General features: G+C 42.1%; 10 protein-coding genes and 1 long non-coding RNA gene across 27 annotated transcripts; 6 read left to right on the top strand and 5 right to left on the bottom strand.

Annotated features, from left to right (window-relative positions):
• Positions 1-30,098: 30,098 nt before the first annotated feature.
• DMRTB1 (DMRT like family B with proline rich C-terminal 1) lies at positions 30,099-40,033 on the bottom strand. Its single transcript, XM_005029259.6, has 4 exons — positions 39,399-40,033; positions 37,646-37,878; positions 36,213-36,357; positions 30,099-33,044 (listed from the first exon to the last, which is right to left on the bottom strand). The coding sequence occupies exons 1-4, from the start codon at positions 39,934-39,936 to the stop codon at positions 32,938-32,940; spliced, it is 1,023 nt and encodes a 340-aa protein (XP_005029316.4). The 5' UTR covers positions 39,937-40,033; the 3' UTR covers positions 30,099-32,937.
• Positions 40,034-135,221: 95,188 nt separating this feature from the next.
• LRP8 (LDL receptor related protein 8) lies at positions 135,222-302,971 on the top strand. 6 transcript variants are annotated; one of them, XM_072041414.1, is made up of 19 exons: positions 135,222-135,729; positions 137,398-137,517; positions 236,883-237,005; positions 263,071-263,199; positions 279,147-279,509; positions 286,371-286,493; positions 286,846-286,968; positions 289,839-289,958; positions 290,088-290,213; positions 291,884-292,055; positions 293,654-293,881; positions 294,476-294,594; positions 296,000-296,139; positions 298,096-298,237; positions 299,286-299,438; positions 300,074-300,295; positions 301,092-301,160; positions 301,399-301,571; positions 301,866-302,971. In XM_072041414.1, the coding sequence occupies exons 1-19, from the start codon at positions 135,573-135,575 to the stop codon at positions 301,902-301,904; spliced, it is 2,841 nt and encodes a 946-aa protein (XP_071897515.1). In that variant the 5' UTR covers positions 135,222-135,572; the 3' UTR covers positions 301,905-302,971.
• Positions 184,037-185,828, top strand: LOC119717594 (uncharacterized). The gene is made up of 2 exons (XR_005267407.2): positions 184,037-184,287; positions 185,266-185,828. It is a non-coding gene; the product is annotated as an uncharacterized lncRNA (long non-coding RNA).
• An 85-nt stretch (positions 302,972-303,056) lies between the features above and the next one.
• On the bottom strand, positions 303,057-344,190 carry LOC101804476 (nardilysin). Of its 7 annotated transcripts, none has more exons than XM_072041627.1 (35): positions 340,426-340,727; positions 339,144-339,489; positions 338,680-338,761; positions 337,324-337,477; positions 336,808-336,881; positions 335,973-336,068; positions 335,331-335,453; positions 334,302-334,359; positions 333,126-333,199; positions 331,537-331,606; positions 327,927-328,004; positions 327,336-327,456; positions 327,196-327,254; positions 326,186-326,240; positions 324,344-324,448; positions 324,073-324,196; positions 323,549-323,635; positions 322,769-322,888; positions 320,760-320,811; positions 319,460-319,610; positions 317,516-317,643; positions 315,158-315,320; positions 313,926-313,957; positions 313,488-313,626; positions 312,959-313,006; positions 312,415-312,467; positions 310,928-311,011; positions 309,830-309,920; positions 309,502-309,618; positions 308,885-308,974; positions 307,463-308,226; positions 306,501-306,551; positions 306,053-306,189; positions 305,897-305,974; positions 303,057-303,194 (listed from the first exon to the last, which is right to left on the bottom strand). In XM_072041627.1, the coding sequence occupies exons 1-31, from the start codon at positions 340,725-340,727 to the stop codon at positions 308,029-308,031; spliced, it is 3,474 nt and encodes a 1,157-aa protein (XP_071897728.1). In that variant the 3' UTR covers positions 303,057-303,194; positions 305,897-305,974; positions 306,053-306,189; positions 306,501-306,551; positions 307,463-308,028. The 7 variants fall into 7 exon arrangements, with proteins under 7 accessions (XP_071897728.1, XP_071897732.1, XP_071897730.1 ...); XM_072041631.1 differs by lacking the exon at positions 340,426-340,727 and adding exons at positions 343,214-343,373; positions 344,054-344,190 and having other exon boundaries at positions 303,067-303,194; positions 305,897-306,189; XM_072041629.1 differs by having other exon boundaries at positions 303,067-303,194; positions 305,897-306,189; positions 307,463-307,679; positions 308,154-308,226.
• On the top strand, positions 340,679-342,254 carry MAGOH (mago homolog, exon junction complex subunit). The gene is made up of 5 exons (XM_005027237.6): positions 340,679-340,813; positions 340,894-340,952; positions 341,023-341,133; positions 341,457-341,539; positions 341,979-342,254. The coding sequence occupies exons 1-5, from the start codon at positions 340,681-340,683 to the stop codon at positions 342,076-342,078; spliced, it is 486 nt and encodes a 161-aa protein (XP_005027294.2). The 5' UTR covers positions 340,679-340,680; the 3' UTR covers positions 342,079-342,254.
• Positions 343,723-352,293, top strand: CZIB (CXXC motif containing zinc binding protein). Its single transcript, XM_027462930.3, has 8 exons — positions 343,723-344,005; positions 344,092-344,175; positions 344,795-344,851; positions 345,609-345,690; positions 347,293-347,324; positions 347,831-347,908; positions 351,168-351,233; positions 352,056-352,293. Exons 1-8 carry the CDS (start codon positions 344,000-344,002, stop codon positions 352,131-352,133), a joined length of 483 nt encoding a protein of 160 aa, XP_027318731.1. The 5' UTR covers positions 343,723-343,999; the 3' UTR covers positions 352,134-352,293.
• Positions 352,294-352,579: 286 nt separating this feature from the next.
• Positions 352,580-362,472, bottom strand: CPT2 (carnitine palmitoyltransferase 2). Of its 2 annotated transcripts, XM_027462925.3 has the most exons (5): positions 362,264-362,472; positions 361,456-361,536; positions 361,235-361,341; positions 355,908-357,212; positions 352,580-354,472 (listed from the first exon to the last, which is right to left on the bottom strand). In XM_027462925.3, the coding sequence occupies exons 1-5, from the start codon at positions 362,374-362,376 to the stop codon at positions 354,141-354,143; spliced, it is 1,938 nt and encodes a 645-aa protein (XP_027318726.1). In that variant the 5' UTR covers positions 362,377-362,472; the 3' UTR covers positions 352,580-354,140. The 2 variants fall into 2 exon arrangements, with proteins under 2 accessions (XP_027318726.1, XP_027318724.1); XM_027462923.3 differs by lacking the exon at positions 361,235-361,341 and having other exon boundaries at positions 362,264-362,406.
• A 1,280-nt stretch (positions 362,473-363,752) lies between these two features.
• Positions 363,753-411,329, top strand: SLC1A7 (solute carrier family 1 member 7). The gene is made up of 11 exons (XM_005027236.6): positions 363,753-363,948; positions 365,018-365,097; positions 377,424-377,639; positions 389,751-389,793; positions 390,369-390,588; positions 393,111-393,210; positions 394,199-394,432; positions 401,034-401,228; positions 404,322-404,456; positions 408,480-408,579; positions 410,278-411,329. Exons 1-11 carry the CDS (start codon positions 363,808-363,810, stop codon positions 410,512-410,514), a joined length of 1,701 nt encoding a protein of 566 aa, XP_005027293.1. The 5' UTR covers positions 363,753-363,807; the 3' UTR covers positions 410,515-411,329.
• Positions 411,330-422,509: 11,180 nt separating this feature from the next.
• On the bottom strand, positions 422,510-447,583 carry PODN (podocan). 5 transcript variants are annotated; one of them, XM_072041634.1, is made up of 13 exons: positions 447,218-447,583; positions 446,208-446,400; positions 444,785-444,965; positions 443,645-443,883; positions 441,800-441,893; positions 440,155-440,219; positions 436,526-436,635; positions 434,317-434,473; positions 432,306-432,421; positions 429,703-430,360; positions 426,898-427,046; positions 424,568-424,768; positions 422,510-423,185 (listed from the first exon to the last, which is right to left on the bottom strand). In XM_072041634.1, exons 4-12 carry the CDS (start codon positions 443,876-443,878, stop codon positions 424,606-424,608), a joined length of 1,746 nt encoding a protein of 581 aa, XP_071897735.1. In that variant the 5' UTR covers positions 443,879-443,883; positions 444,785-444,965; positions 446,208-446,400; positions 447,218-447,583; the 3' UTR covers positions 422,510-423,185; positions 424,568-424,605. The 5 variants fall into 5 exon arrangements, with proteins under 5 accessions (XP_071897735.1, XP_038038802.1, XP_038038801.1 ...); XM_038182874.2 differs by lacking the exon at positions 444,785-444,965 and having other exon boundaries at positions 446,208-446,333; positions 447,218-447,580; XM_038182873.2 differs by lacking the exon at positions 444,785-444,965 and having other exon boundaries at positions 447,218-447,579.
• Positions 447,584-454,096: 6,513 nt separating this feature from the next.
• Positions 454,097-472,849, bottom strand: SCP2 (sterol carrier protein 2). The gene is made up of 16 exons (XM_027462926.3): positions 472,696-472,849; positions 471,297-471,351; positions 470,630-470,701; positions 469,404-469,535; positions 468,884-468,948; positions 467,745-467,871; positions 466,820-466,883; positions 466,486-466,572; positions 466,011-466,161; positions 465,122-465,269; positions 462,821-462,928; positions 460,300-460,453; positions 457,668-457,761; positions 457,006-457,135; positions 455,621-455,700; positions 454,097-454,998 (listed from the first exon to the last, which is right to left on the bottom strand). Exons 1-16 carry the CDS (start codon positions 472,735-472,737, stop codon positions 454,903-454,905), a joined length of 1,605 nt encoding a protein of 534 aa, XP_027318727.2. The 5' UTR covers positions 472,738-472,849; the 3' UTR covers positions 454,097-454,902.
• On the top strand, positions 472,848-478,820 carry ECHDC2 (enoyl-CoA hydratase domain containing 2). Its single transcript, XM_038182877.2, has 10 exons — positions 472,848-473,041; positions 473,830-473,897; positions 474,493-474,580; positions 475,121-475,207; positions 475,812-475,904; positions 476,454-476,510; positions 476,900-477,087; positions 477,509-477,559; positions 477,846-477,893; positions 478,536-478,820. The coding sequence occupies exons 1-10, from the start codon at positions 472,921-472,923 to the stop codon at positions 478,611-478,613; spliced, it is 879 nt and encodes a 292-aa protein (XP_038038805.1). The 5' UTR covers positions 472,848-472,920; the 3' UTR covers positions 478,614-478,820.
• Positions 478,821-480,098: the final 1,278 nt, after the last annotated feature.

The raw sequence follows: 480,098 nt of genomic DNA, 5'->3' as shown, positions 1-480,098 counted from the left end.
ATGCAGCTCAGGTCCAGCACGGCACCTGGTGGCTCAGGAATCCTCTCCCACATGAGCATCGAGCACCCAGGTGCTGCTGTACCTCTCAGCCAAAATGACCTCTGCAAATGAGGGAAAAACCCTGGATGCCATCTCATAGCAGCACATGTAGCACCAGGCATGGTTTGTGCTGACCATAAAGCCTACATGGATGCATTTTACTTGTTCCCCAGCGCCTGGTTGCACGTTGTTGGTGTACGTGAGGGTGCCTCTGTGCCCAATTTAGCTTTCTGTCCTCAAGAAATTTGAATGAAACTTAGACATTCAGGAAGCTTTAGAGTTAGTCACTAGAGAACAAGGTGCATGGGGGAACCTTTTGTAAACAGTTCCTCAACATCTCTGGCTCTCAAGGACGCCCTGTCCCAGCAGCAAACCCCTGAGCTGTGGCTGCCCTGCCTGCCACAAGCCATCCCTGGCAGCACTGACTCACCATTCCTCTCCTGGAGTTGCATGTAAAAAGGCTCCAATTTATGCTTTAAGCCTCTGCACACAGCTTTGCTTCCGGTACCTGCCACATTTGGCTGTCTGTCCCGTTCCTTACCTACTCAGATGCATCAGCTGTTTTCATCTCAGACGTAAGCAGCCCAAACTCTCCCCTGCCATGCTAAGCAAAGAGGCAGGTAATAATAACTTAATGACTGCCCAGCAGTACGAGCTCCAGAGCTTTCGAACGAGGGCTTAGAAAAATCATATCCAGAGCCCAAGAAAGCTGTACTGGCTGATACAGAAATCAAAGTCATTCCCATGTTCCAATTAGTTGGAGACATTAAAATGAAATCGTGCCTTAAAAACATGATTAATCTCATTTCCTAAAAATTAAAGAAATCCTTCTAAAAATGACATTTTAAAGTTAAAAATACAAACCAACCAAACCTAAACATATTTGATCAATTACAAAAATATTTATGTCACAACAACCAGGCTGTTCAAAACCACACAATGATTCACAAAGGTCTGGGAAACTTAAAGCGTAGCAGCTGGAGCGATGATTTAATTCCAGAATCTGTGTGAATCAGGTTTTCTGTAAATTAAAGGATAGATTCAGAGAAATGCAAAGGCGCTCATTTGCGTCCGTATGGTTTGGAAAGTTATCCATAATAAAACCATTAAAATACACAATAGCACAAGTTAATGGTTACTCGCGTGCTTGTGTACTTCATTATTTCCTTTTATTACATGTAAGTAGGGAAGTGTCTCATGTAAGCTTTTCCTAAAGACACAAAGAAACCTTTCAATGGAATTTATTGCTTGGCAAGTTCCTCGTTGTGGTGCTGTAAAAACCCCACCAACTAATACGTATAATAACTGGAGTTAGGCTTCATAATAGTAGAAAATTATTACTCTGTGGAATTAAAATGGAACTGCTGGTTCCAGTAGACTGTCAGATACTTTTTCAATCTAGGCAACAGAATTCAAATAATAAATTACAGCACTAATTTATAAATAGCTACAAATCATTTCCCCAGTGAATGAAAACCCCATTTACCCCGTGCTTGCACGCTGCGTGTGTGCAGTACGCTTTAGGAACGACTGAAATAAGTTGACCTTCAGTGGCCAAGCAAGCTGGGAGAGAGAAAATGAATTTCAAGTTCATACTGAAGCAGCTAAAGAGCTTCCTTGCACTTTCCACCAGCTGGGATGCGAGCCAAACATTCAGCAGGACCACTACATTTTTAATATAATCAAGCTCAAGCTTTTCATTATATAGAAAACCAAACGCTCACTCTTTTCCTGTTTACTAGCAGTGATACTTCACAAGCTCTAGAAGTAATCTGCCTTTCGGTGCTGCAGAGGTACCTTTGCAAGTGAGCATGAGACGTACAGACGTACAGATGCGGCATGTCCCAACCAAATGACATTATTCCAGAATTCTGGTGTGCCAACGTGACACAGGAATGTGCGAGACCAAAGCCTCGGGTCTGCAGAAGAAAAAGTTACAGCCTGTGGCAGGTATACAGAAAGAAAAGAGTCAGTGAGTACCTTTTCAAATCACATTTTCTAGTATGAACACAGTAAGCCGCAGGGACAGCTGCTGCTTGTGGAAAGGCTTCCTCGCTTCTGGGACTGTCCTTCCAGTTGGGTACATTTTCTAAATGGTAAAGGTCCAAAACACCAAGTTCCAGAGCACATTAAGAGCACCAATCTGATTCTGCAATAGATGTCAGTTACGCAAGCAGTGCAGAAAAGAACACGGTTCTTAAAACAACAACCAAGGATGTGAAAATAAACAGTGACTGTAAATTGAATTTAAATTGCCTAAGAGTAAAATATTTCAATGGTTCTTGTTATGATCTTATTAAAACCTTTATCAGTGTGGTTCACTTCTCCAATAATGTGCTTCTATTAAATTAGAAGTTCAGCACAACAGAAGATGTAAAAAATAGCCAGTCTGTACCATTTAATTCTCTGACAGTAAAAAATCCACTGGAATATTCCCTCCCGAGATAAGCCCTTTTGCGATCAGCAGTTACACTAAAAACTCCTCTCTGCTTAAATTTCAAACAAACTGCAAGCTCTCTTAAGTGATTTGGAAGTCAGTAGAAAAAGAGCTGCAGCCTGCTACGCTGTGAAAGCCTGACAAGGTTGCATACCTTGGCTTGGGGGCTGTCAGCTGCACACAGCTGCAAAACCAGTCACACCCTGGTGGGCATTTTTCTTTGGTGTCTAAACCATAGTGATCCCCAATCTAGATAAAGCTCTGATGAGATCGAGCTTTCTACCTGTGTTCTGCTCAGATGAAGTTTGTCTGTTCCATTGGCAAAAAAAGGTTTCTGTAGTGGTGGTGAAGCCAGAAAAAAGTCAAATAATTCTTCTGCACTAACACAGATTTTCTGGCTGGAGCCAGTAACTCTCACTCAGAACCAAGTGAACCAACTTTAGAAGTGTATTTCTGGCCCTGTGTTATGTAGAAGTTCTCTTCAATTAATCAAGGACACCAAGAAAAGCATGATGTTAATTTTCAGGACTTTTACTACCCTTGGCCTGCTTGATTTCAAAGGGTTTTTCCCTTTCCTCTGGGAGAGGCCACATCTCTGCCCCCTCCCTGGGTGGAGAGCAGGGGACCAGGACTGGATCGCAGGTATGATACAGGGACATGGGAGAAAATAGGGAGACACTGGCCAGGGATTGGGCTAGGGAGGGTCTGAATTAAGCTGGGTTACCGGAAGCCCAGCCCCACCTCTCCATGCTTTCAGCCTTCCCTTGTTCCAGGAGGGCAGCGTAACTCCCCTTTCCCACGGCAATGGCAGCCAAGGGAGCCCCTGGGCAGCTCTGCCCCTCCCAGCACCTGAGCTCAGGATGTGGTTCACACATTGGCTTCCTGATTTTTCTCTTAAATAAGGGGTGGCTTCAAGTCACCCTGCTCCAGGCACCCAGGAGTTGCCAGACCAGCACCTTGGCTTCCCCTTGGGCACTGGGAAAAGAAAGGTGCCACCCAAGGGGGAGTCAGTCCATGGCAGGAAAGTGCAAGGAGCAAATGATGGACATCAAAATCCAGACAGCGTAAATCCCTTGCAGCACATCTCCTGTAACAAAGAAAGCTGAGCCTGTGCTTTGCTAGTGTCCTACATCCTTCCCTAAGCACCCAGTGCTCCTCTGCAAAAAGTCACAGCCCCAGCAGTGATCTGCATCACCTCTCTGGGCAAAACCAGGGGCCCCCAGTACCCAGAGATAGCCTTCTGAATGAGAGTTTGCACCGAGTATAACCCAAAGACATATCCTGGAATTATAACAGGCTGAGGGGCTGATTTTTCAAAGGTGTCTGAAGACCTGAAAATGAAGAAGGGCATTAGGTGGGATTTTTTAGAGCTGTCTTAATTGCTTTAATTTCACCTCCAGGATTTTGTTTCCTCCTGAAAATCCTCTTAGGTGCCTATTCGCATCTTTCAGGCACATTGTGCAAATCCGGGCTATATAGCATAATGAGTTTTCTTTCCTATCTCTTTGGGTCGAGAACCACACATTTGTCTGTGGAATTCTCCGTGGAGCTGAAATCCGCTAGGATTATAAATATAGCCTGAGCTGGGAACAGGCACTGGAAACTGCCATGAAGACCATGTACAGAAAACAGTGATTCTAGTCACACGAGATACCTGATATAGCTGGCAGAAAGGCAAAGCTAAACAAATGCAGGTTTACTTTTTACTATTTAAAGAATAAAATATTCAACTTGAGTTCCATTAACACCTGTCAGGATTTTGGTACATACTCAAATCCACATTTCTAATTTTACTGCTAAATAATCCCAAACTTGGCAGCTGGAAGGTAAAGCAAAATACCCAAGCTAAACATCTGAAGCGAATTGTAGCTCTCTGGAAGAGCCCTTCTGCTGTATAAATGAAGGTCATATGTATAAATGATTAGAAGCTTAAGGAAATATGTCTTCTGCTTCTCTAAATTGATAACACACACACATTGCATTAATATTCCCACATCAATTATTGGACATGTTCCCCGCTGTAAGAAAAATGGTAATTTTTAAAATAATCCCTTGGAATAATATTCTTACACTAGCACAATTAACTCTTGCCATGTGAAGAGAAAAGAGGTGGATTTGATAATCTACATCCCAGTGCCTCAGCCCCCGGAGGTGACACCGCCTGGGCGCACCCTCGTTTTGGAGGCTTTGGGGGCTGGAAAGGGAAAGAGTCCTCCTTTCCCTGGTGGGGATGTACCAAAGGTAAAAGGTCCAGTGGGGACGTGTCAAAGAACCCAGATATGTTGGATTTGGTGTTACGGCAATGACAGCCAGGCTGATGGCAAGGTCCCAGTGCAGCAGCAGTCCCCAAGTGCCCAGGTTTTTGCCCCACAGGACATGGGTGCAGGGTGCACTGCCCAAACCCTGCCCCAGGACTCACCGCCCCAGTCAGGGGAGGGTCAGGGAAGCCACCACCGCAGCCCTTGCCCCTTTGGCTGCCGCTTGGTCACGCTTGCCAGAAAGAACTTATTCCTAGGGCTCATAAAAATACTTCTGAAACACATTTTTTCCTCTTCAAAGCACACCAGATTTCAGTGAATACCAAGTATTTTCCATAAATGCTCCTGGGATAAAATACACCTGGAGCGACCTATAGGGGCTCCTTGCAGGCTGCTGTCTCTGGCGTGCTTTGTGGCCAGGCTCCCCCGTTTCAGGTGGCGATGGTCTCACAGGTGTGGGACAGCCCAGCTCTGGTGCTCAGTGCAGGAGGATGGCAGAAGAGTCACCAATTCATCACGGCTGATGCTGAGCACAGCAACAACAATGAAAGCATTGTAGTTTTTAATTTACTCTTACATTGCATTTATTACTTCTGACAGATTCCTTTATTTGCTGCTTTTTATTAGCAGACATAAAGTTGGGCTTTTTTACATTTATTTTTTATTTTTTTATTTTTTTTGTCAGGGACAGAAGTCTTGAAAAGGAGAGGGGGAAAATGTCAATTTCTTCAAATGACAAACGTTTTGTATTCTTCATTTTTGTCAAGCATGAAGTTGCAGATGGCAGCCATGGACAAATCGAAGTGCCAGTTCCCAATTCTGCAAGACTGCAGCCACAAAAACCCCATTTTCCTGCCCTAGTGGCTATAGGTGTGTGCACACTGGGAGATGTAGAGAAGAGCTCCTGCCTGCCCACTGCACACCCCTGCCCTGTGCATTTCCAGTTGGCAGACCCAGACATCTCTGATATTTCTCTTTTCTCACAAGAGGGAGCTCTGGCTCTGGAATAACGGTATGAGATGTCCTGCCCAGGCCCCGCTGCCCATCTCTTGTCCAATGCAAGGTTTACTGGGTCTCTTTACAGTTAAAAACCCAGCACAAAGAGCTTGACTCTCAGCATGAATTTAAATTATCAAAAAGTTGCCATTGTCACTAGCTTTTCCAGAGATTTTCCAAGCAAATCTGATGGTTTTTGAACTGTGTCTGGGAGAGAAGAAATTGCTTTCTTTTTTTTCCCCTCAGAAGTCAGATGTCATTACAGCCAAGAGGTAAATGCCAGTCAGTCAGAAGTAAGAAAAAAGGCTGGGGAATTAAGCAACAAGGCACAATAAAGATACCAATAATCCTTATAATGTCCATTATTAGTATTTTTATGATGTGAAGACCTACCAGCAAATCCCAGATGAAGTAACAGTGCAGACTATTTTCTTGACCCCCCCTTTATTGAGGTCCATCCTGAGCCTCTTGCTCAGGCTCATGGGCTCCCCATCCTTGCTGAGGAAGGGAAGAGGGAGATGTCCCTGCCTCTGGGCCAGGTTATTTTGGAGGTGAAACTCTCACATGCAGTGTCTGTAAGGCTGTCTGCACTTGGTCTGACAGCCACAGAGGAAGCTTTGTAAAAACACCACCCAGTTTGAAAGCCAAGCTGTGTGATGTTGGTTTCAGTGGGAGATATCTGGTACTTGCAGTTATTTTGACCCTTCTGTGTATGGAAGCTTGTTCCACACCTTCTCTACAACAGTGTTTAGGGATGCTCTGCTGCCTCCATATACATGTATATGGGCACATCTATCTATCTATCTATCTATCTATCTATCTATCTATCTATCTATCTATCTATCTATCTAATATGTATAATATATATACTTTAGATTATATAATTTATATATATTATAGGTTATATAATTATATATATATTATAGACACAGTATTACACTTCATGTTACTGCTTTTCCTCCTAACTTCTATTAATGTTCACTTTAGGACCAGCCAATTTTTCCTATATGATTTTTTCACTCTGACCTGGTGTCAGTAACCAGAGTGTCACGTTAGCACACCTCAGGTTTCTGTGCTGAACTCATTAAAACATCAAGAAAAATGCCATCCCAAGGGGATTCCTATGAGTAACACCTCACCCATTGAGGTCTTCTCCTTCCAGAGCAACCCAGGAGGCCCCACACAGCCACCACACAGTTTGAAGGCTTCAAAATAAGTTATTGCCACAGCCAAAGGCAGAGAGTTTATGTCAAGAACACTTCAGCACCCAGAAAATCCTGCTGGTCTGAAATCCAAAATTGAGACTGCATGTCCTCGAGCTCCCTCTGCCGCCCCCGTGGTTGTCTGCATACACATAAACACAAAGTGCTCTGCAGGCAATGCAACACCAGCACTGGAGGCACTGGAGGTTACTCCATAACCCAGAGGTGTATCTGCAGGGAGATACCAGGTGTGCAGGGAGCAGAAGGATGTGCCAGATGCTCCAGTTTGATGGGGAAATGAACCCAGGACCCCACAGGTGGCCCAGGTTGGGATGGACGGCCCTGGAGCACCCCAAGATCCAGCAGCAAAGCCCTGTGGGAGCAGCCGTGCACCCCCAGCGTGGTGCCCTCCTGATCAGGATCAGGCCCCAGCAGCTGGGCATCCCCCTGGGGCTGCCAGGCAGGGAGGCACAGGGCTGGGTTGCAGTGGCAGATTGGCTCCTTGCTCTAAACAGCAAACGTTTCTTGAAAATGTAAAATCCGCAAGGATTTTCCATCACCAGCAACCAAAAGAATTTCATATTTGTCTAAGCCTAAGGTATGGATGGTGTAAAGGCTGCACTGAGGCAGCTCTGCCAGGGTGGCCAGCACGACAATCGTGGCAGCCCCTTCCCTGTCCTGTCCTGTCTATTGCAAACGGAATCAAGTTGGAGTAAATTAATGCAGTACATATTTGTGACACAGTGTGAACAAAAATATCAAAAAGATTAAAAGATGCTTGTGGAAAGCTAGCATGATCCTCACGTAATTAAAACAAGTTGTTCAAAGGCTGCTGCTTGCCGGCTAGCACAGAGACTCCGGGCAGGATTGCAGGCTGGGAACAGCATCCTGCTCTGGGATGGCTCCACCAGAGCCACCAGTGGGCATGCAGGGTGAGATTTGGATCCTGAGCATCTCTCTACCTTGTCTTCCTTTGCATAAGCCCCAGGAAGTTGGTGATCTGTCTGCCTCAGTTTCCTTAAACATTAAAGAGATTACCATGCTCACTCCCAAATGCACAAACCACTTTTATATCCATGCGTTAAGGGTCTAAAATTACCTCACTGCTTCCTATCCAGCTTTGCTTTGTTTAATTAAGACTATGATTAACTGTGAGGAGGAATGCAAGTTTGGTGTTGGCTAAAGGCTTCTTCCAGGCAGTGATAAAAGTCTGTTTAAAAATATCTCCTTTGCTCACAGCCTATTGCAAATAGTGTACTTAATACAGTATGTTTTTTGAAGTACTCTCAGCAACACATAAAATCGTTAGCCATGCAGTGGATTTCCTCTAATCCTACTTGACTGTTTCTAAATATCATATGTTATTTCTGTGAAACAATTATTATACAATAAATGCAGAATATTTCATGGCAGCAGTATCTCTGAATAGACACTTACATTACGCAGTATCAAATTCTATGATCAACATAAATACATACTTCCATTTTATGTCAGAGAGATATTGGCTTAAAGGAACTTACAAAATAATTTTTTTCCCCCCAATAAAACTAATGCCCTACTTCCTTTCTCAGTTCCATATTAAACATTCAGCAGATTCCAATAGTTACAACGTAAACATTTGAAAAAATAAAAAATCCAAAAGACAGAATTTATAATCTCTCTAAACTTAAGAATATAAAAACCACATGTTAAGATCTAAATAAAAATGGTCAAACATTGATTTATTTTTTTGCCAACGTGGTTCTTAAATAAAAGCAAAGTATATAAAAAGGGTAGAGCCCACTATGCAATAAATAAATAAATAAATAAATAAATAAATAAATAAAATTTAAATGTTCTGTAGCTCTGAGTCACTTTTTTCCCCTCCCATTTGAAATTTTAGGGACCAGTTAAGCTGGCTGATGGCACATGGTAAAGCAGCTACCTAAATTAAAGTCAGCTCTCAGATGGAGTTCCACTGTACCCCCAGTGAAGCGGTGTCTTTGTTCATGCTTCCAGCCCCTCACAGTGATGCCTAGGCCTGCTTTTAGGACTCACGTCTGCAGCCTGTGCTGGCTGCTCCCAGCATTGCTCGGGCACAGCACCCACCTGAACAGCCTCAGGCCCAGACAGAGCTGCAGCACAGCCATGTGGCTGCATCTTCTTCACTTAGTGATGCAATGAAAATCGAAGGGAAAGTAGCAAATTCAGACTTGCCAGGTTGGAAAACTCGTGATTTTCTAATACGGCTGAAAGCACCTTGAGCAGTCCTGAACCAGGGATTACAGGCGTGGAAACAACTGCTCCTCAGGAGCTACCTGGCTGGTTTGTGGACTTTGTACATAACAGAGCCTGCTCTGTGGGGTCTCTGCTGCTTCCTTTTCCAGAGGTGGAGATTCATACACAGGCAATATCGATTGAAAAAGCTGGTGGAGTTCAAGTGCTTCCTGAAACACAACCACCACCTCTCTGCCATTAAAGCCACTGGCCTTGCCTTCATTCCTTCACAGATGCCAAAATGTGCAGGTAGGCGATGGATCTGCATCAGCCAGTTCTGTGCTTCGGAGCTAAGTTTCTTTATGCTAATGTGCAGCTTCCCATTTTGTAAGCTGGCTCTGACTTGACCGTGCAATGAGTAACCGGAGGCAGCGCCAAGCATTTCCCTTCCAACCACCATCCTGTGACAGCCACTGTCAACATTTGCACTGGAATTCAGCATTACAGCAAGAATGGAAAAAACCCCGTCAGGGAACAAATTAGCTTAACTGAAGAAATGTCCCTGATCCATTCACTGCTCCAAAACAAAACAACTTTCTCTCTGATCCTCTGCACGCCCAGCCTTCCCATGAAACCTTGTTTGAAAATCAGCCCAAGTGGGACACAGAAGTTTAGCTGGTTTTCCCTTGAAAGGCCCAGCAACGTAGTTCACTTCTCAGAGATCGGTGGAGCAGAGATGAGAGCAAACACGGGAGCAAATTATTTTTAGTGAGGGAAGTAATTAAGATTATGAACATACCTAACTGCACATGTGTGCTTCTATATTTATGTTCCTTTTTGTAACGTCTCAAAGTTATGCCTGGCACACGTATCTAAAAATTAAATGCCGCATTGCTTCTCCAAAAGAAACCATAATGGTCTTTTGTAAATAACTTTATCTACTGTTCAGCATTTTACTAGTCTTGCTATGTTATACTATAGCATTTATTGTTTTACAAGTGTTAGTGTTCTCTGGTGGGAAATGCTGTAAAAACATAGAAACTTAAATAATTTTTTCATCTACTGAATTTATAATAAACATGGGACTCCACAGACAGTTACTCAAGCTGTAAGCCATTTGGTTTGTGTCAGGGGAAATGCTGGTTAATCGGGACAGCCTGCTGTTCTACACTGCCTAAACTAAGGAAAACATACACAAAGTTAAACCTCTTTTACTCTATATATGGGATTTTACAGCTAATGCAGTTTAGCAGATTGCCCCGCGCCCCCCCAAACCTTGCAGCTGATCCTTAGGAATCATGTCCCAGGAGAACAAGGCTCACAAGCCTGGACAAAAGCTTTGCTTAGCTCCTGGGGATTTCTCCAGAAGTGCCCACAAGCTGTGTTTGAAGAAGTCTATCCTGCTCTGCCCAAGGTGTCAGTGGTTTAAGCTCTAGATCAGCAGAAAATGTGCATCTTTGAAGAATTAACAGAGCTTGGACTCTAAAAAATGCCATTTTGTAGGAGCGTGGTGTTTCTTATCACCACTTTTAAGTTTCATCCTGCCAGAGGGACACAGCAAACAGACACAAAGAAGCTCACAGCTCAGCTCTGCCAGAGTGCAGGGTACCAGCTACCTGGGGATGCCCGGACACTGCACCTGAGGGGGCTCATTAACAACCAGCAAGACGTTTCTCTTTTGGGAAGGCTTTTTCCCCACTGGACATTGTCATTAAGGCCACCGGTGAGCCATCTGCCTTTCCTGGTGACGCAGAGCGAGAGGGCAAGGCCTTGCTCTGGGATTCAGGGCTCAGTGTGCCAGAACAGGCCCACGGCAAGCAGCGCCTGAGGCACAGCCCCAGGCAAGGATCCATTTTTAATCCTGTTCTTTGAAGAAGTTTCATTTCTAGTCGCTGTGCTGCCACGGGGGGCTGCACCCCCCACCGCAGCGCATATTTGCCAACATCTCATCAACTTCCTTTCTGAAATAGAAACCGTCGTTTTTATATGATCTCTCCCAGTATTGTTAATAGATTACAAACACTGATGTGGTGTCTGACTGGTTATGGTGCTCATTACTAAAGATTTCAGATCTGATTTTCAGCTGCCTGCTTATGCTTATTTAATTAAAATTATGGTTGATTTCAGGGTAATATTTGTTAAATGTTATTTTCCAGTTCACTTTTAGATATTTTGTTAATGGAAAACACTTGACATTCATGGTGTGCACTACAGCCTTTGATTATCCCATACAATATTCTATATTTACTTCATGTTCAGTGTTTAATGCTCAAGCAGCTCCCACCTGAAGCAGAAGCAGCATTTCAGATGGCAAAATGTTCTTCATGTGAATGTATCCACTAGAGCAGGGGATTTTTGTCAGTTTAAGTGAAAAATTGGTAACACTTGCAGAGATTGCTTTTCCTTCTGTAAATTGTTAATATTAATAAAAACAATAATAATTTTTAACATCATGAACATTTCAGAAATAAAGAAGCAACTCTGCAGCACTTTCCCAGTGGCCCTGGGAGAGATTTTGGCACTCTCCTGATGCCATGAGCAGGAGCTCCTTGTCACCAGTCCCAGGAACACTGAGCAACGCCTGCTTCACCAGCCAGGGATGGAAGCTGGTCCCCAAGGTTCTCCAGAGTTGTACAGCCATGCTCTTCAGAAACACCACTTTCCTCACTCACTAAGTGTTCAGTAAGGGAAAGACATAGTAACTCAGTAAAACTCTGCAGGAGAATAGCAGCAGTATCTGTGTGATGCTTTAAATATCAGGATACTAGAAGCTTTCAGCAATTGTTTTTAACTGTTTCTCTAGATGTGTACACTCGCTCTCTAGGATCACTTTACCCTATCACTTTGGATTACATAGGCATCTCTTCAAACACTTAGAAATAACAGTTAAAGTCAGTAACAGTATTTAAAATAGCACAATTCACAGAACAGATAACCATAATGAAACCCAGCAGACTCAGTAGTTTATTCCTTTCAGATTCCATTCTCCCTCTGCAAATAGTAGCTTTGCAGGGATAGAAAGAACAGCATCTCACATACATCTCTGCAGCAGTACCTGCCCTCTAGTACATTAAGCCTTGCTTCTTGCAGAGCTTTGTGCTAGTGAGAAGCATGGAGTAATTACCTCCCAAATTATTGGCACCTGTATGTAACAAAACAAAAACAAACCAAAAAAAAAGAGTAACCTTGTTGTTCAGCCTGGCTCACCTGCACACACACACCAAAACATCACCTAAAGCAAATTGGGAATGGTCATCTCCTAGCAAGACACAAAATTGGTATGAGGTTTTTAGAGAGTTAATGCAAGAGGTAATTAAAGAAAATACAAAAGGGATTGGGGAAAAAGGGTTACAGAGACCAATACAATATAACCAGGAACTGGTATGGGGAAGTTTGTGGTGGTGTCTAGCTAGTAGCTTTCTTTAATGAATATATTTAAATACAACTTAGTAGTAGCTGTATGTCACAAGCTGTCCTAAAAGCAATTGTTTCAGGTCTAGCTAGTTAGTATTAGTTTCAGAAGGCCAAAACAATCATGCATGAAGGTTTTCAGAGATGTTGTGGCAAGATAAATACAATGCAGAAGATATTTTAAGGCTGTGATACTTTCTCCTCAGTGAGTGCTCTCTGAAATAGTTAGAAAATACAGTACGGCAGATTAGAAATATTGGTGACAGATTGTGCTCCTTTGAACACAGGAAACAAGAAGAGCAAATTGAAAAAGGTGGGAGATGCATTAAATAAACTCCCTAATTTACTTGTGTTTGTTTTCACATTGGCTTCCCAAACTAGTTTAGCAATAATCAGTAGATTAAGCAAAGCCTTGCAAGTGCTAAAACTGGAAGGTACAGAAAGCAAAAAGCAAGGGAAGACAGTTTATGTCCTCCAGGCAGAGCTACATTCTGGCAGATTAAGTTGGAGTGAAAACATCTTGTCAATTAATTAGTGCCTTTATTATTTTAACTGACGTTATGCTGCCCAGTGACCTTTTGTTGAACATTACGTACTGAATAAAGCTATAAATACCTCCAGAAGTTTTACTTAACAGGATTAAAGCTGAGTAACACAATGTATGATTGACTCTGCAGGCTGGGACTCAGCATACCCAAACTTGCTCATGAGGCAGTTTCCAGTTACGCACAGACGTCATCAGCACCTTTGGTGAACAGTCAGCAAATGATGCTATCAGCAATATTTAATGCCGCCACAGTCTTTGCCCCGAGCAGCAAGTTTTATGTATCTATGAGAAGTGATGCAACCACAGATGCAATTCCCAGCAGCACGGACTGGATGGATAAGGAGGGGGCCCAGGGGCTCATCCTGCAAATTGTTCCCAAATGCTCCTTGGACTGGGAACAAGTGGAGGAAAAAACAACAACAAAAAAAAAGTACAGTGAGCCTACTGATACACAGGTTGTGGAGCAAGGCCATGGTGGTCACTAGCTTTTAAAGACCTAGACAGAAAATGGAGCCCCTCCCTGGGAACCTGATGGGCAGATTCAGAGGAATCTGCTCAAGATAAAGCCACAGAGGCTGCTGAGCACCAGTTGTTCCTGGGGAAAGGAATTGACACCAAGCCATGCTGTGAACTACTGTAAGTACAAGAGTCAGATTAAGTTCAGGAAAGATATTGCTACAAAACGGACATCCCAAATGACTAACTCCTGCTTCATTGTAAAAGCCAGTCTGCAGCAGAGGGCTGTATCTAAGATTTTTTCTGTTTTAAATTTTTTTTAGACACAAGCCAAGTGTTCTTGTGTCTGTTCAATATATGCACAAAATACACCCAACTCCACAATTCTCCAGGAAAAAAAAAAAAAAAAGAGACAGGTTCTGCAGGGGATTTTTCAGAATACGACACTCTCCCTCTGTGTTAGTGTTGAACTAATTCCCAGTTCAGTGCTGGGGAAATTGAGCTGCTGGAAAGACAAACTTTCATATAAGAAATACAACCAAAATCTTGACCATTTATTATTCAGAGATTACCTCATGGTACTTTAAAAGAAAGAAGGAAGAATTTTAATCCTATGGTCTTGGCCAATGTGCATTCTTCCTCACCAGAAGTTTCAACAAAAGTGATTTCTCACCGGCTGTTGGATGTGTCAGCAGGGGAGAGCAGCCAGCCCCCGGCTGGCAGTGATGCTCCCCTCCTCGCGGCAGGCAGCAATTCGCCTCGGGCTCAGCGGTGCCGTGCCACTAAAATGAAATGAATCAGCTGGTTTAATAAACGGGATAAAGCAGGCTTCAGGCTGCACAGACACCAGCGGCTTCAGCACAGTCACCGCGTGATGATGGTGCTGATAACAGGCTAAGGGTGGAAAAAGGACAGAAGAAAATGAAGTGTATCTGGATGGTGAAGAAAAACCTGTCAGCAATGAGGTTCCTCGCTGGCATCAGTTCCTCCTGGGAGAAGTGACTGAGAAGCAGTGCTGGTGCCTGGAGCTAGGGAAAAGGGGGGACACAAATGCAAGCCCAAAACAGCTGTGATGCTGTGAGAAGCTCCGGGGAAAGGTGGGGAAAGAGACAGAGCTGTTTCAGAGAGGGAAAAACCAAAGGAGTGAATGCAAAGCACAAGGAAACGCAGCAGCAGTTCTCTGACAAAGGCTGGCAACAGGTTGTGCCATTGAAACTACCAAAAGGAGCAAATGGAATATTTTTCATGAAAAAGAATGAACTGATGAATGACAAGAAGGAAGGCTTACCTAGTCCTTCCCAAAGAAAAGTGTCCATGAAACTCCATACAGAACAAAACCCGAGGTGATACCCAGCCTGAACACAAGCTGCATTGGCTCTCAGCATCCCAGCCTGAGAAAGAACCAGGCACTGAGCACAAGACTCCCCTCCTGCTGCTTTGGGATCGCCACATCCATTTGGGAAGTTCCTTGTGTCCACGTGGCCCTGAGATTGCTGTGGGCACCACACTAGGGCCCGAGGCTGGGCCCCCTTGCTGCTGAGCTCTGGATGGAGCCAGAACTAAGGAGCACCACAACCTTCACCCAGAGTTTCCCAAGCGCGGAGCATGCTCTAAACCTTGCCTTCTCTAACAGAAATACGTATTATTGGTTACAAAACAAAAGCAGAGCAGAGCTTAATGTAAAATAGTAATCTCACTACATAGTTTTTGCCCCAGGCTGAGACTAGGAGAAGAAACGCCATGTGCCTGAGGCCAGCTGCACCATTTAGTGCATTTCAAGCTGCCATTTAGATGCTGCTCTAACAAGCCTGGTGTCAACACATCGAGTAAACCTGGCTACTCAAAACATCCGCTGGGCTCACAGGTGGGCAGGAGAACTTGGAAAATTTCTCAGTGGTTAAAAAATTTCACTTTATAAATCAGAAGAGAGATGATGCTTTGCCCCTGCAAAGGCTTACAGTTGTGTTTTGAGTCTAGTCTGAGTGCACTTTTTTGGTTATATATGGTATTTTGAAAAATATTATTAATGTATACAAACTTTGGTTCCCATTTGTTTCTAGTTCCAGTACCTTTCTTCAGTCCTCTGCTTGTTTTTTTTCCTTTTGTCTATCTATTTTCCAGACCAAAAAGATGGTGGTTTTGCTGCTTTGGCTTAACTAGGGCCTTGGATTTGCTCTCACTGCACGCTAATATAATACAAACAATAATCCGGTATAATGATATACAGGAGCCTTATGGATGATATTTTCCTGCTCAAGATAAGGAGCAAGCCTCCATTTTCAGGCTTCCAGATTTCTTCATAGCACTCGATAACAGAGAGGGAGCGACACAATTACCCTGCCATAAATATCCCAGAGGGATAATCTCTAAAGAGCCTACCACAACTGACTCCACTTTTGATCAACTGAATATTTTTTTTATTCGTTTAGTTTTGACTGTACCCAGTGAAGAGCTGGGCACTTGAGCAGTAGGTGTGTAAAGCCTGGGCTGCACATCTTGAAAGTCAGAAACTCAAAGAAACTTCAGCAGCTGCAGAAAATTCAGTACCTGAGCCCAAGTCTGTTCAGTGCCTGGGTACAGCTGTTAACCAAGCAGATACTCCAGTGCAAACATCAGGCTGTGAAAGGGCTCGCTACTTGCCAGGTATTCCCCACTATGCAAGAGTTTGCATTACAGAACATTTAATTACGGTGTTTTGACTAGAACCAGCTTTTTCCTTTCAGCCAAGCAAAAAAATAACAGAGTAATTAAAAAAGTAATGAAAACTCAGTAAAAATTCCTCAAACCAAAGGTCCGTGTTCGATCTGGATTTCAAAGAGCACATGTCAAGGAAGACTCCTGCTCACTGTCATTTAGCAGGTTGTTAAAAAGTTTCAAAAATGAAATAAAATTTAATGAGAGTTAGGAGTTTTTTTTTCCCCTTTGTCTGAATTTTTACCTATCTTTGCTAATCAGAGCAGATATGAGAGCACAAACTGTAGGCAGCATAGTAACGTACAGCATTTCATCCAGTGGCTTACGAAATAATTTTATGCAAAAAGCCACGTTGGCTTCAGTGGAATAATTTGCTCAGCAAGTACATGCAGGTGGCAGAATTCAGGCCCAAAGCTTTGGAATATTGATTACACTTACAGGTAGTTGCTTTGCAGGGAAATCTTCCTAGGAATCACGGCTGATATTTCAGTATGCCAGACTTGTCACATTGAAAGGCAGCGAAGAAAGCTTTCTTTCATGGCATTAAAAGGTGCTGAAAAGATGACGGTAATTTAAACCATCATCACAAAATATATCCAGCATTATGCAGATAATCATGTGTATTTACTTTTGCTGTCAAAAGCTTGTTTTTAAAATAAGCCTTGACTTAGGATAGCATGTAAAATAACATTTTAGAACACTTTTCATAAAATGCGGTAATCAGAGTCCTGGTCCTCGATTGCAATCACAGTACTTAAAAACATTAATTTCATCTAGTGTTTCTTTCTTTTATGGGAATTTATAGAATATTATATAGGAGAAACACAGTAATCAGGCTCACCCTGGAATATAATGGGCTTTTAGATCCTGTAATGAGTAGTGTAAGAATAGTGTATTAAGAAAAGTCATGCATGTCATACATCTCTCCCTCATTGTAAAACATTGTTTTTAGATTTTACTGCAGCCAAAACAATTTATCTTTTTAATTAAAAAAAAAAAAAAAAAAAAAAAAAAAGTATCCAATTTCACTGAGCTTATACAGGGAGAATATGTTCCGAGTTCCTGAAATCACGTTGCTACACCAGTGAATTATAAGGGGCAGGAGCACGGAGATATGGAAGGCACACGCGCAATACTGAGGCTACCACAGCACATACTGATGCCAGCCGCTGATTTCCTCTGAATTTAAGAGACCTGAAATGCCCAAAATAGAGGCAAGAGCACCAGGCCCCTAACCCTGGGCAGGCCAAGATTTTGAGGGAGCTGAAGAACAAAAGACGGCACAAGCTAATGAGCTGCGCTGAGCCCATCTAAGTCACTCAGGGGATGCCAGGGCTGCCCTGCGATATAAATCGCTAGCAGACACCCAGCTGGATGCTCTGGAGCTTTGTACAAACTAACAGGCAGCTCTTCAACATGAAAAATTTGCCTGTACAGACACCTGGGTCCAGCCCAAACCTCCAGGCACACCCTGTGTCTGCCCTCCCACTAGTTCTGTTTCCCTGAGGGCAGTGGGTTTTCCTGGGACTGGTGCTCCTGTCACAAACTCTCAAACATGATGTTAAAAATATAAAATACCACCCTTTCCTCGTAAACAGCTTTCCATGCACCCAGTGAGTGCTCAGAGGAGCATGTGGCAACCTCAGCATGCGCCCCCCCAGCCTGTGCCTGCTGTCCCTGCCCAGCATCACTGCAGCTACGGAGCTGACTTCAGCTTTTTTTGGTTACCTGTGGTGCAAAAAGAGGCTCCTCAGCTGCTTCACTCCTCCAGCACGGCAGAACTGCCCTAGCTTTAGGTAATGAAGCCACTTCAGGTGTGAAGCTGCTTTGCTGTATCGTACTTCATGCTAAAAGTTTAAAAGTTTCTCGAATGTTTAGACATGGGGCAGAAAAGTGGCATAAAATACTTAGGATGTGTTTAGGACTGTAAGACTTCAGTTCTGGTAGCCACAAAATAAAGAATAATTTTAGCTTTTGGGTTTGAGCCTACTCTTAGAAACTGTGAATTTCTGCCTGCTTTTTTTTTTTTTTTTTTTTTTTTAAGATTAAGTGATGAACACAGCAGGTCAGAGTCTGAAGATGGCATTTACTTGGAATCATATGGGTATTTCAGGCAGACAGCTGCAGCGAACAGCTTTTTCTAGCAGGACTGGCTTCAGACTTCGCATATTTGTAACAAGCTAAATCCCACCATTAAGAGGTTCAGCCCAGCCATGATTGTCAAAATCTGTCGATCATGCCTATTCCTCCCGTATTCAGAGAGCTTAACAATGAAAGTAGTTTTTGACATGCTAAATGAGATTTGGGACACTTAACAAGAGCTGGCTCAAAACTGCTACCTCAAGAAATATAAAATGGCAGCAATGCTGACATTGTATGACAAATTATATGTTCCTTAATACACTGTGCCACTCCATTCAGGTTTATAATTGGCACTGACTATGGCTGAAATCTGATCCAAAGTATACAGAATTAACTGGCACTTGTTTTGTCCCTCTTAGTATTTTCTAGGCTACAGATCTTCGTAAATATTTACTCAACGGGGTGGCATACTAATTTTCCCATAAAATATACATGTCTGTACCTGTAATAATTACTTTTTCTTCTGTCAGATGACTGGCTAGCTGTGTGCAGCCAGCTTAGACTGCAAGTGATGGGAAACTACCCCAAGGACTCAGGCAAAGAAAAATTTCTAAATAAAGATTATTGTACCTGTTGGCTTCTGCCAGCCTCATTAAAACTATCAAAATTACAGAGGTTATTAGCCAGTCTATACTCGCTCAGCAGAAAGATTTTCAAGGAGCCATTGTTCCAGGAGAACTACTGTCAGCATTAGCTCTGGGGACACAGCAATGAAACCTCCCGGTCAGTACCTTGCTCTCCTGCCCTGGATAGTGCTGCATTATAGCCCTCATGAGCTTCTCCCCATGATTTTGTCCAATTCCTCTTCGAATAATTTAGTTTTTTTGGTTCTGATAGCATTCTGCCACCTACCAGTGTATACCCCGGGGTCTCTTTACTTTGTGCCCTGAGTTCCGTATTTGCAGGCTCCCTGATTAGGATTTTGTAAACCACTGTTAGGTCTGTTCCCGCATTTCTTTCAGGACTCCCAAATCCAAATCAGCTTAATCTCCCCTGCCATGACAACACCTCTCTTGCACTGGCTACCGAGGGGAAGGAAGCTGCAACCCAGGAACTGCCCTGGCACTCTCTGGCTCCCCATGCTGGGGAAGAGTTGCAAGGACAGGCAGCAAAGTGCCAGAAGAGCACAAATTCCTATGGATCTTGCAAGGATCAAAAATTAGGACCTCCTTGGTCCCTTTCCCTGAGCAAATCCACATCCGGACATAAATGACTCACTAATCCTATTAGAAAACAGTGTCTTAGACCCACGCTGCAGTCCAAGCTTCAATTGTATTCACAATAACGTAATTCAGGAGTGACACAGATTTACAACAGATAAACAGTGATGTAATGCTGGTGTGAGAGAATTACACCCTCATATGTATATATACACGAATAACCACATATATGTACATATATACACAACAAAACCACGTCCATTTCTTAGAGAACATTTTAAACTCAAATGGCATCTCAGTAGCAAAATAAAAGTACACGCCTTGTTCTTTTCTGGAACATAAAAATGCTATTTCCTTTTAAACAAAAGAAATTCAGACTTCAGTTGGCTTAATTTTCTCCACAGCTGATCAGAGTCATTGCACAGATTTGCAGAGATCTTGGAAGCGCAGAGCTCTCGCTGGCGCCCCCGCTGGGATCGCTGCTCACAGGTTTGTGTTTGGACATTAATTTTAGAACCATTTCCAAGGATTTTTAACACAGCATGAGGATGTGCCAAACAAGTGAAACTTATTACAGACCCAAGCTCCTAGCATGAGAGCTATTTGGAAGGGGGGAAACAGCACTGCTTATAATTTACAATAAAGAGAAACAGCATTTTGGTTTCATTTTGGTTTCCGATATTTTCAGGAACTGGAATTATTCGTATATACCTGACGTCTGAATGATGCTAGTCTTGTTGATGCAAATGACAACTCTGATGTTTGCTAAATGATGTTTTCTGTGTGCTTATTTCCTCAGGCCTTTCTCATGCAATTATGTGACAGCTAACACTTTCCGGTAGTCCCAGGTCTGGCAACGCTTTGCAGTATGATGATCACCTGAGAGACATGGCCAGTACCCAGGCTGCGTTAAATGACACCCAGCACGTGTATCCAGACATTTCCCCAGACACAAGAGGACCCATGGAAGGTTCCCAGGCTGTGCTGAAGGTTCATCTCAGTCCTAGAGCCACCCCAAGCCATCACTGTCTTTTTTTTTTCTTTTTCCTTTTATCATAATCACTTGGGCTTCTGGGTAATTGGAACAATTAGGTTGATTAATTGCATGTTTGCAGTAAAAACAGAATACTGGGGAGGGTTATATTACAGGCTAAATATTTTCAGAAAACTCTATCAGCTGGTAGACATAACAAATGCGATCAGTCCAATGCAACATGAAGCTGCACACGTCGTGCAAACTGGTTTGCTCTGGAACTCAAATCTCCTTAAAAGAGGCCAAAGTGTTTAAAAAAATAAACTAAGTCGGAGTGCATAGGGGGAAAAGAAATATTGACATGTGAGGCCACTGTACTTCTAACATAAAGAAACATTGTTTTCCCTTTGGTCCTTTTATTGTCTAAATAGAAACTGCAAAGCATGGGAGAAAGCACACAACAAGGCAAAGTGCAGAAGTGAAGGTCATTAGCTTTTGGTTGGAAGTAATGAGTTACATTGAAAGGAAAATTAGAAAAGCACACAGTGGGATACCCACAATACAGACACATTCCTTAATGACAGCAAGAAGGCAGACTGACCTGCCTGCAACTGCAACACCAAGGATTTTGGAGAGGGATGTTAAACCCCAGAACAGAAGATATTCACCCTGAAAGTTTCATTTATTGAACCTTTGCTTATAGATCTGGGCTTTCATCTTCTGCTCATCAGTACACTGTTGAAATGCTGCAACGAAGCTTTCACCAAGGCCTCTTTCTGGATTCTTTGCAACCACCCAGTCTCCAAAGATTCACTTCAACTAAACGGCAAATGAGTGCTTACTCAAATATGCTTTCCAAAGAAGAGACTGGAATCATGAATGGGAATTGCCCACCCAGCTCTTAAAGCCTTGATAGAGTATGGCTGAGTGCAAAATTCCCCGTATGAGGATGGATCTCCTGCATCCCCCACAACCACGCCAGACACGGCTCATCTCTCACAGTGTCATGGTGGCCACCATCTTCCTGCCTGTCTTCTAAAGGCAATGACTGTTGCCAGTGATGTGCGATAAGCTCAGGTGTGCTCTGCAGAAGGGGGACAAGTCTCTGAGCAGGACACAGCTCCACACTGAGGTGGGCTGACTGCTTTCAGTTCACAATCCACTGTTCTTGCTGTCACCACCACAGAGATGTCAGCCCTACGCTCCACACAGATGTGCCCTGGGGCACTTCAGTCCAAAACAACTTTTAATACCTGTGACTATGTGGGATCCTGCCAAACGTGCTCATCAGTTGTGAGTCTTCCCTTCTGCTGAGCCTTTACCGGGCTATTCAGTGAGGTGCACTATAACATTTCTACATCAGTAAAAAGCCAGGTTCTTATATTGCCCACTCTACCACATACCTGCTTCATTCCAAGGAGAAAGAAGTGAACAGTGAAAGGTTTTATGTTCCATTTGCATGATTGGAGACTTTGTGCTTTAACACAAGCGCGGGGTCACAGGGCAGGAACACCCTGTTTTCTTTCCAGTCAGCATGAAACTGACGTTTATTAGATGAGTGTTTTGTTCTATTTGTTTTAAGTCGATTACATTTTAACTCAGTTCAACAATGCTGGAAAACCTGACAGAATATTCCAAAGCCTTTAATCAATGTGAACTTATTGGAAATGTTTGACTTTTAAAACAAGAGTATATTGTAATATGTTATTTACACCAGCAGATCTGTTTTTTGTTTCCAGTCACTGCCACGTGCTTGCATCTCTGCACTGGAGAAATCTGTGCTAAATATTTCTCTATTTGTGAAAAGTTTTCTCAAACATCAGTGTTTCCTGTGGCTTATTGAAGAAATTGCTTTTTATTTTTAACAGTGGAGTTTTTGTCAGACTCGTTAAACAGGTAATGATTTTATAGTTTGAGAATAAGCAATATGAATGTGTAAATTTCAGGGGGGGGGGAGAGGGCAGAAGCGTGCTGAGGTACACATCAGTGGTATTTCTGTTCATAACCTCCAGAAGGGACCTATTATTTTATGTTTTACAGGTTTCATCACATTCCAATCAAACACAACCACAAAACAAGACAACTGGCTCTTCTGAAGGCAAACGTTTATGAATCCAACTAAGTTAAATGCCTTACCTAATTTCTGAATGCGTTTCCTGCATCCTCTCCTGGAGCCTCGCTCACTGTACAAGGAGAGGTTTCTTCTTGTATTTCTCTTCTCAGCTTCATTAGCCCTGACCCTCAAAGCAATTCCAGAAGGTGCTGGCACCACCTTCTCTGCAGCTAGGGACAGGAGGAGCTGCTGTGGCAGGTGAGGCCACCCAAAGTCACGCACTTCTGCCAGCACTGGGTGCAGCCTGACCAGGACCAAGGCTCCTGGAGTTGTGACACATCAGCACAGGTCAGTGCTTGCTGGGAGGACCCCAGACAGACTGAAAGACTTGCTCTATCCTAATTGCCTTGAGTTTACTTCCTTTACTTCTAAACATAGATTTGTTCCTGCTGAGGAAAAAGCATCCTTCTACAGCTTGGACAAAACTTTGCATTCAAATATCCAGTTTGCTATGGTGATACTAACTGCTCTTAATCCATTTACATCTTGAAAAATATTCCTTAGCAAGGAATAGAAAGATAGCTAAAACTATTTTGCCTTTTCTGACTTTCATATGCTGTGAAATAGTAGCTCTGTTTAATGGGTGGTATTCTAAAACAGTGAGTAAAACTGACCCCTTGATGTTGCTCAAACATACAACAAGAAAAATAAACCTACAGGAAAAGACCTTGTTTTCTAGTCAGCATACCAAAAACAGCTTCTCCAATATAAGCTTATGCCAACTTGAGCAGTACTTATTCATACAGGTAGTCTTACCTGAGGGTACCACACTTTGCTGAGAAGTCACTTCTTATGCTCCAGAAATTCACTTGAGTGAGGTATCACCCCAGCCTCTTCGCTTCAATCACTGCTCAGGATGAACAAAAGCAGTCAGATCATTCCCTCGCAAAACAGTTCCATTACTCTACCTCCTGAACATTGCAGTGCATTGAGGTTGTAGTTCCAAGCTTCTTTACTACCAGAGGTAGGAGTTCCAGTGAAAGTCTTGCTTTGATGGCAAGTGGTTATGTTATGGTCAGACTGTATACAGAAACTGATGGTAACCAAAACACTGGAGGCAGCCTCAAAGCACGGTAACTTAGATTTAATCTGCTTCTTGGGTTGATGTAACATGGCGAGCTGCACTGTCAGGATTCAATGGTTTCTCAAGTAAGACGTAGCTCACACACCAAATTCAGACTGTTTTGCACTACATCACTTCTGCATGCATTTTCCAAACACTGACTCAGTCTTGCTCCTACTGAGAAACTGTCCCTCGGTATCATCATATATGTGTGTTTTACATTTCTAACCAGGATTCTGCTTCAGAAGTTTCATTTCAGAATAACACTGCTGGAATATTCTACTAAACCTTATACGCTGTCCTCTGCCAGAGAAAAAATGCCTATGGTTTTGCATTCTGGATCACTTGCTGCTTTTCTTCCACAGAACGAACATCTTGTAAGGTTCAGAGCTTGTATTCTGACCATAGTTCAATACATAATTTTCTTTACATTCTTCAGAGTTAGCATGTGTTTTTGTTGCCTCTGGCTGAACGTCCCTCTGAAAGGAACTAAACTCAGTGGATTAAATATTAGCCCAAGTTAACTTCCTCCAACCACAGTCACTTTCTTTGCATGTTTCTTCTTTCTTTGTAAAATTTCTTTCTCTAAATTGTGGCTCTCAATTTGATCAGATGCAAAAGCATTTACATGTGAAGGGAGAAAAAGTCCTGTCTGCTATGGACAAAGTCCATCTTCTAGAACTGTTGTGCTTGAGTGTTTCAGAAGAAAATAAACACTTAGAAAATCATGCTTGAAATACATTAAGTTGAAAAGTGAACTGTGACCAGTCCTAAATAAGTTTGTGTGACTGCCAGCAGGTCTTCATTTTTCTTCGTAGGCTCTGAGCTAAAGTCATTTCCTCTATATATCCTTGTTGGAGTTCCTGCTCTATAATGTGTAGGATATGCATTCTAGCTCCTTGTCTGCAAAGGCTCTTAATTTCCTCATTCTTTCACTCAAGTTTGAAAATAGTGCCATTTATCTGGGTGAGAGGTTTATACCCTAGGTGAAAAATAAACAAACAAAAAAAAAAAACAAACCACTTTAGTTTCCTTAATTACAATCTACTACTCTAGAACTCTAGCAGAATAGATACCACACAAAACAGACCTGTACACATGCTGCAACTTCCACAGTTTTATATTATATAATTCTAGCAGCTCTCCGGCCACATTTCAAGACCAAAAAAGGTCAGTAAAACCATTGATCTGATGAAACCAGGATAAGAAGAGAATTAGCTGCCTGATTTAACTCAGCAGGCCAGAGGTCAGGTACTGAGCAAAGCCTTCCTGATTCAGCTTCAACTACTATACCCCCCTGCTGCATGAATCATGCATTAAGAGCTGGCATATTTAACATGTACTAGGAATCTACTTAAAAGCTGTATGACTTAAGCACTGTAATAATTACTAATTACATTGACAAGCTTGAGCTTAGAGGGGGAAAGCTAGAAACAGAATAAAAGTATCTTTGACCAACCTTTTCCCTGCAGTAACACCAGGAAGTTTATTTCTTTATCTTGCTATACAAGCATATGCAACCCTAGTGCAGAGGGGTCTTCAACAACAAGCTTAAATTGAAGATCCAGCTGCACCAAGCACCTCTGAATATGCTCTAGAGAAAAAAATACCATGGTCTGCCATAGTGAAACAAATGGGCAGTCCCTGCAGTGCTTTCTCCTCTTTCTCGTAGTGTTCTTTCCTATAGTACTACCTCTTGCGGCAGACAGATCAAGAATCACCTGCCCTAAAGGTACTGAGTTCTCCTGAGAGAGCTAAAAGAGCTCTTTCTGAGCTCTAATTTATTCTGTGATGTCAGGAGCAGTCATTACCCTCTGAACTATCCATTGCATGAGAATAACCGTATTTCATTCAGAGTTCTTAAGTACACCTACCTGCATTTCTTCTAAAGGAGCATGCATACTTGTTTTAGACTTAAAATAATGGAAAATTCATGCCACCCTGTTGGTAATCTGTTCCATTGGTTTACTGTCTTCCAAGTTTCACTTTTGAACTTGGAAACTGGTATATACAATCCAAATTAGTTTAGCTACTAAGAAGCACTGTGAAGATTTAAATTGGTCTGAAACAGGCTTCATTTGACCTGAGCAAATTTAACATGAATATGCACAAGTCTCACAGAGCTAACATTCCGGCTAAATGTCCATTAGGCCTAAATTTAAGTCCATGGAATCCAAAACCACTAACAACTGCATTGGCTTGCTTTAAACAATTAAGGTATTTTGGCTTAAGTCTTAAATGTTTTCTTTCCTTGTTTTTAAGCTACAGGGTTGTTTTTTTTTTCTTTTAGACTTTTCAAATGGTAAAAATATTCTGAAAGCAAGAACTTTTAAAATGGAAGTCAAGCAAAGCTACCTCAAATACTGGCAAAATGCATTACAAGCTTGATTCTTACTTGTGAAAGCTGATGCCATATATGCCTTCCAAAACCTAGATATGGTAACTGACAAAGCTTGCAGGTGTGGGTTCAGCTTTTAGATGACAGTGCCCAACACAACTAACCTGCTAACATGCTCGAGGTCTCCTCCAGTGTCCTCTGGAACAGACAGAACTGGGTGCTTGGTGTACCCCCAAGTCTCGTTCTCCAGGAGCAATGGCAAATCACCACCAGGTCCCTGTTACCCTCTCAGCACAGGCAAAAATTTTTCTTGGGATTTGCTTGGAGGGTTAGCAGTTTGTTCTGAACAAACTGAGCTGCAGAAGGCAGGCCTCGCACTGAGCTTTGTCTCCTCTGCATGGGGGCAGCAGGCAAGGCCCATGCACTGACAGTGCAAACCTACAGCCCAGAGTGCCCACGAAGGCATCATTGTTCTCTTATCCCCACACACACACACACTTACACACAAGGCAACACACCGAGGAATCTCATGTCACACATGGCTACTGCAGGAGAGCACCAAGAGAAGCAGGCCCTCAAACTCAGCACTGTGAGGCAGCCGGCCTCACAGCGGTGCCTCAGGGCACCCCCGGCCTGCCTCATGGCAGCGCCTCAGCAGCGCCTCAGCCCACCTCAGCCCAACCGCCACCCTGACCCTCAGCCCAACCACCACGCCGACGTGCGTGCATGAGGCGCGGCCACTCCTCTCATTAGTGCCCATTAACAAAAGTCTGAGCCTGCCCGCCCCATGACACCCCTCAGAGGTTCAAAGCGGGAATCTGCAGCCTCGCTGAGGAGTCAGGGAGGATTTCCATCACCAACAGGGCCAGATAGGCTGGTACCAGCATGGACAAACACTTAGGCTGAAATACTAACACAGAACTTGCAGGTGGAACACATCCCATGGGAAACACAGGATCTTAAGCAGGACGCCAAAAGCCCCATACCTCCTGTTGTCTAAAATTAAACAGATCTCAAAAAGCCTTTCAGCATAACTGTGCTTGGTGCACTCCATGGACTGAAGACTGGGGACAAGGGGACAATGAACTCAGAGACTGAAATCTGTCTCTGGCTTTCATGAAACCCTGCTTCTGGATAGTTTCCTGGTTTTTACCAGCAGTAAAATTTCCCTCTTCTTCAGCTTTTGAAATGCATAGATTTATAGATTCATCTGCTGCTTATAAACATGTTAAGAAAAACACTCTGTGGGTCATGTAAGAGTTTGTGATCTGCCAGATACCTGCTCAGGGCAAAATTCATGGGCTAGTCCAGTCCAAACACCACCCAGTTTGTTTTTCCTTCTGTGTTTTTCGTTTGTTTGTGTGTGCTTGTTTTTGCATGACAAGGTCATCGTTTTGTTAGGATAGTCCTTTCAGTTTACAGCCTCTGAAATGTGCATTAGCTCAAGTGTACTGATGTGCCGCAGGAAAAGGCAGCTCCATGAACTCCAGCTACCGAGGGCAATGAACAATGCTCGCTTGAATCCTGCTGCCTCAGGAAGGAGTGAGGGATCTCCCACCACTTGAACAGAGCTGTTGGACTTTTCTGGGTGCTGATGATGGACACCAGGTGGCTTTATCCTCTGTAGTCACTCCCAAACCCACAGGAAACATGAGTCCAGGTTTTGATTCTCCATCTTCCACTATAACTGCTTTAAGTCTTTTGTTTCCTTAGATGAAAATTATTTTAATCTTCTCTATTTTGTTTAAGTTTCTCCCTTTGATTCATTTGTATGCCATCATTGCACTGGCCATGAAAAATACAGTGAAGTGTGTTGAGGAAAACAAAACACACAAAACAAAACAGCTGCAGACGCAGGAAAGTAAACCAAGCAGGTCTGGACTCTGCAGATCTCTACAATGCTAAGCAGCTCGAGGGATGGTATTACCAGTGTGCATGACGTTGGAAAGACAGGCAGGAAGATGGCCAAAGTGCCTAGGGATATTTAGAGCAAATTTGTAATCTGAGGACTGAGGAACATTAGGAAGTACAGAACCATTTCACCACATGAGACAGTGGATGAGGAAAGGAATGTCAAAAAACAACTACTGCAGGTACATGAGATTCTTGAATTATTTGAGTATGAGTGAAAATTTACTGTGGAAAAGCATGAAGAACACTCCATTTACACCCTGATCGGAAGAACACATTTTTTAATGGGAAGCAGAATCTGTCTTGAAATAATAGGAAGGTTCTCCAAGGGAACGAGGCATGAGGCTGTTATTTAAAGCATATTTTGTTTAAAAAAAAAAAAAAAAGAAAGTTTTGTATTGCCCTAGTTTATATGGCCTGCACACTTTTGAGTAGATTGTACCAAGTAAGACTATGTAGTTCTGGAAGTAATTAGTAAATGAGACCAGAAATGCCTCCACTACAGAGAGTTTCATGAAATGAAAGTGGAAAGTGTGAGATCACAACTGGCCCACCGTTAGAGCCCTCATTAGATCCACAGAATGCCCTATGAAAGTCAGTAGCAAGGTCGCCAGTGATGTTGCATTTATAATGTCCGAAGAGGCAGTGGGAATGGCCAACAGAAAGAAATCAGGAAGATGGTACCCACTGCAAGTGAAATTATTACCAAAATAAGCCTGTTTCTTGTTGTCGTTGTTGTTTTCCAGGAATGTTTTAGCCTAGGCTCTTCAAGCCTTACTGATGCCTGGTAAGAAAAACTTGTAAGGATACTCATGGAAGTAAAACACACGAGTAGGTGAACTGGCACATCACTGCCTGGTCATCTGTGATGGATCTGGAACTCTTTCAATGGCCTTGGCTACAATAAAACAAGCAGTGACACTCATTTCAGGAATAAAATCCACGAAGTCTTTCTTTACATTTGGATTCCGACCCTACATTTTGGCAAGCTAAGTATAGACATAACTCTGTGACTAATACTAATGTTGCAGTAGTAAAATATTGGGCAAAAAATAGGAAAACCAGACCCATTTACCCATAAGAATGATTTAATTAGTTTCCACTGTTCCAAAGTAGGTATGTTTCACATCATAAAGAATTTTTCTGTCATGAAAATTATTTTTTTAAGGGGAGGGAGAATTTTGTTTGCAGCAAGCTGATTTTTATTGGTAGGCAATTAAAAATTTCTTTGGATTGCTGGTCAAAATTAATTACTCACTAATGTGGAAAAAACAGCTATAGTGTTACTGTGGATTTGAGGTTTTCAATTGGGTGCATCTAATTCCAAGAAGAAAAATAAATAAATAAAACACTAGCAAGACTGTCACAATCACTGTCACACAAAAACCTGCTTGAGTCCAGATGTGGAAGCCCACACCACAGAAATGTTAAGATACTGCAGTATGCTGTGGGGCAATGACAAATGTATCTTACATATGTCTGCTGAGGGGATGTTATTACGTGATCCTTTTAGAATCCCCTGGGCTTGTTTTCCTTTTTCCAAAGCTCCTACAGAAAATGCAAATCTACAATAATCTGACATTTTGGACAGTGTCACAGACACCTCTGTATAAAACTTGGAGCTTAAACATGCATACCTAACTAACGTTGTCAACTCCGTGCTCTTGCAAGTAATTCCACTGAAAGTAATGAAATTAGTGGTGTGAGTAAACCTTAAAGACCTGGCTCCTTATTTTAGGTTTCCCCCTTCAGTGTAGAGTCAAAGCTTGTTGTTCTGTGATGACCCAGGGGTTTGCAGTGAGGATAGAGGGTTGTCCCAGGTGTCACATATTAAGAATGGCATCTTTAGAAGTTCAGATTTAGCAAGGGAGTCAATCAGAAAATAGTGGCATAAATCCTATGTACAGAATTCCTATTGCAGTGACTAGCAGCTTGCATGCAACAAGATTTCAGCAATGGGTATCATAGCTAGCTTTCCTTTTTCTTCCCAGGTTTTATGAATTTGACCAAAGTCTATGTGGCTTCAGCCTTAATAAAAACCAATAAAATTCTGGGATGATTTAGGTTGGAAGAACCTCTGAGTGACTTGTCTAATCCAAATCATTCCATTTCAATCCAAAATGATTTCATTATCCCTAAGACATTTATTTAAATAAATGGAGTCAGAAGAGATCACAGAGTTTAATTATTGGAAACATTGGTTAGCACTAAGTTTGGAATGAAAATTATTTGCTTTGAAGTCCTTAAATGCACAGTATGACAATACCAGTTGTAAAGGAACATTTTTTCTTTGCTTAAAAAGGACAAGCTGAGCATAAAATTAAGAATGAAACCATGTCATATCCATGTAAGATAATTCTACCTGTTAATGGGAAATTTATTCAATTTAAGTAATTTACTTTTCCACATAGAAATAGGTGCAAAAGAACTTTGGGACAGATTTCTTAGAAGGTAAAAAACTGAAACTTCTGGTCAGACACCAAACCAAGCAACGATTATACTTTTTAAACTGTATTTGTCCCACTATTGATTCCCTAGGAAAGCCAATTTTAACTATCCACCTCTTTGACCTTAGATGGGGATAGATGCCCATCATTTCATTACAGAAAGCAATCAGGCTGGTCAGGCATCGTTTACCCATGCCCCAGGTCACCTTCTTTTCCCTCACATGCATGGAAATAATAAGGTTTGGTAATGGTTTTGCATATACTTTGCCACAGCTGTTATGATGTTGTAAAACTCAGTCGTATCCCTCCTCAACATTCTCCAAAATAAGTCTCTAGTTCTTTTTAAGTTCCCTTGTAAGGCAACTGCTCCTTCTCCTTGTTCACTTCAGTTGAAGAGCCTTTTTCAGGCTCTTCTTTAAATTGCTACATTCCTTCTGAGATAAACACTGGTGTGCAGCAATGCAGTAAGAGAGATCCTACTGGAGTGTCATACCATGATTTAAAGCCAAAGCCAAAGTTTTGGTTCACTGACAGACAGTTCAAAATTGGAAGACAAGTTAAATAAGGAGTCTGGCCTGGCAATCTGGAGGTGGTGACTGGCACAGAAAAACAGGGAGAAAACAGTACTGTATATGAAGTATTTCTGCAATGACTGTGCTTTACAGTCAGTGAAATGGGCTGGAATCCATCTTGCTTTTGAGATTTAAGGAGTGTAATACAACATTGAATATGACTTTGGAAAAATATCTGGGAAAGAGACTATTCAACTGTTCATCTTGTACATCACCATTTCCTTAAATCATTATATTGTATTTTAAAAAAATCAATCAACTCCATCCACATAGGAACCTGCTTTGTGGGTGCTGATGGTATTTCTACTCATAGATTACTGTATTTTGAAAAGAGCTTTGCTCCACTCAAACACCTTAAAGAAGGATTCAGATTTTCCCTAGCACACAGAAGTTTTAAGAGGAGGTTTAGGACACTCCTGGGAGTGGAGATCCTGTTGTAAATCTAGCATATAACAAGTTGTACATCAGATTATTTGCTATAGATACATGTGTTTTTCAGTTTCTCCTCTTGGCAGTCTTTGACTTGCCGCTTTCACTTACTGTGAAACTTTCACTTACTGTCCCCCCAAACCATGGCTGTGTGCTGGAAAACATTCATCTACTACATAAAAAAATAACTGTCAGTTTAGGATAATTTTTTTACATCTTGCATTGAGCAAGGTATTAATGGTACAAGTTGCAGAATAGAAGAGTGTTTATTTTACTGCACTCACCTTTAGAGTAGCAGTCAAAAATTTGAGGAGAAAAATACTGAAGCCTAAATCACTCCAAGCAGGTTTGTTACGCCAGGCATCCTCTGAAATTTAACTAGAAAAATTACATGTAGATATGTAAGCCTCAAATCATCAAAACCAAACCAATGATTCCAAGTATCTTTTTTAATTACACAAAAGCCCCCCCCCCAAATTCTTCAAACATTAACAGCTGATTCACTTAATACAAAACCAGTGCCTTTAGGCAAAGCAGTAGAGGAATGCACCTTTCAGTTTTATTTAAACAGTATTATTGAAAATTAGAATATGTATGGGTTTAAGTAATTATTATTCTAAATGGTGTTTTGTCCTATTTTCCAAGGCAATCTCTTCACACCTTTAATATGCCACAGTGCACCTCCAGTGCACATGCATAAAGCTGTCTACATGAGTCCTTTAGAAACAAACTGTAGTTTGTCAGCTGCACTGAGTTACACAACATTGAAATAAGGTATAAACCAGCAGAGGCACTCAGAGTCCTGAAGCCTGTGTGACAAGAGGTGATTCCAAATCAGACTGTCCCTATACTGAAGGGGAGGTGCCTTAAAGGCAGTTCACCCAGAAAACAATGCAGGAGCACTGCATTTCAGCCTGTATCAGGCCTTTCTGTAAATTCCTCCCATACCCCCTCTTGACAAGTGTACCAAGCACCTGTTGTTCCCTTAGCCTGCTGAATCCAGAGAACCTGGTTCTTAGACAACCAGGTACATCAGTAACCCAGACTGTCTTCCCATCTTCTCTCACTCAGTCTTCAGGCTCTACGTAACTTAACTCTTCCATAATACTCAGAACTATGTTTCCTTTACAGCAAATTGATATACAAACAACACATTTTTGATTACCATCATGAACAAGAGAAGGCTACAAAGCGTACGTGGCTTGGAGACCTCACTCTAAAATCAAGGAGTCATCTAACCTCAGCAAAGGAACCAGAAATTAGTCATAATCCTTCCTGCTTCCACCTGCTTAAGGAGGATGGGATTTACCTTCGCTTTGGAAAACCTTTTTTATGAACAAGCTTTACAGCAGAGGAATGAGGAGCTCCTAAGGAGCAGAGCTGTGAGGTTGGTAGCTCTAACATGATCATAATGTGAGCTGGGGACTAATCCCCTTCTTCAGCTGTTGTGGCTGCTCAGTAACTAAGTGTCAATCTGTATCAACTAACACTCTCCTCAATACTGAAAATAATGAAAACAATGCTGCCTGCCACTCAGCTTTTCTCCAAGCCATTTACTGTTTAGAATATACAGATTGGTCTCCATTTGCTTCTTCTGGGGATGAAGATGGCTGGCTAGGTTCACAAACCACCCCTGAATCCTGGCTGTCAGTTGCAGTAGCTGGAAAAAAAAGAAAAAAAGAAAAAAAGAAAGAAAGAAAGAAAGAAAGAAAGAAAGAAAGAAAAACATTGAACACAAACAAACAAGGCAACACCCAAATCCCTGTATTTCAATTTGTCTTACACATATATATCACACTTCCAGAGGTAAATTCCCAGTGCACTTTAAAAAATCTAGCTTGTTTTTCAGTGCAGTTAATTCAAAGGTGCTTCACATCAAGAGCCCTCCAAGCTGAGACATGGTACTTCAGACAGCACTACATTGTTTCAGCTGCGCTTCAAGAAATGAAGCAAGAGTGCTTGCTTCAAGATGGCAAACACTGAAGCTTCACTGGAATAGAAGTTTGAGGCAGGCTCTTCTGCACATTTAACTGCAGTGAATCTATGCCATGTCTTTTGAACACTGCTATGAATTTTTAAAGGACTGGACGCAGTGAATAATTCTCTTCACATCCAACTAGGAACTTCTATTGTACAAATTACCTGACAATTTGCTATTTTACAAATTACCTGACTCTTTTCCTCAAGTGGCAACTTGGGTTTTTGTTTCTTTTTCTGTGGTTTATTCTTTTAGAAAGCCAACAACCTGCAACCAGACTGAAATGCCATACTGGCTGTTTCACTGGACATACCTCGTGCTTATTTTGTCAAATCTCCATAACACTAAATACAGCTTGAAATTGTACAACATGGTCCATACCAAATCACCACTGTAAACCTAACTGACCTCAGTCATTCCATTCAGCTGCGGTGAACTATTGACTTAAATCTTTCTGGCAGCAGCTTCTAGCCTTGGAAAATCTTTTTTTAGATAGGACGTGCTTTCTTAAAAAATAAAAATAAAAATTGTCATCATCTCATATTCCCTTCAGAGACTGCAGTCATTTCTTCTCTCCAGTTATCCCCTGCCAGAATTTTCTAAATCCATTTTCTTGCAACTGTTTGGCCAGAGAAACCACTTCACTTCAATTCAGGTCTCTCTGGAGGAAGGATGTTCTCAAGTCTAATTGCAGATTTGAATCAGTCCCTTTCTTAGGAAAAAACATATGATGTGATCTTAACACATCCCTATGTACTGAGTGTTACAGCTTTTCTCTTTTTTCAAGCATCTTGAAAACCAGAATCAAGGAATTGTTAGTTTCACTGTAGCTTCCCTCTATATCTGTATCTTTTGCCGCAAGGCTATTTTGTATATGACCTCATACAGAAATATCCCCCTCACTGGGTCACAATTGCAAATTCCTACATATCCTGGAGCAAAAATACTATGTAGTGGAATTAATTTGTACCTCATCCCTGGCACTAAGAAAACTAGCTTGTTCTCTGAACAGCACAATCCATGATGCATTGTTTCCTATGGCTTTATGCCTGGGTTGTGATTTCCCTGGTGTGTAGTAAGGGCTGAGGTCATTAGATGGCATTTTGCTCTCTAGGGAGATGCTCTCATGACCTCTCTTCTCTACCCATTTGCCTGTTTTCATGCCTGTTTGTCCAGTAAAGCTTCACTCTACTAATACAGGACTGTATTTCCTCTGTTTTCCTTATGTAACACCCGTAATTCTCTCCATGTCCCCTATGCTTGTCTGCTATTCCTAGTTCCTTCCATTTTCCACACACCCAGCAGAACAGCTGCAGTATCCCCCAGATTTCTTGTTCCCACTAAGGAACAAAAAACATTAATCCTCACATACACTTTCTGCTTTGCCTGCTAGCCCTCAGCTTCCTCTCTTCCCCTTGAACTCATCCAAAATTACTTTACCTCCAGCAGCCCAGTATCTCCTGCACTCTGCATTAAAGTCCCAATACCTTTATCAATATCTTAAAACCTCTTCACATTCCTGTGATGTCCATATACCCCCCATACTTCCATATTCTTCATTTTCCTCTTGTCCACTTCTCCTCATTTTTCCTTGGCTTTCCAGCCAGACATGAAGCAGACTGCTCTGGAGATCCATGCCCACTGCTGGGCTGACTGGCAGGGACTTGGTTGTTGGCCAAGGTTCAAACACATCAGTTACGAATTCAGCACAAGCTGACTGCTAGCCAAATACCACGTCATGGCTGCAGAGATGATTTTGTAGGAGGCATATGCTTCCCTTGCAGATCAATACTGTGTAGGCCCGTGATCACAACAGATATGTTTGGCTGAAAATAACTGATGGGTTGAAGAGTTATGAGGGAACTAACATTAACAAAAATGAGACTTCACAAGCCTTATTTTGTTGAGAAACCAAGCCAAAGAAACTCTCAACTTTTATTTCGTCCCAGATAACCACCACCACCATCTTTTTAATTCAAATGATACAATTACACTCCTCGATTTCTAATCCCTCTTATACAAGAGATTTAATTTTTCACCGAGTGATGATTGCAATCTTTGTTCTGAACAGTCAGATTTATCATTTCTTATTTTCATTTCAAGAAGAGAAATAAAGTTACATTTATTTATCTGTATTTTCAAAAAGAATTTAACATGAAACTGGCTATTTGCTCATCTCATACTAGTGGTTAATTCTCTGAGCAGCTCTACCCTCTTGTGGTCACAGCTAGCTGTAGCCAAATGAAAAACAGAAATATGCACAACACATGAAAGAGACACAAAAGAGAGGGATACACAAACTTACCTATGCCAGTAATATAAAATCCAGTGAGATTCAATATAAACAATTTGAGATTTTGAAGAGTCAATCTTTCACCTACAGCAATTAAAATGTAGTATTTCCATATAAGCAAGAAATTTCACATTGTTCATGCTAAGTGCTAGTCTGTATTTTTTAACATTTTGCTTAAATTGCAACAGAGCCAAGCATTTTTTTTTAATATGTCCTGCAGACTAACTATTTAGACAAATATTTACATTTAGATCACATCAGAGATCATATTCTGGAATGGCTCTGAGTCCTGCAGCATCCAATGTCTGAGTGAGACTGAGGTGCTTTCTGGCTGGAAAGACCAAGAATGGAAGTCTGCTTTCCCTAAGCCAGCCCTGCCTAGAACTGTACAAGCTGCCAGTCTGTCCTGGGACTTCAGGATCTCAGTCATGGCACCATCACAGGGATCTGGGAAACCCTGAAAACTGAATCTAGAATCAGGAATTCTTGGGGGGTCCACCTTGGTTGTTAGGTACTGAAACCAGGTTAAAAACAGATCTCCCAAAGCTCATCCTTACCATGTGCTTCCTTGGTTGTTTCGGCCAACACGTTCAGCGAAAGGGGAGGTGGAATGTAATGAACACCTGGCAGAAAACCCGGTGGGATGAACTGAGGCAGAGGAGCATAGTATCCTTGATGGAAATCTCCACCTCCATCTGGAATCTGCAGAAACACATGGAGCAGAGGACCTTAATTTAGAGACTCTCTCCAGGACACATCTATAATATCAAGCAATTTCTGTTTGAATTTTTACCTCTGACAATTCCAGAAGGTTTTTTTTGTCCATTTTGTGGTCATATGTTGCCATGTCTGTGCATATATTAGCATGTGCAAAGCTTGTGAATAGTGCAACATGCATGAACTGCGAGGTAGCAGCTTCTCAGACCATGTTTCAGCTGCAACTGACCTTGTAAGTCCTCATTATCCATTCTGTCATCTCATGAGAGCAGTGGGTTTAAATCAGGAGCAGTTCACCTTCACCACTGACCTGGTACATTTGCCACTTAATAAGTTTAAGAACCATCATGCAATGGAGAGGCAATGTAGGAAAATGTTTCTTGCCATCACTTCCCGGACAATTATAGATTTTTCTCTGAGCCCAGTGAAGTTAGTGGCTTTACCTTCACTGCAGGGCTGGTGTGCACCACAGCAAGCCCAACGGACCTTGTTTTGTGTGGTTACAGGACCTGTTAGAGCACGCCAAAACTCATTCCATGTACAAGGAGAGTTTTCCACCCTTCAGAAGCCATAGCATCAGAAAAATAGGAGCACATCTCTGTTGGATCTGGCCATGCATCCTGTCTCAGGGTACAGACAAAGCTTGCATAAGACCTTTCTGTCTGTTTCAAAGCAGTTAAAAGTTAAGTTCAAAACCACATACGGTGGTGGTCTAGAAAAGAGATTTCCCAACCTGTGCATATCTGGTCCACTAGGATAATTTATCTGTGCTACTGACTGCTGTTAACCACCTTCTTTCTTAATAACCCCTAAAATGTGTCAGGGATTTATTATGTGAACAGAATACATTTGTTTGTTTTGAAGCAGACCACTTTGCCTTGATATGAACTGCTGAGCTGTACCCAATGCAGACAGAGTAGCACATGGCAGCTGGAAATCTAATAATGTGTCCAACCATGGTACAAAAACTGGACAACACCCATATAAATCAACATGACTGAAAAGAACTACAAGTGCCTACACACACCATTACAAGTGACAGGCAAATTAGGATCTTGCTCCTTAGCAAGTCTCTGTGATTTGAAGGTTGATTTGAATATAGAACAGAACAGATCAGAATGGAACAGAACAGATTAGAATGGAACAGAACAGAACACAATAGAATGGAACAGAATAGTTTCAGTTCAGCTGGAAGGGAACTTCAAAGATCTTTTAGTCCAACTACAGCAGTACTTCTAGAATTAATTAATAATAAAAAAGAAAACCTACTTACTGACACAGAAGCTGCATTCCCTGGCCCATAGTTGCCAGGAATGTGTCGGAAACCTTTCTGAAGTGATATCCCTGGAGGTGATGGCGCTCCCCTACAGCTTGGCTGATTGATGGCGAAGCCCACTGGAAATGGGTGGTAAGGATACACCCCAGAACAGCCAGGATACACTTTTGGAGGGTCTCTCTCCATGTATTCTGAGTTGACCATATATTCTGGAGGAAAAGCAGGGTGAGCTAGGAAACAATGAGAAAAGAACAAATAAAAGTATCACTGTAATTCTAAGGAATTCAGAGATATAACTGCAGGACCAAATTCCACTCTTAGTCAGGAAAATCTGATTCCTTGGTTTCATGTTTAGCTCCTCATTAATTTATTTTATGATCTTTTAAGGAACAAAGGAAAAGTGCAACAGATAATACAATGCTACATAATGATCTGCATACTCTTCCGCCTTGTGCGTTGTGAAGCTAGGCCTTAGTAAAGCACTGTCTGCAGAATCTTCTTTCAGCACATCTGCAACAGCAAGAAAAAACAACTTACCTTAGGACTTTTAACTACAGCAAAACTTAATAATATAGAGAAATAATAGGGTTCTAACTTTAGTGCTGTCACTTCATAAGGTAACAGAGAACATCCTATTTTTAGTGACCTTGATGTACCCAGGCAATTTCAAATGCAGGAATCAATTACTTCTTTTGCTTTTTTACCTTGTGTCTGGGCTCTTATATGGCCCCTCTTAAGTCTTAAAAAACAGTGTCTATCTGAATACAAATAGGCTCTTTCTTGTCTACACATCCTCCTGCTGGTAAAACAGTGGAAGAATTTGCTTCTAGAGTATGTCTACTTCTGGAGTACTGCAGTTATATTGTCTGTTCCCAAGCCTTTTTGAAATTGGTCAACAGATGAAAAAAATAATTAAGGGAAGGACTGATAGGCACTTACATAGCCAGCATTATATGCATCATTTCCTTGGGAAACCAAGCTTAAAAAAAAAAAAAGAGCAGCTACTGACAGACTAGGTGGGAACAGGAGATGTCTGAAATGCCTCTTTGCTCCGTGCTTCTCAGACCAGCATTTTCTTTGCCTTGTAGACTGCCATCAGAAGCCCAGACTAATGACTACTGCAGTCAGTAGGGATTTCCATAAAATTACTATAGTAAATAGTAATAGTATGAAGTTACTGTAATAAATAGTAATAAACTAGACAAGTTGCATGAAAGACTCTATTAAAAGAAGCAATTTAAGAGGTGACAGACCATACATTTTTTTCACCTGCAAAACCTATCCTCTGCTCTTAAAATCAAAATGTAGTTTTGCACCAAGTGACCTGACCCAAACTTAATCTTCGCTGCAGGAATTAAGGCCAAAAGGTCTCATTCTTTTACAGTGCTACCATAAAACGTTTGCTCCAGGCAACTGCAGCAGTAACTTCCTCATTTACTTGCCATCCCATGTTTTTTAGCATTTTTGTTGCTGGAGGCTTGTGCCTGTGAATACAGTACTCTGAGAAACATGTACAAACACCTGTGCTGCAGTCCAGCAGAGTTTGATTTCCCTCCCTAATTTCTCTCCCAGAGAAGAGCCAACTAATGGAGCTTCAACCTTGCACCAAGCAGCAAGAGCTCTGTGAGCTGCGCTGCAAGCCCCGCCGAAGGAAAAAGAAACCTGGGGCTGCACATTCAAAATGGGTACCTGCAATGAGGGAGGAAAGAAGGAGAGGCAGGAATGCCTTATTGAAGAGCTGGAGCCTTACCGTAGTCCCAGAAGGGAGGGCCACCAGGAGGTGGTGGCAGCCCCCTGCGTGCCATGCCTTTGTCACTGCCACCGACGGGCTGGCCGCCCTTCGTCCCCTCGTGGCTGCTCTGCTCAGGGGCGATGGCCGCTCCTGCAGCCACCCTGGGGCCTTCTCCTGGGGGCACAGGGCCCACGGCCACCCTGCTCGGACAGTCGGGCACCTGCTGCCTCAGGGCCTTCTGGGCGGCCATGATCTTCTGGCGCTCGGTGATGAGGGAGCACTTGTCGCAGGGGCACAGCTTCCAGCGGCACTGCCCGGCGTGGCCCTTCACCGGCACCACGAAGCCGTGGTTACGGCAGCGGGAGCACTTCGGGGTCCGCACCGCCGCCTTCGCCGCCGTGGCCTCCCTGGACTCCATAACCAGCTCTCTACCACACCAGCACACCTCACCAGCCCAGCACACCCCAGCAGAGCCCTCCAGGGCCCTTATATATAGGGCATGGCCACCTCCACCCCAGCATGTAGCAACTGGGACAGGCGGGGCAGGAGAGCCCATTGCAGGGGTGGGGAATGCCCTGCTGTGGGGAGGCTGGGCTAAGGGGCTGCCATGTCCCACATGCCTCCCCTCCCTGGGCCAGGCTCTGCTGTAGCTGCCCGCCTCTCCCTGCAGCCCCCCAGCAGGGCTGGAGACAGAGCTCAGCCATGGGGGTTGGAAAATGACACAGGGAGGGGGCTGCACCTGCAGGAGCACAGGGCCAAGTGCAGCATGCTTTAGTTGATTTCCCTGTGCTGGTGCACATGGGGATGGGGAGTTTTGGACTGGCAGGAGTGTGCATGGGAGAGAAATGCACCATCCCTTTACACCCTTAAGTGACGGTTTTCCCTTTTGGCACTTTAATGTCCCCACTCACTTTCATACATCTCATGCATTTGCTTTTAATGTGCACAGGATTTCAGCTCCATTTTGTTTCTAATTTGCAGTATACTTCTCATGATCAGGAGGAGAGTGACTGCTTCAGCAGAAGAAAACACTGTTTCATCTTTCTGTTTTTCAAAACAAGGTACTGAGATGAAGGCGTAAAGCACACACCATTTGAAAGATCTGTCTCCTTGTCTCAGAATTGCTTCGTCTCTGGAAACAAAGACTGGCTTACAATTGGAAATAAAGGAATGCTCCAGTTCAAGTATTCGTAATAAAGCACTTGTTATTTTTTACTGTTGGTAGCTACAAAACTGTTGTTTACACAGTAGCCCATTTCTGGGCAAAAACTCTCCACTTTGCAATGTGAGACATGACATGACTGATTTTTTTGCACACATGCAAGAGCTAATTCTGTTTTAAAATCCGGAGATACCAATAATCATTTCTGCATTTAAAAGAATAAAAATAAACCTCAAGCAGATATGAACAAGTTTGTTTAACTCTTAGTTTCAAGAGAACCAGGTAGGGCCTACCTACTGCCCTGAAACAATTCTAGTATGCAACAGAGTATGTTTCACAGCAGCCTTGCTGTGCAGGCCCTTCTTGTGGAGCAGATCTTCCTGCAAGACTTCAGTTTTTTCACAACTGTGTGTAAGTCCTGAGCTAGCAGCACCTTTACCACAACAATCTGGTTTGTTCTAGCAGTGAGCATCCAGCCGCTGTGCACTGCAAGCCCCCGAGGCTCCACCTAGATTCAGGCTTCTCACTTTGCAAAAGACCCACTAGGATTTTGCATCTGAGTCTCACAGGCTTCCAGTAGGACTTCAGCTCTCGAGGATATGTTTGCATGAGTGCAATACCAGCATACAAAACCAGACTTGCTCTGGAAGCAATTCTAAACCCAAATCCTCAACGCAGACACACAATTCATTCCCTAGACCACCCAACATAGCAGCAATCCCAGGCTGCAGATTTTGCGGACTGCGAGTCTCTTTCTGTGAAGGGCTTTCAGCCACACCTCTGCAGCCCACGATCAGGGGTGCTGTGCAGGAGCAGGGCTGAGTCTGCCCAGGCACACAGCAGGCCATGGAGGAGAGACCACTGCAGCACTGTAGACACTGAGTGCTGGATTGCATGCACAGCTCCTTTTGCAAATGGGAGACAGCAAAATATGCCTGCAAATGTAGTCATTGGCCTGTCCTCAGTTGCAGACCTTTTTCCCTGGAAGACTTCTAGAGTGCTGTCTGGAAAACCAGCTTCATGTGTATAGGCCTGTGTGCATTTTGGCTAAATGTCTTTGAAAATTTGACCTAAAGATGTTACTATTTGTTCCTAGTTCAGAAAAGTACTTGGTTAATACTACTTCTAAATGCAGTCTTGGTGTTGCTTGCTTGTGCTGGGGCTCTGATGTTTCCTTAATCATCTAGACACTGACTCTGTGTTACATACAGACAGCTAATGTGTTCCTAATCTTCTGCCCCCTATTTTTGCAGAATGTTCAGGATGTGCATATTTAGCTACAGAATCCAGGAGCATAGATGACACATTAAAAATAAACAAAAAATTCTGTAATTACATTTTACTGTAAATACACAATTCCTGTTCATTTGGATGCTAAAGCAGTGGAGGAGAAAGGTAGGCTACATACATTTTCCACAGCAATTTTCTACTCTCAGTCACATAACACCAATATTCAAGACATTTACTCAAAAACACTTAAATTCATCACTCTTCTGTCTAGAGAAAGGTCTACCAGCCACAGGCCTGGTAAAAGTTTCTCCATTAATAAACCATGTCTTTGAAAGTTGTGGAGATTTTTTTTGAGCAATTTTCACCTCAGCATTCAGGATTTATTATACTTTCCATATACTTTGTTTCAAACAACTAGGCATGCTTTTTATAGAAAAGCCAGAATTTTATTTTGCTAGTGAGGTATTTATTGCAGCAGACAGTTCAAAGAATTCTGCTATTCCAATCCTGTTATATGATTATATAGACATTTGAGTTAGCTTATCACACACCATTAGCAGGACTACCACACAGAGAAGACAGAACAATTTCAAAATAAATTTTTGGAATGAGATGAAGAATTGCATAAGGATGCAGCTTCAAGTCTATTACAATTTTCTCCTTTATATGTATTTGAAAGAAAACGAGGCATAATAAAGACTCTGTTTTCTCTATAACTTACTCAGTTTACTCTAGTATTTTATGTAACATATGGTGGGACTGTAACATAAATTGTGTACAGAATTCTGTATTAGAATAGCATTTATAAGAACTATTATCTTGCCAAAATGAAAAGAAAGCAGCCCACTGGTTTCATGTTATTGAAATCAATACCAATAATGTCTCTACTTCGTTCCAACTTCTGAATCATATAAAAGTACATGGTTTTGGTATGCAGGTTGCTTTGTAAGTGAAACAGTGGAAAAACAGTGATTCCACTTAAAGAGGGAACAAATCAAAAGACCACCTTTAAACTCAACAGAAGATTTTATTTTTTTTTCTCCTTCTCCAGCTAACATTTTATGCAGTAAATGTTTTCTGGCAAGGAAATTGTTCTGCTCAGATCTGACATTTCACAGAACAATAGCAACATAATCAAGAAATTTCCTTGGTCTGAGATCTCCATTAAAAAAATATTTGTAATCTTGCTTCAAAATAAATGTTTTCTTATGTGTAACAATAAAGAACATCTTTTGAATTTTCAAGACATCACACTTGAGGATAAAACCCTCTCTTCAAAAATTATCTTAGTGGTTTGGAAGTGTCCATTCTGTAAAGCAACCAAGTCAGCTTCAGATGCTCCCTTCCCCACCACATCCAGCACTCTTCTGTTACCTATTCTTAACAAATACCTTGCCTCCACCCACAGATTGGTAGCTGATCTTCTGGCATCACTCACTTTTGGGTTTACAGGGAGAGCACTGTCACCCTTATGGCTTCCTGCACAGGCTGATGAGCTCACAGGTTAATTTCCTGAACCATTACTGGGCATCTGAAGCCAGGTCTGGCCCACAGGGTGGCACACCAGGAGTGATTATCTCCACTATTCTGCAATCATATATGTCTCTTCTAGCCATCCAAATGTCTAGAAAACCAGGCTTACTTTTACAGGTGAAACTCTGTGTTATGATCAGAGAAAATTGGATGGAGTTTATACATACATTTAAAATCTTAAAAAAGTATTTTTAATATATAACAGGAAACATTAGTTCTTAAATATTAACTATAGAGACTTTATTAGTATGACAAAAGCTTGTTTATTGTAAGAAGATCTTTACTAAAGAGAAAAGCAATAATGATTATACTGAGAATTCTGTGACCTGGTTATTTTATGAGTACCAAAATGGCAGAATGGACCAGGAGAGACACCAAACCTGAGTAGTCTGACTAGTCTGCAGTATAAGGATCACTGTATCATTGAAGTCTGATTGTTTCTTTATATTACCCTAAGAATATTATCCCTTCAGAAGAAATCTTTTGTTTCTTTAGAAGGTCACCTTTGTAACATTAATACAAAAGGAAAATCAAAAGCCCAAAGAATTGTCCACTCTGTTAGTGCTCTGATGGCCGCAGGGATGCCTTAGTTACAACACCATTTTACTTCAGTAAGCTCCCAAATTCAGCGGGTTTTAGCCTGGATACTACTAGGCTTGTCAATCATTCTTCTGCCTGGAGAAATAAACACATTTTTAATCTAGAGTTCTGTTCTCCTTCCCTTCAGCTATTGTTCTTGTCATATTCTCTTAGACATGAATAACAAAATCACATTTGAATTCTCCCAAAGAGCAAAAAAAGAAAAAAAAAAGATTTTATGCAGAAACAACCACACTCACCACAGTAAGTGGGTGGCCTGTTCAGAGTCAACTTTGCTTAGCACCTATTTTGTACTGAAATTGTCATATTACCTTTTCAGCAAGCCTAAAGCAGTGCTAATGGATAAATAAGTCAGGAGACAGCTTAAAGACTACCACAGACATTGAATGTGCTTGCTGTGGGCAGGATTCCATTTGTAATTGTCAGCGCTGGTATATATCCTATATCTTCTAGCTACATTTCTCCACCTCACATCTGAATTAGATTTCAGAATATGTGAAGTAGCTTAAACAATGCAAAATAAATAAAAACAGCTGCTTGCCATAATTTCTTCCTCATCAGCCTGGACTCTTCACAGATACTTCAATAAAGCAACTGAAAATCAAATCACCAAATAGGAGTTACTTATTAACATAGCATGAAGACCATCATCAAAATGTTTATCTTATAGAGCGACCAGACAAGAAGAGTGATGATTAACCTCTGGCATGCATGCTAGAATTGTTTTCCAGTATTCATACCAATAGCATACCATCTGCACTTTGGGTATAACTCTGGGGAATGACAGAATCCCAGTCAGATGATAAAGCCTTTGGCTCGCTCCTTAACCCTGTGTGTCACAGGTAAATATGGTTTGTTGTACGGAAGTAAAAACAAACACTAGCAATGATGCATTTGCATTAGCTGATTCCAGCCAGGTACGCTGAAGGACGCTGTTCAGAAGCATTCCTTCTCTTCTATTCTATTTGCATAAAATTCTCCTATAGACAATAACAACAACATCCTTCCAATTTAATTGAACCTCCCAAATTGCATACATATGTAATAATAATTGAAATATATTTTCACCGGAGAGGACTTCTGCAAATATAAACATGAAAACACAAACTGAAGGAATGTCTGCCTGTCTTCAAACTGGTAAGTAACATTGTCTCCCCTGACAGACTTACTTTCCTGCTATGTTGTGAGAACTTGCATTTTTCTGTCTTTCCAACATGAAATGTGTTGATGAGCTACCTCAGCTGGCTCCTGAAGCTTCAAAGTCAACAAACTGTGGAAAGCAAAAAAGTGAAAATAAGATGGATGCTTTGCAAAGGCACCTCCTTAATGCAGCAATAAAAAATAAAAAAATAAAAGAAAATAAAAAAGGAGAGATTTATTCACAATGGACAGCAAATCACCTGCAGCAGCAGAGATTATGGACAAAGATGCAAAAATAGCAAACCAGTAGCTGCTGACCACCAGTTCTGACACATAAAATGACAGGAGGATGCCAGTGTGAAGCCATAGTAAAGTAGTTTTACCATGGAAGCAAGAGAAAAAATAAAAAGGCATATTTTCTTGTCATTTCATCCTTTGTGATCATAAAATCAGACTGTCTTTCATCACAGTAAATCGAAAAATTTGCAAGACAAGTTATTATGAAGCATAAAAGTAACAGAATCAGACCATAAGTTGTTATCAGCATTTTCTTAGCATCTAAAACAAAACTGATTTTAAGTCACAAAAGTTTAGTTTGATCAACTCCAGAAAACAAATAGAAAAAGACAATGAATCACCTCACAGTTTCCCTGAAGCTGTGGGACTCAACTGTCACTAAAGGTTGCCTTTTGCTACAGGGTTGTGCTGTTGGAAAGCTTGACCTGCACAGCAGCGGCTCCTCCGGGCTGTCCCCTATCTATTTTTTTCCTCAGCAGTGTGCTGTTTCTCCGGGTGACTGCTGTGCTCTCAGGCCCAGCTCCTCCAAAGCACCAAGCATTGGGCAGCCATGGCAGCCATCAACACTCTGTGGATCTCAACTACTGCAGGAAGCAATGAAGGGGTGGTTAGATGTCCAGCAGCACACCACACAGCCATCATCCATCTGGAACAAAGATGAAATGTAGCTGCTTGAAACCCTTCAGATTTATGCATCTTCTCTCCTGTAACAGCATATACATGTGAAATAAAGGGAGCCAGCAGTGGTGGGAAGTCTTTGCTACCTGTTGGGTGGTGGCAAGCGATGATCCCTATTAATGATCCTTGGTCAGTTGTTCATACTGAACAACAGCAGTCCTCAGTCCTTCTACATGTGTATCTTCACCTGTCAAACAACAACTTCAATATGTAATGGAACAAAAGCAGTAACATGACTACATGCAATAAAAGTGAATTAATAAATTCACAATAGATATTCCTGACTAAACCACATATCACAGTTTATTAAAATTGCACATTTATAATATTTCTATTTTGTTTTAACGTTCTTTGCCTCAGAATTTACGCACAACCAAACAAGTAAGATATTTTTTGAGAATATTGTATTCTTAAAGGTTAAGGCATTAATGATTGTTACTATTATTTGCAGCCGGCAGAAATGTTTGTAGAATATTCACTGGAAGACATCCAAAGGTTTCCTTGCTCTTTAACATAAAATCTGCACACAAAATAAACCTATAATTTACATACTGTATTATAAATGATTAACCAGAGAGAAAAGAGTATGTATTATATGCACTAATTAGATACTATATTTATCTCTTAAAAAAGCACAGCTTTTTAAAAGAAGAAGTTAAAAACAATTTAATCAGTTTTCTTCAATAAAGGAATAAAGGAACATCCCAACTCAAGTAAAATATTTGTGTATATTTTTTATTCAGATAAATCCCAGTCACTGTATGTTAAAATTCTTCTCTCAAGAGTTATTTGTGAAGTGTTACAGATTTTTAAATAATTAAAAAACAAATTAAACCATCATTTCCTGCAGGAAATCTTAACTATAGGACTTTCCATCACTGTTAAAAATAGAGGTTATCATGAATATTTGCGTTAAGGTAGTAAATAAATTATGACAGGGTGATTACCCAGGGCCAGTAATTAGGCCCATCCTCCACAAATCATATATTTTAGACTTGATAGGCTACACTATCATGATAGTCAGCTACTCAACAGTCTTGTGATTCAAAATGGTCAGCCAGTGAACAGTACAGACTGCTAGTGATTTGATAACAGGCCTGGGGACAGATGGCTATATTTTAAACAGCTTGACTATCTTTATTATCTCAGTAGGATAAACTTTCCTATTTTTCTAGTAGTCCTTCTTTCCACCTGTCCCAGCACTCAAACATGGAGACTAAAATTGAATATTTGACATGAGATGTCAGGAATGCCTTATACAATGGTAATAATATCTTCATATACCTACTACCTACCAGTGAAACCAAACCTGGTACATTTTAGGATTGTGCTTACCTTTCACACAGTTGTGTTCTCAGCAGCTGAAGCTGTGTTCAACTAATGTATCTCTTCCTTGTTCTACATGGTTTTCAAGTGCTGAACTCCTGATACTGGTTTCTCACACATACATTGCATGCTGTTAAATTTCATTCTATTTCAGTTATTCAGGTTGTCACAGTATCCATTTCTATCCTAAATGAATTTTTAATCCTCTTTTGTATTAGCAATATCTCTCAGTGTTTGTTTTCAGCAAAATTTCATTAGCGTACTCTTCTTGTGACACAGTCATTATTGAAATATTAAACAAGATCTAATAGAGATCTTTAAAAAGGATCACTTAAAATCACTTTAAAATCCTTTAAGTTTTACAGTAATATATTCCCTCCAGACAGCAGTTCATCTTCTAGCACAACGAGAATTTTTTCCTGCAATAGCATTTTCTTCACAACTTATCTTACAGAGGTCTAATAGATATCCACAGTTCTTTCTACTGATTACACAGTGGTCTTAATCAACAGAAATGTATTCACTCAACATGTTTTACTTTTGCCAAAGTTAGGTTTCATTGTATGTCTTCTAACATAGTTGTTTTTCTTAAAAATACATTCTAGAGCCTTAAATATTGTTGAGGCTGCTCTTACTTTTTCTGGTTATCCTTTTTTCCCCTTTCCAAAAAATAGGCAAGAGGCTTGCTTTTCAGTAGTGATATGCTACCAGTTGGCAGCTTTATTAAAAATCCTTGCTGCTGGACAGGCAATTTCATGTGCCAGTTCTTTCAGAATCCAGAGACGGAGATTATCCCATCCCTCCAATTTCAGAGCTTTAAGCTCTTTGAGTTTTTCAAACTCAGATATGAAAATTTCCATTTCTATATCCTCATTCCATTTACATATTACATTTCTCTTTTCTGGATAGTTTTATCTTTAATTGCAAAGTGCCTGGGAAAGCAATTCTTATTAGGTCTTATTTTCATAATGAAGGTCCTTTGATAAGACACAGTTCTATGTTAATTATTAGACTTTGCCACAATAAATAAAAAAGACAGTTTTGGGGCTGGTAGGGGTTTCTACAGCCAATTCTATGTAAAAATTTTACAGTGAAAGGAGAAGAATAGTTATGCAACCATGCATGTAATAGTGCTATGACAATATTACTGCTATCAGACCATGCACTGTTTAGAATACAAATAAATCACAAAATAGCTGGATTTGGGGACTGCAACTGGCAGAACTCAAAAGAAAACACTGCAATTAAATGATTTCAGGATCTTCAAGTCTTCTATAAGACTATTTAATTCAGGAACCTCCACTTCATGCCTCTGATCTCCACAAGATAGAGTTAGGTTTGGGAATTACGAAACTTCACAGGTTGGAGTTTAGAATTGTGTGTAGCTTCTCCTGGTCTAAAGCTAAGGGGTAGGGTGAGTTCCTTTGGGCTCTTTCAGATATGGTTAGAATTAGACTGAGAGTTTTCCAAGGTAAGGCCTAGGGCAATTAATTAGGACAGTATAATTTTTAGCAATTTGTCCTAACAAACTGATAACTGATAAACATTCTGTTGCTTTTATATTTGTCATAAGATAACTAGCTTCTATCTTGTCCTGCCTGTACTAGTCCTAGATACTTGAAAGGTATGTGTGGACACTAGGCTGCTCCATTGCTTTGGGTTATCAGAGAACCTGGTGTTAATAAATAAATAAATAAATAAATAATACAAGCCTGGGACATCCTATTTTTGTTTTTGTTGTTGTTTTGTTTTCAAATTGTGCCTGTATTTTCTGTATGCAGATAATTGAGTAGCAATAATGGCAGATACAAAATTTATGTACTGTATACCTAATAACATAAGGAAGAATTGCAAGACTCTGTTGCCTGGCAGGAAGTTACTCAAAGTCTCAAAGTAAGATCTAAATAAATTTTATATATATATATATATATATATATATATATATATTTTTTTTTTTTTTTCTGTTTGAACTCTGTGTACATGTATGAAAAACAAATAAATGGGGTCTCCTTTCTACACTCACATCCATTGTGAAAATTTGGTTCATAAGGAAGAAAGCAGTAGAACAAAAAGTGAAGAACAGAGTATGTAGTGGAGAAAGACAGACCAGAAACTGAATGAATGAGGAATAAACAAGAAAGAAAGTGTATACCTGAGAAAAAAATTAAAGAGAGGGAATGAATATAGGAGCAGAAAAAACGAATGGAGGTTAAATTTACAGAATGGAGTGAAAATGAGAGACATTGTGCTCAAGGTTTTAGCCTGATTTTGATCAGTCCTACAATAGGTGGTTGATAAAAAAATAAAATTTAGGCGGGACATTGAAAGAGGAAGGAATTTATATTTTAAGTTTCTTTATACTCATAAAAAGGCTTCCAGAAAATAACAGTTTATTTTTAATAAAAGATACAATAAGTCATCCTAATTCACTGGCCTTTGGATCTCATCACATGGATCTCTGTAACAATGCAAACATTCTAGCAATTCATGAAACAACAGACTTTTTGCTCAGAAAGAAATTCCCTCTAAATCACACTACCTGCTGTCAGAACAGAGCAACTGTCAGTGCAATGCTATATTACAGTCCTGGCGCTGTTAACACTTACACATACAATTTAGGCAGTCTTAAACATAGCAGAAGCGGGGATAAGCTTCTTCCAGAGAAGACTGGAAGTTTGAGCTGGTGGATATGCATCTCTTTCAATACAGACTATTGGAATCAAAAACAATTAAAGCTAAAATCTGTCATTATTTATGGTGTATTTAGACTGACATAATGCAGAAGAATCTGCTCTGACTTTTCAGTAGAGTGGAAAAAAAAGGTCTGTGTAATTTAATAAAATTACTCTAAATTGATATCAGTGTAATCAACAGCAAAGAAAAACTCATGAAAGAAACATACCAGTGTGTTTTTCCAGCAGGGCAGAATCTGGATCACAGATGTTCATGTTCAGGCAGATGGCATGCATACGTAATATGTGTACAGGACAGATATTCAGGCATATAGAGTGACCGTCCAAAGCATAATTGGACTTCCCAAAAGACTTAAAAGAAGGGTTTCAGTATATACCCAGAAGTTCTTTCAAAACTTCTGTGCTCCACAAAATCTTTTCAGGACTCAGAGTCACTTGACTGTAAGGACAATGACTATACTAACCATGGCTTTTTCTGAAAGATAAGTCTCTTTTTATGCAAACATGGAACTGGGGCATAGATTAGCAGGAAATTTTAGACTAAATGCTATAGAGGAAACCACAAGGGCATCTGGCTCCTCTTCAACTCCTGCCCCCAAGCTTCACTCCTCCTCAAGTTCAGCCCCCAGTCACCTGGGGCATGCACAGCTCCTGCTTTTCATGTCACTGCTTCATTGTTGGCATCCCTTTGTTCCCTGCTGTTCTTTGTTTCTGAACGTTGGAAGCCTGGATTAGAAAAAAAAAAAAAAAAAAGTTATTTTCCTTTAAAGAAAACAGCACTGTACCAGCAGAAAGCCTTGCCTGCTGTCCCCATTTCCCGCATGCTGTTCCTTCTCTGCCCTGAAGCACGGCAGCCATTTTGCTGCGCAGAAGCCCAGGTGATTAGGGAGCGCTCCCCTGGTCCCCATTGCCCTCAGCTGAGCCTCTCTGGTATCTGGGGGCTGGTGTGTACCTTGGGACAGAGTGAGGGGGATTTTCATGGCCACTCTTGGCAATTGTGTGCAATTTGGGGTTACGCAGGGATCCATGAATCCCTGCCTGCCCAGGGGCCTCCTCATCCTGTCCATGTACCACAGCGGAGGGGCTGAGGCGGGAAAGAGAACATGGCCGCCTGAGGGGGAACACAGAGCCTGCTGCTGCAGCTTGGGTGAAAAAGTTGTGACAGCATCTCTGAAGTAAAAAATGCCCAGGAATAGAAAAAGAAAGAGGATAAAGGACACTAAAATATAGGGTAGTTAAAGGGGGCATTGTGTAATGGGGTGCTGTTAGTCATCCTCCTGTCTTGAGGTCTTCTGTCTCAGCCCAGTGCAGCTGGCTCAAGATAATAGTTCAGAGGGCCAAGCCCACACATCGAATAGCAGCTGCCATTGCTGGGGGTGCACTGAGGGAACATGAGCCCATCCTTCAGAGGAATACTGCCCTAGGGGATGCACAACATGGCCATCCCTGAGGTGGGAAGAGAAGTACTCACATCCGCCACGGCAGCAGCACACAGGAGGCGCAGGCACGGCACTGGGAGGAGCCAAGGCATCAGAGGAAGAAGCTGCTGAGGAAAAGGTTAGTTTTATTTAACTAAGCAGGGTTGCTCTATGTCCCATCTGGCACAGCAAGGGTCCCAGGTGCAGTTGAGAACTTGGTACTGTCATGGCACCTGCTATTCTTCTGGTATGCAGGTTGTGGTGGCAGCTGGTGGCTCCTGTGGCTCCTTGTGACTGAAATTCAGAGGCAAAAATGAGGGTGAGAGTGGTGGCAGGCACATGCCAACACCCTGTGGACCAAAACTCAGGAGTTACATTTTTGCCCAGGGCCACCTTACCAGGTTTTGTGCCCTGGCTAGGGTCCTCCCTGGTCTGAGATGCTGTGCTGCCACTTGCTCACTCTCATACAACATGACAAAATTTTATTAGTCATGGGTGATTCTAAATAAAGAATTCATGAAAAGTGTTTTTTTTTTTTTTTCCTGTATTTTTCAACAGAGTGCTGTTTCTAGAAATTCAAATTAAACTAGACAGTTCTGTCAAGAAAATGTAACAAGCTTCTGCTAGATCTTATTCCTTCACACCAAGCATTTATGCTTTGTTTTTGCCATAGTGGCAGGTGGAAGTTTCATATGGACAAAAGTAGTCTTGGCAAGGACTGATTAGCAGGATATTAAGGACAAGGTAGGTGTTCCTTGTGCAAGAGCAGAACCAAAGTAAAACTCATAAGGCAAAAAAAAAGGCTGCAGTGATGAATTTGTCAACACAGCTTTTAGTGTTTACAGTGCATCAGGCATATTAATAAAGAAAAATGTAAATGTGCAATACATTTGGAGAGAATTTAGTTGAAAGTGCTGTTTCAGGAAATACAGCCAGGTCCAGAAGATAATTCTGCATTTTGCATGTATTCTCTATGTACATAGCCCTGGTTTTCAGAGTACAGTGCCTGAGGGACTCTTGATTTACTGGGTTCTTGTGATGGCTGAAAATCATCTAGTTAATGTCATTATTGATAGCAAAGGAAATGGATATTTAAATTGCTTTTCAGAGAGAATAAAACGCATAATTAAACTTTTTTTCAGACTTCTTTTTAATTATATGGGGTCTACATTTTATCTTGAGCCTCTGGAATTCTTTGTCTTTGTCTGTGTAAACATACAATATGATTTTAATTAATATCCAGTAAAGACCTCAGGACAGAAATAGTATCCTACAAAAAGATTTCTGTTGTGCTTTATTATATGAACAAATCTCCTAAGGAGACTTTTAGTGTCCTATTTTTTTCTTTTTGGATATTGAATTATTCCTCTGGGACAGAATCCAGTTTGGACAGAGGTTAGTGCATGTCTGGGTCATCCTGCTGGCACATATAACTGCACTTGCCTGTAGCATTCTTTCTCATTGTTGGTAAAATGGTGTATTTCTGACCCTTCACATCCCATTTTCTCTCTGTTGCTAGCAGGCTGTGTGCAGCAGTAGCACAGCCAGAGAAATTCCAGAGATTTTCCTGCAGCGAAAATCTCAGGGTCCAGCAGGGCTCCCTAGGCTATGGAGCAGGGTGTTGCTGCCATTTCCTCAGTTTGTATTGCAATGGTACATGTTCCTTTGTGGAGACAACTCAGACTGTTCAAGCTAGCAAAATACATGTATTAAGGCCTTTGGGCACTTTCCATCCCTATAGCATATAAAGCTACAGGGGTACAGGCAACTGAGTTGCAAAGTGAAGCAGCTATCAGAACTTCTGTAGCTAGTGCTGGATGATAGGGTAAGGAAGTACAAGCCACATCTCACCCATTCTTCCAGAATAATAGGGAGTCAATAGGTTAAATTTAGCCTCAAATCTCAGTATACATTTACTGCTTGTCTACATGGTTAATGTTATAGAAAAAGTTTGTTCAGTCTGAAATGTTTATACTGTTTGAAATCTCAGATGTATTCTATTTCCAAGTGCCTTGTTATGACTTATACAGGTTTAATTTTCTGGGGGGTCTCTGTAAGTAATCCTGTATAGCTTATTTGAAAAAAACAGAGCACTGAATCTCTTTTTTGTGGAAATGGTAATGGTAGTGGGCCAAAGAACAATGATTTTATTGCCCTGATATCACCAGCAGTCCTCCGACTTGTTTATTTGGGCCCTCCCTCCAGTGCGATTTGCCTTGATTTGAAACAGCTAAGACCTGTGTGAAGGCTGTAGGATGTTACCAACGCTCCTAGCAAGTTGTGCCACCTTTGAATCAGTAGATGGAGCTCCAAGATAAATCGTTTGAGCCCTGAAGCGGTGCAGTCAGTTGAACACACAGCTCTTCAGGGAAGACAGTCATTACAAGACTAAACGACATCCTTAAATAATCACTAGGGATTTCTACATCTTATTCAAAAAATCGTATCATGCATACATAGAGGTTTGATAGAGGAAAAAAAATCTGTGCCTCTCTGCCAGATCTCTCTGGTGTGAAAGAGGTTAGAAGGGTCTGAAAGGTAGCCAAAGTCATGTGCATACTCTTGGCTTCCATGCCTTATGTGCAGCAGCCTATTAAAGTCTAGTTTATAGAAAGCCGCTCATGATACAGTGCTTTAATTTTCATCTTGTTAAATTGATTGCACTGCTCCCATAAAACATGAATTGTTGGCACTGACTTCCATGTATTTCTGTACTTGACCATTTTGGCCCTTGGTCTCCCAGTCATGGTCTATATTTGGTGCTGTAATCATTGTTCAAAAATCTGACCCTCTAGTTTTGTGGCACTTTCTATTATTCTTCAAATTGTTTTTGGCCTCTACTGTTCATATATTTGCTAATTGTTCCCACAATAGTTGAGTGCCTATTCAGAAATTGTTTTGAATAAAAGAGAAGAATCAACATCATCAAAAAGAATTACCTCCTGAAATTGCAGTGCCCATAAAGCATGCTATTTTCCAACAATATTTTTACTGTGGCAGACAGCAGTAAAAGATAAGCTGTCAGAGCACAAGCATGAGTCAGAGCACAATGGTCTTAAAATTATTAATACATTATTGAACACAATGGTCTTAAAATTATTAGTAAAATGATTGAGGCCATGACAGGAATGACAATTTATTTTAGGAGAAGAGCTTCAGAAATAATTGGCAGGGAGGTACAAATTGGTTATAAAATAGCAGGAAGATTATCGTGCAGCTTCTTGCCAGGTAAGTGAAATTGCACACCTTTGTGGGAACGTTTAGGTGATAAGACCAGGCCCAGCCTTTTGGAGAGGAAAAGCAAGATAAGGAGTGACTCTTGTAAGAAACTTGGATTAGGTCTGAATTAATGTCTTTGCGTTCACAGCATGGGATGGAAAATACTGCTGGTTTTGTTTTGTATTCGTCTGTCTGATAACTTCATGTAGGACCAGGAAAGCCAGGACCACTATGTTAATATTCTGAGACTGTGTCTGCATCCTGGCAGTTAAATAAATCCATATTTCCTTCTTCTGATGTATAAGAAATCCACAGAGGAGCATTAGCAATATTATGTATTAATGTAAAATGAAATGAATAATGATGTAAGCTAACAAGCTGGGCTCTGAACTTTGGCTGCAATGGGAAAGACTTCTTACTTGTTCTTCCCATGTCGGCAGAGGGATACTAATCTTCCAGCAGGTGACAGACGGGTGCTGGGACTTTTAAGGTATTAAATCCTAGCAACATCAGGTGTTGGAGATGTGAGTTGGTGAGTCACACAGCTTGGGGACCTGGTTATATCTCCATCTAAATTCTTTATGGTGATTTTCCTGAGGCTGCACCTCGCACTGCATTTGCTTTCCTGTACCCTTGGATGAACAAAACCCAGCTTTGTGGGAAGAACAGATAGAAATGGAAAATGATCAGACGCAGATTTCTTATGAAAGTTTCTTGCAAGGGACATGCTTTAGAGCTTGAGGACACATCTGATGGTGAAAGTTGAGATAATGTTTCTTCCCCTGGGACTTATGCTGAGCTGTAGAGGCCAGAGCCCCTCACTACAAAAACGAAGATCTGCAAGAAAATGCAGGTCTGTAGCTTTCAAAGAGACTGCTGCAAAATGGCCGTGGTTAAGGGGACCAGCGCCCTCCCCTTCCACTGACCTGGGAGGATGCTGGAGAGTTTGTGCGTATTAATGGCTGGCCGTAAGTTATGTTCTACAGAGTTTTGCAGAGGAAATTTTTTCTGAGGTTCTGCAGAGTTGCCCTGCTGTGACCTCCTTGCAATATTTATGAAAATGTTTGGCTAAGGTTGCCAAACCCTGTGAATCCCCAAGACATCTGCATGCAGGATTTCCATTGGTGCCCCTTGCAGTTAACTTTCACCAAAATCCTTGAGTACCCAACATAAAGACCTCAAAAGGGAGTCCTTTAAAAAAAAAAAAAAAAAAAAGAAAGAAATTAATTAAGTAGAAAAATGCTTTCTCTCGTGGTGGTGGCTGATTTTTTTTTAGATATACTTTGTACTGCAGTCCAGCTTTGCTATTAAAACCCACTCTTCTGTTATGCCTGGGAGGAGAGATGGCTCAATTGGGAATAATATGAAACATGTATGTTGGATTTATTTTTTTAAAAAAGAGGTTAAAATAGCAATAGTAGCCTCGTCACAAAGCACTGACTGGGAAGCAGCTTGCAGGAGCAAATAGCCCTTGGCATTGCCTTCAGTGATCCAGTCTCACAGGTGGTTGTCAACTCCATGGAAATACTCCCAGTCTTGGTTGTTATTTTTAATTTTTAAGGTAAATATTTTTAGTTAGTTGAGAGCTAGGAAGACCAGCTTTTCAGTTAAACTATTTATCTGATATATATGAACGGTGGATTGTCAATCTTTACAAATCCTGTGGGATTTTTTGAAAGAAAGGAGAGGACAGACACGTGTCTGATAAAGTTTAAGCAAAGAAGCCGTAGGATTTTGATACGAAAGTGCTATGGAACACAATCTGAATTCTTAGACCAGCACAAATGGAAATGAATTTTACTGTGAACTCCATGATCAGAGCTAGTTTAGTCTCCATGTACCTACTGTACCTACTGAACAGCACCTGCAAGGAGAAAAGCAGATAGTGAAATACTTTCTATGGAAAATATTTCTTTTCAAGTTGGACCAAGTTTAATGAATTGGAGAAGTAAGCTGGGTGAGAGTGATATCAAGAAGTTTCACATGGAAAAGGGAAATACTGGATAAATCGTGAGTCTTTGACATTTCCCTTTACAGCTGGTATAAACCAGCAGAGTAGCAAGCACTCATTATAAGCAGTGCTCTAAGAGAAATTCTCCTGGAAAGATAATGAATGTTCATTTTTTACATTGCAACACCAGCCCCAAGGCCAAACCTGTCCAGAATTTTAAACAAGGAATACCAGGCTGAAGTGTTAAAACCAACTATACAGCACGTTTGGGTATGGCAGTGGTCTCTCTTGAGTAGGTGCAGTTTGCTCTCAGAGACTGAAGTTGCATGCTCACTTCCATGTGTTTATTAATGTAAGCAAATATTCTAGTATTGAGCCAAAATATAGTAGCATTAGGAGGGAAAGGATAAGGGGAAGGGACCCGTGTGCCACTGATGAAAAAAAAATACATTATGTACAGTGTCCTTTCTTCTACATCCTATAAACAGGAACCACAGAGATTGAATGCTCTCTGGCCAAAAGGCAAGGCAGGCAAAGAGCTGTACTACAAAACAACAGAACCATCACTCCCTCGTAATGCTTTGTCTTTCTGCAGCCTCTGTCCAGGAGCCCTGGAGCCCTCTGATCACTTCCCCATTTATCATTCTTCAAGACTGCAATCTCTCCCTGGAAGGGATTCAAAGGAATTAGGAAAGAGCAAAGAAATAAGGAAACAAATCTAGCAACAGACTTGCAGCTCCTCTGATGAATTGCTTGCTAGCCTAAGCTTTAGCTGGAATTTCAAGGCAAATGTTAATGGTCTGATAAGGAGTCTTTTAAAAATAGAAATAGCATTGATAATACAGTGAGTGATTCAGGAAATGATCCACTTTACACTGAAACTTCAAAAATAGACAGGCTAGGTTCATTTTCTGGAGAAACCACCCAGTTAAAATAATACGCCTGAAATCTCTCTGGCCACAGAGACAGCTTATTTCAGAGAGAGTCATCCAAGACCTCAGCTAGTTCAAATCAGCATAGCTTGACTGATTGAATCCTGTAAAAACATAATTAGGCAGTGTGTCCTCCCCACTCCAATTCTTGGAGAGAAGTAAGGACGGGCCTAGTTTTGGGGGCTACAAGGAGAGGAGCTGTCACACGCAGGAGTCTACACTGGTGAAATAATCAAAAAGAAATAAATTTGTCTGTGAAAGGATTCAATACAATTTGCAACAATAAAAATGCAATATAGCTGCTCATTTTCAGCAAAGTGTCACAAAAAAGCTGATCAAAAACTCCATCCCACTTTGCAGTACAAAAGATTAAGTAAAATGAAACCATTTTCAGTGGAAAATTGTAGAGAGAATAAAGCAAAAGACCTCAGCTCTCACTCTGCAGAGTAATTACTAAAAGATACCTAGTCAATAGCTTTGTTCTGTCAGAGTTCATGATAACGTACAAAGATAAAGCTAGACAGACTGTTTGGCTAGACGCCATTAATATAAACCCCATAATACAGAAACTACCTCTCCAGATTCACTCCAGATAGAAATCTGCTAATAACCATGATGCAGTTACGTTCATAATAAGGAGAATTTCTCTCAGGCTGTGTTCTGACTGGGCAGTATTTTGCTTTGTATGTCCCAAAGACCAATTAAGCATTTTGTGTGCGGCTATGCTATAGATAATGAATGTACCGTACAAAAAGGCTTAATTCAATCTTCAAGGGAAAACTAGCTCATGTTCTGCTTGTTTCAGTAAAAGGCCAAACTGGATGATTTACGGGACTTCTCTAAAATGGAGTTCTGCATGGAAGAGAGCAGGGCGATTATAAGCCTGGGTGGCAGCGTGACAGTGAGCAAGATCAGCCACTGAAGAAATTGGTGCCTAATCTGATTTTGCAGCATGTCAGTCACAGTATGCTAATGCTGCGGTCTTCTGTGGGCCTCCACCAGAGATAGATTTGGCCCACTTAACTTAGCTAGAAGGTCTGGAAAGGGTAAAGTCCTAGCAGTAAAGCCTGGAAATGGCTGGGAAGCATAAACTCATCCACTAACATAAGCCAGGACTTTGTAACTACCTTCTGTCATCACAGCCACATGGATCTGCTCTAGGCAGCTTTGTTACCACGTCTGAACTCTGCTTTAAAATCTTCACTTCCTGAGTTTAAATTAATTCCTACCCATCCTTGCAAAGAGAAAATACAGTGGAAATACTAAAGCAAAAATATCCATATGGTTCAGAATCAATCTCCGCGCCTGACTTCAAACAGCGAGCTACTATTTTAATAAATACCATTTTGCAGGAAGATCAGTAAAAACCTTTTACAAAGGTTCTCTCTTTCTTCTGGCAAAAGAAGGCAAACCATTTCACTTTAGTCAGAGAAGAATCATTGTATTAACATCTTAGCATTAGGGCTTAATTGACATCAGACCACCTATCAGTCCACGTTTCTCCCAAGAGATAACTAGGTTTATAAATTTGGCCATAAAAGATTAAAAAGAGTGTGTGAGAGGGAAAAAAAAAAAAAAAAAAGAAAAAAAAAAGAAAAAAAAAGTTCTTTGTTTATGTCTGTGAAGACCTTTTGTTGCCAGATACTTCAGAGCATCTTGCTTTTCAGACTGTTTCCTGATGGCTTGAATCCTGATTGCTTGTCCTCAGGACATCAGTATGATATTAGTTCCACTGATCTTGTTGACTTTGCTTTCATGTGCAGTGGGTAACGCTGGGGAAAAGCAGAAAAGATGGAGTCATTATGGATTCTGAAAGAAGTAAAAACAAACATCCACCACAGAGCACTGTGAAGAACAGAGAAGACCCTGCAGCACAACTCTGCCATAACAACCCACTCATCCCTGCAGGTTTTATCTTTCTGAGTGGAAAATTTGCATGGCAATACAGACAAGCCAGTGTGAAAGGTGCAGCCTAAGCCTCCAGGTACAAGCAAATCAGTGCTTTCCAGCAAAAGAAAGACAACTAGGAAGCTCACAGTGCTGGACAGAAAATCTTGATGGATTCTAGCTCCCTGATCTACCCAGTCTTCAGGGAACTTGCACTCTAGGAAGGCATCAGTCCCTGTCCCCATCTAGTCAGTCATCAGCCCATATTGGAGTTTTATGAATCAGGTGTAGGATGGGCAATCCTTGTGGTGGTATTTAGATGCTGGAATTTGCAGCTAGATAAATGGTCAGCTTTTTCAAGATGTCTGTGCAGACGAGATACTTAGTTTTGATGCAAATCAGGCAGGTCTTTACTCGTAGGAAAAGTATGACACTGGATGCATATCTGTGTGTTCTGAAATGATTTTGAAAGTGTGATCCTTGTGGGATTTTTTAGCGCAAGCTGCCAAAGTGCTTGTACTAAGCACTGAAGCTCTAAGGCTGGAATAATTAAAATCTGTTAATCAATGTTGGTCAGTAAAGTGACTATTAGGAAATACAGAGCAGACACACTCCCTCCTATTCCCATGCCCCTCTTATCAAATACACGTTGAGCATGCCACGCTTATCTGCATGTCTTCTTATACCTAAGTGTAAAACACATCTTCCCTCTGGATGTCTGGGTTTTGCTTACTTTTTATGCCCTATAGGTTGTAGTAAATTTCATCTTTTTTAACTGTGAACTCAGCACTGCAACCCGTCTTCACTGAGGCATCCAGAGATTTCTTGGCCTGAGAAAGTTCCTGGCTGTGACCATTTTTAATGCCCCACAAATTAAGGCTGCAAAGGAAAATCTGTTTTCTTCTCCAGCTTGCTTTTTTACGTGAAATAGAGTGCAAGGGAGAGAACAGGATCTCTGGTGCTTAAGGAGGAGGATGTAGATGACCTTAATTTTGTAGAGCCCCAAGGTATTGATAACATGAAGATTTCGCAGCAAAACCATGGCATACAAGGTTTACATAGCAGTGGAACCAAAGTTGAATAGTGCAACAGTTACCAGTTTTCCCTACAGAGTGCTAAAAAGCAAAGGCACTGGCAGGGAAAAAACAGCATGGAAAGTCAAAGAGGGAAAACATGCACACATATCTCTGCACGTTTCAGATGGTGGAACTGGAAGATCTTACTCACAGCACATGCTAGGAATTGCTATTTTGTGGCACTCCAAACTACATCGGGTTTTGCACTGAAGCATTTGCACATTGGTGGCTTTGCACTAAAGTGCAAAGATGCTGCTCCAAAAGCAGCATTTCCCCCAAAACCTAATATTGCAAAGGAGAGAGGTGCCAAGCTATGCTGATACCTAGTTCTGCAAACTCACACACTGATGTTCTTATGACCCGTTCATGATTTTGTTGGTTAATTGCCATGTGAAGAGATTGAGTGCCAGTTTGAAAGAACCAGAAGATGGAACCAAGTGCTTGGGCTTTGATACTTGTATTTGACAGCTGGATTCATATCCCATCACAAGATCTCTCTTATTTAAAGATATTTTCAATAAGGAAAAAGCAAACAAGCAAACAAAACAAAACAAAACCCAGAAAGACATGGGCAGAACTTCATATTGAGAAGAGAAAGGTGAAACAAAGATGACACAATATTTTGCCTAGCTAACATACAGATGCAGTATAATTGGATTTGAGTTCAGAATGGGAACTCTATATGCAGCACTGAAGGATCAGGTATTTTGGGGGCTGATTTTTTCCAACCCAGGCTGTCAGAAGGACTGAAGAAGGCAGGCAGGTGTGTGGTCATCCTCACCACTGTGGGTACAGCAGCAATGAGGGGAAAACTGAATTTGCATTGACTTATATTTACTAACCCTTCCCAACCTGGCAGGGTTCCTCTGCTGAGTGTAACAGGAATATCTTTATTTCCTCTGAGAAATGATTTGAGGCTCCTGCAGAATTCAGAACAGCTGTGCAATGTGAAAAAGAGAAGGGACTGTACAAAATGCAAGGAAAAGGCAGAGTAAGTGAAAATAAAGCTGAGTGGGGTGATAGTGGGGAGCATAAGGAGATGCAAGCATGACCCTCGCTAAGGCTGTGATCCAGAGCTTATTGATTTCTGCAGAACTTTCCCCTTGTATTCAGTGGGCTTTCAACCAGCTCCACGTTTGCATTTGGAATCAATAGAGCTTCTTTTTACTAGCTTCCCAGTGTATAAACACTACTGGTACTAGTACCCAGGAATGCAGGGCATAATAATGTTGTTGTTCCCTCACAGAGAAGTGCTCTGTGCCGCTGTGGAGAGCCGATCAGTCTGCTTAAGGATGATCGTGTGGGGTGTCAGCATAGCTGCACATCAGGGAATGGAAGGACAGGGTGAGTTATTGAGATGGATGGGCAAAATTTGCTTGAAGAACTAACTTAACTACCCGATTCAAATGTGTTACATAGCAGATATGCAAGGCAAAATCTGGAAGCATACTCATAGCCTGCTGAAATAAGGGCTTTTTGATGAGCAGTAGGGATTCCCCCTTTCCTGTGCGCTGATCATTCTAGTTTCTTGTGAAAAATTCACAGAGAAAAAATCCAGAAATAGAGCAACTTTTTGAAGAAAGGACTCATCAACTAATGTGGAAAGGCTTTGTAACTGATTTAAGATCTTTAGAAAAAACAGTATGTGTTTTCCTGCCCCTGTCCAGGGCAGCTTCTGTAGAAGGAGCTAGCAAAGAAAAAAATGATACTGGATTATTTTCAAATGGAGATGTACTTTTGCTAAAGGGGTCATATAATTCATAGGCAGTGCTATTACTCATGTTTTATAAGTCTCATAAAACTCAGAAATAGTGTTTTTTTAGCAGGAGGTGTGCAAGTAGAGAGCTGCACTAGGGCAATTCACTGAAAAAATAAAGCACACAAAAATTACAGCGTTGTACAGCAGCTCCTAGAGGGCCTTGCCACTGTGGTTGCAGTCAGCCAGGTGAGACTGTGTAACACCTGGAGCCTGACTTGCACATTTTGTGTTGCCCTGCTCTACCACAGCTGCAATCTCAGGGCATGCATGGTGCTGGCCGTGAAAATAGGCACTGAGTGACAGGGGGCAGTCACTGCAGAACCCCCCAGCATGGTTTTGCTAGCCAGTCACCCCCTAGTGTGTCACAAGTCTTGAATATGGTTTTTGCCACCAAAACAATGTGATTTTCTTTATTGGGTTCTTTCTGCAGTGAGATACAGCCATTATCAAGAGGGAGGGAAGAACTCCAAATTCATTCCAGCTGTGATACAACGTGATAAATCAGTCCATGAAGAGCAGAACTACAGGTGTACAGTGCAAAGCTGTGTATGCTACAGTGCATCTGAAATTACATTATTAGAGGCTAGATTTGGCCATGTTCTGCACAGCAGAGCCTGAAACAGCCCAATATCTGTTGTAATTATTCTTTAGATTAGGAATAGGCACTAAACATTCTGATGTGAATTTTAACAAGCAGTAGTCTGTGAAGGAAAGAGATCCTTCAGTGGTGTGGGTTCGGGGAAGAAAGACTCAGCAGACAGTTCATAAGTCATGTGGCAATGGCACGGGCTTACAGCTCATAGTTTCTGGCTCAGTGCCTATCTCTGCTGATTTTTGGTGTGAGCTTCAAAAAGCCATGACAGGTGTCCCTGAGAAACTCTTCTTTGACTCGCTGGAGCATTTCCTCCTGGAGATGCTCACGCTCACTCCTGTCTGCCTTGTCTGAGAAGACTGAATTCTCTGAGGCTGGAGCACTCGCTGCAGTGTGTGCATGCTTCGCTTCCCATGGCAGGCCCTGATCTCAGCAGGGGCCTGACCTGTCACTCCTAAGGAAAACTGTAACCATGGGCTTGGTGAGTGTATAAGGGAATGGTCTGACCTTGTTTCATCCCAAGGCAGGGGTTATATTCAGTACTTTTCTTAAACATTTGTGATACAAATCAGAGGCACGTGGTAACCTGAATTTACTTTCCTTTGGGGAGAAGCCTTGATTTTTCTCTTCTCATGAGAAACATGTTTAACAACATATAGACTCCTCAATCGTGTGGGTAAAAAGCTGCTGCAAAAACTGCTAGGACTTTACTTTCCAGGAAAAAGAGAAGAGGCTGTTTTCCATGAGACAGACTTGCATGCACAGCAGTTTCCAGGGACTCTGTCTCTTCTCCAGTTTGCAGCCCCTTTTCTCTGCTTTATCTCAGCTTTGGACTGACAGTACCACTGGAGTGCTATGGGGGAAAGTTTTTCTATGTGCACCTGAAAATGACAGCACTTCACTTGCAAATGCGAGTACAACAGGAATACCTCATCAGTATGCACACAGTAGCTGATGTGCACAAATATGTATGAAATTTTGATCGCTGGTATTGAAATGGTGATCCTGAATATAAACGAGGAAACTTCCAAATTCATCAAATTTAAGTTAAATGGGAGCCCAGTAAATACTGCATTTTTAAATTAGAGTTGTCTTCCTTTTTAAAAGGTAAACCTGATGTTAGTTGGTTCTTCACGCTAGCTAAAACCCTCTAGGGAATGTAAAAAAAAATAGAATTAAAGTAACAGAGACATTTAAATTTGAAAAATAATTGCCTATGCATAAGTAGCCTTTTATCATGCATGTGAAGCTTTTAAGTCTTTAGATGTGGTTGAGATATGGCAGATAGGACATAAAAGTGCCTACCTGTGCAATACCTTTCTATTATCTGCTCTGGGAATAAATTCTCAAATAAATAGATTATCCTAAATAAACAAGCATAAAAGAACTAGACAGGGAAAGAATATGCTGCATCTGGTCCCAGCTAGCACTCGTGAAGGATTTGCCTTTGCAGCTTGCTTGCTATGGCAGCTGCCTGAAAAGCCTTTCGTGGACAGGCACCTGGACCCCAAGGCCCAGGATGTCAGTTCACAGGGGACAGGGGCTCATCTTACTTTCCAGTCATCAGCACAATGGGTTTGATAAGTCAGTGGCAGTTGATTAATGCCCACCGAATTAAATATCTGAGCGGCTAATCTGGAAGTTATATTTTGTAGTCAACTATACTGCAAAATGTTATTAAAACAGCTCACCAATAAAATGATGAGTTAATAAAAGTTAACAAAATGGCAACGGAGTCTATTTTTGTTAGCTAAAGGGGAAAATACTTTTGATATATGATAGAAATGTCCCATTAAACCATTGGACATTTCATCTTCTCTCCCTATATTAAAGAAGAGAGAATTCCTGTCATCAGAAATATAGAAAAACCAGCTTCAAGTCTTCCTCAGTTCCCTTTGCACAAGACCTGAAATATACCTTCCCTTTGCATTGCTGGCTGCAATCCTGTGAGATGTGCAGCTCATCGCACAGCCCATGCAGAACCCCACGCAGGGAAGATGGCAGGAATGTTTTCTTGCTTTATCAGTCCTCAGTGTAGCAAACCCTTTTTAATTAACCATATGTCTCCATCAGATTTTTTTAATTCAACCAGTGAGAAACATTTGGATCAACATTCCAGTCTTTCAGGTTTGTAAACTATACTTTACAGTTTTAAGACAAAGGTTTTCTACTATGAAACTACCAAGAATTATCTGGTAAGATCTCAGTGTTCCTCCCTATACAGGAGCTGTTACTGCCTTCATTCCACATTGCACTTGAACAGCAAATCTGTTATGTGATATGACTTGCTGTGTGTTCAGTTGTGCTCTGTAGCTTCTGCGCATTTGCCTTGTACAAGAAACACACAGTATGTTCGTACAGCACATGTTCAAATCATCACAATGTAAATATTTGATTAGGTATCTGCTCATCTTAAGCCACTCTGTGTTTAAACACATGAAATAGCTATGTTTTAATAATGGAAAAATGCAAGGAGGAGTAAAAGAAATAACAGAAAAGCATGTCAAAATTTCAAAATCAGTAAGGAATGGAAATATAGAAGGCAGTATGTTACTGGTGGAGTATTTTCTCGGTCTCCAAAATGACATCAGTACAAGATGCACCTGTGAAATAGAGCCACTATCTTTGTGGTGAAACTGAAAGTGTAGCTACTTAAAGTATTTATAGTGTACCGTTATATGAAGTGTATCAGACATGCTGTACAGCACCGTATCCTGCTGCTGTACATTTTGGATTGGGTACAAGCTGGGGTTCTCAGAAATGACTGGTGCTTTCTAGTGCTCTCAGTTTTAGAAGCACAAAGGACATTGAACACCTAGAGAAGTTCAGGTTGGGAACAGAAACACTGATAAATCCAACAGCTGCAGTTATCCTGACAGTCTCAGCTACAGCCTGTGGTTCTGCTGAAGACACTCCTCAGGGTCCACATGTACAGTGCATGTTATTGTTGTCACCTACATGTGTTTTCTCTGACTTCCTGTAAACTCACTGGGGCCTGAGCATGTTTGGTGTTCATAAATCGTGGTGTATGTGCTGCCACATGGCTGTACTGTGCCCTATGCAATGTTTATGTTGCATTCTGATGTCTCCAACATGCTCCTGTTTCAGCATTTAAATGTGAAACTACAGCAAGAGGAAGCTTCTTGGGTTTTTTTGTTGCCTCAGAAATCCAGTCAATATAGGTATAATCTGTAAAACCAATCACTGAATGACCGACAACTGTCTGTCAACTATTTTGACATGACAAATAATCTTGAATCATATTGAGAAGAAGGAAATTAATACTATTTTATGTAGTGTCAACTGTCCTCCCAAATCTTCATCAGATTTCTGAATAGCTGTCAATGCCAATTATGCTGGCGACTGACTTTCTGACCTGACATCATCTTCATTGTATCCTCACGGGCACCGCAGCAAGTTCCAAGCTATAATCCTGACAAACGTCCTGCCCTGGCTGCCAGCACAAACCTGGTACCTGAGTCTCCTCCTTGTTTCATCAGTGTACACAGAGCAACTCTTTGTGATGTTTAATTTGCCAATATTTTGTGATGGTGTAGTTGTTCTTACTATGCAGTTAAATGAAAAATCAGGAGCCTTTCAAAAGGTAAATTATTTTGAGTGGATGAAAATCATACCTTTAAGAGACAAGTACTTACAAATGCAAGTCCTGCTCATGCCCTATTGAAAATTAGGAAGCACAGCAGACACGTTGTGATAGCCACAGGAGGGACGTAATATGTGTTTCTATGTGCTTTTCTTTCTCTAATAATGATAATACTCATACAATCAGGAAGAATAGTTAAGAAGAGAGAGCTTGAGAAAAAAATAACTCTTCAGTGGAATGGTATTTCCACTTGCAGCTGACATAGTTAATGTTTTATTGATATCGTACAGGTCTTGCTACCTGCTATACATAACTTTGCTTTATTTCCTTTGCGTGCTGCAAGTCTATCATTCACATTTTTCTTTAAGCCTACATCTGTCTTACCCAGTATTCTCAGTACATCGCACTGTAACAGCATCATCTCTCACAAGTTGACAGCTAAATGCCTGCTCTCCAAGCCCTCTCAGTGGGGAGAGGGCTGCCACAAAATTCTGGAGGTACATGAACATCTGAGACTCTTGAGCTAGGAAGGAAGAATTGCTGATAAGCTGCAAAAGCAACCAATTCATTCTGTTCCCTTCGCCCCTGCTTCCTTACCCAAGTGCAAGAACGAAGGTGCAGGCTGAACAGTAAGAGTGACAGAAATGTCTATGAACAAAGCAAAGTCAGGCTTCTTTCCAAAGTTTCTAGTATGGAAATGTAAATGCTAATGAAATAGTAGGTTCAGCACCTACAGTAAGTCAGTATCTATTTGATTAGCGTAAACTTCACTTCTATGCAAAGATGTATGCACTAATGCCCTTGGCCTCACTACTGGCCCTTTTCATGGGAATAAATATCTCCCTCAGTACCCTTACTTCTATTTTATGATTCACTGACTTACAATTCACTTACCACACTCATCTTTTGTTTCCATCTGAGCATCGGAACTATTCCTTGCTCCTACGACACTCATTAACTGACCTTTGTTTGCAACAATTGTGAAAAATACCTATTGTGGTTTTTTGTTTGTTTGTTTGTTTCTTTGTTTTTGATGTGGGCATAGAGAGAAGCCTGACTTGCATGGTGAGTTGGGAATGCAGACCTACACTTCTGTCACTGATGGCTAACTTTATGATGGCTAACTTTTTTTTTTTCTATGACAAAGTGACACGCTTGGTGGATGAGGGAAAGGCTGTGGATGTGGTCTACCTTGACTTCACCAAGGCTTTTGACACCGTTTCCCACAGCATTCTCCTCAATAAACTGGCTGCTCTTGGCTTGAACTGGCGCACGCTTCGTTGGGTTAGAAACTGGCTGGATAGCCGGGCCCAAAGAGCCGTGGTGAATGGAGTCAAATCCAGTTGGAGGCCGGACACTAGTGGCGTCCCCCAGGGCTCGGTGCTGGGGCCGGTCCTCTTTAATATCTTCATCGATGATCTGGATGATGGCATTGAGTGCACCCTCAGTAAATTTGCAGATGACACCAAGTTAGGTGCGTGTGTCAATCTGCTCGAGGGTAGGAAGGCTCTGCAGGAGGATCTGGATAGGCTGCACCGATGTGCTGAGGTCAATTGCATGAAGTTTAACAAGGCCAAGTGCCGGGTCCTGCACCTGGGGCGCAATAACCCCAAGCAGAGCTACAGGCTGGGAGAGGAATTGTTGGAAAGCTGCCAGGCGGAGAAGGACCTGGGAGTATTGGTGTGAAGGGATAACAATACCTTTTGTGGGTAGAAAACGTAGTTACTTTTTGTTTCCCCGATGTAAAATTCTGTCGTGTTACAAGTAGTGAGGTTTTGTGTATCTACGTTTCTCAGATTTTTAAGTGTATATTGCAACATTTCTTTATATGTACTGTGTCTTCAGAGTAAATCCCAAACTCTTATTTTTCCTCTAACTTCTACTGCTGGGTTTTGTGTTGTTTTTTCTTAGAGGCGAGGGGGGCTATAGCACTTATTTGTAAGTAGTAAGTCATGTAACTTGTTTTGGTCTCTTACAGCATTTGTTACTCTGTTAAATGGAGAGCAGGCTCAAAATGTGATTTGGAAATTTCACCAGTATTCTCTTCGGGGAAAAGAAATATCCATGCAACTCCAACCAATGGATGCTTTGCTGTGCATCACTAATTTGCCCATTTCGTTTATGTTAGAAGAGTTTGAAGAACTTGTGCATGCTTATCGCAATGTCGAGAGGTGTTTTTTGGTGTATAATGAAGTTACTGGACATTACAAGGGCTTCTAAAGGGGGAAAAAAATAAAAAGCATTGTATAAGTAATTGTACTAGGACATCTGATTTACGACAAAGAATTCTGTGCTGCTGTTAGGTTCAGGATAGCTAGGAGTATTGTGTGCTTTTTGACTCTTACAAAAGTGATAATTGTGTTTTAGGTTGGATGTTAGGAAGAACTTCTTTACCGAAAGGGTTGTGAGGCATTGGAACGGGCTGCCCAGGAAAGTGGTGGAGTCACCATCCCTGGAGGTCTTTAAAAGACGTTTAGATGTAGGGCTTAGGGATATGGTTTAGTGGGGACTGTTAGTGTTAGGTCAGAGGTTGGACTCAGTGGTCTTGAGGTCTCTTCCAACCTAGAAATTCTGTGATTCTGTGAAAGTGTGAAGGGATAACAATACCTTTTGTGGGTTAGTTTTCCAGTTTCATTTTATTTTCAAGATAGAATGTTCTAGCTTTTTGAGTTCTTCCCAAAGAAATTAATTCTAGACATGTGTAGGAGCAGTTTAATATTTTATGCATACAAGGGATTGAAGTGTCAATATGGCCTCATGGCTGAACAATGGGCATTATTAAGTTTCCATTGGTCTTTAACGGAGAACAGCATACAGGAAATCAGCAGGAAACAGCTAAACGATACTTCATCACAATTCATAGTGGTTCTCAAAATTACATTTTATTAAGAAAAGTTCTTTTATTAAGAAAAGGTTGCATATAGACAAGTTCATATAGCAAGTGTGGGGCGTTGCAGAATTCTCATCTGCAGCTGATGGCACCATCTGCTCCTCTGTAGGACTCTCCCGTATGATGTTGCTGCGTCTCCAGCGGTGCGTCAAGGAGAGGCGGCCAGGAGCGTGGCATCATGGGCTCGTGTCCATGTCCAGCGCTGAGGCTAGCAGAGAAGCAAAAGCACTAACAAGCGAACCCCTGTGTGTTGTGCCACCCTCCTCCTGGGCCCACCCTGTCACCAGCCCCACTCTGATGTGGCCGTGACATCAGTGGGGTTGGTGCCAGCGGCACAGCGTGGGAAGGGACTGGGTGTTGACCTTCCTCAGCATGTGGCCATGGAGTCCAGGGATCTCTCCTGTCGAATGTTGTCGTGTCATGGGCTCGTGTCTGTGTCCAGCGGTGAGGCTAGGAGAGAAGTACAGGCAACAAGAGAACCGCCATGTCTACTACCAGGCCTCTCCTGGGCCCACCCTGTCACCAGCCCCACTCTGATGTGGCCTGACATCAGTGGGGTTGGTGCCAGTGGCACAATATGGGAAGATTGGGAGTTGACCTTCCTTATCATGTGGCCGTGGAGTCCAGGGATCTCTCCAGTAGAATGTTGTCGTGTCATGGGCTCGTATCCAGCGGTGAGGCGAGGAGAGAAGCAAATACGGTCAACAAGACATCAGTGGGGTTGGTGCCAGCGGCACAATATAGGAAGGGGCTGGGAGTTGACCTTCCTTAGCCGTGGAGTCCAGGGATCTCTCCTGTCGAATGTTGTGTCCTGGGCTCGTGTCCAGCGGTGAGGCTAGGAGAGAAGCAAATACGGTGAACAAGACATCAGTGGGGTTGGTGCCAGCGGCACAATATGGGAAGGGGCTGGGTGTTGACCTTCCTTAGCAAGTGGCCATGGAGTCCAGGGATCTCTCCTGTCGAATGTTGTCGTGTCATGGGCTCACGTACGTGTCCAGCGGTGAGGCTAGGAGAGAAGCAAATACGGTCAACAAGACATCAGTGGGGTTGGTGCCAGCGGCACAATATAGGAAGGGGCTGGGAGTTGACCTTCCTTATCATGTGGCTGTGGAGTCCAGGGATCTCTCCTGTAGAAGCTGACACTTCCAGCGGAGTGCTGGAAGAAGGCTGTAGCCATGGTCTTGCTCTGTCCTTTTCCAGGATTCTATCTGTAATAATAAATAATAAAAAAAAAAACCAGCTGGAGGGGAGCGGCCGGCCTTCATTGCCATGGGGGGCCTCTCCTCTCCCTCCTCAGCCCACACTCATCTGGCTGCTCCTCAGCCGGACTGGCCGGACTGGCCTGCTGCGGCCCTTTTATAGCTGCTCCCCCTGTGACACGGCCACCGCCAACATTCTGTCCCCTGTGATATGGCCATGGCATCACCAGGACCCGTGCCCACTGAGCAGAAGAAGCAGTTAAATAAAATAAAGTAAAATAAAGTAAAATAAAAGTATAACAACAACCAACAGCCACTTGTAATTCTGGGGAGGGAAATTCAGCAGCTGTAAGATCGGTTTGAAGATCAGCAGCTCAGCAAAGGTTAAAAAAGCATAAAATCCTGCAGGCACTGCCTACCCACTGCCACATTTTAAAGATTCGTGTGGTACTTGCTGCTGATATTTGTGGGCTTGAAGGCTCAATTCCAGCAGGAAAATGTTTGCTGTCTGGAGGTGATACTTCACACTTTGGGTATGAAAGATGTCCAGTGCCCAACCCTGTGTCCACAAGTGCCTGACAGTGCTGAGGATGTCTCAGCCAGAGCTGTAGACTTGCATCTTTCTTTCTCTTACGTGAACCAAAGATTTTGCCAGTGGCTGTCCTGTGCTGCACCCTCGAGTGGGACTCAAGAACAAAACCCGTAAATTATCTTCCATCTGCTTGATTCATTGCAGACTGTTACATCCTCTATAGAGGATGGCAAGAAGATGGCAAGAGGCAGCAGGCACAAAGCAAAACCTGGAGGGGGTTTCCTCTGAACATCAGGAAATGTTTTGGTGCTGTGCACGGGCTGCCCAGAGAGGTTGCTCAGTCTCTGTCCTTGGACGTTTTCAAAAGACGGCTGGGCATGGTCATGGGCACCCAGCTCTGGTGGTCCTGCTTGAGCAGGGGTTGGCCTCCAGCCTCAGCCGGTCTGTGATTCTGCAATTTTGGGAAATATACTAGAGACTCAAAATGCAGAAAAGATGCGGTAAATCCCTAGTGAGAATGTATGGATGCTGCCTTCAGAGAATTGTAGTTGAATCACCAATATGTTGACCTAAGTAGAAAACGTAGTTACTTTTTGTTTCCCCGATGTAAAATTCTGTCGTGTTACAAGTAGTGAGGTTTTGTGTATCTACGTTTCTCAGATTTTTAAGTGTATATTGCAACATTTCTTTATATGTACTGTGTCTTCAGAGTAAATCCCAAACTCTTATTTTTCCTCTAACTTCTACTGCTGGGTTTTGTGTTGTTTTTTCTTAGAGGCGAGGGGGGCTATAGCACTTATTTGTAAGTAGTAAGTCATGTAACTTGTTTTGGTCTCTTACAGCATTTGTTACTCTGTTAAATGGAGAGCAGGCTCAAAATGTGATTTGGAAATTTCACCAGTATTCTCTTCGGGGAAAAGAAATATCCATGCAACTCCAACCAATGGATGCTTTGCTGTGCATCACTAATTTGCCCATTTCGTTTATGTTAGAAGAGTTTGAAGAACTTGTGCATGCTTATCGCAATGTCGAGAGGTGTTTTTTGGTGTATAATGAAGTTACTGGACATTACAAGGGCTTCTAAAGGGGGAAAAAAATAAAAAGCATTGTATAAGTAATTGTACTAGGACATCTGATTTACGACAAAGAATTCTGTGCTGCTGTTAGGTTCAGGATAGCTAGGAGTATTGTGTGCTTTTTGACTCTTACAAAAGTGATAATTGTGTTTTAGGTTGGATGTTAGGAAGAACTTCTTTACCGAAAGGGTTGTGAGGCATTGGAACGGGCTGCCCAGGAAAGTGGTGGAGTCACCATCCCTGGAGGTCTTTAAAAGACGTTTAGATGTAGGGCTTAGGGATATGGTTTAGTGGGGACTGTTAGTGTTAGGTCAGAGGTTGGACTCAGTGGTCTTGAGGTCTCTTCCAACCTAGAAATTCTGTGATTCTGTGAAAGTGTGAAGGGATAACAATACCTTTTGTGGGTTAGTTTTCCAGTTTCATTTTATTTTCAAGATAGAATGTTCTAGCTTTTTGAGTTCTTCCCAAAGAAATTAATTCTAGACATGTGTAGGAGCAGTTTAATATTTTATGCATACAAGGGATTGAAGTGTCAATATGGCCTCATGGCTGAACAATGGGCATTATTAAGTTTCCATTGGTCTTTAACGGAGAACAGCATACAGGAAATCAGCAGGAAACAGCTAAACGATACTTCATCACAATTCATAGTGGTTCTCAAAATTACATTTTATTAAGAAAAGTTCTTTTATTAAGAAAAGGTTGCATATAGACAAGTTCATATAGCAAGTGTGGGGCGTTGCAGAATTCTCATCTGCAGCTGATGGCACCATCTGCTCCTCTGTAGGACTCTCCCGTATGATGTTGCTGCGTCTCCAGCGGTGCGTCAAGGAGAGGCGGCCAGGAGCGTGGCATCATGGGCTCGTGTCCATGTCCAGCGCTGAGGCTAGCAGAGAAGCAAAAGCACTAACAAGCGAACCCCTGTGTGTTGTGCCACCCTCCTCCTGGGCCCACCCTGTCACCAGCCCCACTCTGATGTGGCCGTGACATCAGTGGGGTTGGTGCCAGCGGCACAGCGTGGGAAGGGACTGGGTGTTGACCTTCCTCAGCATGTGGCCATGGAGTCCAGGGATCTCTCCTGTCGAATGTTGTCGTGTCATGGGCTCGTGTCTGTGTCCAGCGGTGAGGCTAGGAGAGAAGTACAGGCAACAAGAGAAGCGCCATGTCTACTATCAGGCCTCTCCTGGGCCCACCCTGTCACCAGCCCCACTCTGATGTGGCCTGACATCAGTGGGGTTGGTGCCAGTGGCACAATATGGGAAGATTGGGAGTTGACCTTCCTCAGCATGTGGCCATGGAGTCCAGGGATCTCTCCTGTAGAATGTTGATGTGTCATGGGCTCGTGTCTGTGTCCAGCGGTGAGGCTAGGAGAGAAGCAAATACGGTCAACAAGACATCAGTGGGGTTGGTGCCAGCGGCACAATATGGGAAGGGGCTGGGTGTTGACCTTCCTTAGCCATGGAGTCCAGGGATCTCTCCTGTCGAATGTTGTCGTGTCATGGGCTCACGTACGTGTCCAGCGGTGAGGCTAGGAGAGAAGCAAATACGGTCAACAAGACATCAGTGGGGTTGGTGCCAGCGGCACAATATAGGAAGGGGCTGGGAGTTGACCTTCCTTAGCCATGGAGTCCAGGGATCTCTCCTGTCGAATGTTGTCGTGTCCTGGGCTCGTGTCCAGCGGTGAGGCTAGGAGAGAAGCAAATACGGTCAACAAGACATCAGTGGGGTTGGTGCCAGCGGCACAGCGTGGGAAGGGACTGGGTGTTGACCTTCCTCAGCATGTGGCCATGGAGTCCAGGGATCTCTCCTGTCGAATGTTGTCGTGTCATGGGCTCGTGTCTGTGTCCAGCGGTGAGGCTAGGAGAGAAGTACAGGCAACAAGAGAAGCGCCATGTCTACTACCAGGCCTCTCCTGGGCCCACCCTGTCACCAGCCCCACTCTGAGGTGGCCTGACATCAGTGGGGTTGGTGCCAGTGGCACAATATGGGAAGATTGGGAGTTGACCTTCCTTATCATGTGGCCGTGGAGTCCAGGGATCTCTCCTGTCGAATGTTGTCGTGTCATGGGCTCGTATCCAGCGGTGAGGCTAGGAGAGAAGCAAATACGGTCAACAAGACATCAGTGGGGTTGGTGCCAGCGGCACAATATAGGAAGGGGCTGGGAGTTGACCTTCCTTAGCCGTGGAGTCCAGGGATCTCTCCTGTCGAATGTTGTGTCCTGGGCTCGTGTCCAGCGGTGAGGCTAGGAGAGAAGCAAATACGGTGAACAAGACATCAGTGGGGTTGGTGCCAGCGGCACAATATGGGAAGGGGCTGGGTGTTGACCTTCCTTAGCAAGTGGCCATGGAGTCCAGGGATCTCTCCTGTCGAATGTTGTCGTGTCATGGGCTCACGTACGTGTCCAGCGGTGAGGCTAGGAGAGAAGCAAATACGGTCAACAAGACATCAGTGGGGTTGGTGCCAGCGGCACAATATAGGAAGGGGCTGGGAGTTGACCTTCCTTATCATGTGGCTGTGGAGTCCAGGGATCTCTCCTGTAGAAGCTGACACTTCCAGCGGAGTGCTGGAAGAAGGCTGTAGCCATGGTCTTGCTCTGTCCTTTTCCAGGATTCTATCTGTAATAATAAATAATAAAAAAAAAAACCAGCTGGAGGGGAGCGGCCGGCCTTCATTGCCATGGGGGGCCTCTCCTCTCCCTCCTCAGCCCACACTCATCTGGCTGCTCCTCAGCCGGACTGGCCGGACTGGCCTGCTGCGGCCCTTTTATAGCTGCTCCCCCTGTGACACGGCCACCGCCAACATTCTGTCCCCTGTGATATGGCCATGGCATCACCAGGACCCGTGCCCACTGAGCAGAAGAAGCAGTTAAATAAAATAAAGTAAAATAAAGTAAAATAAAAGTATAACAACAACCAACAGCCACTTGTAATTCTGGGGAGGGAAATTCAGCAGCTGTAAGATCGGTTTGAAGATCAGCAGCTCAGCAAAGGTTAAAAAAGCATAAAATCCTGCAGGCACTGCCTACCCACTGCCACATTTTAAAGATTCGTGTGGTACTTGCTGCTGAGATTTGTGGGCTTGAAGGCTCAATTCCAGCAGGAAAATGTTTGCTGTCTGGAGGTGATACTTCACACTTTGGGTATGAAAGATGTCCAGTGCCCAACCCTGTGTCCACAAGTGCCTGACAGTGCTGAGGATGTCTCAGCCAGAGCTGTAGACTTGCATCTTTCTTTCTCTTACGTGAACCAAAGATTTTGCCAGTGGCTGTCCTGTGCTGCACCCTCGAGTGGGACTCAAGAACAAAACCCGTAAATTATCTTCCATCTGCTTGATTCATTGCAGACTGTTACATCCTCTATAGAGGATGGCAAGAAGATGGCAAGAGGCAGCAGGCACAAAGCAAAACCTGGAGGGGGTTTCCTCTGAACATCAGGAAATGTTTTGGTGCTGTGCACGGGCTGCCCAGAGAGGTGGCTCAGTCTCTGTCCTTGGATGTTTTCAAAAGACGGCTGGGCATGGTCATGGGCACCCAGCTCTGGTGGTCCTGCTTGAGCAGGGGTTGGCCTCCAGCCTCAGCCGGTCTGTGATTCTGCAATTTTGGGAAATATACTAGAGACTCAAAATGCAGAAAAGATGCGGTAAATCCCTAGTGAGAATGTATGGATGCTGCCTTCAGAGAATTGTAGTTGAATCACCAATATGTTGACCTAAGTAGAAAACGTAGTTACTTTTTGTTTCCCCGATGTAAAATTCTGTCGTGTTACAAGTAGTGAGGTTTTGTGTATCTACGTTTCTCAGATTTTTAAGTGTATATTGCAACATTTCTTTATATGTACTGTGTCTTCAGAGTAAATCCCAAACTCTTATTTTTCCTCTAACTTCTACTGCTGGGTTTTGTGTTGTTTTTTCTTAGAGGCGAGGGGGGCTATAGCACTTATTTGTAAGTAGTAAGTCATGTAACTTGTTTTGGTCTCTTACAGCATTTGTTACTCTGTTAAATGGAGAGCAGGCTCAAAATGTGATTTGGAAATTTCACCAGTATTCTCTTCGGGGAAAAGAAATATCCATGCAACTCCAACCAATGGATGCTTTGCTGTGCATCACTAATTTGCCCATTTCGTTTATGTTAGAAGAGTTTGAAGAACTTGTGCATGCTTATCGCAATGTCGAGAGGTGTTTTTTGGTGTATAATGAAGTTACTGGACATTACAAGGGCTTCTAAAGGGGGAAAAAAATAAAAAGCATTGTATAAGTAATTGTACTAGGACATCTGATTTACGACAAAGAATTCTGTGCTGCTGTTAGGTTCAGGATAGCTAGGAGTATTGTGTGCTTTTTGACTCTTACAAAAGTGATAATTGTGTTTTAGGTTGGATGTTAGGAAGAACTTCTTTACCGAAAGGGTTGTGAGGCATTGGAACGGGCTGCCCAGGAAAGTGGTGGAGTCACCATCCCTGGAGGTCTTTAAAAGACGTTTAGATGTAGGGCTTAGGGATATGGTTTAGTGGGGACTGTTAGTGTTAGGTCAGAGGTTGGACTCAGTGGTCTTGAGGTCTCTTCCAACCTAGAAATTCTGTGATTCTGTGAAAGTGTGAAGGGATAACAATACCTTTTGTGGGTTAGTTTTCCAGTTTCATTTTATTTTCAAGATAGAATGTTCTAGCTTTTTGAGTTCTTCCCAAAGAAATTAATTCTAGACATGTGTAGGAGCAGTTTAATATTTTATGCATACAAGGGATTGAAGTGTCAATATGGCCTCATGGCTGAACAATGGGCATTATTAAGTTTCCATTGGTCTTTAACGGAGAACAGCATACAGGAAATCAGCAGGAAACAGCTAAACGATACTTCATCACAATTCATAGTGGTTCTCAAAATTACATTTTATTAAGAAAAGTTCTTTTATTAAGAAAAGGTTGCATATAGACAAGTTCATATAGCAAGTGTGGGGCGTTGCAGAATTCTCATCTGCAGCTGATGGCACCATCTGCTCCTCTGTAGGACTCTCCCGTATGATGTTGCTGCGTCTCCAGCGGTGCGTCAAGGAGAGGCGGCCAGGAGCGTGGCATCATGGGCTCGTGTCCATGTCCAGCGCTGAGGCTAGCAGAGAAGCAAAAGCACTAACAAGCGAACCCCTGTGTGTTGTGCCACCCTCCTCCTGGGCCCACCCTGTCACCAGCCCCACTCTGATGTGGCCGTGACATCAGTGGGGTTGGTGCCAGCGGCACAGCGTGGGAAGGGACTGGGTGTTGACCTTCCTCAGCATGTGGCCATGGAGTCCAGGGATCTCTCCTGTCGAATGTTGTCGTGTCATGGGCTCGTGTCTGTGTCCAGCGGTGAGGCTAGGAGAGAAGTACAGGCAACAAGAGAAGCGCCATGTCTACTATCAGGCCTCTCCTGGGCCCACCCTGTCACCAGCCCCACTCTGATGTGGCCTGACATCAGTGGGGTTGGTGCCAGTGGCACAATATGGGAAGATTGGGAGTTGACCTTCCTTATCATGTGGCCGTGGAGTCCAGGGATCTCTCCAGTAGAATGTTGTCGTGTCATGGGCTCGTATCCAGCGGTGAGGCTAGGAGAGAAGCAAATACGGTCAACAAGACATCAGTGGGGTTGGTGCCAGCGGCACAATATAGGAAGGGGCTGGGAGTTGACCTTCCTTAGCCGTGGAGTCCAGGGATCTCTCCTGTCGAATGTTGTGTCCTGGGCTCGTGTCCAGCGGTGAGGCTAGGAGAGAAGCAAATACGGTCAACAAGACATCAGTGGGGTTGGTGCCAGCGGCACAATATAGGAAGGGGCTGGGAGTTGACCTTCCTTATCATGTGGCTGTGGAGTCCAGGGATCTCTCCTGTAGAAGCTGACACTTCCAGCGGAGTGCTGGAAGAAGGCTGTAGCCATGGTCTTGCTCTGTCCTTTTCCAGGATTCTATCTGTAATAATAAATAATAAAAAAAAAAACCAGCTGGAGGGGAGCGGCCGGCCTTCATTGCCATGGGGGGCCTCTCCTCTCCCTCCTCAGCCCACACTCATCTGGCTGCTCCTCAGCCGGACTGGCCGGACTGGCCTGCTGCGGCCCTTTTATAGCTGCTCCCCCTGTGACACGGCCACCGCCAACATTCTGTCCCCTGTGATATGGCCATGGCATCACCAGGACCCGTGCCCACTGAGCAGAAGAAGCAGTTAAATAAAATAAAGTAAAATAAAGTAAAATAAAAGTATAACAACAACCAACAGCCACTTGTAATTCTGGGGAGGGAAATTCAGCAGCTGTAAGATCGGTTTGAAGATCAGCAGCTCAGCAAAGGTTAAAAAAGCATAAAATCCTGCAGGCACTGCCTACCCACTGCCACATTTTAAAGATTCGTGTGGTACTTGCTGCTGATATTTGTGGGCTTGAAGGCTCAATTCCAGCAGGAAAATGTTTGCTGTCTGGAGGTGATACTTCACACTTTGGGTATGAAAGATGTCCAGTGCCCAACCCTGTGTCCACAAGTGCCTGACAGTGCTGAGGATGTCTCAGCCAGAGCTGTAGACTTGCATCTTTCTTTCTCTTACGTGAACCAAAGATTTTGCCAGTGGCTGTCCTGTGCTGCACCCTCGAGTGGGACTCAAGAACAAAACCCGTAAATTATCTTCCATCTGCTTGATTCATTGCAGACTGTTACATCCTCTATAGAGGATGGCAAGAAGATGGCAAGAGGCAGCAGGCACAAAGCAAAACCTGGAGGGGGTTTCCTCTGAACATCAGGAAATGTTTTGGTGCTGTGCACGGGCTGCCCAGAGAGGTGGCTCAGTCTCTGTCCTTGGACGTTTTCAAAAGACGGCTGGGCATGGTCATGGGCACCCAGCTCTGGTGGTCCTGCTTGAGCAGGGGTTGGCCTCCAGCCTCAGCCGGTCTGTGATTCTGCAATTTTGGGAAATATACTAGAGACTCAAAATGCAGAAAAGATGCGGTAAATCCCTAGTGAGAATGTATGGATGCTGCCTTCAGAGAATTGTAGTTGAATCACCAATATGTTGACCTAAGTAGAAAACGTAGTTACTTTTTGTTTCCCCGATGTAAAATTCTGTCGTGTTACAAGTAGTGAGGTTTTGTGTATCTACGTTTCTCAGATTTTTAAGTGTATATTGCAACATTTCTTTATATGTACTGTGTCTTCAGAGTAAATCCCAAACTCTTATTTTTCCTCTAACTTCTACTGCTGGGTTTTGTGTTGTTTTTTCTTAGAGGCGAGGGGGGCTATAGCACTTATTTGTAAGTAGTAAGTCATGTAACTTGTTTTGGTCTCTTACAGCATTTGTTACTCTGTTAAATGGAGAGCAGGCTCAAAATGTGATTTGGAAATTTCACCAGTATTCTCTTCGGGGAAAAGAAATATCCATGCAACTCCAACCAATGGATGCTTTGCTGTGCATCACTAATTTGCCCATTTCGTTTATGTTAGAAGAGTTTGAAGAACTTGTGCATGCTTATCGCAATGTCGAGAGGTGTTTTTTGGTGTATAATGAAGTTATTGGACATTACAAGGGCTTCTAAAGGGGGAAAAAAATAAAAAGCATTGTATAAGTAATTGTACTAGGACATCTGATTTACGACAAAGAATTCTGTGCTGCTGTTAGGTTCAGGATAGCTAGGAGTATTGTGTGCTTTTTGACTCTTACAAAAGTGATAATTGTGTTTTAGGTTGGATGTTAGGAAGAACTTCTTTACCGAAAGGGTTGTGAGGCATTGGAACGGGCTGCCCAGGAAAGTGGTGGAGTCACCATCCCTGGAGGTCTTTAAAAGACGTTTAGATGTAGGGCTTAGGGATATGGTTTAGTGGGGACTGTTAGTGTTAGGTCAGAGGTTGGACTCAGTGGTCTTGAGGTCTCTTCCAACCTAGAAATTCTGTGATTCTGTGAAAGTGTGAAGGGATAACAATACCTTTTGTGGGTTAGTTTTCCAGTTTCATTTTATTTTCAAGATAGAATGTTCTAGCTTTTTGAGTTCTTCCCAAAGAAATTAATTCTAGACATGTGTAGGAGCAGTTTAATATTTTATGCATACAAGGGATTGAAGTGTCAATATGGCCTCATGGCTGAACAATGGGCATTATTAAGTTTCCATTGGTCTTTAACGGAGAACAGCATACAGGAAATCAGCAGGAAACAGCTAAACGATACTTCATCACAATTCATAGTGGTTCTCAAAATTACATTTTATTAAGAAAAGTTCTTTTATTAAGAAAAGGTTGCATATAGACAAGTTCATATAGCAAGTGTGGGGCGTTGCAGAATTCTCATCTGCAGCTGATGGCACCATCTGCTCCTCTGTAGGACTCTCCCGTATGATGTTGCTGCGTCTCCAGCGGTGCGTCAAGGAGAGGCGGCCAGGAGCGTGGCATCATGGGCTCGTGTCCATGTCCAGCGCTGAGGCTAGCAGAGAAGCAAAAGCACTAACAAGCGAACCCCTGTGTGTTGTGCCACCCTCCTCCTGGGCCCACCCTGTCACCAGCCCCACTCTGATGTGGCCGTGACATCAGTGGGGTTGGTGCCAGCGGCACAGCGTGGGAAGGGACTGGGTGTTGACCTTCCTCAGCATGTGGCCATGGAGTCCAGGGATCTCTCCTGTCGAATGTTGTCGTGTCATGGGCTCGTGTCTGTGTCCAGCGGTGAGGCTAGGAGAGAAGTACAGGCAACAAGAGAAGCGCCATGTCTACTATCAGGCCTCTCCTGGGCCCACCCTGTCACCAGCCCCACTCTGATGTGGCCTGACATCAGTGGGGTTGGTGCCAGTGGCACAATATGGGAAGATTGGGAGTTGACCTTCCTCAGCATGTGGCCATGGAGTCCAGGGATCTCTCCTGTAGAATGTTGATGTGTCATGGGCTCGTGTCTGTGTCCAGCGGTGAGGCTAGGAGAGAAGCAAATACGGTCAACAAGACATCAGTGGGGTTGGTGCCAGCGGCACAATATGGGAAGGGGCTGGGTGTTGACCTTCCTTAGCCATGGAGTCCAGGGATCTCTCCTGTCGAATGTTGTCGTGTCATGGGCTCACGTACGTGTCCAGCGGTGAGGCTAGGAGAGAAGCAAATACGGTCAACAAGACATCAGTGGGGTTGGTGCCAGCGGCACAATATAGGAAGGGGCTGGGAGTTGACCTTCCTTAGCCGTGGAGTCCAGGGATCTCTCCTGTCGAATGTTGTGTCCTGGGCTCGTGTCCAGCGGTGAGGCTAGGAGAGAAGCAAATACGGTGAACAAGACATCAGTGGGGTTGGTGCCAGCGGCACAATATGGGAAGGGGCTGGGTGTTGACCTTCCTTAGCAAGTGGCCATGGAGTCCAGGGATCTCTCCTGTCGAATGTTGTCGTGTCATGGGCTCACGTACGTGTCCAGCGGTGAGGCTAGGAGAGAAGCAAATACGGTCAACAAGACATCAGTGGGGTTGGTGCCAGCGGCACAATATAGGAAGGGGCTGGGAGTTGACCTTCCTTATCATGTGGCTGTGGAGTCCAGGGATCTCTCCTGTAGAAGCTGACACTTCCAGCGGAGTGCTGGAAGAAGGCTGTAGCCATGGTCTTGCTCTGTCCTTTTCCAGGATTCTATCTGTAATAATAAATAATAAAAAAAAAAACCAGCTGGAGGGGAGCGGCCGGCCTTCATTGCCATGGGGGGCCTCTCCTCTCCCTCCTCAGCCCACACTCATCTGGCTGCTCCTCAGCCGGACTGGCCGGACTGGCCTGCTGCGGCCCTTTTATAGCTGCTCCCCCTGTGACACGGCCACCGCCAACATTCTGTCCCCTGTGATATGGCCATGGCATCACCAGGACCCGTGCCCACTGAGCAGAAGAAGCAGTTAAATAAAATAAAGTAAAATAAAGTAAAATAAAAGTATAACAACAACCAACAGCCACTTGTAATTCTGGGGAGGGAAATTCAGCAGCTGTAAGATCGGTTTGAAGATCAGCAGCTCAGCAAAGGTTAAAAAAGCATAAAATCCTGCAGGCACTGCCTACCCACTGCCACATTTTAAAGATTCGTGTGGTACTTGCTGCTGATATTTGTGGGCTTGAAGGCTCAATTCCAGCAGGAAAATGTTTGCTGTCTGGAGGTGATACTTCACACTTTGGGTATGAAAGATGTCCAGTGCCCAACCCTGTGTCCACAAGTGCCTGACAGTGCTGAGGATGTCTCAGCCAGAGCTGTAGACTTGCATCTTTCTTTCTCTTACGTGAACCAAAGATTTTGCCAGTGGCTGTCCTGTGCTGCACCCTCGAGTGGGACTCAAGAACAAAACCCGTAAATTATCTTCCATCTGCTTGATTCATTGCAGACTGTTACATCCTCTATAGAGGATGGCAAGAAGATGGCAAGAGGCAGCAGGCACAAAGCAAAACCTGGAGGGGGTTTCCTCTGAACATCAGGAAATGTTTTGGTGCTGTGCACGGGCTGCCCAGAGAGGTGGCTCAGTCTCTGTCCTTGGACGTTTTCAAAAGACGGCTGGGCATGGTCATGGGCACCCAGCTCTGGTGGTCCTGCTTGAGCAGGGGTTGGCCTCCAGCCTCAGCCGGTCTGTGATTCTGCAATTTTGGGAAATATACTAGAGACTCAAAATGCAGAAAAGATGCGGTAAATCCCTAGTGAGAATGTATGGATGCTGCCTTCAGAGAATTGTAGTTGAATCACCAATATGTTGACCTAAGTAGAAAACGTAGTTACTTTTTGTTTCCCCGATGTAAAATTCTGTCGTGTTACAAGTAGTGAGGTTTTGTGTATCTACGTTTCTCAGATTTTTAAGTGTATATTGCAACATTTCTTTATATGTACTGTGTCTTCAGAGTAAATCCCAAACTCTTATTTTTCCTCTAACTTCTACTGCTGGGTTTTGTGTTGTTTTTTCTTAGAGGCGAGGGGGGCTATAGCACTTATTTGTAAGTAGTAAGTCATGTAACTTGTTTTGGTCTCTTACAGCATTTGTTACTCTGTTAAATGGAGAGCAGGCTCAAAATGTGATTTGGAAATTTCACCAGTATTCTCTTCGGGGAAAAGAAATATCCATGCAACTCCAACCAATGGATGCTTTGCTGTGCATCACTAATTTGCCCATTTCGTTTATGTTAGAAGAGTTTGAAGAACTTGTGCATGCTTATCGCAATGTCGAGAGGTGTTTTTTGGTGTATAATGAAGTTACTGGACATTACAAGGGCTTCTAAAGGGGGAAAAAAATAAAAAGCATTGTATAAGTAATTGTACTAGGACATCTGATTTACGACAAAGAATTCTGTGCTGCTGTTAGGTTCAGGATAGCTAGGAGTATTGTGTGCTTTTTGACTCTTACAAAAGTGATAATTGTGTTTTAGGTTGGATGTTAGGAAGAACTTCTTTACCGAAAGGGTTGTGAGGCATTGGAACGGGCTGCCCAGGAAAGTGGTGGAGTCACCATCCCTGGAGGTCTTTAAAAGACGTTTAGATGTAGGGCTTAGGGATATGGTTTAGTGGGGACTGTTAGTGTTAGGTCAGAGGTTGGACTCAGTGGTCTTGAGGTCTCTTCCAACCTAGAAATTCTGTGATTCTGTGAAAGTGTGAAGGGATAACAATACCTTTTGTGGGTTAGTTTTCCAGTTTCATTTTATTTTCAAGATAGAATGTTCTAGCTTTTTGAGTTCTTCCCAAAGAAATTAATTCTAGACATGTGTAGGAGCAGTTTAATATTTTATGCATACAAGGGATTGAAGTGTCAATATGGCCTCATGGCTGAACAATGGGCATTATTAAGTTTCCATTGGTCTTTAACGGAGAACAGCATACAGGAAATCAGCAGGAAACAGCTAAACGATACTTCATCACAATTCATAGTGGTTCTCAAAATTACATTTTATTAAGAAAAGTTCTTTTATTAAGAAAAGGTTGCATATAGACAAGTTCATATAGCAAGTGTGGGGCGTTGCAGAATTCTCATCTGCAGCTGATGGCACCATCTGCTCCTCTGTAGGACTCTCCCGTATGATGTTGCTGCGTCTCCAGCGGTGCGTCAAGGAGAGGCGGCCAGGAGCGTGGCATCATGGGCTCGTGTCCATGTCCAGCGCTGAGGCTAGCAGAGAAGCAAAAGCACTAACAAGCGAACCCCTGTGTGTTGTGCCACCCTCCTCCTGGGCCCACCCTGTCACCAGCCCCACTCTGATGTGGCCGTGACATCAGTGGGGTTGGTGCCAGCGGCACAGCGTGGGAAGGGACTGGGTGTTGACCTTCCTCAGCATGTGGCCATGGAGTCCAGGGATCTCTCCTGTCGAATGTTGTCGTGTCATGGGCTCGTGTCTGTGTCCAGCGGTGAGGCTAGGAGAGAAGTACAGGCAACAAGAGAAGCGCCATGTCTACTATCAGGCCTCTCCTGGGCCCACCCTGTCACCAGCCCCACTCTGATGTGGCCTGACATCAGTGGGGTTGGTGCCAGTGGCACAATATGGGAAGATTGGGAGTTGACCTTCCTTATCATGTGGCCGTGGAGTCCAGGGATCTCTCCAGTAGAATGTTGTCGTGTCATGGGCTCGTATCCAGCGGTGAGGCTAGGAGAGAAGCAAATACGGTCAACAAGACATCAGTGGGGTTGGTGCCAGCGGCACAATATAGGAAGGGGCTGGGAGTTGACCTTCCTTAGCCGTGGAGTCCAGGGATCTCTCCTGTCGAATGTTGTGTCCTGGGCTCGTGTCCAGCGGTGAGGCTAGGAGAGAAGCAAATACGGTCAACAAGACATCAGTGGGGTTGGTGCCAGCGGCACAATATAGGAAGGGGCTGGGAGTTGACCTTCCTTATCATGTGGCTGTGGAGTCCAGGGATCTCTCCTGTAGAAGCTGACACTTCCAGCGGAGTGCTGGAAGAAGGCTGTAGCCATGGTCTTGCTCTGTCCTTTTCCAGGATTCTATCTGTAATAATAAATAATAAAAAAAAAAACCAGCTGGAGGGGAGCGGCCGGCCTTCATTGCCATGGGGGGCCTCTCCTCTCCCTCCTCAGCCCACACTCATCTGGCTGCTCCTCAGCCGGACTGGCCGGACTGGCCTGCTGCGGCCCTTTTATAGCTGCTCCCCCTGTGACACGGCCACCGCCAACATTCTGTCCCCTGTGATATGGCCATGGCATCACCAGGACCCGTGCCCACTGAGCAGAAGAAGCAGTTAAATAAAATAAAGTAAAATAAAGTAAAATAAAAGTATAACAACAACCAACAGCCACTTGTAATTCTGGGGAGGGAAATTCAGCAGCTGTAAGATCGGTTTGAAGATCAGCAGCTCAGCAAAGGTTAAAAAAGCATAAAATCCTGCAGGCACTGCCTACCCACTGCCACATTTTAAAGATTCGTGTGGTACTTGCTGCTGATATTTGTGGGCTTGAAGGCTCAATTCCAGCAGGAAAATGTTTGCTGTCTGGAGGTGATACTTCACACTTTGGGTATGAAAGATGTCCAGTGCCCAACCCTGTGTCCACAAGTGCCTGACAGTGCTGAGGATGTCTCAGCCAGAGCTGTAGACTTGCATCTTTCTTTCTCTTACGTGAACCAAAGATTTTGCCAGTGGCTGTCCTGTGCTGCACCCTCGAGTGGGACTCAAGAACAAAACCCGTAAATTATCTTCCATCTGCTTGATTCATTGCAGACTGTTACATCCTCTATAGAGGATGGCAAGAAGATGGCAAGAGGCAGCAGGCACAAAGCAAAACCTGGAGGGGGTTTCCTCTGAACATCAGGAAATGTTTTGGTGCTGTGCACGGGCTGCCCAGAGAGGTGGCTCAGTCTCTGTCCTTGGACGTTTTGAAAAGACGGCTGGGCATGGTCATGGGCACCCAGCTCTGGTGGTCCTGCTTGAGCAGGGGTTGGCCTCCAGCCTCAGCCGGTCTGTGATTCTGCAATTTTGGGAAATATACTAGAGACTCAAAATGCAGAAAAGATGCGGTAAATCCCTAGTGAGAATGTATGGATGCTGCCTTCAGAGAATTGTAGTTGAATCACCAATATGTTGACCTAAGTAGAAAACGTAGTTACTTTTTGTTTCCCCGATGTAAAATTCTGTCGTGTTACAAGTAGTGAGGTTTTGTGTATCTACGTTTCTCAGATTTTTAAGTGTATATTGCAACATTTCTTTATATGTACTGTGTCTTCAGAGTAAATCCCAAACTCTTATTTTTCCTCTAACTTCTACTGCTGGGTTTTGTGTTGTTTTTTCTTAGAGGCGAGGGGGGCTATAGCACTTATTTGTAAGTAGTAAGTCATGTAACTTGTTTTGGTCTCTTACAGCATTTGTTACTCTGTTAAATGGAGAGCAGGCTCAAAATGTGATTTGGAAATTTCACCAGTATTCTCTTCGGGGAAAAGAAATATCCATGCAACTCCAACCAATGGATGCTTTGCTGTGCATCACTAATTTGCCCATTTCGTTTATGTTAGAAGAGTTTGAAGAACTTGTGCATGCTTATCGCAATGTCGAGAGGTGTTTTTTGGTGTATAATGAAGTTACTGGACATTACAAGGGCTTCTAAAGGGGGAAAAAAATAAAAAGCATTGTATAAGTAATTGTACTAGGACATCTGATTTACGACAAAGAATTCTGTGCTGCTGTTAGGTTCAGGATAGCTAGGAGTATTGTGTGCTTTTTGACTCTTACAAAAGTGATAATTGTGTTTTAGGTTGGATGTTAGGAAGAACTTCTTTACCGAAAGGGTTGTGAGGCATTGGAACGGGCTGCCCAGGAAAGTGGTGGAGTCACCATCCCTGGAGGTCTTTAAAAGACGTTTAGATGTAGGGCTTAGGGATATGGTTTAGTGGGGACTGTTAGTGTTAGGTCAGAGGTTGGACTCAGTGGTCTTGAGGTCTCTTCCAACCTAGAAATTCTGTGATTCTGTGAAAGTGTGAAGGGATAACAATACCTTTTGTGGGTTAGTTTTCCAGTTTCATTTTATTTTCAAGATAGAATGTTCTAGCTTTTTGAGTTCTTCCCAAAGAAATTAATTCTAGACATGTGTAGGAGCAGTTTAATATTTTATGCATACAAGGGATTGAAGTGTCAATATGGCCTCATGGCTGAACAATGGGCATTATTAAGTTTCCATTGGTCTTTAACGGAGAACAGCATACAGGAAATCAGCAGGAAACAGCTAAACGATACTTCATCACAATTCATAGTGGTTCTCAAAATTACATTTTATTAAGAAAAGTTCTTTTATTAAGAAAAGGTTGCATATAGACAAGTTCATATAGCAAGTGTGGGGCGTTGCAGAATTCTCATCTGCAGCTGATGGCACCATCTGCTCCTCTGTAGGACTCTCCCGTATGATGTTGCTGCGTCTCCAGCGGTGCGTCAAGGAGAGGCGACCAGGAGCGTGGCATCATGGGCTCGTGTCCATGTCCAGCGCTGAGGCTAGCAGAGAAGCAAAAGCACTAACAAGCGAACCCCTGTGTGTTGTGCCACCCTCCTCCTGGGCCCACCCTGTCACCAGCCCCACTCTGATGTGGCCGTGACATCAGTGGGGTTGGTGCCAGCGGCACAGCGTGGGAAGGGACTGGGTGTTGACCTTCCTCAGCATGTGGCCATGGAGTCCAGGGATCTCTCCTGTCGAATGTTGTCGTGTCATGGGCTCGTGTCTGTGTCCAGCGGTGAGGCTAGGAGAGAAGTACAGGCAACAAGAGAAGCGCCATGTCTACTATCAGGCCTCTCCTGGGCCCACCCTGTCACCAGCCCCACTCTGATGTGGCCTGACATCAGTGGGGTTGGTGCCAGTGGCACAATATGGGAAGATTGGGAGTTGACCTTCCTCAGCATGTGGCCATGGAGTCCAGGGATCTCTCCTGTAGAATGTTGATGTGTCATGGGCTCGTGTCTGTGTCCAGCGGTGAGGCTAGGAGAGAAGCAAATACGGTCAACAAGACATCAGTGGGGTTGGTGCCAGCGGCACAATATGGGAAGGGGCTGGGTGTTGACCTTCCTTAGCCATGGAGTCCAGGGATCTCTCCTGTCGAATGTTGTCGTGTCATGGGCTCACGTACGTGTCCAGCGGTGAGGCTAGGAGAGAAGCAAATACAGTCAACAAGACATCAGTGGGGTTGGTGCCAGCGGCACAATATAGGAAGGGGCTGGGAGTTGAGCTTCCTTAGCCATGGAGTCCAGGGATCTCTCCTGTCGAGTGTTGTGTCCTGGGCTTGTGTCCAGCGGTGAGGCTAGGAGAGAAGCAAATACGGTCAACAAGACATCAGTGGGGTTGTTGCCAGTGGCACAATATGGGAAGGGGCTGGGAGTTGACCTTCCTTAGCCATGGAGTCCAGGGATCTCTCCTGTCGAATGTTGTCGTGTCATGGGCTCGTGTCCAGCGGTGAGGCTAGGAGAGAAGCAAATACGGTCAACAAGACATCAGTGGGGTTGGTGCCAGTGGCACAATATGGGAAGGGGCTGGGAGTTGACCTTCCTTAGCCATGGAGTCCAGGGATCTCTCCTGTCGAATGTTGTCGTGTCATGGGCTCGTGTCCAGCGGTGAGGCTAGGAGAGAAGCAAATACGGTCAACAAGACATCAGTGGGGTTGGTGCCAGCGGCACAATATAGGAAGGGGCTGGGAGTTGACCTTCCTTATCATGTGGCTGTGGAGTCCAGGGATCTCTCCTGTAGAAGCTGACACTTCCAGCGGAGTGCTGGAAGAAGGCTGTAGCCATGGTCTTGCTCTGTCCTTTTCCAGGATTCTATCTGTAATAATAAATAATAAAAAAAAAAAACAGCTGGAGGGGAGCGGCCGGCCTTCATTGCCATGGGGGGCCTCTCCTCTCCCTCCTCAGCCCACACTCATCTGGCTGCTCCTCAGCCGGACTGGCCGGACTGGCCTGCTGCGGCCCTTTTATATCTGCTCCCCCTGTGACACGGCCACCGCCAACATTCTGTCCCCTGTGATATGGCCATGGCATCACCAGGACCCGTGCCCACTGAGCAGAAGAAGCAGTTAAATAAAATAAAGTAAAATAAAGTAAAATAAAAGTATAACAACAACCAACAGCCACTTGTAATTCTGGGGAGGGAAATTCAGCAGCTGTAAGATCGGTTTGAAGATCAGCAGCTCAGCAAAGGTTAAAAAAGCATAAAATCCTGCAGGCACTGCCTACCCACTGCCACATTTTAAAGATTCGTGTGGTACTTGCTGCTGAGATTTGTGGGCTTGAAGGCTCAATTCCAGCAGGAAAATGTTTGCTGTCTGGAGGTGATACTTCACACTTTGGGTATGAAAGATGTCCAGTGCCCAACCCTGTGTCCACAAGTGCCTGACAGTGCTGAGGATGTCTCAGCCAGAGCTGTAGACTTGCATCTTTCTTTCTCTTACGTGAACCAAAGATTTTGCCAGTGGCTGTCCTGTGCTGCACCCTCGAGTGGGACTCAAGAACAAAACCCGTAAATTATCTTCCATCTGCTTGATTCATTGCAGACTGTTACATCCTCTATAGAGGATGGCAAGAAGATGGCAAGAGGCAGCAGGCACAAAGCAAAACCTGGAGGGGGTTTCCTCTGAACATCAGGAAATGTTTTGGTGCTGTGCACGGGCTGCCCAGAGAGGTGGCTCAGTCTCTGTCCTTGGACGTTTTGAAAAGACGGCTGGGCATGGTCATGGGCACCCAGCTCTGGTGGTCCTGCTTGAGCAGGGGTTGGCCTCCAGCCTCAGCCGGTCTGTGATTCTGCAATTTTGGGAAATATACTAGAGACTCAAAATGCAGAAAAGATGCGGTAAATCCCTAGTGAGAATGTATGGATGCTGCCTTCAGAGAATTGTAGTTGAATCACCAATATGTTGACCTAAGTAGAAAACGTAGTTACTTTTTGTTTCCCCGATGTAAAATTCTGTCGTGTTACAAGTAGTGAGGTTTTGTGTATCTACGTTTCTCAGATTTTTAAGTGTATATTGCAACATTTCTTTATATGTACTGTGTCTTCAGAGTAAATCCCAAACTCTTATTTTTCCTCTAACTTCTACTGCTGGGTTTTGTGTTGTTTTTTCTTAGAGGCGAGGGGGGCTATAGCACTTATTTGTAAGTAGTAAGTCATGTAACTTGTTTTGGTCTCTTACAGCATTTGTTACTCTGTTAAATGGAGAGCAGGCTCAAAATGTGATTTGGAAATTTCACCAGTATTCTCTTCGGGGAAAAGAAATATCCATGCAACTCCAACCAATGGATGCTTTGCTGTGCATCACTAATTTGCCCATTTCGTTTATGTTAGAAGAGTTTGAAGAACTTGTGCATGCTTATCGCAATGTCGAGAGGTGTTTTTTGGTGTATAATGAAGTTACTGGACATTACAAGGGCTTCTAAAGGGGGAAAAAAATAAAAAGCATTGTATAAGTAATTGTACTAGGACATCTGATTTACGACAAAGAATTCTGTGCTGCTGTTAGGTTCAGGATAGCTAGGAGTATTGTGTGCTTTTTGACTCTTACAAAAGTGATAATTGTGTTTTAGGTTGGATGTTAGGAAGAACTTCTTTACCGAAAGGGTTGTGAGGCATTGGAACGGGCTGCCCAGGAAAGTGGTGGAGTCACCATCCCTGGAGGTCTTTAAAAGACGTTTAGATGTAGGGCTTAGGGATATGGTTTAGTGGGGACTGTTAGTGTTAGGTCAGAGGTTGGACTCAGTGGTCTTGAGGTCTCTTCCAACCTAGAAATTCTGTGATTCTGTGAAAGTGTGAAGGGATAACAATACCTTTTGTGGGTTAGTTTTCCAGTTTCATTTTATTTTCAAGATAGAATGTTCTAGCTTTTTGAGTTCTTCCCAAAGAAATTAATTCTAGACATGTGTAGGAGCAGTTTAATATTTTATGCATACAAGGGATTGAAGTGTCAATATGGCCTCATGGCTGAACAATGGGCATTATTAAGTTTCCATTGGTCTTTAACGGAGAACAGCATACAGGAAATCAGCAGGAAACAGCTAAACGATACTTCATCACAATTCATAGTGGTTCTCAAAATTACATTTTATTAAGAAAAGTTCTTTTATTAAGAAAAGGTTGCATATAGACAAGTTCATATAGCAAGTGTGGGGCGTTGCAGAATTCTCATCTGCAGCTGATGGCACCATCTGCTCCTCTGTAGGACTCTCCCGTATGATGTTGCTGCGTCTCCAGCGGTGCGTCAAGGAGAGGCGACCAGGAGCGTGGCATCATGGGCTCGTGTCCATGTCCAGCGCTGAGGCTAGCAGAGAAGCAAAAGCACTAACAAGCGAACCCCTGTGTGTTGTGCCACCCTCCTCCTGGGCCCACCCTGTCACCAGCCCCACTCTGATGTGGCCGTGACATCAGTGGGGTTGGTGCCAGCGGCACAGCGTGGGAAGGGACTGGGTGTTGACCTTCCTCAGCATGTGGCCATGGAGTCCAGGGATCTCTCCTGTCGAATGTTGTCGTGTCATGGGCTCGTGTCTGTGTCCAGCGGTGAGGCTAGGAGAGAAGTACAGGCAACAAGAGAAGCGCCATGTCTACTATCAGGCCTCTCCTGGGCCCACCCTGTCACCAGCCCCACTCTGATGTGGCCTGACATCAGTGGGGTTGGTGCCAGTGGCACAATATGGGAAGATTGGGAGTTGACCTTCCTCAGCATGTGGCCATGGAGTCCAGGGATCTCTCCTGTAGAATGTTGATGTGTCATGGGCTCGTGTCTGTGTCCAGCGGTGAGGCTAGGAGAGAAGCAAATACGGTCAACAAGACATCAGTGGGGTTGGTGCCAGCGGCACAATATGGGAAGGGGCTGGGTGTTGACCTTCCTTAGCCATGGAGTCCAGGGATCTCTCCTGTCGAATGTTGTCGTGTCATGGGCTCACGTACGTGTCCAGCGGTGAGGCTAGGAGAGAAGCAAATACAGTCAACAAGACATCAGTGGGGTTGGTGCCAGCGGCACAATATAGGAAGGGGCTGGGAGTTGAGCTTCCTTAGCCATGGAGTCCAGGGATCTCTCCTGTCGAGTGTTGTGTCCTGGGCTTGTGTCCAGCGGTGAGGCTAGGAGAGAAGCAAATACGGTCAACAAGACATCAGTGGGGTTGGTGCCAGTGGCACAATATGGGAAGGGGCTGGGAGTTGACCTTCCTTAGCCATGGAGTCCAGGGATCTCTCCTGTCGAATGTTGTCGTGTCATGGGCTCGTGTCCAGCGGTGAGGCTAGGAGAGAAGCAAATACGGTCAACAAGACATCAGTGGGGTTGGTGCCAGCGGCACAATATAGGAAGGGGCTGGGAGTTGACCTTCCTTATCATGTGGCTGTGGAGTCCAGGGATCTCTCCTGTAGAAGCTGACACTTCCAGCGGAGTGCTGGAAGAAGGCTGTAGCCATGGTCTTGCTCTGTCCTTTTCCAGGATTCTATCTGTAATAATAAATAATAAAAAAAAAAACCAGCTGGAGGGGAGCGGCCGGCCTTCATTGCCATGGGGGGCCTCTCCTCTCCCTCCTCAGCCCACACTCATCTGGCTGCTCCTCAGCCGGACTGGCCGGACTGGCCTGCTGCGGCCCTTTTATAGCTGCTCCCCCTGTGACACGGCCACCGCCAACATTCTGTCCCCTGTGATATGGCCATGGCATCACCAGGACCCGTGCCCACTGAGCAGAAGAAGCAGTTAAATAAAATAAAGTAAAATAAAGTAAAATAAAAGTATAACAACAACCAACAGCCACTTGTAATTCTGGGGAGGGAAATTCAGCAGCTGTAAGATCGGTTTGAAGATCAGCAGCTCAGCAAAGGTTAAAAAAGCATAAAATCCTGCAGGCACTGCCTACCCACTGCCACATTTTAAAGATTCGTGTGGTACTTGCTGCTGAGATTTGTGGGCTTGAAGGCTCAATTCCAGCAGGAAAATGTTTGCTGTCTGGAGGTGATACTTCACACTTTGGGTATGAAAGATGTCCAGTGCCCAACCCTGTGTCCACAAGTGCCTGACAGTGCTGAGGATGTCTCAGCCAGAGCTGTAGACTTGCATCTTTCTTTCTCTTACGTGAACCAAAGATTTTGCCAGTGGCTGTCCTGTGCTGCACCCTCGAGTGGGACTCAAGAACAAAACCCGTAAATTATCTTCCATCTGCTTGATTCATTGCAGACTGTTACATCCTCTATAGAGGATGGCAAGAAGATGGCAAGAGGCAGCAGGCACAAAGCAAAACCTGGAGGGGGTTTCCTCTGAACATCAGGAAATGTTTTGGTGCTGTGCACGGGCTGCCCAGAGAGGTGGCTCAGTCTCTGTCCTTGGATGTTTTCAAAAGACGGCTGGGCATGGTCATGGGCACCCAGCTCTGGTGGTCCTGCTTGAGCAGGGGTTGGCCTCCAGCCTCAGCCAGTCTGTGATTCTGCAATTTTGGGAAATATACTAGAGACTCAAAATGCAGAAAAGATGCGGTAAATCCCTAGTGAGAATGTATGGATGCTGCCTTCAGAGAATTGTAGTTGAATCACCAATATGTTGACCTAAGTAGAAAACGTAGTTACTTTTTGTTTCCCCGATGTAAAATTCTGTCGTGTTACAAGTAGTGAGGTTTTGTGTATCTACGTTTCTCAGATTTTTAAGTGTATATTGCAACATTTCTTTATATGTACTGTGTCTTCAGAGTAAATCCCAAACTCTTATTTTTCCTCTAACTTCTACTGCTGGGTTTTGTGTTGTTTTTTCTTAGAGGCGAGGGGGGCTATAGCACTTATTTGTAAGTAGTAAGTCATGTAACTTGTTTTGGTCTCTTACAGCATTTGTTACTCTGTTAAATGGAGAGCAGGCTCAAAATGTGATTTGGAAATTTCACCAGTATTCTCTTCGGGGAAAAGAAATATCCATGCAACTCCAACCAATGGATGCTTTGCTGTGCATCACTAATTTGCCCATTTCGTTTATGTTAGAAGAGTTTGAAGAACTTGTGCATGCTTATCGCAATGTCGAGAGGTGTTTTTTGGTGTATAATGAAGTTACTGGACATTACAAGGGCTTCTAAAGGGGGAAAAAAATAAAAAGCATTGTATAAGTAATTGTACTAGGACATCTGATTTACGACAAAGAATTCTGTGCTGCTGTTAGGTTCAGGATAGCTAGGAGTATTGTGTGCTTTTTGACTCTTACAAAAGTGATAATTGTGTTTTAGGTTGGATGTTAGGAAGAACTTCTTTACCGAAAGGGTTGTGAGGCATTGGAACGGGCTGCCCAGGAAAGTGGTGGAGTCACCATCCCTGGAGGTCTTTAAAAGACGTTTAGATGTAGGGCTTAGGGATATGGTTTAGTGGGGACTGTTAGTGTTAGGTCAGAGGTTGGACTCAGTGGTCTTGAGGTCTCTTCCAACCTAGAAATTCTGTGATTCTGTGAAAGTGTGAAGGGATAACAATACCTTTTGTGGGTTAGTTTTCCAGTTTCATTTTATTTTCAAGATAGAATGTTCTAGCTTTTTGAGTTCTTCCCAAAGAAATTAATTCTAGACATGTGTAGGAGCAGTTTAATATTTTATGCATACAAGGGATTGAAGTGTCAATATGGCCTCATGGCTGAACAATGGGCATTATTAAGTTTCCATTGGTCTTTAACGGAGAACAGCATACAGGAAATCAGCAGGAAACAGCTAAACGATACTTCATCACAATTCATAGTGGTTCTCAAAATTACATTTTATTAAGAAAAGTTCTTTTATTAAGAAAAGGTTGCATATAGACAAGTTCATATAGCAAGTGTGGGGCGTTGCAGAATTCTCATCTGCAGCTGATGGCACCATCTGCTCCTCTGTAGGACTCTCCCGTATGATGTTGCTGCGTCTCCAGCGGTGCGTCAAGGAGAGGCGGCCAGGAGCGTGGCATCATGGGCTCGTGTCCATGTCCAGCGCTGAGGCTAGCAGAGAAGCAAAAGCACTAACAAGCGAACCCCTGTGTGTTGTGCCACCCTCCTCCTGGGCCCACCCTGTCACCAGCCCCACTCTGATGTGGCCGTGACATCAGTGGGGTTGGTGCCAGCGGCACAGCGTGGGAAGGGACTGGGTGTTGACCTTCCTCAGCATGTGGCCATGGAGTCCAGGGATCTCTCCTGTCGAATGTTGTCGTGTCATGGGCTCGTGTCTGTGTCCAGCGGTGAGGCTAGGAGAGAAGTACAGGCAACAAGAGAAGCGCCATGTCTACTATCAGGCCTCTCCTGGGCCCACCCTGTCACCAGCCCCACTCTGATGTGGCCTGACATCAGTGGGGTTGGTGCCAGTGGCACAATATGGGAAGATTGGGAGTTGACCTTCCTCAGCATGTGGCCATGGAGTCCAGGGATCTCTCCTGTAGAATGTTGATGTGTCATGGGCTCGTGTCTGTGTCCAGCGGTGAGGCTAGGAGAGAAGCAAATACGGTCAACAAGACATCAGTGGGGTTGGTGCCAGCGGCACAATATGGGAAGGGGCTGGGTGTTGACCTTCCTTAGCCATGGAGTCCAGGGATCTCTCCTGTCGAATGTTGTCGTGTCATGGGCTCACGTACGTGTCCAGCGGTGAGGCTAGGAGAGAAGCAAATACAGTCAACAAGACATCAGTGGGGTTGGTGCCAGCGGCACAATATAGGAAGGGGCTGGGAGTTGAGCTTCCTTAGCCATGGAGTCCAGGGATCTCTCCTGTCGAGTGTTGTGTCCTGGGCTTGTGTCCAGCGGTGAGGCTAGGAGAGAAGCAAATACGGTCAACAAGACATCAGTGGGGTTGGTGCCAGTGGCACAATATGGGAAGGGGCTGGGAGTTGACCTTCCTTAGCCATGGAGTCCAGGGATCTCTCCTGTCGAATGTTGTCGTGTCCTGGGCTCGTGTCCAGCGGTGAGGCTAGGAGAGAAGCAAATACGGTCAACAAGACATCAGTGGGGTTGGTGCCAGTGGCACAATATGGGATATGGCTGGGAGTTGACCTTCCTTAGCCATGGAGTCCAGGGATCTCTCCTGTCGAGTGTTGTGTCCTGGGCTTGTGTCCAGCGGTGAGGCTAGGAGAGAAGCAAATACGGTCAACAAGACATCAGTGGGGTTGGTGCCAGCGGCACAATATAGGAAGGGGCTGGGAGTTGACCTTCCTTATCATGTGGCTGTGGAGTCCAGGGATCTCTCCTGTAGAAGCTGACACTTCCAGCGGAGTGCTGGAAGAAGGCTGTAGCCATGGTCTTGCTCTGTCCTTTTCCAGGATTCTATCTGTAATAATAAATAATAAAAAAAAAAACCAGCTGGAGGGGAGCGGCCGGCCTTCATTGCCATGGGGGGCCTCTCCTCTCCCTCCTCAGCCCACACTCATCTGGCTGCTCCTCAGCCGGACTGGCCGGACTGGCCTGCTGCGGCCCTTTTATAGCTGCTCCCCCTGTGACACGGCCACCGCCAACATTCTGTCCCCTGTGATATGGCCATGGCATCACCAGGACCCGTGCCCACTGAGCAGAAGAAGCAGTTAAATAAAATAAAGTAAAATAAAGTAAAATAAAAGTATAACAACAACCAACAGCCACTTGTAATTCTGGGGAGGGAAATTCAGCAGCTGTAAGATCGGTTTGAAGATCAGCAGCTCAGCAAAGGTTAAAAAAGCATAAAATCCTGCAGGCACTGCCTACCCACTGCCACATTTTAAAGATTCGTGTGGTACTTGCTGCTGAGATTTGTGGGCTTGAAGGCTCAATTCCAGCAGGAAAATGTTTGCTGTCTGGAGGTGATACTTCACACTTTGGGTATGAAAGATGTCCAGTGCCCAACCCTGTGTCCACAAGTGCCTGACAGTGCTGAGGATGTCTCAGCCAGAGCTGTAGACTTGCATCTTTCTTTCTCTTACGTGAACCAAAGATTTTGCCAGTGGCTGTCCTGTGCTGCACCCTCGAGTGGGACTCAAGAACAAAACCCGTAAATTATCTTCCATCTGCTTGATTCATTGCAGACTGTTACATCCTCTATAGAGGATGGCAAGAAGATGGCAAGAGGCAGCAGGCACAAAGCAAAACCTGGAGGGGGTTTCCTCTGAACATCAGGAAATGTTTTGGTGCTGTGCACGGGCTGCCCAGAGAGGTGGCTCAGTCTCTGTCCTTGGACGTTTTGAAAAGACGGCTGGGCATGGTCATGGGCACCCAGCTCTGGTGGTCCTGCTTGAGCAGGGGTTGGCCTCCAGCCTCAGCCGGTCTGTGATTCTGCAATTTTGGGAAATATACTAGAGACTCAAAATGCAGAAAAGATGCGGTAAATCCCTAGTGAGAATGTATGGATGCTGCCTTCAGAGAATTGTAGTTGAATCACCAATATGTTGACCTAAGTAGAAAACGTAGTTACTTTTTGTTTCCCCGATGTAAAATTCTGTCGTGTTACAAGTAGTGAGGTTTTGTGTATCTACGTTTCTCAGATTTTTAAGTGTATATTGCAACATTTCTTTATATGTACTGTGTCTTCAGAGTAAATCCCAAACTCTTATTTTTCCTCTAACTTCTACTGCTGGGTTTTGTGTTGTTTTTTCTTAGAGGCGAGGGGGGCTATAGCACTTATTTGTAAGTAGTAAGTCATGTAACTTGTTTTGGTCTCTTACAGCATTTGTTACTCTGTTAAATGGAGAGCAGGCTCAAAATGTGATTTGGAAATTTCACCAGTATTCTCTTCGGGGAAAAGAAATATCCATGCAACTCCAACCAATGGATGCTTTGCTGTGCATCACTAATTTGCCCATTTCGTTTATGTTAGAAGAGTTTGAAGAACTTGTGCATGCTTATCGCAATGTCGAGAGGTGTTTTTTGGTGTATAATGAAGTTACTGGACATTACAAGGGCTTCTAAAGGGGGAAAAAAATAAAAAGCATTGTATAAGTAATTGTACTAGGACATCTGATTTACGACAAAGAATTCTGTGCTGCTGTTAGGTTCAGGATAGCTAGGAGTATTGTGTGCTTTTTGACTCTTACAAAAGTGATAATTGTGTTTTAGGTTGGATGTTAGGAAGAACTTCTTTACCGAAAGGGTTGTGAGGCATTGGAACGGGCTGCCCAGGAAAGTGGTGGAGTCACCATCCCTGGAGGTCTTTAAAAGACGTTTGGATGTAGGGCTTAGGGATATGGTTTAGTGGGGACTGTTAGTGTTAGGTCAGAGGTTGGACTCAGTGGTCTTGAGGTCTCTTCCAACCTAGAAATTCTGTGATTCTGTGAAAGTGTGAAGGGATAACAATACCTTTTGTGGGTTAGTTTTCCAGTTTCATTTTATTTTCAAGATAGAATGTTCTAGCTTTTTGAGTTCTTCCCAAAGAAATTAATTCTAGACATGTGTAGGAGCAGTTTAATATTTTATGCATACAAGGGATTGAAGTGTCAATATGGCCTCATGGCTGAACAATGGGCATTATTAAGTTTCCATTGGTCTTTAACGGAGAACAGCATACAGGAAATCAGCAGGAAACAGCTAAACGATACTTCATCACAATTCATAGTGGTTCTCAAAATTACATTTTATTAAGAAAAGTTCTTTTATTAAGAAAAGGTTGCATATAGACAAGTTCATATAGCAAGTGTGGGGCGTTGCAGAATTCTCATCTGCAGCTGATGGCACCATCTGCTCCTCTGTAGGACTCTCCCGTATGATGTTGCTGCGTCTCCAGCGGTGCGTCAAGGAGAGGCGACCAGGAGCGTGGCATCATGGGCTCGTGTCCATGTCCAGCGCTGAGGCTAGCAGAGAAGCAAAAGCACTAACAAGCGAACCCCTGTGTGTTGTGCCACCCTCCTCCTGGGCCCACCCTGTCACCAGCCCCACTCTGATGTGGCCGTGACATCAGTGGGGTTGGTGCCAGCGGCACAGCGTGGGAAGGGACTGGGTGTTGACCTTCCTCAGCATGTGGCCATGGAGTCCAGGGATCTCTCCTGTAGAATGTTGTCGTGTCATGGGCTCGTGTCTGTGTCCAGCGGTGAGGCTAGGAGAGAAGTACAGGCAACAAGAGAAGCGCCATGTCTACTATCAGGCCTCTCCTGGGCCCACCCTGTCACCAGCCCCACTCTGATGTGGCCTGACATCAGTGGGGTTGGTGCCAGTGGCACAATATGGGAAGATTGGGAGTTGACCTTCCTCAGCATGTGGCCATGGAGTCCAGGGATCTCTCCTGTAGAATGTTGATGTGTCATGGGCTCGTGTCTGTGTCCAGCGGTGAGGCTAGGAGAGAAGCAAATACGGTCAACAAGACATCAGTGGGGTTGGTGCCAGCGGCACAATATGGGAAGGGGCTGGGTGTTGACCTTCCTTAGCCATGGAGTCCAGGGATCTCTCCTGTCGAATGTTGTCGTGTCATGGGCTCACGTACGTGTCCAGCGGTGAGGCTAGGAGAGAAGCAAATACAGTCAACAAGACATCAGTGGGGTTGGTGCCAGCGGCACAATATAGGAAGGGGCTGGGAGTTGACCTTCCTTAGCCATGGAGTCCAGGGATCTCTCCTGTCGAATGTTGTCGTGTCATGGGCTCGTGTCCAGCGGTGAGGCTAGGAGAGAAGTACAGGCAACAAGAGAACCGCCATGTCTACTACCAGGCCTCTCCTGGGCCCACCCTGTCACCAGCCCCACTCTGATGTGGCCTGACATCAGTGGGGTTGGTGCCAGTGGCACAATATGGGAAGATTGGGAGTTGACCTTCCTTATCATGTGGCCGTGGAGTCCAGGGATCTCTCCAGTAGAATGTTGTCGTGTCATGGGCTCGTATCCAGCGGTGAGGCTAGGAGAGAAGCAAATACGGTCAACAAGACATCAGTGGGGTTGGTGCCAGCGGCACAATATAGGAAGGGGCTGGGAGTTGACCTTCCTTAGCCGTGGAGTCCAGGGATCTCTCCTGTCGAATGTTGTGTCCTGGGCTCGTGTCCAGCGGTGAGGCTAGGAGAGAAGCAAATACGGTCAACAAGACATCAGTGGGGTTGGTGCCAGCGGCACAATATAGGAAGGGGCTGGGAGTTGACCTTCCTTATCATGTGGCTGTGGAGTCCAGGGATCTCTCCTGTAGAAGCTGACACTTCCAGCGGAGTGCTGGATGAAGGCTGTAGCCGTGGTCTTGCTCTGTCCTTTTCCAGGATTCTATCTGTAATAATAAATAATAAAAAAAAAAACCAGCTGGAGGGGAGCGGCCGGCCTTCATTGCCATGGGGGGCCTCTCCTCTCCCTCCTCAGCCCACACTCATCTGGCTGCTCCTCAGCCGGACTGGCCGGACTGGCCTGCTGCGGCCCTTTTATAGCTGCTCCCCCTGTGACACGGCCACCGCCAACATTCTGTCCCCTGTGATATGGCCATGGCATCACCAGGACCCGTGCCCACTGAGCAGAAGAAGCAGTTAAATAAAATAAAGTAAAATAAAGTAAAATAAAAGTATAACAACAACCAACAGCCACTTGTAATTCTGGGGAGGGAAATTCAGCAGCTGTAAGATCGGTTTGAAGATCAGCAGCTCAGCAAAGGTTAAAAAAGCATAAAATCCTGCAGGCACTGCCTACCCACTGCCACATTTTAAAGATTCGTGTGGTACTTGCTGCTGAGATTTGTGGGCTTGAAGGCTCAATTCCAGCAGGAAAATGTTTGCTGTCTGGAGGTGATACTTCACACTTTGGGTATGAAAGATGTCCAGTGCCCAACCCTGTGTCCACAAGTGCCTGACAGTGCTGAGGATGTCTCAGCCAGAGCTGTAGACTTGCATCTTTCTTTCTCTTACGTGAACCAAAGATTTTGCCAGTGGCTGTCCTGTGCTGCACCCTCGAGTGGGACTCAAGAACAAAACCCGTAAATTATCTTCCATCTGCTTGATTCATTGCAGACTGTTACATCCTCTATAGAGGATGGCAAGAAGATGGCAAGAGGCAGCAGGCACAAAGCAAAACCTGGAGGGGGTTTCCTCTGAACATCAGGAAATGTTTTGGTGCTGTGCACGGGCTGCCCAGAGAGATGGCTCAGTCTCTGTCCTTGGACGTTTAGATGTAGAGCTTAGGGATATGGTTTAGTGGGGACTGTTAGCGTTAGGTCAGAGGTTGGACTCGATGATCTTGAGGTCTCTTCCAACCTAGAAATTCTGTGATTCTGTGAAACCATTCAGTAGATTTTGGTATTTGTGTGTAACCCTGTCACTCTAAATCAAAGCTCACAAAAGTGAATGTAGGCTCTCATTTTGGTTCTTCTTTAGTTCATGTATGTTATTTAGCTGGTAAGGTTGTGTGCTTTAATACCATGTAATATATCTCACACATATTTTTGAGAATGTTAAAAGAAAAACCAATATGGTGATGCATAAAATAGTAAGTAGAAACAGTTTGATGGAATAAAGCAATGATTACTGCAATGAACAAACATGAAAGCTGCCCTGAGGAGGACCCTTAAACACATCATTATAATAAGTGCTTGCAAATAGTTTTCCATGGCACTAAAGTCTATTGCTACAAAATACGCCATCACTGAAAACTGGAAAGATGCCTTCTGGCAGAGTGGAATTGCTTAAGATTAAGGGGATAGATCACACCCAGCCAGCAAAAGACAACAAAGATGTTATTTGTGGCCATTCTGGGTCATTACTGTTTTCCTGTTAACCAGCACATCCAAAACTTTCTTTTTTTTCCATTAGACCTGCTTCTACAGTAAACTCTGGCTTTACTCATATACATAATTTAATTCCATATTTGAGAAGTTGATCTGGTTGCTCTGTTTGTGTTCATTGCTATAAGAGTCCATTTGCTGAGGTCTTATCTGGTTGGAGAAAGCACTTCTCTCCAGTGCTTTCTTTGTACAAATACATGCGAGTGTGTACATGTGAGAAAGAGCAAGAGAGCAGGTAGAGAAGATGACCAGAATAAACAAATGAGCATTAGACCTTTCTTTGAATGACATTCTCAAAAATGCCTGGATGTCTTCAGAATATTTTTTTATCTCTTTTAACATTTCTACTTATGAGATAATTATTTTTGTGTGGTTTGAGCTGTATGTTGGCCTTAATGTGTAATTCCTTTGGTGCAGTGACTGAGTCTTTTGCAAAAAAGCACTGAGGTGAACTGCCAAGTCAAGACTCAATATAATAATCACATCAGAGAAAGACTTAGAAAAAAAAATAAAAATTAGCTATCCTTGCTCTTAGATTTCTATTTGAATCTATACACTCTCATCCTTGGAAGTGCTAAGAATACTTAGTTATAAATTTTGCTTTCCCATTGCAGCAGTAACTTATCACAAACTGATATTTTAAAGCAGGTCAGTAAAACTTTGATCTTAAATTTTCAAGTGTAGCTATCTTTTGCCTGACATGCAAGAACTTAAAGAAGATATGATTTATAGATGGTGTGTGCTCAGCACTTTCTGAAAGCAAAGTCTCCCCCTTGTTTTTCAAGTTGGATGTTCAAAAAGAGAAGCATCTCAAAACATCCAACATGTTTTGGAAGTCAAAATAAATCTTTGCTACAGCACATTTAGTGTCACTGACTGACATACTTTTTTTTCTCTCCTTAGTTTCATGTTTAGGTACAAATATTACTAAGCCTTCCTTGTATCCCATGTTTGTGGAGCAGAATAGGTGGTCCTATAAAAAGAACTCTCGTACTTATGTTCATTATTTTCAAGATCCCAACACTATTTAAGTCTCTGTAAATAACCATTCATCAGCATTAGAAGTTCTCCATGTAGCAAGTCTGCTTCATTACCCTAACGCACCCAGCCTGAAGGAAGATGGCTGATCAAACTGTCATCTGCATCTTTCAGCCTTCACACCTGCTTGGAGTCAAGACAGTTTTCCATTCATAGACTATCCCCCCTCATCAGGCTGGCCAAAGCAATTCTTAATAGCAGTACTGAGCTGCAACAGCAGGTAATTCATACTTGTAAATAAAGGACCAGCTTCTACTGATGCAGATGCATGCAAAACAACGCAGTTCTTACACTGAAACCTTTTCATTGCTAATACAGGCTCAAAGACCCAGTCTTGCTTCCTGCTATAATATGCATTTACTCAGCTCTTTATCACCACAGAGCAAAAGTGGTTTTCACCTGTCACAGAACTACTGGAACTCATCTTCATGTGCCACTGGCATAAGGGTTTCTTTGAACATTTCATGGAAGAGCCATTTGCATGCAGTAGGTTGTGGACATGCTCCAAATGCTGCTGCCCCAGAGGCATACAAATGTAGGTAGAGGTCTTATAAAATAGGGCTTGCCATGTTAGTCCTTGAGAGGCTGCATATTGGAAAGAGAAAAATAAATGTCCTAAGCCCAAAGCCTTTCTTTCCTTACTGGAAGTGTGTCATCTGCCCTCCACTGGCAGTGTTAGCGACAACTTCACAGAGACCTTCGCGTGAAGATTCTCGGAAGAGACACGTGGGAGTGTACGAGGACTTAAGGACTGATCTGGAGCAGCTAAAACGTTAGCAAATAAAACTTTTAAGACATGTTTTTCAGGAGCTGCATATACATATTAGCATGTTTACAACTTAGCTTATGTCTAGTTAGTAATGAAATGACAATGTTGGGCAAAAGAGGGTCTTTGGAGATCCAGAAAGAACTTGCACAACCAGATTACAGGACACACAGAAATGCAGAGATAAATGGACAGAAAGGCACACAGCTGAGGGGCATACTGTACATTATCAGCATCTTGCTTTTCTGCTATCACATACCCCACAACTAGCAGAAATAACCAGCAGTGTGATTCATCACTTTGCTGAATTTTATATCCCATGCTTGCATTTCTTTCATTTATGTGATAAGCAAAGCTTGGTGATTTCTGGAGAGTTTATTTTCTATTCAATAAAATATGTTTGCTGTAGTCTCAAGGTACGTGCAAATAATAAACAACAATTAAAACAGAAGGAACTGACATATCAGTTCAAAATATGACTTCCCAGACAGCAGGGAAGACAAATGTTTGTATTTTTTATCACTTATCTAACTGGCGTAACAATATTTTGAGTCTTTCTTTATCTCTTCCCTGTCTATCTGAGTGCAAATTCTCTATGGAAAAGCATTGGTGGTTCTGCTAAAGATGAGTCAATAGGAACTAAGTCCCTGCAACTGAAAAGGAGAGACTATTCCCTCTTCACCACTCACAGGAGCTGAGAAGAGAGTTTCTGAGTTAGGAATCTTGCACCGTTTCCTGTGGAATATGCTTTGATTTGGGAAATCAGCCAAAGGTTGTTAAGCAAAAAACTCTTATTAGGAAGTAGATGAAATCTGCCATACAGAGAGACACATCCCTCTGTCAAGCAGGGATGCTGAAGCTGAAAATGTTGTTTAATAACATCATTAATTATTTCAGTGAGGGATTAGAGTACATGATGATTAAATTTGCAGATTAGCACCAGGAGTGAAGGGTTGCAAGCATTTTGGAGGGCAGGATTAGTATTCAAAGCAATGTTTACAGATTAGAGAAATGCACTGAGAAAATGTGAAGACACTTTGGCTGAAACAAGTGCGACACAGGTAGGAACGGTCAGCTGCAGCATCAGAAAATTAGGATCAGTGGCTGAGGAGTGATCTGTAGGAAAGAGCCTGGAGCACATTAACCGTGTTGTAATAAGAGTCATTTTTCTTATATCTATGTCCTGTCAGTAATGTTCTGGTATCTCTGGACTTCTAAGGAAACATTTCTTGACAGCATTTACCCCTTTTTGCCAACCTACAATATAAGCATATTTATGTCAGTTTTCCTGGGTAAATACAAATACTTTGCTGTTTATTGTTACCTAGTGTGGCTTTAAAGTTGAAATTCAGTTAAAATGAGTAACTTAATGGTGGAAATACCAAAGTTGGAAATAGACTTTGTATTTAGCTGTCTGCAATAAAAGAGGTTTCCCATACTTACTCTCAAGTACCTTGCTCAGCAGGAACAGGAAAATTGTTGATGTTGTTAGTAAATAGCCTGTTAACATTTAATATTTATTTTCACTGTTTATTTTGTGCTGTTGCTTAGATCATGCTGGAATCCACACCAGCTAGGGCATTTGTGTCTTTTTTCCTTGTCTTTTCCAGAAAATGATGGAATTGAGAGCCTTTTAGACATGGAAGTGAGAGATGATCACAGTGTGCTTTGGACATTTAACATTTAATTCTCACCTTTAACAAACAAAACCTTTACTTTCCTTGCTTTATGTCTCAAAACTAAGTACAGACTGCAAAAAAAATAGGAACACTGCTCCTCCAGTTCTCTTCTCTAGTAACTAAATAAAGGAAAGAAATATTTCTGCATGGTAAGAAAGATTTTAAATAATGTCAGGATATCAGAGAAGTACAGGAAGTAAATAGACACTTCAGGCCTTTTTCATTTAACATGGCTGAGTGAGACTGTTGCCTTGCAGATGCGTATTTTCAGGTTAAAATTAAAGATATTTTTTTTTTGTTTTTCAGGAGCTCATGCTGTTCTGAAGGCCTAGGAGGATGCTTGGTCAGACCATTGTAGTCATTTTGCCCTTGACCATTTGTATCAGCATGCACGTATGGAAACATCTATGATTGTGCAGGTATGTCAACAAAATTTAATGTTTTGTGTGATGTGTAATCCACTTAACTATTTTTCAAACATTAGTTGTTTCACCACCAAATCTCTGCATTTTCTAGCATTATCTAGCATGTCAAGTATCAGCCCATGCAATATAAGAAGGGCTGCAGCTCGTGTCTGTCAGTGGCAATTGGTGATCCTCAGCCTCTTCTCCATTCACTCTTGTTGCAGGTATTCTTACAACAATTAATTGCTTTCCCTTTATCTGATGAGCACTGGATTTACGTACAGGATATATAGCTGATGTGTTTACACAGAAATAGATGGTGCCTTCAGTGATAAACTAGTCATTTATTCTCAAGGTTAGCTAGTGGAGGCATAGCTAACACTTTTTGTTATGATGTTTTATTAAGAGCTGAGTCAAAGATTTAGGATTCAGACAGCTAAGGCTAACTAATACTTTGCAGGGCACCTCCAGTAATTACAGCAATTTTCTTAGAATAACATCCTCTTCTATGAAGTGCATCTGTAATTATTTATCTCATTAATTGGATAATCTGCTTCTATCAGCATGACCATGTGAAAATGTATTTCAACATACAGATACAATGCTAATGCCTTGTGTGTGTTTTTATTAATTTTTCAGGCTTTGAAGTATTAAAGTCTTAAGAATGTATCTGTGTGGTGAAGATACTAAAATAATTTTCTGCCACTATCCTATGTCTAGTATACATATCATCATTACACAGGCATCTAACTTTGTATTCCTATAGTGACTTTGATATCTTTCATGCTACATTTACATGATGAATCTATTTTTCCTGATACTCCTTTTAGGGAAATTATTATTTTCTTGCATTATGTTCCGGTTTGATCTTTCTCCTCCTTTTTAGGCTTTATTTGTGCTCATTAACCAACATAATAATCTTCAAGAACAAAATGAATTTATATCTTGGTGCTGGATCTTGCCTTCCTGGAGCTGAATTGGGTTTGGAAATTTTACATTAGCAATTGCTAGTTCTTCAATTCTTCCTTGAGAACATGCTCTGTGATATTTTCAGGGCCGTAAGTGAGCCTGACTGGCCTATATTTCCCTGAATCCTCCTTTTTGTCTTTCTTTTTGGTGAGGTTTGCCTTTTTCAAGTCATTGGACCATAGGAGTTGTCCAGCTCTTCTCCAAGTGTTTCTGACACAAGAGGTCCTGGGAATGGGGTTGGCAGTGACTGCTATTGCTGCCTCACACCAACCGAGGACCCTTGCTGGGATGATCTGGGATTACCCTAATTTTATACAATGAGACAAAGGAAGACTGCAAAAGAATCTGGTTCTTTATTTTAAATTATAAATGCATTGTGCCCCTCTGAATGTAAGGAAGGGACTCATAAAACTCTCCTTTGCCGTGCTTTAGCAGAGGATCCAGCAAAGGTTTACACCCCAGGGCAAACTATGCTTTATTCAACCAGCATAGTAAAAAGGAGATCAGTGTGTATTTGTGGCTGCTGATAGGGATGTTAAAGCATGGAAGGAGATAGCAACACCAAGGGAAAAAAGATAGTAAAAGGCAGCTATATGCAAACTAATTTCTATTCAGACAAGTACAATACTAGGAAGGCAAGTTACTGAATGGAGCAGTAATATAGCAAAATGGCTTGCTTGGCCACTTAAAGAAAGTAAATTGAAAGGAACATACCAGAACTGTGGTGAATGATTTCAAGCAGCTGTGTTTCTCATGTCAGATGCGTTAATATATTCCAAGGATTTTACAGCTTTCTGTGTACGTGATGTAATTTGCTATGAATAGCAGTACAAGGGGAAGCCATAGCTACATAATACCAAACTGAGAAACTTCTGCTGAAATCACTGGAATCATTTTGCCTTAAGGTACAGAGAAAATGGGACTTCAGCATCAGCGTGTAATACCCTGCTCCGTTAAGAGGCTACTGGCCTTTACATAAGGCTTTGTTTTTCAGAGAAGACAGAGAAGACCAGAGACTATGGGAAAAGAAATTAAGAATGGGGAAGAGCTCTCTAAGCATGTGGTTATTTCTGGTTACCATATGGATCCCTGAATGTGCTCCTTACAGCCTCCGAAATCTGTGTGGAAGTGGTCAGGAATGCATTTAGATGTGCTAACTTAAGCAGAGCGAATTCAGCTATCATAATCAATGATTGGTTCTTAATAATAATCAATAATAATACAGCTGTAGAAACAGGAATCATTACTCAGCTCAATGAACTATTAGTTGGACAGCTGTGAAGCAGCAGACTTACAAGGTGATCGTCTTCATGCAATGTCCTGGTCTGATCTGTTAGACATGTGAGCAGCCCTAAGGCCACCTCATGTGATGTGCCCAATCCTAGGACCGCTCTGTGGCCCTGTGCCCAGCTCTGCCTTACAGAGCTGTGCAGGCAGGGCTAGGACAATGTGGTAGTTACAAACTTTGTATACTTAGGCATACTTAGGATAGCAAAATTGCAGGTGCGAACACATATTCCAAAACAGGAATGATTTTGTTGGCTCATTTCTTGTTGTTTAGGGAGGTTTTGTAATTTCCCTCAAAATATCCAACCCCCTTCCTCCTTCTGTGATAGCAGCTGGCAGGAGAGTATGAGGGAGAAATAATTAAGGAATTGCAAGCTCTTCCCTTTTAGCAAGCAGCCTAACCAGGCCTGTATGGGCTCAAAGGCTGCAACAGCCATTGCACTTCAACTTGCTCGTGGAGATAGTTGTAGGCAAACACCTGGGCCGCCTCAGACAGACTTAGTGGGGCAGGAGTGGCATCATGAGTGTTGCAAAGCACTGCTAAAGGCATGCCAGGGATTTTCCTTCTAGCACTATTCCTGATACCACGCTGTATAAATTTGGTGCCTAACATGGGGCTTACTGTGTTATTGCTAATGAGTGAAGAAATACACAAAATGCTGTTCTGAAGTATTCTGAAAGAGTTAACACCTGCTTTCTAATATGGCTAGGTTTGAATCACTAAAACATCCCTCACCCGGCTATCAGCCATCCAACAGCAAAGGAGTGCTATTTGCAAAGAGCTTTAGAGCTGGTCCTCATCTCCAGGAGCTGCTCCTTAGGAAAGCTCTGAATTTGTATGCTGGATGCTTGTCCACTTTGGCACTTTCTCATCTTTCCCTCTTTCCTCATATCTTTACCTCACAAAACTAGTCCTACTGCAAAGGAGTTCCTGTAGGGTGTATGCAAACCTGTCCCCAGTAACCCAGGAAGAGAGATTGGTACAGGAAACAAGGAAGCCATGAGGGTGACTTGAATGGATGTGACATCTCTATTCTCTGCTTCTGCGTTATGGCTCTTATTTTCCTTGAGGAATGAGACAAATGGGGCTTGTTTCCAAGCTAGTGAGTATAAAGTTGAAGTAATTGCATCCGCAAATATGTGGTCATGGTTTATATGGTTGAAATAAATGACATTGTGTCTCAGTGTTCAGCGATGTAGAAAACACGGTTAGAGACAGACACATCAATTTTTTCTTCTTTTTTCCTTTTTTTTTTTCTTCTCCCTGATTAACCAACACGCTGCATCTTCCTTTCATCTGAACTCTACCTTGGGTGATGATGGGCAGCTGTGTGTTCATCGGGGTGGAATCTGCAGCAAAACACCTGTGACACGGACATTTGCAAGGGATTTGGATGGTGCTGCTCCAGTATTAAACACGGTCTGATTTGTTATTCACTTTGTGAAATCCTGAGTACATAGCACAAGGAGAGCATTTTAATTTGTTGTGCTTTAGCAAACAAACAGCATTTGTGAAAGATCCAAAACAAGTCTGCTGCTAGCCATGTTTTACATATAGGTCGGTATCTAAAACAGGATGGAGCTTTCTACCAGTTGGCTCCTGTAGAGCTTGCGTCAATGCCTTAGCTGTTAAGATTTATCAGCTTAGTATCTAATTCATAATTTGGCACAGCTCAGTTAAGTTAAATTTCAAAGAAAATTTACCTCAGTTTGGGTTGTTATTTTAAAGCAAAATTATTCTCATCTTCAAGAGCCTTGTTACTATACTTGCTATTTGGTTTGTGGCTGGGCTTTTGGAATAAAACCAACGTTTCTCTCAAACTATATTTAGGCCAATCATCAAATTTAACTTGTTGTATTCACAGGAAGGAGCCCTTAGTGCAATAAGGTCAACCTGCCACAGGGCACGAGCTGCCTGCCACAGTAGCAGGCTGGGTTGTGTACTGTGACACGGGGCCAGGGCCTTCCTAGCGCAGTGAATTCTACTCCTGAATTCCACCCAGACAGTGTGGAATTCAGGGAAGGCTGGGCTACATTGTAGTTATTTATTGGTCACAAATTCAGCATTTCATTCTTGAGTCTTATATGGTACTGTCTGTGCTCATTTTAATGAGTATTCCCACCAGAATCCAGACTGCTCCAGGTACTTAACAGATGGGATTTTTTAGCATTAGAGATAGCTGAGATACAGTTCTAGGCTCATCTGCTTGAAAAGCAGCTCTTGTCATGCGTAGCTTCGTGAAAATACTTACTGTTAGCTAACCGGTACTTACTCTGCCATAAGGGTTATCAACAGATGTTTTGGACAATAATAGGGAAGAGCATCTCAATGTGAGCACGGTGTACTTCTACAGCTGTATGATTGAAAAGGACACATTGGAGTATCCTTCCTTATTTTGCACAAAGTAAAGGATCATGATATGTGCTGCATAAAAGATAGATGCACAGACAGCAATAACAGCAGTGAAAATACATTCCTTCTTTTTCCTAGTCTGTTTGCTGAAGACAGCTGGAGGGAGTGCAGCCCGGGAACCCTCAGCAGTTCTGCATAATTTTGCATTTAGTAATGATTAAAAATTTGCTTATTTACTGATTTCTAAGGAGTCAATTCCAGTTCAGCTGCAGAGAAGTTATTTTTCCAGCTGCATCAAAATGATTGTTTTCACATTTAGCATCATGATTAATAATTTCAGAAAGAACGAGAAAAAAGTATAGTTTTCATTGGCATATTTATAAAATTGTGAATCTGGAAACTTCCTGTAAATAATCTAGTTCAATCTTCATTTCTGTTGGTTTCTTTTTCTCGTTTGCTGCTTCACCTGAACACTGCAAAAAGGCTTCCAGATGACTGCCATGTGTTTAAGTAGCCAGTGCCCTAGTTTATTTTGCTCATATGATGTAACACAAATCAGACATACCTTCAGTGCCAAACTGGAGTAATCCCACTCTGGTTAATGAAAGTACTCCAGAATTATATCAGTTTAAATGGCAGTACAATTTAGTGCTATGATACAAATCCCAAGCAAGCCAATTGAACTAAGCCCTTAGAGTAACCACCCTAAGTGGTACTGCAGAGCTGTGGCCACACAAAATCTGAGCAGGTACAGGCAGGCAGCTGTAAAGTCTTCCCAGAGCCTTCTCTTCTCCAGGCTGAACACCCCCAGCTCTCTCAGCTCTCTCCATAGGAGAGGTGCTCCAGCCCTCTGAGCATCCTCGTGGCCTCCTCCAGGTCTGCTTTAACAGCTGGGTCCTACTTGTGCTGGGGGTCCCATTTCTTAATGGTGGCATTTGGGGGATAGCGTGTTACTTAACTTGTCCTATACCAAGCAGCCATCATTCAAATAACTTCTTGCTTGGTTTTATCCTAAAGTGTGCTTAACATCATAAGGGGTTTTCTTTTGGCAGGCTGTAGGATAGGTCTTTCTTCTTGGGCACCGTCCCTTTATTTGAGAGCTGTCCTCTGCTGCAGACTGAGTTACTCCATTGGCAGAACCACTTCAGTAGATAGATAAAGGAGTTGTAGCTGATGATTTGTCTTCAAAATGCCCTGTTTCCTTTAGGAAGGCTTGTTATTAATAGATTTATTTAGCAGATAATGAATCTTTTTATTGCCTGTTACCAGTCTGTAAAAATCACTCATACTTCACCACAGCAATAGTCATCATTACCCTTTAAAGACCTTTTGTTTGCTCCTGTCATGTGCTGATTGTCATCAACCCATTGATCTGAAGGAACTGCACGTTGTTTATCCCCATCACTGCTGCAAGCTGCTGCTGAACGCAGTCAGCCCCACAAATGTCGAGATGTGTGAGGTTCCCTGGAAGACCAATGCCAGGGCAGGGAACAATAATGACAACTGAAAAAATAAAGGGCTGAGAAAGAGAAAGTTAAAACTTAAAAACTGGGTATAAAATTGAATCTCCTGGATTTAAAAATAAGATTAAAAATTGACCGACTAAACTGCTGGTAGGTCCACTTGAATACTCTGAGGTCAGCGGGAATTTTGCAGTCTTCCATGGGAGCAGGATCCCATAAGAGAAAGGGGGTCCGGCTGTTACCAGGTAATTTCTCAGCAGGTCCAGGCAGAGCCCCTTGTGCTGGGTAAGCCCACTGACTAGGGTGAGCCTGCAGACTACACAGCTGGTCAGATACATGACAGCAGCTTGGTAGATTAGAGCCCAAGGGTGGGTCTAACCCACATCCATGTGCATCACGTGAGCAAAACCAACGTGACCCACTCTGGTGAGCCCTCCCCATTCCCCCAGAGTTGTAACAAGGCTGATACGGATTTCATCCATGAAGGGGAGAGTGCTTTGTGTACTTCTGTAGTTATGTTCAGCGTGTGTCTGGAGAGAAATTAAAAATGAATAAAAATTATGTTAGACTGCACAAATTGTTTCAGCGCGCCACTTTCAGAGCAACAGCTTTATTTTTTTTGACAGCTCAAAGTGTTTAATGCTGATGCAGATGGCTCTGAGCAGACCTTGGTACCTATGTGCTCTTTTGGGCTCATTGCACTGAAGCTCCTTTTCACAAACTAAAGTGTCTTGTGGTTGCTACAGGAGGTCTTGCTGGTCTTACCTGGTCTTGCTTCTCACAGGGTGAAGTACAGTGCAGGAAAGGGTGGAAGAGCAGTGCAAAAATCTTTCACTAAGGTTGCTGTGAATACGCAGCAATCCCACTCTGGCTGCAGAGAGGGGGGGAAAGCTTCTTTCAAGTTTATTTTTAAGGATTGAATCGTGTGAAAAACTTGCTAAAGCTGGAAATCTTTGGGTTCAGATAAGCTTTTCCAATATATTTCTTATCTCCAATGGCTGCTGATAATGACTGGCCTTTTCACCTGTGGAACTGCTCAAGAGCACATTAGAAAGTCAAGTGCCAAATAAAAGCGGGCAGCACATATTCATGAGTGTGAGTGGTAGCTTATGTCCCAATTCCCAATGAGCAGTTTCATTTGATGTGACAGAAAGCATGCAAATTGGGATATTGGCATGAACAAAAAAAAAAAAAGTTTTTTGTGCATATGATGTTAAAAAAGAAAGCATCAGTGTCTACATACATTAAAACTAATCTGCTTTTAAGGCAATAGTACTGTGAGGAACTGCCCTTCTTGCTTTCAGTGTGTTAAAAACAGACCAAGTCCCAAACCACAAATTAGATACAAATGTCTGGTTAAGTACCTAATGCTAATTAAACACTGACCATACTCTGCTCCTTGACCCATTTTCACCTACTTCTAAAACCTTCACTGGTAAAACAAAAGAAAATAAAAACCAGGCATAATCTGAAGGTGTTTTTTTTTTTATTCTTCCTAAAAGTTTATGTAAACTTAAAGGAGAAACGCCACAGTTGTCCTATTTGTAGTTTTCTCTCTCCAGGTTGTGTTCTCTGGGTTTAGACGTCTCTGACTTTATCTTATACGTGACAAACCAGAGGGGTGAAAGCTCTGCAAAACAGTTTTGCAAAGCCTTGTCAGTGAGGAAATACCGAGGAACAGAAACGCGGGCAGGTCTGGTAGTTCCCCTTTCTTGATGCCTCTTTTGCTGCTGCATTTGCATGGCCTCTTCCCTTCTTCCCTGAGGCATATCTTCATCTCAGTGTTGGGTGGCAAATATAGCTCTTAGAGAATGAGCACACTGACTGGGAGAAGGGGATCCTTCTCTGTGCAGTAGCTCTTCTGTCTTCCTTTGGCGCTGTTCAAAAGTGTCTGAGGGATCGTGGTGGTACGTTCAGTCCCCGGTGCACACGTGGATCAGCTGCTGCATGTGGGGTCAGCGCTTCAGTGGCAGCTCTCCTTGCTGCTGGTGCTGGTGCAGGGCTTTGCTGAGGGGCTCAGCCCTTTGTCCTGTTGTTTGGCTGAGATTTTAGTTTCCAACAAAATGGCCATTCGAAGCAGTTTCCCTTTCCTCACAGAATATCACTGGGACTTAGATGACTTCTGGAGTAGAATTTGCAATGACAATGGTTTCTTGATCTTGGACTATCTATACAGTGATTCACTCCCTCAAATAAAGTCTGCCAGCTCTGTGTTCAGACATACTCAGTTGTCTATAGGTTGCTCTCTGCCTCCAGCTGTTGATAGCCCAAAGTTGTGAGACTGAATTAAACAACAATATTATTGGGGAAGGAAGAGGAAAAAAAGATGGCCTTCTAGTGGCAAGCATAGTTTCAAGATGATACAGTGGAAAATTTGTTGTTTTGTCTGCGAACAGTGTTTAAAAGTTTGGGGGGGCTGGAAGCAGAAATAAACTTCACATTTTGATGGCTTCTGTTCTGCAGATGGGTATCCTGCAAAAGGCTAATCTTCTGTTGTAATGCTGGAATATGTCCCAGATGGAGAGAATACAGTGAGCTGGCACAAGACGAGTTGCACCGTGTTTCTGTAGGTGACTTACTGGGCTGAAGGCAGAAGGGTTGCTGTGTGTGTACTGCCAGATCCAGCCTGCAGCAGGCTGGGGACACCCAGTTCCCCCCAGTGCCTGCTAAAGGCAGAGGTGCAGCCAGGCAGGGTGAGCTGAATTGCACCTTTGTTAGATGTCTGCAGCAGATGACATGATTTCCACCTCAAAAAGGCTGTAGTCACAGCACCCAGAAGAAATCAGAAAGAAAAAATGTTGAAAATATTTTTTCTCCTTCCTCAGTGTGCTTGATCTGTGCCCACTGTTTTCTCCTCATGCCTGGCAGAAGAAGTTCTTTACATTTCCTAAATGTTTTGTCAGCTTTTTGCATCCCAGTTTTTTTTTTTTTTTCTTTCCCTCTTCTTACATCTTGAATAGTTTGTTCACAATTTTGGTAAGCACATTATTCTATAGCTAGTTTCATTTCTTCACTTAGCTTCTCAGTAGCAGTCATGAAACCACCAGTAAAAATTATACAAGAAGTTTCGTATGGTCTGGTGGCCTGTGGTCTGCCCTGGACTGTGGTGCTTGCATTGCCTTTGTGTTTTTCTCTCCTGAGCTCATTTACACTTTCAAATGGTTTCTTGCTGTCAGCTTCCTTATTCATCTCCTCTATTTCTCCTGGTCGCCTCTGCCAGCATTCTTGCCTGCCACCTATCGTAAGATTGGAGATGTCATCGCTTTTCCCTAAGCCATGTTTGTACTGAGCACACACATTTAAATATGGATGAGCCTGGATGGATTCCACTTTGTCTTTTGCCTGGCACTGTTATAAGCTTGTCATAAACACCTCCTAAAGGATTGCTACATTGAAATATTTAAGAAGCTGTTTAATCTAGTCACACTGATTAAAAATATTTAGTTCTTTAATGCACCTCTCTTCCTTGCTTGTATTTGTAATATTTACTGGGGTAGTTTGTGAATTTACTGAGAAAAAGGCTCGACAAACAATGATACTAATCTTAGCAACTTGCATGCTTTTGTCTTGAAAGGCTCATCTTTTGCCACTTTCTGCAAAGGAGGAGTTGGCAGGAAAGAAATATACAAAAGAAATCTAAATCTAAAATATTTATAAAACGTAAAAGAAATATAGTGGTGGAGGTGTTCCATAATTGCTTAGGCACGAAACAAAGCTATAACTGAACAGCCTTTAAATCATTTGATTACAGGGCTTCAACCTGAACTGCAGTACCAGTGGCAGTTACGCCACTTTTGTCATTAGGGAAAACTTTTTACTGCCCTTCACTGTCTGGCAAAACCAGCAGTTGTCTAAGAACTGTCAGATTATTTGTGACTTCTGTTCCGAATGTGGCAAGCTCCTGTTTTATGTGTCATTAGTTCAAAGCCAGTGAGGACAATCAGGTTCTGCCTGTTCTTTATCTTTTATTCCCCTGGATAGCTTGCCATATCTAATTAATATTTTGTCACCCATCACTATATAGTTCCCCAGTGCTGTCTTCTATGAAATGTTTTAATCTATTTTGCTCTTTGTACCATGTGCTGTATAACTGGGTCTAGGAGTAGACATCAGAAGCAGCTGCCTCTGGTGGTAAAATGTGTGGCAACCATGTCCTGTTCCTTGCTGTGCTGCTTTGAAGCTCAAACCTCATGGTAAGACTCAAAACTCAGAAGCATGAAATAAAAATTAGTCTACAGAGACAAAAGTCTCCTATCATCACCAGCAAGTAGCAAGAGTCCGTGTGACCTTGTTCATTGTTCTGGGAGTCAAATTCTTTATGTATGTATTGGTGGTGCTGAGGAAATAAATAATAGACAATAATAACAACTTTAAAGTACTGTCACGATACGCGTTTCTTTAGAAAGCCATGGCTCTAGTTTTGTGGAAGTCTTTGTGAGTTTGGAGGTAGCCATTTAGGGCTTTGGGGGCCTTGAAGAAATGGTCCAGGAGTGTCTCAAGGAAGAAGCTGCTCAGGAAGATTTTAAGATTCTCTCCTGTGTTTGTTTGTTTGTTTGTTTGTTTCAGAGCCTTATCTAGTGCTGCATATACTTCTCTCTTTGGTGTAATACGACTGGGGGGACTGGGGAAGACACAAAACATTACATTGAATTATGAGAAGAATAAAAAAGCTGACATTGATCAAGGCTGTTGAATGGCACCTCTACAGTTTTTACCACTTTGGGTAAAATTTGGCAGCTACCTGCTTATTCAGAATGACTCTGAAAATCTCTCCAAATGTCTTCCAAATGCCTTGTGAGATTAAGCTGGGACCAGTTTCTGGAAAATCTTGACTGACATTACTTGTACCTAATTAATTTCTGATTCTTTGAATCAGTTACAGTTTTTACATGAATATTCCTCACCTACTTCACAGGTTTTAATTATAATGAGTTTGTTTCATAATGAGCTTGTTTCATAATGAGCCCTGGTATTTATTTTAGCACTTCCACATAACTGAAATTTTTGGAGCCAAATCTTCTGTTTCAGTTGAGAAGGGGAAGGAAGGAATGAATGGAAACAACTTAGCGGTATTTCTGCATTGCTGGGAATCCTCGGGATGCTGCAAAGTGCCTCAGAGGGGTCTGTGTGCCAGCAGTCTCTGTGCTGCTGTCCTTGTGTGGGTGGTGGTGTGCAGACTGGCTGTACTGACCTCTTAGAATAAGATCATTCATCTTTTCATTTAACTTCTCCCGTTTGTGCACTCTCTTGTAGCCCTTTACAGATGCTACCCCTTCTGAAGGTGAACTGCCCTTCACTATCACTTATGTGGTTTTCCATGAGATGTTTGTGACTTAGCTAGAACCTGAATCTGGACATTCCCTGCCAAGTTCAGTGCTTCTCCTTTACCCTTGGGAGTCTAACAGCACAGGAGGACGAGCCAGGCCAGCATTCAGGCCGATGCTGCCCCAGGGAATGCTTTCCTTAGGATGGCACTGTGCAGATGGGTGCTGGTGCCCCCTGCAGCAGGCCCTCTCAGGGTGTACCCCATGCATCCTGAGTGCCACGAAGACAGCAGCATGTGCAGGCTGCCCTCCCTCCTGATCCCAGGTGAGTCCTGTGCCACAGAGCTCCCCTGAAGCTGCACAGCAGGCAGAGGGCCAGGGGCAGCCTTCCCTGCCTGGCCCAGGGCCTCCAGGCAGCTGTGCTGCTGCTGCTGCTCTGGCAGCAGTGCTCTGGCCTCACTGCAGCAGGATTCGGCCCTGAGCTGAGGGACACAGGGTGAGATGAACCTGAGCGTAGCCTGTGCGGTGCTGCACGTGGTGTGGGCATCATCTAACCAGTCCTGTGCAACTCAGCAGTGATTTCGTTTCCAGCTCTCTCCTTCATTTGGACTGAAGGAGTTTGTGGATTTCAGTCTTCCTTGGGAGAAAAGTGTGTCAGAACTGAAATCTTGGAATATACTGCTTCCCAATCAATACAAATGTGCTTATCTGTAGCCTTGGGCTTGAAAAGCCCCCAGACTACTGCAGTAACTATCTATTGACTCTCCTATATTAGCTGACTAAAGTACTTTCCAAGAAAATGAGCAGCGGCAGTTTGACCTCTAATAAGTCTGTTACAGTGTGTCCTGTGAACTGGGCACCTTCACTCCCAGGGCTCAAAGAGGAGGATGTTAGCACATCCAAAATCAGGGAGCTGCGTCCTTCACCCCCCTGATTCAGCCGTCCTTCCTTGTGTCTGCAGCCCCACCTCACCTGATGCAGATCTGGTGTGTAACGGGTGAACAGAATTGGAAATTGGTGCAAGTAACTGGGTGGTTATGGTAGAAAAGCCGTTCCTTTTTTAGTTGGAAAAATGATCTTAGTTGAGGTGTAAGAAATGAAGGCCTTGCTTGACTGAATAGCTTTTTGTTGGGGAAAACCACACTGGCAGTAGATTCCAGTCCGAGCTTTGGTCTGAAGGGGGCTGGAACATCAGATCTTCTGTGAAAGGTGGCCACGGGGCCAGCTGCCTCAGATGGAGGAACAGAAACTGAAAACCATCAGGATTTTTATTTGTGTTTGCTTGTAGGTTCAGATAACGGGTTCCTATGGTTGATTTGGCTTGAAGTCTATTTGAAGCTATTTATTTCTTAGGGATCTGCATAGCATAACTTGTATTATTTTATCAGAAATTTTATCAATTTCACAGTAGGGCTGAAATGTGGGTGCTACCATATGTACTGAGAGTTGGTGACACTTTAAAACAGTCTCCAGCTTTCAAAAGGTTTGGAGATCCATGGGATTGAACAGGGATTTAAACCTTTAATGAACATGGAAGGAAATGGCAGAGCCATTAAAACAGAGTGGATAATAGCCTAAAGGTGACTTGAGCAGGGTAAGGATGTCAGGCAGTTGCTCTGGATGAAGGTGGCATTAAACCCTTTTGGTTCTTATACTGAAAAATATAACTGACCTCTTGGTTCCGTGTGTTAGAAGCTGGGGCCCTGTTAGTACTGATATATTTATTTTCTGGAACGAATATATAAATATATTATGAGCATAAAGAAGCTTTCTTTTGAAGCCCTTCCTTGCTCAGGGGAGAAGGGCATTTGCTAATGCTTAGGAAGGCAGATTTTACCATGTGTACTACATAAAAAGTTCCACTGCAATCAATTAGAGAATATATGTCATAAGTGACCGTTCAGTATGAGTAAAGATGGCAAGCTTCTGGTCTCTTATAAAACACAGGGAGGAGAAAAGTCTGTCTTACTACTGCATTTTTATAAGTCCTGAAGAAAATGCAAGACAGATTGGTACAAACATGTTGCAGAAATTGAGGTGAGCAGAATTCCTTCTAAATAGCCGGCTAGGTGGGCTGCACCCAGCAAGATTGATCTGATGATGAATACAGAAATAAATTAATTAGCAGCATTTTCTGGGGGAGACCAATATTCTGCTGTATTAGCCCAAAGTACTGGGAACCAAAGAAGAAAGAAGCAGATGAAAGGATGGGAAATAAAGGCCTCTAAAACAAAAGACAAAAGGAAAAAAAGCATTTTTGCCTCTGAAGAGATTCCAAATGGGTGATTGACATAAAGGATCCTGGTATTGTCTCCCACCTTCTGTTAGGGCTGTTTTATGGCTTGAACTGAGGAAATCTTAATTTTCTAGACTGGTATAAAAGAAAAAGGCATCTTGAATTTCCTGGCCTGATGCCCTATTGAAACATCGATTCATATGCCATTTCAGAATGGGCCTGGCTCACAAGCGCTTCTGTTTGAATCCTGAAAAGCTTTCAGGGATATGCAGTGGCTGTTGCTTGGCAAACAGAGAGGAGCTGTCTGCTGAAACCCGTAGCTGGTGTACATCTGAAGAGCTGGACTGCCTGGAAATCATACCTGCTCTGCTTATATGTATGAAGAGAGGAGCAGGCTCATGCGGGAGGAGGCAATACTAAGACAAAATTAATGTAGTGCACGTGGTTCTGGTGGGTATCAGCCAAAGATGGACAGAGGAGTGCGTTTACTCTGCAGGTAATAGCTAAAGGCAGAAACACCAGGCTGATTTGTTTCTGATTTAAATTTCATAAGAAATACTGCTGTGATTATTGTACATCTGGGTGACTTTTAAACAAAAATGCATAACAGTAATTTAAATTATTATATTTAAAGAAACAGTCATTCTTTTGAAAATATGCAAATAAAACCTGAGAATGCACATGGAAGAGAAACAAAGGAGAAAAGTAGATGAAAAAAATATAGGAGGTTAGGCATGGTCTTGGAGACAAACATGGAGGAAGTTGTGTACTCACCATGATTTTATGTAGCCCTCATCTAACCTGTGGTGGCAGTGAGAAACTGAAACAGTGGTAGATGGTGGTGGGCACTGAGCAGTGCTGATGTAGGACAAACCCCTAAAGCCCCAGGAAATCTCAGGCAACCTCAGCCTTTGTGGTTCTTAAAGTAGGTTGGTAGAGGGGAGCGTGATGTCTGGCTCTGCACCACCGTGAGGATGCCAGTTGTGGCAGCGTAAGCGATGGGATGCGGAGATGTTGAAGGCTTTTTGGTTAAACATTTTAGCCTGAGAACGAGCAGCTTTGCTCCACTGGGTTTTTGTACCCTGGTCGAGGTACTGGCACTTGGGTGATATTTTATCACAGACGCAGTCATTCCTTTGTAGTCCGTCAGCTTTTCTGAGATGTCATTTATAAATTCATAGGAAATTGACACAGCAGTTCTTTACATGATTGATAATGGTACTGACTTCATCCACAACCACAGCTTTAAACTCTACGACCATATGTCCTGAGCAGTTTTTCCATATCACTTTTCATAGAACAGCAAAAATTATCTTGAAGTCTCCTTTGTGAGTTTTGTTAGCATTATTAATGTATTTATTTTCCAATTCAGTCCCATTAAAGTCATAACTTTGAGCGCATTCACTGCTGAATATCTCATCATAAAGCTGTATATTTATTAGCCCTGTTAAGAGCTTGCCACTCATAGTTAGATGTTTTCTTCCTTCAGAACACTCATTTTTCAGTTTATCAATAGCTCTGACAGTAGAAGTAATGGGTGCTCTATTCCAGACTGTTCGCTTCTACGTTACTGCTCCTTAATGTGCTGGACGGTAGTTTCATCTATCTCCTCCCTTCCTTTGCTTACAGCATCACTGTAAGTGCATGTTTTATAGCCTCCTGTTCTGTACAGATCTGGAAAAAACATGGGCCATAAAATCCGCATTCTCTCCTCTTTAGGAGGACATGGAAGCAAAATGTAGTAGTTTTTCATACAGGGGACAAAAAAAGATTTTAAATCTAAGTAGCTGTGTGAGAAGAATGGATACTTTATTATTCCAGTAGGTAATTTGTGTGATACTCACATTGCTTTATCATCCCACTCCTTTATCACTTTTATTAATAATCATGCTTATTTTCTATTAAATTGTTCCTGGAACTTACATCCCCGGAGCCATAAATTGTGCTGAAATATGGTGAGATTGTGTACATGTTTATGCAATTTGGCTAAAGCTAAATTGGATGACAATGGCTGAAAGTGATGCTCAGGATTTAATTCCACTCAATACTTCATGTAAAACATAAAATAATAGATTGTAATTAAATGGTGAAAGCAACTGATTAATGCTTTGTGAAGTTGCATGTGTAGTCTGCCCCATTGCTGCTGTTTTCAGACAAAGGACTATGACAGTCACTCGGTGCTTTATTGACTGGTGTGAAAAAAAACCCTTGTTATACAGTGAGGCCACCTCCATGGCCATTTCACTGCTGACATGTTGATACAAACCCCTTAAGGGTCTAACGGAGATTAGTTCATCTGTAGAGTAATAACCTCATTAAGTTCCAAGGAAATCATAAAGCATTAATGATATCGTGTATTTGGATTGTTGTCCTTATCATGTTGGTAAAACATTATTAATAATACTTACGCCTATTTATATGAATTCTTATAAGCAATTTGAGATACTAAATGGCAGGCAGCTCAGTAACACCCTTTTTAATCAAGTGGTGAAGACACGGGGACTCTCGATTTCTGCTCTCCTATTACTGTGGGCATCCTTTGTTGCAAGGGTACAGCCACCTGTGCCAGCACAGTGACACTACGACTCCCTTACCTCGTTGGTCTCTTTATACACACCCTGAGCCTTCCTATCTGTCCAAAACATTATAAAGATCTTCAGTTTTTGTGCTTTCCACATAACCATTAAACACATCTGTAGCTGAACATTATTGTCCTGTGATTCAGGTATAGCTAAATTGCGCCCTAGGAAGGTGGCACATCCAGGTTTTCACAGATGAGGTCTCTCTCCATTTCTGTAATTGTTTTAATTCCCGCTAAAGCACTGTGACAAGTGAGCTGAGTCTAATGCCAGGTATCGGGGCTGCAAGTGCGAGGGGCAGGTGTCCGCTTGCATCCTCTCAGGAGTTGGTGCAGCTGGTATTGTTGCCTACGGCTTTAGGTAACATCTGATGCCAGCTGGCACCTAGGAAATGGTGATCAGTATCAGGTTTTTTGACAATTCAATAAAACAGCATATTGGTATTTCAGCAGTGGCTCTTTTCACCATGTTTCTGGGTGGTGTCCCCTTAAAATCCACTGGTGTATGTTGCTAATTCAGTGTAAGCTACTTGTGGAGATAATTTTACATGACATGTACAACTCTAACGCACCCCAAAGGCATTTCCAACTCTCCCTCATGGTAGAACACCAGGAAATGTCAGAACCCTGTGCACTGGCGTGCTAAACTTTACCTGGACACCTGACACCCAACCAGGTCTTGCAAATGCATACAATAGTCAGAAGTTTAAGGCCAGACACCCAGGTACCCAGAAGCTTGTTACATCACCCAGGATGCTTATTAGGACAGAATGCAAAGTCTACTTCATCTTCTTTTCTTTCTGCTTTTATTTATTATTATTTAAACAACACGGTTTAGTGCATAATGAGGACAGAACCAGACCCTCTTCAGTGGCCTTCAGTGCCAGAAGAGACAATGAGCAGGACCTGAGATGCAGGGGATTCCACACGAATGTAAGAACCTTTTCATGAGGAGGTGGTTGAACACTGGCCCAGGTTGCCCTGTCGGCTTTCAGAACCTGACAGGACGTGGCCCAGGGCAGCCTGCTCTGGCTGACCTTACACTGAGCCACGGATTAGAGTAGATGATCTCCAGGTCCCTACCCACCTCAACTGTCCTGGGATTCCTCAGAGAACAAAAGTTTGGTGCAGACAATGTAATTTTGTAGAAATGAAGAAATATTAAATATAGCCATGGACAGAAGGTAGACTGTCCCGGAGGTACAGCAAAGAGAATTTACACAATTATCATCACACTGGATGTGTATTTGCACCTGCAGAGACATAGAGCTTGCTGTCACCTCTGAGAGGAAGGCCAGGACGTGAGCTAATACTCAGCTCAGTGCTTAATTAACCAAGGAAAAAATATCAATAGAGGTGCATCTGAATGTCACAGATAATATGGAAATACAATTTCTAATTTAATGTAGTAAAGTCTCTATACATGCCCACCCCATATAAATGAGATCTAGGCCGTTATTAAATGGGAAGAATGATAAAGCGAGGTAAGAAAGGCTAATCTGAGGCGGCTTGCTGCAGCTTTATCAGAGATGTGCCGATAGGGATCATCTGTGTTTCTGGACAACCGTACTTTCAGTTTCATAAAAAATTGTTCCAAAGGAGCTAATCTGTCACTCAGATTTTTGTTATAAGTCAGCGCTCCACTGTGGTTCAGACAAATGAACAACTCTCCCTCCCTTCATTATCTCAAAGCCAGTGGATTGGTGACCGAGCTGCAGGGTAGGTGCGGCAGGGCTTGCCTGGCCAGCCCAAGGAAAGGGACCCAGCCCCTGATGTCCCTGCACCAATTGCACCAAAACAACTCCTCGCCGCAGAGCATGTGGTGCTCTGTTCGGAGGGTGGTGGGGGCATCCTGAGCTCTGCTCATGGGGAATGACTTTGTGTTACAAAGCACTCATCTTTGATTTGATAAATCTCTGTAAGCCTGTTCACGAATGGTACTGGGTAGTCGTGGAAACAACATCTTTTCCTTATCTGAAAAAGATAATACGGACAGTGATGATGGATATTCTTCTCAGTCCCGTGCACAGTGATCCAGAGACTTCCATAAATAGTTTAATACCAAGCGGGGGGCAAAGAGTTTCCAAGTTTGTGTTCTTTCCCAGTATCAGTGAGAACATCAAATCCCACTAATGCAGGGCTTTGTTCTTCTCTGACATTACATAAATTAACAACTCCACTTACAAGTAAATCAGCTGGTGGTATTCACTAGAAGGGCCCAGACAAAACCTGGCAGAAGTCCATGTAGAGAAAAGCACCACGCCACATAGACTTTTTCCCCAAACCTCGGCTGCTGACCACTGCTGGAAGCAGGACGCGGTGCTGTGCCTGGCCCGATGCAGAAGTGAAGTCCTCAAATCACTTCCAAGGATAACTTCTTGTTTCAAGGGATCTAAATTAATTTGAGCCAGCGATTTAATTTTTAAATTCTCCTTGTTCCATGACTGTAACACATAGTTCTCTGGTCATGTTAATGATGACTGTATTCAGTCAGGGCAGAGTGGTAGAAAGAGCAGCAAGTGGAAATAACCAGGGAAGAAAAGTGGAAAAAATCAATATTTGTCAGCAAGAAAACACCAACATTGTAGAAAAATATGTCATTTTTAGACACAGTAATAAGAAATACAATAGCATAGAGATGCTTTTGTTCTCTTTTGTGAAAAGATAAGAAATATATAGATGGCTGGATCCTTTCAGGTGGGAGAATAAGGAAGCATCCTTCAGTAGCTCTGTCTTTCACAGCATGGAATTGATTTTAGCTAAATCTAAACCCAGAGAAAGTAATCCTTGTGTGAAAAATTCATTGGATCTAAGTGACTTCTTATTTCAACAAGCAGGTCAACATCTGTGCAACCAAATATTGTCCCAGAGAGGCACATACAGCAGGATCATGCTGGACAGGTACATTGGCTTCCTCAGAGTTTTGAATGAAGAATGACTGCGCACCTCCACCAAAACCTGTAACATTTTGTTGTGAGCTGAGTCAGGGCAAAATGACAAGCTCGTGGCACACATTGTAGGAGCATGAGCAGCAGCTTAAGGATGCCCGGATTTGGATGCTGCTTTTTGTACGCCAAAGCCCCTTTCCTCTGACTGCCCCTGTCTGGAGATGTGACAAAGGCTTCTCTTGGCCACACCGGGCTCTGTGCTGGTGGCCCACTGGTCCCATTTGCCTTCATTCTCTTTGCAGAGCACTGCAAGTAGGTTCTTTGGCTCTTGTGTCCTTCTCTGAACACCCACTCCTCTGATCTTAAGCAACAATGCCAACCAGCCTAACAGAGTGCCCTGCTGTGTGTTCCCTTCTTGTGCTTCTTGCTGGCTACTGGCCAGGAATATCTCATCATTTGACAGGACAAGGAGTAATGGTCACAAGATAAAGCACAGGAAGTTCCACACCAACATGTGAAAGAACTTCTTCACGGTCAGGGTGACAGAGCACTGGGACAGGCTGCCCCGGGAGGTGGTGGGGTCTCCTTCTCTGGAGATGTTCAAGGCCCGTCTGGACACCTACCTGGGCAGCCTGCTCTGAGGAACCTGCTTTGGCAGAGGGGTTGGACCAGGTGATCTTTCAAGGTCCTTTCTAACCCCTTCAATTCTGTGACTCTGTGATCACTGGGCACTAATGTTTCCAAGAATATGAGTGTGACTTCCTGCTGCTCCATGTGCCTTTACTGTGTGCTTATATGCACAACAGTGTGTATCTGTGCGGTGCAGAAGGATGCATCCAGAATTCATTTTCTTTCTCATGTAATATTAAAGGTATTTCTAAAAGAGTAACTAGTGAAGTGATGACAATCCTCCAGCCTTGAACTCTAAGCTTTGCTTATGTGATTAGTTTCGGTAACTAGCTTGTGATATAGGGAAGTGGTATTGATGGGTTTGGTTTTTTTCACCCTGCCTCTTCTATTTTGAAATTTGCTATCTCCCAGTAGTACTGTTCGGAGTAAGCTCAAAGCTGCTGTTGTGTTTCCTACAGGAGCCCTCCAGTAATGTGCACAGAGGAACTCATCTGGCATTTCTGAGCCATTCTTTCAGTTGCCTATGCGCTGTTTTACAATGCAGGTGTTTGAGAAAATGGCAGTGGGAGTATAATACGAGCTTGGTTGGAATCTCTCCTTTTCCAAAAACCTAGGGCACTTCTCAAGACACATGCTTCTGGCTCATAAACTTAGACAATTGCAAATGCTTAAAAGAGCAGATGCAGGTTGTCTATTCACTCAGCTGGACCTTTTCTGTAAGCAATTCAGCTCTTCAGGCAGTCTCCCATAATTCGGATTTATCTTTGTGTTTGTTTCCTCAGTCTCATCTCCTTTTTAACTGTGGAAGAAACAAAAAGCTACCTAAAGTCATGATGTTCTCATTCCCAGCCCTATGTTAAAATTAACAGCCTTAATTCTGCTATTTTACACACTTGAATTTTGTTAATCTGTAATTATGGGATTGGACACTATATTTTTTGCTTGGGACCTTTGCTTCATTGAAACATTAACAGGATAAGGTGTACTCTGGAAATAAATCAGTAGTCTGTAGTGAATGAGCACCACGGCCTTTCCTGTTGCAGAAACAGAAAAGGAGATAGCCAGTGATGCAAGGATCTACAGAAAGAAAAATGACATTTCTGATAGCTTGCCATCGTGGCAAGTCAATAGCCGAGAAATAGATTTTATCTCCACTTGTGCCAGAGAACCCCTTTCTGATTCTGAGCATCCTAATTACATCAGACAAAACTTTTCAAGGCTGTTTTCTAATTGTGAGTGTGTCTGTTCTGTGGTAAACAGCTAAGGTCCCAGGGTTGCAAACTGGGTAATTGTTGAGCGACCACAGTTCCAGCTGAAGCCTTTGGGATCATAATCCTGAATCTATGAAGCACTGTATAATAGCCTGAAAATACAGGTTTTAAGCAGCTTCAGTGCCCAGCTTCAGCTGTTACTTTGTACTCAGTTCATGTTCTCCAAAAATGGCAAAAACCATAACCTTAACATCTCAGAAAGTTTATAAAATGAATGCGTTACTGTCTGAAGCATTCATACTGTTCTGATAAGCACCACAGAAAAGCCTATGAAGAAATGAATAATTCTGTTTTCAAAGCAGAATCTGAATAGAGTGCAATAAATAATGCCTGGTGAGACCAAATAATGAAGGGAAAATAAACCATTGAAAGCTACACATTAGTTGAACATTGTTCATTCTGTGCACTGAATGAGGTAAGGATCTTATGAAAACGAGCATATGTGACAGTGTCATTTACAGTGATATTGTGGTGCCCGTGCACAAAGCACATGAATTACTGTTTCACAGGCAACCACACCACTTTATGTGCTTGATTAGCAGCCTTTATAATGTAAGCATAGCATAGTTTTTGTGTGCAATAAGTAAGTTACATGGTTTTTAACTAATTTGGAGTCCCTACTTCAAGATCTGAAGCCTTTTCAGTTAAATGGTACCAGGGTTATTCTGTTCTTTCATGTGGGGGAACAATACATTCCCCCTGCTTTAGTCCTTTGAAATATTTGAGTTTTGTCTGAAACTGAGAACCAAAATGAAGAATCAGCCTGGTGCAGGTATCTCACGTGATGAATTTTATTAACACTGTAAGCTGAAAACTGAATTTTATTGTGGAAAGTACACAGCAGGAACTAAGACATCCGTTGGTGACACTGATGTTTCCTGTCATAGCACTGTTCTTTAGGAGGGTCTGTGGCTCCTGCACCTCACACCAGTACTGGCTGGTCCTTGGGGGAGCCACCAGTCATGGTTATGTCTATGTCCTATAGTGCTGTTTCTCACAGAAAGAAACAGATACCTGATTACCCATCTTTAAGGACAGAGAAGCGTTTTGGTCAGCCTCCAGGTGGTGAGGATAAATTGCCTGATTTCATAAATGGTTTTTGTAAGCAAATATTGGTTAACTGATAGGATTTCAAGGAGACTATGCACGAAAGACAGTGATGCAGTATCTGGATATCTGAGCTAGATGTGAGTGAGTCACATGAGGTGTTTGGGTTGCTCACAAGGTTGTTGGGAGAATGGATTTGTATCAAGTTCCCTGCTGCCTAGATAAATAGCATTGCTGATGATGCAGGAAGGTGTCAGAAGATGATGGTCAGGTTGACTTCTCATATGGCAGAAGGCAGAGAATTTGGGACTTGCTGAAAGCTATATGCTAAGCACAGGTGTTTCTTCCTTCTTATCTTGTGCTTAGGCCAGTATGACAAACGTGCAGCCCCAGGGTCATTAGGTAATAAGCTCCTCTGCTCACAGAAATAACTACAGAAAGGCTATCATTTAAATTATTTTTTTACTTTTTGGCCTTTTTTAGAAGCTACTCTCCCATTTTTGACCACCAACAATTTTCCACTCTGCTTTGCAGGACTCAGGCACTAACTTCTTTCAAGATAAATTCTCTTAAGTACCAGTATCTCTTACATCTGAATTCTTGTACCCTTGGGAATAAACAAACCAACCAAACAAACAAACACAAAACCAAACCACACCATGTTGTACTTAGTCACAGGAATCATACCCTTTGAGCTCCCTCTGAAGGTGGATGAATACCCAGAGATGTCTGAAAACGAGGGGGCTTTAACTTAACACGAGAACAATGACAATTTAAAAATGTTATAAAGGTGCCAGCTATGCTGGTTTCAGTTTTGATAAGGGATGAAGCTTTTGCATTTTTTATATAAAGGCTGACAAAAAAGTCATTTAAGCTCCCCTAAACTTTTGCAGCAGGACTGTATCACATTCCTTTTTTAACACCGAGGATGGCAGGACAGGTCTGTCTCAAAAGACTGTCATGAAATACTATGTTGCTGCATAAAAGTCAAAAGACTACTTTTGATTTGCAGACCTACTGGATGACGCTTTCAGATTCTTAAAATTGATTTGGAAATAATTCTGATATAATGGAAAATGGATATAGGAAAATCCACAAAAATACAGCCACACACTGCAGGTAAAAGCAGATGGAACTTAACTGGAATTTTAGTTAAGGGAAGATTCTGCTTTTATATTACTAGAATTTCTGGAACCTTCAGAAAGATAAGTAACTTCAGGTTACTAAACTCTTAAAAGATTAATGTGGCCTTTGGTACACATTTTGTTTCCAGGTGTATATGTGTTATGATCATTGATCAGAACACAAGCATATAAAGCATAGTAATATTTATTTACTTATCTATTTTATTTGGATAGCCTAGCCTCACAGATTATTCTTTCCTAAGAAGAGGAACATTTGTCCATGAGTAACATTTATGCTGTGAGCACCACTGCAAGAAGGTGACAGGAGACCTATCACCATCCACACACCAGATACCATCGGCAGGTTGCATGGTAATAAGAGGGGCTGAGCTGATGAGGATTGGGGTTCTGATACACTCCCTGGCTGCAGGGCATTGCCACGGCCGCCACCAGCTGTGTCTCCCTGCAGCAGACCACAGGGCAGTCCGACCATCTGCATCCTGCATATGGGGCTACAGATGGGGAGAGAGGTCACAGTGCGGAGCTGCTCAGGGATTTGCTACGAGGCTCCTGGTGGGGAGCGTGCAACAGGAGATAACCACATTGCTCTCGGCTCCTTGGCTGAGATGTACACGGCTGATGGTTGTGTTTCGTGGCCTCTTCAGCCCTGTCTCATTTTTCTTGCTTCTCTAAAACGGGTCCTGCATAAATTTTCCTGGCCTGGCAAATTTTTGAGAGGCCAATAATGCTGTTAGACCCTAGATGAACATGAATAATAGCCTGTTTGCACAGCTGATAACTGAGCTGTAAAAATGAATCTGCTTCCAGATGAAACTTGACACGCAAAATTTAAGCTTGGGGAGCAATTCTTTGTACATATTATGAAAAAAATAAATGACTTGGACTGCTTAATTTTCATTCGTCCTTAAAATACAGAATCCTACAAGAGGGTCAGCAGAGAAAGCTCCTGTGTTTTGACATAGCACTTGAAATTAGCTTCAGGCATAAAATACAGCAAATGTTTAATCTGTAATAAAGTTGAATCTGCTCATTTTGGAGAATAACAATGGCCGAGGGTCGAAGCTTTGCGTCCTGTAGTTGCCAGATGGGATAATTTCCAAAAGGGAATTTGGATGGTAATCAGTGTCCGCTGGGATCCATGCCCACCGCTCCGAGTCCTCGTGCCACAAAGGAGAGATTAGGGGCAGAATGAGAATGTGCAGGGCTGGCACGAATCAAAGGGACTCCCTGTAAAACCTATTACATCTGCGCTCTGAAAAATGCATAGAGAAACTGACAGTCAGGAAAATGCAGTTTTGATTGCGCTTTGATGGCTGGGAAGCTAAAATTTTGTGGGTGGGTGGCTGAGTGTAACTCCATGTCCATGCCAGCTTTATTTGTCTGAGACAGTCAGAGTCAGGCCAGTTTTCATTGTCCTTTCAGGACTTTCAGAGCAGCAGGATAAATAAAGCAATGAAACGGGGAAATGAATTTATAGACTTTGGTTGTCAAATGATTAACAAAAGGCCCAAATCTTGGTGTTTTGTTCCATTGAATTTGTTTTGGCAAAGCAAAGATAATATTGCGAACCTGTACAAAGGGAGGTGCCTTTACTTCCCTCTGTGCCTTTGTGCTGGCCGGGTGACTTGCTGAATGCAAGTTTCCCTTTTGCACTAAAAGCAGGTGTTGCTCTCCACTGAATTGCGAGATACAGACACTATGCATGGGTCTGGGACCCCCGGAGTTGGCTTGTATTAGTCCAGAACAGATGCCAAAGGTCTGGGTGGCAATGTCTGCATGTCTTCAATGACTGCTTTCTAATGGTAAGAGAAACAAGCACCTCCCAAACTCAGCTTCAGGTGAGCTCTAAGGACTTGATGTGATCTCTGGGGAGCTTGGTGCAGTCCCTGAGGCCCGTGCCCTCCAGCAGGTGAACGTGCCCATGCTGTGGGGCATAGATCTCTAAACCAGCAGCTTTAACCTGATCTGGGCCCAGGCTGTCCCATTTTCCAGGGAGTGGGAGCAGCTGAGCAGGGCCGTGAGGCTGTGAGCAGCCTCTCAGAGCACTGCTCCAGTGCTGCATGTCAGCATGGTGTTTCCTTTCTCTGAAGGACCGTGGGCCTCCTTTGCAAGTAGCAAGACCAGACTGCGATGACCAGTGGACAAAAAATGTGGCGATCCCACCAGGTGGCACAGGTTATACTGAAATAGAAAAATGATTTAAAAAATAGTAACTCTGAGATTAGTGTAGACAGGCTTGGAGAAGAATGGCGTTTAAGCTTTCTAGAGAGAGGATGAAAGAGAGATAAGGGCACTGGAGCAGGAGCATCATGAGTAAGAACTGCAGTGCTTCAGCTGAGGGCTGCGGGATGCACTTGTGGCAATTCCACCTGCACGAGTCTGACCGGATCTGTGCTGACATGCAAATACACAAACACTGGGCTTTGGCAGAGCTGTAGGAGAGCTCAGCACTGAAGCACAAGAGCAGGAGCAAATCAAGGACCTGCTGAGTTGGCAGCAGGTTTGGGGGCGTTGGTTTAGACTACAAGTAACAATCTGTTTGTATCCTTTCAGGCCTGAACCATCTTGGTTAGAACTTAACATTTGGGGAACTGGGAGACACTTCTTGAAGGAAGGATCGGGGGCAGGTATTTCGAGAAGTGTACTTGAAAAGCTAGGAAGGAGGGTATTTTGTGCTTCTGGAAACTATGTCTATAGGACACGTTCTGAAGTGCATCCATCACTTGATGCTTTATGCGATATGACAAAATGCCACAGGGGTTCATCCGTCAACTGCTGTTGCAGCAACACGATTTAACAGGCAGGAAATCTGAAAGGGCACGTTCTGAAACTTTGTTTAACAGAACCGTAGCTCTGGGAGCACACATACATATGTCTATCACGTACAAACATTTTCAGCTTCAAAGAACCAAGTTTTTCCCAACTCAGAAATGTAAACTAGGCTATATTTGTAATGTGTAACACAATTGTAATGTGGCTCTAATGTGTCTGTGATGAAATTGTGCATAGAGACACACAGAAATATGAATTTTATCATCAACTAAGCAAAACACCATGCAAAGGCAGGAGATACTCAAACATCAGACCCACCTTTGCAAGATGATTATTGGATTCTTCTTTCCTGGAAAAAAGATCTCCCAATTCTTCCCTCTTCTTCCTCTTCCTCCATAACATTTTGGGAAGTTTTAAAAAACTAGCTTGATTTTATCCACTTTGAAAGACAAATTATTCCATACTAACCAAGCTGAAATCTTTAGTCTATGCACAACTCTCTTGTCAGGTAGGAATTGAAAGTGATGAGATGGCAAGAGCTAATGGGAAGCCTTTGAAAGACATTATTAAAGACAAGCCAGTAAATCAAAAGAGGAAGGAAGAAAAACAACATTCAGAACGAGACCTTGAAAAAGTTGCTCTTAATGATCTTTCCCTTTAAAAAGGAAAATAAACGTTGAGTTCATATTCCCCCATAAAGAAAGCCAGCCTTGTCAAGCAGCTGTAAGAATTTCCAATTCCACTTAGCATGAGGACAGAGGGACAGCACTATCTGGAGCGCAAGATGGGTTTTAAAGTGTTCTGCTGCCATGTGAAATCCATACAAATATAATGAGAAACATTCCATGCAGACGTCATCCTAAATTCCCGTTTGGGTATTGTTTGCTCCCTGATGTTGTAATTAATGCTAAAATAATTTGTGTGAGCCTTCAGGATGCTTAGAGCTTTCCAGAGGGCTGCTAGGAGCTGAGGGCATTTTGCACCTCACGGAACCAGCCCCTGTCCCTGCTTCTGCCATCCCCGCACAATGCAGCACTTCTTCGCAGCGCTGGGGCCTGAACAAATAAGGTGTGGGAGAGAAACAGAGTGAGCCCCTAGCTTACAGGATTTTTAAAAGGCAAGAAAAAATCCAGGCTTGACGCTGCTACTAGGTCTCACTGTGTCTAAGCCCTTTGGGAGCCATACAGCAAACAGCAGGCTGTGGTACTAATCTGCTGCTTACAGCTTTGGTAGATGGTCACTGCAGAGTGACACGAGACACTGTCAACTTCAGTTTTGCTCCAATTCATGATTCCTTTGTTAGGAGTAGCAGGATAAATAGTTTGAAGTGAAACATCTTGAAAAAATCCCACTGTACTTGTTACTAACTATGGCCTCAAGTCTGCATTTCTGTTAGCTTTCACGGTGATTAGTCACTGTACAGCAGCAAAGAGCAGATCAGTCTATAGCAGCACTCCTCCAGCATGCAAAAGATCTTGCCAGACACCTAATCCTCACTTTTTTTTCTTCTCAGTCCCTTCTTTCTTATGCTCATTAAAATTAATGGGAAAGATCCCTATTGTGACTGTAGGTTTGGTTGCACTCAAAGATGTATTGTCCAGGGATGCTGCCATGGCAGGGTGTTCGGCCTTGGGATGGGAATGAAGGGCAGAAGCTTTCTGTGTTAACTCCTCTCTAGCTGAATAAAAACTTCCCAGTGGGCTGCGAACCATCTCTTAGCTTCCCCCTGCTTCCCTGAGAGTAACTCACTACAGAGATGCAGGAACAAGAGCATGACGTGGAAGAAGATGGATCTGAAGCCGCACAGGAAGAGTCCTGTGAGTGATGCAGTGCTCTTCAGGAAGCCGGCTTCCCAGGGAGCTGCTCTTCTCAGCTACTTGGGAGCCTTACATGGGCACTGCTGAATGACACCGGTTAACACCTCAGTTGAAATGCTAAGGAAAACCTAGGGCAGGTAGGCAGCGGACCAGCTTGGGTCTGCAGTTAGGCAGACATACATAGCTTCGGTTCATGGGAGTGGTTCTAAGTCAGGATTGCTCTGAACACACCGAGAATGCATGAATCATATACACAGCTGAGATCCAGATTGATATCCTGACGTGTGTATGCAGTTAGCGAACACATGATGCGGGGTATTTTAGATTTAAATGGAAGCCCCGGTCAGTAAGTGTTGCAGTCTCATGCCTGGATAATAAGCACCTCCGAGATTTTTTTGGCCAGCAGCGAGGCGGTGCTGTATCATACTGCTTCTTGTGCTTGGCTAAGGGATAGCTGAGTGACAGCTGTAGGACAGAGATCAGTTACGGCTGTGGAAGTGAGAGATTCTGGCTTGTAGGAGACAGTTCTTGGGTGATAAACTGATGGGGTTTGTAGTTTTACTTAAAGCTGATTGTATGATGTCCTCCTTTTTCAGTAGACCACAAACTAGCTAAAAATAAGGATGTTGTTAGAAGACTTTGAGTATGCTAAGGGGGACTAAGTTGAACTTAAAACTTCAAAGAATGTGTGTGCTTTTTCTACAAGGAAGGCAAAATTACTGGGTGTTTTTTACAGATAGTTTTGCTAATTAGTTTAAATGATTGTCTTCATTTTCAAGAGAGTAAAAGATCAGCTTTTCCCAATGTTAGTATAGAACTGGTCGTAAGAGTGTGTCAGTTTATGGCTGACCATCTTTCCTTTGTGCTTTACCTCATAACACAGCAAAACAAAGCGAAACGGAACAGAAAGAAAAGACTGCTCATTCCACAGCAGTCCTCTACAGAGCCCTGAGAAGGCCTAACTGTTAGAAAAAACCTTTGAAGAAGTTGTCCTTGTAGAGCTAAGTGTTTTTTTGCTGATGAATTCTCTTACTATAGCACCTGCAAACAAAAGTACATTTGGCAATCCCCAAAACAGCAAGAAAGGTTGTGAAAAGCACAGCAGGTAAAAACCAGGATCTGTGTAAGAGTCTTAGGGACTAGCCCTGAGCAGCAGTGACCCTGTATGTTCACTTGCTGGGTTGGTGGCTTGTCTTGTTTTTCACTCAGTAGAAGCTGCAGAAAATGAGTTCTAGTTTTAAATGCAACATGCAATACTACATATAGCTTGAAATTCCCAGCACAGTTAGTTTATTAGTTATTATTATTTCATTATTATCAGAGAATTTTATTTTAAAAGGCAACTAATATTGCAGGTGCTGACTTAGATCATTTGGGAGTTTAAGGGATATGGCAGCTATCACATTGGTTCAACTAACTTAATGAAAGGTTTGGGAGGGTGTGTACGTGCATACCTGTGTGAGTAAACAACTACAGAACCCGATAGATTAACACAGCAGAGATCCAGCGTGTGGAATGCCAGTTGTTCATCGTGACCCTGAGCAGACTTCTCTCCTCTATTACTTGTAGCTGTCACAGGATACTTAAGGATCTAAGTGACAAACTGTTGAAAAATGTTAAGTATGAAATAAAAGGGTTGGGTTCTGCGTCAGAAAAAAATAAATCCAGCTTTAAAAATCAGTTTGACGTAGCTCAAAGAAATGGTGTGGATGATGAAAGACACGGAGCTAATTGATGGGAAGTCCTTCTGGATGGATGGAGCTCTACTGCGATGTACCTCCTTGCGCTGTCAGCACCAGGCTGATTTGTGTCAGCTTGTGGTGTTTAATGCACAGAGGTATGCGACCAGAAGTAGGAGCAGATCAGCAGCCTTTAAATACAGCAGGTTATTGGAGTGTTCCTTCACAGTCCCCTGGTGCCCCCATTTGTGCTTTGGGGCAGGGGCTGTCCCATTGCTGGCTGCTCTGCATGAATGCTTAGGATGACTTTGAATGTTTAGCTAGTAGACAGGGGTAAAACATACCACATCAATGCCTGGAAAACAGGAAGCTATTCTGGGCAAGCATTGCCGTGTGCTGGCTCTGCTCTTACTTGCTCTTAGGCACCTGCTGCCAGGAGCAGTGTGGATCAGAAGGAGCTGGAGGGACCCTTGGTCTCACCTGCTGCAACCAGACTTGTGATGAGGGGACAGACAGACGTGTGCGTGTGTTAAATCTACAAATGAAGCCAGTCACCAGCTAGAAAATGCAGTATATCAGATGTATTTTGTATACAAGGGTTACTAAATGCTGTGTATTTGCTGTTGGACACTTCGTGTTTGGCCAGATACATCTGTGCTGGTGTTGCTTTACAGATTTCCCTACAGTCTGGCTGAGAGCAGCGGGATTCCCGTTCAGTTTGTGACTGCAGAGGTGTGCGCTTGGAAGAGATGGACCTTGGGAGGTAAATTACCAGTCTTAATTAACAATTTGAACATAATGGATACATCTAAATTTAATTTCTCTTACAAACCAAATGGTTTCCCTGGGCTAATTTTCTCCCCCTTCAGTTCCTCTAGTCTCCTCTTTGCCTCTGCAATTCCTTTGACACGCACACATCCACCAGATGGTACTAGGCTACAAGCAGCCCTGCCGGGGAGGCCGGGAGCGGCTGCTGAATCGCTCGGCCAGGTGTCATCAGAGCGATGTGTTCAGGAGCCTGCTAACGTTGCTTTCCGTGAGTGGCAGGCAGGCCAAGTCAGCTTGTCTGAAATCAAATGAAATTCCAAGATGGATTGGTACCAAATCCCTGCTGGGAGCGATGCTCTGCCCACTTCCACCTGGTTGGTACTGGATAGCTCCACTGCTGTCCTGGAGCAACTTATAATTTAAAATATTTCAGAAAACAGAAGGAGGCCGGGAACTGGCTTTACAAACCTTTATTTTGACACACTTAAAGAAGCACAAACTCCCCTAACACATTACAAACAATCCATTTGCTTTGGGCACTTACCGTAACCCACCCCACGAGCCCAGCCACCCCGGCCTCCTTCCTCCCACCCCACAGCCGCTCCGACAACCTGCCGCAAACCCCCCTCCGGCTGCCCGCAGCGGGCTGCCCGCCCCGCTCCGCTCCGCTCCGCTCCCCGCAGCCTCCCGGTGCCAGCCCCGCCGGTGGCCTTTGGGCCGCGGTTACCGCGGGGGGGAAGCTCAGAGCCCCGCGCCCCCTGCGGGCGGTGGCGCGCAAACCAGGGCGCGCCGGCGCGGCAGCGCGCGCGGAGGGGGCGTGGCCAGGGGCGTGGCCTGGCTGGCGGCGGCGCGGGGCGGGGCGCAGAGCGGCGCGCCGGCTGCGCGCAACCCGCACACGGCGCGCTGCCACCGAGGGAGCGGGCAGCATGTGCCGGCCTGCGCTCGCCCGGCTGCTGCTGCTGCAGCTGCTGCTGCTCAAGCTGCACCTCGGCAAAGGTGGGGTCGGCGCGGCCCCCGGGGGAGCGCACGCCTCGGCTGGGCTCCCCCAGGGGATGGGGGAGAGAGGGTCGGGGGCGCAGCGCCGGTAGCGCCGCTCGTAGGGGGTTGCGGAGGAGGGAGCGGGGGCCGTGCACGCTCGTTAGCGGGGAATGCAACGCGGCCGCTGCTGACGGGAGCTGCCACCTTTAATCCCTCTCTGAAGGGATTTGCGGCTCGGCAAAGCAGCGCTGCGCCTGCAAAGCAGATTTGCCCCGTCCCCCCGCCCTCAACTTCATCAGGTCGGTTCCCTTTCCGGGGAGCGCCCGCCACCCCCCATCCCCATGTGCCCGGCCGTTTCGCCCCGGTAACGGGCGCGTGGCGGTCCCAGCATCGGTGCGCTTTTTAATTTTTCTTTGTCTTTCGCGTTCGGGATTCAACCATTCCCCTGTCATCCCGTGCCTCTAAATTGACGCGGGGGAGCTCGGGAACGGCCCCTTCCATCCGCGCACAAAGCGGCTCCGCCGTGCTCCCGCTGCTCGCCCCGAGCCGCTCAGCCCTGGCGAGCCCGGTCCCGGCTCCTGCCCCCGCCGGTCCCCGGGGCCCTGCCCGGTGTCGGAGCGGCCCCGGGATGCTCCCGGTGGCGGAGCTCTCCCCGCTGACCCAGGCGCGGCCCCGTGTCTCGCAGGCGGCGTCAAGGAGTGCGAGGAGGACCAGTTCCAGTGCCGGAACGAGCGCTGCATCCCCGCCATCTGGAAATGCGACGAGGACGACGACTGCTCGGATAACAGCGACGAGGCGGATTGCCGTGAGTGCCGGGGGGGCCCGGAAGGGCGCCGCTCCCAGCGCCTCTTTTTTATGAATGAATGAATGAAGTCGCGCCGGCCCCGGCTCCGGCGCTGATTGGCTGCCGGCAGCAGCAGATCCGTGACGCGGCCCCTCCGTGGCGCGCCCGGCCGGGCCCCCTCCTGCAGCGCCCCTCGCTGCCTGCCCCGGGGGGGCTCGGCCCCCGCCGCCAGCAGCAGCCCTGCCTGGGGCATGGCACGGGAGCTGGGGGGTGGGCGACCCCCCTGGGACCGCTACTGGTCCTCCCGGGAAAGCCGCTTTCCCGTAAGGTGCGGGGCTGCTGCGTGGTTTGGGGTTTAATAGGTATTTGTGGCCGTGGTGAGGGGAAGGGGGGCAGCGAGCAGGCTGCTTGGCTCCGCGGCCACACGGCGCTGCCTGGTTCCTCAGTAACGTGAGGGAAGAGGGAGCAAGGAGATCTGTACTTCCTGGCCTGGGCAGGTGGCAGTCTTGCCTTCCCCTGTGGTGTCACCGTGGTGTGTGTGCGTGGCACCCAGCAAACTCTGGGTGCTTTGCAGGGTTGTGCCATTATTACCGCTGTTTTATTTTGCTTAATTAGAGCTTCTGACAGCCTAGGACAATGTGTGTTAACCCTGTAGTGTGAGAAGCATCTGTGAAAAGTTATGCACCCTAAGTCTTAAAACTCCAGTTAAAGATAATTCTCTTTAAGTTGCAAATATTACAGCAGGCACTGCTTATCTCTCCAATTATCTTTGTAGGGTAATAGACACAAAACAACTGTCAGGTTGTAATTCACTAAACTCTTGAAAGTTAGTGGACCACAGGAACATATCAAGAAAAGAAAGAGTCACTAGTTATGTGTGTGACTGTCCTGTTAGCAGCTTCACTGGTACACCTGTCTCGCAGTGAATTCTGAATAAATGAGTTCATGGAGAGCAGGGATTCCCAAGCTCTTGCTCATATGAGACTTGATGTTGTAACAGTAAGTCAGTGAGTATAACATTTATATCTGGTGCTTTTGTATTCAGAGGACTTGACAGGCTTTACACATACATAAGTTTATGATATGAGTGATTCAGCAGCGTTATTTAGTACAGATATAAACATGATTGATGTGAGAATTTTATTACCGCATCTCAGACTTGGAATTTTTAAGATTGCAAGAGGCTCAGGGAGGCCATGGCTGACTGGGAACTAGCTTGGACTTGTGTGTAGTTGTACCTGAGAATATTTTCTCAGAAGTGTATGAGTTTCCAGAGAGAGACAGTAACTGTGGGAGTGCCAGCAGCCTCGGAGGAGGCTGACCCTGGTCTTCTTAAAGCCTTCTGGTTAAAAGCTGCTGTGGGTACTGTTGTACAGAGGCCTGGTGAGCTGCAGGTGGGCTGTGCTTTGGGAGCTGCTGTTTCAGATGTAGGGATTATGGCTGGAGGAGCATCTTGAGGAACAGATTCTGCACCCTGCGCTCCACGTTAAGTGCTACTTAAGGTTCGTGGCCTGAGCTTGCCTAGCATGAGTGAGTCAGTTGGAACCTGTACCCGGGCTGTTGTTTCTTCTCTTTTTCCTTGTGATCTTCTTTTTAAGCATCGTGTCAGAAGAGAGAGTGTAAAACAGTCCCATTGAACATCTGCTCTACGTGAATTGGACCGTGTTAGGATGGTTAGGTCAACGATTGCATCTATCTGGTTTTGCTTCAGAGGGTGTTTACTGTTCTTTTGAGGGTGGTAAAAATAAAGTGGCTAGATTATAGTGGAATGGTGACTTTCTAATGTTAGGAAAGGGAAATTTTGCATGTGGAGACATCAAGAAGTGTTCTTTGCTTTAATCTGAATTTGGCATTTGTTAGTAGTGATTGAGGAACATACTGCAGAAATTACTCGTGGACTGTTCATTTAGTTTGTATACATAGAGAGAGACTTTGCAGTTGCAATTGTTCAGACTGGTTAAAGAAGTATTTTTACAAGCATTTTTCTCACTTTGTTTCAGAAACGTTCTTTCATTAAAAATGTATAGCAGTTCTCAGCATATGTAATGTTTAGTTATACTCGCTGTATGAAAGAATATGTTCCACGTGGTTTTGTTGCTAGATGCCACCTCTTTCGTTGCTATTCATTTAGAAACTATTTTATGAACATACGCTCAGGATGAAGTTGTCCTGGAAAGCTCAGCATGCTGGAGCGGTGACAGAGCGAAATGAAAACGCAGGTAGCCTGCTGGTGCCGAGTACTGATGTGGTGCATGATAACCCCTGTAATTATTTGCTGACGCTTTTTCTGGAGCTGATAACATTTGTTATCAATGTGCCCACATATTTGTAGCTCGCTGCTGTTCGTGTACATCCTTGCTCTCTGAAGAGACAGGATGGTCTTTATGTGCGTTAACAACCAGTTTGTGAAACATGCTTGTCCTTGTATGTAGACAGTCTGTATATGCTGGAAGAGTTTGTAACTGAAAATACTTTAAACAGTTCTGGAAGGAGATAAAAAATTGTATTTTGTTCATGGGCAAACGGGGTTGGCAGCCTTGCAGCACTGTGTGTGCTCCCTGCTGCAAGCTGTCCTCACGTAGGCTGCCGTTGTTGTTTTGGTGGTGTTATTTTTAATCCTTGAGAACTTTGTTGTTATAATATTGGCTTTTTTTAAAGGAGACTTAGACTAGAAAGAGAATATGTTGGCAATCATTCCGTATCATCTCCTGGGAATGTGCTTTCTGTTCAGTAGCTCTCTTCTGCCGTGGTTGGTAGTTCAAGTTACCTACCTAGGCCTGTGTGGGCCTGAGCATGGGCAGCTCAGGAACTGACGTGTAATCAATGATCGCTGTAACTCTTATGCAGAACAGCTTACTGCTTTGTGCTGTGTGTTAAGTTTATCCAAGGTTGCTCAACAGCCTTCTTCTTATGGGGCCAAATTCTTTCTTGGTATGTAGCAGTTGACTTTAAAGGTTTTACTTGTGGGAAATGACTAATATAGTACGAATTCAGTTTTATTTTCTTCCTTAAATTTTTTTTTTCCCTTGAATTTGAACTGCTGTTGCTGATGAAGGAAGAAGCTACAAGCTCTCTGGCCACATGGTTCACTGGTGAGAGCAGGCACCAGAAGCTAAGTGAATGTCAGAAACAGGGTTTATACCGTCATCCCTTGTTCAGCCTGGTAAGGTGCACATTCCATTGCAGACTGGATTGTGTATCACTTTAAATGATCTTTACAATTTCAGCATGCTTCAAGAGGTAGCTTTTCTCTACAGTTGAAATTTTGTGCCTTCTTTCTTTTGGAAGGAATCTTTTGGTTTTCTTCATTTGAGCAAGTATCAGGTGTGCATATGCTTCATATTTCATACTGAATATTTCAGTGTTACCCTGTCAAATTAAGTCCTTTTAGTAGTGCTGGTGATTAAAAGCAGTCAAAGGGCCACTGTAACAAACAGATGATTCTTGCAGTATGGAAATAAATTGCTGAGAATTTAGAGAAGAGCAGGAAAATAAGGATTACAGAAAGTGCCATGCGTGTTAGGGAAGGGCAAAAGAAAGACCAAATAGATGCAGGTAGCAAGTATGAATATAGCTGCTGCCTCACAGGAAGTATAAGGAAACAATTTCTGGTAGCAAAGAAGGCCGTCAGGGAGAAAGGAGACAGAATTCATTTGTCTGGAAGTGTTAACAAGAAGGAGGAGATACTAATTTGTGTATGTTGCAGAAATATATAAAGCTCTTCCTCTATTTAAACGTTTCACTGTTGATAAGCCTTCAGTGTGGCAAAGAATATAGCCGCAAAAAGCAAGTAGTAGTTTAACCAGTTCCCTAAAAACGAAACAAGCTGTGAGGCCACTTCAGCTTTGTAGTAATCTGCCTGCAGGGGGACACATCCAAATGCAGAATTACTTACTATATGTCTCTCAAAGCTCCATTTTCCTTCTTTGTATTGGGATACTTTCTCTGTTGTTGCTTTCTGCTACTGCTGTTCGCAGGGATGTTTTATACTGAGCAGGACTGAGGCTGCCAAAAGTACGAGACAGTCCAAAGGGAGTCACTGATTTCAAGGCTATTCTTACATGCCTGGAATTGAGGGCAAACACTTTGGAGCATCAGCAAACTTCCCCCTACCTCAGCCCGTGCCCTGCCTTGGGGCCTCGCAGAATGTGACTGCAGAGCTGAGTCCTGCTTGCCTCGCTCTCCAGAGGAGGAAAGGCTCCTGCTCTCTGGCTGGCTTTGTGTGCAGGGAATGTGCAGTTTGACTCCTGCTGCCTATGCGGAAGCCCAGGAGGCATCGTGGTATTATTTTTCTTGCTTTTCAGCTCAAATTTCATTAAAGCTGGAATTTGGGAATAAAAATATATTAAAAGCCTATTTGCAAACTAAAATCTGGATCCCTTGAAGAGTTAAATACATCCTGAGTGTAACGGTGTGCCACACTCGCAGGTGTTGGCATGGGACAAGGTAAGACAGCAGGTAGTCTCAATTGCCACAAACATTCTGTGATTTTCTAGATCTCCGTTGTCTATTGCTCCAATTTTTCGTCAAGTTCAGCATTGAGACATTATTCTCTGTTCTGAGTAATTGCAGTATGTTACTCCAGAGATGTGTGTGTCTCATTTATTTTTTTATATATATATATATATATATATATATATATCTCATACATCAGCATGTCAGCATGTGGAGAATTTTAGGTTTCCTTGACATATGCACGATCATATGCTCTCGATTATGTAGGTGACAGATAACTGGGTTGGTGGCCAGCTTGCATGCTCATTCCAAAACGGGGAGCACTGGGAAGAGTGATGCAGAGAGGCAGGACACGTTTGCTTGCGTGTCTTCCTGTGGCTCGACTGCCCTGGTTTGTACTGTGTGGGTGTGTGAGCTGGTGTTTGAACTAGTTTATTGATTTCTTGTGTAATGTGGTGAGTATTGTCACTCATTTATCTTCTTTTCTTCATTATATTCTCGTTGTCTGTTCTGAGAAACCCAACCTGCTTATTTTTTTTGTTTCTGTGTTCCTTCCTCTTTTCATCCTTTATGTAGAAAATCAAGCATTAAGTCCAAGTGTGAAACAAGTGTGTCCTTCTGCTTTTCCTTACCTCCTGGCACGTATGCTTGAGGAGTGTTACTAACTCTAGGTGCAGCTTCTTTCCCGGCCATGGTGCTTCTCCATCACTCCTGCTCAAGGTCTGTGAAAGAAATGGAGATAGGACTGGAAGAGGGAACTTGGGGGCATGGGAACTGGGGGCATTATGGTTACAGAGGGAAGAGAAATTGATTTTATGGACTGCTGCTGTGCTATGCCAAGAAAGCACATGAATAGCTCTAGCTACTGTTACGGGAAGAGCCGAGATCTGAAAAGCTTTCCTGAGGTCAAGGAGAATGAGAAGATTGAAAATAATGATTAAGTTCAAGAAGGAAATGATGAAAGTGCAGTCAGAACTGACAGTGACTTGGTTTGTTTATCAAAGAGCTCAGAGCTCTCATTTCAGAGGATATAAAAATATTCTACATTTTGAACCAGGGTAGGCAAGCTTCACCCAGAGCGTTTTAATGTATAAAAAGATGAAACAAAAGTCAATGTAGACCAGCTCTCTTTGTCTGTGGTGTTACAGACCCAGGATTAGCACGCGTCTGAGATGTGATTTCTTATTGATTGCTGTTGGAATGGAAGCTGCTTGGGATAATTTCATATTCAGCAGAGGATGTTTAGAGATGAATTGAAGTGAACAAATGCCAATGATGAGGCTGGAGGAACCAAGTGGAACATGTTGGTGAACACGTTAATCTGACACACCTGGACTCAGATTGGCAGGACTAGAGAGAATGTTTCTTGACTCCATTGTCTCTGTAAAGGGACGTTAAATGCTTGAGGCTTGAAGTTTAAGGCTTGACAATGTCTGACAGCTATTGATCTGCTCATCTGTTTCTGATAGAGCAGACGCCCAGCTTTTGCTGCAGCTAGCTTTTGTAATGGCACCAACTTTTTTAATTCACCGGCAAATTTGCTGTGTATTCGGTGTGCCACTGAGACTACGATGTGCTCTTGAAGATGTGTTCGTAGTGGACTCGATTTGGCATGAGATCGTCCTCATCCTTGCACTGTTCACATCCAACATCTCTGATAGCCTTTTTTCCTCTCCCCAGGCTTTCCCTGCTAATTCCCAAAACCTTGCCAGCACATGTTACTGCTGAGTTCTGCCTTCCTGTGCCATCGTATGCCTTACAAATGCTGTAAGATGTCAGTTTTCCTTTCTTTGCTTTGCCCAGGAAAACAAATCAGTGAGCTGAGTTTGAGTGACGGGGATGAAGATTTGTGTTGCTGCTTGTTTCCCTGCGCGGTGGCATGTCCTTGGTAGGAAAGCAGGCTGCCTGTTCCAGCGCACTCTGCTGTGAGTGCAGACAGCTGGTTCTAGCCAAAGGGAAGCCTCTGCTGTTTTACAGCACTTGTGCAGGAAATGTTAAAAATGTCGAGTGTGATTTTTCTAACTCCGTTTCCTGATAAAATTATGAGTATTTAGCTAGCCACAAGGGAAATAGAGGGGGTAAAAGGCCCTGTGAAATAATTAATGCAGATTTTCTGCTGTGTGAAGAGTTCCATCTGAAATTCAAGAGATAACAAACTGATTAGATTTTAAAAGTTATAATAATGCTGCGAGCTAGCTGAAAAATAAACCTAAGCCCATCCAAACTGAAATGTTATCAAGAACCAGGTTTCCAACCAAGAGAAGCTGGAAGACTTTAAAAGGGGGATTAGAGCTCCAGCTCTGATCTCTCTGTGTCATGCCCTAATAATGCCCGGATGGCACGCAGTTCTGCTTCTGGCAAGGATGTGACTTTTCCCTGGGAGCTAAGCCTGAGCTGGCAGCCCTGTGCCCTCCCCATGACGAGGTGAGTGGATGGTGTTGGGGCTGTCCTGCCGACGGGAGCTGGCATTGGGGTTCCTCGGGGTCCTACACGAAGCCGGCAGCAGAGCCAAGAGTGACCGTGAGGTGCTAAACACACTCAACTGTATTGCTCACTGCAGGGGTACCTGTCAAACTGGGGGAGTATTTCAACTTTCCCTTCAGGCTTCCTGCCTTTTTCAGGCTAAGCTGAGGCCTGGCAGGCAGGGTACCCTTACAGGCAGTGCCGAGCAGAGTTAGGAAGCAGGAGATAACGGGATTTACAGTTGCCTTACAGTATGGCAAGTAGCCTTTGGGCTGTAGCCACGTGAAGTGAACTTTGCTGCCAGATTGTTTTCTTAGAGAAGACGCTCTGTCTCTGATCTATTGGTAATATTTTTGCATTATTAATATCTATTAAATGCTTGAGAGCATGTGTGGCACTGCACCAGGACCAGAGCAGCCGGGGCTCAGTTTCCATGGCAGCAGGAGCACAGTCCTGTACTTGCAGAACCAGAAGGGCTCTTTTTGGCAACTGCTGTCTGTGCTCTGATTACTTTTTCTTTGCAAAGATAGATATCTAATTTAAAATCTGATTCATTAGTGCTGCAGAACCTTGTCCGTCCTGGGTGAGAATTTTGCCTACTGTAAGTTCCTTTTTCTTTTCTGGGCTTCTAGCTTGGTTTCTGTAGCTTCTGTGGATGGAATTTCTTTTACTTACCAAACACTGAAGGGGGGAGGGAAGAGGGTGCATTTAAATCCATTGAAAAGATGGAAATCTGTTTATTTTCATTAAAATTGGATACGTTATGTTGTTTTAGATGCTCCTCCTTTTCCAAATAGCCCAGCACAGTTTCATCAATTTACAAAAGTGATTGTTGTGTACAACTGACAGTAATCTCTAAACTGTACTTTTTCCCTTATTTGGGTAACTGCTCCAATTCCACATTTTGAACTTGTTTTGTATTTTAGCTGGCCTTGTTCCATACTTTTTCACGCTTCCTTCCTAGAGGTGTAATAGGTGTTACAGTGTGCATGGAGGTGATATTTTACTTGATTTCAGAGGGTGAATGAAAAGTTTCTTTCAATCCCAAGTCTGCATTCAGCGGTGCGTTACCCAGTGCAGGCTTTCTGTCTATCTTTGTTTTGCCATCTTCGTCCGTGTTTAAAGTTAATGAAATTAATTTCTTTGGCTTTTCAGGCTTTTTTTATTTTAGTTGATCTAGATGAATAAGATTTCCAGGTGTTTTGCATGGGTCTCCTAACACAGCAGCTGCATGGCTTGCTGATTTAGCAGTGAGTGTATACCAGTAAGCCTTGCTGGATTTGCTGGACCTGTTCTGCCCAGACCTGATGCTACTTGTCATGATCCAGGGAGCAGTTAAAGAGCATGAAAATCAGAATTAGCAGGAGTGGTGAATATGCTTGTGCTGAGTAGAAAAACAGGTGGCAGGTGATGTCTGTTTCAGATGTAAACTTGCAATTGTTCCTGTAGTCTTTTCCTCCTGGATCATGATGGCAGCTACGCAGCTACTTGCTGAGAGAGAGGAATGTCCCAGTTTCTTTGATAACTAATGTCTGTGCTGACTGATATAGGCCAAGAATTATACCTCCTTTCTCTCTAACTGCGTGCTTCTATTCGTATTAGCGTAGTGGTGTTACGCTCATTACACATTTGTCATCTGATGGCTGGTTAGCAGTGGAGCTTTCTCTAAATCTTCATACAAGTGGACTAAGCATTATCTTATGGAAGCGAAAAGTGGTGCTTAGAGAAGTTATCCTTTGCCCAAGGCTGTGGAGTGATTCAGCAACTCATTGTGAACACCAGTGACTCATGAAGAATGTTCCCAATTTCTTGTTTTCTGGTCCATTATCACATTGTTTTACACAGATAATCGTGTTCCTTGGATTAAAGGACTGTTCAAAGGCTTAGCCTTTGCTTTTGTTGTGTGCAGTTTGTCAAATATTCAGAAAAACCTCAATGTTTAGATAACTCTCTTTCAAAATTTTAGTGGTGAGTCAAATGCAAGAAATGCTTCGGAGGGACTGCTGCCTGTATTTCCTATCAAAGACACACAGCAAACATGAGCATCTGAGAATGAACATGGTACTTGCTTTGGTTTTAAAAGTAGATTTCTTTCTTCTCATACATTCTAACATATCCTAAAAAGTAACAGAGCACAGCCTGTATACAGGTGGGCAGCAGTGCAGCCACTTCTTTAGCTGGTCAGAAGCCCTGGTTTTGAGACTGCTCATGGCAGGTTTTTTATTGCTCAGAATGTTTTCTGTTTCATGTGGGGTGCTGCCTCTCCTGGCCTCCTTTACCTCTGTGCCCACACCTTGCTGCTACCTAAACACTAGCAATTGCAGTAATTTATCACTGGTGCACCCTTGCCTTAATGAGTTCTTTGTAACATATCCTTGGCTGGCAAGAACCAGGATGAATAGGGAAGTTTAATTCACTATTAAGTATTTTATTGCTGCCTATCTTTTCCTTTTTCCTTTCCTGTGTAAAACAATGATAGCATTTGCCTTGAATCGATCTGAAGTTTGCACAATGAAACTTGTTTCTGCTAGCATGGTAAGTACAGCTGGACCCTTACCAGTGACAACATTTACATAAGCTGGGTGCTACTAGGTGGTCCCTTTGGGCTTGTTCTACTCTGTAACAGTGACTTATATGAGAAGAGTTCTGTGCTGGATGATCACTAGTTTCAAAGAGAAGCTGTGCAGCAGTCTCTGCCAGCATCACATTGGTGTACTGAAATTGCACGCCTAACTTCAAGGAATTGCCCTTTGCTGGCTGATTTCATTTCCCTTTTATAAGAGAGCTCTTCAACAGAGGATTTTCTATGATTTTAAAAAAATAATATGGTAAGTGTATTTGCCCAAGGGGACAGTGCATGTTGGTTCCTGAAGTTAAATAAGGTTTGAGGAACTGTGTTGTCAGGTGCTGAAAAGAATCACATCTGTCCAGTTTGCTACTGGAGGGACTGATGCTGGCATGGCCCTGCAAAGAGTGTGAGTATGGAGCGGGAGAGAAATCCTGGGGCCTGTGATATAAATCCAGGTACTCTTTTCTAGAGGGTGTTAATAAACAGTAGTTAATTTTTCTTCGTGGCTGTAGATGAGCATGTGCCTGAATGCTGTGGAGCCTCTCCCAAGCTTGCAGTCAACCTCTCATTGCTCTGCTGGAGTCCTTTTCCTTCAAGTCCTTCCGCATGAGTTTAGCCATTAATTCTCATGGCTCTGCTTCTCAGAGTGCATCCTCAGCAGCAATGCACAGAGCCTTTACCAACACCTTCTCTCGCTCAGGCAGCGAAGGAAACTGCAGAGCTTGGCTGAGAGCAGCAGGCTTTTCTTCACATTTGATTATGCACAAAATTATGTGAACGCTGGTAGCCTGATTTTGTGCAAATAGTTGTAGAAAGGATTAATGGCTCCTGTGCAAATGCTGCTCACCCTGCCTGGATGTGTTTAGCTTTTTTTTTTATATACATTATTTTTAAATTTTGAGAACAAAAGTGAGGTTGAGGCAGTGCTGTTTAGGGTGACATTGCTGGAGACAGGAGTTGATGGGGAGCTTCACACGTTTACTGCTGACTCCAATTGAGTTGAAGGCAGCTGGACACCAAATCATTGGGCATACTGTGAAGTGCCTTGGCAAATGATAACCTGGAGGATGTATGTTCACAGAACAAAAGACATTACCTGTCACTGAGCCGTTCTGATCTTCCAGCTTTCAAGGTCAGGACTGAGATATTCAGCACCACGGGAAGTGTAGCATTCCTGCAGCAAGAGTCAGGTTTGTGCTGGGCTATCTGGAGCCCTCCGTTTATAGGGCTGGTGCCCTGGCAGCTTCACCTGTGCATGCTCAGCACACTAAGGAGTGTTTCAAAAAAAACCTGAAACTGAAATACCATTTTTAAAGGCAGTTTTTTCCTTCCTTCTCTCTGCAAGCAGGATAGCTGTCAAAGGGATGTCCATAATAATAAGGTTTGGACAGTGATTTTTGTTGCTCGCAGAGGTTCCTTTTCTATACCTTGTTGTGCTGGCTTCATTACCATATCACAGGGTTAATTTTAGGGCATAAAAAAGATACTTATCTGGCAGTGAAAACCACAGAGTGGGGAGGAAGGCAGCTGAGTACAGGACCTAATATGTGCCTTTTACTTCCTACCAGATTTTTTTTCTTTCTGTGGAGTGCGAGTTTGATTGTGGCATTAGAAGCATATTCAAGGACTGGTTTAGGGCAGAATCTGCTGTATTGTTTCTGAGTAGTGTTTTCTCCCTGCTACTTATTTCTGATGAAGTATGGGATTAGGTTTCTTAAGGGAAAGAACAAGCCTGATGAGACCTAGAACAAGAAACTGAAATTCTCAAAAGCTTTTCTTTTTTTTTAAAAAAAAAAAAAGTCTTTTTTTCTGACTGGTATACCTGAGAGCTCATGTCATCTCTGCTTGAGCTGGCTGGGGGTGAATTTCCTATGGAAGAGGCTTTTGGTGCATCAGCTTGACCTTTACCATAGGAAAAGGGCACCTGTAAATGTCATTTTTCTATGGTAACCAGCTGGGGACTATCTGTTAGCGTGTTGTTTTTTACTCTGCTTTTATAAGAGCAGAGATTTTTACAGCAGTTTGACCTATAAGGGTTTTTGCAAGTTTCACTATCTGACATTGGCTAAATTCCCATCGATACAGGGAAAGGAGAAAAGATTCATACTTCTTACCTCTGAGAGAGGTTTCTGTTTCTCATTGAATAGGACTTAGAAGGTCCAGGATCCCATCTCATTCTGAAGTGTTAGCAATCAAAATATTCAAGCAGAAGTACCTTGGGATTTGGGGAAGATACTTGCTGTATGTTCTGCTCTAATTAATTGTGCCATTTGGCGGGGTTTTCTTACTGCTTTAGTCTACAGACGGTACCGTTCCCTGATGCTGAGGCTTGAAGAGAGAAAACATTTTGTCTGCGGGATGGCTCAGCCTGGTCTTGCCTCTGAAGAAGTCTAAGGAAGTGCTGATCTATTAGTTCACCTTGCTGGCTAAGGCCACAGCCCTGTGGCTTCATAGCACAGGCCTGACCTCCCTGCCAGCAGAGCTCTGCGAGGGTTGGCATCTAGCTGCAAGCTCTGCTGCTGCGGGCCCAGAAGGGCTGAAAGGAGGCGGCTTCGTGTGGCTCTGCTGAGAGAAGAGTCCCACAACGCGGTGCGCAGGCTGTGCTTCTATCACCCCGTCAGTTGAGTACCCCAGGCAAAACTCCTTGTACTTCCTGCCAGTCTTGAATCCTGGCCTGACTGTGGATGGGAAGACCCCAATATTATTGCTTTAATCCCCTTGCTTATGGAAACACTTGAAGTTCATGTTCTGCTTTAGATGTTGCGCAATATTTTCAACTGACACATGCACACAAAGCCCAAAAAAAACCCCAAGAAACCCAGCCCTGAGCCATTTGGAGAGGCTGCTTCTCCTGCTAAGCTGCAGGCTATCAAATTGCGCCACAGATCTCTTGGTGAGTTCAGAACAAGTTTATTGTCTCCGTGTGGGTATTTAGTGAGTCATTGTAAACTTTTACAGCGTTGTCACATCAGTGTTGTAACCTCCATCCTGCTTTTTCAGTTCCCATTCCCCTGCTAATATTAATAGCATTTTCCTGTAGTGTGAAAATACAAAAACACTTCCAGAATAGTAGAGTTTTAGTTTGGCCACAGTATGTGGCCAGGCAGGGTTGCCAAATGTTTCTGCTTTTCTGTCCCTGATGTGCACTTGTGTATGTGTGTGAACTTGATGGAGATTTGTTTTGATGAGCTTTTGCCAGGTCTGACTTCTGCTCAAACAGCGTTAAGTCTGAATAAGCGAACCAAATGAACTGCCTCTGCGTGTTCCAGCATTCTGCCTCTCCTCCACGTGAAGAGAAGGTAACAGCGGTTCAGCCCTGCCAAATCTGTTGTATTGCAAAGTTTTTCCAGGAAAGCGGCTGGAGGGTAAAACTGTACTGGATTCTGGTGTCAGGGGATGTTGCTCAGGAAGGCTTCTTGCAGCCCTTCTGGGGACGGCATTCAGGGGCCATGTTCTGGGAGAACATGTGGTGAGATCCAGGCCTGCTGAAGGGATACAAAGCAGCTCGAGCTGTGGGATTTGGGGGCTTCGGAGAACTCTGTCAGCTGTTCTCCTCTGGAACAGCCTGCGTCCCTGCGCAGAGTGCTTGTAGCGTAAACTTGCCTGGCACTGGAAGACAAGGAAGCCTGAAGAGAAATAAAATGTCAGCAGGGCTAAGAATGAGACCCATATGCAGGGTTTAGTGAGCCAGCTGGAAACTAAGCCACATCTGAACTTTGTGGTTTTAATAAACGGAGTTTGTGATGCTGGTTGAGGAAACATGCCCAGCGTGGAGAACCTACAAAGAGCAGAAGGAGGATGTGATAGAAAAGGCAGGCTGAAAGCTTGACAAAACGTGACCCTGTTTCAACAGGCTCTGTGGCAGGCTTTTCCCTCCTCTGCCAAAAAAGCTGTAAGCTTTTATCTTCAAATGTCATCGAGGGAAGTCCTCATCTGGAAACGAAGAGCTGTTTGTGCTCAGGCAGTTTGTTCCTTGGCCTTGGATCGCTGGCAGTAACTGCGACGGTGCGTTTCTCCATCATGTAGACCTCACCAATTCTTTAGGGTTGGCAGCTCCCTGTCGGCATCAGGTGGTGCCAGCATGATCCCAGTTGTCAGTGCTGTAGAGGTGAGCGGCTTTCCCCATCTCACAACGGAGTTTGATGGGGTGACAAAACGCACACGGAAACTTGCTGAGCAGCAGATGTTCAACAGGAGAGCAGGAGACCTCTGCATTGATTTAGTGTTGCTGTTTCCTGGGGCACTGGCTTTGCACGCAGAGAAGTACAGCTGCCAGCGCAGAGCACTGGAAGGATGTGACCAGGTGTCAGCAAGGTGCATTTCTGCTGCAAGAAGTAGCAATAGGAAAATAAAAGTGCCCATGTTCCTGTGTGACTTAGTGGGGCAGCTAGGCCCCAAAAGTGATACTTCGGTTATTCAGTAGATGGCCTGCTTTTTGAAATGAAAGCCAGGAGTCTCATTATAGCCATCGAGAGATGCTGGGGTTTTAGCTCTTTTAAAATGTGATCTATTTATTCAGGCAAGGACAGGGACTTGGTATAAAATGCCTTTTTATTTTATATTGGTCCCTTCCTAGGTTAGCACAGAGAAGCCCCTTCAGCTCTCATTTCCCCAGTTTACACACTTGTGAGATGGGGAAATGGTTTGTCTTTATTTTTGTAAAATAATGCAGTCCACCTATGGTCAAAAGAGTGGAGTTCGGAGCTTGGTATTGCTATTTAGCTTTAATGTGTGTGCTTGCAAACAAAATCAGCAAACTGGCATTTGGTCAAGAGAAGCAGCTTTCAAGTTTAGAGGGACGGGCTTTTGAATCCAGTAAGAATATTGAATGCAACCCAGATGGCATCCTGGAGGGAAGTTTTGTGGCATCAATTAGCTTGTAGGTGACCATGCTTCTAGCCAACTGTGAATAATTTGGCAGCTTGCCACTTGACTGTTAGCGCAAATTCAGAGCAGTGAGATGAAAGAGAGATCCTCGGAGACAAAGAGAACGATGTCTTCACTTGAGGAAAGAGATTTGCAGATACCGTTTCTTAAATGATTTAAGCTGTCTGCTCTTGCACAGCCACATATCTCAGCCTCATCTATATACACTTGTCTGCCCCATTTGTACAAATAAACCCGTCTAAAACTTTTCTTCTGTCAAATTTCACTTACTGTAATTTAATCTCCAGAAGGAGTCTGAAAAGAAAAGGGCCACTAACAGCTGGACCAGTGCCCTTGTAGCTGTTAGAAGGTGAGCTTAATTTAACGTTTCCCTCTGGAAATATTCTTACCTGGATTTTAGGGCTTGAGTATTTCTACTGCAGGTTAAGACTAAATGAAGCTGTTACACTCTGGTCTCAAAAGGATCCGCAAAATCTCTGAAAAGCTAACTGTAGTGAAGCAGATTGTGGTACTGTAGTTTCTTATCAGTCCACTGAGAACCGAGTCTAAAGAACAGTGAGAGCAAACAGCCCTTACGGGATCACTGGGGGACTGTGACTTACCTGATGGGACACCGAACTGGAATCGGTTCTTGTTGATTTGCAGAATGCACATCAGCTTATGGAAATGTTTCTGCAGGGCGTTTTGGTATGTATTATTTTTAAAGCCTATTTTAAAGGGACTTAAAATCATCTCTGTGTCTCAGGTGCCAGCATTTCAGATGGCTTTTGCATCTGTACGAGGAGGGATAATTAGGTTTGTAGAGCAGATGTTCTGGAAGCCTGCACTGCAGTGCGCCTGGCTGTTTCTGGCTGCAAAGATTTACTCCTGGGTGCACTTGTTTTCTTTTTATGTAGGAGAACTGCAGATTCCTGAACAGTCTTTCTGTATCCAGTAAGGACATCAAGATCTCATACCAGATTTAATCAGTAAGTGCTTCACGAAGAGCTTTAGAAAGCAACAGTTTTGCTCCCAGGAATTTATTTCAGCTGCTTAATGCTGAATTTTTACTTTGCACTGAAACGTGTTGTGGCTTGTCAAAATGGGCAGAAGTGTTTGCAAAGAAATAATGATGGTGAAGACTTGCACTCCATTCTCTTGAGGATTAGCAATAAAAACAAACAACAAGAACAACAAAACAGGGAAAGTGGAATTACACCATTATCAGAATTGCATTCTGTTGTGCCACGCTGGCTGTTGGGGAAAGAAATGGATATTGTAAATAGCCAGATAGGAACAAGGCTATGAATTGTGAATGTGGAAGTAAGCTAAGAGTGACCCAGGACTGATAAAATACAGAATGTTCTTTGTGGAACTTTTTGGTCTGGAGATGTCATTTTGCTCAGCTTTATCACATCACACAAGGCTGTACGCTTCTCCCAGTGTTGCTGTTCTTACAAATGCAGCATTTTGCTTTTGAAAAGCATTAAATGGAAAAAGCTATTAAATGGAGTTGTGTGTTTTTTTTATCAAAAAGCTGTATCTGATTTTTACGGAACAGGTAAAATTATGTGCAGATGTGCATTCCCTCATTTTTTCTGTTATGCCTGTTTTATTTTTTTTATTTTTATTCTTTTTTTCAGAGACGAGAGCTTAGGCAGGTGATCAGCCTTTCAAAAGCTACCAATTTGCTTCCACTTCAGAGGTGACAGGTCTCTTTCAAAAGTGACTTTGCAATGTCATTCCTTCTGGCACTAGTCCAATACAGCACACTCATTTATTTTTACAACTTCAAAAAGATTTGCTGTGAGAAACAACAATAGCTTCAAGGAAGGAACTGGCGGCACAGCACTGGAAAAAATAAAAGCTTTCAAAACTTCACAGGAGTGCATATATGGGAAGAAAAATGCTACACATTCAAAATGATTCAGTAGAAGACTTTTGGAGGTGTGTGCTTTGAACTGGAAATAAAAAAAGGACAGTAGTTTCTTGTTTCTATTTTCCAGCTGCTGAATTGGGCTCAGTTATCTTCCTCTACAGAGCAAACTCCTCTCCAGTTATAAGTTAGTGGAAATTGCAGGGACTTCCTCAGCATAGTTCGTTCATTTCACGGTAACCACTGAAGAGAGAAACATGCACTCTCAGGCATTTTACAAGGAAAGCCAAAGCATAATGTTATTTTTAGATGTGATTTTTTTCAGATGCCTGCTGAAAGAGCTTTCTCTCTCTCTGCTTTGCATAATAACGAACCAAGCAATCAGATCTTTATGTAAATAAAACTTGCAGCACACTCAATCAATTTTTTTTTTTTTTTGCTTGGCAGGTATAGAATGAAATCACAGAGAAGCTAGTTAGTTTTCACAATTAATGCTGATTTTGCACTAGTCACCATTTTAAGAGTCACCTGAAATCTAAGTCCCTGCAAAAGCCTGGTCAGAGAATTTTTTTTCCTTTCTCCAGAAGTTGCTTTGTCATGGCACTCTTCTGAGGCCTTTAATTTTCCTATCACTTTTGGCAGAGTCATGTTTGAGTTGCACATTTTTCTCTGAATGCTGCAGTAATTAGAAAGACGTCCTAACAACATGCTGCCAAACTCAGCTGAGTGACTTTCCTCTCACGCTCAGTACAAGATGAATCCTTCTCGTGCCTGATGCACAGAAAGGTTCGATTCCTTCCTCTCAATTACCTTCATAGTTTATGCAGTGATCCATCAGAGAAAGCAATAAATACAGTAGAAGGTTGCTGTACATATGCAATTTCTGTTGTGGGTGAAGTTCAAAATCCGTTGCAATTTTCCCTTGCTTCTTTCCACGGAACCCTTCCAAATTCTTCTCATATCTTCTCAGGGCTGTGCACCAGGGCTGCTGGATGAACTAGCAACAGTGGGAAGATCTTGTAAAGGACACTAATATTTTAGTACCCACTAGGACAGTCCATTTTCTTTTTTACTTGGAGGCAAAAAAACTTTAGGGCTCTTACAACTTGGAAATTTAGCTGCTTATCATCACTCACAGCAAGCCTACTTTTAGGATTTCTGATGGATTTCTCTTCCATTTGACTTTTGTATTTTCGAGTAACTCATACAAACCTTTGATCTGGTGCCTCATCTAATTTCCTCCTGTACAATATTTTTCTGAAATGAGTACCTGAAAAGCATAAACAATCTGTGACACTACTGCCACTAATTATGGCTAACGAGTGTTTTTTTTAAAGCATTCTCATAAACAAACACAAAGTCAGAGTAGCAATATTTCAAGCTACTGCTTGATTTTTATTGCTTTTTATGTTTCTGCTAAGTTTAATTTTAAATGTTTCAAATTTGGCCACATACAATTGCCATTTTTTGGGGTCTCTGAGCCGTGTCTGAAATGTAAAAACCTTTCACAGATGCACACAGAGCAGATCTCTCCCATTTCATACAATTTAAAAAGGTATTGTCTGGGTTTCTGCGCTCCTTCTTATGTGCTGCTGACTGCCACCAAAGAGGAGGTGTGTACAGGCTGAGATTTGCTTTCCATCAGTGAGGATGCTAATTCAGAGCTTTTTCACACAGGCTGCCACTCTTATAATCTTAATGAAGTTCCTATAATGATAATCATCTTTGAGACCTCTGCTTTGTTTTCAGACTTGATTGAAATTAATCAGCTAGTTTGATTAGTGGATGTTAGCAGGAGGTGGAACTGACAGGAAAACAGCATGATCACAGTGGCCTTGTGAGACACCAGGCTACAAACAGACCTGGCTTCAAACTGGAGCTCCATCTTTGTCCCTGCCAGTACCAGGGGTAAGTTACAGATCCCTAACGCAGACATCTAGTGGTGGAATAACATACTGCAAATAGAGGTGCTGGTAGCATGTCACTGAGGATCCTGGCTCCATACATCCATTTTTTCACAGGAAAGATACATCCAAAATGAGAGGCCTATCGATGCTCACAGATCTAGAATAATGAAACATTGAGCCTGTTTTGTAGGTGCAGTTGGTTGCGCTCTGCAGAGTGGGAATCAATGCAGAAATCCCTGGGATAAGCAGGAAGCTGGTAGTTTACCAGTGGGAGTAGATTTATTGCTTGCATTGCTGCTCTGTGTTATGGAGAAGTGGATGGATAAACTCGGGGCTTAAGGTTGCTATAAAAGCACAGTTCAGAATCAGAGGAAGGCAATGAGATTTTGGTTTGGGACATTAATCGGTTTTCACATTGATGTGGATATCCCTCATTCATTTTTCTGTAATCCACAGATGTCGTCCTTCCTCTGATTTCTTCTGTATTTTATCTTCATAGTAAGTTTTTTAACGTACATTTAGATGAAATTTGTGTTATCCCTGAAATGTGGTCGTCAGACTGCTGTGAGGAGATCCAGACTTGCTTTTGTTCATGCTGAGGTTGAGCAACTTTCTGGCCTTAATCCCGGAGCATTTGCCTTGAGGCTCAGACTCTGTGTCAGGGACACCCCTTCGGCAGCGGCCTTGCTCAGGTGATGAAATTGGTGCCGTTTCCCCCAGGTCTCAAGTTTGGCTTGTGGCTTGTTCAAGTTCACTTCCACTTCTGTATTCCATTGTCAAGGTCCAGTTTCTTTTATTTTCTTTGATGCTGTTGATCTGGATTTCCTCATGGCAATCTGAGTTCCTCAAGCTGTTTCTCCCTTGCACAGAGACGCGCACGGTCTGCTCTCCGTGGTGCTGCAGTTGGTGAGTGAGTGCTGGAGGCCTGCCTGGTCCTCGCTTTCATAGGAGAGACATGCCCCTTCCCACTCCTGGAGCTTCTTCCAGAGGAATTACAACAAGATAAGGACTAAGAATTCAAACTTTTGGTAAAGGAGATATAGTTTTGATGTCTAATGGTGGCAACAGATCACAGTATAAACTGTTTAGGGGCAGTGTCTGTCACTGGAACTTTTTAGGAACAAACAAATTTCAATCAGGAGTGGCTCAGGTAAATTTGATCCCTCCTTGGGGCAGGAGTTTGAAAGAGGGGCACTTCAAGATCCCTTGAGCCCTACTTCATGTATTTCCCTTTGGGAAGGAAGGTGTGTGTGGCTGCTTCCTGCTGCTTCTGCTTTATGCCTAAATTCTGAGGAGATGATTTGTTTTGCTCTTGGTTGAGCAATACTTTTTTTAAAAAGAGCAGTCACAAAACTGACCATCTCTGTGGGAAGGAAATGCATTAAAATAATGGGACTTTAATAACAGCCTGGGAATCCTGCCTGCTTATGCTAAGTTCAACTCTTCAGATGCTGGCAGTGCGCTCACTGAACAGAAAATCCATCTGTATTTGAATCTGACACAGAGGCCGTGGTAATGCAACTTGTAGGTCTTAATTTGGCTCTGCAGAAATGACCAGGTTAGTAGCAGTGTTTGCAGCCTGGCCTACTGCTAGGCTCCATTTAGGGGGGCTGTTAACTCTGTGCTGGGGTTTCCTGGTGTCTGTCATGCTGAAACGTGCTCGCTGACAGAGACAGTGCTGGTGTCAGACGTCCACGTGCAGGGCTGTCACAGTCTGGATATTCTGCAAAATTAGTTCTTTTATTGACATTGCTGAAGATTGACATGCATTTCCTAAAGAAAATCTGGACGCCCAGCCCTAAAAATAGCCAAAGACAACTGGCTTCTGAGTAGCTTGCAGCCAGTCTGTGGCCTTAGAGGAAACAAATCTGTTCATGAGCTTCTGGTGAGCCGATCCAACATGTGACTCTGTCCGGTCTTTTGCATGTTTTCCTAGCCCCAAACTTTGATGCTTTCACTAAGTCGCCAGAAGTGCAACCTCTGAAATTCTCTCTACGCATTCAGATAGGGCTTAAGAGGTCAGCTTGGCACCGAACCCTCCTGCTGGATATGGCTGCTGCAGGTAAACCTCCCAGCAGGATTTAGGATCTGTGTCGTTGACCTGAGATGTGAAGCAGTTGACTCTCTGCTGCTCTGGGCTCTGTTCACAAAATCACCATGTGTCCGTGTAATCAATGAGAAAAATCAACAGGACTCCGAGTGTGCACACAAGTGGGCAGGATTGATGGAGGTATAACTCACTGTCCTGCGGCCCGAAGGAAGGTGCTAAGTAGCAGTGTGTACCGTGAGCTGTAGAGGTGTAAGCTGCTCACAGTGTGTCTGATGGCTGCTGGAAGAAGTGGCACACAAACGGAGTTGGAACGGTTGTGATGCGATGGCAGAGCCTTCAGGGAATGGAGGCGAGGTGTCTGTGGGTTGCTGCTTTTCAGAAATTGGTCTGGCCTTGGCTGCAGCTGCATTTTTATGTGACGTTGGACAAATTGCTTAACCTGTCTGAGCATCGTTGCTTAAAATGGAAATGCCAATATTCTTCCCAGCCTTTGTGAGCCACCGCTGGATTAATGGATCAAAATTTTGGTGTAAAGCATAAGCATTACTTATTAAGCATTTTATCTTGTTTCCTTGCAAAGCAGCCAGGCCACCTTGAAGTGTCACAGCTGCCCAAAGTGGTAGAGGGGACCTACCACACTTGCCTGAGTTGAGATTGCCTATAAATCTGTATGGATTGGCTTAGAAAAATATTTTAAACAGGGTTCATTTAGTGCTCAAAGTTTAATATGGTGCAGAACACCACTTTCTCTGATGGTATTTGCAGCCAGAAAAACCCATGGACGTACGGGGCCGCTGGGGGAAAGAGGTGAGTGTGAGCTGGGGCAGCATGTCCAGGTACGTCCCTTGTACACTGCTGCTTGTGCCTGGCAGCCCTAAGCAGCACCACGGTGCCAGGCACAGAGCCATGGCAAAGGCCTGGCTCTGAGGTTTTAATTCTCTGCTAGATGTTACTAGGTGAGAAACAGCACAAAAACTTGTTGAGGTTTGCTTGTGACCAAGGAGGAGAGAGAGAGCAGGGAGAGTTGGGGCAGGAAAAATCAGTAGCTGCCGGGGTGTCGTCTTAGGCCAAGCACTGCAATTGCAAAACCCCTGCACTGAGCTAGGAGGAAGATGTTGGGGTGTTCATTCTGATTCCTTAAGCCACAGCGGCTGTCTGCTTTTGTTAGCAGGCTTCCCTGTTATCCCATAATCCCGTCAGACACTTGAATTTGTCCTGCTTTTCTGCCGAGATGGTGGGGGGTGCTGGGAGGCTTCGTGTTGCGGAGTCACTTGCGGTCTTTGAATGCAACTTTTTACCCTAATGTGACAAAAAAGAGGCAGGAAGCCAGAAATAGCATGCTGGGCTGTTTATTGCTTGATTTATTTGTGGCCATGTCTGTCACACAGATGCCAGCATGTTTTATCTTCATTTGCAGCGTGGCCCAAAATGTTTCACCTGGCCTGATATACAGTCGTGGGCCAGACAGGGGGTTTCCATGGGGAAATTTTTTGTAGCGTGTAGCCTGTTGCTGTGATTTTTTTTTCGTTTTTTTTTATTTTTAACCCCAGCTTCCCCCTCTGACCTCAAGTTCGCTTGTGAAGCTGTGCATGTTTCCAGCGCACAGTTTGGATAATTAAAAATAGCTGCTTGTGGTGCTTGGCTTCTGTGCAGTCTTTTATCAATAGTGCCTCTGAGAATACCTCGTGTTTGGATGGATGGTTTTAAATAGCGTGGTGAGAATTGCAGGGAAAATAAATGGAACAGGCCGCTTTCCAAACAAACTTTTCTACTCTCAAAGGCTTAAAAATTATTTTTTGACTGAAACCAAAACATGTCAATAGCTAATACTGAATATGTCCTTGTCAGTCTTGTTTTCTAACTTTTATTACTATTTGTTTTTCGTTACTGGTGGAAAAGTTGTACTCACAGAAGTGATTCACCAGTGGGTCATCCTGGGGCTGGAGCAGGAGGTGCCCCAGGGCCTCTGCAGCAGTGGCCCATCTTCTTGGTTAGTCTGCCTTGTGAAGGATCCAGCGTTGGGTGGGCTTAGAAGGATGGTGCCAGAAGGCAGTTAGAAAGCCAGTAGTGAAAGTTGCTTCCTAATCTCCTTCGGTGATTATCTAAGGCCCTGAAATTGAAGATGTTATATCCCATTAAAACTAGAATTCCCATCATAACACCTATGTATGTAGTTACAGGCAGTAAAATTACCTATTTTCTTTTCTCTGTTCCCTTCAGAAATCTTCTCCTTCCTCTTACCCCAGCTTTCCAGGATACGTGGCCATGATTTCTACTAGAAATGTGGATGATATTTAAAACCTTTCACTGGTTTATTTGTGACTCTTCAGCTTCTTAGGCTGCTGTGATTGATCCGTTGTGAGAGCTTGCAGAGTTCTTAATTTCCTTTTTTTCTGTGCCATTTGCTTTAGTTAAATACTTTCCCATGCTGCCTCTTTTTCATCTGCTCTTTACATTAAGCAGTTCAGGCTTGCTGGAGGAAATGGGAAGACACATGAATTGCTGTTGTCTCTGAAATACTTATCCTGAAAATGTAAATCATCAAAGACTGTATTCTGGTACGTTTCATGAGCAATGCGTTCCCTTAAATATAGGGATGTAGATGTAAAAGAAAAAAGATTTTGTCTCTTCACATGCAATTTTTGGAACATGTCATTACTTCTATGGTAATGCTCAGAAAAATGTCATGTGGGTCTCAGTATCTTACTTTTTAAAGTAAATAAGTAAAAGCCAGGTGAGGCTCTTCTGAGTGGGCCAAGCAGAATATTACGTGACTTTTTAAATGGGAATTGCCTCCTAGTAGAAGTGGAATAAACCTGTAAGTCGGTAGTGTTGCATTGTAATCATGACTTGCAAATCTGCATGAGTAATCTTGCCTGGTGCAGAGCTTACTCACTTCCTAGGAAGCTTCTGGCCTGCGGAGCTGGAAATCAAAGGTGATGGGTTTTGTTTAAGGATATACATGCATTGAAAAGTAAAGAACCTCTCTAAAAGTGTGGGGGGAGGCATGCTTTTGTGTGACAAGGGAGTGAGTTACGTGTTATTGCAACATGGAAATGTCAACACTGACGGACTCAGGGATGAGTGAGCCGCAGGACTGATAACCCCATCAGTGCTGGGGTTACAGGTGGGTCGCAGGATAGGTTTGATACTATCGCAAATCAACTTGATCGTCTTTTATTTTTACTTCTAAATAATTTCTGATGCAGACTTAATTGATGTGTAGGGGAGACGAGTAGTGGATGTGGACTGATGAGTATTTGTGGAGTAGCTGCGAAAAGCTAGGAAAGCACGAAAGGAAAATAAATAATGTCGCCAGTGTCTTGATGGCATTTTTGCTCCATTTTTGTTTGCTGTCCTGTTTTGCAGTCACACTGCAGGGAAGTGAAATGTGAATTTAGTGGGCGTACAGCTGTGTGCACACACACACTGAGGATGTGGACTGGGCGATCTCCAAAAGCTTGTTTCCTACAGAAAGGTTCGTTGAAGTGTGTGTGTGCCCACTGGTGGTACAGCTGCCTTTTGGAGCAATCGGCTTCCCGTTACTGCTTACGTTAAAGAGCGGAGAGTAGAGTTTCAGGTTACCTCTGTGTTGACTCATTTTTGTATTAATTAACAGAGCCATCACTCTGGCATGTACATGGGTTTCAGTGTCAGCCTTTCTGGCTTCACTTGTTGGTCTTGAATTGAACTGGGAGCTCCGTGTGTAATCGAGTCCTAAAACCTGCTAAGTGCTGACAGAGGCAGTGCCCAGCTCTTCTCCCGATCTGACCAGCAGTGTATAAAAAGCTAAATGAATATTAATGCATTCCTGTCAACTAGCAGCTTGGTTTACTTGTCTCTTTCATCTTCTGCAATGAAGTATGAGCTTTCTGGCTGGATCATTAATAAAACAGCTAGTGGGTGATTTATTTCACCCAAAGTACTAGTTGGCCATTGTGTCTCCGATGTCAGCAGTGAATGGCTTTTCCGCTGTTGTCATGGTCTCCCCTTTAGTAATCACAAGGATCCAGGAGAATGCAAAGGACTAATATCGATGGGAACTTGCTTACCACACGTCTTGCTCCTATTTGTTCTCATTGTGCAGTTTTCAACTGAACGCAAATCGTCCTTTCCTGGGAGACACCAAGACCTCCGAGGCCTCTCGGTAAGAATGCGGAGACCTTGTCACATCCCTTGTGGTGCAAGTCAGATTGGACTGCAGTAGAAAAGAATATATATTTTTTTCCAGACTGCTGAAGACGGACCGTGTCTGTCCTTCCAGGCCTGTCTTACTTACCACTCGTGGTGGCTGATGTCATCGTGGCTCCAAGTCTCAGCTTTGCTGGGCTGCCATGGGAGGAATTGCTGATTACCTGGCAGTCTTCGGAAAATACATTATTTAGAGTAACAGAGTTGCTCTATAGTCTTATTTAAGTGTTTAAAAACAAAATGTTTTTGATTCAGTGAGCAGAAGAGCATCATCAGCTACTGTGAATATGAGATCTATTAAAGACATCTTCCTCTGGAGAGTCAGGAATGGGCTGAAGTTAAATGCTTTGCATTTGGCCCCCAGTTTAGTTCAGTTAGCAGCTCTAGTGTTAAAAGTGCTTCGTATTTACTAGGAGATAAATTGAACTCAGTTCAGTGCCCTAGGATATCTGGATGCGCTAACTGTGCTGACAGCACATAAACTGTCCTGGCATATCTAGATGCAGCAACTTCTGAGGCTGCTCTGAAGCCTGTAACGTACGCATAGCTTAGACAAACAGGTTTAATTAGAAAAATGAATGGGCATCTGTCCCCGGATAATTTTGGTGTATAATAATTTTTACTACTTGTTTACAATGATTAATAATAATAACCTGCCCTGGCTGTAGGGCATTCATTCCTTCTCCCATGGTTTTAGTGAAAGCTGCACATGTGTGTGCTGCTTCCTGCTGAACTCACCACACAGACAAGCAAATTGTTGCTCATGGACACATCCTTGCAAGCAGATGATTATGGGTCTAAAGGGGCAAAAGCATGTGCTCTCAAAGGCTTCTGTGACGTGTGCATTTGTATGTTTGTAGATATTTGTTGTTTACTTGTTGGTTTTCCCCTCGTTCTTTCTCCTCTCCTGATTTTTTTTCAGGCTTTTTTTTTTTTTTTTGTGGCATCTGCTGTCAAAAAATTTGTCCCTTCATTAAGACTCCAAATTTAAAAGACACCAAAAAGCTGAAATAACCATTTTAGCTGATGGAAGCAATTACAGATACTTCCAGACAGCAAAATGAAAATGTCAGTGAAGCTTGGACAATTGCTGCATAGACGTTAATCAAGAGGGACACACGCAGATCCTGAATTATTAAAAATGCAATAATGTTTCTGAAGCTGTGCTACGCCCTGATGAACCGTGCTCAGGGAACAGATTTTGGCCATCCCAAGTTCTTTTATCAGGTACGGTGGAGTAAGAACTGAGCAGCCTCGTCTCGTTGCCTTTCATCAGCTGGAACATCTTTTCAGCTTTGAATTTCCGAGGCTGTTTTATTGCTTGTGCTGCCATTCCCCCTCCCACCCTCCCGCTTTGTTTGCTTGACAGGATGAAAAGGCAGAAAGTGAAGCAGGCAGCCACATTTCCATAAGCTTAGACAAACTATTTCTTTCTTTTTCTTTCTACCCCAGACAGAGTGCTTATAATTAGTCATTCCTGCTGTGGATGAGGCAGAGTTTTCAGAAGAAAGCTTTGGTGGTTTCTTACCAGCAAGAGTGGAAAAATAAAATGAATGCAATTCATCAATTTGGGCAATACTTGTTAGCCTCATAATCCAGGCAAATAATTTTCTTCAGCCGTGTTTGTCAGAAATGCTGTAGCAGAGCAGAGACCTTGTGGTACTTTGCCTTGTCACGCGGAGATCAGACAGGGCTGGCAGCGTTTGGTGTCTCAAAGCTGAGTGCAGAATTAAAAGCTTAAAGAAGCCAGGTGATCAAAATGGCACCGAGAAAACTCGTTACACTGCTTAACGGTTGGCTGCGATAATCTGAGCTTCTCTATTCCTACTTTTAATTAAAAATGGACTCGTGTTGCAGAGTCTGGGTCTGGGCTGGGAGGATGTTTTGTGGGGGTATTTTCAGGACCCCTGAAGCTGGCAGTAGCGAGCTCCTGGGTTTGGCCAATGGGCATTTTTAGGGTTGAGCTGGAGAAGAAAGAGAAGTGTTGAAATAAAACTCAATATTTTACTCGTTACTAGAGAAGTTTAGAGCATAAATGGTATTGCAGACCCTTCCTGGTAAGCATTGTAAAGCAACTGTTGGGTAGTAAGATGTGAAATGCATGATTTTTAGCCTCGTAGTCTAGGTGATCAAGACCAGTTATTTTTGTCACTGTTCTCTATATGAGGTCATCTACCCTCTTTGTAAAGAGGTAAGATGTGATCTGGTCTTCTCTAACCCTGTAAGGCTTTTTCTCACGTCCATTTTTAGTAGAAAAGGAAAGGAAAATTATGCTGAAAAATATATATATGGACCCTGGCCATGAAAGTTGTGTTGCGTTGGTGCAGCTGAAGGGTTGAGTCCTTGGCCAGCTGTGTACAAAGCGTCTTGGGTGGAGCTCCAGACAACTCTGATGTGCTGTGAATTCAGGACTTGTGTGTACCTTGCAGAAAGAGCTAACGTGTTACAGCTTAATGACTTAATCTATTGGAATTTGGGCCCTCACTGCATCTTTTTGCCACACAGTTGATTTTGAGAACTGTTGAATCCTGAATCCCATTAAATAGGTATACTGGGAATAACAATTCATTAAATGTCTGAATGTCTTTTTTTTTTTTTTTTTTTGGAAGCAGGTTTGGTATTTCTTGTAGCAGTAAACATGAAATTGCATTTTAAGTTCTATTTAATTATTCTAGAAAAAGCATTCCTTCTGGAAGCTTGTAGCGCTGTAGAACTGAGAAATGTTTCAAGAGTTTCTTGGTCAGAGATTCCAAAAATTGGCAGAATAGCTACTGCTGCGCCCAGTACTCCTTAGGTTTTATTGGGTTAATTGAAATTCTCTTTGTAAAGTCAGCTCACTCCACAACATATTTACCACTTAACTGAGTTTTAATTGACCCTTTTCTTTTTATAATGATGGGGAATAATGCTCTGGTAAATGTATTTTCCAGTTGCTGATTTTCCTAATAGGAAAAACAGCCTTAGATTGTAAAAGACAGAAACTTGGTATCATGGAAATCAGCTGCCCTTCTATTTTAAAGATAACAGGGTCTTCTTTTAACCTCGGATGGCACTCTGACTTGCTTCCTGTCTTTTCTTCATTACATTGGCTCCTTGCCTTGAAGAGGAGATGGCTTTTTAATACAGCCACTGAAATCCACCAACTCCGAATCTTTCAATCCAATTAGTATGGTAGATTAGTTCTTGACTCTCCCTCTCCAGCTCTAGCACTTGTGAATCAAGTGTTTGTTTTTCACTGCAAGGTTTTGCTAGATTCAAAAGATTTCTTTTTTTTTTTTTCTCCCCTCTTATGACTTAGCTTGCATTGTTAGCACGGCTCTCAAATGTTAATGATAACAGTCTGACATAAAGCATCAGCTAGGCACCGGCTGCTGTGCTTTGTCAGGTAAAGCTTGTTGTAAAGTTCTGGGAGACAAAGCAAGGTTCACATCCCGGAGCTGCGAACGTGGCTGGGAAGGGAGTTACCTTGTCTGGTGCTGTGCCCTGTCCGAAAGGGCAACCCCCTTACCTCCCCTGACAGTGGTAGTTTGGGTATGCCCCAAGCTTTGTATTGCACTCACCAGTTTGAAGACAAAGCATGGAATGACAAACATAAAATTGTTGACCTTAATTACAATCTAAGGAGTACACCATAAATGCTGAGGAAATTAATCAGGTCTAGAAAGGATAAGTTTTTTAATTCTAGAAATGCCACTTCTAAAATAGTTGTGCTTGGGCTGATGTAGGTGGTTGCTGAGCACTGGATACTGATTAGAAATTAGCATGGGATTTTTTTTTATTTTTATTTTTTATTCTAAATTCCTAGCAAGTTCTTCTCCAGTGTGCCCAGCACAGGGTGGAGAAGCTGGATTTGGCCGGACGGCATTTTTGTGTATGTTATACTGATCCTCAGGTGGCACCAGAGCCAAGCAGATCCCTGGTGTACCTTTAGATGAGGGCTGCTCTCCTCCAGGCCATCTAGAAAGGTCTGTCTGCTGGCCAGAAATGACTGTAGTGCTACCTGATCCCATCCTTGCCCATCTCTGGTGCTCTCAGCCTTCTCCTTTCCTTCCCCAGCTGATCTCCTGTCCCCACAGCCATTGTCCTACACATCAGCCCCAAAATTATTGAGCTGTACTTGAACCTGGCCAGTTTTGAGATGGAGTGCTCGTTTGCTGTAGCTTCTGGTTTAGCCTCTAAACCTTGGCAGAGAACTGTTGCTATGAGGAATGTTTTACCTACCTCAATATTTCTTCTAGTGCAGAAGACAGGTTGTTGTTAAGTGGACCAAATTTTTGTCTCCAAAAAAAGCCTTGCTTTTTGCTAGCTTCCAAATGGGAACTTGATTTCTCAGCCAGTTTCTGTTGCAATTTTTACTGAAAATTCTCAGACGTGGTTGGGGCTGGGTATACTGTGAGTACATTCAACCAAATCCCGCATTTGTGCTCCGTTCCCTGCTACAGGAATTAAGCATCTGTTTTGATTGGAAAGCTTCCCTCAGCTGTATACCCACTTAGAATATAACGTGGGGGTTTGGACAAAAGAAATGCATGCAGACAAGCTCTGTTGTACATTCAGGAGCGTGCAAATATCTTTACTGCTTGTAATAAAAAGATGAACAAAATATGTGGAGTTTATCCTATATATCTTGGCGTGGATGGCATTTGTATCAAGAGCAATATACTGAATTTGTAGCCTGCTGAGGATGAAGTTTTACAAACCTCTTTTGTTGTACAAGTTTAATAAGGATTAAATACTTAATGAAACAAGTAAATTGAATGCAGGCAAAACAGAGCTAGGATGGTTACTCAGTAGTGCTACATGTAGGTGGTATATTGTAGCCAAGGATTTTGAGACACTTTATAGGTGCCTCTTTTAAACTTCACCTCTACGCCCCTGTGAAGCAGAGAAGTTCTGCGATGTCACTTACAGGAAGACAATTCCCATCTGCATCTGCTGTGCCTCTGGAGGTGACGTGTTACAATTAAAGCTGTCGGAGAGGACTTTGTTTTAGAGGAACGGGCTGCTGGGTGCGCTGAGGGCATCCTGCAACCTCGCCGGGTCTCTGAGGCCTCACACAAACAACAGCGCTCATCAGTTCTGCAGAACCACCAGAGACGCTGCCTTCTTCAAAGTGGAGTTTTTAAATCCTTCGTGGATTCGGCAGTGGATTATACCATTAAAAATGTAATGGGAATAGACACTTCTAATCCTTCAAAACAGTAGTGTGTACTTGAGTCGCTAGGCATAAATAATGTTTAAAGCGTCTATAGCTATCTTTGGAACAATTGTATAATGGTGATGCTTGGGTTGCAAATGTATTACAGTAGTTGGAGAAAATATTTTAAAATTAAGAATAAATTTCGAACTTAATTGTAATTAACAACAAAAGAAAACTTAATTTGAATATAACGAAATTCAATTTTTGGGGTAACTCAAGTGATGTTATTGCAAGACCATATTTACAATTAAATTTCCAGTCTTCGTACATATTTTTTGCATGTAGTATAAGCATGGTGTATGCTTAAGGTGTATAAAATCGTTTTTAAGCACTATGCTGCTGCTTTGTTGGATGAACTGAAGCATGCTTTCTTATTGCACGCTTAAAGCAACCTGCCAAGGCAGGAGGCCTCCTTGAGTTTCCTTTGAGGCAGATTACAGTTCTGTACCTTTCTTTCCTACATAGCTGAATTGCAGCTGTACAAAAGCATGATTTTTGTAGTTTTGTTTATTTTTTTAGTGCAACAAGGGACAATTCATTTTTGTATACACTCGATGAATCTAACTCACGTGGAAAACCAAGCCCTTTCAGATTTTACAATGAAACGTTATCTATGAACTGTCTTGCCTTGTAAGAGAAAAATATTCCAGCCATATCACCTTGATTTAAAATGTTTTATTGTATTTATACTGTAGGTTAAATTCCCATTTAAGCCTAATATACTGAACCTTTCTATGTTCTGCTGCTTCACTCAAATTAAAAGGTTGCTTCACATCCTTCAGAAATATTCAGCTAAAGATCTGTCTGTTCTCCCTTTATAAGGGAGAACACTGTATGTGGGCACACGTATATATGTGTATGCATATATACATACACTAATGAGTCTCTTTCAGAGCGCTATTATATTTTGAACACATGCAATTCCTTATTTTGTTTCCCTTTAGTTTGTCTTCTTCAGGGTAATCGTCTTTCCTGCAATTTTTCTCTATTTTGATGTTCCTAATGGCATTTATAAAGAGAAAGGCAACAGCAAATTGATCACTGAATTATTTTCAAAGAGAAGAACTGTAAAAAGAAAGACAAGCAAATGAGCATTTGCACAATTAAGTGTGTTTTTCAGATACTTCCAGCTTTTTAAGACCAGTTCAGCTCCATCAGGTTCTCCAGCAGAGCAGGGACTTTTGATGCACACCACTGGTTATGTTATGCTACTTAGTCAATCTTGCTCAGCTCCTTAAAATATGATGAAGGAGCTTGTATATTAAGGCTCTCGATGTTGCCAATGTGGAATCTTGAACAGTTGTCAACAGCAAAGAAAACATTGCACAACTTTCCCCATTTCAGATAAGACCATGAAGGGGGGTGTGTTTTAAAGTAACAGGAAGCACAGGCAACTATATGTTGGAGAGAAATCTGCTCCTTAGTTAGGATGTTACTACACACCGTGGTAGAGAGACAAGGGGTGGGTCTGCAAACCCTCTGACAGGGTGTCTCACTGTGTTTGGTGTCACGCTCAGATTTCTTCACCTCAGGACATAAGCTGTCAGTGTATGATGCAGGCAGAACGTACTCTCCTTTGAAAACATCTAGGAAAGAATAACTTAAGCGGATGCATCACTGTGCAGTTTATAATGTATGCCTCATTCTTGCTTCGTTTCAAGCTGCCTTCAGCTCCTCCTTTTGCTCCTCCTGTCTCCTTTGAGGCTCTGCTTTCAGCACGCCGTGATGGGGTGACCCAGATTCCCAGAGGTGTCTTGTGAACACAGGGCTGATGCGATGCTTTCAAAGTCTTCTGCTGGCAACTCCTGTCCCCACTAGATGATCTTATTTTCTTTCCTGCTCATCAGTTCCTGACAGGTGCATCTACCAGTGGTGGTTTAATACCGTTCGCACTAACTAGCAGCATGTGAGCCTGGGTGTTTGGGAATACAAATGGCTTAAGGGCTGGGTGAGGGGACAGACAGGTGTGGTTAATAAAATAGATCAGTGGGGAGTGAGGGAGGTGGAGAGAGGGCAAAAAGCCTTCAGGCAGGATAGAGCCATGGTGGGGCCTGAGGAGCTGTGAAGTCAGGTAAGATAGAGCTGGAAAAAAATGGTGGAAATGAGAGGAGGGGGTGGCTGCTACCCGGTTATGAGAAGAGGAGCAGGGAGTGGGAACAGATGGCTCTAAATTGTAATCTCTGGTGCTCCGTGCCTTTCTGTGATCAAACTGTGATTGACTTCTTATTTGAAGGTGGAAGCGAGGATTTTGCAGTCAATACATTGAAAATTGGGTCTTTGAAGAGGCAAATTACAGTTCTGGTGGCTCCTGAAGAGGAGAAGGAGTTGGTGGGGGTGCGTGTCTGTTGTAGAGTAGAAGACAGCTGGCAGGAATGGGGCAGGAGCAGTTGTGAGCCTTTTCTGAGGGGCTGCTGTGTTCAAAAGATGCCAGTGCAGAAAACACGGCCTTGTCCCAGCACTTCTTGAGCGCTGACAGGGTTGGGGCCGTGGCTTCCCTGGGCAGCCTGTCCCAGTGCCCGGCCACCCTCTGGGTGCAGAACCTTTCCCTAACCCCCAGCCTGACCCTCCCCTGTCCCAGCTCCATGCCATCCCCTCGGGTCCTGTCACTGTCCCCAGAGAGCAGAGCTCAGTGCCTGCCCCTCCGCTCCCCTCGTGAGGGATCTACAGGCCGCCATGAGGCCTCCCCTCAGCCTGCTCTGCTGGGGGCTGAACAAACCAAAGGACCTCAGCTGCTCCTCACATGTCTTGCCCTCTGGGCATGTAACCATTGTTGTTGCCCTCCTTTGGACATGATCTAATACCTTATATACTCCTTCTATTGTGGTTCCCAACCCTGCATGCAGTACTCAAGCTGAGGCCGTGCCAGTGCTGGGTAGGGCCACCCCATCACCTGGGGCTGCAACCAACTTGGACAGGGAACAAGCTGGTCATTTATGAACAAATGCTTCAAAACACAGCAGTAATTACTGAATTTGGCTTCAGAGGAATATTTGCATCCCTGCTGCTTGGCTCTACTCCTGTTTCTTTCTTTTTGCTTGACTTGTTGCCTTGTATGCTGTTAGTGAAACTGGCAGTGGCAACGAAGTGCGTGTATCAGTGATAACTTCTTCATTAGGGTGCTGGGCTTGGCTGCAACAGGGTTAATTTTTTTCATAGAAGTTGGTGTGGTGCAATGTTGAGGATCAGTGGTGGAAATAGTGCTGCTGACCCACTGCTGCTTTAGCTGTCGCATGGCTGTGCCTGCAGAGTCAGCGTCTCCTCACACTGCCCTGCCAGCAGAGGGGCTGCGAGGGTACACAGCCAGCGGGGCCCTGGGGCAGGGGAAAAGAGTGGAGGAAGACTACAGCCAGTTGGAGTTAACTAAGTTGTAGGGTCTCGTTTGTGAATACACCACAGGTTAGGCTGCTTGTAGAGCGTCTTGGGAAGGATTAAGAACTTGTTCAAATGGTGGCTGCAAGACACCAGGACGGAGAGAACTGCGGCCTTCCCATCCTGTCCTCTCAGCACGTGTGAAAACCAGAGGTAATTATTTCCTTGCATGAGGCAGATTTGAAGAGGACTCGCTTCAGGAAACTGGGACCCAGCGTGCTCTCCAGCTGTGGTGTACACAAGGTCTCAGTCAGCCCCTCTGCAGGGTCGTGGTTGGTGTCTGGTTGGCTCCTCCTGTCTGCTGCTAGTGGGAGCATCACAGCCTGCCATGTGGGTCTGTGTCTGTGGGTGTTTGCCATTGGCTTTGCATGTTGCTTGAGAAGAAGCAGTTTGTTTTTATCTTGGGGTTAAACTTTATTAAAAGGTGCCTGCCTTATTTTTTCCGTTCCATTTTTATCATACGTTCTCTGGCAGGGTTTTGGTACCTACACCGTGTATCCTGTACACCGCTGACATGCATTGAATTCATGTGAATTATTTGTGGCTTGTGTTCCTGAGGCTGTAGCCAAGCACAGAGTTTTTGTTATCTGAGGAAAACAAACCATGGGTTTTCATACACTGCTGGTTTAAATGCACTTGGCTGAAGAGGATGAAAGCCTCACTGCTTGGCAGGCAGCTGTGTTTGCAGCTGCCCAGAAACAGGGGTGCACAACTTGGGAGCTCTTAGGCTGTGGAAGACGAGCTCGTGTCTTCAGCCTGTGCTGGGATAGGTTGGCATAACTCAACTGAACTCAAGTGTCCCTTGAGGATGGGCAGAGGTTTACAGTCTCTACTGCTGCTTTCAGGATTGCTGATCTCTGCTAGGTAACTTTTTTATTCCCAACTGTCTTGTGCTGTTGACCCTTCAGAAAGGGTAGGCATGTATCTGTCATAACCTGAGCCATGATAAATACTGAAGGAATCTCACATCCTTGCTCACCAGCTCTGACCTCTGAGTCATAACAGCAGCTTTCTGGGCATCCCTAGGATGCAACCTGAGGTTTGACTGTTTTGGCTGAGCTTCATTGCCTGGAATGTGATAGTGATGGTTTTGGAACGTGTTGTAAAAGGATGTGAAGTGCAGTTGGGTGGAAAGTGCAGAGGACACCTTGGCTTCGTTACATGGAGTCCATCACATTGGTTTGCTGACAGATGGAGTGAATGGAAGCTGGCGGTGTCAGGAGGCTGCTTGTTTTTGTAGCCGGAAGGAAATGTGATGAGACAGACGCAGCAGGACAGGAGCTGGGGAGATGTCAGAAGGGCTTTCATGTTGGAGAGGAGGGGACAGGTAGAGCCCTGTGGTGTTTGCAGCTCTAATTATGCATCTCAGGTTTAAGTACAAGATGGTAGAGCTTCTCCTGTAAAGCTCTTTGAGAATTAAAAAACTGCTTTTATGATGCTGTGCTCTTGGTACAACTTCTGGCACTTGGAAACCAAACTGTCATATGGCGGGTGAAGAGCACTCCACACCCGTTAGCAGTGGTGTGGGCTGTAACAGGTATTTATTTGGAAATCAGCTGTCTTAGAGGTCTGTAGGAGTAAATTCTTCAGTTTGAAAAAACCCTTCAAGGTGTCAAATGAGCTGTGAAAAGACAAAGGGAACCTACTTGCTTTTATGTTCTTGGGACTGAGTCATTGTTCACTGTCAAACTGCAGCTTGATTTTAGGATTTACTGGAAGGAGTTTCTTCCAGGAAAACCCAGAGAAGACGGCAGCAGTGTCGGTGTGGAACGCACGCTGACTTTGGATTGCCTGATGTAGCATGTCTCAAGCTGTGGCCTACGGAGAGCTCTCTGCTACTCAACTGTAACAGCAGAGAAGGAAAAACTGTTGTGGTGGCTGGAAAGAAAAGCTGCAGAGCATTGCAAGTGTACTGCAGGGAAAGCCAGCAGTATTTCCTCTGTTCCAGAAGCCTTCTGCTTTTCAACTCAACATAAAGGCTTCCTGTGGTTTGTGGGAAGGGTGCTGAAGAACTTTCTCTCTTCCTCTGTTTGTGGCAGGCATTTGAAATCAGGAAGAAAGTCTGCAAACCAAGAAAGTCCAACTATAAAAACTCTTCTCAGGTTTTGTTGAGATAAAAGTTGTATTTTCCTTTTTTGTCAGGTTGTCCTATAAGACTAGGAGGATGTTTCTAAAATGCTGACCTGCTTTACTGCCAAAGGAACAAAAACATACGTAAGCATGCCTGCCTGCTTGTGACACTGCTTGCAATTACGTGTTTTCGTATTCTGAGATTATGTTCTTCAGTTATGTGATGCATCTTGTTCTGCCCTGTAAAATTCCTGTGTTCATTGCTGAAATCTTCTGGAAATGCAAGAGGGTAGAGCTAAAACTGTACAATTCCTGTGTACTTGACAATGCAACGTGACTATAAATTAAAAAACAAACAAACACACACAAACCCCCCAAATTGTTAGATAATGTAGAGCACAGTATTTATTGCAACACAAATATTTCAAGGTTATGCATGGAGCAGTGAGTAAAGAACTGCAAGAATTTGCAGATTGTCTTCCTCCTTTGCATCAACAGTGCAGTCATTTGATGCACTTACAGGAAGTCTCGTTGGTGGCAGAGAGCTGAAAAGAAGGGCAATATAGGAGTGTACCTTGATATCCCTTGAAACTGGCGTTTGAAAGCAGTTGCACAAAAGGGAACTGCATCTTTGTCAGGAACAACAGCACAGGCAAACTTCTCCACTGCCACTCAGAGCTGGGAGATGCTGCTGGATTATGAGGAAGTGTGCGGTCAGAGGTGAGTAACAGGAACAGCTGCTTTATTTTCTAGTTCAGTGTTACGTGAAGTAACGATAAACAGCAAGCAACAGCTTCTTTGAGTGCTGAGATCCACTGCACTGAGAGGAAGATGTAGTTGGCTTCTGGAGAACAGCTTGTCTTTCACTGGTGTTCTCTGCTTAGACAGTTCTTTCTGCTGGCATGTGAATTGCCCGAAGAAAGCAGAAGGATAAGAAGATGTGAACGACTATCTTTTTTTCCTCCACCCTCCTTTGCAGGCTTGAGGTAGGGTAGAAGTTACAGCTGAAAGAAGAGAATGCTGTTTCCATGCTAGTGAGGCTTTGGAATATAGTGCTGAGCAGTGTAAAAATAAACTTGAACAAATATATGCTCTTCTGTCAAAAATTGCAAAGACATGCTCTAGATTTGATGAGCATTTGTCTAGGCATTGTAAATATATTCCTAAAAAATTGGGTTTGACAGACAGGGAAGGACAAGCGAGCTGTAGGATTTCAACATTTTTGAAGTCTCATTTTCATTTCTGGACTCTCAGTTGTCTTTTGTGTGCATGTGCACGAATACCCGTGCAGGCAGTGTTCCCATTATGAACTAGTTTTCAACTTGAGTGTTTCAGAATTCCAGAATTGTGCTGTTTGCATTTCAAATGATGTCAGGCTCCCTGTGGCACGGAGGTACCTGTACCAAATATCTTTGCTCAAGGTACCAGTACAGGTAAGTGACGCCTGGAGGGGTATCTGCAGCTGAGAGGCAAGTTTTGGTGGGTAACACAGCGTTTGCTCAGCAAAGGGGCAGGCTGTGTGTGTTCATGTGGTGGTTCTTTGGTTGGTTGGTTAATTAAAAAAATACATCTATTGCAGTCTTTATCCCAGAATAAGTATTTTGGAAGAGCTATTTTGGTAAACTTCCAAGTGCAGATTACTTTGGAGTTTCTTATTTTCTTCCTCCCCTAATCATCTTGGGCTCCTGCCAGCAATTGCCCACCCCTGCATATGGAATTGCTCTCATGGGTAGGGGCGTGGGCAGATCCGTGCGGCGCTGCAACCTGCCCCCTGTGCCCCACAGCCTTCCTGCGGCGCAGCTCTGCAGAAGGATGGGGACCCCACTGGGAAGCTTCACAGGGCACAAGCGGTGCTTTGGTATCCAATTCAGAGGATTAATCCCGCTTTCTGTTCCTTGGTCTCTGCAGCCAGTTGGCCTAGCGCTCATATTCAGTTTGCCCACTTCTCGAGTGCACTTACTTGTGTAAATCTGCTCAAGCGTTTAAGTCTGAAAGAGCAAACAAACAGGGGAGTGAACAGACGGCTCTGCTGGCTCTGGAGGGGTCGCTCGCTTCTCTTCCCTTGTTCCCATGAATGTGGCTCCTTCCAGGAGACACAATGCCGTCTGTCAGCTCTCCTCTCCCAGACGAGGGCTTTGCTGGGAAGTGTGAAGTGCCGTCTGTCCACCCAGCACCCCCGCTCCTTCAGAAGCATCCCTGGAAACTGGACGTGTGCGTGTCCCCTTCCTTTCCACTCAGCTGGCCTGTGGCTGTCTGGGGGTGCCCTGTGGCTGTGGGCAGCGGCTGTGTGTGAGCAGAGAGGTGTACACCTGGGAAGGGACTGCATGCTCTGAAAGTGGTACTAGGGTTTTATCAAGGGCTGATGGAGACCTTTGGCTACATGTGTTCAAATGCCGGGGCCTGACCCACGACCGATGGAGCTGTGCTTTGCAAAGTGCTGCGGTGAGGGTTGGCCTGCTTTGCACACTGGCCATACAACAGAGCTATTAATCAAGCCAGGCTCATATCAGTTAATAGGTTTTCTCCCACAAAGGTGCCAGTTTTTTTTTATTGTAGGTTATGGCTTGCTTGGATACGCGCCTACCTTCTTTATTGCAGAAATCTGGCCATGCTTGAGATTAAGGCATTTTTCAGTTCCTTATTGCTTGTGTCATGTTGCAACCGTTTTCTTCATTTGGGGCTGGTCACTCAGCAAACCTCAATTGTTCCGGGTGCTTTGGTGTCCCCGGTTATTGCAAGGGCTCTTCAAAATGCTCCTTCTCCTGCAGAGATCCTGTGGTGGATTTTGCTTCATGCGGTATTTTCTGCATGTCACCCTGCTTGCTGTGCTGTTTGTATCCTCTTAACCTTCCTACTTCTTAGTCTTGTGCTAAATGCCTAGCTCCCAATTTGAGTAAATTAGAGAAAGCAAACTTTCTGACCAAATTCAGGTCAAAGATTCAGGCTGGATTTCTCACGGGAAATTAAACTTTGCCTATTTTAATTTCCCAGGCAACCACCTTAGACATGACATTGATTCCAGCCTCTAGGTCTTCTGTTGCAATGCCTGTCCTGTTTTTAAAGGCTGCTGCAGTCCATCCTTCAGCACCTGGTGCTCCAAAGGTTACAGGACTTTGTGCAGAATTGGTCCTGAGAGCATCTTCTCAACTGGAAGAGCTGTAAAGCCTGTAGTTCCATCATGCAAGTTCAGTGTAACTTATGAGAGAGAAAAGGAATGAGACAAAAAGGAAAAATATGTAGGACCTGCTCCGTAACTTTACAGTAACTCACAATGAAGCCTGTTTTACATGGTTTAGTGCTATCCAAAATACCGTGGACATTTGGTGACAGGTTCTCCCAGAAAGAGAAGGTTTAGTGTACGTTAGTGACAGCAATGTGTGTTGGGGGCTCCCAGACAGCGGGTGTAAGAGTGGGAATCAGGCAGGCTCTGGGCACTTAGGTATATCAGCTCTGTTTCCTTTCTCCATGCTTATCCCACAAGTATCTGTTTTAGGTGTGCCAACTTGTATCCATGTCAAAATGTAGTTCTCCTAAGCTGTCTGGTTCATTTAAAATCCAGTGCCTTGCTGGGAAGCCAGTTCTCCAACTTTATTTTTTATTTTTTGCAGTGAATCATCTTTCAAAAGCTGATGGACGTTGCTTTTTTTTTTTTTTATCTGATCTACAATGTTTGCTTTTGCAGTGGAAAGTTAGTACAAAAGTGGCTCTCAAACTCCTCTGCTCATGTCCCCATTTTTGTTTCGAACTCTTCTACTGCGGTTGTTTCATCTGACTTGTGATCCCACTTGGGATCTGTGCCCTGTTTTGAGAGCTACTTGCCTAGACGCTCACAAGAGCCTATTGCTTTCTGCAGGCCCCAGCAGGAGTTGCCACTGCTCAAATCCCAAAAGGCATTCTTCTGGGGACCCTTATTCTGTGGAATTATTTAGGAGCAGAAGACTGGGCCAGAGTCACTCGTGGCCTGTCTACATCAAAAGCAGGAACTTTGCTGCACTGCTGCTGATTCTTGTGTTATTACACAGTGTTTGGCTTTAGTTTAAAATGTCAACTATAATCAAACACACAGATGTTCCCTGTTGATTATACACAAGGATTCCTGCAAAAGGACTTTATTTATAAATAATATTTGCAATTCCTGTTCAAGTCCTTTGTGAGCTCCAGTGAGAATATCGCTCCACTGATTCTTTCTGCCTTCCCTCTCACCAAGGTAAGATGTTTTCTCTGGTGTTAGTGCTGCCAGGCCCAGCCCTCCATCCAGTCAGTGTGCCCTGATGCTTTGCATTCAGCCACGTTTCTCTCGTGCCATTAAACAGATGCTTAAAATGTCACAGAACTCGCCAGCTCGCCTGTTGCACAGTTCATTTATGATTATTTATTTGTCTCCTGGTGATCTTCTGCAAGACTGGAGAGGAGAGGAAGTGGACGAATTGCTCAAGATCTAATGTCACCTCTCCAATGGAAGGTCACCAGCACAGCAAGCGAATTGAGAGAGCCTTCCTGGTGGGAGCTGCTGGATAACCCCGCCAGCATGAATGTGTCTATGGTTCTCTCGGTGAAGGGGAAGAGGCAGGCTGACCTTGAGAACAGGACAATCTTCTCCTTTGAAGACCTCACCATGGATAGGACGTCCAGACAGAGGCATATGGTGTGGGACACTAGGGGACCTTCTCACAGAAGCTGTATTGGGCCAGGATAAAAGGAGAAAAAGGTGAAAGACTTCAGGAACTATCCATCAGGTGTTGACTTGGAAATGCAAGAAGCATTCTTAAGTCCTTGTGGGTAACCAGAGGATGGCTAGCAACGTGTCTCAATTCAGGCTTCTTTCCGTCAGAGAAAGGTTTTTTTTTTTCATTACCCTAATGCTACTCACTGCACCTTTCTCCTCCTCTTATTTATTTTTTTTTCTGTGCTGCTCTGAAGCAGGAATCAAATACTGTCCCCCAGTAGCAGGCCAGAGCTCTCAGATTCTTTTTTAGTTTTTCAGGGATAAAAGCAAGCTGCAGAGCTGATTCCTGGGAGTCCTTGGGAAAAAATAAAAAATAATTGTGCCTTGTAAAAACAAGTGATTTTACTTATTGCAGTTGAGGAGTCAATTAACTGGCTAATTAAAGCAATTTCTCATTACATAATTGAATTCTGGTTCATCACCATTTCCACTCTGCAAGGCTGCCCCAGAGAGCGGAGCCGTCTGAGCGCTCTGTGCAACAAGCAGAAGGAACAATCGCTCTTCAAGCAGCATAAAGCTTCTCAGGAGCCTGGGAAAGGGAGCGATGGCTGGGTGGGACTTCCCTTGATCGTTTGTGGAAATAAACAAGGGGATGACATCCAGCTGGTTTAATAAAAAAGCACTTTCCTCAGACTTGCTTCTAGTGCCAAACAGGAGCAAAAAGAGGAGGTGACGAATACTGGAGCCCCAGCTGTTAGCACAGAAAACATGAGGATTGGGGTGCCCCGGGATGTGGGACTTGTTACACTCTGGAATATGTGCATGTCTCAAACTCCAAGCGTTGTGTGAGGTTTGGACATGCCAGTGCTTGTCAAGTGCACTCTTAAATTGGCTGAGAGGAGAGGGAGCTTTTACATTCTGGCAGCTTCCTCTGTATGGAAAGATGGCGTGAAGACGGAGTTATTTTTTCATGAAGGACGAATTAGGGAAGTGATAACATGCTGAAATGTTTTATGGTATTTGCAGGTATATGCAAAAAAATGGATGAGAAGAGTCTGAAACAGTTTAAAATCTACAGTATGAAGTTGGAGTGGGCATAACTAAAACCAAGCGTGGTGTCAAGCCAGGCCAGCAGCAGAAGAGGATGGAGGGCCAGGTTAATGACATTTGTTGCTGTTGGGTCATGATTTGACAACAAGCATGTATGGCAGGGAGGTTTTTGAAGTTAGGACAAGACTGCTTCAAAGCCCAAAAGAAGCTGCAGTTGGCAGCTGATGTGGACTTTGAAGGCTGAATGAGACATGATTAAAAGCTGCGCTTAAACCATTCAGCATCCCTCACCAGCGTGGTACCCAGCAACTCTGAACACCCCGATTGCGTTGTGCCTTGGAAGGAGAGCTGGCAGCAGAATCCTTCCTGGATTTTGGATCCTCACGCTGATGCAAGGAACTAATTAAAATAAGCGAATGTTGTGGATTTGATTAGCACATGGGTATTTTAAATGCCTCATTAGTGACCGCAAATTGCTTGAGGGAAAATTAGCTTGTGATTTTTAACTACTGGATTCAGACTAATGACCAGAGCTCCTACCTGTGTGTGACACCGGTTGGGTGCTCGCTGGGCTCCAGGTTCTTACGTGAAAAGCGTGTTGCCTCTACTTCCTAGGGGCACTTTGGACATAGACACTAGTGACTGCAAATCCCTCATACAATTGAAAATAACCTGATAGAAATAACAGGGCTTCCATAACTCAGTGAGAAACTTTCATGTTTAGGACAGGAAAGATGCTTTGAGATGTTTTGAGAAAGGCAATGCTTAGTGGATAGGGCAGAGCGAGGCCAGGAAAGAAAAACAAAAGAAGAGGGACAGAGAGGGACGTGTTTTGGTAATAGTCAACATCCCTGGTTGTGGTGAAGGAGGGAAACAAGAAAGGGATGACAATGACTTGACACGGTGGGGTATTTGTTTCCGCACTTGGGTTTTTGAGCAAAGTATGGAATGGAAGAAAGGGGAGCACAGGAGGCAGATGATGGTATGAGAGCTGGGGGAGGAATGGAAAATGCCTGTATTAATGTGTGTCGTGAGGAGGGAAGGAGTGGGTATGCTTCTGTGGAAAAAGCTACTCCACTAGTGGGAAGGCAAGTGGAAAAGTAGATTAGATCATTAAAGAAATACATCATCAAGAAAAGGAACAGGAGTTGGGAAATAAAGTATGCTGGTCTTGTATTTTGAAATATTCAGACAGGCTGTAAAAAAAGCCCTAGGATCTGTTTCAGGGAGCTGCCTAGCACTGGTAGAAACAGATGTAGAAACAAATCTTTTGTGGGTTTAGTTTTAATTTTGCTGTGAGTTGTGTGGTGTGTGGGGTTGGGGTATGGTAGGAAGAGAAACTGTGTTTTGCTTTGTTTTAGTATGAAGTATTCCACTCCAGACAGCCACTGCTTGGTGCCACAGCTGGTGGAGCTCTGTTTGAGCCCTTGAGCAGTGGCATCAGCCTCTGGATGTCACAGGTGAAAGGGGCATTCCTGCTTCCACTTGCTCTGACAGATGCTGGTGTTACAGTGGCACAGTTCTTTCCTTTCCCAATCAAGTTATTGGCGTCATCACAAAGCTCTCTGCGTCTTTTGGCCCTTAGGGAAGAGGGGCCCAGTTTGGAACTGAAACCTGTGTGCGCTGGCAGCACAAGGTGAAACACCACCAGGTTAAAGCCTGCTCGCATAAATCGTCCTGTGGGAAGCCTTCAAACTCCCAGGGCAGCACTTCTGACATATCTCAGGTACAGAATCATAAATAAACAATTGACATAGGCCAGGGAACTTCAAAGCTCTCAGTACAATCATAATAGGTTCTAGCTTGATAAATAAACCATGTTGATAGAGTCTAAAGGACTCTTAATCTTTTTTCCTTCTATCTTAGATCAAAGCTTCCTCACCGAACTGCAGCCTGTCAGCTCTCCCTACCCCTTCCCTCCCCGTGCATCCCCTGCTCTTCTCTCCGTATGAATATCGCTACCCCTGGGACTGGTTTCTTTGCAAGGTGCACTATATCCCCTAAATGAAATGGATCCTGATAGATGTTTGCATGCGAAATAGGGCTTAGAAGATGATTATTGATCAACTTCTTTTTTTTTAATTGGCGTACAGAGCCTGGCTTACCAGGTACCGAGGATAACTTGTATTTTAGCTGTTGCAGTTACATCTTTAGGTAGCCTGTGCTGCAGTTTTGGACCCACACAGTGGAGTTTTATTCCCAGCAAGACCAGGACACAGGCAGGTGGTGACAATGATGTTTGGGCAGCCTGAGAGGGTTGCTGGCTGGATCTCAGACCAGCCAGCACCAAATTCAGCACTTGGCCTGAGAGGGTGAGGTGGTGAGGAGAGAGAAACGTTGCAGGGAGAGGCAGGCTCCTGGTGTCAGCATTTCAATGCTGATATGTCAGGAGCTGGGAAACTGCCTGATGGACAGTTTTGCTGTGACCTGAATCTTAAGGAGGTCTGAAACTTTTTTTAGCGGGTTGATGTATTAATAACCAGCCTATTGTATATGGATGTGGGAGGGTGGCTGGATTTTGCATGAAGAGGGCTTTCTGAAAGCACTGTGTTAGGCTGGGCGGTGATGCACAAGCATGTACTGTACTGCCTCCTGTCCAGGGGAGGAAGCTGCCAGAATTTGCTGAGCTCGAACAATCCCCTTCTTCAAACTCCAGGCAGAAGCCACTGATGGTGTTAGCTTCTTAACAGCTGCATTTACAATGAATCTTGTCACTGAGGACAAATAAAATCTCTAGTGTTGGGCTCTTTTTGGTAATCCCATCTATGAGGAGCTTATCTTTTGTGGAGGCACTGAGACCTCCCTGGGTCTGCTGCAATAGACCCATGCAGAAATAGTGCAGAGCTTGTGCCTGGGTATTTGGCGCAAAGAATTCGATAAATATTTTAGTGTTTTGCACATCTTGTTGCCAAAAACTGAGTCTAAAACTGTCTTCCAGGGAAAGGGATCTTTATGCATGCTCATGTTTGATGCAAGCGCTTGTTCTTGCTGTGTGTGGCATAAAAAGGCAAGCTTTAAAATCAATTCTCTCCTCCATTAGCATCCTCAAAGGATGTTTCTGGTCACATCAGAGGCAATCTGCTCTCTCCATCTCTTTTATTATTATTTGTTCTGTTTAAAACTTCATTGCCTATGAAATTGTCTGTCACCCTCTGCAGAGACCTGCCAGTGTCCTGTTGGTGTATCTGCCTGGAAGAACAGAACTTCCTTCTGTTGCACCCTGCCTGCCTACACCTCGGCTGAGGGAGAAGTGGGTTGTGTTTTTTATAAAACTTTTTTTCTAATAAAAAGTAACGATTTAAACTACTGTGGAAGCAAGTAAGTGAAATGTGGACTCAAGAGCAGAGTAATTCCAGCCAGCAGCTTCTGGACAGCTGGGGAGAACAGAGGAAGGAGGAATGGGGAAATTCAGTGCAAATAAAGGTGTGTTTGTTTAGATTTCAAACAGGAACTTTAGAAACTTTGTTGGTCATGTAAGGACATGATACTCAGTAGCAACCTTTTTATTCATGTATTTTACCTTGTTCTTCATGATGATGTGTTTTCTATCCGCATGGGAACTCTCCGGGTGATGTTGCACTGCTTAGAAAGTAAGATAGTGGCATATTAATTCCAGTCCTCATGGGGTTTGTGTTTAACCAGTGAGCTGGACAATTTGGACCCAAGGCTGATTAACTGCTCCCATATCACAAGTTCCCTAAAAGCCTGCCCTCATCGCTGAATACTTCTGAGAAGAAACTGGACGAAGTGAAAGGAGAATTGGCCAGGCTGGTGTGGGAGCAGCGCTGCTGTGCTGATGGTTTGAGAACAGCACTGCTCACTCCAGCAAATCTTCACGGTAAGCACCTGGCTGCAAGCAGGGGCATAGCCCTAAACAAACCCAGGGGAGCCTGCCTGCTAAAAATTAAGTGCTCTGCTAGACTCCATCTGCAGGACTCGTTCTGACTGTTTACTATTGAGTAAATCAAGCCTGTTCCTGTGGAAGTTAATGGGATCAATGTTGGTGTGAAAGCGGAATGAAACCTCGCATGCTTGAATCCTGCATGCTTAACACAGTCCATTTTTTCCTGTTTCAGGTCCTTTACTCTTTCTCATGTCTTGCTTCACAAGTGCATTCCTTCAAATAAGTCACGGATCAAAACTATAAAATGTTATCTGTCAGTGTGGGTACAATCTGCAATCCCTGTGCTGTTCAGGTAACCTCAGCAAATTGCCTTTCACTTTGGAAATTGGGTACCTCGCCATCCCACTGATGTTACAGATTTGTTCTTGGCTTATTTCTCCAGATTGTTACTTACATAATGAACGGGCTAATAGCTGCTGTGTGGTTTCCTTACCGGTTTCTTTCTAGAAGCCACGTGTAGGCAGAAGCTCAAGAAGATAATACAGGATTAAATAATTGTAATACTGTGGAGTAGTGCAAAACCAGGGGCACTTGCAGTATGTGAAGGATGCTGTGCAATTAAACCAGTCCAGGACTGATACAGGGTGGAGATGGATGGGTCCTCCCTAACTCTTATTTTCTGCAACTAAAATCTTCCCATAGTCCATTGCATAGGTTTGCAAGGATGGAGCTTTCCTGGTGATGCTGCTGTAAGTTGCAGCTGGATTTATTCCAGTGTCACTGAGCTCTGAGCCTAGCTCTTTGTGATTGTGTATAGCTTAGTTTGGTATCCCCCGTTAGTAAATTTGGCTAAAATTTCACAAATAAGAGATGTTTTGACTCCGTTAATCCCCTCTGGTCAGTACCAGCTCTTTAGATCAACAACATGTAGCTTAAAATAAGCATCTGAGGTCTGGGCTTGGTTTGTTGTTTTGTTTTTCTGGTATCCAGTGGAGCTGTTTGTGCCTCCGCTCGCTGTGACGCAGCGTGGGGTCTCGCTGCCTTTGCTCAGCAGCGCAGGTTTTACTGCGCCCAGCTGGAAGGGGGCTGTCGCTGGGAACAGAGAGCACGCAGGGGGGCTGGAACAATTCAGTTAACGTTTCCCTGCAGTTAGGAACGGGGAAATGAACATAAGTGTAAACACCACAGTTCTGTAACATCCAGGATTAACCAAAAAGGAGGGAGAAAACATAGGATGTGGTCCAGCAGGTTACAATTGTGGGTGTCTGTAATGGAAGTGGTTTTAGAAGCTCCTGCTAAACGCAGCAAGGGATCCTTTTTTATGCCAAAGCAACCCTTAAAGAGCTCTACTAAGTGTTGGTTTCCTTGTGGGCTGCAAGTTTCTGCTGTGAGAAAGGAGAAAACTCATCCTCAACCCTCAGTGCAAATCTACAAGAAAAAATACAAGTGTGGGGGCACAGGCATGCCTCGTGCCTGCTAGAGCCTCCAGGACAGACTGGTCAGGGTGTGCCACGAAGTCCCATGTTGGCCACCACACCGAAGGGGCTGCAGCCTCCGGGCTCATTATCTCTTGTGGACAACGCAGCGTGACAGCGAGCGGCTGATGGCATCTAATGCTGTCTTTCCAGTTAAAAGGCAGCGTGGTGAGTACAGCCAGCCATGGCCTGGAGGCTGCCAAATTATTAATGTATACAGAGAGCAATCAGGGCAACCTCAAAGGATTAACTATGGCTGAATGCGTGTGGTCAGTGGAGATGGTTATGCAGGCTGGGCACAACCTCGTGAGCTCCCTGCGTGCAGGAATGGGAAATGTCCTGGGCCTTAGGTGCACATGTTCTGCAGTGCAGAGAGCTGCTCTGATACATTCGTGGCTAATGTCTCATGTGGAAATGCCTTTTTCTTGGGAATTGGAAGGGTTAACTCCAAGCATTAGTGTCCATTAGAGTTGTGAAGCCCAGCTGAAGGTCTGAAGGAATCTTTTGGGTTGTGGGATGTGGCTCAATAAGGTGCACCTGGAGGCAGGCAGAGCTTTGGTTTCAGACTTGCACGTGATGTTGGAAGGGGCAGATAGATTACATCGAGTGAAATCTTGTTCCTTCCTCAGTGCAGCTTTTCCTGCACATGATTAGTCTGCTTCAGGACATGTTGCCATGCTGTCAATGATACCGTCTATGGAAATTTCCAGAATGGGGCACCGCACCGTCACTGCAGGCAGGTAGGTGAAGTCTTGGTTAGCCACAGGCCTGAGCTGCATCTTCTGTCTTGCTACCAGGCAGCCTCTGTGGAGGCCCAGCTGATGTTCCTGGGGATCTGGCTTTGTCAGGGGTTCCTCGTGAGACAGTTACAGGTGTCTCTTATGCTTGGAGCAATTCGGTCTGGTGATTTTAAGGGTACTTACTGAGTCCAGCAGAGATGCATGTGAACTCTCCATCCAGCCCTACCAGGGTGTCCAATGCTGACAGCTCCAAATTGTCAGCATTTGCCTAACTGCTGCAGTCACCTGGTGCTGCCATGCTGTCAGTCAGGGGGTTGCTGACTCCTGAAACAAACGCTGTCCGTGTAATTAGTATGTGTAGCAGCAGAAGGTTTTAATTATATGGTTAAATACACAGGAATACGGGATTGTCATATGGGATCAGTCTATTGGCCCTTTGTGGCTGACATCCTGCCTCCAGCAGAAGCTAGTGCTGGGTATATTAGTGCACAACACTTAATTTCTGTGTGCTGTCAGAGCAGCACGCGCGTGCTGTTACAGAAAAATCTCCCTTCTTGCTTTGCTGAAGCCAGGTTGCAGTCAGAAGAATAATTCCCCCTCTGTGAACCCTTTCACTCTGCTGCGGTTCAGGTTAACCCACTGACTCTATATTTGATGATGTTTGCTAGGCAAAGGATGGGAGATGAATGAGCTCTGTTATTTTTTCCCTGGCTTTAACAGGAGACTTGGTTTCTGCAGAATTTCCTGAAGTTTGATTGTGGTTTCTCTGTGCCTCTCGGTGCTTCCCTGTACCCAGTGGAAATTCATTTCAGAGGTGACCAAGGAGAGCGCTTCCAGAGTATTTATGGTCCTGTTACTCTTTTCTTTTTTGCCTTTTCTTGTGAATAATTAAGAAAATCCATCTTGTAGATTTTGGTGATCATTTTAGGTTCAGTTTAGGTTAATATTTTTTTCTTATTTTTACTTACTTTTAATTAGGCATCGACTGCTGACCACTAGTTATACCGTTCTGATCCGGAGCTGCCTAAAGCAGTGAACACAAGCTGTGTGTTGGTTCACAACGGGTGCATGAGGTGCTGTGCTGTCTCTAGCAGTGAGTATGAAAGGGATGAAGAGAGCAAAGCATTCTTCCTGGTGCCAAAAACCCATGCAGGATGTGTGTAGTTCTTCATACTCGATGGCACGGACTGTGTATGTCTGGGAGAATTGCTGTTCATTTCCCACTGTGACTGTCCTGCCCTCCTCTTGAGCAGGAGGTCATTGAGCAGGTGAATACCAGCCTGCATAAGAAATTGTGTCTGACCATCTGTGAGCCTCAGACCAAAGCTCTGCAGCTTCAGACTGACTCGTCAGCTGAGCTGAGGAGCATTTGGTGTGGTTGCAGCTGTGGTCAGCAAATGAGTGGCTCTTCTGCAGCAGCTCCTTATAGCTCTCCAAGAGAAATTGGTGACACCTGCAAAAGCTGCAGTCTTGAGCTACAGCTTAAGCCTGTTTAACTGGCACAAGAGCTTTCTCTGAATAAAGTGTTCCCATAAAGCTGCCGTGGCAGTTCTTGTTTCTCAAGTTATAGACCAATAACGTGTTTATCTCAAATTGGTATATCGAGCTGGGGGGGAGTCATAAACCAGCAGCTGAAATACGTGTTAGAGAAAGGGCCCTGAAGGCCTCAGGAAGCTGAGATGCTGGCGCTGCTTTGGATGTGCGTGCCCAGCTCAGCACAGCGAGCTGCAGGACCTGCCTTCCTGCACCTTCCTGCACCCTGCAGGTCCCCGTCACTTGGTGAGCACACACTGCAGTGTGCCAGAATTCAGCTTAAGCAGGGGGCGTTATCTTAGGTCTTCATTGTGAGTGCTGATAAAGGGTTTAGAGATCCTGCTGGACTGAGGGATAAGCCTAGCAGGAATTTTCCCTGTTATTTGATACTCTTCTGACACTAGGTTGGAAGGAAGAGGGTGGAAAGAGGAGGCCCTAAAGGTTTTAGGTATGATTGGTTTAGATGTGGTGGTTCGTTTCCCCTAATTTGGGAGCTGTTGTTTAGGTCTCGAGGTAATAGATATTCTCAGTGTGTGAGATACGCTGGAGGCTAATGGATTTGGGGTCAAATTAAATGTTGCATTCTCACAGGTGGAAAAATGACCTCCAGAGGTTCCTGTCCTCCCGGGTCCACCCCTATGCTAACCCTGCGCCTTGGTTCACAGCACCTTGGGCTGCTGCAGTGAGAAATCACCACCGTGACTGTGTGCTTTGGGGAGGGGGGTGGTTTTTTATTTTTTCTTTGTAATGAAGCAGAACTGGAGAAAATGTACTAGTGTGATGTTGGGCTCCACCCTTAGCTCCGTCAGTTTCTGTGAGATCTCTCAACAGCACTTGAACTGTGCAAATGAAGCCATCGTCCAGCACTGCAGAGATCATCCTAATTTAATAGGTTAAGATAAGTAGGAAGGGGTAGTATTTAAGAGTCGTGTTTCATATCCTGAGAATAAAGGAGCACAAACTCTTGCTATTTTGATGCATTTCCTTCTTCCCAGGGATAGTGACTTTTTTTGAGGTGATGCATACTAAATAGATCCTGCAGTTTAGTTATCTTGCTGGATATTTACAGAAACCTGTGAATTACGCAGCTGCATGTATAAGTTTGAGGCTTTATATGCAGTCCACATACAGCTTTCCTGCATGCCCTCACAGGAAGGGAAGATGAAAATGAAAGCGTAATGAACATAGCTGGATACTCAATTCTTATTCACAGCATTTTGTAGCTGTAATTCACAAAAGGTATAGAAACTACTTATCTTTCAATTTATTCTTTCTTTGCTCAGAGATTGGTTAACAAAGGCTCATTCTCCTTCCCTTTTGTTTGGTTTGGAGCCTCTATATCACAGCCATAGGTATTGTACTGGAGGAAAATGGGTCTAGCAGAGGCACTGGTTGTGATTAATTTGGTTCAGAACTTCCTCCTTTAAAACCCTGCTTTCAGTTGTCCCAGTTTGGCTCTCCAGACCACAGAATGGTCTGCATCTGCTTCAGAAGAGATTTTATTGATAAAGTGAAAGATAAGCTATTTATCAGAGACCTAAGGAGAACCCATCTCACAATGCATGCGTGTTTGGTCCTCACTGAAGAACTTGAGTCATTAATGACTTGAAATCAGGGATGGCTTTGCATTTGTGTTCAAGATGAGCTTTTAATATCCTCATTAAAATTTGGCTGGGCGTGAGTCTTTGTGCATATCCCTGTAGAAGCATGCTTAGATTCCATCCTGGAATTGTAATCTTTGATTTTTTTTATTTTTTCCCCCCTTTCCAAATCCTGAGAATAATCTTTGAGGATTTCTGTTAAAAGGGCATTGAAGGCACGGTGAAGAATTGACAATAGGAGCTGTGTTTTGCAGCCTCTGATACTATTTTAATCTAGCTCTTTATCTGCACTTGAAATATCTTACATGTGATCTGAAGCTGGAGATAAAGCTCCCCAAGCTCTATCTCCGTAAAAGGAATTGTACTTCGCTAGAATAGAGAGAGTATGACAGATGATTTAGAGGAAAATAAAAATAAAAATCGAGACAGAATTTTTTTGACATTTACATTAGAACTGCACTGTAAAAGTAAACGTCTCTGGTCTGCGTTTCACCTGCTCGTGTTGGGAACAAGCAGGCAGCTCCTGCTTGTGGCCTGGTAACAGGATGAGTGCGAAGTCCAAGATCTTTTGGGTGGGTCCAAGTTGTAAAGAAACTTTAATAGTTCAGTGGAAGACTTTGGTTTTCTTTAATAATGGTTGATGTGGTTAAAAACGTCAAGTAGAGAACATGTCGTACATCACTTTCATAGGATTTTGACTGATGATGGCTTAAAAAGGACATATCTAAATTAAGCTATTGTGTTCTTCGTCTTTGTTTCTTTTTTTGATAAGCGGTGAGGCAGCTCTTTGTAAGACGTTCTGCAGCACCTGCTAGAGGATATCATTTACTGCTAACAAAGTGATTGTTTGCTCTAGCTCCTGTTGGAAGTACGGGGACTGCCGCACATCTAGGAGCAGTGTAAGTGCGGTGCAGCAGATACTGCCCATCTCTTCACAGGTAGCACAAACCTAATTCTGATATTAATGCTTTCTTCTTGCAGTGTGATTACTCTGATTCCACGGTAACTTTTTATATCACTGTAGTTGAGAACAAAATTAGGCCCCCTGTGTTTACTGATGAAATAATGATTCCCGAACACAGCTTTTTAGCTCTGCTGGTAGTCCCACAGTTATCCAAACTCCAGTGGTTCAGGAATTTCTGTTGCATTGGCATGTTCTGTGCACCCCTGTTGCTGCTGTACTGAGGGACTGGGCTGCACCAAGATGCATTTCACAGTTGCGTAGTTCACATCTATTCCACGAGCTGCTGAGCGTCTGTCACACGATGAAAATTTCCCATGTGCACTCGTTCAGAGCTACTCTGGCTGCGCACGATGCGTGCTTAAATGTCAGCTCTTACTGCCAGCATCGCTTTGCTTTCTCTTATTTAGTTCTAATGGCAGTAACAGGTTAATTTGTGGATCTTATCTATTAGAGTTATTACTAATTTGTTCCATGCTATATTTAAATTTGGCATGGGATACTAGAAGTAATAAATCTAGCTGTGGTAGGATGGACCCTGACTGCAGAGGTATTTCTGTAGCACTCCCCTGTTTAGAAATTGTGTGTTAGGAAGTAGCGTGGAGACCTTTCCTTCAGCAAACGGGGCCTGGGCACAGAACTGCACTTTTAAGGCAGATTGTGGTCGTACTCTGTGGCGTGCTTGGTCAGATGATTTGGATTTGGGTTTGGGAAAGCAGCTTAATGCTGACTCGAATCATGAGTCACGGGTCGCGTGTCCGTGGCTGCTGTGAGCAGCTGACGGTGTGTGGTGCCTGCAGTACTTGGGTGAACTCGGGGAAGGGGAACACAGTTCGTGCAAGGGAAGGTGGCAGCTCCTGCAGTGCAGGAACAGCCAAGGAAATGTTGCCAGAAACACAGGGAGCGAATGCAGGTTGCCTAACCCAAGTTTAGGAGAAGGGGTGGAGATTTTTGCACATCCCCATCACGCAGGGTTGCAGAGGGCTGGAGAGCAGTAGAGGTTGGGGATGTGGGACAAAATTGGATCGGTGTGACTTGCAGGAAGGCAGAGGGATATGTGGTGGAGATTGAGGGGCTTTGTGAAAAAAGCAGGAAGAAAACATGAAAAACATGATAATTTTCTGAACATTGGAAGGCTGGTTTCAGACTGAATTCAGACTTGGAGGCTCACTTTTTATGATCCCTTGGCTTTAGCCTGAATATAATGAATCCTCCCTTCCTTGCAGAAAGCGCTGGGTTTTGTATCACGTCCGGGAAAGTTGATGACTGCTGCTGTGCTGAATACTTGGTAGCTCTTTGCGTTGAGGTAATGGCTTAATTCAGGGCTCACAGAAGTAAAAACAGTTCAGTGCATCTAAAAGTAAGCAAGTAATGGAGGTGGCGATGTCCCTTAAGTCTAACCATGTGGGCTTGTCCTTGTGTTTTGGGGAACCCAACGTGCAGCTGACCTCTTTACTTTGGTGCTGTATCTGCTCTGTGTTGTTTCCCTGCACAAAGGTAACACCTGGTCTTTGCTTTGAGAGTTGGTGGGCAGCTGGGATGCAGATGAACCTGGGGAACAAAACCAGACCTTTGTGTGCCAAGGACTAGCCAAGTCATCCGGATTCTTCCAGTGACGGTTTATTTTAGCAGCATTATTAACGTACCCTGGCAAGTTTTAGCCCCATTTCCTGGCTGAACAAGAGTTGTTGTGGGTGCTCACAGTACCCTCAGAGCAGACATTCACCAAACAGCTCCTCCATGCTCTGGTTGTGCTCCCAGCTGTCTCCTGTGCCCACTGCAGAGCCCCCACACCGTTTGGAGTCTAACCCTTAATGAGCCACTCATTTGCCTTGTACTTTGGAGGAGCTTCTGACGAGTTATGGCCCACTCTGTGCTGTCCTGCAGACTTACTGCCTGCTGTCTATTGCTCTGCACTCCCTTTTTTGGGAGGTCAGGGAAGGAAGTGTGAATGATTTTCTTGCTTGGCTCTTGAGACAGTGTTATCTTGTTTTATTGCCCTCTTTGTTGTACAGAGAATAAAGCAGGTGATTTCCACTTTGCTTTCCTGGCCTCTCCAAGCAGAAGACAGCTGGGCTTGCCTTTCCTACCAGCTGGGGTTTGAAACAGCACCTTTCACACTGCCTTAGGGACTTGATGCTAACAAGTCCTAGGTGCCACATGAAGGACACGAGCATCCCTCCTGAAAGCAGAGGCTGATGTAGCTGAACTGCAGTCCCCGTTGCTCCTGTAGATGCCATCCAGGTTTCTTGAAATCATGTCATGGGAGTGTTTGTGAGGCAGAAATTGTCAGCTTGCTATGAAGTTTCACTGAAAGTGTAGAAATAATAGAGTAAAAATGCATTATTAATACTGAGATTCCTGGATACAAATGGAAACCACTTGACAGTTTTCAGGCATGCTGTGAGTTTTAGGCAGAGAAAAAGAGCAGAAAACTGCTGGGGAGGGAGTGAGGGGGAGGTGTGTAAATCAAGGAGACATCACAGGTTGTGGTGGTTACTGTGAGACAGAATTAAAGACGCGCTCTTTGCTTCAGGTGACGACATGGAAGATTTGTGTTAATGCGTTACAGGCTCTCGTGCCACGGGCAGCGACCTCTTCCTGCCTAGAAGTGACAGCAAAACGCACCCGGGATGCTGACTGCCCTGAGAGGGATGCAGCAGACAAATGGGTGAGACGAGAGGGCAGCACCACAAAAAACATGTGCTGGGAGAGGAGGTGCAAGCCTACTGAAGACAATAGCAGGTCTCTGTAGGAAGAATGAATCTCATCTGTCCTGTAATGCCTGTGAAACATAAACGACTAGATGTTACCAATATTTTGTGCAGAAAGGAGGGCAGTGGTTTTAACAGGGTGCTGAAGGCAGTTGCTGTCCTGCAGAACCAGCTGCAAATGCTTTCCACCCGTGCTGGTAAAATCCTGCCTCACAGATGCCTCCAGTTCTTTGTCGTGACAACTTTTCCCCTTTCAGTGTCTTCAAGACACCACTAGAAGTGCAAAGACCCCAGTAAAAGCTTGCTGCTCTGTTCCTGGTGTGCTCATGGCACCTGTGAAATCCCTTTCATCCAGTTCACAGGCTCTGCTCTCAGCTTTTGCTTTCATGTGGACAAAGGCTGAACGTTTTCTTCTTTCTTGCTGTAAATGGAGACCTGGTGATACCCAGCACAAGTGGGAGACCAACCTCGTGCTTGGATGAGTTTCACAGGAACATCTGAGGTGGCACTAATGAATGCTGAGTAGTACCCCTAGAAACCAAGCTGGATTTCTTTCACTGGGGTATCACTGGTGGCTTCGCTGGAGCTTGTTCGTGATTTGCCCTGCAGCAAGTAAGAGCAGTCCTCGGCCTGAGAAAGCAAGCTGAGCAAAACCACAGCAAGAGAAAAGCGACCCTGAGAGAAAACTGCTAATTATAGATTTTTACCCTGTTGCATTATAGATGGCATCATCCACATCAGCCACTATTCATGAGCATTCCCCAGGGCCTGAATTGCTTCTGGACAAGGAGAAGAGTCTGGGGCTTTTATAGCAGCTGCCTAGTTAAGTTACAGAATGAAATATATGCCATGTAATGCTTTTGGACAAATTCAGTGGTTCTTAGCTGCTTTTGCCTGCCATTTGTCTTCTGTAGCCCTAAGTAACTTCTGTAGCAGACAACAATTGCAAGACCAAAATAAAATCCTGGACAGAGGACAAGAGTGATCTGCCCAAAGAGGGCAGGAGCGGAGCACAGCGTTTCCTTTGTGGAGGAGGAGGGAGGCCGGTCAGTAAATTCCCAAAGAAATTTGTTCAAGTCTTTTGCTTTAAATGTTGGCAGGTGGCTCAGTTGTCTGTGTGCACAACTGGGAGCCAGGATTAGTGTTGCGAAGTTGTTCTGCTCAGTGATCCTTTTAAAACATTATTGAAGCCCCAGCTCCTATTCTTTGGTAACTCTTACAAGGCAAGATTTATCCCAGATGAGAGCTGGTAACAGATCGAGCGAAGTCTGCTCGTGCTCCAAGGGTAGGAAGGGAGTGGGCAGAGGCAAGTGGGAAAAGAGGCGCTCTGAAGAAAGGCGAGAACAAGTTATTTTCCGTAACTCTTCTCAGATTAAATCAGCACTGCATTTCAGAGCTGTAGAAGAGGTTAGTGCCTAGACATGAACATGGCTGGCAGCCTCAGACCAACTCAGTGCACACCACAGCTTACCCTACTGCGAGAGGTGGGCTGTCCTCTGGGAATCTGCTTGGGATTGGGTCTGTCATGAGGTCTATTGAGCTGCTTGGCTTTGTTTTCCTGGAAAAAACAAGATTTGCATGCATTTACTCCTGGCATACGGGCGTCTGGTTTCTTTAATTGTGGTATGATTTTAATGGCATTTGAATGAGGAATGGAGGTTTCAAAGCTGTAAGGAAGTAGGTCTCCTGCTTCTGTCTCTTTTTTTTGTTTTTTTATACACTGAATTCATCTGTTGAACATCTCCACCAAATTCATTGTAAACTGAGCTCCGTGAAATGTAGGAATTGTGAAATTAACTCACTGTCACAACAACGCAAAGTTCTTGTTCCTGAGCACTGTTCCACGTGCCCGTGGTGAGCAATCAGTTTTACCCCAGTCAGATGCAAGCTCACTTTGCAGCGAGGAATGACGGCGTTCTCCATGGTCAGTCCTTCAGCTCTGCTTCCACAAATCACAGACTGGGTGAGGAATGCAGGTAGTAGTGCACAGGACAGAGTGCTGGGATTCCTTCTTCAGCATTGCCTATTCGAGACCTCCAAGACTTTGGAAAAGAAATGTGCACATAATATAAATTTTAAATTCAAACTGTAGCCGTGTGCCTTTAGCTTTTAGGTGTCACACTTCCCTGCAAGAAGCCTGCAGAATTTGCATGTGTTAAATGCACACTGTCCTCGGCGCTGTGATGGTGTCACAGTCTGGTCTCTTGTAAGGGTACCGATGCTGCTGTCCTGTGTGCAAGACAAGAAGCCTCAGAGTGTGCCTTCACCTAACTTGTCATTGGTTCATCTGGTTTCCGAAGACTGAGTTTTATACTGCATTGTTTTCCAACCTGGACAAAGCACAGACGCAGTTTAAGCTAATGCCTCATTTTTATTTATTTAAGTCCCATGCTGCCAACTTGACCCATTTTTTCCATTCTACCGACTGTTCAGATCTCACAGATTAATTAGTCAAGGAAGGCACAGCTGATCCTGGAGCGAAATCCATACCCACACATTCTGCCTCTCTGTGCTCCAACCTCTCTTTTTTTTTTTTTTCCTCCCCTTTCTGGGATGTAGGCTGTGGGTATTACACTGTGCTGTAATAGACCTGACTAGCCATTATCATCAGCAGTGGGTACCAGCTTAAAAACCCAGTCATCAAAGAACAAAAATGCTGGCAGCTAAATCGAGAAATCCAGCCAGGAGGAAAACGACCCAGAGCATCAGCCAGACGGCTGCTACTCCCTGCGCAGAAGAGGAGGACCATGCAAGACGAGTCAACTAAATGTTGTCTGACATTTAAAACAACTGTTCACTAGTACTTGAGAATGTTAGAAAGCCCAGCCTAATGCAAATTGCTGTCAGTGCACCTCAAAATGACCAGAAACAGACTGAATTCCCCCATCCCCACACACACACGTGTGTGTATGCATATAGGCAGCTGCTTGTTTCATGTTTTACATGGGGGCCGTGTCTGTTTGTTTATTTGAGCCCTAGGAAGTCTTTAAGCTTGCTTGCTTAAACCTTGGCAAATCGTGTTACACCTGAGAGTCACTGAATGTGCCATTTGTGTTCACATCCCATTGAATTTATTTTTTTTTTCTCCCCTCCTTTTTTTTTTTTTTTTTTTTTTTTTTGTTCTTTGAAAATGTTATTAACTAGAGCATTAAATGCTGGCCTCCAGCAGGGCCTCTCCATATGCTTACAACAAATGTTTCCTCTGTAGGAGGATGTACGTATGTATGTGAGAGCACGCGGATGTAATGGGGCAGCTCCTAGCTCCAGTCTCCCTGGGAGGTGAAACCCAGGCACTCAGAAACGCTTATCAGCTCCAGGAATTCAGATGGAAACAGATTGTAACATCTCCCGATGCACCTTTCACCTGTGGCGAGAGGAGCACTGGATTTTTCTCCCTTGCGATGCGTGAAGATTGGCCCATCTCCTGGGGGAGGGCAGGGCACTGCTGCGTGCAGCAGAAAGGCTTTAGCAGGCAGGTTGGCCTTGAAAGCCAGTTGAATTGACTTGCCCCTCTCCACTCTTCAGCCAGTCCCGAAGTTCTGTGCTCAAATCCCAAACGTCTGGATGAAGGCTGTCTGCCTTTAACAGCCCTGCACATCTCTGCTTCTGGCCAGGGCAGTGTGGAGGGCTCTGAGGTTTCACTGCTAGCTCTGCCTGCAGTGTTTCCAGCCTTCGCGGGTAGGAGGCAGGGTTACAGTCGGTGAAAGTACTCTTCTAATGCAATTCCTGTGGTTATCAGCAGCACCTGGGCTTAGCTGCACAGTTCTCAAGTGTCAGTACCTCATAGATTATAACTGTTCAGGTAAAGGCAGAGTTGATTGGAGCCATCTTGAACTGAATGTAACAAATAATAGCGATATCCCCATTTCGGCTTGTAAATAATTCATAGGCTGACCCTCATTTTATAGACACGTGGTGTTCACCATGATGTGCTTTGAAGGTCTTATTTTTATCTAGCGTTTGTGCTCATCAGCTGCCTCACCTTCATAATTTGTTCTGCTGTGGCTGTCACCCAACAGTCTCGGTATTGTTTCTGCTTCCTGCTCAGCAATTGAAATTTAAATGGAGAGAAGCAAATAGAGTAACAAATAATATGCTTTGGTACACATTTTCATGAGGAATAATTGTTTGAACTAAAAGCTTTCAGGATTCATTAACCACTGGGCGTTTGTGGGAACGCTCTCAGAGCGCCCTTATGAATAATGGCAGGTGAGTGACTGCTGCACGCTGATCTCTGCCCCTTCAGATGCTGCGAGCCTTTGTGACCCTAATCGTGTACATCGTAACATCTCCTGATTCAGCTCCCCTCTATTGCAGGGAGGTGACTGCAAGGAAGATGATCTGATTCTTTCTGCTGTGGTGGTTTGTAAATAGATATGAAACAGAAACAGTGCTTAAAATTAAATGTTGCACGTTCTAGTTATTTATTTTAAATGGAAGAACTTTCCTCTGACTTCACAGATCACTGTAGCAAATGCTTTGTCAGACTCCAAGGTAGGGATGGGCAATAAAAGGTGCAGCCCGTGCTGTAGGGGCCATGTGTGAGAAATCTTTAGCTCAAACAATTTGTTTGGCAAAGCTGTAAATGATGGACAGTGCCATCCACAATCCGTACACTACGTCTGACAACGTTCAGGTTTTATCAGCGTGCCTTCGGGAAGGCAATGCTAGTTAATACACGAACTATAAATTATGTAGGCCATCTCAAACAAGTTCAAGTAAAAATAACTCTATACTGTAAAATACCCACTTGTGTTCACAAGTTTTTACATATGTTGCAGAGAAACCGCCTTAATGTTCCAAACACATCAAAAGATGAGGCAAAATGTAACCCAAAGCTAGCAACGTCTGCCTATATTTCTGTTTATCTGGGCGTTACTGATAGCCATATGTAGTTTTATTTCATCTTTCCTCAGCAATTCCTTCACGTTACCTTGTTGATAGTTTGCAAAGGCTCTCTGGCCCTAGATCTGAACTGGGCCACGCTGCTCCAGCCAAAATAGAGCTGTATTTGGTTAGGACTGGTGTCTGAGGAGGTTTTGCAACATATCTGGGGTGTTAACAATATCCTGGGGGGTTCAAGTGGTGTGAAGCTGGCAGCTGAGGGGTGGGACAGAAATGACTCCTGCTCGTGCCCAACCCTAAGGCGTGCTCCCCGTCCTCTTCGTAAGTGGACAGAAGCTGTGTAAGAATTATAAAACCAGGACAACCTTTGGAAACTTGTGCTCTTTCAGGACAATCTAGAAACTAACCAAGCTAATTGCATTATCTCTTGAGTTCCTGTCAAATGTTACCAATTATTTTTCTTACATTAACAGCAGCCTCTATTTGTTGCCTCAGAACAGTCTCAGCCTCCTCTTCCCCCAACTTGTCACTTCTGCTGTGTTGGTCCCGTTGTGTTGGTCTGCAAGTACACAAAGAGGTTTAATTTCACTAGGGACACAATGCTTCTCGAGTCAGGTTCATTCGGGGGTGTTAACGGTTTGTGGCCTGTTGGGGGGGGCTCTCTGTCCTCGGCCCGGTCTGGCATCACTCCGGCTCTGTCGCCTCTGCCTTCCAAACCAGCACATCAGTGCTGCTCAGGCTCCTTCACAGCTGATGGTCACCGTTCTGCACGATGCCCATGGGGAAGCATTTCCACCTCTTTATCTTCCAGCTCAGGTTTCTTGGCTGTTCTGATGTGATAGACAGCGGATTCTGCCTGACAAGCCCAGCCAGGTCAGTGCTTCGCGGGATCGGGGCCTGTGCGAACCAGTTGGTGGGCGCCTTTCCAGCGATCATTCCCTGACTGCTTCGATAGCTACCTCGTTACGTCTCTGTACTTAATGGCTTACAAAGCATGTGAAGTTTCATCATAACGGCAGGGCTCATTTTTGTAATACCAATTTGCAGTAGCTAGATAACTCTTAATTTTCTTTTTATTGCTCTAATAATTGTTCTAGAAGGTTAATAACTAGTCTGGCACCGCCAGCAGTGCCTTTACAGCTGTTTCTCTTCAAAATGCCCGTCCTTCTGTCCGTCTGGGCCTGCTCTTGCCCTGAGTCAGTGTGTGAGCAGCCCATGGAGCCAATACACGTGGAAATCTTTCTTGCACATTTATTCTTATGGGTTTGGGCACGGGTGAGAGAAGAGCTGTCACCTGTGTGATTGCATGGGATTTGCTCTTTGTGTCACGGGTAGGTAGTTCCCTTTCTCCCCCTTCCATCCCTTCGAAAGTCTGAATTTCATTTATCAGCTTAGTGTTGCGGAGTCTACTGCCAGTCCCGTAGCAATGACTGCAGCTTTATTTTCTCCTGGAAATGATGTTGTACTAGTCTGAACTTCACTTCAACTTAGAGCCAATGGAGCATGGTAGTCTTGCCTGTTTTGCTCTTCACATCTTCACAAGCTGCAAAACCTGGTCTTTCTTATTTCTGTAAGAAAATTATATCTGTATTTCTTGTAATCTGTTTAGGAAAACAAGTTTATAGAAAGATCTTGTCAACTTAATGTTGATTGTCTTAAAATTAAAGATGAATGTAGCTCACTCTCTCTGATTAGTTAGAAGTGATATCAGGTTGACAGATCAATAAGCACTAATTTATTGTTTAAATTCTGACATAACGTTAGCTTTCTCTGATTCTCCTGAATGATATGAGTATTCCAAGATTTAATGACAATAAACAGGAATTCTTTTACTGTCTCTCCTCAGCCAGTTCTCTTAAACTCTTGAGTACAGGTTACTGCCTTCAACAGATTAAATTTAATAACTGCTGTTACACATCGTTGTGATACTTGTTAAAATTGAAGTATTTTGTTAGCTTATGCTATGGAATTGGAACTATTTTGGAGCACATTCTACATTATTGCATGTTTTCAGCATACTTTCAATTGTCCTCAGTCTTTAATTTTGCTGGAGAATTTTTTCTTGCATCACCTGATTTTGAGTGTTGCTTTCGAGAGTTCCTGCCCTGTATTTATTGCGATCAGCTTTTCTTTTTGCTTTTACTCCCTTCTGTGCAGGTTGATTTTTTTTTGAAATAAGTCTGTAGTTACACTGACTAGGAAATGAACGCCCGATAAAACATTCTAGTCTTACATATGAGGTGAAGATTGTGGCTTGTTTTGGTTTGTAAGCAGTCTTTCAAGCAAAGCATTCCCTGTATCCTGAACCAAGTTAATGCACATTTGTTGTCAGCTGGCATAGAAGTGCTGCTTTATTATTAAAAACATGCTGAGGGTGGCGTGTATGTCCTATGGTTTCTAATAACCATTTTATTATTAATTTTCCAGTGATGTGATTTAGTAGCAGCCCTTTACCACAAAGATAATTTAGCTGCTAAATTATACCTAATTTATGTGTGCGCTTCCAAAACAGATAAAGTTGGAGCATATTTTATAAAGAAAAGCACAGCAGTGAATAAAAATTAGTTTAGTTCTCGTGACTGGGGGGGGGAATGCTTGAGACTATTCCATGCTTTTTCTTTATTTTCGTTGTCTGGTTTCGCACTGCTCCCCCCGCGTGGCACCTGGGCTCGCAGGGGTGTCGCTGACTCACTTCTCCTTTGGGGGAGGTTTCTGAGCCGTGATTCTCAGTTATGGATTAAGAGATTTTGCTGCATAACTGCATCAACATTGCTGAATACTTAGCAACAAGGAGAGCTCCTTCTCTCTCCAGTGTTTTTAATGAAACAGAAGTTTCTTGTTGCCCTCTAATAGGTTTAAATACAATTAAGAGGAAATCCCTTCTATGTCAGTTAATCAGATTTTTGCTACCCGTGATAACGTAAGCCTGCTAGTTCTGACATGTTCGGAGGGAGATGAGACCTGTGTGTTTAATTTTAAAAAGAAAGGCGGAAAAAATGTGTGAGAACCAAGAGTTGTGGCTCATAAAAACAAGAGGGAGGAAAAAAGGCGCAATAAGAAATTTGCTTCCTTTTACAGCTCATCTTAAAGCAGAATGCACATGAAAAATACGTGCAAATTCATACACACCAATGTGATTATATTTTCTTTTTTTTTTAATTTATTAAAAATGTCTGTTTCTGGTCTTATTTATTACCTTCAAGACCTATGGCGAGAATATTGTTTGACAAACACTAGTTTTTTTTTTTTTTAACTACTTCCCTAAAGTGCACCCTGGTAACTCTCCTGGGATTTACCATACTGCTGACTGCAGGAAGAAATTTATTTGCAACCTAGGCAATAAGTTACGAACAAATCCCAAGTGATTGTGGGAACTGCTGACGCTGAATTGCCTGGGAACAGCACGCTTGGAGCATTTGGGGATTTCGGCTGCTGGCATGTGGACACTGAGAGCCTGTTGGGTTTGGGAGCAGAGGGAGTCTGGTGCTCAAGAGGATTCTGCAGCAAAAGCTCAAACTGTCTCTGCCTTGGGCAATCAATAGCTCAAGAGTGGCAGGCCTTCTGTAAATTACACATAGTTGGCTGTAGTTTTATAGCAAGGACTGTCTGACACTTCTGATTTTAAGACAAACTTTCCAATGTTTTAACATTTACCAAACTCTGACCTTCTGGCCTGACCTTTTCCGTGTGTCCTGTATGCGTTTTTAAGTTTTTGTTTCTTTAATACGTCCAGAGTTTTAGTTAAAACAAGTTAGAGGCTGTTGGGAGAGCCCTATAAAATGTCACAAGTGAATTGGCAGCTTTGCATTCAGTGGAGAGACTGGAGAGTGTTTGCTGAGGATCAAATACCAGGTATGGAATTAAAATGAAGAGAAACACTCAGAAACTCCCCGTTCTGTAAATGAGACACAGCTGCTAGGGAAAGAAAGTGGTCCAGGAATATTAAGTCCATATAATACTGCAGATACACAGGGGAGCTCAATTAAGGTTGTTCAGGAAATCTCGCTTGACAGCTTGCGTTGACTGTGTGATTTTTATAAACTCGGTGTTCTTTTAGAACAGTAATTGTGTGTTTTCTGAAGCTATGCACGACGGATATCCTTGCTTCGGGGGAACCTGCGAGCAAGAGCCATGCAATGCATTCAGCTCACATTAGGACAGCTCTTGCGGGAGGGATGCCGATCTCGCTAATAGAGCAGCCAGAACAGCGCTGGAGGGCAGCACGGCCAAAATTCACACTTTGGGTACATGTGGCCCTCTGGCTGTTGGGAGAAGGCTCACTGCGTGCTCCTCGATCCTGCCTGCTTCTTGTTGAGCCTCGCAGTCTCTGCACTGAACTTTTTCAGGCAGGACAATGTTCGTGGAAGCCTGTGGGTTGTGGGCAGTGGTGGGAGTGCAAAGCAGGTGCTGGGCTGTCTCTGAGATGGCTGCGGCCCTGTGGGTTGTTCGAAGGCTACCCTGGCCTCCTTTTATAGGTTTTCTTAACCTGACAGCTGGAAGGGTAGTTAGGGTGATAGCCTTCAACTTGTTAATGAGAGTTCTGGTACTATGGAACGACACTGAATGGCAAAAAAAAACTGGCACCGTGGTACCTCAGGTATTGTGCTGTGCTCTGTGGGACACAGCAGTAGGGAACTGTCCAGATTTCACTCTTGAACGCACTTCATGAGGTTCTTTGCCATAAAATGGAAGTCAGTACATGTGTAGGTAGAAATAGGTTCATACATGTGTATTTTGGAAAAGTAGGTGGTTACTTCCCTTAATATAATAGAATTTTCCCCCTACATACTCCCACAGAGGAAAGTAATTTGCTTGTGATCCAGTTATGCACAATGTAATCTTTCAAATGGTTGCTTTCTTTATTCTTATTTTGGTTTGTTTTTAAAATCAGCATTTGGATCTGGATGCCAGTTGGCATTCTGCATGGGGGAACAGAATCATCAGCTTTGTCAATATTTTATCCTGATGTGTTTGTTCAGTGTAAGTTGAAATAAATTGTCATTTTCTTTCCTCCACAAAACCAATTACAATTCTGTCATCTGTTTAGGATTAATATTACTGCGTTTATCCCTCTTTCCAGATAAGTATTCCATTTGATACACAGGTATTCCAATTCAGGTTTATGTGTATGCTGAGGTTTCGTCAATTTCTATTAAATCACTGTAGCTAATTGTTATAAAAATTTATGTGCATCTCCTTAATTTGAGTTAAATGTGGCTTCTATTGATCGAACTTGAATAATTTCCTCCCTGGACATAATTAAAGTACTGCAAAATCAAGATTACAAGTGTCCAGTCGAGTGCTTTCTCTCCTGGGTTTTATACTGAGATATTATTGGAGGCTTCGTATAAACTTTTAAAACCCTTTAGACAGAAAAGTGGTGAGAATTTTTGGTGACACTGAAGGTGCCAGGGATGGGGGATTAAGGAATCAACTCACACAAAGAGACCCGTACCTAGGTTTTAAGCAGCAGCTACTACTTGAGTTCTGTGGGTGTTTTGAGTGGGATGACTGTACCGATGGAGGGAAGGGCAGGGTGACTTCGGTACGTGCTCTTTTTCAAACTCAGTGTTTGGTTGTGATTTGGGGGTAATATGAAAGCAAATCTAAGCAAAGGCATTGAAACCAGACAAGGATTTCAAATGTCACCAGGGCCTGAGGATGCCAGGCTTTTCTTGGTAATACAACATACATGCAAGTCTTGGGATTTGTCGCCTTCCAAAGCTACCTCAGCTTGTCGGAGCTGCCACTAATTGTTGTCCCCTTGTACCACCGTGTGCTGCACCATTTCTCCCCAGGACCTCTGAGACGCACGGAGCACTAAGCAGGAATTTGTCCTATTATGCAGTATTGATTCATAGAAACAGGGAACAGGAAAACACTCAGAGACTGAAGGCTTTCACAAGGACTCGCTTCTGTCAGACTCTGGGGGGTTCTGGGACTTGCTCTGTTTTCCTTCTGGCTGAGTTTAACTCCTTGGCAGTTACCTTTTTTTGGGAGTTTACCAGGTATGGGATGTGGCCCTCAGCCCTGAGTACTCTGCATTCACACAGGGTGTAGTTTTACGAGGTTGTGCTGTGAAGTCCCCAGTAATGAGTCTCAGGTACCAATATTGAAGGTACTTTTTTTCTCCAGCTACAGCACATCAGCCATGGAGATTTTCCTTTTGCATTTAGCAGGATGAAACAAGAAGCAGGTAAAGTTTGCAAGAAAATAGCCAGATATAAATTAACCATCTGCTTCTAAAGCGATTAAAAAGTGATCTAAATACTGCTGTGAAAAGAGCGGTTTTCTCTAATCTGTACACGCATTGGAGAACGCTTCTGTCTGGTTCAGGAAAGCTCTCAGCGTGAACTCCAGCCTATCCAAACAGTCCGAGGGCTGGTGTTACACTGAACCGTTCATGTGGCAAATTAAAAAGGCTGGTGGACGGATGATACGGTTCTGAGAACTCAATAAAACTTATTACCTACGAGGCTGATCTTTCTATTCCAGTGACATACGTCTGGTTAATTTTGCAACAGCAGGAAGAGCTAAGGAAAAAGGAAATAGAATTTGAGTATTTTGAGGCTCTATTTTAGTGGAGCAAAAGAGCTAATTTCTGCTTCCATATCTGCAGGATTAAGTGGAAATCTCCCCTCCATCAGCCTCACAAAAAGACGTGGTCTTCCCGCTCGTGGTTGTACTTGTTATGCTAAAATGGTGATGGAGGCGTGAATATCTTAATGGAAAACTGTGAGCGGGCTGAATAAATGGGAGGGATGTGATTTGCATCATCAGGGGTATGAATTTATTGGTTTTACCTGGAAAAAAGCCTCCTTTCACTTCGGTGTAATAGCAGTTGAGAACCGTACAGCGGGTCTCCCATGCGAGTTAGCTGATCCTATAAAAATTCTCAGAAAGTGGTTTAAAAACAGCAAGTGCTATCACAAATAGTTTTTGCCTGTGAATTTTTTCAAAACTGGTTGGTGTTCACTCGTGATTCTCTGGGATGGGAAGCACTGAAGAGGACTTTGAAATCCCAGCATGCAAAGTAAGGCAGGCACCTGGCTTTTAGGCTCCTGGATAGAATTGTTTTGCGCAATGATGCAAGGATAGAGAGAAGAAATGTAGTAAGTAACGGTGGTTCTTCAGGAGCGCTTGTCTGCCTCTCCTGCCTACCTGTCTTCCGTGTGGTACCAGCTGAAAAGGTGATGTTCTTAAAGGTCATGTTCTTTGTGTTTGCAGGCTGTATTTGGAAAATTTCTGGAATAGGAGCACTGACTCGAGTGCTGAAAACAGATTGGGGTGCCTGCCTGTGCAGCTACTGCCTGAGCAGTAAGAAGCACGCGTGAGGTTGGTAGCATGACACACCGGCTCTCTTCCTACAGCGCTTTCACAGGCGAATGTCAGATCGCTCCTTGCAGTCAGACTTGGAGCCTCTCTGGAGTGGAAGCCTGCAGAGGCCGGCTGCCAGCCTTACAGGAATTGTAAGCATCCTCCTGTTCCTGGGGGATAGTAGCAGAGGTCTCTCTGTTCTATCTTATAAAAGGTTCAGGGTGGAGGGGGAAATTATTTTCTACCTGCAGATCTTTTCCAACTGAAATGATTGCCAGAAGTCTTTGGGGATAGTCGTATTATTGTACATGGGAATTACACTATACTTACAGAGCCTAGAAAAAAATCTATTTGTTGTCCTATTAATATAGGTTTAGGCCCATGCTGAAGCATATGCTTTTGCACAAGTCAATTCAAACCAACTGTCATTAACTGGTATGGGCCTTCAAATCAATAGGCACTGCAAACTCTAGGCAGAATTCTCCTTATTTCCTTTACCACATGCAGCAGCAGTGCATGCACGCAGAGAAACGTTTATTACACACAACTTGTGTTTCCGCATTTGTTCGATGCCAGCAGCACAACAGTGTTTGTCCTTGATCTTCCCTTTCTTCTCTCTGAGCCAAGGAGCTTCGAGAAGTGGTTTGAGCTAATGATGACCATTCGGTGAGAACGGCTGTGCAGCTCCAGTAACTCTCGATTTTACAGGCAAAATCATGAAGTGGAAGGTAATGAATGTGTTTGGAGGTCTCTTTAGTCTTGTTCTGTTCACTTTCTCCCCTTGTTTGCTTACGTATTTTCTTTAGAAGGGTTTATTTCCTTCCTCTGGCAAGTGGGGATGGCCTTCATTGCTGGATGCGATTCCTTCCATAGTGAGTTTTGCTCTTCGGCAGGATTTGCAGGTAGAGAATTGCCGTGCACGTGGCAGCAGCGGCTTGGGCACTGCCCTGACAGCCACACGTTTCTGTTCTGCTGGCTTGACTTTGTAGTGCCGACTTCTCGTTTCTTGGAAAGTTGTGGGTGTTGTTGTTGTTGCGTTTTTAGCATTATTTCTTGTAATTTTATGAGGCTTTTCCATTCATATTCACTTTCTGTCACTGCCTTTTCATTAGCTGGTTGCAAAGAGAGAGATTTGGGGTATTATAAATAATAGAACAAGACAGATCTCTGCCTTGTCTGGCTCAGCAGAGCTCTGGGGAAGCAGCGTTTGTATGAATTCTCTTCGTTTGGCTGGTGACACGAGGAGGGGGCTGGCCGTGCATCGATAAGGGGCTGGCATTGTTGTGCTTGCGTTGGTTTTGTCTCGGTGTGTTTGTGTTGGGCAGAGTGGCGTGAGTGCACCAGCTCTTATACAAGATCATTGTGGAAGCCGTTCGTGTCTGTTAGCTGTGAACAGATGGCAGCGCATTATTTTTGGCGTGGGGAAGGGAAAGGAGACCTCACGTTGCATATGAATAGACATCTCCGGGGATTGTCATACCGAAATGAGGATGCAAAAGTAAAAGCAGAAGGAAACTCACCTAGGGTTTTGTGCCCTGCTCAGTAGGACTCCAGCCAGTCCCACATTTATCTGCTGTTTCTGGAAGCTTTTCAAACTTGTGTCAGGTGCAAACATTGTAAGGCTGAAAATCATTTGTTTTAGCCAGTGAGAAAGATGTTACTTGTAATTACGGGGATGGTATTAGGAGTGGGTAGGTTGATGGGCCAGCAAACTGCTTGGGAGACATAAGGAGTAGCCTGGCTCCTCTAACATAACTGATGTCACTTGAGTTTTTAGAATTAGTGTGCTTGGGACTGGGTTGTGTTGAATGCAGAACAAAAAGATCATTTATGCCAGAGGGGTTACAGCTCACTCATGGGGAAGTGTGAGGGGATGCTGCTGTGCTGAGGTTGTGTAATAACTGCTAGGGAGAGTTACATGTTACAAACTTGGCTGTATTTGAGTTTTGTTTCTTTTCTTTTTTTTTTTTTCCCTTTGGTGTTGTAGAAAATAGCATTTTCCAGGAAGAATCTGACAGCAGTGATGTGGCTCCTTACAGCTATGAGCAGCTCCTGTGAAGCACAAGTGACAGAGTGAGGGGAAGGGAGATGGAGACAGCTCTGAAAATAGGCTGCAGCGAGGGGCTAACTTTCACCTCTTCTCCAGCGTGAGAGGAGTGGAGTAGCGAAGATTGGAGTTTGCTGGAGATGTCCAGGCTGTGGTGGAAGCCTGAACACCTGCGAGGAGAACCAGGCTGATGGTTCTTCTTCCCCATAGGAGCCTCTGTGCTCCTTCCCCACCTCCCTGCTCCATTTCCCACCCTATTCACGTGCTGGGCAGTGACCGGCAGAGCTCAGACTGCACGAGGACCACAACGCCACCTCCACAACAAGAAAGCTCTGGGTGGGGAGCAGAGCGAGGGGGTGAAGGAGCAGCCTCAGCTGAGACTGGGTCCTTGAGCATGCGGGATAAGTGCTCTGGGGGCCCTCCTAGGAGGTGGGTGCAGTCAGCAGATGGAGAAAGTCTGAGGAGTTGGGGAACTTTAAGAGAAAATGGATCGTGATGGGATGTGGCCCTGTGGTTACGTGCTCCGTAACTGGACTCTGAGCACTCTGCCCTACCTGCTGACAGCTTTGGAAGCAAAAAATGAACTAGGACCGACAACGGAGTATTGGAAAGCTTTGTTTCCCTTCTGTTTAACAACTTGCATTTGGCTTCGAGTGCCAATCACTTAAGCTCCCCACAGCTTTCTCACAGACCGAGGAATTAAGGATTTGTGGGGAAGTGGGAAGCTCTTTGTATTCCCATGGAAAGCCCAGCCCAGGGCTGAGCGATCGCTGCCCCGCACAAAGCCTGGGAGATTGTGAGCTCCATGCGCTGCCTGGTTCCCCGTAGCGTCTCACTTGTCTGGCTCTGGGTTTGTTTAAATAAAACTTGACTTGCAGCATGAGAAAATTGTTTCTTGGATGCATTTTTAATGAGCTCCACTACAGTCGGTGGGACCCAGAGGTAGTTCAGAGTCTTCTGCTCAGTGCTGCTCATACTGGTCAGGGATGACTAGAGGACAGTGCGTCCTGATTCCAAGTCCAGGGGAAGTGCCAATTATATATTTTATTTTTAATTCTGAATGTTCCACAGTGGTAGGTTGGGCTGGTTTTGAATCGCTGCCACATTGGGTTTGTGCTGTGCGTTCCTTCGCAGAGCTGCTGTGATAGCAAATGTTTTCAGGTCAGATCAGACTAATTAAACGCCAAGATGCGATTGTACGTGAGCGTCTGGGAAGGTCGGCTCGGAGGCTTGCCTTCCGCCTTCTCCTGAGTGAGTAATTATGTTGGATCTTGCTCTTCGGGCAAAAGAGTGCTGCTCTGTTACCAAGCCCGGTCAAGTTAATCACGCTGCTCCAAGCAGCCGTGTAAACAAGGGTTGTGCTGTGTGTACAGAAGGCTTGGCTCTTGTTGTGAAGACCACTTCAATATACCAGCCCTCGGTACGTGCAGATGTCTGTATTAGATTTTGACACAAGTGTGCTGTTGCGGTTTAATTCTCTTACTGCATCATCACCAGGCATCAATATGCGAAGATGGCTTAAAAAAAAGCTTTGATATTTTCATTACACTGTAATCAAAGCACCTATAAAACTAACTTCTGCTCTCAGTGGTTTTTGTAAATGAGAAACTGTTCATTCTAAAAAATGAGGGGTTTGAGTCCAACTGCAAGGTGGATTTACACTAACAAACTTCGTTCAGAAAACGTTCCAGTTCCCAAAGCAGGTTTCACCTCCACGCAGACTTGGTTCACCCATTTCGGGTCTGTGTTAGGCCCGGGTCTGAACTTTGTACAATATTTGCCTGACACTTTCTGTATTGAGCTAATTAAATGCATGCGGGCCTATGGCTGTCACTGGTACTGTGCAGGCAGACGTATTTATAACTTGTGCCTTTTTCTATGCTATCAGTGAATAATACTGGCTTTCAGTAGCGAGGGGTGGGGGAGATGTTTTGAAGCCCAAATTCAGCTCAGTTGACCAGCTGAGGTGCCCCACAACTCTCTCTCTCAGGCACAGGAGCAGAAGCTCTCTCCTTTTGTCTTTTCATTTCCCAGTTTTAGGCAAAGGAAGGGTCAAATTCTCACCTGGCATGTGTTGACACAGGCTCTGAAGTCAGTGAACCTTTCAGTGATCCCTGGTTCATGCGGCGTAACCCTGCGGTAACTGTAGGCAGACACAGGTGGGAGTCATTACTTGCAGGGGCCATGACGGGGGTCTGGACCTCATGGAGTGAAATGAGAAAACTCTTTTTGATCTCTGCATCTTGAAGATTGGCAGCAGTAATGACTGTGTCCGGACCCCCAGTGATAGTGGGTTGCTGCGTGGCATCTAAAAGTTCCCCTGGATGTCCCTGTGGCTCTGCTCACTCCCGTGGGATTAGGCACTGCTGCCTTGGCTCTGTAGCAAAGAAGGACGTCGGGGTCTTTGTCGTGAGGACCTTGGAGTCTAAGAACACAAGGCAAAGGAGGAAGTGAAGGACTAAGAAAAGAAGTGATGCAAATGTAAATGGAGGTGATGGGAATTTACCTTCAGCAGATCAAACCCGCTTTTTATTTACATGAAAACAGCGACTGAAAGCATTCTTCATGTCCAAACAGAGGGTGATGGCAGTGTCAGGGAGAGCACAGAGGAGGCGATGACTCGTTGTATTTCACCCCAAGCATGACCCAGTACATTCAGTCTTCGAGAAAACTCTCCCAAAGAACTGGGACGCTGCACACGGTCCATGGAGTGACACGCTTTCATCTGCAATCCAGAGGAAATCCTTTGGGAATTTCCTCTCCAAAACCAGAGGGAGAAGTTTGCCCCTACACCAGCCATGCCGTGCTGCAGCCTGCGGGGCCGTGAGTTTACCCTGGAGGAGACACTAATGGAAGAAGACTTGAAGGAATATTTGTGCTTGGGGTTTGCAGGAGGCTTGAAGGTTTTATTGGTCAGGAGTTCCCAGCTGTATCGCGGAGGTGCCTTTCTAAAGGCAGGTGGAGAGACACAGGTCAGTGGCTGCCCTGGAGTAGGTGCAGTTCCTGCTCTGGTTGCTGGTCCCAGCTGCAGGTGTAAGGAGAGGAGGCAACATCTGCAAAATCCTCCACGGTCCATCACTTGGTACATTTGTGCGCTTCCTCTGAGCCTGGCCTGACAGTCCCAGCCCTTGTTTTAATGCTGTTTGGGCAGTCTTTGTGTTTCATACTGGGGTTTAGATTTTAACAATGGTTACTTCTGCAAGAGCTGAAATCTGTGTTCTTGCAGCAACCAAAAAGTCAAGGCCCTTGGGAAATATGAAGCGTAATGTGTGGTGGTCAGTACTAATTAAACTTCTAAATGTTTCCTCTTGTGTCAGGATGGGGAAAATTCTTTGCTTTTGTTTAACTCGTGTTGTGATTTCCATGCTCTGATTATTCTTATTTTTCCTGGTTGCTTGATATGTGCCAGAACACTTGTTTCTCTATGAAAAACCACAGCACTTCTGGGGGAGGTGCAGGGTTTGTAACCAGAGCTGCTCTCTTAATTATTCTTGGGTTTTATTTTGACTGCTGTTGTCTGTGCTGATAATCGTCAGGTGCTCTGAATACTCGCTGTGTAAGCAGGGAGCTTGTTTCTGTGTTGTTGGAGGGGGCTGCCTAACGCAAACAGCAAAGCAATTCTTTGTGATCCAGCGCTAGCTTTGCAGTCGGTTTGTGCTAGTGGAGCTGGCAGATTCATTTACGGCTTTGTATCGCTTCTTGTGGGGACTTTGGCAAAGCCCGCGTCGCTGGCACTCCGGGCACCCTGTCCTTCCTGTGCAGGAGGTTCATCTCCCTGAGAAAGAGACCTCTGCCCATTCTTCCCTACAGCTGCTCCCAGCCCGACTTGCTCTTAAGCTCGTGGAGACTCTTTCAAAGCCTGGTCACGTTGTTCCGAGCTGGCTGCACGGCACTGAAACCATCCCGGGCAGCTGGGAGAGGTGGCCACCCCGTGTCCCCCTGCCTGGGAGGGCTGCTGCTTTTCCACGCTGAGGATTCACCGGAGGGCCTGGGGAGCCCGCAGGTTTCCTCGTTGCTCCCATTGCTGTGTTCTTTGGAGGCTCGGAGGATTCAAGGACAGAAGTGTGTCATTGTGGTGCTGTGAATCCATGTGTCAGCGCTGCGGGAGGACTCCTAGCATGCGTGCGCCTACGCTGCAGCAAATGTGAAATAAAACGTTGGCTTAAATGTCAGGAAGGGAGCCTTAAGCACCCACGGTAAGTCTTAGTACCTCAGGACTGCTGCTGTATCTGGTACAGTTTGTTCCTGAGAGGTCCTGTAAAGGCCAAGGGGAAGATTTGGTGCAGCGACAGGGCAGGAGCTTCCCACGAGTCCTGGCTGCCATCACCATAAAGGAGTCAAGTCATCCTCTTGCCCAAAATAGTTTCTGAAACTGGGGAGTTCGGCCTCATGGAGTGTGCTGGGTATAAGCAGTGAGCGCTGCTGGGATCCAGCACAAGTAGCAGCAGCGCTGGTCTTTAATTGGCTTCTTTGGTACTCAGACTAGTCCTCAAAACTCCTCAGTGACTGCTAAACGAAACTTTCTGGGCTGTGTATGCGTGCCACTCATGCAAACAGATGGTGATTAAGGGTAGAAATCCAAATACCCAAATGGTGTGGGGGGGTCCTACAAGATTTTTTTAGGGAGAGGGATATATACGAGTGTGGTAGCCTAACTGTGCTCTTTTATGTACCTGACTAGCCGCTAGAAAAATGTTCTCTTCCAATTCAAAGATTTGGAAGCAACCAATCTGTACTTGGGGAGTTCCAGTGAATCCAGATCAGCAGCCTTCCTTCTCTGTGCCAGGGAAAAGATGCAACATTATCCCAAAGAAGATGGGTGCTGCAAGTAAATCATAGTCCCAGTGAAAGCCAGTCATTAAAATCCTTTTACATCGCAGGATCTCCTTGCTCGTGGCCATGCATTTGTACAGTGCTTCTCTCGTTATGCTGAAAGACAGCGAAGAGGAAAACACCTCTGGTCTAGGGCCGTGCAGGCAGCACTGCCCTGGTTAGATGTTTCTGTCCTCGTTCCTTTCCATCTCCCTGTTTTGCGTGTGACCCTTTGACATTTACATATGGCGAGAGCCAGAGAAAAGATGGTGAAGGATTTAGCCTGAAGGAAAATAAGCTCTAAGAAAATGTGGCTTTGGACTGGGGATATATGCACATAGCTGATGGGGGAGGCCGGCTGGCCCTGGGTGCTGTTCACTGTGGATATGCAGGGCACAGAAGTGATGGTCCCTGTCTCAGGGTAGTGACAATGTGAAGGGCCCTTGAAAGACACATTGGAGATTGTAAAACAGCATAATTCATCTCAGTTTCCAGCTCTCATTTCCTAAAAAGTAGGATTTGTTTCCTCCTGCTTTCCTCATGGGATGAGAAGACATGCCAGACATTAGATTCATTCAGCCAGAGACTCAGGGTCTCCACACTTCGGGCTTCTAGCAGTTTTCCTTCAGATAATTTGGAAAGCATCCTTGTTCGTGTTATACTGTCATGGTCCTCCTGGGCTTCCTCAAGTCTTGGGAACCATTTTCTGGGCTCTGAGTCAGTAGTGCAGTTCTCTAGCTTTTGATCCTTAACACTTCCAAATTTCTATGATTCAGACTTTAACATTTTCTGCAACAACAACTCCATGACATTGCTAGGGTTCACTTAGGTGCAAAATGACACTGTGTATTGGAAAAAAAAAGAGTTGGGAAAAGGATTAAAACTGAAAAGGGTTGGCATGTTTGCATCAATTCTTCTGTCGTCTTGGTGCTACCCAAATAGAAATGTCTCCAGTGGCTGCGTCCCAGCAAAGAAAAAAATCAGAGTGTTCTTCTTGGTCTTTTTCTTACAAACGTGTAAGTACGTGCACGTACACATGGGGTCTAGGAACCACATACATCTGTTGGTCATTAATAACTGTTAATTTTCATGGAGGCAGCTCCAGAGGGTACAGGCACAAAGAATTAGGAGCCTGGAGCTGAGGGCTTTGCGTAGACCCGTGGTGAGGGTCATTGCTGCCCCAGAGCTGTGGACCTTGCTGGCGTGGGACAGGACGCAGGGACTGAATGAGCAGGCATGTGGGGGGGCAGGAGAGGAGGAGAGCTTGCCTAAAGCTGAGTTCTGTCCTAATCCCTGCACGATCAGAGTGATTTAAAAGAGTTCTTACGCTGGTATTACGGAGGGCTTTAGGGATGATGAGAACACTGCTAGTTTTGAGCCTCTCCATGTACAGGCAGCAGCCTGGGAGAAAAAAGCCCATGGTCATTATCCTGACTGTGAATCCCCAGCTCGATTGTTTCTTCTTATAACCTGTAATGCCTTTTTCACCTCACAAAGATCAGCTCTTCCTCCTTGCTTCCACACCCAGCAATGCGGCCGGTTTTGAAGCCTTTATGCACCGCTGTGTTGTGCTAATGCATGGCTCTTCCTCCTCCGTGATACCCCTGTTAGCTAACATCACCATCCATCAAAGTGGTGGTAAAAGGAGGCAGAATTGCGTTATGTTTCCATGTTTGGTGCAGAAGCCTCGTTTAACTAATACAAATTTAGTCAATGTATATTTTTTCTCTCTGCAATGTCTATTACTAGTCAACTTAATACCTTAAACAAATAATCATTAAAGCAAAACCACTGGATGAACTCTTTGTTTAAGCAAGGAAAGGAAAGTATCCCAACCATTTAACGAATTAAATAGTTTAAAGAATAATTTCCAGAACCTTATAGCATATTAGGAAAGGCTTTGAAGTGAATAATAGATAGTGCTGCATATTTAAGGAAATATATTTTCCTGGCATCAGGGCTGCATGCCTGATGGGATTTCTGTACGTGGGTATGAACACAGGGCTGCTCTAAGGGAGCACAGATAAATTGAGATTTGTAGAACTGCACATGCCACAGTGGAGCTGATCCATTTCATCTCCATAAATGTGCTTCTCATTTCCTTTCTCACCTAAACCTTTTCTAGTCGCATTCAGGGCTCCACTGGCTACCTTGTTTGTGTCCTAAAATACGTCTTGTTCTCAAAAGATTTTTTTGGGGAGGCACTGTGGCATCTAGACTGAAGCTCCCTTATTTCTTTGTTCTTCAGTACTAAAGCTGAAGGGATTTTGCTTGGGGTTGTCCTTTCTCAGCCAGCTCAGGAGCTTTGGCTGATACCTCTGATGAAACAGGAGACCCCTGACCCAGCAGGGAGAGGTGACTGGGGAGGTTACGTGCCTCAGGGAGACAAGAGCTCAAAGTGACACAGTTGAAGGAGAATTAACACCCTGTGAGGTGTGGGAGACACTCAGATTACTGGATATGAAGTGGGCTTCCGAGGTAAACCTGCCCTGGTGTGGCTTGTACGGTGGCTGACTTGTGGGCGATTCTGCAGATAAAGCTGGTAACAGCACGTAACGCATGCTGCTATTACCGATGGGCTGGCAAAGTTAAAGCAATGCTTTTGCATGACCTGTGCTGGTTGGTGATGGTGTTGGAAGCTTTAGTCGTGACTCTTTGAAAGCTTCTGCAGAAATAAAACTGAAGAAATAGTGCTTTGTCTTAAAACTCCTGTTCTTGAACTTGCCCAGGGTTAAGGGACTGGATCCTCAGCGGCAGTGAATGGGAACAGCTCTAATTCCTGTGAAGCTGCGGTGGTTTGCCCTGACTAGGGCTGTGACCTAAAATATTTAGATAGGTTTAGCCCAGTGCATTTGTCCAAAAATGACAACAGGTCTCTCTGCAGTGCCAAGAAAATTGTCCCACAAGCAGTGGAGCACACTCAGTACATCATGCCAGTTCGGTCAAGGCTGAATAGCAAACGACAAGCCCCAGAACTGAGTAAATGCCTCTGTAATTTGTCTTCTGACATTGTACTGCTTGCAGCTCTGCCAAGGAAATGGAAAAATGTAGAGAGAGCCCTGAGCAACCCGTCACAACACAATGAGTCCTGCTTCCGAGGCTGTTGTAACTGGGATGCTGCTCTCCTCGCACATGCCAGCAGCCACAACAAATTAAACAAAACAAAAGCAACCCCCCACTTCAAAAGAAAGGAAAAAACAAAATCACAATGTCATATTTTGCGCGAGTAGCACAAAGTTGGCAGTTAGTGCAGCAGGAATGGGTCAGCGTGTGAAAACAACAGGCGAGCCTAGATCTGCATCACCTCCTTTCTTCAGGTCCCAGCTTTTATATGTCTTCAGGAGCTTCGACCAGCAAGAAGTCAAAGCCTACAAGCTCTTCCTTTTGGTCATGTCCTGCAGTGTGTGCTTTCTGTATTACAGGGATAAGTGAAGACACAGCTTAGTTGAAGTGGAACCTGCCAAAAGAGTAAGAACTGCTCATCTAGACAAAGCCTTTCTTGGTACCAGTAGGTGAGGTTCTGACTGTGCTGGCAAGGACTACTACATTACTGCCTTAAGCACAAAATGGGAGGAAGTCAAGCTTTTCTTAAAGCTTAGGAGCCTCAGAGTTTTGATGCAGTACAATTGCCAGCTCTGATTTGTGTCATGGATGTGTAGGATTGCTCCAGGGATCCCGTAAACCTCCAGGGGGCCTTGGAGAGACAATGCAGCTTTCTGGTCCTGCCAGCATTGAATGTCTAGGATCTGTTCCTGTTGTGCCAGGTTTCCTTTTTTTTTTCTTCTTTTTAGATGTTATTAAATACAATACTTTTTATATATATACAGTAGATTTTTCTTCAGATAAATAAGTTCTTCAAACAGAACTAAATGGCAGAAATTTCCTGAGCAAAAATAAACCACATCTCTGTGTTGAAGCTCTGTTAGTCACAAAACATGGTCCTTTTCATCTTCAAAGCACTGTGCAAACTTTAAATAATGTTGCGTGTGTTTTTTTTTAACCAGGGTTGTGAAGTACGTATTAATGTTCCACATGAAAGATGGGAAACCATGAAGAGAGGCCAAGTGATTCAGTTAAAGTTGGTGAGATGTGAGTCAGATAAAAGCAGGGACTCTCTGGGCTGCTTGCGTGGACCGAGACCACAAGATTTGTATTTTGTTCACACTTCTGCAAGTCTGAGATCTAGATCTAATAAAACTCACTGAAGTCAGTGGAGATTCACCAGTACATTTGTTCATCGTGTGCTGAGGTGCTCTACCATTGAGCAAATGTTCTTCATTATGCAAAAGAAGGTAACAGACCACAGAAGCTTCCTGTGTGTTTCACCTACAACCTGAGACAGTCTGTATGTGCACCCTAACAGACTCTGAAATTCATTGTGTTTTATTTATTGTAGCTATTTGGGTCATATTTTAAACTCAGATGCTCACTGCCATGTACAACACCAGAACTCCCAGTACGTAACCACAAGCATGTACTGTGTGCTATGTGCAGGGGATAGAAGAGAAGTGAGTAGCTCCAAACGTTAGCTGTGCCTCAGAAAGGCTGGATGATTTTGCTGGTCTGGTCTTTTCTGTGAAACATTTATTTGCTTGATTTCATTCCTTTAGTACCAGATTCTTTGCTGTCTTTCTTTACAGTAAATACATGGCTATGATTTTGATTCCAGATTAATGATCAAATTCCTGCTTTCCAAGTACAGCTGAACGAACACGATGTGTTGCAAGTGTACAAGAATTCATAATTGATACTAATACTTAAAACATGAAAGTGGAGACATCATTTCTGCCAGCAGCAGCCGTTGCTGGTGAGGTGTCCATCAACCCAACGCTCAGGATGCCCTGGGAGCTAAAGGGGGCAGTTCAGTCACTGCTTTCGATGCCAGCCTTAAAAGGGGAGGTTGTTCTTCGGGGTGGAATGATTCTGGTGTGCTTGGCTTTGTCGTTGGTGTAGGAGGTGTTTCCAGGAAAATGTCATCTCAAGTGACATGAAGAAATAAACTGCTTTTGGAGCTTTAAGGCTTTAGAGAAACCTCGGCTGTGCCATTAGAAGCAGACCTGTGATGGAGCAGTGAAGGGGGTTTATGTTGTCCTCATGGCTGTTAGGGTGGCTCCACGTGCTGTGATGCTGAGGTCTTTTATTCCAAACGGAGAAAAACAGCCAGCACTATAAAGTAATGGTTTTGTTTATTTTGTGATTGATTTTTACAGATGTTGCAAGGCAAATGGGAAGGAAATGTATCCCAGGTCTTACCTGATGTTATCTGAAATGAGGGACTTTAATCCAAAATGCTATGCAGATGTCAGGATAAGTACAGAGCTGTTTGAACCAAGAGACAGACTTGCTGCTTGTTGATTTGTCTAAGTGACTTGTTTATATGCAGGTCACCAGAGGAGCACATTGGTGAAATAGGCAATAAATTAAGATAAAACGAAAGCAAGAGATGGGTTGAAAAGGTGAATGTGCCAGAGTAATTCAAGCAACGCCCAGTCAAAAGGTCAGCTTACCGAGTGGTGGCTATTGCTCCCTTGGGCTTAGGGTCGGGGAAGGCATACCAGCTGCTTCCCAATTCTTCGCTGCTGTCAGAAAGGTTTTCTTATTGAGGAGCAGAATTCCTGTCTGCAATCTCAAATGAAAGAGAGGACGGTCAAATATTCTGTGTGGTCTGAAAACTGCTTCAGATACTGTTTCCACTAATGCTGCCCGCTGCTGCACCTGGACCTGGCTGCCCTTGTCCTTCAGCACCACACCACTGTGCGCCCATTGAAGGGGGTGAGGAAGCACTAAGCTCTAAGCACTAAGCTCAGGTCTCCCTGGATTGCTCCGGATTTCCAGTGGAATTGATTCCTTTGCTCAAATACCTGCTGCCATTAGCACTAGGCTGAGGCTTCTGGCAGCTCTTTTTAAAAGTAATTTTTAACAATGAAATGCGTTGCTTGTGTTTGGTTGTATCAAACCACCTACTGCCTCCAGTGCTGCGGAATGGTGGCAAGCTAGCAGGACTTGTAAGACCCCAATAAATTTTTTAATGGGGTGTCATGAAGACATGTAGTCCCACGCCCTCGGTACTGACTTATTTTGTGTGCCACCATTTGAGTGAGGTTTGGAAATTCAAGGAAGAGCATGCATTTCTGCTTGTAGGAGAACGGCCTTGCTGAACTGCCTAGCAGGGTGCTGGAAGGTATGGGAGCCTTGCGGGGGCAGAGGTTTCTCTGCATGTCCTATATGCATCTTGGGGTCATAATTTTGCTCTTCTTGTCCACTCAACCTTAAAGGATAATTTTAGGTGGCAATACTGAAAAACATTGCATCAGTAAGGAGTAACAGATACCTGAGCGTTATAAAGAGTGACCACCTATGTGCTTGTAAGTAAATCAGAGCTTTGTACCTGTGAGCAGCTGTGCTGCTGTTCGGATAAGGCACCGCCTGAAAAATTGGCACTGTTTTTTTGGTTAAACTCAACATCCAATTTGCCATGCTGCCTTCTGCTGTTTTCAATTCAATCTTTCAAACTAATCGGGAATGAACTAGTTAGTAATCTTCAAAGGAAGTCTCAAAAAAAAAAATATTGCTTCAGGAATTGCTGTTAAATGTTTGTTTTTCTCATCCTTTTCCCCAGGCAAAGAGGGTGTAAAGCTGTGGCAGGTGCTAGGTCTTCAACACGGAGCTGGAGGAGGAGAGAGGCCTGGCTGTTTGGGATTAATCTTACTCAGAGTTTCAGATGACTGCAGTGTTATTTCATCTCCATAGACGGATCAGTGCTTTGGCCACTCACAAATAGGTTAGAAGCTGATGAATTCCGTGTGCAGGTGGATCGATTCCTTGTCAGTTCTTCACAGGTCATGTGGGAAGGTTTCTAGAGCATCCTAAAACTTTTGGATAAAGGGCTGTGGTGTTCAAATAACAGATTCCAGTGTTGGGTTTATAATACACATGAACTTAAAAACAGGTTATTTTAGAGCTAAACTAGAAATATTAAGGCATTGCCTTATTTAGCATCTCTCTCCTCTGTGCTCGACTTTGAATTGTTGTCCTTGACATGGAATACATAATAATTCCCCAGCTAGCTTGCCCTTGCTGGCCAGCCCTCTGGGACGGCCTGGAGCAAGCAGATGATTCCTAAAAGGTTTTAATAATATATGAATAGCATTAAAGTAAATGTAGTTAAAGTTTTGACCTTTCAAATCTGTAAAATTACAGACAGACACGTTCTGGAAGATGGGTTGTGATATATAGGTGCCTGGGGGGTGGGTAGAAAGCATTGTCACTGTTTGAATGTGATGTTACGACACTCTTGATTTATTATCTTGTCATAATATAGATGGCAAAGCGCTGCAGTGCAGGCATGACATCTCACCCTGCTTCTGTCCAGCACTGTGGAGCATCCAGCTGGGACACGTGCAGGCTGCCAAATGCATCTGGCTGTCAGCAGAGCGCTCAGCTCAGGCACCTGGGGTGTAGCTACATGCCAGGAGCTTGTCCCTGCAGAGAGCAGTGTTTCCACCAGCAGGTTATACGAATCCTGTTAAGGAAAGGCACAGGAGGAGGAATGCAGAGGGTGGCTCCAATCCATCCCTCCAACCTCTGCATCTTGGAGGTGGCAACGCATGGCACCAGAAGAGCAGAGCGGTGGGTTGGGGTGGGTGTGCTTTGTTGTTCCTCCTCCTGCTAGGATTTTTTCCTTGGGACCCCTGGGTTCTCAGAGGGTAGAGGCCACGGGGGCAGTGCAGTGGTTAGAGGGCAGTTTTTTAGTGTTTATTGCTAATTTTTTAAATTTTCTTGTTATGAAAACGTTGATGATGATTAAAAGGCGATCACCAAAATGTAAGCTAATAATAAGCTCAGTGAGCTAAGCTGCAGACTGAAGCTTTCCCCAGACAGACTCATTGCTGCATGAATAGAAAAGATTCTGCAGCATGGCAAGTAGTGCAGTAACATCACACTGAGAAACAGCAATGAAAACAACTAATAAAAACTGATATAAACATTCTGCTTTAAGAATGAATTCTTATAAAGCAGAAAAAAATAGACTTTTCAAGGTGGTGGTTGGGAACGGGATGGAAATATCCCTGTAGGCTGCATGTTTTCCACAATTTTATGTTTACATAAATCAAATTTAAGTGGTCTCTTATTGATGGCTATGGAAAAAAATATTTCAAATTGTAATTTTGTATGCGGGTGTTTGCTCAGAATGCTTTATTAGGTTTTAGGTAATATTGAGTCTCTGAGGACAGGCCTGAAACTGAAATAATTGCAGAGCAGATTTCTATTTCTCTGCTATTTAGAAGTTTAGGTTAACCCATTAGTAAAGCTCTTCTGTGGAAGCACAGTGTGGCTTGGGGAAGCAGGAGGACGCTGTCCTCTGACCTGGATTTAGGTCAATTAGGGTTTCTGGAAAGGACGCAGTTTTGCCTGGTAGCCTCTCAGCAGGCAGTAGCCGTCGTCATTTCTGTTAGAAATACTGGTGGCTGGTCTCTGTTGGGCATGGGATGACCTGTGGAGAGGACAATGAGGGCTTGATTTAAACCTTGAGCCTGCATTTTATTGGAGCCGGAGTCAAGGTAATACAGCAGGGTAAAGTACTTGGTTTCTGTGATTTCACAGAAAACAGGTAGGAGCTTGAAGACCTTTAAGCGACTGCTTATAGATAGATCCATCTCTCTCCAAAATAGCTTTGTACCTTTGTACGTGCTGCACGTGGCAGTAGAGGAGTTGAATATAGTCTTCGGGGAACTGCCAGCAAACCACAGGTCCACTTTTAGCAGTCCTTAATTTGGATTTGGGCACTGTCATGTGTTGCAGCCTTAGACACGTGGCTTGTCCTCGTTAGCTCTGCAGCAGCCTTGCAGGGACCATGTGAGGCACAACCCTGCCCTGCCAGGGGTCTGATGTGGGTAGAGGGCCCAGAGGTCCTTACAGCCTGAGGTTCCTTAAGTTCTCCAAGGCACTGAACACATTTTCACCACGTTTACCCCTTGGTGACAGCTATGCACTGTTACCAAACCTTGGCTTACTTGCTTCCACGGGGTATCAGTGTAAGGCAGCTCAATTACATAACCGAGGTTATCTGCAGACACAAATACTCTGAAAGTCCCTTCTGTGCTTTTCTATTCCCAGGGACAATCAGCTTACTCTCATTTTAACAGCTTACTATCAGTTCTGACCCATTTAAAATTCACCTGCCAATTGAATGGTATGACAGGACCTGGCTGACCCAGGAGCTAAGTGAAATGTTATCTCCGTAACGAGCTGCCACACGCCTAGGGCCAAGAAAGGGGAAAAAAAAAAAAGACCAGAACGGGGCCAGCTCTGTGAGAAGCAGGACGTTCTTCACAAGGTAGGGGAAAGGAGCCACCTTACTTTAAACATTGTAAGTGGTTTTGCTGTGCAAAGTGTCGGCAGCTTCACATCCTTGAAATGCTTCTTCTCTCGAGAGAAAGAAAGTTTGCAAGGTTGTGTGCATTCATGCGTGTGCCCCTTCCCTTTCTGATAATTATTGTGCCAGCCCACTCCTCCCTTCCACCTCTCTCCAAGTGAAAATCCTGAGGCAGAGCGGGGAGGATGGATCAGTCTGTTACCTACTACTGCTGGGCGTACAAGTGTCTCTGTCCATCAAAAGAGAAAATACTGCTGGGCAGTGGCTGCTGTGTCAAGGAAGAAGATAATTACACATACAGCCGTTTGGAGAAACTTCGGCCTTCAGAATTTTCCTGCTGTATTTATTCCATGTTTGATGTTGGTTTTTCACTTACTGACTTGCAGAGGGGATGTGAAACGTCCCGCATCCATAACACCTCCAGTTTGTGGTCCTGCAGGTGAAGAACTCACCGTTGTAGGGTGAGAGATGATCTGGCTGCACTCCTTCCATGTCCCTACATCGCTGAGTGTTTCATTACTGAACTGCTTTGGCTTCAGTGCCGACTGGCAGCACGCACTTGGCTGCCCCGAATATGAGGAGTGCTCTCACAGCAGATTTTATGTTGATCTTTTATTCAAGACAACGTTGAAACCATTATTTTTTATTTTGGCTTTAGTACTTCAGAAACTCCATGAAGGGCTCCAGCTAATTACTCGACAGCATGTTTTCTCCTCAGGAGCAGAGACTTCAGATTTTATGGTCTGAGGCTGTTGAACAAGTGGGAAAGCGAGCTCCCCAGCTCTCAGCTGCTCGTTGCGCTCACTACAACAGTAAAGCACTTCTGATTTCTGAATGCAGATTGATATTGGAGCTATTTCTAGTTTCTTTTCCCGTATTCTAGGTAGCCAGGAGCTCTGGTGGAGACTCACTTCACTGGCCAGGAACTGCAGCAGAGCATGGCAGGGCACTCAGCTGCATCTGCCTGGGAGCTTGTGTGGTTACGAGCTTTCCATTTAGACTCAGTACTGCTGTAATGTGTGGTGTCCTGTGAAACCAGGCGTAAGTGAGATTGATGAAAGTGAGAGATGTGGCCAGACCGTACTGCCTGGCATAAACTTAAAACTTGGTTTGAAGTGCTCTTCGTTTCAAGAGAGAGAAAGGGAAGTCAAGTTCTGAAAGACCCAGTAAAGTTCTGATGTTTATAACCTCAGTGAGCTGCCAGATTGATTCAAAGACAAAAAGATGGTGAGAGCTATTGGCAGGTTTTGAATATCCTGCTGATTGAGATATTCAGCCCCTTGAAAGCCCGACATGGTAATTGCACCTGGCTCTGGTTAGGCTCATCCGCTCAGTGGGCAGCTTCTGACATTAATGAGTGGTTGGAAGTGATCTTTTGGGAGACTGCCGTTCTGCATCTCCAGGCTTTGTGTTATTTTTAAAGATAACGTCACCGCCAAGGAAGAGTTGATTGCTCAGCAAATTTGTTCCAAAACCAACTCTTAACTCGCCCAGCTCTGGAGATCACACAAGATAAGCCACAGACTAGAGGAGCTGCAGGATTTGCAGAGGGAGGCTGGTGTGTGTGGCACGGCGGGTTCAGCTCCTTGTCACTAGGACCGATGGCTGTTTGGGAATGCCCCTTGCCTGCTCTCATGTTCCTTAAACTCCATGTGCTGCTGTGCTCATGGAGCCCAGCATGGCAGTTAGACCCCTTTGTGTTTTCTCTTGTCATTCGGATCCAACGTTACTGTCATGATGATCACCATGTGCTGGCACAACTGCTTCTCCCTCGCTCCTTGCATGAGTGGCAAAAGCTCCAGAATTTGGGGAAATATTTGGGAAACTATTCTGCTGCTTTCAGTGTCCAATTGAAATCCAGTGACCTCCATTTTATTTATTTATTTATTCGTTATTAAATGATTTTCAGTCTCTGATGTGGATTTGACCCAGAACATCGAAGACTTTCTGATGAGCGTGTGCCATGGTCTGCTGCTCTCTGCTTAGTACTCTTCGGTGTTTTCAGGCCAGCCAGCAAAATACATGGTATGCTCTAGAAGACATTGGAATATTTTTCTGAACATTCATATACCATTAAACATGCAGTTTTTGTGATGCACAGGCATGAAGAGAGGTCTCTTGATTTTTTTTGAGATAAATTCTTGTAGGATTTAATCAATTGCTCCCAGCTGGGCGAGGAGTGGGCTGATCCAGGGGGGCCGTATCCCATGTCCTCCATGGAGTCGATGTCTCGAGTGATTGTAGCTGCCCAGAGTCCAACCAGGCAAGTTATCATAGTCTTACAGAGGCTCCTGCCTGGTCATACAGACTGTCTGACAGTAATTCAAGCTGGCAGGAGAATGAGAATTGTTGGTTAAAAGCTTCACTTTATTAATCTGGCAGAACGGACTTCACCTCACCAAAAGGAAAGGTGGAGCAGACCTGTCACGCTCCCAGTGCTTCCCTTTGCGTCCCTGCAGCTGAGCTGCTTGCTCCTGATACTTTAATCAGTAAATCCTCTTGTAGCCAAGAATCTGATAAAGTATCAGTAAAAGAGGAAAAAAAAGGTGTGTGAACACTTAGCAACATCCAAGCAGCTATGTGAGCTGTAGACAGGCAGCGAGACTTCTGAGCAGGGTTTCCTTTGTGTGGGGGATCTGCAGAGCTGTGCCAGGGGGTCCAGACCTCCTGTCAGGCAGATTTCTGGAGTCTTGCTGGAACAATATGGAGCCTAAAGATTTATTTTTTTTTCCATATATGTAACATAAGTTAAATGGCTATCAAAGTTCTGGTAGCTGAGCAGTTTGTTTCACTTACCTCCTTTCTGCCTTTCTCATTCATCTTGCCCCACTGTTTGCTCTCAAGAAGGAGCCACTTCCACATGCTCCCTCCGAAATGCAGGGCTTCGTCTGGGCACCTGTTAGGTGCCTGAAATTGAGGACACCGCTGGTCCAGTTCTGAAGATCTGCTTCCAGTGTTCTGGAACTCTGCGAAGTGTTTGGGACTTTTCAGTGAAAAATGCTCTGCCAGGATTAAAGAAAAAAAAAAAAAAATAATAATAATAATAATTTTTCTTCTGCTGTAATGAAGAGTTCAGCTTTGATTATGTTTTTTCCCCCCTCATTCTCAGATTTTAATCTCTGAGCTTGTCACAGTTTTTAAACTTCTTAGTTCTGTTGCCTAAATCCTTACAGTCTTATTTGCTGAAGCTATTTACCGAATTTTACAGTCTGGTAACAAAACTACTGCTGTGCCTTGTTTATCAGCTTTTTTGCAGAACAGTTTTTGCATCCAGAGCATTTCTTTAATACTCTGAGTTCTAAGATTGCCTTTGGCAAAAGACAAACATATAAATATATATTATTTTTTTCCCCAGAAATTAACTGATGGAGATGCACCGTTCCGGTGTGGTTTATTCCCGGGCACCTCTCAGCACCCAAAGCCGCCTGACTTTCTTGCACACAAAGCTTTGCCCCTACACTGGGACTTGTTTACAGTTGATATCCAGGACAAGAAGAAGTCAAATTAAAAAGTGACGTTTCCTAGGGAATGAGAAGCCCTTGCCTGGCACTCGTGAATTACGAGGCTGAACTTTTTTATGTCTGTGTCTCCTCCTCCTTTTGCTCCGTTTTGTTGCCGCCTCCAGTAACATTTCTCCTGACTATAGCACCATTGACTCCTGTGATAGTTTAATAGTTTCTGCTGTTTACACAGTTGCCACTTAAATGGTTGTGATTGAAATTTGCATGCAGGGCTGGTCAGCGCTGGAGTTTGCCGTGGTACCCGAAGGTAATTGGTATTCTGCTCGCCGGAGTCGTCTTGGTAACAGTTAGGTGATTGGAAACCATTTGCAGAGGGGAAGTTAAATTCTGCTAGTGCTCCCCAGTCCCAGTGCTGGTGGTGATGGGCTGGCCAGGGCTTGGTTGTTACGAGACCTTTCATCTCTGCCTCATAGTCGCAGCCTTCACAGGGTTTTCACCTGCACTGCTAATTACAGCAGCTTGGGGGAAGATACAAAAATGATTTCTCTGTTTATTCCTTAATTTCTGATATGCTGACCTTGGGGATAGTATTCCTCATGCTGGAGGTAAAGTTCTCACCCCTGAATTTCCCTTCTAGCTTCTGATGCTGCTTTTAGTTCCTAGAGCATCCTGGTTAGCTGGGATCTCATATCAGTCACTGCACCACTGCAGTAGCCGCATGGTACTGCCAGTGGAAGTGATGTAGCAGACTTTAAGATAATTAAAAATGATAGAAACTTCTGTGGCGCTGGGTTTATGGTGAATATTTCCTCTTCTGCTGCACGTTTCAGGCTGGAGCTAAGTAATGCCAATGCACCATTGCGATACATTACGGCAAAAGAAGCTTTTAGAGCTAATCTGAGGCAGAGTGAGTACAGCAAGCGGAGCAGATAAGCCTCTGCACACCAGCTGAGGGCACGGTACAGGCGGGCTGGGTGTTGGGAATTACAGGCTGAAATCTGCAGAGCTGCTTCTGCATCATGCAAGAACTGTTCTCTGCTTTTTCCTTTCCGTCCTATTGTGAATGAACCACAGGAGAATATGCCCAAATCCACTTTTGCATTGCTGGAAGAAAGCTGTTAGGCTTTGATAGTGGCTTACTTTTGCGGAGGTTTTTCCTTTTAATGTCTCATTAAAGACACAGGTAAGTCAGTGCCCTCATAAAAAAAATAAATAAATTTTGAGAAACGCATGGAAAAAAAAAAGTAGTAGGAAGCATTGTGAGGATTGTGGAGATGTCTTGGGCTTGTGGTACTTGATCTTTCGGCAGCGTTCATGTGGGACTCCTTAAGCAGTAAAAAGTTCCTGGTTCCATAGAAGTTCATTTCCTTTATTCTCATAAAACACCTTTGGAAACCTGTCTTTGAACTGCAGACTTTGTTATGCTTGTCAGTCATACCTTCTAATGTATGTTTTAAAATGCTTTCTTCCCACAAAGTCAAGGGAATTGCTGATGAGCGTGACTGCTTAATAATGGAGTAGAAAAAGAAAAACTCCTCCTGAACGTGGAGCGGATCTGTCTGCAGCTGGTGCTGCCGTACGAGTGGCAGGGGATTGCTCATTAAGAAGTTAAACCACGCTTCCTCTGGGTTTGCTTCTGGCTGTGGCTCACCTCCTTACTGATGGATCACCCCAAACCGCTAATGATGGCCTGCGCTGGACCAGAGGCAGGAGGCTCCGTCCACCTAGCCTGGTTACATGCGGCTGGAAGGGGCTTTGCTTTTCTCCAGCAGGGAAATCTCTTCATCAGCACCTCCCTGCACAAGGGGGAGGGCTGTTTGTGTGCAGAGGCAGCGGCAAATTGGTTCCTCTTTGTCTTGGCCTTCCTGCACCATCGCCTCTCCACTCCTCCATCTCCGGCGAGCATCTCGCTGCTCCTTTGTGGCCTCCTGCTCATTCCCATGGCAGCCGAGTGCTGTGTAGATGGACAGACGGATGGATGGACAGACGGACAGACCATGGGGATAGGGGCAGCTGTGTGGGAGCAGGGGAATGTGAGAGCAGGACAGGGCCTGTCGCCAGGACCGACTGCACGTAATCGCATAAATTCCAGCAGGCGCGTCCCCGGGTTTGGAGCCCCTGGAAGCTGTAAATAATGCCTTTTAATGAAGGGGTTGCCAGGAGCTCTGAAGAAAATGAGATCGGACTGAGGGCTGCACAGTTTGGCAGCTGTAGAGGTTGGAACGTACGTGTGGTTTGTCTGACTGCTGGTTGTTCTTTTTATTTCAATCAAGTGGCTTAGCTGAAGGCTCCGGACATCCTCACCTGGGCACCGCTGACATCCACGAGGCGCTGGGCGAGGGAACTCTGCGGTGCCGGCCAGCAAGAACAGCGGAGCTGACTCGGTCTGAAAGCTGTTACCTTCAAGTCATACAAATCCCAGGGTCTCCTGTATTGTATTTCTCTGTGTGGTCCTTGCAGTTTGGGTTTTACACTCTCTGTGCATTCAGCAGCGAACAAGAAGCCTTTCGGCCCCATCCCGTGCTTGCAGGGCTGGTGGCTGAGAAGCGGAGGGAGGAGCAGCTGCTCCTTGCAGATGGGTAGAGCAGTTCGGAGCGATGTGAGCCGTCACCGGGCTGTGGGAGTGCTTCCTGTGGCAGCTGGCATCTCACTGGCTGGCAAATCGAGCAAAAAGAGGGGAGGCTCGGTGTAAGGGCCACATGAAGTGTTTTTAATTCCTTTCCCCGTCAGCATCTCCCAGCAGGACCAGGATCAAGGCTGTCTCCTTGCCTCGCTTTCCTTCTGGGCGCGCTGAGGTTAACGCTGCCTTGTGGATATGGAGGGAAGGAGGTGTCTGAGAGCCAGGAGCTGTCCCAGTCGAGGTGAGAGCAGTCAGGTGCCTCAGATGAAGGGTGACGATGGTCAGTGCCGTGGCCTGGGTCACCAGCAAGCTGCCTGCCGCTCCCCCATGACCTCAGTTCACAGCAGCCCCAGAGTAAGGGGAAACGTGCCCACGGGAAGTGTTGACATTGGTTCCACCATCTGCTTCTCCTGAATTAACTTTCCTGACTAATTGCATGTGTGATTCTGTACCACATGGTAGCTTTGTTCTTCCCATCAGAAGACAAAGCCTTCTTGTGTTTCCTGTGGACCTCCGAACCCTGCTTGCCATTGAAGGCCCTGTCAGTGTGACAGTAGCTGTTGATGTCTTCTTGCCTTGATGATTATTAGAGAGCCCAGAATAAGCGAGCTTGGTCATACTTGTTAACAGGTTAAAGGGCAGTGCTGCACGCATCATAATCTCCATGTTGTGCCCATTCATTTCCCATCCCCGGGGCACTCGCATTTAATACTGCGATGCACAAAAGCGTTTGACAGCAGGCGATGATGGGTGAAGAGGTTTGTGCTTGAACGGAGGGCTGGCGTGACCGATGGCCAGCTCCTGACCCGACCACTTCACTTCAAGCCATGTAAGAGCCCACCCGCTCGTGCTTCCTGGCAGAATATTAATAGACGTTTGTTTGGCACCGTTCCGCCGTAACAGACTTGGATCAGAGGATGAACCTGCTGTTCAGTCTGAAACGATGCTGGCTTTGGAGACGTTTGCAGAAATGCTTTTGTGTGTGATTCCCTACAATTCCTCGAGCTGTGATTCAGTGCTCTTAAAAAGTAGAATTCCTGATGAATTAGTAATCCGCGGTCTCAGATGTGATTTGTGTTGTCTTTAGAGAGCAGGTAGCACAGAGCTGTAAGAAAGGTGTTTGCCTAAGGATGTGCCCAGGGAGCACCCGTGCACATCTGTGGCTCTGGGTTGTCTGAACATTAAGAGTTGGGGCCTACATTATTTTTTATCATCTTGGACATCCTGATGAGTTGCTGTCCACTTAATTCGGGTTCCTATACTGTTCCTATTGGTATAACATAAGTAACATGCATTATGACACATTTTTTAGTGTGTTTTTTCCTCTGTTACATACTGTTTATTACTTTTTATTTTCCATTTCTGTATTTACTCTCTGAAGTGGTTGAAGAATTCAAGACAATGAATGCATGCTCAGAAATGTTCAGGAAGAGAAACTTTTTTTTATTGTCCAAGGAATCTTTTTTTTTTTTTTTTTTTTTTTTACTCCCAGAACTGGCATGATTTTGCTTAGACACAAAACAAAAAGAGGAGAAAGCTGAAAGCACTGGATGAAGTCTTTAGAAAATTCCCTTCTCCTTTCACTGTTATCGACTATTTATTCTTCCAAAACTGTGCACCGGCTATTTTAATTAGAGTATAGTAGCTTTCCTGAGAGGTAAGACGCGGTGTGTAGGTTTTTCTAACTGTATAGAGTATTTGTTGTGGTTTTTTTTTTTCATTGTGCAACTTATTGATTGAAGTAGGGAGAGAGGAAAAAGAGCAAACATTGATCCAATTTTAGGCAACTGGATCGTGTGCAGAAGTGTCATAAAATGTGATCAGCTTCTAGTAAATAAACAGAGCAGAAGCAAGCAAAGTACCCGCTTTATTTCCCCAGCTGTTGGCAGCAGAGCAGCAGCATCAAGTGTTGCTGTAGGTGTAATTCCCACAGCAGCAGCATCTCCTGCATAGCTTTTCTCTGCCAGCCACCCACCAGGATTTGTGTGCAGAGGCAGCGATGCTTTCTCCGTTACTCCAGACCTGTTGCTCTTCTCGTGTTCCCTCTCCTCTTTTCCTACAAGCAGAGGGGATCGTTTTGCTTCTGAGAAGATCGAGTCTTTGAGTATGGGATTTAGGTCATTGATCTGACTCTTCAAGAGCCTTCACTTTATTTTTTCTTTTTTTTTTCCTCTATTTTGTTATGGTTTGTGAGTTTTGCATTGAATTCTGCAGTGTTCTCAGCATGTCATTAGAGCTGGGTAATCTATATCACAGGTCAGATATCTGGGCTGCTAGCAATTAACACGTTTGGGGAATGTATAATGCTTGTTCATAGGAGTGTCATATGTGTGTGTTTTACTGCGCTTGCAAACACGGAGTGTGCAGGTGTAAATATCAGGTTACTGTTTTTCCACACAGTAACAGTATGCAGCCTGGACCCATGCCAAGTCCTGTAAGATGGGGCTTAAATGGTATGTATTTCTTCTGTGTTTGTTTTTTTTTGTTTGTTTGTTTTGTTTTAAGGAAATTTCTGGAATTTTTGAGATAGCAGCATGATTGCGGGCTGGGTGTGCTTTCAGCACCAGAAGTGCCTGCTGGAGTCACCGCTGCTCCTGGCATTGGAGCTTGCTGCTGCTGCAGCCCATGTTGGCTGAGCAGCCAGGGCTGCAAAACGCAGGCTACTGTGCAGGGGCAAACTCCAGCAGCAAAGTGGCAAATGTGCAGCCAGGGGTTGAAGATCTCCAGAAATGCCTTACGCTAACCTTTCTATGGAGCGTGATAGCTGTGAATAATTTGGGGATATCAAGGGTTTTCAAGCACCAGGGACTGCAGCATGGGATCAGCCTGAGTCCAGCACTTGTGATCACTCCCAAAGATTCAGAGTCTGGGGAGTTGCATGGGGTGTTTTTTTGTTTGTTTTTACTGTTTTCACCTTTCTATCTCGGAACATTTTCACATCTCTGTGGCTGTCCTGTAAAACAGCAGTATTTATTGCTGCCTCCTTGAGGCACGTAACTGACTTAGGCTGAGGGTTATAAAATCGACATTAAGAGCACACATCATGGAGTGTCATAAAAACATCTGCGTCCAGTTTTGCACAGAGATCACCAAGGCCAATAATTATTCATGGACTTTGGAGGTTTTTCATCAGGGTGTAAAACATGGTCCCTAGTGTTTAATTCCAAGAAATGGTCAGACAGAAAAATGTGAAACGGCTCTTGGGGAATTTGCAAATGGCCTTCCTTGTGAAGTGCCAGCCAGGATCTTGCGTCTTGCAACAGTGCTTCTTGTTGCTTCTTGCTGCTTGTTAAAAGGAAGCAAAATAAAAGCCAGCAGACAAAGCTGGCATTTCTGACAGCCAGAGTCAGTCCAGATGAGCTTTAGTCAAAGAAATAGTTGGAAACAAAGCAGTAACTTGGGACATACCAAACCTTTGAAGAGGTCCCGACTGCAGCTGGGTGGAGTTCTGGAAACACCCTCGACTTCCACTCATAGCTGTGGCTGTTGCTTTCCCCTGTTACAAGGGAATTTTGTCTCGGGCTGGAGATACCCCACTAGCAGACAGGGCTGAAAGACATGGGTCAGCTCCTTGGCTACACTGCAGGATTCCTGCATGACTTTTGGCCTGTTGCTTATTGGCTCGGTGTCCCTGTAACTGAGGATGTGCATGTCTTTTCCGTGTCATGTTCTCTGCTCTCTTAAGCAGGAGGAGCAAGCTTTCTGATAGTCCTTTGAGCAGTGCTACCTAACATAATCTTGTTGTAATAAAAAACGACATTTTCTGAAGCCTGACCCTGTCTGTACACTTGCCAGCCTCCTTGTCACTTGCCACATTGTGGTGAGGCTGCCTGATGGCATCCAGAGGTGACTGTCAGCCCATTTCTGAGCAAAGCTGGTCTTGTATAGAAGGTGCTGAAAGGAAAATCTGACCCTTCCTCAACAGAAGCACGATTTTCCACTTTACAGGTAGAATGGAGGGGGAGCTTGGGAGCTTGGTTTTGCTTTGCCTTTTTTCCTTTTAAACCCCAGAGACTTGAATTAGTGTGGGCTTCTGAAGAACAATGAGAAAACTGTCACAAAACTTGTTTTTATGCAGTTTAAAAGATCACCGGAGCTTTGCATATGGATCATAAAAAATAAAATGAAAACTTAGAAAGCTGAAGGACAATCTCAGGTAGCGGATGTTCCTGTGAAGTCAGGCAGCTCACAGGCTCATTCCTAACCACAAAGCTCCCCCAGATGAAGCCAAGTCCTGCAGAAGCCTTCAAACTCCCAAGGAGAAGTTGTCTGGCATACCTAAGATGTATGCCATATAGTCCTTGAATGTCCTCAAAGGAGCACACCAATCTGTGTGTCATTTTGTGCTTGAAATCACTTCTGGAATTACTAACAGAAAGTTTAATTACTATTCTTACTACTAGTGAAACAGTTTGTAGGGACAGATACAGCATTCGTTAGACCGACTGGTGTATCTGGAAAGAAGCAGAGCAGCTCCTGAGCATACAGCCCCTTCCTGAAGTCTGAAATGCTGGCAGCGACCTGAGGAAAGGTTGGGGAAAAGATTTTCAGGGTTTAACCTTGATTACAGCAACAAAGTCTTGTAGTTGTTTGTTGATGTCACTTTATTTTCATACAGAAGGACAAAATACAATTGTAGCATTCTGTGTTTTCCATAGCTTTTCACAGCTAGCAATTAGGTGCTGCCATTTTCCTCCCATTAAACTCGATGGTAAATATAAAACTGCATTTAAAAAATTTGAAATCAGAGCGTACATGTTACCATTTAAAATGCACAAAGTTGGTACTTTTGATAGCAGTGAAAATCCCAGTGATACCTATGCCTTTTTAATCCAATTGATCTGATTTGGTTGATCAGAGAGGCGAGCTTAGCCTCAGCAGCTGCACATTTCTGATTTGGTTGCTCTAACACGGGCGTCAAGGAGTCCTGAAGCCTCCGGCTGCACCCCTGGAGGTTGGTCACCGTTTGCTGAGGTTGGTTCAGGAATTGCAGGGAGATGATGTTTTAAATGGGTTTCATGTGGGGTATCAAAGGGAACGTGGTCTGTGTCAGAGCGCCGGCTGTTTGAGGTGATCCGATTCATCTTGCTCTATAAATGTAACTGCCTGCTGAGATGGCAGCGTCAAAAAAATGTGGCCAGATTCAGCGATTGGTTAAATATTCCCTTTCATTACTTCAAGGTGTCCTTAGTTGTCTGAAAACCAAAGAGATCCAACAGTCCACGAGGATATCCTGACATTTCAGCTCTCAGATCTTATCTCATGCCACTTTGTGACAGCAAAGCAACGCGTTCTGGGATTTCCCGTGCTGAGGGGCTGGCAGCAAGGGCCAGCCAAGTCCTCCTGGGCCACTTGCAGCCCACCCTACAGCCACGATGGGTGTTGCTGGTGGGGTCAGGCAGGGATGGGACTGCTGTTTGCCCTCCCACTACCACCAGGAGATCACACTGAGGTGAATTGCCGTGCATGTGTTGTTACAGTACTCCTTTGTGAACTCGATGCCACTTGAGTCTACAGCAGGACTTGAGAGTATTCAGGCCACAGTGCTGTAAGATGTGGGTTAGGATTTTCGTATCTCCTTACGACAGTAAGACATCATTTGGGTGTATAGCCTGGTGAGAGGTTTGGGGACCAATACCACAGGATGATAATGATTATTTTGAAGGGCAGGGGCACTACAAAGTGGTCATTCTCCTGCTGATTTTTTTCTGGGTTTGGGGTACACATGAGACTTGCAGTGAACTCCACGTGTTAAAAAACAAAAATTACTGTATCCCTGGAAATTCTTCTTTGGGAGTGTCATCTGCAACGCCATGCGCCTGTGTTTGCAGTCAGGAGGGGACTGAGTTATAAACCAAAGGCATCTGCTCGCTGCCAGGCGTTGGGTATCCCAGAGTCTCTCTCAAGCTGGATACCTTTTTCTCAGTAACCAAAAAACCTCATTCCAACAAGCAAATGGTTCAATTGGGGCGAATTCCTCTCACAGAGACTGAATTAACTGAGGTCCTTAGGAAGGGCAGTGAGCCCTAGGAACGGTGTGCGGCCTACCTCACGCTCGAGCCGCCATGGGCACCTGTGGGGCCGAGCGATGGCGCGGGGCTGTGGTGAGCCCCTGAACCCGTGTCGTGCTGCTTCTCTGCTCGCATGGGGTCTTGTCAGTGCCTCTGATAAGCCTCTGATCAAAGTTGCTATTGAAGTTTCCCAGCATGAAATGAAACCCTGTCCTATGAATTTAAATTTCTCTTTCTGGCCTTCTGTCAACTTCCCTTTCTCACAGGGCTGGGCTATTTCACTTCTGCAGAAGAATCACTGCAAAACTTTCATTGGATGGCCTTTTATTTTATTCTATGTTTACAGCAGCCTGGGTGAAAACATTTTCCACAAAAAGGCTGAATACTGGCTGCAGATGAGAACAGAGTCCGGCTGACAGGCAGTCTGCTCTTGATTCAGAAGTAAAATAAGAGCAGGGTCTGTGTAAAGGAACGAGGGCAGCAGAACAAGTGAAACTGAAGTTTTCAATGGTCTTGGTGTCTGGGGGTTTTGAATGTTTTTAATCCCTAATCACCTTATTTACTGTGCAATAGAGCTGCAGTTGGTATGAGGTGCGGGAGCAGAACCACCCCTGCAGGCTGAGGCCGCTGCCAGCAGGACGTGTGGTGGCCATGTTCTGCCCTCATCTCCCTCAGTGGGGCTGTAATTTTGATTGTTCTCTACTCAACTACCAGGTCTATGAAATTGTAGGAGCAGACTTTTTCAATTTTCACTCCCCTTGCCTCTTTTCAGATGTGGTGGAAATTGGCCAGCAGTTGGTGAAGGGTAAGACACAGCCCATAGGGTCTCCTTGGGTTAACACCTGAGAAGACTCTCATCAGCCAGGTTTCCTGTTTGAGTGCACAGCCCGGAGTTGGAACAACCCTTCATCTAAAAATTACCTGTCCTTTTACAGGCAGGTTGTATGTGCTTTTACATCACGGCTGCTGTTCAACAGCTCCACCTTTGCTTGCAGAGCTGTTGGTGATAAGCGATACAATACTTCCACTCTGCTCTTCAGCTGTGTTGGTTTGGGGAAATTAGGAGCAGCAAAACAAACCAACAAGCAATCAAAAACTACAGTAGTGTGGTGTATTGCTTAGTATTAGAGATGTGCAAAAGAGGAATAACCAGGAAGCATGAACTGGAACTGAATCACTGAGGGCCTTGTGTCTTATAAATACTGAGTGTAAACATGTTCCTGTCCCATAAAACCTCTGGAACCAATGCAAGAAGTGAAGTGGCTGACAGCTTTGGGAGAGAGGATTTCGGTTTTATTGGAAAGAGGATGAAAGTATCCTGGACCCCTTAAATTAGTGTTACCTGTTTGGCTTTAGAGTCAGGGGTTTGACCTTTCAGGTATTTTTGAAATCAGAAATCACATTTAAGATCATCCAGACCCTGCTCCTTGCCAGTACAAGACTTGTTCTTTTCAGTCTATATTTATTTCCTCCAGTCATACAATGATCACTTTTTTAATGAATTCCTTCAGTAAACGTTCATGTTCTAAACCAGCCTCCTCAATTTCTCTTTTTAATTTGCTCTAGGGATGAATCCTAAATCCTTACCTGCAATTCAGGATAAGAAATGTGAGTAATGGAAAAGGAAAAGATATTTCACAGAATGAGGGACCGTGTTGGTCTGATGCAATTTCATTTAAAATTCAGCATGTTAGGTTGTGTTTCTGTCATGGCTTCATTTCCTCTCTTGTCTCTCTTCTTGGGAGAAGAGAAGCAGGAAAAAATTCCTTCGAAGCCAGCTTTCCTTTGGCAAGCTGCCCGAACCAGCGCTCAGCTGCCTGGAGGCCAAGCCCCGTGGGCATCCAGGCACTGACTTCCACCCGGGAGCTCTTGCCGTATCTGTCCGGCTGCAGATGTGAGGAAGGAAAAGCAGGTACCGAAGGCAAATCAAGCGAGAGTCAAAAGAAATGCAGTCTCTTTGGTGTCACTCCATGTATCCGAGCAGGGGAGAAGATGAAAGGCTCTGTGTATGCTTCAGTAGCCTTCTCTCTTCTTGTTCCAGGTATCAGTTTGCCCCCCAAGGAGCAGAGACAGGGGGAAGCTGTGACTAGTTACTCTTGTTTGTTTATGTTCATTTTGAAGAGATGTGAGCGGAGCTGCCTGTGCTGCTTACGGCAAAGGAAATGGGTCTCAGGGGAACAATTAATTTTGCTTGGCTATTTCTGAGCCAGGTGAAACCATAAAATGAACCTGTGTCCTCCCCATTGTCTAAAAGGGAGGTATTTATTTATTTTACATTTTAATGCACCGCTGACAATTTATGGCGGAAGCCTCAATGAATTTTTAATAGAGAATTGATAGAAGGAAGGTGTATAACATGGGAGATTAATAGAAAAGGTTATCGGATGTGAAAAAGAAAAGGAAGAAAATGACAGAGAGCTGATATTTTAATTAACTGCTCCCTGCCTGCGTTGTGATCCCAGAGACACGAGGACTGAGTGCCAGAAGGTGAATCTGGTTGAAAATAAAGTGATTCCAGTCCTGCATTAGAGGTGAGAAATGAGACAGGACTTCAGTATTCTTGCACTTTTAATAATCTGGGTTGCTGTTTGCAACGCAAAGCAGAGTTTATTTTAATTAAGACAGTCTGTGGGGCCATGACCTGATGCAGTGGAGAGTAGTAATGACAATAACAAAATCCATTGTTTAAAATATAAAAGCAGTAAAATAAGAAACGGTAGAGGTAAATATAATAACCGCAGAAAGGCTTGAGGGCTTCCCCCCACCCCTTAATCGTGCTCTTTGGGGAGATCAGACAGTTTACGTTCAAACAAAGGACCAAATGTGCTTTTATTCTGCTGATGGATCTGGCGCAGGCCAGTCCCACCTTCAGTGGGCACACAGGCAGGGCTGACCCCTCTCTTTGTGGGTAGGCCGCCACAGATGGGGCCATACACAGCATTTTGCAAAGGGGAGCTGCACTCAGGGAGCACGTTCGCACCCTCGGAAAGACGCCCTGGGACTGTCAGTAATGCGTTTCTCCCCCTTTTGTGAATCCTGGCAATCTATTAATTGTGCTGCCCAAGAACAGCGCCGGGGGAACAAAGCAATCAGTGCCACCATCTGGCGCGAGCAGGTTGGCCGTGTGGAAGGGGCTGGATGCCTGTTACGCTCCTTGCTGTTGCTGACCCTCGCTCACGCTTGCGTCCACATGTCCTGGAGTAACAGGTCAGGGTGTTAGGCTAGTGGGGAAAGGGTGGCTTAGTCGGAGGTGGAAAAGGAGTTGTGTCGCTGTCTGGTCCTCTTGGGAATGAGTCAGTGGAACAGAGATTTCTAATGCAAAGCAAGACTTGACAGCAGTGAGCGAGCTGGTATAAAACTAAGTATGTTTTAAAATGAAGTTTCTTTTATCTCAGCATTATGCTCGTCTCTGATTCCTGGGTAAAGACACTCTTGCTTCATTTGTAGGTGCCACAGCCTTCCCCTAACAGCAGCTGCTGGCACTTCACCCGGTCAGCTTCACGGCAGGCACGGGTACTCTCTTTACTTATATGTGCATATCCCCTCGATATCTGCTCTGAGCTTCTGACCATTATGTATGTCAGATTAATTTAATTAAACTTGTATCAAATACATCAGAAGTGATCCTTGATAGCCAATGGTACAAGTTTTGGTTTTCTATCTGGAGGTGTTCAGAAGGTCTGTTCCCTCTGATAACGGGTGTGCGACGTCTCGGGAAGATCAGCCTGGTTTCCTACTATGACTTATGTCTTGTAAAACACTTGACCTCTGTTTTATTCTCTGTATTAGTTCACAATATCTGGTTCTGAAAGACTTAAGGGCAGATCATCCATTTTATTCAGACTCTGGCTCATTTAGCAGCGGAAGGAGAGTAAATGTGTGTTCTCTTTATGAAGTGCATCCTGAGAGATTGTACAGCTGCTTCGTGATGTTCTGCAGTGTTTTCCTGCTGGATGCTTGCTCAGGAAAGCTGCATGTTTCATGTATTAGAAAATGAATGCTTGGCTTCTGCCGTGTAAACCTCTCAGTACCTCACACAGCAATGCCCCTCGTTTCCTCCATAGGCATGTGGCCTATATTCAACGCAGCTCCCTCCCTGACAGCAGCTGAAAAAATAAAATAAAATCAAACCCTGGAGGGTTATTTGTAGTGTTTAATGCTTTGAAAATGTTGGAAGAAATTCTGGTGAAGCCATGATGTATACACATGACTTCCATGGGAGTAGGTTTCAAGCTCAAACCTCACTGTGAGGACAGCCAGGCAGGGGAACAGATTGCTCGGGGAGGCTGTGCTGTCTCTATCCTGGGAGGTTTTTAAGACCAGGGTGAGTGAAGCCCTGAGTAACCTGGTCTGACCTCAGGCTGGCCCTGTCTTGAGCAGGAGGTTGGACTTGATGACCTCCTGGGGTCCTTTACTACCTGTGATCCTATTAAGTTATGAGCAGCTTTAGAGAGGGAAGAAACAAATCTCCCTGCCACCCCTTCCTATATGAATTGACTGGTCGATTGATGGGCTCTTTGGTCCAGTTCCTCATAGAAAAGCCACTAACGTCACCTTTGCAAAAGGTGGTGAGTGACTGGTGACCTCATGGGCGCTGAGGCTGAGAACTGAACGGGCCAGATATCTGCAGGCTGCTTTCTCTCTGCTGCAGTGAAAAGATGTTCATGTGTCTTACGGGGCACTGGGTGTGCTGTGCCACCAGCACAGAGGAGCAGACCTGTTAATTGCTTGAGCTCATGCCTTGCATCTTTTTAACGCCCTAAATTAATGCAAGCAAAGCAAAGAGCATCGAGTGGTTGACATTTAATGAAATGTTTTTTGTTGTTTGAAGGAGTGCTTTATGATCATCTGCTATGGTGACAGATGTACTAGAAAAGCCATGAATAGACTGCATAGATGAAAACATTGTTACTTAGATTGTAGTACTCCGAAGGCAAGACTTATTTGTCTTGTCTGTCTGTAAATAATGCAGCACACTTCCAGTTCCATATAGGCAGCAGCATTTTGTAGTAAAAACCCTAGATATTTATTTTGATAAAGAGCATCCCTGTTTTTTGGCTGCTTGGAAGAAGACAGAAAAGAGTTGGATCTGTTTTAAGTAAAGGACAGATAAGAGTTTTAGAGAGGAGAAACACCCACCTTTGATATCTGTCTGACTCCACCATGGAGAGGCAATGATGAATGTGAAATGAATCCTTGATACAGGGAATTCACTATTGTTTTTGGTGGGAGTGGTTGCAAAGAAGGTGTTCTGCTCTGCTTACATTCACATCCTTTTTTTTTTTTTTTTCTTGCAGCAAAGAAAACTTGTGCCGAGTCAGATTTCACTTGTGACAACGGCCACTGCATCCCAGCCAGGTGGAAATGTGATGGGGAAGAAGAATGTCCTGATGGGTCAGATGAGTCAGAAGCAGCATGCAGTGAGTAGCACAAAAAAATGGTGTTTCTGTGACACATTGTTTTACTAAAGCATAGAGTGTTATGAAATCAAAGGTATTATTCCTAACATTTGCAAGATGACGTTAAAGCTTTTGCTTCTCTTATAACAGAAATAAAAGAGACAAAAGGTTTGGGTCATTCGAATCAAATGGCTTCTAAATGCTCAAGTGTACCAATTTTCCAGACGGTGATAAACACAGAACTATACAGTGTGTGTTTCTGTCTGTAACAGAACTGAAAACGTTTCTAGCTCTATTACTGTTAGTCTGGTTGTAGGGCTCATGATCAGCAGTGGTGCATGAAGATTCATGATGAATCTGATCACTAAAGAGCACTACTAAGAGCCAGGAGCACCAAGGTGGATCAGAAGCTATCATTTAGTCCTATACTCACAAGGTGTACCATTCCTCCCTGGAGTGCATGCTTACTCTAAGTCTGTAAGGCTGCACCATGCGTCATATAAGGTCAGAATCAAGCACCATGAAATCTGTGCACCTGGGATCAGGCCTTTTGGAAACTCAGATTTGCAGCATTTTGCATGGTAGCATCTTGGGATTCATCACTGCAGACAGTACGTCTGTCATCACAGAGAAGCTTTGCAGTCTTGGAGCTTTGTGGCTGGGTTTGTTGTTTGTTTGTTTGCCTTGAAGAACAAATAAAGAAAAAAATAAAAGATTAAAGATGAGCAATGTAAAGTAACTAAAGCTGAGGGTAAATATAACAGAAGTTTGGTGCAGGTAACACCTTTAAAAATATATTGATTCAGTAAGTAAAAGGACATGCTTGATTTTCATGCAGAGTGTTTAATCTTGTTCTTTTCACTCTCTGAGGAGGCCAATCCATTCTCTGTTTTCTGGAACTGTGGAAGGTCATCTGGTGCTGAGTTGAAGGGAATCCCAGGAATATTTTAATGAAAACATTAGCTATTATGTAAACTTTTATTTGTGTGCTTGCTTACATCTGCAGATTTTTTCTTGGGCAGACCAGGAGATTTAAACAAGCCATTCTATTGAATTTCCAGTCATGTACTTCACAAATATATTCCCACGAGTCAGAAGCAGCGTTGGGGGAAGTGTTTTATTGGGCCTCACCAGAATGTGGCACATAGAGGGCTTCACAAATAACTATGCTTTTTTTTGTGTGATCCTAGTACTAGTTCTCCCTAATTAAGAAAGATAAACGAGCTTCTCTTTTGCATAAAATGAATGGAATCATTTTTGCAGCCATACACAGGCTACAGAAAAAATTACTTCAGTAACTGCATTAACATATTTATGTACTGTAACTGGTGGTCTTTCACCCTGCATCATCCTTAGTCAAAAGCTATCTTATTAATGCTGTTTCCACTACCTGATTGTGTGGAGAGGGGCTGCATAACTAAGCAGCTCCGTTCCCTGTAGTCAATGTCTGTAAATCTCTTATCAGAGGCCGTAGCATGGATGGGGTGTGGACCATGCAGTGTTAAGTTCCCCGATGATTTTTCTTGATCATCTTTCATTCCTTTCTGTAGTCATTTCACCTTCCAATTTCCCCCCACTTATGTTCTTTCTCTGGGGAAATCATCTTTAAAACTTAAGTATTGTAAAGGGTACTTGACCTGAGCATTTGATTGGTACAGTATGGGACTGCCCTCCTGAGAGGAAAATCATTTGTTCAGTTTTGTGTGATTTTCTGCTTGAAACCTACTAAGAGACTGAAGTCTGCATTTCTGCAGTGGTTCTTCTCTTCAAATAGTATCAGGAAAATGATGGCCCTTGAAATGTCTCCCTGCTGCTAATGGGAGTAGGCCAGTGTCACCTTGGCACAGGGAGAAATGTGTTCCCATACTGTAGAGTGCTGCAGCAGGTCCATCAGGAATTTGTTGTGAAGGTGACAGTGCCTGAGTAGACCAATTCTTGATCTGTTTTGGTTGGTTTGGTGGTGGTTTGTTTTGTTTTGTTTTTATATATTTTTTTTCAAACCAGGCCAAAGACTGTGGCATGTACTTATGACCTATAGCTATGGCATTTTTCTTCATAGAAGATAACGTCCATGTCTACAAGGCAAGAAGGGTCTTCTGGCTTTCAAGTAAAATTGGCATGAGTGAGTACTTTTCTCTGTTGGAAAAAAACTTTCTGGAGCTCCATCCCTCTCGGTTACAGATTGAGTGGCCACTGAGGACTTGGCTGTTGCGTGCTTTTCCCATCTGGAACAAGATGGTCCTGACCCACAGTCCCAGTTTTCAACAACAGAAGATAAAGCTGACTCTTTTATCACAAAGCAGGGCCTCCAGCACATGTTGAACTGGTCTGATTTTACTCAGTAATGTTCTTCCATTGTGCCAGCCAGTGTGCTGTTAGAGGTAGTTTGAATTGTATTTTCCTTCTTCCTTTTATTTGTGTATAGCTGTCTTAAGCAGATTCGCCATGCTTTGTCTCAACATAAGATATTTAATATTTGTTCTGAATTTGTGTGATGGGTGCAAGATCTCTGTCTCTAAGTTTGTAGGATACTTAATACAAGCCTGTGTCTGACTTGTGGTTGGCTCACAAGAGAAGCCAGCATTTCTTTCTGTACCAGTTAAAAGCTTGCCTTCTAATCTTAAAAGTATCTGCAACTGGAGTTCTGTAACTTCACTTGTTTTATAGGATTATTCAGATCTGAGTTCACACTTAATCAGATGAAGATCAAGTACTTTTAATCTTATGGCTGTTGATAGCAATAGGCTTTAATTTGCATGGTAAGGACGTTCTTCCCAGATGTTTTATATCCTTGTCAAAGGATGTGTCATCTCAAAGGCTGATCTGATCTGCTCTGCAAGGAAACCAGAATCAACCTGATAATGCATAAGCACTGTGCTGGTCGTGAGGTTAATTCACACATGTTTGCAGATCTTCCTACTGCCACTGCTCAAGACAGTGAGCGATAAACTTGGTAGACTGTTAAGAAAAAACTGGAGCATTATGATTTGTTTTTAACGTATACCTTCAAAGTAAAAGCCCTAGCTCTTTGTAAGTGTAAATGCCCCATCAGGGCAAGGAAGAAGCTGTATATATAAAGGCTGGGCTATCTCCCTCTGGTTGAGAAATGACTGTAGACCCCTACGACGGTCTCATTTTCCCATTCAGAAATGCAGCACAGCCCTTTGGAGAAGTCTGCGCTGTGGAGTTTCCCTAGGGAATGGGCAGGTTGGGAAATGGAGATTTCTTTCCTCTGGCAAGATCAAACCGCTTTATAAAATCGATTGCTTTTGGACAGGCCACGTAATTGCCAGCATCTCTGCCAGGTTCCAGGTTTATTCCTCGATTAATGCAGCACTGGGACATTGTCCATAGTCTATTTGAGCTGGGGAATTTAAGAGCATTGAAAATGCTGACTGTTGCATTTTAGGAGTATTTCCAGCTTCGAAAGTGATCAAAACAGTGCAGTTCCTCTCAGCACCTAGCCACATCCTAAATGGCTTTTTATTTTCTGGATGCTTTTGTAGTGCCTTCTTTTGTAATACTCTTTGTGCTCTCTGATTGTTACAGATGCTGTGTCCCTATCTCTAATGCTTATTTAATGAAAAATTTTGTGGTGTTTTCTTTTGTATTGGTTGTTTTTGTTTTTTTTAGCTATACCACCTCGGCCCCCCCCCCCCCCCCCCCCCCCCCCAAAAAAAAAAAAAAAAAACAAGCAAAACTACTTAGTTTGCTACTGGCTTTTTCTGTTTTCCAGATTGCTGTAGTTGCTTGGCTTTGTACCTAGCAATATCCTCTCTGGGGATGTTACCCATCCCCAGGTTTTCAGGACAGCACCTGTTTCATGTCCATAGATAAAATGGTATCAAAGATTGCTTGGCTTCTGTTCAATCTATAATGTCCAGGGTCTTTTCTGCTATCTATACAATTTTATTTTTTTTTAACAGCATTTTATTCAAGCCACTGAATGCGGCTGGGAGCAGTAGCTATAAGGATATCCCATTGGATTTCTCAACTGATGGGATCTACAGGGCTTCTCCTTGGGGGGTTTTGGTGCGAGTTGAAGACAGATCAATTTCTAGCATGGGTTGATTTTGGAGAAGGTGGTTATTTGGGCTTTTGGTTTGAAATGGGTTATTACAAAGAAGAAGCTGTTTACATTTCTTCATCTTTTCTGTGAGCTAGTTCCTTACCCTAAATATGGTCTTACCATCCATAGGTTTGTCCAAGTGAATTATTCATGTAACAGCAAGTATCACCACTAACCTCACTGTTCTGCCATCTGTCAGTTTTTTCAGTGCTATTATCTGGCTGCAGAATTTATTTTGTCTCATTTAATTTATATTAAGGCTTCAAAAAAAAAAGTGTCCCTTTCTGTGAGATGATCTATTCATGTACATATTGTGGGCTGGATCTCTCTCTGAAGTCATTAGAAAATAATGATGGGAGAAATTGGGGAAAAAAATTGCTCATTTTATTTTGGTTTCGTTTGTTTTTGTATGGAAACAGGATGAGCCCCTAAGTCAGGGGAAGCAAAACCATGAGAACTCAGCAATTAATGCTATCCGCAGAGGGCAGAAGGGACAAAATTCACAATTGAAGAGGTTGCATCGAATGAGGCTGGGGGAGGGAGGAGGAGGAGGAGGAATTTAATATTGAAGAGAGGAAGGTTATTTTGAGATGCATGAGAAATGAAACGAAATGGGATGGTGGGTGAGACGTAGAACAAAGAAATGCCATTTAGCTGTGCAGTGCCACAGCTGCTGGTGGGGAACGGGAAGGGTTAGTACATTGGCATGTCACATTCCAGCCATGTCTTCCTTGAGAAAGCCCTGTTAAATCCAGCAGCTGCTGAATCTCAGTTTAACATAAGCCATTGCTGTTTCTCCCTGCCTACAGGAGGGAAAACCTACGGTGGGTGCAACACTGCCATTGTTGGAAGGTGCGCTGAAGTGATAATGGATTTCATCTCTGCCGTGCCAGCTTGTTAGTATGCAAGGAGCTCCCCGCAAAGCATTAAAAGGGATAGCAGAATATCTGGATAGTGGGAGTGGAGTTAGTGCCTCTCAGCCAGGCACCCGGGACTCCCACGTACCTCCCCAGCAGCCGTTTTGAGACACACAAAACATTTTGACCTCAGAGCAGGTTGAATGCCTGAGGATCTTCTAATTGTTTGCTGCCAGGTTCTGCAGCAGCGTGACTCTGCCGGCTACGAGAAGGCCTCTGGTAGGCCACGTGTACGGTCCCGTTGGACAGCCTGCAATGCTGGGGCTCTGGTATATTTTCATTACTTTCACTAGAAGCAACCCAGTGGGACTCAGTGACCACACTAGGGCAGCGGTGCAGCTCCTGCTGTGCTGCACAGGCTTTGCTTATGCATAGGAAAAGATTCCTTGCTATTTCCCTATCCAGTTTCGTGAAGCTGAGGCAGGGGGAAGGGAAATCACTCTTCTTACTGAGCTGAGAGACCTCTATCAAAATGGATGTTATCCACCTAATACTGTTCCAACCCAGGTATTGAATCGTTCTGCTTTCTTACAGGGGGAAAAAAATAAATTTGCCTCTGATGTTGATTATTTAACTTAAAAAAAATCTCTGGAGAAAAACAAAAACAAATGCTAACAAACAGTAACAGCACTGATGGGAACACAAATTAAAGGGAAAGAGCAAGTGAAAATCTGAGCTGGCAAACTCTTGCCTTAGGACATTGTATATATAATGAGATCGAGGAATGCAGGCAGCATAAACTCACCACTTCTTATTTCTTTATCAGATATGTGACATTCTCCTAGCTAGGAGCAGAAATTATTTTACAGAATGGTACAGGAGGATGTGAGGAGGGAGAAAAAGAAAAGGGGAGACCTGAATTCAGTTTGCATGTAATAAGGAATGGTTTAGTAGGGCAAGTTTAATAAGCAGCAGTCTTGGAAATAGATTTTTAATGGAAATGGAATATAAAATCAAACCCCGAGTGTTGGTTTGAAATACAGTACCAGTTCGTGCAGTCCTTTTTGTTTTGAAGTACATGTCACGAGTCATGCTGGGAGATGTATCCAAACTTGACAGTTTTATTTTTAATGGGTATTTTCCAGGATCCTAAGCACTTTGTGTGCTGCTGCTCTGTATGCTGATCTCTTGTAGTGGTGATCAGCATGTAATGGTCCTCGTTTTCTATTAAGTTGCATGAAAGCAAAATTCTGCAGTTGCTATCACAGATGATATTGCTCACCTCAAAATGTGCACTCCTCTTCTAGCTCCCCATTTACCCCAGAATTATGTCCATATTGTTCATCTTTGATCTAGATCTCCTGAATGTCTGGCTGAGTTTAGTTGCATTACCTTGCATTTCTGGAAAGTGACTTAATCAACTCTTCCATGCCTTTGGAGTATTTATTTATCTGAAGAAAGATGGATGGGTCAACAACTTCAAACAGAGAAATGAAAAAATAATTAAAAAAAAAAAAAAAAACACAAACAAACTAGGTCAAATCATTCAGGCGCAGCCAGATACCAAGTTTTAGGACCTGGGGCAGAAATAGGAGAGTTTTTTTTTTCCAACATGAAGAGCAGATCTTTGTACACGTTGTAATACGATGGTGGGGAATTGCAAATGCAGCGGAGTGCATAAATTAAAGATTATTCTGTTGGATGAACTTGGTACAGATCATTCAGGAAATTAAAGTAAGGTTAATGTCAAGCGTACAGGTGTTCATTTTTACAGTACTCCAGCTACGCTAACTGGCTGTTGCCAGCATAAAATACAGCAACTTTGATGGACTGGTCTCTGTTCCCCTGCGATGTGATGGGCCCTTGGGAGCACTGCTAAGTTACAGCAGCTGAGGACCATATCCCAGGTTTCAGCCACCTCTGTAAAACGAAAATACAGCATAAGGTACAGAATATGGGAACACTTCTAGAGCTACAGGATCCTCCCAGTGATGAGGTGGGAGTCTGGTTTTCCAGATGCCCAGACTGAGGTTGTAGGGCTTATGATGAAAGCTTTAGTTTGTCACAGTGTTCAAATTTGTCAAAATAAATAATATCCAAATCACATGAAAACTCCCCATGGTCATCTTTTCATGAAGTTATAGAAAAGCTAGAAGAGACCTCTGGGGGTCATCTAGTCCAGCCCCCTCTTCAAAATGTGTCCCTGTCCTCATGTTTGGCCAACCTTATTAATGACAAAATCCTTAGATTTCCCCAGAATTTGCTTTGTTGCAGCATGTGTCACTTTGCATGTCCAAGAACAGTCTGATTTCATCTTCTGTAGTCCCTTCCTATTTCACAGTTGAAGGCAGCAACAAAACCTTCCTTTAGCTTCCTCTTCTGATGGCTGAACAAATGCAGTTCTTAGCCTCTGCTTGTGTGTAGTCTCTCGTTGTTTTCTTGGAAAATTGGGAGTAGCACAATTCTATAACTAGGGTACAGATCCTGCATTGTTCACTAGTCTCTGTGAAATCTTTATCGCATCCAAAACATAATTTAAAAAATATTTTACATCTTTTGTAGGCTACTTAACTTCTGGGTCTATTTAGAAGGTTTCAGATTTAAAAGCTGGCTTCTGTGGTTGGGTTTAACAATACTCTAGAGATGGACAAGACTTGTTAGAAGACCAGTGGTTCCCTGCAGATTGTGTCTTACAGTCTAGTGCAGATTTTTAAAAGTCCTTTTTATCCTAAGTGCATGTAACTCTTCAAATTTTCATAGAAGTGCCTTTACTCCTGCTTTAATCATCTTATCTCAGCCAATGTACGCTTCCTTCACAAGTGCCTCTGGTTCCTTGATCATCATAGCTGCTTTCAATGCTGCCTCCAAGCGGGTCCTTGTTGAGCAACCCCGAACTGATCTCAATATCCCAAAGAACACAAAACTGTAGGGACTAATCTTTGACAAGGTGAGGAACCGAATCCAGCTTTTCCTGCCTCCCGTTCCTTTTATTAGAGCATGAAATTATCCTGTTACATCAAAGAAAATTCAGGAAACCTGGCTGTTTATCCCCAGTAGTGGGATAACTTTACGTGTGGCTCTTGGGCAGTGAGTTACATCACCTTTCTGATGATTACATGGCTTTGGTGGGCTCAGCATTTTACTTGCCTAGAGATGTAAATTAATTTCCAGTATGTAATGATTGTGCTCCAATTCTACCGGTGCTAAAAAGTTTGAAGTAATCCCATTAAATCAGAACGTATTATTCCTTTAAGGAAAGGTGGTTAGAGCTTATATCTCAGAAGTGGCCTTTTCAGAGGGTCCAGACCAATATGAAAAACAATAGAAAATACTTGTTAAGTCTTTTCTGATGTTTTTTTGTCCCTTTCTTAAGCAATGTTACCTTGCGAGAAAGTCACTTTTTCATGTGGCATTGCAAGCTTTGGCATTTGCAGGGTTGATGTACTTCAGATTGACTCTGAGCTTTCATTAGCTGACTATTATGAAGATTTAAATGCTGGCATTTAAATATTTTTCCTATTGGTCTAATGTGTTCTTGCAGTTCATAAACAGCAAGGGTCATAAAAGGGTTTGATGCTGCCTTTTTATGGCTATAATTAATCTTGCATTTATTTCAATAGGAGAGAAGAGCAGGAAAATGAAAGGTGAGCATGTAAAGCCCTCTACATGTAATTGTTTGACAGCCCACGTATATTGAAGTAGTAGAAACTGAAGAGATTTTGAGAAATACTTGGACAGGTTTTCATTGCCCAGTGCTTTCATTTTTTCCATTCTCTTCCTGCTTGCTTTCTGAAATTCAGATTACCCAATTTTTATATATATATATATATATATATATATATATATAATTATTATTTATTTATTTTAATCTGGAAAAAAATCATGGTTGGCTTACTAACCATGTCTAATGAGAAAAAAATAATTTCTGGGAATCAAAAGCAAGTCATAATTTGAGAACTGAAATACTTTGCTAACTGAATGAAGCAGTCTTGTGCTGTAGGGGCACAGGAAGCAAACCTTTTTCCCTTTCTTAAGTGGGTGAATTATGGTGTGAAGAAAATATTTTAAGAAGTGAAAACAAAATGACATTGTCTAACATTTTTCACATTTAAATAGCTTGTGGTTTAATCCCATAATGGATTTATTGTACGTTGAAGCTGTGTTTCCTAATTCTACCACTTAATAGATAGTTTTCCTATCTTTGTTTATAGAGTTGTAGGATCATGTTTACATTCAGGACAAGCTCTCACTGAAATCATCTGCAGTTTTAATAAGGGTCTCGTGATGCTCTATCCCACTTCCTTGAGGATTAGGATCATGATTAAGACTTGTTTAATATGCAGCCTTTGCATGCTTTGGTAGATAATTTATATAACTTGAACCTTGCACCAGAGATTTTCAGTTCTCTGAAATGCTTTCAGGGATATTGTGCTTGAGGTTGAGGCATGGTCACTGCCAGCACTGCCTGCACGTGTGAGGGCCATGTGGCCTTCCCTCTGTGCATTATATTTGTGGGGTGCAGCGGGTGTCCGTAGCTGCTGAAAGCCTTCATCAAGGCTTTGCTGTAGCAAAAGCTTCTAGCTTCCTGTCTAGGGACACTATTCAGTGGCTGTTTGCAGAGTGACAGATTCCAGCTCACCCTTTCTGTCTTGGATTTTAACATATTGAACCATATTAAGCATCCTTTGTATTAAAATACTAGAAGCCATAGCTCAGTAACTTTGTTAGAGCCCGCAGGCTTACATGTTTTCATATGAACGCACTAATGCCAGTTATCGCACCATTTTTCAGGCTTATACTGCTCACTAGTCATCTTACCACATCCTTTGAGTTCCCACATGTTCTACAAGGCTTTGGTTCTACAGTTCTGAATTCTGTTTTATGATAGAGCTTGTAAATATTAGTCATTGTAGCATGAACATAACCGTGCTTCTCCCTTTTTTGTAAGGTGAGAAGCATGTCTAGCGTGTTTGACAGCAATTTAATTTCTAGTCATTGTCTGTGCAGTAAAACAAAATCATGTAAAACTATACACATGTATTTAGAAGTGCATATACACCTAAAATAATGGTGTGCCATTCAAGCATTTCAGCAGGTATGTTGGCACTGTATGGAATGGGAATGGGAAATGGTAATCTCAGTACTGAATTCTGCTAGAATTTATGTTTCTGCTTCAGTTCCTGCATCTAGGTATGTTGCAAGACTCAAACTTGGAGCTGAGTTGTGTGAACCAGCAGGGCTATTTGTAATGAAGGGAAGGTGTAGATGGTAAGGGAGCGCCTTTTTTTTTCTCAGCCACAGGTCTACACACCACTATTCTTGTGCAACAGGCTGAACAAATTCAATTAAAATGCCATCTAAGCTGTCTGTTCCACTCTGAAAAAGAACGCAGGTGGGGGTTTCTTTGTGTGCGTAGAAAAGATGAAATGTTCCCTCTGAGATGAGAAACACAATTATTTTAATAGCAGCGGGGCCTTAGCAGAATTTCCTTCTATTTGCACATACAGAGGTATTTAAGAGCAAGGACATCTTAGACATCATTAAGCATACATTTGTCTACTGAACCCTTATTCTGCCCTGAGTTCTGCATGTTTTATTGGTCCCTTTGAGCAGGCATTCATTTCTCGGTGTCTTCACCACCTCAGAAGAGTTGTCACCTTAGTGTGGAAAAGCAGCATCGTCAGTTGGTATGAGCTTGGGTCCTGATCTTGATGAAGCAATTGCCTCTGTGTGGCCGTGCAGCTGATACCAGCACTGCTGCAGAATGATTTCCTTTCAGCTGCTGTGGATGCTGGAGGTAGTGTAACACAGTGTGACACCGTGTGCCTTCACAGCATGAATTTTTGAAAAGTCCTGGGTGCTGTTTGTATGCTCTGTCCTTTGACAGAGCAGAGATGAGATGCTGTAACAGCAGATATGAGGTGAAATCCCAGTGTTGCGGCACACGTAGAGAATCTTTTCATTTTGAAGTGAGTAAGGTACGGATTTCAGGTAGCAGGAAAAAGCGTTTTATGATGAATTCTGCTAGTTTCCTGGAGACCTGTGCATTTTTTTCTTTCTACAGTTTTTATCACTCATCTTGGCAGGTTTAATTATGTTTGCTCATCTGGGGACCTTTTGTGGCTTTAGTTTCCCTATTGATAAGAAACACTTGTGCAGCCATAATCTCTTTTACGATGGATATGGTCTCAATGCTGCTTGGCTCCTTTATCCTTTGTATAATTTTGTCCCCCTAGTGTTCTGTGGGGCTTTTTTCTCCCTGTTTTGATTAGAATTGGAGTAATCTCTGTGAACCAGAGAAAGAAAATGAGCCTGGGCAGAGGGAAAATGAAAGAGCAGCTGCTGATACAGAGGCTCAGAGAGCCCCCTGGCTTTGTGCTGGACTCTTAGCCACAGTTGAGAGACTTCTGAAGAAATGTGTTTTCATTGCTGTTTGTAACCAGCGGGCTCTCAGTGGAGCCCAGCACACAGTCTGGGAGCATTCCTTCCTCCTCACGCTCACAATCACTTCATGGTTAGCCTGAGGAAGAAAGGGGAAGGACCCAGCATGCCCACGTGCACTCACACATGAGTTCCCAAGTCTCATTTGTGCTGTTGAGTTTCTGGAGAAGTGGCACAGCCTCTGCTGGGCCAGATCATCTGTAATACTGGGCCGTATGTGGCTGCCCGGGGCTGGCACATATATATATATATATATATATATATATATATATATAACGCCAGCTGGGGATTCCTCCTGATGCCTCTGACCTCTCTGACCATGTGTTTAATGATACTCCAGCTTCTCAGAGCAGGAACTGAAAATCTGCTTATCAGTTACCTGTAAGTGCAACCAGTAGTGTTTCACTTTTACAAGCATTTGATTGCTGGCTTGTTGAGAAATGGCACGCTAATCAGATAAGTTGTTACAGCTGGAAATGATTAGTAGGAAATCAAGATAAAATGCTATTGGTAAAATTTTCTAACCTTCCAGATTTATCAGAGTACACCAAGCTTTCATATAGCTTATGTAAAAAAGACAAAAAAAAACAACTTGTAATAATGGATTTAATTAAATTAATCTGTGAGGAAAGAATAACGTGGGCTTTGGAAGAAGCAATTCAAATCTCTCACTAGTCAGATACAATGTTTTGTTTTTTTACAAAGGAAAACATGTCTAAGTTTCTAGTAGGGCTTTTGATTATTTTAATCAATGGTTTCTCCCTAGCTTGCACAATATGTTCATTTATAAGAAACAGCACTGCTGTGGAAGATCACAATAGAACAATCTATGGGTGGGTTTTTTGCATAATTAAAGTTCCATTTTGTTTCCTTAATTACCTAACTGCTTATCTGATACAAAACTCACTGAAACAGTTCCTGATCCATTATATTGAAGCCAGGCAGCAAACTAAACTGCGTTAAAGGGATTAAAGAAGTGTTTTCAACTTTAAAAGCACGTTTTAAATCCTTTTTGCACTCAACTGCTCTATTCTGAGCCCTTTCTAAATTGTACTTTTATCTGATAACCAGCAAGCACTTTACAAACCGTGATTACACTCAGTGATTATTGCAGCACCAAGATGTGCGTGAGGTGCTTCAGAAAGCAGCTCACACACGGGTCTGTTAATAGTGTTCACTATTTCCTTTATAATTAAGTAATTGCATTTGCTCCTGAGCTTTACTGAAGCCAGTGGGGTTCTGCACAGACCCGTGCAGCTGCTTTCTCGCACAGAGCTTACACCATGGGGAAGTTACTCCCATGTGGGGTTTTAGAGTGGATTTGTATTAGAGCAGACACAAGTAAAGCAAGAAGACTAATGAAATGGAGGGAGAGCAGAAGGAGTAGAACAAAGATGAGGGTAATAGGGTCAAAGGGTCCTTCATCTGAGGCCAGGAATAGCTTGATCATTACACTTACACATAGATGTGTAATTCTCTTAACGAGATTATTGTAGATTTGGCAAACGAAGCCTTCGAGGGTGATTTGAGGAAGAGGATGAGCAAGAAGTAGGAGAAGATGGAAGGTGCAGAGGGCATAGCAAGCAGCAGCTGAGGGTAGGAGGGTGAAAGGAAGGGAGAAACACAACTCTGGTGCCAATGGCAGAGTATGGCTCTTCTGCTTTACACGCTAAGGTAGCAATACAAAATAGGGGTATTGGTACATGTTTCTCAGGGGGCTTGCATGACATTGCTGAGATGCAAGGGGACTGCAGGTGAGTGAAGTGGTTCAAAGTGTCACCATCTACAAAGACAGAGTGCTGTGATTTTCTCCAAACTGCTCACATCGGTGCCACCGTATCTTACTAGGTGGTTAGAGTTAAGTCTGCTGATTATGCTGCTCTTTGATAGACACAAGTTAATAGTAGGGCTATGAATTGTGGTTGGATTTTACCATTGGGATTAAAAGCTCTTAATTTAGGTACTCTTCTTGGTCTAATTTCTTGACAGATTTATTAATAACTCAGTAGAATTTGACAACATAAGGACATTTAAAATTTTACATTTCTCTTTCGCTATCCCTTACATAATTTTTTCCATAATTCTTTAATGAAATATTTTCTTAATTTACCATTTTCTACGGGGTGAAGGAAAGGAGTACACCCTAGGCTTTCAGAAGTGCACAAGGAAATATCTGTACAGGTTCTGGGCCAAGATTTCTGGAAAAGATTAGCAATTTTTAAATCTACCTTTTATGAAGGCTTAAAGGTAGACGGTTTCTTCTGAGCTGAGTACCCTAAATTAATGGCTTCTGGAAAGCCATTTCTTTTGCAGACTTCTGTAGTGCTACTGGGAAGGGAGGCATCTGGTCCTGTCCATGCTTTAATATCATGTGTACATGCATCAGTAGTTTAGTAAGGGCAGTGAGGTGCACAGGCTCTGACAAGAATTGAGCTTTAGCTACTTCTTCAAATCCAGCAGTGTGAGAGTTTAAAAAAAAAAAAGTTTTGAATCTGTGTAGCCTTGAGGCACAGAGCATCCTTTCCATATGTGCTCTCAGATTTTGCATCTTGCTGTTCTAATCCATGCTGTGGATGAACATCATTGTTCTGGAGTTTAAAGGTCACTGCTGCTACCTACAGCTGCTGTTGGATTGTCAGGATGGATATTTGGGTTGTCTACAGGTTAGCCCATCATTCTGGAATAGCAGTGTGACGTTGTCCCAGTACTGGGTTTCACTCCTTTCTTTACTGCATTGTGAACTATTTCTTGCTACTTTTCATGAGCCAGTAATCTCGGCTGTGGCATTTTCAGGAGAAATGTTTGTGTGTCAGAATTCTGAGGAAAAAGCAGAATTGTGATTGTTCTTCCTTTTCCTTACTTCATTGCCAAATTTTGCTCGTATAAACAACACACCTTGTTTTATTTGAAATGCATATTTATCCTTTTAAAGGATACTTGTAATGAAAAATAGAAAAAGTAACTGATCCGAACAGTACTTACTGGTGGTTTCATATTGCAGGTGGCCTGAATTCCAGCCCCAGTTCTGAGTGCTAACATGCAAGACTCTTTTACGTAGTAGTGGCCACTGTGTTGTGTTTATGTCTACCAACTTTTATGTACACGTCTAAGTTCTGTGTTATGATTTCCTTCCATAGACCAGTGAGCAAGGACTTTCCATGTGTGTAATTTTGTTTATGAGATGGGAGCCCTTTATATTTCCATAATCTGTTATAAAACATTTGTCATTTTTAAACGCTATCTTCAGGAGAAAGCATTTAGACTGCATTTAGTAACATAAATCAAAGTACTTTTCTCTTTACACATATTATAAGAAGCTGTGAGGAGTTATTTGTGGTGATTTCTAAATACCGGGGAGGTGACCACTATGAAAATATTTGAGGTAGCTTGAAGCTATAAAATAATGTTTAGAAAAGGCTAAAGTAAACCTAAAAAATAAAGATAAAAGGAAGCAATCCTTCTTATATGTAATAAATAGAGATCTCTAACATTGTGCACAACAAATATAAAAATAATCATAAAGGGATTCAGGTTCCTGGGAGAAGTATATGCAATGATTTTGGAAAATCAGGAACTTCACGATTGTGGGATAAGTTCTTTCTTTTTCATAGCCTAACAACGTTTCTGCACATTCCTCCTTTTCACTTGGATTTTTTCATTTATCTCCTATGTTCCTGGCTTGGAAGAAGTGTTTTCTTCCAAAGAGTGTAAAACAGCTTCCAGTGGAAGCTGTTGTGTAACATATGTCCCAGAAGGAATGAATACATCCCTGTCTGCTCATCAAATATTATGAGAAGTAGGGCTGATGTTTCTGGCTTCCAAGACACATTTTCTCTCCTACTGAGCCAAAGAGAAAGTGTTGATAGTTCAAACCCGCACATGTGCAGACTTTCTCCATGCTGTAATTGCCCAATTTCCCAGAGATCCTTCGAGATCAAACGGACTGGATGGAGATGAAGGAGAGGTTTGAGAAGGAGAAAAAGGAATATCAGTAGCGTGCAGCTCTTCAGTGTGACGATGTGATGCACAATTACGGCAGCCATGGGTGACATACAAAGTATGGGTGCACAACTCTGTCTCTTAAAAATCACGTGCTAGGCCTGGAGCTCTTGCATGTGGCATGGTATATACGTGCCGCAGAGTAAAACCATGCTGTGAACTGGGCATATTCACTAATGAGGCTGGGCAGAGCAAGTCTGGTTCTGTTAATTTAATGTCACCAAGAGCACTTTGTATCCTCATTGTGAATATGCTCTCAAAATTTGCACGTGATTTTCCATATATCCTGGTTTATTAAATATCCTGGTTTATGAACAATAAACACTGCTTCGAAACAGTGCTGGAATCACAGTGCTGGGACAACTTCTAGGCTGGTCTTACTTTTCTGTGTGCCCTCAGTGTTACCTTCACTGAAGTACCTGATGTCAAGAGACTGATGCAGTCAGGTAATACGCTTGAATGTCGATTTGAGCACACTTCCCAAGGCACAGTCAGTCAGGATATTGGGGTTATTGCAAACAGTAAGAAATAGGTACTGGATTTTGCTGATTTCCCATGTCTACTCTTGGGTTGTTGTTGTTGTTTTGTTTTGTTTTTTTCCCCCCAACAAGATGAAAAATTCTTTAGGTTTTCAGAAAGTTTTCATATTTCTGGTTACATTTTAGGAGCATGTAAGAGATTTTTCCTGTACATTTTGGAGGGTGTACAGATTCAGCTCAGCCTTCGTTATTAACTCCAGCCTGGGATCATCAGAAGTGTGTGTTGTTCCAGGCTTAGGCTGTAACTGTGACACGGATCAAAATATCTGCCAAGCTGTCCTTTCCCTCTCGTAAAAGCAGATTAGCAGCCTGGCATCTGTTTTCTTCAGGGAAGGTGGCACAGATGCCCGTGCTGCAGAGGAGCTGACTCACGGCGGTATAGCTGACCTTTCTGCACGGCGTAGGCTGACGAGTGGAAGGTGCACACAGGCTTGCCTGTCATCCTGTACCCCCGATGCTAGCAGGCAGGGACAGAGGCTTCTTGTTCTTGTTGTTAATGTGATGCTGGGCTTTGGGGCTTCCAGCAAAGCTCTTACGCTGTTAGATCCTCTCCCCATGAGTTCTGCTTGTCTTCTCTCCTGCAGTTGGCAGGTGGGAAACCTACATAAAGACAGCTCTGTCTCGTTGTTCGAGGAGGTTCTGGAAAGGTTAGGCACCGTGAGTGCAGTAAGCTGTTTAAAGTTCTGACATCAGACTCCCTCAAGTCTTAAGTGGCTGGAAAGGAAATTATATCTGACCTGCATAGGAAATGAGGTGTGCTGTCAACTTGAAATGCATAAAAATTACTTATTTTAGACCAAATGCAATCTTACCTACATACAGATGACAGAATCTTGTCTCAAAGTTCTGTTCTTCCACTTTTAAATATGCTAGGTTAGAAAGAAAGTCTTCCTGCTGAAAAGGTTAAAATGCCAAATAACCAACCCTTTAAGACCCCGTATCCTATACTACATTTCTGTGAGCTTTTACCCTCCCTGGTATGTGGGTCAGATTCTTGCAATTAAGGAGAATACAATCTCGCAGGCTTAACAAAAAGTTTCATGAGCTAGATTTTGTTTGTTTAGCGTATAAACCTTGTTTCCATAGAAAAACAGCATAAGAAAAAATATCAAAAGTTGAAATTATTACCATCTAGGTACGAGGGGTATTCAGATAATAAAAGGCCTTGAATAAGGAAACCTGGAAGTATGCATGAAAAGTTTCTGGTCAGGTACGTTAAGGATTATGAGGAATTCTTAACCATATGAAAAGCAAATTTGTTACCACCAGTGGTTCACTTGTCCAGAAATCTTTATCAATTGCAGTCTTTAAATCAAAATAGATACCTGTCTTAACCAGATCATCTACCTGTTGATGTAGAAATGACAAACTTTTGCTGCGCATTTGGCTGGTTTTAATGGTCTCATAGCTTTTAAACATGGGAATTTGTCTCAGCTGGTGCGGACAGACTTCAGCAAAGCTGCACAATTTATGCATCAAGGCATTTGGCCCAGATGCTGCAGGCTGCAGTAAGCTCTCCCACCGGCAGTTAGTCCATCTGGGAATTCTCTGGGCATCCAGATCACTGGGAAGGATTTTTCAGGGCAAAAATAGCCTCCTTCATTTAAGGGAAAATAGTTTGTTCATGGGTAGGGGAGAGCCACCCTCCTTCCTCCTCCCCAGCCACATCATTTGTAGATCACCAGAGGCAGTCAAAAGATGCTGTGACGGGACCCTCAGTCAGGCAGAGCTTGTATGTGGCACTGCCTAGATCTGTCCTTGTGTTTAACATCTTTAAAAAAGTCCAAAAAGGATGTAAGACAGGATATCAGCTTTAGTTATCATAAAAATTGGTGTCAATAACAAAAGAGGAGAAAAAGTGCGTCGAGAAAAAGTGCGTCAGAATGTACATTTTTAAAAGTATTAATAAAATGTGTTTTTTCTGCCCACCATGTCTACCCAGGACAGTTTCAGGCAACTGATTTGAGCTGTAGCTAACTCTGCATCCCTAAGAAGGTGTTTTGGTGGTTTTTGTTGTTGTTTGCTTTTTGTTTTTCAGCAGGCTGAGACCTGGCTTCTCACTCCTGTCCCTCCCCACAGCCTGCTGCAGCAGTGCTGCTTGCAGACCCCACGCTCTCTGCTAGTCCAGCCTTGTACTCTGAACAGTTCCTTCTCTTAAGTGTGCATAATAACTCTGAAAGACAGGAAGCATCTCTGTCTGCTTACAAGGGAGTCTACCAAATTAGCCACTTAAAAAAAAAAAATATATATATATATTTTTATATATATATATATCTTAAAGTTCATGAGGGAGAGATTATGGACAAGCAGGACCAATGGAATGGAAACCACAAAAAAAAACTCTGAAAGGAAACACTTCACATGGATGAAAGACATAACTGGTGAGATTTTGCAGTTTGTCAGCTTCCTGCCTGATAGGCAGATTGATGGCAGTGTTCTCATGGACTTAACTCCTGCTTGATGAAGAGCAATTATCTAATATGTAATGATACTTCTGTGCACCTTTAATCAGCACAAAATATCCCCAGAGATGGAAGGAAACTGCTGTAGATAGGGGAAGGTGTTTTCTGCCATCAGCAGGTTCTGCAGGTTGTGCCTGAAGCAGGCTCTCTGCCTGTCAGGATTGGGCCCACCAGGACGGGGAAGCAGACAGGCACGGTAAAAGCAGGCTCCCCTGTCTGAGCAAACTCTGGCTCGTTTTCCTCTGATCAAACGTTCTTGGTGAAAGGTGCAGCTTGGATTCTTTAAAGCATCTCATTATAGGTTATATTTAGAAGTGGGAAGAATATATTATTAATTATAAGGATGCTCTAGAGCAGAGAAGCTGTTTAATCCATGCCCTTGATGAGCAGAAGACTTGCTGTACTGAAGGAAGGTTACACAATTAACAGTTTATTCATTAGGAGTTCATCAGATACCAAACTATCCTTATCTTTACTACCCTAAATATCTGACATAGTATATCTGACAATTTCCTTGTTATTGCTTAAGTGATAAGAGCAAGAGACGGACACTGCCACAGGAAGGTGTACATAATACAGTTCACGTATATATTATCTGCCAGATTACACAGATTATTTTACATTTTTGTTTACAGATTAAGTGATCTCCTGCTGCCCCAGTGTAAGTCAGTGGGGTTTGCTTGGAAGAACTGGGAATGTAAACTTTTGCCACATAATTCTTGGTATATGTGTTGCTAAATGGGTGCACACAATACATAGCTGCTTACTGTGAGGATCATTGGAGCTTTTTTCATATTTTTTTGTTCCCATTACACTCCTTTTATAAAGCTAGCTGGCCAGCAGGTTCATTCCAGCATCGTTGTGCATACCCACATTAATCTGTTCAGCACTTTCAAATCCACAGTCTGTGCTGTTCAGCATTTCTCCAACTTAAGGGATTTTTAGAAGTACTTTCAAAACATTCTAATACGATTTGTTCCTGTCTTCAATTTAAGATAAATACCTAGTACCTGTTTTTTATTAATGGTTTGACGTATTCTGATGGACTATTATTTAAATTGTGCTTACAAGCCTGGTTTAGAGTTGAGCATTACTTGGGTTCAGAAGTGAGGAAGGCAAGAGCTTAAATGTGCCAGAATGTGTGTGGAATAAGCCTTCTTCTGGAATTTGCTTCTGGCTTTGCTGTAATAGGACCGGAGCACTTTGGTATGTATATTATGGGGAAGTCTAGAAATTAATATATGGGAATAAAAATATATCAGTGATTATCAGTAGTTTTTTAGCATTCAGCCTCTCAGCCTTCTTAGCTCCTGGAGCTGTGCTCAACAACTTGTCTAAAAAATGGAGCAGTGACCAAGGTGTTGCTGGTAGGCTTAGTGCTAGTTTTTCTTTAACAGTCCAGGATCACAGTGCCACAGAGTTGGAGGGAGGTTAGAAAACTCCTTATCATTTGTATCAGTAAACCAAAAATGGTCAAATAACATTTGATTCAATAAAAAGTAAATGCATCTCTTGTCTAAAATTATCTGTACAGAAATGGTTCCAAGATGCTTTCAGACTCTGCTGAGTTACAAAACGCACAGGGAAGTATGATTGATTTATTGTGTGCTGCAATCTGGATGATTTTGTCACTGAATCTTTAGTGAGGAAGGTTGATGTTAATAAAGCTGCAATGTATTTAAACCTAAAGCCTACAAATAAAGAAGTATTGCTATGGATGGGGAGAATATAGGTATTGACAATGTTTCTGTAGAGAACATCTCTTCCCGCAGTCTCTTCTAAGTCAAGTCACGAGGGATAGGCTTCACAAATCAAGGCTTCAGAGTTGGGTCTGGTGTGCCCATGGGACACCCAGGTAACAGAAATTAGGCTGTGCTGCTTCTACCCACAGCTGACACTGACACTGCCACCTGAATAGATGACAAAAGACTTGCAGTAAGTCACATGTTGCTGGAGGAAGGCTAAAGCAGTTGTTCCCCCGCTGCTCACCTTTGCTTCTCAAGGCCATCGTGGGCCCAGAGAGCCGTATTCAGCAGCTAAATGCATCGATTTGTCAGCTGTGGGGCTGCGTGAGAAAGTTTGAAAGTTGTTCAAAAATCTGTTTGCCTACCAGGCTTTGGAATCTCTGATCTAGGGCAGTGAACAAGTTTTCCTTTCAAAAGTTGCATTTCTCAGGGTTAATTAGCTGACTTCCATTCATGCCTAGCTTGTGCTGCCTTAACCTCCTGACTCTCATTTCTTCCTTGACGCTCTTCTTTCTTCCCATAGCATGTCTGTGTTTGAACTTCACTGATTCCCAGCTACGTTGCTACCGGTCTGTGTGCTAGGTCAGCTGTTACCTTTGAGTATTTTATTCTCCTACGGCTTTCCTGAATCAGAATTGCCTTGAAAGCATCATGCATCACTAATCATGGGGGAACACAGTGGATCATGATAAATTTTAAAGGCTGTCTACATCCAGGCTCAAGTTTTCTAAGTAGACATCCCTGGACAGGTTTAAAAACAAACCACGAGTGTGCCAAGATAGCTCTGAACTTTGGTAAAGAAACCTTCATGAGCCATGCAGATGACTTTAGTCCCAGGACTTGAAACTTGCTTATTTGTTACTATAAAACCTGATGTCATTTGTCTTTTCAGCCCACTGTACAAATATCTCACCTCATTAGGCTGTGCATAAATAAATTGTTTTATAACCTATTAAAACTATTCTCAGGGCACTACCCTTGAGAATAACTTTCTTCCTTGAGGTTGTTTGCAGCATTTATGTGAAACATGCTTGTCCTGTAAAAGCCACCTCGCTTTTATTTTGGCAGTCAATCTGTTTCAGCAATTAGGATTAATCCTGGGATTTTAAATTCCTGATTATTTCACTCTGATAGATGATAGTCGGAGCAAGGTACACGCTATCTATTCTAAACATGCTGAACCCTTTGTACACTAAGCCTATTTTATCCCTCCCATCTCTAGGTAGAGCAGGAGTCGTGTGATTGTTGAAGACTCCTAACCCATGCTGTTGTAAGGGCTGTACTATTCAATGCAATGGAATTAAATCCATTTCTCTGGGAACTTCTGAACAGAAATTACTGTCAAACAAATGAGACCACAGAATCTAACTTTTTATCAGTTGATTCAACTGTTAAGGCCATTTACAATATGATTTCATGACCCTTCTATTTACGTTTTCTTGCTAGTCTTTCCTAATTTGTCTTTTGAGTTGCTCATAGTAATTTATATTATGCAGTCACAATGTGCTTTGTGCACCAGTGCCAAAGAAATTCCCAAGACGTATCCTTCACAGATGTTGCTGCCCCCATGCAAGCCCTTCTCACTATAAACTGGGATCTTGTTTGATATGGTTTGGTTTGGGTTTGGAGGGGATAAGGGAGAATAACTAAATATAACACATATGTTTATATAACACTCTTTAGCAGAAAATCTGATGTCTTGTAGGGTTAAGTGAAGTAAACGAAGGAAACAGCAACCTGTTCTGGGCTAGAGGGAAGGTGTGGGCAAATGGAGTAGAAAGCTCTTTTCCTAGCTTCCACATTAAGATGGAAGAAAAGGCGAGGGAAAGAAAATACCACTGCAGACTAAATGCACGTACCTTCAGCTGTGATAGTAATTTAATTCACAAGATGGATTCTGAAATGTTTATTATGCATCCCAAAAACTTCACTGGGGATGTATCAGATGCAAGTCAGTAATGAGTGTAGACTGGAATATACATTCATATATATGTATGTATGTGTATATATATATTACACAATATACATGCAAACTTGTGACTGAAATTTTTTTGTTGTTTGAACTGTAAATCTGCAGGAATTGAGAACTCTGAGTATTGAATTTACCAAAACTCCCTTCCTCTCTTCTGAACTGTTGTTCATTTAACAGTTATGCTTGTCTTGTGTGAGAAAATGGAGGTACTAGTTCTGTACACAGGCACATATGAACATATATTTTGTTCTTGGTATATCTCTGAGACAGGAATGCCAGCTATGACAAAAGAAGATTTAAGGACAGTATTCAAGGAGGGAAGTTCTTGTTGAAAAATAAAATAATAATAAAAAAAATCTTCTTTTAACAAAGAACAACCAAACCATTCTTGAAGGTGATGGGGAGTTAGACAGGAATTTTAAGGTCCATAGTAAGTATAGCAGTGGAAGTTGTGAAGGAACAACTCATTGGCTTGTCCAAGATGAATTAAACCACTTTAGGATAGTATTTTCTCTGTTGCAAAATGAAGTTTTAGCTTGTTTGGATTTTTAATTATTTTTATTTTTATTTCTGAAGAACCTTGGAAAATTTAAGGAGGCAGTCTGGAAAGGATGGGAAGTTATTTCAATAGAGGTAGAGAAACTCTTCAGACCTGTAAAACGATGTATTTCCACAAAGGGGGTTCTGTTCAGTCTGTTGATGAAAAGTCTTGTGGGTTTCCCACCAGTAGAAGCTGTTTAATTACATTTTGTGTATGCTCTTAGAGTACCTGTTTGGTGAGAACCTGACAAATGGTCTTCTAAAAGTAAATCAATTCTGTTTTCTTGGGCTTTCTTGAATATACATGATGTCCGGAGCCTGAAAAGCACAGCAGTGGCACAAGAGGAAGCAAACAGTGGGGCGCCAGTTAGGCTCTGTGGTCCTGTGAAAGACTTTGTAGCCTCATGTAAAGAAAAAGAAGAATGTGCCATTGGCGGTAGTGAGTAAATGGAACCTTCTTGTCTTCTTTGCTCTTGTCTCCTTATAAATAAACCATTGTTGTCCATCCTTGGCATTTGCAGTTCATTGTGATAAATTGGTGTTGATGTGTCTGACATTTCAACCAAGCTGTTTAATGGTGCTTTTCTGAAAAGGCAGACCTTGCTATAACTCGAATTAGTCCAGTCAATATCCAGGGTAAGACCATTCACTCTCACGTACAGCGCTAACCCTTTCCTTTCTGTGTGGGTGAAGAAAGGAGGAAGTAAATATTTTGGTCACGTAAGCCCAAAAGGTCTGCGTTTGTGTTAGCGGCATGCACAACAGAAATATAAGTCTGGATTGCAGCTACTAAAAGCCTGTTACATAGCACAAGCAATGACATTGAGTCCACTTGCACTTCTGCAGTATCTCTAGGTGAAAATAACAACCTTGCTGAAATAATGCAGAAGGATTTTCCTCAGAATCTTGCTTTGAGTTTTATGTAGGGTCCTCTCTCTGTTATCTGCTAGTGCTTTCTCAACAGAGAGTTACTATGAGCATGAAGAAGATGGTCCTGCTTGTCATCAAAACACAATTCCTTTCCATGACTGTAGTCTGAACAAGAAGAGCTAGAACGGTTTTTTGAGGTGGAGACCAATAACCTGATTAACAAATGCTGTCATGACTTTTTTGGTGTCCCATTTCTCCCGGTATGCTAGTCAAATACAAACCTCGCTCTCAAATGCACTACACAAATGCAGTGAAGAGACAAACTTTTGAAGTGCAAAACCATGGCAATTCATTTGGAATGATAAATCTGGGAAAGAAAGTTACTTTTATCTCAGATTTTCCCCACAGCCAGGCCTTGTGCCACTCTCACTGCCCAGGCCTCTTGTGCTGCCTCACAGACGTGCAGCCTGTGGCCCTCCCTCTCCCTTTCCCCTCAGTTGCTGTCCTCTCCTCAGAGCTCCCCTCAGCGGTGCCGCCATTAGCCGTGAGGTGAGGTGAGGCCTCTGCCGCCTTCCCTCCCTGGCAACCACAAGGCCTGACCTGCTGGCGTGCTGTCTTTGGTCATTATCTGGCTCTGTGTGAAGGTCAAAAAGTTGTATTGACTTGGCTGTATAATTTTATTTTTCCAAGTGGCATTCATCAGACTTGTAAGTGCCCATGCGAGTGCTGGGTATCAGCAGCAGAAGCGGTATGCTTGGGGTGGGAGCCCTCTGTGCTTGAGGGGCTGTGGGCCAAACAGACTGATTTTAGCTCCCCTTTCTCTTGTTTGAGGTGGCTTCTGCTTACCAACGAGCTGCCACAGAGTTTGTTTTTCCTTCTCTTTCCATGAGTTATTTGGATGTGTTAAAGAAGGGAGGTGGGCCCCGGCATGCAGCTCTGCGGATGGTGTCCAGAACAGCCCTATCTTGATGAGGTAAAGTCAGCTTCCTGAAGGGTGAGGACAAGCCTCTGGTTTTACACCATTTTGTGCAATTCGCGAGTGACCTGGTTTTCAGAAGTGCTGTCTGACTTCTGTGGAAGGACAGAAGTGTTTGGCACCTCCAAGTGGTCTTGCAGTCATGCTTAGAGGGGAGAGCAGGGCTGAGGGGAAAGCATGGGATGCGGTGGCACAGCTGTCCCTGCCGGTGGCAGCACACAGCTCTGAGCTGGCAGAGGTGTTGATCCCAGTGCCTTGTTGCTGGAGAGCCCTTCCTGTGTCAGGTGATTTTTATTACTGGCCTGCCGGTAAAATAATAATTAAAAAGCCTAAGTAGGATTCCCTGACCCCACTCCCTGCCTTTAGATTATGAAATGTTCCTAAATGTTACTTAGGTCTGTAGTGAGCAAATTTCAACAAAAATGCTTTCTCGCCCCAGGGTTATAAAACTTCATTACGTCTGCTATTAACTGTTTGTCTGTGGCAGGACCTAATTTTTCCTGATGTATTGGTTGCCCACAGCTTCTAGAAACTGCTTGTAAAAGTGCTTCAATGTGATGAGAAGATGGAGAAATCCTGGGATTAAATGACATTTCCTTCTAAGTGGCTGATTGATGCTTTGGGGCTGTAAAAGAGCCCTCTAAGGCCTTCTTCTGCAGGTGGAAATGGAGAGGTATAATTTTCATCCTCTCTTGCTCAGTACTTGGGAAGCAGACAGACTTTGCATAAATTTCTTTACCAGGGCAGAGTAAGGTGAAAGATTTTTTTAGTTTTTATTTCAGAATTGAGGTTCCTCCCTTTTCAGAAGACCTGCAGCCATACGTAGCATTATCCTCATTAATACCAATGGAAATGCCATTTGAAAATGTGTAACTTTTTGAACAGATGAATTGGTCTGTTTAGTAAGCAAATCCTGTCCAACTGGGTGGTGGTTCCAGAATACTAAACAATTGTTGAAACAGTGGAACATTACACATTTGAGCAGCCTTGTCACAATAAATGTAGATACGTTGCTCTTTACACAAGTATGAAAAAAAGAGGAATTTTTGCAATGCAGAATAGTTTTGCAAGGAGACCTGATTCAAGAGGCAGCAGCACATTGTGGAGAGCAAAGCCTCAGCATAAAGCTGAGCGCTTCCAGGCCATGCACAGACTGAGATGGTAAGGAGAAAGTAGGAATGGACAACCAGGCTACAAGAGCATGTAAAGAACAGTGGGGCCTATGCTTGGTTTATTGTAACACCAGGTCACTGAGATGGCCAGAAACAAGAGCCTGTCTGCAACGAAATGCTAGTTGTATGTGAATCTAAGTTCTGTTCCACTTCCCTCGATTCCTTTGAGTTTAAAGTTAAGGGATTATGGGGTTCTTGATATAAACAGTGTCTTTTTTCTTTTCTTTTTTTGCATGTAAAAGTATTGTGGTCTCTCCTGGGGAACATGTACAGGAGATCTAAGCAGCCATACCTCAAAATCACAGTTGAGTTGAGATTTCATGGCAAGTTTTCTCAGGACTAAGCCATACAAAATCAACATAACTTTAAAAAAGTGCAAACAATGTTAGCAATATCTAGAAATATGTTAAACTTGTGTTTTTTTCTTTCTTTATTTTTTTCTAGCCAAACAAGTATGCCCAGCTGAAAAAATTAGCTGTGGAGACTCAAGCAACAAATGTATCCCGTCGTCCTGGAGATGTGATGGGCAGAAGGACTGTGAAAGTGGCATTGATGAGGCTGGTTGCACTCCTGGTGAGTTGGAGTAATACATTAATACATATGCAACATCTCCCCTTAGGACTATAAAAGTTCTAGAGTGACTATTACAAATTACATGTAAAAGGATGACTTTTCCTGCCAACAAAATTCATTCATTCTACATTTGCAATGCTAAGTAGTGGATTTTAGAAAAAGTGAGGAAAGACAGATTCTCCGGTTGGAGCTGGCTAGAGAATGTGAAGAGAACTCTAGTGAGAATTAACTATTCTTTTAATGCTCTAGTAGAATATAGTCAGTTTAGAATATGATTATAAGGGCTTAATACCAGGTGCTGTGCTAAAGATTTCAATACCAATGTTCAAACCTTGTTCTCCAATAGCTCAGCGGCTTACTGCCCCCTCTTTCCTCCTGCAGAATATATCCCTGTGGGCTAGGTTAGCTTCTGCTGGGATATAATGGATAGGCCTGGACGTTTCTTTATAAATAGCTTGTTGATTTCACTGGACATAGAGAGAATGATATACTGTTTACTGTAACAGTTGTAAATTCAGTCCCTAAATGGCCATTGCCTTTTATTAGCCCTTTTTCTGCTGCATGAAAGAGCTCTTTAACAGTGTTTTCCTTCTGTGAAAACTCCTACACTGTGTAATCAAGTCATTTCTCAAACTGTCTTTTTGATAGACTAAACATATTTAATTCTTTATGCTTCTTGTTGTCAAGTATTTTCTTTTGAATGAATGCTTGACTCATTTTTGTGGCTCCCTTTGATATCCCAAATGGTTTTCATGGTTTTCCAACTTTCTTTTTATACAAACCACTGGAACTTAGGGAATAGTCTTACCACTACTGTTCAGAAGTGAAATCACATTTCTATTATTGCTCTCATATAACTGTGTTATTAGAGTTATATGTTGTTATTAAATTATTTGTTGCTATTAAGTGCAAATGGTCCCAGGCTACTAAGAATTTGTCTCTTGTTCTGTGTGATTACCTTCAACCCTCTGTCAGTGTTCCAGTCATTTCAGGTGATATCAGAAATATTATTTTTACTTGCAGATTACTGGTGAAAGGGCTGAATGAGTGCATGTAAACACACACTAATGTTTCTTAATTTGAAAACTCAATTTTGGGGTTTTACACCTACCCAGTTCATAATCCACATTGTCTTTTCATTGAAGTTGTGTAACAAAGCTCAGTATGAAGGTTCAACGTGACTCACTAATTTGATGAAATACCGATTAGAGAGAAACTTTTCCAAAGCATCTCCATTCCATATTGCACTGACTCAGAGGTCCAGGAGTGATGGTAACAGGCTGCTTTGTGTGGGATGAGCTCTGGGCTTTCTCTGAGTTTGTGCAGCATAGTTCCGGTTGGGTTGGCTTGCAAGGAAAAGAAATAGGTTGCCTTACATTGAGTCCTGTTTCATGTGGAATTAAGTGCTTGTGCACAAACCATTCCTAATTTATTAATTATGATGATGTGGTAAGTTGGTAATGGGCCCTGGTCCTTTGTCCTTTAAGCTACTGATATTTTGGCAGTTTTAAAGTCTTTTTCAGCTTTCAGTATGAAACTCTTATAGTTCTGTATATGGCATATGCTTTTTTTTATTTTTTTCATTAAATTGGATTAAAGGCAAGTTCAGAAGAGAATTGTAAAAAAAAAAAAAAAATTATTCTTTTCCCACTATGAGTTAGTGAAGTTAAAACAACTTTACACTGGTGGCTGCCTCGACTAATTTAATGCTGCTGCTCACATTAGCAGTTGTCATCTCATGGAGTTTTTTATTTATAATAATACTTTATTAGAAATTGCTTGCTTTGAACTTTTTTTTTAAGGCTCTGAGGTAACCCCCAAAATGAATTTAGATATGTTCTGAACGCCACATAATTTCAGCATGATGATGCTATTAATGGATTTAGAAATAGCTGAGTGTTTCCCTTCTCGATGTTTCAGCATCTCTAGCCTTGCTTATGTGCCATATTTTTAGTGCACATTTAGGTTCTTAAAATGGAAATTTAATCCAAGGACAAATTACCATCTTCTGATGGTTGTTGGGTAACTCATGTGAAATGAATTACTGATTATCATCTAGCTCCTTCTGGTTGAGTGTCGTCCCCACATTGGTGCCACCTCAGTGGGTACAAATTGGCAGTCACTGTTGGGGAGTCGCTGCTGAGTCTGAATGTGGGATGGGCTCTTCTCTAGCCAGCGGTGAGGAAGAAGGGCATTGACAAGTAAACTTTGAGCTTTCTGGGGTGGTAAAAAACATCAGAGGCTTTCAGTCCTGAGATCTGTCAGCTCAGCACCTTTCAGAGGCATTAAATTGACTTTGAGAGGGAAACAGGAGATACTCTTGAATAGCTGGAGTGGGAGCATTTTTGATGAGGTTGCTTGTCAAATTAAGGTGTTTCCATCACGGATGAGAATAAATGAGTTAGCTGTTTAAACTCCAAGAGCTTGTGGAGGATTGATAGCTATCCTCCCTTTTGTCCAAATCTGATAAAACCTGACTAAGCCTATCTACTGATACTCTGTGAACATTCCCATTTCTTTTCCATATAGAATCCTTCTTTATCCGTTTTCTCTTATCTCAGTAGCAGACAAGATCACGATTCAAAATAAAACCTGTTCCTAGGTTCAGACCTCTTTTTTTTTTTTTTTTCTTTTCTCCTCTGCATTCACTTTTTTGTTTTCATTTTAAATGAAACTTCACCACTGGCTGTCAGCTGCAGCCCCTCAGCGCAGAGCACCATGTCATAGCTAAGGCTGCAGCTCTCATAGAGCTGACAAACTTGTCCGCAGACAACACGTTTTTCAGGACAAATGTTTAGAAGGCAATTTATTTGTGCTCATGGCAATTTCTGTGTTGAGAGTTTGCACATGCAATCTCCTTTAAGCTTTGTATTGGCCACATCTTTGGTGGATTATCTCGCATGAATGGAAAACAGACTGGTGTCCTACAGCCCTCTCCTTTTCTAGCGGTCACTGCTGAAGACCAGCTGTTTTGCCTGGCACCCTGTGTGATCTGAAGTGGATTTGTCACTGCAGAGCTTAGGATAACTTTTCTTCAAGAAAGGAAAGAACTTGCAGTCTTGTATGCTGTTCTTGCAGCACCTCCATTAGACAAGAGGTTCAGCTGCTTAATTAGGAAGCTCTGGACTTACCTGGGCACAGATATGTTGTTAACCCACAAATAAGGAAAAATTTCTCCCCAAACTTCCACCGAGGAAACAATGGAAAGTGTATTATTTAACCTGCAGTGGATAAAGCATCAGTAATTAGGCATCCAGATTTGTGTCTGCACAGGTTGTAATTGCACCAGGGATTAGCTGTGGGTAGTAATCCTCGCATGTAGTTAGCTAAGTGCCTGTCGGCCTAAGTAACTTACTTCCAGCAAGCTGAGCAGCAGGCTTTAAGTCCACTACTAATGTTCAGTGCACAAACAATTGTTGAAAATGCAAATACCTACCTTTTTCAAAATCACAGAGTACATAAAACCAAAATAAACTCATTTTTTGGTTCTGTGGAGCAGAAGTAATCTGTGTCTTTACAATACTAAGTGTGTTGTAGTCTTAAGTCAGGTTTGCTTCTCTAGTACAGATATCAGCAGTTTATAATGTAAGCACAGTCCTGAATTTGCTGGCCTGAAGGTACTGGCTTCCCCTTTCTGATTTCTGTGGTCAAGGCTGCCGGCTCCTGATGTACCTTAACTTTCTTCACAGTAGATTGGATAAGTTTAGGAACACGTTTACTGAGTCTAAAAAGAGAAATTGAATGTGAGAGACTGTAATTAAAGCATCACAGCTCAGGGGCAGTCTGGATTTCAATAACTACTGCAGAACTTGTTAAATCTCTGCTGAGAAAGACAATGACCAGTGTTTTGTCAGCTGCTCAGGAATGCAGAGAATTTCAGCATGGCTTTAAAAAAGGAAGTACTACCATCCCATCACAGCTGAAATGGGCATTTCATTCCTTCAATGGGCATGTCTATTGCTCCTCCTGAGTGGGCTGTGTAGGATGCTCAAGAGAGAGAGCAATATACAGGTCCCGAGTCTTCTGATCATGTTACTGGTTCTCTCCTGGACCAGTTTTTGCATCCAGTTAGAAATTGTGTCCTGCAGATAAGGAGCTGGAAGTGCATTCAATTTTCCCTTCTTTTGTAACAGATACAGTGAAAGGCTGTATTTGTTGGTACTTTGATAGGCTAATTTCCCATACCATAATTTATTCAGTTTAATTATAGCACGGAGATAAAGCACTGCATGGGAACTTGTGCACATAAGAAAGGACACACTTAGACCAGTCTCTTAACATTGGGCCAGGGTGAGAGCCAGGAATTCTGCAAGAATCTCACAACAGGGACAACCTTGTTACTGCGGGTATCTTCTGCTGTAACTGAAAATAACTGTATTTGTGTTATATGAGACAGCAAGGTCTTCTCAAACATATTCTTGTGTGTTTTTGCCTTTTTCCATTTTCCATGTGTTTCCTTGTTCCCAAAAAGGCCTTTATGCAAACATGCACAGCATTTATGAAACCCATAAATCTCTGCTTATGTGGCACTAAGTTGTTTGCACTTGGAGGATGTTCTTTTAACCTGAGCATGCTTCAGTAACTCGCGGGTCCCACATCTTTAGATCTAATAGCTGTGTACTTATATCTCACACCTATTTTTGCTGTGTACTTTGCAAGATCAATTTGCTTTCCTCTTTGAACTTGCTGGTCCCTGCAGGTGATGCTTGTCCCAGCTCCTCTACAACTTTGTTAAATACACCTTTAAGTTGCTGAGCTTTAAGCAAGTTAGGAATCTTTATGGATGTGGGTGCCTGTCTTCCTAATGCAGTATTTGAATATTCTGCTTTTTCAGATATTTTAAGAAAAAGCAGTAGAGCTGCGTTCACTGACAGCAGCAGAGACTGAGTTATGCCTTAATTTTAATTTTCACATGATAGCCCCATTCCTGTAACTTTTTTTTTTTTTTTTTTTACTTCTTCCCCAGATTTCCTACTCATTTCAGTGATGAGCTTCATTTTTCACTTGTCTGATAGTCAGTAGGGAGACTTCTGCTGGCTCAAGTGAGTTTTGGACTGATACTCCAGCTTCCAGTTGTCCACTGTATATCTTAGAATTAATTCTGGATTTTCAGTCTCGAGTGACAATATGCCAGATAAAAATTGAGCAAACTGGGTAATATTTCTTAAATTAATGAGGGAGGCAACAGTAAGCAGAATCTTGCCCAGCTGTAAGCCACATGTCCTTCCCCTGGTAGCTCACAGCCTCCAGGTTTTCATGCTGTATATCATCTCTCAGCCCCTCAGGGCAGGAACTTCTCATTTAACTGCTTTCTGGCAAAGCTCCAGGCACATGTGTGATTCTCTGTAAAAAGCAGCAGTGCTCAGAAGCAAGTGGTCCTTTTCTTGGAGGATCCAAGTGCAGAAAAATTTCCGAATCCGCTCTTTGCAATAACCTGCACAATAGCGCTCACATCACCTGAGAGCTATTGGCAGAAAGCAAAACTTCAAGCAGACTAAAGCTGGCCTGATCCTTCTAGCAGATCCACCTGGTGATGAGCCAGCTGAAGTGGGGAAAGCTGATTTAAAGCCACCTTACTCTGCACTGTGTTCCTGTATCTGTGCCCACAGGAATTAGAAAATGTGACCTTTCTGTTGACCGGCAAGTTGTCTCATCGTGTAGCGGTAAGGAGCATCCTGTCATCTCATTATTTTCTTCTGGATGCAGTAAAGGTGCCTGTGTTTTGCATCTAAGAGTCACGCTTCCAGTGCCATCTATGGGCATTTGACCATACTAATCCTCTTCAGGCCAGCTCTACACAGATCCTAGAGAGAGAGTTTTACTTGGTGGTAATGTAGCACTAACTTTGTCTTCCTTTGCGGCATGATTAATACATGCTTTCATCCAAGGTAGGAATTCAGTTTGTTGCCTTCACTAACAGGTTAGGCACACAGCGGTGTAATGTTCCTCAGTCAGTTCAGAGGGAAACCAAACCCAAAGGATCGGATTTTGCTATATATTCTTCCTGAGAAACTCACCAGTTTAAATGGGGTTAAAGTTCATGCTGTTGCATTTGTGCTTGAAGAAGGAATATTTGTCTAATACAATTATCCATGATTATTTCAGCATGTGGTGGAAAGAAGCATGGCTAGCCTGAAATTCCTGGCATTTTTATAAAAAGTAACTGTAACTTGAATACACTTGCCACGGTGGAGGAATCTACAATTATTTCCAAAAAATGGAAAGAAAATTACTATAGATTTAACAAATGAAAGTCCTTCATAAATAAGATAAGGTAGCACAGCAATGATATCTTCTGGGTTTTACATGATGTTTAATTACTGGACAGCTGGAGGGATTAATGCTTGTGCATTATGCCCTGGCTCTCAGAAATTAAACATGTACAGCTGCCACTTTATCAGTGCTTAAAGTATTAGAGCTCCTTCAAAAGCAGCAGTAATTGCAGAAAAATCCCCATTGTTACATTGGAAAAATCTCAACCCATAATCATATTTGTCCTGAGTTCCTTCAAAACAAACTAGCAAGCAAAAAGAGCTTGGTAGTTACCTTTAATTGCATTCTTACAGGAAAAGTGAAGGTAGTTTCATTGTTAATGCAATGGGGGCTTGTTGTAATTAAATGGAAAATCCTGTATCAACTTAAGGTTAAGGGTAAGATAATCATCATAAACGGCAAGAATTAAACGTGAAAGCCATGGCCTGACCTGTGTCAGGGCTCTATCTGCAGTAGGTTAGGGCAAAATGGCTTTGTTTCCCCTGATGCTGACTCTTTAGTTCAGGTGTAAGAAGGAAGAGACACATGCAGTGTTCTGCAAATGGAGTGTCCCAGTACTGAGCGGTGTCTCGCTCACCACAGCAGGCTTTGGTGGTCACCTATGCACATTTGCACACTGCTGATCCCTCAGTTTCAGATAAATTGTCCGTATCAGTATGTTCTATGAATAATTTATCCTTTAACACATGCTAGAAGGAAGCACAGCACATAAAATAAGACAATTCAGAATGTTCTACTTCTACAATGTTTTCCTGCAAAGGTACACTGGGGAAAAAAGAGGAGATGCGAAGAGAACAAACTGCAAACACTCTCACACGTGGGTATTCCTACATATCTCAAATGACAGTTTTTTACAGAGTTCTGGAAGAGTGGTATGAAATACATGTTTTTATTAAGAATAAATAAATAAACGTAATGGTTAGCTGAAACCAAAGCTTAGTGCTATATGTGCACACACAAAAGCTTTTTTCCTGCTATTCTTTCAGGACTTTAAATGGAGAAGTTGTCTCTGATCCTTCTTTCCCATCTCATAAGTCATACTGTCAAAGGAGCAAAATTTGGCCTGTAGTTGATGTTTATCTTCTGGGCAGATGTTTAGTTGATGTTTATCTTCTATCTATCTTTCAACAGTTAGGGCTCTTGGAGTTGAAATAGCCAAGAAATTGCATCCCTTATTGCCAGATATGATTGTATTTTATGTCCCTAAAGTGCTTTCTTCATAAGAATAGAGCTATAATTCTGAGCTTATTCATCCAAAAAGCAGGAATTTGTTTAGTTTTATTAAGGGAAATCTCCTGTAAATGTCAGTGCCAACAATTGTGTTATGATGGCAGCAGATACGTGGGTAGAAGTTCCATCCTTCAGTGGCCATGGGTACATATGTTTCACTAATTAAGCAGTGCTTAACAGTTATGCTTCCTGAGCATATGATTTTAAAACTGAATCAGAATCAGCTAACTTGAACTCAGTACAATCCTACGCAGGAGAGGGTCATGTAGTGTTTGATGGGGAGGGGGGTTGTGAGTCATGTTAATGGATAAAACAGCCTTAGAAATTTAACTTCATAGCTGAAATACACCATTTCCAAACAGGGGAAGATAAAATGGTTGGATTGGTTTTGCTTACATTTTGAAAAGAAGTTTGTTTCTTTAATACAATGTAGCTGGGAGGCTTAGCTCTCATAAAATGCACTTAACTCTATTTCTTTTTTCCAGAAAGTTTAAAATAAATGCTTGTGCAGTACAATTGATTCACTATCTCAGCTGAAATTCAGCAAAGTACTGCCTCCATTTCAAAGCAGTAGAAATGGAAGGGCAAATCCTAATGTCCCAGAAATCTCAATAGTATTAAAGTGAGTGCAGTTAGCACGGCACTTACACTTTTAACTGCTGTGAGTGTCACTCAGTGCTTAAATTTTCCATACGAGTAGAAAATCTAAAGCATTTTTTCTAAACAAGATTGCCATATTTGGGTGGGACTGTGGGTCTGTTATTTGGGTCCACTACTTAAATCAAATAATAGCTGTGCCCCTGGTATGACAGAAGTAGAAATCATTAGGAGATGGTTGTTCCTAAAGAGGCTGTCGGTCTCTCCCCTTCCCCAAACCACCTCTGTGGTCTTGTCTTTGTAGACATGGTCTATGTGGTCTGTGCTTATATTCATAACCTTCAGTCTGGCTATGCTGAATTCTGCTGCTTGTCTCGGTGTATCCTCTATGCTGCTTCTTTTAAGTACTCATCTCTTCACATCAGATGTCTTGCAAACTGTTTTATTTCAAAGGCATCGTTTTGGTTGTTATTGCACCTACATTCAAACTCATTTCGGATCTCTGATCCTGGAGAAATGTGAGAGCCAGTTGGGTAAGCTGGGGACATGAGATGTTACAGAAGGGTTTGTGACAACTCCTTTGTTTGTGCTCTGGAAGAGTTAACAGTGCCGTGTGCTAAATGCAGTGAATATTTAAGGCTAATAGGAAAGCAACTGCAATAAGAAGAAATATCTCCTCTTGCAGAGAATTCCCGTTAAGCAAACTAAATCAGTGGAAGGGGAGATTTTATGGGGCTGTGACCTCATTGCTTCTAATGTGAGCACTGCTTTGTCCCTCATTACTCAGCTGAATTAAAACCTGTGAGCCCTCAGTTGCTGGCACTGCCAGATCAGGCTGAAGCCAGGCTTCTCTGTGTACCAGCTCTGCCTTACCTGTTTGGCCCACTGGTTCAGAAACATATCCTCAGGGTGGCCAGTGTGGCTTTGCTCTGCTCTGTCCTTGACGTATCTGTCAATGATTCCATCAACTAACTGGCTTGTACCTAAGAATTGGGATTTTTTCCCCTGCGAGTGCTTTTGAGATAGGCACAGTTAGGATGACGTGAGAGTAGCTGTGCAAGCATAAGTAGTGCGTGGAGCTTTGCAGTGTCACTTGCTGCTCCCTCCTTCCTTATCTGCATTCAATAAAGCAAAGTATGGGGGATTGTAACAAACTCCCAGGCTCCCCTTCCTAGGTGTGGCAGTGTAAGAGTCCTGTTTTTCCAACTGCTTCAACTGCTGCCATCTCTCTGACTGAGAATGTGTGGGTAAGGAGGTGGTGACAGGCCAGCAACATAGCTGTGTGCCTTTTAACTTCAAAGTGTAGCTTTTAAGGTTCTGGTGCAATCCTTTTCCTGAGCTGGACGTAAGAAACCGGAAAGCAATGGGTAAAACAGGAAGGTATGCGAGGACAGTGCATGTCTGTGTGAGCACAGGGTAAAGTGCCCAATGGACAGAAGGTGAAATGTATGGAGTGAGCCAGTCCTAGGAAAGTATCTGAGGTCTAAACTCTGCAATGACAAAATGAACCGCAGATCATGCAGAAAGGTTTGTGCAGGCAACCCTTACAGCCACAGGGCATGTGACTGAATCCTAGAGGCATGCAGACACAGTAATGTGGGGTTTTTGTGTGTACTGTTACGGGATCAAGGCAGTGGCAGCAGTGCCCTGTTCTGCTTGCTGGATACTACAGATATTCCTCAGAAATACAGAGTTTGTATGATAATATCAGAGCAGCTGCTAGTTGCATGGATGTTACTAGATGTTTCTGAGGGATTTGCCAAATTGGTGTTAATTTGAAAAATTGTTTTTTTAATAAACTAGTTGTGTCTGAGAGAATAAGGGTGAGCGTGTCCCATACAGGTTCCAGTTTTCAGAGTCAGAACAGAAACCCACTAAACGCATCCCAACATTATTTTTTTTCCATTTAAATTTTGGCAAGTACAAAACATCTCCAATCGGATTCAGCTGCTTAAATTTCAGTCAGAATATAAGAGAGTAACGATAGGTCTTTATTCTTACAACATCCTTGTGGGGTGTCTATGGTTTGAGCAAAAAGCTGCCAGCCTTAGGCATTCTGACCATCCTTTTTTTTCTCCCCTGCCCCAAAGCTGCTTTATTTTATGCCTCACTTGTTCTTACTTTGATGTTATTTTCAGTCTTTTAGCCAGAATAAAAATGATAAACTTCATAACACTTCCCCAGTGTGGAATGAAGTTGAGGAGACTGCACGTATGAGTTTAGCAGTCTTATTGCACACAAATAAAGACGAGAAATTCAGAGCATGCATATCTTTTGTACATAAGCTGCTTCTCTCCATAAATTGTGGGGTCCTAATGAATTCTATTTTGAGAAAATTAAATCACTTGGAATGAATATATGATTGTCCAAAAATATATTCAAAAACAGTAAATACATTTTTGAACCAACCATTATTTATCAGCAGGGGCTTTGGCATCTGGTTGCTCCATTATAATTAACTAATACTATGCAAATACTGCTGCAGAGAGGGGGAAAATAACTCGTTTGTGTTGGAGGGGAGCAGCGTGGCAAAGGCAGCGAGTGCGTGCAAATATTAATTTGCAAGAGTGCGTGAAATGGCTCCTTAGCTCCATTAGTGATCTGAACAATATCAGGAATTACTATTCCTTCTGCAGTCTTCATCTATATGGGCTTTTCGGTATCAATCACCATAGCAACAACCACCGCTGGTAGTGAGACTGCAATTCAGCTGCATTATTCCCTCCATGGGAGGCCTGTCATTTTTTCAGAGCAATGCGCTTCAAGGTCATCTTCATTTACCTCTGTCTCTTCTGCTGCCCTTCCTGGAGGGCAGTTTTCGATGGGAAACTTGTCCTTCTAGGCATGAATCCACGCTTTAAAGACTGGTATTTGACCAAGGATCAGTATTAAATATTCGGGTATGTGGTAAGCACGCTGATTTTCTGCAGACAAAACAAAATATAGAGAGACAATTAAGCCTGAAAATAAATACTGAGTCAATAAAGCCCACACTATGGCTGCACTGGTAACTGGCCTGGGAGCCCCAACTTAATTCAGACTGCCTGGACTCTGTGACCTCCTTATCTCCAGTCCCGCTCAGAGATTAATTTACGTGGGCTGTGGTGGCTGGATTTGCTCTCCACACAGAATACCTGGGCAGATGGAGCTCAGGCATCCCACTCCTGCAGCCGTGAGGAGCTCAGATCCTAAACCTTGCAGCTCAGGGGTTTCAGAAGTCCCCCAGCCTCTCCTGCCAGTGTTCAAGCTGCGATAAATCAACAGCAGATCTCCGTTTCCCCAGTGCCAGCGTTAGTAGGTGCAAATCATCCTTTGCATTCTTCAGAGAATCCCTGCTCAGGTTTAGGCAAACAAGAAATATAAGCCACATGTTTTTTTTTCAGTTGTCTTGGGGAGGGTGTCAGAAAACTGCAGCATAATAATTCATCTCATTTTCTTCTCTTCAGTGTCAGTAATTGCTGTTATCCACTTCACCACAAATTTTACCAAATAATTATCTTTCTCAAAGCCATTCATAAAGTTTCAAGTGGAACTGAGGTTTTGGATGAAAAATATTAATAAGATATCAGCTTCTTACTGCAAATCTAAAAATCTTTGATTAAAGATTAGCAGGGGAAGCGGTAATGGTCCAGTGTACATCATTCCCAGCTCTTACTAAAGCTGGCTATAATGCTTATTTCACATTTTTATTTTTATCCAGATTCGAAGATCCTTGCTTTGTACAAATGTCTGTTGTAGAAAAATTATGTACAAATATGGGGATTGGGTTTCGGTGGATTGTTTGTTTTTTTTGTTGTCGTTGTTGTTTTTTTAAATTACGGTTCTTAAAGAGTACCCTCTACTCTTAGAGCATTTTACTTTTCTTTATAAACACGTAAAAAGCATGTGGCAGAATTATCTTAACTTTTTGGTGCAGCCCATGAGCCAAGGTTGTTGCTGCTACACCAGGCTACTCATTAAAGCCTCCAGTTAAATCCTGGCTCAGGGCAGAGGAAAACCAGTACTGAGACACTAACTCCACCACCACAATCTTTCTTTTCTTCCTTCCAAGGACTGCTTCTGCTGCATTCTCAAGAGATGTGACAAGATTGCAGTAAGGCAAAAATAGTGATGTTTGTGCTGTATGCATCAAGCCTTAGCACAAGGCAGAAATGAATGCAGAGTACCTCTGGTGTATATTGTCTACAGGCCACTGCCTGTTAGATGTGATATTTTGCTTCCTAAAAGTGTGAAGAATCTTAATGGGTTACAGTACCCTACAAAACAGCTTTTGTAATTATGCTCGTATGCTGCTTTGAAGCCAGTTGGTTAAACACTTCTTGACAAACACTTCTTCTTGACAATATTTCTACTGGGATCACTTCATATTTGCAGTAGTTTTTGCACCTGAGAGTAGGACGTTTATTAATTTCTTTGGCACTAAGGAAAGCAAGCTAATATTTGTTTCTTTTGTTTCACACCAGTAAGCTCACAATAGGACAGGTAGCAAAACCAGAGAATGCAAACAAATTGCTGGAGTCAAAAAAAAGATACCCTGGTGGTAATTTAATTATTATTCAAGGCATTTTTGTTGAAATGCTCTGGAGGCAGGGAAATGCTGTAGCGATGGGACTGCACAGGTACCCTGACAGATTTATGAAAGGAGATGTGAAGCAAACTGTCCCCAGGACTTCATTCCCCCATGCTCATCTCTCCAGCTGCCCATGTAAGATAATTTGTAGTGCTGCTTTTTATTAGGTTTGCCAAACCGCACAGCAGAGGTCCCAGGGAGCAGGAGCGCGTTGGCTCTTGCATGGGTGCAGCGGGATTGTAAGCAGCTTTTCTCCTCCGTTGCCTGTTTGTGCCAGAGCAAGTCCCCCAGTGGCTGGAAGCTGCAGACTGCTTTATCCTTGCATGCCCCGTGGATTTTAGCTGTCAGAGAGGATAACAAAAGGGTGAGAGGAGCTGGGACAGTGTCTGCCTTCTGGGGGCCAGCAGGAGAGCCAGCTGCACACACAGACAGAGGTCTCTGCTCAAGGCAAGTGCGACCCCAAAGGAACTGTCCCATTTGAGCTGGCCTAAAGATGACCGTCAGGTCTATAAATGAAGAAAAGGGCATTTTCATTCCTTGAGTTGACCAGGAGGTGCCTGGAGCAGCCTTCTGTAGTGCTCCCATCTGGCATCACACCCTGAGGAGCCATCTCAGCAGCACCATGTCTGCAGGTGGCCCTGGTGACAGCGCTAGGGCAGCCCGGTGGCCTCCCTGGCACGGCATGGTGACAGCAGCCAGCCCCTTCCGAGCAGGGCAGCTTCCCTGAGAAAGTCCTCGCAAGAGGTTACAAAAGGTGAATTGCTTCTGCTTTCTTCTGACGGTGATTATCAGTAATTTTATACCTGGACTGGGATCTCTAGGTGCGGAGGAGGAGCTTTTGTGCAAACTTCCATTGTGTGTGTCCCACACGCGTTTATCCGTCCCTCATTTGCCAGTACAGCAAATTTCTACAGAGAAACATGTACAGATGGGAGGAGGGGTGGAGGTGGGGCCAAGAAAACAACGAAGGAAAAGAGATGGGCTCATTACAGCTGGGGAGAAGAAAATGAATGCACATCTGCAGTGTGCAAATCATTATAACCTTGCCCAAAACGAGGGATCAAAGGGCTGTGGAAATTTTTGCTTGTTGGTATGTTTCTGAGATTGATCAAAATAATGCCAGAAAAACAATTTATTCTTCTCAGCCCTGATCTGTTACAGAAATTGAACGTAGACCTAGAAATACTGCTATTCCTCAGTTCCTTTTCTGAATAGATTGGTAAGATGATAACTTTTACCTTAAATTTCCATTTGGCAGTTCCATATTATTCATCATCTGAAGAGATCATTAGGTCCTACAGCTGTGTGCTGATCGCTGGGATTAACAGAGCATTTTATTTTGAGTTATTGGCTAAGGATAGGAAAGTATGCTGAATGAAGAAAAAGAGCAGAACTTGTGTGTGGGCTGCAGCACTTTAATGGTCTCAGTTCTGTCATGCAAAATGGTTTTTTAAATGCTTTTCCACCAGGCTGTGGTTGTATTTCAGGTCCTTATGAGAGGCATTCATCTCCTAACCAGATGCCCCAGTGAGGGCATCTCTCCAGCCCCAAAATACCCTCCTGAGTGCAGAAGGAGCCTGGGCAAGCTGCCTGGACTGGCCAGCGTTTGGTGGCTAACACAGGCACTCCTTTGGTGGCCACGCTGTTATGTGTAATTAGCACTGTAAGGCTGGGCACACAGCAGCCTGCAGCTGAGATTCTCTGTACCATTTATCCCTGCTGGATGGAGCTTGGGCTGCAGCCAGTGCCTGGTGTCACACCAAGGAAGGCAAACCTTTTCTTCCTCTCATTAGTCAGGTTGTGCTCTGGCAGACGCGGGAACATCTGGAAAACCTGGGAGTAAACGGGACCGAGCGCAGGGCAGGAGGGGAGAAGCAGATATATCTTGTCATGCTCTGGTGTGAAAACACGGGCTGCTCAGTTTGACAGGTGAAGCCCAGTGAGTTCACAAACTAGAACATAAATATCAGTGTACAACCCCATAAATTAATGAGTTAAGACAACATACTCTTAATTGCTAGGTAAATAGTTGTGCTCCCAGGTATGAAGCAGGCATATTTCAGTAGGATACCGCTGGGTTCCTGCTGCTGGCTGTGAAGCTGGCGTGTATCAGCTGCTTCACTGCGAGGCTGCTGCTGGGAGCTGCGCTGCCCCTTGCAGCTACCAGGACGTCTGAACTGGGGCTGTAACAGGGTCTCTGCAGGAGTGACCATAAATAGCTCTGCTGTTGAAGACAAAATGTTATCCAAGTGCAATTAGAAAAAATATTTATTTTATTTATATTGCTTGTAGTTTATATAATGCATAACTTTCCTGTAGATATCTGAAAGGGCAGAAGCAGAGATTTATTTATTTAACTAAGAGACTAAACTACACCTAATTAAGAGTACTTGAAGCAAATTTCTTCTAGGGTTTTGGTTCCCTCGTTTTCATTTGGTTGATGAAATAAAGTGAGGGCTAAGTGCAGGTTATTGGAGTACCTGAAATTTTAATTTAAGCAGGTTTCTCTGGTTCAGCTGTCCATCAGGCTTGCAGACAAGAGTGCTCCACTCAGTGCTCAGCTTCATATCTGACAAACGTCTCATTTGTATGTTAATGCTGAGTTGTGATTTCCAGGGAAGGCATTCAGTGTGTTGTAAAGGGCCTCACTGGCAGATTGCAGCTAAATTGATGCTCGACTCACTAAATATTTACCCTACACATCCCACTTAATATGTCCAAAACCAGGCACACTGTGAAATCCTCAAACCTGATTCTGTGCTCGTGACAGCCAGGAAGCTGGTGGTGTCAGCGCCGAGCACAGCACAGCGCTGTGGGTCCCCCCCAGCGCCTGCCAGCACACCTCTGGCCCTTGCAGTCTGTCCACTCTGTCCACCCTGGTCCCCACACAGTAGGGCTCGTGGGGCTGCTCCTGCCTCAGCACCAGGGCACGGCTGCAACTGGCTCCCCATTTTTCCTGCCCCTTCTTCTGCAGGGCTGCCCACAGCCTAGAAGGGTGGTGGGGAGGTCGGACTAGGGCTGCAACTTGGGTCAGCGCGCTCCTGCTGCTGCTGCGGGGCAGCACAGAGGCAGGGAGCACTCCGTGGCACAGCTGGGGCAATGGCCAGTGTGTTTTCACCTGCTCCTTGCCATGTGGTTTAGTTTAGGACAGCTGAGGTCATGCATTTGTGCCCTCTCCTGTCCCCTGTCTCAGATGTTTGTAACGTACTAAAGCCAGCACGGTGGCGAGGGGGAGGTTGGAGGCCTTGCAGCTCACCTGCTTGTTTTTCTCCCCCAGCCTGTTCTCCCAATGAGTTCCAGTGCAGTAACAAGACGTGCATCTCCATCATCTTTGTGTGCGACGGGGACAACGACTGCGGGGACGGCAGCGACGAACGAAAATGCTCCCCTCTGACCTGCAACCCCAACGAGTTCCAGTGCAACAACAGCATGTGCATCCCCGAGCTGTGGGTGTGCGACAACCAGCCGGACTGCGACGATCAGTCGGACGAATCCGTGGAGAAGTGCGGCTACAATGCCAAGGCCCTCAACACCTGCGCGGCTCACGAGTTCCAGTGTGGCAACGGCGAATGCATCCACCTCAACTGGAAGTGCGATGGGGACGAGGACTGCAAGGACAAGTCCGACGAGCAGGATTGCCGTGAGTGTGTGCAGGGGCTTGGGACCCTGCTGGGGGGGAGAGGGCAGCCAGAAGGCACCATGGGCTGGGGTTTGAGGCAAGGCTTTGATGTGAGCTGTCTGAGCAGCAACTGTGTGCCTGACAAAGGAGCGTTTGTGTCCCAAATGGCATGGCTGGGTCCCCGTCTCAGCAGGGTCAGGTATACTCCACACTCTTTTTTTGTTGTTTTTTTTTCATGCAGAGAGGGGGTTGAAGGAGCTGTTCAGTGGTTCCGTGCTTCATAGAAGATCTGTTTCACTAGAAAGGAAGGGAATGGAAAATGGGAGAAAATTTCAAAGCCCCCAGACTGCACAATGGGGTCACAACCTGGAGGTCAAAAGTCATAATGCCAAAGGGAATATATGATCAGCCAAAAAAAAATAGTTAATTTCCTGCCTCTGAAGTTAGAGTGTACTGAACAAGGCACTCAAGAGCAGTACCTCTGAAGAATCCAGTTTGAAATGCGCTTTGAGCTTGGCTTGTTACAGGCACAGAGCTAATAAATAATGGATTTCTTTTCAGCTGGCTTTATGCATTTAACATGGTGTTGTTGGTGTGCGTGGTATTTTGAATGTTTCATCCATTTTTAGTCACTAAACTGTTCAAGCTGGTCACTTATCTGAGGAGGGAGACAAGAAAATAAGAGCAAAATGTTTTGCTAAAATATTCATAATCACAAGATTGGAATTAAATAAAATATTTACATAGCTGTATCTATTCAGTAGCTCTGACATTGGGCCACCTCTGGGGAGGAAGGCAGCAGCCAGCTGCAGAAAGCAGACATTTTTACAAAGGTCCATAAGAAAATGTTCCTTTTTTTCCAGCTCCTCCAGGAGAGGAAGGATCAGACTCTTTTCTGGGCAGAGGTAGACAGAGTTGAATTTGTTGGCTTCTTTAGCAATAGGAGGAGGTGGCAAGGTACAGTGTGTACACCACTGTGTACAGGACAGGAGAGCACCAGGGTGACCTGTAGATAACCCTGGTGTGCCTCTAAAATTGCCAAGGACAATTTTAAAAGGCAGAGCAGGAGAAGCACAGCTTATTTTGAGAGAGAGCAGCTTCAACTGAAGGATATAATTGCTGTTGACCCCTTCCTATCCAGGTATGGATGGAGCAGGTAGGATGGCTTCTCTTCAGCTCCAGGGAGGTGCCGTGGGAGCTGCCGTAGCTCCTGTCAGGAGGGACCCAGGCGGCGCTCCCAGTCACAGCGGTGGTGCCCTGGCAGGACGGCTGATGTCACACAGCCCAGGAGAGGGGAGGGGAGCTCCCTTCCATTCCCAAGTGGTGCAAGAGGGGAGCAGCTCCAGATGGAACTTCTGATGGAATGTAGCTAAAATGGATTTTCAGGCCCTGTTGTTCAACTTGGAAGGAATTTTAATTCCCCAGCTTCTTTCCATGATCTGACAGACTCCAGCAAGTGCCAGCTGAGCTCAGATTGCCGAGGCCTAGGAGCATGGCTGTGACAGCAGCCCTCAGTTACAGAGCAGCTTCACCAAGCAGCACCTCCAGGTTTGCCAAGGGCAGCTTCTGTGGGGCAGAGGACGCAGCTGGATGTGGCTGCAACACGGCACAGTGCTGACAACCAGTGGAAGAAGGAGGAAATGTGGCTAGAGAGGGCAGAAGTGACTTGAGACCATTATTTCCCTGACTAGGGGGCACTCAGTGCTTGAAGTTTTTGTAGTTTTTTTGTTTTGTTTTTGTTTTTTCCCCAGTGAGTCTCAGTGTGGCACAAGATGCAGCTTATCTACCCAGGAGAAATGGGCATGGGAGCTGCTTGTGCTGCCTTCAGCAGGAAGCCAGGAGTCTGTGAGAGCCAAAGCCCTGTGTTTAGTTACTGACGTGCTCCTCTGTACAGGGTTGACTGCTTTACACCTGTGCAAATTAGGAATCACTCCAGTGATTCCTAACTGCGAGGCATAACCCTGCTACTGCTTGCTCTGTGGGTAGGGGATCTCTCAGTTAGCAGCCAGCAGAGAGCCTGTGGCACTGAGTGCAACTATAGCTGTTGGGTCAACCAGGTCAGAGTCCAAACTAAGGTTGTTTCCCCATCCTGTCCAAAGCTGTTGCTTGGGTGCACATGCCTGTGGTAAAAAAGTGGTATTTGAGCACTCTGGAAACACAAAATCACCATTTGTCTGTCGGAGTGAAGAGTGTAGGGATTGACCTTTATTATTTTTTAACTCCCTTCCAGAAATTGTCTTTTAGCTCCGTAGTGCATGGCACATGGGGAGTCGCAGCTGCCTGACACTGCTCCATCCCCGTAGCAGCAGGAATGGCACAGATACTGCTGGGCCTCCCTCAGTTAAACCTGAGGGTGCCAGCACTGTGGTAGCCTCTTCTCTTGCAAAAGGGGATCATACGGTTTTTGCACTGTATAGAACGGAGGGATGGGAGCTTTAAAAAACATGTCATGAGGCTATCACCAGTTATTTGTTGTAATTATTTTGGGGTGATAAATGAGTGGAGCAGGAATGAAGGGTGACAGTTGGTGAACAGGTTTTGGCAGCAAAACCAGCAAATAAATAGGAGTGAAGGAGACATTTCAGGGAAGCTGTGTGAGAATGCTGAGTGGTTATTTTTTTTCCCCAGTATGTATATTCAAAAATACATATATGCATGTATAAAATGAACATTAGGTTTGATTTATTAGTTTCCAAATCTGGAATGGTTATATTTTAAAATATTCTCTGCAACTCAGGTTAGGGTATCCAGGGGGGAAAATAAATAATGCTTACAGCTGACAGCTAGAAAACAGATCCCTTAAGACCTGACCTCACACTTTTGTGCCTCCGTCTCCCAATCTATAAAACAGGGTTGATGCATTTTGCAAATGCTGGGGTTCTCTTGAACTTAAGTTAACTTTTGGGGAAAAAAAAAGGGAGGGGAGCAGAAGACAGAAGAAACAGAGGCTCAGACTTGGAATCTGGAATGTATCTGCTGAATTTGAGCAATACGGCTTTGTGCCCAGTATTTGCAAATGAAAAGCGTGTCCGAGTGTGCCTGTTAATTTAGCAGGGCTTTGGTAAATTGTTTTGTATGTGATTTACAGAGCTGAGAAGATGGCTATAAAACTGCTGAGATTCCATAATAAAATAAACCCCCCAAAATAGCAGAGCAGTTTTCTGAACATCTTGTGCAGATGAACAGCCCAGCTCCTGTCTGTCCTTGGGATATAGCCCATGGTGCTCAGCTGAGTTTGTGTCCCAGCTTCAGGATAACGAGGTTCCTGGCCCTCTCACCTCAAACTTACATTCTCTGGGCCAGGTATAGACATAGCATTCTCCCTTCTCCTGCCAAAAAATGCACCAAAAGATAGAAATGCTGTATATCTATTTTAATACCTTTGTGATCAGTAAGAGATGTCACCGTATCTGCTCCTTTTGGGTGTTGATTAGGAGGCTCAAGGGCCGTTTCTCAAAGATCTGAACTTCCACAGCCTTGCTGGAGTGAAATGAGCCTTAAAGCCAAGCCTGTTTTCCAGTTTTCTGTCACTTCTTGAAGCAAGAGCCTTTTGCAGAAATGTTTAAAAGTCCCACCTCTGTGTTTTGCAGTCCCTTTAGCAACTGAGCTGGGACTGTGCAGTCATTTTTCTCTGTCTTGTGCTGTTAGTGCATCATCATGTTTGCAGTTCCTGCAAAGTTCTTAATTTGTTGTAGAATTAGAAACCTTTCTATTCTTAGCATCTGGCTATAACTGCTTTCTAGAAGAGCTTTGAGGACAATTATTAGGATTTATAACAGCTGCCTTTCAAATCTGTAGCCACATCTTGCAGGTGTACTTCATAAACTGGAGACCTGCTCCTGCTCCAGGAAAGACAAGGCCCCAGTTGGCTTTAATTACATGTGGCACATCTGTGGGGAGCTAAAACCTACAGTCAGAAATGGAGGACCATCCTGTCCTGTCTTCATATGTAGAAGTCGCTCCAGAAAGGGTGAATTAAACTGGTTTTCATGTTGGAAGGTGAAGAACATAATTGTGGTAAGGGAATTTTAGGTAAGACAGCAGGAAAAGCTTTGCAATGACCAAGGTTTAATTTGGAAGAGGTTGGGGTTGTGTTTGGGGGAGGTGGTCTCTCCATCAGAAGGGCTTCCTCCAGGCAAGTGGTCGCACACTGCAGGACCAGTTCAAGCAGCAGTGCCTCTGCCTCCCTGCAGGACCTCTCAGTGCCACTTACAGATCTGGGGTCTGTGCTTCTCCCAGACCACAGCTTCATTTCCTCCTGTCCTTCATTGTTCTCCATTTAGAGCAACAGCTCCCAAACGCTTGGAGCTGCTGTCCCACTGAGGTTTCCCATTTCTGTGTTTGGGTTTATTAGCTGAAACGTGGTGACACAGCTGGTTCCGTAATTGTGCTTACTGCTTGGGATTTTTTTCTTGCTTTGCAGCTTTTTATTAGTATAGTCCATATGGCTTTCCTCTCCAAGGAGCAGTGCTGTTTCCTAACCTTTCTCCTGTGAATAGTGTGTATTTCTTTGGCAGGATGTCCCCCTTCCTCCACCAACCCTCCAGTTGATGCTCTCCCCGTCTCATGCCCTTCAATGCCTGTAGGTGCCCTAGAGCTCAGTCCCCTGCAGCAGTTGTGAATCTGGATCCTGCACCCTGTGCATGATGTCACCAACAATGCTGAGCCTTTGTGCATACCAATGGTTGTGGTATTGGCGCCAGCCCTCTGCATGTCTATGGTTCTTTGGGGTTAGCTGAAAGTAGTAGTTTTTGCATTAGGACCAGTTTGTCAAATTGTTGAGGGAAGCATGCCACGTAGCGCTCACCTCCCGGGCAGTGCCATCAGTGCTGACCTCCTCCAGCTAGTCAGAGGCAGTGATTTTCTGTCATATGGCACCAGGCTGCAATCAGCAAGATGGAAAGGCTAGAATCAAGAGCTCTCTGGGGTTTGCTGCCTTAATAGGATTTTAAGAAAACATCTGGAAGACAGTCTCGGTAGAAATAAGCCATGAACATGTCCCAGGAATAGGAGCCTGTTTTCACCAGTGAACCCTTCACTGGCCAGCCACTGCTGGTACCCTTGTCAGTGCAAGTCAGATCCCATCTAGGACAGTTTAGTGTAACCTTGAAGAGGGAAACACCACTGCTTTTAGCATGATCAATGCAGCAGCCTGATTTACTTTTTCCACAATGTTTCTGTTCATCACATCTGTTTTGAGTCTGTAAGAATCTAAATAGGGCAAGTGTGCTTCAGGCTTGAAGTCTGGCCTGACCCTGTGGGGACGTTTTCAGCCTGTAACCCCAAGAAACACCAAGCCACAGGGCAGCAGAGCTCTTCTGCCTTCCAGTGCTCTGTGGTTAGCTCATGGGCGTTCAGTAACCCCAGTGACTGTGTCTGTGTTGCTAGCTACATCCCTGGTGTGACTACGTGTAGTGGGTTTACGTAGCAAGGTTTTGGTAGCAGGGGGCCATAGGGGTGGTTTCTATGAGAAGGATCTAGAAGCTGCCCCGTGTTTGGTAAGGGCCCCACTGCTGACCAGAGCCGAGCCAATAAGCGATGTTGTTTTGCGCCTCTCTGTGAGCAGATTTAAGACAGAGAAAAAAACGCTGCGCCACACAGCAGCCGGGAGAGTGAAGGAAGTGAGGAACGGCACCAAGGTCAGTGCAGAAGGAGAGGGAGAGGTGCTCCAGGCACCAGAGCAGAAGTCCCCTGCGGCCTGTGGTGAGGACCATGGGGAAGCAGGATGTCCCCCTGCAGCCCATGGAGTACCACGGTGGAGCAGGGTTCCACGCTGCAGCCCGTGGAGAGGAGCCCACGCAGGAGCAGGTGACCTGGCAGGAGCTGCTGCCCGTGGGGGACCCAGGTTGGAGCAGTTTGCTCCTGAGGGATGGACCCCGTGGTACGGACCCACATCTGGAGCAGTTCTGGAAGAGCTGCTGCCTGTGGAAAGCCCACACTGGATCAGTTCATCAAGGACTGCATCCCATGGGAGGGACCCCACAGGGCAGGGGACGAGAGTGACCGAGAAGGAGTGGCAGAGAAGAAGTGCTGTAGACTGACCATAATCCCCATTCCCCCCTTCCCCTGCGCCGCTCAGGGGGAGGAGGTGGAAGAAGGTGGATGGGGCGGAAGGTGCTTTTGGTTTCTTTCCTTTGTTTCTCACTCCTCTAGCTTGTTAGTAATAGGCAATAAATCTTACTGTCTCCCTATGCCGAGTCTGTTTTGCCCGTTACAATAATTACTGTGTGATCTTCTCATCCTTATCTCAACCTTTGAGCCCTTTTCATCATATTTTCTCCCCATTCCTCTTTGAGGAGGGGGAGTGAGAGAGCGGCTGTGGTGGAGCTTGGCTGCCCACTCGAGCAGAACCATGACACTACGTTGCCTTTAGCAGAGGCACTGTACATGTATCTTGCAAGTGACCTTAGGCTGAGCATGTTTCAAAACACTGCTTAAATACAATTTTTTTTAAGGCAGAACTGAGGAGTGGTTGCCTTTGCATACTGCGTGCTGCTCTGCGCTGCTGTTTGAAATGCAGCCTGGCCTCTCACAAGGGCTGAAGGGCCCAGAAAGGCTCCAGTGTTGAAAGTTCAGCTGCCCACTTGCTTTCTTGCCTCTCACCTGAGAGGTTTCACTGTCTGCACTGGTTCTGTTTTGACTGGGTCTACTCACATGGGTTTTGGGGCTCCTCTTCACATGGGTGGAGAGCCTGATCTGGGATGTCGGGGGCACAGGAGGGCAGCGGCTGAGGTAGCTGCTGCCTCTCTTGCTTGGTGGAAGCAGCTGATGCTCTGTGCCATTTGCTGAAGGAGGCTGCAAACTCCACTTAGTGTCAGGTAAAAAGTACCACACAAAGCTCCAAGTCCTGCATGGCTAACACTTCAATATGTTGTTTTAAAGCTCTGGTGACCTGCCGGCCGGATGAATTCCAGTGTGGGGATGGGACCTGCATCCACGGAGCAAAGCAGTGTGACAAGGTGCACGACTGTCCTGACAACAGTGACGAGGCAGGCTGCGTCCAAGGTACGTGCAAACAGCTCTGCGCTCCTCGTGCTCGGGTGTGTAAGCCTGTGAGAGCTCCGTGGCCGCTGCAAAGGGAGGAGGCCTGTGTTGCTCCTCCGTGCCATGACGGGCTGCTTCCTGCAGAGAGGTTTCAGCCGTTCTGGCAGAGGGGTTGCTTGGGAGAGATGATTGTGCTGACCAGGCAGACTGCACGCCTTGAAAAGTTCCTTGCATCATACTCGAGCTTAATGTTCATTTGCTTAATCCCATCCCATTTCTGCTAATGACACCCTCTTGAAGCTCTGTGTCAGGCTTTTTGTTGTCATGAGCCTCATCTAACTTAGTTACTTTCCTCTCTTGCCCGACATGACAGAGTCAGCATGTGAAAGTCCCAGCAAGTTTCAGTGTAAGAGTGGAGAGTGCATTGACGGAGGCAAAGTGTGCGATTCACATAAAGACTGCAGGGACTGGTCTGACGAGCCTCTGAAAGAATGTGGTACAGTACTTGCCTTCTACGTGTTGCTCCTGTTGTAACTGCTTCCCCTCTCCTCCATCTGGTGCTCACAGCTTTGAGTGTAACCACATGTAGCTGCTAATTCTATTTCTCACTCTGCTTCTCTTTCCTTGCCTTTATTCTCTCTTCACCCTTCACATGAATATAATTAGTAGCCTAGTCTGATCATCTGCCAGTGTGAACTGTGCCCTTCTCAGTTCAGTTTTTATTCTTGGAGGGATGTTTGAGCTGAGCACAGGACTTCCCAGACACTAGTGTCCTCCACAGCATGGACCAGTTTGTTTAGCCTCACTGCCAAAATCACCTGTGAATTCCTGTAACATGAGCAGATCATAAAGATTTAGCTTTGGTAACATGCTCTGAAGGTGACAACACCGTGAGAGGCAGCAACCACTAAGATATGACTTCAGCCGTTTCTGAGATTCGTGTGTTGTTGCTGCTTGCTGGAGAAATGGCAGCAGGTTTCTGTCTGCAGCATCCTGCCAGCTGTGGGCTACTGAGATCAGCCAAGCCATGCAAGCCCAGTCTGCTGCTGGGCAGGCAGGCAGCAGAATGGAAAGCCACAGGCCAGAGGGCTGAGCCTCTCTCACCCTTCTCCCTGGGCATTGCAGGTGTCAGCCCCAGCCTCGAGCATCACTGAAACACCCTTGTTTTTCCCTCATGCAGAAAGCCTCGGACAGGCTGCTGCACTGTCCCTCACCACCACATCATGGAGCACCAGTAGCATGGAGCTCAGTGCCTGCAGCTTAAATATCTCGCATTCAGGGTGAGCTGTCAGTCTCTGTGTCAGACAAAAAGTGTGTGTGAGCTCCCAGTAAGGATGCTCTTACCTTGTGCTTTCAGTACATCCTTGCTTTCTTCTGCACTAATCCACATCTCCCTGTCTTTCTGAGTGGGTGTTGCAACTTGTCTGTCTGTGGAGGTCTCACAACAGGGCCAGCAGCCCAGTTTGTCCAAGGAGACTGGGCAGCAGCACAGCACAGCTGGGTTCAACCTTAACGGTGGTGCCATGGCTGCCTGCAGTTAGTGTCACGTGAGCTAGGAAGCTGAGCAGAGAACAATCTCCAAAGGAAACACGTTCCTTTGAGACTGCAGAACGATGTGGATTGCTGTGACTGTAACACCCAGCCCCAGGTAATCCACACAGCAGCCCAGGAGATGCAGAGCAAGCTTCTCATCTCAGTGTCTGTCTAGTTGTGTGCGACACCCTGCAGTGCCCTCCAAGAGCCCTCAGAAAAGCACTGCAGAACATCCTGTGTCTTATTTTAGGCAGGTGATTATTATGTTCCCAATGTTTGAGTAATAGGGAGCAGCTGTCCAGCAGAAGGGCAGCAAGCTGACGTCTTTGTCTGGTTCCTTCTCAGCTCCTGTTGAGAAGTACAGCAAGCGAACCGATGCTTGATTTAAAGACTCTAAATCCATTCCACAAAGCACCTCTGAAACCAGGGGAATCATCTCATTGAGGGTTTGCTTGTTAGTTAGTTAGTTGCCTTTGTTGTATTTCGCAGAAAGTGGTTGTGCATGTTTATGATCCAATTTGCTAGAGGCCTTTGCAAGTGCAGGAATAGGTGATACCCATTAATAACCATCATTGAGCAGTGATAACACATAATGTGACTCTGTGGACACCTTCTTGGAGCCTAGTGAACTTGCTCTGTTAATAATTTATTGATATCAGTGTGTGTGTGTGTCTTTGATAGGAAGGTGAAGGCATCCCAGAGCTGAGCTGGGCTTCCTTTTGGCATAATATTTTCCTAGTCTTGCTGACTTTAATTGGCTTGTGGTTGTTTTCATTTTCTTCCAAGAGCACTGGTCTAATGGCTCAGCTGTGCTACTCACCTGCAGTGTGCAAGAAAGCAAGAAGTAAAAGCTAAATGAAAAATTTGCCTTTAAATTGCGTTAAGGATTGAAGTAAATCAGTTTTGCTTGTTCCAGAGCCCACTATCCCTGAAATCCCACAGCTTCTGTTCAGCAGGCTCACTTAGGGAAAGGACTTTCTCTTCACCTCTCTCATAGGTTAATTACAACAAATAATGTTATTTCTGATAGGAAATCAGCATTCTTGAACCTCCCATTCAGTTCTAGTTAAAAGGATACATTTAGTCTGTTTTTCATTTCAGCTCTGGAAAACAGGATCAGAGAAGTGGCCTCAGATCAGAGAGGGGCCCAGGAGAGAAGGGGGCTGTTGCTTCAGAAATTGCACACTTGGGCTGATGCAGGCTGCCAGCAAAGACTGTCGTGTGGGAGGTTCTTGTGGGAGGGCTGTATCTCAGTGGTAATGGAGCATCTCTGACAGGCTGCACTTCGGTGTTTTCTGGAATTGTCACACAGATCATTCCTTGGAGCTAGAGGGGAAAATAGTACAGTATTTCAAAATAGCTGGCCCCTGGGAGATGAGACTCCCCCAGCATGAATTATTAAAGCTCAAAGAGAGCTTTCAGAAAAGTCAACATTATCCAGTGCATGGGGAAGGAGGAGTCTCCTGGAGAGCACCCTGAGGTCCCTTGGAAGTTCCTCACGCCTGGCAGAATATGCTCAAAGCAGCAGCTCTCCAGTGGGTTGAGATACAGAGATGCAGACACTGTATCCCCAGGGCTCCCTGTTCATTTGCCACCAGCTTTCAGTCCAAATGATCCTAACAGTGTTGGTTTGGGATAATAAAGAGCAAGGAAGAGATACGGTGATGGCTTCCTATATGTGAAGTCACTCCTGTGCTCTGTGTGGCCAGTGCCTGGCTACCAAACGCTGATAGCTATGGAAAAATTTCTGAGGACTTTGGCCACCCTTAATTTTATTCAGTCTTATGACTAAATTGCCTCCTGTATCATGGATAATCTGTATGCCTCTTCCAGGTATTAATGAATGCTCTATGAACAACGGTGGTTGCTCACACATATGCAAAGACTTGAAGATTGGTTATGAATGTGAATGCCCGCCCGGATACAAGCTTCTGGATAAAAAAACGTGTGGAGGTAATTTACATGCAAACAGCAGTCCCTTGTGTTTCACCATACAGAGACGTGATTATATTCACTTCAGCATTGCTCCATCACAGATGGTTTGATTTCAAGTTATTGATGGGTTTCAAACACTCCTTTCAGACATAGATGAATGTGAGAATCCAGACGCTTGTAGCCAGATCTGCATTAATTACAAGGGGGACTACAAGTGCGAGTGCTACGAGGGATATGAGATGGACACCCTGTCCAAGAACTGCAAAGCCGTAGGTAAGACGACCCCACAGGCACTTAAACTCTGATTGCTCAACATCACAACTCTGATAAGAAAACATGCTTGCAGGGCTGAGGCTGGAGGAACAGAGACAAAAGGAAGCTAGCAAGCAAAGACATTCATTTCGAGCAGCGCAGAACTGCTGCAGTGATAGCAGATGCGTCTCTAGGCAAGAACTACTGATCATTCAGATCAGAATATTTTAACGGTGTGCAGAGCAAGATTACAGGCACTAGCTGGCTGTTTGAAGCTAAAACTAGAAAAGAAAGTCTCTTGGCAGGTTTTATTAAAAACAGTACAGCAAAACATTTACTGGTAATAGTATGAAAAGGAAGATGACAACCCAATTAAAGGATGGTAGGTTAGCCACCTCTCAGCCCTCCGAGCCTCACATGCGAATACCAACACGAACAGCAGCAGTTTACTTGAGCTTATTGCAGAAATGGTTGTATTTGTCAGAGAGATAGAAAGTTGAATTGTGCAAGAACAGAGTGTTAGCCCTGCTGAGGGTTCTACTGAGGGAATGGTGGGGCTCCTGGGGAAGGATGAATTACCTGTAGTAGAAGATTGCCTGTCTAGTGTTATCCTGCATGTTCATGTAGCCTTTTTTCCCAGGTTCTATATGGTATGTACAGTGTCCTGCTGTCCTCACACCTGCAGTGGATTAGAATTGACCAAATCCTAGGACATCAGTCTACTTGTTGGTCAGAAAATGTTTTTGTACCTGAGAGCCTGTGCTTGAAGCCCTGCAATGCCATGTAGAGCTAGAACCTTGTCCTAACTCCTCCCTTCCAGTGCCATGTTCCTCAGTTCATTTTGCCTTTCCCAGTGGAAAGATGCTCTTAGGTTCTTTTATTGGCCATTGTTGGAAACAAACCAGTCTAAAGGTCATTTGGAGTCTCCCATTCTGTCCCTTCCTCAAACAGGGAGGTGTACAACCAGCGAACTAAAGCTTTTACTTTTTGATTTGCAGTCTATTTTAGTGGCACTTATGAGCACACTCACATGCTGTACTGCTTGCAGATGGCAAGAACATGCACCTCTTTGTCTGAACCTACACCCGTAGGTGTCTGCATCCTAGCATCGGAAATTGGCTCCCTGGGGCCCACCCAGAACAGCCAAGGAGGCTGAGGTGCTGCCTGCAAGTTCTGCATTTACATTATGGTCTAAAATGTTGTCCTAGCTTTGCTGGATTCAAAGTGGCTCTGTCATGCCTTGAGTCTGGCTCCCCTCCTTCCCTCCAGCCAGCCCAGAGTACTGCCTCTTCCTTGTCCTGCCCATGAATCACCAAAATCTGGCCCTTGTATTTTTAATCTAAAATGTAGAATTGCAGGTAAGGACATTCCCTAGAGTTTTGTTTGTCTTAGCAGAATGGGCAGACTAAGAGCTGCTGTACATCTGGTGACCACAGAGGTGCTGTGGTCGTCCATGTCTTATAGAATCATTAGAAGGTTGGAAAAGACCTCCAAGGTCACCTAGTCCAACTGTCCCCCTATGTGTTATATGTGTTAACTCTGTCTCTGGAAGCCATTTACACTTGGTCCTGGTGTGCTGCAAAACTTTCTCACAAAGCAAATCAGTGACTGGACGGTCTTCACTTTGTTGCTGTATCAGGAATGAAAGAATCCAGCTGCTAAAATGACAAATGCTCTTATTTCTGTGGTAGGCAAGAGTCCATACCTGATCTTCACCAACCGCCATGAGGTCCGTAAGATAGACCTGGTGAAAAGGGACTATTCGCGCATCATTCCCATGCTGAAAAATGTTGTGGCACTGGATGTGGAGGTGGCAACAAACAGAATATATTGGTGTGATTTGTTCTACCGAAAAATCTACAGGTAAGGGGCAAGAGGGAATGTGTGTTTCGGCACCTTTCTAAAGCTGTGGTTCAGTTTGTACCAAGTAAGGACGATCTGCAGAAAACAATGCAAGATTCAGTGAACACAGTGAACCTGGGGGCTTCTATTCCCTTATTGGCCTACCTGTTGTGGCCCAGACTTTGCAAGCTTTTCAGGAATTGACTAAGAAATCAGGGGCTTGTGCAGTTACTTGGTTTGATAATGTAGGAAGGCTTTTTGTCAATAACAGATCCTGCTGCATTTGCGCAATTACACAGAGACTCCTGTTTACTGAATCACAATATTGCTAAGTGGTGCTGTGTGAGGCTGTGCTGTGCTGTGCACTTGCTGTATGTGGAATCTCAAAGGACTTAGCTGCTGAAAATGCAGAGGCAAATGGTGGAAGCAAGGAGGTAGCAGCATGGATACTGTTTGACCACTGTAGTCTCTGGTAGACCAGATCTAAACTCACAGCACTTGACCACAGACCGTATTTCATATTCTGTAGTTTTTATTCCCCTTCCTTTCTCAGCTGTTTTTATGCATCCATCACAGTGTTATGTACCAGGGCTCATAAGTGTGCCTAATCAAAAATGCACTTAATTTATGCACTGAAAATTCCCCATGTATATTCTGATTTGCATAGCTATTGCACCCTGTTGCAACTCCTACAGCGATTTGTTTTGGATTTTAGCTAATGATCAGGCAAAGGTTGATTGGTTTCAGAGCATGGGAGCCAAGCCAGGGTTTTTGCAGGCTGTGCTAGCTCCCATGCTACTGGCATGGAAATTTGCCTAGGCTGTGCTGCTTATTAACATTCCAGCAGTTAGGCAGGTACCCCAAGCGGCCCTGTGTAGCACTGAAAATGGGGAGATAGGAAGAAAGCAGGCTGCTTTCACTGTGTCTGACACTGCCGGCACCGGCAGGGTGGGTAAGGTCTTCATATCCATACAGAGAATTTGAGACACGCTGCTCTGTCTGCAGCTCTCTGACAGTGAATGCCCTGGGGCTGAGGGCTGAACAGTGTTCATACCCTATATATGGCTGTACCAAGCCTGCTTCCTTTTCCAAACAGCAGAATTTTTCTCTTTCTCACTCCTGCTTGCATTAGCTTTGCTGTAAGTCGCATATTTTCTGCAGAGCAAGCTATGTAATCATTTCCAATGTCCATGAATCCTGTAAAATTATACTATTGAAGTTAATGTGCCCTAAGTCAAATACATATGTAACATGTGTGTATATATATATATATATATATATATATATATATAAAACACCCACATATTGATTTTCTAGTTTTGCTAACCTGTGCAGTTATAGCAGGAAGCAGGTAGCAAAATGACAGTTCCCTATCTTGCAAGTGTCTGCCATCCAGATAGAGGGAGTTAAGAACAAATGTAGGAGAAAGCCGCAGAAGAATGCAGCATGCAGCCATAAAGGTTTCTGTGTCCATCCCCGTGCCACGTGAGCACATTATTCCCATGAGGTCAGAGTGGTGCTGCCCAGCACTCAGCTGTCTCTGAGGCCCGGCCCCACACACATCTGCAGAGCCCTTCCTGTGCTGCGTGTCAGTCCAGTGACGAGTCTTATCTTTGCAGTGCCTACATAGACAAAGCGAGCGACACAGCTGAGCAGGTGATCCTGATAGACAGCCAGCTGAACTCTCCTGAAGGGCTGGCAATAGACTGGGTTCATAAGAATATCTACTGGACAGACTCTGGAAACAAGACTATCTCAGTGGCCACCGCAGATGGAAGCAGGAGGAGGACGCTTTTTAACAGGGACCTCAGTGAGCCAAGAGCCATTGCTGTTGACCCCACAAGGAGGTAGGTGTGAAAACTACAGATATTTCCTTTGCCAACAGGAAAATTCCTGTCGTCTTTCTGCCTGACAAAAACACATAGGCCCTATTCATTGTCATCAAGGCTTACAGATGCCCTTATCTTTTACATACAATTATGTCCATTAAACTTAAATGGAACTGCTGAGATGCTTCAAAGAGATGGTTCAGCTCAATCTTTGCAAGGCTGCTGCAGTTAACGCTCTGAAAATAATATCAGGTCACGTGTCAGATGGGCCTGAGCTGGTTTGGGCACACAGGTTATGTTGGGAAATAAATAGTCTGACCGGAGTACAGGTGATTTGGCTAAGTGGAGTCTACAGATCCAGGAGAAACACCAGGAGTTAGTTTGCATGGGATCATCAAGGTAAGAGTTTATGTTCCGGTGCAAGTTGTGTGGCACAGTACCCAGTGGGACAGGAGCGTGGTTGCTCTGCTAGGTGTGTATCAGGATGAGCTGAAGTGACTGAGGGGCTTTGCTGTATCAAGCAGAGAAGACTGCAACTCCTACTCAGATCAGTAGCACAGATTTCTTACCTTTGGGTCCAATTTACTGTTTTCTTGCACCCGTTTCTTTCAGGTTCATGTACTGGTCTGACTGGGGAGACAAAGCTAAGATTGAGAAAGCAGGCCTCAATGGCGTGGGGCGGCGAGTACTGGTGGCTGACAACATCGAGTGGCCAAATGGCATCACGCTTGGTAAGTGCCCGGGTTAGAGCTTCGCTATCCACTGTGGCTATTGTAAATTCATTTCTGTTAAGTAGGAAAACAAAACTGTAAATTTGCAAAGGTACCTGCAGACAAAAGTCCTGGAAATTCTCTGTCACTCAGAATTCTTCAACGTGAGTTTGGTTCGGTAGCGAGCATAGGTGGTAAGCGTTGCTGCACTCCTGATATTGTATCTCATAACGCAGCAGCCTTGAGTTGCTTTTAGGTGCGTTTTAAGACAAAGGGAAATTTCAGGAGTGGTTTCTCTGGTCTAGTCTCAGAGACAACGCCAAGGTAATTCATTGGACTGCTTAATGCATGGAACACCAAGAAAAGAGACCCAGCATACAGAACCCGTTCCCTGTTAGTGTGGCTGCCCAGCCTCGCTGGATGGGAGCAGTGAGACAGAGCCCGTCTCACCCCGTACCCTGCATCCTGCTGGCACACAGAGCATTGTTCTCACTGCTGCACCAAGCTGTGGAAGTGGAAAGGAAGTTTTCTTGCAGCAGGGGACAGCCTCACCTGGAGCTACAGCCATGTATGTTTAACACCATACAGATATGAGGTTCTCTGCTTGATGTTTGAAAATCCTGGCCATAAAAAGGACGTAGGGTAAAATGTTACTACCATCACATATTGTTGAAGTGCTACTGCCGTGAACAAATAAGGTTATCCTTTAGTATTTAAGAAATTAATAGCTTTTTTAATTATATAATTGTGGTTTTTTTTCAGCACTTATCTACTTGCACTTAGTTTAGTGAATCTCATCCAAAATAACTGGATTTGCTCCAGGAGGAGAAATTAATTTCATAGCATTCTAAATAGTAGTGGATCCTTCCCTCCCACTCTTACCTGCACCTTCCCCAAAAATGTCTGGCTGTGGTAGGAATGTTCCTACCACCAGCATTCCTTCAGTCTGCAGCACAAGGACTTCTGAAACCCAGGACTTCATCACAGAGAACGTGTAAATCTCACAGCTCCCTCAGAGGGATGCTTCATTTCAATCTCAGACATCGTTCTCCAGCAAGAGGCCAAGAACTGAATAGCCCTGAGCGATGAAGCTTCTTGCTCCCTGAGAGGCACTGATGGGGCACCTCTGGGAAGCCCGAAGTGCTGGAAGCCCCACTCCTCCCCGTAACAAAAGAACCTCATTGTACAAAGCTGTTAGCCAGGCACACACACACACCAGAATGTTCCTCCTTTTTAATCTTACTTATAAGGTCTTATCCCAGCATATCTGGGCACTGAATCAAAATCAGAACTAGTGTTAAAAAAAAAAAAAAGGCCCAATAATAAAGAGATTAGTCATGCTGCCAGCAGGAGAAACATGCTGGGCAAGAGAAAAAGAGTTGCAGGAGCTGTGTGTAATTTTGTTTCATTGTGTTTTACTTCTCAGATTTGCTGAATCAGCGTCTCTACTGGGTAGACTCCAAATTGCATTCACTGTCCTGCATTGATTTCAATGGCAGCAACAGAAAAGTTCTGATCTCCTCTGTTGATGATCTGAGCCATCCTTTTGGCTTAGCAGTGTTTGAGGTAAGAGTCAAGAGCGGATACAGAACAGACTGAGTCTGCAAGAGGTCTCAAAGCTCTTCTTGATTGAAAGCTTTGCCTTTTGCATAGCACAGAAAGCTCAGTGAGGGCGTTTGCTGCTATAGAAACCGATTAACCTGGTGTGGGTTCAGCAGGGAAAATTGTTTTCCAAAGCCCTTAATCAGGAGCAGTGCGTTGTCTCGTGCTTTTACCTAATGGAGTACGAGTGAATCCGTGAGGGCAGGTGGTGCCCGGAGCAATGCCTCCCACGTAACTGGGAAATGGTAATGGCTTTCCCTTGATTTGAGTTGAGCCAACTGTCCATGCAAAGGCCAAAACTATTAGTGATGGGCAGGAGACGGCACTTACTGTGATCAGCAGGTGGGACAACCATTTGCTGAGTGCCACTGCAGCATGTCCTGTGTCTTTTGACAAGTCAGACTTTGAAAGGAGCTGCATGGGCTCAGAGCAGCCTCTCCGCCTGCTGCCAAGCACTCTGCTGTTCTCAGCATCTTTGTTTCACACCATGTCTGCATGCTTGTGTTGCGCTTTCCAGTGCTAACAGAATCCTCAGGGGAGGACGGCCCCTTAAATCTTGCTGCGTGGCCTTGCAGGTTGATTGTTTGCATGCTCCCTCTGCCCATCTCAGTATCTGCAGAAGTATCCTCAGAAATGTGCTCACCTGTCTCAGGGGCCTGAAGGCTTCAGTTGGGAGTATCTGCCAGCAAGGTACTCGCAGGGCTCCCCCTGCAGTCAATGTGCAACAGTGCATTGCTGGGTTTGGGGATTTGGCATTAAAAAGGTGTTTTTGTTCACCTAGTTCAGGAAAAGTCAGATAATTCTCGTTCAAGCTGAACTGCTCCAGTTATGATACACAAACCCTGCCACACATCAGAGAAATGTCCCTTGCCAAACAATTACAGCTCTGATCCTACAAAGATAGGCGTCTATTTTCACAAAGGCATTAGGCTTTTCCCATTAGGGAAAGGTGTCTGGTTGGGTCCCTGTTAAGGTGTCTGTCACAACCTCCTGTCCTTTTCTTTCCTGTCTTTTCATTTCACTGAACTAGGCTGGCTTTTGACACAGTAAAACCCTCTTCCTGAAAATCCTTTTTCCTCCTATGCAACGTGTGTGATATCTAGGCATCTGATTTGGTACACAGGTTTCCCCAGGAAGTTGCTGCTCTACAGTTTTATCCTGTATCAGTAGCACTTGGAAGGACCTTTTGGATTATCTAACCTCTGTACACCTTTCCTTATCTGAATGGCTGGCTAGAATAACAGACAAGCCTTTTGCTTTTGATAATTTGCCCTTGTTCTTCAGAAATGTGTCTTTCCTTACTGAAATGTATGTGTTTTTTAGCATGCAGCAGCATATATAGATAAATTCTAACTGAGCAACTAAATACTGTTGAATAACTGCAGTCCTGTACACCTCCTTGACCAGGTACTTTTCAATCACAGCAGGCCTTACCAAAGGTACTAATACAAAAAACAAATAGATACTTATCTTCCAGGTGTGATCATGGGACAGGCTTCTTCACAGACACCTGTTTTACGCAGGTCTTATCTTTGTAAAGGAGAAAAATAGCAGAAGTTTCTAGGGTAGCCCTTTGGGCTTTCATGGACTAAAACCAGAACCAGTCCATTTTTTATTGATTAAAAAAAAGGTTCAGAATCAGAATGGATGCAACTCTTCTGTATGTAACCAATTCCTGCTCCCTCAGGTCAGTCTCATAGCTGCTCAATTTACTGAGCACTCCTATAACCACTGTAGGATTGCTGTGCTTTTAACCATTAGAGCTAACAGTATTTGAAAGAAAAAAGCTGCAGGTAAAACTACCATGAATCTGAGGTGTCCCAAGGCAGGAGAGCAATGGATTGATTTTGTGATTACTGGAGTTTAATCCAGTTTGAATTGGATTTGAACAGGGTCAGAATTTTTATGCATTTCCTGCAGGACAGAGTGTTCTGGACTGACCTGGAGAATGAAGCAATCTTCAGTGCAAACAGGCTGAATGGCTTGGACATCTCTGTTTTAGCAGAAAATCTCAATAATCCTCATGACATCGTGGTATTTCATGAATTAAAGCAGCCCAAAGGTAAGACATGTCATCCTCAGGGTCTCGTGGCCTTAAATCAGACTTATTTGAGCTAGTAAATGAAATGCTTCCTGGTGGTTCTTGATGAGAGAAAAAGCACAGGTAATAATGTGAAATCAATGCCTGATGTTTGAAGTTCCTGCATAATTAATTCCGCAGCAGCACTTATTGAAAAGTCTGCGATTTGTTAATAGCTGTTTAATTAGCATCTTTGATAACAGAGTTACTCTCATCACTCTGATGCGTGCCATTCATTATCTGTTTGGGCTGTGCTGCAGTCTGGAAGTATTATGGCAAGGTGAGCATGAGGAATGGCACTCAGCGCCTGGCTTCGCTAGCAGTAGCAGTGAGGCTGCAGTGGCACAGACTGCAGTGCAGTCCGGTAGCTGGGGAGAGCTGCCTCAATCCCTTGAGAACCTTCACAGCCAGCACTGAAGCTCTTGCCATTTTCACAGCGCTCGTTAAGTGAACTTTTTAGAATGAGGACTGTGTATATCAGGCAACACATGTTGTGTATGTGTCTTCAGAATCTTAAGCAACTGCTAGAACAAATTGCCTTAGCAGAACAGGAAGGCAATTTCTGACACAGGATAACTGTGAAACTACCTAAGAAATTTCAGTGAGGAAAAAATGGCTTACTTCTACCTTCTGTTAATTGTGAAAGAATGTACAGCTGGGCAAAGGCTGCTCTCCTGGTTCAGTATCAGTGTGTGAATGTTCCACATAATTATTAGTGGTAATCAATAAGCCGTTCAAATGTCATCTCTAGTGTGTAGCATTTTGAACTATTGACTTGTGAATGAGTACATGTGATCAAGAAGGCAAACAGAGGGACACGAAGCCCTTTAAACTTTTATTCACTAATCTTTTCACAGTTTTTATGATAGTGTGTAAGATTTGACTCCAAATTGTAAAGATGTTTAAGCAAACCAATTAATTGGGGTAGGGAGTAGAAGAGAGTCTTCTTAGAGGACCTGATGTTTCTTTGCCAAGAACAAAAAATGAATGATTAGGAAAGTAATTTCTCTTTTCTTCCATCTTTGAATAGCTCCAGATTCCTGTGAGCTCAGCCCCCAGCCAAATGGAGGCTGTGAATATCTGTGTCTTCCTGCACCTCAGATTTCTCCCCATTCTCCCAAGTACACGTGTGCCTGTCCTGACAACATGCGGCTGGGTCCAGACATGAAGAAATGCTACAAAGGTAAATACAATGACATTGCTGTTGTGCTGTCCCAGTAAAAACATACTTAAAGTGAAGTACACGTTCCTGATGGTGGAACACAGCCATTAGCTTTTGTATTCCACATAGTTTGAATTATGAGCACAATGTTGTGCTGTTCTTTATTGAAAACCTGCATTATTTTTTGAAAGCGGGAAAAAATAGAGTGAAAAGAGGAAAAAAGTGATTATGCCTAGGACTAAAAGTGTGAATGGTTAATAAATAATAAAAATTCACCACATTAGTGCCCTATAGATACTGGATCTGGAAAGGCCTCATTCATTGCTGATGAGTCTGGTGATTACACCATAGTTTTCCCTAACACACAAATAGTTCCTGGTTCAAGTTCGGTACCTTCCCAAAAACAAGTTTTGCTTTTTCTTTTAACTTCTTAACTATCTTCTAACCAAAGAACTTTATTGCTATTGATAAATAAAGCTTGATTTCAGGTAGCTGCAGGTAAAGAACTATCAGTGCTCTATGTGCAAACTGATTTGGAATTCTGTTTCTGTTCCTAACCAGTAAACATCACAGGATTTCCCAGATTTACCTCACCTTTTGTGATTTTCTTTGTGTATTTGTTTTCACTAAATGTCATGTTCATTTTTGCTTTTCAGATCTTCCAACTACTTCAGCAACTGTACTGGTTTCTAAAACCACAGCATCACGTACCACCACTGCTTCCACCATGACCTCTGCTGGCAGCTCCAATAACACCACTGAAGTCATCCCCAGAGCTGTATCAGAAGCTACAGTTACCACCTCAAGTTTTCATCCAACCCCGTCCATCCTGATCGATTCTGAGATGACCACCGGAAACAGCAATTTGTCACAACACTGTAAGAGAATGAGATTCCTCTTTTCTTTTTCAGTATATACAGTATCACAGAAACTCATGTACCATCAGAGACCTTACCTAACAGCTAACCTATAACCAGGTCAGGTGCAGGCCCATCCTGTTGCATAGCAGGAGAATTAGATGTTCTTTATGCAGACTCCTCTGTTACCATAGCTGACGTGATTCCAGGCACTCAGGATTTTAAGGGCAGGCTTTCATCCCATACCTGTAAAGCTGACTCTAGAGATGAGGTCCTGCAAATTCATACTAGTTCTTGCCCTGTTCCTGCCACTAGTTCAGCTTCAGTGTTGCTGGTAGTGCTGTGTACCTAAATATGGATTGCATCTAGAAAACAAAAAGTAAATCATCCCTATTTAACTAGGATGTCTATTTGGAGTAATAGTGATTCAGTGCACTGTGTACAGCACGTGGGAAAGCAGAATCTGATTTCTAAAATTCATTCTCCTAAGTACTGTTTGTACAAATATCCTTTCAAATGCATTAATTAACCAATCAGAGCTGAGTTCTTTAATCGTCTATGTTTGAAGTAGGTATTTAATAGGTTAATTAATAGGTTTTCATTCCTAATAAGAAACAGCCCTGCCCAGCCCAGACTTGTGTGTATCTGCTTTTTATCTTTCTCCCTGATTATTTTATTGCAAAACTTTTTGTAAACTCTTTGATAACAAAAACTTCCCGATAAGCTGAAAGACAGTTACTAACATAAAACATTCTTTAGATATGACCTTAAAGCCAGCAAACAAGTGAAATGATCAGCAATACCTTTGTAATTGCAGATTCCAATAATGGTCAAGGCTTTGATTCAACTGTGACAGCAGCTGTTGTTGGAATTGTCATTCCTGTTGGTAAGCTGATTTGATTTTAATATTTCAGTATGGTCTCCTTCAAAGTTTGTATAAATAGACTCCTCTGACTTTCAGGAGTCTGGGGGTGGGAAGGAGTAGAGGAACTACTGAAATGATGCAAAGTGTTCTGGCCTTCAGACAGTTGTACAAGGACTGATGGGAGCATCCCAACAGATTCCTGCGCTCCACACAGAACTAGCTCACCTAGCTAACAGCAGTTTCTCTCCCCTTTCCTCAGTGGTTATTGGCTTGCTGTGCATGGGAGGATACCTCATCTGGAGAAACTGGAAACGGAAGAACACTAAAAGCATGAATTTTGATAATCCAGTATATAGGAAGACAACAGAAGAGGAAGATGAGGATGAAATCCACATTGGGCGGACTGCCCAAATTGGACATGTCTACCCAGCAGTAAGTACCTGAGGAACTTGCTGACAGCGGTTGACTTTGTTGAGGGATTATGTACAGAATTAGCTCCACCTGATTCCATTGTTGGTTATTTGATATATAATGACAAAAAAGAGAACTTTTTAATATTTCAATAATCACAGAATAGGCAGAAACCTAGATTTATAGGCAGCATATGTAGTATATGAGATTTTTAACAGGAAACCCAACTTAGAACCAAATTTTGATACTGTTGCTAATGCATCAAAATTCACAAGTCAAAACTTTCTCCTTAAGTGTGTTTTTCTTCCTTCACAGCGTGTAGCGTTAAGCCTAGAAGATGATGGGTTGCCATGAGGATACAGTTGCTGCTCCAAACAGAACGCACTGAACAAATTTGCTGTGGATCACAAAACCTGCTTCTTCTTTTTAATTGTTATTTATGTTGCAGAAGGGTAACCACAAAGTTATAATGAACAGCAAACATCCAAAGGATGTGAGAGTTTTGTATGTATAATCTTTTATACACATTTTAACTTGTTGCACTACCCATTTGTGATAGTCAATAAGCAACTGCTGAGCTACTAACTCAATGTACATAACCAGCCAGGCTGAAGGTTCAGTAGCTATTGCTTTATTTTAAGACTATATTTATAGATATTTTGTAAATATATTGAATATGCTTTGTGGCTATCCATCAACATAAGTAAAACAAATTCTGTACAGGCAGTTTAGAAGTATTTATTAACAAAGTCTGGATTATAAGATCTGATCTGTAAATATAGTAGAGGGGTGAGAGTATTTATTTTTTGTATGTTTGGCTTGCTGTGCATAGATTATCTGTGTATATCTATCTAGTGTAGATAGATATAGGCATATAAATATATACATATATATAAATATATACATATATTTTAAAACTACTACGTTTATGAAAATTAGGGATAATTGAATTTTTACAGGATGTTTGAAGTTTGCTTTGAAATCTAAAGACAAAGCAAGAAACAGCTGTACTATAAGATAGCTGATAAATGAAGCACTCCCATAACAAACAGAGCTCCTGTTTTCCAAGCTGGCTTGCAAGGGTTGCTTTTATATAATTTCTAGTCTAGCCAGGCTCATCTGCAGTGCTTTTAACTGAAGAGCTATTGCTTATAGCATTTCAGTCAGGAAGAATTCCTACAGAGCCCAGTTTTTCCATTTTGTATTGTTGCTTTTTACAGTTTGGTACAAAGTTGGTTCAGCATATTTTTACTTGTTTTCTAAACATAAATCTAAATGCTTTTCCCCACTGATCATCTCACACCATTCAAATTAGTTTAGAATTAGTAGATTAGCCATATACTTTCAGATACCTAAAATGAGCTGTCCTATCTAGCTCATCAGGAAAAAGAAAAAAAATAAAAAAAAAATAATAAAAAAAACCACAACACACAATAACAGTTAATTTCTTGCCTCCTACTCTTACTGATTAGGAGTCCAAATTTAGAAGAGGCTGTGGGGTAGTGTCTTGACTCACCATATGTAGAACGTGAATGCTTACAAGCAGCCTGCACCATGGCAGATCCGATGTAACACAGAGCACTACACAAGGAGGTTAAAAATTCACAGCTTTGTCAGTAGCTGATTCCTGTAATTGAAAGGTATCTGAAGAAATAAAACATCACAGGAAGAAAAAGTTGTGAGCGTTCTGCTACGCTAATAACTGCCTTTCATTTGCTACTGTTCCCAAACTTTGTTTCTCTCTCCTGCCAGGCCTCAGTAGCACAATGCTGTTTTACCATCGTCTCCCAAGACAAAGGAGGCTAAAATATGCACTGTTTCTCCCAAGATAATTACAATAAACAATGTAGATCAAAATAGTTTTACATAATCCTGCCTGTTTCTGCAGCAATACGGAGTCAGGATACTCATATTTACCCATTTACTGGTGCAGTTATTTCTCTTTTTTTGGTCTCCTTCTGTTGAAGAATGTAATTTGTGCTTGCTTGTGATTCCAGGATACTGCTTTAAGGAGAAATACAGAGCAGCATGTCTCTCACCATACAAGCTTCCCTTCCCTTCACAATTGCTATTTTTTCAGTTCCCGTAGAACATTTAAAGTCTGTGCACTGAGATGGAAGACCCTAGTAAGGCTTTGCATTCAGGTTTGAAACACTTTCTATCAAAACCGCTGCAGCTCTTTGTCAGCAAGTGCTGTTCCTCCACTTCAAAAGGCAAGTTCACGCTCTCCTGTGCTTTTTTCAGACAGCTCGTCACACCAACGGGGCATTCTCCAAGCTGGTGGTTTTCATCTATTCCATCTAGCACAGAGAGCTGGCCATTTTCCTACCTTTGTCTTTCTCTCATTCAGTTGTCATGGGGTGATGGGATTTGGCTGGGTCATTCAGTAGAAAACCCGATGGTTTTCCTCATTTCATCCTATGAGTTAAAAATCCTAGAAAGTGAATATATCCACCTAGCACTGCATATTGGATAGCACCTCCCTGAACTGTACCAAAAGCTAGAGAAATCTTCCTAGCATTTTTTGCATCAATCACAGCTTTTGTAACTTTTGTCACACTTTTGTCAAGTGAGTAGAAGAAGCTATTCCTGATTATATTTTTTTCTTTTTTTTTCTTTTTTTTTCTTTTTGGGAAAAAAAAAATCACAGTATAATCTGAGCTGGACTTTGATTCTTGACTAAAAAAAGGGAACAAGGTGTCTAAAGCCCTAGTGTATGTATTACAATACCTGCACTCAAAATACTCACTTTATAGCCTGTGTATAGACAGTGTCTAAACGATCAAGCATCCTTCTATTCAAATTTTAGATTTAAAGGCAGTAAAGAAAATGACTGAGAAATCCACTTACTGTTTTAAGGTATGAAGCTCTGTTTCTGCAAATTCATGCACTGTGTGCATGATGAAAAAAGAGAAAAGGCTGTGTGTGATAACACTGTAACTAACAGACATATGTAAATATATTTGGAAGTTCTACAGTTTTGATACTTTTTTAAGAACACATACACACAAACTTGTACAAAAGGCTGCAGGTTTGGGTTTTTTTTTTCAAACCATTGTAAATGAACTCAATGTGCAGTGTTGATTTCAACCTTTGCAGATTTATAACTACTGAAAAGTCAAACACCAAATTTGTTTTTTAAGAAATTAATTATTTTAAATAACGGTTCAGATTGTTAGGATGATATTTAACATTGTAATCACTTCTGATCTCTGTCTTGTCAAGTTCTGTTAGAGTAAGTTCTTGCTTGGTGCCTTTTGTGTTTCAGTTTTGCTATGGACAAAAGGACCAGGGAGGGGCGGGGGAGGGATCTGCTCTGTGTAACATTTGCTGTACTTACATAAATAAGGATTACTGAAAACCAAATGAATACATTTGTAAAACAGTGCACTGTTTCTATAGAAAGATTAAATTTTTTTTATCTGGGCCTACTGACCTAATTCCGTTATAGCACTTACACCGCCGTCTCTTAGACCTGGTACTATGTTATATTTTGGTTCGCATTTTCCTTAATTCTTAACTGCCCAACCTGGAAGCAGGACTTGGGAGCCCTGTTGTATAACTTAGCTGTTCTCTTCAGCTTCACTCACATCTTTAGTAGCTACAGCATCACAGCAAGAACACTTAAACGTAGACCATGAACTGCTTTGAATGAACACACTTTTTTTCAGAATTATCTTCTGCCACTTAGGTTTTGGCCATCTTCAAGTTACATGAAAAATAGCATCTCATTTGTTATTTCCTTGGACTAAACAATTATTTTAATTACATCAGTGATTGACATAAGTCAGCAAACCTTGCAGTGCTACACTGGTCCTTACCCACTTAAGAAGAACACCAAATTTTAACAGGTAGTCTTTTTTTTTCCCCTCCAAGTTTTTGTGATCCTATACTGTATTAACAATAAAATATTTTGTTTCACTTTCTACACATAGAATGAGATATGAGATAATTCATACTAATTCTGTGCTGAGTACTTTCCTTAGGAGGCTGTGCCACTGCACTTACAGATGTAACCCTTTAGTGTTCACATCATTTATGCAGCCTGATTAGCTTTAGCTTTTGGCCTTCTGCTGGAGTACGTCCCCATCATTCCTTACACTGAGTTTGCACGCCACCAAAGGAAGCCTTTCACTTTGTGAAACACTTTTAAATGTCACAGCCTGTCCTTCAAGAATGGAGCTAGAGCCATGGACTAGTGCAAGTTGTTTTTTTTTTTACTACTTCACTACAGGCAGTTATAGAGTATAGCATACCCAGTGCTAATTTCAGTTGTCTCAACATTGGAGGAATAACATGCTGGCCAGCTCAAAACACTAATTAACAAATTACATGCTCACACTTACTTTGCCAGTCCCGGTACCTTCTATTCAAGCAGCTACAACAGGAGCACTTCGTAAGCATGTGCAGTGACCTTGGATGCTCTGGAAACAGCACACTGGTTGATGATGGTATCTGTAGAGGCCCAAAGTGCCAGCTGCTTGACATTTCTTGTGGCTTACCCTGATGACAATAGCCAGGGCTTCCACACTTTGAAGCTGTGTGTTTCTACAACTTGCAGGATCATTTCCTGTGGTTTTTCTCAGCTAGCAAGTCTAGTACATTTGAGGATTTTTTTTTTCTGCCTGAATAGTAGGAGCTGATAACAAAAAAAAAAAAAAAAAAAAAAAAACACACACAAAAAGAGAGTTATTTTTGCAACAACATCTATGAGACAAAATACAAAGCCGGTGCAGGGGGAGGAAGGTGAGGAGACATGTAACAAGCACGCTAGTTAGGGTGTAACACCAATTCTGCTTTGCAAAGAAAAGGGGTTTCCCACCCCATTGCAAACCACACATGCCAAAAGCACCAACAAGGGACGTGCTGCAATATGCAGTCCATAAAAAGGGTCTTAAAAGAGTTCACCATGCAAGGATTGAACTGCACCATGAAACTTGCATCACTTACCAGGAAACTTCTCAGCCAACTCACTGAGTAAATCCTATTCAGGGTTTTTATCTGCCAATCAAATAATTAATTAGTTCCAACTGTAGCAATTTATTTTTCATATATTTACTCCCCCACTGGGACACAGCTGAAAGCACGTACATTTGTTTAATTTAAGACATTACAAATAAGGCATAATGGAAAACCTTATGACTGAATGTTCCAGAAAAATCACAGAATCTATATAGTTGCTAATAAGGCACAGAAATAAATAAGATCTAAGCAAAGAGAATACTGCAATAATGCTTAGAAGATAAACCGTACTTAGAAAGTAATGTTTATGTATGAGTTTTGATGACAGGAATTTGAAGTCAAATTTTAGACTTCCTGCAATAATGAAAATCTGACAAATGATTGGAAATTTGCATTCAATTATTTTGCATTCAATTATTATTCACAATGTCTGATGGGCATCACATTTAAAAGCCTGGCCCCATGATTTGATATTAAAGGCTTCAGTGGTAATAAAAGTAGTGAAGACATTTATAATAAAAACTTTTTCAAACACATCAAAGGCTGGAAGCCTGCAAAGAGCAGGTGAGGTTAACAGAATCTGTTGCTGTAGAGGAAATCCATGATGAACATGTATTTTTAATTTTGCATGCAACCTTGAGCTTCACGGCTCAAAAAAGGCCTAATGTAGCCGGAAAAGATACTGAGAAGGTCAGCAAGGATAATCAAAAGAGCTTGTACATTTTTCAAAGCCTCAACTTGGAAAAAAACAAAACAGAGGATATACAATACCCAGATATACAACCATTATTCCCTAGCACTTTCTCTGCACCATTAATTATTCCCCATTTCTCACAATACCAGAACTTGAAGGCATGCAGTAACATTTAATCAGATAGCAGGTTCAAAATACATGAAAGAAAATACTCTTCACAGAATGCATAAACAAGTGGCACCCTCTGCAACGCTACCTTGTGAGTAGGTCTGTCCGTGGCTGTGCTATACAACATTTCAGCTGCACCTTCTGGACGATGAAGAATCCAAACTGAGAAGCTGAAAGCTGGGCACACAGCAAGCAAGGATACTCTATACAGTCAGTGCTCTTGAAGGCTTTCCTAAGCATCCATTGCTAGCTACTATCAGAGGTGAGAAAGGGTAGATGGAGTGTTGTCAGATCCCGTAAGAGTCCTGATGATCACAGAAATAAGAAGAAAAACAACTAGGAGAAGTTTTTTTTGTTTGTTTGTTGTTGGTTATTATCTTATTTTTCTATAGAATATATGGAAATTTGGTTAGAAAATGGAGTAACTGAAGCTTATCATAAATATTGTCCATGTGAACAGCGCAGTTCATGGACCTCTTCATGGGGAGCCGTAACAACTGCAGGCCCTTCTTCATTCTTTAATCTCTGTAACATGAGGAATGAACTTACCCAAATTCACTGACACTATATGTTCCCTTACAGAACATACCTGATCTGGAACAGTCCCAAATTAAAGATTACTTAACACTTTAGGGCACAGAAACAAGCTAAAATTTATTGTAAGATCTTATGATAAGGAAGAAGATTAAGGGTTGATGTGAAATCTTTGATGTGCCTGATGAAAGCAGTATTTTTCATATAGGAAGATGGGGGTAAAAACATTAATTGAGGGTGTTCACCAAGCAGTGGGCCCTGTACACCTAAGACAGCTGCAAATTCTGAGTCCTGTTCTTGCTCACCATATCCAACAACCTGAAAAATTCAGAGACCAGACAGTTACCAGAAAGGCAACAAGAAGTGGATGGTAAAAAATCCAAACCAAGCTTTAACCATATTTTATAAACCAGTGTAGCAAAACTGGAGTACAAAGCAGTCAAATTCAACATTCTGAATCTGTAGTCTAGGCTGCCTCCATCATCAACAGACAATGCTTTCAGGTAGTGTTTCAACCTCCCTGTCTTAACATGGGAGAAGTATCCTCTATCTCTAGAGGAGCCTCTGTCCACTAGGGACAAAAGCAGCTTAACTACATGGCTAATGTTAAAATAATTGAAGTTGATGAGATCAATCCTACCACCCACAACTACAGGGATAAACACTAGTACAGAATTTCACAACTTTCCTGCAACTTTCAGAGTTCTTAAGTCAAGGACTTAAGTAGCAGCAGGATTTCAGAGACTGACGTCCACTGTAACATTGGTAATTCCAGCATTTAACTGTTATATTTCAGGATTCTAAAACTTCATAACCGTTTTCAGAGCACAGCACTTTAAAAATGGGTAGTCAGAGCATCATGAAGAAGAAAAGAAAATACCTTGAAATTTAGTTAAGACAGTCAAATTGCATCTTTCCTAAAAAGAAATAATAAAGGAAAAGTGTCCAATATAGCACTGATTGCAGATGTACTTACATGTATACTGAGTGTTCTTCTATCTTTTCCCCTAAGAACTTGGAACCATTCAATGAGATCTTCTTTGGTAAGTGATTTTAATGCTTCAATCTAAAACCCACAAAAGAATACTTAAGACATTGTTGTGTTTTGGTTTTTTTTGTGTGTGTGTGTTTTTTTTTTTTAAGACATTGTTTTAAAAGCGAATGGGATCGCTAACATTAAGGATCACTGCAAACATCTTTATAAGCCTTATGCTTTACGAGCTTCTGTACTCCAGCACCAAGTACAAGCCTAATAACTAAACAGCAAGGTCTGTCAACAGCATTCTCTGATAGAACTACTAGCCAGTGCTTAAGAAGAATTAACCTGGATTGGTATAAATTCTGTGAAATAATTCTGAATTATTACTACTATTCACCTTGAAGCACACTGCATAATGCCTTCAAAAAAATAAGAAGCCATGAACAGACCAGATTTAGATGTAAATTCTTTATACCATGCTGGCCATCATTGTTGTTTGCTTCACCTGTTTGTTAAAACACTTTATAATAATAAAGTTAATAATACACTTTCTATTCAAAAATCTAAAAGGCTACTATACATAACAATATGATGAGTTAAATTAAAATCCTTACCTCACAGGCGAGCCTGTCAAAAAGATACTGCTGACTTATAATTTCCTTCCAATGTCTATCCATTTCTCCACCAAGAAAAGTATCTTCACATTCTTTAGCATTGATTAGAGAACAGACCTGTAAAAATACATTTTTATTAAAATTCATACAGAGAAGCCAAGAGCCCTGAAAAAGAACTGGAATTCAGTCCCCCAAAGTCACAAAACAAAACTAGGGAACAGTATCAGTTTTTCTTTCTTCCTCTCCAAGCTGGCTACCTGGTTTGTTTGTCAATAAATCAAGACGAAAGAGCCTGTGGAGGTTTACTAGACTGCTTCTTTCTGATTACCTGAGCATGAAATGCATCTTCAGTTAAAAGTTTCATTTTTTCTTCAAAGTACAACAGAAATTCTTCTATTTTCTTGTCAACAAATTCAGAACTGAAGGGAGACGAAGGAACAAAGTTATAGACAATGCTGTTAACTTTCAGATTCAAATGTCTTCTATACCAGAACTGAGTGCTTCTATGCTCATTCAGTCAGGAGAGGGAAAACCTTCACAGTTTACCTCTCTCAGGCAACATCTGACCAAAAACCTTCATGTCTAGGCTGCTAGTAAGGCCACAGTACCACTTCTACACCTGTGCCTGGCTTTCTGTCCCTCTCATTTGCTGTGGCTCTTTCTGGAGCATCCTTCTCCAGGAAACATCTAATATCCCTTGCGTAAAATGCATTATCCAGCACAGCCACTTTGACTGCACACTATGGGTGGGTGATCATGCCACTGTGAGCTGAGTAAGAGGTACTCTCTGAAAGCTGGGATGTTTAACTTCCACTCTTTCCTTAAGACAATTGTGTGAAACTGCAAAACTCACTTACAAAATAGTAGCAGTCTTCAAATCAAAACAGAAGTATCATCATCCAAAAAGATGCATACAAAGTTGTTCTGGCACTAAAACTAACAGCTCTTAACAAATGTTTGTTGTTTTTTTTAAAATCAGTAAGTTAATAATTTCAAAACAGATGTTTTAGGTGGTTTTGTTTCTCACACAGGCTTGTTTACTGTGAATAAGAGAATCTTAACAGACCAAAAACAAACAATGCAATGAGAAAAAATATCTTTTTACCAAAAAGGGATGAAAAAGACACTAATAGTCTGTGATATCATATAAAGACTACATGCAGTAGAGACTTCAACTATATAACATTATTTCTACTTCCAAAACTGACAGCTAAACATGCCTGTATCACTGTACCATAAATATAAGCACTGTAAGAACAAGAAATCTTAAATCTTAGTTGAATAATTTCATTGTGAGAATTCTTGTAACAAATATCTTATTCAGATAGGAGCAGATCTGCACGTGCCAGCTCTGAATCTCAAAGCTCTCAAAACCCGAAGATGCATATGCCAGAAATCCAACCACTGTAAAATCAGGAAGACTTACTTGTGCTTGGTTGCTTGTGTTGTTACACTTATGGAAAACCCAATAATCCCAGAATTATTTCTATAGGCCGGGTACACATGGTAGCTTAAATGAAAGAGATAGGGGAAGGGAAGACTTGATTACAGAAGCAAAGATCACTTAATATTCATAATTTTAACAACAAAGTAAAAACATTACTAGTGCTTAGACTTAACATTTCCCATAAGGCTACTAACACCAAATATTCCTAAAGGGTTAACTTAAAAACATATGCAAATACTAAGAGGAATAACCTTTTCTAAGTTCAGTCAATCTCCTACAGCTCTGCTTAATGTTTTTATAAACAGGCTTAGATAATTATATTCTAAGAATTCCTGCAAATGAGATACAAGACCACGAATGGTCCAAGTCGGGCTGTCATCAATCCAAATGAAACTATTTTTTAGGCATCTGCAGTTAGCAAGTGCCATCACTGAAGCCATGTCGTGTTTCTTGCTGGTTAAAATGGACAAGATGAGTGTGGCTAAGCTGTCAGTGCTCATACATGAAGTTCCTGACAGGATGTAATGTATGGACTAATTGAATAGCAAATAGCTGTTTAAACTCCTAGGAACACCATAATTAAATATCCCTTTTTAGGAATAGCATATTTTCTACTGACTCCATGAAGGATATTCATACCTGCACCAAAAATACCCCTCTCACCACTGCAGCCATTGACCTGTCTCCCAGCATTCAATGAGCAAAGAACCATGTGAGATACTCTTCCAGCAAAGATTTGATGCTTCTTCAGTTGATTTTTGTTTATCAAGAAACAGATTTTTTTTTAAATGCCTTCAAGTCTACCTTCTGATTTAGACACTAAGAATAATGAAAAAATTAACCTCTCCATGGAAGCTAACCTTGATTGTGAACTTTACAGGGTTTACAGCCTGAAAAAAAGCACAAAATCTTTTTGACAGCATCTAGCGTTTCTCATTATTTTGCCTTAGCTATCAACATCAGCCCAGGACATAGCTACAAGTGAACACCAACATCTTAGGCATCACAGCTTATATGTGGACAACCGCTAGATGCAGAACACTTTGTTTTTCTTTCTTCAGTTGTGTTATCAGTTTACAGGAGGCTTCTTTGTGTAATTTCAATATATAGAGCACTAAAACAATTACACCAGAGAAGGCAGGGTATTCACAACATGAACACTGGCATAGATCCAGACTCTAAATATTACAGATACACACAGATTGGAATGCACCCCAAGCATTTATGCAGTTATGTGCAATTAAAGAGAGGACATGGGCCCATCTGTAGACCTAGAAAAATTAACTAAGAAGCTGTGACAGAAACATCTAGTGACAATGCTGTATTTGCTTGTAGTATATTACCCTGGACTTTCAGCTACACTATTCCAGGAATTAGCTAGTTTCCCATAGCAACAAGGTAATGGGACTGATTGTTCAGGAAGAAAACAGCTGAATGGGAACTATACCTTCTGACAGTGAGCTTACCCAAGTGTTTCTTTGGTTCGCAGGAAATTGAAACAAGGCTCCTCCATGTGCATCTGAAACACAGCTTGAATTTATTCAAAATGTTCTCCTGTTCATAAGAGTAAATGTTTTACCACACCCACACTATTTCAGCCCTTGTGCACAGGCATGATCAAATCAAGGAAGTATGGACTAAACCCACTACACCTCCTCCCAACTTCTCCTATCCTCAAAGATTTAGGAATAAATTAACACAGTTAAATCTATGCCCCTTCAACAGGATAAATGGAAAATTAACCTTCACACTGTCATTTTATAACAAATATATTTATTAATTCTTAAGTGAAACAGTGCATTGTTTGAAGAACCATCCCAGAACAGTCCCAAGTACTTACCTTATAGAAGGGCAAGTAGGCTACAACAATCACGCATGTCACAGGAGTTAGTGCTTTATCTTAATGTTAACCATTACTTATCCACGTACTGAGCATTGCATTGTATGTAAATGCAGCCAGTACACAAACCAGTAAGCACTCATGATTTGTTAGAAAACATCAAAACTTACCACAAGCAACTCTGTAAGAACACATTCTCTTAAACTCCTTGCCCCAGCCTAAAAACAAACAAATCCAGCACAGATTGACTTCGGCATTAAATGCTCAGTAAGTTATCATACAAAGCAACAAGCCAACAATTTCTGTTTTTCTATTGTAAAAAGTAAGTAGTTTCATTTGTTATCCACTACATGGGTAGGAAGGCTAACTAAAGGGGAGGGTGGGACTTCAACTGCCCACCAAGGCAAGAAAGGTAAGAAAGGTGACAAAAGCAAGACTGGATTGGATGGGATATGAAAACGCAAAATACATACATTGAAAATAATCAATCACAAAATAATATAGGCTGTAATTTCATCAAGGACTTTAGTAGGTCTTGTGCAGAGGAACTGCACTTACAAAATCACTATCATTCAGTTCTCTTTCCCTGCACAGCAATCACGCGGACTGGTTCTGCATTGATTGCTCTTTGAATTGTGCCCACACAGCAAATTACTACAAATAATACAAACAACTACATGCAAAACTCTAATGCCCTACCTGATAATACACCGTCACTTCAGAGTTGGCATCCCCTTTGTTGAGAGTTTTCACCTTGCAGAGCAGGTGTGTATTTGGCAGATCCACCACCCGGAACTGCACAGGGCAGGGGTGGGCCAGGGGAGCAAACTGGAGCTTTCTGAAGGGAGCACAAAGAGAAAAGTGTCAGACACCTGCTCACGTCTCAGCCAAGAACAATGAGCCAGGCTTCACAATCCAGATACCACGGTGGTCAATTCACATTGTTCCCCTCCCCTTAAAATTCCTTCCTATTTAAATGAACAGAAGAAAAACCATAAGGTTTCTAGAATAAAGTTATATACTTGAAAGTCTTAAATCAATTTCAATTGTGCTTTCAGTTTTCTTCCCACCCTAGCCCACGCTTTCCCTCCAGGAAAGTATAATTGAAGGGGAACTGTGTGGGAATCAGATACTCACGCAACAACACAACGCAGAAAACCTTTTGCTTCCTAGGAAAGAAAATGTACAATTAGTTTAACTTCAGAGATGAGAATTATTAGTCTTAATATACACTGCCAAGTTCAGGAAGGCATCGATTGCCTTGTTCCAGAACCCTTGCCAATGATCTGTGAATCTTCAAAGCTCTTGAAGATGACAAATTCTGCTCTCTTCTACTTTGCAGGGGAAAGAAAATAAAAGTAAAAAATACTTCAACATAATTTCTTGCTTGGGCATTTGTAGCCTTTCCCCAATAAAAACGTGGCAGCAAAAAAAGAACCCATGGAAGATGTAGACAGTGTAATACAACTTTGAATAGAAAGGAGACCAGATACAAGAAATCTAGAGGAGGAACCTCTCTTGCATGCTATGATGAAATACTTGGAATGAAACCCCAGCTCTGGTTGAGGGAAAGGCAGCAAACAATGGAACAGAAGAGCACAAGAAGACAGGTGACTACACGGTAGGTGTAAAGGATACCCACCAGCACAAAACATAGTTTAACTCTGCGATAACTACGCCTTTAATCTTCAGCTTAACTTTCAAGCAACGTGCCACAACAATAACTCAGCAATTACCAGAACCTCTATTTCCAATAATACTTTGACAAAAGTTTCCATGAATCTGCTTCTTTATTGTTAAAACAGTAAGCTTATCTGTCTACTGAGAAGCAGAGGCAACCTTGTATAAGTGGATCTGTGGCTAAACCTTGGCATGATCAGGTTTTTAAAAACTAAGACTTATGGCCTGTAGACAAAGCTCTTCCACATGAATTACGATTGAGAGATGTTAAGCTGCACTGCTGCATTTGACCTTGTCATTTGGCTGTATTACACCACAAATTTAGCAAGAAAATCAAGAGCTACACATTTGAAATTCCACTTGAAATACAGTGGAACACTGCCTGTGCAAAGACTGATCAGCTTTTAACATAAACTGCAACACAGAAACATACATGAGAAATAGAACAATTATATATCATGTTTAGTCAACACAGGAGTAAAATAGCAAGTGTCCTAGATTATATTGGCACTCTCAGGCCACCTGGATCTGCTAAAGTACTGGTGAAAAATAGGGCTGGCAAAATGGTTAGTAATAAGGTTTGCTGTAATTATGTTCAAAATAATTAAACGCAGCTATTTTACTAAAAGCGAACAAACAAACAAAAAAGACCAAAAACTGCAGATCCCAAATTTCATTGTCAAGCTTACCTGACATGTTAAGTTTCCTTGTGCTAAACCCTCCACAAATAGCTGTGATTTGAAAGCCTTAACAAAAGACGATAAAGACTCTGCAGAAATGCCCTTCAATAATCTCTGGTATTTATCTATGATAGGCCACTTGCCATGCTCCAAAATTACATGACATAGGTCTCTATAAGAAAAAACAAAAAAAAAAAATTCAGAACTTTGGCAAGAAAAAATGTAGTTGACTTTACCCAGAAACATCAGATATTGGCCCCCCAAAAAAAACAAAGCAAGCATGAAACTACTGACAAGAATCAAAGGGGTTAATAAAATACAGGGTCTCAAACTTTTAAGCAAGAAATTCACGCATAGGATTAAGAATTTTCACCTTTGTATTAAACACTGTACCTATCATCACACAAATACTATTCTGCAGTACATCATTCAGAGAGGTCACTAAAAAATTGGAGAGGTTTTAGCAGAAACCTAAAAAAATATAATTGTTAAAAGTATTAAAAACATAAGAAAGTATTTTATACTGAAAGCTTTGCCATTCTTCTCATAAGCCAAACTGTGACTTGATCATTGACTTTAAGCAAGTCTCCAATTTTTATTTAATTGAGGGGGGGGGGGTACATTCTTCAATAGTCTTTGGTGTGGTTATGTAAGCCTGTTCAGAAGCACAACTGAGAACTGTGAAAAGGGAAGGAGTTATAGAAAGCACCCTAAAAAACTGTTTGCCTTCCTGAGTTACAGAGTCTTTGTAAATCTCATTGCAATAAAAACCAAATCAATAGGAAAATCAGTCAGTGTCGCTATAGAAATATTTGAAGCCAAAAAGCCAACGATTTAGAAAAATAACATTTTGCTGAGAAACTGCATTAGCAAAAAATGATCCAACATAAGACAACCACAATATATCTTCCACTATACTGAATTTTTAGAGATGATATTTACCATTGGATTGCCTTTTTGCTGAAGTTGATTTTTTAACACACAGTGGAATTTCCAGTAAACTGGCTAACTCAATAATGGTTTATACAATTATTTGATGCACTTATCTCCCTCATTCTTCAGGGACCTATGCACTGTTTGTGCTACCTGTACAGCAGCCCACAAAAGGCTCAGTTTAATCCTAGATATTGGAGCAGAGCCTTTTAATCTACAGGTACACAAAAGTCTTTGAATTTCAGTTAGTCAATTCAAGCCAAAATCCTACAAAGACAACATAATGTACAAATGACAAACTAATTTTACAAAAGTGTCAATAGCTATTAGCGATATGAATGCTACAAAATCCTTTAGCTTCAATTTAGTATCTGAACACTCTTTACCTTCATAACAAGAGCAAGGCCAAAGAGTAGCAACCTCTAACTGCTCCTGCAGATAGGGTGGTAGTTTCCCAATCTCATTTTGATCATTTTGATTAATATTTTCTCCTTTGAGAAAAATCAGCACACAGTGCTAGCAGAATATTTACATCATCAGATTCACAGAATATCACACAAGATGTCAGATTATATTCATACAGTGCTAGCTACTGTCTTTTCTTTAAAGATTATGCAATGTGATTTCTATTGATCTGTGGAAGAATATTCTAGGTACCTTTCCTGCATTTCAGCTACAAAAAAGCTCTGACTCCAGTAAACTATCCTTTCCAAAACAAGCAGAAATTTTGCTGGCTGACACAAATTTTATGCAATATCAGTTTTGTCTACTTATCCTTACCTGTGGGGCAGCAGACCTCAAGTTTCTCCTCTTCTTTAACATTTTTTTTATTTTATAGAAACAAACAGAGGCTGTCTAACTGATAAGCAAAGTAAAAACAAAATTTCCTTCTGGAGAGAATGAGAGAAGTACTGATAAAGATATAGGATGAAATGTGAGTGACACCGATGGCAATTAGAAAGAAGTAAAAGGCAGCTGGGCTGAAACTCTGGGAGTGGAATGACCCCAGCTGACACATATTCAGAAGATTTGGTAATCTAATGAGGAATTTTAACCTCAGAGAACATACACACAGGTGCTGTTGACAGAAAAAATGCAAGCAACTAAGAAAAAAATATACAGGATAACTATTTTAATATGTGAATTCATGTCATCTTTTGGCACCTGATCATTAGTCTTGGTACTTAGTATAAAGCAAAAATATTTGGCAGTTTGAAAATTGTGCTCACATATAATTATTGTGCTGGCATTCGCTATATTCAGCAAGAGCAGCAAGAGTATGCAAAGAACTGCATGGTAATTTCTGATAAAAAGACAGGCAACTCTTCAAGCAACTATATTACGCTACTATGACAACATAGGAAGAACAAAGATGAATGCCTTTTTTTTCCCCTATCACTACCCTAAAATTAAGCCTTTCCCACAGACACTCACTTGGCTAACACCTCCGATTTGATGAGCATATTGAAGTAAGTCTTCTTTAGTTCCTCTTTAACCATCTCAAAGACTCCTGAAGTAAAACTGAAGTCAGACAAATGGTCAACGACGAGCTGAAGCAGTAGCTGTAGAGAAAATATTGTTTCCTGAGAAATTCCCACTATGAGAAGGACAACTTGGTTCTTTTCAAAGCAACAAAATGTGAGACATAACAGAGCATTCAAAAATACAGTATTTAAACCTCTTATATTTTATTCAGGCAACAAATTAATTACATATATATTTAAAAGAAAAACCATAAATGTATCAATTATTCAAAAATAAATAATCCATTATCAGAACATCAGTCAGACAACAATTCTGCTAAAACCATACAATTCCTTTTAGCAAGAATACTTATAACTGGATAGCTATCTCGTATTATAAAAAAAATTAATAAATTTAACTTAAAATACATGTAGTCAAGAAAACACAATGAAATTTCTTTACTTGAAAACAGGGAGACACAAACAGAGCAACGACCTATTCATATCGATGTGAAATCTAAACAGCAAAATCTTCACTTGTAACATCCTGCAGAATACACAAATATCTTGTTCACCTCTGATCTTCCAATAAAACATTACAGAGGGATGAAAATTCATTCTGTTCCTTTAGTTCCTTTCAACCCTGTCTCGTAGTCAAAATGTATCTAGGACTTCAGAGATGCCAGTAAACTATACCCAGTGTATGTAAAGACAGGAATATCTTACATTAGGTTTTTCTTGTCCTATACTAAGATCTGAACTTATGTTCCCAGAGCTCCTAAAAAATTCCTTATATCTGAATAATTAGTTGAAATAGTCACTCTCACAGAGTTTGGCTTTTCTCTCAAGCAGACACCCCTGGGATGGCTAAAAAGCTTCTGAAAACCAAATCTGATAATTTGGAAACTGAGAGTAAAACTGCAGTTAGTAACCAAAGTTCTTCACAGGTCCAGAAGTCCACAGATAACACATGTTTTTTTTTTATCTCTAGCTGAGATCCCTTAGGAGTGTGAGAATTTCACAGCCAGAGTTAGGTTCCCACACTATCAAAACCTTATCCATATTACAGACATATCTTTATTCTACTGATATAACTAGAAGCAGTTGATCAGTGAACATATTTGCAACTGCTCCCTTCACAGTACCAGTTTGGAGATCCGTCTGTGCCAATGACACTTCTTATAGACAGAGGAGGACAGTCAATATGATTGTGCCTCTAGCAGTTACCATCCACTTAAAAATACAGAACTGAATAGCTATTAGGAAAGCACTTTTTAACATCTGTATTGAAATGATTTGTCCCGTCTTGCTGTTGTGACTAATTATTCCTCCACAGCTTTCTACCCCTTCCACCGTCAAACAGTATGCCCCACACACATATCTGCTATTTGGCACTGGCCACGCTCTCAGTTCTTAGACCACTTCTGTTAGAGGAAGTCATGGGAGACTTTCATATGATAAGCATAAGTTAAAATCAGATTTATACTGAGAAGAGTTGCATTATACATTTCACATCAGAGCTCAGTATTTTTAAATTTTCATTTGATTTTCTTTCTTACTGCATGCAAAAAACCTTGACTTAGTTAAAACCCAATTGTTTTGTATTTAGCCTTCTTTACTCCACACTCATTCTTTTTACAATTCACATCCTAGCGTCCAGCCTAAGCCATAAGTCTTTACCTCACTGATCTTACAGTTTTTGAGGGACTCAGCAGAAAAATGCACATGGTTCTTTACTACATGCAAAACCATTATCCCTCAGTAGACTTTAAAACTAAATAGAATTATTAATTAATGAATAAAATGCATTATATAAATAATGCATAAAAGTAAGCATTTCAGGCTTCTGACTAACATAAAATAATGCTCAACATTTGATTTGTTGAGCTCTATTAAGGATGATGTTAAGACTTACAGGTAGCTTATGATTGAATCCTTTCACTCTAATGATCAAACCATGCTCTCCAGCCACCAGTTTGTACTCCAGTTTAGCAGTATCAGCTCCATATGCTGGTTCTGACAGATTCAGAGACAGGATGCTTACAAAAATATCTAGAAGGACTACACTACATGAATGAAAAAGGAAGTTAGAATGCGAATCAACATAGAAAAGAAACAAATATTCAATCCAATAGTTCTAAGAACAAGTTGTTCTAGGGTAAGACCTTGAAGCACCTAGTTAGGTATTACACACAAAGATGTCTTCTAGATTTTCTGGCATGAGACTTAGAAATGTTGTGTATCAGAGGAAAAGGAAAAAATGTTATTAAAACCACGCTGTATGATAACTTGCAGCACTTTCTAGTATGTGCAAGGATAACAACTACCTTGAACAAAGAATTAATTTTTAAGGACTATATTAACACTCAGTAAAATTTGTTTGCTACATACTAACAAGGCTAAAAAAAAATGTGTTAGCTGCAAAAAAAAGGTAGCTGCAAAGATGACATTTGAAAGATTCACAGCTCTATCTGAAATGGAAGTGTCTGTGATGGAGTCAAAATAGGTATAAACACATTTTATCACTTTAAGGAATCTTTAATGATGGTTAAGAATTGTGAAATGCCCACCATATTAAAATCAAGCATTTCTTTTAAAATTTCAAAAACATGTACTGTTAAGGCCTGGTGAAATAAAGGCTTCTGAAGATATTTGAAATAAATGATTCTCCCTTTCATGAAGCTCTGTAGCAATCTTACAACAGAACTGCTATCCATCTTGTTACAACAGACAGTCTTGATCAAAGGTTAGCGGGCATGAGGCACAAAGGGGGATGTGATATATTTATGGAGTTACAAGCAGAACTCAGTAATTTACACACTTCAGGGCTGTTCTGCATCAGTTTCTTTCACAGCTACACACTAGAGATGTCTCAGTTTGTTGAATGTGCTGCCCACAGCTGATGGCCCATTCCAGCAGTCTCTGATCAGCTTTCTGTTCTAGCAGATTACTCTGATATAATTCTTATAACCATAAGGGTTATAAGCTACTTTCATACTGAGTCAGCTGCACTAACATCTAGTATGCATTTCCGTTTTCCTGCAAAAACATTCCTTTCCCTAACTCCTCAAAATATAACTAACAAGCTACAGAGCAAATTAAATGAAAGGAATGGGATCTTTAATCTGTATCGAACATGTCAATTGCTACTACTTTATCAAAGATCTAATTTTCTGCCTTAGTCTGCTGGGCAGATGACAGAGAGATATTCTTACCTCTCTGCAGACTGTTGTACCTGTGGAGAAATTAGGTGGAAATGTACATAAACTGAGAGGGAAAAAAAAAAAAAAAAGAGAGAAAAAGAAGAAAGGAACAACTGCAGAAACAACTTCAGCTTCAATTCAAGAATGCAAATACTTCTGAATAGCTTTCTTCTAGCCAGTTCCATAATTATTTTCACCAACTTACATACTCTGAGCTACTTTTAAATTTAAAGAGAACTTGGAGTTGTAGTCACTTTGCATTAAGAACCAAAAAAGACACTCATATGGAGAAGACAGATTGTACTTATTCAGTTTTTAAATTGCTCAAGAGTTTATCTGCTCTGATTTTCTTTATAGGCACTAATACCACAAATGCACAGATATTTGACATAGTTACCCCTCTGTGTCAAAATCAATAAGAAGGCATCTGAAAAAAACAACCAACAAATACTCTTACAGTGTATAAATACTACATCAAAAAGATTCTCGATAAGAACTTAAGTACATGTATATCAGATACAGAATATTACTACACTAATAATGGTAATATAGTTTCATTTTGTATTGCCTCAGTGACTCCAGAGAATATATTTTGAGTATACAGAGAAAATATAAACGTCTGGGGAGAAGGAAGGGTTGCAAGGTTCTGGGCCAGGGTTTCTTGGGAACTTTTTTGGTGTTTTTTTTGTTTTTTTGTTTTGTTTTTTTAAATTATAACCAGACTTGCAGTCCCCAGATTGGTTTCTTCCTTCCAGATGCTTTAACTCCTGAGAGGCACACTTTTTTTTTTCTTTTAAAGTTAGATCTGTATTAGAAAGCAGTGCTTTTTTAATCTGTTTTCCTTTAATAAAAAGTGGGGGGGAATAGATTGACTTATTAGAGGGGCTTTCAGTTTTTAAAGTAGCTTCATGTTGAGTCAGAGTTCAAAGAATCAATAAGAATGACAATACTTGGTCACAGTGTTCTACTGACACTTGAATTTGAGATAGATCCTGCAATTCACACCTATAAGGAAAGATAATCAAGTGAGAATATCTTTGAGCTCTTGTACAGTGAAAAAAACAACTGTGTTAATCTAAGTAGCACATCAGGCTAGCATAAATTGAGATATTCAAGTTTCTATAACCCAAATAACACAACTGAGCAACAAAGCTCTAATCATAAGCAGATACCTCTGATATACTAGACTGCATGACAAAGTACCCAGTTGGAATTGGGTTACCTGGGAAAGGTGAAGTTAGATGAAAAAGTGAAAAACAAAACCAGAAAACACTTTAGCTTCAACAGAAATAATGCAGTTTTAATGGACCATGGAATAGCAGGTACCCACTAAGAAGATGACCTTTTCTCCAATACTGGAATAACAAAGTTATCAAAAAAAAAAAATGGTAATAAACCAACTTCAACTTTACAAAATCAATTTATGTGAGAGTAAAAGAACAAAAGACATGACCTTTTCTTTACTATTAAATAAACCAATTCTATTGTACTGAAGTCTTCCTTTAGAATGTAAGTTATTGCCTGACCTTTCCTATTCCATTGCGGTATACAAAGTGATTGGGCAAGCATTTAAGCTCTTTTCTTCTTCTATAAATCCAACAGACAGAGTTTTATGTAACCAGAGAGAATAAAATGTGCACACCTTTCCTAACCTCAGCATAGGAGCTTCTGTAGCTACCAGCACAGGTCTGTATGATCTCCCTCAAAGTTGAGTCAAAGACCACATAGGCTAACAATCCACAGATGCAGGTGCTGGAAGAGGAGTGGATATTTGGGCTAGGGGCCCAGAGGGCAAAAGCAGTAAAGACTGGGGTATCACTGACTATATAAATGAAATCACTGTAGTTCTGCATTAACATCTCTCTCCAGACTTGTCTTAGAAAAAGGTATTCCATGTAACAAGCCATCTGCCTAACCATCTATTTAATAAAAAGGGGGAAAAAAAAAAAATAGAGACTATACAATGTTTACAGGAACCTGGAGAACACTTTGTTTTGCACATTTGTTAATACATTAGTTACCTTTAGGTTTCCTGAATTTATTGTCTTTCTTGTACCACATGCATCCCTGTGGTGTATTCAGAACTTTCACTGGATAATCTACCTCAGGGAAATCAGGTGCCTTTAGGGAGAAGTCAGTGGCTAACACAGAAACACAACACACAGGTTTTAGCTTCAGATCCACCATCCAAGTACACTATTTTCAAAACAGACTTTTCCAATCTCTTCTATGTCATTGTATACAACTCTTCGGACACAAATAGTTAATTAGGCCCCACAGCAATAATTTGACCAATATTCCAATCTTCAAGCAAAGTGCAAATAGACAATTATTCAAAACGCTAGTATTCTTTCTGATTGTGCTGTCTTTCTAAAACAGTGTGGCTGGCCAAACCCTATAATGCAACCTCAGATTTTCTTTGGCCAATTACAGATTTTTATGAATGCATTAAGACTGTTTTATTTCACTTTGCCTTAAAAATACAGTAAAGAAACAATGTCAGATAGAATGATAGAAAAAGAAAAAATGAATACCTCTTTAAGTAATAAAAGGCAGACACTGCCTTAAAAATACAGTAAAGAAACAATGACAGAATTTGATTCAAAAACTGAAATTTGTAAAAAAACAAAATTTAAACATGTAACAAAATGTAAACCAAAATTTAACACAAATAAACATCTTCCTATAGCCATAGAAATACTGAAAATGCACAGACCATTTTTCAGATATTACTTACTATCATGCAGAACAAGCTAGGGAATAAAACAATGACAGAATTTAATCAGGTATAAGTTTCTTACCTAGATATTCATTTTCTTCTGGATGGTGCAAGTCCAGATTTATCTCAAAGTCAAAGGCCCACACAGCAGCCCAGTATTGCTCAATGTCTGTGAAGAACATGAAGCCACTTTTAAAATGTGTTTTCAAACAAACTTTGAAAATCATATGCATTACCATTCTCAGTTACCAAAAAAATCAGCTATATGCACTGCTTGCGTTTTCATCTCTTTACTTATTTACTTAAGCAGAAAATTCTGTTCTCCCATATAGAAGATACCTGGCCCCTAACGTTAGGTAGGCTAATTTACCACAAAAAAAAAAAAAATTAGAAGGAAATTGCTACTGAACATTCACAAAAACACCCAGTCCCTTTACAACATTCATACAGTCAGGTTAGCAATTAAAACTCATTTAGAGATCATAAAGGCTGACTAGTCAAATTTCTTTCTTACATATTTAGATGCGTGCTATTAGGCATTACTCTTTTACCTTTCTAATAGCTTTAATTTCCATTTGGAAAAAAAAAATCTTTAAAGGCTTTTACCTTCTACACTGTACTGTGTCTCAAACCATCTCTCCTTTAGAGGGCACTTTCCCTCATTGTTGGTGGACAACAAACAAAGATTGGCTCTCTGAGGGCAGAGCAGGTCAAGGACATTGGCAATTACCTATATCAATGATGAAGAAACTTAATTAAACTCCAAATACACACACAAAAAGTACTTAGTAAAGGTCCTTCAATTTTACTCAGTACTCTCAATATACTAAATCTTTCTATCTCTAATACATATATTCAAAGCCATGGGTCCACTCACTTCAGGTTTGTAGTCAAACAGGAGTTGATTTCCTGTCAGAAAGTCCTGCTTACAGAAAAGATGCATGTTTTCACAAATATTCTCAACGTAAGTAATTGGATCAACCTGCAAAATGAATAAATATTTGTTTCATATCATTAACAACTAAAACATCAATCTATTTTACATTTTTTGGTGCTATATAGAGCTTTTCTAACTTTGGTTGCCCAATATATTAAGCAGCCATCCTTGCAACAAATCAAAGAAAAAAAGACAAGAACATTTTCTGCCCCTGTAGTTAGGATCATATTCAAAACAAGTTTCTATCTGATCCTTTCATAAAGATAATAATAATAAAAAGATTACTTGATTACAGATATGTCCAGAGGAAGAAAAAAAGGATATGCTATGTGCTTTGGGAGGGCACATCTCCCCCACTGTATCTTCCCCACCTTCCCATGACCAAAATTCTAGTAGATCTCTGAAGAAGAAAGCACATGGGTGCCACAAAAAATACATTTCATTTTTTCATACCTTCCAAATGTGTCATGAACACTTCCTCATGATTCTCCTTCTCCTGGTGCACATATAAATCCAAGAGCTTTCAGAATCTTTTTGCATGACTTTTAAAAGCACAAACACTTGTACCAGAACTGCCAAGATCCCAAGCCAGAATTTATTCCCACTGCTGAAACACGCTTACTTTAAAAACGTGCTTTCCCCTCAAAACAGCATGTCACAGCAACATCTGTGCTTGGGACCATTACAGAAAGTCGAGTTGTCCAACAAGGCTTCACAGGCAGATTTTTTATGATGCCAAGAAAGTTGGTATTTGCTCATATTTCAGAGCCCTACACATGAATTTCAATAAATACAACAGATATGAAGAGGTTAAGGAAAGCATAAGCAATAATGCTGAGAGGGGAAAGACAGTTCAAGTGAGCCTTACTTGCTGACCAACCACACTAGTCAAAGATAACACACACGCATATACCATAACTACTATAAAATGAGGTTGGATTCAAGCTGTACCCATGAATCCTATGGCTGATAAATAATAGTATCTGAAGAAAAAACAATGCCATTGCAATTTTCAGGTCCAACTAAAATCTAAATTCTGAGAGAAACTGAGAACCTTTATGAGCCTGATCATCTTTGATTCTCAGCATGAAAATTGGGAGAAAAAAAAACAACACCTATTTCAACCTAAGATAAGCACATTAATTTTATACTGACTTTTTTTTTTTCCCCTAGAAGTGTTTTAACATACAGAACACCTTTCTATTGTGTAATCAAAGTGTCAATTTTGCAAAAGATTTCCATTTCAAACTTTAATAATCCACATTGCAGGAACATAAAATCATCAACCAGCACATCAGTACTCTGAGCAAGGAACCACACAGAGACACAGTAAAGAGTGTGTGTTTCAGTAAAGAAACACAATAAATTTATTAAGACTTTGCAGAGGAGATGACTTCTACTTGTGGAAAAAAACAAACATGCACTGAGTCAAGAATGGAGTGGACACAAAAATCTTAAAACCTTAAAATTAAAAATTAAATGGAGAGGAACAAAACCTCACAAGAAGAAGATCCCTTTTGGAAAGTATCATAGACTATTCAAGATGCATTATTATAAGAGGCATCTTTTAATAGGAAAGCTTTAAAAGTCATAAAGGCTATCATTTTCCTATCTTAAATGTGATGCTTTTCTGTTTAGGAAGTAATCTTTCTTCCAACACGTCTTTAAATGGAAAATTCTAATTCCATTTACTGTAAGAGAGTACACAGTGAAAGTTACAAAATTAAAAAAAAATGTCTCAGAGATATTCTTATACATAACAGCTGAAAAAGAGCTATGTACCTGATCCTGGAAAGAAAATTCATTATCATTTATCTTCTGGATCTCTTTCCAGATTCTGTAAGTGAAAAAATTTTATTCATTATACTGTTACATTTCTTTAGAGACAAATAAGAAGACACTTTTAGGCAAAAAAAAAAAAAAAAAAAAAAAAGATTTGAGTCAAAAAGTACCATATCTCTATTGAATACTTTCTTAAGATAACACAAGGGAAAAATGCAGTATACTAGAAATATGCAGATAACTCCTTTCAGTCTGAAAGCTCAAAACTTTGAAGAAGATTTTTCAGACAAATCTAATTAGTCCTTCAGCTAGTTTCTTCCTCCATATTACTGGCTTCCTCAATTTTTTCAGAGAAGTAACAGTTGAAGAGTTAAACAGAAAACATAATGGAAATGAGAACTGAAAACTTGTGATTCCAATTCACAGTTATACCTGACTGACTGGAAACATTTGAGATCACTCTCAAATTGCAATGTTTAGTGGAACTTTTACCAAACCCGTTGAAAATGAAATTTTCAGTTAGTAATTTGGATTTCCAACTAAAGGAATTTTCAAATGAAATGCTATCAAAATACAGAAAACATCCTTTCAGATGCAGCTAAGCTAGCTGAAAGGATTACTGTCCTCAGACTATCCAAAGCCACTGGACCTCCTCATTCCTCTGTTGTGTTTCAAGCTGCTTGCCCAAGACACTCCTTTTCATTTTTTTAACTAAATGAGTTACATTAGCAACAGCTCTTTCTTTAAAGTTTTAAAGCTGTTCTGTTCCCTGTTGGATGACCAAGCTGAGTTATCAGTTTTAAGTTTGTTAACACTAGAAATTAGTCTCTAGCAGGACATGGAAGATGAAAGAGCTGTAGGTGACAGAGGACATGAGGACAAGGGTGTTCCTTAGAATTTAAAGGACATGTATCTAAGTGGAATGGATAGCCATACACAAGATGAGAATCTTCAGTAATCTTTTTTTTTTCCTACTGAAATTGTGATGAGGCACTGGATTCAATAGTTACCTTTTATCTGGGCCCACTTTCTGCAACATTTTCATATATTGGAATACAACATGTGCAACCTGAAGATAGACAAAAAAAGTAGCTTCTTTTGAAATCTGCATGGCAAAATGGCAAGATATTGAAATTACAATGAAATTTACCTCATAGAAATGCTCATAACCTTCACTAGTCAAGGTAATAGAAATCATGAAGATAGAATAAATGGAGTTCTGCTCAAATCCTGTCTCAGCATTTCCTCCAGATAAGGCGACAGCCCAAAGCCTATTGAATAGTTAAATCCAGTCTTAATTACTCCAGTTAAAAATTTCCCTGAAGTATCACCTCATTGTTAAAGTTTATCTCGGTTCAGTAAAAGCTGCTTTAAAATTTAATCCTAACTGATTAAGCCAAAGAGATGTTTCTCTCTACAATGTCAAATACGTTCAAATTAAAAATCTGCAAGGCGGGCATCCTTCCAGACTACATTCAACATATCATAATATTAAATATATATTTTTAATTTAGAACAAGAGCAACATATACTCATGAATATGTTAACAAAGTCAGAAAATCTTCCTGTTATAATTGTTGTTTTTAGAAGTAAAAACACATATGGTACCTTAATTGAGTGTTTTGCATCACTTAAATCACATCATAATGGTAAAAATTAAAACTAACTATGGACATTGTTTAAAATTTGGCAAATTATATTGTTTTCCCTGCTGCACACTTTAAAAAGACAAAATACATACTTTTTCCTAAGAAAAGAGAGAATGCTGCCTTTGCCTTCATGTCCTACCAGCCAGGAGATATAGCGCAGTGGCTTTACCCTAGAAAAATGATTAGGTGACAGTTACAATGCAAAAAGAAAAAAAAAAAAAATCTTTGAAAATTTGAAAAGAATGAACATTTCACTTTTCTTTGATAGAGTACTTCTAGTGCCAGTTATCACTAATAGTTTTCAGACTCCAGATTTGGAGCTGTAGGAGAGATCTCACTTGCTGTCACAGTTCGGGTACATAACTAAGATTTCAGACATACAGTTCTGCTTTGTAGTCTCTGTTGATGAGCTCTGTGTTAGTTTGTGTAAAAGTCCTTTGGATCACCTTGCTAAGGAAAGAACCCAGACCCCTAACTCCAGTTTTAAAGGCCACTGGAGGTGATTCAAACACATACACTGCAGGTGTCAAATTGTGCCACACACTAAACCCTTTGTTGATCTAGTTCCTAGTGCTTGTCAGTGAAAGTAATAGCAAAATTAAGAAATTATAAGTGGAAGTGTCTCCAATATACTTCAGAAAAGTAATATCTTTACTAGCATCTTTATTAAAGGCGACTAAAATCCACATAATCCTTGGTTCCAAAATAAAAAGAAACAACAACAAAAACCTTTTACCTTATTTTACCTTACTGAACACTATTTTAGATCATAGAATCATAGAATCATAGAATATCCTGAGTTGGAAGGGACCCTTAAGGATCATCAAGTCCAACTCTTGACACCGCACAGGTCTACCCAAGTTCAGACCATGTGACTAAGTGCACAGTCCAATCTCTTCTTAAATTCAGTCAGGCTCGGTGCAGTGACCACTTCCCTGGGGAGCCTGTTCCAGTGTGCAACCACTCTCTCTGTGAAGAACCCTTTCCTGATGTCCAGCCTAAACTTCCCCTGCCTCAGCTTAACTCCATTCCCGCGGGTCCTGTCGCTGGTGTTAATGGAGAAAAGGTCTCCTGCCTCTCGACACCCCCTTACGAGGAAGTTGTAGACTGCGATGAGGTCTCCCCTCAGCCTCCTCTTCTCCAGGCTGAACAGGCCCAGTGCCCTCAGCCGTTCCTCGTACGTCTTCCCCTCCAGGCCTTTCACCATCTTCGTAGCCCTCCTCTGGACACTCTCCAACAGTTTCATGTCCTTTTTATACTGTGGTGCCCAGAACTGCACACAGTACTCGAGGTGAGGCCGCACCAGCGCAGAGTAGAGCGGGACAATCACCTCCCTCGACCTACTAGCGATGCCGTGCTTGATGCACCCCAGGACACGGTTGGCCCTCCTGGCTGCCAGGGCACACTGCCGGCTCATATTCAACTTGTTGTCTACCACGACCCCCAGATCCCTCTCTTCTAGGCTGCTCTCCAGCGTCTCATCGCCCAGTCTGTACGTGCAGCCAGGGTTTCCCCGTCCCAGGTGCAGGACCCGGCACTTGCTCTTATTGAACTTCATGCGGTTGGCGATCGCCCAGCTCTCCAACCTATCCAGATCCCTCTGCAAGGCCTTTCCACCCTCATTCGAGTCCACAACTCCTCCAAGTTTGGTGTCATCAGCAAACTTGCTCAAAATGCCTTCTATTCCTACATCCAGATCGTTTATAAAAATATTGAAAAGTACCGGCCCTAAAATGGAGCCTTGAGGGACCCCACTGGTGACCGCCCGCCAGCCTGACGCAGCCCCATTCACCATAACCCTTTGGGCCCTGCCCGTTAGCCAATTGCTCACCCATCGTATGATGTTTTTATTTAGCTGTATGCTGGACATTTTGTCCAGTAGGATCCTATGGGAAACCGTGTCAAAAGCCTTGCTGAAGTCCAAAAAAATCACATCAGCTGGTTTCCCTTGGTCTACCATACGGGTGATCTTATCATAAAAGGAAATCAGGTTAGTTAGGCAGGACCTACCCTTCACAAACCCATGCTGGCTGGGACCAATGACTGCTTTGTCCCCCAGGTGCGCCTCAATACGTTCGAGAACCATCTTCTCCATGATTTTACCAGGCACTGACGTGAGACTGACAGGCCTGTAATTGCTAGGGTCTTCTTTCTGACCCTTCTTGAAAATCGGCACAACATTTGCCAGCTTCCAGTCTACCGGGACCTCTCCAGACTCCCAGGATCGTTGAAAAATAATTGAGAGAGGTTCCGCGATGACGTCCGCCAGCTCCTTCAGCACCCGGGGATGAATCCCATCCGGACCCATGGACTTGTAGGGATCCAGGTGGAGTAGCAGATCCCGCACACGTTCAGGGTCGGTTGGGAGTTTGTCATCCCCACCGTCCCGGTCCTCCAGCTCGGGGCACCCTGGGTCCCGAAGCCCATCATCGGCATTGAAGACAGAGGCAAAGAAGGCGTTAAGCGTCTCTGCTTTGCCTATGTCATCGCCTGTGAGAAGACCTTCCCTGTCAAGGAGCGGCCCTATGTATTCTTTAGTTCTCCTTTTTCCATTCACATATCTAAAAAAACCCTTTTTATTTTCTCTCACAGACACAGCCAGCTTCAACTCTAGGTGTGCTTTAGCCACACGAATTTTCTTCCTACAGACACGAGCAGCATCCCTGTATTCTTTCCATGTCACCTGGCCCTCCTTCCAGTAGCGAAACACTCTCTGTTTCCGCCTAATCTCCATAAGAATGTTCCTGGTCAGCCACGACGGCCTCCTGCCCCGCCTGCCTGACTTGCGATATTTAGGAATTGCCTGATCTTGTGCTTCTAGGAGGCATCGCTTAAAGAGTGACCAGCACTGGTGGACATCAAGGCCTTCAAGAGCAGCTTCCCAGGGGACCTTGCTGACTAGTTCCCCGAGCAGCCTGAAGTCCGCCTTCCCCATATCTAGGGATGAGGTTTTGGTGGCACTTTTCCTTCTGTCACCGTAAATTTTGAACTCAACCACTTCATGGTCGCTATGACCGAGGCGGCCACCAATCACCACATCTCCCACCAGACCCTCTCTGTTTTCTAGCAACAGGTCTAGGAGGGCACCTTTCCTAGTTGGCTCCGTTAGCACCTGCACCAAGAAGTTATCATCTAGGTGCTTCATGAACCTCCTGGACTTGCTCGTGTCAGCCGTGTGGCACTCCCAGTTAACGTCTGGCAAGTTGAAGTCCCCCATAAGGACAAGGGGAGTTAATCTCGAGGCCTCTCTTAGTTCTGTAAAGAATAAGTTATCGGCGCTATCGTCCTGGCCAGGCGGTCTGTAATAGACTCCCACAACGACATCCCCTTTATTCGTTCGTCCCTTGATCCTTACCCAGAGGCTCTCAACTTTGCCATCGCCGACCTGAAGTTCCACACAGTCCAGCCCCTGCTTCACATACATCGCCACCCCACCACCTCGCCTACCCTGCCTGTCCCTCCTGAAGAGCCTGTAACCGTCTATCGCAACACCCCAGTCACAGATGCTATTCTCAAAGCACCAGTAGCATGAAATATATTACCTGAAATTATTCTGTTTTGTGGTATTACCATGAGATGAGTTGTTGATCATTTATTGGCTTCCCAACACAAACTGTTTTATAAACAACATGAAATCAATATATAATGTAAATTAACGATAATTGCATAATTAATGTAATGAAAGTCTAAACATCACTTTACCTGTAATTTCTCTCTTGTGGGGGCAGTGCCCAAGTAATATTCAACAGATGGATGTTACTGACTGGGACAACTGTAAAATAAATTTATTCATTGAAAATAGAAACGTGTTATTATTTCCAATACTTTTAATCCCAAGAACCATCTGTTAGCAAGATAATCTGTTTGATGAAAAAAAAAAAATGCATATGCACTTGTGCATGTGGAAATACATCAAATATACACACTAATTCATTAAACTACCATCCACTGCTCTGTTAAACCATCGTCAATAGGTATGGTTTACATGTTATCCCATGGCTTAATAGGATAGTCACAGTAATCCTGACTTTCTGCAAATAAAATATAATTATCTGTGAGAGAGTCAAATCACTTTGTTATGAGATCCATATGCAGAGAAATAACTCCCTCACTTTCAGAAGGGGATTAGTTTATTGCAGTCAATATCATAATTTTCATCTCAGTTTTCCATACTCATGTTTTCTTTTTTATCACTGAGAAATTGCCAGCAACATGACACAGAACCAATCTGACAGCTCCTAGGGGTTGGTGAGCAGTTTTGCACAACAAAGCAGGCTCCTGCAAAAAGTGAACAAGAATCCTTTGCGATCAGGGGAAGTGGACTGAAGAGTAGCAGGACTGAGAATTGTATTATGTAGCTATAAATAATAGCGCTCAAACCCCAGAATCTGAAGTTATATGCCCTTATGCAATATGGAAGGGGCAGTGTCTTGCCAAAAACTACAGAGGTGGAGAATATACGTACTGGTATATGTTTAGATGAGGAAGAGCATTAGTGATCAAAGATGTACAAGAGAGCCTAAGACACTGCTAATTTGAGGCCTGCCTATCCATTGCTCCTAATAGCTATGAGACCCCTGAACAAAAGTGAAGGACGGGTATTGTGAAAGGGTGTGCTTACTGATAAAGCAATCTTTTTCTGGATACAGCAGAAAGGGTTGCTATGGCAACCCTGAATGAATTTAACTCATTGCCTGCACATAAAGTCTCTCTGCAAGGGCTCTCTTGAAAGTTGAGCCTTTGCCTGCTTCTTGCTAGGGAACCCTGAAAATTACACAAAGGTTTTACAAATAAGGATTGCACAGGCAATGGATGGTATTTCTGTATCCATCAGATCAAAGACTGCTTGAAGGTACTATTATCTATGCATGAGGAAAGCAATGTACTATTCCTGAAAGAAGTTTTCAAATGGCTGTAGACACTGGAAAATCTGATGCATGCAGGGAGCAAGGAAGGTCTGGCAGTTTTCTGTGAGAAGTCGGGACAGGTCTCTCTGCCTGTTTGCTAATGAAGCCTTATGTTTGGATTTCCTGACCTATTAGACTAGTTTCCTTCTTAGAAAATAACAGAAAATGAAAGAACCAAATATCAGAATCAAAGAAAAAAGAAATACAAGAACAATTAAAAGGCACGTGGGCACAGGTAAAAAGATTAAAAAGAAAATCTAACTCAACTTCTTGTCAAAGCATAACAGAGAGCGTGAATGAGGTCCACTCAGTGCAGTTTGAACATGTCTCTAAAGGTAAAATGTTGAAGTTTATGTTAGTTATGCACTGACCCAGGTCTCTCACCTCTATAAAGTTTGTGAAATTCTGGTGTATCAAAAGGGTCTGTCAGATGATCAAAACTTGGTTTTGGTAAACCACTTCAAAGAAAAGAAAAAAAAAAATTAGCACAATGTTTATTGTACACAAGCAAGCAGTAGCTACTTCGTAGCCCAGCTTTCAAGTATCATCTTGAACTGTTCAACAAAACTAAGATACCCTTTCAAGTAACACGGACCAGAACCTAGGCATTCCCATTAAAGAGGTAACATTTTCAACATTCCTTTGACTATTTCAGATGTACAGCCTTCTTGTAGGCATAACCCTCCCCTATGGGAAGCTTGTGGGCTAAAGGTTAAATAAATACCTTTGCTCCCTGCCATCTGGGGGAACCTTCAAACACTTCAGCAAATTTGTATAAACAAAATCATCTTCCACAGAAATATGTGGATAGAATAAAGCCCTTAGCCAATTTCTAACTGAAGAGCTTGAAATGGGCATTGACATAAGGTACCTCTTATGACACACCAATATTTTGTGGGAACTACTGAGAGGACAATTCACAAAGGCTAATTTCAGTCAAGATGTACCAGATTCTTTCTGTATCTCAGAAGAAACCACTGTAAACAAGCTCCCATAATAATATAATATGTAAGTTGAAGTAACAATTCCACCATAAACAAAAATAATTTAAATAAATAATATTTAATTTCTTAATTTGTGAAAATAAAATATAATGATTTGGATTAATTTGTACCACACCCCTGTTACTTTTCAAGGCTAGAAATTTTAATACAATGGACTACACTCCAGCTTCTAATTCTGACTTAACAAACGGGTTAGAACCAAACAGATTCACTTTTCAAATGAGAAAAAAAAAAAAAACAAAAAAAACAAAAAAAACTTCATTTAAATTCACAAAGAGATTCACATGAGATATAACTCTCTTCCCTGTAACTAAAGAAGGAACAGAAGTGTAACAATGATCTATGGAACATACTAAATGCTATCAAATACATATTAAAGAAACATTTTATGAATTTACTAACTTCTAAAGACGGTGTTGTCTTAATTTAGTCGGTGAAAATAATAAGACAATAAGAATCAAAACCTCTGTAGATACAAGGAAAAGCAACTGCATACAATTTTGCATGCTTAGAACCTAGTTTTACAGACATGAGAAATATCAAAAAAGAATCTTACTTATTTGGAATCTGTGAAAAAATTTCTGTCACCCAATTCTCCAAAGTGTTCAAAGTTTCTAGTGAGGAGAAAAAAAAAAAAAAAAGAAAAAGCAGAAATACATCTTTTCAAAGGGCACGAGCATGTTTTCAGGAAAGTAAAAGTAATTCATAAATCTTGCAAACTTAAAACTATGTTAAATTAGGGATCCAAAGTAGGGTTATTAGAGCTTTCAGCCACATACATTGACACAAAAAAGAACCAAGTAGAAATATTCAGAGCATGTTCATCCGATTTCTCCAGTTTCAACAAGTCCCATAGGTATTTGTTCTCCATAAGCCAGAAATGAAAATCATGTAAATTTTGCTTCTCTTACAATAAACCAGAACAAGCAAACAAACAAACTAATAAATCAGTATCAAGATTTAATATGCATATTCTTATACTACAGCCCTTCTATATCTAAAGTAATAATACTAAAAATATGTATATTTATATAGATACTGTCTTCAGATACAGATCACTTCTTGTATATGCTTTTAGCTGAAGAACTAGAACTACAATTCACATTTCTGTCTTTCACAAATAAAACCTTAAGCCAATGCATTTAACTGTATTATGACTTCTGATAATGAATGCGTCAAGATAACCCAAACAGTGTGTTAGCAATATGCTATCCATTCTAATGCTATCAAACAGGATATTTATTTTAAGAAGATAAAACAACTAATTCCCACACAGAAGAAAACAAAAAATTATCTTACCTAGAAAATTCTCTCATTGTAAAATATGTTAAAATTAAAATACAGAACTCAGCTGGTTCCTAACTATCAGAGAAATGTAAATGCCAGTTCTCAGGATAACTTACATTCTGGTTTGATTTTCATTCAAACACAATAATATAAACAACACTGCATTAAGCACTTGTATTCCCAAAAAGGTTTATAAAACAGTTTAGACAATTACGGTAGAGTCATTCTGTCATAAAAAGCTTAAGTCAAAACAGAAAATTACTTAGGAGGAATATACAAAGCTTATATCTGGTATTACCTTTAGATTGAACAACCAAGTTCATATAAGGAGCAGAATAATAGTTCTGCCAAAAATCCTTCAACCTTGTATAAATATCAATGTTACTTTTTTTTGGCTTGTGTTTTAATGTCTCTGCATTACCTGTAAAAGTTAAGAAAGCAACCAGTTAGCTGTTTCTGTATTGGCAGGACTCTTCTGCTCAAGGGCTAACTTTTAGATATTTTGTAGAACGGAAATTCAGTAAAATAAATGGAAATCTAGGCAGCATAAAAAATGTGATTATAAATGTTCAAGCCTGAAAAAATAAAAAACATTTCACATTTATACAGCTACAAACAAGAGTCTGGATAAACACATGAAACTCTGGACAATAAATCAGTATTTTTAACTACTTAATTTACTTATAAGGAACCCCTTGACATTCCAAAAGAACAATATTTTCTTGAACGAATACATTTTAGTTAATATCTATAGTCAGATAAGTTGTGAAAAGACTGGAGAAGAACTCAAAACTTTTACCAAAAAGGTGCCATAGTTAACAGAATGACAGGGAGTTTTATTGTGATGGAAAAGATACAGGGAGCTTTGATTCAATAGCCCAAGCTACTAAGCCCAGTAGGGCAAGCATGCCTTTGTCCCAGTCATTTAAACAGAACTTACCCCAGAAAAACTTTCTCATTGGATACCCAGGTCTGGCAAGGCTTCCTAGTAGTAGCTCCCATCTGTTTGTATCACAGGGCTTTGCTAACTGGTACTCTGTTAAAGAATTTGAACAGTATTGTCATTGGTTTCAAGGCAATATTCCTATAAAGGGACAACATAATTTTAACAAAGAAAAAATTGAGGTATATTCTGACATCAAATATATCTTCCAGTCAAACCTGGCCAGATTTAATATTATCAGTATTCCTAACTGTGATGTACAACACAAGAAGGAAAGTGATTTAACATTTATTTTAAAGCTGACACTCTTCAACCTCTCTTCATATATTGAGAAATCTCAATAAAAAAACTTTTACAATTCCTTCGGTGAACATCTTTAACCTATTGTTACTTCAGTTTGCCAAAATTCTGTCTTCGTTCGTTAATGCCTTTTGAGGTGCTTCTATGGAGTAAATTTGCCTTACTTCAAAACAAACAGTAATTCTGATTTTCTAATAGAATATACTATTGCTTTCATGAATACTGTCATCTCTGCAATATTACTATCTACTCTCACTGCTCTACACTCACTACATCTCACCATTCTTAATGACAGACTCTAAGTGTTCTTTACCACTAAAGTATGGATGTGAGGAAGGCTCAAAGAAGTTCAGGGAAATCATAAAATTCCACTGACCCAAATGTTAAATACAAGTTACTTCTGAAGTGAAGTCCTAAACATAAATGAGAATTTGTAACATTGAATATGAAAGTACGCTGGTTAAATACTGTACTCAGGAACTTCAGGCTGAGAATCTCAAGAAAAGAGAGATTACGATTATATTACTCTTACCGTTGTCAATAGCTTCAACCTCACGGTCTATTGCATCCCTGATCATTAATGGATGAATGAAAAACTGAGCCCATCTAAAGCAGAAAGAAAAATGGTAATATTTTCATTTTGCCTGCTGGAAAGAGAGAAACATTATTACTTCCAACTTACAAGAGATACTGGCAATGACACTAGCCTGAATAGAGAAAACCTTTACATCTGAAGGCTTAATCACACAGTACTCAATGCTCTGCAGCAACCTAAGTAAACCCACATTTAAAAGGAACAGACCACAAGAAGATTCTCAAAGTACTTCTTCACTAGGGAACTAAGAAATGTAATAAATTAATAATGGAAATAATTAACCCTAAGAAGATGTTCAGAAGAATTAACCTCTAAAAAGATGTTCAGAAGTTCCGACTTAAATCTGACCAAAACATGGAAATAGAAACACCTAATTCAGTTTCTTTACACAAATACACACTGCCATAATGTATTTTAATCTAAGTAATGATTTATTTAGTGTGACCACGTTACCTATCAAGTGCTGCTTTAAAATATTGCTGCCGGATGTCAAAGTAGAAAACCGTTCGCTCACAATCAGTTGAAGCATTTTCACTGCCACCATGTTTCTTCAGGAACACATCAAACCCATTCTCATCTGGATACTTTGAACTCCCCAGAAATACCACTGAATGAAAGAAACAGGATTGGAAATTATGAGTAGTTCACAGCCCAGCCCTCCTTTGCTGTGTGCCTCACAGTTTGAACTTCTGTAAAAAGGGATTAAAACTCTTTAAAATCAAGTAAATTCTTATTTAGATGGTAGAATTTGATTCCTTTCATGGTAGTGAATAAAGTTACAAACTCTGGAAGACAATAATTATTTAGGAATACAAGAAATAAGATTTAAAATATTTTTTGTCTTATAAGCAGAACTCAAGTGTGTTTGTCTTCAGCTCATTTCCAGTATAACACTCAGGAAAAAAAAAAAATACTGACCCAAGCAGATATACATGCAAACACACAAATTAATATAATTCATCAAATCTAAAATTGAAGGAAGTATAAGAAACAAAGAATTACTAACTCAGTCCATTCAGTGAAAAATCAAGAAACCATCTACAGATCATCAAGACAGGAAGAACTCAGTCCTCTAAAATAAGCACAGAAAATCTGTGACAACACACTGTATCATTGCTCTGCAACCACCATTACCTGGATGAATGGCTAACTTCAAAAGATGGGCTGATGTCTTCACTTTTTTAATGACACCTGGCAGAACTCTGAAGATATCATTCGTCTTATTATCTGTCAATAACTTCTTATTACAGATAAGAGGCTGAAATTTACTCTGAGCACTTAAGGGTGTGTGACTAGCACAGGTTTCATACAAGGAAATTGTTAGAGATACTAGCAAGAAAGAAAGGTTTCAGAAGGACTTGATAGAGTAATTACCATAGCCTTAATATGCATTTGATTTAAAAGGGGAAAAAAAATAAAACTGTGAATGAACAGGATTAATTTTAACAAAACTATTTAGAGTTCACAAAACCTTCACATGATATTTAAGTATCATTACTCATCACAAATACAGAAACGTACACATTTCAGCAGAGTTGTATCTTACACATATGCTCATATTCTTTTTATTTTCATACATTGGAAAATTAAAGTTTATTTGACTATATAACCACTTTATTATTCACATCAGGCCACTATTTTTAGACACATCAAGCCACACCAGAATTAAAATTGGAGTTCAATTAAAAATTACACAAACATCTTGATTTGTAAAAACTATTAAGATTACATCAAAACTGATACAAAAGTCAAAATCAGTGTGAAAGCTCAAAACTGAAAAGAAAGCCTAGCATGAAAAATGATACATACTGTGTTCAAGAAAGTGTGCTAGCCCAGGCAAATCTTCAGGGTCACAAAAACTGCCAACAGTAACACAAAGGGCAGCAGCAGACTGGGAAGAAAACACATTGTACATTGTTGCAACAACTTGTAAGAAAAATGTTTAATTTTATCTGACAGGCAAATGATCAGACAGGGAAGTAACTGAAATTCATCCAGAAAAACAAACAAACAAACAAACAAACAGGGGGAAGGAGGGAAGATAAAAACATTGTTAATTTGTTGCCATGCTAGGGAAATCACTCAGCAAACAGTGAATCCAGGAACAGGAGCAGTATAGGCTCAAACTTGAGCAAGAAAGCTGGGCACTGAACTACTAAAGAAAAACAGTATGCTGACAAATAGGACTCTAGAATAGGTTACTGAGGTAGCTTTCCAAGCTGGGCAGGATTTGCAACTCCAAAACTGTTAAAATCTGTAACATAAATATATACCATTTTCTCTGTACTTTCATCATCCTCTTTCTTTCCTGTTGGTTCTGTCCATGCTTCTTCTACTGCTAACCCTTCTACTTCCATATCTGAATCACTGGGACTCTCCTCAGGTTTAACTTTCTCTTCATCCTTGTTATCAGAATTTTCTCTGTCATCTTCGCTGTCTGTTCCTGAGTCATTGTTATCAGAATTTTCTCTGTCATCTTCTCTGTCTGTTCCTGAGTCATTGTTATCATCAGTTTCAATCTCAGACTCTGCACTACTCTCTTCTTCTGCAAATTCTTCCTCCACATTGTTGATATCGGAAATAAGTAATGCATGCAAACCATTTTGTAGTTTGATATACCTGTGAAATCAATCACACAGGCAATGTAAGTTTTCCTTAAAACATCTAAATCATCAAAGAAGAGCTGAGTTCTACTTTATCTGTAATTGTTCTAGACTACTGAATCATATCCTCTTTCTAGAACAATGTCACCGAAGATCTGCTAAGAATGAAGAATAACTTGAAAGCAGAAAAACTTTTTTGTCAAATTGTTGGTTTTTGTTGTTAATTACATAATTACATTTCCAAACAACAAAAACAACATGTTACTGAGAGGAAAGAATCATTTATGTGAGTAAATTAGATAAAAATTAGATAACAACAGATAAAAAACAATAGATTACTCTGATTTAATTAACTGGGCAGCATAGTGAAAAAAATGTAGAATCTGTGAGGCAAATAAAATAAAATAAAATAAAATAAAATAAAATAAAATAAAATAAAATAAAATAAAATAAAATAAAATAAAATAAAATAAAATAAAATAGTCTAACTGAGGCAGAGAAGATGCTTGACTATTATTGCAGGGTGAATGGCACTAGGAGTCCATGATCACGTCAAGTGTGACCCTTGAATACTCTTTCTTCTCAATCTCATTTTTTTTCCCTCAGTCTTGGTGAGCCTACAGTGAATTATTCTTTATTTTGTGTGTGCTAGTGACTAGTGTCTGTAGGTCCAAGCAAATAGCAGTTAAACGAGAAAAGAGGCAAATTCTTTGCTGTTGTTTTAGCCCAGCAAAGTCCTAAAACGCGTCCCAACCTGGTACTTAATCCTCACAGAAGAGCACCTAGAGGTTACTACTTTACAGAAAACTACCGCACGGGCCGTCGCTGTGGTAAATTCTGCACCAAAACTGCCGTGTACCCTGGGGCTGAGCCCTGAGGTACCGCAGCGCCCGGCACAGGGGCCGGCGCCGAGCGACCGTTGGGGCGGCGGCGTGAGGGGAGCGCCCCTCACCTGTACCGCTTCGTGTCGCCGGGGGCCGTGGCGATGGCGGGGTCGCCACGGTTGGGCTCGGCTTTGGGGAGCATGGCGGCAGCGGGGCGAGGAGGAGGAGGAGGACGAGGAGGAGGAGGAAGAGGAGGAGGAGGAGAGGGGGGACCCTCAGGGCTGCAGGCGCCGGCCCTGCCGCAGGGGGGCGCAGCTGCCGCTCCGCCGGGCGCCCGCGGCCAATGGCGGCGCGGGGCGGGGGGTGAGGGGGACGCGGGCGCCATGACGCGCTCGGGCGGCGCCGGGGCCGCGCTGCGTGCCGGGAGCATGGCGAGCGACTTCTACCTGCGCTACTACGTGGGGCACAAGGGCAAGTTCGGCCACGAGTTCCTCGAGTTCGAGTTCAGGCCCGACGGTGAGGCGAGGGAGGGAAGGGGGGGACACCCCCGGGAGTGTCGGGGCTGTGGGGTAACGTGTGTGTCTTTCTCCCGGCAGGGAAACTGCGCTACGCCAACAACAGCAACTACAAGAACGATGTGATGATCAGGAAGGAGGTGAGGGGAAGGGACGGGTGAGGGGTGGGGTGGTATACAACGGGGTTTTCACGCTGGGTGTCGCCTCCAGGCCTACGTCCACAAGAGCGTGATGGAGGAGCTGAAGAGGATAATCGATGACAGCGAAATCACTAAAGAAGATGATGCTTTGTGGCCTCCTCCCGACAGGGTGGGCCGGCAGGTCGGTGGCTGCTTTCTCTGCTGCTCCTGTTCTCATGTGTTATCTAACTGAGCTTTTCTGTCAGCATTCTTTCTAGCAAAGAGGTAAATGAACGTTATTTTAAAACTTGGGCGCTGTCTAAATCACGGTCTCATTGTGAGAGTTAAGGATACACAAACATAATGTGTTCAGTATCCTTGTAATAAAAACGGAAAAGCCTTCATCTCACTGCTTAAATATTTCTGTAGCTAATAGCCCAATGTAGTAATTTGACATCAAAATATTTATTTCTGTAATCAATACTGCAATATACTAATTTGACATTGTAATCTTTTGCTTTGTAGGAGCTTGAAATAGTAATTGGTGATGAGCACATTTCCTTTACCACATCAAAAATTGGTTCACTCATCGATGTAAACCAATCTAAGTATGTATTCTGCTTTTTTACTGCCTTTTTTTTACATGTAGATATCTATGTTAGAACTTGCTAGTTATTAGGTATTTGTGTCACCCGGAACTGGCTTGTAGTTTGAAACAATATAAAGTACAAGTGCTGTGTGTTGCAGCATAATGAACCAAGTGTCAGTACTTGACATCACGCTTCCAAATTCAGCGAACAGCTAAGCTTACTGTGAGAATGCCTGTTAGACATTCAGACTCTGAACTGTCATTGGCCTGTGAATGTACTATGAAGACTTAAAACATTCTGCACTCCAGGTTTGTAAGTTTTGTCAGTGCCAGATGAAATGAGTCTGTTATGTCTAAGACTATCTCTAAAAAATATTGCTAAAATATGCTATAGTCTAAAGGCTGTTCTCTTTGAACTTGTCTTTTTTTTTTTTTTTTTTTTTCCTTGTGCACTGCAGGGATCCAGAAGGCTTGAGAGTATTCTACTACCTGGTCCAGGACCTTAAGTGTCTAGTCTTCAGTCTTATTGGACTACATTTCAAGATTAAGCCAATTTAAATTAAACAAATTGAAGTTTGTATTACGGTGTCTGTAGGGGGGGGAGGGGGGGAGAGAGGGAGGGATGCTTTTTCAATTCCTTGCTTCTTCAGATCTGAAACTTTTATGTATGTTAGAATTTTTTTTACAAACTGTAAGTGACTGTCGTAATAAAATGGTGAGATCTGTATTTTTAATTTAAGTTTCGGTGATAAACTGACTTTCTAACCCTTTGGTGATAAACTGACTTCCTAACACTATCCTGCTATGTTCAGGATACGTTATTTCATTTGTATCACAAAGCTGTATTACATTTTTTTTTTATCTATGCAACAGCAGACAATAAATTTTTGTTACTATCCCAATTTGGAAATCAGGGAAGCCAGCTCACCTGTTCAAAAAAACTAAAGCAGATGATGACTGGCTATAGCAAAGACACAAACTATAATAAACTCCTGCTGCGAGTGCTGCCTGCCTTTAGAGCAAAAGTAGACAATAGACCGTGCAAGGTCTACCCAGGCACCAAGACTTCCATCCATGTTCCCTTAAAAGTTTAGACAAACTGAAATTAAAAGTGTGGAATGTATTTAGTTAAATTCTAGACTAGTACGCCCTTTGTGCAGAACTGCTTGACAGATTTAGAGGATCAAACATATGTCTCAACTTGAAAGTGGTAATTTTTGGAAAGCACTTTATGAAGCAGGTGGATGGCTTTCATTATAAATATGAACTTGAACTGCGTCTCTGGCAGTCTGACATCTGCTGGTGCCCACCTTATGGTGAGTAAGGGGAAACTGTCACGTTTATAACTTCCCAATTAAGCTTGAAGGCAGAAGAAAGTTGCTGCAAGATGAGAGCTTGGAAGCATGGTGAAACTTGTATAAAACTTCTAGCTGACATACATGAGGCGTGCTAACTTCAAGAGTGTTTCTTCTGGGTGATATTTCTGGTGTAATGGGCATCTTATCAAGATGTGATAAGGATTTACTTGCACCTTCATCTGTGACAGGGCAGCTCTAATTTAACTCTGGTCAAGCTTTTGCTCTGATAAATGAACTTAGAGACTTTTTCCAGCATAATATATGGAACGTTAGAGAAGTAGTTCTAGTTTAGTAATAGCTGATAATTCTTCAAGGGCTATTTATTGAAGCCTTACCTGAGGCATGAATTTAGTTCTGTGTCTGGCAATACTGTAAAGTATCTGGGTGCATCCTCTATAGCCAAAATCCACATTGCTTGATTTTTTTTGTCTTAAAAAAGTAGGAACTTTGAAGCAAAATCTGCATTCTGGTCAAAAAAGCTGAAGATGCCATTTCCTAAAAAAAAAAAATAAAAAAGTAGGGCGTGTATCTATGTTAATTATTAAAATTCATCTCACTCTTTCACTTCTCTACCAAGGATCTCCCTCACCTTTCCCTCAGGTGAGGCAGCTCCGGCCGCCCAAACCCCAGCAGGGCTCTGAGGGTGCTCCCCACACCGGCTCTGCCGAGCAGCGCCCTCCCTCACCCTCGCACCTCCTCCTGTTCTTCCTACATCAGACTGTGCCCAAATGTCTTGGAAAAAGCAAAACCACCTCACCCCACACCGTGCCCGCCCAGCCCCGCTGGCAGGGCCTCCTGGCGGCACCCGGCGCCTCCCCGGCCGCAGCCTCCCGCCTGCGGGGCGGTGACGGGCAACGCCGGCGAGCGCCATCTTAGCTGAGGGCAGCTTCGGCTTCAGCCCGGCAGAGATCACCGGGAGGCGGCCGCCAGCTTGACTGAGGGCACTGAGGGGAGGGTGAAAAAAAAAAAAAATCACTCAAAACACCCAAGAGCGGCTTTAAACCCGCAGCGGCTCCCGCGAGAGGCGGGACGCCGTGAGGGGCAGCTGTCGGCTGGCAGCGGGGGCTGCAGGGCGGCAAGTCCCGTGAGCGGCGGGGGGCTGCGGGGCACCCTCCGGGGCCATGGGGGTAGGTAGGGGCCGCAGCGGGGCCGGGCCGGGCCGGGCAGGGCCATACCGGGCTGACGGCCTCTGTCGCTGCCTCTCCCCTTGCAGAGGATCGGGCTGCAGCTCCGCGCCACGCTGGAGAACATCACCCGCCTGCGGGCCGAGGGCGAGGACTTCCGCTGGTACCTCAAGGTGCGGGGCGGCCTCGGGGGCTTCAGGGGCAGGGAAAAAAACTTTTGTCGCTAAATGCTGCGCAGCCAGCGAGCCTACACAGCGGGGCGTCTGGCATTAAATGTCAATTTCAGTGGGGTGAGCTTAAAAGTTTTGTTTTTTTTTTCCACACAGTGCAAGCAGGCTGCTACAAGAGCAACAAATAAGGTGGTGTAAGTGTATAGATATACACGTACATTCATAACACATGCATGATATTGTATATTAGTACAATTATTTAATAATCAAAAGCCTTAATTTGAAGCGTTAGGGCCTCTATCGTTGAGGTGGTTGATAATTCTGATAACCACCGCTGGTAACTGCAGTAAAGGCAGGATGTGCCACTCCCACCTTGTGCTCAGTGACTGTGCGTTACACCACGGTTTGCACCCAGTGTGTGGAAGGACAGACCCCTGCTGTGGGCATACCTGTGAGGTTGATGCAGCCTGTGGGGCTGTGTGGTCGGCAGCAGCTGACACCCACCTCGGGTTCCTCTCAGCCGCCAAATGGGGGGCTTTGAGTCTTGAGGCTTCACACCAGCTTCTTCAGCTTCTGACTCCCTACTTACTGGCAGCTTTGCATTCTGGTTTTTGTTTTTCAGCTGAAATGTGGGAACTGCGGAGAAGTTTCTGAAAAATGGCAGTATCTGCGATTGATGGTACGTTTCCCTCTTACAACCTGCTTCAGAACAAAAATGAGGAAACAAACCTGCCTCTCACATGCAGTGGACATTAGTATTAGATGTGACAATCTGCATTTTAGAAAAAATAGTAAATAGTAGCTGTACACATCCAGGAAATGCTGTCGTATTTCATATTCAAAAATAATTGGAGATTTAATTTAAATATGCTATTAGAATGGTGACAGTCTGCTTTGAAAAGCCTCCTTTCTGTAGAAATATCAATTGATAACATATTTTGAAGTGATATTAGAGTAAACCTGTGCCTGTAGAACATTTCTCTGATGCTGATGGAATGTTTATGGAGAAGTTTAGATTATTTAAGGGGAGTTAAGCATGTCAAATGAGCATTTGGAAACTGAAAAAGCAGAATAAAATTTGTCATGGATAGGAGAAAGTTTTGTTATTAGGAAGGAATACTCATCTTTGTTGTACACTAAATGTTAAGAATGCATTTTGAGTTAATCAAACATGCCTATTTATATGGACAGAACATAACTATCATTATTCAGGATTTTAAAGCTGGAACAGAATTGTTCCTTGATAATCACAGCTTTCTGAATTACATGTCTCTTTAGTTTAAAAACGCCTTCTCAGTGCAGTATTTTTAAAACGTTGAGACCATTTTTGTAAAAACAAAACAAAAAAAAACCACCTATTTCACCTTTGCCAAGGCTTCTTGTGGCTCAGCTAGAATGCGATTAAAAATGGTTGTCTCCATTGTCATGGTTTGTAGGACAGCGCTCCCCTGAAAGGAGGCAGAGGAAGCGCCACTATGGTGCAGAAATGCAAGCTGTGCTCCAGGGAGAACTCCATTGGTACGTGCTTAGAAATTTAAGAAACATTCACTTCATATTTTTTCTCTAAGTTTGTTTTTTAGTCCCAATTTTTGCATGATAGGTGTGCTGTTTTTTTCCAAGTACGCTGACATTTGACCTGAAAGCAGGCACACACTTGCTGGCATGGTCATGAAGGCCATAGGAAGGTCAGCTGGTCATCAACAAAAAAAATGAAGTTAGGTCCACATGGTGGGATAGTAGGAACAATTTTGCAGCATATTGCTAAAACTACAATATAACAAATAATCTTAATCGATAACGTTAAATATTAGTGCTACTTTTGTTTTTCCTAAGAAGTGACAGGAGAGAGATGAAGCACTTCTTGTTCTTTATGAAAAAAAGGGGCAGAAACATTTATGGAGGTAGTATCTGTCCAGCCTTGGAATGTCCTAGGCAGGAGCAGGTTGGGAGGTTACAGGGATTATATCCCTAAATAAACCACATTTTCATTATCGGAGAGGTATTTCCTACCCAGTACGTGCTTGTCTTCACACAGAAGTAAGCCTGTTTCCAGCTATACCCTTGAGTGCAAATGCATTTTACCTGTTACACAATAAGCTTTTTGCCTTTCAGTCTCACTGCATAACGTCCTGTTCTTATGAGGAGCAGTAAAAAGAAAGGTATATACACTTCACCTTCCCAAAGAAAATAATCCCACTGGATTCTAAGTCTTAGCCTCCTAGATAAATATTTTAAAATAAATATAAGGAATGATACTGAGACCTGCTGCTTATCACAACTATAGACTTCTAATACCACATGTCAGTTTTTGTTAAGTAGGTCCTGAAATCAAAGTCTCTTTTTAGCTTGAAAACTGGTGCTGTTTGCAAATGGCTGGATTACTATTCCTTCTTCCTTTTGAGATTCTACTTTGATTTAAAGAGATGCTAGCTACAGATGGTCAAGTAGGTTGGGCCCTCACATCTATTTTTTCCATTGCATTCTGTCCATTTCAACCTTCTCTAATTCGTTTTTTCTGTCTACTGGGATTGAAGTGCAGCATTATAAAGATACATAAGTACATATGATGATAGCATGAAAGGAAACATGTTAGAAAAATAATAGGATGTACTACACTACTAGTTAAAATTCACATGAAATGCACAAAACAGTTTTGAGAGTTACCTGCAGGCTCTTTGCTACTCTGTGCCCTATATACAATTTCTACAAAGGCAGCTTTGGGGGTGGAGCTAGGGATAGGTAGACAAAAAACTGTACAATAGTGACCTATGGTCTTGGTCTTGCAGTTGATGGGCTCTCAGACCTTCTGGGGAGCTTGGGTTTCTGCATGAACAAAACTTGTACCCTTTATGTCATTTTACAAAAGCATACATTACAATTTCTTTTACTTTATGCCATTTTGATACCCTACCAATGCAAAATAAACTTCCCAGGAGAAGTGAGGAAAAAGTAAATTCTACTTTTTCATGGACAACTCTAAGAACTGTTTGGTTACTTTGTTTCTATTACTTTTTATAAGGAAATTTTTAAGAAGGGAGAAGAAGCTGGTACTTGGTTTGTGCACAACTCTGAAGACATAATGTCACTCACTGTTACACTTCTGGTATCTCTTCTTTATAGATATTTTAAGTCAGACGATCAAACCTTACAATGTAAGTTTGTTTTCTCTTTTATATATTAAGTGAAAGATAAATATTAATAGTATTTTGAGTTTTTGCTGTATCATTGCATTCCGCTTTTAAGAACACAGAAGGTAGAGATGTTCACCTGATATAAAATTGTCTGTTTTAGACTCCTGCACACAGTCTAAGAAAAAAAATATGCAGTTAACAGTAGCTTGGTAATTATTTACCCCTTCTACTTAAGTGTCAAATATAGAATAATCCATGATGCGTTTCATAAGCAAAACACAAAACTGTACCACTCAAATCACAGACAATTACGTAGTGTCCATATTTGAAGGCTTCCTTGTGGCAGATTAAGAAATTGTAGTTAATTGCAAACCATTAGCAAGCCCTAGGATTTTGCTGTCACTTGGAACATCAGAGTTGACAGTGCCGCAGTTTAAAAGCAGTTCATTACTAGACTAATACTTGTCACTGTCTTTCTCTGAAAACTTTTTTAGCTGAAAATTAATGGTATTCTGACTCAACTACAGGCTGAAGACAGTGAGAAGTTCAAGACAATAGTGGAGTTTGAATGCCGAGGTCTGGAACCAGTTGACTTTCAGCCACAGGTGAGTTCTTATTCATGATTTGTTTCTCAGTTTTAAGACCACTTACAGCCTCTAAAAAATACACTGTTAGAAACACTGCTGCTCTTCCTGAAATGTCCTGAACCTCCCCAGTTTTCCTTCCTCTCTGCAGTTCTTTTAGTTTATTCATCTCCAAAAAAAACCCCACAAACAGCTAACATGAACAACTGTGGAATTTTTTTGTACTTGGCTTCCAGTGACTAAAAAAAAAAGCATCTAAATCTAAAATTAAACTCCCCTTGGAGTGGTATTCAAATTGCCTTATAGGTAACTCATCACTGATCATCTGAACTGATCTGAAAGGTCTTCATTGCTCTGGGAGCGTTACAAAAGGGAGTCTTTCCAAATGGGCATCACAGGAGTGCACAGTTAGCTAGTCACTTTCAGGAGAGCTCCTCTTTGGTTATTGGTATGTTACAAAGAGTAAACAAAGTTCCAGTTATGAACAGTTTTCAGTATATGGCCTCTAAATAAATTTTATTTGAGATTTGAAGTCACCAAACCTGTAGTTGAGTATTGAGTATTGGCATTTTTCTATTGGAAACTTGTTCATACCAAAACTGAAGATGGCAGTTGAAGGCTGTTGCAAAGCACATCTCAGGGTTTAGTTAAAGGAGATCTTTGTGGCCAAACCAGTCCTCAGTGATTCACTTGCTTGTGCATGGTCATGCTGTATGCAAGCTAACTCCCTGCTATATTTAACCTATTATTCCGGTCGGATTAGGTGTAAATAGACTGACAAATATAAACCTCTTTTATCCTTCCCTCAGACTGTGACACTATCCTAACAAACAGAACAAAAAAGCTGATAGTACAGGGGGATTAGGTATAAATGAAATCATCACTGCATTGTGCTGCAGGAGGAGGTCTTCATTTTCCATTTTTTGCTTGTTTGTTTCCCTTTGAGGAACAGAAAGGTTCTTAGCTTATCTCTTTTTGAAAGCTTTGCAGCCAGACCTAGGAACTTGCACTTCGAGTAAAATCTATGGAAAGTCTACAGATGCAGGAGATGCTTACAGATCTGTGTTCTGTCAATTTACTTTTATCTGTGGAACAAAGACTTCACAGCTGTAATAAAGCTTTTAAAGTAATATTCTCAAAGCTTGGTCTGTGCACTCTGCTAGAGAGTACACTTAAATCGCTGAGCAGGTAAACAGACTCTACAGTTCCTTACAGTTTTATAAACTGCTTTGTATTTCGCATGATCAAAGCCAGCCTCACTTCTCTGCAGCCCTAGGATTGGCTCTTGAGTAGCACTAAACAGGACTGGCATTAGCATTTGTATATATATACACACATATATGTGAACGTAATACAACCACATGTGAAGTCAATTTAGACTGCCTTAATACTTGTGTTTCTTATTCAAACTAGTAGTAGTTTTCCTAAAAAAATAAAATGAGTCTAAAGAGAGAGTATCCTTTGATTCTCTGACTTGAAACCTCTTCTTCTATCTACTTTGAACAACATATTCAAACAAGGTACTTCTAATAATGGGCAAGGACATTTTTTTTTACAGTTCCTTTTCTTTCTTTTTAACATGCTTACATAGATACATCTACTGTGAATCTGATACATAATTATTGGTTTTACTTAAGGATAGTTTAGCTACTTTCCTCTTCCTGTCCCTCAGTTGAACGCTTCAACTAAAAAACATAAGTTTTATAAAATTTCTCTTAAATCTCTTTCAGCTTCTTTGCTTTGTGCCAAAAATAATAGTTACATTGCTTAAAAAGAAAAAAAAAAAAAGTGTGACAGTACCTTGTGTTTTAAAGTCAACAGAGCAATTTTTGCTTCTTCAGTGTTGATGCTTTAACTGCTGGTCCTTCTCCAGTCAGCAGGGGGCAGACGAGTCACTGCATTTCTCAGGTCCCTTCAGCAAAGATTAAATGGGTCTGCCCTGACACCAAAGCTGTAAGAATGCAAGTCCCCCTGAGGGTGTCCGGTACAGGAGCCTGTAATTCCAGTCACATTGCTTCTTGCTCCTTGGAGTGCTGGTGGATATCTTCAGGCAGAAAAACTGGGTTTCTTTTACTTGCCTAGTCTTTGTTCTGTACTGCAGCTCTGCATTTTTGTCCCTTGATGCTGATCTTCCTCCTAACCCATAGCAATTCCCTTGAGATGGGCTTCTGATAATTATATAAAGGATGTATTCACACCGCACCTTGCAGATAGCTCTCCTTTTGTCATGTCTGCTACACTCTGTAGTCTGCTTAACTCCCAAATGCTTAACCTTCCACTCAAATCCCCAAATATTTTACAATATTGTGGCTTATTTCACATGTTCCTACACAGTTAAATGTCTGGGGATTTCTTTATCAAAACTGCTCATGCAGATCCCCTGCAGAAAACCTTTGCTTTTTGTCAGTTCACAGTCACTTCTGCAGTTAGAAATGGCAGTATACGACACCTTCCTGTATGCTACCGAGATGGTTAAGACTTTTAAATTTACTTTTAAAACCAGTAGAACTTAATGTACAGCTTGATTACTGTAAGACCTAAAATAACAGATGGTTTACAGAAAATCAGAAAAAACACCTTCCTTGTGTTATATACATCACTGATATGCTTGCTTACTTCCTCGTGCTAGTGCTATCTTTTCTTTCACTTCTTTAAAAACAGGAACAGTAGCAACAGTGATGAACTTTCCCCTTTAAAAGACTATTTGGGTATCTTGATCTGTTCAGTCAGCTAACTGATCCTCCTTTCACTCAAGGCTTGCTAATCACTTGAGTACCTAAATGCACTACAGGCCACTTCCTTTTCTGGAGTGGCTTGGATTCTGATGATGTTTAAGCCAAAACTATTAACTTTTCCATATGTTCTTTCTATTGTTTTCTTGCAGTGAGTTTATCACAAAGCTATTCCACACATCATGCCTGTACAGATTCTGAACACAAATTAAAGTTATTAGTACTTGGATGCTGCTAGATGAATGTAAAAACTCAAGGTTAAGAATATTTATAACTCTTACAAGTACCTTTTTAGGAGGAAAAATAGAAGAGCAGTCTTGGCTTAATTTTACATTGTGGTTGCTTAGGTCAAAATTGCCCACTTCACAAACAGGATCACAACTTCATACTGACCCTTGAAACAGCCTGGCTATTCTTCCTACCTAATCTAGAAGAAATAAAATAAAAACATGCTGTTACTTTCTTTAAACGTTTCAATGATTATATTTATTATTTTCTTGCTACAGCTTTTTCTTACAAACTTATTCCCAATCTGTTTGTGTTTGCAGGCAGGGTTTGCTGCTGAAGGTGCAGAGTCTGGTACACCTTTTAACGACATAAACTTGTTAGAAAAGGTACGTTGTCTTAGTTTCATTAGTGAGTCTAATTATCTAGCGTTCTTTCCTTAAGACAGTAGTCCAAAATACAGAACTTACACATACAAGAGGCTAGTTTTGTGCTTTCATATAGGTATGGGAAGGTTGTAACCAGACAGAGAAGCTACAACAACTGTGAATAACCAGCATGACTAACAGCTTCATTTTAGAAGTACATATTTTAAATCTCAAGAGCTGACAAAGGTATAAATACAACTTATAAGTCATCAAAAATGTCAAAGAGCAAACACCCGCAATACTAAGTGGCTGGGGTGATTCAGAGTGGTGAACTGATTTCTCTACAATATCTGTACTTTTTCCTCTGCACAGAGATCTTAAAAAGTAAGATAAAGACACTCCTTCAAAGCGCAGGATAATGACTCCAGCATTGCAAATCTTCCTTGACTGTGAGCAAGAATCTCAAGGTCAAATCTGTTCCCCTGTATCCTACTTGGCAGAGATCTGCTTGTCTGCTGAGCCACGTGACTAGGGCATTGTAAATGATAGATAATCCTTTCATCTGCCATGGTTGCCATTTTGTCCACTACAGGCTGTGGACTACATTTAAAAAAAAAAAAAGTTTAAAATAAAAACTGATACTGAATTTCATTTAATTTCAGGGCAGTGCTCTTGCTTCTCTCAGAAATTAGAATGTAGGTAACATTTCTGCAGGAAGTACTGTGTAATCTTTAGGACCCAAACTCTGAGTAAGGCTTAGTTTCAGTTTGAATTCCATTCAGATTTAGACACTATTGCCATCTATCGTCTGTGACTAATACTATGAAATCTTAATTCCTACAGGATTGGAATGACTATGATGAAAAAACAAAGGAATCTGTTGGAATCTATGAAGTTACCCATAAATTTGTGAAATGCTAACGTTCATTCCACTCGTAAACCTTGGTATGCTTATTGATGAGGGAGCTGTAACCATCAGAGACAGTTTCCTTGGAGTTACTTTTCACACGGCTGTACTTCGGAAATATAAACTTCAGTAAGTGACTGTCCTCAGAACATCTAATAAAAGATTTTTCACAGAGCACTTTGAGATGGTCTTAGTATAGACTGAAAGTTGCATGTATGCTCAAGTGAACTTGGCCATTTTCGTAATGTTGTTGGTTTTGGTAAAATTTATGCTTGACGTGGGCTGTAGCTTAACTAGCGCATCAACTATTTAGGCAACTCACTGCCTCGAAGTTCTAAATAGTATCACTGAGAAGTATACACATTTGATTCTTTTAACGTAAGCAAATAAGGTATTTTCACCCACCATTCCTAGCATCAGGAGGTGGATAAGAGCATTTGTAAAGAGATGGTACTAACTGTTCAAGCAAAAAGCTAGATCTTTATTTGAACTGGCAGCTCTTAAAGACAATGAAGTGAATTTACTGAGAATACTGAGTTTGACTTACACTGACGCTTATGCCTAGCTGTCACACCTTCTGAAAATCAAATTATCTTTCTGTAGATCAACTTTACTCATTTCAAATTGCAGACAGACTTTCTACTTCTGGAAAGTGCTCTCGCTATCTTGCTAATAGTTCTCATGTTCAAAAAAACACCAACTTCCTCTAAGAAACTTCATTCAAAGACTTTTGCTCTGATTAAATTAGTTCCTTCACCCCCCAAAATGATCACCTTCCCTTCTTCATATAAATTGCAAGGATAATCATGGTAAGTCTGAGTTACGAGCACTGTGAGGAACCTGTCTGTGCCAGTTTGATCTTGAATTCATGGTGTGACTACTTTATAGCGGTATGTTATGCTCAAGCTTTCCTTGAACCCTTCAGCATGTTTGGCGAAGCCTTAGTCTTCAGAATTTCTACAACAAACCCTGATGCATTAAAGATGCATCTCTAAGCACTAAAACTCTGATATTTGGTACAATAAATGACATCAAGAATTGCAGCCAAAGGCAAGTACAAAAGTAAGGAAAAAAATGAGAAAAATATTCTGTTAAGGTCACTACAGCAGGAGGAATATTGGAAAGAGAATTCCAATGATAAAGTTCAGTGACTTTTTGAAGGCACAGGAGCACGTGTACACAGCAGAACAAAAGCAGCAGATTATTGGACAAACTTCACATATGGAAGGTGAAAGACAACACTGCAGCAGGCTTTGAAAAGTATTCTTTCTAACTTTTACAAGAAACATGAGATACTGATAGACTACCCACACTGTATAATTTTGATACCAGTAATAAAATAACTTTGTGGTTATTATTATATAGCTTTATTGCATCACAATTGTCTTTTCGTCAATTTAACAGCACAGTTGGTGACTGCAGGTTAGTTAAAGCCTTGTACTTCATTTTTTGTTTCTCAAAAAGCTGTTATATTGGAAAGGCTTCAAACCATTGAGGTACAATCAGTTCTGATGTTGATTCAAGTTTAAAGAGAAAAGTAGGTGTGACAAGTTAGTAAGCAAGCTTACTGCAAGAGTGCAAACATAATCACTCTTTCATATTTAAAACTATTGCATATATTATTTTAAAACCCAACAGTTTAAGGGTGGTTTCACAGTGCTGCTGTCTGCCTGAACACTCATAGAACAAAGATGTTAGAGGTCACAAATTTGGTAACGATGCTTTTTATTTTAAATGTATTTTAAGAGCATGTGGATCTGTTTTAACAGTTCTGTTACTTCATTTTTCAACATCATGAATGCTTGTATTTCCTGAAATAATGCATTCAAGGTCTGCACTTGATTTCTTTAAAATAGATAAAAATTTCAGATTGAATCTACACAGTATTCAAATTCAAGGAAGCTAATTGAAGCCAACTTAGCTCATCAGTTTCAGCCACGTTGAACACTGATTAGTAGGTACTGCCAATTAGACAAGGTCTGTATTCTCCATCACAACTGTAAGTCTTCCACCCCTTTTGTCTAACTACCTACCTTCTTGCCCTTTAAAACACTGAAGATATTTTCCAGTGACTTGTGTATGCACTGAAGGAATTCTTTACCATTCCTAGTTGGGTAAGATGAAACATTGCAACCTATCCAATCATCATGTACTTGATATCCTACTCCATAGCCATCAGGCACCACTGGGCCAAATCCTCCTAACTGCACAGCTGGGCTAACTAATGTGCTTGTAGAAATGATGTTGTAATTAAGTCGAGCATAGGCTTGGTCTTGATAGAAATCAGGCAATGCAATACCTTTGGACTGGGCTAAATAGCGCAACCCAAAGAGATGTCGGTCAAATCCCTGACCTGTTAAAATAAAATAATGAGTATTAGAGATATGACTAATTTTTGTAGGAAGTAAACTCACTTTTTAGATAACACCTTACTTTTAAGCCACAAAAGAAGAGGTCTGAAGAACTAAGGGTTTTTTTGTATTAGCAAGAAACACTTTTCAGAACCTAGAAATTTTTCTGCACTTTTAATGCACCTGTGCTGAGGAATGAGGGCTTGCTGTTGTACTGCTAGCCTCAGCCAGGAATCATGATAGTAAATAAAGCAACGTTAACAGACAATTTTAATAATGCATCACATTCTTTATCTGAACATTTCCTTTTTTTTTCAAAAGAGAAAGGCTTTCCTAAAATTTGTGAATCTAAAGAAGATCTTGCATCAACAGGAGGCACATTTTAGACTCTGTGGGGTAATGTTCAATAAAGTCTCACTGACTTCACTGAAACAGTACAGCAAGTTATGCTTCTGGGAAGGTCGATTCGAAATAAAGCATTTAGAAAAATACCAGGAGTAGCACAGCCAAAGAATCATTTTGCTTTGGAAGTTGTTAAAGCCTTTATACCCCTGCAGGGATTAGGCAGCAACTCTTCAGTCATAAAGCCAAAGTTCTTAGTTGCCTTGGAGAGTATAGCATATACTAAGTATTAGTGCTTCAAACAGTCCAGCTGCTTTAAGGACAAAACTACAGTAAGAAAGAAATCTAGACATGTTAACAGGGAACTAGGAGCACAGAGGCATCTCCACCTTCTCTGGTGAGGCCGCACCTCGAGTACTGTGTTCAGTTTTGGGCCCCTCGCTACAAGAAGGACATCGAGGTGCTTGAGCGGGTCCAAAGAAGGGCGACGAAGCTGGTGAGGGGCCTGGAGAACAAGTCCTATGAGGAGCGGCTGAAGGAGCTGGGCTTGTTCAGCCTAGAGAAGAGGAGGCTCAGGGGTGACCTTATCGCTCTGTATAAGTACATTAAAGGAGGCTGTAGAGAGGTGGGGGTTGGCCTGTTCTCCCATGTGCCTGGTGACAGGACGAGGGGGAATGGGCTAAAGTTATGCCAGGGGAGTTTTAGGTTAGATGTTAGGAAGAATTTCTTTACTGAAAGGGTTGTGAGGCATTGGAACAGGCTGCCCAGGGGGGTGGTGGAGTCACCATCCCTGGAAGTCTTCAAAAGACGTTTAGATGTAGAGCTTAGGGATATGGTTTAGTGGGGACTGTTAGTGTTAGGTTAGAGGTTGGACTCGATGATCTTGAGGTCTCTTCCAACCTAGAAATTCTGTAATTCTAATCAAGAAATGAGGGTCATGGAACACATTTTAAACTGCAGCTTTCTGTCACAGTTAAGTTTGCATTAACATCAGACCTACATCGAAATTTAATTATTTACTTGTGAAGTAAAACTTTGATAGCAACTTCAACAAACATTTTAGTGCAAAAAGAAAAGTGATGCATTCCTACTCACCCATAGCAGCTTCTTTTGTCAAACGGCCATGGTATTTGGAGCACTCCACAATCAACTTCTGAAGCTCTTCTGTGCTATGTTTTGACAGTTCCCTGACAAAAGCCTCCGAACATTTCTTTGTATGAATAGAGGCAGGACGGATAGTTTCTGTGCGACCATGTTTGAAAGCTGCAGTACTACAAGATTCATACGTAGCAACCGTCTGATTGTATTGTCGAAGGAAAGCCATCTGGAAGGCAAGCTGAACCACAGCATCTGGGCTCACCTTCTTCTGTTTTAGAAGTTCCTTGCCCCCTTCATGGAACTGAATCATATCAATAGACAGTGATTCTACACTGGCATCAAACTTCTGCTTTGCTTTGGTAATTCCTGCTTTTAAGGCATCATTCAGCTTAAAGTCAAGTTTTTGCACTGCTCTGGAAGAGTCTACGGAAGCAGGCTGCGACTGAGGGCTGACAGCTGGTACTTTGGTACTGTCTTTAAAGACTTCGTTCTGGAATCTGAGCACAGCCACACCATCACCCCAGGAATGTTCAAAATTAATTCCTGCAGTGCCATCTTTAGCTATGATAAGATTAAAGGATTTGTCATACCAGCGGTTAGCACCATCTCCATGCAACATAGTATGGGACAAGTGCACAAAGTCTTTAATGGGAAAATCATCTAAACTTAGACAAAACAGAGCAGTGTCTACTTTTTGAAGAGCTTCCTCATTGCCGCTATCCAGTAGATTCTTTCTCAGCAATGCCCAAGTATCTCGGTTTTCACTGGTGAGGTAGCCAAGTGGGAAGTCCGGGGCTGGACTGTTGTCACTGAGGATGTATTTCAAGTGTGCTTGTATTTCTGAAGGTTTCACCATATTTCCATCTCTATCAATAACATCAAATACATAAAAATTCCCTTTTCTCATTACCAGCAAGTGTTTTGCCTTTTCATCTGTCAAAAGCTCATCTCTGTTGAGTTTAGGCAACCGTGTAGAATTGAAAAGCCTGAAGTACTGAGACATATCTAGGGGGTATGCATTGACCATGTAGGCACCAAACCAAGAAAGTGAGGAAGGCACAAATCGGATAATTTTCTTAAAGATCTCAGTGTCACTTTTTTCTGGATTGAGATGAAAAACCTCAGGTTCAAGATAACCAGCCCTGAAGGTCTTCATAAAACGTACAGCAGAAACAGTCATATTCGTAGCTCGTATGAGTTGATCATTATACTCAGATTTTGGGTCAGGATTAAAAGACATAAATGCATTAAAATTCAAAACAACAGGGTCACGTGACTTTAGGTACATATCAAACCAGGGACCTGGAAACAAGAGAATTGAGAAACAGGTCAGAACATAAAAGCAGTGTACTGAATCAGACCAGAGGTTCATGTAATCAATATCCCGCCTCAAACAGTAATCGTTAATACCTATCAAAGTGCAAATAAACTAGAAAAAAATGCAGTAATTCCCTCAAGGACTCTCCCAATCTCCAATTACTAAGAGAGGTACTGCTGGCTAATTGTAAAAATACTGTATTTGGAGCAATCCATATGAAGATTCTCAGTGTCACCAGCACTGAGGGAAAATTTCCATGTTTTCTGTATATCTCAGTGATAAACCATAACTCTTGTGGTATGCAATGCAGCTCCCTGGCACTGATTTCATTGAACACCTCACATTTAGACTACAACACACCTTTAAGTACACTTAAACTACAAATTTATTCAATTCTCTATCACTGAGGGCATGCTTCTCTTTATAATCTTATCTTGAGCATAGAGAAGCCTTGCAGAGAGATCTTGACGAATTAGTGAACTGTGCAACCACCAAAAATATCAAGTTTAACAAGAGCAAGTGCTGGATTCTGCACCTGGGAAGGGGCAACTCTGGATATACATACAGACTGGGAGACAAGAGGCTGAGGAACAGCCCCACAGAAGTGGATCTGGGGATTTTGGTCAACGGCAAGCTGAATATGAGCCAACAGTGTGCCCTGGCTGCCAAAAGGCCAGGCGTGTCTTAGGGTGCATCAGGCACACCACTGCCAGCTGGTCAACAGAAGGGGCTGTACCGCTCTGCTCTACACTGGTGCAGCCTCACCTTGAGTACTGTGTGCAGTTTTGGGTGCCACAGTATAAAAAGGGCATAAAACTATTAGAGAGCATCCAAAGGAAAGCTACAAAGATGGTGAAGGGTCTGGAGGGGAAGACATTGAGTAGCGGCTGAGGTCCCTTGGTTTGTTCAGCAGAGCAGGCTGAAGGGAGGCCTCATGGTGGCCTGTAGCTCCCTCATGAGGGAGCTCTGCTCTCTGGGGAGAGCGACAGGACCCAAGGGAATGGCATGGAGCTGGGATAGGGGAGGGTCAGGCTCGGTTTCAGGAAAAGGTTCTTGACCAAGAGGGTGGTCGGGTACTGGGACATGTTCCCCAGGGCAGTGGTCACAGCACCAAGCCTGACAAAGTTCAAGAAGCATTTGGACAATGCTCTCAGACATAGGGTCTGTTTTTTGGGTGGTCCTGTGTGGAATCAGAAGTTAGACTTGATGATCCTTGTGGGTCCCTTCCAACTCAGGATATTCTGTGATTCTGCAATTATTTCTGAGGCAGAGTTTCCCTTATTGTTTGTCCTCATTCCTACTCCTCTCTTCCTGGCAGCATTCCTCCATCCACATTTGCTGTCACGTATTTTCACCTTTTTCCTCCTCCTATCCACTAAAGCAATCAGCACTGAACAGCACTCTTGATATTGATGCATTACAATTGGGTTCTTAAGCTGGCAATATGATGAGGTTCAGCCTGGAAAAGAGGAGGCTGAGGGGAGACCTCATCGTGACCTACAGCTTCCTCACGAGGGGCAGTGGAGGGGAAGGCACTGATCTATTCTCTTTAGTGACCAGTGATAGGACGCCTGGGAATGGTGTCAAGCTGCAGCTGGGGAGGTTTAGGCTAGACATCAGGAAGAGGTTCTTCACCAAGAGGGCTGTTGGGCACTGGAACAGGCTCCCCGGGGAAGCAGTCACTGCACCAAGCTTGTCACAGTTTAAGAAGCGTTTGGACTGTGCTCTTAGTCACATGGTCTGAATTTTTGGGTAGACCTGTGTGGTGCCAGGAGATGGACTTGATGATCCTTATGGGTCCCTTCCAACTCAGGATATTCTAGGTTAGAAGGGACCTCAAGGTTATTATTCCAGACTGAGAACAGACTTCAGAAAGAAGAATAACATCTGACACCTACAGGTTTTTTACAGTCTCATTTCATCACATAGTATGTCAGCATAGCAAGAAGCACGAATGTGACACAAACGTTTTGTCTGTGCTGTAATGAAGGGAGGCCATCATAGCTCTAAAATGCAATCACACCTCCACATATGCTTATGAGTAAAACAAAAATCCAGGAGGCATAGCCATAGGCAGCAAAAGATTGTTTTGTGTTTGTTTTTTTCTTCTTAAGTAGCATCTATTTCATCATTGTTAACAACACTGAACTCGTTAAGTTTTGGTATTACAAGTTGTATGGAAGCAGACACCAGAAACAAGTGGACACCAAGTTCATCTCAAGGCAGCTGACGAATGAAAGATTATTACTTCAAGCCTGGATCATTCCCAAGTATAAATTTCTAGCTGAGTTCTAAGAAGGCCAACAGGTAACTCATGGATCTGTCATAATTTTAATTCTAGATGAGTGTAACTGGCACTCATTATGATTTTAAAAACACATTCCACATCATTATGTAGCCTTTTAAACTTGGACTTGAAAGTCCAGCATGGATGCAACTATACATATTTTCAGAAAACAATTTAAAGTAGAACAGGTCTTCTATGAGGCCTAAAAATAATAACTAAACACAGAGGAAAACGAACACCCTGTATTTCATTGACACAAAGCAGAAGCATGCTGGTTAGCCTAGACAAACACCATACAGTCAGCACCAGTTAAAACCCAGATACTGTACAAAGTGAATAGAACGCATAAACTAATAAATTGACTAGCAGCTTATGTGAAATAATCTGGTATTCTCTACAGAGTTTGTGGTAGCTGTGCAACTTGTTAAGCTAACACCCTTATGGGCACTCTCAATAAACAGTGAGGGCAGAATTGCATTCGCTAGACAACATGTAAGCTTCAACTTCCTTAAGTAATTGAGTATTTCCACCTCTGTTGCTATCCATCCAATAATTTCATAAGAAGGCACTTGTATTTGGATGCCAGTGGAAGCAACAAGGAAGAAGAACAACCTAAAAACTCCATGCATACTCTCCCTCTCTTAATTTGTTTCCCTTATTCTCATCTTCCTCTTTCTGTATATCTCTTTTTCTTTTGCTCTTTAAAAAAGTATTTTATTTTTTTTTGGGGGGGGTTGTTTCAAGTCCAGAGCACTGATTATTTCTGCCTTCCAAACCTTAGTCATATTTTCTGAACTCCCTCAAGGTTCAGTTTTATTGCTAAGTAACTTGGAATTATTTGGAAATGATTGCTTTACTTTCCTTAGGGGAGCTACTGGTTAAGCTCCTCTATTAACCTACAGTAAATAGATAGCAATTAATACAATACAAAATAAAAACCATAAACTCAAATTTACACAAAGCAACTCATGAAAAACTGATCTTTAATATCTATCCACCTCTTGTATCAGCATAATGAGAGAATTTTCCCAGGAAACTATCACTACAGAATACTCCTACAAAGTTGCCCATCCTACATTTTAAGATCTACCCTACGAAAGGATACCTAACTTTTTGCTGTGATCTATTTCCCATCTATTTCCCCTTTTATGATGGCAGTATAGAATGCAGAATGTTCCATTAGAAAAGACCAAAATAAAAATAAGACAGTATGTCACAGAGAAATCTTGTTTTCAGCGAAGCTGAATTATTTTTCAGAAAAATAATTTCATCTGCATAATTAACTTGAAATAAAATATTATCTTTCTGGTTGACCTCTTCCTTCCACAGTTGTTTTTTTTTTGTTTTAACTCCAATAGCATCACTGTTCTTTCCCATCCCTTTTGATTATATTTTACTAGTGACTTTGGTATTTTCTACTCTAAAAGGGTATTTTTGCTTTTCTAAAAGGGAAAAGTGTTTTGTGGGACTATAATTCTTGTTAAGTACTATATCCTGCAGAATTCTGGCATATTCAAGCTACATGAAGGACCTTCTTCATTCCACCAGAGACTCAGAATTTGCTCAAATATTGTCACAGGTAGAATACACCAGGTGTTATTCCAAGTTTATGGAACAGAGAACTTAAGCTTCAGCCTGTTTTATTTGCAGCATTATGACCTACGTATTATCAAGTACAATGATCTAAGGGCTCCTTCAATATCCAGTTGGTCAACATACCTGTGATGTAACTAGTATGCTTGTTCTGTTTGTCTTGAGCAACTAATTGCTCATGCAGCTCTCTTCCAATCCCCTTTTCAAACTGATGAGCAAGTTCTTCAGTTTTCCTACAGCAATCAATAAAAGATTTGAAATTCTGTCATAATTTATATTTTTGATATGAAACCGTGGCTTTGAAGCAACAAATGGTAATGCAGTATGTGTATCTTGTTTGTCCGTACCTGAACTGGTCATCGTTTAAAAGAGGTTTCTGTGCATTCAGGTATCTCTTAATTGTATCTTCTAGCTTGGGAACCGGCAGTCTGAAGGAAGGGGAACAAAAAGAGACACACACTTCATGAGCAACAGCACCGATTAAGACTCAGTTTCTTACACTGTAGTCTTTTCCATCTTCTTTCTTCCTTATCCTCCATACTATCTAAATAGTTTAAAAATTTCTTAAGTAAGAGGAAGAAAGGGAATATAAGCACATACATCCTCACAGCATAAGCTGCTTGTGAGAAGGACAACAAGGAAAACAAGGTAAAAAAAAAAAAAAACTTGACTGTCCTGTTATAAAGTTATTGCAGTGAAGGGTGTTAGTACCTCGTAAGCAGCACAGGGTCACAAGGTGCACCAAGGGGAAGCCTCTGTTCAGGAGCACGGTGCAGCTCGGTGGCCACCTCCTGTACCGGACTACCACTCGCTGCTGGGTGCTGAACATTTCCTTACAGATTTCCTACTCGGTACCTTTCTAAGCCTCCTCTAACTATAAAGTAACTCCATTACACGTACACGAGTTACTTTCCAATCTCAACTTTCGACAGTGGCTTGACGGTTGTATCTGTGCTTTAAAGAACAAAACCATCCTTCTCCACGGAGTTTCAGGAAGAGAACACAGAACACCAGAGCCAGCCAGAGCAAGCCGCCTTCCTTTCGTGCCCTTTCCTTCCCCTTCCCTCCCGTGCCCTCTCCTCCCAGCAGACACCCCAGGGCTGCGGCCCTGCGGCGCCCGACCTCTGCCCGCGTCCCCGCCGAGCCCGGCGGTACCTGGGCAGGCTCTTCTGGTAGTGCATGGTGGGCACGATGCTGCGGTGCAGGTACTCGGCAGCGCCCGCGCTGCTGTAGCCCCGCCGCAGCAGCAGCAGCTGCCGCGCCGCCATGACGCCCGCCTCGCCCGCCCCAGCCCCACTCTGCGGCCCAGCGGCGGCGGCGCCTCCACAGCTCCGGCCCCAACGGCTCCGCCCCCGCAGCTCCGCCCCGGCCGAGGAGCTCCCGGCCCGCCCGCGGGGGGCAAATGGCGGCCGGGGCGCCTGAGGGAGGGAGGGGGTCTTGCCACGTTCCTCCGTTGGGGAAGCGTGCTGTCACGGTAACAAAATCACCTCAGTTTTAGGAAGTGCCTGCACTGAGCTTGCAGTGTCAGTTCAGTGCTTTCTTACCACATGTATTAATAAAAAATTATGGGATTCTCCTGACACTTATGATCACCTAATCTGATCACATACTATGTGATTCTCCTGACAGCAGCACTCTTGTCATATTGATCCTACAGTATTCAGATCCTGCTTGCAGACCGTGGTCTGGTCTCATGAGTTTTTGACTCACACATGAGCATGTAGCTACAAGTACTGCATTGCGATCTAAAATAAAACAGTAAATACCCACATTTGTTCTCCTGTATGGAATATTTTCCATAAAAACACTGAATAATCTTAGGATAACCCACACACTACAGTAGAGTTTCAGTAAGTGCAGCATGGTAAATGGTTACAGTAGTGTAATTATATCAGATACTAGCATAAAAATCAGTGTTGGGCTGAATGCAGACATGACAAAGGAAAGGAAAGCAATCCCTGTGGCTTAGTCTGGTAATCCTCTGAAAGTAAATTGGCCCTACTCTAATCAACATAGTGGCAGGAGAAAAAGTGAAATCATTTTGCTTCCAAGATAATAAATGCCAAATGCCAGAAGGTCTCTTTTCGTGTTTCAGTATATCAGTCTTTTCTGATCAATACGTGGCTCTTAGGCTACACATTCAGTCTTTTCTTGGTCTCAAAAACAAAATATCCAAGCCTGCTTTAGTTAACGAAGTTCAGTTTTACCTGGTTTGCCCTGTTGTGATAGTCCAGTTCACAATGTTACCTGCTCTGTCCTGCACAGGAAAATGGTGCAGTAACATTACCTGTATGCATTTGTATGCATGAATTACATTGATCCCCAAATCCCAAACCAGGAAGACCACATAATGTACTCAAACACAGCGTTCCTTCCAAGAGCATTGCTTTGTTTTGAACCAGTCTTGTTTTAGAAATACTACTGCATTCTGTTCTAATTTTCCAGAGCCCCCTAATCTTCTTCCAGGCTCTTAATGATGTAGTCGATAATAGGATTATTGGTATTAATTTGGAACAATAATGCCAGCTGTTTGCTTGGTGGCGATTGGCAGAGGGGTGACCTTGCAGGTCAGCTAAGCAGAACTGGAAATGCTTTGATCTGATCTATACAGAGCTAGGTCTGTCCACTCCTACAAGAGGAGTGAGTGAATTCTCTCTCCGTGGGATGCTGATTCTTCTCCAAATTGCACGGAGGACAGCATGGCAGTGGCTTTTGATGCAATCCTCGCTCGGGTCAAGGATGTTTGTAAAAGAAATGGTTTACTCATTCTCTCAGTGCTGTCGGTCACCGTGGGCTGTCTTCTCGGATTCTTCCTTAGGACGAGACGTCTCTCCCAGCAGGTATGTGTGGCATGGCTGAGTGTATCACTGCAGAGAAAATATCGTACTTAAGTAACAAAAGACATAGCAACTGAGGAACTTCAGGATGGACTTTCTGAGATAAAAAGCATGTATGTGTATTTGTTAAATTTGTTAAATTTGTTTTATTTGTTGATCTACACACTGCTCTTTGGGTCTTTTCACACATTCTCAAACGTGTATTGCAAAGTGTTCTGGTCTTTAAGATAGCTAGTAAATATGACATAACTACATTGCAATGTTGTGAGAATAGATAAAAAATTGAATGAATGTTAAAACAGTATCGTATGTTTGTTGGATTTTATATTACCTTGGAACATGTATGTCTAAAGAAAACATTGTCAATAATTTTCACCATCAGATGTATGGCGGTACAAGTGTTTATAGTATAACAATAGTATTTTATATTAATAAATTTAAGATCTCCCATCATTAACAGACCATGTTATTGGAATCACTTGGGGATTTCTCCTCCTGTGTACTTAAACTAAGCTTTTTTATTTTGTGACTACTCATTTCTTACTACTGTATTGGTCTATCAGTGTACACAGGGCAACATACATTGCTGAATGCATTGTTTGAGCATACAATATAAAAAATGTATAATATAAAAAGTTAAAAATTATGGCACTTAGTAAACACAAGAGCTAAAATAATTCTATGTTCTGCTACCCCTATCTGTAGTCTGAAGACTTTTTGTTTCCAAGCAGTAGTTTCATACATATCTAGCAAAACACAAAATGCAGAATGAAGATATTTTTCAAGGCAACCTATTAATAGTAGTCCCTAGGAGGTGGCCTATTTCATTTTTGTCATCTTTTACAAAGGAATGAAAAATCCTGCGTGTTTTGTTAAATTACAACACAATATGTAATTGAATGAATTTTAAAATGATCTCTTAAAGCCTATAACCTTTGCTACCTTATATACTAAAGCTTGAGATTTTACCAGTGTTACCTGATTGTACCACTTGACTCACAGCTCTAGCAGGTCTCATGAAGGCAGATAGTCTTTATCTCAAAACAATAAGCATCTCTCCATGTATTTCTAGGAAATTAGTTATTTCCAGTTTCCCGGTGAGTTACTGATGAGGATGCTGAAAATGCTGATCCTCCCCCTGGTTGTCTCAAGGTAAGTGAAGACAGTGATCGTTCCAATAACTTTTAAAGTTTCCTAAATAAGAAATAGGATAGCACTACTTTGGTTTTGACTGAATAAATATTGAAGTGCTGGGAGCATTACCTACTGCTGTAGATTCATATTGAAAGTAGAGCTATGAACATCTTTAATCAATAGGAAAGTTTCTGCAGTACCTCATACAGGTTTTATTTGCTCAAAGACTAGTTGTTTTTTTAATTGATGTTTTCTTCCTTCCACCTAATGGGAGGACTTTTCCCTTCAAGAGAACTAGAAGTTAAATGAATAAATAACCCACCATATCAAAAAGCCTACCTTAAATCTAAATATTTTAAATAATACACCATGCAAATGTGGATGAAAAATACACCATGCAAATGTGGATGAAAAATCACAGAATCATACAATCATAAGATATTCTAAATTGGAAGGGACCCACAAGGATTATCAACTCTGACTTCTGGTTCCATGCGGGATCACCCAAAAATCAGACCCAATGTCTGAGAACAGTGTCCAAACGCTTCTTGAACTCTGTCAGGCTCGGTGCTGTGACCACTGCCCTGGGCAGCCTGTCCCAGTGCCCGACCACCCTCTAGGTCAAGAACCTTTCCCTAACCCCCAGCCTGACCCTCCCCTGTCCCAGCTCCATGCTGTTCCCTCAGGTCCTGTCGCTGTCCCCAGAGAGCAGAGCTCAGCGCCTGCCCCTCCGCTCCCTCGTGAGGGAGCTGCAGGCCGCCATGAGGCCTCCCCTCAGCCTGCTCTGCTGGGGGCTGAACAAACCCAGTGACTTCAGTTGCAAATCATACACCTTGTCCTATAGGACCTTCACCGTCTTTGAAGTCCTCGTTTGGATGCTCTCTTATAGTTTTATGTGTTTTATACTGTGGAGCCTAAATGAGCACCCAGTGCTCAAGGTGAGGCCGCACCAGCACAGAGCAGAGCAGGACAGTCCCTTCCCTCAGCCAGCTGGCAGTGCTGTGCCAGATGCACCCCAGGGTGCAGTTGGTCCTTTTGGCTGCCAGTTAATAAAAGTACAGTTAATTTATAATCCTCTGTAGTTCTTTTGGAGATTTGCTGCAGTATGATAAATATTGAAAAAAAAAAAAAAAATGTGTCCAGTGAATTACTAATGTACGCATGGTTTCAGCTGGAAGTGAAAGTGATTTCCTAGTACGTTAAAGGCAGAACCTTAAATAATGCAATTTTGTCAGTGGCAGAATTAATGATCTAGATCCTGATGCTCAGGGATGGTGCATGGTAGCTGTCTTTGCAGCGGGTTGGCCTAATTTAGGACAACAGTTACTCTCCTGTAATTTTTTCTGTCTTACAACTGACTACAATAACAACCAAATACCAGTTAGACGGACAAAAACCTTCTCAGCCCAGTGCTGAGAGAAGAGATAAGGCGTGATGGAGAGTAGCAAAGCTAACTTTATCTTAACAGATCTGAGAAAAAAAAAAATTGTAGTATTTGGTGCGTTTACTTGAAGCCTCAGCTTCTTTCTGGAACCCAATAGGTATGCCAAAAACTCATCTTTCATTTTAAGAGAAAGATAAGTTTCTAGACTTCAGGTCACTGAGAGTTACTGAAAATAAACACAATCCAGTGCTAATTTTATTTTTAAATCCCATCTTGGCATCTAACTTCCCATGTTTTTTGTACAGAATGAAGCAGATTCATGGTGCTTGCATGTCTGGCACTCCTAATGTGACCATAGATTCATACCTGGTTGTGTCCTACACAGCTAGAAAACATCAAGACAAAATAAAGGATTTTTTAGAGAGGTAGAAGGAGAGTTTTCCAAGGAAAACATAATGTCACATGAGCAAGTGATCTACTGAGGACAGAAAAGGGTTGGAGTAAAGTCACATACCTTCCCTAAAATGTATAGTCTTTTAGATACCCTTGTGGTTTTTTGTTTGTTTGTTTGTTTGTTTTGAGATTCTAGGAGTCAAAGCAGCACAGTGGAAAAAGCTGCTCTGACACAGCCTTTGATAGTTGTAAGTTATTTACAGGTGTATCAGCAAGGAATCTCTGAGCTGTACTGTTAGAATTGATTAACTAGTCTGAGGAAGGAAGAGAACTTAACAGGTTGTCAAAGGGATCTCGGTGCCGTATTACATCCTTTAGCCAGGAGATGGCTCTGTCTAGAAGAGTCAGGAACCACGAGTTGTTACCGGGGTGTTTGCAGTCACTCCGGTGCACTAAGATCTTGTATATACAGGAGGCCATCCGAGGCTTTTTCTAATACTGTTGCCTACCCAGAAAATCTCTGCTTTCTTTCAGCGTAGTTAATGATAAGCTCCTTTTCTTTTTTTTTTACACCACTTGTATCCTCCACCGGCAGGTAGTGCTTTCAGGACAAACTGATTGTCCAAGACACCCGTGCATCACTTTGGTTTCTCAGGTTCTGAGAGCTTGAAATACTCAAATCTAATGTCAACGTTTTTGTGCTCTGCACTAAGCAAAAACACATCTAAATAACTAATTTGACGAGGAATTTTAACAAATTTAAAGCCCATTCCTCTAAGTATGTTGTGTCTGATACAAGCAATTGTATGCTAATAAAAATTTACATTTATTTGAAGGTTCATTTGGGGATAGTAATAAATATTTGATACTTCTGGGGGGTTGCTGGCTGAATTAAATACGGTATGCTAAATATAGAACTGTCTGTCTTTAAGGGGATTCCTGTCCATAATGCCATCAGTTCTGGTAATCCCTTATCCTTCTGCTCAGATTCCTGAGTGGGTCATTGTTACTCATGCTGTTAAAGCCTGGTATTTAGTTAGGAAACTACTCCAGCATAGCACCCTTTTACCCATATTATTTTTTTTCAGTTCTCTGATTTGGGGAAAGCATTGGCCTTTTAACATCCCACTAATGAAAAATATTGCTCTTGCTGTTTTAATGGAATTCTGTTCTTGTTGAGCTCTACTGTGCCATACCAAATTTTGTCTATTGGGACTTGTTAGTTATATTTGAAGATCTGAAAACTGTAATAACTACATAAGAGGCTGTGTAGATCCACTGGGTGCACACAGATGTGAACTGGCTCAGCCTACGAGCCAAACCGGGCAGACCTGGGCCAGCTGCATGCCGGAAGTCTGTAGCCGCATTAGCATGGCTCTGCGCCCAAGCTTGTATGAGAAGGGCTGGCGCGGCTGTATGGCTTCCGGACCAGTCTTGGCAGCTCAAAGTGAAGACAGAGGAGTCCATGTCTGTCTGCAGTTGTCTGCGCAGACATACCCTAAATAACTTCAGAGTGATAGTATATTCTTTGGGAGTTTGGGGTTTAGTTAAAATACATTGTAAGACAGACCATTAGCTTGGGCGAATTGTTTCAGGCACTGCTTTGCTTGCTGTTAGTGTAAACGAGACTGATAATACACCACAGACAGGAGATTGTCTGTTTTATTACTGAAGCTTAAGAGTTTGCTTGGGATGAAAAATTTTACCCAAACACTCAGAGGCCACTACTGAACTTTGCAATCTGAAATTTCTACCATGAGTGTAAATCTGTGGCTGGTATGGGCAATACCATGCCTATTCAGAAAGGAGATACAAATCTCTAGAAGGACATGAAATGTCTTCTTTCTTATAATTAAATTTAAACCAAGTTGCCAGCCAAAATTCATTTACTCAATGATACTGGTTTTGCATGAATGACAGTATGTGCAGTGCTATTTCTTCTAATCCGTTCCTGGTCCTGAGAGATAATTTTTATATTATCCTGAAAAAACTCACATAGTTTAACTGAAGATTAAATGGGAAAGGATAGATAATGTAAACTTCTCATCAGTTTTCGCTTGGGTCTTTTCTACCACATATGAATGAAACTATCCCTTCCCGTCATTCTTTGCTAAATATCAGTCACTGTTCCTATGCTTATGCAGTTGCCAAAATGGAGCTTAATCAAGTGCAATCAAATTTAATTCTGTATTTTCTAGTGAGGTGTTGAGGAGTGGCTGCAAAATGCTGCCCACAGTTCACTGAGGAGCCTCAGGAGTTCACAGAGGAGTGCTCAGAACAGTGTTTTGTCATGTCCTCAGAGCACACATATTTTCTGGTATAATTAAATTGCAATTGGAAACACAGGGCTTTTTCTTCATATTATTCAACTCTGGAATCTTTCCTCTGTTTTACCTGTGTTACATTGCCTATAGAAAAATATCAGCACTTTGGAACAGGTCTTCCCAACAGAGGAGGGTAAATATTCTGTTGGGTTAGTATGGGAAAATATGTGGGATGCCTGAATGGTAACATAAAGTGTGTATAGCATCCCATTTCTGAATTACCTGTCATGTATCACTGTCATGGAAATAAAAACAGAAATACATTTCCCTCCAGTGAGAACAAGCTGTTAGCCCTCTCCTAGGATATGGCATCTGCTCTTTTATTGAGGTTGGTCTAGAGATGGGACTGTTAAGGAGATGACTCAAGGGGATAAATACATATACTTTTAGAGTGCAAAGCAGAACTACACTTGAATGAAAGTGAAAGGGGAGGATTACCCAAGGATATGAAGAACTGGACACACAGCAATCTCACTCAACACCATTAACTACTTTAAATTACCCATATCTCTATTATATTGCAGAACTGATCTCAGATTACCCCAACAGTTCTCCAAATGATGCTTAGAGATTGCCTGAGCTTGTAGAGGAAAAATGCATTCTACTTTCTTAGGAAACCTTCTTATGAATCTTTTCTCTGTGCCTCAGACATTTTTAGAGCTTTCACTACTTTATAAATTGTGACATTGTCAGTGTTGTTAGCTGTGTTTAGAAATATAGAATCTAGTGGTTGTACCTAATAGTTTTCTTGTGTTTTTTCTTATCTGTGTAACCTACAGTTACAAACTGTTTTTGGAGAAAAGCAACATGCTACAGAGTTATGCATGTCACAATGACAAAATTGAACCAACTCAGTACAAATTATTTAGGCAGCATCAGTAGGGATCTAACGATGTGCAACAGACATCTATGGTCACAGGGTAAATGACTGTGGAAAGCACTGATGTGATTACAAATGGGATCTGAGTAGTTTGTGACTTGACAGAATCTTTCTGTAGTCTTCTAATCACTCTAAAATACTTAGTGTCTTGTAAAAGAAAGAGAAATGGCATGTGAAGTTTGAGGGGCTGGCTGAATCCCTTCTGTATCCTTAGGATAGAAACATGTGTGAATTATAAACAGTTGAATAAATCTGACTTTTGTTGATAATCCAAATTTGTCTTCCAAATCCTTTTGGTCTTTTCTTAATCTAAAAACACTTGAAAGAACTTACGGACCAGAAAATCAAGTATTATTAAGATTCTTGGCTCTTTCCGTGCTTTCCACAGATGTTAAGCTGCACAATCATATTTAATAGAAAATTTGTTTTCATTTGCATCCTGACCTCTGCATTTAGGAAATGCTTTATCAGCACAGCTAAAGTCAACAGGCCAGCCTGAATTCTGCACGTGCTATATTACATTATCTCAGGTCTCCTTTATCAGTCAGTGATCAAAGGTTGCTGTTCAATCCTTCCAGCATTTATAGATGTGTCCCAGTAGCCTTGTGTATTGGACTGTTGGAGAGGAAGCAATGACGGAATAGCCATTGCACATTGATCTTCACTGTGAGCTAAACAAAATCCTGGCTTGTTTACATTAGTCCATAAAAGCAGATTTCCTATAGCACACTAAGAAAATACAATGCATGATGTAAGTTCTTGGCAGGCTTTTTGTTATATATGTTGGTTTATCATTAAAGATCACAAGTGCCACAGAATAAGGAAAAGGAAAGCTCAACATTTGGGGTAAAAAATAAAACTCTTGCTATTTCATAAAGCATTTTTCAACAGAGAAAAAAAATGCATTGCAGAAAGTTGCATGTTCTGATGTACTAGAAATGTAGAATTAGTTGTTTCAGCTCCTGACAGCCTGGTTGTAAAATTTAACACAAACACTTCAAATAGTGTATTGCAGACAGATAGATCTTCTGGCATTTTTATTTGCTATAGCTTGAAGATGAAGGGCCAGATTTTCCATCATGCTCGACACCTTTGAGATTCCACTGTCTTTAGCAAAACAGTTGTACCCTGAGGCTCTCTGAAAAGTTAATTCACACTTTATGTGCTGTTTATAGCTGGTAATCTAACTGCACAGAAACTGCTGCAACAGTCCTAGTTGTAAAACAGCTACCACTTTCTGTATTCACTTCTATGGTGCATAGCCATTTTATTTTCATTGATGCCTAGATATCTAAACTTTAAAAATGCTGTTTCCTATTATTTGATTTGCAAATGAGATAAACCTTAGGAAGCCCCTTCTCCTGGCTTTCAAAGCCATCTCCTTTGAAAATCACACTGCAATACTACAACTTTTAATAATACATGACATTAGATAGAGATCATTAATCTGAGTACAAGTGATTCTGTGATTCTGTGAAGTGATCACGCTAGTTTCTTAACTGTGGTTAGATCATCGTAAGTCTGCTAGTACACTGGCAGTCCCCAAAACTACTGTAATCTCAGTAAAGTTCATAGAGAACCTAGGTTTTATTGCTTGTCTGGGCTCTATGTAAACATACATGGAAAGAGTGGTTATCTATACCAAAGGGGCATCCCTCTGCAAGTGCATGACACATACCTAATCCAGCTTAGTTCAGGGTATGAGCACGGGTTACTGTAGGATTTTACATTCCTCTGTACCTAGACAAGTGATGTCATGCCATGAGATGTCCTGGCATCACTTAGAAGTGGGTGGATGGGACTGGAAGTGTAGGGTGGCACAGGCTTCCAACCAAGATGCCACTTGATTGTCTGTGACATGTATACAGGTAGGGACCAGCAGTGTGCTAACCAGCTGTGTTTGTGCAAGTCTGGGCAGGAGGCATTTCTTCCTGTGTGGTGTGACATGGCATCTGGAGATGAAAAAAATATATATACACTGTAAAGGGAGGCCATACAGGGTGAAGCAGAGACAGAGACGGGCTACGGTGCTCGCACTAGTACCACTGTCACTGTGGTGTGTGATGACAGCATTAATCTCCGTCACAGCCACAGCAGCATCTAGCTCTGTAGGTATTCTGTCATGTTAGAAGAAAGCAAAAAAATATCCTGGAAAGAAAAAGTCGTTCTGATCCCTGCTGCTAAAATCATTTGAATTTCATTGGAAACTAAGAGAACAATCAAGCATCAAACTAGAGAAAGAACCAGAGAAAGTTTCTTATCTCTTTTTCTCATTAAAGTGTCTTATTTTCATTGTTGCAACGAGTTCTTCCATAAATAGTACCTCCATGGAACAGAAGCAGCCTGGGCACTGATGAAGATGATGGCCCATCGCAGTACAGAGAGAGCTTCAGGCTTATCATTTTCTCTGCAAATTGTTTGTATTTAAATAAGCGCCTTACTTTCTTTGTTTCCTTGTCTGTAACGTGGAGATACTGCCTTCCTATATGATGGTCTGTTATATTTGGGAAGCATTTCAAGATGATTAAATGGCTCGAGTTATGGAAATGGAGATTATTACCACGTTGAAACCTAAAGGCACTGACCTTGACAAAAAGCTACAAGACAGCCTGCCTGCGTGACCAGGCAGCATTAGTGAAGCCAGCACTTCACTTTCATGATGCTCAACTGTAATATAATCATCTCTAATGTAGCTGTTAGAGGAGCTTCCCAGCCTCACTGGGACAACTTGCTCAGGAAGGTCTTTTCTACAGCATGCAATTACAAAATGAGAATGCGAGGGAGGGTACGGGATGAATGAAAACAAATATGATTCTAGGACCAACTGTTGGTGGTTAATACTTGACCATTACTTCTTGACAGGATTAATGTCTTTCTAATCACACTAATCCTTTCTGATAACTTTATCCATAATCCATCTATTTCAAAGCAACATCCAGATGGCTTCTGGTGGTGAGGAAGACAAAATAAACAAGCAGAATGGAGTCTTAACAGCAGCTTCTTGTCTTTTCCATTTCTGGGGATCTAGGTTTGCTCTCGATGTAGGTCAAAAATTTGCTTTCTATCAGAATGCAACAGAAAAAAAAATAGAGAATGGTAGGGAAGCTAGACAGTTCTATTTTTATTTGTAAATAAAATACTTCATAAATATTCTGATGCTTAACAGTAACAGCCAGAACAAGCCATAAGGGTGCTCATAAGAGTTTAATGACCTGTTTGCATGGGACTAATTAGATTTCCAAGGTATCGACAGAATTCCCTTCCTCATTACTTGAAAATTGCTGTAATAATTTTTTTGTAGTGGTTGCAGAGGGGAGGTTATGCAGGTTTTTCTTAAAGCAGATGTAAGACATAGTATTTAGTAGTTTCATTTGTTTGTATTATTACAGTGTTTAATTTTTTATTTAGTCACATATAAAAATAATTCCTGGAGTTGTTGAGGGCTTCCTCATTGCTTCCATTTTCCCCTTAAGAACTTAATCTAGATTCCTTTAGTTCTTCCTCTGATCCTGGCTTCCCTCTTCACATTTCTCCCTCAACCAGGACCCAATAGAGAAATAATTTGTTGTAATCTTTCATAAATCACATAAAGACTGTCCAAAAAAAGGAAACAAATTCTAATCAAGCCATCCTAGACAAAGTAATTTAACTGTTGTATGTTTTTTTTTTTAGTAACTGTAAACAATGAAACAACTGAAGTCTTAGTGAAATAATTAAGCCTTAAATATCTGCCCCACTAAAATGCTGCAAGTAAATAAACTTTCTTGAATTGTTTTCCATTTCCAGCCATTGACCAAAATACTTCTATTTTATTTACTGGCTTCCTGAGTCTCTTTCACCAATAAAAATGTGACTAGTTCAGAGAAGAGATAAGACAAATTTGTCTGCATGAAAACAGCTGCCAGAAAACAAAGCAGAGTAGATTCAGAATTACCCAAGTCTCAAAAAAAAAAAAATCTAGACATCTTTTAATTGTTATGAATAAAACTACAAACCTTAAATAAGATTTTACTCCTGCAAATATTGTGGAGCATGAATTTTTCATTGTGTAGAGGTCCTGAGGTCATCAAAACACAACTCTGAAGAGGCTTGAAAGCCACAAAAATAAAAGGACCATAGGTCAGATACTTACGTGTAGAGCAGATACAACAGTTTTGGAGGCTATTCTTCCAAATTGTGTTTAGTCTCTGAGAATACACAATTTCATCCAAAAGCTGTTGGACAAACAAGATGGGAGACTAAAACAATGAAGCAGACTATTCTAGACAGCAAAAAGAAAAGCCACGGAAAGACCATTTTCTCCTGTAATTGGAACAACCTATGCAAGAGATAAAGAAGTCATGAGGCTACTTAGTTTATGATGATGTCTGCTCATATCCAGCACCAGCTGTTTTCAAAGCAAGGTGCAAGAAACGTCTTTAATTGTAGTAATCAGGGATTTCACTTAAATTCTGCTCTACAAGATTTAATATCTCATCTAAAACCCATTAATACATATTTTGGAAGCCTTATTCTCAAGATTATATTTTTTCTATACAAACTAAGAAATGGTCCCTAAATAAGAACTTGTAAACACTTTTGTGGATTTTTTTTCTTGCCAGACTCATTAAAAGAGCGACAAGTACTGTAATTATTCAGAAAAGCTGCAGATTGTTTTTCATCGTCTTAATCCTGTTTTGTCCATTTGGCAATCATTAAAACATTTTATGGAAGCTAAGCAGAAAACATACTTGTGGAAAATACTTAGCTATTTAGTAAGTCAGATGATTTTAATCTATGAATCAAATATCTTTCCTGTTTTTCCAAATCTAATCAGATTCTAAGGCTTGACAAGAATTAAAGGTATCCCATTTTTCATTCCATTGTGTTTCATGAGAGTCTAGTATTGAATGGCATGGGAATATCTTTGCTCAGTCTAAGAAGAAGCTTGGAAGCTGTTGGGAAGGGTTTGATGTAGCCAAGCAAGTCTGATAAAAATTAGTTTTAAGGGAAAACCTGAACACAATACAGTGATCTTTAGTTAAACCATTTGTAAGCTATTCCTGATGAATTCCCTATTCCCTAGGAAATGAGAGGAGTATTTTTTCTCATCATTCCTCGGCTACACTATGTGAATGCTGGAACTCTGAGGATCAGCAGTGAGGAAATCCTGTGATGTAACTGTGCATTACTGACTTCGTACAGTAGCTCTGATGCTCAGTATGTCTATTAATCTTGATGTCTTCTGTCCTATTCCTTCTGACATCAAATATTTCAAGACAAATGAGAAGTAGTTAATGAGTGACTACAGTCTCTTACTAGTTACCGGCATTTCTTCCTAAAAATCAGTCTGAGCAATTGTTTAAAATGTTTGACGTTACTCTGCAGCCTCTGGAAAACTTCTTCCTCTTGTCCCTTCTTCAAACTGAGCTTTGTGGGCCATGAAGAACACAGGGCTTTATCTGAACCCAGACCTTTATTCATCCTTCATCACACCAGTTTCTCCTGTTGCACCTCCATAGTTAATTACTTTTGAGGACTTTCTCATCACAGCATGAACTGAGCATGACTTTATCTGGTGACAGGATAATCTCATTACAGATGATGATCTTGTTAATGAATATCCCCAAGACAGAGCAATCTCATTATTAGCCCCCTCAGGATTTGCCACCTAAGAGCCAATGTATGTATGATTAGATTCTAGCAGCACAGCATCCCCCCAGATCCCAATCCCCACATGAGGCTGAAGTGGCACCCCCAAAAGCAGATGACCCACTGGGCATACTTGAGTAAGATTTTTGCCCCTAAGTTCTCCTGAACATTCTTCTCAGGTGAACAAGATAAGAGACAAGTTTGTTCTATAGAACAAACACAACACAGTGGCATCAGGGACAAGAGAAACAGTGCACCATTCCCACAGTGATAACAGCTTCCAGGCAGTACCAGGAAGAAAGCTGTACTGGCTGTCTCCTCCTTAGTGCCTTCTCCAAGTAACCAGCCTGCATGGTGTCCTACCTACAAGCTAGAGATCTGCTTGGTCAAGGATCAGCCCTTTGTACCACTGATGGCCATTTCCCTGCATAATATACCTATGATGAACACAGAAAATGATTGCTATGAAAAACATCCATCTAGTTAGAAATCAACCTGATTATACTTTTTTTTGTTGTTGTTGTTTTGTTTTGTTTTCTGGGGTGGCAGCGTGGGGACCAAAACAATCCTAAATCTAGTGCAATATAGGTATCAGTTTCTATGGGCATCAGCAAGCTATTGAACTGGCTCCGTGGCCTGTGAAACCTCAGCCTGTGAGAAGAATTCAGTCCTAGAAATCTAAGTAACACAGTGATTGTTTTACAGAAAAGTAATGTAACATGTAACACTTAACTCACTGTTTTAGAATATTGAGTCTTCCATATGGAAGTATCCAAGGAAGATGCCAAGGAACCATCATTGCTGCTACTGTTTTTTTAATATGTACTGCTGTGTTTGTAAGTGATACTTTAAGGCACACAAAAAGGTGGAATTTTTCTCAAAATGATAAGAGAGGGAATAACAATGGTTACAAGAGTGAGAGAGATGGAGATGCTCATTTTCTAAATGATCTGCATTACAATACAATGAATGTTTCCCCTTGCTACTGTAGCGTTAACAAAAAACATCCTAGATGAGAGATTGGCAATGCAGAAAAGCAATGCATTTTCTTAATTAATCTAGAGGATAGCAGGAACCTGAGCACTAAATCCCACCCATGTGATTTCATTAAATCTACTATAAAGGTTAAGCTGAACTTTAGTATTGGCTCTAGACAACCTTACTGACCAGAGTGAGGTCAAGATCTTATTCAAGGAGGTGCAGCTTAGTACATGACTATTTATGTAGAAAGGCCTGGTAATTGGTTCTGTTTTGATGATAAAGCCGGACAATCAGGTCACACCAAATAGCAAATGTGGTATTTTATTTCACCTGCAGTTTTCCTGAGATGCATCCTTTGGAGAGATTACAGAAAATCATTCAAAGAAAAATCTCAGTGTAGAGTCCCAGGCCACACTAAACTCAAATCTTAGCCTCAGACCACTTGGAAACAGAACCAGGATCTATGTCAGAGCAGCCTGGACCAAACTCAGGGGGCAAGAACTACCCTAATTTGCCTGTAGAAGATGGCCAGTGTGAGTGCAAGTTCCTTCAAGGAACCAGGATCTCACATAGCAATTAGGGAATATTGTTTTAGATACAAGAGCTACAGCTTTTGCATTATGGCAAGCTACAAAAGATACGCAGGCAATCACACAAGAAGCAGGTAAACTGGAATAACTAGGAATTTGGGTTTTCTGTTGCATTAACATTATGCAAAAGCTACCATATATTTTGTGTTTTCTTTTCACAGCTTAATGTCTGGGCTGGCAGCCCTGGATGCCAAGACTTCCAGCCGATTAGGCATCATAACCGTCACTTACTACCTATGGACAACATTTGTGGCTGTGATTGTGGGAATCATTATGGTCTCCATTATCCATCCTGGTGGAGCGGCACAGAAGGAGAGCACTGAAGAGGGTGGGAAGCCCATCATGAGCTCTGCAGATGCACTGCTAGACCTAATCCGGTAACTATGTTCATTCTTTCTGTTTTCTGGAGGTAACATTTTGTACATAAACGCATCGGGAACTGTGGCCTGAGGATAAGTCCTGAACCTAATGATGAACACTTTGTTTAAATTAAGAAAAAGTAAATTGCAGATGATTTTCAAGTTATCAGATGCTTATGCTGTCACTTCCTAGTAAAATTTAAATGAATGGACACCAAATGTAACAGAAATACTAATAATGCTGGTTTTTATACTCCCATAGAATCAAGTGTAGCCTGTGGAGCTCATCATGAAATCTGTTATTAATATGAAGACAGTATTAAGATGTAATGTTCATTTAAATAAGGGCAGACGGCTGTAATATGAAAAGCCTTAAATACAAGGGCTGAACCCCCCATTTTTCAGGAAATAACCCTTGAAACTACTGTTACAACTGTTCATAGCAGCTCTCAGATGAAGGATTTAATTAGAAAGACCACTGTTGTGACCTTTTTTTCTTTATTTTCATCATATTATTTGTTCTGTTTTGTGGCTTTTCATTGTTTGTTTTGCTTTGTTTGGCAGAAGAGAGGCTTGTTCTTTTAGGCCAGCATTTGAACCCTGAATAGGTATTTTGATGGCCTTGCATGAATATCCCTCTTTGTATCCACAGTTCAGGTGCTAGTGGGATGAGTTTCCTGACTGAATTCAGCATGTGCCTCAGATTTATATTGCTCACGCAAAAAGATCAAGTTTTGCCTTTGGGGTGATTCCTCAAGCCAGTGATCTTATAATATATTGGACAAGGGCTTTTAGACTCAGTGTGTGTCTGAACCATGAAGAATTCTCTTTGGAGTTTTATTTATTAAAATACAAAGCGTTGGACAATCTTTCTTTCAAAAACCCAAGTTCCTGACCCAGACTGAGCATCAGCACACAAAGTACTTTCATTAGATTTACTGGGACTTCAAATCAGAAGGAACTGGGATGAAAAGCCTACAAAAATCTTTTCTTTCTCATCCAAGTCGCACTTAGCCAGCCCATCTGAAAGCCGTATGTTTTTCTGTTGTATCAATGTATTACTGAGAAGGTGCCAAACTATATTAGTCATGGGGCAGCAGCTGAGAGCACTCTCTTTTGTAGCCTTCCACAAAACCACAATCTTCAACTAAAATGGGAAGATGCCCACGTAGTATCCCTATCTCCCTGGTGAATTTGCTCTGATCTACGTGCAGCGGGATTCATGTGTGTGCTTCTGACTAGTTAAATCACAATATTCTGCTTCTGCTGCATGAAGGAGTATAATTCTTTTAACAGGAGGAAGAAACTGGAGTTTTGAATCTGAGAAAAATAGACATAAAAGGGAATTTAACAAAAATGTGTGATCTTGATGATTTCGTAGTGTCAGTGGTTAGAAGCCTTTTCTTGAGTGTTCAGCTGTTTCCTAAGGCCTCATTCTTAAACATATAAATGCTTAGGGAGATAAATGGTGCAATAGTACACCCAAACTGATCTTAAAGTTAGCTCCAGAAAGGGTCTTTCTAGCCATAGGTTCCCATCCCTTTGTACCAGCCTCATTGCTTTTTGAAAGCAAGAGTAAGCCAGTTCATGGAGATGTCAGATGAAAAATAATGTGGGGTTGCAACGTTTAAATTCAGTTCTATATTATATTTGCATCAAACAACTGAATGGTTGTGTGACTAGAAACCAAGATCTTAATTATGATTTCACCCCCTCCTCTTTATCTGGCTGGTTTGGGTCCCTGTACACCACAGTTTTAATGGCAAATGCTTATTCTGTCTGGCAATGTTTGGCTTTATTCTGTTGAGTCTCATTGCAGATAAAATACTATTTTCTGATCTAAGCATTTGCATCATCTATAATTTCTCTTCCTACAAACACTTACCTAAGCAAATTACAACCGTTTCCATGCCTATTTCAGGTATTCATGTTTCCACCCGGGCATGTTAGTTTAGTCTATGGTTTGGGCAGATGTCAACAATGACATGCCAATTAGCCACTCTCATTACTGAAGCTTGAACAGATAGACTAAAGCTCATTCTCCTGTTTCTGTGCTAGGAACCAGCTACAGCTGCACTCTCTACCCTGAGTGCACAGACTGATGGTTTTTATTCCTCCACTACAGAAATAACCACATTCACTAAATAAATAAATAATAATACAACTGTGGGGAGTGGGCTTTCAGCCTAGATAAATACTATGGGTGAAATCCTGGCTCTGCTGAAGTCAATTGCAAAACTCCTAGATATCTTTGTGGAAGTCTGGATTAAATGTAATGATGTATCTGCTGGTTTGAGCTAGAAAAGCTGATCCTTCAGCTCAATGATAAATCACTTCCATTCACAGCTGGAGACCATCTTTTTAGGCCCAGATTGGCTTATCTTCTCCATTCATTAATTTCCTCCCAATTTATCAATTGCACATGTGCACAGAAGTTCTCGCAGGAAACATCTGTTATTCTTCAAATAAAGAATGCTAAGTGTACAAGTGGAGAGATGATATACGTGACATAATTGTGGTGTTTATTTTAAAGGCATGAATCTTGGCATGGTGATACACCTATTCCCCCTCACTTATTCCAGATTTGAAGCCATTTTGAAATGATGAAATGTATTATTATTTCATGTGATGTTGTATAGGACATTTTCAGGTTTGGAATTTTTGGCAGGGAGGAAGGATGTTGCTAGAAATTGAATTTCTGGAATTTTTGGGTGAGGATTCTGCTTTTAGAAGTGGCTTTAATAAATAAAACAAAGAATTGCTGCTGAGCCTCATCATCATTCTGAACATCTACAATATTAATCAATATTCACATTTCTGGAGTACGTATGGTACATGGAGGAATAGCATAATGTACCATATACACAGCATTATTTTGCAGGTGGTGCTTCCCCTACATATTTGTCTATTATGTAAAAGAAAACAATAACAACAACTCTAGTGTATATGATACAATTAGGACACTGTACCACGTGATTCTGAAATGGCTCTAACCCTCACATCAACCAGGATGTGTATTAACTGATTATCATACTGAATTTCCTGCCTTGAAACATGTATCCACAAGTCAGCCATTTTTGCCACTTTAAACAGAAATATTTGAAAGGTTTCCTTTCTAAAAGAAACCTCCAGAGATGGGGGACAAGATCTGTGGATGTGAATCTTCCCCTACCAATTTTCTCCCAGATTCAACCTGGACAGGAAGGCCACTGAATTCAGAATAATACTCATATTTTCAACACTCTACTAGGCTTTCTACTGAAAATCTTTAGTGCTGCTTTGGTCTTACGTGTCTGAATTTTTGCTTTAATCTGATTCAGCTTTAAATCAAACACATCTTCTGCTGTCTGTGGTTGACATCCATTTAACCAGCTAGTTCACTTTCATACTTGTGCAGAAATCTGCCCTTCCATAACTTGCCCCTCTTCTTTGGCATTGTGCAAGGATCTGGGCTGAATTACTATTCATAAGGCAATTGTGAGTCTGAAGCTTTGCAGAAGATGCTGTTCTAAAGATGCTTCTCTCTTTAGATGCTTCATTATTACTAGATTGAGACAGATGTACACATCTGCCTTAATTATATTCAAGGTTTCTGGTATGGGCACTGCAAGGCTCATGAAATTGTATTTTCTTCCATATTTAAGACTATAAATCCTCAGGCTAAGGATCATCTTCTTGTACTCTTAAACGAATCAAAGCACCTCATACCTTATGAATTTTAATGCATTTATTCTCATGATGTGCAATACCTCTTTGAGGTAGGGATGATCCATTTTCCTTTCTTACAGCTGGAGAAGTGAGACATGAAAAAAATAAAAAGGTCACTGTGGGTCATTCAAAAAAACCTGTGGTGCCAGAGGAAATATTTGCAGCTTGTATGAGACCTAGTAGGGGTCTTGTTCTAGGAATGTGGCTTTTGGGGCACCTCGATGGAAATAATAACAATGAATCAACATAGATCTTTACCTTATTTTTTCTGTGTTAATTATTGAAATTAACTCTGTACTTTTTCCCAAAAATAAGAGTGGATTTTTAGTAGCTTTTTTTGAGTTAAGAAATGAAGAAAGGCAAGATAACCGTTTTTAAAAATAATTCATATCATAAGTGTTTTGCCCAAAAGGACAAAAAAGGGACACACTTGCAGGAATAATGCCCAGTTTAAGACATTTGGTTTGTTTAATTTGGAAACATATATTCACCTGACAAGCAGACTAGAAAATGCAGGTTTGTAAATCAAGATATATTTCACAGGACCACACTGTTTACATTAGCAGTTATTATTTCCACCACACTCCATTTCCATTCTCAAATACCTTTAATTTGCAAGGGTAAATTTTGTTGCAACTTAATTCATTCTACTTGCGTTTGTCATCAACGGAAATGAAATTTGGCTGATGAGATAAAAATAAACAATCATACGCCATGAACATTCACATTAGGAAACAAATCCCAGCCAAACTGAAGGTTCACCCTCCTGTTTTATATACAGCGGATCATGTGTGCAAACTGGCACCAGAAAATATAGAGTTCACATATATTTTTAGTCTTTCTCAAGTCTAACCAGACAGAATGACATTGTGAGCTAATTCAGCTCAAAAGCTCCAAATAAAACAACTTAGTGAATACAGACAGGATCAAATCATGCCTTATCCAAGCATGACACAAGTCTGTACACTCTGGAAGTTTACTGAAGAAAAAATCAGAAAAGTTTTTACCTCTGAATATTCAGGATTGCATCCAATTTAATAGACTTTGAAGCAGGTATCTGGAAACCCATTTTGGCTGGCCAGCTTTAACCGAAAGAGGGCTTTTTGTTGGTGGTGGTATTTTTTGTTTTCTGTTTTACTTATTTATGTATATATATACATACACACACACCATTAATAGTTATAATAGGATATAAACATTGTAGAGGATTTATATTTTCATGGCAATCCTAAACACTGTTTAAAATAATCTCCTTTCCCCCTTTTCAAGCTAAGGGGTATTTTATTTCAAAAACAAATTGCATTTCTTCAAAACAGGGCAGGAGAAACCCAGTATCTGCTGTAGTTAGGAAAATGTCCAGGCTGCACTAAACAAATCATGGTTAAAGAAGTTTACAGCTGAAGACTGAATTGTATATGCAGGCAATAAGATATTAAAGAGTGCATTAAAAGACACAGGGTTTAAACTATGAAAGAACTTATTTTAATAACCTTGGCCTACATTCTTCTATCTTTTACCAAAAGCCACTGTGTTACTAGGATAGAAATATTTATGTTTCCTATGGCAAACTAGCCTTTTTTATTAGTTTCAAACTGCCAGTTTTCTTCTATCTCACAAAACAAGCCTGGTGCCAGCACTGTTGAACACTGTATGTGACCAGATGTTCTCTTCTGGTTAATTTTTAAGCAGTTCAAGCTGCTCAGAATCCCGATCCTGAAGTATTTACAAAGGGCTCTGAAGCCCCTCCATGTGTGGTTCCTATTTGGCATAAAAGGAAACCAACATGGAAAAAAATATAATTCCGTTATGAAGATGATGACTGGGAGATGGAACACAAAGTGGACTTTTTTGCCCTCTGGTCACAGAGTGGGAGATACATGGGGGCCAGGAGTTAAAACTGCATTAGGAAATCTTCAGCCCTACAGGGGAATAAATTGTTCATTCTCCTGAAAATTGGCCTGGACATGTTCTGAGATGGATGAACACTTGTTATTAAATAATTTTGCTTTCCTGGAACAATAGTGCATATGTGTTGGGCCTGTCATGCTACTTTTGATACGATTCAACCTTTTCAAGATTCTTATAAATGCGATGTGCTTGTGTTTCCACCCCAAAGAATGAGTTTCTTGGAAAGTCATGGCACTGTGAGCGCTGTGTCATGACCTTGTCTTTGAGAAGAAGCAGAGTGAGGAGGTTCACCCTCCAGATCCTTTTCTGGAACTGAAATGCCATGCAACAGTGTCACCTTCAGGACAGATAAAAAGTCTATTTGGCAAAAGGATTCCATAATGTTAGTCCTGTCTTGATCTGCAAAAAGACAAGCAAGACACAATGGCTTGGTCCTGATTAGTGATTTTTGCATTCGATCAGTATCTTTTATCACAATAATGAGGACTTTAATGCTTGCAAAAGTGTGTTTTGGTCTGTTTTGCAGGAACTAGTGTGGTTGATATTAAGAACAGATTTCCTCGAGAGGTTGGTTAATGCCCCATGCCTGCCAGTGTTCAAGAGGCATTTGGACAATGCCCTAAATAATATGCTTTAAGTTTTGGCTAGCCCTGAAGTGGTCAGGCAGTTGGACTCAATGATCTTTGTAGGTCCTCTCCAACAAAAATTATTCTATCCTATCCTATCCTATCCTATCCTATCCTATCCTATCCTATCCTATCCTATCCTATCCTATCCTATCCTATCCTATCCTATCCTGTTCTAATCCAAATGAGATGAGGCACTGGAGATGATTACTGATGTGCAACACACACATGGACCCTAAGATAAGTAATTTGTTCAGTCTTGCTGAATTAAATTTTGCCCTTGATTTCAGGAATGCAACTGACATGAGCAGGAAGCTATTTCAGATGTATTCCAGTATGGCTGAGGACACGATTCGTGGCTTATGTGGTACAGTAACAGTTGTCAGGTATCTACACAGTTGATGATGAAGTCATCCACAGGAGAGTAAATGCAAGTGAATTTTTGAGGTTAAGGGAATGCCACTGAGAAGTAAGAGGCACCTGACATGAGATTGCAGTAAATAAGAACCATAGTGCTGTTCATTCTTCTGCAGACCTGTAAAACCTGGAAAATTCATAGTTTTCATGTCGAACTATTCAGACTCCATTTTTACTGTCTCTGTACCCCTGCTGTACTGAATACTGTCAAATATGCAGCCTTAAAACAATGTTCTTTCAAGCTCAGCTATATTAGTTCTTACGTGAGAAATATAGGACAGAGAGCAGAGTGTCCTAAATGGTTTTATGCCCAATGCAAATATAGGCCAGTAAAATATTACGAGGACAAGTATGTTGCAAAAAAAAAAAACCAACAAAACAGGTGGCTTTAATTCCACAGCCTGGGAGACTGCAGCCAACGACTGTCTGGTGTGGCAGGGATTAAGTACTGATAACATCAAAGTCTGAGAGCAAAACCAGATTGCTGCTGCAGAGCAGAGTGCCCCAGAGGGAATGGGTGTTCTGAATCAAGGAAACAACATCTGCTGTACCTGTGGCTGCTGGCCTAATTTCTTATTAAAAAGGTCTGTAAAAACTGAATGCTTTGAATCAACAGATGGTGTAGTCAGAACTCCAAATGAGTATTTCAGATAGTAGTGTAATTGCAGCAAGAATTTGGCCTAGTATTTGTAATAGGAGTTATGCAGGAGCCATCAAACTAACTATCCCAATAGCTGTACACTTGTGTTCTGTGGACAATTCCACTAAAAACATGAGCAGTAGAACCGTGTAATAGTGCTGATACTTGTCCTGCTCACTTCTCAGAGCCAGCAGCCTTCTGAAGAGCGACAGAGGGCGCCCACGGCCTGGGGGCAGTGCCAAGGCATGGCCTGAGCTGCAAAAGTACTTCCTAAAACAATTCAGCTTCCTAAAGCAGCAGAAAACTAAGGGAGCAAAAATGAGTGAGTAGTATTAATTGCTAGGTTAATTGCTGGGAGACAGTGGAGAAGGGAAAAAGACCTCTAATTTTTGGCAGTGGCAAGGTACTAAATAGTCCTACACATATTAAAAGCTGCACCCTTAGAGCATCTCCTTAGACCCGCTGCTGCCTGTACTTGCTACGAGTCTTCAGGATTTTCTTCAAATTCCATGGCTACCAAATTGCAGAACATGTCTTGCCATAGTCATACATACACGTTTCTGACTCTTGATAGCTCCTTATATCTGAATCCTCTTATCCCATGCAAGAATGAGGGAAGGACTCCAAAATTTGCTAGTAGAATGAACCAGCCTGTGCATCACAGCAGCATGTAGTCAAAGGAGGTGTTTAGTAGGTCACTTATCTGCTTATGCTACTGTCACAGCAAATGCAGGCCAGGCATGTCATCTGTGGCTCAGCAGCTCATGCTCTATAGAAAGTTCACTGATGTGATATTGAAATTTCATCTCTGTTCACTCTTCTAACTTGTATTGAACACTCCTGCTTTGTCTGGCAGAATTCTTGAAGCAGAAGATGCTCTGGGAAATGCATCTTGTGTTCTACCTCAGAGCAGACAATATTTTGCTCTTAATTTTTTTATGTAACCAGAAACCATATGTCTGTTTCTGTTTTACAACTGTATCCTTGTCTTAGACCTAATTTATCTATATTCCACACCAGCCTCACTCACTGTTATGTACCATGTTTAATTCCCTATTATTATGTGAAATTATTTTTGCCAGGAATGCTGAATTGTGCTGCCGAGGTTAGAGACAATCACTTGTACTACAGAAGTGAATCCCAGATTGCTTTGTTTCACGCAGTGTTATTGTGTCCTGTATCTTGTGAGCAATTTGAAAGCAATGCTGCAAATTTAGAAATATTTTATCTGCTTTGTTGTCTTAATTAAATAAACACAAGAGCATTTATAGGTGGTGACAGCAATGAGCACCTCAGCTTGAATTATTACTTCAAAAGTACTGACAATGTCTTTAATTCAGTATATGCTAGTGATAAACCAGTACCTGTTCCAATTAGAGGGACAGCCTCTCTTTATGATCCTGATACCAGATCCACGTGGGTAGATCTTCATCCTTGTGCAGAATCGCAGTGAAACTCGTAGAGATCTGCAGGGGCCAATCTGATGGTAGGTTGGATGCCTGGAAGATAGACAGGCAAATATCAACATGCAGCAAAATCTTCCCCTAAGCCCGGAATTTGTCAACTGTTTCTGAAGACACCTAACCAAACAAACACTCCCAGTCATCTCCCATCTCTTTGTGGCAGTTTGATACTTTCTTCTCATCATTTGTTTTTGGTCCATTAGAGTTCTCTTCCATGAATTGCTCTCTTGAATGTTTTTAATTAACAAAACTAAATTTTGGCTAATACTGGATTTTTTCAATCCAAGTAAACCAGCTTAAAATAAAAAATAAGCCGAAGTTCTGGCAAACACATTCAGGTCAGCCTTCACTAGATAAATTGTGTAACTTTGGTAGGCTAGTCTCAAAGACTGGATCACAGTGCATAATATATTAAAAAATATTGGGAGAATTCCAGCAGCCAGTATTAAGTGGGTAGTTGTAATTCCTGCGGGATAAAGAATGATAAAGAAACAAAATGCTTTAATCCTCCACAAATTTGTCTAACATTTAATCTAGCTACTAACCATATGATACTCCCTTTCTCGAGCAGTCTCAATTTGTTCTTAATTCTTCTAATTACGACTATAAAACTGGGGCAGAAAAAGAAATCATCAGCAATTAAAGTCATATTTCTTTGGAAAGCTTTGTCTCATATGTGACATTCATAGTCAGATCTAAGCAGGAGTGCTCAGTGTGATTCTTTCTGTGCTTTCAGCATAATTCACGTTCTCACAGCAGGTTACAGCACAATCATCACACTAACACTTTGTACTCCTACAGAACCTTTCTTCTGATCATCTCAAATCATAAAACAAATGTGATTTTATATCAGTGAAGCCTTTAATGATGTCGAAGCAGAATCCCCTTATGAGGCATAATAAGGCAGTAACGAACTTTTCTCTTCCACGCTTCCCTCTCCTGTAAACATCCTCTCCGTCTCTCCAGGTCCAGCTCCATCCAGCTGTTCTTCCCTTAGTCCCCAGCCGCAGCCAAGCTCCTGGGGCTCAGGCAGAAGGTTGTGTCTGCATCTGATAGGAAAGCGATGCACAGCTGGCTGTTGTCTGCCTTGATTTGGCTACAGATTTGACACTTGAACCAGGGAATGATCAGCTTTTATGGAAGCTCTGCAGAGACAACTCAGTTGATGGCAGCACAGCAGCACAGTACTGCTTACAGTAAGTGTAGGGAGTGTTGTTCATTGCTGACCACATCGCTGCACAGTGAGTGTCCTAAGCTAAGTCACTGCAATTAAATGGCAGCGTGTACAAAGGGACTGAATTAATTTAACTAAACCTTGCAAACTAAGCCTTATGACAGGTTGTTTACATGGCTGCTGTCTTCTCATGTCTCTATAGAGCACAGGCATCATCACGCCTGGGGCTCTTAAGCAGGACTGGTAAAATGGACGAAGACATTGGCAGTGTACAACACAGCCAGGAGGTGCTGTGGTTCCTCAGTGATGCCAGGTAGCACATCAGGCTGCAAGGGACAGGTCATCTCAGCTGCTTTCCCTTCACCGAGGAGAGAAAGGGCCAGGAGAGTTAAAAAAAGAGCAACTGAAGTGCTATGCATCAGCCTCCTATCCTGCTGATAGGAACCTGCCTGTATAACACTAAAGTTTGCCCTACAGCAACAGCCTTACCAAAATGACAATTTATTTGTTTATGTGGTTTGTCTGCTCTCACACAGCAGGCCAACAAAACAACTCATTTTCAATCTTCTGCTTCAATCATCAGACACTACTGCTACCCTGCAACTCTAATTTCTCTCCTTCTGCTTGACCCTGCAAAGGATAATGAATTATCTGTTTGTAGCAATTGCTCTGTCTGAGGATGCCGAAACAGATTCTATCTCTTGTCCATCATAATTTGAGATGCAACCATAATGTCACATTGTTATGACTTAAAAGAGCAATAAAATCATTCTTTCTAAGCCAGTGCTGCACAGGATGCTCTTGCCATGACTCCACTTGGCAGCACACAAATGCTGCTGCTGCAAGAGGAAAGCAGATCTGCAAAACGTCTGAGCGTGGCACGCATTTACCCGTGTATGCATACAGCAGTTCTCCTTGCAATGAGAACAGGCTTTCACATATGCTTAAATGATGTCCTGTCTTGAGGCTTGAGTTGGAATTTCAATAAAAAGTCCTTTGGTCAGAGAATTCGGGATAATTCAGAAATGATTCTCTTTGCATAAATTTGTGTATATGAAAGCACAGAATTGGGTGACGGGGTGGCACTGTCTTCTCCCTCTAGCTTCAGGAGCTTTGTGCTGAAAACAAGTCAGTTCTGTTAGGTCCTATTTGAGTGATCAGACAAACCTTAATTCCTAAACGCTATCTGGAAACATATGACTTTTTAGCTTTTTTGCCCTACTGCACTATGATTCCTCTTTGAAGCCTGTAGAGGGTGTGCTCTCCATTTCAAATTAGGACTGAATGTCTTTCTACAAGGTAATAATCTAGCTCAGACACAAGTTACAAATTAGCTCCAGATACTATTGGGTGAAATGTCATGGCCTGGGGTACAATGAAAGTCAGAAAAGGTAGTAACAAGAGTCATTTTTGGAATTAAAAATCTATTAAGCTCACTGCAAATCTCAGTGTATGGTTATTGTTTTCCATTGTAGCTCGGCTGTGAGCAAAGATAAAGCTGTTTCCCTCACGTCAATCTCCTCTTCTGAAGCCTCAGAACCATGTTAAAACAGACTGTACAGCTGTAGTCCCGATTCTTTTCATCAGGGATCAGATCCTCTGTTCGGAAAGCAAACTGTTCTTGACCAAACCTCTATAAAGTCTACATCACTGATGCTTATAGTGATGAAGGTGTATCAGGACATGCTGCAGTATGTAGTTCATGAGTCATCTCAAAGCAGTGACCAGCAGTCCCAAAGCAGATTACAGCACCCAGGGATCCCAGGAATATGTCCCTAAACTCTGACTCTGTCTTGAACAGCTCATTATCCAAATATGCAAGACAAAATACAGAATAAAGAAATATTTGTCTCCACAGTTAGCAGACAGCGAAGGGAATGACAGCAATGATGTTGTCCCAATTATGACAGTGGCAGAGCCAGAAAGTGAAACTTTCTCCTGGGTCTCACTGTCTCAGTCCAGGTATTTCAAAGTGAGTCCCCAGACTTTCATTCTGAGGACCCATCCCTCTGCTGTGCTTTGCTGAGCGAGTTACAATGGTATGGCAGGAGGGGGAGAGCAGCAGCCTTCTGCACCCATTCAGCCCTTGCTCTTTAGATGGGTAAATAAGTAGTACATTGTGCTAGGCCTGAGGCCCAGGGAACAGAAATTGCCTGCAGTCCCATAGAAATGATTTTATTTGTTCATTTCTAGGAACATGTTTCCAGCCAACCTTGTTGAGGCCACATTCAAGCAGGTAAGTGGTTACAGTTCTGTTACCACTGAAGAGATGAGCCAACATCATAGAAAGATGTAGATGTATCTTTGTAAAGCAGAACCCAGGTACAGACGCTGTGTTATGTCACATCCTATTAGTACCTTGAGCATTTAGGAATTCACGAGTATGTTTCCATTGTCCTTAGCAGCCTACAACTAGTAGGTCAAAGTTATTTTAACAGTCCAGAAAGGTAAAGGGAACCTGCCTCCCACCTGGAGCGAAGCTGTGGCATGGGTCAGGCAATGGCTATGCTCTTTTGCCATTTATTTATCAAAAGAAACCTTTAGGATTTTACATTTCTGTTAGAGCATAGCGTTCCAAGCTTTATTTTGAGATACCATGTAAACAGCAATTTTATAAGCCTCAAACTCTTTTGAGATTCAAAAAATTCAACTTTTCTTACAGATTTTAGCAGCACAGGGACAGGGGCTGTCTTTCTTTTCATGCTTGTCCCTCTCACATGCAGCCTTATTTAACAAAGCACTTCGGAGGTCTCATTTAACTGTTAGTTCCTGCTGGGATATTATAATAAAAAATACTTTGTTTTCTTTCAGTATCGCACCAAGAGCATTCCCATCATTAAATCTAACAAAGCATCATCTGAAAGCACCACTCGTCGCATTATAATATACGGAGTCCAGGACGAGAACGGATCCAACATCCAGAATTTTGCCTTGGACATCACTCCCCCACCTGAAGTGATTTACAAATCAGAGCCAGGCACTAGTGACGGCATGAATGTGCTAGGGATTGTGATATTCTCTGCAACAATGGGTAGGTTTCAGACATGTTTGGGTTGCAATAGTCCAGGTAGCCATTAAGGGAAAAAGATATGGGGTTGGTTGTTCTGTTTCTTGAATAAGATTAACCTGCTCCCAGACCAGGTCCTCCATTAAAGCTCCCCCCACCAAGCAGGAAACAATTTTTTCCCTGGAATCTGCCCCGTCTGCCATTCTTATCCACTCTTTAATTGCATTTTATCACATTATTAGTGTGGAATATAACCGTCACCTATGTTAAAGCACAGTTCAGATTATAAACCTCAGAGATAAGATGGATAAGTGAGTTACAGATGAATAGTGTCTTATCAGTTTAAACCCATGGATTCTCTCTTTGAAACTTCATGATTTTATTTTTTTTCATCATGCAATGGTAATAGTAATATACCATGCAGTAGTTTATCTCAGTGGACTCTAAGAGCTTATGTTTAGATAATTTATTCAGTTTCATTTGCTGGAGGAACTCGTTGGTCCCATGTTACGATGTCTGTTATATTATGCTTGTGGATTTGGAAGAGGGAATTTAACCACTCCCTGAGATGTGCCTTAGTTAATGATGACAAAGGTAAGGTGCTGATGATTAATACAAGAAAATGCTGATGAAATTTTCTTTATCTCAATTTCTTCTTGGAAGTTAATTTGGTCTGGAGGTAGTTCCATAAAACATCTCTGCCTACGTTTATTATATTATGGTTCATACCAGCAGAAGGGGTCAAAAATCAAGTCTGGAATTAGCAGATTTGTCTCTCTTTCTCAGTTTCTCCAGTATGTGGTATTCCATATGCATCACTGCTGGAAATTGGCTGCCCCTCAGTTTGTAATATTTTATAGTTGATTCCCAAAGTACAATGTCACAGCAACCAATATTCCAGCCAAAATGGATATGCATGAATTAATTACATGTGCTCATTAGGATCAAGGACGACTTTATACTTCTGAAAACCACTCACTGTCTTCCCAGAACTGAATGTATTACTGTTACCATGCCCCTCACTCCTGCTGGCCCAGGGATCAAGAGATAGAAGCAGAGAGCCAGTTTCCTCTGGGCTGACACACAGAAAACTTTCTGCTGGTGCTGCCACGTACACGACAGCCCTGGCTGTGGGGCCAGCTGCGACTGCAGTAGCTGCACACAAACCTGAGACACTAAGTGCTTAAAACGTGTCGGATCTTGGTGGCAATTTCAGATTGTCATTCCGAACAAAGGATGCAGCCAAGCATTTATCACTGCCTTCAGCTTTCTGCAGCTCTCCCCATCTAAAAAGGAAGGAGTGGAACAGCAGACATGACTTGAATCTCTCGGAAAGAAGGGCATCCTTCTGAGGTTTTTATTTACAGCAAAAAAATGTACAAAGGCCTTGGTGCTTGGTAACAGTTCTGCTCACTTTGGCTCTTTTTTTATTTGCACAAAGGTCTTTTTACACCATTTTGGCATAGAAAAATGGCATTAGGATGGTATGAACTAGATGATCTTTAATGTCCATTCCAACCCAAACCACTCTAGTATTCTCTGAGTTCTTATTATAATTTCATTAAGACCCTTGAACAGCCTCAGACTAGGATATAGGGACTTCAGAACAACAGACTCGAGTCAACTGAATTCTTCTTTTCCTGAAGCAGGAGGTGAATTTCTTAGTAACCTCAGTCCAAGAGTAAATCCTGTGCATGAATGACCGGACTTCTTCGCCAGGCATGCATAAAAATGGGACACCTCTGGCAGGAACAGTGCGAGGCAGAGAGGGCAAAGGAAAAGCCCTGATGCTAGGCTCAGCTGTGACAAGCTATACTGCCTCAACTCAGAGCGTGCAGGAATTTCTGTTAGATATTATGACAAGTGGATAACAGTTGAAACATCTGATCTTTTTCTCGGAGGAGCACACATTGTTTATGCACTGCAAGGAAAATGTTTGCACTGGAATGGAGTCTGCTTCACCAGGGATGCACAGCCAGAGACTCCAGTCCTGCCCACTCCCCTGCGTGACCCCAGCAATAGCCACATGCTCAGATAGGACAGTGTTTTAAAGGACAATTTTCAGCTATTCCTGTAAAATAAAAGTGAAGGTGTTTCTTTTTTATTTTTTTTTGGCACTGTACAGAATTAGAAGCCAAGACTCATGTAAAACTGCCACTGACCAGGCAACAAGAGCTGAACTATATTTAACACCCTGCTAGCAAAGATAACCACCATGCTTATTAAGATCGGTGTTTTCCAGTGCAAAAATCACAGCTTAGATAAATATTGCCAGATTAACAGAGTGGTAAAACGATGGCTATTTATAGGCATTATTGGAAGCTAACACTGTCTAGAGAATATAGGGTTGGATGACACATCCCAAAGCTGTATTCTTTTCATTTCTGAGCACTGTCTATTCCTACAGCACGAAGATCTACATTCATCCAGCCACTTCCCATTTTACTTCACTTTGAGTCATAGCAGGGAGTGAAAGCACTGAATGAAAGCACTGGCGATTTGCACAAAGCACACGAGAATTTAAACCCAAATGCCTATGTTTGCAGGTATAATGTTGGGAAGGATGGGAAACAGTGGTGTTCCTTTGGTCAGCTTTTGCCAGTGTTTAAATGAATCTGTCATGAAGATAGTAGCAGTTGCTGTTTGGTAAGTAACAGTTTTTGTAAGAAAATAAATATTTTTTAAACAGTAAAGAAAATTTTGAGAGAAACTTATTTCCAGGGAAATAATGAGGGTGAACAATCCTTGGTTTTGTGGGGCCCCACGATCTGAAGGAAGACATACAGACATACATCCTGTCCCTAGCTTGTTCTGTCATTCTAACAGAGGCACCCTGTGTATCACTCCCAAATAATGAAGCCCAGTACAGCTGTGTGTGTGTGCTGTACACGCTGAGGGATTATAATGCATCCAGCCCACACAAGGGAGTGTGATGAGCTCCTCAGGCTGGTACTGCCGTACCTTACAGCACTGCTCCACTACAAATCCTAGCCTGGTTTCAGCTTGCTCAAGTTAATGAGCCCTCAGGAGAGGACTGGACTTCTGCGCTGACCTGAGGGTACTGCAGTCAGTGCAGTTACTGCTCGCTTGGCTGTCTCTGAACACCAGAGTTCAGAAACTAGGTAGCCCTTTGCCCTGAATCAAACTCCCATGCAGTCCAAGAGCATGTCTAATGCATATTGGTAATTCTCTGATGTCTTCCAAAGGCCACATAAACATTTACTTAACAGCTTCCAACTAAAATCCCCGAACAATCACATCAGCACAAGCACATGAGCAGAGCTTGGGATTCATTCCCCTGCTGCCAAGGAAATGACCTGCTTTAAGCTACAAAGTCAGAGCCTGCTTCTGAAGCAAAACATTTTAAATTAATTCCTGATCAGCACCATAACCTCAGCAGTGCTGAGGGGTACCCCACACAAAGGGGTGTTCAGCCTGGCACTTTGGGCACGCTCCTTAAGTGTGAGACAGGGGCTTAACCCACCTGGTCTGACCAAAAAAAGAGCCCAACCGTGCTGCTTCTGGGCAGGCTGCTTCTGCTGCACTGCTAGTGGGGGTACAGCAGTTTGCCATCGCACACTGCTTGGTGGAAGTGAACGATCTCCTAGTAATGACTGTCCTTGTTTTTGCTCAGGTACTTTCCCTTTGGAATTGTGTTCCTTATTGCGGGCAAAATCTTAGAAATGGACGACCCCTCGGCCATTGGGAAGAAGCTGGGTTTCTATGCCATTACCGTGGTGTGCGGCCTGGTTGTGCACGGGCTGTTCATCCTGCCAATGATGTACTTCTTTATCACCAAGAAGAATCCTATCGTCTTCATCAGAGGGATCCTTCAAGCCTTGCTCATTGCTCTGGCCACCTCCTCCAGGTATCACCCGGTCTCTGGATGTGTCTCTCAACATTTGGAAGCTATTGGAAGTAATGTTTGTTACATTGTTTTGCCTCAGGTTAAAAAATAGTGGACAAAAATGTTTTTCTTAGAGGCCTAGAAAGGAAATAAGGGTATTTTTCCATAAACACAACAACTATGTTTCGACAAAGTTAATATATATTAAGGGACACACAGTTTGTCCAGACTGTATTTTTGGCATTAGTTCAGTCGTATGGAAACATTTTACACTTTCAACTCATCTTAGTCTTTGATTTTGGGTACATTACGAAAAGACTGTGGTTGCAAGCCATTGTCCAGCACTGGGAAAATATTCCGCTGTTCTACACAAGGCACAATGTTTTTCACATCCTTTTTAGGGAGGGTGCCCAATGAGCTTTAACCATAGCTGAACAAAGGTACAGTGACATGGGAAACAGCTTATGGGCTGGTTAGGAAAATGACCACCAACACGGATAAACTTGCGCATAAGAAGTGCTTGAAAGGGCTGGAATTGGTTTGCATGGAGCACAGACAAGAATGACAACTAAAATCACATTTTCATGCTGCTGATACCAAAGAAAGGCAGTGTCATCGCCTCTGTGGCTGGAGGCTTGTTACTCTGAAATAATGAGAGCAGCTGTACCTGGCAATTTTTACGTAGTAATGAAAGCCACAGCACTAGTGGAAAATGCCAGGTAAACAGATCTCTTTAGCACATCTTACATATTTATTATTTCTACTCTCAGCTGTAAAGGAAGAGGGCTGAAGAAAGGAAAAGATACCTTTCTTTTATCTCAGCTTGATTTCCATTTTTGCTTTTGCATTTTTAAAGTTATTTTACAGAGAGGCTGGAAAACAAAACTCCTATCCGATTTTGAAATGATGACAGCTAGTGACAAACACCTACCTTTGTCTACTTAATTTAGACTTCAAATTAGTCATTATTACAAAATCATTGATAAATTTTGAACATCTATTTGTAATGAAATATATACTGACAATATAAAAGGTTTTTATTAAGCCAAAAATATTTATTCTTATTAACAATAATCATTGGGGAGTACTTCGTCTAGCTATACTTAAATGCTGATTTTTGTCTTTTATGTTGCAATAATCTCTGTAATACGTTGAACTCTGACAACTGATACAGCCTTTATGGCAATAGGATTGTATCAGCTTCTTATCCTGTGTGCTTCTAATCTTAGTTTTCCTGGTCACTTCCCAAGCTCCTTGAGGAGGAATTCACGTAACCTCTCATCCTATGGCAAAGTAACCCACTTAGAAATAAAGTGCATGTGCAGTTGGTAGGATTAGAGAAGGAAAAGGCGAATGTGACATATGGATAAAAAGTTCTGGGAAATGTTATTTAAATCAAAGGATTTAAATAACTTCTTTTTAATAGTCAAGTAAGGGCTATTATGTAATCAGAGCATATGGCTTTGCATAGTGCTGATAAATAATTATGTGGGGTTTGCATAAATCTCAAACTCTTCTGCAAATTATCTAAGTAAATACATGCACGGAGAAGTCATTGTGTAAGTTTCCTGAACTCAGACTAGTTGATGTCATTCACTTTCACTATAATTTACTGCCAAACATTTCTGCTACAAAACATTATCTTGCAATGTGGTAATTATAGTCAACGCTAAAAGAGCAATAATCTCTCTTTCACTGAAGGGACAATGCAAAAGGCAAAACTAAAGTTGCACCAGACCTGTGCCAGAGTTGGGAAGGAAAAGAACCTAAAATTTTTATCCCTGCTCCACTGACCTGATTAGGCTCATAATTTCCTTATGGTTCTAACGAGGTCCAACAAGGTAAATTGGGGCAGCAAGGGCATACGCAGATGGCTCTTTCTCTCATAAATATACTTGAAGTGGTTAGGGCAGGGGTAGGCAGAGCAGAAGGAATATATGGGAATTAAAAGAAAGGAGAGGAGGGAGTGATTATTTCAGTATCGTTGGAAGGAACTGGCTTTCCACTGTTTCACTTAACAAGGTGTTTTCATGTTTAGTAGTTTCCTCCAAACTGACCTATAAAGAGCAACATACTGTGAGATACAAAGTCAAGAAAAAAATATGTGCTGGGTGGTGTTTTAAATTCTAATTAGGCTTAAATAATTAGGGCAGTTTTTTTTATTAGAACATTAAAAGTTTGTAGCTTGTGATGTCGTCACATTCCCACAATCAAGGAAGATGTTAATTTTACACTCAAAGATGTTAGTGTTGGAAAAGACTCGTCAGGTTCACATTTGACACACTTGGCTATCTGCTCTGCTCCTCTAAGAGTTCTGTTTCTAAAGAACCTTTCTCAGTCCTTAAGTTTCTTCTCCATCCCCAGTTCCCTGCAAGCCGAGGTGCCCTCACTCACAGTGGGGTAGGCGCAGGGAATTTGCCTCTCCTGTACACCTGCACTGGCTTCGACATCCCAGTGTAGACTGCCAGGAGAGGATATTGAGGATGCTGAGATAGTGCTCCCCCACCTTCCACCGTGCAAGGAACAGTTGTGTATATGCAGGCCCTGAGCAGTTGTAGTTTGGGAACAGCTCTGGCACCAGATGGCAGCTCGGCCTGTCGGTGGTCACCAGCAGGACTTGCCACCTGAAGAGATTTACGACCTTTATGGGCAGAAGCTGATGTGCTACCAAAGCTAAGGTGAGCCCTAGGAAACAGCTCTGAAATTCCAGGTTTGGGGCTTGAACACCACTGATAAATTTCACTTTTGCTCCTGCTTACCAGTGGGTATATTTTGCAAATCCAACACAGGTCCAACATGGTTGTTAATATTTTTCTTCTCAAATAGCAGTGTCTTGTCTAGAGATGGCTGAACTTTTCACCTTCATTACACTGAAAGGAATGGATACTGCGCATAACTGAGCGTTTGCCAAAAGAACATGCACAAATAATTGGGGCTGGACAGGAGAGCTGCTTCTCCCGACAGTCAGCACATCTGCATGTGGTTAAATAACACTTGCCACAAGGGCATTATATAACACTCATAATGTGGGTATTGGATTTTAAGATCATCTAAGAGGAGAACAAAGAGCTGGTTTTAAGCATACTGACGGTTTCTTGCAGATGTTTCTGTGTCAGTTCATGTCTACATCTAAAGATAGAAAGGAAGGCACAGATCAGTGTCCTGGTGCTCATTCCAGCCAGTCTGCACCTGTGGAAACCTTTCTTTTCAAGCAAAGAGTCACACTGCAAGAGGAAAAAACAGTACCACACACAAACCCCCAGAATGTGACACTAGGGAACCTGAAAGCAACTTAACAGTCATCTCATGGCAATGATTTTATTGAATGTGCACATTATTTAAACCCACTTCCCATCAGTGAAAGGCTCTGCAATGCATTTTCAGGCTCTGTATCCAGAAATCCCAGTCTCACAGCAGCATTTTGGGCTCACACAGATGTCAACAGCGAGGTAGGAACAGAGAAGAGTTCTTGTATTCCTTTGGTGCATCTGTTTAGGACACAATGATCTCTGTTCATACTACTAGCACCAAGCATGGCACCACCAGGCCACCAGCCCCCAAGGCCAGAGTGCTGTGCACGGCTCAAGTTCACCACATCCGAACGTTGTGTTCAGTACATGCTGGTATCGCCACCTTGCCCTACTCTGGGGTGGTCAGGGGTAGCCACGGATTTTGGACTTGCACATCAACCCTGATCCTGACCTCTCACTGTATTGAAAGAGCAGTATTTGGCTTGCAGACAGATTCCTCTTGTTTTTAGCTTTCCTCATTCCAATGTATGAGGGAATTTTGTTTTTCTAGGTCACCTTTCCATACCATTAATGAATTAAAGCGGTGTCTTCTCTGCGGTACATCCCATCAAAAAGAAGCAATTTTCATCTTCTCTGAAGACAAACAATAAAACACGAATTTTTCAAGGGTTTTGCTGCTTATGAAACACTAAGGTCTTGGCTATTGCACAGTGTAAATTAAAGGCAGATTTAGCAAAAGGGAGATGAGATCAGTTTGTTGATTTTTTGGAGCAAATATCAAAATGCATTTGAATGATAAGATAAACAGAGCAAGCCGAACAGCTGTTCTTCCACAGTGACTAGCTGTCTTTGTGGCTCACACTACTAAGAGCTTGGCCTGATCCAGCATTAGCTTATGTTCAGTCTCTCCAGCTGCAGCATTTTATCCCAAACAAAATTGAGATAAGACTCTAAAAATGTATTTTTAATTGTTAAAGTTAGCGCTAGGAGAAGAAACCTCTCCTCTTAGCTGACAGCTTTAGAAAAGTTTTTAAAAGACTTAGCAGATTAAGATCAGTGAAGCAGGTTCCCAAAAGGGAAATCAGGGATGTAAAGTAACGGTCTTATAAAAAAAAAAAAAATTAAGAAGTCTGATTGTTTCAATCCAGAGGAACAAAACTGAGTTCTAACATTGCATGTTGTAATAGCTGGACTTATTTGTGCAAGAACATATGCATAAAGCACATAGAAACAAATTTTGTGTAAATTGAAAATAATACATCTAGGTCAAAAATTAGTTTTCTCACCTGAGGAATAAGTTTGGGAGTGTCCTTCACTAGGAATAGTCAGGACAGATGCTCTGCCAGCTCTAAGATGTAGTGTCATAAACTTGAGTGAGACTGCATGGAATAGTTATCTGTGCTAGTAAGACACTAGGATTTGTAACCTGGAAATGCACTTCCTTTATATCTTGCACAAAGTTTTTCATCATCATTGTGCTTACATTTTGTCCACGTTTTTTATGGTAATAATTAATGAAACACAAAACCAACATCTGGCGATGTGCCCTAGAAATTTTACTTCTAACAGAACACAAAATTAAAAGAATTACCTGTCTCTGTGAGATAATAAACAAGTCTGAAAATTGAATTTTTGCAAAAACGGTGTCATACATTCAGCTGGTAGCAGTGGAAATAGATACAGAATTTGCTGGTTGTGCCATTGGTATTATGGGATATTTTCCACAATCTTTTCCACATCTCCACCAAATCAGATGTCCATTAAAATCTGCATGTTTCACAGCTCAGATCTCTGCGCTTAGAACTTGAAGGCATTTAGGTTTAAAATTCTGCTGTGTCAAAGGGTGGAAAAGGACTTGGAGAATTAATTTTTCTCTTCTTTTTCCCACAAAGAAAATTAGACAGGTTTTTGTTACAGAAAAGGCAAATGGCCAAGGTAAGACTGTTTTTAAAAACAAATAACCTTCTACAATTGCAGCAACTGCAGGGAAGGGACATGGTGAGTCCTAGGTTTACTAATTGCTTCCTGGCAATGCCGAAAGCTGTAAGAACATCTGCAAGTGTTACTGGGGTGGTCTGCTCCAGTTACAGCTCCACCAGGATTTTCTATTCTCTATTACCTGTGAGCCCTCGTCTCACCCTTTTATTTTATGAACAGTTTATGGCAAACAACACATAGAGAATTTCAGTCATTCCCAAATGAATGTGTAAGAACTGACAAGCATGCCCGAGAGAGAAGTGACATCTAGTGTATAGTTGGGGGGTTATGCTTTGCTCCGTTTGGTTTTCAAAGTAAATATTCATTAAATATTAGGACTGACAGAATGAAAAAGTTGAAAATAACCCAGTTGCCAGAGGAAATCAGATTTTTCTTTCCTTATTTACACATCTAGTGAATTACTTTTGTCCAGACTTGTGTGGTAGTGACCATCAAGTGAATCATTCACCAGCCAGACATCAGGTTATAAAAAACAGAGATATTGTAATGAACACATCCTCTCATAGACCTCTCTTGTTCCTTTCGCACTTCTCTCGCAGGAAGCTACTTTTCCTTTCCAAACACTAACTGTGCCTTGCCTCAAAAAACAGCTTGCACAAATACAAATTGACAGCTCCTACTCATGGAAACTTTTTGCTAATACATTCCTGAAACTTTGGGGTTATATCAGGGCTTTCAGAACCTCTTAGGACTATGTAGATGAAACGTAATTAATGGAGAAAGAATTTATCAATCAATTTTTTAATTTTTTTTTTGTTTCTATTAAGAGGAGATAGTGTCCATTTTAAGAGATCAGAGTGTGTTGCTGATGTGAGGCGCACAACACAGTGACTGAACAATCTGGACTGCCCAAACTAGTGAAAAGACACCTAAATTTCACTGCTGGGGGCATGTAGCTCACAAGAGAACAGAAAATTAAAGACCTCAGTATCATGATACCAATATTTGTCCCATAATTACTTACCTCTTTAAAGAGGTAACTCTGGAATAGTTTCAGAGATTGCTATTTTACTTCTATTTCAATAGTCTCCAATACTTTGCAATACATTAAGATCAGTATCACAACAAGGAAAAAATTTTGTCCCTTCCTTGTAATTGACAAAGCTTTAAAAAATACCCCCTCACTCACGTGATTGCAATCGAGCCACTCATGACATACTAATGAATGTGACACTGAATGGTAAAAGGCAGAATGCTACAAAAATAAAAAGCTGAAGAAATATAAAGACAAATATGTTTGAGTACGTTACTACCTAAAAATGCATGTGTCTTATTGAAAACAAGGAAATTTACGACCTGATAACATTTAATAATATTTCTGTTCTCAAGAAAGAAAAGTAACTCAATGTGTGCTTCCCTCCGCTGTTGTGCAGTTCAGCCACGCTGCCTATCACGTTCAAGTGCTTGCTGGAGAACAACCACGTGGACAGGAGGATTGCCAGGTTTGTGCTGCCTGTGGGAGCCACCATCAACATGGACGGGACCGCGCTCTACGAGGCGGTGGCTGCAATCTTTATTGCACAAGTCAACAACTATGAGCTGGACTTCGGGCAGATTATTACTATCAGGTATAAAACACAAATTCCACATGCCCAGAGTTGCTTGTCTTGCTGTGTGCTTCTTGTATCGTGCAATGTTTAGAACAAAACTCATCTTTGCAGTTATCAAAGCACCTATTTCTCACAGAATGGTAAATTTTTAAGTAGTGCAAAGATCAAGGACTATGAAAAGGGAAATTGTATCAGTTCCATCAAATAGAATTATGGGGACACCACCAAAAAAAGGGTTTCTGTTTGAGAATAACTGTCTAATTTTTACTTTTAGGCACAGCCTTGATCATTTACTAGAATTTGAACATTTTACAATTATTGTTGGCGTTGAAAAAATTATTTTAAATTTCAGTTGTTTTCAACTTCAACTCTAGTTTGTCTCTTCACATGAGAGGAAAATGTTAAAAGCTAAAGGTCCTATATCAGAAAGAGGGTACAGTGAGTGTCAGGAAGCTCAGGCCTTCAAGGGAAGGAAGAAAGATGCTACTGTCAGGGCAGGTTTCCATCAAGATGTCCTAGCTCTCAGGTATTTTTTGCATATCTTCTCTGCTTCTTGTTAAAGCAGAAACCGTCATAAATAACCACGCTCTCAGTGGTAAAGTGTGTTGTAGCTGCATACTCTGTCCTTGAAAGATCTGTAATGGATCCAAGAGAGCAGAAGATCCAACTGAACAATTACTGCCAGAATAACTCCAGTGGCTGCCAAAGAATGCCTCAGGGACTGAGACCTGCAGGTTTCCAGCAGAGAACAAATGATTATAAAAACATTCTTCATAGTCAGAGCCTTGTGCAACATACTTGAGATCTGCTTACCTACCCACCCAGTGACCTCAGCACTGCCCCATTTACTCTGCTGGGCCTTGCCCATCTTCTGCTGGACTTGAAAAGCTTCATGACAAGAGGAGAGTCCTGCAACTAACCCCAGATGACAGCTGAGGTTTGCCAATGGACTGTTGGCAAGATTTAGTTAGACTACAAGCAGAAGAAATAATGTGTGCCCATATGAGCTCTTGCTTGAGGCTCTTGTTCTCTGAAAATTATTGGAAATTTAGTCTTGTGATCTTGAATTTGGGAGTGTTTTTAGAATGTGGTCCCAAAATACGGCTCAGACCATGGGCAGACATTACATGCACCTTGAAGTAGAGAATGGTGATTTGAAAAATTAAGGAGAAGGAGAGTGATGGTAAATGGAAATAAGTTCTATCTTTCTCTTAGAAGAACCCTCTTTTATTTTCACTGTCCAATTTAAGTGCTAGTGCATAAGAACTAGAGAGAAGTAAAGACAGTAGAAGGAATTTATAAGTTAAAATTTGAAAAATCCAAGAAAGGAAAAGAAATAAAAAGACTGGTTTGTGAAAGAAGGGAAAATAGGAATTCACAGTGGATCCAGTACCTAAACATCTGGATATCTGAAGGCCGATTCTAACTGTATTCTGTGGGCCAAACCTGCCCTAGATCTTGATACTCTAGGAACTGGAGAGTTGAAATTCAAATATTCCTTAGTCACAGAATATCTTTTGCTGGAGAGGAAAAATGTTAGAAAAAATAATCAGCCTACTTGGTTGATAGTTTGTAAAATAAATGTTGACAGTTTAGATCGATGTGATTATGCAAACCTAGATGTAGCAGAAGAAGAAAGTAAATATTCCCATCAAGTGAGACTATTACAGGAAGAAACATCTACATTGAGGACAAAATGCAGTGGAACAGCAGATGAGCTTGTCTGTATAATGTTAGTTAAACATTCCTATTTTGCTCCTAATAAAGTCATGAGACTTTCTAGCCTGAACTGACCTGGGAGGCAGAAGCAGTTCTAATGAGCTAGCCAGTTTAGAGCACTGACTGGAGAATCTTTTAATATTCATTATACTTAACTCTTATTCAACTATTAAGCTTCTGTCCCTTCCTTCCTATCTATATTCTGCCTACTAAAATGCTATTAGGATGCTATACAAGCAATTTTTTTTTTTCAAAAATCAGTCTTAAATCTTTCTCTTCCCCCACCACACCCCCACACAGATGTATTTTTTTATTGCTGGAAAGGGCTCTAGTTATAAATACCTTTGCTGCTCTACTGGTACGCTGTGCAGCTGTGAGCAAGATACTGGCTATCTCAGTGTCTTGGTTTCCATATGGGTGAATACTGTTACCGTCATTTTCCTTCAAAGGAGGTTGATGAAACTGAACTGCTTGCCAAAAGCTCTGAAATTCTGGATGAATGAATGCTGTGGATTATCAGTGTATATGCTTTATGTCATCCTTTTACGATAGTCAACATTCATCTCTTGACTTTCTGCTGGATGGCCTAGCTCTTGCAAGCAGTCAGAGAGGAGGAAGTGAATATATACAGTCACTTCTGCTCCTGGAAAAAGGAATGAAATCCCTCCCCTAAAAATAGCATTATGAAGAAAATCTTAAGCCTGCCAGGTCCACTCTTGCCCTGGTCTCCCATTCATTTCTGCTTGCCTGGCTGAAAAAATGGTGTGAAGGTCAAGTAAAAATACTTTCCAGAAACTGAAGAGGTACAGTCACATTTATGCTCACTTCATATTTAGTTCCAAGTACGCAAAGCCATGTGCAAGAGCTTCACCCTTGGCCCAGCCTCTCGCCCCTTGGCCAAGCCTCTTTGGGACGGATTGACACAAAAGGCCCGAGCTGCAGCCAGCGCGGATTTGCCTGGCACAGGAGCTGTGGGTGATGACTCAGAGAAGTGTGCTGGGAGCTCTGCTGTCAGGGGTGAAGCCGCGAGCAGGGCGCTGGCAGGCGCAGGGCACACAGCGCTGCTGAGGCTGCGCAGTGCCGTGACCCGCAAGGAGCTGGCATAGAGCAGCCCACAGCCTGGCCCCTATTCCTCTTCATTTGTGAGTTTATGAGATAAAACAGAACCTCCTCAGCACAGCCAAGGCTGCAAAGGTAGAGGGTGAGAATTTAGCCCTGGGCAGGCCGTTCGGCCAATTCTTGCTCTCCAAACTGGCTCCTACCCACCAAACACTGGCACTTCTGTGAAGTATAAGAAGGACTCTAGTTTAGGAAATCTGTAGAAACATGGCTTAGTTTCTTGCAGAGCAACCCATCACCTGCAAAGCTTACTCCTTTTTCTCTTTCTTCAAGTATCACAGCAACAGCTGCCAGCATAGGAGCTGCTGGTATCCCACAGGCCGGCCTGGTGACGATGGTCATCGTTCTGACCTCAGTCGGGCTCCCGACGGACGACATCACGTTGATCATTGCCGTTGACTGGGCTCTGTAAGTAAGGTTCAGCTTTCGAGGTGGCCATGGTGGCAACTGCTAAAAAGGGTGATGGACTCCAGGGGTATATTAACATGAACGTACAAAAAAGGCATGGGGAGTAACTGTTTTGGTTGAAACAATGCTAATGTGGTCTCAGGTGAAAGACTGCTGCAGTGAACATCAGACTTTAAAAAGACATAGACAAAGCTTTAAGGTCAGGCCAGACAAACGTCCGCCAGGTGCAGCTCTGGCGCCTTGCCTTGGACAAGGACTAGAGGCTGGCATTCCTCAGAAACGTGATTTGCCTGCACTCTGCTTCTCAACCCCCTGGCACTTCAAGGACATCACCTCCACATAGTGACACTCACTGCCAAAAGGCCTGAGCCAGTGCTACAGCAAGCAGGTACACCCGTAGTCCCACACACAGGCCTTGCAAGGCACTATGCTGGGACTAACGACAGCATCCTTTTAGCAGGAATCCTGAGACAGTTATGCTCTCTCTAGTTTCAGTGCCAACTAGCCTTCAGCAGCAAATATAGCCCATTCATGGAGCCCGTTGTGCAAGCACAGCCCTTCTGTAGAGAAGTTGCTTTGCAGGATCCGAATCACTGAGGCTTTCACAGCAGAAGCAGAGGCTAAAACTTAACACACACAGACTAGAAGAGAGTCCTGCCACCCAGGAGAAGAAATAGCTTAAAAATTCCTAAGTAGTGGTTTATTTGGACTCTTATCTTGTTATGTAAATGTCCATTAAACAATCAAACTATTTTGAATAGTCTAGGAAGATGAATTGTAAAATACTGGTCCCCAGCTCATTAGCATTTCAAATAATTACATAACTAGCGTACATAACCACAAAGAAACAGTCTTTTTTTATTTTTTTTTTAATTTAATCTATATAAAATGTATCTCCATTACCAATCTTAATGCAGTAGAGCTTAATTGAATCAGGGTTCTGGATAAAAATTAAAAGTCGATTCCATTCCATTGCCAATTTGGTTCAGCTTTAAGTCTCTGAGTTTTTCTGCAAAGAACTTTGAGAAGGAATTCTTTACTTTCCTGTTCAGTGTAACAGAATATTACTACTATTAATAGGAGTCATGAGAGTTGTGTTGTATGCATATTCTAAGAAGTATTTTATTTTACAAATACCAGGAATATTCTTATGTGAGTGATAGCTAACATCTGCTGTAAGCACCCAAACTTGGGAATGGCAGTGCAGATTTTAAGAAAGCAGCCTTTCTAATGCTAGTCACTGAAGCTCCATAGCTATGGAAGCACAACAAAAGTCAAAGTATTTGAAGCTGTATTACAAAAACCTTTTCCCTCTATATTGCTCAGTTTTCACCCAACTCTTGCAACATCAACATTTCATTGTTTTTCCAGTAAGTCTTCCAGCGTATATGGGAATTATGTTTCTTTTTGTTTAACAAAACATTTCAAAACAGCAGACAAAAACTCGTTCAGGCTGTAGTTCCAGATGGTATTAAAAAGTGAGCAAGGAACAGACTCAATTTTCTGTCTTTTTTAGATGACCTTTCGTGTAAAAAGTATATTTCACTATTTCAGCACTTGGTTTCAAGAGCCTGCAGATGCAAAGTGTCAACGTGGTTGACATGATGAATATTTTCAATATTAGTTTTGGAAGTACTGGAGTATGAAGAATGCTTAACGAAGGCTGATTAGATGAGCTCACAAGACTGAAATACCCATTACAATGCATTGGAGGTATTACAACTCACTTAGGTAGCCATAACATGTATGTGAACTTCATACCTTTAGCTAGTGCCTGGAGACAAAAGAAGAAAATTAAAATGTTTATCAGCTAATTTATGAAACATGAGGTAAACGTTTTGCATCTTTAATTATAATAACCTATAAAGCTAAAATACCACTGCAACACAGTGCAAGAAATGTCACTAGGTGCTGGTTGGCCTCTTAGTGGAGAAATGCCAGCACTGTGTGGTGTGGTTCTACTCATATGTTGTGCTGACACCTGCGTGCACACAGGAACATGGAGCAGAACGCGTCCAACAATGGCCAGGCAACCCATTTGCTTAGGAGTTTCAGTATGGTGCAGAAAACTTCTGCCTTCAGAACAGATCCAAATCGGAGCCCAGAACAGAGTGCAAACTCATGAGCTCTGCTCATCCAGCTTCTCCTCCACCACAGCTCCTTGCACAGTCCAAAACTAACAATCCAAAACAGCTTTCCAAGAATCAAAATCAGATGATCAACCAAGGAAAAAAAAAAAAAAAGGGGGGGGGGGGTATGTAACAGGAACACCTATCTGGTTTGTGCCATTACAAGTATTTTTCCCTGCCTAACACATTCTTGTGGGAATTTTCCTCCGGGGCAAAACCCAAACACAGAACAACAGGTATCAGAAAAATAGATTCAGCATACAAGTCAAGGACTGGGATCAACAAATGTATTTAGGTATAGGCTGCGAAGTATTAGTGATGAAGATACTTGCAATTGCATGTACAGTTTGGGTAATTGCCCAGGCAAATAACATTTCATGCAGGAACTGTTCCTGCTAATTAGGCAAGCAACTGCATAAACATTTGCATGCATTGATTACATGCTGAAAATGTACAGAGAAAAAAAAATTCAGAGCACAGCTTCAATTTTTTTCTATATTAAGATGCAGGATCAGAAATCTGGGCACTGTTGATATTGGACGGTCACTAACTTTAATAAGCCAAACATCTGGAGATTTCTGAGCCTCTGTGTTATAACCCACATTTATAAATTAAGTTACCAATATGACAGCTTTCAGATGTGTATGTTTTTCTTGGAAATTATGTGATATATTTCAGACTTAAAAGCTATATCATCTATTTGAACTCCCATCAGTTTTAACTAATAGATTCCAAGCAGCTTCAAGTGTAGCACTTGTCTATGGCAACCACTTACTCTTGTGTTTTTACAGTCAATATTTTTATAGATTTATTTTTGAGATGGTGGTGGGTAAAAGATGTAAAATGGGGAAAAACTGATCACTTAAATTACTAAATGAAAAATAGTGAAACTGTATATATATATGCAATATTGTCAAATATATAAAGTTGGATTGGAAAAAAAGGTAACTGAAAATGAAGGATCTTTAAAAGCCAGAGGTGCCATAGCCACCACAGCTTTTTCAGAAATTAACAGGATTTAAGTATCATAGAATCACACAATCATCTAGCTTGGAAGAGACCTCCAAGATCACTTAGTCCAATCTCTGACCTAACACTAACCAGTCCTCCACTAAACCACATCACTAAGCTCTACATCTAAACGTCTTTTAAAGACCTCCAGGGATGGTGACACAACCACTTCCCTGGGAAGCCCATTCCAATGCCTAAAAACCCTCTTGGTACAGAAGTTTTTCCCAATATCCAACCTAAACCTCCCCTGGCGCAAGTTTAGCCCATTCCCCCTTGTATTGTCACCAGGCACATGGGAGAATAGACCAACCCCCACCTCGCTACAGCCTCCTTTAAGGTATCTGTAGAGTGCAATAAGGTCACCCCTGGTCAGTGCCTGTCTAGTTTGTGAGTAGTTATTTAGCAATCTTCTTTTAATTGTGTTGTGCAAATTCTACCAATACACTAATCTTCTTGCTGAGAAAATTTCTTGAGATTGCAGGACTGAGCCCCTGATACCTACCAGAAGGTACTGGTTGTACTGGCTGCCCTTTATGTTTATTGAGTCTGGGCACAAGCCTCCAAATGAGGCCATAACACTGGAGCTTAACATAAAAATACAGACACAGATGCAATCTGTATCCGCTGTGTTAAACCTTTCTAGTGCTGAATCGGTGTGCACGCATCGGAAGGCAACAGCTGCCCTGTTACCTCAGCTACAAATTAACGTGTGGCAGCACAGTGCACTAAGCTCAGAAACAACTGGAACACCCAGCCAGGCTACGTAACTAAACTTCAAACTTGTTAGCTCGTAAAAACAGCCCAACTGGCAGTCAGCTTTTATGACTGCAGTGCTGAAGGTGTAGGCATGTACCCAGCTGACCATTACCATGTCGTTTGTCAGGGACAGGTTTAGAACGATGATCAACGTCCTGGGAGATGCTCTTGCTGCTGGGATCATGGCCCACATCTGCCGGAAGGAGTTCATCAAGGACGGCGATGAGGTAACAGCACAAGAGGCAGGGTGTGCCCGCACAGATCCCACAAGCTCTCAGCTTCCCACGGTTGTTTCATTGAGTTTACAAAAGGTGCTTCAGGCACAGTCCCGGGTGTTTCAAGCCACTGCGTTAGCATAATCTGAAGCCACCATTTCAATAATTTCCATTCTGGGCTAACACAAGCACATTGCTCCATTCTAGACTTCAATCTCAGGCAACTTCATGCGTAATACATTGAATACAAGTCCCTTCTTACAGCTTTGTTCTCTAGCTCTTAATCCATATATCACATGTGCCTCCCTCCACTCCTGTGCCCTTTTCCCTTTTTCCTTGGCATGCCTCACTCAGTCTGTCCTTCCACCAGGAACACCTTCTCTACTCTTCCTTCAAATCCTCAGCAGAGGAGATCTGTAATTCCCAAGCCCGTCATGCTCAGAGGTGCTCCCCCCCACTGCAGCTACTGGCAGACCCTCCCCAGCTTCTTCCCCAGGGACAGGAGAGTTTACACAGAAGGTCCTTCACAGGGACTGGCATCCACACAGCATGTTTCATTTCTGTGTCATTTGTAGTATTCTACTCACCAGCAGAACTTAAAAACAACAGTACTAACAGAAAACTTTTATTTCTGTTATTATTTCTCCCATTTTACAGTCAGTCTTTCTGGTAAATCCCATTCTCGTGCCTTCCCAGAATATGCATTTAAAATTCCAGCTCTTTCAAGTTTTATAAAGAAAGACAGGTCTTATCCTCAGAGGTGCTTAGCACCTGCAGTAATTACTGATGACAGGATTGGGCATGAATACGTTGGCTGCACACATCGCATGTTACACAAAAATACAACCTAATGGGAAGGTACCAGCAGCCACAAAGCCAGAAGTGCAGTCTGGCTCCCTGCATAATGCAGGCCCGACAGTTCACTGCTGTATTTAGAACTGTCGGAACTCAAGAAGAGATGTTTCAAGAATATAAAATCCCTCCTAAGGGATTATTTAGTCATCTGTGATGAGATTTTTCTTTGCATCATGCTCTGTAATTGCATTAACATATACCATCAGTCTGCCGTAAGTTTTGGCTGCATAATTTGCGAGTTAGTAATGTATACACAAAGCCATATTTTGTCAGCTGCAAGCCCACCTCTCTGCCAGTATTTATGTCTTATTTTCCCCACCAGAACTTCTGGTTTGATTTAAAGGACGCTTCAGTATTTAACTTATGAATCACTCCATAAAATCCTCTTTATTTCTTTAGAAATGGGACAAACTAAAAAGACAGGTGTTAGTTCATCAGGTTAGAAGAAAGGCAGGAGGCCACACCGAATGCCTTACTGGTCTGTGTAATTGCACTTCAGAGCAAGCACTGCCCGAAATTCAGCATACTGAGTCCATATCTTTGGAACCTGAAAGTCTAGACTTTATGTACACCACTTCTGTCACTGTATTGATGCAAAGAGGTATCACTGTGGGTAGAAGTTAAATTAAAGTTGTGGTAGAATTTACATTTTTCCATACTTAGAGACTGCCTCACTTTGTCCAGATGGTGCAAAGATGCTTTAGTATATATCAGAGACAGGTCCTGGAAGACTGTGAGGGCCTAGATAATCCTGGTGAATGCAAAACAGACTAGAAGATTTCAAAGTAAAAATTTCCTTCCTGTTGTATCCAGCAAACAGTGGCAGTGTTCCAAATCTTACTGCTTTTCACATAGGTGCCATTGATCTGTGAAACTAAGCCTATTAACATCCATCAGATTGTGGCTTACCAGCGAAATGGCTGCGTGAAGACCATGAATGAATCTCGTGGACCAGAAACAGTGAAAGGGTTTCAGCACCACATACCTGTACAAGTGGAGCAAGAAGAAAGCCCAGTGGAGAATCACACTAAGAAATCCAACAGTAAAGACCACTGCACTATTGAAATAAATGAACTAGAAACAAATGTGTAACTGCTACACTCAGTGGTATCTCACACCCCAGTGACCTGATACCCAATCTCTACCTCACAGCTGGAAGAGGAACTCTTTGCCTTGAACAGAAAAAAGTGGGCTTATCGCCACTCGGCTTGTCCTGGAGCTAGGAGACCAGCTGTGAACGTCAGGAAAGGCACACAGCCTGCAAGAGACATGGGCTTCGTTAGGTGGAAGATCTTAATACTGAAAAAATATCTAATGGATGACTACTGTTTTATTCTGCACTCATTTGACTCCAACATAGTATTTGACACTCCTTTGGCTTCTTTTTTTAAAAGTTTCTTTTTTATTTGACCCTAATTTTTTTAACCAAAGCCTTTTTTTTGTGACTCTCAGTAATTATGAGCACTGTATTTGTATATATATATATATATATTTGCTGTGTGAAAATGTTTCACCAAAACTGCTAAAGATACTAGTTGTGTCTAATATTCATGAAATATAGAATATGTGCTTAGTTTTAGAACAGCGGTAAGAAGATCACACTGATTTCCTGAGCTCAAGATGTGGTGTATGTTACCAAACAACACCTCGAGCAGAGGTGAAGCAAAGCCTGTGATTTTGCAAGAGAGCACGTCAAGGTAATTCTGATGGGCAGCCTTCAGGGACAGGCACTCAGGTGTGATACGTAACACAAACAATCCTAGATCACTGCAGAGCACAGTTTGCCTTCCAAGTGCCAGATTTATGAACCTTTTTTTAACCTCTCTCTTTGGTAGAGTCAGTTCCATGCACACGCAGTGGCAGAGGCAGCGTGAGCCCCAATCCATGAGCACTGGTGCTAATGTGTCCTCACCCGTAGTCTGTCAGCTCTTCTACTGTAAATATGTACACATTTGAAGCTCGAGCTCTTGAACCATGCACTTCATCCTGAGGGCAGATGGTACACCAACTGGAACCTGGTGATGTTGAGTAATATTGGGGTTCTGTGGGGAGTCTGCTGAGGAAACTGGATTGCTATTTTTCATAATTCAGTGGTTGAATTATGTTGAAGGTTTTGCTCTTTCCATAATCTACTGGATCTTTCAGTTCCCATAAAACCTGCTGAGCATGTTTCCAATGTTTGTGATAGAAAACATTTTTAATAAACCTGCCATTTCAAAAACAGGCTGTCTGTGCACTTCTACTATTAGTGACTTATTTCTCTGCCAAAAAGGATAGTGGAAGTGAGGAGACCTTTTCAAAAGTTGGGATTTGATCCAGGGATTGCGTACTACTTCATGCCAATACTGTTGACACATTATATTTAGCTACTTGTGACATATCAGTTTCAGATAACGTGTGCCTGGTATTCTAATACGCTGCTCCCATTCACAGGAAAAAAAAAAAAAAAAAAAAGAAAAAAAAGAAAAAAAAAAAGAAAAAGACAGTCAAAATGGACAATTTCTACACTTGCCAGAAGGAGAAGTGATTCATGCACATGATTAACAGTTTCCCTGTGATGTGCATATTCACCTCTTTTTTAAGGGTTCCTGTTCAGACCATTCTTTTATTATGCTGTCATGAGTTGCCTCTGAAGGCTGTAGCATAGGTAGCTTAAATTTCCAATGGCAAAGCCAGAATGAACAAATGCATTTTATTTGCCTGTAATTCCAGAAGTCCAGGTCCAAGTCCAAGTGATTCTGCTTCCATGTAATAGAGGTCTGACCTTATGACTAGCTTTTCTTTTCTCCATTTCGTAATGGTTTATGTCAAGAGTCAGCAGCTTCTTATCACATAGGGAAGATTTGTAGATATCTTAAATGCACTGATACAATTGTTATTGTTGTGCAGACACTTTACAAGAGGTCTCTTGTCTAATTCCACGAGTCATATAACGTACTTGCTCTACAGAGTGCCATTAAAATGTACAATTTTGGAGGGCTGAGGCTGCTCCATGGCTCTCTGAAGGGGCAGAAGCCTTAGGTAACAAACAAACAACTGATACTTTCCTCCCTGTACTGCCTCCCCTCCTCTCCCAGCTGTACAGACCCAATTATTTATGAGACCAAACAAATAATCAGATGAGTAGTTTTAATTCAAACCAGTTCACATATGTTTTAGCACAGTCCTAACAAACAATTGTGTCAACACGAGTGAAGGGGTGACACGGGGACAAGAACAAGCATCCAGGGATGAAACAGTGGGAGTTCACATGGAGAGGGCAGGATCTCTGCACATGACTTTGCCAGCAGAGAATGTAACATAAAGTTTCACCTTCACACGGTCATTTACAGCTATGTGAAGTGATAGGAAAATCCTGCCAGTCATCCAGCATTTTGCAGTCACTTTGAATAGACACAGATGATGAAGAAAGAGGCTGTGCAGATGCAAGAGTTAAAATAACTAGCTCCAACCTGGAAGGTTTTGGAGGAGTCTGCCCACGCACCATGCCAAGGTACTTGGTGTGCCAAGCAGAAAGCGCTGCCATCCTTAGCACCTTCACACCTTCTTCTCCAGCCACATATAGCTTTTGGCTAACTACAAAGTGCAAACCCTTTTGCCTGCTTGCCTGAGCCAGCTAACCCAGTCTGACACTCTTCGGCTTAGCGATGTCTCAAGAGATCTAAGCCAACACCGGTGCTAAGAAACTATGTGACTTCTACAAGGTGAACTTTGGATGGGATACATCAGCAAAGACCAGAAGGAGCTGGTTGCGCTACACAATTCCTACACAATAATGAAAGCTGCAATTTTGCCCTTTACACTCTATTTGGCAAGTAGAGGATGGGAAGTCTCATGTGTTTGTAGAATCAACAGGCTATTTTAAAATTAGCCTGCATTCAAACCCTATTCATAGACTGTCAAGTTTTGCTTTGCAAATTTGAAATGTGGGTTTTTTTTGTACATTATATATTTTATTTTTGTACATTATACATTTTATTTTCTTAAAATTTGTGGTTTATACCAATATTTGCCTCCCATTCACCCTAAAAATTGCACCAATCTTATCTCACTGTTATTTTTGGCGAGTCACTCTCTCCTGTAGTTTGGAGCCACAGCTTGGTTTCTTGCATTTTGCTTTTACATACTCCTTTTGGGGCGGGTTTATTTTCTGTTGATGCTCTCTAGGGCATTACAGCAAAGCAGCAGCAACGTGAACCCACTGGGAGGAAGGCTGTGGGCCAGTTTCTCACCTGACCTTTATCACTTGTGGCAATAGATGCTGCTAACCAGAGGACTATGGCACTCTAGGTCATTGTTTTGGTAAACATAGGTAGTTCAGTGTAGTGTGCCCTTGACTGGAGCATCTGACTGCTGCTATAGCCATGCTATATTATGAACATAAGACACCACTGCTCACTGTAGAGAGCCACTGAGGTTTTACTATAAGCTTTCCTCCATCTTAGCTTTTTTTCTGCATCTCGTGGTGCTTGTTGTCAAACATCTTGACACTTGCTGCAGTTAGGCTAGCAGTAGGTTCCATAACATATTTGCACGTATGGATCTGTTCACATTTTCCAGCTATAATCACGCTTCTGTACAACAAAAATAATGAAGCTGTTGACTGTTAAGTTAGAGTGCAAATTCTGTGTTGGTAAATATGTTTCTCCTACTGTCAGAGCATTTAAGCAAGCATGTGACCCTTACAGACTCAAAACATTTATAAAAAAATCCATCAATCACTAATTACAACAGTTTGCATGGAATACGTTCAAGTGTACGTGGGAAGAACATATTTCCTAACTGGCAACATTCAGTCATATTCTGAAGTTGCCTCCCCCTCCTGAGAGGAAAGGGAGCTTAGCCATCTAGAATATACTCACTACATCATAGAACAGTGTGTTGGAAGGAAATAAAAACAATTCAAAAGGATAATGCGTTGTATATAGCTGTAGAAGAAATAATTTGAGAAATTACCCAAATTAACAAATACGTATCAGAGACACCAGTTTTATGCTAGTTCATTTGCAACCTCATTACTCCAGAGACACTACCAAGAAGAAAGAAGCTGCTGCAGACTGTTGTGGCATAAAGCATCATTAACGGTATCTTAAAACAGGCCCTTGAGGATTTTGCTAATGCCAAGGAAGTTGTGAAGTGCTGAATTGCTGTAATGAATCCTTGTGCAAAAATTAGAACGGGGAGAAGGAGCCACAACCAGGGCACTTCTGCATCCTACGAACTCCCAGGAGCTTCTGGGTGCCAACCCAAATAACTGCTTATGAAATGAATGCAGTTACCTCATTCTCACCTAGTCTTAATTGCAGCTAAGCCTATTTGTGTCACCTGCATAGGTATCCCAACATACAAAGAAGATGAGCTAAATAACTAGCTGAAACATTAAATCGTATAGATTCTCTCCATGCTACACTAGCAATTCTAAAGTGCTTAGAAAACACAGTGGCTCTGTAACATCACCACATTTGAAGAACTCTCTCTTTCAATACAACAAACATTAACATTGATTTTAGTCCGTCTTTAACAACTGCAGAAGTGATTTGTCACATTTTCAGAGCAGACAGAAAGCTAAGTCTTCAAGCCAGATGAATAGCCTTGAAAAATGACCTCAGCCTTTCTTGTGCTTTCCATAAAAATGAGGTAACTACTAACAGAAGGTGGTCGCTCCGTGCAAGCAGAATGTGTAACCTATGTGGAAAACTCAGGCTGCCTTTGATCTTGCACAATGCTAAGCGCTCCTGTGCCTGCGTCTCCATAGAAAGCCCAGGTGCATTTTGACATCAGGACAGCTATCTTTCAGTACAGCCACAGTGGCGAGGAGGAATTGCTGGTTTTCCCCTCCAGGCACTAAGCTGGCTGAGATCACAGCCTTCCAGCTGAGGACATAAAGTGATGTTTTTTCCAAGGGGATGCTTCTTGTACTTATCTTACAGTGCAGGAGGGCATCTTTCCATAGTAATAATGGCTGGAAAATATCTGACTGCAGCACTCACAAGAAGAGGCCAGAGAACAGGCGAATTTAATGCATCCATTTGCTAAGGGCTGAGTTGCAAATGAAGTGCAGGTATCACATTTCCCACTTTAGCCTATGATTTCATATACAACTGAAGAAGCAATAAAGAGGCAGCATATGCTCAAAATTACACCCCCTACCAACTACTTTGGAGCACACCAAATGACACTTGTGGAATTTATGAGTTTGTCCCACATAACCCCAAATGGAAGAGAGAAACAGACCAGGAAGGGTGCTCATTGCTGTAGTTCAGTTCATTATTCACTACCTCAGACTCCTCATGTGATCCATGGTCAAATGACCACAAGAATGCAGGGTTTGCTTCCCATCTATAAACCAAGAAAAAGCAGGTTTTTTAATTCAACAGGGTGTTTCACAGCAAGGATAAATCAGTTGACCACTGAGACAGTTGCATGACTCTTTAAAGAGGACTCATCTGATTACCTTGGACTAGCCACTTCTCTCTCTCAGGAAACACAGAATCACTGTCTAGAACATTCACAGGAATTACCAGGCCCCCGTAGTAAGTGACAAAACCTCAGAATCCATCATTTATAAATCATCAACAGTTGCATCTCCATACCCTAAAAGATGATGCATGGGAATGGATTTGGCATAGCTGACACTTTTGGCAGATTTGTGTCACAGGATATTTCAGATATTTTACAGGCTGTCAAAGTGAAAACAGAGCGGTCTGTTACCGAGAGAGGTATTTTAGGGAAGGAATAAAGAAGCCTTCAGGAAGACAAGATGCTGAGTATTGCTAGGTGAAGAGAAAGAGTGTTTAAGTGTTTCTTCCCCTGCAATAGTATCAGACCTCTTCTTTGCTGGCTCCAAGGTGAGAGGGTACCAACAGCTGGAGATACAGGGATGGAGCAAGCCACCCTTCTTCTCACAGAGCTTCTGCTTGTGGAGAGCCACTAAAGACAAAGCAGAGAGATTTACAGGCATCCACAAACAGCTGGGACACGCTGGACACCCTGTCACAGCTAATTCTTTGCTACTTCTCACTCACTGAAAACTACTGGAACAGATTATACAGTTAATGGAACAACTCTTTTTCTTCTCATATGTGTGATAACATGAAAAGTTATTTGTATTCCCACAAGGACTTTTTGTGGTAGGGCATTCTGTCCTTCCTTCCAAACTGGCATCAAGCATTCAGTCCGGCACAAGAACAAGCGAGTACTGTTGCTGAAGTTAAAAGTCTTTTCAGTTAAAAATCATTACAGAACTCCGGACTTCCCATGCCACTGGGAATTACAGATGTGCTCAGGAAAGGTCTCAATTTTGCTCTTCAGGTTCCACCATAGGAGCTTTTCTTCTTTAAATTCTGCATATGTTTCTTTAAAAGCAGTCGTCTTTCATCACAAAGAGGTATCTGCATTTCATTTAGAAATTAAATATATGTTGTATGCGTCTGCACACAACACTAGCTGAAAGCCAGAATTTGACACACCACATGAAACTTACTGTACTTAATTATTGTTTTTGAACTTTCCTGCTAAGGATATAATATCTCTAGTTGTACTTTTTTCCCCCAAAGAAGGGTATTTTAATAAGATGGAAAAATAGGGGAAGCAAAACAAGAAGTGTTTTATGTTCACAGATATCTCACATTACATCTGTTACAAATACTGTATGGGCTAGATGGTAAAACCAAAAGAAAAACAAGACTGACCTTAAGATGTTTCATTATGATTTCATTGCTTCTAGTGGTTTTATTGGATTTTACCACTAGGCTATTAAAAACATGTGGAAATTATACAGAACTAAGTTAAACAGTGCATTTTCAACTCTAATCTTCCATCTTCTTTTCCATTTGAATACTTTAAATAGTTCTTTTATCTTTCATTAGTTTTCTGGAAAACAAACTCAATATGCTGAGATTGAGCAGTCTATATTTTATTGATAGTTTACTCAGTAAATGTATGTTCTTTATTTAGAATATATCATCCAATCTTCTCTCTCTCTCTCCTAATTGAAGAAAGCATTTCTCTGACATTAAATCCTTCCTAACCAAGTATCTGGGGAGAGAGGAGTCAGAATGGACAGGAGGGCATCAAGTCCAGCACTGCGGTTGAACTTAGCTGTAGCAGAAAATCCAGAAAGGAAGTCTCAAAGCTCTCCTTCGATGGAGAAACTTTCTACTGTGACTGCACATTCTCAAATGGTTTTCCACTGGTTCTGTCCACAGGACTAAAGTATGGCTCTGTATGATACCTTTTGTGCAAGTAATCTGCAGCTCTCCAGAGGAAATAGGTATCACAGATTATCTGCATCCCAGATGTGTTGTTCCTCCCTTGTATATAAAGCAGGTGGGAACAACCTGAAGGACTCACTTTGGTTGTTCCTACTTGGTCTGGCATTGGCAAACTTGCTTTGCTTGTTCCTATCTGCTTTACAGAGAGGGTAGGAACAAACAAAGCAATTCTTCCAATGACAAATCTTTGAAGCTGTGGATGATGAGGGCACGTCAGTGTGTGGCAACTCTGTTGTCTTCAGCATGCCAGTGAAGTGCTTTGGGTGTTATCCTGCTGCTGCATTTGAGTTAAACAGCCCTGACAGAGAGATCCACCACAAAGATGGGAAAAGATCTAGAGTGCTACATAAGTAATTAAAGTTCATTTTAATCCCACAGAAAAGATATACCAAAAGTAAAATTTATTAAAGCTAACTACTTCAATGACTGTCAACAAACACACAACCATATCCTAACTAAAAAAAAAGCACAACACTCTCTCATTTCTCACCTGCAATTAGAGCTGAGAATACTGTAAATCAATCTGATTTTTTTATCAGAACCAACATTCTTAACAATATGATGATCATATGCTAAAAACAGATTCTGGAACTACCATGGGGAAAACTTGAGATAGCCTGTACAACTGTGTATTAAAACAGCCTTAGCCTGATTCAAAACCATTTAAAGAAGGACTTTACTGATGGACTGTTTAATGTCCTTGGATACTACTGAAGAATTTTTATGGAAACACTGTATACTGCATTATTAGAACACATTTATCATCCACTGCCTCCACATACATCTCACAGCTGGCTGACTACAATAGCAGTATGAATCAGAGGTACAGGGCACACCAATATTTTCCTCACTAAAGGAAATGGAGTTCTTTAGGGAATTTACTCACTGTTTTTACATTAGCAACATAATAAAGCAATTACAATGATCTCCATAGATTAAACCCATTAGAGAAAGAAATATCGTGAATAAATGAGGCTTAATTCATATTAAACATATTAAGAATTTTATATAAGTTTTTAGGATAACTATTCCCATGCCCAGTGAGAAAGATTTACCAATAACAGAGTGAAATCAGTTAATAGGATACTGAACGCAGAAGTTTTCCAAGAGACTGCATCCCATCAAAAATATTATTTGAAAAATATGTCGCTATTCTTATTACTTTGTTGTAAGCAGAATTAGTGGGCTGGGTCAACACAGTGACAAACAGATCATGAACAAAACTCTTGTTCACCATCAGGAATCACTGTCAAAAGACAACAATCGTGAAACTTCAGTCAGACACTGCCAGCTGGCTTAAGCCACCAAATGTGCATAAAGAAGAGCAGATTGTCTCTCTTCACAGAAGTGCAGACGAAGTATGCTCTTCTTTGTCTTTATCTAGCAAGGCTGACACCAGAAGCAACGGAGTGTGAAGGCAGTTTAATGAGCTATCCGTAACATTTCTTTCTGCCACCTCTGAAGAAGTAGAGTACGACCTAGCTGACAGTGAAATACAACTTCCAGCCCAGCTCCATTCACTGCTGTTTAGTCCATGCAGCCAGGGATAGCTGCAGGCAAACACTGTAAATTCAAGACAGCTCAGCTGCAGTTATGGCACAAAGGAAGAGCTGAGAAGCATAAGGAAGGGCTGCTGTTTGCAGACCCCTCCTGCCAACCCTCTCTGCATGGACCACTGAGGGGCAGGAAAAAAGGCAGCTGGGTCCCAGGGAGGACACTCACTGTTCTCACCCATTTTGTTAATTTAAGTGCATAGCCTCCCTCATACCTTCTGCTACTCCAGATCCTCATCCTTTTCAGGAAAAATTCCCTCTATCCCTCTTGCACAGCAGCAGCAGTAGAGGGGTTCGTACCACAGGCGCCTAACGAGTAGGGCTGCCAGCCCGGCTCTTCAACACCTGCAGGAGTTGGAGGATCCTTTCCCCAGCTGCCCTTTTAATGGACAATCCAGCAATATTTATGGGAGGGAGCTAAGGAAAATAATCTCCAAGTCCCCAAAGCAGCTATTGTTTTCCACAGAAGATCCAGAAGATCTTCACCCCGCCATGGCTGGCTGACCTGGAGGCCGAGGGTGTTTGCTGACCTTCAGGGGAAACGGCCCTGCAGCAATGCTGCCACTGCCAGCAACCAGCAGCTTATTATGGGCTGCCACAGCTCCTCTGAGGAGAACCTCGCTGCCTCCATCCTGCCTCCCCACACCCATGTTCAAAGGGGCAAAAGTTTCATCAAACATCTTCCCAAAATGGCCGCCGGTTCCCCTCACAACTCACCTCAGCATTGCGCCTCCTCCTTCACCACAGCGGAGCCACCGGCGGCGGGATCTCCCCAACCCTCACAGCACACGGGATGGTGCCAGAGCCTGTGGGGGTCTCTTTGGTGTTTGGGGCCGAGCCCTTCACTGCTGTGAACGTTGAGCGTGGAGGGAGATGGGCTCCCTGCATCCACTCCGAGCCCCGGCACCTCAGTGTGGGCCCTGTGGCCCTTCCCAGCACCCCAGAAGGGAAAAGGGGGAGACAAAACCTGTGGGGATGATACAATTACTCTAGACTTTTTTTTCCAAGAACTGCCCCCCAGTAACAAGCCCTTAGGGTTACCCTGAGGGGAACAGTGCAGGGTAGGAGTGAGGGGAGGGCTGCAGAGTGGGGAGCAGGCACTGGGCACCCCAGTCTTCAGAAGGGGACGGCCACAGAGGCGAGGAGCCTGAAGGAAGGGCAACAAGGGGGAGAATGGCTGCAGTGCCCTGTCCACTTTGCAGGCACGGCTGGGCTATGTGCCCACCATCTGAAATAAAAGCTCATTATCCAGGGGCTATTTTTGGCACACATTGAGTTCTTTATAGTTTATGTGCTGCATTTGCACTCTTCTTGCTGGGAAAATTCATATCCAGTCTCAGAAAAATACCATTTTCCCCGTTTTGGGCAGTACCCTCTGTAATGAGGAAACATGGCCTTTAAAAGAAAAACAGCAAATAAACCCAGATCTCAGTTTACATACAGACCACACATAATACCAAGCATGTCCAAATGCATACTTAGGAATAAAGTTGCCAACTGAATGTTTTATACTTCAACATTTCACTTTCCATAACATCTATGTCAGCATTAAATACTTGCTATTCCTCTCTTTCCTAAATCCAAGCAGTTCACAGGAAGAAAGTCACATGAAAACAGTGGTTATGTTGTCCTTTTCTGGCCCAAATTTGCAGCCTAGGGAGATGCCAACTTCCTAGCTCTCCTCATTTTCAGTGAAGGCCATAAGAAAGCAAGACTTTGTTCTTGCATCCTGTTCTGGCTTGGATTTTGGGATTACAGGTTCCATCCACAGACAAGACAAATATGTGGGCATAGTCCTGTGGTCTTGACTCTTCCTCATCACCTCTCCTGGAGCCTCTTATCCCTTTGAAAGCATGAAACAAATACCAATTGGTTTGGTTTTTACTGGGCTAGGTGTGGGTGGGCATTGTTGGTGTTGCTGGGAAAAACTGTCCCCTCCAAAGGACAGTTCAGTGTGCAGGTATTAAAAACAAAAACAAAAATAAAATAAAATAAATAAAACAAAACAAAAAACTTGGAAACGGGTTTCTTAACTGTACCAGTCTATAGTATGAGCCCCTTTGACTGTCAGTGGGTCTCTTTTGGCAGAGGTTGACTCTCGCTTAAGTATTAAACTTTCATCATCTTGACATTTTGGACCTGATTCTAAAAAGGTGCATAAAGGTGCTTCGAGGTGCTTTCACCACTGCATTCTCCCCACCAGACTCTCAAGGAATTCAAAGTTGCTTGGGGGCACCATAATTCTCACAGAATCGCAGTGTAAGTCATTGAAGTTTAAAGATAAACAAACACTTCTACACAAAACTGTACAAGTGTGCAAATTCTCAGCTTGTTCAGGAGTATAGTAAATAAGTCTATTTCACCAAAGACTAGCAAAACTGGTCACTAGGGTTTGTTACTAGCGATACCTCAGTAATTTAAGAAATATTCTGCAAATATTTCACATAGAAATCTGTCCCAAAAGTTAGTTGGAAGGCTATTTTATTGCTCAGCTGTATAGCTAGTATTCAAAAAGTTTTTGGTTTTTTTTTTTTTTGTTTGTTTGTTTGTTTGTTTGTTTAGGGCCAAGTTGTTTTGTTTTTTTTTTCAGGAAGCAATCTTTCCTTCTATGGTTCCTGACCATCCTGAATCACGTAAATTAGGAAGTATCAGCTCAAAATTACTGTTGTGCTACAAGAACCCAAAGGGAGTGTGGAACTAGATCTCCGTCAGGAAAAACAGCTGGTAAAGAATCAGGCCAACTGTGTTTCCAAGTAAATCCTGGAATACAGTGTGCAAAACAACACGTGTTAAATCAGAAATCCTCAAAAGAAAAGACCATTTCCTCAAGCAGATTAGCTACCTCAGATGAAGGACATTATAATCAAAAGGGAACCTTGCCATCCAGGTACCTTTCTAAGTCTTCTTTTCCTTGATTTCTTCATTTTCTGTAATTTGAACAGGAGCTGAGAATATTCAACATCATAAAACAGGTGAGGCTTTAAGAGAGTACGATAGCAGGTACTGTCTCAAGACTTGAACTAAACAAAGAAATTTCAGTTGATGCTTAACAGTTTCTTCTTAAGATACCCTCACACTCACTTATCTCTTTTGCTTCATTAGTCTCACTTCTAATGTACTGATATACAATATATGATAAGTTCTGCCACATATATCATACATACTGCATACCACTACTCAGTCTTCTGGACATATCTTCCAAGACATTCACACAACTGCCACATGGACAAATAACAGCAAGACACAAACTATACAAACCTCTGGAAGGTAGACATAGGTTTTTTATATATATTCACAAGAGCAATTGTTTTATTTTAAAACCTTTCTAAAACAGGCATATACTGCAGGCTTTGGCAGTAGAGATAAAATATTTTGGGATCCAGCCTTAATTTGTTTTTCTCATCCAAATATACACATTGTTCTAACAGAGGAATAGTTTAATCCAGACATATTATTGCTGCTTGATGACCCAAATGCCTCATATACTGCTCCACACATGAAACTACTGCAAATACTCATCTTGCCTGATCAACAACAGCTTCTTTGGGGTGGCAGAAAAAAAAAAGAAGCATATACATGGTTCACTTAAAATGCAGTGACAAAAACAGCATTTGAAGGCATGTGTTCAAAACAGTCCCATATTGTTATTACAGATGGAAACAGTGAAGGAAGAAAAACAGAAGAAACAAAAGCCAGCTTTTGTGAGTTCCAGAGCAATCCCTTATGATCCTGGGTCTTGTATAAGATGATTTGGAAGCTTTGGAAAGGCATTCAGGGTCTCTCCCTGAATAAGGCACTGTAACACACTCTCTTCCATAAGCCTGGCCCAGTGCCATAACAGTTTCTGCATAATTCATTGCACGTTTTGCTAAGTGTTCTCTATATATCTATATAGATATATACACATAGACATATATGTAATTTTCCATATGCTTTCCTGCAAAACATCAGAAAAACAAAATAAGTTACATAACAGAATACAGAATAGGCTAAATTTAGTGCCTGCTGACAAGCTGCACATGCCCCAAACCAAACCAGCAATGTGCTGATAAAGAAGTTATATATACTCTTAGTTTTTAAACATAATTATTTATTTTCCCACAAAGATTTGACAGAGCATAGCCTGAAGGTCTAACGTTTAACTTTCCAAGTAACTTCTGTCCTTTCCAACCTCCTTCATCATTTCAGTGAATTAGCACTATTCCTAGCAATTCCTTGTGCCATTTCCCATGACAAAATGTGATTTGGGACAAAACTAAACATTTCTTTCAAAGTCTTGGTGTTTAGCTCTCCAAAAGTAGAGGGCAGTGTCTTGAACCTCATCATCCCTTTTGAATATAAAAGGCTTAAGATATGCATAAAGCAGATACATATTCTTATGGAATAAAAATACATACTTTTAAAATATAATTTTCCTTTCATCTTGTCCTCTGCATTTTAAAAGAAAAGAGGTTCAAGTGGCTGGTCAGACTGGTTATGGAATGCTGAGATTTTAGTATCACCAGTCTGGAATCAAAGTCAGCAGCAATTATTACCTGTATCTGGCAAGAGGCTTTTCAGTGAATCTGGGTGAAGTGAGCAATGAACCCTTGTCAAGACTTATCAGTAGCAAAAGCATAGGTTGTTCTAAGAACTTAGGCATGGCTAACCTGCACCAAGAGTCAGTCCAGTTCTTAATAACGTTTCCAAAAGTGACCTGAAATGGATACACTTTCCATACGAAATGTTCCAAGTACAGTATTATCTTCCAACCCAGTTCAGTGGTCAGTGATTTAGAGATTGCCTGAGACAGGCTACATCTTAATGCCATGTTTACAAGTTACTGTTGGGACTACCTCCCTTTAATTTGTCTTTTTTTTTTTTTTAATCCACTTTCAGCTCACATGGTCTTCTGCATCAGTAAACTGGAGTTCGTTCTTTGTTTTCCTTTTGAACTAGTTACTTAAAAATATCATCAAACACCTTTATTAAAAAAAAAAAAAAAAAAAAAAAAAACAGAACTGGTAAATAATGACCTCCATATTTATCTACTGTCTCTGCTGTAGCTCTAAGCCGGAGGTGCTATGAGAAGTCCACAGCATCTGATAAAGTAAAGGCATATACTGCCTGTTTCAATTAAAAAAAAAAAAAAAGTATTTTTAATCTTTTTTAATTATGCAATTCCTGGTCATGTTTTAGCAAAAGTCTTTGAATCTAGGGCTCAGACATCTACTTGTTATGCTTCAATCATACTTGTAATTGGAATTATTTACAGAGAGGAAATATTTACTGAGAGTGTAAGAACTTCACTCTCTGATTTAACTAAACTTCAATTGTTACCTCCAACATGATGTACTTGTGTGAGTTCACATTTTATCTCAGTTTTCTTCCTCTTCCTCATCTTCCATTTCCTCTTCTGAGTCATCCTTATTCTTTGAAGTGTTGCTGAATTCAAGGTTGCCTTCAATATCCAGTACTTGTAAGTACTTTAGGCTTTGGAAGAGATTCTCCTTCAGTGCTCCAACTGCAATCTTATTAAACCTTTAAACAAACAAACAAAAGACCTTACTGTTAAAATAAGCCCATTTTTATATCTAACACAGAAATGAAAGGAGACTACAAGAAAATCTTTCTGCAGAGTTACTATGACTTTACTCTGACCCACAACAGCACTTCAGAGATGCCAGCCCTTGTAAAGAAAGCAGAACCGCCAAAAATGCTGTTGTTGATTTCTCCTCATGTAGAACTGAATTTTGAAATGAGGAATATGGAAAGATGATTATCTTTCAAGTGTCTGAACAGTGTACAAAGGTTCTGGCTGACAATAAAAAGTTGAAGCTCAAAATCAATGTTCCCCCCTCCAGACCCCTCACTTTTTGTTCCCGCTTCCCCCCCCAACTCTGGACACATTAGGTTGCAGAGTACTGACTCCTCTGGCCATAAAAAGAAAGGGAAAGCAGGTACAGATTAGCAAGCAAGCAAACAAAGTGACTGAGCAAAGCTTGTTGACAGCACTGCATATCATTGCAAAGGACCCTGCAGGAAAATACTGGGAAACATTAATTATCTCCCACTGATTTCTAGTTCACTGGTCACACTCTCAAAAAAACCTCCTACTTTTCTCTACCCAGCCCCTGCTCCCCCCTCTATAAAGGTACTCTACAAGGAAAAAAAATCATATTGAAATTCCTCCCCCACAAATTCTTTCTCTTGGCGTTCTGCTTTCTCCTTCCCAGAGAGGAAAGGCATCTGCTCCATTGCCAATATTTCAAAGTGCAACTTGCTTTTCCATGAGATTCCATGTCATCCCTTGACAGTTTAATTCTTCTCCCACAATATATGAAATACTGGCACAAAGTATCTCTTTAGAAACATGGCAACATACAATAATTTTTCATGTTATTTTGGTTTCCAAGAATGTAAATAAACTAATAAGAAGTTTCAGAACCCATCACATTTCCTGCTTCGTTCCTTACTCTTGAACACGCTTAAAATTGTATTCTGTCTAATATTCCAGATGTATATTATTGTTTCACACTATTACATGGATTAATTGCCTCCCATTAAGAAATACAGTTTAACGTGGGTGGAGTTGCCTCCTAAATATGTCAGCAAAACTGTTCTGCAAATTTCTTTTTTTCTCTTTATACAGGAATATAGAATGTGGTATGTGGTTTCTGGTTTGCATCCAAGCATTCACAAAAATCTCATAAATATGAGCAGCTGAATAGACAGACTGCTCTAATTTACACCAGACATTTTAATTTTATTTGCTTGGTATGGAATCATTCATCCAAAAAGGTATGATTCAGAACTGTAGGGAAGTATTGTTGCACACAGACAAAACAAGGCCATATTTAATGTTGGACAGCAGGCATTCCTGAACATGGGATCAGTTTAATCACATATTCTGGAAGATTTTGTATTTTACTTCTAAGCAATATTTTCAATAGTATGTTGTTATATTAAAACTGAATATATTACTGTGCCAGATTCGGGCTTCACTTCTTGTGGTTTAAATCCTTAATAACTCTGCTTAAATCAGATACTTCGTTGTGACTTTACATTATGTGTAAAAAAGGTCAGTATCTGCCACCCGTAAAACACAATTTAATAAACAAGGTCCTCATCCAAATGACAGAGTAGGAAAAAAAAAAAAAAAGCAAAAAACAGAAAAGCTTTCTAAACTTAGTTACATAACTGCCATATTTGTGACAGTTGATTACGTTGTCATCTGTTTCTAACAGAACTATCAAAGAAATGTGCACATCAAGATTAGTCATAGAAGCCCCATGACAGATATTTTTTTTGTACGGTACCAAAATCCAGGGCTAACAGACAAAGGCAATGCTGAAGTCCTATAACTGGACTGTAAACTTTTAGTTCACAGCTAAATATTGGAATACGACATAGTGTTGTTAAACATTAATTTCCCAGAATTTGTAAGGTGCCTAATCCATTCTAATAAGGCATGGACAATGTCAAGAGAAAAAGCATGTTATGTGTACCTATGTCTTTTCTGAGCAGATTAACATAGCTTCATCACATTTCTACAAAACAAAAATGCTTATTTAGAAAGTTAGTATTTTAAATACTTTCTGAAAACTAAGCAATTATAAAGTGGATAGAGAAGAAAAACCTCGCACATTGAAGTAGAAACCTGACCCTACCTGAGGTAAATTCCCTTTATTTTGGGTGTGGATTCAAAAGCATTCTCTGAAATGGTTGTGATCTTGTTGTTCTGAAGATACAAATATTCTAGAGATTCTGGCAGGCCTGATGGGATAGAAAGCAGCTGGTTGCCAGCCATGTCCAGTGACTGCAAGGAAGAGACAACAAGGGTTAAATAATTGAATGTAAATATTAGCAGCACTTCAAAAAGAGAAGTGAGCTTAACAACAAATGAGCTTTTAAAGGATGGCTATATCCACACATACCCCTCTCCTTTAAAATTTTATCCACTGCTTTTATGTGCATATATACATGCATACATAAGGATATAGTGCATGCATATGTGCATTTACAAAAAAAATAGTATGGTAGCAGCACAGAAATAAGATATTTACGCAAAGCTTATCCAGGATTTGGGTTTGAAATTCATCTGGAAGCATGCTTTATTTTTCAGATGGTACTTTGGTGAGTCTGCTTCAGCACCTTTACCTTCTGGTGAGGTCAGGAAAACAACAAATGCTGTGTGTAGAGTGGAAATTGTAAACTGTCAGCCATGCACAAAGATTGAGTTTGATTTCATGGTGGAAAACTTAAGTGATATTAACTGTAGCATAAACTGATTTAATCTACTACTACTAATTCTCATCAAGGTAAGTGTGGCTGTGACAATTCTGCTCTCTTACATTGCTTACATTTAACGTCATGATTTCACATGCCATACCATGTTGTTTTGTTACACAGCTGAACATTTCTCTATGTCTGTCCCCAAGCTTTAGCCCATGACTATTTACAGTGAATTAAAACAGACTGGGTTTCAGATATGCTTGAGAATATTCTTTGGAAGCTGTTATTGCAAATGCTTCCCTAGCTAAGGTTACTTTAGATAAATTTACACATAAAAACACCTAAAAACATTCTCACATAGATCAATGAACAAAGACATTCAGGACTAAAGTCTGTGATACTTTCTTAGATGAGCTTAAGCAAGGAAATGGATTAAAATAAGTGTTTTGTTATCCTGTATTGTAGCATTTTCATAGCACCAAGCCAACATACTAGTTACACATTTTCCAGAGTTACAGTTCTGTGGATGATTGTCATGATTTCAGTGTTTTTATTCTCCACATAATCCCAGTCTGGCAAACAATTATGCAAATGCCTAGCTTTGCAATTGCAAATAGATAGTCTTCAGTGATTTCCATGGAAACAGTGTGGACTGCACTGTATGCTAAGTACTTGCACAATCAGGATCTTATGGGATTGTTATCTGTCCAATCTCCAGTGCACTAACTCATTAGCCAAGTGCAGAGTTAAGCCCTCAATGTTAAAAAATCAGATTCATGTATACTACTATGGAAATATCTAACAAGTAGTAAGACTGTTTAAGAAAAAGACACAGCCAAAAATGGCCATTAGTCTAGCAATACGTGCTACTACCTTAACCTTGTTTAAAATGAACAGTGTTTACTGTGGGGTATGTACAGCTGAAGGGCCCATGTTTCATTCAGCAATGCATTGCTCTGGCTTGATAGTGACTACAGGGGAGTGACCACAGCATAAAAGTATCATGAAACTGCAATGAATCAGGCCTTTCAAGAAAGTAGCTATAGCTGCCTAATGACCGATTTTTGTTTGAGGGATTTGAAAAAAGGCAGGTGACAATGGCTACATTTCATCAAGCTACTGCAGTGAAAGATTTCCAGTGTCTGTAATTCTCATCACCAGCTTCCTTCCAAACTACATTCCATCTCAGATATATTTGCACACACACGCAGGCACGCACACATCACCGAGGCACCAAACAAATGCAAAATGTATCACTAAAGTCACCAACCAAATCTATGGCTGATGCAAACCAACAGCACTACAGATACTGTTCCTGCACTGCTGATTTACATTACCTAAAAATCATGCTCATTTATTTCCAGAGACAACAGAAAGAGCAATGTTCACATAGATAAATGCCTGGAATGTCTGAAAACACACTGGGCACCGGTAGGACATATACTCCACATTCTTTATCCCTGCTCTGCTCTCAGATGTACAAAGTTTGCTTGTACAGTGCCCTACCCATATGCACCCTAGATGGCTGCCATATGACACAGGTAAAACCTCTTACTGCAGGACACAGGCTGTTGCCTAAAAGGAAATGCAGACAAATCCTTCAGCCAGTGTAACAATTTTGAAAGGTCATTTTGCACAGCGCAAATGTGATTGTTCCTGCCTGCCTTATGGTTTGTGTTTAACTTTCTCCAACAATTAAGCAAATGACAAGACTGCTGATTGAATCCAGACCTCCTAACTGCTATCCAGGTGCCTTAGCCAGCTGAGCTGCTAAATCCTGCAGCTTGGCCTGACTGCCTATAAGCTGATGTGGGGGCTTTGAGTATTAAGAGTGTTTTTGTTTATGCATTCCTTCCTTCTGCTCTCTCTTCGGTGCTGATTTTAGATCTTTTGGGATACAAGTTATTTGAAACACATAGTTTCAGTTTTAATGACAACATTTGTTAATGTTTAGCTGAATATACAGGACACTGTTAGGGTTCAGAAACAAAAATGTCTTTACATTTCCCAGAATTAGCAGTACATGGCAGACCACCACTTTGGTCAGCAGTGGGAGGTACTCACCTCTGGCACAACAGCACACCATTTCTACTGCTAGAAACAGAGCATGCAGCACTTACAATGCAAGCCCAAAACATGAGTACCGAGCAAAGCTAGTACTGGTGCTACATAAATTGGCTTAGGCAGACGGATGAGGACATCAGCATTACTAACACAATTAGAGAAGGTGATGTTTCTACCTGGAGACTGCTGAGTTCTCTCCATGCTCTTGAATAAATGGAATTGACTTTCAGTTTATTGTTGCTCAAATACAGTTCTCGCAGTTTTGTCATCCCAGACAAAGTCCCTTTTGGAATGATGCTTATCTCATTTTCCTTCAGTTTCAGAATCTGCAAGTTCTTTGGGAAACCAAAAGGCACTGTGCTGAGATGATTTCCAGAAAGATCCAAGGACTTTAGTTGCCTCAATTTACGGAAGGCCTCCCGATGGATCTGGGGGCTTTTGAGCTTGTTGTAGCTCAGGTTCAGCTCTTCAAGGAAGTAAGTGGTAGCAAAGTCATTCCTGTTAATCTCAGAGATCTGGTTATGAAGGATCATAAGGGTTTTCACTCGTCGGGGCAGACCACTGGGAATCCTTTCCAGCATGTTGTTGTACAGGTGGACAGTGTGCAGTTTCTTTAAGCCCTGAAAGGCTAATGGGTGAATACCTCGGGCTTTTAGTTTGTTATTGTGGAGCAGAAGGTACTCAAGGTTCTTAATTTGGGTCAAGACATCTCTGCCAATCACCTTAATTGCATTCTTCTCCAGGTGAAGGAGGACGATGTTTCGAGGTAAACCACTTGGGATTTGTGAGAGGTTATTGCTGGACAAATCCAGATATTCGAGACTAGACAGTTTCCTTGGGAAAGCAGGAAAGAAAACACTCTCTGTTTAGATTCTGCAAGGTGAAATGATAATCAACTTCCCCTAGGATTTTACAGTCTTTACAATCGTGCTTGAGAGTCTTTCTCCCTGGCACAGCTCTCCTGTTACTGCCCTTTTTTGTCTCACAAAATGACTGATGGAGACAGCAAAACAGGGAGCTCCCACACTGCCATTAAGGACTAGGCTCTGCCATTGCTCCATGGCCAAACTAGCAGAGAACCTTGCTAGATTACACAAACACCCAAACCCTGCCACCTGGATGAGACCTGAGATCAGTTTTGCAGTCTAATGTTCTCTCATTTGCCAGTACAAATAGCAATGTGAACAATTTCAGTGCCTCACAAAAAAGCTCACCATTAAAACATAATTTAGCTCTCAATTTCACAGAAACATAGCCCAAGTAAGAGTATTTTTGTCTCTGAAATTGTATATTTAAACTGAAAAGCAAGCCTGCTTTTGAGATGATGAAATATTGCTCTTATGGAAAGTAGAAATGCTAATTCAGTGTCCTAGACTAAGATACTGAACTTCTCCTGACCCTCCAGCATTATGGAAGTGAGTCAGGGCTAGATCTGCTTTGTGTAAGCTACTGAATCTGGATTCCATGGACTCAGTTGAAGCTAAAATAAATCCTCAGACCAGCCACTTACACCAACTGGATGTGGATCAGTGGTATTATATGCCAGGACTGAGGAGCTCCTACGAAGAGACTAATCTGCATGGCACTACATAACCCGCTGCAGATGACTAGAAAGTTTTCAGGAAATACAAGAACTAATGCATTGCAGACATTACTCACTGGTTACTACGCTGTTGTTCAGAGCTATCCAAGTATGTTCTGAATGAACAAATACACTTTCTGGGTAAAGCACTTCATTGATGCAAGTTGTAATGCCTCCCCAGTTGGGTACATCTCCAATAGGATTATGCTGTGCTGTACAGTTAATATCACAACAGCAGCGTAATATCCACCCCCCCTCTGCTGACTGTGACTGGTGCCTTTGGTGTAGCCACTGTACTCTGTTCATCGAAATCTTAACAGAAATGATACGTCCAACATTACCTGAAGGGTGACACAACAGAGCTAAAGTAAAATACTACAGGAGGTTTCTGGGAGTGGGATGTGGAAAAGGAAAGAAATTTTTCATTGCTGGAGATCAGAAAAGTTTACATAACTCACACCAAGTTATAGGCAGGCCTGGATTTTCAGGTAAAACAAGGGCAGCACTCAGTGCAAGCAGAGACAAAGGTTAACATTTTGAAGCGCTAAGTCCCAGGCTAAATTTAGGACAGCCAAAGGCTTTTTCAGTCGCACCAGTTTCTAGAAAAGCTTTTGCAGCCATCTGGCTATTGAGCAGCACCATTACATCCCCTCTTACTCCAGCAGTCTCTCTGCACTGGGGTAGATGAATTCTATGATGAATTCATCTACCCAGATGAATTCACAACTGTGTATCTGTGGCTGCTGATTTCGGGTCACAGAAACAGAGAAGTGGTTTAACAAAGATGAATGTCTGGCCTTAACTTCCAGTGAACTGCCCTTGATACTGAGAAGTTTTGAGTAGCCTCACTTCTGACTTGTTAGGAAGAACAGAGACCAGCCTGCACCATCACTCTGGTTGCCTGTTCTAAGACAGCAGATAGCACCTCACATGATTGGGTCTGTGGCCATCAGGAGTGGTGCAGTCTGATGTGCAGTGTTCTATTTTTCGTATACAAGTACTCTGGAGTGTGAATTCACACCACTCACCACAACCTTTGCTTTTCAATGGCAGCATCTAAATCTACACCTTTTCATCCAGAGCTAGCAGAGAAATGCATAACGTAGTGCCGTTTTTAATAAATGTACTTTTAAGTAGATGAACCAGAGGAGGCAGACATTCACAAACACAGGTTCAATCTACAGATGTGATTCTCACCAGAAAGTTTCATTGTCCATTCCTTCATTAGTCAAGTAATTATTCTGTAAATACAGCTCCCTCAGGCCTGTAAGTTCACTGAAGGCTCCTTTGGGAATCTTCTCTAGCTTGTTGTTCTAGAGTCACCAGAAAAACATAGCACATTATTTAGCATGAAACAACATAAGACATTCGAGTTCTGCTCAGCTAATACCAGGCAAATAAATTAAATACCAGGCAGACACGAGTTGTTTTTAGGGGATGTTATAATTCTGCCTAAGAAATACATACAAATAAGAGCTTAAAATATTACAACTTCTTTTTATTGATTTCCCATGGAATTTTTAGGTTGAGTTAGAATTTGGGACCCCAGGAGGAATTATTTTGTATTTGTAGTCCCTGCACCTATGTGAAAATCTACAATGTAAGTTAGGCAACTAATGCTTGGTTGGAAGCTGTGAACCAGACATTCTTTTAGTATTCAGCATTTGAAAAGGCACAGTTTCTGCAATGTACATTCCAAAATAATTACTCCTTCCAAAATAATTATTGCTTATTGTGGCTTTGGAGTAGCCAGCAGGCAGATATGAATAAAATATAAAACTAAATTTCATTTAGGAATTCCATACGGGTACTGTAGGAATTATAAAAGGGTATATAAAACTCTGAAATTGAATGTTAAACTTTCCATTGTTAAGGTATATGCAATAATATGATTGGCAGGCTAAATGAGATACACGTCCCAACTAATATAAAGTGGATACCACCACAGACTGATCCAGCTGGGTATCTCAATGAACAGCAAAAGAAAAGGAAAGACCTGTCACACCTACAGTACTTTTAATCCGTTTTGGCCCACTATTTGCTATTTCCCATTTCTCAATGTTATGTTTTTGTTTTTTTTTCCCATTCAAAACATCAGTTTTAATGTCACTATTGACAGGCAGTGCACTTTAAAACAAAATGCCTGTTTCTCTCTCCCACTTCTCTGCCCTTAACACAGTTGGCAACAGCGGGGAAGGATAAAAGTTCAAAGAGTCTTCAAAGTTGAGCCTTCCCTTGGGAGATAACAGTTACTTATAAATGCCAATAAAACCCAGGGGTTTAGTAACTTCACACTTTGCAGAGAAATTCGAGAAATTTAAAGGATCAGACCCTTCGCCTTCTTCAAGCTACAGAAGCCCATTTTCTAGAAGACTTTAATGGGATTTAGCAGCAAAATCTTCAAGGGAAAAGAAAGCTTGGAGGCAACACAGAACTGCATAAGACCAAGGGCTGATAACAGACTTCAGTCTACACACGTCCAAGGAGCTGTCAACACGAGAAACAAACGGAACCAGGATTCCCCACCACTGCAGCTCTCCCATTGCTAAAAAAGCTAAGAACTTTAGCACAGACATCATGAAATGTTTTTATTGAAATCAGATGACATGGAATTAAAAATGCTGGAGAGTAGATAATACCACAACTTCTGCTGTTACACTACTGATGGAGAAGTTGTAGCAGTGAAGAATCACTGATCCAAACTTTCTCTGTGTTGACTGAATTGCCAGTTCAGTAGCAAACAAAAATCACTGATGATAGGGAACAGCAGTCTATGTGATAGGAATTAGTGAGCAAAGCCAACATCTAGGGGGTAAGCAGCTGTCAGGAAAAACACCATCATCAGTGGCAAACTTAACCAGTAGGCCAATTAGTGAATGGCCATGAAGAATGATCTATCTACCTTCTTGTACTACCAGGCATTAATATGATTATACTCAAGCAGGGTCCAACAGTGCTACCACATGGGCATTTGCCTTTCATTCTCCTGAAAACACTGAAAAGCACTTTTATCCCCTGTGAGCATTTTCGTGTTTTGCAAAAACACTCTATTACTTAGAAAAAAGTAAGGAGATAGCTACAAGACTTACAGTAGGCCTGGGAATGTGTTCAGGTGAACTGAAATCACTTGGCTGTGCAGTTTGAATCCCATACAAACATAGTACTTTTGTCACAACTGTAAAGGAATACAGAAGCTTGGTGTCGTTACCTTTAAATGCAATTTGTATAAGGCTGGAGGGAGATTCTTTGGAACATATTTCAGGAAATTGCTGGACATGATGAGTATCTCCACATTATCAGAGCCATTGAACATGCTATCGGGTAACCCAGCATCTGAAAGTTTGTTGTTATGAAGATACACAGATCTGTCAGAAGAAGAAGAAAGATAAACAGATACTTAGACCTATTTTTGTTTGTTTTACCAAGAGAAAGCTGTTGAAAAATTGTGGTTCAGTCTATTCTTCTTTCCTTGAGATAATTAGAGTTGTTTTCAAAGCATGCCCTTTAATTTAGGGAGGCATATATAATGCACAACCAAATGCTTAGTCCAAATACTCTCCAAAATGTAGGTCTATTTAATTCCAAACCTGGATGTGAATATGAATTTCATAAGTAGCCTCACCTTCTTAACAAATAACAGAATGCAAATCTGAGATTGCACAATGCTTTGAAACCTAAATTTCAGTTTTGTCATTTGGACCTAGCTTTGTACTTGGCTAAGAGGGACAAAACACATCAGTGTTGTGGCTTTACTCAAGAGGGTTAAAACTTATATCTGTAGAAGTTTTTTGTTTTTTTTTTTAAATGACCCTTTGGGATCTAGAGAAAGAAGGTTTCTTATTTTCTTGCTTTTAACCTTTAATATTCACCAAAGAGTTTCTCCAATCAGGTTAAAACAAACAAACAAAAAGATTTAATCTTCCTTGCACTGGTTGTAATTCTGTATAAAGCAACTGAAGTTGTTACAAAGTTATGAAGTAACTATGAAGTTATTGCTGGTTTAACTGCTAAATAAAATAATTTCACTTCTTTTTAACAAAAGAAATTACAGGACTTTACTGATCACTATTACCCCTTCATTCCCTGTGTGTACCCTGAGATGAAGCAGGCAGATAAAATCATGGAGACAGATTAAAGCTGCAAAAAAGAGCACAGTGTAAAAGTGGGCTTGGACTCTCTACCAGTTCCAGAGAACTTGGCAACATCTTTCCGAAAGGAAGGAAAGGCTCAGAATGGAAACACAATAGTGTGATCACACACTCCAGGAGGTCCAGAGCCACATGAAAATAAAGCTCACCCTTCATGGTCAGCTGTACTTTTAACTTACAAATATTTGCCTTTCAGAAAATGCTGTTTTCCAAATAATCAGTGTGAGACCATGAACTCCGCTGGGAGCAAATAAACCAAATGAAACAACTGAATTAGGATGTGATATCAGCAATTTCAGAAATCAATGAGTTATCACTCTTATTAAAATGAATGCTGTTGCAAAAATCACTTCAGAAGAAGTGCAAGTATTTTAATATAAAAGTGGTATATGGCAGCTTAAGTAACTCAAATTTAGGAAGAACACATATAAATCTTGCTTCTTTTATGATGAGATATTGCCAGAAATCAATGCCCGATTCTGCCTTTTCAACTACCAAGAGCCTATGAGACTAAAGGCCTAATAAGCAGAATAGTTTCTGCTCTAAGTGAAATCAGAGGGAACTGAGTTCCTCAATTCATCACATGATTGGGCTCTTGGAGCTCAACTGGGTCACCGCTATTATTAAGTGCTTCCAAATTGGATGCATAAATTGCTACCAAAGGAGCCTGAGATGTCTCTGCAGGATTTAGATACTGTAGTGTCCATATAAAGAGGTTACCCAAAAGGCCTTTGGAAAAGACTGTATCTCACAGGAGATGTGTCTACACACGGATGGACTAATGTGTTGCACTGTATCCAGCTTAGAAAATCACAACCTGAAACTAGCAGAGAGACCTCAGACACCAGAGGAAGGTAACTATGCTTAACTTCAACATAGTTGAGTTACACTCAACTGTATTGAGTTCTGTACACTCAATGTGACTCTTCTTTTTAATGAATGGATTACAAAAATCTGGCAATTTCTAGCCATAAATCCCCATTTTGAGAAACTGAAGCTCTTCCTTTTAAATCGTAACTGAAGCATAGCCAAAATGGAGACAAATTAATTTTTATCTATGCAAAGTGTCTGGCAGCTAGTAAAAGACCTTGGAATGTATTTGTCTGAGAGGTTATTTGATCCTTGATGGTGAAATTAACCAGTAGTCAGCTTCTTTCAAAAAAGTATGAGGAGGCAATAAAATGGCTTAGCCAGATAGTTTCTTTAACTCACCAGCTACCTCCAAGCAGCAGCAGCACACTATTTTTGTTTCACTTTCTGATCCCTTACCTCAAGTTTGGTTTCTGTCCAAATGTGAGTCCATATATCTTAGTGAGATAATTGGCTGCAAAATCTGCACTGATCAAGGTATTCGGGAGAAATTTTGGAGCCACCGTTAGCTGAAAAAGAAATATAAGGGGCAATTCCAATTAAATGCAACAAATGTTTTGACCAAGTATAAAGCCATCAACAAAACACTTGCAAATTTATTTTCTCTGAACGGGCAAAAGCAAATGAAACAGAATGCAGATTGTATGAACAAAAACAAATTGTCCTCACTCACTAATCTCTCCAGGAAGGAGACAGACTTTTGCTCCAAGATATGTGAGTATTTGTTTTGGTTGGAAGAATCCTGCCTCTTTTTGGTGGAAGAAGTCAAGAAGTTATTATTCTGAAAGCAAATTCATTGCTTGTTATTGTTCATAATTCCTCAGTCTGCTGTGCCAAAAAAATCCAACCCACCTCACACTGGCCTACTGTTTACTCCCAAATGAAAGTATGTCGGTTGCGAGAGGAAGTGTCACTTCGTGTGTTTGTTCCAGTACTGTGTCCATTTACAATGATCTCTTCAACAAAGGACACAGGTTCCCAAAGGGCAGGGATGTTTCCGAGTTCAATGACGGGATATCAAATGGAACTTCAAAGCAAAGATCTATTGTATGGGGGTACCTTGTTCTGAAGAAGTGATGCATCAGAAACCAAATACAGAAGGACAATTTTGTGGAAGGCATGAACCCAGCAGACTTATACATCAATATGGAAAACAAATTCCCTGGGAAACAAATTCTCAACATGATGCTGTGCTAGATATGATCCTTCAGTACATAAACAGAAGACTACTGAATTGCAGTAGGCACCTGCTACCATTGTGGTTACATACATTAACTATAGTAGCAGTGAGACAACTGATAAAATATTTTATGTATACTCTGAAGGACTCTTTTCTAAGGAGACACTGTATTTTTTGTCCTCTAGGGCTTTGAGATGACTGAAAACTCTGGGAACTGGTAGGAATGTACCTTCTAGCTTGAAATTATTTGAATTTGTAAAGCTTCTTCCTCACAGCACTGTTATGTGAAAGAGCAATCGGTTGTTAATAATAGTGTAAGAACAGAACTATTTGGAAGATGAATAATGTATGAGAGAACAGACACTTTACTGAAGATCTAACCCAACACTTATACTATGTATTTACCTAAAGTAAAACCTCTGTGCTAGTTTGTCAAGTGTGTATTGATGTACTATAGCCATTAACTTGTAACTTACTGGACTCAAAATACAGTTGTATTTTTTTAAAGGGTTAAAGTACATTATATACTATTTCTAATCTTCACCTGTGCAATCCTTAAGCTGTCTTAAGTAGTTAATGATCACAAACACAAGTGGAAAGATCTCTCAGTCCCTTCTATCTATATGTACAGATAGTACCTAAGCAGTGGAAATAAGAGGTGTTTGTGTAATACCACTGTTGCCACAGCACTGCCCTTGACTTTGTTGGTAGTCTCTCACCTCCTGACCTGGGAGATATGATCTCATGGAAGTGCATAAAGACACTCAGCTCTGATTAGGAAGGGCTGACAGAACTAAGTCTCTACCACAACATAATACTGAGATAACAGACACAGGAAATAAACTTAATCACTTTCATACACAGTGGCACATTAAAGCTTTTTTCCTGAAACACCGTCTATTGGGTCATAACTTTCATACAAAACAAAGTGAATGTCTAAGATATGTGAAATGAAAAACATCAGAACCACAGGAAAGAGAAAGAGAAGTTTCATCCAAAAAGAGCATTCACTTGCTTAGAACTTTGCTTTGGCATTTCAGCACTTAGTCATGAGGCTAATTGATCTCCACTGGTTGACTGCTTGAAGGATTACTGCTGGATTGTTGTAATTTAGCAAAATCAAAGGTGACCGAACAGCTTCATCTAATATACTGTCTCAGTATACTAGATGAATATACTAGTTCAGGACAAGATCTACAGTTTGATGGGAGAGATTTCAGTTATTAGCAATGCTTATTGTAGCTGCTATTTAATTAATACATATCATGAGTGTGATGAAAAATTCTAAAGGAAACTACAGCAACCATTCTTTACTTAAAGTACTTTTTAATCATAAGCCATTGCAGGATTTTAGTCCATTACAATATTTTTTTTCTCCAACTAGCTAAGCTCGTTTAATGAAAGTTAATATCTGGTGGGATCACAAGTGAAGATAAAGCATAAAAAATATTAAATAAAACAAGGAGCAAACTACCAGCAAATCCCTGCTCTCCTCCAGACACCACAGTTACTTGATCTGCATCATTTCCCACTGCAGAGTGGATGCAGTTTGAAGCCAATCTGGTTTGTCCTGGCTTGTGATTTATAAAGAAATGTGTTATTTTTGTGGGTCCACAACTTCTCACCATAACTAGTTCTGACATTCGCTGATGTTTGCATTTTCTTTTGGGATCCTTTTCTCTCTGCAGTAAAGCCAGAAAAACCAAACACTTTGTTTTGTCACACAGGGAAAACTGGAGTGCGAAGTTCTGGAATATTAGTCACAGTCTGGCTTGTTCTTCTTTATGGAGTTATTAACTGCCAAGATTGTTATATGGAAATGGTGCTTGAAAGAGAGAAAAGAACACAATGTTACTGTACTAAAGAATGGGTTCTATTTTCAATCACTCCACACAGAAATCCGTGGAGTGATTCTGGAAATGTCTTGGCATGACTGAAACCTCAGTGTGACCACATGTATATAAATGAAACATCAAAGGGTCACAGATTATAAAAGGATAATAAAAATACGTATATATGGACACACATATAGATATGTAGAGAGAGAGCAAAGGAAGAAAGGGAAGGGTATTTGTAGACGAAAGAAGCTCTGCCTGATTTTTAACTTTTTTCTGTGGCATCCCATTTCTTTGCAAATATTTGTGGGAGATGACCAGAGAAAAAGCCATAATGGGAACCACCATTAAGGGTGGGTATGGTGGTATTGTAAGGGTATATAAGTAGACATTTTGCTTCTTTGCTTTGGCAGGAAGGGAAATGTGCTTCTGTCATGACAAATCATCTTGGATCCTCCAGATGGGATCTTTTCCATTAAAAAAGAAATTCAACTCCTACCACTGCAGCAAAAAGAATAAATTCATTACCTGCTCAGTTTCACTTGTGTGTGGATATCCGCCCTGAACAAACCTACTGCGAATGGGGGTCTGAGAAAACTGGATGGTATTTTGCAGATCTTGACAGCTCATACACAGGTACTAGGATGCGTTTATTCACTGGTATTTCAACCCAGCCTCATCCGACTGAGATATGCAGCATTTTACACCATTCCCCCACAGCTTATTTGCATACAGGGGTAATTTATAGGTGCAGAGGCTCTCCATACACACAAGGGAAAGCTTTCACCAACCACACAAAGAAATAAGCATTCAAAACATACCAGCATGTGTAGCCTCTAAGTTTTTCGGGCTCTAACTGGTTGTCTTGACCTTAAATGAACCTTTTTTAGAATATCACTTTTGGACAATTTTACATCCATAGGTTATCTATTTTTAAAAGAATTGAAAACTTGCTTGTTCAACTTTCAGAGCACAATTAGAAAAGAGCTCTGAAAGCCTTATGAGCCTCTTACCTTATTGTTTGCCAGGTATAGGTAATTCAGGTTCTCCAGATGCTCAAATGCTTCCTCTGGCAGCCCTTAGAAACAGGAATAGCTCTGATCAGTAACACTGGCACCCTATTGCCTCTCTGACTGAAAATACCAGAGGGTGTTTTTCTCTCTCTCAGAGAATATTTTAACAGAAGATTTAGATATCGTTCATTGGCACTGATACAATCTGATTCAGACCTATTGTTGCTTTTTTATAAAAACCAAACCAAATCAAGCCAACACAGACTGTTAAGAACAATGGCAGACTGTTAAAAATTATAAGCATACATGGTTGTGGCCCACCCCGCTGACAGGGGTCATGTACAGAGCTGGCGTAGATTTGCTGTACAGCTGATTATCAGTGCTTGCAGCAACCATGCTATCTGAGAAGTTTCTTTTGTAATTTTTTCATGAATCTGCAGATAACTTTTCTTGGCAGGACATAATCTGAGGTTGTTTAATGATCAGATCAATCTGATCTATGACCATGAGGTCGCCAAAGTAACACCAGTAGCTGCATGTTGTAACTCTTCTCTTGTGCTGCTTCCCCTCAATCCCATACAGCCATGCAGTAACCAGCTTAGAGTTGATCCAGCTCAGAGCTAATCGTCCTCCAATAATTTTTAATTTTCAGCTGAATCACCCCACATCCAGCTGATCACACAAGCACTACTGCAGTCACAATGGAAAGGATGCAAATAACACTTTCACCTGGCACTTAGAAAACTGGAAGTCAAAGGCAAAGCTATTTCCCATGTCAAAACTTACGTAAAACTTAGAGCTGCACTGAGGCTTGTGAAAGAAACATCACACCCAAAAGGTAGTAATATCAAGGTCTGAATCTATTAAGCAGTCCTTCTTGTGTTACGTAAGAGTGATATGGTTTGGGTCCCATGCATAATGTGCCCACATTCTCAATAAAAGCTGTTTGCTATCATTGCAACAAGAAGAGTAAGAAAAATCAGAGCAACTGAACACACATGTTAAGAACAATTGCATCCTTTGTATTGCATATCCTACTGTCTTATTATTTACTCCAAATTCTTCTACTTTCTTCACCGACCAGTTATCAAGTTTCTCTAGTAAACACTAGGCTTAGCAAACAAAGCCTGCCTACAAAAATGAAAATGCTTTTAGAAGGGGAGAAGTTGCAATATTTGCAATATGTTATATGTATTTATATTTAATTCAATGAGAACCAAACTGGAGTAAACTTCATTGACTGACTGAACTAAACAAGTGAATTAAGAAACGAGGCCAGTCAGAAGGAAATCATTCAGCATGTAGACATTTCTGGTTCTCAAGTGCATTGCATTGATGTGCCTGAGGGACTGGAGGGAGTTTCCTGGATGAGAAGATCTCACGCCACAGTACATAGTACTGCTGCCAGGTCTCCTCCACTGGTTCAGTAAGGCTGCATTCTTATACACTGAGTATTATGTTTCAGATGATAAAGTGCCTCCACAATCTGTGTGATGGCTAAAGGAGTGATGCTTACAGCCAACCACTCCAGTCAAGTGAGTCCATCACTCCTCATGGCTTCCTTATCAGCTGCCACTGGGCCCACTGCACAAGCTGGTGTTGCTGAGGCTCTGTCTCTGTGCACTTCACGGATCTTCTGGCTTACCTTTTGAAGTCAGCCTGTTGTTTTGCAAATTGAGAGTTTCTAGTCTGTGAAGACGAGCGAGCTCTTCTGGAAAGATTTCTTCTATCTGGTTATTCTAAGAAAAAGGAGAGGATTAATCATCAGCAAAGTAATCCAAGAAGGATCCCAATAAAACCCAGACTATGAACTCCAATAAAACTTGGAAATGAACCCACCATGTCAAATCACTGTCAACAGCCTTCTCTTCATAATGAGCCAAACTTGGATGTCAAAACCAAGACATCCAAACCCAGCAGCATCTGAAGGCCTGAAACAAGTTCTGTGTTCATCTCCATAAATATCCAGCTTATGGACTGGTAGCACACAGAGTGCAATCATGCCTGGCAAGGTTTATAATCCATCTGCCACAGCCAAACGTGTAGCTGCAGCAAAGCATTTGCTACGAGGTTGGCACTGTAGAGTTTCAGGTTTATTCTGTTATTTAAATGTTGTTTTTAAAATGAAGAATTTTTGTCCCATTGCAAACTTGTCATGAGCAGGGAGAGTCAAACTGAGTTCAGTTTCACTGGCTTTACTGTCGGAAGCGACTGCCATCAGATTTTCATTAACAGGCTTACTAGCATTTAGACCATTAATGAGTGATTCTAGCATTTTAGCATGTAGGGGACTAAAAAAGTCAAGGACCCACTGAGCTGGAAGCCAAGCTAATACACAGAAAGTGACAGCTGCTGCTTCAAAGTAGCTTCTCTGCTTTTGGCAGTAGAGGTGGGAGCCATGGCTAGCACATGCCTGGAACAGATCTGCTGAGGAAGGTGCCAGCTTACATTACGGTTTTTCTAACTACACAGCACTTGGATGGAAAGCTTTGAACAAAAACTGCATTTTAACCATTGATCAGAATTGGCAAACAGGAGCAGTAAACAACAAGCAATTGCTTAAGAGCCAAAGAAGCACTGTGGAGAAGTCTGGAGCCATGACCAAACCTTGGAGGAACAGCCACGGCTCTGCCACACACCAGCCCTGCTCACGTCCTGCGGTGTCAGAGCAAGGGCAGGGAAGTATGCCTGCCAAAATGCTGGTCATAGGGATCTAGGACCCAAACAGCAAAGCATGTTGTGGACAGTCCAGGACAGGCTCCTACCTGAAGTTCGAGTCTCCTATTGTGTGCCTTTGTCTTGAAAAGACATGAAGGCTCCACAGTGTAACCAATGGCTGCGGTTGTGGTGTTACAGCTTCCTGGGTAAAATGACCCCAAGATATCCTCATTGCACTCAGCCCAGCAGGCATAGCACCAGCTGTCACCCCGTGTTGAGGCCATCCATCCCTCTGGTGCTGCTTCTAGGCCCGTGAGGGATGGTTTCAGCCACACTTGAAGCACTCCTTGCTGCGTGCACAGGCTGCAGGGAGGGGGCTTGGAGGAGACGGGACACCGGGAGCCACTGGTTGGCTCTGTGTCAGAACCAGTGTGCTGTGCTTACAATACTTTAGCTAAGTAGAGCTGCCAAAGACTTTATTAATGAAGCAGTTTAGTCCATACTTTTCAAAGACACCTCAGAATTGAAGGCCTTAGCCAGAAAAAAAAAAAATATATATATATATATATATATATATGTATATTGCTTTGGACAAAAATTCTTCTCTTGGAGCTAGGGAGAGGATAAAGAGGGAAGAAATCCAATCTTTTTTCCTCCTTTGATGTGTGGAGAGTTAGGGTGAAATGTCCCCCTTGACTCTGGGCGGCAGCCCAAGCCTTTCCAAAGGGCTGTGCTGAGCACCGGGTCACCGCTCTCTGAGCTGTGTGGTGCTGGGGAGCGGGGCTCCTGAGGGGGCCGGGGGGAGCCGGGCAGTGAGGAGCCGGGCCCGTACCTGCAGCGAGAGGTGGTTGGTGAGCTCGGGCAGCAGCAGCGGGAACTCCTTCAGGTCGATGCCGCCGCAGTCCACGACGCCCTCCTGGGTGCAGCCGCAGTCCCGGGGGCAGCCGGGGGCCGGGGCCGGGGGTCGGCGCCGCCTCTCGGGGGAGCCCTCGGGGAAATCGGCGGCGGCGGCGCAGCCCAGAGCCAGGAGCCCCAGCGCCAGCAGCGCCCGGCCGCCGGCCGGCATCGCCCCTGGAAGCGCAGAGAGCTCAGGGTCAGCCCTATGAGGCCTTCCCCGGGGGGTCCGATCCCTTCTGAAACCCCCCGTGGGTCCCCAGCTGCCGCCCCCCTGCCCGCCCACGTTATTTATTGCGTGTTTTTATATTGAGAAACGCCAGCTGATCCCGGAGGTTTATAGAGGAGGTTTTGCAATGTTATTCGTGTGTAGCTGCTGGTCACGCCGGCCCAGGGAAGCGAGAATGGACGGAAAGGAGGTGCGCTGGAAAACTGGCCCAGCCGCCAGGATGCCTCTCAGGGGCTGCTCTGGAGCCCTGGCTAACAGGGGAACAAAACCACCCTGCTACTGAAAACACCACGGGCTGCCTATTGGTTTTGGACGGTGCTGATCTGAGCCTTAGAGGCCTGGCTAATGCTCAGCTTTTATCTTTCTGGCAGCAGGTTAAAATAATGCAAACAGCAGTTGGGTATCTACCAGATCAGCTAGCTGGCCCTCATCCAGCCCCCCCCATCTCGTTTGTTGCTCTGCTCAAATTTTATACACAACAATTTGCAGTAACAGCCGGGGATGGCTTTCCTTTTTTTCCCTTTCTACTATCCTTTGTATTCAGCAGTGATGAGAAATTCTTATGTAGGCTCATCTTTTAAGGACAAGAAGCACAACAGATTTTTGATCTTGTGAAATAAATACTCCTACCACTCCAGGTTTCTTTGCATGAGAAACAAGAACTGACCAGAGCCCGGCTGGCACCTGTCAGAGCAGCACGGCTCTGTTTGCATCCCTGGGATTTGCTGCTTTGCACCAGCTGAACTCAGGGGCTCCCGCAGAATTTGGGTGCTTGGGAAGCATTGGAGAGATCCTGCTCTGAGTCCCAGTCATGACAATGTTAAATAATTTCTTTAAATATTGACTTACACTTGAAGAAATGGGAGAAGGGTGGCACTAGAGGACAGAGCACTGGCCTGAGATATGGATGGGTTTGGTTTGGTCCTGGTCTTTGCTACCAACTTGCTGGGTGATTTTAAGAATTTAACATTGTTTGCTTGATCCCTCTTCCCCCTGCTCCACTATTCCACAGCTTCCATATCTGTAAAAGCTGAATATAATGAAATTAATCTCCTTTATAAAGCATTCCAGAGATCAGATGGTGTTCCTTATATGGCAATATAGCTAGATATTAACAGTGAGATCAAAATTGGCCATATGAACATGCCAACAAGGGATTAGTAAAATCCTTAGTATTTGGTGACCTAACCTCAGAAAATATTTCAGAAATCTTAGAGAAAATAATCTCAGAAAGTACAATGAATCAGATCTCTAACAAAGTTATTTTTTTCCTATATATCAGCTTACTGTTACAGATATTTACAAGCAAAACTGAATAAAAAAATTAAATACAGGTCAAGAGCAGCCTTGCTGTAACAATGCCAACACTGTTTCGATAGCAGTTACATCATGACTGGTATTGGGCTCTATATATTTGCAACATGCAGATTTTTCCACATCTATAGCAAAAAACGATGTTAAAAAAATAGCATGAAATAGTGCATCCATTATATACTAGAATTTCCTAGACAGTCTCACCCTACTGTCATCAGTAGGTATGATTCTGCTACAATGCCTCTGAAGGGCATGCTGCTCTGGTGCCACAGGGAGACACTTCAGATACAGAAACATCTGCTTGCATCTGGAGAGCAGGCAGTAAAACCGGGCATGAGTTTGATTTTCTTTTAGTTCAAAGAAAGCCTGAAGTAACTCACTCCTTTTAAATTCATTCCCATGAATTTAATTGGGCCTGATCCAAAGCATTATTAAGAAATCTTATTAAAGGGGTAGCTCGAAACCCACTAAAAAGAGCACTCTTCCCTCACTGTCAGAGGGGTTTGGATCAGACTCTTCCACTCAGAGACTGAAGTTACACTGAAAGCAAGTTCAGGGTTCTCTGTGGTTGCATCTTTCTGAGTTCAGACAGAGGCACCACAGATTTCTGCACTTTGCTGCATCACAGCCCCAGGGGCAGGGTGCTCCAAAAGGCACAGTCTCCAGAAGTAAACTGAAGTTTCAGGAGTTAGTGTAGGTTTTCAGCAATTCCAACTACCTCAAAGAACAGCAGGCTCATGTTCAAAATATCTCATCTCTGCATCTGTTGTTCTCCACACACATTTCTTACAGGACACATGCACACTTGAAAAAACATCCTCTCCTTCAATATCAACAGGTTAAGTAAATTTGTAGCTTACATTTGATATCTATTCTGAAAGCTATAGCTGAAAGGCAGGCTGCTGGATGATGTCTGGCAATACAGCTTTTAAAAAAAATAAAGTGCTGAGAAACTCACCTTTGCTGTCAGAGATCAGATGAATGGAGAAGAACATTTCTCTTGCCCCCACAGGCTCCCTCAGCTCATGCCATGTCAGTTACATGCGCTGAGCTCAGAGCAAGTCTCCCCTTTCCAAGCCAGATCCTTTCCAGATGTGAGCAGCAGAATTAGAGAGAGTAATAGGCAACCCTCTACCAACGAGTTTCCTGCACTTTCCAACGAAATCAGAGAGGAATTTTCCAAAGTCACCATATGGGAAAATGTGAGTAGGAAAGAGGAAGCAGCTATAGTCCGAATATAAAGACCTGGGCAAGAAGCAATCTCCCATTGCTTTTTGTCAACACAGTTTGTGAGATCTTTGAGAGGTGCCAAAAGCAAGCATGCTGGAATTGACAGACGCAGAGGCAGTGTGTGCTTTAGCATTTCATTGCAGGACACTGGAGCTGCACTGTCTGATACTAAATCTTGAATTTTAGCTGCATTCAACACAAAATCTGAATTCCAGGTGGGAATGTTCTCCCATTCCCTGGGGGCCTGTTTCAGATTAGCCAGGAACAGAGAGATCAACAGTTTTTCCTGTATTTCATCTTTTTTGCCCTTTAACTCCCCCCCATTATTTTTTTTAACACATTAACTGACCTTCAGGGACCTGGGATAGATAGGCTGTGAAATGACAAAAGTCTTAGAGGCAAAGTCACAGCATTTGACATTAACACCCAATCTACCCAATGTCTTCTATATTTTTTAAGCCCCATATTACAGTACTAAACACCAAAAAACTATCCCCCACCCCTCAAACCTCTCCGGTCACGTTTAGCCCAAAGTCTCAGATTTCCTATTTTTCCCGTCTTGGTAAAAAAAGAGAGGAACATGCTGTTTATAACACGGTATGCTCTAAGTGCAGCAATACTTCCAAGAAAGCAACACAGCTGTTTATCACTGGCAGCAGAGTTAGGTTTTGTGCTGTATTTTTTTTTTAATATAAAGCCACCTGTTTTGTGAATGCCCTGCAGCATGCTGTACATTACCTTCACAAAATCCGCAGAGGAGCTCTCCTCATCAAGAACACGACCTTCTTGCTGTATTCCTTCCCCTACCCCCCCAAAAAAAATCCCCACACCGATTCTTTCCTCTCGACTCCAGCTGAACTAAAGTCTAAAGCAATTAAGTTATTTCCTCCCTCTCTTCTTCCAGGCTCATATCAACTGGAACTGATCCCCGTCTGTGCCACGTGTAAGTTTCAAAAGTTATTGTGGGAAGCGTGTTTCTACTGAAACAAAAATAAAAACAAAGCAAAGCTGGCTGCGTATTCTTACTGATTCAGAGATCCAGAATGTATTTGCCTGCTACCCTTTCTTCATTACAGCATCCTGAAGCCACAGACCAAAATTAACACCATGTTTTCAGGAAGGAGAAAAAAGTGTGTTTATGTTGGGAAACCACCTATCTTACCCCAGTCTGCAAACAGAGGAGTCGGGTGATCACCCAGCTCACTACTAATGCCAGAGCAGCCCAAGAGGGAGAGGTAGAGATCAGATTCACTCTTATCTAAAAGCGTATTTTTCTCTGTGTTTTTGTTGTGGAAGTAGAGTACTTAGCTACCCCATTGCATCTAGAGGTACTGCAGGACATTACAAAAAGATGGGCATTATGTCCCCTTCAGTGATGTGGGACAGAGGCAAAGAGAAGTGCCATGGCCAGCTCAGGATTACCCAGCACCCTAGAGCTGGTATGAGAAATAATGTGTGAAGGTTACACCCTTACGCTATGCTACACATTACCTAAATAGGGAAACGAGCTGGATTCAAACCTACCCAGAGGTGTTCTTACCCACCACCAAGCCAAGGACTCTGCCCTAGCATGGTGTAAGGTCTCAGGCAACCAGTTTCTCTTACGACAGCAGTCAGGTGCTTTCAGAGGAAAGCCATCCCATTGCAGGACTCACAACTCAGGATTAGTTGCATGACACATTCCTGGTCAAACCACCCTGGGTACCCTTGCTGTTCCCTGTTGACAAGTGACTGCGGTAGCTGCAGTCTGAACAAAGAGACATTCAGGTTCAGAACCTGGAGCTGAAAATTCAGTTTAAATTTTGGTACAATCACTTCTTTAGGTTACACAGATGGCACAAAAACAAGTCCTTGGACAAACTGCTGGGGTACTTCGGTGAACAACTGGCAGCTATCACAGCTGCCTGCACCACAGCAGCTCACGGGGCCTTTGCAGTGGTCCTGACATCCAGAGCACTGGGCAAGACCTACCTTCTGCCCTGGCTGCAGCAGAAAAAAACAACAAACCAAACCAAACAAACAAAAAAATAGTGGTGGTGAAAGACAGACTTTGCTAACCTGAACTCTTATTTTTCAAATAAGATCTCTCTCATAGACTCTGCATCAGGACATGTCCAGGGCCAAGCTGCTGTACATGGCACATAATTATTACTGTCCAGGAGTAGTAACTGAGAATTATGACTTACTGAAGTTACACCAAAGCTGCATCTGCCTCTTGGAACCACGGAGGATCAGGAAGCACAGAGGGAGCTCAAATCCATAAGACCTGCTCAGCTCTGACTCTGCAACTACTGTCACTGTCCTAAAGAGATTGCAGACTAAATTTAGATGGGATATGCTAAACCCAAATAAAGCCCATCCCAGTCAAGCAACAGTAAGAAAGAGAACAAAAGGTATAAACACATCTATTGAAGCATATTTGGGGAGATGCAAGAATGCTGGTTTAGCAGGAGGTTTTGCATCAGCTCACTTCTGATAAGCATGGAGTGAGGCATAAGGCATTCAGGAGGTTTTAGTTGCATCTTAATATGTAATAAAGTGTTATTTATTTTCACCTTTACTTATCTGATTTAAAAAAAGACTGCAGAAACAATGACATTCCTCAAGGGTCTGTTGTTATATGCTGATACTATGCTTTTATTTGAAAGGAGAGAACAAAGCCTATTAAAAATCTTTTAAGTAACTTGCTGTCATTCGCTTTAAAAAATGAATAATCAAAACACTGAGAGTAAAAGGCTTTTTTGTCTCCAAGGCAGGAAGGGAAGTATTTTTCAAACCTAAGTATGCACAACAGAGCCTGGCCATGAGCCTATTGGCATCTGTGTGTTGATCCAAATGAATTTTAAGATGTCTGTTCTCCCAGAGGACGTGTACTGTTCAAAATTAAAGATAAATAAATAAATAAACAAAATCCATGACTGCTTTTAATCTACCTGAAATATGGGACACAGACACAGCATATTTTGTACTTGCTTTATACTATATGTTTTCCTTTAGCTTGCTGCAGCATTATTAGGATATTTCTGTTCCTCTATCTACAGTAAATAACTAACATTTCCCAGAGAACCCAGCCAGGGCCATATAAAGCCATCTGCTTTTATCTTAGCAATGAATTCTTCTTACAGATACATGGTACAGAACAGCTCACACTGTCACTCCAACAAATTATGCTGCTGTTTATTTAAGTAATAAAGGAATTTGTTCCAGTTGTGGGTTAGTTCCCCCCCCCCATCCCCAGCATTTGCTCTCCACATGTGGTTTGCTTCCTTAAGTGTTGATTTTTCATAGCTGTGAGACTTTTTCCTGCCTTTTATCCACCAGGCTAATTGCCTTCTTATTTCTTTCTGTTTAACGAGAGCTGACATTCAGCTCAGCGCTCTGTAAAACAGGAAGGGATGTAGTTCCTGTTCCAAGGAGGTAACAGTTTAAACTGACCTCATAAATTGGGTGTAAGGGGAATGGACAAATCCAGCCTTGTGATTATCTGACTTTTTTTTGTTGTGAGAGGGAAGATACGATCAAGCTCCTTTGCCCCATCCTCCTGCATCCCAACATGATCCATCTCCCAAAGAGTAGCCCCTTAACCCAGCTGCCACAAGCCATTCTCAGCTACTCACAGCCTCCTCGCTCGAGCAAACTGGTCTCTCTGCTGTTTGCCAAAGGGACCACAGGTCACCTCTTACTAGGGAGGACTTTCTTTGTGCAAATAAAGCCACAAGGAGCCACCTGCCAGGTTCTGTGTTCACCTCTTAAAAGCAGCACAGATATGAACACCTGTATTAGTTACTCTGCCACACACCCCCATGATAATGTAAGCCCCATCCAATAATGTCCAGCTGCAGAAACTTCTTTTCCCCTTCAGACCACCTAATGTGCCCGGAGATATGCCCTCATTTATCCACAGACAGCTCTCTTGCAAATCTCCCAGATCTGTAAGAAAATCCTTTTTGTTAGCCTGAGCAACATGGGAACTGAGATTACTTAATGAAGCAGAGTTTTCTTAAGGAAAGGTGCCATTTCTGAACACCAGCTACTCTTGTAACGACTAAAATTCATTATAATACAAGCCGCAATCATTTTTTAAAAACACATATGGTACAACATGCATAAATTCATTTACTCCGTTGTACCCATTTCTGACTAGACAAAGCAACAGTAGATGTTTAAAAATAAAACCTGTACTCCAAAAGCAAAGCATTCACTCACATTCCTGCAAGCCAGATCTGCTGAGTCAGGCGTTGCTCTGTTCTCTGTCTCCAGCTCTGACAAATCCATTTGATTCTCTTGTAACAATGAAGCATCTGTTTTACTTTCTTTACTATGAAAACTGATATCTGAAAGAATTCCATGAATTTTACAAAAGAATGTAAAGATGATGTATACCTGTCAACCGGACACCACCCCTGGTTATTTAATGATTAATACATCAATCACTCTTGGTTAAAAAAAAAAAAAAAAAAAAAAAGAAACAAACAGGTATACACCAGAGGGTATTCACCAAAGTCCTAACCCAAAGGGTATTCACCAGAGTCCATGAAGGGTTAACAACCCTCCTGAGCTTTAATGTCTAAAGCTGAAATTTCCCCTTATGTGAACTGGGAACCTGAAAGCACTGAACCCTCTGACCAGAGGACTATTTTGTTTGTTTTCTTTACACCAGGCCTTTGCTGCGTTCAGTGACTCATAACCTCCTAGGTACCTTTCTAATTCTGCCCTCAAGAAATCAAGGTAACATAACAGAATTGCAGTAGTACATGCATTTTGTAAGAAAAGTTGATCTAACGTTACAGAGTATTTCAGCTGGAGAAGAGGTGCTTAAGCTGCTTGGTCAAGAGAGCATTACGGAGGTAGAAAATACTTTCATAAAGAGATTTCTATATTGGTACACACTTAGGTAATGCCTTATCTGAGTTGGACAACAAATAAGTAACAGAATTTAAAGAAATGTCAAAAGTTGCTCTGTATTACAGGGCTGTGCCTACTTCCTCATCATTACAAACAGGGCAAACAATTTCCATTCACTTGAAAAATTTTTATTCAAAGTAATCAGAGTCTAAGACTGCAGAATATAAATAAGGGATATGAGATCTTTAGAAAAGAAACACACAAAGAAAATTAGAAAATACATTACAGCATACTGAAAATAACCTCTCCTACGAAGAAAGGCTGAGAGAGCTGGAGCTGTTCAGCCTAAAGACAAGAAAGCTCAGGGGTGACCTTACTGCAGCTTTTCAATACTTAACAGAGGGTTATAAAAAAGATGGAAATCAACTTTTTGCTCAGTTAGATAATGACAGGACAAGGGAGAATGGTTTTAAACTAAAAAGAGGCGAGATTTAGGTTAGATGTTCGGAGGAACAGAGAGAAATACAGAATCTTACTCCCAAGCAGAGAAAGTAGGCTGTGCTCACCTCTGCATTAGTCCATCTAGCTTATATCGATAAGTGAACTAAATATGTAAAGCTGATTTATGCATGTTTTGTTATAACAATATTGTATCTGCAAGCAATAAAACCTGAAGATCCTTAGCCTGTACAAACCTAGAGATTTCTCTGAAGGTTGGGATCTCGGACTTGGATGTTCCTTCTCTTGGTATCAAATAAACTCCAAAGTTATTTCTGCACTGCCTCCCTCCCGCCCCCCTAAAAAAGCTATCACAACTTGCAGGTGAATTTGCTCTCATCCCATTCCAAAGGGAGCCAGACCATCAGGAACTCATCGAAATCCTGTAAAATTGTTTCTGTCTGTATAGCTTCATAAACTGGCTCACCACAGCATCAGGTAATTACTGACTTTGATCAGCTCAAGGAGATGAAAGATGATTCACCAAGAATCATAAACAATATGCAATATAAAATAAACATTTAAAAGGCAATATGTTGAATAATACTTTTTTTTTGCCATGATATTCACTTTAGTGTTTTGCATGGAGAAGCAGTGTCTTAAAACAGAATAGTTGAGGTGGCTTTATTAATTAAACAGTGACAAGAGAAAGTCATGTCTGTGCTCAAAATTCTTGTAGAAGTTGGTTCTTAGCTTGCATAACAATAAAAGCTGAACAGACGTCAAAAGGACAGCAAAGCTTGCTGATGAAAGGCTGTATATGCAACTCTGTGCAGAGAACAAACTGTTTTCAGTATGGCAATAGCACTGCAACCCTATAACACCTCTTCATTTTAGCCTACCGGATAAATGGCTAAAATTTAGGAACAGTAGCGGATGCTTTAACAAATGTTACATTGTGGAAAGTTTGTCTGAGGCTTGACTCCTCCTACCTACTACAATCCTTAAGGTAAGTCAATAAAGAAGTGTACAACAAGAAACTTGATTCATATGACCTGACTTTAAAAAGTTTTCTGTGGAGAAAGGACACATCTGTCCTATTCAGTACCAAGCTAATGCCTTGGAAAAGGAGATGAATAGTGAGGTGATACAAGCTGATTCATCCATACGTTAAAGACAAGGAACAAGTACAAGAGCTCCAGGCAGGTCTGAACACTGACAGGAAAAAAAAGTTGAAATTCAAGATAAATAAAGCAATGCACGTGGAATGAAAAAAAAAAAAAAGTCCCAGCTTCACAGTGCAGAAGTAAGCAATGAAGAAAATGAGAGACCTTAGTTATAAAGGATCTATGAAAAAGTCAGCTCAAAAACTAGTCGTGGTCAGAAAAGCAAATGAGAAGAATTAGGGAAGAAACATAAAAGGAAAAAGAGCATCAGTGCTCTTGTATCTGGAAAGCACTTTAACATGAGACAATTAGAATGTGATGTAGGGAAAGGATACATGGGTGGCCAGAAGTTTACAAGGGGCTCTCCACAAGGCACAGTTAAATAGACTGTTATTTTCTTTAAGCTGTGAAGCTTGAAAGGGGTAGGGCAAGGCTAAAAACCAGGAGTGTCACCAAGTCATTCACTGTTTCTTCCAGGAAAACAACAACAACAACAAAAAAATAACCACTTAGAGTTGTAAAATAAAACCACAATGTGAAAGGTAAAATAAATGAATGAATGAATAAATTTGACTTGGGATAACCTGTGGGCAAGCTACTGAAATTCTTGACACATGCTAAGAAGCTGTCAAGGATTTTAAGAGACTGGATGAATCAATGAAAGAGCCATCCACCAAGGACTTTACATACTGACACACCACTTCTGGCTCAGATCTGTGAGCTAAAAAATAATCGCTGGCAGTGAGCAGTGTATTCTGGGTAAACAGATATTTTGGCCATCTTAATGTTCTTTCCAAGGCATCAACAGGCAGAAAATGGATTAGCCAGAAAACAGCCAGAAAATGGGCTAGATGGATTTTGGTCTGATTTGGTATAGCCATTCTTACTGTCCACCAATGTGACTGTTAACCATCCACACCAGATAAGCAGAAAGACTAGCTTGAGTCATCTGATTTTTATTATGAGCGAAGTAAAAGTTTCTCAGTCCTGTCCCACGTATGCGAGGTGTACGTAATGGACAGTTTACAGTTTAGGGAGTATCTATGGAGAGTAGCTGAGGAAGAAAAAAAAAAGGTATAACTGGGAGCCCTTACTGATGATCCACACCAAATGCTCCATACATGAACATGACATCTGCTTATAAATCCAAGGAAGAGATACACAGGAGAACAGGAAAAGTATATTTAATTTTCTATTAAACTTCCAACCAGAATACATTTTCCCAAAACAAAAGTTAAAGCTTTTACATTACTGATAAGAAATTCATAATGATCAACACCAGATTTTCTCAGGAGAAAACAGGTAAATATTGGTTACATTCCCTCTCTGCTCTCCTAGCAAACCATATCTTTACTCAGGGCTAAGTATAATCAAATGCTACAAATCTCAAAGCAACATTTTAGTTGCTACCTAATTTTGGGTAGTTTTGTTTTAATTCCAAAGTCATAATAAGAAAAGTATTTTATAGCAAATTCATAAAGCCTATTCTAAAAAAAATGTTGTTGGAGATCCCCTTTATAAGACCATTTTAATTTAAGCAGCAGCAAATTTGTTAGAATGTGAGTCTGAAAGCATTTGCATGACCTGCTATTAGTCTTTTAAAAATGCAACTTTAATTGATTTGTCAAACTATCTGTAACCTTCCTCACTCTCTTCCCAACTAACCTGAACAATAATAAGCAGCCCCATTCAACTCTAAGTTTTATAATTTATTTTTTTTACAGATTAAAACAAAAATGTTGTTTCCATGATACCCACCATATACCATTTGCAAGAGTTAGTGCCTCAAGCTTAGTCTAAAAATCTTTGCCATATACAAACTGACGGAATTGATTAAGAGAATTAAGGTCTCTAACCAAAGAATTTAGGTGAGAGAGGTCCAATCAAGCCCAGCCTTTGCCATATTGTCAATGTCTAGTTTCATTCTAATCTGTTGTCAAGAGTATCAAGTACTGACTGTTTACTTTAGCAAGCTCAAAGTTTAGCTTTGCCTGGCTGAAGTTGTAGGTTCTGAAGTTTCATCGCCATGCCCATGTTCCCAGAAACCTTCAATTTACCTTGAAAGAAAGCCTAAAAAAAACAAAAGAAAAAAACTGTATGAAATGCAATACAACACATTACCCCAAACATACCCCTCCCCAAAGTTATAGGCTATTATATATGTGCAGGTCTTGGTCTGCAGTATTATAATTCTAGCAGTTCTAGCAGACACCTTACATTATTGTATAATTCTATCTTCTGACATTGAAAGATCAAATAATAACCAGAGAAAGTTTATATTTGTGAGACCTAAAGAGAATATGTTTGATAATAGCATTTTTCTTGCATTATCAGAAAGCGGTCCAGAGGCCTGACATTCCTCCTATCTAAAGTCACATGGCAAACAGTAGCTTCCCCCTTTCTCTGCAAACCAAACATTATTATATCCACTTCTGGATTATGCAAAGGATGTCTGAGACAATACTTGTTCAGAAGAGTAGAAACTGCTGAAGTCAGGTTTATTGAGAGAAGCAAAGACTGACTTATTCAGAGAGTTAAGAACTCTCCCTTTTTCAGATCAGCCATGGCAGTTTTGGAAGAGTGGATTTATTAAAAAAACAAACAAGCAAACAAACAATCAAAAACCTTAAATATGCTCAAAAAAGCCCCCAAAATATCAGTACTATTATCCTTTCATCTTCACTGTACTTACTGTCTGAGGATTCATTTTGCCAGTCATCAGAGCTAACAGATCAGCATCAGCCATTGTAATTGTACAATCTGCCTTCTTATCTGTAAGACAGAGTCAACAACGAAGATTTAAACTGAGAAACAGAACAGTAACACAAAGTACAACTCCCTGAACAATCTGTTGATACTACAGTTCAGCACTAAGGTATCTCAAGTACCTACAAGGTAAGGGCCATTAAAAAGTATCAGCAAGAGATCACCTAATAGCCAACAGGAACCTGTGGCAACTTGTAGCACAGACCATCCCAGCACTGAAGAAAGATGGGCCTTTCTGAAAGGTGCTAAACGAGTTCATTCGTTACAAATAAAAAATAAAAGCCTTGTAATCAGATAATGTTAATTACAGGTATTCACAGTCATCTTAAGTTTTATCAAGCTTAAATTTTCTAGTATTAAGACCAACTCAGAATAAACACATCTTCCCCTGTGACACAGTGAAGATATTTATCACTGACATTTCATGCATTTCCTGCCCCGTTCTTCAGTGGGAACATGTGCATTCTAGAAGTTCTCATCTGAATTAATTCAAATCCAGAAGCTTCTGGCATCTTCTTCCCAGAAATGAGCTTTGAAAGATACTTTTAGAAGCTCAGATGTAAGTATTAATGCGTGTAACAATGGGCTAAAATCTGCACCCAGCTTTTCCTACAGTCATCACATTATGACAAAATGTTTTATGAACAACAGAGAACAGTACTTTTCTTTCTATAATATCTTAAATAAATGAATTCAAATGAAATCTAAAATCTCCTTTCACATTTTTAATTAAAAGCTTTATAAGCTTTATGATGCATGTTTATAGATACAAGATTCTGAGGACAGACTGTTGTCTTTGTCTTTTTATTTACAGTAATAGGATGCAGGTATTAAACAAGACACTTTTATAGCAAGTGTTCAAATCATTTGTTTCCAATACTTTTAATTGAAACCCACCAGTCCTTGGGTCTTATATATATCTGCCTTTTTTAAGATGGAACTTGAAGTTTATGTCAGCTAGTGCAGTATTGAAATCCGTCATTTTATTGCTTAACTAGCTGCAGAAGAGAAGCAACTGGACTAGAAAAAAAAAGTTTTGGTTTTATTTTCTAGTTCTTGCAGGAGTCATGTGACACATCTATCTGGAGCCTCTAAGAAAATATGCAACTAATCAAACAAAATTTACAGTAGAACAGATTTAAATCTTTATCTTAAAGGTCATGGATTAAAGTATTGGAAATAAGAAAACTTAAATATTAAGGTAGCTCTAACCCCAGTTTTGTTCAAGGTCACTACTGCTTTGGCAGAGTATGAATTGATAATCTTTACATTCGTTTCATATATTTCCTGCAGTGATATAGTAACACTGACCTGAATTAATTGCCACAGAGCCTTTTCCATTTTTCACGTCTACTACCCAAGTTGCTTCTTTCCCACCAGGGCCATCTTTTATTTTGAAGGCAAAGACACCACCGATTTTCTTGACAAATTGCTCTCCTTCCTGTAATGACCACGTAATGTGCACATTATTCATTTTCTTCAAAGGAATTTAGAAATAAAAACAGAGAATACTTTTTAAAAACATCTTTTTCTACTAACAAAAATATTTGTTTCCCTCTACTAAGCTTCATTTGAACATTTCAGGAAAAAAAACATATTATCTATCTCTTAAAATCTGTCAAACGAACAAACAACTATCTTAAGTCTTGTCTTGCTGTAGGTCTCACAAAATGCTCTCTCTTAATTACACTTACAAAGCAAGCAACAGACACCAAACTTGTGTTAGTTAGCAACCTCCTCGCACATGACCTAAACTTGCCTTCACTGAAATACTCTTACATAGTTAGGAAAGAAATCCTTTACAATGATGGTACAGAAGATAAAGATTTTGGACAGTGAAGATTAAAGCTGTAATATTTGTTTCAACAAGAAGTGCTAAGAAAGTGACTTATGCTATTGTATTTCCTTCAGGTTTTGCACATATTCTGTCATAAATTCAAAAGGCATTACAGGCAAAAGTAGTAGTCAAATACCTCTTCGAGCTTCTTTTCAATCTCTTTGAAGACCAAATGTGACTTAAATCCATCAACAGCTGCACTTAGAGGCACAGCTGCAACACGACCAGTGCTGAAATGCAAAAAAAAATAATTAATATATCTTTAATCATATTTTCAACACCTTCAAATTATTGTGAATAGGCCTAACACCACTGTGAACAGCCACACTGCAACAGTTCAAGCAATACAGAGCAACTACTTGTTATCTAAGCGAAGCTTACTTTCTGATGGGCTAGACAGTCTGCATTACAATCACTTCAACTATCAGCCAACTCCATTGCCATGCTGTGTGTGAAGACACAAACATTGTATGCATCATCTCAAGAACTATTTATTATTTTTTTTTTTTATAAAACAAAGTCCTTTAGGAAATGAATCCAGAAGTTTTGCTGTCGTACTTCCTGAAGTGGTCCTCTTTTCTGTCATCTTACTTAGTAACTACTTTTGGTCAAATTATTTCAAAGTCTTATTAAAAAAAACTTCAAGTGACAGAATCACTTATAAAATGTTGCTACCACGTATCTGTGTGGTACTAAGAGGGAAGTATCCCTGTAGGGGTTTGCTAGGTCCACAATAGTAGGGACTGTGTCATTTGAAGACAATGCACAATTTTGCTAATAAACTAAGGTTGTAGTAACAGGATGTAAAACTGTAAGGTATCAACAAAAAAGCAGATTTGTTTTAAGAACTGATCCAAAATGAATCAAGTTCTGCTATCATTTACCGTGACATAAATTCTTGGCAACTCCTACTAAAGCCACTAATTACAGGCTAGATCTCAATCTAATGATTAGGTCCCTGTGCACTGTTGTAGAAAAAAATTGTATGAAATATCTTCATAACCATAAAATGCCACCACCTTTGCCTTACTTATGCAATGCCCAATGTTCAGTTACATAAGTGGGGTATGAACATATCAGCTGCACTGTTTCATTCCAAAGTCTTTTGTGCATTAGTGCAACTCCCTGTGCCAGGTATTTCCCACATACAAAGCCTCTGGGAGAAGTGAAGATTTCTAAGCCTCATAATGTAAGAGACGTTATTATTGCTAAGATTTCTCTGCACTGAAGAAAGAGTTAAGAAAATTCTCAATACTGATGAAGGTCAAATCACCTGTAGTAAGTAACACAATTTCTTCAAGAGAAGCCATCATCTATACAAGCAAAGCTTTTCCTGCCTAACAGGAAGGCACTACTACTTTCAGCATCTCAAGGTTAACGATGTACATATAGCAATAGATTCCCTGTTCTGTAAAGTTACAAGCTTTTTTTTTATTATTATTATTATTATTTTAAAAGATAAAGCTCAATGCAATGGAAAAAAGTGTATTAACTACATGTCTCCCTTCTGACTTAAAACTGCATACCAACACCCACTCACATTTTGTAAGCACGTTTGAAAAGATCCCGTGAGCAGACCCAAGTTTTCCCCTATCACACACATTTTCTCACATGGCCTGTCCTCTTGCAGACTAAGGAAGTGTCAGGATTACAGCTTCTGACACTACACTACAGAAAGCTACCTGCTGAAGCCCCTCAAAATTCTATTGCTGCTCTCATTACCCACTCCACAGATTATTGTCACGCCCCAGGAACTGTCCAGCTAAAACAGACATTTAAAAATGTGAGTTGGGAGGGGAATATTTCTTTCTGGAAGCCCACCATGACACATTTTACCACTCACTGTTTTTTAGAAAAAGTGAAAAATATCGGTGTTAAGCTTTAAAACCCCAAACAAAACACAAATAGTAGCTCCATTTTTCTAAACAAGGTGCAAAGTGAAAATGCAAAGGAAACTATATTAAAAAAGCCTCTTCTGAGATGTTGATATAATTATAAAATTTCATATTTTCTCTCAATTCCTGTTCATCTTAGCTTACAATTAGAGCAGACTGAGAGCACTTCATAGCAGCATTCTCCTCTTGCTCTGAAGCATGCTATAACTGCAAATAAAAATATTTTTGCCAGAACTAAATCAGTAACATGCCTGAATTTTAGCAGGTACTTAGAATATCCCATGTAACACATACAGGGGAGACCCAATTCGCCATGAAGTCACACCAGTAACAATTTTAGCAGTGAAAGCATTGGATCACTCCATTCTGACAGATGCTGCACTTTTTTTTTTTTTTTTTGACAAGGCCCTAGATTCAATTAATTTCTTCAAATCCTGTTTTGTTCTTAGAAAGGTGGTTTGAGGGTCGATTTTTGTTTTTTACTTTTTCCTCCAAACACTAGATTTGTCCTTAATTTAAGGTGGAGGAAATCACGCGGGCCAGAAATGGGCCATTTCGCTCTTTTTAGCCCACGAAGCTCCCCCACTGCGCATTCTTTGCCAGGCTCTACAACCTCCGCCTACAGCTGCGGGTCCCCAGCACTGTGAGGGCACAGCTTTCTGCCACAGCTCTTCCCAGCGGGGAGCGCAACGACACCCCTTAAATTTGAGGTAGAAAAGGGCACATTTGGAGACCTCGGGGCAGAAAGGCGACGCCGCCTCACACCCCAAAGGAGGCCTCGGCTCCGAGGCCAGCCCCGACCCCCTCAGCTCGGCCGGGCCTCGCTTGTGTCCCCCCCCCTCCCAGGGGGCCGGGGCCGGGGCCGGGTCTCACCTGCGGGCCGGGGGGAAGCCCATGCCGTACAGCGTCACCACCGCCGCGCCGCCCAGGCCCAGGTTGTGCTGCAGCGCCACCTTCGCCCCCGGCACCTGCCTCCCGCCGGCCAGGCCGCGCAGCTGCCAGCAGAGTTCGGCGCACTGCGCCAGGCCTGAAAGATGGAGCACAGAGCGCGTCGCCGCCCCGCCGCCATCTTCCCGCCGGGGAGTGGCCCCTGAGGGGAGCGCTGACCGACCCGGGGCGGCTCCGACGGGGCTGTGGGGAAAAGTGGTGTTTATGGGGTTTACACACACGCGAACAACGCAGCTGGGTGGGCTCCAGTGTAACGCTCAAGTTATGCACCTCACACTTCGCTACCAGACCTCCATCCCTCACAGGAGAGTATCTTCTGGGCTGTCAGTGCGCCGTCTTAAAAATAATTATCAAACACAACTCAGCACTGACTCGTGAATCTCCAAGACATAAACGCATCACAACCATTCCTGTTTCAAGGCAGACGCATCTGCTACCACATCCTTACAGCAATGCTCTAACATCTACCCCAAGTACCTCAGAAGCACGCATTAAGCTCGCCTCGCCATCATGGCATGCATCTCTGAGTAGAAGTTTGAATTCACGTGCTAAATCTAACAGAAAACTGTGACAATCTTCTGAAAACTTTTTTTTCTTCCGCACTACAAATGCCTACTATTCAAAATGCCCATAACAAGTTAGCACTATACTACAACACTACATATAGTAGTATACTATATCTATACTATTTATAGATATACTATACATACTATCTAGTATATATGATATATACTATATCTAGTATATATAGATATATATATATATACACTATATATATACTATAGTATATACTCTAGTATATATACTAGATCTAGTATATAGTATATATACTAGATACATCAGAACATAGTATACTGTAGAAGAGTCCTAGAATACACAATTGTGATTTAAAACTACTGCTGGACCAAGGTCATTAACGTAAGGAAGAAACGCTAACAGGTATACTCCACAAACTTCCTTCCCTAATAAGATATTACATTAATACATGCAGTATGATTTGAGAATGTGAAGTCTTCAGAGCTCAGCTAACCAGAAAGATTATTTTGTGAGGCTGAAAACAAACATGAATTCCTTTTCACTAGTCTTGATTTCAAGGTTACATTTACCTTTTCCCTCCCCCTACCACTCCATCAGCCATTTCTGCAATTCTCATCCAGTTCACATTTCTTCCCCCTTACCATCCACAGAACCCTGTCCCTTGCCATAGGCAGCTACACAGTCCTTTGGGCAAGACAGGCAGAACCTGCATTTTATGCACTGAATTTTACACATTGCCAAGCTATACATTAAGGAAGGGATGAGTAAGAAGTTTCATAATTCCAGTCATTTATGAGAGTTAGCAGGTTCCATACACACACTCTTAGCTTCAAGGAGAGAACGTGTACCATGGGACAACCTGCCCTGGAGTGGTTTGGAAAATTAAGATGACTTATATGACCTCTGATTAGCATATAGCTATCCTCAAGACTGATTTATAGTGAAATTAACCTGACTGCCTGTAGACATGTAATTTTCTGCATTTTAATGGCTCTCCCCCTCAATCCACTGAAATAGAGAGAAGCACAAATACCAGTAATTGCCTCTACATTTATCACTGTAGAAATGACAAAAAATTAACACATACCTAGGAATGGAATTCTTATATCTAGTCACAGATTCCAGTTAAATGAGAACATGAGAATGTTCTTCTTCCAACGTTTTCTAATACTCCCCCCCCAAATTAACTGGGGATTATCTAGATATTACAGCTATTTAGGTCAAGGTTTGTTGTTTTTCAAGGTTTCATCTCCAGCTTTCTGCCATGTAATCTTTTGCAAGCAAAGAAGGTGAATTATCCTCACAAATCCAAACATGTTATTCAAGAGGCATTTCATGGAAGCAAGCACAGATAGCTTAAAAAAGCATAGAAAAAGGAAAACTTATGTTGCTGGGAAACAGCGACTAACAGTGAACTTCTGTTGTAATAACATCAGATAAATATTTTGACATCCAAGACTTCACAGAAATAGCTTTATTACAGCTAACAATGGTACAAGCTATTCAAATGTGATAACTATCTCCAAAATCTGAATTTTGAAGTATGACTACATATGAAAATAGTTATTGAAACTATAATCATCAGAAGTTGTATCATTAAGCAATTATTTAGGGGGAAAAAAAAAGCTGTTTCGTAGGTTGCTTTAATATCAACAGAAAAACAGCTCTATCAAATTAAACAAGTATTAATGATCTAACTCACACTCCAAGTCTTTTGGTTTGAGCAACTCTGCATGGTCAACTTGCCCTAATATTTGCATTAGTCAGAAATGAGAATCAACTCCAGAGCTCCTCCTAATTTCCTGAAATCCTCATTTCTTTCATACAAATACAAGTGGGAAGCATCTGTCTGGTCAAGAACAGTATCTCATATCTTAATTCATGACTAAATAAAATATTTTTGCATTACCTGTAGCACCAAGTGGATGTCCCTTTGAAATCAAGCCACCACTAGGATTCACAACCCATTTTCCTCCATAAGTATTGTCTCCTCGGTCAATCAGTTCACATGCTTTTCCTAGAGAACAGTATTTATAAAAGAAAAGTGTTCATTATTTTATAAAAATTGTTTTTCATTTCGACTGGCACTAAGCAAAGATGCTGCAAATACTTCCTGTCAGTCAATAAGAAATACAGATAACCACAGATTTTACAAAGGGTAGACTGAAATTTGCTAAACATTAACAAGACTTGTTGATGCTACTAGAGAAAGAATGTGGATTCCACAGTAATGTGGAAAAGAAGCAAAATGTCTAGTATCTGATGGCTTTTTTAATTAGCAGTTCAACTATTTTACTGTTATACAGTAGTACGATAGAATCAACACAATGAAGCTATTCATTGCTTTATTAATGAAACTACAATGAACATTATGTTTTTGTAAAAGAAAGGCTAATTGTAATTTGCAACTGCTGTTAATATATTTTTATTTATCTCCAATAGAGATTACTTGCAAGATTATCAACACTGAAGAGCTCATGCTTATGAAGCTTCATCTGGGTACCATCACACTTCTCAAAACATTAAATGTGAGATTTTAATTTGCAAAATCAAAAAATAAATAAATAAATAAATAAAAAACCCCATATCCCTGCAGAAGCAGGGAGCGAACTGACAACTCTGTCACACAAGTGTCCTGCTGGGCACAATGCTGAACATGACCCAACAACATGCCCTTGCCACAATGAAGGCTAACTGTATCTTGGGCTGCATTAAAACATTAATATACCAAATAAAATGATCACTCATATGACTAATGCTTAGAATTACTTAGTATCCAGCCTATTAGTTCCCAATCCTCCAGCAGATAGTTCTCCCCTTAACTAGTTCCTTGGTCTTTTATTCTTGTGCTAGCATCTTCAACCTACTTGACTAATGTCAAAGTGTAAAAATAAAAACCTAAAACAAAACAAAACAAAACAACAAACAAATTGCTGCATTTTCTGTATTTACAACATACTTCTGCCCTTAAATGAGAATGTCGGGTTAGTCTTGCACATCTAAATCCACAAATTTATACCATTCCATTAATCTCTAAGTCTTAATTAGTCTGTCCTTCCAAGCTTTCAAGGTAAATTTCACATACTTTGAGGTCAGATTAAAAGTTGGAGAGAACTGCACAATTAAATAGTTACCAATTTACCATATACAAAAATCATTACTCAAATAGACAAGAACCATTAGAATTATACTGCATTTTTGATTAAAGGAATTAAGCTAAAATGCTTAAAGTATATTAAATAATGTCAATAATTTTCCATATTACTGAAGATATCATAAAAATACAGCAAAGAAGGCAGTAAAGAGTAAGCATTCAAGGGCAAGCATTAGAAGACCTACAAACACATAAAAGAAACTTTCCTGAAGACCTATGAAGTTGTTTCACTGAGAATACTCAGACTTAATGCAACACACCATCTAGTGACAGTATATGATATTTTCTCAAAATGCTTAAAAACAAATTGAAGAAAGACTATCAGATGATTATCTATGTAACAGATGAATAATTTGGCATTTGAATAGATTAAATACTGAAGTAGCAGTTCAATTAATTTGAAATCAAACTAAAACCTCTTAAACTGAAAACTTCATTAGTTTGACTTATATGCATAAAATTAATTTCCATTACACTAATTTAGATAGATGAGCATTGTTATATAATTCATTTTAGAACCTCTGCAAACGATTCTCTGTATTTTTAAAGACAAAGATGTTTCAAGATTTTTAAAAGACACAAAGTCAGATAACTTGTTTAGGCCCTCTATGGGTAATTCTTGTTTATTTTTATCTTCCTCAAAAGGAAATACAAAGATGGGTGGAAATCTCAGGGTAAATAAGAACATATCCCTGAAAAAGGTTGTAATTCTGAGAAAGATTAGAGTTCTTAATCTCCTTGTCCTGCTTGCTTAGAAGAGCTACTACTGCACAAGCTAGCCATATGATTTTGTATAGCTGTCCAACACTTTAATCTGCCTCGTGTACTTCTCTAGAAGTCACAGTAACTTGTTAAATGAACTCTACAGTTTATTGGTCTTCTTTATGTTACTACATTGCTAGCTTGGTTTTTCCTCTTAGGAGGTTAGCAGTAAGATATTCAAATATATAAGTTGTCTAACGTACAACTCAACGTTCTAATTATAGGAAGAGGCTAAAAAGATATTTTTAACACTGCCCATTTTATTAAAACAATGATCTTCACTGATGCTGTTACCTTCTGGACAGAGTCCAAGAGCTTCATAGGTAATGAACTCATTAACTGAGAAACAGTCATGGAGTTCAATCACATCAACATCAGCAGGTTGTAGACCTGCTTGTTCAAAACATTTTTCTGCAGCTCTTTTAGTCATATCATAACCAACCTGTAAGAAGTACAAATCACAAGTTAAAATATCATTAAAGAAGTAATTGATTTCATTTCTATGCTTAATTTTTAATGTGCCTCTATTTATCCTGTAAGTGAAAATAACCTGTCACAGGTGGCATTCTAATGTACTTCAATGCATCTTATATCATAGCCTTTAATTTCCACATAGTATGAATTATATAGAAAGAAATAATACATTCTAAACCAGTTCTTAGCACACAGAAGCTTTTCTGGGGCATTTCCTTTATTTTCTCAACCTTGCTTACTAGCCAAATTGCTCCTTTGTGTGACTTTGTCTCCAGTGGGTATTCTAATGTTTTGACTTTAATCCAATTATGTTGGTCAGTTTGCAGTGGGATTTAAATTTTGCAGTTCAAGTCTTTCTGTTCATTCTGCTTAAGTAATCATGACTATACATGACATAGTATTTCAGTTCCAATACAGCACAGACATAAGTAAAATAGGTTCACATGAGATGAACTATGTTTCTTTCTGTTCAAACTGTTAATAGGTAGCCTCTAAATAATTTGTTGAAAACTAGATTTTAAATACTTATAGATTTCTTACTGCTATTGCATAACTGTACTGTTTGTCCACTCCACCTGTCAAATGAGTCTTTTTACATTAATTATAACTTGTTTGCTTACTGACATAGAAATGTCTACAGGATCATTAGGACTCTCAAGTATTATAAAGGAAATTCCAAACATCACAGAATACAGGATGGTATACCTACCATCTTCAAACAACTTTTCTCTTCAAATGTGCTTGGATAATCAGTAGCCATCACCTGGGCTAGAATTTCCACAGCTTGAGACTGTAAATGATGCTCTTTCACAAACTCCTCATTAGCCAGAATTGCAGCTGCAGCACCATTTGTTGTTGGACTAATTGAAAGGAAAATAATGTCATCGTTCTAAATTATTGTCAGCCTTCCGTAGAAGTACATTTGAAAACAAAGAAAAAAAGTGTTTTGGCTGATACCACTGAAACTAAGGATTTCAGGAGTGTTTGGAGGAAATGTTCAATTTTTAATGCTACTTCAGTAATATTTACACAACAATTGAACACTGTGACATCTAAAAAGTAGAAAATATTTAAAATGATCTGTAACTTTTAATTTAGAAGTAAGCAGACTTATTTAAATAGGTGTGCTACCACATTTGTCAGAGTATCAAGATTTATTTCACAATGCTAAGTCACTTCCTTACCAACACTGCAAGACAGTCAAGTAATCAAAAATTTTGCGAGAATTCAGAACTTCATCTAACGTATACTCCTCTTGGAACTGGGAATACCTTAAAAAAAAAAAAAAGAAGATGCTATCTTTAGTTTCAGTTATAACCCTTATCAATATATCATCAGGGAACTGTACAGCTGTTTTTACTAAATACAACATACAGGATAAAGAATTTATTCTGGGTATAATTCCCATTTCATAATAAAGAATGTACTCTGCTAGGTACTTCTAAAATAATATCCAATTTTGCATGAATTTTTTAGCAGCAACAGATGTTTAATACTGAGGTGGAATGCTTTACTCACGGGTTGTTGGTTGAATGACTGTGATTCTTCCATGCAATTTTTGCGAAGTATTCTGGATTTGTCCCTGGAAGGAGAAAGCAAGCTGTGTTGAAATACCTGGTTTACACAGACAGTGCTATCATAACTTTTAAAATATTGTATTAGTGTCATAAGAAATTGACCTTCACAAGCATTTCTACAAGAGACTCATTGTTTTGAAACTTTCTTTTGAACTCACCATAGGTGTAAAAACTAGATAAAGACTACTAATACTGATTAAGTTTTAGCTAACAGAACATCATGCTTGGACATTTAACACTCAGTAACATAACATAGAGAAAATAAGCATGTTTTATTTGAGGTATTACTATATTGCTGGAACTTGAACACTCATTTTCATAGCAGAACAAAACAGCTGTGGTGAAATATTGGACTCCTTATTTTTTTCCATATACTAGCCTAAACATACATGTAAATTAAACATGCTTATCAGACTGGGCATGCTACCTGGGAGGCAATTCCCTTATCTCGTGAAAGTATGAGAAACGACAGTGGCAACAGCCTAATCCTATATATTTAATCAAACACTCAAAAATTTTTGTAACAAAATTTAGTCACAAACCTACCTACCCATCCTAAGACAAAAGGGCAGAATGCAGAAAGTTATGCAATCATATTGCACAGACCTTCCAGAAGCACAAGCAATACCATTAAGGTAACTAGCAGACTCTCTATCACAGGCTTAATTTTATTTCCCAATAGTATTGTTTGCCTACCCCTCACCTACTTTTCTGGAGACAACCCTACACCCAGTACAACTATGCAGTTGTAGCACTCATGTAAAAGAGACAACACTGAATACTTTTTTTTTAAATGAAATTATAGTGTATATATTTTAAATCACTTCACTAAAAGATGATAATGGCAAAATATATTTTGACAATACCGTATTTCTCCATATGTTCTTTGCCAGCACTTGCAAACATCTGAGGTGCTACTGGAGCACTTGCTAAGCCATATTTATCTATCATGATTTCCAAGTGTTTGTCCAGAGGATTAGTTCTGTCCGTAAACTAAAAAGAAGAAAAATAGTTAAAAAGCAAGTCATAATTTCCTCATGTTTACAACATCCTCACAAAAGTGCCATGGATTTCAAGCAAAATAGAGGGTTTTTTTTTGGTATTTTAACAATTCCACTAGACTATATGTTCGTTGCATTTCAGCAACATGTTTTGAAGCTTTCATGATATCCCAACTGTGAGAGTAAACAAGCAGAAAACGATTAGCATTGTCATCATGACACTGATTTGTGTCAAGGACCACCACTAACTGATTTCTATCACTGCTTTCAAAAGAGGACTTTGGGTATTTTTCACCTCAACTTAAAACTCTACAGTTAATATAATCGCAAGTTATAAAACTAGTACTTCATTTTCAATTGAAGCTTAGATGAACTTCTGTAAAGCACGTTAAGGTTAACTCTGACTCATTTCAATTAGTTGTTTAATTTAACATTTCTCACCCGTACCTCTGCATAGATTATCGGATTTCATAGTTCTGTACTTAAATGAGATACAGACTTGCCATACGGCAAAACACAAACCCCATACTTCTCCAATAAAAACAAGAAAGGGACAGAAAGAAAGGTTTACTGAAGCCCTAAGTTTTGGAGGAAGCATGTTAACTAGTCAATCAAATAAGCATCAAGCCAAAAGTCCAAGATTCTTTCTTTAATTTGCTCTGTCATTTTGAGAAAGATGAATCAAATGCTCAATGCTTCAGTATTCTACCCGATATTTTCATTACTTCCTATTAACCCCAACTGAAAAATATCTTTGTGAAGTACTAAAAGCCTGACAGACTACATACAATCAGTTCTAAAACATACAACATTTGCATATCTGAGCTGTAATCAGAGTCATAAAACTCATTACAAGTTTCTGTGATTCAAAAGAAAAAAGGTTTCTTCTAATTATCTACAGGAACATGTTAAAGTCGCTGGTATTTATAAGGATGTCACAGAGAATTAAGAGGTGTTTTCCGTCTACTGCTGCAGCGAAATGTATAAAGTTTTCAGACACTTACACCTGCAGGAATGGATCCTTTTCCCATTTTCTCAAAGCCAAGTGCCAGAACACAATCTGCCAAACCTTAAAATAAAATTTTTGGCTATTTGAAACAAAACTTAGATATAAATGACAATATGTCCTATCAGTTATCTTGTTACAATAAATATCCATAAACATCTACCAGCTGTTCTTCCTCCTTTCTTAATTTTTAAAACAAAGTCAAGTTGGATTAGGAATGGCATTGATACAAAAACATTGATACTGAAGATTAAGAGATCACTAGAGGGTCTGGGATTATGTTTGAACAGTTCTCCACAGTTTAAGAGCATTTACCTTACATGATCAAGCACTTATGCCTCTGTCACAAATACTAGAATAATCACTCCACGTTTCCGCAGTTTTTGTTATAGAAGCATAAGGAATTAAGCGCAAGAAAGTATCAAAATCAACAAAGGAACTGCAGAAACAGAAGGAACGACTTGTATTTGTACAAATAAAAAGTATGAATTACTGGACTGTAGAGCAGAATAACTCACCTCCCTCTACCAGTTGTCTGGCCATGAACAAGGCGGTAGATCCAGTGGCACAGTTGTTGTTAACATTAATGATAGGAATGCCAGTTAAACCCAAAGCGTGGTAGATGGCCCGTTGTCCACAGGTTGAGTCACCTTTACACAGAGACATAACATAAGGTACATACTCAAGCTTCATTAGCTAAAAGAAATCCCACTACATGTATACAATGCTACTGGTTAAACTGTAAACTTGAAATTTTGAACCATCATCTCAAGCCTCTCCCAAGTATGCACATTACAAGAGCCTTAGGAACAAGATGAAAATCACACCTTAAAAACAGAAGTTTGTCCTGCTTCTGCAAAAACCACTTGTGAATCAATCGGAAGTAATGGGACTGGACAGAAGGGTCGCAGAGGCACGACTTGGAAGCTGTTGCAGCTGTCACAACTAATTAACCCTACTTCAGTTACCGTAGTACAGCCATTAATAGAGAAACAGGAAGAAAATAAATGGAAAACTCTCTCCTGTATAGATATGTGGACACCCCATTTTTTTCTACATCAGCTGTGAAGCATTAATTTGTAGCCATACTAATGTATATACTCTCAAGAGGCTAACATGATACATTAACTCATGGTTATGTTTTTAATGTATCCCTGGGATTAAAACAGTTACGAATCTGACAGAGCAGAACTTAGCTATATCACTTAAGAATTAAGCCTCATCATCTTCTATGCTCTTGGGCTGAAAGTACAATGACACAGCTGATCCCCAAAATAACTCTTAAACTCAAGAGCACTGGATAAACAAACATACCCACTCTAGTGTACAGCCTCAATGCTCAAATAAGAATTAAAACTATATTACAGTTTTCAAGGCTATTGCCATGAACAGTAAAATAAGCAATTTTTTTCATCAGTTGAATAAATATACCACCTGACCTTGCGGAAAGAGCTACTTGTATAAAATATATTTGCAAGACAGTTTTTTGGAGTTCTTATGACCAGCAACTAGAACCGTAAAGTCCGCAAATAAACAGACATAGATCCACGCTTATTAAAAATAACAATAATTACAAAAAAAAAAAAAACATGTTTCATACAGTTCTACAAATTGATGTGATTAAATATTATTATCTGAAATTGATGGGATCCCCCATACTTTATCCACACAGATGTAGATAACATTTATCCATACGTCTGTAAGTCTTACAGAGGCCGTATCACAACCAAAAGATGTTACTCACCATAAACATAACCCACACATGCCTGCTTCACTGCTGAATAGGGAATCCCAGCATCAGCTAAAGCCTTCTGGCCTAAAAAAGTTTAGAAGTTGGAAAGGGAAGGAAAAAAAAGTTAGAAGGGAAGAAAAAAAAAAAGAAAGAGTTGGAAAAAAAACAGCTATCACAAACTAGGCTTGCTTGTTATGTCTAGTATGCACAATTTATGCATCCGCATAAACACCAAAAGTGTAAAAATGCCTTACTGTATCATGTGAATGGTTAAAAAAGTCCTGCATCTTAACTCTCTTTAGGACAGTCTTGCAGTATTTTGAGTTTCAAGCAAGTTCCTTTACCAGAAAATGCTACCTAATCCATTCTGTATTTATCTGGTCCCAACAAAAATACGTTTCAGTAGTACAGACAGATATGAAATGATCTAAGTGTCCAATTCAATCTTAAGCTATCCTTTTAACTTTAGTACTGGAAGACAGTGATTTTAAGAGGTCAGCTACAGATTTTGTGAAAGTTTTCCTTCTTACCAGTTTTAGATTTGCTTTTTATATGTATCTACTTACTAAACAGATGTTCCTTCATATGTATAATAAGAAGATTAAGTTTAAGACTTAAAATATGTGCCAGCAGTCAAACTAAATGTGTTGTGTTTTAATTATTATTATTATTAAATTACCTGCCTCCTTAGCCAGGTCAGGGTAATCAGGGCTCTTCTCACTAGGCTTTACAAACTGACAAGAAAAAAAAAAAAATAAAACAGTGAAATTCAATACATCCTTTGCTCCAATTGGTATGTTTAAAAGCTATATAGATAACTCAGGAATAGGTTTGTGAACAATCAGGTTAAAAAAAATGCAAACAATTTAACTGACCCAAAAGTGCATACACAAAATCTGCACAATCCCCAGGTGTGACTGCCAAGACCCTGCCATGACTTAAAAAAAAAAATCATAGTCCAAGTTTATGGAAGCAGAAGACCATTTTTGCTCAGTCTTAAAGAAGATTCAGACTTGTACGCCAATGGACAATAATGTTGGCCAAAGCCTGTGGACGGGACAGAGGACAACTGCCATCTTCACTGAAGCATTACAATCCATGACTTTGTCTTCTCAAATGCATTGATAAATACTTCCATTTTACTTTATTTTGTTCTACTCCTATTCACAATACTTCTTCTTTGCACTGAACTTAATTCCTTACAAGCCTCCCTTTCAAGCCTTACTCCACTTTGCTACGAATTGGAACATCGGACTTTGCCCCTCACGGCTGGAGTCCACCAACACATTTGTTTTCTTTTCTACGTCATTTACAAAAGCGTCACTGCTCAAAAAAAATCATCTCTCTGCTTCCAGCTCTACGAATTATTTGATGTTCACAGTCATTAAATTGAAATATGCTGTCTCCTTACGCTTACCTCCCCAGCAACACTTAGCCGTACTTTCTGCTGTGCTGCCTTTCCTTAACTCTGGCTGAGAGCCTTCATGCCGAAGGTCGTGAGAAACGTCAGTCAGTGACTTGCAAAGTCTGAACAAGACCTGTTTTAATGATGTTGCTAGAGCTAATAACGAGGTAAAACAGAGCACTGGCAACCTCTCAGATGCCCCCAGCTGCTGTGACCCATTTCCAAAACCGAAGGGCATGGCCTGGGTGCCTGACAGCTGCACACGCAGCACCACGTTGTTTTGCTCGTTTTTTAGCACATCACTCTTAGGTTTAACACTAGAGAAAAAATACGATCCTAAAACCCTTCATAATAAAATGCCTCAGGTGTAACAGTCTGACAAGTTTTACCCTCCTCTTCCACACTATCACTCCTACCCACACAGCAACAAAATAAAGCTCTGAAAGCTGTCCTTTTTGCTGACTACCCCAGCAAGCACCAGCGGTCCAGCTCCACCGGCCGAGCTGGGTTTTAGGAAAGCCCCTGAAGCAGCTGCTCGGCTTTGAAGGGCGCCAGGGGCACCGGCTCCGAGCTCCCCTCAGACACGCTCCGGGGGGAGCCGCCGCCGAGCCAGGCCCCGCGGTGCGGTGCCGGTGCCGGTGCTGGGGCCGATGGCGGGCGGGCAGCGCCGTACCTTGGTCATGCCAACGCCGACCACGAACACCCGGCGCTTCATCCTGGCGGCAGCACGGGCCCCGGCTTCCCTCACAGCCCCCCTGATAGCGGCAGCAGCTGAACCGAGCGAAGAGGCGTGACACCGCCACCGCCCCCTTCCCACCCCTTCCTCCTCACGGCGCAGCGCCGAGGCCTCGTCCCCTCAGCGCCCCGTTCCCGCCTCCGGCCGGGGCCGCGCGACGCCATGTTATGGCTGGGGCCGGGCCGGGCTGGGGGGCGGCTGCTGCTGCGCTGGGCCCGCGGAGGGGCCCCCGCGGCCGTCCCGCGGCGGGGTGCGGAGGTGCTGGTCGGCGGGGAGGGCGGCGGTGAGTGCGGGGGGAAGCGGGGCTGGGCCGGGCGACCGGCAGCGAGGTACCCCCGGCGTCCCCCCGTGCCCTCCTGGGTGGCCGTGAGCCGCGGAGCCGGCGGGCGGCAGCGGGTGAGGAAGGAGGCGGCCGCCTTCAGGAAATGGTCGCAGCCCTGGAAAGCAGCCCCGGAGCGCCCAGAGCCCGGTTTGCAGAGCACAAGGGCAGGGGGCAGAGGTGGCTGTGGTCGCGTATTGCCGCCTGGACCTGGCGGTGTTGGGTGAAGTCCTGCCCGCTGAGGGGCTCCTTAGCTGTAAGCGAATCGGGGCTGCAATTCCCGAGCAGTTCTGGAGCGTGAACTGGGAGTTCGTGCTGCCCACGTGTAATTAAAGGTGTTTTTTTTTTCATTATGGGACATAGTTGAACACAATAACACCGTGCATTAAAACCTGAGATAAGTAGCACTTAAACCAGAAACCTAACACAGATTTTTTTCCCGTTCCTGCAGTGTTTCTAAGACACATTCCTGGATGTCATGCTTGGTTTTTAAACACCTGCTTATTTGTTTTATCTGTAATGCTGTCGAATCTTGTCCATCCTGCAACACTGGATGTCATAGGCAGTTTCCTGGCACTAATTTTCCTGGATTTCGTGGCACCTCCACTTTTAAAATAATGGATGGCTTCAGAATGTACTTACATGCGTTTTCAGGGAAGAGAAGATGCTGCATTTGCAGATATTGTTCCCAGTTGAATTACTGTGTCAGCGTATTAAATGAAGTGTAACTGAAATTGTCTCCTATTACTAAGGTATTGCTGAAATCCTAATGAACCGACCCCATGCAAGAAATTCATTGGGAAAAGTATTTGTAAATGAAGTGAGTATGGCCCTGACCTGTAAATGTGTTTGGGATCAAGTTTGATAGTTCAGTGTGATGAGAATAAATGGTAAATCAGAAACAAAGTCTTAATCTCTTGCAGAGTCAGCGGAGGCTGCGTTTGGAAGAGGCAGATTGTTGTGTGTCAATATTGCAGTAGCTTCAGAGGGGGAGCAGACACATTGCCATTATTTAAGTCAGCTAACTCAAATTCAAGTTAATATCATCACTTGAGTAATTACAACAAAGTCATACTTGTTGTCACACCATAGCAGAGGTTTGGTGCTCTGCTCAAGGTTGATACCTTCCAGCAAGCGTCTGGCTTATTCTTTGTCAGGCAGGAGGGTTTAAGGGACAGCAAGGGTTCATCTTGGACTGGCAGTAAAAAATAGATGGGGAAAGCTGTTGTTCTGAGGCTGTCATGGAAGAATCCTGCTTGTTTTACGTATGTGATTTCCAGGAAATTCCTGGCACCTTCACAGGAGTAAAAAAGGGGGGGGGGGGGTTAAAAAGGCATAGATTAGGAGTTTGCTATAACTTTGGTATATACATCTATATGTTTAAAGATTTTCTTCTTTTATTTGTACTCTTACAGCTTTTTAGCGCTCTGGAACAGCTCCGCTTTGATGAGAAAGTTCGTGTGGTGGTGTTCAAGAGCGAAGTGAAGGGCATATTTTGTGCTGGTAGGTAACAAGGTCTGCAAACTACTGTTAAAAAAAATCACTGGCTGCTAGGGTTGTATGCTGATCAGATTGTGTAGAAAAGCAGTTGGAAATGCATGCTAAAAGAGAAACAGGTTGGCTTTTGAGTAGCAAATAACACGTTCTCTCTTCTGCTTGTATGTCTCTCTGCTTTAGTGATAAAGACGTGTGACAGTGAGCCACGCAGGCTCTGTGGCTCACACCCTTTCTTCTCTGTGCTATCCTTTGTTTTCCGTATATAACCACCTTCAAGCCCAGGTGCCTCTGGTTCTGGAGTCCTTGGTTTCCAGTTTTATGGATTAGGATCATAGATTGGTGCTCCACTGAAATCTGTTCACAGGGTATACTCTAGCCACTGCTCCAACCCAAATGTCTACATTCCAAAGCTTCCCACGACCTTACTTAACCAGAATACTACATTTCAAGACTTCTGAAGTGGTCTGTCCTGAGGCATGGCAGAAGGGAGTACAGTTGAGATGTCTCTTTCCCTGAATTCTTACCATTTTGTCTCGTGCAATTTAGGTGCGGACTTAAAGGAGCGTGCACAGATGGATGATGCAGAAGTTGGACATTTTGTTAAAAGGCTGAGAAATCTCATGGATGAAATAGGTAAATGATTATCTCAATTGGAAAATTTGTCTCCGACTGGCTCCTCAGGTGGCTCCAGCTTAGGCCTGATACAAAGATCTGATGAGAGCTAAATACCAACTATACTGCTGCCATTCCAAGGACAAAATTACATTTCAGTACTGACTTCTCTAAGATGAAGAGCAGTGCACAGACATACATATACGTATCTGCTTTTAACAAAGCATTCTATATAAAATTTCATGTAATCCTTGGGAAACAATGCTAGAAAAAATGAGTGATGTTGGTTGCCCTGCTTTTAATATATACTCAGAAGTGCTCCTGACATGGTGCTGACCCAACAACAAGGGACTTGGACCTCTGAATGTATTTGCTGAGTGTCAGGGTTGTGGTGTTTTTTTTTTTGTTTGTTTTTTTTATATATCTGATACTTCCCACCCCTCTTTTTTTAGGTCTCACTAGAGAGATACCAAAGTCAAATCTGTCTGAGATACCAGTCAGAACAGCAGGACAGTCATAATGAAGAACTACTAAATACTTTAGAATTTAGGCATTTAAAATTTCCAGAAGTGAGTGCAACAGAATTCTGGGAACAAAAGTTTATAATCTGTATTGTCTTTTCCAGCTGCCTTGCCTGTACCCACAATTGCTGCAATAGATGGCTACGCATTGGGCGGTGGACTAGAAATGGCGTTAGCTTGTGACCTTCGAGTAGCAGGTTTGTGTGTTGCTTAATGTAGGGTTCTTGTAATCGGTGACTATATTTTAAAGAGAGCATATCCTTGTGATAGCTGACTTACTAGAAGCCAGTAGGCTAGAAGAGGAACTTACACAGTTCAGGAAATGAGTAGGCATTTGTCCAGATGCTGTGACGTTTGGTTTCTATTGGGGAAGTAATTTCCTTACATAAAAAAATACAGCCTATTTTTAGACAATATTAGACAATTCCTCTAGAAAACTACTAATGGGATTCAATAGTTCTTATGAAGTATTGCATCAGCACTCTGGTTAAATCTAACTTTTCCTACTTAAATCAGCTTGGAACAAAAGCCTCGATTCTTTCATTTCCATTCTTCTGTCCATTACAGTTCATCTACTGTGGTACCCAAGGTTCATTTTTCTATATAAAAATGCTCCATTAGGGGTAAGCAGCCATATTATATATCCCTCATCTGACTTGAGATGGACATTGATTAAGCAATTTCTAGTAACCTGGAGAAAAATAAAAACTAAACTGCATACTTTCTTTTCTGTTGTTATTAAATAGCCTCATCAGCTAAAATGGGCCTTATTGAGACCACAAGAGGGCTTCTTCCAGGAGCAGGTACCTTCATTATATACTCGGTCTCTTACTTACTCAGCTGTACAGCAAATATTTTGCCATTAGAGCACCCGAAGTGTGTTCTGTTTTGGTTTTGAGTTTAAATAACATCTTCTAGTGACCCAGGAGATCTCTGAATTGAGAACTGTCTCTGACTTGCTGTCAATCTAGGAAAGCCCCTTTACTCTTTTTCCACTTTATCAAAATATTCACAGGGATGCTGAAGATTTTCAGATGCTTTGCAAATGTTGACATGTTCAGCAAGTAGTTGTTAAAAGAAATACATGGTCCCTTCATTTTTCAGACTTCCTTGTTACATAAAGAGACAAAATTCTGTTGCTTCCTTTGGCACTTCTAGAAATGGTAAACAATGTTCTTGCTCTTGTCATAAGGTGGAACCCAGCGCCTGCCCAGATGTGTTGGAGTAGGTCTTGCAAAGGAACTCATTTTCACGGGTAGACAAATTGATGGACAAGAAGCCTTCTCAATGGGATTAGTAAATCACGCAGTACCCCAAAATGAGGAGGGAGATGCAGCTTACCAGAGAGCATTAACTTTAGCCAAAGAAATCCTTCCTCAGGTCAGTATATTATTTGTATTGTCAATGCAAAGAAGTAATTTCTGCTTCCCTTAAGAAAGAACAAACAACTGAAATTCCATTTTGTGAAATACTAAAGTCTTGGTACCTGAAAAAGTCTAATTCTGACCTTTCTTGTGAATGCAGCTTCTGCAGGAACTTAGCATCCAGTTGCTTAACCCATAGGACAGTTTTCCTCCCAGACCTGCAAGACATATTGACAGCTTGCACTGTGTACATCTCTTACTAACTGTAGATAATGCCAAATTCTATAAGTACTTAACTAACTTAGTGCAAATTTCTATAGATTAAAACTCAATTGGAGGTAGGGTAGTGCTACTACTATAACTGTTGTATTGTGAACCAGTGTGGCTTCAATTATTTTAAAGTTTGTTGCTTTTTTTTTGTTTTGTTTTTAATAAAGGCTCCAATTGCTGTGAAAATGGGAAAGCTGGCAATAAACAGAGGAATTGAGGTAATTTTTTAAAAAATACTGAGGTAAAGGAAGCAGATAAGCAGCTCTTTGAAATTACTACAGTAAAAACGTTTATAACAGATAAACTGTAATCCTTGTTTAAACAAGGCATTTAGACACTTTTCGGGTTCTTTTAAAGACTTGCTTTAAAGACAAAACTAATACAGGATTTTGTTCTACAGATTGTAGCACTCCCGTTCTAATACAGCAGTGAAGTTTCACGCTGGTCACTAAATATGAATGTTTGTTTTGAGGGTGTCTCTCTGTTCTTTTCTCTCATCTGCAGGTTGATATTGCATCAGGGATGGCCATTGAAGGCATGTGTTATGCCCAGGTAGGTTACCTTCAGCCTATGTTCCCAAAAAGAGTAATTACTGCACATTTTCTAAAGCCAGATACTGCAGCATCCTACTGTATTTTCTCCTCTATAACAGAAGACAGCTGAACAGTTAAATCTGAAACTTTGAAAAATAATTCAAGTGCAGTTCCAGATGTCTGTATTATAGCGTTAACTGTTCATGCATAGCTGCCTCTCTCAGCCTGCCTGAGACCAAATTCCATCCTTAAATAAATAACCTTCAGTGGGAAGTTACTGTATAATCCTGCAGTTTCAGCAATACATTAATTACAGTGTGAGTTTTACTAACAGTTTTCATCTTAAACTGAGATTCCTCCCATAGTCATTCTTTCTGACAGGTTTTGAGAGCAGGTACCTTTCTTAATTAACCATTTAACTACTGTGCCTCTCAGGACTACTAAATGAATGGAAAACTTTATGTAATTTTCTTGATTTCTGGTCTTTGTCTTGGACACTGTGATTTTTACTACAACCCTGTCTCTTTTTTTGCCTAATGGCTTTTGCTTCAATGGTACATCTTGCAATCTGCAGAGGATCTGAGACCACTACTTCCAAATTAATTGGTACTTAAAAATGATACTAAATTTGTCAAATAAATGCTTTTTTTTTTAAACACAGAATATTCCCACAAGAGACCGTCAGGAAGGGATGGCTGCCTTCAAGGAGAAACGACCACCTCGGTTTATTGGCAAATAATGCTTCCTGGCTTCTCCCTTCCTACCTCCCCAACCCCAATTTTAAAAAAAAAAAAAAAAGTAGGCATGAAGAGAGACACACTAATTTCTTGGGATTATTTTTATGACTCCACTCTGTATACTTGGCTCCTTGCCCTGGACTGCATTTTTGAATACTCCACTGGATCATTTGCTCTTATCAAATAAAGATTTAAATTTGTACATCTGATCTTCTTAAAGAACATATACCTTTCCTTTCTTTGTTCTGAATGTGAAACAAGGTGGTACTAAGGCAGTACAGGGTTGTAGGTTGTTAACTAATTATTAATGTCAGGATAGACTGTCCCTAGGAGCCTCTGATTTATAGGTTGAATTCACAGATCTCACGGATCTAGCTTTTAACCCAGTTCTCATGCATGCTGCTCAGTTCCCCTTTTGTGGCTGAGTTGATGACTGCAGAATAATGCGTGTGGGCCAGGGTGGGGAGCAGAACTGCTGTTTTCAGAGGCAGCATAGCCTGATCAGTGTAACTTTTGATGGATTCTTTTCAGCCAGCAAGCTCTGAGGAATGCTGAATTACAAACAGTAGTCTGGTGTTTACTGCAACTGAAAGGGTATAAAAACTATTTCTAAACTTTGTTCCTAACAGTACAGAGAGGCATTTAAAGTCTAAACATTTGAACCTAGCTTCCTTCTCTGAATATAAGGGTTCAATTTTTCTTTGTAGAGAACTCATGAGCTGTGCTTTCATCAGGGCTAGCACCACTGGCCTTTAAGATGAGACCCTGACAGCAGCCCAGTATTTCCGTAACAGTTTGTGAATGGCTATAACAACCATACATGTGTTTATAGCTGCAGCTATCCATTTAGTTTGTTTTGTGGAATGTTTAAGTCTGCATAGCACAAGGTATATGAATCTAACCTAATAGATAAGCAGGGGTTCTCTCACCATCAGCAGCTCTCTGGCCTTTCCCTCATATTATATAAGTGCTGCAGTTCACCTTTCCTGGAAATACTACTTTACCTAGCAGCTGAGGTGAAAAATTGGAGAAGTTTATTTTAAGGAATTCCCAGCCACTTTTGATTGCCCTTTCTGACCTAGGTTTTTATTATCTCTGCACATTTCCTTCCTTCCTTCAGTTCCATCATTCAGTATCTCTGTTGAAACATAAATTTAAGTCTGCTGTGGCAGCAAAAGCTCAAGAAAGCAAAAATTAATGCAGTAGCCATTCTAATTCACCTATCACTGTACAAGCCTCATCTACAGGGCCTGATTTAAAGATAGAAGGACCTGTTCCTCTGAGTTCAAAAAAAAAAAAAACACCTCTTTCTGTTCAGTCTTCTGTGAACTAAGAGACAATAAAGCAGCCATGGACTCACCATGCAGATAAAAGCCTCGTTTTCAAATTATACTGCAGTTTTTTGTTGGTACTTTGTGTACAGGAAAGAAACTGGCTTCAGATGCCCATAAACATGCTGCATCTAAACATCAACAGAATGATGTAAA

The sequence above is a fragment of the Anas platyrhynchos genome, chromosome 8, assembly GCF_047663525.1.
Source record: "Anas platyrhynchos isolate ZD024472 breed Pekin duck chromosome 8, IASCAAS_PekinDuck_T2T, whole genome shotgun sequence".
NCBI classification, from domain to species: Eukaryota; Metazoa; Chordata; class Aves; order Anseriformes; family Anatidae; genus Anas; species Anas platyrhynchos.
Note: the sequence above shows the minus strand (reverse complement) of the source record. Positions and strands in the feature narration are given on the sequence as shown.

Bases quoted from the DNA above. Each gene is read 5' to 3' on its own strand.
- DMRTB1 (XM_005029259.6), bottom strand. From the start codon at position 39,936: ATGGGCTCTCCTGCCCCGCCTGTCCCAGTTGCTACATGCTGGGGTGGA. The intron at 37,879-39,398 runs GTAAGGCTCCAG...ATTGTTTCCTAG, and splicing joins CCCTCCCTTCTGGGACTACG to CTCACCCTGCTTTTCCTCCA. The intron at 33,045-36,212 runs GTAAGGATGAGC...TTTTTTTTCCAG, and splicing joins AACAACCAAGGAAGCACATG to CTACTGCAACTGACAGCCAG.
- LRP8 (XM_072041414.1), top strand. From the start codon at position 135,573: ATGCTGTGTATTTGCTGTTGGACACTTCGTGTTTGGCCAGATACATCT. The intron at 292,056-293,653 runs GTAAGGGGCAAG...TTATCTTTGCAG, and splicing joins TTCTACCGAAAAATCTACAG to TGCCTACATAGACAAAGCGA. The intron at 296,140-298,095 runs GTAAGAGTCAAG...CATTTCCTGCAG, and splicing joins TTGGCTTAGCAGTGTTTGAG to GACAGAGTGTTCTGGACTGA.
- MAGOH (XM_005027237.6), top strand. From the start codon at position 340,681: ATGACGCGCTCGGGCGGCGCCGGGGCCGCGCTGCGTGCCGGGAGCATG. The intron at 341,134-341,456 runs GTCGGTGGCTGC...TTTGCTTTGTAG, and splicing joins CCGACAGGGTGGGCCGGCAG to GAGCTTGAAATAGTAATTGG. The intron at 341,540-341,978 runs GTATGTATTCTG...TGTGCACTGCAG, and splicing joins ATCGATGTAAACCAATCTAA to GGATCCAGAAGGCTTGAGAG.
- LOC101804476 (XM_072041627.1), bottom strand. From the start codon at position 340,727: ATGCTCCCGGCACGCAGCGCGGCCCCGGCGCCGCCCGAGCGCGTCATG. The intron at 337,478-338,679 runs GTATGTATCATT...TCTTTCATTCAG, and splicing joins AGCACACTTTCTTGAACACA to TGGTATTTCTGGGGAGTTCA. The intron at 334,360-335,330 runs GTAATACCAGAT...TCTCCTCACTAG, and splicing joins CTTGGTTGTTCAATCTAAAG to AAACTTTGAACACTTTGGAG.
- CZIB (XM_027462930.3), top strand. The intron at 347,325-347,830 runs GTAAGTTTGTTT...ACTCAACTACAG, and splicing joins AGACGATCAAACCTTACAAT to GCTGAAGACAGTGAGAAGTT. The intron at 351,234-352,055 runs GTACGTTGTCTT...TAATTCCTACAG, and splicing joins ACATAAACTTGTTAGAAAAG to GATTGGAATGACTATGATGA.
- CPT2 (XM_027462925.3), bottom strand. From the start codon at position 362,376: ATGGCGGCGCGGCAGCTGCTGCTGCTGCGGCGGGGCTACAGCAGCGCG. The intron at 357,213-361,234 runs GTATGTTGACCA...TCTTGTTTCCAG, and splicing joins GCATACTAGTTACATCACAG to GTCCCTGGTTTGATATGTAC. The intron at 354,473-355,907 runs GTGAGTAGGAAT...TTATTTTAACAG, and splicing joins GACAAAAGAAGCTGCTATGG to GTCAGGGATTTGACCGACAT.
- SLC1A7 (XM_005027236.6), top strand. From the start codon at position 363,808: ATGGCAGTGGCTTTTGATGCAATCCTCGCTCGGGTCAAGGATGTTTGT. The intron at 389,794-390,368 runs GTAAGTGGTTAC...GTTTTCTTTCAG, and splicing joins TTGAGGCCACATTCAAGCAG to TATCGCACCAAGAGCATTCC. The intron at 390,589-393,110 runs GTAGGTTTCAGA...CTATGTTTGCAG, and splicing joins GATATTCTCTGCAACAATGG to GTATAATGTTGGGAAGGATG.
- PODN (XM_038182874.2), bottom strand. From the start codon at position 446,244: ATGTTCTTCTCCATTCATCTGATCTCTGACAGCAAAG. The intron at 436,636-440,154 runs GTAAGAGGCTCA...TTTCTTTTTCAG, and splicing joins TATACCTGGCAAACAATAAG to CTAACGGTGGCTCCAAAATT. The intron at 424,769-426,897 runs GTAGGGTCAGGT...GTTTGTTTAAAG, and splicing joins ATAAAGGGAATTTACCTCAG to GTTTAATAAGATTGCAGTTG.
- SCP2 (XM_027462926.3), bottom strand. From the start codon at position 472,737: ATGAAGCGCCGGGTGTTCGTGGTCGGCGTTGGCATGACCAAG. The intron at 462,929-465,121 runs GTAACAGCATCA...ACTGTTCTCTAG, and splicing joins TCTTGGACTCTGTCCAGAAG to GAAAAGCATGTGAACTGATT. The intron at 457,762-460,299 runs GTGAGACCCGGC...TTTGCATTTCAG, and splicing joins GGCTTCCCCCCGGCCCGCAG to CACTGGTCGTGTTGCAGCTG.
- ECHDC2 (XM_038182877.2), top strand. From the start codon at position 472,921: ATGTTATGGCTGGGGCCGGGCCGGGCTGGGGGGCGGCTGCTGCTGCGC. The intron at 476,511-476,899 runs GTACCTTCATTA...TCTTGTCATAAG, and splicing joins AGGGCTTCTTCCAGGAGCAG to GTGGAACCCAGCGCCTGCCC. The intron at 477,894-478,535 runs GTAGGTTACCTT...TTTTAAACACAG, and splicing joins AAGGCATGTGTTATGCCCAG to AATATTCCCACAAGAGACCG.